This window comes from Bos mutus, chromosome 15, assembly GCF_027580195.1.
Source record: "Bos mutus isolate GX-2022 chromosome 15, NWIPB_WYAK_1.1, whole genome shotgun sequence".
NCBI classification, from domain to species: Eukaryota; Metazoa; Chordata; class Mammalia; order Artiodactyla; family Bovidae; genus Bos; species Bos mutus.
In genome coordinates, this window is record NC_091631.1 from 51318085 (window position 1) to 51784351 (window position 466267).

At 50.0% G+C, this 466267-nt stretch overlaps 3 protein-coding genes across 5 annotated transcripts; all 3 read left to right on the forward strand.

Annotated features, from left to right (window-relative positions):
• The first annotated feature begins 13302 nt into the window (after positions 1-13302).
• On the forward strand, positions 13303-50034 carry FXYD6 (FXYD domain containing ion transport regulator 6). 3 transcript variants are annotated; one of them, XM_070384151.1, is made up of 8 exons: positions 13303-13443; positions 44084-44149; positions 44758-44796; positions 44902-44976; positions 45551-45587; positions 46313-46362; positions 46912-46962; positions 48847-50034. In XM_070384151.1, the coding sequence occupies exons 2-7, from the start codon at positions 44092-44094 to the stop codon at positions 46938-46940; spliced, it is 288 nt and encodes a 95-aa protein (XP_070240252.1). In that variant the 5' UTR covers positions 13303-13443; positions 44084-44091; the 3' UTR covers positions 46941-46962; positions 48847-50034. The 3 variants fall into 3 exon arrangements, with proteins under 3 accessions (XP_070240252.1, XP_070240253.1, XP_070240251.1); XM_070384152.1 differs by having other exon boundaries at positions 13309-13447; positions 44087-44149; XM_070384150.1 differs by lacking the exon at positions 13303-13443 and adding an exon at positions 25166-25393 and having other exon boundaries at positions 44087-44149.
• A 12077-nt stretch (positions 50035-62111) lies between these two features.
• Positions 62112-67416, forward strand: LOC102275041 (uncharacterized). The gene is made up of 5 exons (XM_014478636.2): positions 62112-64527; positions 64721-64795; positions 66435-66471; positions 66643-66673; positions 67248-67416. Exons 1-4 carry the CDS (start codon positions 64212-64214, stop codon positions 66665-66667), a joined length of 453 nt encoding a protein of 150 aa, XP_014334122.2. The 5' UTR covers positions 62112-64211; the 3' UTR covers positions 66668-66673; positions 67248-67416.
• An 18737-nt stretch (positions 67417-86153) lies between these two features.
• Positions 86154-455492, forward strand: DSCAML1 (DS cell adhesion molecule like 1). Its single transcript, XM_070383209.1, has 33 exons — positions 86154-86339; positions 103260-103577; positions 107943-108089; positions 356696-356842; positions 363460-363738; positions 367266-367541; positions 369037-369333; positions 371020-371292; positions 380650-380928; positions 381339-381458; positions 382377-382553; positions 404604-404803; positions 405358-405454; positions 406071-406199; positions 413230-413397; positions 414588-414658; positions 418943-419183; positions 422683-422829; positions 425600-425755; positions 433307-433446; positions 439579-439732; positions 441925-442042; positions 442417-442580; positions 442977-443075; positions 443774-443962; positions 444346-444633; positions 446746-446901; positions 448974-449004; positions 449153-449271; positions 449574-449726; positions 450347-450541; positions 452344-452655; positions 454486-455492. The coding sequence occupies exons 1-33, from the start codon at positions 86294-86296 to the stop codon at positions 454959-454961; spliced, it is 6162 nt and encodes a 2053-aa protein (XP_070239310.1). The 5' UTR covers positions 86154-86293; the 3' UTR covers positions 454962-455492.
• The last annotated feature ends 10775 nt before the right edge of the window (positions 455493-466267 follow it).

Sequence of the window (466267 nt, forward strand, 5' to 3'; positions counted from 1 at the left end):
GATGCTTATTCTGCAACCAGTTCTTGGTCTTCCAGAAGAACTTGTTCTTTGGCATGGAACCTGCAGACAGCATTATGGATCTCCATGATGGAGTGGTTTGCCATGCCCTCCTCCAGGGTAATCTTCCTGACCCAGGGATCGAACCCAAGTCTCCTGCATTGCAGGGGGATTCTTTACCACTAGCTTCACCTGGAAAGCCCTGACCTGTCCTACTACAGGTAAAATCCCTTCTCTCATTAAATCCTGGCCAAAGGCAGTGGGGAACATTTAAATTGTGTGCTCCATGGCCAGCAGTTCTTAGGAAAGAATGGGAAATTGAAAAGAAACACCAGTTGGGTGGTGTCTCTGAGCCTCCCCTAATGAAGAAGAGGAGGGCTAGACTTTCAGTGGAGAACGGGGCTGGAACCGGAAGCCTGACACCAAATTCAGAAGCCCTCAGCTTCACTGATTCAGCTCCTGGAGCTGGGCCTCTCCCAGGCCCTGCTCAATTTTCTTATCAGCACAGTGGAGCCAGGCTGGGGGCTCAGAAAGTCTGTGTCCAGTCCTTCTGCTTGGGCACCAGCCAGCCAGTCCTCTCTCTCCTCTGCTGGTGGAGGAACCAGATAAGAAAAACAGGCTTCACATAGAAACTTACTAACCCGTGCCTTCCTGGCAGGACTCCTGAATCTGCCAAGTGCATTCGTCTGCACCTCCCTCACATCTCTTTTTCGACCTCTGAGCCTCAGCCTCCTCTTTTCCCACCCGAACTCCACACCAGTTCTTCCAGTAAGACATCCTTGATTAGTTCCACTTCTTATTCTGATCCTCCTCTTGGAAGATTTTGGTATTTCCACTTTAACTGGGATGTTAATAATTGGCACTCATAAATACACAGCTTAGTTAATATATTTAAATGGTTTCCTTGCCTTTAGGAAAGTGTGAGCTTTCTCATCTCCTCAGGACCCTGGAACCCCTAGAGATGGGTTGGGCAAGGGAAGAAGGATATGCCAGTACTCAGGAGACCTCACTCTGGTCCCCACTAGACCACTAACAAGCTCTGTGACTTTCAGTCAGTCAGTTCCCCTCTCTGGGCCTTTGGGTCCCAATTTACAAAATGTTCTCTGAGGTCTCATCCCACTCAAATATTCCATGGCCTTGTTTCCTTTGACTCTCCTCCTGTGTCAAGTTCAGGGCTCTCCACAGGGAAATCCCTTATGCTCTGTTTCTTCAAGACTGCCTTTCTAAGGCTGTCTGATCTCTCTCACCCTGTGTCTCTCGCCTGGCTTCCCAAAGCTTCGACCCACTGAGTCTGTGAGTCATGGATGAAGTGCCATGGGAGGAGTTAGGGGGAGACCCAGCTCTCTTTCTCAGTGCCAGGGAGGGTCTGTAAAGATGTTCAGGTTGCAGCCCTGGAGAATCTGATCCATGGGTTTGGGGTGGGGCCCAGTCATCTTGTTTTAGTCATCTATGGCTGCAAAACAAAATGCTCCCACATTTTCTTGCTTATTTAGTATTATTTTAATACCTGGAAGACCCACATTTCCTGGACCGAGAACCAGCATGTTGGGCGTCCGTATTTTCTGCAACGGTTGTGACCTGAAACTTTTTAAAGAACCATCCACCTTTCAGGGAGCATTTCTGAATTGTCCATCACCAACCACTTCTCCTTGGATACCATCATGAAACACCTGTTTGCCAGTTGGAGCTGCCCTTTAATTTGAGGCACCTTTGGATCCAGAGGAAATATTAAATTGCCTTCCTTTTCCATCAAGGTTATGGTTTTTACACTATCATCGGCATTGCAAGTCTTCTATAAACAACATGGCAGTATGTGCACCAAATTTTCTGTTTAAGACAACAACGATTTCATTGACTCATGATCTGAGGAGCAGGAATTCTGGCAGGGCCCCACTCAGAGGTCTGTGGTCAATGTCACTCAAGGGGCTGCCTTCAGCTGGGAGCTCAGCTAGGCTAGGCATGTCCACGGGGTGTCTCTCTCTCCCTCCTGGGTTGTCTGACTTCTTCCAAGACAGTAGGCTTCCAAGAGGTGGCATTCTAAATATTTAAGGCAGAAGTTGCAGATCTCTTAAGGCCCTGTCTATAAAGTTACACGATGTAGTTCTGCCTCTTCCTGTTGCTCAAACCAAACCACAGAGCCAGCCCAGATTGAAGGCAGGAGAAAAGAGACCCCACTTCTCAGTAGAAGGAGTGAAAAAGTTTACTGCAGATGAGCCTGTGGGAAGGGAGAGGCCATCTTTGGAAACACAATTTACTATAATTTAAAAAATAGTCTCCAGATGAATTTGCTAGGCCAAACATTTGTGAACCATGTCTCAGGGAGCCTGCTTTTGTCTCTCCCTTTCTCCTTGTTGTCAGACAAGAAACAACTTCAGACTGCCGCACAGTGCCTACATGGGGAAAGATATAAGCATCTAAATGCAGAGTTCCAAAGAATAGCAAGAAGAGATAAGAAAGCCTTCTTCAGCGATCAATGCAAAGAAATAGAGGAAAACAACAGAATGGGAAAGACTAGAGATCTCTTAAAGAAAATTAGAGATTCCAAGCGAACATTTCATGCAAAGATGGGCTCAATAAAGGACAGAAATGGTATGGACCTGACAGAAGCAAAAGATATTAAGAAGAGATGGCAAGAATACACAGAAGAACTGTACAAAAAAAGATCTTCACGACCCAGATAATCATGATGGTGAGATCACTCACCTAGAGCCAGACATCCTGGAATGTGAAGTCAAGTGGGCCTTAGAAAGCATCACTACGAACAAAGCTAGTGGAGGTGATGGAATTCCAGTGGAGCTACTTCAAATCCTGAAAGATGATGCTGTGAAAGTGCTGCACTCAATATGCCAGCACATTTGGAAAACTCAGCAGTGGCCACAGGACTGGAAAAGGTCAGTTTTCATTCCAATCCCAAAGAAAGGCAATGCCAAAGAATGCTCAAACTACCGCACAATTGCACTCATCTCACATGCTAGGAAAGTCATGCTCAAAATTCTCCAAGCCAGGCTTCAGCAATATGTGAACCGTGAACTTCCAGATGTTCAAGCTGGTTTTAGAAAAGGCAGAGGAACCAGAGATCAAATTGCCAACATCCGCTAGATCATGGAAAAAGCAAGAGAGTTCCAGAAAAACATCTATTTCTGCTTTATTGACTATGCCAAAGCCTTTGACTGTGTGGATCACAATAAACTGTGGAAAATTCTGAAAGAGATGGGAATACCAGACCACCTGACCTGCCTCTTGAGAAATCTGTATGCAGGTCAGGAAGCAACAGTTAGAACTGGACATGGAACAACAGACTGGTCCCAAATAGGAAAAGGAGTCTGTCAAGGCTGTATATTGTCACTCTGCTTATTTAACTTCTATGCAGAGTACATCATGAGAAATGCTGGACTGGAAGAAACACAAGCTGGAATCAAGATTGCCAGGAGAAATCTCAATAACCTCAGATATGCAGATGACACCACCCTTATGGCAGAAAGTGAAGAGGAACTAAAAAGCCTCTTGATGAAAGTGAAAGAGGAGAGTGAAAAAGTTGGCTTAAAGCTCAACATTCAGAAAACGAAGATCAGGGCATCTGGTTCCATCACTTCATGGCAAATAGATGGGGAAACAGTGGAAACAGTGTCAGACTTTATTTTTGGGGGCTCCAAAATCACTGCAGATGGTGACTGCAGCCATGAAATTAAAAGACGCTTACTCCTTGGAAGAAAAGTTATGACCAACCTAGATAGCATATTGAAAAGCAGAGACATTACTTTGCCAACAAAGGTCCATCTAGTCAAGGCTATGGTTTTTCCTGTGGTCATGTATGGATGTGAGAGTTGGACTGTGAAGAAGGCTGAGCACCGAAGAATTGATGCTTTTGAACTGTGGTGTTGGAGAAGACTCTTGAGAGTCCCTTGGACTGCAAGGAGATCCAACCAGTCCATTGTGAAGGAGATCAGCCCTGGGATTTCTTTGGAAGGAAAGATGCTAAAGTTGAAACTCCAGTACTTTGGCCACCTCACGCAAAGAGCTGATTCATTGGAAAAGACTCTCATGCTGGGATGGATTGGTGGCAGGAGGAGAAGGGGATGACAGAGGATGAGATGGCTGGATGGCATCACTGACTCGATGGATGTGAGTCTGGGTGAACTCCGGGAGTTGGTGATGGACAGGGAGACCTGGCGTGTTGCGATTCATGGGGTCGCAAAGAGTTGGACACAACTGAGTGACTGAACTGAACTGAACTGAGTGGTTTTCTCTGTCAATTTCATTCCCGTTTTTTGCATTCAACAAATACCAATTATACAGCAATTATAGGGCTTCTCGGGTGGCAGAGTGGTAAAGAATCCACCTGCCAATGCAGGTGATGCAAGAGATGTGAGTTCAATCCCTGGGTCAGAAAGATCCCCTGGAAAAGGTAATGGCAACAACCTCCAGTACTCTTGTCTAGGAAATCATATGGACAGAGAAGCCGGGTGGGCTACAGTCCATGGGGCTGCAAAGAGTTGGACACGATTGATCATACACACGCACACACATCCCAGTTATACTGGCTAGTGGGGGAGAAGGTTAGAAACGTAGGTGCCACGTAAGAGGAAAGAACTTAGTTTATTCCCTGGGTGAAATCATTGCAGCCCTTCTTCTGATTCTGAAAAAGAAAGTTCCGAGTTAAACTTAGGAAGACAGTTGTGGATTCTCTTTTTAACAAGGAGTTGTGTGCCAAGGGCTATATAAATGTTTACTGTTAGAATAAACGGTCAGAATGGGGAGCATTTTATACCCGTCACCTCCCACTAAGCTTCCATACCAGGCCTGAAAAATGAAAATCAATAGAGATAATGCTTTAAAAGGTAGACATCAAACACACCTCTGGTCTGAGAGGCAATTACATGAACAGCATCATCAAAGAGACGAGTGAATTACAGGAGGGTTCAGAGGGATGGAGCTTTCGATGGATGCAGGAGTCCATCATAAACAAAAAGGCAGCGACTCCATGACCACAAGTGGCCAGGATGCCAGGCCTCTGGCTACTACTGGGTCCCCTTTGGGAGAATGTAGGTTGTTGATAGGTACCCGAGTTTGCCCTGTATGGAAGCTCCTCTCCCCGCAAGGCAGTCAATCTGCAGGTTTCACATGAGACTTCCTTATACAGAAGTTCAACAATCTGCCAGCCCTAAATCATTTTTATTTTTTTTCCCCCTAAACTCCAGCTCAGGCTTTGGGGTGGAGGTGATGTTGGGGCTGCACAAAATAATAAGTGGATTCAGAACAGTCTTACTTGCCTGGCAAACGTGTCTGGGCTAGTGGGTTATAGCCTATTTTCAAAGCTGGTTTATAGACTGAATGGAGATGCCTTCTGGGTCCCTAGAGTTCTTCTTGGCCCCCAAACTCAGCTGCAGCCTCTGTTCCGAGCCCGGATCCAGTGGGTTGGAAGACAGTGTATGATGATAAACAGGTGTCTCTCGCCTGAAAGCTGGCTCCAGGCACTCAGGGAGGGGCAGGGAGTTCAGATGCCTGCTTATGCTAACAGGCTGTCAGTTCCTCTGTGCATAGGGAAAACAGAAGCGCGGAGCTATTCTGATCTTGTCTAGGGAGCCATTATGTACTGAATTTCTGACATCATTATATCCAAAGGGCAACACCACTCAGTTTTCTCCCATTTGTATTCACTAGGAAAAGACAAATGGGTGCATATTTGCAGAGTGGAAAGGCTGGGGGGTGGGAAGGAGTGATCTTGTGCTCCAATCTGAATAACCAGCAGCTCTGGAAGAAGTGTGCTCACAATTAGAGATCAGCACCTTAAGGTGACGTTACATGCTTACAAGACAAGTTTAAGTTAATCAGGCAGCAGTTTAAGTTTTCCAGACTAATGGGATTGGGATGAATTTTTCACTTAGAAACAAATCGCATCCATCCTTTGGCATGCCTTGTTTCCTGACATATGTCATAGTTTTCCTGTGGGAAGATAGGGAGAGATTTTATTTTAGACTTCCCCCGCCCTGACTGCCTTTGCTTTTCTTCCTTTTCCAAAAATCAAGATCTGGATAAAGATACTGAAGAAAGGGACCATGCAGGATCCACTCCAAGAAGAGAGATGCTGAGATGTGTGTTTCTGATATGCTGGCACGTTCATCAGGGTGTGCCTGTGGGGTTGTGAGTGGCAGGGAGAGGTCTTCTAGGGGAGGAAGGCTTGTGCTGAATTTCTGCTCTCTCATGATTAAAGGCTGCTCTCCCCACTTGTTCCCTTAGGATTGTGTTGGCTGCACGGAACAGAAAACCAGCTACAGTCAATGTGCTGGGGGCAGGGCGAGGGCTGTCAGCCGGTGCCACCTCTAACGGAAGTGAGGAGAGCCGCTGACAGCCTCCAGCAGCCCCACCCTTTGAAGGCTCCAGCCTAGGGCCTGGGAGGGCCAGAGCTTACAGAGGGAGGGGAGGCCTGGCCTGTACAAACATCCTGCCACCCCCATCCTCCTGTCTTAATCTTTTAAAAAAAACTCAGTCTGGAAAAAAAAATTTATGTACTAGAAGCTGAATTTTCTCATGTAACAGGAACTTTGGAATTAGGTTATTCAGATGTTGCTGATGGCTCCTTCTAGCTTCCTTTCTTTCTGGTCTGCTATCCTGAGTTTAAGACTCTTTTTCTTCATGGTTGAAAGAGGGCTGCTTCACCTCCAGGCATCACACTCATGTTTCCGACCAAAAAAGGACAAGATATAGAAAACAAACTTATGGTTACCAAAGGTGAAATCGGGAGAGGGATAAATTAGGAGTTTGAGATTAACAGATACGCATTTTGTTGTTCAGTTGCTCAGTCGTGTCCAACTCTTTGAGACCCCATGGACTGCAGCACGCCAGTCCCTGTCCTTCACCATCTCCTGGAGTTTGCTCAAACTCGTGTCCATTGAGTCAGTGATGCCATCCAACCTTCTCGTCTTCTGTTGTCCCCTTCTCCTCCTGCATTCAGTCTTTCCCAGCATCAGGGTCTTTTCTAATGAGTTGGGTCTTCCCATCAGGTGGCCAAAGCATTGGAGCTTCAGTTTCAGCATCAATCCTCTACTATATGTAAAACAGATAAAGAACAAGGTGCTACTGATAGCACAGAGAACTATATTCAATATCTTGTAATAAATTATAATGGACAAGAATCTGAAAAAGAACATGTGTATATACATATACACACACACACACACACTTGCATGCTCAGTTGCTTCAGTCGTGTCCGACTCTTTTTGACCTATGGACTGTAGCTCAGCAGGCTCCTCTGTCCATGGGATTCTCCAGGCAAGAAAACTGGAGTGGGGTGCTGTGCCCTCCTCCAGGGGATCTTCCTGACCCAGGAATCGAACCCATATCTCCTGTGGTTCCTGCATTGCAGGCCAGGTTCTTTACCCACTGAGCCACCTGGGAAGCCATATATATATATATATACACATATATATGTATAACTAAATCACTTTGCTGTACGCCAGAAAGTAACACAATATTATGAATCAACTATAGTCTACTTTAGAAAAAAGAAAGACGAGGGGAAGGAGCAGGAAGATGAGGAAGAAGAAAGGGAACAGAGGAAGGAACAAACGGAAAAGAGCAAAGGGCAAAAGGGACATATTACTGTGTCTTTCTTAGAATTCTTCCTCAGTATAATTCTGTTCCCATCTCCTTGACCAAAACTGGATCATATGAATGCCCCTAGTTATTGAAAAATCAGCAGTTTAAACTGAACAAGGACTTTCCTGGTGGTGTAGCCGATTAAGAGTCTGCCTGCCAATGCAGGGGACATGGGTTTGATCCCTGGTCCAGGAGGATTCCATATGCTGTGGAGCAACTAGAGCCGTGTACCACAACTCTACTGAGCCCGTGCTCTAGGGCTGTGAGCCCCAGCTACTGAGCCTGCGTGCTGCAACTGCTGAAGCCCGCCCACCCAGAGCCTGTGCTCTGCAACAAGAGAAGCCACCACAATAGGCTCACGCAACACAACAGAGTGGCCCTCACTCGCTACCACTAAAGAAAGCCTGTGTAAAGCAGCAAAGATCCAATACAGCCAAAAATAATAAATAAAGAACAAACCAAACATGTGGCAACTGATTTAGAAAAAAGTTCTGATAGAAGGGAAAAGAAGGCATGGACAGAGGAGCCCGGCAGGCTATAGTCCATAGGGTCACAAGGAGTCGGACACGACGGAAGTGACTCAGCAGCAGCAGCAGCAGACCTGGTCTGGAAAACCAGCGGTGTCTGCCATCCTCTGCAGTTTCTCCTGCTCCATCCACAGTCACTGAAGTCCTGCTTTTCAACCCCAATGTCATGTCAGGGTTACCTGTTCCTCCTCTCCTGACAGTCTGGCCTCCTCTCCTCTGCCTGGGACCTCACCAGCACTAGCTTCCTTACCCGCTTCATCTTGGGACGAGAGAACAAAGGAAATGCATCTCACAGGTGTGGTCTGGGCCCAGGGGACCAGAGCTCAGGGAACCAGTTCTGAAGACCCTTTGATTAAGCTGAAAGGTTGTTGCCTGGGAGAGAGATCACAGAAGAAAGTGTTCAAAATGCATCTGGAGAGGTGGGCTAGGGTAGGATCTTGTAGGATCTTGTGAGCTGTAATTCATTTAAATTTATTGTAAGTGGGTCACCATGCAAGACAGTGGGGTGTATAAATGGAGTAAGATGGCTGGCTGATCTCAAGGAGTTCCCATTCTACTAGGGCCTCATGTGTGTGTGTTCAGTCGTGTCTGACTCTTTGTGACCCCATGGACTATAGCCTGCCAGGCTCCTCTGTCCATGAGATTTTCCAGCAAGAATACTGGAGTAGGTTGCCAGTCCTCCTCCAGGGGATCTTCCTGACCCAGGGATCAAACTGGAGTCTCCTTATTGGCAGGTGGCACACCTAAAATTAAACACAGAAAAATTCAGATTATGGTATGTACACGCACAGATGCAGAGACAATGCAGTTCATGGCAGCATGGACAAGACAGCTTTAATTTCAGTAAGATGATTTTTGAATTTCACTCTGCATGGTAGATGCGATTCATGTAAGTAGAGAAGGGAGGGACAGGATGTCTTAAGCAGAGAAGATGATATGAACAAAAGTTTAGGGGCCGGCAAGCAGGCAGGGTATTTGAATAATTGTGAATGGCCCTGTTGGTCTGGGGAACAGCATTTGCCAGGATTGAGGTGACCAGAGTGATAAAATGGGGAAGGCAGGGCAGAGAATGGGTCAGGAGATGAAGCTGCAAAGGTAGGTGGGTGTCGGGTGGTAAAGACTGAATGCTGGATTTTAAGCAGCTGGATTTTAACTTGTAGAGAATTGGAGTCTAGGAAGGTTTGAATCACATCAGTGTTGTAGAAACTAATTTCCAAACAAGAGTTAGCATAAGGGTGGGGAGACTGAGGCAGAGGCACCAATGGGAGGCTGGCATCATGGAGCCTGATCTAGAACAGAAGCAGTGGGGGAGAGGCATTAGGATGGAGCACACTTTTCCAGATGAATAACAGTGTTGGAGCAGTGCCATTTCCAAAGTCAAGGAAAAGCAGGGAAGGAGAGTCAGCTCTGGGGCAGGGGGTGGGGGGGAAGTAGGGTCAGATGATGGATCCAGTGTGAGTATCGCTGAGCCCCTGGAGATTATAACTCCTCTGGGTTTCTGGAGTAAGGACCAGGCTGAGAGAGTGGGTCATCAGCCCCAGGTGGGCGGCAAAATCATGATCGTGGATTGGACTGTCCAGGAACAATGCAGAGCAGAGGACAAAGAGCCCAACACAGCTGCTTGAGGGAAAAGCTGAAGAGTTGGGGGAAGATCAGGAAAGGAGGAAGGGCGCATGACCAAGGAGTGCTTTTGAAGTGAGCAGAACTCTTTCAGCAAGGAGTTAGGAAATAGTTCTGTCTTAGGGTCTGGGGGCTTAGCATTTGGCTGAAGTCTGGGATAGCACGCCTTCAAATTCCTACAAAGCAGAATGAGTACAAACGGACATAGAGTAAACAACTTGTGGGCGGGGTCTGCTTGGGTCCTGTAGTCTGCACCCCAGGATGAAGCAGCACCCAAAGGGGCCTGCTAGGATGGCTTTCGGTATTGCTCTTTTAATTTTCCCGCAGGCCCTCTCTGCCTCCTGTCCATGGCCGTGTGACCTGGGTTGCTGACATGCTGAAGGTCTGTGTCTGCCACAGTACAAGGCAACTGGGGCAAGTGCTATCCACATGGGGTCTTAGCTGCACTATTGCAAGGTATTTTGCTCAGCTTTAAAGCACAGATGAGTCCGTAAGCTTGAAACAGTTACACCGGCCTTCCAAACCTTAGGTCTTGGCGTGGCTCTTATTCTGGAGGGGTGGGGGTGGGGAGGATTTAGAAACAGTTTCTGTCCTTCCTCGTCCTACTGTCGCTGTGGCCAGGACCCCCCCCGCCCCCGCTCCCTGGCCTCTGGAGATGCAGGCTCCCTTCATTGGGGTGTAGGCCCATTTCCCAGCTTCACATGAGCCCTGCTCTCCTGACGGTTCCTCACCTTTGACTGTGGGATCCCCCACGCTGCAGAGTCTGCCACTCCCCAACTCTTGCTTACAACAGCTCTCTTAAGGCCCTTCAGAGGCTTCCCATTCTCCTGAGAATAAGAGTTGAATTCACCCAGGAACCACCAGGCCTGCCTGGACTGGCGTCTGCATCCTTCTCCAACCTGTCTCTTCTGTTCCAGAGCCACAGTGGCTCCTTTCATGCATGCGCCTTCTGCCTCAGGGCCTTTGCACATGTGGCTTCTGTTCCCATGTCAGAATCATCATTTCCCAACCCTTCCTGTCACTCCAATTCTTGGCTCCTTCACCTCCTCTCCATAACACCTCCTGACCCTTCAGCTTGCTTCTCAAATGCTACCTCCTCAGGGCTCAAAACCATTTTAATGACACATTTATCCATGGGATTATTTGATAAATCTCTACCTCACCCATTGATTCTAGTGTGTATTAGTCTCTCAGTTGTGTCTGACTTTTTGTGACCCCATGGATTGTAGCCTGCCAGGCTCTTCTGTCCATGGAATTCTCCAGGCGAGAAGACTGGAGTGGGTAGCCATTGCCTTCACCAGGGGATCTCCCTGACCCAAGAATCGAACCCAGGGCTCCTACATTGCAGGCAGATTCTTTACCGGCTGAGCCACCAGAGAAGCCCCATTGGCTCCAAGGGGCCATGACTTTTCTTTCACTGTGCAGCCTGGAGCTTGGCCCGGGGCTCAGTGCCCAGTAGCTCCTCATACCATAAATGCATGGAAAGAATGAGGCAGCTGGTGACCTTTTTCACTGGCGTCCGCATGTGTCCTAGGGGCTAGATGCGTTTCTTCCTCCCCTAAAAGGGAGCCAGGACTCCTGCCAGAACAAGCTTGTGTGTGACTGCATAGCTGTGTCACCCCAAACTCCCTCAGCTGTGGCCCTGGATGGACCGGGGAGAAGCCCATTTTCAGCCCTTCCACACGTGATGCAGCTTTTACTGTTCCCCTGTGGCTCTTTGCTGCCCTGAGGTATCTGAGTAATTTGGCCAAACACCATGGCATTCTCTGGTAAGAAAAGGGCAGGTACTAACAGGTGGCATGGCTTTGGAGTTCTGCTCCCCCGGCCCGTGCTTTCCCAAACAGACTTGCAGAGCCGGGATCTGAAGTGTTCTCACCGGGAGAAACTCTGAAAAACAACACAGCAAGGTGGCAGGTGGTAGCGCTCAAGCGCGTGTGCGAAGGACACGGGCCTTGTGAGTGATGTGGCTTCGTCTCTCAGAGCAGAGCAAAAAGAACAGGGAGAAGGGCAGTTGGAACCAAGTGCTCATGTGCAGAGGAAAAGGTTTGCCCCTGCAAATCCATGTAAAGTCACACGGATCTAAGAGATCTGAGCCAGGTTTTGATGAAAGAGCTTTGATTTTCATGGGCACCCAAGGAACTCTGGGGACTGGGCCAGAGTGACAGCGTCCACTCTGTCCAAGGTCCGGTGCTCATGGAGGTGTCTTGTCCTCTCAAGCGTTCCCCACTCTTTCTCAGCAGCCACTCATGGCTTCCACATCTGGGCAAAGCCTTCTGGAACCCATGTTTATTTCCTGCCTTGGGACTTTGAGATTGGACCATTTCTCAAGATAATTTAGTCAGAGGGTCCATCTGGAAGGCGGTTCTGGATTATCGAGTCTCTCTCTTTCACGTCACAAATGAGAAAACTGAGGGCCAGGGCTGGGAGTGTTGAGGTAAGGCTGGCAGTACCCATGGTTCCAGGGTACAGGGTCTGTGAGGAAGTCCCTGTGGCCCCTCTCAGGCTTGGACAGCTTCTCCCAGGAATTCCCGGCTCCATCCTGCCCGGTCCCCCTCCAGGCTCTTCTGGGCAGCTTCATGGCCTGCAGCGTGGCTTCCTGGCTACCAACCGAGTGGCCAGCCCTTGCAGTATCCGTGGTTTCTGCCAGCGCCTGGCCTGGAGCCCTTCCTACAGGCCCTGCTCCTCAGAGCAGCTGCCTGCTCGCTGAGCGCCCACTCTGCTCCCGGGCTCAGCTCCGGGGGTCAGTGTTCTCACCGCCATTTCACGAGGAAAGAAACTGAGGCTCCAGAGCGCCCTTCAGTGCTGGGCTCTAGGGGGCATCACGGGCGGAGTTGCTGAGCTAGGAGTTAAATCTCATTAAGGTTTGTCGTTCTCGAATTTGGACCTGAGAAGTGGACTGGGAGGGGGGCAGTACTGTGACCCTGCGGGGGCAGGACGAGGGCCCCCCATGAGGAGGATTTGGGAGGCAAAGCTGTGGTTCCGGCGAGCCCCCGCCTCCAGCAGCCCACCGGGCTCTCGCTGAAAATGACAACTCCAGCCAGAACCGGCGCGCGCGCCTACGACACAGCCATTCATGCTTTAGGTGCGCATTCCCCTTAATTGCCAAGCCTCCCAGTTAACGTGGGTTGCAGTGTCTGGTGCTGGGTTATTTTCTCGTATTTTTCCGACCCCTCCCCGCCCTCCTCCCCGCTCCCCCCCGCCCCGCGCCGAGTTTACTATTTCGGAGAGACACTAGCTCTGCCATCGTGTTTGTCTTGCTCCCTCCCCACCCTCAGCCGAGGAAAACCAAAAAGCAACAGCTGGCGGCGGATGCGAGCGCCCTGGCCGGTCTCCGCGGCGGCGGTCTCCTGTTGCTTCTCCAAGCGGCCTGCCCCTTGAATCCCGCCCGCACCCAGGAGCAGCGGCGGCGCGCTCGAGGGGCGGGCAGCGCCGGGCGAGGAGAAGGGGGTCCGCGCGACGACGCTACCCGGAGGCCGGCAGACGGTGACACCGCGGTCCCCGGAGCCCAGCCCCGGCCGAGCCCCCGCCCACCACTCCCCACCCCTGCGGGACGCGGGGCTCCAGCCGCCCCCACCCTTCCCAGCAGGGGAGGCGGGAAAAACAGCGAAAGCCTCGCCCACTGCCCTCCCCCAGCCTCGCCACTCCCAGGCTCCTCCGGACTCCACTCATCCTCCTGGGATTGTCTCGGAGGGGACACGCCGCGGCAGGTAAGCGGCTGCAGAGGTGGCGAAGTTGGGTTCCTCTAACGAGGAGGGAGAGGGGCTGGGGTGGGGACCGATCGCGCGGCGCCAGGATGCTGCCAGGGTAGGTTTGTTTCGGTGGGTGTGAGCGGTTCTCGCCAGGCACGCAGCTAGGGCAGCGGAGACCCGGTAGGAGATGGAAACCCAAAGAGGAGGTGGGCGTCGGAAGAGAAGAGGGGCCGCCGACGGGGGAGACAGGCCGTGGCGGTGGGGTGAAGCTGTTCGGACAAGGCGTTTGCTGCTACCTGGAGCTTGGGGCTGTGGTTTTGGGAGAGGGGGAAAGGGCTGCTCTCCTCTTACCAGGGCGGTGTAGTTTTCCCTTTGTTACTTGGAAGCTGTGGACACTTGAGTGTGCGGTTGTGAAGACGAGGGGAGGTGGCTGGCTATGAGTGTGCACACATGAGCCATGCAAAATGGGACTTGCTGATTTGGCGCTTGGAGGACGGGGAGCTGGGGCTGGGCAGTGGGCACCGGGAGGAGGGGCAGGTAAAAAAAAGGGCTGGCGTTCCAGGGCATGGTTCATGAGAGTGCATTAGTGTTCCTCTCCTCTTCTCTAACCCGTCCTGGCTTCTTCCAGCGGGGTGGGGGTTGGGGTGGGCCTGGTCCCCCGGCCCCATCCCCTCCTTTCCTGGTACCCTGCCCTCTTTCCCCAGCAAGGCTGGCCTTGGCACAGCCTTCCCCATTGTGTCTTTTGGGCTTCCTTGCCTAGTTGGAAGGGGCTCCTGGCACTTGCTTCTGGGCTCTTACAAGTGGTGGCTGGTAGAGGAAGCACCGAGGGTGGGAGCAGGGAGCAGGCATGCTGGAGAATGGGCCTGGCCAGGCCCCCGCTGCCCACATCCAGCCTCGGGTTGTGGCTTCCAGGGCTTCTCCCCGCCAATGTGGCCTCTTTCTCCACTTCCTTTGTCTTCTTGGCATCGTGCTCTCTGCCTAGGCCCAGATTTCCAGGTTTGGAGATGGATCAGTGGGCAGCCCATGTCTTCTGTGGAAGGGCCCCCACTCTGGGGTCCCAGGGCCCTCATCGTGTGTATGTGCTGATGTCTATATCTGTTTCTGCTTTGGCCTTTTTCACGTGACCTGCCCAGTAGTTGCCATGGAAACCCCTTTTCCATTCTCAGCCTCCCTCCTTTTCTGCCCATTCCTCACCTCCATATCTCCTCCCCTCCCCCCAACATGGTTGCCTAGATACTGATTACCCCTGACTTCTCTGGGTAGGAGACCCTGAAATGCTAGCTCCCACCTCACACTGATGTCGCCCCTAGCCACTCCAGCTCCCCCAACACACAGTACACATCACAAACACACCCCAAACATGCACGCTCACCACACCACCCACATACTCAGACACACACCTGCTTGCCACACACACTGCATAAACACACAGCACACACATATATTATATCACATGTACACCATGTACACACTAAATACACCATGCATGTACCAAACCACCGCACACAACCCACAAGGCTACACATACACCTGTCATTGAACTGTGTGCGCTTTCACACAGACCAGCAATAACATATACCATTGCTTTCCTTCTCTCTCTCTCTCTCTCTCTCTCTCTCTCTCTCTCTCTCTCTCTCACACACACACACACACACACACACACACACACACACACACACACACACACACACACACGAGTACTTCTGAACAGGTCTCCAGCTGGAAGAGAGCGCGATTTCTGCCTCATCCAGCTCCTTGGAGGAGCATGTAGGGGAAGGCTGAGAAAGGCTAGGAGGAAGCATCTCCCTGAGAACTCTGCAGAAGATGGGGGGAGATGCCCTTCCAGACTCCCTCAGAGGGGAGCCCCTCTCCTGGGTGCTAGATGCAAGAGGCTGGGCATGGACCAGAATGTAAATCTCTCCCCACTGCTTCCTACCTGCCTTTACCCTAAGAAAGCCTGAGGCTCCTGGCCCCTCTTAGGAATCTCAGTTCTGCCCCTGAGCCTTCCTGCCTAACACAGGATCAGGCAGCTCCAAGATCTGCTGAGGCTCTGAACCTCCGCAAAGGAAGGAGGAAAGGTGTGACTGTGTTAGGAGAGCAGGGGAGGGCAGGGAGAGAAGACAAAGCCTTGAGGATTGGGAGGAGGAGGAGCCAGCAAGAGAGGAGCCAGGTGTATTTAGAAAGTATTTAGGGTGTATTTAGGGTGATGATGGGCGGGGAAGGAGTGTCCAGGCTGCCCTCTATCCCCCAGGGACACTTTCCTGCTTTCTTCTTGGCTCCTCCAAGCACATCTGTGTGTCTTGGGACAGGAAGGCAGTTTGCCAAGGGCTCCTGGATGGCTAGAGCTTGCCCAAGACCTGTAGCTTCTCTCTGGGTCTGGTGATAGACTCTGGAGGCCAGGGTCTCCTTTCTGGCCACCTTGTGAACTTTGGACTGACTTGGGCCCCACTTCATTCAACTATTCAGTGAATTGCTTTAAGTACCTACTGTGTGTTCATTGCCAGGATCACGAGGAAGAGAGTCCCTGACCTCAGAATCCTAGATTTCTCAGAGCCAGAAGGGGGACATCCAGTCGGGACATCATGCAAATGGGAAAACTGAGGCTTGGAGGTCACACACTCCACTGTGGCTGAGGCCTCTGACTCTTCAGCCAGGATTTGTGACCCCCCCACACACACACATACACTTCCTGTCGCACATCACTTGCTTCACTTGCCTTTTTTTCTTTGTTGCCACCAATCCTCTGGGGACTACCATGTCCCTTCAAAGTGTGGGTGCCCTAGTGGATGGGGAGCCTGCTTCATTATGTTTTCTTGGAGAATGTGGCCAGGAGAGGAGGGAGCAGAGGCAGTTCCCTAGACCCTGGAAACTCCCCGCAGCCATAGGGAAGCCAGAGCATTGGATCCTGTAAGTCAGAGCCTGGCCCCTGGCCCCGTTGGGCCTCGCTGGCAGCCATCTGGATGGCAGACTGTGTCAGGCAGCCCCCAGGACTCATTGTTTAACAAATCACTCACCAGCTTCTGCCTGAGCACCTGAGGAGGCAGACCAGTCACGAGAGGCCCTGGCCCTGCCTGCAGCATAAAGGAGGAGAGCCTGGGGGTGCAGACCGAGGTGTAGTCCTGGCTGTGCTCCAGGGGGCATTGCATTCATATCCCAGATAGCCCTTCAAACTGGGTTTCTGGTGGTAGTCAGGAATGGCTTAGACTGATCTCCAGCAACTGAAAGCCTCCACGATTTTATCTTTTTTAGTTTTTGGCCACACCACGCAGCATGCTAGATCTCAGTTCCTTGATCACAGATCGAACCCAAAAGCCTCCACGATTTTAGGCCTTTGTTTCCTCATCTGCCTGTAGATGGGTCAGATTTCATGATTTCTAAGGCATTTGTTTTCCTCCCAGTTTTTGTAGCCTGTACAGTCTTTCAAAAGATCCCTTTTCTCTCCAGGTGCCAAACTGTGCTTATAATTTTATAACACAGGGTTGTAGCTGAGTGGAGCAGGGAAGGGGGTGGTCTTTAGTCACCCCTGAGAAGGCTCCCTTTTCAACCTGTGAAGACAGGAGATGCTCAAGAATCCGAGACCAAGTTCTTATCTCCCAGGCTGCAGCCCCTGACCCTCCTGGACACCATGTCCACTTGGTCTGTTTTGCTAGGATAACACCCGGGGCCTGGTGGAGTCTTGGGAGATGTGGTCTCTGGAGGGATGAGCCAGATTGATTTTGAGTCTATGAATCCTCGGACAGAGAGCCTTGGGGCAACTGGAGAGCGTGACAGGAGGCACTGGTCAGGGCTGTCTGTCTCTGATGAGAAGCAGAATATCTCTGGCTGAAACAAAACCTTGGATCCAATTTGGCAGCATCTTCTCTGCCCTGGAATGGGAAGTGGGAGGAGACTCTGACCTGGGAAAGTATGAAGTCAGCCTGGAGGCCACACAGGAACACACTTGTTACAAAGACACACGGGGGATCGGGAGGCTCAGGAGGGGCGCTGGGGCCCAGGGGACCAGGCTGGGGCCGTGGGAATGTGGCTGCTCAGCTCAGAAGCTCTGATTTGGGGCCAGGGATGAGGGAGGATCTAGTTAGAATGACAGTGACCCTCACATGGCTGGAGGGCAAAGCCAGTCCTCGGGAGGGGGCCAGAAGCAAGGTCTTAACGTCATACGTACATCCCTTTAACAGTTGTTAAGTGAGTCCCTTCCCTATGCCAGGCTCTGTGGGCTTTCCAGGACCTAGAGCCCTCTGAGATGATGGTTTCATTTCTCTGAGCGCTCCTGCCCGGTTCCTCCGTTTCTCCCTGGCTGACCTTACCCCACCTCCCACCCAGAAGGACCCCCAACCTCCATCTTCAACAAGCAGGGCCCCCGCACTCGCTCATGTGTGGCTCACACTTGCACTCTCTCTCCCCTTCTCACTCATACATAATATCCATACCTGACACACAGGCGTGAGCTCACAGGTTCCCTGCACCCTCTCACCTCGCCCAGCTGCAGTCTCTCACCCAGACCATGGTGATGGGCTCTCTCTCCTTCCACTTTCTCAGCCCTCTTGCTTTTATTACCACTGATCTGTGGGCCAGTATTCCAACCTCTCCGTGCCTGTTAGTGGGGACAGGTGCCTGGCTCTGGCCCTCGAAGCTCTCTGGGTCCTGGCCGCAGCTATCGCACCAGGCACCTTCTCCATGTGATCATCCCGAGCCTTGGACTTCCTACCCTCTGCCTCTGCTCAGGCCCTAGCAGGAATGAACCCTTACTTCGGCCTGCAGAGCAGGGGATGGTCGCCTTTGGAGATGCACAGACTTGGGATCTAATCTGGCTGCTGACGCTTCCTAGCTTGCTTAACTCTTCTAAGCCTTAGTTTCCTTATCTGTCAAATGGGCATGAGAATTGAGCAGGGCTAAGTTACGTCAAGTGCTTCTTTGTGCCTAGCATATAGAACACACTTGCTGGATATTAATTGCTATAATAATAATAGTACTAACACATTGTTATTGTTATTAGAATTTCTTTCAATTTTTTAGGACTTCTCAGGTGGCGCTAGTGGTAAAGAACCCATCTGCCAGTGTAGGAGACATAAGAGACGAGGGTTCGATGCCTGGGTCAGGAAGATCCCCTGGAGAAGGGAATGGCTACCCACTCCAGTATTCTTGCCTGGAGAACCCAATGGACAGAGGAGCCTGGTGGGGCTACAGTAGTCCATAGGGTCTCAGAGGGTTGGACACAACTGAAGCGACTTAGCACTCATTATCGTTACAGTGTTCTTTGAGGCCCCTCTCCAGTGCTCATTCTTTAAGATAGCTTTTCCTATTTCTTATCAGAGAAGGCAATGGCACCCCACTTCAGTACTCTTGCCTGGAAAATCCCATGGATGGAGGAGCCTGGTGGGCTGCAGTCCATGGGGTTGCTAAGAGTCGGACACGACTGAGCGACTTCACTTTCACTTTTCACTTGCATGCATTGGAGAAGGAAATGGCAACCCACTCCAGTGTTCTTGCCTGGAGAATCCCAGGGACGGCGGAGCCTGGTGGGCTGCCGTCTATGGGGTCTCGCAGAGTCGGACGCGACTGAAGCGACTTAGCAGCAGCAGCAGCAGCAGAGAAGGAAATGGCAACCCACTCCAGTACTCTTGCCTGGAAAATTCCATGGACGGAGGAGCCTGGTAAGCTACAGTCCATGCAATTGCAGAGTCTGCACATTTCTTAGTAAACAGACAAACTTTCCTCTTCCTGGTACCCCTGAAATGCTCTGTTGCTTCTTCCCTTAAAGGCTACTCCCACTGGACCAGCACTTAGCTACTTATGGCCATGCCTGCTCCCCACACCCTCTCCTGCTTCTTCAAAGGCAAAGTCCGTTTTTTCCCCAGATGGGGGGGGGGGGTGGCGGGAGCATGGTGTCAGACGTGGAGCAAGCCCAGTGAGCATCTGTGAATTGAACATATGTGGGAAAAAGTCCTCATGCACCAGGGCATGTTGAAATCCCACTTGCCCCTCCAGGCTGTCTCCTGCCTATCACTCGCCCCCCAGGTGCACACCACACACACCTAAAGTGTACATTCCTTTTTGCCCATGGGTCATCTCAGTTTGTCCTGTTCCTTTGGTAGAGTTTGAAAACTAGGAGTTTGACCTCATTGGAGGTCTGGGGGGGCTTCCCAGGTGGCGCTAGTGGTGAAGAATCCTCTTACCAATTCAGAAGATGCAAGAGATGTGGGTTCGATCCCTGGGTTGGGAAGATCTCCTGGAGGAGGCTATGGCAACCCACTCCAGTATTCTTGCCTGGAAAATTCCATGTGCAGAGGAGCCTGGCTGGCTACTGTCCATGGGCCCGTAAAGAGTTGGACACAACTGAGTGACTGAGCACAGCTCAGGAGGTCTGGGAAGTGCTTAAGGACTGAAGGCAGTGGAGGGAAGCTGATTCATCATAGTATTTTGGTGACTGGGATTTGATGGAGACCTGGAGAGTGGGCGGGAGGAAATGAGGGGAAGGGAGCACTGAAAAATTTTAAAAATTCCTTTAAAATTCCACACAGATCCTTGAGTTGTTTTGAGCTTAGGTTGGATTTGACTTAAAACGATAATGGTGCTGAACGCCTGATCCTTCAGTCATTGGCATTAACTGAGCAGCCACTCTGCAAAGTGTTGGAGATTCAGAGAATGCCTAGAAGGTGCCTCCCTTCTACAGAGCTACAGAGCTCATAGTCTGATGGACGGGACCTGGACAGAAGCGTGGGCCTTGGCTCTGTGGGGATTGGGGCAATGAGGCATGTAACAGGAAGGAGGAGACAGTACTTTCCTGAAGCTGAGACAAACAAGGTCAGGTAAACCTCCATGCAGGCAAGTGACCAGGTTCGGCAGGTTTCCAAGTATACGGGCCCATAGGTCAGGGATCATCCCATGTCATTTCCACCACCAGGCAAGTCAGTGTGAGCACAGACAAAGTGCCCTGTGGGCTCAACTGCCCACCCAGAGCTGTGCTCTCAAGGCAGTGGGCTGTTGGGCAGAGAGAGTGGAAGGAGCCAGTCAAGCGGCCTCATCCTGCGGTCTGCCTGTGAGCAGGGTCTCACGGGCCTGGCTCCTGGGCCTCTTGGCCTGGCAGCTGCTCTGAGTTTCTGTTTCTGCTGCTGGGACTGTTTGGCCTCTCTTGAATGGTCCTTTGTCAGCAGGCGTGGGGACGTGATTCCATGGCTGGCCTGACTCACTCGCTCATGCCCGCCCGGTTTGTCAGGGCCCTGGCCTGGGGCTTCTGTGCACCTCGGCCCACCATCCTGACTCCCTGGAACTGGACTGAGGTCCCCTCAGGGGCAGGGGCGTGGGCCCCCGGGCTGGCAGGCAGCAGTGAGTCCTGCTCCCTGACTCACTCCGCACAGCTTGTGTCCTGGGCCTGTGGCGGGTCAGCCGCACAATGCTGCCCCGTGTTCCTGCCTCTGGGGGCTGTCAGAGGAAGCCACGGGGTGACGGCTGGCCTGGCGCTGCCAAGACTGTCATATCTGGTGGTGACGGGGGGCTGGGGGTAGCAGCAAGGCCTCACGACCCTGCTGGTGGGCCAGCTTGGGGTCTTTCCAAGGGAGTCTTTTTAGAAACCAGGCCTGAGGCTGTGGTTTGTGAGTCCAGTGTGTCACTTCTAAGAGAGGGCTTTATTTCTTTTCGTGGTTGGCTCTTTTCCTTTTCCTCAGAAGTAATTCCACATTAAAGATAAAGGTGCCTCCTTGTTCAAACAGCTCTCTGTGCTTGATAAAGGGATTCTGTCCCTCCTACTCCCCCTGCGCAACTGGGCTGGATTGGGCCTGGGCTTGAGGACTGGGAAGAGCTCTGCACCATGGAGGCCAGTAGGCCCAACCTGCAGCCTCCCAGCTGTTGGGGGGTGCCCTCCTCCATGACGGAAGGATGGTGGGGCAGACCTATAGTTGGGGTTTCTCAAGGAGACCCTGTCAGGCCTGAGGGGCCTGGGAGGAAGGGGCCACCCTGGTGGGTGTCAGCTGCGGCGATTTGGGCCAGAGACCCCTGCCCTGCTTGTCAGCTGTCCATCTGCCTCAGGGCAGTGCAGGAATTCAGTAAAGTGACTACAGCCACCGTGGGCCCCTCAGCCTATTAGAATATCACCACTCTCTGCTCTCTCCTCAGTCCCAGGCTTTGACTTCTCTATGCTCTTCAGCCCTTCTCTGGAATTTTGTAGTTAGGCTATTAAACGGAATACTTGATGTTTAATGCTTGTTTGATGAGCATTTAACATGCAAATCAAGGGAAGACGTTGCATTTTCCTCTGGAGCCCACAGATCCATCCGTGACCTCTAGTTGGACCCAAAGCAGTTGTTTTAAAAGGCAGCTTTAAAAGCCGTTGCTGGGCTTTTGGCTTTGTGGTTCTGAACCATAGAAGCCCAGCCCCTATTACAGAAGCATCGGGCACCACCAGCAGGGCATAGGGCTCCACGCTGCTTGCCAGGAAGGTGACCAGACCTGGGCTTGATGGGGGTTGGGGAGCTGTTTGTTTTTTTTTAACAGAATTAAAAATTTATTAAATTGTTTTTAATAGACTTTTTAAAGAAAAAATTTAGATTTATAGAAAAACTGAACAGCTAGTACAGAGAGTTCCAACACAAGCCGCCTGCACATTTTTCTGATTACTGTCTTACCGTAGTGTGGTATATTTGTTACAATTGATGAAATAATGTTGATATATTGTTATTAGCTAAAGACCATCTTTATTCAGGTTTCTTTAGTTTTCCCCTAATGTCCTTTTTCTATTCCACAATCTCTTCCAGATAGCCACATTCCATTTAGTTGTTATGTCTGCTCAGGCTCTTCTTGGCTGTAACATTTTCTTAGACTTGTCTTGTTTTTGATGACCTTGAGAGTTTTGAGGAGGACTGGTCAGATGTAGATATACCCTTCAATGGGGATTTATCTGATGCTTTTTTTGGCTTACGGCTTTGGTGGAGGGAGATCACAGAGGTAAAGTGTAAGTTTCATCACACCAAATCAAGGGTGTATACCATCAGCATGATTTATCCCTGCTGATACTGACAGGGAGGGCTAGGCTTCCAGTCCCTTTCAGCACCTCCACTTCTGCACAATTCCAAAGCCTGGTGATGGGAGCTGTGCTCTTTCCCCTCCTCAAGACAAACATCAGTCTGTCAACCAGCACTCGGTGGCTGTCTGCACCACCCCAGCTCTTACAAGTCATGGGGTAACAGAGAGCTTCCAGCCAGGAGAACCTTGTTAAAAGACAGCGTAAACCAGAATGTGTTGTGTGGTAAGTCAGTGCTAATGACAGATCACAGGTGCTCTTTGAGTCTGGAGGAAGAAGCCTACAATTCAGTTCGTGGGCTGGAGTGGCAGTTGGACAAAGACAGCGTTTCTCAGCCTTGGCTGCATGTTAGAATGAGTGTGTGTTGTGTGCTCAGTCGCTTCAGTCATGTCCGACTCCTTGTGACCCTATGGACTGTTGCCTACCAGGCTCCTCAGTCCATGGGATTCTCCAGGCAAGAATACTGGAGTGGGGAGACATGCCCTCCTATGGGGGATCGTCCCGATGCAGGGACCAAACCCAAGTCTCCTGCATTGCAGGTGGATTCTTTACCACTGAGCCACTGGGGAAGCCCTAGAATGAGTGAGGGATTCTAAAAATGACTCATGCCTTGGTCACACCCCCAGAGTTTAGAATTTGGTGGGACTTAGTTGATTCCCTGGAGAAGGCAATGGCAACCCACTCCAGTACTCTTGCCTGGCAAATCCCATGGATGGAGGAGCCTGGTAGGCTGCAGTCCATGGGGTCGCTAGGAGTTGGACATGACTGAGTGACTTCACTTTCACTTTCATGCATTGGAGAAGGAAATGGCAACACACTCCAGTGTTCTTGCCTGGAGAATCCCAGGGATGGGGGAGCCTGGTGGGCTGCCGTCTATGGGGTCGCACAGAGTCGGACACGACTGAAGTGACTTAGCAGCAGCAGCAGTTGATCCCCATTATGATTATTATTATTATGCAAAAGCTCTACATGTGATCCTAAGATGCAGGATTGAGAACTGGACTACACAGGGAAAGGAAGGCCGTGCTCAGTGGAGGGAAGAGATACTCAGTGGCTTGGAGCTCGATACAATGTGGTGGGGGATGGGAGTAGATCATCTTAGCTGAAAGTACTGGGAGGAAATACTAGAAGGGTAGAAAAGAGATAGAGGTATTTATATGCCAGGCTAAAAAGTTTTGATTTTTTTAAAAAGTAATTAGGGTATGGAAACACCATGAATACACTGGAGTTTGGTAGAGAAGTGATCAGCATACACATTCGGTGTATTAAATCATACAGTCCAATTAATGTCCAAGACAGATTATAGGGAGAGGGTGAAAGATAGGTGCAGCTACTACAGTGTTAGGCTTCCCAGGTGGCGCTAGTGGTAAAGAATCCTCCTGCCAATGGAGACCTAAGAGACGTGTGTTCGAAACCTGGGTCAAGAAGATCCCTTGGAGGAGGGCATGGCAACCCACTCCAGTATTCTTGCCTGGAGAATCCCATGGACAGAGGATCCTGGCGGGCTATAGTCCATGGGGTCGCAGAGTCGGACATGACTGAAGCGACTGAGCACGCGGACACTACTGTATTATGCAGGGTACCACAACAGCCCAGGGGAGCAGTGGTGAGGGTCTAAACTACAGCGAGCAGTGGAAAAGAAACTTACAGAGGTCCTGCAGGAGTGAGCACGGCTAGGACTTTGCCACAGATAGGACGTGGTGTTCTGGAGGCGGGGAGCAAACCCTGTGACCTCAGTGAGACTGTAAGCTCGACGAGGCAGGGACTCTGTTGCTGCAGCTCCCCCAGTGATGACTGAGGTCCTTGGCAACAGGAGGCCATCAGTACCTGTTGTTAATTTGGTTCCTGGAAGAATAACGTTACCATTCTTTCCAAAATTACTCCTCATTCCAAAATTAATCTTCTTTTCTCCACCAATTTCTCCACCTAAATGCAGGCAGATCTCAGCTGTTTGGAAATCAACCTAATTCAATAACTTGGGCTGAGATGTAAATAACTGTTAGGATTGAAGTATTTACCTTTCAAACAAAACGTTTGGTGGAATTAAGAACTCTCTTCTTGGGAGAATGTTGCGGGTGTGGATATATTTTTGAGTAGGGACTGTCTTTATTTCAGTTCTACACCTTAATCTAATTTTGAGCCAGACCAGAAAAAAATGGGAGGGGGGTCTGCAGCTTGGCAACCTGCTCTGAAAGGCTGTCAGTTGCTGGGCTGGTAGTTCTGTTGGCATGCCCTGTGAGCCTGGCTCCAATGGCCAGGACCTCCTACAACCCGTCTGGGATACTGTCTTGCTTCCTGCATAGATGCAGATGTTCTGCTGGGCAGAGAGCAGCAGGGTGCCCAGCAGGTACTGTGGGGAGGCTTGGGAGGGAGAGAAGGCAGCCCGTTCTGGTGTGAAGCTCAGCTGAGAGTGAGTGACAGGAAGACCTGTGAACAGCTGGGGTCCAGTGATGGCTGATGGATGAGCCAGCCCTCCTGCCTCCTAAGGGGCTCCGGGGTCCCAGCCTTCACATCAGTCATAGTGGACAGAACAGAGCCGGGCAGGAAACTGTGAAAGGGGAAGAAAATGACATCATCGGTGTCAACGTTAAAGCTGTTGAATTTTATCTGGGTTATTCTCTTGTCCTCTTTTTTCTCCCCTGGGCTGGGTCAGACCACTTCCATCCAATGAGCCCTGCTTGGTCTCAAGTCAAGGTCAGCATTTTTATTTCCCTTAGCGTCCATGCATTGCTGCACCTGCCAGGGAGGCAGCGAGGAAGAGTGGAAAAAGCCTAGGACGCGGCATCCACAGAATTAGGGGCCGATGCCAGCTGTGCCATTGTTAGCTGCGGGGCCTTGGACAAGTAACGTAACCCTGAGCCTCACCTTCTCGAATCTGTAAAAGGGCCCTGATATCCAACATCTCCTGCATCTGTGATGTTCCTTTGAGCTGATGCTTGTGAAGTTGTCTGGTAAGTCAGGCGTCTTACAGATGTTTGATGTTAGGGGCATCACCACCATCACTGTGATCATCCCCTTCAGCCATCATGGGCAGGGAGGAGGGTGGGTGGATCACACACAACACAGTTGGTCCCCCTTTGTCTTACGACTGCCACAGGTACACTCGAGGGTCTGAGGCTGAAGGACAGGAGTCTCTGGTCCGATAGACCTTACTCCAATCTCCCTTAAACCCAGAAGGCAGGAGGACCAGGGTGTCCTGGGCACAGCATCCCAGTCTTGCAGAGGTCTGCCTGGCACCCACCCAACCCCGGGAGTCTCAGGCCCCAGGCCTCCTAGGGAGACACCCTGAAGGGGCCCCTTGCGGGAGGCAGTGGCTTCTCCTGGGAGGCCTCTGGGTTAGGAAGAAGACTAGGCGTGCTGACCGCGGGGTGTGGCACCTGAGGTCCACCAGGGCTAAGCCTCAGGCCCCTGGCCGCGGCCCAGCAGGCTGCTGGGACAGCAGAGGCCCTGTGTCTCCTGTTGGGCAGCCGCCCTGCAGCCAGAGCGGGATGTGAACTGGCTTCTCCCAGGAGCTGCAGCTGCCTGCTGACCCTTCTCTCCACACCCCATCTGGGCACATTTTCCTTCCCCTGCTCTTTGGAGCACTGGTGTGACTGGGACAGGCAGGGCGTGGTGAAGGCTCCGGGGGAGCCAAGGATGGAGGCCCAGCTGGGGGCTCATGGGGAGGAAGACAGTGCGGAGCCTTGTGTGATGTTTCTCCAAAGTAGATTTCTCAGCAGTCTCCAACCTCTCCTTGCTTTGCCACCTTGTCCATCCCTTGTTCAGTCTCTATCAGGAGCGCTGTTTCTTTGTTGTTCAGTCGCTAAGTCGTGTCTGACTCCGTGACCCCATGGACTGCAGCACGCCAGGCTTCCCTGTCCTTCACTATCTCCCGGAGTTTGCTCAAGTTCGTGTCCATTGAGTTGGGGATGCCATCCCATCGTCTTACCTTCTGTTGCTCCTCTCCTTGGGCAGCCTCCATTCTGTCCCGGAGCCTCTTCCTTTTCGCTTTGCCTGCCTCTCTTGCACTTCTCTTTGGGCCCCCTCCCCTGGTCAGCTTCTCTTCTCTGGGATTTCTTTCCTTTTCTGTCTCATGTCCTCTGTCTCGTTTCTGGGTCTCTGGGTGGGGGGGGCTCCCGCACTCGGGACTGGGAGGCTACGTCACCCGCCTCAGCTGCCCCAGGCAGATCTGTGCTCCTCACGCCACCTGTCGGCGGCCCTGGGTAATGCAGCCTGTTTTTCTGGAGGAAGAAGAGGGCAGTGGCCCCCGGAGGCCTTTTGATTCTGTTAAGTTTGGGTCTGCCTGCTTCTGCTGTGGACCGAGGCCTGTCCCCGCCCCTGTTGTGGGGACGCTGGAGACTTCCAGGGGTGGAGGGAAGTGAAAGGAGGCCACTGGGGCCTTTTTCCCAGCTCTGTTCTCTGTTTCTCTTCCCCATTTCCCAAGAGAAGCTAGAAAATCAAGGCGGAAGCTGAGGAAGGAGGTGGGGGAATGATGATATTAATAGTATCAGCAGTTGATACTTTAAAAACACTTGCTATTCACCAGGCAGAGACTTCCTGCTGTGACATGGTATCCCTTCATTGCAAATGATCCAAACCATTGCATCTGGTTGAGACAAGGCAGGTAGCCTGTGGGACCGGCCAGAGCACACCTGGCCGGGACCTCTCCCCATCTCTTCTCCCTGCTTCTCTCTCCTGCCAGCTCTTCCCTGGTGAGTTGCTGCCTGACTTCTCCGCACCAGATTCCCCCACCGCCACATCTCACACCTTGGCTGCTATGAACCCTCCTCTATTGTTTCCAGACTATGTGACAACCCCTGAGGGACACTGAAGTTTCAAACCCAGTCCTTATAGCAACAAGGGAGTGGGTGCGATTGGCAGCCTCCAGTAGACCTTCAAGGTTGGAGTTGGGGAGGAGCTGCTTACTCTCCAAAAGGAGATGCCAAAGGGACGGATGTAGGCGAATGATAACTGCTTATGCACAGAGGCTAGTTCATCTAATCCTCACAGCTCCTGAGATTCCTGTTTTACAGTTTCAGAAGCAAAGACTCCAAGAGGTAGAGTGACTTGTTTGAGACCCCAAAGCCACTGAGTAGCAGAGAGGCAGGATGGTGGAGAGATTCAGAGCAGGAGCCAGATTGATTGGGTTTAAATCCAGGCTCTGCTACCTTCTGGCTCTAGGACTTTAGACAAGTTGCTTATTCTTTCTGGTCTCAGTTTCTCCTTCTGTATAATGAGGATAATCATAAATGGAGCCATTTCCTAGAACTACCATAAGGATTGAATGAGTTAGTACATATAAACCACTTAGAACAGCACTTGGCATGCCATGAATGCCTAATAGCTGTTAGGTATTGTTATCACAGAGCTTTACAGTTTACAAAGGACCTTCACGTATATTACCTCACTTGACTTTTATAATAGCCTTGGAAAGTGGGCAGCAGGGTTGGCTGATCCTCCAGATCCCTCCATGCTATGCTGTCAACTCTGACCTAAACAGCTGCACAAATTCCATACTCTATTACAAAAAAACACCTCTCCAGTGAACAACTCTATCCACAAGGGAATAGAAATTCTCTCTTGGGTGTGAGCTGGCAGACACTGAATTCCACTGTGTCTTTCTGTCAGGGGTGTGTATGAGGCCAGCGATGTTAGGACTTGGTTGGTAAATGTTTACCCAGAGGCGGGAGCCCCCTCTTTGCAGAGTTCATCTGATTCTCTCCAGGCCTGAGCCTTGCAGCCTAAGCCCACTGGATTGGGACAGCAGCAAGGACTAGAGTGGCAGCTGCCAGGGGCGTGAGCCCTCTGGGAGCAGCAGTGCAGGTGACCCGTTGTGGCCTTTGTCCCTGAGTGGGCGTGAACCCTCCCCTGGGGTGTGGGGCTGGGGGCGCTGGAGTCCAGGGCTCACAGCAGGAAGTTTACCCTTCTTCCCTCAGCAGGGAGGCAGACTGAGCTGGGCGGAAGTATGGAATCCAGCTCTCATCCACCAACGGACCATTCTTTCTCTGCCTCAGTTTCTTTCCCTTTAAAATGGGTCTGATGGAAACATAAATTTTCCAGGCTATTTTTAAGATTCAGTGAGAATGAATATTTAAAGTAGTAAGAATAGTACCTGACCAATATTCTGTTTATCACGATTATTATTATCATTTCTTATATCCAATCCTGACCCCAAACTGGGCTGTAACTATGGGCTTCCCATCCCAGCATTCTCCTTTTCTTCTATAGAGTCCATAGAATGATTCCAGTGCTCCCCATAGGGCTCTGTCCCATCGACTCCCAAACTGCCAGTCACCAGCGCCTTGCTTATTCCTACAGCCAGGCTCACAGCTGGATGACTCACCCAGAAGACTCACCTGTCTTGGTTCCACATCTGCTTTCACACTGCGGTCCAGGCTTCTGCTCCCAGAAGTGTGCAGTGTGAGTGGGGCGGGCTTGTGTACCTGTGGGAGCTCCAGCCATCAGGGTCCCTGAGGTTCATGCCAGTGGCTCCAGGGTTTTGCCTCACGCGGATTGGCCTGGGGGAAGCATTGTATGGAGGCTTCTCCAGTCAAGGAAGCTGCAGCTGTATCTTGCAGCTATATGAGGGACGGGAGTTTTGAGCCTTCTGTTGCTGTTTAGTTGCTAAGTCACGTCTGGACTCTTTTGTGACCCCATGGAGGTCCTCTGTCCATGGGATTTCCCAGGCAAGAATACTGGAGTAGGTTGCCCCTTCCTTCTCCAGGGGATCTTCTTTTACCACTGAGCCTCTAGAGAAGCCCCTTGAACCTTCCAAAAGGGGCCAAAGATAGAGAAGAATCACCTTGCATTTTACAAAAACAGATGATGAAACTTGGTGATGACTGATCTCTGGGAGCTTCAAGGTCCAAGAGTATAGGGCACACTGTAGGCGTTCGAGGCCACGGTGTGGTCCCTGCTTCCGTTCCAGGCCACTTGTCACGTGGACATGAAGTGAGACAGACCCTCCCCATCCTGAAAGCAGCTTGGTACAGAGAAGGTGGAGCGGAGTGCTGGGCTCAGTCAGGAAGGACCCCAAAATACCCGCGGGAACAATTCCAGACAGAGCAGCCGTGTAGGTGATGACTGGCCCTTTGTTTGCTTTCTTTTTCTCCTGTACATAAAATCCCAAGAGAGCTTTGAATCAAAGCATCTAAGTTGGGAAGCAAAAGGTGATGAGCAGTTTAGAGAGAAGGGCAGCTGCATGTGACTGGAAGTGGTTTGCTTGAGTGCAGAGGACGCCTGGCTGCCCCAGCGGGGATGGAGAGTGGGAAGACCAGGGGAGCAGAAGGGGTGCCAGAGAAGATCAAAGACAACATTCCAGCCTGTGTGCCCTAGAGGCATTATGTCGCCCACATTCTCGTAAAAGCACAGCGCACCTCAAAGCTGGACCGGGAGTTGGGCCTCACCCACCAGATTATACTGACCATACACCCAAGCCTCATTCCTGAGCACGTATGATTGAGGGCCAAAGCTGCCATTCATGGAGGGCATGCATGACCCTTTCATAGAAACATGCTAAGGAGGCTTGAAAGGACTGCTGGAGCCAGGCCCCTGACTCCAAAGACATCAGACTTCTTGCCTTCTGTAATATTTTCCTCCCAAACAGTAAGACTTTCTAATGTCTTAGGAATGTAAAGCATCCACCTCTTTCCCCATAAATCAGACCAATTTGTCTGTGATAATTTTTAGTCTCTGGTTTTAGCCCTTAGCCCGGCCTTAGACCATTCAGATCTGTGCTACAGTGATAAGTGTGTGTGTGTTGCTCAGTCACGTCCAAGTCTTTGTGTCCCCATCCACCATAGCCCGCCAGGCTCCTCTGTCCATGGGATTTTCCCAGGCAAGAATACTGGAGTGGGTTCATCGGGGGATCTTCCTGACTCAGGGATTGAACCCGGGTCTCCTGCATTGCAGGCAGATTCTTTACCAACTCACCCACACAGTACAGCCAGAATAATCAGAAAGGACTCTTCTGATTGATTATCTCTTTGCCTCCTGTTGAGAGAGTGAGGTGTTGGCCTCCAAGCCTTCTGAAGACCCTTTGCGGACACGGTTCTATCAGTCACCTTCCCAGAAGCCAGCACGGCCCCCTTGACATCTGACCAACCAAAGGCAGTCTTTATCTTTTTGGACAAGCCACACAGCATGTGGGATCATAGTTCCCCAAGCAGGAATTGAACCCGTGCCCTCTGCAGTGGAAGTGCAGAGTCCTAACCACTGGACCGCCAAAGAAATCCCTGAAGATAATCTGGATCACCAGGGTCTGTCAGTGCTTCTCTCCCCGCTCCTCACTGCCTTGGTCACTGCATTCCTGTAGGTGCCTTGGCTTCTTTCCTGGCTCTAGCCAGGCTACCGGAGCACCCTCAGGCATTGCCCAGCCTGCTTGTTTCCCTCATGGTACTCCCCTCCTCCAGTCCTGGCCTGCCCAGCGCCCAGTCCCAGCATATCAGAGCCGCAGGCAGGAGCTGGCGGTGTGAGTTCTGGGTAGATGCATTGGCTACATCACTTCTCTGTTGGCACTTCAGACTCCTCAAATAAAGAGCTTTCATCTCAATCATTTTAACTCACTGGCATTCAGTGCTTCTAAGTCCATCTGGTATACCTCACATCATGCTTATGTCCTATTTATACACAGCAAAATCTTTTAACAGGCTTCTTTGTTCCAAAGATTTGGATACATCATAGGCTAAATCTTGTTCCTTGGCATGCAATAACAGTCTAGGGTAACCAGTTAGCCTAAACAATAAGGCCCAGGTATTAGGGGTTCCCTGGTGGCTCAGATGGTTAAGAATCCGCCTGCAATGCAGGAGACCCAGGTTCGATCCCTGGGTCAGGAAGCTTCCCTGGAGAAGAAAATGGCAACCCACTCCAGTATTCTGGAAAATCCCAGGGACAGAGGAGCCTGGTGGGCTACAGTCCATAGGGTCACAAAGAGTCGGACTCGACTGAACGACTAACACTTTCACTTTTCCAGGCATTCTGTGACCCCATAAAGGTCCCCTTCTGGTATGTCCTTTCTAGGGAGGGGGCCTTATCTTTCTTTGGGGATCCTGCCAGGACCCAGGCCTTGGTGATCCCTCTGGGCACATTTTTGATGGGCTGAACCCTAAGGAAGGCAAGCAGGTGGGATGCCAGGGAAGGGAAGCGAGGCCTTGGGGGCTGAATGAGACAGAGATGAGGATGAGATGAGGATGTTTCCCTGTAATTTGGAGCTTGTGCCTTTTAAAGGGAGGTTGTTTCTGAGTTATTTTCACAATAGAACTGGGTATTCTGATCTACCTCACTGCTTCGTGGAATCAAAAATAATATAGCGTGATGCTATATCATCAGCTCGTGGCTTCTCTTTCTGAGCAGCTTTTACCCGGCAATTATGTGAAATTATGTGACTCAGTATGGAAAGATAATCACCAGAGAAACTCTTCTGATTGCTGTCTCCTGCACATGCAGAAAAGCAACTGTGCAGACGGCAGAGAGATCAGGGAGGGAAATTAACATGGACAGGCTGTTGCCACTCAGTGTCAGCTGTTTATCAGTGTCGAGATAAATGAGAGCATGGAACAGAGCAGGAAAATGAGTGGATTCTGAATTGTTTCTCTGAAGATGCTTCAGAGGAAGCACAAGGTGGCTGGTTCTGTTTTCCAGATGGGAAGGACCGTACCCCATCCCTGTCTAAAAGTTAGGACTTTGCCGGAGCCCCATCCCAGGGGGCCAGGTTCACAGGCTCTCCCAGGTAGGGGGGTCCATGATCTCACATGTGCAGGTGGCTAATGTGATTTTCCTGAACCCCCTCTCCCAGCTCCACCCAACTCTGCCTTGCTTTTCAGTCTTCCAAAAATTCCCGCCCACCCTTCAATCTACTACTTAGCCTCTGTGGCCTGGAAATGGGGTTTACCACACCTACCACCTCTCAACCTCCCCCACTCCTCGGCCAGCCTCGCCTCCTTTCTGGGAGAAAGGAATGTGAGGGGCAGTTGTGTGGGAGGGAGAGGAGAAAGAGATAGAGGTCCTCAGTGCAGCCATGAGAGAAAGACATTCTGTTTCCCTTCAGAGGCTCTGTCTGCGTCCTTGGCCACTCGACTCAGGGACAGTGCCAGAGGAACCAGCGAGATTTTTTAAAATGGGTGTGGGGGCCAAGAGGCCCCCCAAGGAAGCTTATGCTGAAGTGTGGCTGGCGTAGTCCTGGCCTGGGCAGCAGCTTGAAGGAGGAGAGTTGGTCTCTTTCCAGATCTGTAACAGTATTTCTTTCAGCTCACTGTAACTTGATCAGAAATGTTTTCTTTAGAATACAAAGACAGGTCTTTACTCTTTAGCCTGGCGTGCAAGATCCTCTAGAGGCTGACTCCAGCTCTCTTATCAGAATTCTCACCACCCACACTCTCATGCTTTACACAACTCGATTATTCACTGTTTTGGAAGGTATCTTATTCTCGAAATGGCAAATACTTGGCAGATGGCTGTCACGGCCCCTCCTGCGCTTTGCAGACATCACAGATGGATGAAGGCCCTCACATCTACCTGCCCTCATTCAGAAGCCTTCTGAGGAAGCCACTTCAGGTGGCCACTACTGAATGAAGTGCCTTGAGGTGCAACTTGAACTGAACTTGAAATTGAATACTGTTTGTGATCCCCGTTTTCCCTTCTCACTGCCTTTGCTCATGCTGTTTCCTCTGCCAGAATGCCTTTCCTTTTCTCCTTTCTTACCGCTGTCCCTCAGAATCCCATCCTGCTCTCAGGGTTCAGCTGGACTGTCAGCTCCTCCATGGAGGCAGCCCAGGTGCCCTATTGTATTCCCTGCTCCCTCTTCTCTGCCCTGCCATGCGGGCTACTCCTTGAGTGTAGTCTCTGCCTCTCATGAAGCTCTCTTCACATTTGCTGAAATATCTTGAGTGCTCTGCTTTCACACACTGCCCCCCGTCTTGCTTGCCTGTTTATCCCTTGCAGAACCTGGAATTGTATACCTCTGTTTAGGAATTCAGTGTGTTTGTGTGTGTCGGGGCTGGGGATTTACTTGAACCTAAGCATCTATGGAGGTAATTAGGTGGAGCTGTGGAGAGGTGTAGCTGTGACTAGCGGCCTGAGACCCTTGACCGGTGTCCTTCCTCCTCCCTGGAGGGGCCTTGCTTGCCTCATAACCCCTCTGCTGGCTAGAAGCAGTCCCAGCTGCTTCCCCTGTTCAGGGGAGGGAATTAGACAAAGTCTTGAATACTAGAAGGTTGGAATTACTGGGGAATGTGAGATCTGCCCCCCAGAAGGGTGAACAATAAAGAAAAACTGAGTTTACAGCTAATAGATCGTCATTAAAGAAAATTCTAAGATGTTCTCCAGAAATCAAGAAAAATGGCTTGCTGGATGCCTGAGATTCAAAAGGAATCATAAACAAATGGGTTAGTAGATACACAGCATGAGTTATCTGTTGCAACATAACAGTAGCTTAAAACAACAAATGTTTATGATCTCACACAGTTTCTGAGGGTCAGCAGTCAGGGAGGAGAGGAGCTGAGTGGTTATGCTCTGGGCCTTTGATGAGCTTGCAGTCAAACTGGCAGCCAGGTTGACAGTCGGTGAAGGCTGGATGATCAAGCCCGCTTAATGGTTCATGGCAACCTTACTTCCTAGTGGGCTTTTGAACCGAGCTCCTCGGTTCTTTGCCATGTGGGCCTCTCCATAAGGAAGCCTGAGCATCCTTTAACATGGCAGGTAACTTTCCCTAGAGCAAGCAATCCGTGAGAGAGAAAGCAAGAAAAGAAAGCTGTGGTGCTTATAATCTGATACTGGAAGTAACATATCAATTCTGCCATGTTTTTACTGGTCACCCATACTAGCCCTTGGAAAAGGCAATGGCACCCCACTCCAGACTCTTGCCTGAAAAATCCCATGGACAGAGGAGCCTGGTAGGCTGCAGTCCATGGGGTCACGAAGAGTCGGACACAACTGAGTGACTTCACTTTCACTTTTCACTTGCATGCATTGGAGCAGGAAATGGCAACCCACTCCAGTGTTCTTGCCTGGAGAATCCCAGGGATGGGGGAGCCTGGTGGGCTGCCGTCTATGGGGTCACACAGAGTCAGACACGACTGAAGCGACTTAGCCACGGCAGCAGCAGCATACTAGCCCTAGTGCACTGTGAAAGGAGACTGCACAGAGGTGTGGATGCCAGGAGGTACTGGGGGCTCTCTTAAAGGCTGGCCACTATACACACAGGTGAATCTATAAAGTGTTTCTTTCCAAGAAATACAAACGCTAATACCTATTTCATAGAACTAAGAACAGAACTGAAATTTTGTACAATAATAGCATATGTATCAGGTAGAAGGTGATTTGTATTTTTCAAGAAGAATATTTTACCTTATAACTATTATACATTTTGGCTTCCCTGATAGCTCAGTTGGTCAAGAATGTGCCTGCAATGCAGGAGACGCCAGTTTGATTCCTGGGTCGGGAAGATCCCCTGGAGAAGGGATAGGCTACCCACTCCAGTATTCTTGGGCTTCCCTTGTGGCTCAGCTGACAAAGAATCTGCCTGCAATGCCGGAGACCAGGGTTTGATCCCTGGGTTAGCCGTAGACATTTAAACTCATTGTTAAGGGAATTCCCTGGATGTCTAGTGGTTAGTGGGGCTTCCCAGATGGCTCGATAGGTAAAGAATCCGCCTGCAGTGCAGGAGACAAGGGGTTGATCCCTGGGTTGGGAAGATCCCCTGGCAGAGGGCATGACAACCCACTCCACTATTCTTGTCTGGAGAATGCCATGGACAGAGGAGCCTGGTGGGCTGCAGTCCATAGGGTCACAAGAAGTCGGACACGACCGAAGCAGCTGCGAGTGCATGCTAGTGGTTGGTCCTCAGCGCTTTCATTGCCAGGAGCCTACATTCAATCCCTGGTTGGGGAACTCAGATCCCACAAGCCATGTGGCACAACCAAAAATATAAATTAAATCTTTGTGAAATTGAATATTGTTTTGGTCTGTTCTGGGGCTGCTATAACAGAATACCATAGGCTAGGTGGCTCATAAACAATAGATGTTTATTTCTCATATATCTGGAGGCTGGGAAGTCCAAGATCCAGGTGCCAGCAGATTCAGTGTCTGATGAGGGCTTGCTTCCTGGCTGATAGATAGCCGTCTCCTCACTGAGCCCTCACATGGCAGAGGGGCAAGGGGTCTCTGGGGTCTCTTATAAAAGAGCACTAATCTCATCATAAGGGCTCCCCCAACTCGTGACCTAATTACCTCCCAAAGGCCTACCTCCAAATACCATCTCATTGAGGATTAGGTTTCAACACATGAATTTTGGGGACACAAACATTCAGTCTATAGAAAATACAAATGATCAAATTCCAAAGGTAACTACTAAAAGACTAGAAATAGCTTGGATAATTTCTTAACCAGTAGAGGGAGAAAATAAATTAGAAAAAAAAAATCGAAAGAGAAATACACATAAGAAAAGTAGGAGGGAAACAGGTGGTAGAAATCAGACCAAATATGTCAATAGTCACAATAAAGTTAAATGGAGTAAACTTGACCGTTAATAATCAGGTCGAATTTTTTAAATCTAGCTGTTTACTGTAAGATGATAAGATACACACAATGCATAAAGAAAAGTAGAAAGTAAAGTAGAATTTAAGATAGGATTCATATGTAATCGTAAAAGAGTCAGCTCGAAGGACAAGGTAACAATTTTAAACTTATTGTTATAATATTGTAAGAAATTTGGGGATAAATTTATAAATTCTTCCTCACAGTGGTAGATTATAAAGCAACTTTTTCAAATTGGTCACACAGTCAAAACATGAGAAAACATATAGAAATTTCAACAATATGGTTAATTTTCTTAATCTAATGGCATACACGGAGAAGGCAATGGCACCCCACTCCAGTACTCTTGCCTGGAAAATCCCATGGGCGGAGGAGCCTGGTGGGCTGCAGTCCATGGGGTCTCGAAGAGTCGGACATGACTGAGCGACTTCACTTTCACTTTTCACTTCCATGCACTGGAGAAGGAAATGGCAACCCACTCCAGTGTTCTTGCCTGGAGAATCCCAGGGACGGGGGAGCCTGGTGGGCTGCCGTCTCTGGGGTCACACAGAGTCGGACACGACTGAAGCGACTTAGCAGCAGCAATGGCATACAGGGACTTCCCTGGGAGCTCATACAGTAAAGAATCTGCCTATAATGCAGGAGACCTGGGTTCAGTTCCTGGGTTGGGAAGATCCCCTGGAGAAGGGAATGGCAACCCACTCCAGTATTCTTGTCTGGATAATCCCATGGACAGAGAAGCTCGGTGGGCTATAGTCCATGGGGTCACAAAGAGTAGGACATGACTGAATCGACTTAGCACACACACACAATGGCATATAGAACTTTTTTCCCAACAATAAAAGAATTTGTAATTTAATACATGGAGTATAGTTTTTGAAGTGAATAACCATATACTAGATCACAAAGCAAGTCTCAATAAATTTCAAGATATCCAAATACTACAGAGCACATTCTCTGACCACAGTGCACTTAAGTTAGAGTGAAGTGAAAGTGAAGTTGCTCAGTTGTGTCCGACTCTTAGCGACCCCATGGACTACAGCCCACCAGGCCCTCCATCCATGGGATTTTCCAGGCAAGAGTACTGGAGTGGGGTGCCATTGCCTTCTCCGTTAACAGCGGCTAGGCATATTATATTTACTTGGAGCTGGTATACTTGGTGACAGCCTTAGTGCCCTCGGACACGGCGTGCTTGGCCAGCTCCCCAGGTAGCAGCAAGCGCACGGCGGTCTGGATCTCCTTGGATGTGATAGTCGAGCGCTTGTTGTAATGCGCCAGGTGCGATGCCTCACCAGCGATGCACTCGAAAATGTCATGAATGAAGGAGTTCATGATTCCCATGGCCTTGGACGAGATGCCGGTGTCCGGATGGACTTGCTTCAGCACCTGGTACACGTACACGGAGTAGCTCTCCTTTCGGCTGCGCTTGCGCTTCTTGCCGTCCTTCTGGGCCCTGGTCACAGCTTTTTTAGAGCCCTTTTTAGGGGCAGGAGCAGACTTCAAGTTAGTAACAAAAGTAAATTTAAAATCACTATACATTTGAACATTTAAAAAGCGTGCTTCTTGATGCACAGGTCAAATAAATTATAGCACAAGTCTAAAATACTAAGAACTAAATAATAATCAAAAAGTCACATTTCAAAGCTTATATTTGGAATGAAAGTGGCACTTAGACGATTATAGTCTTAAGTGCTAAGATTAGAAAACAAGAAATGCTAAATATTAATGAGCTAGATATACAATAAAAGAAAACAAATCTAAAGAGAAAACAATGGAATAAACCCAAAGAATGTTTAAGGGCAGAATTAAGAATAATTTAAAAAACCGTAAAGAGGATCAACAAAATTAAGAGTTGGTTCTTTGAGAAGACTATTAAAACAGTTAAATCTCTAGTGAGTCCAATCAAGACAGAAGAGAGTTGTCGCAAATAAACAAAATTAACAATGTAAAAAAGAACATAATTCAGATCCAACAAAGATTTCTAATGATAGCTAGAAAATACTACAAACAACCTTATGGCAGTAAATTTGAATAGAAAAGGAAACATTTCTGTAAAAATTAAAACTCACTAACTGTATTCAGGGAAGATCCTGTGGAGGAGGAAATGGCAACCCACTCCGGTATCCTTGCCTGGGAAATCCCATGGACAGAGGAGCCTGGCGGGCTGCAGTCCATCAAGAAAAAGGTAGAAATCTGAAGAATGTCGTGTGTGTGTGTGTGTGTGTGTGTGCGTGTGTGTGTGCGTGTGTGTGCGCGTGTGTGTGCGTGTGTGTGCACGCGCGCTCTCAGTCTCTTCAGTTGTGTCTGATTCTTTTGCAATCCCCTGGACTGTAGTCCGCCATCCCCCTCTGTCCATGGAATTCTCCAGGCAAGAATACTGGAGTGGGTTGCCATTTCCTACTCCAGGGGATCTTCCAGACCCACGGACTGAACCTGCTTCTTCTGTGTCCCCGGCATTGGTAGGTAGATTCTTTTACCAGTGCACCATCTGGGAAGCCAGAGTGTCGTAACCATTAACTCATTGAAAAGACAAGTTAAAATTATCCCACAAAGAAAATACTAAGTCAGGTGATTTTATAGTTTAGTTCTACCAAATGTTCAAAGAACATACTATTTATTTATACTATATTTATTTCAATCTTCTGCAGTCTCTTCCAGGGAGTAGCAAGAGAGGAAATACTTGTTCTGTGAGGCCAGTACTACCATGATACCAAAAGCAGGCAAGGTTGATACAATAAAATAAAAATTGCAGCCCCATATCACTCATGCACATAAATGCAAAAATCTTAAACAACATATCAGCAAGCCAAATCCATCAGTTTATTTAAAATAATACATTGCTTTCATCCCACAAATGCAAGGATGATTTAACATTAGATAATTTTATATTCACTTTACTTCATTGATATAGGTTAAAAAATATAGATGTAGAGTACTCATTCATAATTAATATAAAAGAGAAACATGTTGGAAAACCAGGATTAGAGGGGAACTTCTAAAATGTTAGAAGAAATCTATTTAAAATCAGTAATCTCCTTTTTTATAACTAAATAATATCCCAACGCAGGAGATGCCTGCCAGTGCAGGAGACGCAGGTTCAAGCCCTGGGTCAGGAAGATGCCCTGGAGAAGGAAATGGCAACCCATTCCAGTATTTGTGCTTGGGAAATTCCATGCACAGAGGAGCCTGGAGGGCTACAGTCCATGGGGTTGCAAACAGAGGGACATGACCGAGTGTGTAAGTGTGCGCACGTGTGCACACACACACATATAAACATATATACTACATTTTCATTATCCAGTCTCAACACGCACAGACAAAAGGTAATTATGTGAGGTGATGGAAGTATTAACAAACTTTATTGTGGTAATTATACACTGTAAACTTACACAATGTTATATCACAATAAAGCTGGGGGAAAATTAAACATACACACAAATTTAAAAATTAGTAAGACTATATGTGTGTATGTCTTTTATCACTGATTCTATTCTGCATTTTACTATAAGTCCTAGCAGTACAGTGTGACAAGAAATAGAAATAAACACTATATTCTTCTATTAGAATAGAAGAAACAGTCTTGTATCATTTACAGATATGTCCACAGAGAAACCAAAAGAATCTATAGGTAAATTATTATAAATAGTAAGAGAGTTTAGTAAGATGATTGGATTTAAGATCAATGTATACAAATCAATTGCCTTTCTCCATACCAGCAAAAATTAGAAAACACAAGAGACAGTATTTTAAATAACAATAAAATAATAAGGTACCTAGCAATATATCTAACAGAAGACGTGGAAGACCTATATGAAAGCATTTATAAAACTTTATTGAAATACACTGAGGGACTTCCCTGCCAGTCCAGTGGGCAGTGGTTAAGACTCTGCACTTCCACTGCAGGGGGCACAGGTTCGATCCCTGGTCAGGGAACTAAAATCCCACATGCCCCGTGGCAGAGCCCCAAAAAAAACATTGAAAAGAATATAAGCAAATGAAAAGATTTATTTATAGACAGGAGACTGAATATCACAAAAATGTTAATTGTCCCCATGTTCTATGAAGTGAAGTGAAAGTCGCTCTGTTGTGCATCTGACTCTTTGTGACCCCATGGACCATACAGTCCATGGAATTCTCCAGGCCAGAATACTGGAGTGAGTAGCCTTTCCCTTCTCCAGGGGATCTTCCCAACCCAGGGATTGAACCCAGGTCTCCCATATTGGGTGGATTCTTTACCAGTTGAGCCACAAGGGAATAGGTGAATTGTGATTCCAATGAAAATCCCAATCATTTTAGATGAGTTTAACAGACTGATTCTAAAATATATATATATAAGAGCAGAAGACCAAGAATAGCTAAGACATTCCTGAAGGAAGAGGTAAGAGAGGCAGAGAAGAGAGGAGAAAAAGAAGAGGAAGCTTCTCCCACCACTTGGGAAGATTACCATAAAGCTATAGTAACTGAAACAGTGATCTTGATGCAAGAACAGACAAATGGACGAATAGATCCAAAGAGAAAGGCCAGAAACAGACCCACACCTGAACAGAAACCAGATACATGACACGAGTGGCCCTGGAAGATACCGACAGATGGTGCTGTCCAGGACATCTGACTGTCAGGTGGAAAGAGCAAGAATTGGATTCCAACCTCATGCCTTCCATAGACATTCATTCTGGATGGAATACAGACTTAAATGTAAAAGACAGAACTTTAACATATTTAGAAGAAAAAAAAATTTTTTTAAGTATTTATTTGGTTGTACTGAGGCTTAGTTATGGCATGAAGGGTCTTCAGTTTCAGCATGTGGGGTGGGACCTTTTAGTTGCAGCGTGAAATCTTTAGTTTCAGCCTGCGGGATCTGGTTCTTTGACCAGGATGGAACCTGGCTCTCTGCAATGAGAGTGCAGAGTCTTAACTGCTGGACCACCAGGGAAGTCCTGCAAATTCTTTCTGACTCAGGGTGGCAAGGAATATCTTTAAACAAGACAGAAAGATCGTTGCATTCAGTAACATTAGAAGTAAGAAATTGTACTCATTGAGAAACAGTAAAAATGTAAAAAGGCAAGTATCCTTAATGACAAAACTTTAGTATCCAGAATAATAAGTGAATAATAGTGATGTCAACCCATTGGAAAACTGAGCAGAAGACATGAAAGGGCCATCACTGATGAAGAAACAGGCATGGCAAATAAACAATCAAAAGCTAAACTGCATTTCTAAGGAATCCAATTGAGACCATAGTTTACACTTCTAGATTGGCAGAAATTAAGCAGTCTAGTAATAGCAAGTGATAAGGATGTGGAGTAGTAGGGACAGTCATATGCGATGGTGGGACTTTAAAGTGGGGATGGTCACTTGGGAAATAGTTTGAACATTTTCCATAAAGTTGATAATTTGTACAACCCAATGACTTAACTCCTAAACTTATCTCTTGAATATAATTTTTCAAACTGAAGAGTGACCCACTAATTAATTTGTGGGTCTAGCCATTAATTGGCCTAGCTATTTTTTTCTTTTAAAGAAACAGAATGGAAAATATCAGAGGGCATCATCCTTTTAAAGGCTAAGTATTGTTTAGCAATATTGTTATTTCTGGTTTACATGTATGTATGTTTGTACTGGGTTCCAACATAAAAAATATTTCCTGTGAAAGTGGTAGTTAAAAGATTTGAAAAACAGTGCCCTTGTGTGCTAGGCAACAAACTCAAAATATGTTCAAAAACTACACTATAATAGCACATAATTGGGGGGAAAATCTGTTGATAGAACAGACTAATACATGGTAATATTTACCTGCACAGTGAAGTATTACATAACACTGAAAAATGAATGAACTGTGTTTATGAATGAGTCTTAGAAGTGTTGAACAACAAAAAAGCCAGTGTCAGATGATGAAACAAAGTGATACATTATAAAGCTCAAAGAAGCTCCACTGATGTGTTTTTCAGATACATGTAAGTGATAAATATTCTTTAAAAAGAGCAATATATATATATATATATCTCCATACAATGGAATGGAGAAGGCAATGGCACCCCACTCCAGTACTCTTGCCTGGAAAATCCCATGGACAGAGGAGCCTGGTAGGCTGCAGTCCATGGGGTCACGAAGAGTCAGACACGACTGAGCAACTTCACTTTCACTTTTCCCTTTCATGCATTGGAGAAGGAAATGGCAACCCGCTCCAGTGTTCTCGCCTGGAGAATCCCAGGGATGGGGGAGCCTGGTGGGCTGCTGTCTGTGGGGTCGCACGGAGTCGGACACGACTGAAGCGACTTAGTAGTATACAATGGAATATTATTCAGCCATAAAAAGTACTGATACATGCTACAGTATAGATGAACCTTGAAAGCTTTATGCTAAGTGAAGAAACCAGATGCAAAAGGCTATGTATTTTATGATATGTTTATACAAAGACCCAGAATAGGCAAATCCATAGAGACAGAAAGTAGATAGTAATTGTCAGGGACTGTGAGAAAGGGATAATGAGAAATGACTGCCCGTGGGTACCAGCTTTCTTTTGGGATGATGAATGTTTCTTAAAGATGATAGTGCACAATTTTGTGAATATACTAAACATCATTGAATTGTACGCTTTAAAATGAATTTTGTGGTATATGAATTGTATCTTAATTTTTAAACTTTTTTTTAAAGAAAAGCAAGGAACTTGTTAAACGTCTATGTTCAGGGTGCTGTTTACCTCTGGGAGTAAGGCAAGGGGATGGGTTGGAGGAAATAGATAAATGCAGCAGCGTGTACAAAGTGCCAGTTCTTAAGCTGCTTTATGGATGTTTCCTTTTACTGTTTCATTATGTGTGTTACATATGTTTTTATACTTATGAAATATAATGTGAAGTTTAAAAGAAATACAAATATTAAGTGAAGTAGCATTAAAAGCAAATAACTGCCTTACGAGAAATGCTTCTTGAATTCCAAGTGGAGTCCAGGGTCACTGCCGTGGTTTGATTGCGGATGGAGCTATTCTGACCTCTGCTGGCCGGGAGGTGAAGGGCAGCTGGGGGCTGCGGGCTGCTGGGCCAGGAGAGGAATGAACCCTCCCAGCACGTGTGGTCCTGGCTGCTAGAGAACGTGCAGGAGGTCAGACCGCAGCCGGTTTCACCCCACCAAGAAAGAGCAAGCAGCTTTGGTCTTTTCTGGCCTGGGTTTCTTTCCCTTTACCTCTCTGGCTCTCTAGTGCCCTCCTTTAAGCCCATGAGTGAGGCACGTGTAACTGCACCGAAATCCATCCCTGGGAGGGACCAGCTGCCCTGCCCTCGGCCTCCATCCAGATGGCCCATCCAGGGACCACTGACCCGAGACCAGGGGCTTGAGCAGAAGTCTCAGGCACCTGCTGGGGAAGGGGAGGCCAGGCATTGATGCTCTGAGAACCTGTCTCCATGCTCCCTTTGTTTAATCAAACCACCTTTCAGAGGTTTATGAACTAGAGTCTATGAGAGGAGTTGACTTGGGCACTTTGGAGGTGAGAGGGTGCGGGGGCACCTTGAGGGAGAGCTGTCAGCCCTTCAGGGATTATTATACAGAGTCCAGGAAACAGCAAGCCTCCCACCCTCACCCCTGGCTGGACACGAGGGGCATTGGTCTCCCTGCCCCCGTTTAATCTGATAGAAAAAACTTCCGCCAGTGGGTCTCAGTTGTAGAGGATGAGGCACAAGTCCCAGTCATCTTAATGAGCTAGAGATGGCCATGTCTCTGGGTAGTCTGGGGAGGAGGACTCAGGTGAGATGTTCTCCCCAAACCCTTGGGGTTTTGTGACTTTGGCACCGGAGAGGCGGCCTGGTGGAGGCATTCCTGAGCTGGGTTAGGATCCAGGCTCTGCTGCTTGCTTCATAAGTGTTATTCACCTCCTTTAAGCTCAGGCTCTTCACCTGCAAAACGGGTTATTAGTCACAGCGCCTGCTGGTTGAACTGATTCCATCGTAATTGCATTCATGCTTGCAGAGCCCGCTGTAAGGAGTCTGTCAGTGGCAGCTGCTTCGGCTTTCAAACCATCTGAGGGGAGAGCTTGGAGTCAGGGTGGGAGTCAGGGTGGGAGTCCGACTGGGGCCCAGGCCGGGCTGAGGGTTAGAGTGAGGAGTCTCCTACCCAGAGAATCATTTCCCTCCCTCTGTCCCCAGACGCCATGGAAGTGGTGCTGCTCTTCCTGTGTGGCCTCCTGGCCCCAGCGGTCCTGGCCAGTGGTGAGTATCCCTCAGGACCTGGCTCGACAGGGTGGCAGCCACAGCCCTTTCTCATGGAAGGTCCTGGCCCTGTGGGACACTCAGGGTGGGGGGCTCTGAGATTCTACCTGTCTGATCAGCTTCCTTGCCTTTAGTCTGCAAAGAAAATCCTGGAAGGCAGCAGCTAACTCAGCCCCCAATCCAGCCTGCCCACCTCTCCCCACTGGCTCCTGCCATCAAGCCCAGCAGGTCCCTGTAGACTCAGCCTGAATACTGGGAGCCAGACTTGCACATCAGTCTAGACTGCGAGTCACGTGTCCTCCCTTGGTTTCAGCCTCTGCACCTGTAACAAGAAGAAAATCCCCCTGCCTTTTGGGGATGATTTAAGATTCAGAAGGGGCAATATGTGTGTCTCCTGTGAACACAGACTCTGACTCGGGCTCTGAGCTGCACCTGCCTTTGGCCCCCACAGTGACCCTGGCAGGCTGCCCACCCTTCCATGCTTCTGTGAGCGTCTCTGCTTCCTGGGCCCTGCTTTCCAGGGATCCCTGTGTGGGGAGTGGGGCCTGTGAGACAAGGTGGGAGATGTGAGCTGTCTTCTTCTTGACCACATCTGTTTGTTTTTCCAGCCACTGAGCAGGAGAAAGAAAAGGACCCTTTTCATTATGGTGAGTGGTGATGGTGGGGGAGGCACAGCCCCACCCAGGGGCGGGACTGACGTGCTCTCCCTGGCCCTCCCCCTCTTCTGACTCTCACCCTTGTTCCTTTCGCAGACTACCAGACCCTGAGAATTGGGGGATTGGTGTTTGCCGTGGTCCTCTTCTCGGTGGGGATCCTGCTTATCCTCAGTAAGTATATTTGTTCCTCTGCTCACTCTCGAAGGGCAATGTCTGTGGCTGTGAAGCAGGTGGTATGCGGTGTAAAAGCCTGGCAGTTCTCTTTCCTGGAGATCGAAGGAGCCTGTCTATCTTCCTAGTTATCTCCAGAACCTAATACGCTGCTGGGCACATAATAGGTGCTCAGTGAAACAGTGAAGCATGAACAGAATAAGTACTCGATGAAAACAAGCACAGATACGAAGGGGCGGGGTGGCTGTATCCATCAGGGCGTGAGTGGGGAAGTCACAGGGGAGAGGAGACGGGGGCTGTCCTTAGAGGGCTCCGAGGCGTATCCCCCTGCATTTGTTTCTCCTCATGAGCCTGGGCTGCTCGCAGCTGTCAGCGCTTACGTGGTCAAGAAGACAGTCGTGTTGAACCTTGACATCAGAAGAGCCCTCCTCCAACCAAGGATCGCCACATACAGCCGTGCAAGTCATTCACTGCGCAGAATCCCAGGCCACTAGTCACACCGTCCCAGACTCACAGCGCAGCCCTGCTCTGGCCAAGCCGGACACTAACCCTGGATGGTTTCTTTGTCTTTCAGGCCGCCGATGCAAGTGCAGTTTTAATCAGAAGCCGCGGTAAGGATGCCATTGCTGTGGGCACCTGGGGTGACGCTGGGGGGGCACAGGGAGGGGCCCGTGGTGTGTGACCCCCAAATGAATGTATTTCTGGATTCTTGTCTCGGAGACAGGCCATGTGCCTTGGGGTAGGGGTAGAAGTTTTGCGAGTTGCCAGGCAGCCTTGGGGGCAAAGGAGAGGTCAAAAGGTCAAGGGTCAGCCTGCCCTTCTTTCTTCTGATGTTTGTGTGGAGTGGGGGAGGGAGAGGAAGAAGATGCTGGATCCTTGTCTGGAGGCCCTTGAGACAGTTGGGCTTGGCCTCAGGGTCTCTCTCGAGGTCTGTCTCCTCTCTCCAGGACCTGTGATGCTGCTCTGCGGGTCACCTGTTCATGAGGCTCTTTGATTTTTGTGGAAATTTGGGCTTCCTCTCACTCACCCTTCTGCCCCTACATAAGGGCACACTCATTAGTCCCCATGGTAACTCAGGGCAGCCCTGGACCTCAGAAGTCCCAAGTCAGTGACAGAACACACCCCTTCCCAGCACTTATCCCTCTCGGGTGCCAACATCGAAGGGTGCCCGTAAATTCCTCTGACTGCCCCGCATGCCATGAGCCCCATAATGGAGAATGATCCACCATGACCTGGAGGAGATGAATCCCTGGGCCCTGCCCCAGCAAGGGGAGTGGCGGTGCTCTCTGGGTTTGCCCTGGAGACCTCTGACGGCTTGCATCTTGTCTGCCTGCAGGGCTCCTGGGGATGAGGAAGCTCAGGTGGAGAACCTCGTCACTGCAAATGGTAAGTGTCAAGACCACCTGCCCAGGTGGGACGGAGGAAACGGGCAAGGGTCCTTGTACAGCTTGGGGTGGAGGATGGATGTCAGGTGCGGTGGCTTCTTGAGAGCTGGCCGGCCAGGCATGTTTCCAGGTGCCAGAGAGGGGTCCCGGGTCCTCTTCTGTGTCATCCCCTCACCTCCACTAGACAGGCTGACGACTGCTACTTACAGGGACTCTGCTCAGTGCTGGGCTTGGGACAGAGTGCTTCACTTCTCAGTAGTGGGCACACGGCCCCAGGAGGTAGGCATCACTCTCCACATTTTACAACAGAGGGGCTCAGAAAAGTTCAGGAACATGCCAAGTCCTCTAACAGGTGAATAGCAGATGGGGATCTGCGCGGGTCTGTCTGACTCACAGTCTGCATGAATCACCTCTGCTCTGTGGGTCAGGCTCCCCCCAACCCCCGAGACAGGCATAGCTGCTGTGGGGGGCGGGGGTGGCCCGCTGGGGTGAGGAGTTCATTCCCCACCCTCCATACATTCACTGGGCTCCATTCTGGTTCTTTTTCCAGCCACGGAGCCCCAGAAAGCAGAGAACTGAAGTGCAGCCCCCAGGCGCAAAGGTAAGATGCTGTCTGCCCATATCTTCTGTCACCATCACTGTTCTGACCAGAGTCTGGCCGAGGAGTCATCAGGGAAGAATTGGGCTAGCTTTTGCAATGTGCATGGCTTTTATTATGAGCTGTGCTCTGCAGAAACTCAGTCTGAAGTCCATGAGACAGATGGACTAAAACCTCCCAGTACCACATGCACACACACACAAAACATGCAGTTGGGAAATAGAGCTTCCTCACAACCCAGCAGTCAAGTTGCTGGGGCTTCATCCTAGCTGCCATGTGGGCATGGCTTGGGAGGGAATTAGCGTTCGTGAAATGCTCCTGATATCAAAGTCGTATAAAGACAATGGCTTCCAGTGATGATTCAGAAAGTTCCTCAGGCCATCCTTTGAAGTTAACATTTTATTTTGAAACTTTCCAACCTACACAGAAGTAGGAAGAATAGTATATGGCCCCGAACCCCCACCCCCAACACCATACCAGCATTATCAGTTCTTGACATTTAGGGGCACCAAGTTACTGTTCAGTATTCATTTCCGTTGTTCGTTATAGTAATGCAGGAAAGCAATAATCTAAATGCTTTATGGTTTTCAAATTGCTGCCACATACACAAACTCACTCAAGCCTGCCAGAAAAAGTGAGTAGGACAGGTGGGGTTTAGCCCCATTTTATAGATGAATAAATTGAGGTCAGAGAGAAGAGCCATACAGATAGTAAGTAACAGACTGGAACTTGAGCTCAGGGACTTTGTATTGATAGTTGAGGGCTGCATTTCACCACACCCCTCTGCTCCTGCCTGTCTCCCTTTATGACATACCCTGCGATACACTGGGACACAGCAGCGATCAGTCTTCTATTGCTCACTCTGCCTTTTTTCCATACAAATAAGGGATATGTTGTGGTTTAGTTGCTAAGTAGTGCCAACTCTTCGCGACCCCATGGACTGTAGCCCGCCAGGCTCCTTCTGTCCATGGAGGTTCTTATCCATGGGATACTAGAATTCTTTCCGGTATTCCCAGGCAAGAATACTGGAGCGGGTTGCCATTTCCTTCTTCAGGAGATTGTCCCAACCCTGGGATTGAACCCGCGTCTCCTCATTAACAGGAAGGTTGTTTACCACAGAGCCAGCAGGGAAGCCCCAGATAAGGGATATACTTTATCCTAAATTGTGAGTTGAAAGAAATTTCTGGATGTAGAATGCCGGTACACCAGCTCTTACCGTGATGGTAATAACACGGGGTACCTGTGGAGCACTTGAATTCACTCCTAAGTGCTTTCTGTTCTCATGACAGCCCCGTGGGTGGGCAGAGTGGGGCTCATTACCTCCATCTTCTAGCTGGGCCCTGGGGAGGTCAGGGATGCCTCAGCTTGACGTGGCTATAGATCCAATCCAGGTGGCAGGTGTCCTAGCTGTGGCTCAGTGATTTGTCCACGTCACGGCAGCTCGTGGTTCCGAATCTGGGGAGCTGTGTGGGGAGGCGCCAGGGAGGAGCCTTGAGCCAACAATTGTCTTTTTTTTTTAAACTAGAACTTCCTTGGAAACCGTGTTCTCCTGAGTCTCAGGACTGTGAGCAATTCTTGAGAGTGTCCTGAGAAAGAAACCCGGGTTTAACAATCCTTTCCATGTCTTCATCTGCCAGCTTCCATTCCCCTGAGAGAGCCCCCCACCCTGAGCTCCATGCCCTCCTCCACCTTCATCTCCTGGTCCTGGTTCTCAGACTCATCCTCTGGTGTACTGAAAACAAGGCACTTGGAGTGGGTCTCATCTTAGGGGTTCCCATGGGCAGAGGGGCTGCCCTAAGGAATGGCTGGGAGACGCGTGGATGGAGAGGTTTGAAAGGAAGCCAGGGGTTTGTTTTAATTTGAATTCTCTTCTGCTTCCACCTCCAGAACCTGAAGGCAGCTGCTTGAACCTTTAGATGCAAATGCTGATGCTTAAGAAAACCGGCCACTTCAGCAACAGGTCTTTCCCCAGGAGAAGCCAAGAGCTTATGTGTCCCCAGCCCCTTGACACCTGTCCTCAACTTAATAATGCAACCCCGCCTCCCCCACCTGGAGCCTGTGGTCTCGTCCACCTCCTGTGATGTGTATGTCTGTGTGTGTGTGTCTGATGACTGTGATCTTTGTGGTTGCTTGTTCGTGGATGATGTTGTGTTTTAGTGAACCCGAACCCACCTTCCTGGGCCGGAGCTGAGCCATGTGGCTGGCAGCGCCTGCCTCTCTCCGTGGCCCCATCACCTCCCACTCTTGGGAGTCTGCTTTTTCTCTGAGAGACCAGTCCCTTCTCTCGATTTCAGGGTGGCTATGGGGGTCTGGTGGGAATCTCCAGTTGGCTTGGGGCTTGGGAAGGTTTACATCACCTTCATGACCCTTGTGCATGGCTGCTTTTCACTCCTTTTGTAAGAACCTTGCTTCCATACTTGTCCCTGGACCAAATCTGTGCTGAGGTCTCTTGGCAGTGGGAGGTTCCAGCAAGGAGCTGATGAGCCCACCTTGCCCTCGGGTGGCTGAACCCCTTCCCTGGTGCCCATATGCCCCGCCTTACCCTTCCCCCGGGGAAATGTGCCCCTTGCATATCTTCTCAGCAATAACCCCCCGGGCTCTGGAACCATTCGCCCTTCTCCACCCTTCCCTGCTCCAGAGATTCCCATCTATAGCCAGCTCGCCTGGACCCAGACTCTCATCCCTGAACTGGGGCTCTGGCAGGTCATGGCTGAGTGGATGCATTTGGCTGGGGCCCGTGCTCTGGGGAGGGGCAGCATGGAGAAAGAGCAGGGGTCCTCTGCTTGGCTGTCTGCGCCCTGCTGGCCAGGCAGCAGCGCCAGCCCCCGCCCCCTCTGCTAGCCTGGCCCCAGGTTAGGGAGCAGGCAGGGCTCCAGGCAGCCCTGCTGCAGGGGGAGCAGCAGGAGGTCCCAGGTGGTGAAGAGAGTGGAAAGTCAGAGCCCGCCCCTCCCGCCCCTCGTGTTCTCGTGGAAACTGACCAGCCGTGCCGCTGTGACCAGGACTGCCATTCTCTGTGTCGTGATCTCTCCTCTCAACAAGGACAAAAAGGAATAAAATACCACTTGTTTCCTAGTGGCTCTGAGGTGCTTTCCTTTTTGTGCAAGAATGTACGTATTTGTAGGACCTGTGTTGCTTGAAGGGCTGAAGGGAGGGTGTCCTTGGTCAGAGGGAGCAAGTGACGGCCGCAGGGCAGCCGGGTGCTCTTTATTTTGGCTGCTTGACCACTTAGCTCCTCCCCGCTTCTCCAGCCACCCTTCCTCTGCCCTCCTTTGCCCACACCCCCACCTCCTCCTGCTTCCACCCCAGGTCACGGGGTTCAGGCTCCACCCCACAGCCTTACCCGTGCGTCCTACGTGTCCTGGAGCGAGGGGAGTCCTGAGGGCTTGCTGGCCTGAAATAAAAGGGTCTAACCTGTCCCTCTGGTCAGTTTTGGAGCCAATACCTAAGAATTTGACAAAGAGGGGTATGGGTGAGTTACTTGGGTTATGATCAAAGCCCTTACCCTTTCATCTTTCTCTAAACCCTCATACCCCCTCCTCTGTGAAGCCTTCTCAGACTTAAGGTAGATAAGTCCCTTCTTTTCTGTGCACGTAGTCACACTGGCTCCTGCCTTTATATCTTCGTGTTTAGTACTCTATGCCTTGGACCCGTACTGTAGAGACCAGGTGGATAATGTCCATTTTGGCAGTGACACAAGAGATGGGGCACAGGGCCGTGGGGTCACCTAGAGTGTCCTCCCAAAGGCATTCCAATTCAGTTTTGAAAGAAGGACTGTTGGCCAAACAAACACACCTGATGGGGCTGTCTTCCTTGGAGGTCATCCAGGTATGGCCCCCACCTCCAACTGTTTTGTGTGTCTTTTTTGTATGACCTGTTTCCTAGGGGGCAAGGACTATGTCTCCTTCAGACATAAGAATGCCTGAAACACTTTACAGTCTCAGAAAATCTTCACAGAGTCTGTCTAGATTCTATGAGTTGTTTGGAGCTGCAGAATCACAAGGCACGGGTCCTGAGGGACCGTGGGGTTCAGCCACGCCCTGGTCACCCCTGGGACATGTGTGATGCCTCTTCTGCGCTGCTTGTACCCTCGGTCCCCCAGGTCCTTGAAAAGACCAAGGCTTATAGTTGAGATCACACTCAACGCTGTCAACCCAGAGATCGTGGTGGCTGAAACAGCTCTGGTCACGCTTTGTATATATAAGCTCACAACCACCAATCGTGGAACTCTTGACTATGGGTCAGGGAGTTTGTAGGCTTTGCAGCAGTTGCAGAGAAAGGCCGAATGAAGATCCTTAGAGGCCCCGGATGCACAAAAGTTGGTGAGGGACTTCCCAGGTGGTCCAGTGGTTAAGAAGCCATCTGTCAATGCAGGGGACATGGGTTTGATCCCTAGTCCAGGAAGATTCCACATGCTGTGGGGGAACTAAGTCTGCGCGCCAGAACTACTAAAGCCTGCGTGCTCTAGAGCCCAAGCTCCGCAACAAGAGAAACCACTGCAGCAAGAGAGGCCACCGCAACGAGAAGCCTGCCCACCGCTGCTGGAGAGGAGCCCCTGCTCACCGCCACTAGAGACAGCCCGTGCGCAGCAACAGAGACCCAGCACCACCATAAACAAAAATAAATAAGATTAATTTTTTTATAAGTTGGTGGTTTTCTCCACACATTCATTATTGAAAAGAAAACATGAAACAATAAAAACAAGTGTAAGCAAGTCCAATGGGGAGGTTCTGATTTTGCTCATAATAATTATGTTAACAATAGAAAATAGTAGTTCTCATCTCTAGCATAAACCATAACGTGGTTCTCTCTTCTCTGCCAGACTCTGAGCACCTACCTATTTCTCCTCCTGGCGATCTGGCCTGATCTCTGAGCTAGATACTCACATTTTACGGCCTCTCTGATAAATCTTTGACAGGTCTAGGGCCACATGACAGGCAGATGGAGGAGCTAGGCGTTGGGTGCAGGCTGGCTGTCTCCAAAGTTTTTCACAGCACACACATGGCTTGGCTTCTTCAGGAGGCTGGCATCCAGACAGAGGAAGAGGATCGTCTGGGCTGGTGAGACTGCAGCTGGAGCCTGACGATCCCTTTGGGGCATCAACGAGCTGAACTGTCTTCTGAGGAGGGTCCTGTGGGAAGTGAGTGGTCTGGAAGCAAGACACATAAAGAACAAAGAAACTGATGATCAAAATAATAATAATGGATGAATGCATGAAGACAGCTAACATTTACCATGCACTTACTATGTGCCAAACCCTGGGCTGAGGTCTTCATGGGTTCCAACTTGTTTAGAACTCACAGCTATATATGATGGCATCCCTATTTTACAGATGAGGAAACTGAGGCTTGGTGGGACCTGCCTGAGTTTGCACTGCTGCTGGCAAAGCCAAGGTCCATGCAGGTCTAAGGCAGTGTGACCCTGTGCTTCAGAGGAAGGACCCAGGGCCATCAGGTGGACATGAGCAGGAAGCAAAACTTGGCCTCATGTGAGTGAGTCCTTAGCTCCCAGGCTATGATGACCCAAGACTGGAGTGAGCTCCCTGTCACTGGAAGTGTTCAAGGTGAAGGAAAAGGACCAGCAGGTAGAATCCTCTAGGCGAGATGGGCTCAAACCTACCCAGTATGACCTAAGTGTCCAGGCCTGAACTGAGGACCCCCTCATGCCCCAACCAATGGATGGATGAGCCAGTCTAGCTGGAGGGCGCGGGCCAGGGGAGAGGAGTCCAGAGTCCAGGCATGTCTTCCTTCTGGACCCGTACTCCATGCAGGGAGGACCTCTTCTGTCCACTCAGCCTCTAGGGCACATGGCTTATATTTGTGACTTGATTGAATATAACAAGAAATGAACGGGAAAGCTGGACTGAACAGGAAAGCTGCCATGATGTGCAATTTCCCAGAAGGGTCTCAGGCAGAAATCTCAGTTGTCTATACCTTCCACCTCCCAGCCACTCCCCCTGCTCCCCACCTCCCCCTGAATTCCACTCCAACAATTTTCAGGTCTATTTGCATGAGCTGTTTATGCTACTTAGCACCACATAAAAATAGGTTAACCTGCCTGCTTCCTACCCCAACCCTGGGCTGTGGCCCTCCCCTATCACTTTTTTTTTTTGCAGGTTGTGGATTGGAAGTTGCCAAATTGTTCTTGGAAGAGAGTCAGAGGCAGAAAGCAAGCAGCAGGGAGAGAGGGGTGGGTGAGGGGGTCTCCAGGCTGAAGCACACCCCAAGGTCACTGGGCACCTTCTCTTCCTGTGGGGCGGAGAGCTCTGCCCTGCCTGGGATCCTAGGTTGGCAGGGGTGGCTGGCGGGACTGAGGGTGAGAGAGCTGTCCAGCTCTGTCTGGTTCACCCCACCTTGTCCCTGGCTATTCTGCCTCACCCTGGGCCTGGAGAGAGCGTGAGAGAGACTGGGGGCGGGGGGTGGGGGGCACAGGTAGGTCAGGTGTGTTTGCCTGAGCCAGGGGAGGAGCCTTGGAAATACCTGTCTCCAGGCCACAGAGAGGAAGAACGGCCACCTCTCACCATTAGCCTGATTCATTGCTGTCACGGTTGAACTCCAGGGGGGCAGAATCAGCCAGATCAAGCCAACTGGCTGTTGATTTTATGGAGCCAGCCCCAGCCCCGTGCCTGGTTGCACAATAGCGGGGCACCGGCCAAGGCAGTGATGGCAGAGCAGGTGATGCTGCGATCAGGTGTCCTGAAGGACTCACGGTGGTAGGGGCTGCTGGGCAGTTGGCCCTCTGCGCCGTCCAGAGGTGCAGAGGGGGTTCCTGCCTCTCAGCCAGTGCCTGCTGGAACTGAAAAAGGCTCAGGACACCCCTTGTGTTCCCTCCAGCTGTGTGATCTGGGCCAGACCCTAGCATCTTTGTCAGTTTCTGTCTCTGTAAAATGAAGTCTTTCCTAGCCATGGGGTAAGCTGGGCTCCTGTGTAGTCTCGGGAGCTTTGGTTTCCTCAACTGCACAATGGGTCCATCAGTATCTTTCCTGTTCCCTCACAGGGTCAAAGTGAGACTATGGACATAAAAATACTGAAAAATTTACATGTATATATTATGTTATTGTCAACTGAAAAACATACAACCTAAAAGTTGAGGATTATGTTTTATTTGGGGGTATTATTGAGGACTATTAAAAACCCATCATTTTGCCAACAAAGGTCCATATAGTCAAAGCTATGGTTTTTCTAGTAATGTACAGATGTGAGAGTTGGACTGTAAAGAAGGTTGAACACCAAAGAATTGATGCTTTTGAACTGTGGTGCTTCAGAAGACTCTTGAGAGTCCCTTGGACAGCAAGATCAAACCAGTCAATCCTAAAGGAAATCAACTGTGAATATTCATTGGAAGGACTGATGCTAAAGTTGAACCTCCAATCCTTGGACCACCTGATCCGAAGAGCTGACTCATTGGAAAAGACCCTGATGCTGGGAAAGATTGAGGGTAGGAGGAGAAGGGGGAGACAGAGGATGAGATTGTTGGATGGCATCACTGACTCAATGGACATGAATTTGAGCAAGCTCCAGGAGATAGTGAAGGACAGGGAAGCCTGGCATGCTGCAATCCATGGGGTCACGAAGAGTCAGACACAACTTGGCAACTGAACAACAATGAAAAATTACTGAGGACTGTAGTCTGGGAGATGGCCTCTCAAGTAGCTCTGAGAACTGTTGCAAAGAGGTAAGAGAGAAACCAGGATATATAGGAGTTTCTACTGAAAAAAAAAAAAGTAGCTAAACATGGAAAGATCACTGCTTAATCATAAAAACCAGCCATCCCAAGTTAAGGATCTTAGTGCCTTTCTATGTATGGGAAGATGCAAGATTCTGGGCTTATTGAAATCATTCCTTTGATGTGCATCTTAGCTATCTAGGGCCAATATGCTGTTTTTCTCTACCCTGAATTCCCTCAGGGTGCACTGTCGTGAGCAGTGGCTGCTGGTTTGATGGAGGGCAGCATTCTTTACTGAAATGGCAGGCAACATTTTTTTTTGGTCCACATTATTAATATTTTATTACCATTCAGGTCCTCTGTGCCCTTTTTTGTGATAGCAGGGTTCCCCTTCTGTCCTGTAGACTGGGGTTCAAGTTCTAACATATCTACATACTGTGAGGGTCTGCTTCTCCATGAGTATCACAAAACCTGCTTGGATGAGTGGGATGAATGAAACAGAGAGATGAGAGTTCTTCAGAACTGTTGAGAATGATAACATGGATGGAACTGCTACCAAGTGAGCAGAGATGGGGGCCAGACTCCAGACCTGGTAATCTGTGTGCTCGAAGAAGCCAGGACAGACTTGGTAGTCTCTGAAGTCAAAGATAAAGATGATTACAAAGCCAGATGTGAGCTATTTGGGCCATGGCAGTGGAATCCAGAAGGTCATGGAGGAAGGGTAGGAACAGCAGAGGGTGGGTCTGCTCCTGGTGGTCTTCCTGGAGGTGGTGAGCTTGGAGCTACTTTTCAGAGATAAGGAGGAATGTGGTTACTGGAAGGAGAATGTCTGCCACTGGAGAGAAACAGCCTCTGTTCTCGTTCAAGCCCAGACGCAAGTTCTTAGAAAAGTCAAGAATGCATTTCTCTCCAGGGTATTCACTGCGGGAGAGGTGGGTCAAACGGGTTTGCCCTGGTCACCAGCTGTAGAACCAGAAGAGGACGTCCCCAGGTCCCACTGCTCAGGGAGCAGGAAGGCCTGGGTGACCTTGACTTTGAGTACATTGCCCCTTGGCAGCTCCCAGGACCTGTGTGCCCCACAGCTCAGGCCATCTTGATGCCAACTGTTAAGGAATGGACCCTCCAGGGCCCACCTCCTCCCAGCCCTGACTTATAAGACCCCAGTCACCCTGGCATCCACAGCCACAGCCAGAGACAGTGTTCCCTGGGGTTTGGGGCCTCTGGCAGCACAGCTGTGGCCTGAGAGTCACCACGTTCCCTGCTAGGTGACCATGCGTGCCACGCAGCTGAGGACGGACCTGAGCCAGGAACCGGACTTTCTAGGGGCTCCTGGCTTCTCTCCAACTGCGAGCCACCACCAGGAGGACTGGTGAGCCAGCCTGGAGTCCAAGGCTGTGGCCGCTGCCATGCAGCTCCCAGGTCCAGGGCTGGTGGATCTGGAGGATCCTATCCCAGGAAGGCTGGCGATGAGGGCCTTTGCCTCGATGCTGGAGACAAGGCTCAGGCGATGTCCCAGCCTCTCAACTCTTCACCCACCAGCCCAACCATGAGCACCCCAGACGGCTGCCCAAGGCTGAGGAGTCGGGGGACGAAGGAGGCCTGCTAGGGAAGATGGGAGGCTGAGGCACACCAGCTGAGGACACTGTGCCTTTGGACAGGCTAGTGCTGAAGGTGGGGTCTGGGAGTTGGGACCACCTCTCCATGTCTCCCAAAGAGCTCCTTGATTTCTGGGTCTTGGGGAAAACAGCAGAGCATGCCCCTCTTTGGCTCCAGCCTGGAACAACAGACAAGAGAAGAGCGGTTGGTGGCGTGGGGGCGGGGGGCGGGGATCTTTGCATTGTAGTCTCTGGATGAAAGAATTGTGTTCCCACCTCGGTTGCCCCCATATCCCAGAAGAGACTGGAAGAATAATAAAAGGGGCCAGACGCCAGCAGGTAACAGCCATGTTGTACAGGGTGTCGGGGGAGGAAGGGAAGTTTCGGGGTGCTGGGTGGGTGGTTGGCTGGCAGAGATCATGCTGAGGGTCATGGGCAGAAATGTGCCCCAAGAGCCCACTTTAAAGATCACCCCGCTGGGGACAGCCTGGGCAAGAGATTAACTTTGAGTGTCCTTGTCTCCTGGAGGCCTGCCTAGGGTGAGGGTCGTGAAGGTGGCACCTATTAGGACCCTCTTGGCCAGGCCTTATCTTACATCACCTCTATTCCTGTGACAGCCCTACAAGGTAGGTGCTATCACCCCATTTTACAGATGGGAGAAGGATGCATAGGATCAAGTGTGGGTGCATGTGCCTGCAGGGACCCCTGACCTTCCTGAAGAGACATATAGGGAGAGAAGCTACCCTGGGCTTCTCTGGGGGATGGTGGGCCATGGTCCAGGTTGAAGGAGCCAACACTTCCCTGGAAGAATGTAGGATGTCTCAGTGTCAGCTAGGCTGATGAGCTCAGTCAGGACAAGGAAGGGCTGGGTGTGAGTGAGGGGAGAGGGACAGGACCCCCTTAACTTGTAACATCTGGCTTCCCCTGAATGCACAAGGCGAACACTTTTATGAAAATTTCTGCAGGGCTCCAAGTGAAGCGCTGGAGGGGAGTTGAGGGGCAGGGATGGGGAACTCCCAGGAAGGACTCTAGGGGAGCTGCTGACAGGGGATGGGGGTGGTGCTGGCCACCCACTGCCTCTCTGTAGGGACAAACTAGTTCCTGCTACTTATTAGAGAGCAGGTGAGTCATAAGAAGAGGTTGCATTAGGCACACTGTTTGTCTGCCTGTGCCACTGGCAAAATTATTTCACTTCTGGAACCAATTCATTCATTTAATAAAACCGGGGGTCCACCCAGAGCCAGGCCCTGCTCTGGCACTGGGGATCTAGGAACGAGCACGGCAAACAAAAATCCTTGTTCTCCTGGAATTTAGTTTCAGTTGAGAGAGAAGTGAGAAGCAACTTAAGGAAAATATAGAATTTATCTGCTGTAATAAGTGCTATGAAAATATAATAAGGCTAAGAAGGGATTTGAAATATTACAGAGTAGGTGTGTAAATTATAGGCTAGGATGCAAGGAAGGGACATTGCCTGAGCAAGTTCAGCCAAGGAGTTTTCTGGAAGAAGTGTCTTCAGGAAGAGAGAATAGCAGGTGCAAAAGTCCTGAGGCAGGAGTGTGTCTGGAGGGTCAGAGGATCATCAAGGAGACCAGCATGGCGGGAATAGAAGGGGCAGGGAAGTCATTAGAGACAAGGTTGGAGGGGTCACTGGGGCCAGATGCAGAAGGGCTTCTAGAATACAAGAACGGTTTTGGCTTTTACTTAAGGCTTCCCCAGTGGCTCAGTGGTAAAGAATCACCTGCAAAGCAGGAGACACACAAGACAGGGGTTCAGCCTCTGGGTCAGGAAGATCCCCTGGAGGAGGAAATGGTAACCCACTCCAGTATTCTTGCCTGGAAAATCCCATGGACAGAGAAGCCTGGCAGGCTACAGTCCAGGGGGTCGCAAAGAGTTGGACACGACTGAGTAACTGAGCATGCACGAATGCACAGTCCTCAGAGGGTGTGAGCAGGAGAGTGAATCCTTAGTAAAGTGAGGGAGTTGGGTGGGATGACCTTGGAAGCTCGTTCTAGTTATCAGTGACACAGGGCTCAGGGTCTCCATTTGGGATGGAGATGCCTTTCTTCACAGCATTCGTGTCTGGGAGTGTGTATATGTGTGTGTGTGTGTGAGAGAGAGTGTGTGTGTGTGGGGGTGGGAGTGGTCCTGGCTGACGTCTCTACTTTCTTTCAGGGCCACTGATAAGTCTGCACCAGGCAACCTCTAAAGGCCTATCTGGTCCTGAGATTCAGGAGTTTCTCCAAGTTCCCAGCCTGGGGGATGTCTGTGCTGTGGCTCTGGGCTGTGAGCATGCAGGTTTCCACTGGCAGCATGTGACCGGGGGTGGTGGCGGGGGTGGGGGGCGGCTGTGTGGAGGCGGCATCTGGTGAGCAGCTGGGCCCCTGGGCAGCCTTCTGGGTGGCGGGAAAAAGAGGAAGGAGCCCAGAGGCAGGGCTGCCTGCTGGGGCGGGTATGGCTCCCCAGGACAGATCTCATACCAGCCAGACAACTCCCCCCAGGTCTGCCTGTCTCCGTTTCCAGTATTTTCCAGCCCGGGTGGCTCCCTGGGGGTACATTAGTCATCCCCTAGGGGCAGGAAGTGTTGATAAGGAGGGACAGAGCGGTGGGTGTCATCTGACCAGAGCCCAGGCCAGACCCGCACCTTGCAGACCCTGCTGTTCACTGTCTGTGTTGGGGCGACCCACGAGGGACCGAGGAGGAGCCTGTAGGAGCCTGTGGTCCCCAGTGAGCCTCACAGACTGCTTGCTGCAGCCTCCCTCCAGGCCCTGACAGGGGCCCCAGTGGCCAGAGAACAGGCCTCGCTGAGCTGGGGGCGGGGGACACTGCTTGCCCTCCGGTTCCCCCGGGTGGCTCCTGGCTCCAGCTGGGAGACGGGCCCTCCCACTAAAAGTGCTGTCTTCCGGCCGCCCCACCCTGCGGCACCAACCAGCATCCCCTGGGGCCTCGTGAAACTGCTGGTGTCTCCAGACAGACAGGCAGGTCTGACCTCACAGCCTGAGCTCAGACCCTGGGGGCCAAGCGAGGAGTCCCAGCTGAGGAAGCCCAGGTTCCGCACCCGCCTCTCCTCGTAGCCCCAGCTGCTCCCCATCTCCGCCCAGCTCCCGGGGGAGACACGGGAGGCTGCAGACGGTGCCCTGGGCCCAGTGCCAGGGCCAGAAAGCGCTCCCTCCCCGCCGGGGCAGCTTCCAAGGGGCTGCCCACCATCCTGTCCAGTCTCAGGGATCTCTGGGCTCCAGAACAGGCCCTTGAGGCCGCATACATCGGGGCCAAGGCCAACTGAGCTGGGGGAAGAAGGTGTCACTGGGGAGAGGTTTGGGGGAACCCCTGCGTGCCCCTGAGTGTCTCTCTCAGATGACCCAACTCCAGGGACAGGGGAAGATCGGGGACTCTGATTCCACGGGCTGAGGCCCCGGCCAGGGACTTCTTGGCTGCTGGTGACCTTTGCAGGTGCCCCGGGCTACACGGAGGCATTTCACCCCTGTGTGGGGGCTGTGGTTTGTTTGTGGACACTCACAGCTCCCCTCATTTCTCAGGTGCTCTTGGAGGTCAGAGAATCTGCCCCCTTCTCACGTGGAGCCCAGCCCAGCCCGCCCCGGCAGGCAGGCACGAGGTGAGGGCTCCGTTGCCAGCCCCTCCTCCCTGCCTTTGTCTCTTCCTGCCCGTGGGCTCAGCTGGTTTGTGGAGAGAGGGAGGGCAGCTCTTCGCATTCAGGCCCTGGGTCACTAGCACCTCACGACTCTCTCTTCTTCTGAAGACACAGCCAGCAGCTCCTGCTATGGACAGGTGGTACCTGGGTGAGTGCCCTGAACCCCGTCCCCCCACCTCACCATCCTGGATTCTGACACAAGTGTCCACCCCATCACTTTCAAGAGCACCCCCCAGCTCCCCAGGAGTATAGGGAAAGCAGCAATGGGGAGAGGCACGATTTCTAAATGAGGGCATCTCCTTCTGGGGGCCTGGGCGTGCTGTCATCTCTGCTCCCAGCATCTCTGAGCTGTCAAGAGCTGGGAAGGCAACTTGTCCCACAGCCCTCATTCTCTGTCGGTCATCTGTAGGAACTCTGAAGCCAGACTGCTAGGCTCAGAGCTTGGTTCTCCTACTTCCCACCTGCCTGACTTCTGGGAAGTTATTTAACTTCTCTGTGCCTTCATCTACAAAATGGGGATGATAATGATGCCTTCCCTGCCTCATCAAGTTGCTGTGATGATTAAATGAGTTGGTTTTTATAGAGTCTTTAGGACAGTGTCATGCACACACAGTTAAAAATGTAACTATTGTAGATGTAGCTATTGATTTGCTGTTGTAGCTATTGATTTGCTCCCTATTTCTCTTTTATCTCCTGCCCATCTCTCTACCTATCATCTAGCATAACCATTGATCTATCTATGTATCTATGAACTTTCCACCTATTTTTATACTCCAGAAAGAATCCACGGTAGCTTATGAAGATAGACAACATGTACTAAGGGAGCAAGATAATGTACAATAAGGGGGATCAGTGTCTGTGTGGAGAGCCCCAGGAGTTTGGGGAGCACAGTCATGGGGGTCTGGCTTTCTGGCCCTGGATTTGTCCCTGACTGGGTGTTTCAGGCAAGTCGCCCAGTCTCCCTGCCCTCAGTCTTCCTGGGCTGTCCACTGGGGATCACGGCACTGGCTGGGCCAGCTCCAGGGGTCCTTGTGGGGGCAATGAGCAGCTCAGTTTCTTTACCCGTGGAATGGAGCAAACGTGGAATTAGCAGGACAGCGTGTGCAAGAGCCTGACACATACTCAGTGCCTGCCAAGTGTCAGCTCGGTTGCGTTTTCATGAATTTCCATCACTTGGCCTTGGAAGCCGAAGAGGTGAATGGGTGCCTCAGCTTCTGGTCTGCAGGCCGTGACAGTCTGTCTTTCTATCTCGCCCCCATGTTAATTTTGCTGGGAAGTGGGTGGCTTTCTTGGTGTATAACAGTTAACAATAATGACACTTACTGTGTACCAGGCCCCCCACCATGCCCTTCACTGCATTATCCCACTTTCTCTTCACAGCAACCCATTTTACAGATGAGGAAACTGAGGCACACAGAGATTAAATAACTTGACAGGGGCCGCATGCTTAGCAAGTGGAGGAGCCAGGAAGTGAACTCAAACCTTGATCCCCTGTCACTACTCCAAGAGGATTAATAGATGGAGTCCTTTTGAAGGGCTAACCTGCCCTTGGTGGACAATGACCTCTGACCTTGGCCTTTTAGCTACAATTGAGCATCAGCCTCTTCTGGAAGCCAATCTGATTGATTAGAACTCAGCCAGGAATATGAGCATCCATGGAGGACCTAGCACCGGGGTCCCCAATGTGAATGGGGCCACAGTAGAGGGAGAAGGAGTCCCTGCCTCCCAAAGCAAGGGCCTGGCTGTCAGTTTTCACCTTGCCTCTCACCAGCTGTGTGCCCTTGAACCACGGCCATACCCTCTCTGTGCCTCAGATGCCTCATATATAAAATGGGGAAATAACACAAAGTACCAGGAAATAACAGTTAGAAACATGCTTTTCATATCATAAAAGCAAGGCGTTCTCTCCATGGTCTGGCTCAGCCCCTTCCCAAAGAAGCCTGTGGTGTAGCGTGGGGACTGGCATGGAAGCTGGGCTTCATGGCTGGAGAAGGCGTGCCAGAGGCTGCGGGGACCGAGGGCTTAGTGAGGGGTGACTGGAGCCCTTCTGACCGAGGTGAGAGCTGTTAGATGCGGCCTGGATGGAGGAAAAAGGTACAAAGGAAAGGGCCTTCCCAGGCATGAAGGCCTGGAAACCTGCACAGTGCACCGGGGGGCGGGGCGGGGGCTCGGGTGGGTTGTGCACTGGGGGGCGGGGCGGGGGCTCGGGTGGGTTGAGGGGCCAGGCACCCTGGGATCACCTCAAGAAAGCCCCGAATGCCAGGCGCCGGCCGCACCAGCAGCCTGCACAGTGCTGGGAGATGTGGGCAGCTGCTAGGGTCGAGGGCCTCTGTGGGACCCCCGACCTTGTCCCCCGCAAGCTGTAGTACGTGCTGAATGCATTTCAAACCCCCCGCTTCCCTACTGTCAGGGCCCCAGCTGTGGCTTCTCCACCTGGCGGGTGGACCCCACGGCTCTTCTCTCTGGAAATTTCCTTTGGGAGGGTTTGGAAAGACGGCTAGTTCCTCCCTGCCCCCGCTGCCCCTGCACCTCCTCAGGCCTCAGCGGGAGCCCCACTGTCCACACCCGGGCTTTTCTTGTGACCAGGGTAAATATTACCTGGCACTGTTAATGTTTAATGCCCCCACCCCATCTCTGGCCACCCCACAGCCGGGCAGTCTCCCCAAAGCAGAGGCAGCGGGAAGAGGGCAGCGGGGACGGGCCTGGTCTGTGGGGGAAATGGCAGAGTTGACAGATGACGGTGAGTGCGTGTGTGTGCGTGTGTGTGCGTGCGTGTGCATGCGTGTATGTGAAGCAGGAGGTGCTTGGACCATCTTTGAGGGGTGAATAAGACCCCCTCTTCCATCTCCTGGCACCCCTGCCTTCCAGAGCACCCAGCACCCCTCTCTCGTACCGTGCGTGCCAGCCTCCTCTCTAAGAAAATCTGCTTTTAAAAGAGGATCCCACCTTAACACCAAAGCAATCTAGCTTGAATGGTGGAAACATGAGTGCCAAGTAGGAGCTGCTGGGGCATGGGGGGTGGTGAGCATGCATCTTCTGGACTAAACCGAGCGCAGGAGGCAGATGGGGGTGAGGCGGGGCAGCAGTGGGGCCCCGGTCAGCCTTCTCAGCCTGGCTTTAGGACGAGAGCCCCCGGGTTCAGGACACATGCCTAGAAGGCATCCTGCGAACAAGGGCAATCGGGTCTGGAATTTAGTGGGCCTGCTGTGGACTGTGGTGGTCTTTGAGCCAGATCTAGAAAAGCTGAGGTCTTTGGGTGGGGTGGGCTCTCCCAGTGGCTCAAGACGAGGAGGTCAGGGAGGATGCAGTTTCCTGGAGCGGCAAGAGGAGTGGTGAGTCCTGTCATGGCTCTGACACTAATGTCCGTGTGACCTTGAACAAGACTTGAACTGAAACTGGGGAGACAACCTCAGAGGCCTTCTGCATGGGGACAGGTGCCTGGGGCCCCCTCAGGCCCTTCAGTGGACCCCTCCTAACCCAAACTCTCCTGGCCCAGGGGGTGAGCTGGGCTCACCGGACCCCACCGCCCAGGGCCCAGTCCAGCACAGCCTGGGAGGTGAGGACTGGCGTGTTCCTTTGACCTTGGGCACTGCTTCCCTAGCACCAAGAAGGGGCTCAAGTAGGGCAGAGAAGAGAGGCCACCACAAGACATGACAGAAAAGCTCTGGCCGGGTGCCCTCCAGCTGCCCAATAACAAGTGCACTCAGTTTACAGGTGGGAGGGCAGAGCCATGACCTCTGCTGGGGGCTGCAGACTGGATGGGACCACCCGTATTGAAACGTCTCCTTCCTCCTGACCATGTGAGAGGCAGCACAGCAAAGGGGTGAAGCACCTCGATTTTTAACAACAAATGGCCTGGGTTCATTCCCAACTCTGCCCTTTTCTAGCTGTGTGACTCTGAGTGAGTTGCTTAACCCTGCTACGCCTCCATTGTCTCATGGATGATATTGGAATAATATTAATGCCTCACAGGATTGTTACGATGGTTAAATGAGCTATTGCTTTGTTAGCCTCCGTCTGCCACATGCCAATATACTGTTTCTGAAATAAATTTGCTTTCCCCTAAGGATAGCAATGTAGGATAGAAGGATCTAGAAACAGAGGTCCAAGACTCATTTCTGCCTCCAACTTTTACCGGAACTTTAGAGAAGTCTTCAGACTGGGCCTTGGTTTCTTCCTGTTCAGTGAACATTAAGGTTCTACTTATTTATTCATTGGTTCACTTCACAAATATTCGCCAAGTATTGGTTGCCCCAAAAGTTGGTTTGGAATTTTCCATAAGATGTTATGGAAAAACCCAATACGTTGTGGCTGATTAGTCATATGGAGAAAGGTTGCTGCTGAGGCTTATGGAAGATGCTTCTGTGGCCTCCCAGAAGTGCCAGCCCCACCCCACCCCCAGGCACGGTGGGTCCCTGCTTTGGAGGCTCAGTGGTGGGTCCCAAGCCGACCGTCAGGAGCCACGGAGAGCAGATGGTGTCACTCGCAGTGGCATGACCACCCCTGCTCCTGGGATGTCCCTCCAGCAGCTTCCCCTGGCCCCCCTGAACCTCTGGGGGTGCTGGGACTGGAAGCACGGGAGTCCCCCTGTTTCTGTGGCTCACCCCATCCCCCACTGGCTCTCAGGTGGCAGCCCCAAGGAGAACGAGGACCCATTCTACTACGGTGAGTCTGGCGGGCCCCCTCCCACCCTTCCTGAGTGATCCGCCCCCCCACCCCAAACCCACCACCACGCATCCACAGTTCCTGGCCTCTCCCAGCCCTGGGTCATGTGCCCCATCTTCCTGAGTTATTACTGTGGGGCTAGGGGAAGGGTCTGGGGTCACCCATCCCACCTCCCCGCCCTCTCTTTCCCCAGACTACGAGACCGTCCGCAATGGGGGCCTGATCTTCGCCGCCCTGGCCTTCATCGTGGGGCTCGTCATCATCCTCAGTAAGTGGGGCCGTCCTGTATAAGGGGCTGCTGAGGGGGGCACAGCTCCTCAAAGCCGCTGAGCACACTGGCTTCCCGGGTGGGGAGGGGAGAGCCTCTCTCTTACCCCCTTCCCGGGCGCCCTCGCCTCTCCCACAGAGAATGTGAGAACCTGATGCAGAGGGGGCTGTTGGTCCCCAGACCACCCAGGAGATGCCCTTTCCCCCGAGTGCGCCCTCTAGTGGACCAGAGGGGTGCCGCCGAGATGGGGAACTGGCTCCTGCTGGCCCCGGGAGGCTCCAGTGCCCTTGCGGCAGGGGAAGGGAGGGAACCAGCCTCCACTGGACGCTCCTCCCCAGAACTGAGCGCTTTCTTGACCCATTAATCCTCTTGGCAAACTGAGGGATGGCCGCCACTGTCGCCACTTTCCAAATGAAAAAACCAGACCCGCAGTGGTAGGTGCAGCAGCCTGCCTGAGGTGCCGCCGCCAGATCGGAAGCAGAGTGGGTTCCGAAGCACCTCACCCCGACCCCGGCCTGCTGCGGGAAGGCAAGCACCCCTGGCAGCCCAAGGTCTTAGGCTCCCTGCTGGTTTACTGTGGATCCCTTACTCCCTGGGCCTTAGTTTGCTCATCTGTTAAATGGGGATGATCCCTCTTGTCTCACAAGGTTAGGGCTGGCAGTCAAAGACGCGACAGCCAAGGGAGTAGTGTAGGTATGGAGTGTTCTAGCAGAGAGAAAGCTCTTTGCCTTACCCGGCCCCAAAAGGCACACAGCAGGGGCTTAATAAATGCTTGCGGACTGGTGCAACCAGAAGAAAAATACTCAGAAACACGCCGGTGAAAAGAAGATGCAGAATGTAGCACATCTCCTTCCAAGTCCTGGGATTCTAATGGGCGTGTTAGATGCTGCACCACCACCCCCCCCGCCCCCCGCTGCCTCCACTGATGGCTCCAGTCTACCGACAGGGCCAGCCTGCTCGATTCCCTGGCGGTTCTCTGAGGGCCTGCCTCCCGGATTCCCCTGACGGTTCCCTGAGGGCCCCGCTGTGTTGTGGCTGAGCTCGCAGTGGCGGAGGCGGATGGGCGTGAGCAAGGGTTTTTGCCCTGGACTTTCTGCGGTTCTTCTCGAGCAGCTTCTACATGCCCAGTGGGGTGTGGGGTGGGGCACGCTGTGATGGCTCAGTCTCAGCACCATTCCTATCCCGCTCATAATCCACCACGGACTTCCCTGTAGCTCAAACGGCAAAGAATCTGCCTGCAATGCAGGAGACTAGGGTTCGATCCCCGGGTTGGGAAGATCCTCTAGAGAAGGAAATGGCAACCCTCTTCAGTACTCTTGCCTGGAGAATTCCACGGACAGAGAAGGCGGCCCACAGTCTGTGGGGTCGCAAAGAGTTGGACACGCCTGAGTGACCAACACAGACACACACACAGTCCACCATGGCGCCGCCGCCACAATGTTTGCGGACTGCCCAGCTGGCTGACTTGGACTTCTGAACGCTTATGGTCCAGCCATATATAAAGAGAGACAGTCAGCTGTGGTCTCCGAGGCGGACACGAAGCAGCGCTGGCAGGAGGAGAGGAGGAGGGGCTACGGAGCTGAGGCCTCCAAGGTAGAGAGGGTCTCCTTGGCAAACTAACCTCGTTTCTCTCTTTAAGGCAAAAGATTCCGCTGCGGGGCCAAGAGGCAGCACCGGTGAGTGCCGGCCTGGTGACTGATGGAGGTGGGCGGGGAGGGGTGGGAGGGGCCGGCAGAGGGTTTGCTCGCTCAGGCTGGTGAGGAGGGTCCCCAACCTCAGGGAGCCCTGAATCCCTGTCCCCTCCACCCCACTACCTTTTCTTACCTGTCTGCTTTCCTCCATCCCAGGCAAATTCCTGAAGATGGGCTCTAAGGAGAGGTAGGTTTGCGAGGAGCGGGCAATGGCTCTGGATAATAAGGAAAAGGGTCTTTCATCCATCAGTCAGGTGTCTGTCACCCTCATATGGGTCTTTTCCTTGTTGGTTTTTAAAAATTTTTTATTAGAGTATAATTGCTTTACAATATGTTAGTTTCTGTACACCAACGTGAATCAGCCATAAGTATACACATATCCCGCCCACCTCTTGAGACTCCCTCCCACCCCTCTAGGTCATCGCGGAGCACCGAGCTGAGCTCCCGGTGCTCCCCAGCAGCTTCCTGCCATCTATCTACTTTGCACATGGTCGTGTGTATATGTCAGTCCTATTCTCTCAGCTCGTCCCCCCCGCTCCGTCCCACTTGTGTCCACACATCTGTTCTCTATGTCTGCGTCTCTATTCCCACCTTTTTAAAATGATGGCCCCAAAAACAGAAAAAAAAATATGCCGTAGTATGTGTGACCAAGGGAGGCTGCAGAGATGCGCCAGAGGAAGGTAAGGTGAAAAAGGGATGAAACGGAAGTCCCAGCCTCTGCAGCCCTGCTCACAGCCCCCATCCTGCCTTTCTGTTTGCAGAGCCAGTCGTGCCCACCTTTGCACCAGGGCTGCTTAGAAGTCTTTCCTGAGCTGTAGACCTCTATCCCAGCACTGCCAAGCCCTCTGCTGAAGGAAGCTTCAGGCTCCACGTGACCCCTGGGTGGGCTTCACCTCCTTCCGCCCCGTGTTAATAATAAAGCTGGCCTCAGAGGCGGCTCCTTCCCTGACCTCCTCCTCGCTCCTTCTCTCCTGTAACTGCCGCCGTCAGCTCCTTCAAGCTGGAGTCAGTACTCCTGGTCTCTGGCTTTTCGCGTATTCGCTCACGTGCCCACGCCTGTGAAAGTAAGAAGTCCAATGTCATCATCTCCGGGCCTCTCCTCACCCCCCAAATTGCCGAGAGCCCCTGGGACAGAGGACTCAGCCTGCCTTCCGAATGCCAGGCAAAGAGAAAGCCAGACGGCCGAAGGTCACAGGTTCAAAGCCCTTGGGTGGCCCGGGGCCTGGGTGTGGCTCCAGTGGGAGTCGCTGCGGCCCTGCCCTGGGCTGCCCGTGTTTTAGTTGTTTGTGGGCACATTATGTGCTCTGCCCGCATTTCCCCAAGTGCACCGGCGTGCCAGGATGGGTGGGTCTAGGGATCTTGGGCAGGGGGGTCCTCAGCACATGCTGTCTCCTCATCCCTCACCCCCAACTGTGATGCCAAGCTCCAGCCATGCCCTTTCCACTCTTGGGGCCAGGGAGGCCTCAAGTTTGACCTAATCTCATCCACCTCTCAGTACTGGCTTGGTTAATTTCAGGGTCCATTCAGAGAATGGACAGTGAGGGTGGGGCCTCTGTTAACCTTTCCCCCAGCCCCCTGTCCATGCCCTTAGGCCTCCACCCTACTTCAACCAGAGATGGTGTCAGGCTGCCCCTCCCACCAGCCCCTGACTTCCTGATGCCCACGGCCCCCAGACAGCACAGCACGCTGCCCGTTTCAGGCACTTTCTGCCCTCTGGTAGGAGCCCATCTCCCCTTTCCCTCCCTTCCCTCTGAGAGGGGAGAGGCGGCTCTGAGGCTGGATGGGGTGGTGGGATCATGGCACCACCCAGTGTCCATTTCCTCATCTGAGTTTTTGAGCATCCAAGGGAAGGCGGAGGGATTGGCCCCGGAAACCAAGACAACAGCAAGTCAGCAGAGTTTGAAATGAACAAGCAGGGCACTGGAGGCGGTGTAGGCCGCACTCGGCTTGAAAATTGAGTTCTTTGTCTTAATCCACTGTCCCCAGGACCACCAACCCTCACAGATTCACAGAAGGCTTGGGCACCGAAGGCCTGTAGGGAGCAAAGTAGACAATCCTTAATTTTCAGGAAGAGAAACTGAGGTCCTGAGAAAGGCAGCGACTTGTCCAGGTGACACAGCCAGCCGGTGTCAGAGCCAGAGTGACACCCCAGGTCTCTGGCTCCATTTCAGAGTCCTTCTCACTGACCCCATGGGTTGGGAGGAGACACTCCAGTGAGACACAGAGTGGAAACCTTGGCTCTTGCAACTCAGGGCCAAGGTGTTTGTGACATCCTGCTCTGAATGTGGGCTCACGGATGACAAATAAAACCTGACAGGCCAACCCCCTAAATAGAATTCAGGATTTCCAAGACACTGGAGCTGTCCACGATAGTGGGAGAAATGAATGGGATGGGGCAGGTCCAGCCATGGGGGATTTCAGGGAGGGGAGCTCCTGAAATTTCTTGGATGTAGCAGCAAGGCAACCAGGAAGAAGGGTATTCCAGGCCTGCGGCTCACCTGAGGAGAAAAGCCGTGGAGAGGAGTCATGTTTCTAGAAGGTTCCATACACAGGCCCCGAGCCTGCCAACCCAGCTGCCTTGGAGGGGGCTGGTTCTGGGTGAGTCACTTCGGCCTCTGCCCCTGCTGTAAAGCCCTCCATCCTCGTGAACCATGAGGTTTCCCTGGATCCCAGGCTGTTACCCTGGAGCACCCAGGGTGCTGTGCAAACTACCCAGTGTCCCCTCCAGAACTGTCAAATATTAACCTTAGGGTAGGCCCATGCCAGCTGTTACTTAAGCAGCTCCCAGGAGAGCAGCCGCTGCTGAAAGCCACAGATTCGGGTAACCTTCAGTGTCCTCATGAACACTCTCCCCCTCCCTCTCCATGAAGGTCACAAGGACTGGGAGCTACTGAACTTTCACTTCACTCTGGGATTTTCCACAATTCATACACAAATTAAGTCACGAATAAACACCAAGACTGGGACGTGATTGAATGAATTACTTTTAATCACACAACAGTGACAAAAACAGCTAGTCTGAGGGCATGCAATTCCGTTTGTCACCACCAGAGGGAGGATGTGTCTTACTCCAAATCCTTTTCAAAGGGCGTTTTCAACTCAGTCTAGGGGCTGGGAGAAGAGGGAGACAGAGGATGAGGTGGCTGGATGGCATCACTGACTTGATGGTCGTGAGTTTGAGCAAACTCTGGGAGATGGTGAAGGACAGAGAAGCGTGGCATGCTGCAGTCTATGGGGTCGCAAAGAATAGAACACAACGGAGCGACTGAACAACAAAGGGCTGGGAGTCCTTTGCTGGAAGAAGAGGCCTCCGGGTCTACCCGGTGCCCTGGTTTCCCAGGAACGCCCTGGGCCCTTTCCATTCTGTCTGCACACCCCTCCGGTGTAATTTGCCCTGCTCTGGGGTCTTGAGCCTCCATGGAATGTAGAGACCCTCTGTGATCTACACAGATTCCTCGACTTGGGGTAGTTATGTAGCCTCCAACCACATAGTCTGATTTAATCAGTGTCATGAGCAGGACCTGGAGAGAGGTGAGCAAGAAAGGAGAGTCCCCAAGAGCCCACCCTGAGCATCCTCCTGGCCCCAACCTGTCCTAGGGAGTGGGTTCCCTGGGCTGATAGGGATAGGGTGGGGTTGGGGTGCTGAGCTGAAGAGAGGTCCAGGGCAGAAGGGACTGTTGAGGCTCTCCCCAACCCAGGCCCTCCTCCCACTCACCCCTGCTGGAGAGATTAATGGCCTCCCTGTTGATCCTCGGCTCCAGGCAGCTGAGGTCTGAACGGCAATTCAGCAGGGCTCTGCCCAGTGGTGACCTGCTCCTTGCCAGGTGCTCATTCTTCATCGTCCGCCTGACAAACACCCCGGGGGGAGAGGGGGGAGGTGGAGATCAGAGGCCAATGCTACAGCCGCCTGGCCTTTCCTGTCATCACAGTGAGTCTCTGGCTGGGAAGATGGATCGGGCCTGGGCCTTGGAGCCAGGGCCACAGCAGCCACAGGGCCTTGGGAGGGGAATCATGGAGCCAGGGACTGGACTGAGACAGGCAGGGAGGTGGCCGAGTGACCCAGCCTTAGAAGAAACCCTCAACTCGGCCTCGGTGTTCCCCGCCCCCACTGGGGACACTCAATATCCTCTGCAGTTGAGCGGCTGAGGGCGTGGGAAGAAAACCTATTTAGAACTTGGGACCTTGGGGTCCATGACCTCAGCTTGACACTGGGGGCCCCGGGGGTGGGGGCCACCTGGGGAGGTCGCCACAGGAAACCAGGTAGGGGCTTTTCCCCAGGGGTGGACGGGCCTCGTGCCTGGACAGCACTGGAACCCGCTGCACCCAGGGTGGTGGCTCCCCAGGCTCTGATTCGGTAACTTATTTAGGGGGGAATTTCAGGCTGCCTGCTCTGACCCTACATGACCTCCCCACTCCCCCGGAGGGCCCGGGGCACTCCTGGCTGCTGTTGGCCTCTGGAGCTCTTAAACTTGGTTCCTGTTTCAAGAAATTCTTGCTGTTGCTTCCCCGAAGGGCTTCCTTGGTATCACCAGGAGGAATTCCCCAGGTGAGGTGGCCGAGGGGAGGTTAGAGGAGGGAAAGTTTCAGGCTGGGGCAGCAGTCTGAGGCCCGGAACTTCATTGGCAGTGCCGTCCATGCTGGGGACGCTGGTCTCCCTGCCAGCTTTGGCCTCTGCCTCCTGTGTGACCCTGAAACACTTTCGTCTGCCTCTGGACTTGGCTTTGGAAAAAGCAAACACAAGACCAAAATTGCAGGTGTTGGCTTCAGAGTCAAGGGGCTCTAGGAAGGGGTAAATGGGACCTGTAGCTGGTCCCCTTGTTACCCCCAGCCCCTAGATGAACAGTGCCCAGGGAGGCTGGGGGTACACACACACACACATGTTCACTCCCTCCTAGCAGTTAAAACAGATTTACCCAGCAAGTGATGAAGGCAGACAAAAAAGACACACTTGACAAAGCAAAGGAGATGAGGCTGGCTTGGCCCACAGCCAGGAGCGTGTTGTATTCTCTCGTGGTCTTTGTTTCCTGAAAGGCCTATCAATCAGTAACAGAGTCGTGCCAAACCCAGCTGCCTGGAGCCAAGTGGCCCCCGCCCTGAAGTAAATAACATTTCAGGTCTCCTGTCCATGGACCATCTGCTCCTGAAGCAGTGAGTCACATCACTGGGGAGCGGCCTCGGCCCTCAGATGCCCGCCCCGAGCAGGATGCGATGGGTCCCATGGGGTGTCAGCGACTCCTGGACCCTTCCTGAACCCTGCTCCCAGGGGACCTGTTGGAGATGCTGCGTCTCTTGAGACTCTGACCTTTCCTTCATGTCTGTCTGCCTCACGGTCTGCGAACCACATGAGGGTGGGGGCGGCATCTAATGGTTTACCCACCCGTCCCCAGCGTTGCACCCATCAGAGGCGTGTAGTATACGCTCAGTAAATGTTTGTTGACTGAGCTCGTGACTGGCTGACCAGAGGAACGAATGAGTGATCACCTGCAGCTGCACCTGCTGCTTCCCAGCTTCTGAGGGGGCAGGGAGAGCTGCTGGGCATTGCAGTCTGGTCAGGTGGCTGGTGGTGTGTCTGTGTGCACCCCTGGAGCCTGAGCCAGGAAAGGGCTACTAGGGGCCTGTCCTAGTGACAGCCAGCATTTTGTCCCTGATGAGACAGTTAAGATCACAGGCTCTGGAATCAACCCGCCTGGATGTGAGCCGGGCCTGACCAATTGTGATCTATGGGATGGTGGCTATGTCCCCGCCCACCCCCAATCTCAGTTTCCCCCAGATAGAGAAACAACGTCTGACTTGAGGAGTTCGGGCTCCAGACTGGTCCTCGCTGACCGGCGGCTGCTTTGTTTATACTCTCGAAGATTCTCCCAATGTGGACATCTGGTGCTCCTGAACTCTGCAGGCACCCTAGCCCTTGTCCTTAATGCCTGACCGGCCAGTGCAGTCTTCTAGAACACTATTCAGGGCCAGGAGGCAGAGGCCTTGAGTCCACGCTCAGCCCGACACCCATGAGCACGATTTGGGCCACAGTGTGGACATGGCCTGACCCGTCCTGGGAGGCCCCACCACCTGGACCCTCTGCCAGCTTGGCTGGGCTCACCAGCTCCCCTGAGATCAGTGGAGGGCGGTCTATGGCTGCTGTATGGGGACCAGGGAGGGTTTGTGGAAAAAATTTGTGTGTGTGTTGGGAGTGTGAGTGTGTGTGAGTGTATGTGTACATACATGTGTGCTGTATGTTAGAACTGGGGAGAAGCCAGACAGGCCAGGCGATGGTGGGCCTGCGTGGACCCAAGAGGCTGCGCCCAGCATCTGGGGCGTGGGGAACAGGCAGCTCCACCTTGCCAGCCACTCTCTGGATCACGACCCCTCAGCTGAGCATGAGGGCTGGGTTCTTAGAGGACACACACACAGCTAGGCAGGGGGTGAGCGGCTTCACTGTGAGGCAGGGCTTGGGGTGAGGGGCAGCCGTGTGGTGGAGAACCCGAGCCTGCCCCGTCCCTTCTTACGGCGCTAGGGGGAGGCAGATAACCAGATTCCCCATGCAGTGGCTGGGAATGGAGATGTCCACAGGGAACTGGAGACTGACTGCAGTGCCAAGACAGCGGGATGTGCCCTCCAGAGCCACACAGCCGCCAGGGCCCAGGCAGAGGGACGGGGAGGCGGCTCCTGGGCTTCACACTGCCCTGCCCTCCTCTTGATCTGATGTTTTTCCTCCTCTCAAACCACGCAGTGAAAACGATCAGAGCAGGAATACTACAGCAGAAGAGGCATGGGGGGCGATGGAGCACAGACTTGGGTCTGGAGCCTGGCTCTGCCACTGACTAGCTGGGCAGCACAGGGCCCGCCCCTTAGTGTCTCTGACCCTCAGTTTTCTCATCTGCAAAATGGGGATCACAATGCCCAACGCATTAAAGAGATTGAGCAAGATCTTTTGTGTAAATAAGATTGGGGACTTCACTGGTGGCTCAGTGGTAAAGAATCCACCCGTCAATGCAGGAAACATGAATTCGATCCCTGATCCGGGACGATCCCATGTGCCACAGAGCAACTGAGCCCCTGCACCACAACTATTGAGCCTGTGCTCTAGAGCCCGGGAGGCAGAGCTACTGAAGCCCGTGCACCCTAGAGCCTGCGCTCTGCAACAAGAGAAGCCGCAGCAGTGAGAAGCCCTGGCACCACAACTAGAGAAAGCCTACCTGCAGCAACAAAGTCCCAGGGCAGCCAAAAATAAATACATAAAAATTATATTAAAAAACCAAGATCGGTAAGCCATAAAGCACTACAGAAGTGCAATGTGGGTTTTAATTGCAGTGTGAAGCAATATCAATCAAGGTTTTCACTGGGTTGGGTGATTACATGCATTTCAATATAATTCAGCAAAATATGTATTAGACATTTGAATATCAAGTATGTGCCAGGCACCATGTTAGGTATTTTAATAAGCTTAAGTGGAACTTGTTTATGAAACTGCAGAACACAAACCCATAGATCTGCCTGTCTGGTGTTTCCTAAATGCCAGTCCTAATACCTATGCTGAGCAGCTGGGATTCAAACCCCTGGGAAATGTAGAATACAGATCCCTGCTTCTGTAGTCTTGGATCTCTCTTTCTCTGTCTCCATGGTCGTGTGTGTGTGTGTGTGTGTGTGTGTGGTTGATTAGTTGAATTTAGGAACCACTAATCTAGTTCAGTCCTTGCTGAGCAGTGAAATCTGAGCCTCAAAGAGGAAGACACTCTCAGAGGACAGCAATCAGAGGCCAGGCCAGTCCCAGGTCCCCTCAAAGGCTTGTCCTCTGAGGAAGTGCCTCAGCAGAGCGTCTAGAATAGGGAAGCAGAAGACTTGAGCTGGAGTCTCAGCTCTGTATTTAGTGACTGCTTAACCTTTAGCAGGTCACTTGCTTCTTGCAACCTCAATTTCCTCATCTGTAAAATGTGAGTATTGATACCTGTCTCACTGGTGTCTTCGAGGGAGCATGCTTTAAAGCCTGCAAAGCTCTACTTTTTAATTCTGGATAGAGCCAGACCTGACTTTTCCAAGGAGAAATCCCACAGACCGAACTGTCATCCTCTTCCCGGAAGTTCAACCAGATCTAATATGGAAAAACAATCCCCTCAATGGAGCAGCCCCCACCCCACCTTACCCTGCCCCAGTCCAAGGTTTCTGGTGCTAGTCTTTGGGTGACACCTGCTGGCCATGTCAGGTACTGCACAATCATGTCACCTAACAACCCTGGGGAATGATCGTCTCCTTGGACACTCACTGCCACCCCACGTGATAGGTGTTATGCTCCCATTTTACAGGTGAGGAAAGTGAGTTCCTGCCAGGCATAGTGAATCTCTGATTCCAGGTCCTTTGTTCAGCTCCATCTCTTCCTTACCTCTTGCTCTTGGACTGAGCAGGGTGGGCAGGAGAGCACCTTAAAAACCACCTTGAATAGGAACCGGGATTAGGGGCATGGCCTGAGTTGGGGGGCCAGGTCCAGGCTGGTCTAGACTGTTGTCTTAGTGGCAACAGCCCCGCCAGGCAGAAGACCTGGTGTTCCCCGTCTCCAGAGAAGCTAGACGGCTGGCAGGGGCTGCAGCTGCAGCGAGATCCTCTGAAGAGGCTCAGGGAGGCTGTTTGCCCAGGCTGTGAGCTGAGGGCTTTGGAACAGACCACTGTGAGCTCAGCTGTTCTGGGCAGTGGCTGGCCTGAAGTCCAGTGCACGTGTGTGTGGTCTAAGCTACTTCTCAGTCAGGACAGTATCAGGTGTAGTGACTGAGAATGAGGATTCAGCCTTATCTCTAAAAGATGCACACTGAAGGATCTGCGGATGAACTTATATAATGCATGAGATTTGCTTAAAAATATCCTTGGTGATGGGAAGTGAGGGTGGAGGGGGAATACAGATAAGACAAGATTGGCCACGAGTCAACAATTGTTGGCCCTAGAAGATGGGCGCATGGCAGTTCATTATACTCTTCTCTCTACTTGTGATACGTTTGAAATTTTCCATATTAAAACCTTTCTGAAAACTTGACAGCAGAGATACTACCAACCTCCACGAATGGCAATAAAGAGAAAGGAGACTCTGGCCAGTCCTGCTCAAGGCTTGGGCCTCTGACACTGGCTGTGTGAATTGCCCTATGTCTCAGTTTCACTGTCTGTAAAACGGGGATGATCATAATTATATCAGTCTTATAGGTTGTTTGGAGGGTTAACTGAGATTAAGCACCTAAAGTACTTAGCATAGTGCTGGACCATAATAGGGTTTAATGATAATAATCGTTATTAGGAGTCCATCGCTCTGGTTATAATTTGCCAAAAGAAAAAGCTACTTTGGCTGATTCAGACAAACAACTGGCCAATTCAGTTCAGGTTCTGACCAGTGAGTCTTGGAAGACTCAGCCTTAAACCACCTCGTGCCAAGTGTGTGGGTATCTCACGCACTTGTATCTCAGATGGGCAAACACACCCCACAGAGCCAGGTTCATGAAACCCCCACAGGGAGTTTGAGATGTCCCAACTCCTGGTACATCTATTTCTATCCAGCTTTTACTCTCCAGGCTCTTCCCATAACAAAGCCCACTCACATCCTGCCTTGATTTTTCCTAACCACTTCTTTCTCTGAGCTGAAGCATCTGTCTTCACAGTCTCATTGAATCTCAGCCCTAGGTAGAATCTTAAAAGTCTTCTAACTGAACACTATGGCTGCGGAGGATAGAGTGGCAGGCAGAGCTACCCAGCTGATGGGTGGGAGACAGAGGACAATACAACCTGGGTTGTGAATGCCTCGGTAGATGGAGAGCAGGTCTGGGGGTCAGGAGTCCTGCTTCCAAGCACTGCCACTGACCCTCAGGCCACATGGCCTGGATTTTCTTCACCTGCACAGCCACAGTTTCCTCCTCTATGACGCAAGGTGCTCCCAATAGATGGCCTCCAGACCCCTTCCCACTCTGACCTTTAGGGTCAGTGTGCAGACCTCCGCATGCTGACCTCTCTCTGTCTCCTTCCCCACCGAGTGCAAGCTCACCAGGGTAGGGACCCACCTTGGGGTTTTCAGGCCCTTCCTTGCACAAGGGCCAGGCAAAAACTTGCTGAAAGTGCAAATAACCTGACATGTGCTTCCTCTGGGTTGAGTGTGAGCAGTGGCCAGTGAAAGGACAGAGATTTCAGACTAGGAGAAATGGGAAACCTCCCCAAATACTTCACACTGTATCCACAACTTGGAGGTTCCCAATAACTCCTACAGTGTTTGAACGGTTCTGGGAAGTCCTTGCAGTAAAAGAAACCTATTTGCCTTGGTTATGCCAATGTTTTCCAAGCCTGTTTGACCAGAACTCAGTTTTTGCATATCACCTGTTCATGAAACTCTTGGGAAATGCGGTGTAAGATCATTCTGCCTTGTCAGCTTGGTTTGTTTAAGTACAATCACATGTAGTAGAGATGCTACACTTTCAATGCCATGTGGTCTGAGATTGGGCCTCCTGCTCCTCACACCTACATTCTCAGCTGAGCCTGCGACCCACACTAGACTGGGCTGGGCCTTCAGAGGTTGTTCAGAGTCTTACCGGGGCTTCCCAGGTGGCGCTAATGGTAAAGAACCTGCCTACCAATGCAGGAAACTTAAGAGATACTGGTTTGATCCCTGTGTTGGGAAGATCCCCTGGAGGAAGGTATGGCAACCCGCTCCACTATTCTTGCCTGGAGAATCCCATGGACAGAGGAGCCTGGAGGGCTACAGTCCACAGGGTCGCAGAGAGTCAGACACGACTGAAGTGACTTGGCACGCACACATGTGAGTCTTACCCGGTGCGTGCAAATGATGCCATTTGACCCAGGCAGTATCTCCTCTCTGAACATTCTGCAAAAAACGTGTCTAGTCATGCCCCCCTACCCCCGATCATCCACACCAGGGTCGCAGGGAAGCAGCAGCTCATGGGAAAGAGGTCCAGCATCGTTGGTGTGTCAGCCACAAGGAGCCAATCAAATCTTGGGCAGCAGAGAAGGTCCGATACCTATCTAGGGAGTGTCAACTTCTGTCCTCAGAACTGCACAGACCTCATCTGGAGTACTGGGGCCACTCTGCTTTTAAGGGGGATGCAGGGATAGTTAGGGGCTTCCCAGGTGGTGCTAGTGGTAAAGAATCTGCCTACAGTGCAGGAGGCCCAGGAACTCTGGGTTCCATCCCTAGGTCAGAAAGATCCCCTGGAGGAGGGCATGGCAACCACTCCAATATTCTGGCCTGGAGAATCCCATGGGCACAGGAGCCTGGAGGGCTACAGTCCATGGGGTCACAGAGAGTCGGACATGACTGAAATGACTTAGCTCGCATGGAAGGATAGTTAGGGAGTTGGGGATGGACATGCACACACTGCTATATTTGAAGTAGATAACCAGTAAGGACCTACTATACAGCACAGGGAACTCTGCTAAATGTTACGTGGCAGCCTGGAGGGGAGGGGAGCTTGGGGGAGATGGACACATGCATATGCATGGCAGAGGCCCTCTGCTGTCCACCTGGAACTATCACAACACAGTTTGTTAATCGGCTAGACCCCAATACAAAACAAAAAGTTTTTTTTTTTTTAAATGGAGATGTTTTGAAAGTTGAATATGTGCAAAGGGGAAGACCAGGAGAGGGAAAGATCTGGAAATTATGCTGGAACAGGAGAGATGGACAGAACTGCGATATTTAGTCTGTCAAAAGAAAGGCTTGGGGCAAGGAGGGCGCTATGGAGGCTCTTCTCAAATATTTGCAAAACTGTCATCTGGCCGATCCTTTGAACTCCAGAGGGCTAAGGCAGAGCGGGCCCCATAAAGAAAAGAGTGAGTGTGTGATCACAGAGGATAAGGTTAGGATGAACTTCTGTGTGGGTAGGGAGCCCCTTGTCCTGGAAAATTTAATCAGACTGTCAGCACCTGTCTGGTGGTGTAGAGAGAGCATGTGGGTGTGAAGTGGGGCTGCTCAGGGGGGTTCTCAGGCACCACTGGGCCCCTCGCCGAGTCTATGGCTATTGGGCTGGTACCCTCCACCCTTCTCACCGTTCCCACAATGTTGCCGTTTCCCCTGGCAACCCCAAACAGCATTTTACCCACTACTACAGCACTCCAGCTCTGTGACTTTGCCCGCCAGCACGTGGACTTTCTGTGCTCAGCGAGGCTGGAGGGGCTTCCTGGTGTCTTCCATGACCCTTGGGCTTTGAGGGGCACCTCAGTCCTCTATGCTGATGGCCCTACCCCAGGGATGGGAGGGGCATTGTCCCCCAGAGAGGGTGCAGAGGGGACTCTAAGTGGCCTTCTTCCCCTGAGATCCTCCGGTCTGAGAATGAAGTGGCCAGATTTCCTAGGAAGAGGGCTTTGAGCATCTAAGTCAGGGCTAGTTCCACGGCTGGGACCTTGACCTTCCCTGCAGAGTGGAGAATCTCTTCAGGGGCTGTGGCCTTTCAAAGTATCCTCTGTGTGTGTAGCACTGGACAAACATATAAATTACATGGTGTGTGACATCTCTGAGGCAAGGGACTGTGATGGGAATCCAGTCTTGGATTCCTGCACCAGAATCCAGAAAACCTGTTTCTTGGCTCATCTCAGCCTCCACGGTGTGACCCACCCCCTAGGATGGACTCAGGCTCTGTAGGACCTGAAGCTTAGACCATTCGGAGGGCCCTCCTTCGGGAAAACAATACACAGCTATGAATACAAAATGAGAGACAAACATGATTATTTAGGATGCTAAAAAGAAAATTGCTGCAAATTACAAATTCTGAAACAACTGACAAATACCACAGACATCACATAATCTGGGCAAATCACAGTATTTGTGTGAACTCACTACCTGACACACCTCTATAATGCCTTAAAAACATTTTTCTTACACAATTTTTCTGCTCACAATTTCACCAACCAGCTCCTGGCTCCATACATTTCTGACCTGGTTTCTCTTCCATGACACACATCTCTAGTACAGACGTCTTAGGCCATATCACGCTGTGATTCGACTTGGGCCCTGCAACTTTGTGTCACAAAGCCAAGTAAGTTGGTGCAATGGGTGGTCGTATTCCTACAGCCATTCCCTATGCTGGGATGGTTGCAAAAAAACATACCTCACCAATCCCAAATCTAATGAGTGAGCTACAGATTCATCTCTCACTTGCTTTGGGGGATCCTGAGTCAGAGCCCCAAATGCACACCAGAACCCCAAATGCACCACAGAAAGAGCAGAAGCGATAATTGATTGCAGATCAACTGTAGTAATCTACCAAATTACCAATACCATCTGACTATGTGAACTCATTGCTGAGACCCTGTGGAACTCTGGGACATCAGTTGTATTAGATTCATGGTAGTTCTGCCTCTGGGCACATCACAAGCCTCTCGGAGTTCCCGTTTCTTTATCTGTAAAGTGAACAAGACCTTTCTGGCCTCATCTGGTCTGTTATGGACAAGGATCTGAAATAAAAGAAAATGTGAAGCCTTTGTGATCCCCAAAGTCCCACGCGATGATGAACATGAGAAAGACCACGGTGAGGCTGGCTACACAGGGATCTGCTGAGACCTGGCTTTAGGGTCAGAGTTCCTGAATCTCTGGTGCTCACCTGTCCAGGCCAGAAACTTTCATCTGATAAGGGGAAAGCTTTAAGGCTTTGATTCCAGTTAAAGGACACACTGCTGGAAGGCATGACCCATGAAGTTGTAATTGGGTATTTGCAGCCCTGTAAGAATGAGCTTGTCTGGTCATGAAATTAGCATCGAGTGCCTCCTAATACAAGGAAGCATCAGGCTCTGCAGGTACAAACCAAACAGGTTTGGAGCCTAGTATTTGGAAGAGGAGACAAGTCAAATGTGTACATAAGTAGTAGCCACAATGAGGGAGGAAGGGGTAAGAGCCACAGGCCAAGGAGATGTCTGGGGCAAGCAGAGTCCAGAGAAGGTCCCTGCAGAGGTGAAAAAACTGGTCTGTGCTGGCTGGGGAAAGCTGGGGGTGCCTGACCAGGCCTTGCTGCTAAGGGAGGCTCACACAGGTGGAGAAGGGGCACTGGGTACCTGAGGAAGAAGGAGTGGAAAATGTCGCACTCAGGCTTTCCAGAGAGAAGATGTTCACGTACAGTTTGATGAGCACATTTGTGAGTGCCTTGTGGGTCAGCAGAACTGTAGAATGACCTAGGAAGCTAGCAAAGTAAGCTCCCACTCGTGGAATTTTCCTGTTTTTCTTTCTCACTTCGTTTGGATTCCTCCCACCTTCCCCTGCCCCCACCCCTCGAGAGAGAGCTTCAGCTGCACAGAATTTGGGCTTCATGGAACCTCTCTGGGTTCACTTCTTAGCCAGTTTCAGAGTGGGGAGCAGAGATAGGACTATGGTGAAGAGGCTGCAGTTATTGAGGGGGTTTCTGCACCCCCTGACCAACCCTCCTGAGACAGTGGCCTGTACAAGGTCTGTGGGCCCCCAGAGGTGCCATCTGTGGGGGAGGAGCCTCAAAGATTGGGGCCCTTTGTTCAGAGAGCTTAGGATCATGATACTAGAATCCAAGATGTGGAGAGGGTAAGTGACAAAATGTACCTAGACATCCTCAGCGTTAAGCATACAGAACTTCGGTTTAAGAAATGCCCAGGTAATTTAATGACAGTACAATGGCACCCCACTCCAGTACTCTTGCCTGGAAAATCTCATGGACGGAGAAGCCTGGTGGGCTGCAGTCCATGGGGTCGCTAAGAGTCGGGCACGACTGAGCGACTTCACTTTCACTTTTCACTTTCATGCATTGGAGAAGGAAATGGCAACCCACTCCAGTGTTCTTGCCTGGAGAATCCCAGGGATGGGGGAGCCTGGCGGGCTGCCATCTATGGGGTCGCACAGAGTCAGACACGACTGAAGCGACTTAGCAGCAGCAGCAGCAGCACTGCCTTTTTGTATAGGCATCATAGCGACTTCACTTTCAATTTTCACTTTCATGCATTATAGAAAGAAATGGCAACCCACTCCAGTGTTTTTGCCTGGAGAATCCCAGGGACGGGGGAGCCTGTTAGGAGGCTGTCTATGGGGTCGCACAGAGAAGTGACTTAGCAGCTGCAGCAGCAGCATAATCTATGAATTGCAATGATTCACCTTTCTCAAGACCCTGATGCTGGGAAAGATTGAGGGCAAAAAGAGAAGGGGGAGACAGAGGATGAGATGGTTGGATAGCATCGAGTCAATGACATGAGTTCGAGCAAACTCTGGGAGATGGTGAAGGACAGGGAAGCCTGGCGTTCATGGAGTTGAAAGGAGTTGGACAGACTTAGCAACTGCACTATAATAACAAGCTTGTCTCAAGAAGACAGAAGTATTCTAGATACACGTGCATGCATTTGCAGCAAAAATGGTTTCCTTTGTGCGGTTTACTTCTGAGTATCTGTGTGAAAATACATATTTCTGTCTCTGCCTACATTAGAGAACGTGCAGAGGTGAAGAAACTGAAGCCCCAGAAAGAAAATGACTTGTCCAAGATCACAGCTGACTATAGTGGCAAAAATAAGACTAGAACCCAGAACTCTTCATATAACATTAAAATCAATTACAGATTGGAGAAAAAAGAAAAAAAAAAGCCAAGGAAATCCTTATTTTTTTCTCCTCCAACCAATGAATAAGTACTAAGAAGGTCAATCCTGAATTAGCTATATAACCCCAAATGTCAAGTTTGTACCACTGACCTGGTTCAGTATTGATTCCTTTTATGAAAACCATGATCATACTGAGTTGTTAAAGAATTTCAGAGCACATAGGAAGGCTCTACTAAAATAATTATATGTCTTTGTTTTTGAAGAAAAGTATCCAAAATATATAAGCTGTTGTTTGAGTTAAACAATAAAAACATCTGTGGTTTCTCATGATGGCTCTAGTCCTAATATAACATGGCAAAATAATACCCCCCAAAATATCCATGATTAACCTGAATTGGAAAGGGTTCACCTCCCAGTGTCTTCATATAGCTGCTTCAACTGGCATTGGTAAAACACACACACAACCAGCTACTTCATCACCCACCATTCTAATGCAATAAAACATTGAAAATTAATCACTGGTTTTAAATGAACGGTGTGTCTCTACTGGCAATGAATCCCACAAATTAGGGCATATGCATAGGTGTCAATGCAGGATTTTTGGACTGTATTCAAATTGCATCTGAGCACAGGTGTGCCTGTCATTAAGTGTCTGTTTACCTGTACACATGGATGTTTGCCTGGGCAACTGTGTTTTTTCTCACGTCGGTGAGCATACATTTCTGTGGGGGTGTGAGGGCTCCTTTCCAAGTTGGGACTCTAAAGGAATTGTCCCTCCTATCAAAATTAAAAAAGAGTCCCTCCAAAATGTCAGCTGTGGGAGGAAAGCATCGGGGTTTGGCGTGGGCGGAGGTGAAGCACGCATCCCACTTTCTTTCCTGTCGCTTTTCCCTGGGGGTTCCCTTGCTGGGATTCTTGCTGACTCTGCCAGGCTACTCCCTACCTCCATCTCCTGTTAAGAGCGGACTTCGGAACATCGCGGAGCCAGATTGTCACTTTCAAGGATGTTTTCCTAAATACTAAGGAGGGACAAAACCTAGGAAATGGAAAATACGAAAAGCAGGAGGACTGTCTGTTTTCAGGTCCTTTCCTTGAGGACAATCACACCTTGCTTTTTCAGCCTCAAGTGCACCTTCCTTCCGTGTTTCTGTGGCCGCTTCCTGGATTCCCAATGCCTGAACTCTGGCCTCGCTGCCATATGGACGGCAGAATGTCATCCCAATATCCTCTTCCATCCAGCTCTTTCCTCCCCTCCCCCGCACAGGTCAAGGTCCTCTGAGCAAAGCCAATAACATTAGCGATAGACGTATTTACTGTGCTTGCTACATGCCAGCCACCGGGCTTGTCTTATTTAATCCTCACAATAGCTCTCCGAGGCGGATGCTGTGGCTGTCCCCATGTTACAGGTGAGGGAACAGGCGCTTAGTGCCCATGAATTCCCCAAAGGTGGACAGCTAGTGAGGGCAGAGTTGGGCTGAGATCTTAGCTCTGGCTTCAAAACCACTCTCTTAACCATCACATTATATATAGAGAGAGCTTCCTGTGCTAGAGGGAGTCTGCCCTCCTCACCTGCCCACCCCCGCTCCCCATATCCTCACAGCTTCTTCAGGAGACAGTCAGCAAATGACTTCACCCTTCAGGTCACACTTGACTCCCTCCACAGGCTGCTGTGGTCCCTGAAAGGCCCTCAGGTGTAACCTGCATAAAAGGGACACTCAGGTTAGAGGAGGTACTTCAGGTAAATGGAGAGAAGGGGGTCCCCCTCTCTCTTTCCAGCATGTGGGGCCTGAGCAGCTGTGCTGACACCCCCAGGCCCCACTCAGAGTCCGCCCCTCCTGACAGACAGCAGCCCCTTTCATCCTATCTGACTTAGCAGTTTATTTTAGGCACGGCCTGACCAGGTGCTCTGGGTCAATAGGCTTAGTTTTAAATAACTGGATTCCTGTCGGCAACGGTCTCCTTCAGAAGGGGAGGAACAGGGCAGACGAATGAGCCCAGCAGGCTGGCAGTGCTGAGGGATGCTCTCTGCCAGCAGACTGGAGATGGCTGGGCTCTGTGGCTGCCTGCTTGACCCCTGGCAGGTCCCCCGCTTCCTCCCAGCAGACTGGAGATTGCTGGGCCCTGTGGCTGCCTGCCTGACCCCCCAGCAGGTCCCCCGCTTCCTTGCTCCAGGCCTCAGCTTCCTCACCTGTCAAGTGGAGGGCGGGCTGTGTCACCTCAAACACCTGTTGCAGTCTGCCCCTCGTCTCTGACCTATACCTGTGTGCGTGTTCAGTCACTCAGTTGTGTCCGACTCTTTGTGACCTCATGGACTGTAGCCTGCCATCCTCCTCTGTCCATGGGATTCTCCAGACAAGACTGCTGGAGTGGGTTGCCATTTCCTCCTCTAGGGGATCTTCCCAACCCAGGAATGGAACCTGTGTCTCTTGGGTCTCCTGCATTGGCAGGCAGATTCTTTACCATTAGCATCACCTGGGAAGCCTATACTTGTGTTTCCAGAGGGCAAAACACCTAGAGAAAAAGCATCTTCTGTGGAGTGGTGACTTGGTGTCACGGAGTAGGGCCACCAGAGGAGGCAGCCCCGCGCAGAGCAAGCACTTCTGCCCCAGAATCAGGAGACCTGGGTTCCGGTCTTGCTTGCAATACAAACTGGGTGACCTTGAACAAGCCAAGCCTCATTTTTCTCACCTGTTTTAAAAGGGAGTGATAAAGCTTCAAAGAATATTGTGAGGATGGCACGGAGCAATTGCAGGTGAGAGCCCTTTAAACTCTGAAAGCGCTATAGGACAAAAGTAAATGCACCTGGCAGTTCCTCAGAAAGTTAAAAATAGAATCACCATAGGATCCAGCAATTACCACTCCCCAAAGAGTTGAAAGCAGACTCTCAAAGAGATACTTGTACACCTATGTTCAAGGCAGCATTGTCCATAGCCGCCAAAGGGTGGGGGCAACACAAGCATCCACTGACAAATGAATAGACAAAGTGCGGTCTATATATACTATGGAATATTATTCAGCTATGAAAAGGAACACAATTCTGACACGTTACAACATGGATGAAACTTAAAGACATTATGCTAAGTGAAAGAAGATACAAAGTTGTACGATTCCACTCATGTGCAAATTCATAGAGACGGAAAAGTAGATTCGTGCTTACCAGGAGCTGGGGAATACAGAGCTATCGTTCAATGGGTACCTTTCCGTCTGGATGGTGAAAAGTTCTGGAAATGAATAGTGTGACGGTGATACAACACTGCAAATGTACTCAATGCCACGTAGAAAGAAAATGGTAACTTTTATATCATGAAGATGCTAACGTATTTTTAAAAGTAAATGCCTTGGGCCCCAGTGCCTAACTCACTGCCTGGCACACAGCGTGTACTCAACATTCATTTTGTAACTGAGCGGATACCCTCACTCAAGCCCTAGTCAATTCCATGCCAACTTTAGGCAGATCGCTGTAAGGAATAAACCAGTTTCTGCTTAGTGACAAAGCTGTGGGGCAGCGGAGATAGAGGAAGATAAAGGAGGAAGATACAGGAGATGCAGCTGACATGAAAACTATTCATTGCAAATAATGTCTGAGTAATCACAATGTGCGTGGTGGGAGGAAAATTCCCAGAGTGTCTGGGCTCACCTGGGGCTTCCCACGAGGCAGGCTTGCAGAGGGAACTAGGGGTTGGGAGGGCATGCAGGTTTCAGCTCTGAGATGGACAGTCACCCGGGGCGGCACCAAAGGGTCTTCGTCTGGCTTTTACTCCGAGAATCAGGCTCCCCCACCCAGGTGGTAAACTGAGTCGGAAGGAAGCACGAAGCCGTGGCCCCAGGTGACCGAGCTGGGGAGACCCGGGGCGCCCTTGGTCCGGGCAGGGCGGGCTCTTAGCACACGTATGGCACACGCCTGTGCGCGACCGCAGGCTGGGAGCCGGTGGGTGGCAGGGACCCCTCGCCTCTCAGACGGCGAACCCTGGTACGGGTCGTGGGGTCCGGGCCCTCGCCCCTGTGCCTGGGCTTGTGGGGCTGGGTGAGGGGGCGTCTGGGCTCGGGGCTCGCGAGGCGCTCCCCAGCCCGGGTGCCGCGGGGGGGGCGGGGAGAGCGGCCGCCTAGCCCAGCCCCGCGGATGACAGGAGCGAGGGAGCCGAGGAGGGAGGAGCCGCCGCCGCCGAGCGCTGGGCTGAGGAGCGGAGAGAGCGGGGCGCGGAGTGCGGGCGGCTGGGAGCGCGCTGAGCGGGGGAGAGGCGCTGCCGCACGGCCGGCCACAGGACCACCTCCCCGGAGAATAGGGCCTCTTTATGGCATGTGGCTGGTAACTTTCCTCCTGCTCCTGGACTCTTTACACAAAGGTGAGACCCGCGCGGGCTTCAGGGCGGCGGAGGCGGCGGGGCCGGGGTGCGCGAGGCTGGCGGCGAGGCTGGGTGCCCGGGGGTGGGTGGCTGGGTGGGAGGCCTCCAGATACTCGGGGCTGGGGGACGCACCCCGGCCCCGGGTGGGTGGCACCGGGGGCGGGGCAGGCATCCGGAGAGCGGCCAGGTGAGAGTCCGCCCTGGACCGCTCGGCCAGCCACCCGCGCCTGCCGTTTTGGGGGCGCGCCCGGCGGGGTGATGGTGAGAGAGCCCCTCAGCTCCCCGCTTCTTGCTGGGCCGCTGTTCTGCCCGGACCCCTCCCCCAGCCCCTTGCCCGCCGCCTGCGGCTGGGTGGCGCTGGGACCCCGGGGTGCCCTCCGAGTCGAGGGGTCCTCCGGCCGTGACGGTTCACCTGGAAGTCCTGGTGGAACCGGGCCGCGGCTTACTTCCCCTCTGCCGCCGGGTGCCCCTCCGCCGCCCCAGACCCCCTGCATCGCACCGCATGGCGCTTATCCTTGCCCTGGCTGGATGCAGGGCGAGGAGAGCTAGGGGTCCCGAGACTTGAGGTCCCTCGGATACCAAGTTTCTTCTCCAAACCTAGAGGTCGCCTTCTCCCAGCCCCGTCTCACCCCCCACCCCTGCCCCAGGGCACTAGCCTCGGCTTCTTCGCTAAGCCACCTGACCACCTCGGGCAGCGCGCCCCAAGGTGCGAGATTCTACGCTTCGGCGCCTGGTCAGCCGACCTGGGACAAGTCTTGGGTTGGGGGGGGGGCGTGTCGCTTTCCCTGGAGAGAAGGCGTTGCTAGGGGTGGGTCCAGGTGTCCGGCATGTCCAGACCTGCTGCTGGGGCTCTGCGCACCTGATCCTCGAGGCGGCCGGGGTTGGGGGTTGGAAGTGGTCACACGTCTTCGACCAGAGTCACCTGGGCACCAAGTCGGCATCAGGCCGTCCCCGGCGCTCGGACTTCCCAGGCGTTCGCAGAAGACGTGCCCCCAGGCGCGCGGATGGCGGGAGAGGAGGCGGCCGAACTCCGCGCCCTTGCGCGGCGGAGCACACACGCTCGCTCTTCCGAGCTCAGCTTTACCTGTTCAGCCCTCCAACTTTTCTCCTTCGCGCCCTGGGGGACAGCCTCTCCCCTACTTTGCCCAGGCGGCTGCGATGGCCCAGTTGCAACTCTTGACCCCTAGGCGATGGGGGAAGGGCAATCCAGTCCAGGGTTGGCGCTCCCGGAGGGGTCTCTAGTCCTTCGTTGCCCGCGCCCCAGGGGTCTGGAGTCTGCAACCTGCGGGAACTGAGTGCAATATCTTGTGGCTTTGGGGGAGAAAGGTGACCCTTATCTTATTTGTAAATACCGCGGGTCAAAGCCAGATTGAAGGCCGAGATGGTGCTGAGGTTTGCCTGGAGACCGGGGTGCGGGGCGAGGGGCGGCCTCTGAACCGTGGACAAAGTAGTTGAGTTTCTCTGACCCAGTGGGGTCCATGGGGTAACACACCAAGGCTGGTCTAGATTGATTAACCCCTTGCCCCCTGCACAGCACCCTCTCACATCACCTCAATGGAGCCAGAAGCCTGCCTGTGGTTCAACCGCGCCCCCCCACCCCCCAGTCTCCCTCTCCCCAGGCTCTTCCTGCCTCCCTCCGCCCCCGCAGGCTGGCTCGGCTCGCAGCTTTAATTACATTAATATTAAAAATACATAAGGTGAAGAGCAGCAGCTTTCTCTCTCTCGGTCTCTCTCCATCCGCCACCCTTTGCGTTTTGTCAGACGAGAAAGCATAGGCCGGAGCAGCTACCACACTGTTGCCCAGCTCGGTCCACACACGCCCCCAGGCCCCCGCCGCTCCTGGAGACCTCTTCCCGCGTAGCCGATCCCCAAAGACGAGGCCCCTTAGCGAATACCTGACGGGCTCTCCCCTCCCCCCTTCAGAAGGCGGGCATTAATAAATGAAGCCCAAGCTATTTGATAGGGAAGGGGAAGATGGGGGTGGGGGCGGAGAAAGGCCCAGGAGGCGGCAGGACAGCCCGAGGGGCAAAATCTTTTCCCAGCAGAGAAGGAAGTCGCTCTGGCCTTGGGCCTGTGGGAGGCTGGAGGTGCCAGGTGAGGCGACACCTACGTGGCCTTTGGATCTGCAGAGCCCCGGGTGCCCCTGCCATTCAGAGGCTCCAGCGTCTGTGTTGGGCGCCAGGGCGACTTGCCAGACAGGCCTTTCTCTTCCTTCGTGCCTTAATTGGATCTTAGGTGCCAGGCTGGTCCCGGGGGCCTGTTCTGCTTGGGGTGGCAAGGTGGTGGGGGTGGCGGAGGCGGCTGGGGGAGATGTTGAGGAGGCGAGAGCAGCGAAGATGGGGTTTGGTGTATTTTTCTCTCCCGTTGCCAGTCACCCCCGCGGCACCAAGGAAAATGTAAATGTGAATGTTCGAGCCTGTTACAGAAAACAATATCCTCTTGCAATAATTTGTACGTCCATCTGTGAGGAGCGGGAGGAGGCAGGGAGAGAGAGAGGAGAAAACAAGATGAGCTGAAGCGTCCTCTGGATGGAATTAAGCAGTTATTGAATGTGTTTTAAGCTTCTGTTATTTCCATTCCTCTTGAAATACCTTTTTTTTTTTTTTTTTGATGAAGCCTGAGCTTCAGACTGATTGCCCAGAACTAAAGTGGGAAGGTGTTTTAATAATCGGTTATCAAGTCTCCAATAACTACCTTATTATTGCCAAACGCATCCAGGTTTGGGCAGCCAGATGAACCCCAGTGAGACGCTCTCTGTTGTTCCATCCAGCGTGCCAGCATCTGTGTTGCCTGCATTTGCATTTTTACTGTGCAAAAGAACAAGCTTCCCCGGCACTAAAATTCCTGTTTTCTAAAAGCCAAAATAATGGGTTGCATTGATTTTTTTCATTTCCCACCCCAACCTCTTGGATGGGGACTCATGGTTCCTCTCTCTTGAGAAGACCAAATTAAAAGGCTTCGTCAAACCATTAAGAAAAATCTCTAACACTCTGTTCAGAGTCTAATTAAAGGCAGGAGGGGGGGCGCTCAGCGAGTGTGTTTTTAAAATCTCGACCTGGCAAACACAACTTCGGGGAAGCAGGTGAAGGACCCATGGGCATTGGGGAGAGGGTAGGTAGGCAGAGAAGCCCTGGGTGCCTGCATAACATAGGGGGAGAATGGGGTTGTCATGATGCCTGACAAACCTTTCAGATGTTTCGTATTTCTGGGCATCAAAGTCAGCTGCCTTGAATGTATTTCTGCAGCAGACTGGGGAGCTCAATTAGAAACAAAAAGCAAGTAAGCAGTTGACCCAAAGGCAGCGCTTAAGTTGAGCAGATCCCAGGAGACTGGCTGAAGAGGCTTATTTTTCTCAGATTGAGGAATGAAGAGGAGGTGGGCAAGCAAATGGCGGCAGGGGTGGGGGTTGGCCCAGCGATGCTTTGCTAAAGAAGCAAGCCCATCCCCACCAACAGGCTGACTAGGAGTATCCGGACACAGGGTAACTCTGTGGGCTTTTAACAGAGGGGTGCAGACTTCGTGGCCCCCTTACTTGCTCCTGGTCTTTGGAGATTCCATTCTTGTAACTTGCTTGGTCCCCTGCTCAGCCTGATGAAGGATGATTTTATTTATGGATGAGTTGAAGGGAGGGTGGATGTTCAGAGAGCTTTCTTTTCTTTTTTTTTTTCAGGGGAATGGGTACCAGGCTGGGAGAGACTCTCCCCTCCCACGTGATCCTGGAGGAGGTGTTTCTTGGGGGCACTGGAAGCAGTCAAGAAGAAAAGCCCCCTGCTTCCAAAGTGCTTTCTCAGCCCCTAGCTCAGTAGATTCTAGACAGCACCCAGGTGCCTGAATGGGGTGAGCCACAGGCAGCAGACATGGCAGGGTGCCAGGGACCCAAGGGCAAGCCCTGGATTTGCATGTAATTTGCATACAGATTTGCATGCTCACCTAGCCAGGCCAGGAGCCTCGGGTAGCATCTTGATAGCATCTTGATCTTGGCCTCAGTAGAAGCCAGGCAGTGACTTCTTTCCTTGGGTGGAGTGGGAGTGGGGCAAGAGTGGGAGAAGGAGGATGTTTTCAGGGGTGCTTCTTTCTTCCAAGTTTTAGCCCCCCAGGGGTTTAGCACTGAGTCCTCCTCCTGGCAAGGCAGGCCCTCGAGCTTGCAACGGGGATGGAATGTGTGACAGTGGCAGAGATGCCTAAAGGCGGACCAGACTTGGGGTGTGGGTTGTCCCACCTGTGCTGCAGAAAGGAGAGAGGGGCACACCAGCCATGGGAATCCAGCACCAACATTCACCTTCTGGTGTGTGCACCCTCAGGATGGAGGCAGCTTAGGGCTGTGGTCAGTAGGTGGAGAAGCTGCAGCTGATGGGAAGGGAGTATCAAGTGAGACAAAATGCCCTTACGCCCTCTTGGTTCGTCAGTGTCCAGTGTGGGAGGAGGTTGTGGCCTCTGAGAGGAAGAGGCCCCAGCCTCCTCTTCTCCCTTTGTTAAGGTGCCTTCTGTCACATGCAGTGGTTGGAGTGGGGGGCAGTAGGAAGGCAGGCGCTGTGGTCAGAGGACTGATGAATAAAGAGCTGGGAGTAATGCTTGAAGAGCCAACAGTTTGTGGCAGCTACTGTGCTCCTTCCCACAGAGTCAGCTGGGATGTCCGAGGTAGGGAGGCGGCCTCGAGAATGATTCTGTCTGCACTTCCAGGGCCCTGGGCAAATCCCACCCTGGCAAGTGCAGCTCCAAGGCCTCCCAGAGTGCTTTTCTGCACATCTAATGATCTGGGAGGGGCTTCCCCGGTGGCTCAGTGGTAAAGAATGTGCCTGCCATTGCAGGAGATGAGGGTTCAATTCCTGGGTTGGGAAATCGGGAAGATCCCCTGGAGGAGGAAATGGCAACCCACTCCAGTATTCTTGCCTGGAGAATCCCATGGACAGAGGAGCCTGGCAGGCTGCAGTCGTGGGGTTGCAAAGAGTCAGACGCTGGCAGTGATCTGGGAGGGCTCTGGTCCCACAGACATTTCTGAAGAAGGTGGGGGTGGAGCCCTAAGATGTGGGGTGGAGCCTCAGGGGACGGCTAGAGGGAGAGAAGGCCAGTGGGCAGAGCTTCAAGCTCCCATCCCTCAATTCTTCCAACCAGAGCATTTTGTATATCAAAATTGTAAAGAAAAATGAGATTTCAACTCGATGGTGTAGTGGATATTCTGAATCAAGGCAAACCCTTCATTCACATCCTTGTTCTGCCCTTAATAGGGGACATTGGGCCTCTGAGCCTCACTTTCTCCGGCTCTGAAATGGGATTAAAGGAGATGATGTATACAGCATAGCTAGAATATAACTGATTCTCAGTAAAGCTTAGACCTCTTCTATTTTTCTGCACTACTTTCACCCCCAGCCCACCATTGCTGCTATTTAGCCACTAAGTCGAGTCTGACTGTTCTGTAGCCCACCAGGCTCCTCTGTGCATGAAATTTCCCAGCTAAGAATACTGGAGTGGGTTGCCATTTCCTTCTCCAGGGGATCTGGGGATCTTTCCCACCCAGGGATTCAAACCCACATCTCCTGCTTGATTATTAGGTTCTGTCAGTTGTACTAATGAGCCACAGTTTTGGCCAAGCCAACTGACTTAGACTTTGTAGCAGTAAGAAGACTGAGTGGTGGCCAGGGCAGGGAACATCACAGCTTCCTTCTACCGTCTATCAGTTGGGTAGCTGGCAGGATCCATCCTCAGCCAGGTAGCTGGGGCCATGCAGGCACCTGGGTTTCCCTGGGAGCAGGGTGTCCAGCACACTCCCATTCCCCAGCCGCAACTGGTGGCAGCTGTGGAAAGGGTGAGGGCGCAGATGGGCTCCAGATCTGGACTTGAGGGTGAGGCAAAGGCCAGTCTCATACTTGTCTGAGGAAGGTTGGGGTTGGCTGGTAAATCTTGACTGTGATTGGACGGAGTAAGAACTAGCCTGGATTTAATGCCATAAACCTGTGTAAATGTGCTGCTCAGGGTGAGCCACCCCCCACACCTTGTAGCTGGATGGATTTCACTGTTTTTCAGGTAGTTTCATGTATAGAGGACACACCTGACAGCCCTAGATGTTGGGGATCCCCAGAGCACTCCTCTCTCCATCACCCAGACAGTCGCAGGGAAGCAGCCAATGGCCCAGAGGTCACGTGCTGCTCATGGCAGGTTGTGGCCTGCGGTTCCGTGAGTGGGGGGTGGGGCTGTGGCACAGCCGGTTGTGCCCTGTTTAACAGATGTTTGTCCCGCGCTACTTTAGCGTGAATAGCATTGGCCTTGGGCACCACCGCTGCCATTCAGCTGCTCTCCCCTCATCCGTTCAGCTACCTCCCACCCCACTTCCCCATGCCCTTGCTCTCCTTGATGCTTGTGTTGACGGTTTCCAAGGTCACCATCTTCATTAAGAACAGTTATTCAAAGGCTGGTTGCATCTCCGTTAAACTCTGTGTGTGTCTGTGAAGAAGCGTTATTCATAAACCTAGAAAACTAAGCTCAGCCTAATTTAGGCACGTCACCTAATAGTTCATGTCCCTCTACTTCCTAATCTGTAAAATGGGCAAAATAATCCCGGTCCTGATCATCCCCCCGGGGTTGGTTATTGCCTGGGCACAAGAAGGATGAAAGCCATACAACTGTAGAGCATGCGACAATCCCCTGTAAGCTGACGAGGGCCACATATAAACACACACGTGTGAAAAACCACAGCAGACCAGTTTCAGCCTTATAAATGCTCTGCCGAAACGTGAGGTATAATTACTGTCATCTCATCATACAGGAACAGCAAAGGTCTCACAGCTGTGTGTGGCTGTCTCCCCCTTCCTGGGCGCCCCACATATGGAGAATTTTCTAGCCTTTTCATCAGTGTGGGGAACAGCCAATGAGACCCAGCAGGGCTGGCAACTATCTTCATGGAGCAGTCTTGGCAGATTCCCTGTGGCCCCAGTGCCCGGGGGTGTGGAAGGAGCTTACCTCTCCTCCATCCCTAGGTGCTTAGACGTCTGTTTACTCCGTAGTCCTCTGGACGTTCCCTTGAGGGTATTTTCCCTGCTGGGAATCCACACTTGTGTGTGTGTGTGTGTGTGGGAAGGAGAGTAGGCACAGGGTCCCATCTTGTGTGACCTTGTTTGAGGTCACGGCAATTACTGGAATCCAGGCCCTGAGCTGACTCATTGGAAAAGACTCCTGTGCTGGGAAAGATTGAGGGCAGGAGGAGAAAGGGGTGACAGAGGATGAGATGCTTGGATGGCATCACTGACTCAATGGACATGAGTGTGAGCAGACTCTGGGAGACGGACTGGGCCTGGTGTGCTGCAGTCCATGGGGCCGCAAAGCATCGGATACGCCTGAGCAACTGAACAGCAACAGACCCTGAGAACCCAGCTGAGTCAGGGCCATGGTCACCTTGTATCTGGTATCTGGAGAGGCCTCCCAGAGCCATGGGTGAGGAGAAGGACGGGGGACCTGCCTTGAAGGTGTGACTGCCATGGGTCCAAGTCTTCCAGGTTGGAAGTCACGTTCAGGGACACTGAATTCATCCCCTCACCAGCTGCCTGATCCCCTCTGCACTTTCCCCCCAGCGGTGTTCCTCCTCTGCTCCAGCACTTCCAGTCACAGGGAACTCCTTCCTTTCAAGGCACCCCATTCCCCGCCAGACATCTCTGAGTATACAGAGCTCACCCTTGTGATCAGCCAGTTCTGTTTTGGCCCTGACCTCCTACTCGCTGACTCTTGCTCCTACCTTTTAGGCCACATGGAGGCAGGATCTATGGATCCTCTTCTACATGGGCACACTGACCACTAGTACGCAGATGTCCTGCGCACCTGAGCCCTCTCCTCTAGGCAGCCGACCAGCAGCCCTGGCCCCTCTAACGCTCGCTCCTGTGCTGTGGCTTCCTTTCTCCATGATGCCCTCCATGCCTGGGTTGCTGGAGCAGCCAGAACTGCAAGATCGGTGGAGACAGGGCTTGGGTCCCAGCCAGGACTCTGGCCAGCTGTGTATCTGGGAGTGTATGACTCTCTAGGCCTCGCTCTCCCCATCTGTAAATGGAGGAGATTGGACAAAATAATCTCTTAAATCCCTCCAGCGTGAACAGTCTAAATCTAGGAATCTCTGGGGACAACTGTGCTGTCTGAGCTGACTCCTGGGAAAGACCTTTCTGGCCACAAGGGGTCTTCTTTTGACAGGCCCTGTCCAGGAGGGGCTGGAAGATTAGAGTCTGTTTGACTGTCAGCTGTTGCTCATAACTCCTCCTGGAGTTCCATATGGAGCTGATGGTGAGGGGCCTTGTAGGTTGAAGGATCTTTACTGGATCGCAGAGCTTTCTGATTGCTGGTTATAGGACCTATGTTTGTGCTAAGAATCCTAAGGGGGAAAGAAAAAAACCCCATGTTTCTGATGACAGAGGTGGCCACTTGGGCCTTGGGGCATTGCTTCTCATTGGGGTGATACTGCTTTCTTAGGGCTGTTTGGAAGTTGGAGATACTTTGGGGTTGTTATAGTGACGAGGGTAGGGAGTATATAGTGGGGGGTGGGGAGGGATGATTAGGGATGAAATGTCTGATGCCTGGGGCAGCCCCAAATAATTCAGAATTGTCATCCCCCAAATGGCTCTCATTCATCAGAAAACCCCCATGTAAGGATGATCACATCTTGGAGACATTCTGAGAGTAGAATGCAGTGCTCCCTTTGAGAAATGCAGCTGGTGTAAGGTAGTTTGAAATGCCGCTCTGCCAGCCCTGGCTGTGCTACTGAGGAAATTACTTGATCTCTCAAAGACCCTGTTGTCTGAGCTGTAAAATGGGGTCTTGGGCAGTAGCCCCATTAGAGGGTGCTTGTAGCGCCATGATGCAAGGAAGGGCCTTCTCACAGTGCCTGGCACACAATAAATGCTAAAAAAAAAAAAAAAAAAAGGCAATGGTGACCATGATGATGGTGAGGATAGAGATGAAGCGGGAATGCCAGGTTTGGGGACAGAGGGTATGGGACTTGGTCCCAGCTGCACCATTCTGTCCCAGAAAAGTATCAGTGCTCAGATGCTGTCTGGGGAGACTGGCCCTTCTCTGCCTCAGGGTCTAAGCTCAGGTTGTCTCCAAGGTGTGAATATAGTATGGGGGGTTTTCTGACGGTGGGCTGGACCTTGTCTCTCTGGTCCTTACCTGAGCTTTGGATAGACATGGTGGTTGAGCTGAAGCCCCACTGGTTGGTCCTCTCTGAGATCTGTTTTTCCAACTATGGAACAAGAACAGAGTGAAGACAAATGATACATCTCTTTTATGAAAACCTTTGTGTGGAGCTGCAGCAGAGTAATCAACCTTGCAAATTAATCCAAGAAACCTCATGGGGCCACATCTGCATTAAAACAACAGCTCTGTGTGAGGCCGGGGGAGCTGCGGTAGATGTGGGTATGGCAATGGCCTGTCTATCGATCACACCGTTATTATTTTATTAACTTGATCGCCAAATTAAGGAAATTAATGCAGGGCTAAGATCCTGTCAACCAAGCCCAGGAGAACAGCCTGTTGTTGGGAGAGTGGGTAGAAATACAGTATGGCAGGTCTATGGAGCATTATTGTGAGTGTAGACAGAGGACCACCTGCCTCAGAAATGGAGTTCCCTGGCCCTTTAACAGACATGGTGGATCTGGTATCTAAGGATGCGCATGTGTAACAAGCTATCCAGGTGGTTCTGACACATAATAATGTTGGAGATACTGTCTGAAGTTGTCACCATCATTGTTGGTGAGAGGTAAGTATTTGCTGAGGGATATTTATTCCACAAATACTTCCTGTCTGCTCACTCTCGTGATAATACAACAGCAGTGAACACTTAGGTGGTTACCTATACCACTTACATATTAACTCATCTAATTCTAACAACCCCTGAAGTAGATATGGTCACCCCCATTTTATAGATGAGAAAACCAAGGTGCAGAGAGAGGTGAGGTCATCTTGCCTGAGGTTACAGTGCTTGTCAGGGGGAAGAGCAAAGGGCATCAGAGTCTGGGTGTTTAACCTCTGTGCTACGTGCCTAGTGCTGCGCTCGGCCCAGGGGACAGAGTGGTGAGCAAGGCAGCTCACAGTCCTGCGGAGAAGCCCTGCCCACTCCTCTCCTCCCTACTCCTGTCCAGCCCCACTGCCTGTGCCCAGGTCTGGATACCCCTTGGGGGTTCTTGTCCGTCTCTTGGGGTGGGGGGTGGCAGGTGGCAGGGGCCCCAGAATCGGCAGATGCTCCTGGATGAAATATGCAGTGAAAGAGAAGGGTAAATATTGTAAAGGAAGAGAAAAAAAATAATGACTCACTTCTCCCAGTGGAGGTGGTAGGGCGTTAATATGTCAGTCCCCTCGGGTTGTCATTTACGATGATTGGAGATGATGACATGGGGACCATTCAGTGTGCACCTGGAGGAAGCCTCAGCTGGCCAGACACCTCCATCCCAAGTCAGGCAGGTGGGGTGGGGGCCCCTGGGTGTCGACTGCGTGCGTGTTGAGTTTCCTTCGCCAAACTAATCCCAATGGCCAGACAGCATAGGGCAGGCGGACGAGTTGATACGATGGATATTTAGGTTTCAGGGGTGACCCTGGGGCAGCCCAAATGCCTGGGGCGATTTCTGGTTTAAAAATATTGCTGTGCTATTTCTACATTTCTAATCTCCCAGCCATTTGGAGCTTGTTTTATGAAACGCGGCATCGGGGTGGTGCTCAATGTTAACCGGCGGAGAAGATTAAATGGGTTTAAGTCTGGGCGTCTGTCACATCACAACCAAGCCCATAACTTCCATTTTCTATTAAAAATCCATTTCCCCCTTTGACCAGAAGAAGCTTTGCTGTTGATCTGATCTCTCTCTCTTTATTTATGAAGTGTTTCCCCCTCCTCTCATTCTCTCTGTAAATCTGCCTGGTTCTGTCTGCAGAGGAAAGAAAGAGCCGGGGGAGATGGCTGAGATTTAAGGGGAAAATCGGAGTTTCCTGTCCAAGGATTTGCTTTCCAAATTAGGACCGGCTTCCAGAGGAGCAATGAAAGAGAGAATTCTCATAAGGCCTCAAACCTTGAACTCTTCAGCGTCATGTTGGAAAAAGTCTTAGGATTGGGAGCCAGGCAGACCTTGACTGAGGGTTGGCTTGGTGGCCTCCTGGCTCTACCATCTTTTTCCTCACTTGTAGGATGAGACTTGGGTTTCCCAGCGGGCTCAGTGGTAAAGAACCCGCCTGCCAGCGCAGGTGATGGGGATTCGATCCCTGGGTCAGGAAGAGCCCCTGGAGGAGGGAATGGCAGCCTGCGCCGGCATTCTTGCCTGGGAAATCCCATGGACAGAGCAGCCTGGCGGGCTCCAGTCTGGGGTTGCAGAGAGTGGGGCACGACTAAGTGATGGTGTGCACATGGGATGAGATCCCCAGGGCCCACCTTGTACCTCTGCGTGGGGATTCCGTGAGAGAATGCCCTGAAGCAAACAGTAGGCACTCAGTCAATGTTAGTCTCCTTTGTTTTGAGAGCTCTGTCCCATCAGCCAGAGGGAGCCTTCGGGGAGTAGGTGTACAGCCAAAATGAAATTAGAGAAAGGCTCTGAGCCCTTCTGCAGACTCTGCCCTGGGCAGTGGGTTAACCCTTTTCCTGCTCCTGTCTCCTCTGCAGGCTTTTGAATGGTGGTGGTGGGGGGGAGGGGGCGGGAACGTTCTCTGGAGTTTGATGCTTTTCACCACACCTAGGGTCCTGTTGCGCACATGGCTGGTGCTGGGTAAAGAACTCCTGAAGGAGTAAGTGTCTCCTGGCCCCGAGTCAGGAAGGACCTGGGAGAGGAGATTGTTGGAGGGCGATGGAGTCACCCACAAATGCAGAGCTGCAGAAGGGAGCTGGGCCCCAGCCACCCTTTGCTGTATTTTTCATCTCCCTGGTCTTCTCGGAGAATCTCTGGAACTCAAAGCTAATAACAATCCCATCCCTCCTAGTCCTGCATCCTCATTATGTGGAACCATTACTTTCACGTTCTGTCTCACCTGGAGGACAGGTAAGATAGTACAGTCCTCCCCCTTTTGTGAATGAGGACATTGGAGGGTCAGAAAGGCTAAGTGGTTTACCTGAGGTCACACAGCACTTCAGCAATGAGCCCCAGGAGTGAAGACTTGTCCCAGGTCTCAGACTATTGTCCCACACTTCTGTGCTCCCCAGAGCTGGCTGGGGCTCTGTCACTGCTCTGAAGATTCAAACAGGAGCCTGAGAAGGAGGGAAAGCCACCACCATCAAATCCTCTCCAGACTCTGTGAGGTGGGGTCAAGGCCCCCAGGCCCTCGCTACTGCCCTTCCCATGGATGGTGACTGAGTGTGCTCATTGCTCCTGTGGCTGCTCACTGTCCCATGTGCCCGCCACCATCTGGGCACGTGGTGGAGACTTGAGGGAGTTAGTGCCTCAGTTTCCCCTTTATAGATTTGCTTACTCCTTTCTTTTGGCAGATGGGGTGAGGCTGAATTAATGTTTATTTAAGGGCTTCTGCATTCTGGGCTGACAGGTGCCTTGTGATGGTAAAATATGAACCCGACGTAAGTGCAAAATGCTATTGTTTTACACCTGAGGGTGATGCTTCATAATGGCAATGCACTGTCAGAGCCGTAAGCAGAAATGAATGGTTTGTCTAATCCTCCCCAGCTCCCCCAGACTCGGAAGACAGCGGCTCACATCCCAGGGTGGGAGAAATATGAGGCTACTCACCTTTTGCTATCAATCTGCTGTTTCTTCAGCCCTGACAGGTGGCTGGACAATCCCAGTCCATTCATCAATTACATCCACCCATTTGTAGTTCCTGAGAACCCCACGTCCTTGGCTCTGGCAGGATCCAAGGCCCAGAGGGCAGGAAGGCTGTTGCTATTGTGGCTGATGCTCCTTCCAGAAGCCTGGAGCCAAGGGAAGCCTGGGCCAGGGGCTGTATCTGCAGGCAGGGATGAGGAGACTAGGAATGTGTATTTAGGGTAGGTTTGGGAGGGAAGAAAGGATGGGGAGGGATACCCAGCCTGGAAAACCAGATGCTGTGGCTTGATTCCTCTTGTCTTCAGCATGTTTCCTACAATACAGCAGTTTCCTTCCCAGGCTCTGAAGTCAGGCAAAGTTGGGTCCCAGCCCACCTCCAACACTTACACTCTGGGTTACATTGTGTGAGTTACTTAACTTCTTGGAGTCTTAATTTCCTTATCGGTGCAATGGGAATATTTCTCAGGTGTCACAGTGGTAAAGAATCCACCTGCCAATGTAGGAGATGCAGGTTTGACCCCTGGGTGGGGAGGATCCCCTGGAGAAGGGAATGGGAACCCCCTCCAGTATTCTTGCCTGGGAAATCCCATGGACAGAGGAGACTGGCAGACTACAGTCCATGTGGTCACAAAGAGTCGGACACGACTTAGCAGCTAAACAACAGCAATGGGAATTACAACATCACCTAAGAGAGTCATGAGGTTAAGTGAGAGCACCCAGCCTGGCCCGCAGTTAGTGAAATCCATGGTTGCTAGTATTATTGCAGTTGGTCTTATCACTGAGGGCTGCATCATACAGATCCTTAAATATTTTCTTACCCGGCCCCTTAAATCAGACAGTTCCTGAGTTCCTCTCTGTCAGAGATCTTTCTCAGCTTCCTAAGTCCATTTGTCAGGCATAATGTAGAGTCTTTCTGTTTCTTGATGGATTTTGGCTTCCAAAATCCATAAAGCTGCCATGGTGAGTGTGTCTGATTAACTAGGTTGTCTCAGGAAGTACCCAGAACTCGAGAGTGATGTTCCTGTTCCCACAGGCTGAGCGTTGTCTGAAGTGTTGAGTCTGACAGGGGCCCCTCTCCCAGGATGTGTGTGCGTGTGTGCATACAGGTGTGCAGATGTATAAATCTTGCTCGTGGTCAGCTGAATAGGGAAGTTGGTGGCCAGGTGGTTTTTTTTTTTTTTCCAGAATGGTATAAGCCCCCTCTTTATTGTTGCACTGGTTACCATCATCTGAGGGTTAAGAAATCAGACTCTGGACTCAGTTGCTTCATCTGCACCCGGAGCCCTTGGTTACCAGTCGTGTGGTCTTGGGAAAGTTGCTTTGATCTCTCAGTGCCTTAGTTTCCTCATCTGTGAACTGGAATAATAACAGTATCTCCCTCATAGGGTTGTTGGGAGGATGAAAAGAGGTCATACAAGTAAAGGGCTTACAACAGGGCCTGGCAGGAAGAAGGTGCTTAGTGAATAATTGTTGATCGAATGTCAGTAAAGAAACCTTTGGAAGGTGAGCAGGCTTCTGGGAATCTGGGGAGAGTGGATCGGAGAAGAAACTTCCCAAGCCTTAGCCTGCTTACTTGCGAATGGAATGATTTCATGGCCTTGGAGAACACCCAAGCCCCTGTGAATTGGACAGGCTTCTGAGAGTCCCTTTCCTCTTGCACAGAGCAGACTTGCTTGGCCACCACCCCCAGGACTGATACAGTGGAGGCAGTGAGAGGACGTGGGTAGGGAAGCTGTGCTTCCCAGTTCCCCCTCATCCCGTTGCTCCCCTGTAGCCAATAAGGGTGCAGTGCTGGGTGGGGACAGCAAATGCATTTGCTGCTGAGAGGATGCCCCTGACACCGCAGCAAGGAGCCCAGGGATGTGTTTTCCAGCTCTGCTGCTAATGGCTTCATCACGGCTTTTTATGAGCTGATGTGAATTGCTCTGACCAATGAGCCTTAATGGCCTTCCTCAATGAGCTGCCTGGTATATTCTCCCTGGAGGCTCGGCTCAGAGTTAAGCTGAGAATATTAATATGGTCTGGATGCAGGCCCTCCCCCTCCTGATAAAGTTGTGGAAATTGAGGTCAAGTTGGGTCCCCTGCAACGTTCTTTAAACAAGCAGCGGAATAGTTTGGTTGCTCCTTGATCTTCCTGGTAGAGAAGGAGTGGCTTCCAGCTGGAGACCTGGGACTGGGCCCCTCTTGCTCTGGGTTTGCCTCCACCTGCTGAGAGGTGGCCCTTCCTAAGGAGGCAGGCTCCTTGGTAGGGGGGAAGGTCCTGATTCCATCATGCAGGGCTGTTTCCCACAATGGCAGGCAAGACCGAGTCCTGTGCTGGGCTGAGTGTTGCAGACAGCTGTGCATGCCGGGTGGCCTTGACATTGTCAGGTAGCTGCTGTCGTGAGCATGTTCACCTGTGTGATCGAGTGTTGCAATGGCGATATGTCAGAGACTCATGGGATCTTTGTAGTCTCATGGATCCCCCCTCCATTTTATGAGTGAAGGAATGGATGACCAGAGAGGGGAAGGGAATTCCATAGTCGGTGTGTCAGGGATGGTTTTAGAACCTGAGGGAGGCGGTGATATCTGTTATTCCTAAGCTTGGATTGATCTACTCATGGTGACACCAGTCCTCATCCCATCCCTTGGGACAACACATTTTCCAAATTGATCTCCGGAGGGGAAGATGGCTCCCAAGGTCTTCTGCAGCTTCTCTCGTCCAGGCAGCATCCCACTTTGGGAGCCCTTCCTCTTAGAACATGGTCTCAGACCTTTTACCTTTTGGCTCTGGTGTGTTAGAAAGCGTGCTAAGATCCTGTTGAGAGCACTGGGTTCAGATTCCAGTTCTGTAGCTTATTAGCTCTGTCATCTCAGGCAAATCACGTAACTGTGCTTAGCCTCCAAAAGGGAATGATAAAAAAGAGGCCATATGTTTTGCCAAAAGTTTTACTTTATTTTAGGTTTGAAGGATTTGTTAACAAAAGAAACCACTCATTACATACAAATACATGACTTCAATATTTAATAGAGAATTATTTAACTTAATTTCAATATACAATCATTAAAAGAAAAGAGAAAGAGAAACAACAGAGAAGAGGAACAGCATGTACAGGCTTCCCTGGTGGCTCAGTGTTAAAGAACCCACCTGCAATGCAGGAGACAGAGGTTCCATCCCTGGGTCAGGAAGACTCCCCTGGAGAAGGAAATGGCCACCCACTCCAGTATTCTTGCCTGGGAAATCCTATGGACAGAGGAGCCTGGTGGGCTGTAGTCCATGAGGTCACAAAGAGTCGACATGATTTAGCAGCTAAACAGTAATAACAGCAGCACACACACCACCATATTGGGCCGACCAACATTCAGACTTAAAACAGCATGCTGGGAAGTCCCAAGTAACAGCAATCTGGAGTCCCAATTAGGAAAAGGTCCTGGGCAACGTGTCCACTCCATAGGTGAGACTGCAAATTGCAGTTTGGGGGTTCCTGCTTATAATCCTGGGCCGCAAAGTGATATCATCATCAGTTTGCATAAAAATGCAGCTCTGGGTTTCCTTTAACGTTTTTATAATACCATTTGTTTCACATTGTGAGTCATAAGATTTTGTTAGACCCCAGGGGGTTGGCCTGCCCTCCAAGTGCTCAAGAATTCCAAGACCCACACCCTTTCTTATCTAAAATGTTGCCTGACTAGTTGTGTTTCTAGGCAGGCACAGAATCTGGGCAGTGTCCAGGGAGGTCAGAGGCCTGCTCTCCTGCTTCTCAAGCCTGAACAAGACTTCCTCCATTTTAATTTCTGTAACACCATGGCATCCCCTCTCAGGATTATAAAGATGGACTGGGGGACTGGGTGTGAACATCTTTGCATCTAATAGGTGCTGAATAAACATCCCTTATCTAAGCAATGTCAGTGTCTCTCTCATACTATGGATGCCTGGGAGTGGACCACGGCTTTGGACTTGGCTTGGTGTGGAGAATGAGCCGTTTCAACATTTTGCCGTCCCTGTGCTAGGCTGGAAGCATCTGCAAGGTGGGAACTGTCTCTTACTCATCCTTGCCAGTGCCTGGTGTATAGTCAGTGCTCAGCAGTACTTACTGAATGGCTGGTGCTCCAGCGTCTTATGAATGAGCGCCGGCTTGCAGCCTTGGTGGACGCTGAGGGTATCCTTAGCTTCACTAACTAGCCTCTCTGCTCTCCTCCTCTCTCTCCTCCCCTGCAGCCCGCCTTGAAGATGTCGGCACCAGCCTCTACTTTGTAAATGACTCCTTGCAGCAGGTGACCTTCTCCAGCTCCGTGGGGGTGGTGGTGCCCTGCCCGGCCGCGGGCTCCCCCAGCGCGGCCCTTCGATGGTACCTGGCCACGGGGGACGACATCTACGACGTGCCGCACATCCGGCACGTCCACGCTAACGGGACGCTGCAGCTCTACCCCTTCTCCCCCTCCGCCTTCAATAGCTTTATCCACGACAATGACTACTTCTGCACCGCGGAGAACGCTGCCGGCAAGATCCGGAGCCCCAACATCCGCGTCAAAGCAGGTAGAGGACCAGACACGGGCTCCCCTACAGGGCAGGAATGGGGAGTGGGCAGTACCCATTCTGAGGACGAGTGTAACAGGGAAGAAGGCAGCCCTTCAAGGAAGGTTGTGTTGTTTAGCTCTGCCACTGCTTGTGTGTTCTTAAGGCTTCCCAGGTGGCTCAGGGATAAAGAATCTGCTTGCAGTGTGGGAGCCACAGGAGCCACGGGTTTGATCCCTGAGTCTGGAATATCCCCTGGAGGAGGAAATGACAACCCACTCCAGTTATTCTTGCCTGGAGAATCCCATGGACACAGGAGTCTGGCAGGCTATAGACCGTGGTGTTGCAAACAGTCAGACATGGCTGAGCAACTGGGCACTGTGTGTCCTTAGTCAGAGAACACCTTTCTGAGCCTCAGCTTCCTCCCCTGCAAAGCTGATGCAAGCATCCACCCATTCATCACCATGTGTGTTGGTTCAATGAGATAACGCCCGTTTAAATTAAGTAATGTGTTCATTTTAGTACTTGGTTCATGAAAAACATTCAGTGACTTTCTATTTTTTTTAAAAACTACCCTTTATTGAAATAGAATATATAAAAAGAAATGTGCACCCATGGACGAGGAGCCTGGTAGGCTGCAGTCCATGGGGTAGTGAAGAGTCGGACACAACTGAGCGACTTCACTTTCACTTTTCACTTTCATGCATTGGAGAAGGAAATGGTAACCCACTCCAGTGTTCTTGCCTGGAGAATCCCAGGGACCGTGGGGCCTGGTGGGCTGCCGTCTATGGGGTCGCACAGAGTCGGACACGAATGAAGCGACTTAGCAGCAGCAGCAGCATATAGATTGATGAATTTTCACAAAGTTTAATATCCAGATGAAGGTATCAGCATTTCAGAAGCCTGTTCGTGCTTTTTTTCAGTCACTCCACCCTTTGGGGAAACCACGGTCCTGACTTCTAACGAGATGGATGTTTGCTATTGTTGTACTTCATCTAAGTGGAGTCCTACAGCACATATTCTCTTGAGTCTTTTGCTCACTGTTGTTTGTAGGGTTTAGCTCTACTGCTGTGCAAAGATATTGCTTGTTCATTCTCATTGCCATGGAGTCTCGTCTGACCATCCTGCGCTTTATTTATCCATTCCACTGCTGATGGACATCTGAGTATAAGGTATCTCGTGAGGACAGACATTTAGGTAAAACCCATGATGGAAAATTCTTAGCAGTGAAGGATTTTGGTCTTGGGAAGAGTTGACGGAGGCAAGGAAGTGAGGGCTTTTCAACTGGTCTCTTTATAGAAACTAGAAAGTCTCATTTCTCTTTGTTAGGTCTGGAGGCAAGACAGTGGCCTAGATCAGCCAGTCTTTACTAGGATGTCATGATATGCTGCTGCTAAGTCACTTCAGTCATGTCTGACTCTGTGCGACCCCAGAGTCGGCAGCCCACCAGGCTCCCCTGCCCCTGGGATTCTCCAGGCAAGAACACTGGAGTGGGTTGCCATTTCCTCCTCCAATGCATGAAAGTGAAAAGTGAAAGTGAAGTCGCTCAGTCGTGTCCAATTCCTAGCGACTCCATGGACTGCAGCCTACCGGGCTCCTCCGTCCATGGGATTTGCCAGGCAAGGGTACTGGAATGGGCTGCCATTGCCTTCTCCGCATGATATACTGGTGTGTTCTAATCCATTGTGCAGTGTGCCTGAAATAGTAATAAAACACTGAGGTTTGGTGAATGATTCTTAAGCATTTTGGGTGGGAGAGGACAGGTAGTGTTCTAGCTAGCCCACTACGATGGTACCCAGCCTTGGGTGCACCATCTTTCCTGGTGATTGTTTTGGGCAGGAGAGAGAGGTTTTCAGGGAAGTCTCCCGGACCTGCCTGCCTAGTGATGGATCCTGCTCTGACTTCCTGGCCTAGCAAAGAGTCAGCCCCTCAAGGAAAGTTGTTTTGTTCTTGGGAATCTTAGTAACTTACCTTAGGTGCAAAACACACCTTTCTGAGCCTCAGCTTTGCCTCTGCAAAGCTGACTGCCAGCACCTACCCCATTCATCACTGTGTGATGGTCCAGTGAGATAATGCTCAGTTGCATTAAGATCCTTCTGCCTTACAGCAGCCTCTCACACGTACGAAGTTCCAAGTAGTAGGGAATGGGTGTATATAGGGGGTGAGCTGGGTTGGCAGTTTTTAATTAAAGAGCTGATTTTTAGCCCATTGGTCTTTCCAAGTGGCTCAATGGTAAAGAATCTGCTTGGCTATACAGGAGATATAAGAGATGTAGGTTCGATTCCTGGATTGGGAAGATGATCCCCTGGAGGAGGAAATGGCAGCCCACACCAGTATTCTTGCCTGGAAAATTCCATGGACAGAGGAGCCTGGAGGGCTACAGTCCATGAGGCCACAAAGAGTCAGATATGACTAAGCAACTGAGCACGGACTTCATCCTGCTGGTTTGTTTAGAGGGCGAGTCTGAGCTCTCAGCACGCCAGGGCCATGCTTAGCTATCTCCTCTGGGGCTCCCCGTGGACCCTCTCTTTGGGAGCAGCACCCTTCCCCTGAGAGGACCCAGGTGCTGGACTGGGAGCCCTGAGCCCATGGTCTGGAGGCCACTTCTGGCCTCCACAGCCTGGAGAATTGAGCTAAGAGCAAGCGATGCCCTATTTCCTGTTACCTGCATGTTACTGGGTCAGGTGTCAGTTTTCACAATAATCCTGTCTGGTGTTTCTTACAGTGAAGTGACTAAGACAAAGGTTAAGCCACTTGCCCAAGGTCACCTTGCCAGTTGATCCCAGAGGCGTAGCTGTAATGACAAGCAGCACTGCTGTAGTATTTTCCATGTGCCAGGCCTGCTCCATGCTGCTGGTATTGTTTCCTTTTATGAATGAGGAAACTGAGGCTTCAGTTTCCATTGTCCAGGGTTACAGCGCTGCTCAGGGGGTGGCAGGGACAGCTTGTTTGATGCTGCTAGCCGTGGGCCTCTGCTGGCCCTGGGGGACTGCCCCAGCCCTTTTCCCCCTCCTCTCTGCTCCCTCTCTTTAGTCTCCTCTGTGCTCTCCTCGCATCCGCAGGCAGTGCCACGTCCAGCGCACAGAAGGGCGGGGGGACCATAGCCCCACGGAGCTGGGGGTGCCTCCCTCCACGCCTCTCTCCTCCATCTCAACTGTGCGTCTTCCCGTCACAGCCATGGGGAGGGAAAGAATAAAGGCCAGGAGAGGACTGGACGGGGCTGGCCTGATGGGAAAAGCAGCCAATTAAGAAGCTCTTGATGAAGCCACGGGGGCTGCAGGTGCACAGCCGGAGGGGTTGCCGGGCCCTGAGTATCACCCTGGCAACCATGGCAGGGAGAGCAGGAGGGCACGCTGCCCAGGTGCCTGCTGAGGGACAAGGTCGGGAGGCAGTGGGGCTCTGGCTGCACCAGCTCTGCTTGGCAGAGAAGACATGGAAGGATGGAGAAGGGCCCTGGGGAGAGGCCAAGCAGGGGAGGATCAGAGACAGACAGAGGCGGGCCCTCAGCTCTACCCCAAGGCTGGTCCAGCCTACCCAGGGGCCCGGACAGGCAGAGCATCTGCAGATGGCAGTGCCTCAGAAACAAGCCCTGGGACCGAGGCAGGAGGCCTCCACTGCACACAGTGAAGCAGGGGTCATCTGAAGGCAGGACCAGGATTGGAGGTCAGGCTGTAGGTGGTGTCAGGTCAGGGGAGAGAGCAGCAAGGATGCTTTGGGAGAATCTTGGAGATTGCCCATGTCACTGGCGTTCCGCATTTTCAGAGATCTTCACTGTTTCAAATATTCTCTCTCATTGTTCTTATAAACCCCTGAGCCCTACAGAAAGTTGTGCATGTGAACTACATTTTCCCAGGCTGCCTTTCACTTTGAAGTGGCATACAAAAACGTCTATTGTTAGATCGTGTCCCATGGTTCTTGTTTTGGCATGTGATGGTCACCGGGCCTCAAACCGTTACCACCCTGGGCCCAGGAATAATGTAGGAAGGTGAGGTTTCCTTAGAGGCGTTCTGGTACTTTTCCTTATAAAGCACACATCCCCTTATTGAAATGATCCCATTGCAGGGTGGAGGTGCTGCCCTCCAGGCCTGTACAACCTAATGAACTTTGTTAAAACTCACCAGAACTGGAAGGGCTAGAAGGTGGAGTTACGGTCTTGTAGAGGGAGGCTGGGTGTTTCTGAGGGAGGGTGGGGAGTGGAGGAGGTTGCTGGACAAGGCAGGAATGAGTTCCCTGGCAGGAACTTTTGGGTGGGCCAGGTGGGATGTGGGAGAAGAAGTGGTGGTGGGTGAGGCCTGGGGTGCTGAGAAGTGGCTTTCTCGGGCCCCCCACCCTGTCCCAGCCCAGCCTGTGACCCCCTCTTCTTTCCGCCCTGCAACCTGTCTGCAGTTTTCAGGGAACCCTACACCGTCCGGGTGGAGGATCAAAGGTCGATGCGTGGTAGCGTGGCCGTCTTCAAGTGCCTCATCCCCTCTTCAGTGCAGGAATACGTTAGCGTTGTGTCCTGGGAGAAAGACACAGTCGCCATCGTCCCAGGTAAGAAAGGACCGTGGCGCTGCCCAGGCAAGGGCGTGGGGGTGGGGTGCAAAATCGGAGGAGCCAAGTTGGTGGTTGAGCTCACCCAGCTCTCGAGGTTGGTTCTGGCGAGCAGTTTTTATTGTTCTGGTAATGCTCCGGCAAAAAAGTGTCTTCAGTCTTGGCTTGATGCGTCTCCTTGTGAGGTATTGAAAACCCATGTGCCAGCGGCCTGTATGCGCAAAGATCCCATCAGACACAGGTCGGTCCTGCTCCCAGGAAGGAGTGGGCTCACCTTCTTTCCTGACACTTTGATGGGTCCATGATGGCCCATGGCCTTAGGGATGGGAGGCAAGGCTGAAAGACCTTACCTATGAAAGACTGTGGGGAGAGGAGGGATGAGAGGCTGGTACATGGTCCATGTTCCCGGGATTCTCAGGGGACCAGACTTGAGTGAGCATGTGTGTGGGACTCTTATTTCATGAGCTGCCTAGACGTCCCTTCAGAATCCTAGCTGGCCTCATGCTGTGCCAAGAGTTGGAAAAAGAGGTTAATACCGTGTTGTAGGCTCTCTTTGTTAGAGGCACTGTGATTGCAGTCCCTTCGTTGCTGGTTCCTTTTCCCTATGCAGAGTTGTCCCTTCCACAGGAAAACAGGTCTGGAAACCCCAAGAGAGGACCTCAGATCCTCAGAATACCTCCAGGCCTCTGGTTACAAAACCATGGGGTTTTTCCATCGCTCCAGCATTTCTCCCTGCATTGCTGTACTTTGCAGAGGCCCTGCCACGTTTCTTCCTTTCTCCACCAAGGGCCTTGGTTTTCCTTTCCTTTCCTTTCCACTTGACCAGATTGCTCGCTGAGTGCCCCTCCAGCACTGATGATCCATCGCTGGGATATAGGAAATGGTTCTAGTTGGCTTGAGTTCTGCAGGTTAGTTGAAGAAGACAGACTTCTGTTCATGACACCTGTAAAGCTGGAGTTCCAAATCTTGCTATACAGCTGAAGTCCAGGGGAGCTCTTTGAAGAAACACCAGTGCCTGGGCCCCATCCCAGATCAGAATCTCTAGGGGCAGAACCTGGACATGAACAGTTTTAAACCTCCTCCTTATAGGGTGGCTCCAAGATGGAGCTGGGAGACCAGTGCTTCAGCATCTTGACAGCCAAGGTGGTGTGATACTTTTTTGAGACATTAATTTTTGTTTTGCCTTTGGAACTTTTTCCTGCTCTCAGTCCCAAGCCGATGGCCAGGCCATTATATCTCCTGGTCTCAGATCTTGTACAGGAATCAGAAACTACTTGATACCTGCTCTTCCTGCCTTTTGTAAAACCATAAGCAAACAGCAAAGATGAGGATGGGTGTTCTGGCTGGGGAGGAGAGCCTCAGAGGAGGGCAGTGAACAAGCAGGAGACAAACAGATGCCAGAGGCAGGGTGGTGCTGCGGGCTGCTCAGTGGGTATGGCTGGAGGAAGTGGTCGGACTTCACAGGGTCTGCTGTGGGTGGCTCCATGGGGTCTGGGACTGAGGATAGGGTTCTTATATTCAAATGAAGCATAAAGTACACAGCCTTTGACCCAGAGTGATGATGCAGGTAGGGACAACAGGCTGGTGAGCACCAGAAAGACCCTGGACCTTGGTGCCTCCTGGGGGAAGCCCCAGTAAGGATGGAGATTGACTGTCCTGTCTCTCCAGCAGTCACATGGAAAGATGATTTAAAGAATGTGGTATTTTCTCATAGACCTGAATTTATAGACCAATAATTATATTCATTAAAATAATAATAATAATTTTTGAGTGTTTACTATATGCCCAGCACTGGGCTAAGAAACTTTTATATATGACCTCATTTTATCCTCACAAAAAATCTGTAAGTGTATTTTTTTTCCCTTCACTTTTCTGAAGAGGAAACTGAGGCTCCAAGAAGTAAAGAGACTTTGGGTCACACATCTTATGCAGAGAGCAGGGCTGAACCCAGGGCTGTTTTTTTTAGCCTGTGCCCTGAACCCCACATGGAACTGCCTCTTGGCACCCATACAAATGTATCCAAGAAGAGTTACTCTGAGTACAACAGAGGCTTGTGTGCCTTAGACAAGGGGGATCCTGGCCTCAGGAAGGTGAAAAAGTCAGTGCTGGTGTTTGGGAAAGATTCATAGAACTGAGTCAAGTGTAATGACTAAGATCCCAGAATCTAGGATCAGACTGCCAGGGCTTGAAACTCAACCCTCTGGGTAACTTTTACCTCCATGGTGGCTCATTTTCCCCAATAATAATAAAACAGGGTGATGATTGACCTACTTCACAGGGATCAAGTAAGAGTGAAGCTAGTTCATGTGTCAGATGTTTCAAACCCTGCCTGCCACACACCAAGGAAGGGCTGGGACTGTGATGGTAATTATAAGGGGCGAGAGCATTCTGCTCTCTGTCCTGTTGTCTCCTGTTGTGGGGTGTGTGTTTCTGTGTATCAGGGTCTGTGTGCCCCACCGGACTGAGTTTCCCAAGGGTGGAAGCTGGGTTGTTTTCATGTACACACCCCTCTGGCTCCTAATACACCACCTTTTATCACAGGATGAATGCTCACCAAATGTCCCGTGGATATGTGAATGGATGATTGGGAGAGTTAAAGAATGTGGGAACTGCATGCACAGAGGCATTGGGATAGGCTGAGCGTGGGGGGCGTGAAGTGGTTAGAAGCTCATCTCAGACAGGAGAGATGAAGGTTAACCTGGTTCCTGTGTGGAGGAGCTGGAGGCAGTGAGCTTCCCCCAGGCTCACTGTTGTTGGTGCTTCAGGGCTGTCTTTGATGTCAAGCCTGGGCTGGTGGCCCCAAAGGGCATAATTATCAGGGAAGTGGGCTAGATGCCAGTCTGCTGGGCTCTGTACACATCGATTCTATAGACCTCTTCCTTGCCTTGAGCCTCAGAGAATTTTCCTCCACTACCTAGTTCTCCAACTCCATCCAGCGTCATTCTAGATCCTCTGTAGCTACGCTTTAGATCCAGGGATGGACTTCCCAAAGCACATGCAGCCAATTATAACAGCCTCGCAGAGGAATTCATGAGAACCAGAAGGAGTAGAGTTTTGCATGCTCCAGGCTCTGTAGATAAAGGGCCAGAACTTGGGTCTACCCACCCCAGGCTTTAATTTTGGAAAATGCAAATTGCTTATTGATTTTTTCATAAAAACAGGATACTTTGCTATCCATACCACACTGGTGTTTGTGTGTGTGTGTGTGTGCGTACTTCAGCTGGGATGTTGGACAGCGGCTTTTCATGGTGATGCTGCTACTGCTGCTAAGTCGCTTCAGTCGTGTCCGACTCTGTGCAACCCCAGAGACGGCAGCCCACCAGGATCCCCCGTCCCTGGGATTCTCCAGGCAAGAACACTGGAGTGGGTTGCCATTTCCTTCTCCAATGCATGAAAGTGAAAAGTGAAAGTGAAGTAGCTCAGTCGTGTCCGACCCTCAGTGACCCCATGGACTGTAGCCTACCAGGCCCCTCCATCCATGAGATTTTCCAGGCAAGAGTACTGGAGTGGGGTGCCATTGCCTTCTCCATTTCACGGTGATAGGGAGAGATATAATGATGGGGTTGCCTTGAGGTTGAGGAAGTACTTCCTTAGGAGCTCGAGTGACTTTCTTCTGACACTTTGGGGCAGCTTCTGGAGCAGGGAGAATGGTGTTGACTTTGATCTCTGGGTCTGCAGGGCTGGGCTCAGATCCTTCAACCACAGGGCCAGCAGGTACAGGTGAGAGAGCAGGAGGAGGAACAAGAGGCTTGTGTGGGCCATTCAGGGCCCAGGAGACATCTCCCTTAGGAGGATGGGTGCTCTGGGAAGAAGGGGCGGTTGCAGACCCCTATAAATGAGGAGGGGGCCCTCCAATGCCTCTCTGAGGGCAGTTGAAGGAATCAGAGGCCGAGGCCCTAAGCAAGCTCCGTGGGTTGGTATTGGCTCACAGGTTGGCCTTTCCAGTTGTACCCATTGGGAGGGGCAGGTAAGCCTCCTGGAGCTGCTGCTGAAACTCTGAGCCACTTTGGGGCTGTGCTTTGCGCAAATAGGTAGAGGCTAGAGAGACAGCCCAAAGTGCTACCTTCCCCAGCGACCTACCACCCCTGCCCCTCTCTTCCTCCTCCTTCCTGCCCCCCAAGCTAGTCAACTTCCTCCCATTGGGCTCTTCAGTGATGTATGTAAAATAGCACAGAGCCTCTCACCTAGGAGCTGGCAGAGTGCTACCTCTTACTTCTCTCCCGGGAAACTTGGTCTGAAGTAAACTGGCTCTACAGAGTGTGTGGAGTGGGGGGTAATAGGGCAAAAGGCTGTGTGTAAACATAAATTAAAATTAAGACCTCCAGTGAAGCTGAGATGTGGTTTAATTTCCCATCTGCATGATCACCATTACAATGCATGTTACTGGATATAAAGATAAATCCGGCCCTGTTCCTAATAGCTTTTAATTTCCACCAGACCTGATTATATTGATGCGGGCTCCTTGTGGGAGTTTCCCAGCATGCTCTTCCCCAGCATCCTGACTGGTTGTCTGGGCCCCAGTGGGGAGTTTTGGCCACTGCTCAGATGTGTGGACCAGATGTATCTGCCTGGGTGTGGAAGACAAGCCTGGAGCAGTTCCCTGGTCCAAGTGGGCAGGGCTCTTGGCTGCTGGGTCGTCATCGGGGCTTGGCAGAGGTGGGAGTGCACGATGGACCCTGTGTGTTTGGGGAAGGGAGAAGCAGGAGCAAGGAGAAACAGCTAGAGGGTTCTTTTGGAAAATGGGCAGTGTTCCCAGACCACAGGTGGGAGTCAGTGAGCCCACCACCCATTGCCCGCCTTCCTAATTGTCCCTAGTGTTCCAAGTTGCTCATAGGTTTTCATACCGATTTGTATTTGGTCCCGCACCTCCTCTGCCTGTCTACACCGATCCCCTCTTCTTTATTATTGACCCCGCACTCTTCTTTTGTCCTTTAAACTCGTTCACATGTGTCCCCTTCCACGAACCTTAACATCAGCCTGTAGCAGACCTATGGCTCCTCTAGTTCCATTCCTCGAACACTTAATTCACTGTGTCTCACAGTAGAAGAAATTGTTTCTGTCTGCTGCAGGAGAGTGGACAACTCCATCTTTCCCATCTCTTTATCCCCAGGGCCCTCACAGCACCTGTTACAGTGTAATAATAATAAGATTAATGATCATATTCGTTATGTATTGAGACTTCCTTTGTGTTAGGCATTCTACATATAATACCTCTAATCCACACAATAACCCTTTAAGAAAGATAGTTTTTTGCTTTTCTATTTTTTCCCCCAATTTTGTATAAATGAGGACGATGGAGGCCCAGGGAAGTTAAGCAACTTCCCCAAGACCACACAGCTAATAAGTGGCCTGGGTCTGAGCTGGGCTCCTCCAATTGCTCTCTTTCCTGCTGCCTCTCGGGAGCAGCTCCTCATTAGGAATGGCCTGTCCTCAGATTCTAGCATAGGAGGAGGGCTCATCCCTGTTTCCTGCACTTGCTTGAGGGCCAGAACATGTCCCCAGCACTTGCCCTGGCTTCTGGCTTTGTGTGCAGTGAGCAGAGGCTTTAGTTTTTCTGAACGGCAACAGCTCTCCAGCTGCAAGATCAGTGAACAACCATTCTAACAAGGAGGCTTTATCAGGCCCTGGCTCTGTTTGGGGCCCAGTGGGAGACACAAAGTTGGTCCTGATCCGGGAACTTAGGATTCTGTTCATGTCATCAGCTCTGATGGACAAGGATGGATAATCCCAGCACAATAACAATCAGATATGATCTTGCTTGGCTTTGGAATGCAGGGTTAGTGTATTAATTGCATTTTGCTCCAGCTGATTCTAAAGCTACTTGGATCCCATGAGTCTCCACCAACTTGGACAGGGGATGGCACAGATGAGAGAGCCCAGGTGGTGCTTGGAAAACTGCTGGGCACATGTAGGCTATAAATGAACAGTCACTTACTGTAGGGCCTTTAAGGTCATACGGCCCAGCCTCTTCATTTAGTGATAAAGAAATGGAGGCCCAGACCAATGCCCTCTTCTGTCCCTTCCCTCTTCTTTCTTGCTCATTCTCAGAGCATAACATCTTAACTATTCATGGGATGCTTTTCTTTTACTATCAGACTTCTTTCCTTCTTTGTCTGTCTAACCTACCCATCTTTCAAAGTCTGGTTCAAATACCCCTTTTTCCCCCATGATGTCTTTCCCAATTTCTGCTAAGAATGGATTTAAAAATCATCCAGATTAACCTCCTTCCAGGGGATCCTTTTCTGAACTCCATCCGAAATTTATCAGTTCCTTGCTCAAGACGCTAATCGTATTTTGTCCTATAATATTTTAAAATCTGTGTTATCCCCACTATGAGAATGTCTAATCAGCAAGAGCAGGAACTGTGTTTCGTTCAGACCCCTATCCCCTCCAGTATTCAGAGAAGATGATTAAGGATGGTGATGAAATGACAGATTCTCTCTCTCTCCCCTGCTGGACCGCCCTGTGGCAGGAAGGAAGGAAGGAGACCTGCCTAAGGTCACATGGAAAAATGATACTTTACAAAATCTAGGCTTGACAGCATTTGAGCTCTATTACACTGAGCGGCTTCAGAGCTACATTGAGAGAGACCACTTCTGTGGGTTCCTTCTGTGATACTCTGTTGTTTAGTTGCAAAATTGGGGATCTCAGCTCTTGACTACTTAAGGGCTTGGAGAAAATGGGCTGGGATTGTCAGCCTGTACTAATATGAAATAGATGGTGTGCTCAAGGTAATTTAACAAATGGGTGCTAGGCAGAGTCTCATGCCTTACGAAGGAATTAAGCTTAACCATGACCTGTTTCTTGCCTTCAGCAGCTCCTATCTAGGGGTTTTAGTGTCTTCCCAAGAGGAGATGATATATCAGACACTGGGATTCTTTCTGATGATGTCTGCTCAGAAAGGCTCTTGAAGGAGAGGGAGGCCTTGGAGCAGAAATAGCATGTTGGGTGAGGTCACAGTGTGGGGAAAGACAAGGAGAGGATGGGGTTACCTGAGGATGTGGCTGGAGGGTAAATAGAAGCGGTGAGAGAGAAGTCTGGGAAGGACATCTAACACATAAAGGTTCTATCTAGGTCTAGAAAAAAATGGCAACCTGATAATAATGACTAATGTTTATGGAGCACCTACTAAGTTTCCAGGCTCTGTTCTAAACATTTTATATGCTTAGCTCATTTAACCTTCACAGAAATCTGAAGCTGAGTAAATAAGCATTCTCCATATTATAGATGAACACACTAAGGCACAAGGAGGCTAATTGAATTGCCAAGTTAGTCAGCAGTAGAGCCATAATTTAAATTTTTGCATCCAGACTCCATTATTTGTGCTTCTGAACTCCTTACTGTGTTGTCTCATAAAAAATTAATATACAGAATATATATTTTTTAAAACTGCTGTTGATTTTTAAAAATCAACAAGAAAAAGACAACACACAATAAAAAATAGGGTGACAGATACGAGCAGACAATTTACCGAAGAGGGAGAGCTAGGGGAATGTGGCAGAAAGAAGTCAGGCTGTGGAGTCTGCTAGTTCTAATCTGTGACCTGGAGCAACTTACTTACAAAGCTTCAGTTATTTCACCTACGAAGTGGGGACCATGAAACCTGTATATGGAATCCTTTAGATGAACATTAGGCCTCTGACAAGACTTGGATTCTCAGATGGAAAAAGAGTGGACTAAGTTCAGAAGGGAAATTGCCTACCCAGCTTCATGATGTGATCCAACCATGGGCCATGCTACCTTCTCTGGGTACCAGGCTGGAGACAAGACACAGGTCAGCCAAGGATGCAGCCTCCCAAAGGATCTGTGATACTGGGATCACTGGAGAATGGTTTCCCCTAAGCATGATCTTGAGAAAGCTGTAAATAGCTGGGGCCAGGTGGATGACCACTGCAGTGCTTTTAACTCAAATAGGCCATCGTGATATCTGGGCAGAATGAGAGAGATAAAGCGGCTGTTGTTTTATTAATCTCTGTATTCGCTTATGCCTTGCATGGTGCCGGATCAGAATGATGTTGAAGAAAGAAGGAAGGTGTGTGGTTTGGTATCAGCACAGCAAAGATCAGCTCCACAAACTACCTGGGTCTTATCCACTCAGTCTCAAACCCTGGCTCAGTAATAACACTAAGCAGTTTATGAGGTGCTTTTATACCATCTCATTGACTCCTCAAAGGAACCCCCGTTCCTTTCTCCTTTTTACAGATGAGGAAAGAGATGCAGTGAGGTTCTGGGACTTGTATAATTAGAAGAAAAGTCAGAAGGAGGAGATAAACATGTATTAAGATATAGTTTTCTGCAGGGCCCTGTGGCACGCAGAAAGTTGCCTCATTTAATTTTCCTCTTAACCCTTCGAGGGAGGCGTGCTACCCCCATTCTTAAGTACAAAGACATGAGATTCAGAGAGGCCAAGCAGTTTGCTCCAGGGTACACAGCTTCTCAGTGGCAGAGTCTATGCTTGGACCCAGAGCTTTTGTCCCCAAAGCCCAAGCTCCATTTGAGTAACATACTTTAATGACTTCACCCTGAAGGCTGACCCAGGGACTCACGACAATTACTCTTTCTCTCATCAAAGCAGTTGTAGAGGGGAAAAGGCAACTGATCCTTAATTTTGTTGTTGTTGCTTATTGTTTGCTTTTATGGGGAAGGGAACATCTGATTCAGACTCCCTCATCTTCCTCTTCTGAGGGCAGAGAGAAAAATCCACCTTCAGTGCCTACTGCCGTCCCCAACCTTTTTGGCAACAGGGACCGTTTTTACAGAAGACAGTTTTTCCACAGGCTGGCGGTATAGGGGGCATGGTTTTGGAATGATTCAAGCGTACTGCATTTATTGTGCACTTTATTCCTATTATTATTATGTCAGCTCCACCTTAGATCATCAGGCATTAGATCTCAGAGGTTGGGGGACCCTGCCTTAACAGACCCTTTGAAGGTTAGAGATTACAGGGAACCATTTTGAAGCAGCCAAGGAATTCTCTCTTAAGTCAGATGGCCTAAGGTGAAATGATAATCATAGTGATAAAAGCAGTAAGAAAATGAGTGATCAGTGATGGAGATCTTGTGTGATAAGTGCTTTTCATGAGTCATTCATTTCATCTTCGTAAGTCATTCATTTCATCTTTATAAGTGTCCTATGTAGCCGGTGGCATGATTAGCTCCATTTTGCAGATGAGCAGCCGGAGGCAGAGAAGCCAGTCCCCTGCCCAAGGCCATAGAGGGCACGTAGTAGGGCAGGATCTGAGCCCAGATGGTTCAGTTTCAGCTCTTAGAGGTGACCTGGGCCACCTTGCACTGACCCTGACGTCTGTGTCATCTTTCACTTATAAACCTGCTCTCAGGTTTATAAAGCCAGTTCACAGGCAGCATCTTACGGAATCCTTCCAACCCATCTGTGGGAGACACGTTCTTAGCCTCACTTAAGAAATCAGGCTTGGGGAGAGCGGAGGGGCCCCTCCCATGGTTACACAGCCAGGGATGGGTGTGCCAGATCTCTGGTTTGATGCTCGCATCCCAGGAGCTCTTGAGGCCCCCACCTGGAGCGCATGCCCGCAGCTCCCCAGCACCCCTTCCTGTCTCCCTGCAGGCGGGCTGCTCTGCGTTTGCATGCCAGTTGGTTGGTTCCAGAACCATCAGCCGCAGCTCCTCAGTCAAGCAGAAATGTCTGTGTTCACAGGTGCCTCTGGCGGCGTGTGCATGTGTCGTATTTTGCTTTTCCATTTAGTTCATGGCAGGTGCTGCATTTCCTGAGCACCCACTGGGTGAATTTCAGGAGATGTAAGACAATTGCAGATGAATGCTCTGCCCTGGGATCACGCCGTGGCACTGGACACAGAACAAGCGACATTGTTTGCTTAAGTTGGCACCTCTGTAAGTTACCCTGAAATCAGAGCAGAATTCTTTATAGAAGGTTATCCTACACATAAATCATCATTAGACTACCTCATTTTTGTTTAATGCCTACCTAACTGTGCTGGAGTCTAAAAATGTGTGTTTAGTGAAGTCAAGGGTTGCAGGGAAATTATAGGGTTTTCAAAAACCCATTTGCTTTGCTGGTGCTCACATCAGAATCAATCTTGCCTTTAGTTCTCAATCTCATTGCAAACATGCAGTATGGCTCGCCGAATTCTGGCATTTAATGTAGGGTAGCATTTATTCAGAAGAAGCCAACGGTGCTTACAGAATGGTAGAGCTATGTATAGATGGCACTTCCTGCCAAGCCTGTGATTTTGAACTCTGTTGCGTATCAATGAGACTTCGCCGCCAGAGCTGGAGCCACATGGGATGGGCCGGAGCAGAGGCCGGCGGTGGGAGGGGAGCTGGCATTCATCACCCCACAAGCCTCACTGCACAAGCACATAGTAGGTGCTCAGACAATGACTGTTGAGGGAGAATGTTTAACCAGGAAGGTGACTGACCTTTAGATTAGGTTGTAAATGAAATGGGTTTTTTGTTTTTTTTTTTGGTCACACTGCATACCATGTGGGATCTCAGTTCCCCAACCCAGGATTGAACCTGTGCCCTCCTGCAGTGGAAGTACAGAGTCTTAACCACTGGACCACCAGGGAAGTCCCTGAAATAGATTTAAATGATGGGAAAGATGTGGTGCTCCTGGGATGCCTGACCTCTGCCAGACCTTGGCAGTCCCTTTGTGGTGCAGTGATGGTGTGGGCTCTGGCCTTCGAGGTACTTGGGCTCAGATACCGTCTTGCTCCTTGCTTGCCATGTGACCTTAGTTAAATCCTTTAACCTCTCTGAGCTTCAATGTCCTCACATGAGAGCCACAGAAATTGTGTACTTTTTCTATATAGGGAAAACATATTTTCCATGTATAGTTTATATTTTTCTATATAGACCTACTTCCTATATATAGATCCTTTCTCTATATGTAAGTTTTCCATTTTTCCTGGTTCTGAGCAGGCACGTGATTAACTGTACCAGGATTAGTCATCTTCTTGAGACCCGGAAGATCTCCGTGAGGAATGAGATTCCAGGAGTGAGCATCTGGGTGTGAGCATCGTCTCGTGTGTATACAAAAGCGAGCATCCAGGGATGAGCAGCCCGGGGTGAGCAGACAAGGTTGAACAGCCAGGAATAAGTATGCAGAAGGATGGTCTTGGCTCTCATTGCCCTGGAGGTCACTTGGCCTTCAGGGTGAAGGGCACAAGATTAGAAAGGTCAGGAGACAACTGTCATATGGGGGCAGAGGCAGGGTAAGTCCTTCGTGTTACCCCTGCATGGCTGACGCCTGCTCCCTAACATTTAACCTTGGCTTTTGTAGTCTGGGCTTCCCTTGTGGCTCAGCTGGTAAAGAATCTGCCTTCAATGCAGGAGACCTGGGTTGGGAAGATCCCCTGGAGAAGGGAAATGCTACCCACTTCAGTATTCTGGCCTGGAGAATTCCATGGACTGTACAGTCCATGAGGTTGCAAAGAGTCGGTCATGACTACATGACTTTCACTTTCATTTTGTAGTCTACCTGGCATCTTGCTGTGCGCAGAATCCTCAGGAGTCTAGGCATGTGTCTTTTGGGGCTGCCGAGCCTGCCTTTTGTAATGAAATGCAAAGCCAGTCAGAAGTAGGAACAACCCTCTGCCTTCCAGTACACGGGGCAGGGGGTACTCAGAGGCTTCCTGTAAATTGGGAATGTTTTCCTCTCATACATGGAGATTCCCCTCTTCCATTTCAAGGCCAGGGCTTATCTTTAGGGACCTGGGATCCCCAAGAATCTGGACAGTCAGCCGGGAAACAGATGAGAGTGAGAGACAGAAACCTGTGATGGCGAGTGGCAGTGTGCAGCCAGGCGTCGGATAACCTCTGTCCTCCGTGCGGTGTTCCATTGGGCCCTCGGACTTTGTGAAGCAAAGGAATCCCTTCTGAGAGCATGTGGCAGGCGTCCCTCTTCACTGCCTTTCAGAATGGGACACAGAAAAGGAAAGGGCTTCTATCTGGAATATTCCAGAGCCTTCTGTCCTGACACTGGCTGAGGGATGCTGTTGTGAGAAGTTCGAGGGACTAGTTGTCCCCGTCAGGTCTATGCGCAGGAAGAGGCACAGACTCCTTTGGACTGCTCCTGGCGGTGTCAGGTCCTACGCTGACTTCATTCCCTGCATCTCTCTAGGTGGCTGTGTTGGCATCAGCAACAGTCAGGTGGTTGAATTTTCAGTTCATTATTTAATCTAGCAAATGTTTTTTGAGCACTTCCTGTGCGCAAGATGCCGTGTTATATAGACAGTGATTCCTGAGGGTCTTTGCTTGAGGATCTCAGGGGATATGAAGAAATTCCTCTTCCTGCACACCAAAGAAACTCATATTAATTAAAATAAATATTTGTGTGTGTATACAAATAATATGCGTGGTGTAACTTGTACATGTCGACTGTGCACACACATGTGCTCACACACACATACTCACTTTTCCTTGCCTATGTAAAGGGGTGAGAGATTCACCTATATAGACCAGAAGCACCCCAGAGCAGGGGCCAGGGCAGACATCTTGGCCCACTGTCTATAGGAAAGCGCAGCACCACGGGAGCATAAAGGTCAGAAGTGTGTCTGGGTGAGTGTTTAGGCCTGGGCCTTTTCTCTTGAATAAAGAGAACAAATCCTTAGTCCCTCCTCAACTCCTCATTCAGCTCATAGTCTTCTGGGTTGGGCTGGGGGTGGCCCATGTGTTCTGAATTTCATGGACAATTTTGGATGGATCGTGATTTAATGAGGTCTGTTTGGTCCAGGAAGGGTGAATGGAAGCCAGGATGATGTGGGGCATGATCTGCTTATCTGCAGAGGGCTTGCTGTCTAACAGGTGGGATGAACTGGGGACACAGGTGAGCCCACCACGAAACAGAGTGTGATGCGCAGATGCACGGCCTCTGGGGGCTCAGAGGCGGGCGCCCTGCCTTCTGTGATTAGCACAGGCGCCGTGCAGGGCGGCAGTTCCCGTGGGTCGTGGAGGATGGATGTTTTGGCAGGCGGAGCTCCTGCGGGGGAGACTGTTCTAGACCTGTCAGCTCTCAACTTTAGAGTCGCCTGGGGAGATTTAAAAAAAACAAACAAACACCAATGGCCAGCCCAACCCCTAACAATTAAGTCAGGATCCTTGGGGGAAGCCCCTGGCACCTGTATTCATGAAACCCTCTGGGTAAGCAGCTGGGTTGCAAACCCCTGTTTAGGAGACCATAGTTTGGGGGAGCAGATGTAAAATCCAGGAGCACCAAGAACAAGGCTGCACTCTCTCGGGGGGAGAAGCCTAGTTTGGCCAGAGCTTAGGGTCCACGTAAGGGTAGGGTGTGGTTGATGCTGCACTGAGTTGTGTATAATTGAAGGGCAGTGGGGAGCAACTGAAGATTTTGATAGGGAATATTCTGGAAGGACTTTTGGGAGTTAGTCTTCTATGATTAAGGATGTTCCTAGAGACACGGTGGTCATCCTTACTCCGCCTCCTGGAACCGAGGTCAGCCCTTGAATTTCCTAGGAACAATCATTGGGCCTCCTTCAGGCTGATGGCTGTCCCTCACCCCACACTCTCCCTCTTTTTCCTGCTGCTCCCCAGGCGGCTGTCCCATAACCCAGGGCACTGGCAAGGTGGACGCGGGAGCTTGCCAGCAAGGCCTATGGGAGGAAAGGCCCCGTGATGTCACACCCAGAGTTTAAGCAGGATGGGGATCTGAGGCAAGCTCGACATTCTCTTTATAATATGTGTGAATAAATTTATATTGTGCTTTTAGAGTTTACAGCACACTTTGTGTATGTTCCACTTTGACTCAGCACAGTTCTGTGTAAAACAGATACCCCGACTTACAGATGAGTAAACAGAGGCTCCGAGGCTTTCAGGAACCTTTCTCTGTGGCCTCTCTGATTTCTCCTGTCCTTGGGAGAAGAAAACCTTTGGGACAGAGTAGGGAGCACTTCGGGCCAGCATTTATTCAGCCACTGGCCTGCGGGCCAGACACTGTGCTAGGCACTGTCACAGCAGTGACCTCATGTTTTAAAGACAGAATATCTTTTCTGCTTCCTCATGGTCTGTGGCCCGGGAAGAAGGGGAAGATACTTAGCTTCACCAGCAGTGATACAACTGGATAAATAAAACCACAGGACCACTACTCCAGGTCTGTTTGGGGAGTGTACCTCATCAAGATCCTTTTGTGTTATCTCATTTTATTCTTGTGAGAGATGGTATCACCCCCACTTTCAAACGAGGAAACTGAGGCTCAGAGAGACACCTTTCTCCGGCCAGGTAGCAGAGTCAGATGGCAAGGACGGCCATGCTGTGCGGAGTGCATTGACGCTGCCCTGACTCCTCGAATGGAGTTGTGGGGATAGTAAAACACACAGCATCTGCCCCGCCACTATGAGAGCAGGATGGAGGGTCCTTAAAAAACTAAAAATAGAGTGATCCTGTGATCCAACAATCCACTCCTGGGCATATATCCCGAGAAGATTTAGAGTTCTAATTTGAAAAGATACATGTACCTCAATGGTCATAGCACCACCATCACAATAGTCAAGACAGGGAGACAACCTAGATGCCCATCAAGAGATGATTGTGGATGTATTGCACACACACACAGACACACGCAGACACAGACAGACACGCAGACACACAGACACACACACAGACACGCAGACACACACAGACACACAGACACACACACACAGGAATGTTACTCAGCCATAAAAGAGAGTGAAATAATGCTATTTGCAACAACATGGATGGACTAGAGATTATCCTACTAAATGAAGTCAGACAGAGGAAGGCAAGTATTATATGACATCATTTATATGTGGAATCTAAAAAATAATACAAATGAACTTGTATACAAAACATAAATATACTCACAGACATAGAAGACAAACTTAAGGTTACTGAAGGGAGGATAAATTAGTAGTACGGGATTAATAGACACAAACTACCAAATATCAAATAGATAAGCCACAAGGATTTACTGGAAATCATAGGGAACAATATTCAAGATCTTGTAATAACCTACAATGGAAAATAATATGAAAAATGTATATGACTGAATCACTTTATTGTACACCTGAAACTATTACAATATTAAAAAACAACTATACTTCAATTAAAAAATACCCATATCGCATCTGCTGTGTGCTAGGCACTATTCCAGTTGTGCCTATCCAATTCAAATTATTCTGTTTGTGTAAACTAACTTGTTTAGTCCTCCCAACATCATGTTACAGTAGGTAGAATGATCATTTTAAAGGTGAAGGAGATGAGGCATGTGGAGTTGAAGTAACAGGAGGTAGATTGACAGGAAAGCTACGACAAAGCTAGACAGCGTGCTAAAAAGCAAAGATCACTTTGTCGACAAAGGTCCGTGTAGGCTTTATGTATAGTTGTGTGTGGTTGTGAGAGCTAGACCATAAAGAAGGCAGAGCCCTAAAGGATGGATGCTTTCAAACTGTGGTGCTGGAGAAGACTCTTGAGAGTCTGTTGGACTGCAAGGAGATCAAACCAGTCCATCCTAAAGGAAATCAACCCTGAATATTCATGGGAAGGACTAATGCTGAAGCTGAAGCTCCAATACTTTGGCTACCTGCTCCAAGCAGCCAACTCATTGGAAAAGACCTTAATGCTGGGAAAGATTGAGGGAAACAGGAGAAGAGGGTGACAGAGGATAAGATGGCATCACCGATACAATGGACATGAACTTGGGCAAACTCTGGGAGATGGTGAGGGACATAGAAGCCTGGCATGCTGCAGTCCTTGGGGTCGCAATGAGTCGGACACGACTAGGCAACTGAACAGCAGCGACTCACCTAAGGCCGCACAACTGGTAAGAAGTGGAGTGGAAACTCCACCCCAAGCCACCTGGCCCCAGAGCCCACTCTTCACTTTTTAACCATGAGATCCAGGTCTCCTGTTTTTCTGTTCCAGGCTGTTCCCCTGGACTGGGTTAGGAGTCGGGAGGGAAAGCACAAAAGGCAAGCTCCAGTCTGGGGCCTGGGTGTGCAGATCCGAGGCAACCTCATCTGGAGGGAGCATGTCCAGGTGTGGGACCACATCTGGAGGCCAGGTGTCCAGGTGTGACCCCTTTGAGGGCCATTCTGCTCTCTGACTCTTCCCTCTTTCTTTCGGATCATGTGTGTAATGGTCACCAGCTCCCCCAGAGTTTGGTAAGGATCAGGCTGGAAAGATGGGGAGCGGCCTACGGTTTCAGTTCCAGCTCTCTCACAAAATGATTTTATGCCCCCTTCCTGGATGTCAGTTTCCTCACCTATAAGTGAAGGAGCTAAAACGGATGATCCCATAGACCCCTTCCAGGTCGGTTCAATTTAACAAATTCTACTGAGCTCCACGTGCCTTCCATCAAACCGTGACAGGTCTGTGTCCTCCTGGGGAGACAGGCATGTTAAGAAATGAGCTCCAACACATATTCCTTAAAGAAATTCTTACACAGGTGCAAGACAGGAATTGTCACGGCAGCCGTGTTTGTGATAGCAAAACATCGGAAAGCAATATGGATAAATTAAATCTGTTATATTCCAACAATGAAATACTATACTGCAGGGAAACGCATGAACCAGAGCTTTACAAATCAACCTGGACATGTCATTGAAACATGCTGAATGGAAAAAGCACAGTGCAGAAGGATGCGTACATTATGGTACCATTTGCATAAAGTTTGAAAACATGCAGAACAGTATCCTGTGTTGTTTCTGGCTACATGCATATGTAGCAAAAGTACCAAAACACTCAGGAGAATGATAAACACCATATTTAGGGCAGCGCTTACCTCTGACGAAGGAGGCAATGGGCTCACGGAGAGAAACATAACTGCTTTCAGAATGTCTTCGTTCTTAAAATGTTTCTTCTAAAACAGAAACACAAGAAAATATAGTCAAAGTAAGCTTGGATATTTTCATATTATTTTTTTCCTTTTTCTATAGGCATGATATATTTCATTAGAGAAGTACCCATTTCAACATCATAGGCAAAATGCCAGGAGAGGGATGAGGTTACATACAGGCTGGGTGCCTCTGTGATAGTCTAGGTCTGGGGGATTGGGAGCAGAGAGCAGAGGTTGGTGGTGAAAGTGAGGTTTGGGGGCTGATCCTGGGCGGGCCTGAGTTGGTGGGATTGGGGAGGGGCGAGTACACAGCCCGCACCTCAGCTATGCCCTCTGCGACCTAGTTCCTGCCACCTCTGCCTGGGCCACCTTGGCCAGGCTTGGTGCTCAGCAGCTATTAAATAACAACAATGAAACGGTGTAAATATAAGAGGAGGAGAGATGTGTCTGCCTCGGGATCCCACTGTAATCCGTTTCCCGATTTAATGAGAGTCTGGAGACCCAGCATGAGGCCACTAAAAGTTAAGAATGCCGGGAGTATTCATAGGGCTGTGAGACCCCCTTGCTCTCTGAAGCTGGGAACCAAGGAGCATCCTGGCAGTCTTCCCTCTGTCCTTCTGTCCTGAGGGGCAGTTGATCAATGTCAGAGGCCAGCTGGGTAGGGACAAGTGAGTTGCGGGTGGAGGAGGGAAGTGCTCAGATAATTACCCATTTTGAGAAGTTTACTCCCAATTCCAGCTCAAATTACAGAGAAGGCTGGGAGCCCAGGTCATGTCAACAGGGAAACCAGAGAAAGAAAAGTGATCTCCCGGTGCTCCTGAGGCCTGGAGAACACAGGGTGTGCTGGGGAGAGAGCAGGCAGGGATCACCAGATGCTGCCTTCTAGAACACTTAGTTCTATTCCAGTTTGCCTGAAAACAATGATTTCCCCTGTCCTGCCTTTCCTCTGCTTCCCCGACCCTCTTACGTACCCAGGTTCCCAGGTGGCACATGCGGATGGTAGAACTGACATGTCAGGGCTGGAAGGGGCCTTGGAAGCCCCGGAGCCCAGCCCCTGCTCATTATATAGATGCCCTTGGTAGCCTTGAAGGAGCTGGGGCCCAGTCCTCAAGAAGCATCCCACTGCAGGATGAGGGCAGATGTCATCCTCAACAAGGTGGCTCTGGGGTGAGATTCCCCAAGGTCTGGAAGGGTTGTGAGACGGTCTAGCGTGTGTGTGTATCAGGGTGTGTGCGCAGGACAGCGTCTGTACCTTGTTTATCATAAGCAGGCAGATAACAGACGTGTTCCTGAAAAGTGAGGTCTCAATTCTCATCTGAATACGGAGGAGTGCTCTTTTTAGGAAAAACCTTGAGGTGATGTTGGCAAGCAAAGGAAGAGTTGGGCAGGCTCTGCTGATAGGAGGAGACACCGGGACAGCCTTTCTGGGAAGCAATTTGGCAGTAGGTAGCTGAAGCCGTAAATGTCCATATCCTTTGGGCTCTCTCCTTGAAAAGTAACCAAAGATGGCCATGAAGATTTCTGTTAACTGCTGTGTTATTTACAAAAGTGAAAAAAAAAAATCCTACATATCCAGTGATAGGAGAATGATTAAATAATCATACAATAATAGAATTGAAATATTCTAATACATTTTCAATTACATGAAAAAAGATCATAATATGATCTTAAGTTGCAAACACATTATATATGTATGGCAGGATCCCAATTGGTTAAAAAATACACACACACACACACACACATTCATACTTATATTTTAGACGGATATCTTGACCTACTTCAAAGCTGTTAGTGATTGCTACGGTTCTTTCTGGGTGGTGAGATTAGGAGTGATTTCTGTTTTCTCTTTTATAGTTTTCTGCACTCTGCAAGTACATTTTGAGAAGATTAAATGTGAAGTGGTTTTGAAAAGCCATATTTAAGTTTAGGTACCTTGCAAAGTAGCTGATGCTCTTGCTAATTTAGGAAGTTCCTTCTTAGGTTGGGCTAAAATCTTCTTTCATGAAATTCATCCCTTAGGTCCTCACCCAGTCCCTTGCCCACCCCCAAACTTCCACAGAATTTCATAGTTTCCTTCTCTCTCTGTAGTACCCTCTGTAACAGGACAGCTGCCATCCTCTCCAGTCCATCCCCCGTTCCCCAATGTCCCATCCCCCTGGCTCATGCAGCCTATTTCTGCAGCAGGCCCTTGTATATTTGATCTGATCTCATCGCATCCCGGGTACCACCTCTGGTCAAACTCCAGTTTTTCAATGTCTTTCTCAAAACCCAGACTCAGAGTGAGTGCCCTGCACCACAGATGGTAGAAACAGAGGGTTCAATGGCACCCTCGCCCCCTCCTTGGTTGGAACATGCTGTCTCCACTAGTACAGCCTGGGATCTGCTTTTTTATTATCCACTCATGATGTTGGCTGCTTCTGAGCCTCCTGGCCCTCAATAGCCCTGGGCCCTTTAACCTGAATTTCTCAACTTCCTCATTTCTAACATTGGAATAATAATATTACTCCATAACCCAGATATCATTCCGATGGTCCCTCCTCCTAAAAGCTCTGAAAGTTGTCTCTAATTTTAATTCCACATCCTTGGGAATGTCCCGTATCCTTCCCAAGATGTCTATAAATTCTGGGAAGGTTTATGGTCTCATAGCATCACTGACTCCTGCTTCCCAACTATTCTGAATCTCCTTTCTTTGCCCTTTGTTTCAGGGCTACACTGTCCTGCTGCTGACCAGATGTGGCCTCAACTTCCTTCCTAATTTTCACAAAAGTCCCACCCTCACATAAGTCCACATGTATCTTGTAGACCTTTCTGTGAGCTTTTGGGTGACATGGACTGCAGAAATGTGCTGCAGTCCCTAAGGGTTCATCGGGAACTGCCATGTTAAGCGGCCTTCCTCCTGTCCCCAGCTCTGAACCTCCAGGCCCATTGTTAAGCGGCCTTCCTCCTGTCCCCAGCTCTGAACCTCCAGTCCCATTGTTAAGGGGCCTTCCTCCTGTCCCCAGCTCTGAACCTCCAGGCCCATTGTTAAGGGGCCTTCCTCCTGTCCCCAGCTCTGAACCTCCAGTCCCGTTGTTAAGGGGCCTTCCTCCTGTCCCCAGCTCTGAACCTCCAGTTCCATCTCTGAGAGGAGCTCAGCATCACTTTTCCCTTTTAACTTCCTAAGTTAACCTTCTAACAGGGAGGATTCAGAGGGTCACTAGGATCTTTCACACAGGGAGTATGTTGATTTTGATGGATATTAATACCTTTTTATTGTTTTAGTCGCTAATTCATGTCCAACTCTTTGCGACCCCAGAGGAACTCTTTGCATCGGGTTCCTCTGTCCATAGAATTCTCCAGGCAAGAATATTGAAGTGGGTTGGCATTTCCTTCTCCAGGGGATCTTCCTGACCCAGGAATTGAATCCATGTCTCCTGCATTTCAGGTGGATTCTTTACCACTGAGCCACCAGGGAAGCCTGTATTAACACCTTTAAAAGTGAGAAAACCCAGGAGAGCTGATTTGCTTCCCCTTCCCTCCTCTGATGCTTTACCGAAGAGCAGGGCACTCCTGCTCCCAGGACAAAGGGCCTTTCCCCCAGGTGGTAGTGGGTGTAACAGAGACTCCAGACATATTGGTGGCTGTGGTTTTGGTGAGAAGCATACAGGTGTGATGTCTTATCTTAATGATGGGTAGCCAACAGGGTGTCAGTCCGTGACCAGATGCTCCTTTGTTACCATGGTTTCAGCCCAACACTCAGAGTCTTCCTACCCTACCTTGGGCAGGGAAAAATTTACAATCTGATTTTGTGACTTAATGAAAAGGGAATGTCAGAATTCCTCAAGAATGTTAAAAAAACAAAATCAAGAACTGTTTAAAATGGCTCATTTTGCATTTCTGACTTGACTCTACAGTTTGATTATAGTCAAGAGGAGACTTTGTCTAGTTGGCATTCCTGAGCGAGTGGGACTCTTCCAAAGGCAAGAAGCTCTGATGTAGGGGAGAGAGGATACGCTGGAGGAAGCGGGAGACTGGGCCTGGGTCTCAGATGGGTTTCACTTGGGGTGCTTATTTACCTCTTGGAACTTCCTTGTCTGTTGGGTTGGCCAAAAAGTTCATTCATGTTTTTGTGTAATATTGAATGGAAAAATCCAAATGGACGTTTTGATCAACCCATATTAAATGCTAGTGGGAGTTATTACTTTACTGGTGTTATTTCCTTGGCTATACCTACCTGATGCTGGAAAGATTGAAGGCAAAAGGAGAAGGGGACAGCAGAGGATGAGATGGTTAGATAGCCTCACTGGCTCAATGCACATGAATCTGAGCAAATTCTGGGAGATGGTGGAGGACAGAGGAGCCTGGTGTGCTACAGTCTAGGAGGTCACAAAGAGACACATGTGACTTAGTGACTGAATAATACCTGCCTTAGCCAGGAGCCCCAGTCAGCTACTAATACTTCCCTGGGGAATCTGCCTCCTTCCTTTAGGGCAGTTCTTCCTTAAATCTCTCTTCTGTCATTAAATTAGCATTCACATAATCCATGCTCCCTCTCCCTGGTCTTATTTGTGTTATAGTTTTCCTTACCAGCCCTGGACAAATCTTTTGGGACTGCACAGAGAAAGAGGAATTAAACTCAAGTCCTGTCTAGTGACTTACAATAGAAGTTACTGAAGGGTTTTGAGGCTTTGTTTCCTTGGACGGACAGATCACAGAGTTTGGAGCCCTAGGGCAGTGCTTCCCAACTGTTTTCACTTTTCATTGTGAGTAGAACAAAGATAATATCGACCTGGCATATTGGGGGGAAAGAATAAGGTTGCCTATAAGGGAAGTGACTGGTTCTCATGGCTAGTGGTGAGGCTCTACCTGCCTGGGACCCGCCCTGACTCATCTTGAGCTGAAGGAGCTCTGCACACAGGTTAGCCACCTGTGAAGTCACTTGGGGGAACATAGTGGGTAGGTAGGAAGGTGCCTGTAGGTGGAGGTGGGGGGTCAGTTTGGAAGCTGTGATTTTCAGTGGGCAAGAAAGTGCCATGACAGTGCAGAGCAGCCCTGGTAGCTTCCCCGCCGGCCCCTTCTCTTTTTCTTCCTCCTCTGTCTCTACACGACTCCTCCCAAAGGGACTTTAATTATAAAGTCAATGTTTTCAAGAATAGCTAAAAGGAGGTGAGCCAGCAAGCTGTCACTGGCAGCTTTCAAATCCTTGTTTCTTCTGCCAGTGGTGGAAAGGAACCATCCTGGCCCACGGTCCTTCCTTCAGCTACCTTCTAGGAAGGTGTGTGTGTGTTGATCCATCCACCCACCCACCCACCCGTCTCCACTGCACCCTCTGGATCTGGGTCCTGGCCCTCAATATAGTCATAGCTCAGGTGACAGTCAGGGGAAGCTTCCCTTCTCAAGGGGAACTTTCGACATGAAGGTGGGGAAGATCAAGGAGCAGCGGCTGCTGAGGGGAAAGGGTGATGGAGGCAGAGTGACGGCAGCGAGCTGCATTAATTCCCTGGTGTCAGATTTAATGAAGGGCTGCCTTCTGTGCTGCCTCAGAAAGGCACATCATGGAGTGATCGGTGCTGGATGCACGCACAGCTCCAATTAAGACTTTCTGCATCTCACAGGGCCCGGGGTGCCTTTGAATCTCTAGACTAGGGGGCTTTGGCCCCCTCCCCCTTCCAGGCATGCACAGCCCTCATCCAAAAGTCAGGGATCTTTGCTTCTCTTAAAGGGAAAGGACTCCAGGATCTTTTTTAGCTGTGCACATGTGTCTCTGGTGACCCCTTGCTTCTCTCATCTCTCTTCGTTGTCCTTAGGCAAGGCCCCAGCCTCTCCTTTGCAAACAGTGCCTATTCACTTGGCCTCCAATGATTGAATCCTACAATCACAGAGGCTTGGCACTGGGAGGGGACCTGGCAGAGTCCCATAATCAGTGATAGTTGGGACTTAGAACCAGGCTCTCTGAGGCCGTCTCCCTGGCTTCCATCTCTTCTGGCAGCATGCAGATGAGCCACAGCTGCATCTAAGCCCCACTAAGTCACAGGTCCCAGCTGCCAATTCCAAGCGATGCCCACAACCATGGTAACTTAGCCACATATCACACTTGACAATCAACAAAAGTGTGCGCTCCCCATCTTACGTTGTAAGTGCTGCACTGAAAGCCAGGGAGAGACTCTTACACTTGGGTTTGAGTCCCAACTCAGCCACTAACTAATATGTGACCTTGGGCAACTTCCGGTGCTCATCTTCGCGAAGCCTCCTTGTCTCGTTTGAAAATCAAGAATAACAACACTTATTGCACAAGTTCACAACAGAGTAGACTCTCATTTTGTGGATAAAGAATAAGGATCTGGGATGAAGTGACATGCCCCCAACAGAGTGGCGGTGAATGGCAAAGTGGGAGCCAGAGCACAGGGCTCCTCTGCACTGTATGTGCTCCGCCTTTTGCTGCAGTGATGCTGCCATCCTCCCCCTCCTCCCCCTCCTCCCCCTCCTCCCCCTCCTCCCCTCCTCCTCCTCCTCCTCCTCCTCCTCCAGCACCCTCATCATCATCTCAGCTACCATGTGTTGAGACTTTGCTTTGGTCCAGACCCTCTGCTGAGTGCTTTGTAGATTTCATACCATTCAAATCTGAGAGGGAGATAGGTTTTAAATGTATTCCCATTTCACAGTTGAGGAAACAGAGGCTGGGAGTGGCTGCATGGGGTGAAGAGCTATTGAGTGCTCTCTGCAGTATTTGCAACCAGGCCCCACTGGACTCCCCACCCATGCCGTCACTCCTTGTGTCCCCACCCCTCCTGCCACCATCCTGGGGTCACAGTGCTCCTGGGACAGCTGTGGGCTGAGTGACAGGACAGGCTGAGGGACTGGCTCTTGCTGGCTCATGTGTCAGGCTCTGAGCTCGCCCAGGGTGAAGAGGCTGGGAGGGGGGCCTGCCCGGTCCTCCCGGTGTCCTTGCTTCTCCACTGGCCCCACATGACAATACCATTCCTGACTTCAGAACTTGCAGCATTTCCCAATAGGGACAGAAATAGGCATCGTCTCCCCTGTTGTCAGAGTAGAAATGTGAGGCCCAGAGAGAAACAGCAGGCTCACACAGAGCCTCTAGCAAACCCCAACCTGTGCGCGGCCAGACCCCGCCATCTCCCCAGGCCGCTCTGCTGGAAAGTCCTGGTCCTGGTGAGCAGCCCCAAAAGACACATTCTCTGCCTAATACTCAAAGAAATCTTTGTTCTAGTGACCTGCCTGTGGTGTACTTCTTCGATGTGTCCTGGCCCCGAGGGGTTGGGATGAAGCCCCCTGAAAGAGCTGGCACCTACCCACCCCCCACTGCACAACCAGGGTTCACTCTCCTAACACTTCATCAGGTATAATGCTGCTGTGAGATAACACTCAAAATTATATGTGTCCCAATGCCTTCCTCTTTATCGATGGGACTGCTAATGAGACCCTAACGTGAGCCACTGGAGTAGACGAACACAAATTATTGTCCCGCCCTGTAGGTTTGGACTGATGAAGCTTTCCCCTTCTTGTTCAGCTGTGGTTTTGATGATGAACTTCTCTTAGCTTTTATGGGTGTCAGTTCAGGCCCCTGAGGATTCAGTGAAAGAGGTCTCCAGGAATCAGAGTGCCTATCTCCTCTACCCCAGAACTCAGACTTTTGATCAAAATGAGAAAGCTTATGCTAGAAAGGGAGACTCTGCCTTCTGTAATACATGCTGGATCCTTTAAGTCACACACGTGCGCACACACACACACACACACACACACAGAAGAGGTTCGTGAACTGGTGGTGTTAAATAACAATTAGGTCAATAATGCCCTTTGCAAAAACCTTTTAATAAACTACATCCATTGACAATTAGCCCCTGTGAGAATCTTAGTCTGGGAAAGCCATGATGGAAATTGGATCCAGACGCAGACCCAGTGCTGGGAGTTGAGACTCTGCTTTCCCAGGAAAACCTTTCCCTGTTCAGCTCTACTTGGGAAGGACAGAGTCACAGCCCTGGGTCAATTTCTGCAATTCCTTTTGCCTTGACCTTGAACATGGATGCTATCTTTTCCCTGTCTGGGTCTCCATTTTTCTCCCCAGGTGGCTTCAGGGATGGTCAGGAAAGCTGTGAATTGAGGACCTGTTTCTGGCTCTGTGGCTAAGGGCAGAGTTTGGCACCAAGAGAATCTCTGAAAGAGGAGTGCTTTCTGCTGCTTGTCCAGGGCTTCCCAGAGAAGTGGTGCCTTCTCTACTTGCTGCTCTTCTGCCCAAGCCCAGAGATGGTGCCCAGGCATGTTACAGAGAGAAGTAGCTTGAGAGGGGTGAGAAACTGTCTGAAATAATTCCATCCTTCCCTGGAGACTTGGCGTGAATTTTATCTAATCACCATGGCAACAGATAAAAAAAAAAAAGAAAAAAGGTGTGAGCATATCGCCTTTGCTGTGATAATTCAGATTTATATATTCAGATCAGATTGGAGTTGGAGATTTTTTTTTTAAGGGAGCAGATGCAGCAGAAGGTGTGACTGCAAATAATGTAGCACAAATGTTTGATGATCCTGCCCTTTAAGAAGTGGAACGCAGTTTCCTGCAGTTTTTCCAGAATATAATTATTCCATCAAACCCATTGCAATGAGGACTCATTACGGGCCTGGATAATGCAGAGTCACGTCCGTGCCAACAACACGCCTGCGCACACACAAACACACACAAACACGCATGCATGGGTAGCCCCAGCCCCCGCCCCCAGCTGCTGGCCTCCCCCAAACAGAAACCTCAGAAGGTGCCCAAAAAAGGTATGAGGTCTCAGTAAGGGAAGGCTGTAACCGAAGGGCCAGGGAGGACAGGTCAGATTCTACCCCGGAAGGGAAGAGTCCCAGCTGATGTGGGGTGAAGGGCCCCCCTTCTCCCATCATCCCACCCACGTGAGCCTCCTGCCATTTTACGGCATGTAAACCCTCGGGGGGCAGGCACTGGAGCTGGATGATCTTGCTGAACAATGTCTGGCCAACCTGGGGGGTTGATTTGGGTATTTTCATAAAGGACATGGTTCTGCGCATTTGTTCAAGGTCCCATCTGGTCTGAACGGGTCTGCTGACTCCCGGGCCAGGCACTTTTCTGGTAAAGGCTTCATCTGGGGATTAGAATCATCTCTTGCCTGGGAAATCCCATGGCCAGAGGAGCCTGGCGGGCTGCAGTCCATGGACATGACTGAGTGATTAAACCGCCATCACCACCAAGACCTGCGCCGTTTTCTTTCATCCTCGTCTTGCTCACTCTGGGGAAGACTGGCATGCACGCAGTGGCCCATGTGCTTGGCAGCATAGCCACGCCCAGGAGACGTGTCATCAGTGTTTACTGGGCGTTATCTACCCCTTCTCTGCCTGATGCATGTGCCCGCAGGTACCACCTTTACGCGGCTGACAGTTTCTCTAGGTCTCATGGTCTTGAGCCATTGGAAGTTCCACTAATGGGATCACCTTCATAACCCACTGCCCTGGTGGAGACTCAGTCTTCCTCCCATTCTGCCAAAGGAGTAGAGATACCCTGCTCCCAGCCGTGCCCACCCCAGGCCCCACAAAGACACAGGCATCTACCTGCCCAGGCCGGCCCTTACCAGCTCCCCCCAGGAAAGAATCAGTGCAGTGCCAGGGCAGGCAGCAGGATCGGGGGAGTGGGAGGAGGGAGACGGAGCCCCTTAGGGCTTAGTGGGGGTCCCCCCTGCTCTGCTCGCACTTCTTGCTGGGGGATGCATCCTCCATCATTCTCTCCCCTCCCCTGAACTGACATGTCCCAGATGAGAAACCCAGGCCCCAAAGGGTCACGGGCTCTTTGGGTGCAAAGCAAGAATACAGACACAGGTGTTCCAGCCTCTGGGCTGTCACTGCTCAGTGCCTCTTGTCAACCACATCAAGCCCTGATGTGTTAGACAGTGGCCAGACACAGGCTTGCTGCCCTGTGTGCCACGTGCCCCTCAGGGTCCCTACTGGCCTGGTGTCCGCTATTGTGAAACCCACCAGAACTCAAGTTTGCACAGCCCCTTGGGGCTGTCTTTTCTAACACCTCCTGTTCAGCCATCCTTCTCAGGGTGTAGCCTCAAGTCTCTCGGCTGGAAGGTGGGTTCTTTCCATCATCTGCTGCGGGTCACATGCCCTTCTTGCCCAGGGAGAGCTCCTGGCAGACCTACCCTTCCTGTGATGCAGCTTAGCCTGAGTTCCGGCCATTCAGAAGCCCCAGAAGTAGGCTGGGTTCATCCGTGTCTGGGCCTCAGCATCTTGCCAGGAAGGGTCCAGGTCACCCGCTGCCGCCTCCCCAGCAGATGGGCTGGTTCTTCAGGCTACAGTCTGCTGCCCACCCAGTGCTGTTCTCTGCTGCCCTCTCAGCAGACTACTCAGAAATTTCCTTTTCCCATAATTTACCTGAGATGTTCAGGTGACAGGGTGCAGAGCGCTCTAGACATGGAGCCAGTCCCTGCCCCCACCCCTCACAAGGAAATAAAGCTGCTTCTCAGGGATGGCTCACTCCCCCCGTGCATGCCACCCTCTGAATAGGAAGAGGCAGGCGGCAGATTGTTTGTGTTCGGTATGTAATTTATTTACCTGGGAAGGCACAGTTCCACGGTAGCATCTGGTTTCCAGCATGCTTCTAGGCTCTTATCCTGGCTCACGCCCCATCTGGCTCAGAGGAGACCAGGGAAATGGGGTGGGGGGTCTGGAGAAGGAACCCTTAGTTCTAGGCTTAATCTTTCCCCCTCCTGCATCCTTGGGCTATGGGTCCCCTCTGGGAATATGCCTGTTCCACCTACCTAGGGCAAGGCTGAGGAAGACCACAGAGCCCTCCCTCGGAGCCCGGCAGAACCCCCCAGGGTGTATGTGAGGGTTGGTCCTGGGCTATGGGAACACAGAGCCAACTGGAGCCAGATCTGATCTGCTCCACCCTGCCAGCGGCTGGGCGTATGCAGTGGCGCCCTGAGAAGTTACCACGCATAGCACCCCTGCCTCTCCTGCTGCCCCCCACAGTGGTGGGTGATGGTGATTGAGATGGACTGAAAAGGGGTAGTTGATGCAGGCCTTTCTCAGCCTCCCTATGTGGCTGAGTCTCCCTCAGTGGGGGTTCAGAGGGAATCCAAGTCTCAGATCCTGGACATAGTTGGGGTGGACTCCAAGCAACACCACCAGCCTGGATGGGGTCCCAGCCCTCCTCTCCTCCAACCCCCATCCATCGACAAAGTGGACTGCAGACCAGAGAGGCCCCGGCCCTGTGTTCTACACCAGCTGGATCCTGTCCTCTGCTCTGAGCTACTCCAGGAGTGTGTTGGTGGCTGGTGACCAGGAAGAGTCAGGTCTTGAGAAAAAGCTGGTGGAATCAGACTGTGTGGGTGGAGACAAGACTTTGAAGGACATGCTTCCAGCCTTCCCTCTAATGGGAGGGGTGATCAGAGGGGTAGGGGACCAGACCTACCTCCCTTGTGTACCAGGCTTCAGGGGGCAGAACCAGTGGGCAGGAATCACGGGGAGGACAGAGGTGCTTCAATACCGACATGGTTTTTCCAACAAAGTGCTCAAGCAGTGGCTTGGATTCCCTGGTAAGTAGTGAGCTCTCCACTACTGAGTGAGTCTAAAGCAGAGCCAGGTGGTGATGTTAGTTACCATTTACCGAGCGCCTGCTGTGTGCAGGGGTTCTGGTTCTGTATTCACTGTCTCCAGATAACACGCTAGAGGTACCATTGTCCCCATAAGGCACTGGTGGCAGTAAGCTCAGAGAGGTTAGGTAATCTGCCCAAGATCACACAGCTTATAAATAAGCAGAGCAGACTTGTCCTGCTGAGCCTGTGCTCTTCCTGGCACTTTATGGGGCTTGTGGAAGGGAAGCCTCTGGTGTGGGGGGAGGGGTCACCAGATGACCTCTAAGAACCTTCTCACTAAAGATGTGGTGGCTGACTTCACAGGGAAGTCATCTTTGCTTAGCCCTTTGCCTCTGGTCACCTGGCATTTCAGTCTGACCTCAACACTGAGGCTCTCCGGGACTTTCAGGGCATGGCTACCGCAGCTTATAAGACTCTCTCCCACAGGGCACTGTGTTCCAGACACACAGCAGTGGCGTGAGTCGGGCCTCATCCCTCCCCACGTTACCCGAGGGACCCAAGGTCCGAGGATCTGGGTGGTCTGTCCTAGACCCTGAGGCCCCAGGTTCCATGACTAGGAAGACCCCTGCTTCCTTGAGAGTTCAGCCTGCCCTAGGGTGCCTGGCTCTCCTTCCTCAGGGCAGCTCAGTAGGGAGGGCTGTTTTTATTTGTTCAGGTATTTCTTTCTGATGGGATGGGTTTTTGTGGAGCCATCTGGAACTCCAGCCCTGCCCTTGGTGTTTGTGCCGATGGTGGGCTGAGGAGCGGGGAGAGGGTGGTGAGTGCTTATTGATCGACTGACCCTTGGGCACCCAGGTCATTGAAGTCCCCAGGCTGCTTAGCAGGGGTCTGTAAGTACACCCTGGCCAGGATTACACCAAGAAGTACCTAAAATCTGGAGAAACCCACTCCTGGGGCTGAGGGTTTGAGACTGATGAAAAGAGAAAAACTTTATTGCATCAGTGTTGTTACGGGGAGAAGGACTCTAGGTCGGGAAGGTCGGGGTCTAGAGGCAGGGGCCTCAGGAGGGAATAGGAGCCAACATAGACTGCGGGTGTGGGATGGAGTGGGGTGGGGGAGGAAGGGAGATAGGCAGAGAAGGCAACAGGGCGGCAGGGGCCCTGGCGTTGGTGCCCCGGGTGTGCAATGTCCTGGTGGCCCTCGGATTCGGTTCGTTTGTTCACTCGTCTGTGACTCCCTGTGTGCTCTCGGGAGTCACCACGCAGAGGTGAGATGCACCTAGCAGACCCACGGACTCTAAGCCAGTGTCATGTGTCGAGTTGGAGGCATGTCTGGGTTGCTTAGGGAGCCCCAGTGAGAGAGGATGAGGGGACCAGGCCTGCCCAGGGAGGGGGGTTCCAGGAAAGGCCTGACATTTCTGCTGAGTCCTGAGACAGAAGTAGGAGCTTGTCCGGTGAGGAGGGGATAGGACGGGTCCAGGCTGTGGGAATAGCAGTGTGCGAGGGGCTGGAGGCAGAAGAGAGCGCCCTGTGGCCCCAGGCTGCCAACAGCACGCTCAGAGCTGCCCGGGGATCTGAGGAGGAGGCAGCATGATCGGGCGTCTGTTTCAGAAAGACGCCCTGACGGCAGCAGGAGGGTGGCTTGGATCTGAGGAAAATGACCCCGCTCCTGCGGGCTCCCTGCACCTCCCTGGGTACCACTATGCTTCCCCCAACCTTCCGGCTCCCTGTGACAGGGCCAGGGGCACAGACAGGGAGCCCCAGAGCCCTCTGCCAGGGCACTCCTTCTCAGCCACACCACCAGCACAGGACCCAGGTGCCCCTGGCTGCCTGACCTCTGGCCTGCTCCCCAAGGCCCACATCTGTGGTGCCTAACACGTCTGCAAAATGCTGCAGTATAATAGCACAGATTCACCTCCGTAGTCCTTACTGTGGACCTGGCACTGTTCTAAGCACTTCACATATATTAATTAAATCGTCAGAGTAACGGTATGAGGATGGTGCTCTTTTTTGGGGGGGCTGTGCCATTAAGCTTGCAGGATCTTCCCCAACCAGGGATTGAACTTGTACCCTCTGCGTTAGGCGTGTGGAGTTTTAACCACCAGACCACTAGGAAAGTCTGAAGAAGGTGCTCTTATTATCCTCACCTTACAAATGAAGACCCCTGAGGCACAGAGAAGTTAAAGGGCTGCCTGGGCCGCACACCACTAAGCGGCACAGTGGGGACCTGCCTCTAGGCCATGGAGCTCAGAGTCTGCTTGCTTGGTTGACTTCGGATCATGAAACAGAAGATAAGCTCTTTAAGAGCTAGCCTGTTGAAAGGGGAGGAAGATGCTGGGCGCCTGTCTTGCATGGGTGACGTGAGTCTCTCTGGGGGCGATGTCCGCAGTCACCAGTCCTGGTGAAAGGGATGCCCTCTGGCTCATGGGCGTGAAAAGGATACAGGCTTAGGGCACCCAGGACAGCTCCACCTGGTCGGTGCTGGTCCAACTCCACGTGAAGGACAGAGCATGGCAGGGTTCCTGCTGCCCCGTCCCTGTTCCTGCATCCCACCCCGCCTTTTCCTTCAGGGAAGGAAGCCTCCCTGGGGTGGAGCAGCCCAGACTCCCTTGGTAGCCTGCCCTGGTTCTGTTTTCTTTTGTTTTTATTTTGCAGCTAGGTTGGGTTTGTTGCTTTTTTAAAAATTGCTTCTTAAATGAAGTATGACATACATACAGAAAAGCACACAGACCTTAAGTGTGCGGTTCAATGAATCCTTACAAAATGAACACACCTGTGTAGCCACCCTCTAGAAGCACCTCCCCAGCACCCCAGAAGCCTCTCGTGTGTCCCTGCAGCTGGTCCCTCCACCCCCAAGGTGACCACCCTCCTGACGCCTGTCACCATGGACCAGCGTCGTGTGATCTTGAACTTCTACAAAGCAAAGCACGTGTGTTCTCAGCCTGGGCTCCTGGACTCAGCATGCCGTCTGGGAGGGTCACCTGCAAATTGCATTGTCATCCTGGTCTATAATCACCCAGGCTGGCAGGCAGCCCCTGGTCTTGCCCACCTATATCCACTCTGGTTACTCCACCCTCCGTGGGGTGGGGAGGTGACCTGCTTGTCTCAGAGATGACCCACCTCGATTCTGTGATGTCCTTTATTCTCATCTGTAGTTCTGAGATCTTGGTCTTACTTTTCTAACAGGAAATCACTGTCTAGAATCAAAACCAGGCCTTGGGGGCTGAGGCTCCGTCTCTCAGCTTCAGGCTCAGGCCTGAATGGGAAGCACAGACCAGGCATCAGGTGAGGTCGGTGTGAACTTTGTCCCCCTGGGGCCCTGGTTACCAGGGTGACTCGTGGCTGGATCTTGTTGGAGAGTGGAGGGAATACCCACCAGCCAGAGCCTGGTGGGGTGCTGAGGGGAACTGAGGGATTGCAAAGGTCCCTTCCAGCTCAGAAATCCTAGGGATCCAGGTTTCTTGTAAAGACTGTCTTTCTATGAAAGGAAAGATGGTAGTATGTATCCTGAGGCCTCACCTGGCATCCCTGGGGCTTGTCAAAATGCAGAATCTCAGGCCCCACATGCCCTGCAGCATCTGCATCTGCATCTAACACGACCGGTTGCTTTAGCACATTGCAGTGTGATGAGTCTTGCTTTAAGCAGCGCATTGAGGTGGTCAAGAACTTGGACTCTGGAGCCAGGCTGTCTGGGTTTGCATCCTGGCTCAGCCACTTACTGTGTGACCTTAGAGAAGTTGCTTAACCTCTCTGAGCTTTATAAAATGAGGATAATGATAGTACATACCTCAAGAGGTTGTTGTGAGATTTCATTGAGATAACCCACCTGCAACACTAAGCCGTATGTAACACATAATTAGCCACACATTATCTAGAGAAGCCAGGGTGCTGTTCACGAATCATTTATTCTAACTCACACAACAGCCTTAGAGTAAGCGGTGTGATTACATTCGTTTTCCAGATGAGGAAACTGAGGCTGAGAAGCTGCCCTGTCCAGGAGGCAGAAGGACCCAAAGTTTGAAAGAGGAGTTCTCTTCTCAGGTAGGGTAGAGTGGAGGGGTGGCCAGTAGCCACTTTCTGCTCACATAGGTTAGGGATGGGATTGATACATGGCAGGCCAGGAATGGGCTGCTGGTGTGCTGGTGGGTAGTAAATTCTGCCTGTGAATTGCGAAGGATTAATTGTTAAGAATAAGCACAAGTTTTTTCTCTCCCAACAAGCTCTAACTTATATGAGAAAGAGGGAGGCAGAGGCCTCTTGGAAAAGAAGAGAGAATACTTAGAGGATCTGGGTTTCAGAAAGGACCTGCTCTCCCACGGAACCGGGCCAGGGGTCAAGTGTGTGGTTATGCTGAAGAACAGGAGATGAGGCGGCCCAGGGGTACTGGGCTCCACTCAGCATCATGCATCTCAGGGGACTGGTGGGCCAATGGGCCTGTGAGAAGCTGGCTTCCTGGGGAGCCTGAGGGCCCTGGTTGCACACAGGTGTGGTTGGAGATGTCCAGGGCTGAGGGATCTCTGTGGGACGTGGGTGCAGACAGGTTACCACCAGGCTCTGTGTCTGTTCCCACAGACACATGTGTGCATATCTATGGTCCTCCTGCCCAGCACCCGGTCTCCTGCCCAGCACCCCTCCTCCTAGCCCCCATCTCTGGGCCTGGCTGTCTCCTGCCGCTCCCTCCCAGCCTCCATCTGCCTTCTGTTCTTTCTCACCACCTTCTCCCAGATCTGCTCCTCGTCTGCAGTACCTGAGGCTGTGTTGTGTTGCCTGTTTGCTTGTCTGTCTCTTCTGCTGACTGTGAGTGCCTTAGGGGCAAGAGCCTGTGTCTTATTTTCCTCTATATTCCCTCATCCTGGCACAAGGCTTGGCACAAGGCAGGCTTTTTGATGCTGGCTGGCTGGGTAGAAGGAAGAGTAGAGACAGCCTTTCCATAGATGCCCTCCCAGAAGGGACCCTCAGAGACTGGGAGAGGCCACCTGCGGCCACAGCTCCCTGGTGTTCATCACTGTCGTCTGAATTGGGTCCCTTGGTGTGCCAAGGGCAGATTCTAGACAGCAGTTCTCAGAGATAAGACCAGACCCTGCCCTCTCCCCAGTGGCCTTCTTCTCCGGATGTACTTCTCTGATCCAAATATATTAACTCTAAAGATAGATTAGTAGCTGAGGGGTAAAACCAGCCCAAATACCACATGCATTTGTTGGTAAATGGAGTCACTGGGAACTCTGTTTACTGGGAGAATACTGGACAGAACTGGATGTGTGCACAGTGCAGGGCCCTGGGGGCTTCCAGCTGCAGGGCCTCCCCTTGGTTCCCAGCATGGAGTGGCTCACCCCGGGCACACTCCACCTGGACACCTCTGCTCCCTACAAGCCCAGGGTGTCACCAGGTGGATGGGATCCCATTGCTTTTCAGAGCATTTGAGATTCCGTGTTTGTGAGCAGGAGTGTGCCACAGCCAGACTTGAGGTGGGACCCCCGCCATCCTCAGATGAGCCTCCGCCATGGCCTGGATCCTCAGCTCTATTAGTGAATCAGCTCCGTGTTTATTCCGTCTTCCTCAGATTTCGGGTCAGGAGTTCAGGTTCGAATATAGGCTTTCCGTTGAATGTAGTGTATGACCTTGGGTTAGGGCATTCTGTTACCCACGCGTCTCTGAGACCCGCTTAGATCCCCGGGAATGCAGTATGAGAGGATGCCCTGTTACCTCACAGAGGGCCAGAGGGCCAGAGGACCCTCCAAAGGCCCATTGTCAGGGAGCCAGAGCCCAGGAGAGATGATGCCTTGTTTTGCTTCCTCCAGAGTACCCCTTTGCAGTGTGGAAGCAGATGGTGACCATCTAGTAGGGATAAAACCCAGTGGGTGCCAGCGTGAACCCTGCTTCACCTTTCCACTCTTGTCCCCCTGTCCCTCCATGAAGGTGATACAGGTCAGCCAACTTTGCCTGAGATGTGGAGGCAGGTATCAGCACGCAGCTGGACAGAGGTTTTCAGCATCAGCAATGCGGTCCATTGACCGTGGCTGGAGCTAGAGAACTCTCGGTGTTAGGCAAGGTGACCACTCATCCTGGTTTACCCACATTTCCTGGTTTAGCACTGAAAGCTCTGTGTCCCAGGAGCCATCCCTGAGACAGACCCTAGTGTTGAACAGCCCAAGTCTAAATTCTGACCAGGTATTTAGTGGTTGTACAACCTAGGGCAAGTGCTGTATGCTATCTATACCTCAGTTTCTTTGTGGATTGCACAGATCCATTTCCATGACTGGACTTTTCCTGGTGGCTCAGATGGTAAGGAATCCCCCTAAGATTTAGGAGACTGTGTTTGATTCCCGGGTAGGGAAGATCCCCTGGAGAAAGGAATGGCAACTCACTCCAGGGTTCTTGCCTGGATATCCCATGGACAGAGGAGCCTGGGGGAGGGGGGGGGCCCACAGTCCATGGGGTCACAAAGAGTAGGACATGACTGAGCAACTAACACTTTCACTTTCATTTCCATGATTAGATAAAATAGTCTATGAAAGGAGCCTGATCCTCCCTTGCTATGGGTATTAGTAATTGTCTAGCTTCTTTCTGAATCTTCCCTGTGGCCAGGCAGCCCCTGTCTCCCCAGGTAGCCTGTTTTCTCCTCACTTAGCTCTTTGTTAAAAAAAAAAAATCCCTTTCAGGAATCTCTACTCACTGATTCTTCTGAACTGGTCCACATCACATGATCATGTGCCCTATTGTGGGAAAAGACGAATCAGTGTAGGGGTTGAGATGTACCATCTCTCAGGGGACTGGCACTGGGTCTATGGTGAGGGGCCCAGGGGCTCTAGAATTAGAAACAAATGACTGCATATGTGATGACATGGAGTCCCACCTTCTTATCCTGTTTTGGGGCTTCCCTGGTGGTTCAGCTGGTGAAGAATCCACCTGCAACGTGGGAGACCTGGGTTGGGAAGATCCCCTGGAGAATGGAACGGCAACCCACTCCAGTATTCTAGCCTGGAGAATTCCATGGACTATACAGTCCGTGGGGTCGCAAAGAGTCGGACACAACTGAGCGCCTTTCACTTTTCCTCCTGTTTCTGGTCAATCTCTCTTGCTCATTGCCACCACCACGTGAGACCAGCAGTGTGGCCACCGCGCATGGCTGGGCAGTGCATCTCCAAGGGCGCTGTTCCTTTGAGTTGTGCAGTGCACAAGCTGAATAGCCACACACACGGTCCAATACATGCTGGAGGCACAGGGGGAGCTAAGGTTGACTTCAGCGAGAGAACCTTCACTGTGTACAGTTGAACCAATTTCTCCCAGGCATGTCCTATTGACACACAGGCTTTGTGGGCTTAAAATTCTTATGTCTGTGTTATCATGTTAGCCATCTCCAGGTCCCAGGAGAGTGTTCTCAAACTTGTGTGTGCATCCCCATTGGCTGGAGAGCTTGTTAAAACAGACTGGTGGATCCCAGCCCCAGAATATCTGATTCAGTGGCTCTGGGGTGACAATTCTACCACTAGCTCAGGGGATGCTGGTGCTGCTGGTTGAGGACCACCTTTGAGAACCACTGTCCTGGGCTGACATTTCATAATAACCTATGTGATGGGAGACAGGATTCTAGGGTTCATATCTCTTTACTGCCTCTTCTTAGTGGCAGCAAGCCTGTCACCTCACCTTGCTGTGCGTTAGTTCTTTGATCAGTTAGGAGTAGAAATGCCTGCCTTCGGTACCCTGTGGTGGCAGTTGGAGGATCAGATGGGACAACATGTGTTCAAGAGCTGCGAGCTGTTTGCTAGCTGTGTAGTGTGGTTTTCAGCTGGGCTGCAGGTGTTTCCCCTCTGTCTTCTGGTGGAATCTTCTTCTAGTTACCTCCTTTTAGGATGTAACTGCGTACCTCTTCATCTCTTATCATAGAAGTTACCAACATGTGGAATAAAGGGCTGGTGGCAAAGGGTGACTGCTGGCTGCATCCCTGGTAGCCATCCAAGTTGCTTTCCCTAAACAGAGATATGATTATGTTGGTGGAAACCCTCAGACGGCACCTGTCTGGGGCTGCTGCAGGTCATGAAGCTTAGTCTGCAGGAGACGTGTCCTAAACTTCTCCTTTGGGGACCTTGAAAATCCTTGTAGAACCAGGGAGAAACGCCCAGGAAACCCAAGCCTTTGGAGCTGGAATCTCAATGGGGAAACCGATAGACCATATTTTTATGAATACGCGTGTAAGTACGTTTTGTAGAGAGATTCTGAGGGACTAAATGTGCACAGACACGGGATAGCCGGTGAGGATGAAGTGTGATTGACACTGGCGTGGTAAGACTAATACTGACGTCAGCCAGAGGGCTCTGGCTGCTGCCGGCGTCCAGGGGAAGACTTGAAAAGTAGCGAGGTAGTTACTGCTAGACTCACAAAATTCTTCCTAGGGAGGAAATGACCTGAAATGCAAAATAGGTTTCATCCTGTTTGGAAAACTGGGAAGATTCTAGCGAGAAAAGTACTGACGGGGCAGGAATTGCTGGGCTGCCGGCAGAAGGTGAGGAAGGAGCTCAGAGTGTGTGGGTGGTGAAGAAATGAACAGAAGCTATTTGAAATCATCCTGTTCTAGAACAATGCATAGCACGTCCCTGTATATAGATGTATACTCACACGCAATCATTCACCGTCAACAGCTGTTGAGTAACCTACACTCGGCAGGTTGCAGGCAGCCCCCATCTTTCACCCATGCAACCTGCAATCGCTTCTGATTTCGGTGCCTCCGATTTCGTTCCACCTCTATCTGAAATAGAGATCTGATCATATCGCTGCCTGACTTTAAACCTTTCGTGACTCCTGGCTGTCTAGGTAATAAATATCTCCACCCACCGGACTTCCCCCACTTCCTGGAACTGACCATATCATCTCATGCCTCTCTGGATGCCCTCTAGTTGTACCTGTTGCCTGGACAGCTTCTTGATGTGAGAAGCCCAAGACATCTTTCATAAATCCTTCTTTGCATGCATCTCTCTATGAAGCCTTCCCAGGGGCCAGCAAATGAATCTGTTGCAGTTACTGGATTGTAGAATGTCATTGATTCTGAGCTGGGCTACCATCCTTTTCATCATAATAAGCAGCACCTTATATGTATCCACCATAGTACCATGTATCCCAGATTCTAGAATTTCCTCATGTGGACTAGCAAGCCTCCTAGAATGGTAGTTTTCTGTGCTGTCGAAGTTGCCTATTCTAGTCCCAGAAAGCATCATCCTGTGATCTGCTTTGGGACTGGCTGACTTGCCTAGTGCCTGGCACATAGTGGGCGCTCAGTGTATCATTGCTGACCCACCTCTATGGGGACATAAAATGAAGCAGACACAGAACTTGGCCATTGTTCCCTACGCTCCACCTAGAAATCCTGAAAGGCTTTTTACACCTGTTCTTTCTTTTTTATCATAGCATCACTGGAAAGGAAAAAATAACAGAAAATAATTTTTTTTTTCTAATTTATGACTGGAGGACTTGAGGCCCAGTAAAGTTTAAAGCAACTCATCCAAAACCAAGAGCAGAGGTTGAACTTCCTGATTCAGAAGAGAGTGTTCTTTCTTGGCTCGCCAGGGTCATCCCCTTAAAGCAGTGGATATTGAAGAAACAGCACATCTCTGGCAGGAATCCAGCAGCTGTGCCATGTGCCGTGGTTTACGGGTTCCTTCTGTGTGCCAGGGGCTCAATGCACAGGATCTCATTCATCCCGCACGACAGCTCTGCAAGCTAGGTCTTTTGCCTCCGTTTCCCAGATCAGGAACCTCAAGGGGAAGGAGACAAATAACTTGCCCACGTTTTCAAAAGCCCAGTGAAGTGGGCTGTGCTCCTGAGGGACCGTGGTTGTGGTTCTGCCCTCTCGTGTTATAGATGTCCTCTGCATTACTGCCAGAGCCAGTCACTCACTGGTAAAATAAAGAGATGAAGCCAGTGGTCCTGTGATGCTTTGGAAGCATGGGAGTTGGGAGAAGTGGGGGAGTAGGGAAGGGAAAAGGGAGATGTTTTAGCTGCAGTATGACTGGCACTGGAGGACGTTACTGGCATTCTGAGGGCGGGGCCAAGGATGCCCAACCCAGTATAGAATTGACTCAGCCCAATACTGCAGCCTTCCTATGGTAGCCAGCCTCTGGGATGGCCCCTAAGTTCTTCCCTCCCCATATACACACCCTTGTGTCATGCCCTCCCGCTTTGTACCTGGGGGGCAACATGTGACAAGAGCGATGAGGTCTCTTCTGAGACTGTTGTTGTTTTGGTTTGGTTTTTGCTCTTCGGGGTCTTCACTGTGCCATGTGGGCTCTAGTTCCTTGACCAGGGATCAAACCTGGATCCCCTGCATTGGGAACTTGGAGTCTTAACCGCTGGACCACTAGGGAAGTCCCACTGAGGTTGGGTCTTAAATGACTGTGGCTTTTGATTTCATCTCTGCCCGTGGGTCACTGGCTCTGGGGAAGGGCCACCAGCTGGTTGCGAGTGGCCATAGGACGAGGCCCACGTGGTGAAGAACTGAAGCCTCTAGCCCACAGCCAGAAGGCCTGACCAACCACATGAGTAAGCTGGAGGTAAAAGGAGCTGAACGTGGAGATGTGGCCATGGCCAGCAACAGCACAACCCTATGAGCCAGAATCACCCAGCCTGGCCACTCCCAATTCCTGGCCTCACAAACTGTGTGTAGTTATAGATGGTTGTTGTCTTAAGCGGCTCAGTCTGGGGGTGGTTATGCAGCATGCGTGAATGTTCAGTCACTTCAGTTGTGTCCAAGTCTTTGTGACCCCATGGATTGTACGTAGCCTGCCAGACTCCTCTGTCCATGGGATTCTTCAGGCAAGAGTACTGGGAGTGGGTTGCCATCCCCTCCTTCAGGGAATCTTCCCAACCCAGGAATCGAACCTGCGTCTCCTGCATCTCCTGCATTGCAAGCAAATTCTTCACCCACTGAGCCACCTAGGAAGCCCTTGTCATGCAGCAGTGGGTACCTAATACAGCCCTGTTAAGAGACACTGCCAGTTTGTGATTTCTGGGAGGGCTCTAAGGAGCCCTACGGTTGGGGTTGGATTCTGAGTAACAATAGCGATATTACTGCAGGAGTGTGGGTCCCTGATTGCTCACAGTAGGAGCTGTGTTTGCTCCTGCATAGCTGGTCTCTGGGCCTCCTGGCTCCTCCCTCGGTCTTGCCCGAGTGTGTCCTTCTGTGTGCCCCTCCCTGGGAGCTCCGGAGTTGGAGAGAAGCCTGGGCGCGGGAACAACCCGGCTGCTGTCTCCTCGGTGGTGACAGTGACAGGGCACGCTGGGCACAGCTCCGTTGCCAACACAGTCTGTGCTTTATTACAGCCCCTCTTGTTTTTCAGAACCTCTTTCATTTTGCATGAGGGGACAGATGTGAGGGCCTTGCAGGCTCACACAGGCTGCCGTTCTGGGAAAAGGAAAAAGAGAGTTTGTGTTCGCCTCTCTTCCTGTGGAGGTCCAGGCTTCTTCTTGCTTTATTTTTTCATGTGTTTTTTAAAGGGGTGATTGTGCCCCTCTTGGACACAGACGTACACACACAGCCACCGCTCTCTCCAGGGACAGGTGTCTTGGATCTGCCCCTTTCACTTGTGTGACCTTGAGTAAATGTTGCATCTTCTTTGAGCTTTAGTTTTCTCATTTATAAAATGAGGATCGTCCTACATGCCCTGTGCACTTCAGAATAAGATAATGAATGTGGAGGTCTTCTAGAAACTACCATAGTGGCTCTTGGGGCTTCCCCAGTGGCTCAGACAGTAAAGCATCTGCCTGCAATGCAGGAGACCCAGGTTTGACTCCTGGGTTGGGCAGATCCCCTGGAGAAGGAAAAGACAAGCCACTCCAGTACTCTTGCCTGGAAAATCCCATGGACGGAGGAGCCTGGTAGGCTACAGTCTATGGGGTTGCAAAGAGTCAGACACAACTGAATGACTTCCCTTTCTTTCTTTCGTAGTGGTTCTGCTTCTGGTGTTCTCACAACCTGGACACAGTGCTTGGCCCATCCAGGCAGAGTTCTCTTGGTTGGCCTCCTTCCTCCTTGGCCTCCGGGTGGGGGCAGTGGGTGGGAGCTCCCGGGAAGGACATGCTGTGGGACCCAGACAGTCCATCTCCCCCACCCTCTGCCTCCCCAGATACGCATTGTGGTCCTGGACCCTTGGGAGGAGCCCCCTGTGTGGAGTGAGGAGGGGCAGTGAGTGTTTTGGCCACATGACCTGATTCCCATTAAACAGCCAAGGCCCCTGGCTTTCTTACGCAAAGGTGACCAGCCACCCAGAGAGGCCACAGCAGCAGGTCTACCAGGCTTTGAGGATTGTCATGTCTGAGTCCCTGCCCTCCAAAACTCAGTCCCAGCCTTGCCCTCCTCAGACATGTTCTCTCACACACAGATCATTTACTCACAAAAGTTATGGAACAAAACAGTCATTTGCCTGCCCTCACGGAGCTTACAGAAGAGAACAGGAAATGGATGTTAACCAAAGGTGGCTCAAGTGGTAAAGAATCCCCCTGCAATGCTGGAGACCCGGGTCCCAACCCTGGATCTGGAAGATCTCCTGCAGACAGGAATGGCAACCCACTCTAGTATTCTTGCCTGGAGAATTTCACGCACAGAGGAGCCTGGAAGGCTAGAGTCCATAGGGTTGCAGAGTTGGACACATCTTAGCAACTAACTTTTAACTTTCACTTTTTCAAACACAAGTCCTGAGTAGAAAGAGCTCATGGGGAGAGGCGTGGAGGGGTGGGAGTCCCAGGAGACTTTTCTGTAGACCTGCTCTTGAGGCAGAGGTTTCAAAGATGAGTAGGAGTCGGCCAGACAGAATGAGAGGAAGAGTCCAAGGTTGGCCCAGGTCCACTGAGAGCTTGGTGCTGGCTAGGAATGGGCGAGCCAGGGCTGGGGAGGTAAGTTCAGGAGGTGAGAGCAACCAGGGTGAGGGGGAGAGGCAAGTAAGACTTTCTGGAGATCTCAGGTATTTCAGAGATTTAGGGGGACCCCACCTGGCCTTTCTCTCTCCATACTTTTCCCGGCTGTGTTCCCCATGCCTCACATGGTGTTGCTTCTATCGGCTGAAAAAAGATGTACAACTTGGGAGTTGCGAGTTAAGTTTTATTTGGGGCAAAACGAGGACTGCAGCCCAGGAGGCAGCATCTCAGATAGCTCTGAGAGACTGCTCCAAAGCGACAGTGGGGGAAAGTCCATATATAAGGTTTTGGTGAAGGGGGAGTTCAATACCATGAAGCATTCATTTAACAAAAGATTTTTTTTTGTTAGTCATGAGGATCTGATGTCACCATGAAGGGATTTAGGGCTTCTCTAGATATGAGGAGATGCAAGGATTGAGATCATAAAATCTGTTCTTAAAAGCATCCAACTATCTAAAGACCCGTCCCACCAATTTCCCTGGAGCACAGAGCGCCTCACTCCACCCTGCATCCCCTCAGGGGTTGTTGAAAGTCAACAGCTACAGCAGCATGGGGTTCAGTCTCCATAAAGGCAGATGGCAAACACCTGTGTTGTTCACTCGTTGGCAATGCTCTTGGTAAGTGCCAAGTTTTAGTTGACACGACCCCCTTGTGGTCATAAATCCGACCATACTTTGGGGGGCATTTCATGACCATTTTGTCCCATGTTGCTGGGAAGGCTCATTCCCAGTTCTGAAGAAGGATTTTGTTGATAGGCCACTCAATGTGCTGTACTGGACTAGGTCTTAATAGTCAAAGATCTCTGGACACCTGTCTTCTAGTTATGGTCCAGGAAAGTATTCCCTTTTGTTGCATCTTCCCATATCTAGAGTTACACTATTGCAATCATTGATTGTATATTGAGCTATACATTTGATCAACTGCTTCAAGTCTATTTTCACTGGAGGCTCAGTCATGCATTTGGTAATACAAGAAGAAATAATCTTGTGAAACAAGCAAAATACAAATCGTATAGTTAATAACATTAGTGGAATTAAAAGTAAATATTTTAGCCATGAGCCTCCCACACCAAACCAGTTTTTAAAAGATCAGCAAGACTAGGGAATGGGTCACTTAAAGCAGAAGTCTGGTTTTTTATATGGTTCATCAAATGTGTTACATTACAGGATTTATCAGGTATGAAAATATAGCATTCACTTTGAATTATAGCACAGATATTTCCCTGAGATGCTGTAAGGTGTCAAGGGCCTTGCAGTTGTGTAGCACTGCCTTTCTCATCATAGAGATCTCAGAATTCAATAGGCTAAATAGCCCAGTTAATATCATTTAAAGCTTATGAAAGTTGTTAAGGCTTTAATATGGTCAATTATATCCTCTAACCCCATTGAAGGCATGCACACACACACACACACAAGCTGCTAAATGGTCATACCAGTAGAATACAGATCCTTGACCCACCTCTAATTTGTTAACATGTATGCCCTTAAATTCATGGGAATCACAGGCTACACCTTTGTATCCATCACTGTAGATGTGAAGGCTATAAATTAGTACCACAAATCCACTGGGTTCCATACCAATCACTCTCTCTAAGGTAATAATAGGCATAGTTCATAAAACATCCAGCCTTGTCTCAGAATGACCAGCTTGATCATTTTTAGTATGATTTAACCCTTCCCAACATAGAGAAGCTTTTAAACTTAAATGACCATAGCCTGGTATGTAGATCCACTCCATAATTGTGGGAGTTTTCCTTTTAATAGATGAGCGATTAATTTCTTTTATTGAGACTTAGGTTGTCACTCTGATTGAGTTTGAGTGACCCTAAGAGAAAACTTAAATCTATGGCCAGCATCAGAGCAGGTATTATTAATTGGCTAGGTGAGAGGATCCCACCTAGTAATATCATGAATAGGTAGAACAGGACTGAACATTCATCTAAAATAAATTTCCTAGGGGGTATCCAATCAGAGCCCTAGAAAACAGAAATCCACCAAGGTAACCCAGAACTACTAGACACAGGTAATTGGCCACAACCCAACGATTGGATTGAAGTTTAAACTAGCATAGAATCATGTCCATGATAGAAAACATTTGATTGGTAGGCATAGGACCAAGGAATCAAGAAAACGTTATGAATGATCATACAGGTCAGATCAGCATCTTGGGCAAGCTGTCTGCTTCTGATGCCTCCTCCTTGTCCTGGTGTAGTTTCCTCTGTTTGAGCATTGTTTTAAGGTGAGTTTGAGGTCAGCAGGCCTCTCTACAGACCAGTCCAGCTTAGGGGTCTTTGGAAGTAGGAGTTAACCCGAGTCAATTTCCCTTCAATTTCACTGGGCATGAGCTAGTGAAGAGTATCTGATAGAAAGGTCTTTCCATCCAGGTTGGAGACAGTTCCTTAAATTACGTCTTCTTCCAGTCCTGGTTACAGGTCATGAGTGAGGCATCTGATCTTCATCCAAAGACAGATTCCTGAGATAAGCTTCAGAAACAATCCTAGACTGCCCTTTAATAATTCAATTAAATTTTACATTAATATACCCTAACAGCAAAGAACTATCCAGGAAATGAGTCTTAGTAGGTACAGATTTCCATTAACAAACTGGATTTAACATTCATTGAAACATCTTTTTCTCCCTAAAATCACTGTCATTTTTACCAAATATAACCAAATTAAGACTTGTTTGTAATATAGGTTTGGTCTCAATAAACTTGGCCTGATGATTTATATAACCATAGTTGATCATAGACTTTTTTGCTTTGATGAGACTTTTATAGTCTCAGACTGAACTTTTAAAATAAAACCTTTCAGGGCTAGGAAAGTCATCCCAAAGGCTTATCACAGATTTTGCCTAACAGATCTAAGTAAATTTCTCCCTTCTCAGTTCAGTTCAGTTCAGTCACTCAGTCGTGTCCGACTCTTTGTGACCCCGTGAATCACAGCATGCCAGGCCTCCCTGTCCATCACCAACTCCTGGAGTTCACTCAAACTCATGTCCATCAGGTCAGTGATGCCATCCAGCCATCTCATCCACTGTCGTCCCCTTCTCCTCCTGCCCCCAATCCCTCCCAGCATCAGGGTCTTTTCCAATGAGTCAGCTCTTCACATGAGGTGGCCAAAGTATTGGAGTTTCAGCTTTAGCATCAGTCCTTCCAATGAACACCCAAGACTGATCTTCTTTAGGATGGACTGGTTGGATCTCCCTGCAGTCCAAGGGACTCTCAAGAGTCTTGTCCAACACCACAGTTCAAAAGCATCAATTCTTCGGTGCTCAGCTTTCTTCACAGTCCAACTCTCATGTCCCTACATGATCGCTGGAAAAACCATAGCCTTGACTAGATGGACCTTTGCTGGCTAAGTAATGGCTCTGCTTTTGAATATGCTATCTAGTTTGGTCATAACTTTCCTTCCAAGGAGTAAGCATCTTTTAATTTCATGGCTGCAATCACCATCTGCAGTGATTTTAAGCCCCCCAAAATGAAGTCTGACACTGTTTCCACTGTTTCCCCATCTATTTGCCATGAAGTGATGGGACCAGATGCCATGATCTTTGTTTTCTGAATGTTGAGCTTTAAGCCAACTTTTTCACTCTCCTCTTTCACTTTCATCAAGAGGCTTTTTAGTTCCTCTTCACTTTCTGCCATATGGGTGGTGTTATCTGCATATCTGCGGTTATTGATATTTTTCTCTGCAATCTTGATTCTAGCTTGTGCTTCTTCCAGCCCAGTGTTTCTCATGATGTACTCTGCATATAAGTTAAATAAGCAGGGTGACAATATACAGCCTTGACGTACTCCTTTTCCTATTTGGAACCAGTCTGTTGTTCCATGTCCAGTTCGAACTGTTGCTTCCTGACATGCATATAGGTTTCTCAAGAGGCAGGTCAGGTGGTCTGGTATTCCCATCTCTTTCAGAATTTTCCACAGTTTATTGTGATCCACACAGTCAAAGGCTTTGGCATAGTCAATAAAGCAGAAATAGATGTTTTTCTGGAACTCTCTTGCTTTTTCCATGATCCAGCAGATGTTGGCAATTTGATCTCTGGTTCCTCTGCCTTTTCTAAAACCAGCTTGAACATCTGGAAGTTCACGGTTCACGTATTGCTGAAGCCTGGCTTGGAGAATTTTGAGCATTACTTTGCTAGCATGTGAGATGAGTGCGATTGTGCGGTAGTTTGAACATTCTTTGGCATTGCCTTTCTTTGGGATTGGAATGAAAACGGACCTTTTCCAGTCCCGTGGCCACTGCTAGTTTCCAAATTTGCTGGCATATTGAGTGCTGCACTTTCACAGCATCATCTTTCAGGATTTGAAACAGCTCCACTGGAATTCCATCACCTCCACTAGCTTTGTTTGTAGTGATGCTTTCTAAGGCCCACTTGACTTCACATTCCAGGATGTTTGGCTCTAGGTGAGTGATCACACCATCGTGATTATCTTGGTTGTGAAGATCTTTTTTTTGTACAGTTCTTCTGTGTATTCTTGCCACCTTTTCTTAATATCTTCTGCTTCTGTTAGGTCCATACCATTTCTGTCCTTTATCGAGCCCATCTTTGCATGAAATGTTCCTTTGGTATCTCTGATTTTCTTGAAGAGATCTCTAGTCTTTCCCATTCTGTTGTTTTCTTCTATTTCTTTGCATTGATCGCTGAGGAAGGCTTTCTTATCTCTTCTTGCTATTCTTTGGAACTCTGCATTCAGATGCTTATATCTTTCCTTTTCTCCTTTGCTTTTCACTTCTCCTTTTCACAGCTATTTGTAAGCCTTCTGCAGACAGCCATTTTGCTTTTTTGCATGTCTTTTCCATGGGGATGGTCTTGATCCCTGTTTCCTGCACAGTGTCACGAACCTCATTCCATAGTTCATCAGGCACTCTATCAGATCTAGGCCCTTAAATCTATTTCTCACTTCCACTGTATAATCATAAAGGATTTGATTTAGGTCATACCTGAATGGTCTAGTGGTTTTCCCTACTTTCTTCAATTTAAGTCTGAATTTGGCAATAAGGAGTTCATAATCTGAGCCACAGTCAGCTCCCGGTCTTGTTTTTGCTGGTCATAGCAAACACCCTCTTCCAACAACACAAAAGAAGACTCTACACATGGACATCACCAGATGGTCAACACCGAAATCAGATTGATTATATTCTTTGCAGCCAAAGATGGAGAAGCTCTATACAGTCTCCCTTCTCAGGGTCTCCAAAATTCCTTGAGATTTCTGTACCTGTTAGTGAGATAACCTTTCTAACTTATCTGATAAAGTTACTGGAAACTAAGAGCTTCCAATCTCTGGAGGGTTCAGATAGAAAAGATAAATGTTTCAATTTGTTTATAAAATTTTACTGTCATAATTAGTTTGAGGGAAAGGTTTTTTTTTTCTTTCTTACGCCTGGAAAACACAGGTTCAAATCAGTAATTTTTTCAGATAGAAACCATAAACGTTATGAGCATATTCACCTGTTCATTCAGTCCTTTCGTTAACCTTTGTGAAGTCATCAGGTTTTCCATTAGATTGCTTACCCAGCTCAGAAACTGGTGTTTATCCAAAAGTCCTTTTTATAAATCTTTTTGAAGAGGAAGCATTTTTGCAAAACTTGGTTAGTGCTCTGACAATATTTTGAGATAGTAACTAGAATTATGCCTGATAACAGTTTACCTGAAAAAGCAACCCACTCCAGTACTCTTGCCTGGAAAATCCCATGGACAGAGGAGCCTGGTAGGCTGCAGTCCACGGGGTCACAAACAGTCGGACACAACTGAGCGACTTCACTACACTACTATCAGAATTTTAGGTACTCCATACAGTTTCTAGGATATCTATATCCTAGGGTAACATTTACCATACAATATAACCCGAGACTTATTACTCACTTGACAATACACCCCATTTAATTCTGTATACAGAATGAACCTAATTAGTAATATCTCTTTTAGGGATGTTTCAGGGGCCCTCTGAAGCATCCCAAAGTTAGCTAGAAATCATCTTCATTAGAATGATCTAGGAAGTTTTGTCAACAAATATCAAAAAGGTTTAGGACACTAAATCAGATAGGATTATAGGTTATTGGAAAACAATATTATTCAATATTAGCCAAAGTAACAATAAAGGATTTCAGAACAGATCATTTAAGAAATCAACTTAAATCTATCATCAAAGGCAGTTCAATATCTGAAGAAAAGATGTCCTCTTAACAGAGAGAAAAGGTAAATTCAAGTTTTTGCACCAGCTTACTTTATTCACAAGGTAAACTTAATTAACTTTATTTTAAACTTTTAGTCCTAAGTTTAAACTTTAAACCATGTACAAAACTCTCCCCTTCACAGTTTGGTTCACTTTTCACAAGCCTTTTCACTTTCTGCTCCCATCACTGTGTTCTTCCACCTAAAAACCCACTTGTAAGTCAGGCTTACTTCCTTTTCCCTTCACAAAATGCAGTTCCATTCCTCATACCATCTTTACTGAAAACACACTTCCTACTTTCCTTAAGCAACCAAGAACTGACTTTTATTATTAGCATTTTATGGATTGGTGAGCATATGTACCAGTGATAATTTCTAAAACCTTTGCTTTCTTAGAACATTTTAGGATGGCACCAAACATCATTCATTTTTAATCTCAAACCTCTTTAGTTTCTCTGTAAGAGGAAATTAGTGTTCAGTAGTAAATGTTGCAACATGTTATTTTATTTGGCAATGACTTAGCTACTCAGTAGACTTCCAGCACTTAGATTAGTACAACCCTTAGAAATTCAAGTTACCCCAATCTGGAGAGACTATTTTAGACAGACATTCCTAAAGCATAATTATTCTTAATAGTTTATCTAAAAGCTCATATCTCATTTACATTTTTTTAGAAGTTTCTTTACTCGAGGTGATTTCCTTACTGACAAACTTGTAACAGATATAATAATATTTAATTTATATGAAACCTAGGTACAATGAAAATATTCTGCTTAATGTTAATTACTGTTAGACATGTCTACATTAGTTAGATCAACAAACAAACATTAATATCAGGTATTTTATACTGAATATTTCCCAGTTCACGTGAACCTGGAATTCATTTAGGTTAATTTCTCTTGTATTTAGAATTATTTGATTTGTAAGTGCTTAAACTTTTTTTTTTTTTTTGAAGACCCACTAGATTAGAGCTCATTTACAAACTGATCTCAGCAATCGGCAATATTATCCAAAAAAAAAAAAACAAAGACACACACTGAGACATACATATATCCAAATAGACAGAGATCCTTTAGCTTTGTTTTTCAAACTTAGTTATGAATACTAGTTAAAAATGGTTGGAATAAGATTTTAAAAGGCTTTTTTCCCCTTTTGGTTTCAGGAATTAGAGAAGGTTTAGATAAGTGATCCAGAGAGCTCTGGTCTAAAGTATAGGAGGAGGTATTTCCTCAGGGCAGGAATTCTTAAAGAGATAATTTTTTCCTTCAAGCTTTCTCTGGAGTCTAAAGAATATTGTGACCACATTGTCAAAAAATATTTTTCTGTGACCATAGTTTTATAGCCAAAATTTAGACCAGATAGTGCTCAACTTGGCCCTGATAACAAGGGCAGATTGGTCCCAGCAGGGATTGTTCTTCTGGGGAAGTGGGGGTCATAGTTTGATCAGACCCAGGCTGTTGATTACAGGAGGAAGTGCTGGATGTAAGAGAACTTCAGTACATTCTCCTATCCTGTGTCAGTAAAGACCTAATATTTTTAGGCCATTTTTCTTGTCATTGGGTCATAGCTATAGACTGACCATTTAAAAAAAAATTATTTTTTCCCTAGGGGTTCCCAAGTGGAGTGTGGAATTAGAGTGAGCAATTCCCATATTACTCGAGCGGTTTGTACCAGATGTCTGTCCACTCAAACCAAACCAACAAACCAAACGGAACCAGAACTTCACCAGCCAGGAGGCACACTCCAAATGAAACAAAAGGCAAAGAGATGCCCAGAAATCAAAAGCCTAGTGCCAAGAATTCCCCCAAAAGATGGTGAAGTGATGCCCAGAAATCAAAAGCCAAATGGCAGAAATGCCAAACGTGACTTCCCAGTTCCACTAGGCCTGTGACCTGGCAAAGTCAGTGCTAGCAGCCTTTTTTAGTTCTAATATAGTTTCAAGCAATTTCTTGGTTTCCTGCAAAGAAGTTACTCTATCATTTTGTTTTAGAAGCTTCTAGATACCAGTCCAAGTAAGCATGGCAGGGCTTTTCTAATTGTGCAAAATATCAAAAATATCAAAATATCAAAAATGCAAAAATATCAATTTTGGAATATCAAAAGAACCCCAATTTGGCCATTTTAGGTTGAGATCTCTTTTAGTATAATTTCTGTAATTAACTAGGTACTTGCAAGTATGAGCTCCGTACATATTGTACATGAATCTGGCTGGAGTGTTAGTCAGAGGCTGGCTTTCTGACACCCCTTTGTTTCTGTTTTTGAGAGATTCTGCTTCCCCTTTTAAGCTGAATTTGTTGGGGATAAAAATCACTAGTGAACTTGTGAAGTGGGCCCATGTGCTGCTTGTGAGCTTAACTCCTCCAGGAGTCACCCCAGAGTCGTTTCAGCTCATCTTATGTGTCTCGGATTCTGCCTCCGGCAATTTAAGACCACTGTGACTGCTCAGGTTGCTGAATGGCCAGTTCTTATGTGCGACCCCCAGATGAGCAAGTATTTAAATTAATAGTGGGTTTCCCTATGGGACCGCTGCACGGTATGAGGACTAGGTCTCCACCACTCCTGTAAATTTCTCAGTCATCTGAGAAAACTGAAATCGGCCAGGAGGAGTCTTATCCCTTTTCTTCAGAACAAAGCTCTCATATATTTTCCTCTCTTTTATCCTGACAAATTCTATAATGGCAGTCAAATTGAGGAAAAGTGTCAGATCAGCCTCTTAACCACTCAGCCAAGACCATTCAGGCCCCTACAATGAAGCAACCACAGCACCGTTCAGCCGAGCCTGGGGTGTTCCTCGATTTTTTTCCCAGTTGAGCCCCCCTACCCAGTTCCTTTCCACGGAGTGGGTAATTCTCCTGGCATCACCTCAGGACCAAGCAAACCTGGGTGACAGCCTATGCCTTTTGGGGATGTCCCAGCAGCTGCAAGGACTGTCTGGGTAGCAGCTCGAGGAGGCAGGAGAAGAGGTGACTTTTCCAGTTGGTCCCCTGAAAGGGAAGCCTCATACTCCAGAATCCCGAGACCTAGGAGGGCTCTCTGCCTACCCCCTCCCCAATTCCACATTTCCTTCCGTGACTTGTTGAGGGACCCTGTACCAGACTGCTTTACCCTGAGGATCATTTGACTATAGAATTAGGGCAACAGTCACTGGCAGTACCTATAATCCTTTGGTATTGGGATGGCCAAAAAGTTCATTCAGGTTTTTCCACAGGTGCCGTATGGAAAAACCTGAACAAAATTTTGGGCCAACCCTATAGTCAGCCAAACAGCCTGCTGCCACCTGAGTCCACTGCCTGGGTGCTCAGAGGGAGAAGCTGCCAGTGACTGTTGTCCTAATTCTATAGTCAAATGATCCAGCCCCACCCGGGACCTCTAAGCCAGGGCGTGGGGTCCAGACCTCTGCTTCCCTTACCATTCAGCAGTGATTTGTAGGAAGCGTACTGCATGCCGGCACTGCATGGGTCTAGATGGGGAGTATTTTTAAGCATGTTCAACCAGAGTTTCACAACATAGAGCTGGATAAGACTCGCTCTGATTGCCTGGACTTTGCAGGGCCAAGGAATTACTCCCGATGCCCCATCCACTCCTTTTGAATTTCCCAGGGGCGTGGCCTTTGAGCCTCCCGGCAAGTCAGCTGCTCCCTCCCCTCCCCAGCCACCCCAGCCTGGCTGTCTCTGGGTCCCTACTCCTCCTTCCTGCCCCCACCTCTGCCACAGCCCTTCCTGTCCTCCTCTCTTGCCAGTTCACCCCCAACGATGAGATTCCTACTTAAAAATAAATCTCTGTGATCTTTAATTGCAGACTAAATAATTGCTTCATTTTATTTAAATGTGGCTCTTGGAGGCTCTGGGAACAATTAGAAGAAAACAGAGGGCAGTGCTGGGTGCAGGTTTTCAAGCATATAATTATTTTTTTTCTGATTATCATACCGATGTTTGCAGGATCTGGAAAAACAAAGTGTGCCCCTCCTTCTGAGTTAGTCATGCACAATTTACATGCAATAATAACAACAATAATGATAATAATAATAATTCCTGGCTCTTCCCGGATTTCATACTTGGCTCCCAAGGAAGCGGAGAAGTCACTGTGCACTTTTCAGAAGGAGAGAGATGAGAGCAGCTCCAGCCACCTCCCACAGACCCCGAGAAGGAACCCAGGTCCTGGCCCTTCCTGTTGGGGTACTGGGTTTGATGTGGACTGGGCTGACCTAACACATAATGCTCTGAGAAGTTCTGGGCAAGTTCAGTACTCTATCCTCAGGGACCTTCATTGTGTCCAAAATTCTCCCATTCATTCTACATTCAGCGTTAAGAACTGGATGGGGCCCTAGAAGTCATGTATAGTCCTCTTTTTATAATGGAGGAAACTGGGGCCCTCAGATCACAAAGCTTATTAATAACAGAACCAAAAAGAGGCCTTTGTGTGTGAAATAGGAGAACAGGGTCCTTAGGACCAGGCAGACCTAGAATTGAATTCCTGTCCTGCTTATCACGATATGTACGATCCTGGGCACATTTCTTTTTTTAAGTTAGTTAAGAATGTTGGGTTGGTGTCAAAATGGCTAAAGTTAAAAGAATTTTAATTTATGTTAAAATTCAAATTGGTTCAAGCAGTTTGAGGATTTTTTTTAATTTTTTAAATTTATTTTTAAAGTTTTATATAATTTTTAAAGGTTACACTCCATAATATGGAGTGTATAACTCACAAAATGTTGGCTGTATTCCTCATATTGTATAATACATCCTTATGCTGTGCTGTGCTTAGTTGCTCAGTCGTGTCCGACTCTGTAATCCCATGGACTGTAGCCCGTCAGGCTCCTCTATGGGGATTCTCCAGGCAAGAACACTGGAGTGGTTTGCCATGCCCTCCTCCAATAGCCTGTCTTTTACCCAGTAGTCTGTATCTCACACTCCCCCACCCCTAGATTGCCACCCCCACCCCCACTGGCAACTGTGCAGATTTCTTAATCTGGAAAAAATGAGAAATAATAATGCTTGCTTATTTTGAGGAATGAAGAATATAGTCTACATGAAGGTTTCCAGCACAAGCCCTGCACATAGGAAATGCTTGATTGATGTTTGCCTTCTTTTCTCTTCTTTGCAGTATTCTTCAGTCTTTGAGTCAGCTGGACCAAGTATGTAGCGATCCCTGGGAGGGTTAGCGGCTTTGACATTGGGGCTAGATGCCAATGAGGAGGAGAAAGAGGCCATTGAGCATGGAGGGTGCCTACTGAGAGGAAGAAGAGGATGGCTCTCCATCCGGGCCTTGTGTGGGCTGTGTGGAGACCCTCCGTGTTCCTCCCCAAGTCCTGATGCTTTACCTTCCTCGCTGCTGTGTGTCCCGGCTGGGTCCTCCCACCTCTAGGCTGGAAAAATGGCCTGTCAGGCTGTTTAATCCACACTACTGAGCACCTACTGTGTGCCAGACACTATAGATACTAATCCTACAAAAGCAAGTAAGAGGTAGCTTTTACTTTCAAGGAGCTTGGAGGCTGCATTGACAGAGACATGGACCAGTTGTCTTTACTGTGATGTTAAATGATCTGAAGAGGATCTCCAAGGAGCTGGGAGCCTGGGCAAACTGCCCAGACTCTGGGGTTCAGAAAAGCCATTTAGGGAAGCCTTACCTGAGTGGGGTCTTGAAGGATGTGCAAGAGTTGGGTAAAGCAGGTTTACGGGGAGAAAGGGCAGGCTGGATGTATAGATGATCTCGATGGTTCAGAATTATGCTTGTGTTCTGTGAGGCTCTTGGTGGCTGGTTTTCCAGTGTCCATGCGGGGGACATTGAGCCATGGGAAGGCAACACCTACCCTTCTCTGGAATCACAACTCAGGTAAAACAGAGGGCTGCATATTGTTCTACTGGACTTGGTTTGCTAACGTGGATATAAGAGGCCTTTAGATCATTAACTACCTCCCTAGGGTAGGACAAGGTAGGCAGTCTTTTTTTGTTTTTTTGTTTTTTTTAATGAGAGCTTTATTGAGATGAGGGGTTTCCCTGGTGGGTCAGACAGTAAAGAATCTGCCTGCAATGCAGGAGTCTTGGGTTCGATCCCTGGGTCGGGAAGGTCCCCTGGAGGAGGAAATGGCAACCCGCTCCACTATTCTTGACTGGAGAATTCCACGGACAGAGAAGCCTGATGGGCTACAGTCCATGGGGTCACAAAGAGTTGGCCACAACTGAGAGGCTAATACTATCACACTTATTGAGATGTAACTCACATATCATACAATTTACAATTTATGGTTATAAAGTGTACAGTTAAACGGTGTTAATATATTCACAGATTTGTACAGCTGTCACCATCATCAATTTTAGAACATTTTCATCACCCTAAAAAGAAACACCTTCCCTGTTATTAATTATTCCCTATTCTTCCTCCCACCCACACCCTGACTTCAGCACATCCCATTCTGTGCCTGTATAGATTTGCCTCTTCTGGACATTTCGCACCAGTGGAATCATACAGTATGTGGCCTTTTGCGTCTGACTCATTCACTGAGCACTTTTTCGAGGTTCACCTATGATGTAGGTGTTTTCTTGACCCACTCATCCGTAGATGGACGTTTGATCTGTTTCTGCCTTCTGGCTGTCATGAAGAATACTGCTGTGAACGTTTATATACAAGTTTTTATGTGGGTGTGGTTTTCATTCCTCTTGATAGATACCTGGGAGTGGAATTGCTGGGTCAAACAGTGATTCTTTATTTACCTCTTGAGAAACTGCCATACCATTCTCCAAAGTAGCCGCACCATTTTACGCTCCCACCGGCAGTGTCTGAAGGTTCCAATTTCTCCATATCCTTGCCAACTCTTGTTATTATCTGACTTTTTTTTATTATAGCTGTCTTGGTATCCTGTTGCTGCTGTAGCAAATTACCAGCAACCTAGTGACTTAACACACATTTATTATCTTACAGTTTTGGAGGTCAGAGGTCTGAAATGGATCTCATGGGTCTAAAATCAAGGTGTTGGCAGGGCTGTATTTCTCTCTGGAGACTATAGGGAAGAATCTGCCTCCTAACCCTTTCCAGCTTCTGGAGACCGACCTATATTTCTGAGTTCACGGCCCTGTCTGACTTCAAAGCCAGCAGTGGTATCACTTTGACCTCTGCTGTTGTTATCACATCTTGTTTTCTGACTCCAGCCCTCTTGCCTCTCTTTCACACTTAAAGGAATTCTTGTGATGGCATTGAGCTCATGTGGATAATCCAAGCTTCTCTCCCATCACAAGATCCTTGAGTTAATTGCATCTGCAATACTCCTATGCCATCTAAGGTGACATATTTACAGGTTGCAGGGATTAAGATGACGGACATCTTTGGAGGACCACTATTCTGTCTAACCCCAATGATGAGTGTGAAGTGGTATCTCATGGTTTTAATTTCTATTTCCCTCCTGGTAAATGATGTTGGGCACCTTTTCACATGCTTATTGGTCATTTGTATATTTTCTTTGAAGAAATTAGGCACTGGTTTCTTAGATATGACACCCAAAGCACAAACAACAAAAGGAGAAACAGATAAATCAGATTTCATCAGATTAAAATGTTTTATGCTTCAAAGGACACTATCGAAAAGGGATAAGACAACAAATAGAATGGGAGAAAATATTTCCAAATCACGCACTGAAAAGTGACTTATTATCTAGCATATATAAAGAATTCTTGCAACTGAATAATAAAAAGATAAATAACCCAATTAAAATAAGGGCAAAGGGTCACGAAGATTTGCTGCTATGTTTCCCTCTAGGAGTTTAATATTTTTAGGTCTTACAATTAGGTCTTTGATCTGAGTCAGTTTTTTTGCATACGCTGTAAGGTAGGGGTCCAACTCCATTCTTTCACATGTGGATATCCAGTTGGCCTAGTACCATTTGTTGACAAGATTATTCTTTCCCCAAATGGACTGATCTTGACTCCCTTACCAAAAATCAATTGACCCTAATTGTGAGAGATTATTTTAGAGTCCTGTTTGTTTTCCTCTCATCTAAATATCTATACTTATGCCAGCACTACACTGTCTTGCTTCCTGTAGCTTTTTGTAAATTTTGAAATCAGGAATCATGAATCCTCCAGGCTTGTTCTTTTTCAAGATTGTTTTGGGTAATCTGTGTTCCTCCCAATTCCTTATTAATTCGAAGATCAACTTGTGAATTTCTAAAAAAAAAAAAAAGCCAACTGGAATTCTGATATGGACTGTGTTGAGTATATAGAGCAATTTGGGGAATATTGCCATCTTAACAGTATTAAGTATTTCAGTCTATAAACAGGGGTATCTTTCAATTTAGTTAGGTCTTCTGTAATTTCTTTCACTAATGTTTTGTACTTTTCAGAGTATACATTAGGTACATCTTTTGTTAAATTTATTCCTAAGTATTTTATTCTTTCTGATGCTGTTGTTTATAGCTAGTTTGTGGAAATACAATGGGCTTTTGTGTATTGGTCTTTTACCCTGCACCCTTGTTGAATTCATTTATTAGTTCTGATAATATTCAGTAGAAACCTTAGGATTTTCTCTGTATAGAATTATGTCATCTACACATAGAAGGTGTGTTGTGTATTCAGTTGCTCAGTTGTGTCTGACTCTTTATAGCCCCATGAACTGTAGCCCACCAGGCTCCTCTGTCCATGGAATTTTCCAGGCAAAAATACTGGAGCAGGTAGCCATTTCCTACTCCAGGGGATCTTCCCAACCCAGGGATTGAATCTGCATCTCTTATGTCTCATGCATTGGCAGATGGATTCTCTACCACTAGTCCCTGGGAAGCCCTAGAAGCAAATAGAAGGAAGAGAGTTTTATTTCTTCCTCCCCCATATGGACGCTCTTTATCTTTTATCTTGCTTAATTGCCCTGGCTAGAACCTCTAGTACAATGTTGATAGAAGTGAGAGATGACATCCTTGTCTTGTTCCTGATTTTAGGGGGAAACATGTACTCTTTCACCATTAATTATGAGGTTAACTAGATATTTTGTAGATGCTCTTTATCAGACTGAGGAAATTTCCCTTTATTTTTAGTTGGTCGAGTGTTTTAAATTTTGTCAAATGCTTTTTCTGTCAGTTGAGATGATCATGTGGGTTTTGTCCTTTATTTGATTGATGTGGTATATTACATTAGTTGATTTTCTAATGTTAAACCAGCATTGCATTCGTGGGATAAATCCCACCTGGTTATGGTATAGAATCATCTTTTATGTCTTTCTGGACTCAGTTTGCTAGTATTAAGTAACTATTCTGATGTCAAGGTTCTCTGGGAAAGCCCACTCTCTGCTCCTTCTTCCAGATCGTCATACAAAACCATCCTCCAGAACCCTCTTCCCTTGGCTTCACTGTTGCTGTGTTGGCCCATGGACTGTTAACTGATGACAATGGGAATGATAATCCACTGAGTCCACTATCTTTAAGTGTTGGCTCAGATGTTACCTTGGGTAGGAAGTCTTCGCAGCAGCTCCCCACCTCCCATCCCATTGGGACTGCTAGCCCCCCCACCTCACCTGGGCTCTCACCGTTCTTCATTCTTTACACATAACTTGCTGCAGGACAAGCCAGGACCAACTTCTCCAAGTGGACCGGGCTCTGCTTCTGATATGGACCGCGTCTAGACATGCTTGACGGGACTTGATCCCTGCCAATGTTTGCCTGGCTGTAATCCCTTACCTCACTGGGTTCTGATGTTCTACCGTTAGAGATAGAATTCCTTTGACTTAAGAATTTATCCCAAGTTAAAATGCAAATGCATCAGGAGAGGTACACTAAGTCCCCCACATATGAATGAGTTCTGTTCTGAAAGCACATTCCAAAGTCCAATTTGTTTATAAGTCCTACAAAGTTAACCTGAGTACCCAACTGACACAATGGGCTATATAGTACTGTACTATATAGTACTGTAGGTTTATAATACTTTTTACACAAATAATACATAAAAAACACAAAAATGAACACTTTTAATCTTACAGTACCTTGAAAAGTGAAGCTTCCCTGGTGCCTCGGATGGTAAAGAATCTGCCTGTAATTGCAGGAGACCCGAGTTCAATCCTTGGCTCAGGAAGATCCCCTAGAGAAGGGCACGGCAACCCACTCCAGTATTCTTGCCTGGAGAATTCCATGGACAGAGGAGCCTGGTGGGCTACAGTTCATGGGGTCACAAAGAGTGGGACATGACTGAGCGACTAGCACTTTCACTTTTCACCTCGAAAAGTACAGCAGTACAGTACAACAGCTGGCATACAGGGGTTGGCATCAAGTGAACAGGCAAGAAGAGTTACCAGCTGGAGGAAGAGGAAGAGCTGAGAGATGGTGGAGCTGAAGGACTGTCAGCAACAGGCGGTGCTGACACTGGTGGTTGAATAGGTTACTTTCTCTCCTGCCCTTTTCCCTCCCCAAGTCCTGTGCTGTGGCTAGCGGGGTCCTATCCTCAGCTTTTGCAGTGCTGCCTAGCTTACTTAATAGATGGCTTTCACTTTGGACCTTACAGAGAAAAAGAGCTGAAGTCCTGGTCTCCTCCCTCCCAGAAGGCCCCTGAGTTCCTCCTGTGTGTGGCCCACCTTCCCACGGTCTGTACATCTGGAGAGGGCCAGCCATTCTCATACTCAGAGCAAACTTCCCGATGTACCCTTTGCTTGGATCAGGAGCATCCCATGGCCTTATACTTATATCAGTAAATACAAAATATAATATGAAATAAATACAAATAAGCCACCTAAGGGATTTTTCTATCCTAACAACAACAAATTGCCCCCAAGGTAATGCACCTCCTCTCCCTTCCCCAACACAGAGGAACTGGCTTATTGGTTTAAATACCACCTCCTAAAGCACCCAGGGATGCCCGAGTTCATTTAATCCTCCCAACAGTGGTTATTGTTACCCTTCTAACAGATAAGGAGGCTGAGGCCCAAAGAAGCTGAGTAGTTTGCCAGGCTTTTGGCCCCAGAGCCAGAATCTCCACGCTGTCCTACCCTCACGGAGGGCAGTTTGTGGGCTGCAGTTCCTTCCAGGGATGATGCATCCAGGGAGGGTGGCCAGCCTGGCTGCAGGGGCCCAGGCTGAGGATGGGAGCCCTGGCTGGGTTTCTTCTGTTTCCTCTGTGGACCCAGGGGCAGGGCAGCGGAGGTGTGGGATGGTGGGTCAGGCCCAGCAGAGCAGGTCTGGGGATTCAAGGCCCCCTGGGGCAGAGAGAAGCCTGGATGGTGTGAAGCCTGGGAGCTGGGACTGCTTCAAGGTGAGGTCTACTGTCTCCTGCCAGCTACCACCTACCGCCTTGTGTTAACTTTTAGCCTAACTGTGGCCTGTTCCCTCTGCAGAGGCTCCAAAAGCCTTGACATTCCACCTCCCACCCTCTGAAGCTGGGATCTGGCACCAGCCCACTCTCAGGGAGGGTCTCCCCGACGTCTACGGACCTCTCTGCCCCACGGCAGCAGGAGGGGTACGCTTTTCGACTCTGCTGCCGCTGATTGGAACGCATGATCTGTTTTCCCTCTGGTGTGTGCAACAGTGCGGATCAGACAGAGAGTGGAAACAGGAAAGATAAGTGGGAAATAAATCACCCAACTTGATTTAGTCATAATAGTAAGGAGAGGGTGATTGCCGAGCCTCGATCAGGGCTGCAATCAGCGCTCCAGGGGCCGGAGATGGAGCTCTCTCTTCTCCACACCGACCTTCTGAAGTGCCCCACAGAAGGAGGGGCTGCGGGCTCAGAGGTGGGGCAGGGGGCTGTCCTGGGCCCACTCTGAGCTTGCTGGGAGCCCTGTGGCACAGACAGAGGCCTGCTCTGCCCAATAAGCCTCTGCCCTCCAAGGGGGGAGACAAAGGGAACACAGCCATGTGAGGGCCCAGCCCCAGTCTGCCTCCTGTCCGTGAAGACCCCTGCCCAGTTCTGCTGAGGAAGCACTCTGCGTATTGAACTTCCTGGTGGGAGGCAGTCAGAGTTGGTGGGAGGGCAGGGAAGTGCTGGTGTGGTCTGATTCCTCCTATGTTTAATGCTGTCCAGAACACAGCTTAGCTTCCTATTTTTCCAGGCAGGACTGGGCCAACTCTTCCAGCCTGGTCTTTGAGGCTGTCCAGGAAGGAGAAGTCACCCTATCTCTCTGCCTCTCTACGCCCTCCCACCACCACATCCCCATCCTGGAGTCTCGCCCCTTGGGATGAGCCCAGATCTAACCCGGAGGCCTCCCACTGCATTTCCAGGCCTTGTCCCCTCTGTCTGCATGGCTGCCACATTCCAGGGAGACAAGCCCTGTGTTCTCCCACATTCCCTGCATGGCCCTGGAGGAAACCTGGTATCAAGGGCCTGGGGAGGAGGGCAGTGATTCTAGAGGCCTGGGTGTTAGGAGACAGCCTAGACGACGCAGGAATATCTATTCCAATTCGCTAAGGGATATCTGCTCTGGCAAGTTATAAAATACCATTTCCACCGAGGTTGTGGAATTACTTACAGGAGCCACAATGAAACCAGACAACCTTTCAATCAAGCTGCCTGTTGTTCCTGCTTCAAGGCTGACAAAATAAATACTGAGCAAATAAAGTTAGTCGGCATCTGAGCATTTTAATGAATAAAGAGTAGCAGGCGGACCTGGGGAGCAGGGAGCTGCCGCACATTCCCGGGCTGCAGACGGATGAGGCCCAGGTGACAGTGTGGGGCTGCATCCCTCCCACTTCCCGCCCTCAGTGGTGATGCCTGCGGACAGGCCAGCGGGACCAGGGTTCAGATAACCAGCCCCATGACCTCAGCACTGTATATCCAGCCTCTGAGAGATTCATACTCTCAACAGACTGGAAGGAGTCTTTGGAGTCTGCCTGTTGCACTCCATAAGGCAAGGGTCAAGCAGGCTGAACTGTAGGTGAGGTGCAGTGGGAGGGAAAAATAACGGTAGGGCCTTAAGAAGGGACTTTCAAAGTGGCTTTTGTAGCAAGGACGAGGTGCAGGTGTGCAGATGGGGGCAGATGGTGTGGCATTCATGGGGGTCGGAGGGCAGGTAGCCCTGTCTGAGCAGAATGGCTGGGCTGGGAAAGAAGGACCTGGCCTGAGAGAACCCAAGGTGGCACAGAGCCCTGAGCAGGTCACCCAGTGGGCACTGAGGGGAGATGCTCAGGTGAGCTTGCTGAATCACTGCAGGCCTTCCAGGGACCTGCAGAGACCTGGAGAGGACCATAAGGGGAGAAAGAATAAGGTTTTGCTTTTCAAGGGAGAAGGCAGGAGAGGGTGGCAGATGGTCCACAGAGGGGCTCAACAGCAGCCCCGGGCAAGCTTCTTGCACAGATTGGGTGCGGATGACTGTGGACTCGAAGCAAATGAGGAGTGGTCTGACTGAAGACTGGCTGCGCCAGACAGACAGACCTCTTTCTTTTGAGAAGTATGGGTAGGTCAAAAGAATGTCCTGGACCTAAGATGAGGATTTCAGAGTGGCACTTGTCATATCCTTTCATGGCACCCCCTGTGGACAAGCTGGATGGTATCCAGTGAGGGGCATTCGAACCAGGACCAAGACCGTGGCGGATGGATCCCTAATGGTTGAGATCAATCTGGAGGGAAAGCTCTGAAGATGTGGGGACCAGGGTGTTTTCCACGTCCCCTCTGTCTGTGTGGCTGCCACATTCAGGGAGATAAGCCCTGTGTCCTCCCACATTCCCCGCATGGCTCTGGAGGAGCCCGGTGTTGAAGGGCTGGGGAGGAGGGTAGTGGTTCTAGAGGCCTGGATGTTAGAAGACAGCTGAGGTGATGCAGAAATATCTCTTCCACTTCACTAAGGGATATCAGCTCTGGCAAGTTATAAGATGACATTTCCACTGAGGCTGTGGAATTATTTACAGGAGCCACAGTGAAACCAGACAACCTTTCACGTGCTCCAAAGTGTGTTTTCTGTTATTTTGGTGAAGTTGTGGAGGACATGCTAACTAAGGTTTGTGGGGACATCCCTGGTGGTCAGTGGTTAAGAATCCGCCTTGCAATGCAGGGGACATGGGTTTGATTCCTGGTCAGGGAACGAAGATTCCATATGCTGAGGAACAGCTACAGAGGCACTTTAACCACACACCACAACAAAAGATCCCGTGTGCCGCAATTAAGACCCGAGGCAGCCAAATAAATAAATATTTTTAAGAAATGTTTGTGAATGATATAAAGCTACAAGAGGGTAACAAATACCTTCTATAATAGTAAAAAAATAATAGCTCATACTGTATAGCACTTCCTATGTGCCAGGCTTTGTTCTAAACAGATTCCATGTGTGAACATTTAATTTTTGCAGCATCCCAGTGAGGTAGGTCATAGCATTATTACCATTTTATAGATAAGCAAACTGAGGATGAAAATTAAGGTAACCTGTTGCAGAACCAGGGTTTATTCCAGGCCGTCTGACCTCAGACCCTATGCTCTTAACTCCTTGCTAAGATAGAAACATGATACAAAGCAATTTCACTGGACTAAAATTATTGGCAGAACATGAGATGAAATCTAATAGGAAAATATGGGAAGTACTGTTTCTAGAAGCAAAGGGTATTAAGACAGAATAGGGTGTGAGGTTTGTCACCAGCATGTCTCAAAAACTCTTGGGAAGAGCTTTTCTTGGCTGCATCTCAACCTAAATCAACAAGGTGACAAGGCTCCCAAGAGATCCCTGGGCAGTGACAGGCCGGTCAGTCCATAGCTGTGCACTCCAGGCTCGTGTTTGTAAAAGGGCATTGAGAAAATGAAGCAGGTCATGGCACAGACAGGCCCTGGCAGAAAGGTAGGGGGTCAGGAGAGTACAGACAGCTCTGACTATAAGTAACTGAATAAATAATGTCAGACATTGAGGGATGGTTAGAGTAACTGGAGATAGGTTACTCCAGTAACAGGGCTGGACTGGCTGCCCGTCTCCAAAGGGAAGCCCCAGGACCTACAGCAGACAGTAAGGGAGGAGCATTTCAGCTCAGGGCAGAGAAGCACTTGCTAGCTCTTGCATTGTCTGGGGGAATAGCACCCACCTTGCTTGGCACAGTGCTTGATGCACTATACATGTGCAAAAAGTGGTGGTGATTGTGGTTATGATGTTTAACTTCAGCATGAGAATCTAGAACCTACCGCTGGTTGGGTGTACGGTTCCAGGCATACCCTTTCACCTCTGAGCCTCAGTCTCCTCATCTGTAAAATGGGGGTGATAAGGCCTTAATCAGACAATTATTGAGGATGAAAATTCAATGAGTCTGTCTGTCTCGGGAGCCTAATTAAAAGTGTAATGTATATAATAGGTGGTCTTCCCTGGTGGCTCAGATGGTAAAGAATCTGCCTGCAATGTGGGAGACCTGGATTTGATCCCTGGGTCGGGATGACCCCCTGGAGGAGGGCATGGCAACCCACTCTAGTATTCTTGCCTGAAGAATCCCCACGGACAGAGGAGCCTGGATGGCTACAGTCCATAGGACCGAAAAGGGTCAGACACAACTGAGAGACTAAGCACAGCACACCTATAATAGGTGCTAGTGACTGTGACTGCAACTCAGCAGTGGCCGCAGGACTGGAAAAGGTCAGTGTTCATTCCAATCCCAGAGAAAGGCAATGCCAAAGAATGCTCAAACTACCGCACAATTGCACTCATCTCACACGCTAGTAAAGTAATGCTCAAAATTCTCCAAGCCAGGCTTCAGCAATACGTGAACCGTGAACTTCCAGATGTTCAAGCTGGTTTTAGAAAAGGCAGAGGAATCAGAAATCAAATTGCCAACATTCCCTGGATCATCAAAAGAGCAAGTGAGTTCCAGAAAAACAACTATTTCTGCTTTATTGACTATGCCAAAGCCTTTGACTGTGTGGATCACAATAAACTGTGGAAAATTCTGAAAGAGATGGGAATACCAGACCACCTGACCTGCCTCTTGAGAAACCTATACACAGGTCAGGAAGCAACAGTTCGAACTGGACATGGAACAACAGACCGGTTCCAAATAGGAAAAGGAGTCTGTCAAGGCTGTATATTGTCACCCTGCTTATTTAACTTCTATGCAGAGTACATCATGAGAAACGCTGGACTGGAAGAAACACAAGCTGGAATCAAGATTGCCGGGAGAAATATCAATAACCTCAGATATGCAGATGACACCACCCTATGGCAGAAAGTGAAGAGGAACTAAAAAGCCTCTTGATGAAAGTGAAAGAGGAGAGTGAAAAAGTTGGCTTAATGCTCAACATTCAGAAAACTAAGATCATGGCATCTGGTCCCATCACTTCATGGGAAATAGATGGGGAAACAGTGGAAACAGTGTAAGACTTTATTTTGGGGGGCTCCAAAATCACTGCAGATGGTGATTGCAGCCATGAAATTAAAAGACGCTTACTCCTTGGAAGGAAGGCTATGACCAACCTAGACAGCATATTCAAAAGCAGAGACATTACCAACAAAAGTCCATCTAGTCAAGGCTATGGTTTTTCCAGTGGTCATGTATGGATGTGAGAGTTGGACTGTGAAGAAGGCTGAGCGCCGAAGAATTGATGCTTTTGAACTGTGGTGTTGGACAAGACTCTTGAGAGTCCCTTGGACTGCAAGGAGATCCAACCAGTCCATCCTAAAGGAGATCAGTCCTGAGTGTTCATTGGAAGGACTGATGCTGAAGCTGAAACTCCAATACTTTGGTCACCTCATGCGAAGAGTTGACTCATTCGAAAAGACCCTGATGCTGGGAGGGATTGGGAGCAGGAGGAGAAGGGGATGACAGAGGATGAGATGGCTGGATGGCATCACCAACTCGATGCACATGAGTTTGAGTGAGCTCCGGGAGTTGGTGATGGACAGGGAGGCCTGGCGTGCTGCGATTCATGGGGTCGCAAAGAGTCGGACACGACTGAGCGACTGAACTGAACTGAGTCACTGTGAATTCAAGGAACAGTAACTGTAATAGGGGCCATTTCTTTCTTAAGCGCTTACTCTGTGTCAGGAGCCATGCTAAACGGGTGGAAAGCACTCTCTCCTTTGATCCTCACAACTTAAGCGAGGAAACTGGAATTCAGATGAGAGGAGAGCCTAAGTTTGAATCTAGGTCTGGCCGATTCAAGTGCATGACATCAGCACCACTCTGCTGCCTCCCTGGGACTCAATGAATTACTCGGCACATGAGAAGGAGGCAGAGTGGAGTTTGAAGATTCAGGGGATCTGCTCCAGGTTTCCGTCTTTATTCTAGCACTTTATTGGAGCAGAGCCCTGGCACGGGAAGCTCAGCCCACCTCCTGACTCAGCCCCTGACTCCCCGCCCCCTCCTCTGTCAGCCCCGCTGTGGGGAGTTCCTCTTTCAGCCTGTCTGACTCCATCTATCCAGGCACTTTGTCCTGCTAATTCTGAGAGTGGAGGGCGTGTGCACTCTTGATGCCGTTCAGCCCTAATTAGAAGTTCCTGACAGCTTGTTTGGGGCCCTGTCAGGCTCTCTGACTGGCCTTGCACCAATAAGTAAAAAGGAAAATTGCTATCTGCCCCGCACCTGGATGCCTGGGTGTCATTCTGAGCAGTGTGTGCAGGCAGCGGGTGCTCACTGGCCGCTCCTGTTCTGTGCTGACTCTGCATCAGCAGCCCAGGCGGGGCCTCTGTCCCTCCAGGGTCCACCCAGGGCTCCAGTGCCTGGACCAGGAGGGACCTATTGACTGAGACTTGATACAGCCTTAAAGGGGAGCGAGGCAGACTGCCGGGACTTTTGTATCCAGATTTTAAGTCCTTTCTGCCTTGGAAGCTCCACGTGAGTTCAGGGCCAGAAGGCCACAGAGCCCAGGAGGCCTTTTTTTTTTTTTTTTTAATTTTAATTTGAGTATAAGTGCTGTACAGTGTTGTGCTAGTTTCTGCCCTAGAACATGAATCATCTCTAAGTACACCTATATCCCCTCCCTCTGGAGCTTCTCTTCCACCCCCATATAGATCATCACCCTATCGGTCATCACAGAGCGCTGAGCTGAGCTCCCTGTGCTATATAGCAGCTTCCCACAAGCTGCATATTTTACACATAGTAATGTACACATATATATATGTATATATTACTCTCTGAATTCGTCCCACCCTCTCCTTCCCCTCTGTGTCCATAAGTTCATTTGTAGTGATGACGAGGAACCTAGTCTGTCATACAGACTGAAGTCAGGTAGAAAGAGAAAAACAAGTATTGTATATTGATGCATATATACAGAATCTAGAAAAATAGTACTGATTAACCAATCTGCAGGGCAGGAATAGAGATGCAGATGTGGAGAATGGATGTGTAGACATTGTAGCAATGGACTTGTAGCACAGGAGGCTTTTTTTCCTTGAGACCTATTATAGGTGGGCCCAGTGGAAGGTGGGATTGGATGTTAAATTTTTTTTCAGCTGTGAGAGAATGATATAGCAGAGGCCTAAACCCCTGGACTTTTCTGCTCATTGACCTGCCTTGAAGAATGCCTTGAGAGTTAAACAGTTATCACACAAGGCTATGAGGCTGGACAGCCTGGCTTCAAATCTCTGTGATTAAGCGTGAGCCTTTGGGCAAGTCATTTCGCCCCTCTGGACTTAGTTTCATCATCTGTAAAATGGGAATAATAATAGAGTTGGAAGGATTAAATTAAACACTTCATAGTAGTATCTGATTCCTAGTAGGCATTCTTCAGATGTCAGCTAGGAGTATTATTATTTTTACAATATAATGAAGTAGTTTGAATTCCAGCCATACTGCATATTAAATTTATGATCTTGGGCAAGAAATCTAACTCTGATCCCGATCCCGAATTTATTTCTAAAAATGAGTATAAAAACAGTACCTATCTCCTAGAGTTATTATGAAGATTAAATGAGATTATGTCCCTAAAACACTTAGCACAGCCCTCAAAATAGGAATCAGCAAACTATAGCCTGTGGACCTAATTAGGCCCATCACCTGACATGTAAACCTTTTGTCTGAACACAGCCATGCTCCTTCCTGTAAGTACTGTCTCTGCTGCTTTGGGGCTGCAATGGTAGAATTGAATCTGGCGGAGAAGGCAATGGCACCCCACTCCAGCACTCTTGCCTGGAAAATCCCATGGACGGAGGAGCCTGGTAGGCTGCAGTCCATGGGGTCGTGAAGAATTGGACACGACTGAACGACTTCACTTTCACTTTCACGCATTGGAGAAGGAAATGGCAACCCACTCCAGTATTCTTGCCTAGAGAATCCCAGGGACGGGGGAGCCTGGTGGGCTGCCATCTATGGGGTTGCAGAGTCGGACACGGCTAAAGCGACTTAGCAGCAGCAGCAGCACAAAACTGAATATATTTCTTATCCTGCCGCATTATAGAAAAGGTTTACCAATCCCTGGCCTAGAACTTAGTAAGTGCTCATCAGTGCTAGCTGTTGTTATTAACAGGTAATTGTCATTGTAATCCTCGTGTTTACATGAGGATCCTCTTACTCTAAGAGTTTCTAACCAGAGAAAGTTGTTTCTCCCAAAGGTCTTACATAGTAGAGGGGAATTTTTCTTTTTTGGCTGGGCTGGCTCTCTGCTGCTGAGTGCAGGCTTTCTCTACTTGAAATACGTGGGCTTCTCTCTTTGCAGTGGCTTCTCTTGTTGCAGAGCATAGGCTCTAGGTGTTCGGGCTTCAGTAGTTGTAGCACACAGGTTTAGTTGCTCCGCGGTACATGAACTCTTCCCAGACCAGGTATTGAACCTGTGTCCCCTGCATTGGCAGGCGGATTCATAACCACTGGACCACCAGGGAAGTCCTAGGGATTTTTTTTTTAATGTTTATCTGACTTGCATTTTTAGAAAGGAAAGTTGGGTGTGCTATTTAGGGTAGCTATATACCTTCCCCCTGAATCATGGATTTTCTGTTTTAAGGGATATCAGTAATTTGAGAGTACTTTGAAATTAATTGATTAATCTCATTGCTGAATTCTGTCAATGAGGGGGCCCAAGAAAGCACTGGTCCCAAGAAAGCCCATGCTAGATTTCAGATAGCCAAAGCTGTCTGGATAATCCAAGGCCACTGCCTCTGGGCTTAGAACTTGGTTCATGGTCCGCGCTACACAATTTGTCCTTCCAGTGTGGGGGCTTGTGAGGGGTCCTGGGAGCTGCCTCAGGGTCATTCAGGCTGGGAGAATCCTGCCCATTCACTGCAGTTCAGCAGACTCCCGGGGGGTCCCGGGGGTGTGGGTGTCTAGGAAGAGGCTGGGGCCAGTGCTGACCTCACACACAGCCAGGCTATTATCACTCAATTTTTACACCGTGTTCCGGACACTGTGCTGCCTGCCAGTGGAGTGCAGCCGTTAAAATATTAATGTCTGGCGTGTGGCAAACATTTAAAAAATGCTAAGATGGGAGAGCTGCTGAGCCGGCCTTGTTGACACACTGCCTCACCTGGGTGTTGTTTGCTAGGTAAATACCAAGGATTCCTCCCCAAAGATGGAAACTGCTCTTCTGGCCTCTCCCTTCCTCCTCCGACCCGATTGGTGAGGCAGGTTTGTGCCTCCTGGGGCGGTTCTTTGAGAACAAGCCACGTAAGTGTGTTTTAGTGTCAGTTACCAGGAGACTTTTTGGAAGGGCTGGTGTCAGGGTGTTGTCGCTGGCAGCTCCCCGTGGTGGGGTGGGGCAGGGGGGTGCCCTGAGACCAGCTCTGGGCCAGGCACAGTGGGAGGTGGACATGGTCACTGCCAGCCAGGAACTCAGAGTGCATGAGGGGGTTGACCCCATGCCCCAGTGCCCAGCCCACAGCAGAGCCAGGAAGGCGAGACGCCCACAGTGGAGTCTGAGCCTCCTGTGCTCAGAGCGGCCATCGCTGGCTCATCGGGACCGTCTGTTTAGCGGATCTCCAAGCAACTCCACATTCCTCCCACAGGAGGCCACCTCCAGTCAGTCGGAAACACCCGACATGAGACTAATTTGCTGTCCTTGGTGGAGGAAAGAAGTGGTAGCAGGGAAGTTCTGATGAGGTGCCAGAGGGCTCCAGGGGGCACAGAGCCCCTGGGAGGGGGAAAGACAAGGCTTCCTGGAGGAGGTGACCTTTGGGGTGGGGAAGAAGGACAGCGCAGGTGGAGGGTGCATTTGGCAAAGGCTCAGAGGCAGGACTGTGCAGCGTGAGAGCAGAATCGGCAAGCAGTGTCCTTGGCTCCACCACAAGGCAGGGGCCGACCTGCCCAACCATCCCGGTGGTGGAAGCTCAGGGCTGTCCCTCATCTCTGGCTTTTCCCAGCAGGGTCTCTTTCACTGATCACAACCTCAGGAGATCTTTCTTCCTGCTTGGAGTTGAGTCTCCATCCAAACTAAACAGAAAAAGCAAATGACACAAACTCAGACTCTGGCATGTCTAGGATGGAGACGTCTGGCCTCGCCAGTCATCTACCCAAGGGTCAGCAGACTTTTTCTCTAAAGGATCAGAGAGTAAATATTTCAGGCTTTGCAGGCCATAAGGTCTCTATCACAACTCTTCATCTCTGCTGTATGGAGTAAAAACAGTTGAAGACAATCTGTGAACCAGCAGGCGTGGCCAGGTGCCCCCAAAAAACTTCATTTATGGACACCAAAATTTAATAATGTAATATTTAGAATTTTGTATGTCTTTATTTTTCTGGCTGTGCTGGGTCTTCATTGCTGCGTGTGGGTTTTCTCTAGTTGTGGCGACTGGGGGCTACTCTCTAGCTGTGGAGCCCAGGCTTCTCGTTGTGGCGACTTCTCCTGTTGCAGAGCACAGGCTCTAGGGCAAGTGGGCTTCAGTAGAGGTGCACAGACTTAGCTGCCCCATGGCATGTGGGATCTTCCCAGACCAGGGCTTGAATCTGTGTCTCCTACACTGGCAGGCAGATTCTTAACAGCTGGACCGCAAGGGAAGTCCAATAATGTAATATTTGTGTGTGATGGAATATTATTCTTCTTTTGACTTTTTTTTTTCAATCATTTGAGCCACATAAAAACCATTTTAGCTCCCAGGTTGCAGCTGGGAGTGGGCAGAACCTGGACTGCTGATGCGGTTGGACCATCTTGTCTGAAACTTGATTGGCACTCTGCCTTCTGGCTCCTCTGGGCTGCCCTCCCCACTCTTGTTCGGTGTGCTCACCTGTTCCCACAGGAGGGCTGGTTTTGCAGAGCTCCTGCCCTAATGTGGGGTAGGGAGGCTAGAGTTGAGCTGGCTGGGTTAGGCGTTTAAAAAGCAAAAGCCAGAGCCCTTGTAGAGGGACAGCTCTCCAAGCTAGCAATGTCCTTTCCTAAGACCTCATTGGTCACAGGAGGGTCAAAGATGAGGAGATGAAGGCCCAGAGAAGGGAAGTGATTTGCTCAAGGTTGCTCAGCTGGCTCACAGCACAGCTGGGACAGGACCCCTCCCCTCCAAGACTGGTTTCTTTCCACTTGACATGAGATAAAAGAGTCTCCATGTTAAGCATCCTCTTGTCCCCCAACTCTAGACTGTCAGGAAGTGGCCCTGGCCTTTGCTCCCATGATCACTCATGCCCGCTGGCTTCATCTTTCTGAGAAAAGAAGGCCACAACCAACGAGCCCCAGTGTCGGTGGTAAAGGGAGAAGTAAACCATGATAAATTGCTACTAATGCTGCTGGGTGACTGAGATAAAGGCTTGATTGTTTGGGCAGCATAAATCAACACCCTGAGCTGGATGGGAAATAAAGCAATAATTTAAATCTATTTTCAGGGTCTTGTAGGCTGAGCGACTGACCAGGAATTGATATCGGAGGATGGAATAATAGATAGGGGAGGGTTATAGATGGTTAAACCACACCAAGTGGATATATGTCCATACTCCCCCAGCTTGTCACAAGCTCTGTGGGTGGGCTCCAGGCAGAACCATAACTTCTGTCCCTGCTCAGTAAAGACATCCCTCTGTAATTAGCCCACCTGCCTTCTTCCCCTGCCAGCCCACCCACAGAAAACCTCTGCTCTTCCTCCAGGCATCCCTTCCTCATTACTCTTCATGCAGGGACTCTTGGTGAGGCCCTGTGCTGGGCACAGATTCAAAGATGCCCAAGATGAAATTAACGTTACAAGATCGTCAGTTCCCTGAGGTCAAGGGCTGTGGATGTCTAGTCTACCACCATATCTGCCCTGCCTAGGACTGTGCCTGGCATGTAGTAGATGCTCAATATATTTCTTAGTGAATAAGAGACTGGTCAAGCTGTGCCCCCAAAGTCACAATGAAGTCCATTAACTGCTTTACAGAGAATGCACTGTGGCAGGGGAGCCGAGAATTGGTGAGGATACTGTTATTTCTGGGAAATCTTGGGAGGGGTGGGAAAGCTGAAAGTGGTGAAAGCTGGTTGAGTCTTGAGATAGGAGTGGAGGTGGTCAGGGGGCCAGGGATGGGAGCAGGGCCCTCCAGGTGGAGGGAACAGCCTGTGCAAAGGCCTGGAGAAGATATCATTGCTGATTCTGAAACCAAACAGCATTGGGTTCTTGAAGAAAGGTGATGCTAAGCCAGTGGGTTACAGTTTCCAATTCCAATTCATATTTCCCTACACAACTTTCTTTTCACCAACCACTCGTCATGTGGTTTTCTTAGTTTGCGATAATCCAAGTGGGTGGTGGTGTAATAGAAGGACACTTGGACTGGTCAGGTCCCTAGGGTTCTAGTCCAGAGGCCCTATTATGTAGCTCTTTGGCCTTGGGCATGTCCCTTTGAACCTCTCTGGTTCTTCTTTCCCTCCTGTGGAAAATGGTAAGATCTGAAGGGTTCTATTAGATCGCCTTCCAGGTTCCTCCTGATGCTTTAAATCCTTTCTGGGCAGGCACCACCTGCTGAGGCTAAGATGCTCTTTCAGCCCCTAACTGAAGGTTAGGCACTTGGTAGACTTTAATAAATACCCAATGATGGCTTACTTAGGGCAGATTTCCCTGCCTTTCCAAAAAGGTAGAAAGATGAAATTCCCCAGGATATACTGAAGTTATAGATGGTCTCTAGTCTTTATCCAAAGGGCAGTGATAATGAGGCCAAAATAAAAACATCCCCTGTAGCTCAGTCGGTAATGGCACCCCGTTCCAGTACTCTTGCCTGGAAAATCCCATGGACGGAGGAGCCTGGTAGGCTGCAGTCCATGGGGTCGAAAAGAGTCAGGCATGACTGAGCGACTTCACTTTCACTTTTCACTTTCATGCATTGGAGAAGGAAATGGCAACCCACTCCAGTGTTGTTGCCTGGAGAATCCCGGGGATGGGGGAGCCTGGTGGGCTGCCGTCTATGGGGTCGCACAGAGTCAGACACGACTGAAGTGACTTAGCAGCAGCAGCAGCAGCTCTGGAGAAAGCAATGGCACTCCCCTCCAGTACTCTTGCCTGGAAAATCCTATAGATGGAGGAGCCTGGAAGGCTGCAGTCCATGGGGTCGCTGAGGGTTGGATACGACTGAGTGTCTTCACTTTCACTTTTCACTTGCATGCATTGGAGAAGGAAATGGCAACTCACTCCAGTGTTCTTGCTTGGAGAATCCCACGGACGGGGGAGCCTGGTGGGCTGCCATCTGTGGGATCACACAGAGTCAGACATGACTGAAGTGACTTAGCCGTAGCAGCTCAGTTGGTAAAGAATCTGCCTGCAATGCAGGAGACCTGGGTTCGATTCCTGGGTTGGGAAGATTCCTGGAGAAGGAAGTGGCAGCCCACTCCAGTATTCTTACCTGGACAGGGTAACCTGGAGGGCTATAGTCCATGGGGTCTCAAGAGTTGGACACAACATAGTGACTAAACCACCACCACCAACACTGCAGTGTACCACGCACCAGGCCCTAGTCAAAGACCCGTAGGTGCCTTAGGTCAGTTAGTCCCAGTAAGAATCCTAGGGGATAGGTGCTGTCATTATTATCCCCACTTCACAGCCCCAGAGAGATGGGCTAGCTTGTCCAACACTATATAGTTAGTAAGTGGTGAAGCCGGGTTTGGACCAGGCAGTCAGACCCCAGAGGCTGATCTGCCAAGCTGGTTGCTGTGGCCATGCTAACCTGCCCTGCGACTGAGGGAGTTATTTTTCAGCCACTAAGTCATATCCAACTCTTTGCAACCCCATGAACTGCAGCACACAAGGCTTCCCTGTCCTTTACCATCTCCCAGAGTTTGCTCAAACTCCTGTCCATTGAGTCATTGATGCCATCCAACCATCTCATCCTCTGTCGCCCCCTTCTCCTCCTGCCCTCAGTCTTTCCTAGCATCAGAGTCTTTTCCAGTGAACAGGATCTTTACATCAGGTGACCAAAGTATTTTGAGCTTCAGCTTCATCATCAGTCTTTCCAGTGAGTATTGAGGGTTGATTTCCTTTAAGGTTGACTGTTTTGATCTCCTTGCTGTCCAGGGGACTGCCAGAGAGACAGATGCAAAGATGAGTGGCCTGGGATGCGGTTCTGGGTACTGTAGTCAGCAGCAGAGTCTGAGACACTGGGAGATTCTACCTCCACCACCTCCGTACGGGCATAGGCTGCTGATTCTACAAACAGTGGAGATGGATGGGCTCTACAAGATCTGTCACGGCCCAACAAGGGGACACATCTGAACCGGTGCTGGAGGTCGTAAATTTTTATGTTCATTATGTTTGTTTTGTTTGGTGTAATTAATGGATCTATTAAGCCTAATCAAGGTCTGACCTCTTTTATAACCATTATAAATCACCTCAAATAGCTCTGGGAGGGGAGGTTGGTGTCATTTTGCAGGCCTCCCTGGGCAGGAGTGGTCATTCTCTGGAGTGAGGTCTCAGAAATGGGGTACTGGGCAGGGGGAGGGAGGAGTCTGGCATGGGTCTCCCAGAGACTGATTAGGGATAGGGTCAGACTATCAGCAGAGCATTGGGAGCAGAAGGGAAAGGAACCATGGGGAGACTGAGGCAGGGGGACTTGTGTAAGCCCTGCTCTAGGGAGGCTTCATCAATCATGTTTCTGAGTCTTGGGTCAGGTGTTTGCTGCAGAAAGGCATGTAAGCAACAGAATCTTTCATATTTAACCTCTTTATCCTACAAATGACTCCCTGAGTGATGAGCACACTCCACACAGCCCAAGATGGGAGCTGGGTGCAGGGAGGGGTGAGTCAGGGAGAAGACAGGAGGAACCCGAGGATACATTGGAGGTGCTGAGCCGCCAGCCTAGAGCATGGAGCCATGATCACGGTGTCTCTCATTCCATCTCTTCTCTGGTTTGGTGAGCAGTGTGATTGAGCGTGATTGAGCAAGGTGGCAGAAGCTCATTCTTGGCTATTAGGATGAATGGATCCCTGGGATACCAGCAAGGATGCTACGGGTCTGCATGTGCTTTAATAATAGTAGTAAAGAAACTAACAAAATACCACTCTCCATCATTAAAATGCAGAAGCAGATAAAGAGCAGCTCCTGTGTAATTACCAAAAATTCTTATTTCCATAAGAAACCAGCACTTCATAAATGTTCCAACCTGAGCCTTTCTCTCCAGGGAAACTGGATTTCTATGAATATAGAAATTTGGTAATTGCCCCTGAAACTGCTTTTCTCTGTTAATGAATAGCAGGAGCTTGCTTTTGCTTACAGCCCCAAATGGACCGGTTTCCTTCCCGTCACTGGGTCACTGAGCACCCACCTCACCCCCTCCTCCCCCTCCCCCCCACCATCACACTCATCACACCCATTAGGGCCTCAGGGCTTGGGTTTCAGGAGAAGTGATTTTTTTTTTTTTTTTTTCCTCCAGGGTAAGAAGGGAGTGGGAGAGGGCCTGCCAGTCAGGAGCCTAGTTCTGCATTTTCCCAATTGCATCTGTATTTTTCCATACCATAGGTATACATTTTATTTCAGTGCAACATGCTTTCAAAAAATGAAATAAAATAAATGCACTATTAGATTAAAAATGTACAGCATTATATAGCTCATAATGCCATGGTAGATTTTAAACCTCTAAAAGCATATGCATTAAAGCAATTTTCTAAACTAATATAGCAAGAAGTCCACAAAAGCACTACAACATTTGATAATAGTTGCCATCTTCAGTTGAGGATAATGATGTTAACAAATGTAATGGGAGTAATGAGTGGAGATTCAAAAAGCTGCTTTTGTTTAATTTTTTGTAATGCAAATTAGTTTGGAAATGAAAAGGGGGTGATGGGGAGGGAAAAAAACCCTCTTATTTGAAATGAATCTTAATCCTAGCTAATGATAGGCCAGTAGTAAGCAGAAGCGGCTTCACTGTGGAATTGAACAATCCGGAGATGCAATTGTTAAGGTGATGGAGATGAAAAAAAAAACAAAAACTGCAGAATCGAATCTTCTTTCTTGAGCCTGGAATTGCAGATGTTTGAATTTAGAAGCCTCCAGATAACATGGGTGTTGTCCCTGGAGTTATCTGTGCCAGAGATTAGAGACCTGTTCCTGGTGGATAGAAGGGTGTGTGTGTGTATGTGCTCAGTTGCTAAGTCATTCCTGACTCTTTGCCACCATGTGGACTGTAGCCCATCAGGCTCCTCTGTCCATGGGATTTCCCATGCAAGAATACTGGAATGGATTGCTGTTTCCTTTTCTCGACCCAGGGATCAAACTCGTGTCTCCTACGTCTCCATTGGCAGGTGGATTCTTTACCACTGTACCACCTGGAAATCTCTGAATAGAAGGAAGGGGACTCCTAAACCTGGTTTTAGGAGAAGCTGGGGCAGGGAGAAAGGGGTGATGAGTACAAGAACTGTCCTGGACCTTCACCCAGGCTGGCTTGCTCTGTGAGATCCTGAGTTATTTTAGCAAGCTGCACACTGGTTCCATGCAGGGACTTCAGTAAGCTATTCTGCCCATCAGTTTTTCTCTTCTGTGAAATGGGTGCATCAATGGGTACTCAGAGCACATTTTTGAGGGTTGTGGGGTTCACATCTTAATTTCAAAAAGAAAGGAGGGTGGCACAAAGCAGAGCAGCTATAACTTCTTCCAACATCATTTTTCTTTGCTTTTGATTGAGCTCAGCCTGCCCCAAAGGCAGAAATCATAACCACGACTTTGATACCCAAAGAAAAAAGTCTGTTCAAGAATGCCATCCTGGAGGGCTCCTCTGTGGTCAGTCAAGGGTGCACTCAATTGTCCTAGTTTTCTCTAGAGAAGGCAGGAGCAGCAAAGCTGGAGGCACTGGATACACTTCTCTAAGAATCTGTGCATCTTGGGAGCAGGGGTGGGTGTAGATGGAGAACAGCCCTCACTCACTGAGCTAGTGACAGATACCATGTGGGTCAGAACTTGACACGTTCTTTCTTTTGAGTATGTTCCATTTCCCAATTAGATTGTCGGCTCATAGAGGCCAAGGATGCTACTGTATCGATGGTGTTGTTCACGGGCCCCATCCAGCTAATGGGCTCAGCCGACATTAACAGCGACTATTTACTGAATTTCTAAGTGCTTTACAAAATGCATTTCATAATTATCCCCATTTGACAGGTGGGGAAACTGAGTCATGGAGAGGTTAAGTCTCACAGCTTGGAGAGGGCAGAGCTGGGCTTGAAACCAGGAGTCTGCTTCACTGGTTCTAGTCTCAGGATTGTGCTGGATGCATTTTGGATTGCTAATGTTGGGGGAAGGGGTTCTTTGCCCCAAAAGTATGTCATATCCCACTGTGGACAGCTAAGAAGCCTTGACTGGAGGATCACCAAGTCCAAGGAAGGCTGCTTTCTGGCTAAAGGAAGATTTGGGGGAATAAAATCATTTTTAGGGAGAGTATCATAAAATGATATGATTTTTGAGAGGGTGCAGAGAAGTGGGGAATATGACTTACAGTCACTCGCCCGGTTTACAGCTTTAATTAATCTGAAATTGCAACATAGATTTTTGTGATTCTTTAACGGTGATCCCAAGATGAATCTGGGAGGTGAAATATCCATGTAGTAAACAAGGCAGTGTTAGAGGAAGCAAAGGAAATGCAGATCCCGGGCCATCACAGTAGTCATCTGTCAGAAGGGTGTGCCTTCTCCACTCTGTCCCTTGTAGGAGGGACAGCCATCCTTGCACCAAGGGCAGAACTGCACCGAGGCTGGGTCAAGTCCAGCGATTTATTCTTTGTGTGTATTACCAAGAAGGCCTGGCCAGGGAGCAGAGGCACGGAGCCGGCTCCCTGCTCCTTTGGTCTGGGTCTGTCCCGTTGTCATCGTCACCTTCGGGGATTGACTCATAGGGGTCCCATGCCTGGACCAGCTCACTGGAGGGTCTCACCTTTCTCACAACTGCTGCTGAAGCTGAGGGATCCAGAAACACTTGTTGCTTGAAGATGGTGACCTACTGGCTTCTCCTTTATGAAGCCTTACTCCAGAGCCAGTGAACTGAGAAAGAAGAGGCTAGTGGGAAGGGAGTAGTCGCTGTGATCATGCAGCCATCTCCTTCTTCATGAAGTTTGTTGAAATAAATAGCCACTTAAAAACCCCTTCTGATTAGTTTTTTGGACTGAATGTTCCCCTGCCCCTCCCCACCAAATTCATATATTGAAGCTCTGCACACCCACTCCACCTGACTGTATTTGAAGAGGGAACTTCTAAGGAAATAATTAAGGTTAAATGAGGTCATAAGGATGGCACCCTCATTCAATAGGACTAGTGACCTTATAAGAAGAGGCCCAGAAAATTGCTCACTCCTCTCTCTGCCACATGAGGAAGAAAGCAGCCATCTTCTTGATTTCCATCAACCCAGGAAGACCACCCTCACCAGACCCTGAACCTACTGGCACCTAGATCTTGAACTCCAATCTCCAAAACCATGAGAAAACAAGTTTCTGAGATTTAGACCACCCAGCCTGTGGTATTTTGTTATGGCAGCCCAAGCAGATTAAGACAAGTAGCATCTGTTTTACAATGGTTAATAGCTTACTGGACCACAGATCAATACTAGGCTGTATCTGAAGTCCTTTAGTAAGGTACCAAGTTTGGCATAATTCAAGTACCTCATTTCAGTTTATTCTGGAATTCAGAGTCCATGAGCTGAATTTTATCAATATCCTCATTTCACAGAGGAGGAAACTGAAGCTCAGAGAGTTTAGACTTCCTGCCCATATCAAACAGCTAGTGAGTGCACTTGAAGGAGCGTCTCCGACTCTGATAGGCTGATTCTGGGCTAGGACTCTGGCTTGAAGGAAATCAGGATGATTTACTGGATGGTGCATTCTAGGAGCCTGCACCCCTACCCACGCCCAGCTCACACTCTGCTAGGTGTCTAGGTCCCTATTGTGAGAAGGAAGAGAAGACCTGGGGGATGGGTAGAGTAGCATGCTCCTTGGGGGCTCTCCAGGCCTCCAGCAGGACTTTGGGGCCCTGATGGACCAGTGTTGCTCTGGCCGATGCCATGTGCCACGTCTGACACACACCCTTCCCATGTCTCCTGAGTGCCTGAGAACACCGACTCTTGAGACAGTGCATATCCCTTCTGAAAATGAAAATATCAGGAATGCCTCAGGTGCAAAGGAACATATCAATTCCTCAAAAACAAAATGTTAACCTCTAACATTTTTTGAAGGTTTACTGTGTGCCAGGCACTGTATATTTACTATTTCATGTGAGTCACACGAAACACTCACCATAGCAGTCCTTTGAATTAAGTATTACTATTATCCCCACTTTACAGAAAGGGGTATTGAAGCTGAGAGAAGCTTAAGAAACCTGCCCAAAGTCAAACAGAATTTAATTGGTTTGAGAAGAGCAGGAGAATCTAACCCAACTAAGATAGTTTGAGGTTTGACATCAAGTCCACTTTACAGCAGAGCTCCCCAAAGAGATTTGGTGTCTTTGCAACTGGTGAGTTTCTTGTCCCTACAGGTGCTCCAGCAAAGGGAGGCACTTCCCTGATGGGGATGGGGATGGCATGACACAGCTGTAGCTTTATGTGTTGGGATTAAATTGGACAGGTTTGAAGTCCCTTCCAACTGTGAGTCTCATTGATTCTGCACAGTTAGTGTGGAATACTGGGTGACACGCTGTCCTGTTCATGGGAGCCGGAAGCGGAGGGCATAGAGCAGGGGCAGGAAATACAGGAGACGTAGTTTGTCCTGTGCAGCTCACAGTTCTCAAGTTCACCGTCACCCTAATCCGTCCTGTGTCTTCACCTCTTGGTAAGTCCACTCAAGGTAAGTCTATTCAAGTCTCTGCTTGAACCTCTCAGGGATGGAGAGGGTACTCAAGCCCACTCCTTGAGACTTGAAAGCTAGCCTCATGATACTGCTTTGGAAGCATCTGGTCTACCTGCCTTTAGACAGCTCAGACATCTGCTTCCGCCTGCATTTTGATGTGCCTGGAAGTGGCCTAAGTGTGCTGGCTTGGGAAGACAACTGGAAGACTAGCTTGGGAGGCAGTTCCTTTGGGAAGCGGATGGAGGAGCAGAGAGGAGAGAGCGCCAAGGCCATTCACTTTCTCCTCTCTTCTTTCCTGTAGAATCCAGGAATCTGGTTCCACCATTTTCCTAGCTTTGAAAAGGTGGTGTTTAATCACTTGAGATTTCAGCTGACTCTAGGCAGGGAAGTGACTGCCCCTAAATAGTGTTCTCCATCACAAGCTTCCACTTGCCTGTTATCTCACACCTGCTGGGCTGAGGGTCAATCATGTTGTGGACCTGGAACCTTGACTGTCGCAAAGTACAGGCTTTATAGGTAACTTCAGAACCCCCTAGTCACCACTGGAAGCCCATCCAAAGCCAAGCAATACTACATGTTGGAGCAAGAAGAGAACTAGATTCTGTTTGCACCCATGAACATGTGCGTCCCTGCGTACATGAATCCAGGTCTATTTGCAACGATATATTTCCACATGTGACTTGCTCATGATGTTGCTTCAGAAGGCCTTTGATTTCCCCCTTTATTTTGAAAAGGAGAAAACAAAAGTTAAGAACCAGGACTGTCAGCCTATGGTTTATGAACTCCTTGAGATACTGTGGGATTTGATTCTAATCAGTAATTCTGTGAAGACTCCAAGAATCCACACTTTAAAGTAACAGACCCAAGTGGTATTTATAGTTGAGGGAGTTTGGGAAAGCTGAATTAAGGGATTCCCAGCTTCCCAAGTGGCACAGCAGTAAAGAATCCTCCTGCTAATGCAGGAGATGCAGGAAATGCAGATCCCTGGGCCGGGAAGATCTCCTGGAGAAGAGAATGGCAACCCACTCCAGTATTCTTTCCTGGGAAATCCCATGGACAGAGGAACCTGGTGGGCCACAGTCCATGGGGTTATGAAGAGTTGGATCCAACTGAGCATGCATGCAATGTACTAGTGGTCAAAGTGGGGCCAGACACAAGGCCTCCTGCCTCCAGTCACACTACTCGTGTGTATGCAGATGAGAGAGTTTGCTCAGACACACAAATATTTGCACAAATGCATCTGCCTCCGTGGACAGCTGCCACCCTCCTGGCTCAGTTCACCAGGAAAAGTCAGTCTGGCCCAGAACGTGTGTGATAAAGGGATTCGCCGTGCAGAGGGTCTTTCTGCTTACACCCCTGTTCTAGCCCTTAATCCTGCTGGATTATCTAAACTAAACACTGAGCTCTTATTGCTTTCCTCTCTGGGAATAGGCCCGCACTGAGTTGCAGGAGAGTTAGGAGTGATCTGAACTCTGATCTCTATCTGCCTGTAAGCTTTAGATTCTCCCTGTGTGAGACAGAGGCTGATTTGAAGCCAACAAATAAAATTAAAACCCAGGCAAACCTCCCACTAGCAGAGGCTGCTCGTGTCAGTTGGAAGATAAAAGGTGAGCCTGCTGGAGAAGGGTGATTTTGGTGTCCATAGCCGGCAGGGAGAAGTCTGGATCCTCATGAGGAAAGGGGGACTCAGTGGTTGACGGAGAATCCTTCATTCCTAGTGGCCTCTCCAAATAATGCCAACTGGGCCAAGACACCCTCATGCTTCCAACTCTATCAGGACCAGTGAGATGGAGGAAGGGGCATACATTCTGAGCTTACTCTGCCTACCCAAGTTCACTAGCAGAGAGTGAGGGTAAGTTGCACTCATAAGCACAACTCTTCCATGCCAGGCAGAGTACTAAGCACATCACCCTGCGTGGGACATATTCCATCCCCATTGTACAGATGAGAAAGTTGAGGCTCAGAGAGATTAAGCACTGAACTAAGGTCATGCTTCCCTTCCTTGCCTGCTTTCCACCTCCCCCACTACTGAACACATGGGAATTTAGAATTCCAAACTTCACTACTAACGAGACAAAACATTCTGAGACTCTGGGAGGAGGTGGGTGGAAGTAACAAGACATTCACCTGTGTGGGATTATTTAGTTATCATTCTGCTTAAAGACAGGTGGATGGATAAGCCATGTGGTTGAGGTGATCTGGATCCTTGCCCAGCTCTTTGAGTCTCCATTTTTCCACTCCTAACTGGAGATAATTCCAAGCTGCTCCCAGGATTACTTGGAGCCATGAAGAAGTCCCTTGTTTATCACAGAGGGTATCACTGTACAGAACATATGTTAATCATGATAGAGGGTGGCAGTGAGAAGAGGAATTTTTAGCAGAGTAAAAATTTAGCATTCCAAAATTTAGAGGAATTTTAGCATGTCTCTGGAGGGTAGAAGTGTCTGCTGCTGCTAAATCGCTCAGTCGTGTCCGACTCTGTGCGACCCCATAGACGGCAGCCCACCAGGCTCCTCTGTCCCTGGGATTCCCCAGGCAAGAATACTGGAGTGGGTTGCCATTTCCTTCTCCAATGCATGAAAGTGAAAAGTGAAAGTGAAGTCGCTCAGTCATGCCTGACTCTTAGCGACCCTATGGATTGCAGCCTACCAGGCTCCTCCGTCCATGGGATTTTCCAGGCAAGAGTACTGGAGTGGGGTGCCATTGCCTTCTCCAGTAGAAGTGTCTCGTTTCTAACAAAACTTAAGTATTTGAAATAATCTTAAAAGGAAAACAACATCGCTACTTAAAGTGAATTGCCTTTGGATTAGGAGTGCCCAAGACAAATTTAGACTCTCAGGTTGGATTTACCTGCATCCCACCCTCTCCCAAACACAAATCTAATCCCTGGTGGCTCAAGAAAGAGTTGGTAAAGAAAGTGCCTGCCAATGCGGGAAACCTGAGTTCAATCCCTGGGTCGGGAAGATCCCCTGGAGAAGGAAATGGTAACCCACTCCAGTATCCTTGCCTGGAGAATTCCAAGGACAGAGGAGCGTGGCGTTTGAGGTCGCAAAAAGTTGGACACGACTTAGCCACCAAAAAACAAAAAAACCAGCATAAACCTGGCTTCTGTTGCCATCTTCTCTGAGAATGCAAACTCATTTTAATAACAGCTGAAGCAAAATAAAATGAGAAAGATGATTCTGCTGCGGGGGGAACTCATAGACTGCCAGTCAAAGGCAAGCGCACACTATTTTTAGGTTATGCATTGTAGGGGGTTATCTGCATTCTCCACCTCTCCCCCGCCCCCAGACTTCCCTCCCATGGTGTGGGTACGGAGGTTGGCACGCCGCACACACATCCGGGGCGCACAGACAGACCTTGACAGCGCTCTACTTAGCTCACTGCCTTCACCACCCACCTAATGCACACGGGGAAGCGGAAGCGCTTTTCCAGCGTTCCCCTGAATGAAGAGCTCTCTGTTAGTCACCAGCAGCCTGGCTCGGCCGCCAGTACCATCCCCACAATGAGGTACCAAAATAAATGGCTTTTGAGGCATCACAGAGGAATATGCTGAGACTCGCGTACAATTCAAACCGTTATTAATACTCGCGTTGTTCCTGGGGTGTGGGTGTGTGTGACATCTACCTTTTCCCTTTGGCTGGAGCAAAACAAGAGAACATATGTTCTCATCTCTGGGACTCCCAGCCCAGGCACCAGCAGGAAGAAAAAGTATAAGAAAGCCCAGCCCCTCCTCCAGTTCTCGGGGTCTCCGCCAAGCTGCCTGGCCTGGCCTGTGACGTCTGGGCTGGGGATGTTTGAGTTTTAACCGAAAGACTTTTCCGGACATCAATTTTGCCATCAGTCTAAACAGATTTTTTTTAAGTGTGTGTATGGTGTGGGAGGGGGTGAAGGTAGGGATGGGGGCCGAAGAGGATGAAAGGAGCAGAGAGACTGGCAGATACTCTGACCCACCTTGTTGGGTTGTAGGAAGAAAAAGGAAGAGATGGTGAGGGCGCTTTGAGGTTTTCAGGGAGTAAGTCTGAGGAATGATAATTAAGTCTTTATCTTTTTTTTTTTTTTTTTTAGTAAATTTCATTATCATCGTCTTCTCTGGTTTGCTTCAGGTCAGCCTATTTAGAAATCCTTCCTCCCTTCCTCCCCACTTACTCCCTCTGTCACTTCCTTTTTCTATCCTTTCTTTTTTCTCCCTCTTCCTCATTTTTCTTTCTTTGTAGGAGTGAGGAGCAAGAAGCTTGAGGTCTGCTGTGTGATCCTAGACAAGTTGTTTAACCTCCTAAAGCTTAGTTTCCTCATCTATAAATGGGCATAATAATTCTTGTAAGAATTAACCCAGGTAATACAAGTGAAGAATTTAGCACAGGGGAAGCCTGACCTGCTGCAGTCCGTGCAGTCACAGAGTCCAAAATGACCGAGCAACTGAACTGAACCAGCAGCTGACGTGTCCTATGACGCGGGGAAGGGATGGGGCGGGGGTAGTGGTAACAGCTGTTGTTATCATCACTGTCATCGTCATCATTTCTCTCTACCCCCATCATTTATTGGGCTGCCTCTAGGTATAGATTCCAGGCCAGGCCTATAGACCATCCAGTAAAGTTACTACCTTCAGGGCACCTACCATCTCCTGGGGTAACAGGTTGGCTTCCACTTCCACTCAGCTGCCTTTAGAGAGAGAAGATTCTGGGTGGAGTAAGGCTGGCGACCGAAGAAGAAACCTTGATTTCCAGGGATTGGAAAAGGTCAGGAGTAGAAGAGAGATTTATATTTTGTGTTTTGGTGGTAGGCTCGCTAATGGGCCTAAAATGTAGTTGTCACTTGGGAACCAAGGTTTCCTGGGACCAGAAAACTAGCAACCACAGAAGCAGAGTTGCTTTCAGTGTCAATATTTGCCACCAGGGGTGAGTAAACAAAGTCTCTCAGGTCAGAATCCAGCGTCTGGGAAGGAGAGACGGCTGCAGGCAGGGATCACAGTGTGGAATAGGTGGTTCTCTGAATTGCAGACGAAACAATCCAATGGGATGGAGAACAAGAAATATCTTTGCAGATCCCCCTTAGAGCATTAAGTGGGTGGTGAAGACAGGCAGGCTCATCTTGAGATGAAATAGCCCTGGGGTGATAGAGAGTTGGAGGCCTGAGCTCCAAGCTATATTCCTTCAAAATTGCTGGTTTGCATAAGGGGTTGCTGAGCAGCCCTGAATTCTCTGCAGGCTCCCGCCTCCTTTCCCCACACTTTGTGCTCACCACTGGCTGCTGCACTTTCTCTGAGCTCCCTTACCTGCGTCTTTGTGGGATGAGCCACAGATGCAATCACATTTTCCAGGAAACTGCAAGTTGGCTCTGCTAATTTAAGGAAACCTCCGAATTCATATTCACCAGGTAGATAAATTAGGAGGTGGTTATGTGCTGGAGAAGGAAATAGCAACCCACTCCAGTATTCTTGCCTGGAAAATCCCATGGACGGGGGAGCTTGGTAGGCTACAGTCCATGGGGTCGCAAAGAGTCGGACACGACTGAGCGAGATTTACTTACTTATGTGCATTCCAGAAAAATCTATTTTACATTGATGCTTAACTACAAGCATCCTTTAACTATCTACTAGATGGTTCTGGGCTTGAGTTATCCCTGACAGAGATTCTGGGGGAAGATACATAAAGAGTTAGAACCACTGTTGGTATCTTAAAAATTGGAAGTGAAAATAAAGCACTTCTGATATTAATAATGAAGCTCAATGGGAAACACTGTTTGAGTCACAAAAACTTGATAATTACACAGTTTTTATAAAGTTGTATTAAATATTTGTTCATCCATTCATGCAATAAACATAAATACTTATGTGCCAGGAAGTATGATGTGAATAAGATATAATCCTTGTTTTTGAGAAAGCTTCAAGGAAGAATAAATCAGTCTTGATGATGCGGAACGGGAATTTCTGTGAAGAGGACAAGTAAACACAGTGGACTCATGAGGCTCTGAATCAAACTGGAGGAGAAGCAGTCAGGGAAGGCTTCCTGGAGGAGGTGAAGCTTCAGCTATAGAGAGTTGGTGTTTGCTAGCTGAAGAAGAGGGGAAAGGGCAATTCTGGCAGAGGGAAGATCCCACAGGAAGATAGCATGCTCTAGGAGGAGACCCCAGTGGCCAGTACATAGAGGGCAATTAGGTTAAGAAGGAGGGCAGAGGGGCCAGCCAAGGTCAGGAGAGATGTTCCAGGACTGAGCAAAGACTCTGAACTTTTCCTAAAAGCAATGGGGGCTGTTGAATTGTTTCAAATGAGGGCATTAAGATGATCCTGTTGTTATTCTAGAAAGATCATTCTGGCAGCAGCAAGGAGGGTCGACTGGGGAGCCAGACAGACAAGAGGCAAGCTGGCAAAGAAGTGGCAAGGGCCTGCCCCAGGCGGAGAGGCAGGCTCTGGGGCAGAGAAGGTAGCCAAGACCTTGGCACTGTGTCACTGGGGGGTGTGGGCACGAGGGAGGGGAAGACCGGCGCAGGAACCATGGAGCAGTAATCACAGCTGCGAGGCAAGGTATGTTTACCCTGCCCAGTGCCACGCTGTTTGCCTTCCAGACGGTTAGGGTGGGCTGAATGCCCTGGGAGTTAGGAGGCACGTCCTGTGACATCCCTAGGACGTTCAGGCCTCAGAGTAGGGGGTGAAGACCTGAGCCCAGAGCTGAAGCAACAGAGTGATGCCAGAGCGGGATGGCAGAGCTCTGTGTCCAGATGGCAGGACTGGGTGCCTAAGGTGGCATTTTTGTTTAAAGATGCAGGAACAAGCATTTGGAAGCTAGAAGGATGGAGAAGAAGGCTGCCCATCCCCCACCCCCTCTGGCTTTGCTGACGGGTCCCTTTTTCGACAGTCCCAGGTGGGAGGGGGGTGGCTCTTCCCCAGAGAGCAGCCATCTCTTCCTCCTCCTCGCCTCCCACCTGCCACCGGAGGCACCTCATCTTGAGTTCGGTGGCAAATATTGAACTACTTTTCAGAAGTGTTAATTGGGATTTTTAATTGACCATAAGCAGGTTATCAAAGCCTGTTTGTCTCTGGTGGTTGTTTATTCTCCAGGGGACGATCCCACCCAGAGTGATGTTACCACTTGACAAGCACATGTTCCCCCAGTCGCTTCTCTCGTCTTCGTTTTGTCTCACTTAAAAGTAAAACTAAAGCCAATCCTGCTGTGTCTCAGAAGGCAGGACCTGATGTGGTTTAAGTACTGGCGGTAAACGCTGAATGGCTGTGTCCCTAATGGCAATCTGGGGCTGCACCGATGGTGAGAACGTTGTAGGAAGGGCTGCTCTGCTTCTGGCCGGCTGGAGCGGGGGGCCCCGGCATCCGATGTGGCACTGCTCAGGTGGGACCAAGTCTGGCAAGAATTCACCTCGATCACGTGGTCAGCCCTATTGGGGAGTGTGTGCTCCTTGCTTCTCCTCACTTGACCGCTGCCCTTCAGATACGTCCTAGGATATTGCAGATCAGCCAGTTGCCAGTTGGCCTCACACACGCTATTTTGGACCTCATTCTGGCCTTGTGCTCTGAGCCGCTGCTTCTCTGGGTGTGGGCTGGAATTGGCTGGGATGTCACAAGGGGGAAGGGGAGCGAGGGCTATGCATTGCTGTCTGGGGGGCTCTGGACCAAAGTGTTTTTCTGGGCATGAAGGAGGAACAGGAAATAGGGTGGTCTAATCTGATAGAAAGTGCCTCGAGGCTGTGGTCCACTTCTTCAACTTCTCTGGACCTCAGTTTAGCATCTTCAAGACGGTCTTTGCCCAGAGTAGAAAATGAAATGAGAGATTTCATTTGGGGAAGATCTGAGGAAATTTTAGAGCACTATTATGATGAATAAACTCATTCATTCTTTAAATATCTATTGAGCAGAAGCCAGGCACTGTCCAAGGCCCTGTGGATTCAGAGTTGAATACAGTCAGGTTTCTGAATTACCCTCTGCCCAACTCATGAGTTCCCAGCAGGAGAAGGACAGCACCCAAGAGGTAGGTCTCCTTATTCTGTGCCGTCCTGCTCACTGAAGAATGAACGGAATGGTCCGTGCACGCCTTTGCACCTTCTGTTGCTAGCTCTCCGCTGTCTGTAAACTAAGGCCACCTTTGTTTTGACTACCATTCAGCCTCTAGAAGTGAGGGTGAGATCAAGCCCAGAAGGGAAGTGGGTTTTACAGTAAGTCCTCTATATATGAACCTTCAAGTCGGGACCTTTCAGAGATGCAGACGTGCGTTAGCATGTCCAGCTTCGTAAGTTAGTCCACATGTCTGGTGTACATTGTCACGTGTGTGCATCCTCTGCAATGTCTGCGCTTATGTGTACTTTGTCCAGTGCTGCGTAGAGTACAATAGTACAGTGTCTTTATTTCAAGCCCAGAAGCAAGTGTGAAAGTGGCGGTGATGTAGCTGGTACTATTGCACTTTTCAAGGTACTATACTATAAGAATAAAAATGTTTTCTTCATTTCTTGTGTGCCGAGGTCCAGCCTCGGCTGATCCAGGGAGTTTGAAGCGGGGATGGCGTCGGTGAGGATCAGGATACAATAGCTTCAATTAGATATTAATTAGAGATGTAAAGAGTAATAGAATGAGGATAGCTCAGTAGGAAAATTTCAGTGGAGAAAAGAGGCTGAGTAGCTTGGTTTACGCGGGAGACCAATAAAACTTCAAGACAAGAAGTTTGCACCACTTACGTAGGCCGCAGGCATCCTTCCGTTCTCCTGAAGGAGAGGAGACACTGAGGCCTCCCCAGTCGGATCTTAGAAGCCCAGGCATAATTAGTAAGCTTGGTGGGTTCCGCACTCCAGATGGAGACTCAGCCAGAGTTTGAGAGAGAGAGCGACATGGGGAGACCAGTATTTCGAGAAACTGATCCCAATTCTTTATTTTCCATGGTCTACTTTTATACACTGAGATGTTATACAAAAGTCACGCGGGGTCAGCAGTCCTGACTTTTATCAAAGTCAGGTGCTTCATACAAATGTATACAGAGGTCTTAGGGGTGTTACATCATCTTCTGGCCAGGGGGCCTGCTGACAATTTATGACTCTCTCCTTGTGACAGTGGTCAGTCAACCAGGACACTTATTTCTCCAGGGGTGATTATTCTTAAAAAAGACTCCACCTTCTGAAGGTACCAGATAAAGTTACATTCCTATAGGGTGAGGGTGTATTGGGTTTGAATTAAGGAAAGAATTTACTTAGCCTAAGGTCTAACGTGATTAATATCAAAGGTTAATACTTATTTCTTCTATATATTCATTAATGTGTGTAAGGGCAAGGGATGGGGAGACTTAGCAACAAACATTGGCTCAACAAATGAAAAACCCTTCACCAATACAATTTCTAATCAGCCCACTATACTTATACTAATGGTTTTCTAACTTTTCTAAGGAACCTGTTTTTAGAAGGTTTAAAGCATCTCGTGCCTCTCACGGTTGGGAGGCTGTGAGCAATCACATGTGGCCGGACAAGCCTGTCAGGCAGGCTAGAGAACCTTCAGAGAAGTTTGTAGGTTAAAACACTCTTGTCACACCCAGGAGTTTTTATTAACTGGAGCTCTAAGTTAACTCCTTCTCCAAAAGAGGTGGTGGGGACAGCCCCCCGAAAAGTCAGAGGTGTAGGTGAGAGCACAAAGTAGTAAAGTAGGCAGGCTCTGGTTATGGGGGTAGATGCTCGAGGATTTCCAGGGGGACTCCTGAGGCTCGATCCTGCCTTTGCATATGTCGAGCCTCCTTCCTCATGACCTTTGCCACGGGTGGAGGTCCTCCTGGCGGCTCCCTGCACTTGTGTTTGTTTTTTTATGTGTTATTTGCATGGAAAGTATTATACACCTATTACAGTACAGTATGATATAGCTGATTGTGTTAGTTGGGTACCTAGGCTAACTTTGTTGGACTTACAAACAAATTGGACTTACACCTGTCCTCAGAACGGAACTCATTTGTATGTAGGGGATTTACTGTTTGGGAAAACCAGGTGGGACGTGTGTGTGTGTGTGTGTGTGTGTAGTGTGGGGGTGGGGAGGGGTGTTTGGTGGCTTCTGTGTCTGTTTGCATCCTCCAAGAAGCAGATGTCAGATGGAATTAGATGTACAGCCAGTGTACTGGGAGAAAGCACTGTGAAATACCAAAAGGAGTGGGAGCAGAGGTCCGTGGGGACAGCCTTCAGTCCAGAAGCAGGTGAGAAGCCAGTGAGAGGAGAGAGGGACAGCGAGGGACATTGAGGGGAGTGGGCAGAAGGGCCCTAGAGGGCACAGCAGCTTGAGAAACCTGCAGCCAGGGAGGGGGGCTGTTTCTCCTTCATGCTCGAGCGAAGCTCCCCTCTTCCAGCCAAGGTCCCCTCTTGCAGCCAGGAGTCCTGTGTTTGGGTGGGAATGGCCCATCTCTAGAAACTGGACTGAGATCCGTTGCTGGTTAACAGTAGCCTGGAGAGAGCCGGTGTTGGCGTCAAAGCAGAGCTGGGTGCGAAGGCGCGGCAGCGGGAGGCTCCTTGGCACTTTTCTTGCAAGGGAGGTCCAAGCAGCATCCTCCAGGGCTGCAACATCCTGTTTTCCCACACCCTCTCCCTTCTGGCTTCTGACTCCTCCCCTTTTACTGCAACTCCCTAACCTGTGCTCCGGGATAAAGACAAAAGCTCCCACAGAGAGGTTGGAGGGACATTCAAGAGGGAGGGGACATATGTATACTTATGGCTGATTCACACTGATGTATGGCAGAAACCAACACAACATTGTAAAGCAATTTTCCTCCAATTAAAAAAAAAATTCTCATACACTCACCTGGACCAAAGGCATTAACCCTTAAGCACATCCTTACTTTTGTCTTCCCATTTGAGACAGAGCCTGTGTTCCTGCCTGCTCCCTACATAATAATCCCCCCATACTCTGCACACCAAGGCAGGGGCTGCCGCCCCGCCACCTTGGCTGACCCCTGCCCTGTTTGCTCAAACACTTTCTGTCTGGTCCCTCTCCTTTATTCATCACTCCTTTCTACCAGGACCTGCCTTCAACCTGTCAGGAGCTGTCTGTCTGGTGGCCCTCTCCTTGATGGATGACCAGGTAGCTACACAGGTTAAAGAATCTAAGCTAGAGTGTTAATGAGTCATCAGATCAGATCAGTCACTCAGTTGTGTCTGACTCTTTGCGACCCCATGAATCGCAGCATGCCAGGCCTCCCTGTCCATCACCAACTCCCGGAGTTCACTCAGACTCACGTCCATCAACTCAGTGATGCCATCCAGCCATCTCATCCTCTGTCATCCCCTTCTCCTCTTGCCCCCAATCCCTCCCAGCATCAGAGTCTTTTCCAATGAGTCAACTCTTCGCATGAGGTGGCCAAAGTACTGGAGTTTCAGCCTTAGCATCATTCCTTCCAAAGAAATCCCAGGGCTGATCTCCTTCAGAATGGACTGGCTGGATCTCCTTGCAGTCCAAGAGACTCTAAAGAGTCTTCTCCAACACCACAGTTCAAAAGCATCAATTCTTCGGTGCTCAGCCCTCTTCACAGTCATAGTGACTTGATAAATTACCTCTTCGGGGTAACATTCACACACTGACGGACCTTTTCAATGCTTTAGTCCAAAGGAGTGTGGTGTTGTACATAAATGTTCTGTGCTGGCATACCTAGTCGGATGGGGTGGGGCAGAGAAATTCCTTTTTGCTCCCTCAGAGCACTGCCAATGAACTGTCCTGGGAATGTGTGTAGAGATACAGAGGGCAGAGGGTCAGGATTTTTTTTTATGTTATGGTTTAAAGCAACCAGATTAAAAAATGAGTTGAATAGACATATCTCCAGAGGACACATAAAAGTGGTCAGTAAGCAATTGAAAAGACACTCAACATCATTAATCATTAGGGAAACACAAATCAAAACCGAGATACCACTTCATACCCATTAGAATGGCGGCTATCAGCAAAAGAGAAAATAAGTATTGGTGAGGAGGCAGAGAATTAAGAACTCTTGTGCATCATTGTTGGGAATATAAACAGTGCGACTGTTGTGAAAAACAGTATGGTGGTTCATCAGAAAGTTAAACATAGAATTACCGTACGATCCAGGAGTTCCACTTTGGGGGATATACCCAGAAGAATTAAAAATAAGGTCTTGAAGAGGTGTTTGTACACCAGTGTTCACAGCAGCATTATTCACTGTAGACATAAGATGACGGCAACTCAAATGTCCAACAACAGATGAATGGATAAAGAAAAAGGTGATGTATCCATGCAGTGGAGTATTATTCAGCCCCCCAAAAGAAGGCAGTTCTGACACATACTACAACATGGATGGATCTTGAAGACATAATGGCCAGTGAAATAAGCCAGTCACAAAAGGACAAATACAGTGTGATTCCACATATAAGAGGTTCTTCCAGTAGTCAAGTTCAGGGAGACGGAAAGTAAAATGGTAATTGCCAGAAGTCGGGGAGTGCAGTAGGGAATTATTGTTCCATAAAGTATGGAGTTTCAGTTTGGGAAGATGAGAAGGTTCTAGAGATGGGTGGTGGTAACAGTTGCATAACAATGTAAATGTACCAATACCACTAAACTGTACACTTAAAATAGTTAAGATGGTAAATTTTATGTATATTTTTTTTCTCTAATTTTATTTTATTTTTAAACTTTACATAATTGTATTAGTTTTGCCAAATATCAAAATGAATCCACCACAGGTATACATGTGTTCCCCGTCCCGAACCCTCCTCCCTCCTCCCTCCCCATACCATCCCTCTGGGCCGTCCCAGTGCACCAGCCCCAAGCATCCAGCATCATGCATCGAACCTGGACTGGCAACTCGTTTCCTACATAATATTTTACATGTTTCATTGCCATTCTCCCAAATCTTCCCACCCTCTCCCTCTCCCACAGAGTCCATAAGACTGTTCTATACATCAGCGTCTCTTTTGCTGTCGTACACGGGTTATTGTTACCATCTTTCTAAATTCCATATATATGCGTTAGTATACTGTATTTATGTTTTTCCTTCTGGCTTACTACACTCTGTATAATAGGCTCCAGTTTCATCCACCTCATTAGAACTGATTCAAATGTATTCTTTTTAATGGCTGAGTAATACTCCATTGTGTATATGTACCACAGCTTTCTTATCCATTCATCTGCTGATGGACATCTAGGTTGCTTCCATGTCTTGGCTATTATAAACAGTGCTGCGATGAACATTTGGGGTACACGTGTCTCTTTCCCTTCTGGTTTCCTCAGTGTGTATGCCCAGCAGTGGGGTTGCTGGATCATAAGGCAGTTCTATTTCCAGTTTTTTAAGGAATCTCCACACTGTTCTCCATAGTGGCTGTACTAGTTTGCATTCCCACCAACAGTGTAAAAGGGTTCCCTTTTCTCCACACCCTCTCCAGCATTTATTATTTGTAGACTTTTGGATCGCAGCCATTCTGACTGGTGTGAAATGGTACCTCATAGTGGTTTTGATTTGCATTTCTCTGATAATGAGTGATGTTGAGCATCTTTTCATGTGTTTGTTAGCCATCTGTATGTCTTTTTTGGAGAAATGTCTATTTAGTTCTTTGGCCCATTTTTTGATTGGGTCGTTTATTTTTCTGGAGTTGAGCTGTAGGAGTTGCTTGTATATTTTTGAGATTAGTTGTTTGTCGGTTGCTTCATTTGCTATTATTTTCTCCCATTCTGAAGGCTGTCTTTTCACCTTGCTAATAGTTTCCTTTGATGTGCAGAAGCTTTTAAGGTTAATTAGGTCCCATTTGTTTATTTTTGCTTTTATTTCCAATATTCTGGGAGGTGGGTCATAGAGGATCCTGCTGTGATGTATGTCGGAGAGTGTTTTGCCTATGTTCTCCTCTAGGAGTTTTATAGTTTCTGGTCTTACGTTTAGATCTTTAATCCATTTTGAGTTTATTTTTGTGTATGGTGTTAGAAAGTGGTCCAGTTTCATTCTTTTACAAGTGGTTGACCAGATTTCCCAGCACCACTTGTTAAAGAGATTGTCTTTAATCCATTGTATATTCTTGCCTCCTTTGTCGAAGATAAGGTGTCCATATGTGCGTGGATTTATCTCTGGGCTTTCTATTTTATTCCATTGATCAATATTTCTGTCTTTGTGCCAGTACCATACTGTCTTGATAACTGTGGCTTTGTAGTAGAGCCTGAAGTCAGGTAGGTTGATTCCTCCAGTTCCATTCTTCTTTCTCAAGATCGCTTTGGCTATTCGGGAGGTTTTTGTATTTCCATACAAATTGTGAAATTATTTGTTCTAGCTCTGTGAAGAATACTGTTGGTAGCTTGATAGGGATTGCGTTGAATCTATAAATTGCTTTGGGTAGTATACTCATTTTCACTATATTGATTCTTCCAATCCATGAACATGGTATATTTCTCCATCTATTAGTGTCCTCTTTGATTTCTTTCACCAGTGTTTTATAGTTTTCTATATATAGGTCTTTAGTTTCTTTAGGTAGATATATTCCTAAGTATTTTATTCTTTCCGTTGCAATGGTGAATGGAATTGTTTCCTTAATTTCTCTTTCTGTTTTCTCATTATTAGTGTATAGGAATGCAAGGGATTTCTGTGTGTTGATTTTATATCCTGCAACTTTACTGTAGTCATTGATTATTTCTAGTAATTTTCTGGTGGATTCTTTAGGGTTTTCTATGTAGAGGATCATGTCATCTGCAAATAGTGAGAGTTTTACTTCTTTCTTTCCAATTTGGATTCCTTTTATTTCTTTTTCTGCTCTGATTGCTGTGGCCAAAACTTCCAAAACTATGTTGAATAGTAATGGTGAAAGTGGGCACCCTTGTCTTGTTCCTGACTTTAGAGGAAATGCTTTCAATTTTTCACCATTAAGGATAATGTTTGCTGTGGGTTTGTCATATATAGCTTTTATTATGTTGAGGTATGTTCCTTCTATTCCTGCTTTCTGGAGAGTTTTTATCATAAATGGATGTTGAATTTTGTCAAAGGCTTTCTCTGCATCTATTGAGATAATCATATGGTTTTTATTTTCAATTTGTTAATGTGGTGTATTACATTGATTGATTTGCGGATATTGAAGAATCCTTGCATCCCTGGGATAAAGCCCACTTGATCATGGTGTATGATCTTTTTAATGTGTTGTTGGATTCTGATTGCTAGAATTTTGTTAAGGATTTTTGCATCTATGTTCATCAGTGATATTGGCCTGTAGTTTTCTTTTTTTTGTGGGATCTTTGTCAGGTTTTGGTATTAGGGTGATGGTGGCCTCATAGAATGAGTTTGGAAGTTTACCTCCCTCTGCAATTTTCTGGAAGAGTTTGAGCAGGATAGGTGTCAGCTCTTCTCTAAATTTTTGGTAGAATTCAGCTGTGAAGCCGTCTGGACCTGGGCTTTTGTTTGCTGGAAGATTTTTGATTACAGTTTCAATTTCCATGCTTGTGATGGGTCTGTTAAGATTTTCTATTTCTTCCTGGTCCAGTTTTGGAAAGTCAAATAAATAACCTAACTCTACACCTAAAGCAACTAGAAAAGGAAGAAATGAAGAACCCCAGAGTTAGTAGAAGGAAAGAAATCTTAAAAATTAGAGCAGAAATAAATGCAAAAGAAACAAAAGAGACCATAGCAAAAATCAACAAAACCAAAAGCTGGTTCTTTGAAAGGATAAATAAAATTGACAAACCATTAGCCAGACTCATCAAGAAACAAAGGGAGAAAAATCAAATCAACAAAATTAGAAACGAAAATGGAGAGATCACAACAGACAACACAGAAATACAAAGGATCATAAGAGACTACTATCAACAATTATATGCCAATAAAATGGACAACGTGGAAGAAATTTTATGTATATTTTTACCACAATAAAAATTTTTGAAAAAGATGTCGTGATTTATGATAAGAGAAGAAAGATAAATAGATTAACCCAGATTTGGGTGAGGAGCTCTACTCTGTATGTTGCAGTCGGGGTATATGACAAAGCAGGATCAAAGTCCTGACCCCAGGTTGGAAACCAGGAAGGACTGCCAGAGGTGATCCTTGGAGACGATGGGCTGCACCGGGGCAGGCGGCGAGGTATGTGAGGAACAACAGTCAGCCAAACCAGAGTCGGGTCTCTGTGCTGCCAACCCAGTGCTGTGTGACTCTGGACAAGTGATCATACCTCTCTGAGCCTTTGTTTCTGTATGCTGCTGCTGCTGCTAAGTCGTTTCAGTCGTTTCCGACTCTGTGCGACCCCAGAGACGGCAGCCCACCAGGCTCCCCTGTCCCTGGGATTCTCCAGGCAAGAACACTGGAGTGGGTTGCCATTTCCTTCTCCAATGTATGAAAGTGAAAAGTGAAAGTGAAGGCGCTCAGTCGTGTCCGACTCCTAGCGACCCCACGGACTGCAGCCCACCAGGCCCCTCCATCCATGGGATTTTCCAGGCAAGAGTACTGGAGTGGGGTGCCATGTTTCTGTATAGCACCGGTAAAATAGGGCAACGATGCTAACAACCCTGGAGCTGATGTCAAGCTAAGTGCAGTCTGTCTGTGGGGTGGGTACATAAGGAGGTCCCTAGCAAATAGAAGGCTCTGGTTAAATGTTAGCTCCCGTATTAGTCCCTGAAGCTTCTGCGGAGGAGGTAGGGTTTTCAGGCTGTTTAAATGCCAGCGGCTGCCTCCGATGACAGGGGAGGTTGTACTATTAATGGGCGAGCATGTGAGATGTCCTTTTCCATGGTGTTGAGCAGAAATCTAACGTGTTGAAAGTGAGCTGAATAGTGAGGATTAAGCTTGTGGCTCTGACTGTAGGAGATGCACACTTTTAGCCGGCATGAGGATCCTGGCGACTTTGAAAGGAAAGGAATTACATAAAGGCTCGGGAGCCTCTGCTCTGTACTGAGGGAGGGGGCACAGATGGGAGGAGATGGGTCCTGCCCCCCCGCCAGCTGCTCCCAGGCTCGGCAGTGGGGGCAGTGTGAGATGGAGTCAACAGCCACCCTGGGGGGCTTTAAGAAAACAGATGTAGCTTCTTCTGCGTCTGGTGTCATTGGTGGGTGATCGAAACCAGAATGGCAGAACTCTCTCACTATTTCTCCTTAGTAAATAATCTTCAGAGAACATGCTATAAATGTATGGTTTACAGTCTGAGCTGTGCCCCCCGTGCTCCTTGAAATTCTTGTCTTCAATCCCTACTTCATTCTTCTCAGCCCCATTCCAGGCCTTTCACTCTCTCAGTACCCCAAGCCAGCTCTGCATGCATGCGTGCCTGACTCTGCGACCCCATGGACTGTAGTCCACCAGTCTCCTCTGTCCATGGAATTTTCCAGGCAAGAATACTGGAGTGGGTTGCCATTTCTTTCTCCAAGGATCGAACCTGTGTCTCTTGCATCTCATGCATTGGCAGGCAGTTTCTTTACCACTGTGCCACCTGCGAAGCCCTCCAAGCCAGCTGTGCCCTCAGTGAAAACACCCTCACTGACATGAGAAAGCCCCTCAGGTGTGGACCACCTCAACTCTTCTGTCTGTGCTCTCCAAGGAAACCTTCTGTTTTTCTGAAAAAGAGAAATGGTTATACCTTGGGCTAAATTTCCTGCTTGTATCTTTCCGTTTCATCTAGGACCTTCCTTTATTATTACAGATTACCTTGCCAGCCTCACTTTCCCTTTCCCCCTGTTTTCAGCCATGTTTAAAACCTCTCATCGAAAGAAAGATTTTTAGTCTTTTTTTTAAAGCTATTCTTCTATTACCCTTTTAACTAAACCTCCAAATTTCTGAATTTTTGGCTAACACTTATTGAACATCTATTGTATATTCTAAGTGCTTTACCTCTATTATATTTAATCCTAACAACAGCCTATGACATAAATCTTGTTATAATCCCCATTCTATAGTTGATGAAACTGAGGCTTAGTGAGTTCACCGCTTACCCAGGGTGACATGGCTGGTAAGTGGTGAAGCCAGGATTGTAACCCGGGTTCATTGCAGCTACCCATCCTCCAGCCATGAAAGAAGTCGGTCAGTCACCCCCACCAGCTCTTCCAGTGCCTCTTCTTGTGGTCCTTGTCCTCTGGAGCTCTGTGCTGTTGTTGCTCCATCGCCCAGTCATGTCTGACTCTCTGGCCCCATGGACTGCAGCACGCCAGACCTCCCTGTCCCTCACCATCTCCCGAGTCTGCCCCAGTTCATGTTCATTGCATCAGTGATCTGGAGCTCTGTAACCCCTCAGGAAGTAGCCCTGGGGATTTGCTCCTTTGTGTGCCAGATACCACTCTCCTGGCTCCCTCTACACAATGCCTTGTGTATCTGTAGCAGCTCTTCTTCCCTTGTCCCCGACCCCGACCCCCCGCAACACACACACATCAGTCTCTGCCCAGGCTCTGTCCTTAGCCTCTTGTCTTGTTCTGCACATGCCCTCTGGGTGATTTTAACCATGGCCTGTATCTGCAGCCCCACTATGCCCAGAGTCTCAAAATGGACTCATGACCTCCTTCATTTGAATCTGTTCTTGCTCCTTTCTTCCTGAGATTGGTGAGCAAAACCATTTAAGCTAGAAATCATGGAAGACATCACCGATGATATCTTGCTCTCGTCTCTAACTCTAATTGGAGAAGGCAATGGCAACTCTCTCCAGTACTCTTGCCTCGAAAATACCACGGACGGAGGAGCCTGGTAGGCTGCAGTCCATGGGGTTGCAGAGAGTCAGACACGACTGAGCGACTTCACTTTCGCTTTTCACTTTCGCTTTTCACTTTCATGCATTGGAGAAGGAAATGGCAACCCACTCCAGTGTCCTTGCCTGGAGAATCCCAGGGACGGGGGAGCCTGGTGGGCTGCCGTCTATGGGGTCACACAGGGTCGGACACTACTGAAGCGACTTAGTAGCAGCAGCAGCAGCAGCAGCAGCAGCAGCAGCAGCAGCTAAGCTTAATGGATAACCAAGTCCTCTTGAGTCTACTGTCTAAGCAACTGTAGGCCCTCTTTCTTTATCTTTATTCCTGCTGATGTCACCACCCTGGTCTAAGACCTTATACTATTTCCCTTGACCGCTTATTGTCTTGCTTCTGCCATTGTCCCCTCTAGTCCATCCGCCACACAGCTGCCAGGAGCTTTCTAAGATGAGGTCTATCATTCTGCTCTGGACATGCCCTGTCTTCCGATCATCTAGAGGCTCAAGTTCAAGTCCTGACAGGCATTCAAGGCTGCTTACCACCTGGCTCCAGTGTGCTGGTCTCATCTTCCACAACACACCCCACCTGCCACCCACCTGCACCTTTAGCCTTCATTCACATTAACTCCACATAGAAGGAAAACATATATCCATGCCAGCATCACAGAGCAGGCAATTCAAGGTCTCTCTGTTGCAACGTGCTTTCTTCAACAGTAATGGATGGGTCCCTCCTCCTCAAACTTAGTTCAAACCACCACCAAGACACCTCACACACCATTTTTATGGTGAGTTGTTCAAGTGTACCTGTCCTTGGCTACATGGGGCAGGGACCTCCCCAGGGACCAGTTCTGCTGTGAAAGTAGGTGGCATGGGCGTGTAGCACATCTTAGGCACCCTCTAAATGTTAGTTTTCTTTTGTTTTGACACATAAATGGAACAGGTGCCAGGAGACTCTAGATAGAATCATAGAATAATTTTCAAAAACTGGGAAAAGATAGAGACTAAAAATGATGGTGTGGGGGAGGGAAGCCCCTCCCTTCCACACGAAGCCACACTGCCTTTAGAGAAGAACCAGCTTGTGTTCAGTCAAAACAAGTCATGTCAAAAAAAAACTCATCTCCTGTTTGCATAAGGAAGCTGGACTGGTAGGAGAAGAAAACTTTGGAACCACAAGATACCTTGGTTTGAATAAGGCTTTTTGCCAGAAGCTTTCACTGCTCCTTGTGGGCAAGGCTGAGAAGCATGGTTGCAGCATAGTCATTGATCCAGTAAAGTGTTGCATTGGAATAGAACTTGGAGCCATCCGATCTAACCCACTCACATTGCAGATGAAGAAACTGAGACCCTAAAAGGCTCATTTTTCTAAAGAAAAACAGCTTATTAACAGCAAAACGGGGCCCATGGTCTATTTCTTCCATTTCCAGAGCCTCTGCTGATACTAGACTTTTCCTAGAGTCTGTTGGTTTGTGGCCTTCTGAGCAATCATGCCCAAAGAAAGCTTCCTCATTGGCTGAAGTCTACCTGATGGGAGATGTCAGATGATATGCTGTCTGCCCATTCAGTAATTTATCAGACTTCAGAGTGTAACCCTGAAGGCATATTTTGGAAGTAAGTGAATGAGGGACGTCCCTGGCGGTCCAGTGACTAAGACTCTGCACTCCCAACACAGGGGGCCTGGGTTCAATCCCTGGTCAGGGAACTAGATCCCACATGCCTCAGGTAAGAGTTTGCATGCCCCAACTAAAAACGATCCCCCATGCCGCAAGGAAGATCGAAGATTTTGAGGGCCACGACTAAGACCCAGCACAGTCAACTAAACAAGTAAATAAAAAATTTTTTTAAATAAGTGAATGACACAGATGCAGAAGGGCTGGCTGACATTTGGGACTGCAGAATTGGGATCTGAAATACCTTTCAGACTGGAATGATGGGCCGAAAGTAAGGAGTCGAAATTGAACAGGAATAAATGGGAAGTCTTGCGCTGAGGTTTCCAAAAAAATCAATTCCATAAGTACGGGCTGGGGAAAACTCAACTTGATGTAGGTTCAAAAGTAAAGACCTATGTGTCTGAGTTGAGTACAAGAGGATCTTAGGGCATCTTAACTGCTAAAATAGCCACGGCAGGTGCCGAAGACTATTCTTGTTATGAAATGATGAAAGTGAGATTCCAAAGCGGAGGCTGTGGAGCTTCCACCTCAGTTTGTCAAAATTCCTCTGTAAGTGTGATGCTCAGAACTGGAGCCCTGGCTCCGTGAGCTCTAGAGAGCAGAACTTGGGAGCTGGAGGCTCACAGATTTTAGTTCCACTCAGGGAAAACATTTCAACTGGGTTTCCATGTCCAGCAATACATCCATACAAATCATGAGCTCTGTGGGCTGGAGGCATGACCCTCTATCAGGGAAGCAGAGAAGAGTCACCTTGGGGGGAAAAAAAAGCTAGATTTGAAAAAACAATTCTTCTCTTTCTCAGCCCAGCACCGTTCTCCAGGATAACTGGTAGTTTTAGTTTCAAATTCCAACCAACATTTAGTCACTGAGCACCTCTTATGAACAGAATCCTAAGTGTCCACTATGGACAGAGTCCTAGGTGCGTGGGCTTCAGTAGTTTGGGCTTGTGGGCTCAGTAGCTGTAGCTCTCTGGCTTTAGAGCTCAGGCTCAGTAGTCATGCGTGGGCTTAGTTGCTTCCTGGCGTGTGGGATCTTCCCAGACCAGGGATCAAACCCATGTCCCCTGCATCGGCAGGTGAATTCTTAACCACTAGACCACAGGGAAACCCTGAATAAAGTTACTTTAGTAGATGGCTTAGAAATGAGGGAAGGAGACAATGTGTTCTAGGCACACTGCACCACTTATACCTATAGTCTCTTTCCTTCTATTGATCCTTTATTAAAAAAAAAAAAAAAACACCTTATTGAGGTATGATTGACAAAAAGCTGTACATGTTTATAATATGTACAACAATGCATTTGGAGATACATATGCTCCTGAGAAACCATCACCACAGTTCATGCCAAACATATCCATCCTCTCTGAAAGTTTCCTCCTCTTAGTGTCCCTCTAAAGAGGAGGGAAATACAGGAGAAACAGCCTGCACCCTCCTGTACCCCAGAATAAGGGATGAGATGGTGGGGGCGGCAGATGCGATGGGCAGAAGCGGGGCAGCGGCAGTCACAGTAAGCATTAGACAGAGGGGGCTGGTTTAGCGAAGGGAAGAGAAGGCTGAGAAAGGGGGTCAGGGAGGTGCCCCAAGCAGCAGGGGCTAGACGGAGGCGAGGCTGAGGGAGTGGCGCTCGAGGACTGTATCGTTAGGAACCTTGCCCCAGGATGGGGAGAGCGTGTGTGTCCCCTGCAACACAGCTTAAAGACTTAACACGCCCTCAGGCCCGGCTCTCCAGCCGAAATGGACTTATTTATTTTTAATAGAGCCCATTTGAGGTAGTTGTGTTTTCAAAGGCTGATGTCCTCGTAAGTACTTTTCATTCTCACAGGTTGAAAAAAATCCTTTCATGCCGGGGCGGGGTGGGGGGCGTGGAGGGGCTGGGTGGAGGGAGGTGCCCCGCAGCCCCCTGCAGCCTGACTTACTGAGGGGAGAGTCTCACACCCACCCCAGAGAGCCAGGGATGGTGGAAAGGAAACTTGTGACTAAAGCAGCAGGGAAAGGAGGTGGACGAGGGGAGCGAAGCGGGGAGGTCAGGCCTGGCCACCCCTCCCCCATCCTTTTCCCTGAACATGGAGTGTCGATGTAGTCATGGCTTTTAAACAACATTACACACACTTGTCGTCTGAGATAAAATGTTATTAAGATTAAATGCTGAGCAGGGAACGGAATCCGACTTCCCACTGTCATATTTCAGCTCCGGTGAGTGATTGCCTTTCCATAGCCCCAGCTCCTAAGCAGGGAAACGGCATTATTATCATTAATAAGCCCATAATGGGGAAGAGAAATTATAAACATTTCTGCAACAAGCGGCCCTCCAGTGTTAATATTTTATGAGCACACAGAGAAGCCGGCAACTGAATGTAAATGGCAGAATTATATGTAACTGTAATGTAAACACGCATAATTAGGTTGGGGTGGTGGGAGGAGGGGAGGCTGGGGGCAGTGGGCGGAGGGTGACTCTTAGGGTGCTGGGTGGGGCCCCAGAGACAGAGAGTCGGAAGCCCCAGGGCTTCTGTCATCAGTTTCTCCTCTTCCTGCCGCTGTGTGTTTTCAGGCAAGCCTATGTCTCGGGGACCCCCATGGGCAGGAAGGCCACTGTTGACCCCAGACCGTGTACAGCATCCTTTGGTACTGGGCTGCTTTAGACTTTAAGTACTCTGGGGATGGGCAATCATGAGACTAAATGCTGCTTTCTGGGGCTTTTGAGTCTGTTCACGTGTGTGTTTCCTCCCACTTAAGGTAGTGTATGTATCTGAAGGACGGAGAGCCTGTCTTCTATGATTTGTGTACTTGCCAAGAGCATGGCATATATGTTGCAGGAACCCTGTGTCAATACACACATATATATGTGTGTGTGTGTGTGTTGTTGTGTAGTCACTAAGTCATGTCCCAACTCCTTGTGACCCCATGGACTGTAGCTACCAGGCTCCTCCGTCCATGGGATTTTTCCAGGCAAGAATACTGGAGTGGATTGCCATTTCCTTCTCCAGGGGATCTTCCCAACCCAGGGATCGAACTCATGTCTCCTGCATTGCAGGTGAATTCTTTACCATATGTACGTATATATATTTGGTTAATTGTTTTGGTTTGGATTTTTAGCCATGGGACCTTTGGTTCAAACCAACCATTTCATGGGAGGCCAGTGGACAAAAGAGTTGTTCTGACTAAAGCAGGGGTGGGGCCGAGAGCCCCCCTAGCCAGCCCCTCCTCTTCCAGGAGCCTCCAGAATCACCTCGGTGGAGCACAGTGCATGGGGACTACTGAAAGATTCCCCCTGTCTGTTTCCAGATGACAGAACTGATTTCCAGAGAGAGGTGACCTTCCTGTCCCTGGACTAGAACCCAGGTTCCCCCATCTTCTAGGGTGGACAGCTTGGTCAAGGAGTGGGAGCCAGGTTCTTCCTCCAGCTCTGCCATTACCTGGCTGGTGGCCTGAACAAATCTCATCGCATCTCTGAACCTCCCTTTCCCATCTGTAGAATGAATAAGACAGTAAGATGACCTCTCATGTTCCTTTTCAGCTCTGAGATTTAAGCAATGTGCAGACTTGCAGGAAATTTACATTTTCCAGGGCAGTATCCAAGGCGACAGGTGTTGAGGCCAGCAAGGGATAACCTGGTGACCTGTTGATACCGCCACACCTTGTGAGGCCATCAGTCACTTGCCCGGGTTCTGCCCTTGGACTTTAAGCCTCCCCGGCTGGGACTTCGATTACCACCCCGACCCCCGCATTGTGGTGTTTGCCCACAGCAGGCTCAGCCCAGGAGGGCAGGGGCCACAGTGCCCAGCATAGTGCCTGGCTGAGAGCAGGTGCCTAATAGAATCTTGCACAAATGATCGGTTGGAGTAATGAATTGGTTAATAGATTAATGAACTGAGCGGCTTTCTCTTTGTTGTTGCTTTCAATATAGTCTGTGATTTCATGAACTATTTATTGAATGCCTACTATGTGCCAGCACTGTGCAACTGACTTTACAAAAAAACAAAAATGCCTCTGGCTGGAAGTGGTCTCTTTTCCTTCCCCTTCCTCCATCCCCTACCTCCTAGATTTTCCCTTTCCCCCTGCTCCTATTCATTATTTCTCTCTGCAGTTATGTTATTATTGGCCTTGGCAAAGAGTTTCAGGGGTGTCGTTTGTCTGAGCAACATTATGCAGAATTAAGTTCCAGGGTAATTTCAGATGCAAATACCTGTCCTCCAGGAGAGTGTGAATTAACCCTGCTGGTCTCAGCTCGGCAGAAGCAGCTGCATTTGAATCCAGGTCTCTAGCAGCCAGGAAAGCTGGCTTGAGGGGTGTGTGTGACCCCTCGCAGAGCCTCCTCAGGAGTCTCAGATGTGGCTCCCAAGGGTGGGAGGCAGCCTTGAACAGTCATCACGATCATCCCTCATCGCTCAACTGAGCATCTAGAAAGCTGAGGATCTCTGCCCTGGCCTCTTCCCTCCCCTCTGTAAGCATATTTTATAACCAGCTGGCAGGAAATTTTTCTTTGCAGTTAACCTGATCTTTCTTGCGATGTGCTACCCTCCTTTAAATACAGACTTCTCAGATTGCAATCTGCCTCCAAAGTACTGGAGGATCTCATTTAAAAAACAGATTCTGGGGTAAGGCCTGAGATTCTGCATTTCCAACCAGCTCTGTGGTGATGCTGTTCTGCAAAGCACACTCCAAGTAGCAAGGTTTTAAAAATTAGATGGGCAAAAAAGACAGAAGGCAAAACAAACATAGAAGCAAACAGCCTTGCTGATTTGAGTTTATTTGTATGGTCCCTTAAACATTTCCATTTCTGCTGCAAACTACTGTTTGTCTGCCAATTCCTTAGCCTCTGCAGGTCTTGGTTTCCTCATTAGTGAAACAGTGAAGCAATTCTCTCCAGAGTCGTGATGAGGGTTAAGGCTCGGTACCTGGCCCAGAGGGAGAACTCGGCACCTGCGGACAGTATCTGTTGAAACAGAAGACCCCAGAAGGAGGGAGGAGAGTAGCTATGCCACTTCCTGGGGTTATTAGGTAAGAAAGGGATCCATGCAACCCTGAAGTCTGTCCTTCACATTGAGGACCAGTCCTCAATGATACCTGGTAACCAACCAAGTGCTGAAAACGTTACTCAGCTTCCACAGGGAGTTTGGAGGGTGCCAATCTGCTTAGGTTGGCCTTGATTTAAAAGGAAAAAAAGGACTTTGTGTAGCTTAGAGTATCTTAATAGCACTTAACAGATTTGAAGATGATGCTGATGATTTGATTGGACATTCATTTGGGGTTTTTATTCTTTGCAAAGTTTTTTCCCATGCCTTCTCTTCGCAGCCCTTTAAGGCAGGTAACACAGATGTTAATCGTTCCCACCCTGTGTGTGATACAAGATATGGAAAGGTTCAGGGACATGCCCAAGGTCAGGTGGGTTGTCTCTGATGAAGCCTAGCCTAGACCCCTGCCTCCTGTTCCAGTGTTCTTCCTGCTGCTCTGAAAGACGGGGGCTGCCTGTGTATGATGGGAAGAGGCAAGGAAGAGGGTAGCTCTTTGCTCTGACATTGACCAAGTGCAGTCCCTCCCCTCCCCAGCATTTCCTGACTCTTGTCCAGCTGGGACTCAGGACACTTGTTGGGGTATTCAGGCCTGGCCTGGGCCCAGCTCAGGGAGCAGAGCCCCCACACTCCCCTGCCTGGAGATGAGAAGGGATCATGGGCTGCCAGTTCCTCATGAACCCAGGGGCCATGTGCAGTGGTTCATGAGCACAGTCAGCCATGGTCCTCCCACTCAGCCCCCTGGGGTTGACACCTCCATGGCACGTCTACGCTCCAAACTCTCTGAGTCATTATCTTCCCAGACACCATTCTTTTCTTCCTTGATATTGCTGCTGCTAAGAATTCATCCTTCCGCTCCCCCTTCTCCCAGCACTGGCCTTCTTTACCCTGGGGGTAGAGGGTGTCCAAATGAGTTTCTCTTTCCTCTGACAGCTGGCAAGGAGAAGGGGCATTGGGTGGCCTGTGCTTCTTCTGGACCTGGGTTCTGACTCAGGGATTCCCTGAAACCCCCTTGTAGCTGGAATGCTGGGGCCTGCCAGGCCACAGGACAGCTCTGGTCAAATCCAAGTCCATGCTACACAGCTGTCTTTTTCCTGAGGTCCCTGGGCACCTTTGTGTGGGAGTGCAGGCCACCTGCCTCTCTAAGCTTCCCTTAACAGTTCTGCTAATTTTTCAGAGCCATGATTCCTTCCCTTGCAACCTAGTGAGACCACTCTTCTAGGCTTTGATTCCTTCACTTTTCAAACCACTTTTCAAAATGGTAATATTAACCTCCCAGGGTCTGAGGAGTGTTCCGTGTACCATACACTGCTAGGCAGACAGTGGATGCTCAGTGAATGGTTATTGGAACAAAATGCTGCAGAAGAATTCAGGATTTAAATTCAGATTGGTTCCCCAGTCCAAGTAGCCCTTGAGTTCTCCCTCCATTCGTGTCTTCAACTGTGAGCTCTATGGTTTCCTCCCCCTGTAGTCACTTCTCCTTTCTCCCCACTTCCTGTACATCTTCTTCTACACCCAGTCCTGGGCCTCCCTCTCACTGCTCCACATTCTGCATGACTTTCTGCTTCCCCCTGCCTGCAGCCTCTGGAGAGATAGGGTCAGTAAGAGACTACCCCCAACCAGAAAGCTCCTCACAGTCACAGACTCTTAAAGAGTGGAAGACACATCTGATGTGTCACTGTCCACTTTTCTACCCTGTGCCTGAATCACATGTTTCTGGAGCCAACTTATGAAGACTTTGAAAAGACAGAGGTAAATCATTGGGGGTCCTCATGACCATGATGTGAATCATCGTTGCCAGGTTGGTGGAGGGTGGTCCTTGCCACTGTGGTTAAATTTCAGAGGTCTTGGGGTCCTGGTGACCACACTGCTTCTTTCTCCATCCCTAGGTATATGCTTGTGGTTGTTTGGTCACTAAGTGATGTCTGACTCTTTTGCAAACCTGCAGACTGTGACCTGCCAGGCTCCTCTGTCCATGGGGTTTTCCAGGCAAGAATGCTGGAGTGGGTTCCCATTTCCTTCTCCAGGGTTGTCTGCCTCATCCTTAAAACTCTGAATTCACTGTGCACCCGTGTGCTCCCAGGAGAGGCTACTGGAAGGCTCTGCGGTCAGTTACCCCTGAGGAATTCTGAACTGGCCACAGGCAGTGGGGGAGAGCTTGGCTCAGAAAGGAGACACCAAGTTTCAGAGGAGCTCGTAATAGGGCCCCTGCAGAGAGAGGCAGGGACCCCAGGTGCAGAGGCTGGGGAACAGCTCTGAAGTAGGCTCTGTTCTCAGCCCCATCAGCAGCATAATCGTGCCCAGTTACTCTTTTCCCAAAAGGCAGGTCATGAACCCAGTCTATGCCATGCTGTGCTCTATAAGCTGCTCACGCCTGATCCTCATGAAGGGCTGTACGAGCCCTTTTACCGCACCTCTGCCAACGTGAGGGGCGGGTCAGCGGCGGGGGGGGGATTTCCTCCAGCTCCTGGAGTGAGCCAACTGTTCCCTCCCCCACCCCTGCTCTCCCCCATCCCAGGCTGCCTTTCAGAGTCAGGCTCAGTTCTGCCTGCCTTGCAAGCCTCAGGCCAGGAGCTGGCACCCCTGTGGTATGGGAAAGGGGGCCTGGAGCCTCGATTCTGGGTCTCAGCTTCTCCCTAGCCCTGTCTCAGCAAGCTGTTGCCTCTGAGCATGCTCATCGGCCAGCAGGACAGGTACAGCTACAGAAAGAGGATCTGCCAGTGGAAAAATCCCTCCCGGTCTCAAGGGAAGAGGTCACAGCACATCTTCAGGGGATTGGCTCTCCCTAGGTCCTGCTTTCCAAAAGTAAAACTTGAGATGAGGTAGTTTCAAAGGGCTCACTTCCCATGGGGTGCTCGTCATACCACTGCTAGCCATCGGCATCTTCCTTCACCATGACCTGGCTATGGAACTTTCAAGACTATCCCACTCACAGCTACCTTGTCACAACCTTGGCAGTAGGGCAGATAATGGGAGACTTGGAGAGGTGGAGTTGCTACCCAAGTGGACATGCTTTCTATCTCTTGGGGAACTCAGAGCTCACAACAGCTCCATGAATACTGGAGTAGGTTGCCATTTCCTTGTCCAGAGCATCTGTAGGTGCCTATTCAGAAATCTCACCCCCTCGGCCAGCAGGCCTTGCATCCTACCACAGGCCCTGTAACTGGAGGTGATGGGGCCTCAGACCTGCCCCTGGGGTCATGAATGCCCCATCACTCTGCCTGAACTCAACTCTGTGTGCCTTGCCCATGACACTGGTATTCACTAACCTGACCAGAAAAGGTGGGGATGAGAGAAAGGTGGGGTGATGAAAAGAGCAGCTGCCTGGGCACCAGAAGGCCTGGATTCTACCTTTGGCCATTAATTTCCTGGGTGACCTTGTCTAAGTTATACAACCTCTCTGAGCTTCACTTTCCTCATTAGAAAGGGGCCAGACTGAATGATCCCTAAGTTTCCTTCAAACCCTGAAATCCTGATGCCTACAATTTCTCCCACAGTTATATTGCCTACAGTGTGACCCGACATCAGTTAATGTTGAGAGGTTGAAGGAAGCCTCTTGGAGATCCCTATATACCTCCCTTTTGATGGGGGAACCAGCTCCGTTGCCACATTCCCTGTGACGTACTCTGGGTGCTGGCTGGACTGGTCCTGACCTCCACTGGGAGTGAATATTTGAGCCTTCTTCCCCTCCTAAAGAATTGCAATTAGGCAAGCTAATTCCAACCCCACCCTTTGGCTAAAGATCTGAGCGCTCAGCAAGCCCCAGCAATATATAAAGAGAGGGTTACTCACTCAACACGGAGTTCTGTATTTGTTCTCAAGCTCTCACACAAATACCCTTCAATTTCACATTATTGACTAAAAGTGTTTAACATTCAGTAATACATTTTAAATTACACAGACACATCTTATCAGCGTAGAAAAACCAGCACAAAGACAGAATGGGCCACCCTCTTCCGAACCTGGTCTTTTCTTAATGAAACTCCATCCCTCCCCTCCACCCTGCTCCTGGTTAACGCCGAGTCTCCGTGTATAATTTAGTTAAATGGATTTGATATGCTGGCATTGTCACCCCACACACCCCCTTTCTCTTTTTGTCCGTTAATGAAATGTGTGAACAGTTCGTTCCCAGCTAAAAGCAAGTTCTGATGGGTTTCGTAGCTTTCCATGTAGGAGGGAGAGGCGGATCCTGATGGAGGCGCTCACTGGCAGTGGGGGAGGCAGGGGAAAGGTCAGGACAGAGCTCCATGTGTGGTGTGTCCACTTGAATGCTCCCCGTGTCCGAGCCCTGCTGTGGGCACAGGGACCGGGAGAGGACCCACCCACTTCAGAAATGAATCGGCACATCCATGACCCAGGAGAAAGGGATTGACATTGGGATGGCGTTCATGGGAAGAAAAATCCTCCTAAGGGTGTATTCCCTGTTGTCCATTCCTTGGGAGAGAAGGCAAGGATGGATTAGAAAGTTCTTATTGTCTGGCTCGAGGGCACCAGCAGCATATATGTATCTGTGTGCATTGGTGTCCACCCTTCTGTGTCCTTCTTTGAAGTCCCTATTGGGACTTTGGGAGAAGGCAATGGCACCCCACTCCAGTACTCTCGCCTGGAAACTCCCATGGATGGAGGAGCCTGGTAGGCTGCAGTCCATGGGGTCGCTAAGAGTCGGACATGACTGATCGACTTCACTTTCACTTTTCACTTTCATGCATTGGAGAAGGAAATGGCAACCCACTCCCGTGTTCTTGCCTGGAGAATCCCAGGGACGGGGGAGCCTGGTGGGCTGCCGTCTATGGGGTCACACAGAGTCGAACACGACTGAAGCGACTTAGCAGCAGCATTGGGACTTTGATAGGGGTAATGGACAGGCGATAGCCAGCTGTGTGATCAGATAAAGAAGCAAACATTTTTCTGATTCCTCATGTCATCCAGGAGTCTTCATAAGTGCAGTGCTCACTTCTGAGAGGTACCTTCTTTCCCCTCATTTTCTCTATGGGGAAATAGAGAGGTTGAGTAACTTTCCCAAAGTCACACAGCTTTTAAGTAGTGGATCCAGGACACGAACTTGGGTAGTTTGGCCCTGGTGTCCGCATACTTAACTCCTGTGCTCTACAGGAAAGGGCCTGGCAGCAGATGCCTCTATAGCCTGTCGGCTGTGTGGCCTTAGGCTGGTCACCTATCTCTCTGACCTTCCATTCCTTACTGGGATATTAGGAGCCTTAAAGACAGAAGTGCACATCAATGTACTTTGCCGATTTTGAAGGGATATTGATGACTTCTGAATAACTGAGCCCAGGCTTTCATCACTATATTCCAAAGGGATCCACATACTTGATGTATGCTTTACACAGTAGGTCTGTCGCTTTTTCAGTTAGAAGCAATGCAGTCCAGCTTCTGTTGATCTTTAGGAGTGATCTAGGCCTGGATGTCCTGGGGACCAGCCATGCTCTGGCCTCTGTGCAATTGTCCTGGCCATTCAAAAGGTCAGCATCCCCTCATTTCATACCTCATCCATTGTGTCATCAGAGGTCATGATAGTACAGGTATCTTTGTAAGCTGCTTCTAATTCTTATTGGAGCAGGATATGCTACAAATTGGTCAAACAAATAACATAGCTGGTGGTCAATAAATACGTCTTAACTGATGGAATGAAGGAATAATGGAGGGAGACTGAATGAATGAGTTGGTGAGTGGGCCATCCAGAAAAGGGGCACATCCTCTCCAGAGGACAGAGAGTTATTGGGGCATGATGGGGAGTGAGTAAGTATGGGTCTGATTTCCGTTTCAGCCATTTAATAACAATGGGATCTTGGACAAGTTGCCCTCTGCTTTGAGCCTCAGTGTCCTCATCTGAGGAACAGAGGAGACAGTGGGGAAGGACAGAGAAGCCTGCTCAGGGAGCTGTCTCCCCTCCTGCTTCCCTCCATGGCTACTCCAGGCAGCCTTGAGCCTTCAGACTCTTCCCTGGGGGAGGCACATGCCTGTTGCAAACCCATCTGTCACCCCTAGTCTCTGGGTCATGGATCAGACTCCCTCCAGAGCTCTGCAGCGCATGGGGGCTTTCTGGTGTTGGCTAGGGTTAGGGGCTGGGGTAAGGGATGCATTCTCCTTGTTGCCCCCATAGGGAAAGAGGACACTGAAGAACTCATACCAGCCATCACTCTCTTGAAAGAAACCCTTTCCAGCCTTGACATGTGAACTGGAGGTGGGCTTTGGGTCAGGGTTACTGTGTACATCCTGCCTGCCTGGTTGCAAGGAGGTCTGCAGAGGAAGGTCTGTCATCTCTCATTAGGATGTGGGAGTTCTTTTCACCTGTTGTGTTCAGAGTTTGGCTTCAGCTGAAATTCACATGCACACTGAAAAGTCCTGCTTAACCAGGGGCATAAGGCGGTGTTTGTGTGGGATCTTGAAGGAGGAAGAAGAGGAACTTTCAGGCTGTAGGGGGCAGGGTGGAGACGCTTTCGGGGGAGCGGGAGGGAGTGGTTCCTGTGAGGGAACCTTCAGGTTCAGGCTGGAGCAGGTGGGAAAGCAGGAAGGCAGCAGAGGTGGGGGGCAGACAAAAGTCATGGGGGAACCGGACTAGAAAGACTCAGGACGGGCTGGGTCAGCAAGCTCCTCTCACACCTTTCTCCATGGGGCACCGCTAGCATTTGAGGGGTTACCCTTAACACCCAGACACCCTGTCTTTGTGACAACCAAAACACCCCAGTTTCCAAACCCCACCCAAGGGGAAGGGGCTCGCCCTCACTGAGACCCACTCTGTAGGTGATGAGGGGCCCCCAGAGGATGAAGCCTTGGCCTTCAAAAGCTCACAGCGGTGCCCGAGTGGGGATGGTGGAAGCTGGGTGGCCAGTTAGGAGCTTAAATAATTTTATGAATTTGTGGTGATATTAATAGAAGAGGCTCCTGTGAGCCAAAGGGTTTTATGTGGGTGTTTGTGGTTCTGGCTGGTGCCTTAGGAGGATTCCCAAGGAGGCAGTAAAGAAAAAGCCCAAGGATTCATTTATTAAATTAATTAAAGAAACAGTATCCATTCATAAAGTCCTCATGCGGGTTTTCTGTTTTCTTTTTAGAGGGAAAGAGGAGAGGATGCTGGGGGTGGGGTGGGGGAGAAACTGAAGGAGCATGCAGTCTCCGATCAGCCATCACAACTCTGCAAATTAAAAAAAGAAAAGAAAAGAAATTCAGTAACAGCCCAGCAAGTCAAGAGATTTCTTTTTTTTCCCCTCAACTTGAAATCCTCTCACACACACATACAGGGGGCCTGGCTTGGTACAGTCTGCGAAGGGAAAGGGGTGCTTGCTTTCCTAGGCTCTGCAGGACCTCATTGTCCTGTGGTCCAGCCAGGGGGGTCTTCAAACTGGGGAAGTCTATGTGCCCACATCCCTGAACTTCAGTGCACCTGGGGATCATGCAGATGCTGGTCGTTTGCTTTCTCAGGAGAGGTCTGAGGTTCTATGTTTCTAACAAGCTTCCCAAGTGTGGCAGGTCCAAGGACCACACTTTTGTGTGACAAGACCCAAAAGCCTCGATGATTCCACCAGGCCCATCCATTTGCAGAGGGGTTGCTGGGTGTTAGCAAAGATTGAAGGTCCCGGAGGGAAAGAGAAGGGCAGGTCTGAATCTGTGTGGGTTTTTCGTCTCCGGTCTAGAAAATGTCGAATGACGAACTGGTCTCAGAAGGAGGATGGAAGAGAAAGCAGAGAGCAGAGCCCCCCTGGGACAGTGCCCCCTCCCCATGCCACCCTGAGGGCTTCATCTTCCTCGCCCCTGTGTTCCTGGAGCTGGTCAGTTCCTGAGAAGGAATAAAATCTCCTGACCATTCTCAAGCTGCTACAAGCCCCGCCCGTGCTCCTTTGGAGGGGAGGGTTCCCAGAGGACCCACCCGGTGGGCGAGCTGGGCTGTCTGAGTTGTGAGACCCTCTCAAGGTGCCCTGCTTGATCTTCCCCCTTTTTAGGTGGATTTGCAAAGCACGAGGGAGGGACAGAGGGCAGCTCTGGTGATCCCACAGAGAGATGGAGGCGTGTAACCACGGACAGCAGCCTGGCTGCACGGTGAGGCTGGCAGGGTTAAGCACAAGGCAGGGCAGTCAGCTGCCTTGTTACAGACTCTGGTGTGAGTCACCACCCATACATCCCAGACAATTCCCAGCAGTAAACCAGAAAGTCCCTTTCAGCCCCTGGGGTGGGGTCCCACTTCCATGCCTTGGTGGGGAGAACTTTCTAGATCCCTGGGAGGCCTCTGCAGCTCTCTGAGCCCCCCTCCAGGGAGATTTCTGCACTTTGTACTCACTGAGGGGGTCTGAGGGGACCTTGTGTGGGAAGTGGCAGGTGGGGGCTCCCCAGGTGGGGGCCCACCAGGCTCAGGGGTTAGACGCTGGTTCTGGTTCTTGCTGGCGGTGTGGTCTGGGACGAGTCATTTGGGTTTTCTGATTTGGATCTCATTTGCACAATATGCCCTTTTAGTTCAGGAAGATGGTGGGAGAAAGAATGCCAGGTGGTAGAGCTGAGCCAGTGCCCAAGTGCTCACGTGGTCAGACTCCTACCTTCAGCCTTAAGATGGTGGCATGTTCACCTATGGGATGAGTGAGGGATGTGGGAGGCCCAGACAGGTTAACTGAAATGCTGAGAGTGAAGAGATGGAGTCCAGCACTGAGAGCTCTTGCCGGGTGAGGACTGTCCATATCCAGAGGATTATGAGATGTAACTTGCCAGCCTCACCATCCCCAGCATGTCTGTGTCATGGAGAGGAGGGACTCCGATCCAGCTTCAAAACCCTTTACAACCATCGGTGGGGACAGTCTTCATGGTTAGCACCTGGTAACCATTCTCCCTGGAGAAGTTTGTGAAGCTTGGCTTCCCTCTGCAGAATGAGCTGGCGAGTTCACAGGCCTCCGCTGTTGTCCTCAGATCCAGGAGAACTCGGGCAGGTTTTTGGTAGATTGCATTCAGTAGATTACGGTAGAATGGGCTTTGGGCCCAGACAATAGAGAAGGTGAAGGTATCGGGCACAGAGACCCAGGACCCCCACAAGGACAACCAGACAGGGAGGAGTCCCTGGGGTAGACGGGACTTTGGGGGTGAGGGGCATGGCCAAGGTCATGGGGGCATGGCTGCTCATCAAGGTCCAGATAAAGTACCCATCACCCACAGCAACAAGATTTTGGAACAGCTGTTGGGTAGTTACCAGTTTTTTTCTTACCAATATATATATGTTTTAACTAAAGTATAGTTGACTTACAATATTGTATTAATTTCTGCTGTACAGCAAAATGATTTAGTTATATGTACATATCCATACTTTTTTTTTTTTTTTTTTAATGTGGCCCAATCTCAAGGCGTTCTCAAGTATTCCCCCTCTTGGAGGTTTTCTCTGATCCTCTCAGGGAGGAAGGTGACTGCCCTTTCCTGCTGCCCGCAGCTGAGCCCCCTCCTGCAGCTCTGACCCCTGACACCTTTGCTAGAGGCCGGGGCCTGGTTTGTGAATCCTGGTGCCCGCCAGGGCCCTGTCCCTGCCACCTCAGGTCTAACAACGCCTGGAGCTCTCCCTCTGCTCCTGCCTAGCCTTGAGCACCAAAGAGCAGCCAGACCCCATGTCAGCGGTAGGGTGGCAGTGACCCTGTCTCTACCCTGGTGCAGACCCAGAAGCAGTCCTCCTATCCATCTGAAAATCTTGCAGCCACCGAGACCTGCAGCTCTCCTGTGTATGTTAGCTTTGGCTGCAGGTGACCTTGGCTTGAAGCCTGCGCTTTGTGTCTCTGAGTCTCACTCTGCTCATCTGTGAAATGGCGGGGGTGGGGGGGGTGGCGTGGGGGTGGGAGCTATCCCCTACTTCTCAGTGTTATAATTCAATGAGACAGGAAGTGTAAATACTCAATACACTGCCTGGTACAAGAAGTGCTCAGTAAAGATTTGCTGAGAAGCCTTCTCAGAACCACATCAATCAGTGCTAACATCTTCACTTTATTGAACAGGCTGGACTCAGAGTGTAGTCAGGAAATCGCTTGATTTTCTTTCCCCACCTCTGCCCTTCCAACCTGCTCTGTTACATTTTCCTTCTCTGCATGACATCTCAGCCGATCCTGCAGCATTTCTGCTCTCTAGCTTTCTAGTATTAAAATCTCCAGTTGCTCCCGCACTTAAAACCCTCCCCTCTCATTCGGAGTCAAAGTTGAAGTCCTTGCCTGCAGACCCCAGCCCCGCTCTGTCTGACCACCTTCATCCGTTCCCACCCGCCCCACACCCTGTCCCAGCACCATAGCCCCTTGCTGTGTCTGACATGGGGTTCGTGCTGGCCTCTGGCCTTCCTTCCGCGGGATATCCCCAAGCCTCACGCCCTCACTGCCTCCAGGACTCTCTAAAATATCAGGAGTTATTAGAAATGCCTTCTCTCACCCCTCTATAAGGTAACAACCCCTCCCCGCCCGCGCTTTCCCTGCCCAGCCCTTGCCCCACCCTCGTACTAAACCCCATCTGACACACACAGTGTTTATGCCTTCATTTACTTTTTGCAGTCCCTCCCCTGGACGCTAAGCCCCAAGAGGACCGAGATATTGTCCATTTGCCTTACTGCTGTAGGACCTGAGAGAGTTTCTACACATAGTAGATGCTCAGTGAAGATTTGTTAGTGAGTCTCAGTCAAAACTTCAGTGCGTCATTCATCAAGGCTTCTCCTCTCCTCCTGCCCCGAAGCCTGGGCCCCACCTGGACCAGGCAACCCCCAAGGAAAAGGTGGGATGAATTGTTTTTGCACACTCCTGGCTTCACTGAGGGAGGGAGGCAAGGAATGAGCTGATGGGTCGCGTCACTTACTGGGCTGCTGCTGTAGCCCCTGCAGATGACTCAGTGAATTCTCTGGGGACAGTTCTCTGGGGCCACTGACACTTCACCCTTCCCCCGTGCAAGTGGTGACCTTTAAGGCTGATGTCTCCCGCATCCTCTTTAGCACTTGTTCTAGACGTGCTCCGCAGCCTTTTCCTTTGGCCCCAGCTGGCAGTTCTGGGGAGTGGTTTTTTTTAAGCCAGCTCCTCAGGGGAGCAGAGCAGCAGGGAGGGTACCAACAGGGCTCAGGAGTAAGGATGCCTGGGGTCTCATGCCAACCAGATGCTCCGTCCCTCAGTGACCTTAAGCAAGTCCCTGCACTTGTCTGAGCCTCAGTTACTGTATCTGTAAAATGGAGTTAATAGCAGGATCTTCTTAGTGTGATGTTTAAGTGAGTTCTGTGTGTAAGTTTCTTGAAACAAGCCTGACCCATAGGAGGTGCCTAATAAAAATGAGCCCTGGTAATGGTCCCTTGTGCCCTCCATAGTGTCTAAGGACCCCTCAATAAGCAGAAGCCCCGTGCCCCCACGGCAGCCCTCCAGAATCTTCTCTGCTGCCTCTGCCCTGGGCCAGGGTCACTACCAGCCCCTGCCTGCAACCCTAGAATTCATGACTAGTTTGCCTTGAACTCCCCCCCACATCCACCCCCAGATTCTCAGGGCTGCATGGATTCACAAACCCTTCCCTCAGACCATGGGTGAGATGTAGTCTTCAGACACATGCAGAGACCCACAGAGTGCTCCACTTTCTTCACAGAGACCCCCATTCTGTCATCTCATTGGAAGTTTGTGCTACTTTCCCAGGCAGGAGCAAGGAGGAGCCCAGAGCCTCAGGGCCAGCTCCCCCCAACCCTACGCAAGCCCCTCATGGAGAGCCTAGGACCTCTCCTTAGAATGCCCTTGTCCTGCGATGCTCAGCTCTGGGCTTCGAAGGCAATTATGAGACCATGGGAAGCATCCTGTTTTTGTTATCCTGCTCCTGCTCACTTGCTCTATTGTGTCTGACTCTTTGAGACCCTATGGACTGTAGCTCTCCAGGCTCCTCTGTCCATGGGTTTTTCCAGGCAAGAATTCTGGAGTGGGTTGCCATTTCCTCCTCCAAGATATCTTCCATACCCAGGGAATCGAACCTGCATATCCCGTGTCTCCTGCCTTGCAGGCAGACTCTTTACTACTGACCCACTGGAGTATGGTAATGCATTTGGGTTGTTAGAGCAGAAAGGAGACTTGATGTTCAAGTTCAGACCTTCCTGGTAGATGTGAAGAAACCAAGACCTGAAAAGATGAAATGATGGAGCCAAGAGTATTCCACTGGTCAGTGCTTTGCAACCTGCCTCTCAAGTAGAATGGGCCAACCCTGTCTTCACGAATGGCCTTCCTTTAGATAGCAGAGTCCCTGGGGCTTGTCTCCACCCCTCGAGAAGGAACTTCAGCAGGTGACTGGCCAGACTGGGCAGAGCTCACAGCCCACCCACATGCCTCTGCTTCCCAGTGACTGTGGCCTTGGGCCTGCTGGAAAGCCTGTGGCCCTGGGTGCTGCCCCGTGGGGAACCTAGTTCTGCCCTGCTCTCTGGCTTTGTGAAGTAAACCCCCAACGTGGGCTGCTCATTTGACATGACGTCTGCTGAGCAGATTCTGGTCCCTCCAGACAGCTCCAGGCCCTCCCGGGCGCCCATGATGGAGGCTGCCTGTGGGGAGCAGCAGCTGAGGCCAGCACAGAAGGGCCGTCTTGGGAACGGCCCCCATCTGAACAACTGTGGAAGTGCAGGCCTTGGGCCCTTTGAGGGAGAGGGGCCCAGACTGTGAAAAGTGGTTTGGGGGCATGTTGTGCCGGGGCCATGGGACTAGGAAAAAAGACCCATTTGGTGCCCTACATTTGTCGGAGGTACTTGCGTTTGAAATGCAGGGTTAAGATATTGACCAGCAGAAGAGTCTTCCTAACCCTGGTCCAACCTCTTTCCTAGCCCCTTTTGTAAGGTTTGATTCATAAAACTCCACCGTCTCGTGGTGTAATGGTGTCACTTTTTTCTCCCTTCCTCCCTTACGATTGATTTTTTTTCCTCATAATCAAAACTATTAATAGCAGTGATTTTTTTTTTTTTTGGCCAACTTGCAATACTATTGCCAGTCCTTCCCTTGGCTCTCTGCTCTATTTTATCGTTTCAATCATCATGAACTTTTTTATGAGAAAATCTGGTGAGTTTGGAACCCATTAGCAGAATCGCAACTCAAAAACCCTATTTCCTCCTCTACTTCCTGGTCCCTCCCTCAGACCCCTAGCCCTCCACTCATAAAGAGATGTCCCTGGAGCGGGGATCACTCAGCATGGAGACAGAATCATAATCAGGAGAGTCAACCGTTCGATGCAGTTTGCATTTTACTGGGAGGAAGTATTGATAAGATAGAGACTGAACTGGGCGACTCAGAGTCTGTGGGTTACTTTCAGGGCTACTGGTTGGGGAGGGATGAGAGCTGATGTCGATAGCTGACCTTTACACCAATCGAGGAGCGATGCCCGGGGTCCTCCAGCTTCTCTGCTGGGGAGTGAGGGGAGACTGGTACTTAGAAAACCAGCCTCACGGCCACGTGCATCTGTTTAGTGATCCCATCCAGGAAAGGTTTCCTCCCACAAGTCTGACTGCAGACGGGGAGCCAGGCTGAACAAAAGAGGTGGCCCCTGCCTGGCCAGGGGTTCAGAGTTCAACTGATATTTTGTGATATGTTTAGAAGTGTCCAGAGCCTTGCCATTCTGTGTATGTGTGCTTTGAGAGCAGCACAGTGAGGAGATGGGCTGTCCACATGGGTAATTACAAAAGCTACTCTGTGTCCTTCATGTCTAACAACTCATCAAGTCTGCAGCCTTGGGAAGAATGTGGCTCTTATCATCTTCATTGTACAAAAGTGAAGTGTGAGGCACAGAATGGGCAAAAACTTACCTAAGGCCACACAGCTGGGCAATAGCACCATCAGGACCGGAGCCTAGGCATCTGGCTCTGGCATCTGTTCTCTTAACCATTCCGCTGTACACCCGATGAGATACTTGGCATTCCACAAATCTATACGCTTATCCTCTCCTCTGGTCGTAAATACCCACCTAGGGCAAGCAGCCAGGGCCGATGTACTCCATTTTCCAAGTGTAGAAACACAGGTTCAGTGCGATCATCTAATTTGCCCAAAAGTCACCTGGCAGGGAGCAGCTGAGGAACTCAGAGGACACAGGCAGAAGAGATCTAAAATACTGTTTCTTTGTGGACTTTGAGTGTATTGTTTCTCTTGTGCTGTCTGCTCAGCCCTCTATAGGTATAATCACCCCTCTTCAGGGCACTCAGAAGAAAGCGGGGCTTGGCAGGGGGGCCCTGTGGAGGGTGGGGCTCCTGGATCTGGATCGGGGTATCTGGGTTGCAATAACACGCACCCGGTAGTGCGGGGACACTCCCTTGCTGAGTATCCCATTAATATCCAAGGGAGGGAGACTTCCCCGGTGGTTCAGTGGCTAAGACTCTGAGCTCCCAATGGAGAGGGTCTGGGGTTTGAGCCCTGGTCGGGGAGCTAGATCCTGCATGCCACAACTAAGAGCTCACATGCCATAACTAAAGATTCTGCATGCCACCACTGAACAAAAAAGTGTGTATCCAAGAGAGGCTTAGCACATGGGCCGGGCGGCACAGAGCATGAAGACAAGGTGTGCTTGCCACTGGGGGCCCAGTTCACCAAGACAACCATGTCAGCTGTCTCTGGCCCATCAGAGACACCGGTACCTGTAATCCTCTCACCTTGTCACCAAACGGGGCTACGACTTCTGCCTCCACCTCCACTGAGAACCTGAAATATCCTGTAGTCAGGAATAACTGCACCCGATTGCCAGCCTAGGAGCCCCATCCGTAGAGGCAGGCTTGGCTGGGAGGCCTCAGGAGGGAGCCCCAGCTTTGTACCAGAGACTGCCCACAGCCTTGCACACACGTGGGCGTGAGTCAGAGTGGATGGGGCAGACTGGCATCCACACAGAAAATTGACAAAGTAAATTGCCCTGGATGGAAGGGCCATCCTTCCTTCTTTCCATGGAGAACCTCCTATTTAGGGCTGGCAAGGTGAGGGGATTGAGGGAAACCCACCACATGGGTGAGACTCAAGGAAAGGAAGGAGTTTAAGGGAAGAAAGTGGAGTATACGCTTCCAGTTGAATCCGTTTCTTGGCACCGCCTTCCCAGTCCCGGTCTAACTTTGTGAAAGTGCACGGAAATAGGAGATAAATAAATGGAAACACCGAGTTCCAGGGCAGCCTAAAAGGTTGGGGAATGGATCGATGCTCTCCCCAGGCAGCTGTCCGAATGAAGTGTAATAGTTAATAAAGGCTGATTGTACACACACAGCTGGGCCAGCAAACGGAGCAAGCCGAGGCCCGGGAGGCTCATCCTTTTCTCCAACCACCCCCTCCCCCCAGTGGTGATCACAGGCTGATTAAATCAGACTTCTTCTCGGCAGCGGATCCAATTAGTGGGGAGCAGGAGCTTGGATGTTACCAATGACTGCACAGGCCACGTCCAATAATCCTTCATCTCTCTGATTTGTTACCCTGGGCATGGGGACCGGGGGTGGATTTGGTCAGGGCAGGGTGGGACGGAAAGGATGAAGGTAGGGACAGACTCCGGAGGAAAATAGGGCATCTGGCCATCCACACTTGGGGTAAGCGTTGGTGCAAACGTTCTCAAGCACTATGGGGAGAAAGGCAGAGGAAGAGGCAGCATTCCTGCCCAGGGGGAGCCGCCCAGCTTCTGGTCGGAGAATCCTACACGCAGGATGTCTCAGGAAGGTGCTTAACATAAACAGAAACACCAGCACAGATCTTAAAAAAGCAGAGGGTGATTCACAAATCATTGATAGTTGGCTTTGGAACGTATTGATTTTCCTCCCAGAAGATTTACCTACCTAATTCCGCTTGGCTTAAGCAAGTAATAAAAATGTGTTTGCCTTTCTTGATCACATTTAGACTGGCAGCGAGGGGCACGGGGGCTCCGAATCCTGCTGGCTGGCTGGAGAAAGGTACTTTGGGTTTACAGCTTGTCCATCGAGAGCCATAAAAACAGGCAATGAAAACTGCCTGGGGAGATAGACGAGCACAGTGGAGCACAAGTGGTCGGGAGAGATGGGACCCTGGCGGGCAGTCTAGGGCGGCTTCCTGGAGGAGTTTCTACCTGCCTGTGGGAACAAACACAGAAACTCACTGTTCACCCGGATGTCCCCCTCCTCCACTTCCGCTTCCTATCTCTAGATGTAGGTAAACCAAATGGCATTCGACGCCCTGCCTGGCATGCAGACTGCCCATCTGGCATGGATGAGCGCCTTTAAGCTTGTCACATCACACCTTCAAGTCTTTGAATCGGTTCAACAAGTATGCCAGGCCCATAGTGGTACTCACCCTAAGGGCCACAGGGGAAGCATCATGCGGAACCCTGATGGTTAAAGACACAGGCTGCAGGAGAAAATGAGCCGCCTTTGACAACAGAGCAGAGTGCGTCCATCTGTATGTGTTGTCCACCCGTGGGGTTGCCCTGGATGCCCGTGGGCTTGTTCTGAGGTTGCTGCAATTGCTTCCGCAGAAACTGTGTCATGCGCATGTGCTTAACTGTTGAATTTCCTGAGTGGCAAACCCTCATTCAGGGAGCATTTTTCCTTCCAACTGTGCCAAAAGAAGGGCCTTGGTATACAAGGTGCCTCCATGAATCTCTGTGCTAATGGACAAGTTATGTGTTTGGGGTGAGGGGAAAATGGCCACTTGGAAATCTCTTGAGTGCCCCCAAGGGAAGAGCTGCTGGCAAGGCACTGATGTTGCTTCCACACTCTGAACTGTACAACGAGGACTGCCTGCCCTTCTCTTAAGTGGCACTTGGCTGGGAGGCAGGAGGTCTGGATCTGGTCCTTGCTTTAACACAAAAGGGCTGGTTCCCTTGGGCACAACCTTGACCTCTGAGAGCCCTGGTTCCTCATCTCCAAAATGAAGGAATCAGATTGGATGATCCTCAAAGTTTCTTTTTGTCTCTGAAGACCTGCGGTGCTGTGAAATAAAGTCCCCCCACCTCCACCCCTCTTCTCTCTGACTTTCTGATACTGTGGCCACAGGCCTTCTATTTTTATTTCCTTTCATGTTCCAGGATCTGAGTATCACTTTTGACTGACTGTAGGTGTAATAGAATTTGTACTTTCTCAAAATTTAATTACTAGCAGTAAACGATCAATCAATCCATTGATTAACTACTTATTGATTTCCCCCCTACGTGGCTCTGAGACAGGCAGGCTGCATTTGGAGCACAATCCTTTGGTAATTGGCTTATCCTGCCGGGTGCACAGCCTCTGTTAAAAGGCATTTGGGTCTTGGTAAATGGCTTTTTATTTAAGTATTTATTTCTCAGATCCCAGGACTGCTGTTGGGAGACATTTTATGTGTGCACTGGGTTTAGCAGGTAAGCCCTGAAATATAAACATAGACTCCACATGACTGCCTGACATTCAGAGCAAGAGAGTCAGACCCTTTTTAACCGAGGGTCTCAGGATAAGTCATTTCAGCTCAGTGTGCCTCTGGTTGTTGTTGTTTAGTTGCTAAGCTGTGTCTGACTCTTTTGTGACCCTATGGACTGTAGCCCGCCAGGCTCCTCTGTCCATGGGATTTCCCAGGCAAGAATGGGTTGCCCTTTCCTTCTCCAGGCGATCTTCCTCACACAGGGATTGAACTCATGTCTCTTGCATTGGCAGGTGGATTCTTTAGTGCTGAGCCACCAGGGAAGCCCTTGCCTCTGATAGGTCTATAGCAAGTTTATAAAATGAGTGTGTGGGTGTGTGGGGCGCCGTGATGTCTAAAGGCTCAGATTCCTTAACTCTGATTCTAACTCTCTGTTTCACAAACAACCTAACTTAAAGAGATGGGGATTTGCATATCAAACGCTGCTCCTGGCTTAGGTTACCCAGTCTTTATCCCTCTTGGGGAAGATGTGGACCCAGTTGGTGCTTTGAAGTGTGAGCATTAAGTGCATTCCTTATGCCAGGCACAGGCCACAGGGAACTGGCCCCACAGTTTTCAAGTGTGTACCACTTTCAAGGTACAGCTAGCTCTTAGTTACCACGTAGACACAAGCATGGAGGAAGGAACTGCAGGCTTAGACTTCCTCTGCCCATGTCCTCTGGGCTCCTTCCCTTCTGCCTAGTCCTTGTGTGCCCAAGAGGACAAATTCATTTCATTGTCAACATTGGCGAAACGACACTGCAGGACAAGTCTGTCCCTTCTTCCTCTGTGCCTCTCCCTAAACCTTTGCTGCTGCTAAGTCGCTTCAGTCGTGTCCGACTGTGTGTGACCCCATAGACAGCAGCCCACCAGGCTCCCCCATGCCTGGGATTCTCCAGGCAACAACACTGGAGTGGGTTGCCATTTCCTTCTCCAATGCATGAAAGTGAAAAGTGAAAGTGAAGTCGCTCAGTCATGCCGACTCTTAGCAACCCCATGGACTGCAGCCCACCAGGCTCCTCCGCCCATGGGCTTTTCCAGGCAAGAGTCCTGGAGTGGGGTGGCATTGCCTTCCCTGCCCTAAACCTTTAGTGGATTCTAAAGTCAAGAAAAAAGGCCCTTGGATTATCTGTTGGATTGCAGTATCAGATTAGGGCATATGAGAAACAGGAATACACTAGAAGTTAGGAATAGAACATCAGCCTAGCACAGAGGTGCAAAGCTTTCATTCTGTCCTGGGAGTTGGCAAATGCCTCCAGGGGGAATTGCTGCCCATCATCATGGCCTTTGACTGTAGCCTTTCCCGCTGAAGCCACAGACCTCAGACTAGGACTCGAACCCACAATCTTCTAACCACACTCCTTTGGTTGGGGCTCAAACCCAGGCACATTTCAGATGGGACTTGAACCCATAATCTCTGGCTTTGGAGGGAATGTTAATTCACAACCTCCCAGCTGAGACTGCACACCTGGTCACAGGAATTCAACAAGAGGCAAAAGGATAGGTAAGAAGTAGATTTATTAATATAGGAGTCTTGTAAAGTGTGCAGCAGGCAAGTGGGGTCTGCCCTGAGAATTAGGTGGGAAAACAGGTTTATTTAGGGAGGTACACACTTCATAGACAGAGTGTTGGCCATCTCAGAGGCAAGAGGCTCTGAAAAACAGGATGATTAGTTTTTATGGGCTGGGTAATTTCATATGCTAATAGGTAGAAGGATTATTCCAATTATTTCAAGGAAGAGATGGGGATTTCTAGGAATTGAACCACCACCCGCTTTTTGGCCTTTTATGGTCAGCCTTGGAATTGTCATGGCACCTGTGGGTGTATCATTTGGCATATGCTCATGTATTACAGTGAGCAAATAATGAGGCTCAAAGTCTACTGGAAGTCAAATTTTCAAGCATCTTGGACCTAACAGCTTCTAACCAGTTTTTGTCATATCCTTGATAGCTAATGTCATTCTTTTGAAGGTTGTGCCCTGCCCCTTTCCCTCCTGTGTCACTTCCACACTGCAGCCAGAACCTCCTTGAGGACATCACTTCCCTCATTTTAAAACCTTTGTTCAAAGGATCGCCAGGGTTCAGAATCAAGTCCAGGCTCCCTGACATGACACCCAAGGCCTGTCCTGATCCAGCTGAACTTGCCACTTGCCTCCTGTCCACCTATCTTTCTGCCCTGCACTTAGTAGGTATTCAGTATTTACTGGAGGGAATAAAACAGTGAATGAGAGAGTTTGGTCTTAAATGATAAGGTTAAGGCACATAGAACATACCTAAGATAATGGTGACATGCATCACAACTGCTGTCTTCATTTCCTTTCTGAAAGGTAAGCAAAGGTCCCTGAAGACCTAGGGGCCAGAAAGGTTCCCTCCGCTAAAGCAGGTCTAGCATCACAGGCTTGGTCAGGCCATCAGCCCTAGTTTGACACTTCCATTGTTAAATCCAGATGTCTCTCTGGGGCCCAGGGCCCCCATGGTCTGGCCCGTACCATTCTCTGACCCCATCTTGTGCCACAGTTCTCCTGATTCACTGAGCGATAGCCACACCTATCTCTTAGTTTCTCAGTCAAACCAGGGTGTTTCATCAACCCCAGGGCCTTTGCATAGACTGTTCTGCCTGGAAAGCCCTTCCCCTACACACTTCCCCATTGGCTCCATCTCATCTCTGTCTGTCTTGGGCACTGGTATTTCCCCATGGCACCAAGAATGTCCTTTAAAAAGTTGTTGAATGAGCAAGCAAGCCAACATAGACAGCTTGGACTGGAAGAAGCTACATCAACCCTGGCCTGCCTCCATCTCTCATCCTCACCCAGCTCAGGCAGATGGAGACCCTAAAGTTCTCCCAGGACCAGATGCCGCAGCCAACCACGTGCAGCAGAGTTTTCTCAGAACCTGCCCAGGGGTCCTGCCCAGTCATATGCCCACCCAGGCCAGAACTGCCAGGGCCATTGAGGCTACCCTTCATTGAAGAGGCTTGCTTTGAGGGCTGCTGTCCCTAGTGGGGAACCCTCTGGCTCTCTCCTTTTATGGGGAATCTTTGCCGATGGATTGGCTGTAATTGTCGGATTTGCATTTGGCACACCTGCAGCCAGAGGCCCTGGGGGCACCTAGGCCTTTGGAAATCAATAGGAATAAACAAATAAATATATTCATAGACTGGGACCTGGAGAGGAGGGGTGGCTGGAAAGGAGGAGAGGAAACAAATCAAAGTCCCTGGCTTACCATCTGCAGCAGGGGACCCACTCCCCACCCCCATCCCTACCGCCCCCACCAGACCCAACGCGGAGCTCCTTTCTCAAGTACCCGCCTTCTATCCCCACAGTGAAACTGAGACTGTAATTTCAGTGCTAACCTGAATGGGTTTGTTTCCTTTTATTAACTCCAGCGTTGGGGTTTTAGGCAAGTTGGCTATTGTTCAAGCCACACTCCTCTCCTCTCTACTCCCCACACTTGGAAGCAGTAGGAACAGCCAGAAGGAGATGGCATTAAGCTGCAGAAGTGGCTGGTGTGAGCCCAGGTTGCCCTGCAGTCAGATGGAAGCCAGTAGCAGAGCAATGGAGGGGCGGCCAGGGAGGGCCAGCTCTTTCTGCTTAGAAGCCAGTGTTGTTCAGGGTCCAGCCCAGGTGCCTTCCTGGGTGCACCTGCTGGGGCCCCACATTTAGAAGGGGACTTGGCCAGCCTTGTAAGGACCCACTGGACTCCAGCATCATGAGGCAGGAAACAACAGCACACTGTGCTCTACGTCTTACAAGACGCCTTTACACACCCGTGTGTGTGAGCCAGCTCCTGCTGAGAGCTTGCCCAGACATCCAGCTGCTGGGGGCTGGGCTGGGGGGCTGGGGGGATGCGCTTTGGCATGAACTGGCCCCATGGGATTTGTAGGCTGTAAAGCACCCTGCGGAGAGGTGCCAGCCTTTCCTCCTGTGGCCTGTGAGCTCCCAGGAGGACAGCTGTCTTATCATCAGTGTACTCCTGCTTCCATTTCCGGCCTGTCATAGACTTTGTAAAGGGATGAATACATGAAAAATGAAGCAAAGAAAATAAGGATAATAATATCCACCTCCCAGGATTGCTGTAGGGATAATAATATCCACCTCCCAGGATTGGTGTAGGAATAAATGAGATAAGGTGTCTAAAGCTTTTCGCACAGAATAAATGCTAATGGTGTTTGGTGGTTAGTTTGTTCCCAGAGGATTAAGTTACTTGTGCCAATGTCGGGTGCCTACTGAATAGTGGATCTTCTGATGCTGGGTCCTGTATCCCTTCTTATCCAGGAAAGCAGTCATAAAAATAAATGTGGCTTTAACTGTGTTTGAATACAGGTGGCTCCTAGACAGGAACAAACACTGGGAAAAGCTTTGGGGGCAAAAAATGGTTGGGAATCGGTATCTCCTCCTTCAAGTGTGAGGAATCAGTCGAGGCAGAAAAGGGCACTGGGCCTGGGAGGGGGGTCCCCAGGGCACTGAGTGACCCATAGAAGCTGTGGCTCTGAAGGTGCCCAGCAAACTGCAGCCAGGAGGGGACGTGTTAAGCTGCTGGCTCAGCTAAAGTGAAGCCAGGATGCGTGGGGATGCAGAGCTCCACTGTCATGAATCTGTGGGCGTACCCTGTTTATGGTTATTGTTATTATTGGAGTATAGACAGTTAACAATGTAGTGATGGTTTCAGATGAACAGCAAAGGGGCAAAGGGACCCAGCCATACATATACATGTATCCATTCTTCCCCAAACTCCCCTTTTTCTTTAAAAGAGAGTGGAAACCTTTGAGAATGTCAGCTGTCCCTCATGGCTCTGTGTATTCTTATTAGCCAGTATACCAAGCCGTGGGGAAGTGGTTCTGCCGAACCTATGAGTATTCACAATGTTTGCCAACCAGAAAGCCACTGGACTATCTTTCTGGCATATCTGCTAGGTGCAGGCATTGTGCCAGGTACTTGGTTTTGTTAATTGAGGTGACATTCACTTAAAGCGCCAGGTACCTTTTAGATATGAACTCAAAGCTCCAAAACAGCAACACCAAGTGGGTATGGGTATCCTTATTTCTGCAGAAATGGAAACTGAACCTCAGAGACATGGTGTGACATGCCCCAAGTCACACAGCAGGGAGGTATCCAGGGAGCATAGATTTGTCCGAGTCCAAAATCCATACCCTTTCCATCCCACCGCAATGTATAAATGTACGGATTTATATAAATTGTGAGATAATGAAATACCTGCCCATGCATGAAGCCAGTGTGCTTTCCCGAGTGTCATTGTTGATTTGGCTACCTGTGTACCACAGGCCCCTCGTGGGTCCAGGTCTCTGGTTCTCTGCAATCCTGGCTTCCTGTGGACCCCTTAGCCATTTGCCTGGAGAAGGCACCATCCCAGCCTCTCTCTTCCCAGGCCCTGCCCCTCTGCCCCTGGTCTCCGGATGCTGTGAGCCACAGCACTTTCCGGGTGCACTGTTGGGTAGCAAATGCTCGCTGTACTTGTTACAGCTCAGTGGAAACACCTTGCTCTCTGGAAGAGCAGGGGAGGAATAAATGTTTCAGTCACGCTATAAATAATGTAGCAAGGAAAGATGTTGTGAAAGTGGTGCTCTGGGTTTTGCCAGGAGGTATGTTTTCCTTCTTTCTTTTTTTTTCCCCTTTTACCTTCCTCCCCCAGCTGCCCCCCTCCCCCAACCCCCGCCCCGCCTTTATTCAGTCCGATACAGAATGCCTCCCACCAGGGATCAGAGGAAAACAGCCCTACTCCAGGGGAAGGAGAAGATTAAACTGTTGAAACTAAACAAATCAATCCCTGTAGAGAAAAGGCAGAGGGGAGGGGAGGTCCGGCCCAGCCAGGCCCTTGGCAGTGATCTGGGGACTGAAAGAGAGAACCTCCCGGAAGAGGCCGGGTGTCATTCATGCTGGCAGGGGTTGGGAGTAGAGAGGAAGTACCACTGGCAGGGACAGCTGCCTGAAAAAGGAGGGTGGGGATGAGCTTCTAGACCTTTCATCTTTCTTTCTCAGCCCAGCAAGTGGGAGAGCTCTCAGGGGGAGGCTGGCTGGGTTCTGCTTGCAGGACTGGAGCAAAAAATGGCAAAGGAAGTGATGGGGGGCAGCCCCAAAGGTGTAGGGGGCTGGGTAGCCAAGGTGATGCAGCCAGAAATGGAGCCCAGATCATGGGAAAGATGGGAGCCAAAGACAGAACCCCGGTAGGAGAGCCAGGTGGAGCCTTGAATGGGATGGTATGCAAGACCAGAAGCATCCAGGAGACTGGCAAGCTCACAGGACCGAGTCTGTGATGTGGCAGGGTATTGGAGGCCAGCTTTTCTCTGACAGCAGATGTATTGTTTGGGGGCAGATCTTGTGCCGAAAGATGCCTTTATCTTCTGGCTGCTTGGCCTCAGAGTTTCCTGGGGTTCAATCAGATGAGATGGGGATCTCTTCCAGCTTCAGGGACAATTGGATGTGGAAATTCAAAGGCAGTAGTGGCTCTGATGATGTTGATATCAGGGAACCAGAAGGACCCAGGGCTTTTTCGTGTAGGTCTGCATTTCTTAAAGTGCAGGCTGGCAATCCCAGGCATAGAAATCATCTGGAGCTTATTTTAAAATACAGATTTCTTTTTCCCATTTGAGATCTACTGAATCCAAATTTGGGATGGGGCCCAAGAATCTGCACTTTAAATAAATACGTACATAGCTCCTATTTACATGGATTTCAATAACCCTTCTTAGGAGCTACATTCATTTCCTTTGATCAGAAAGTGGTTTGCTGGAGAAGGTCTTTACCCCGTACTTGAAAGCTGATTTCCTGTGAAATATAATACTATCCCTCTGACAGTCTGGAAACATTGAGTACTTACTTGTGTTCAAGGTGCTATGCCAGGGGGTTTGCCTGGGGTCAAAGACAGAGTCTTAGGGTGGTTATTGTTGTCCAGTTGCTAAGTCCAGTCTGACTCTTTGCTACCCCTATGGACTACAGCACACCAGGCTTCCCTGTCCTTCACTATCCTGGAATCTGCTCAACTCTTGTCCTTTGAGTAAGTAATGCCATCCTACCATCTCATCCTCTGTTGCCCTCTTCTCCTCCTGCCCTCAATCTTTCCCAGCATCATGGTCCCTTAGAGTTAAAGAGACCTCAAAAACCATCTGCCACCCAGAGAGAGAGCATCTTCTAGGGCATTCCTGAAGATTGGCCATCCATGAACTCACTACTTGGTGAGGCAGCCAAGTCCATGCTTGATTGACTTGCAGGTTTCGAGTCTGCTTCCAGGCCCAGAGGCCAAATCTGCTCCCTCATACACAACAGCTGGCTGTCATGTTCCCCTGGAATCTCTTTTCCAGAAGAGAAACTACCAGTTCCCTTAAAGGAAGAATTTGTCCAGACCTCTGACCTTCTAGCTGCCCTTCTCTGAGTCCTTAGGGTTGTGGCTGACCTTCTCTAAGGGAGGCACCTTGTTCCTGGAAGAAAACTGACCAAGAGAAGGGAAGGACTGAGACAAGTCCCTCTCCCCCTTTTCTGGATACAGATCAGCCTGTCCCTGGAAAGTTGCCCTTAGAAGAGGGAGGCTATTTCTTCCTAGGATGACTTTTGGGGGGGTAGAAGGACTTAGGAGAAAGTGGAACCAGGCCACTCCAAGCCTTCATCTCTCCCAGAAACTCACTGGCCTAGAGTTTCTGTAACAGCATCCAGCCTTTGAGAAGCCGTTTACCTCCTCAAAGGAGATGGCTTCCCTGGTGGCTCAGACAGGAAAGAATCTGCCTGCAATGGAGGAGACCTGGGTTCAATCCCTGGGTCGGAAGATCCCCTAGAGAAGGGAATGGCAACCCATTCCAGTATTCTTGCCTGGAGAATCCCATGGACAGGGGAATCCAGTGGGCTACAGTCCATGGGGTCACCAAGAGTTGGACACGACTGAGTAACTAACACATGTGTGTGCACATTTCCCAGCTCCAGGCAGCAGGTGGGCTGCACACCCAGGCTGGGCTGGGAGGTGCTGACTCCCGCCCTCTTCTTCACAGACCCAGTCTCCACGGCTCTGTTCATCACCATTTGACGTCCTCAGTTCTTGCCCTCCACAGAGGCTACACCAGGAGAAAGCTGCTCATTAGCCAGGAAAGCAAAAGGGAGAACAGTACCTTTTGATGGAGACAAGCCTCAGAAAGGACTAGGCCCTGGCTTGTGCTGTCACCTTGGCCTTGGAGAGGGATGCAGGAGAGGAGACCTAGGAAGACCAGGTGGCAGGTGAGGAAAATGATTTGAGCAGTGGCATTTGGGACTGATTGAAGCGGAGAAAGTCTGGGGCTGGGGAAGGCTCATTATAATAATTGTATCCTTCCCCTGTAGTTACGACCTTGCAAAATGTAAGTTGATGTTTGTAATGAGTCATAATTAGACAATCACCAAAAGTTGCAGTGAGTAGAATGAATGGAAAACCCAACCAGCAGTGGAATTCACTGTTCTCAAGCACCTGTTGCGTTCTTATTTTCCTCCTCCCTGTGGTGGAAGCCTCAGGGGGAGGACTTCTGTGGCCATGGTCACCTCCTCCTCTGTCTGTTTTTCGCTTGGCCAGGCTCGGCCGTCCTGTGAGGCACCTCTCTTTGGTTTCCAGCCCTTGGGATTTCCTCCTGCCACTTGGGTTAAGTTCCAAAGATCATCAACAAGCAGAAGGCTGAGCACAAGCCTAGGATTCTTGGTCCCAAGAAGGAAAGTCCAGGGACCAGGCCATTATAGCACCCCTCATCCCTAGTGAAAGTGTTAGTCGCTCAGTCGTGTCTAACTCTTTGCAACCCCATGGACTGTAGCTCGGTGCCAGGCTTCTCTGTCCATGGGGATTCTCCAAGCAAGAATACTGGAGTGGTTTGCCATTCCCTTCTCCAGGGAATCTTCCCAACCCAAGGATCAAACCTGGGTCTTCCACATTGCAGGCAGATTCTTTACTGACTGAGCCACCTAGAGAAGAGGCCTAAGCATCTTCATCACTTTTTCAAGCAAAAAATAGGACCTGTGCCCAAGACTGCACAGCTAGAAAGTGACCAGTAACAAAACATATTACCTCTTCTGTGCTATTTATCTAACAGGATCACCATCCCTAACTCGAACCCCTAATGATAAGATTTTATATAAAATGTATATATAAAATATGTATAGATGTGTACATGATGGGATGGAAAGATATTTGGGAACCAAGGCTCTTTCTCAAAATCAAGCTTCAAAATCTAGAGATTCAGCTTACTAGAGGACACCCTGCATTCTTGCATGGGTGTTCCATGCACTCGAGATCCCTAATACAATTTTGCATCATCAACTATACAGGCAACTATATGCTGTGCTTATAGTGGCAAATAATGCCCTGACCCCTCTCAGCAGCTGGGCCCCAGCTCCCAGGGTGGAGTGAGTTTGAATGTTTACAACATTTACATTTTAATTAAAACCCTTCTGGACTCTCCAGAGTTTCCATGAATCTATTAGTCCCTGCTACAGCCTCCCCTTTATAGCAAAGTCATTTCAGAGGATGGAATTTATACTAAGGCTTTCCTCTCACTGCTTGTCAAGTGAGTCCTCACAGAGACTCAGGGAACAGGAAGAAATTCAGAGATTACAGGATCCAATCTGTCAGTTTTAAGACTGAAGCCTGGATGCGTGTATCTAAGTCACTTCCTTCATGTCCTACTCTTTGCAGCCCCGTGGACTGCAACACACCAGGCTTCCCTGTCCTTCACTGTCTCCCGAAGTTTGCTCAAAATCATGTTCATCAAGTTGGTGATGCCATCCAACTGTCTCATCCTCTGTCGTCCCCTTCTCCTCCTAACTTCAGTCTTTCCCAGCATCAGGGTCTTTTCCAGTGAGTCACCTCTTCACATCAGGTGGCCAGCATAATGGAGCTTCAGCTTCAGTGTCAGTCCTGAATAGGGAAAGCCATTTGCCCGAGGACACATAGACTGTGGCTGACCTGGGCTTTCAGTTCAGACCTGGCTCCTCGCTGATGCTTAAACATTTGACTATAACACCGGCTCCTTGCCAAAGTGGAGGGACTGGGAAGGGGCAGGCCCTTGGGGGCTTTAGTCTAAGATTCTTAGAGCTTTGAATTCAGAGCTCCTGCAGGGCTGGAGCCCTGGGAAGGGACTTGGGCTCTGAATCAGGAGACTCTGCTTTTGTAGTGAGGCTGTTTCCTACAGCCTGTATCAGGGAGGAAACACAGAGAGAAGCAGGAGATGAAGATGGGAGCAGAGAGAAGTGGTTCTGGATGGTGAGTAAGGACAAAGGTGTGGGGCAGAAGATGGAGTGTCGGGTGAGAAGGGAGGCTCAGGCGCTGAGATGCTCTGGCCCAGGGCAGAGCCAAGCTCAGTGGCCTCCTCGGCCTCTGGCTCCCCGGAGGGTGTGCTTAGGGAAGCTGACTTGTTCTACCAACTGTGGCCTTTGGCCCTCAGAAGGGTTAGTGCTTAAACAATAAAAAGGTCTTGGCAAGAGACTAGGTTGGCCAAGCTGTTCTGGAAGACAGTCTGATTTTGCCCAAGACAGGAAATCAGATTTTTGGTCCCGACTTCAGCCTTTACTAGGTGGCCTCTATCAAGGTCTTTAACATTTTGTGGCCCTGGATTCCTATGACTAAATGAGAATAGTATTATTGACTTCATATTCTGTGGTCAGATTTATATTAGATACATGTGAGAATGTGTCATAAACTAAAAAGCGACATAATAATATCCAAGGGCTGGGTATAATTATCTCCACCAGTGAGCCTCCCCTGTGACATTTACCTCCAGGTGCCAAGGAGCATAAACTCGGCTCAAAGAAGAAATGATCTTTCAAACACTGGTCCCCTGTTACCGCAGGACTACACTGAACTAAGCTCACCTTAACTCCCAACCACTCAACCCCCCAGGAACTCTGAAATAGCGTCAGTGCTGACCCCAGACTAGGAGGAGAGCACGGTGCCCATCACTTGAGCAGGCTGCCCGAGAGTCAGAAAGGAAGTGTGGGTCGGTCGGCTGCTGTATCTAGAAGCCAGAGCTACACCCAGCCTGCTCCTGGGGACAGACAGGCTGGCTGGAGAAGCTAGAGTTCCCATCTTTGCCTTATGGCCAAGTTAACTTGTTTTTGCTTGAACACCACCAATAAGAAGCAGCAGTACATTGGGATGCTGGGGAAAACATGCAGTTTGTTTCATTGACACTTTGGTTTATGGGCTTATTAGTTCATGGCCAAGCAATCCAGTTGCCCTAAGGAGAATCTGTGACACTTGAAAATGTGTCTATCCTAAACCTGAACTGTTAATTGTCTCTCCCTCTGGCTGGAATGATTTGTCTGGGCTTCTGTCGCTCTCTTCTGAGATGTTAACCCTTTGTTCAGTCTAGGTCATAGGTGTTGACCTTGGCTTTCATAAGCACGGCCGTGAACTATACCTTCTACCTGCAGTTACTACCCTAATGATGCCCAGTGTAAGACTCCAGGCAATCTCAGACCTCACTCTGCAGGCATGGGCTTTAGTTCTTTCTGTGGCAGTGAGTTGACCATGTGATCTTGGACAAGTTATAACTTTTCTGGACTTTAGCTTGGTAACCTGTAAAATGAGGGGATTGAACTTCATTGCCCTTCATCCACTTCTCAGTGGATTAGGAAAGCCCCTTTGACACCAGATGGTGACAGAGATGGGGCAGCTGATCACGTAGGCCTGGTCGCCAAACCTCTCAAGCTGAGACCATCATCTGATACTGAGCCTCAGGTGAACATGTGGCATAAGCTCTGAAGACTAAGGCTATTGAAGGGACACCATGGTGGTTTCCATTTATGGTTAAACATGGATCCTAACAGAGCCTGGCTTTCTGTTCTGTGCTCGTTGGAAAGACAGCCTGGTGACTCCACGGTCCCCGTCAAGCCTTTGTTGCCAGTTAGCAGGCAGTTGCATTGTGGAAGGACCATTGTTCTCAAGTAGTCAGCTCGCTGTGCCTCGTGCCAGCTGGCATCCGGTGACCAAGCCCAGCTTCAGGGCCATAAGGTGATGCCGGCAAGAGCAGGTGTGCATTCATTGTGCTGCACCAGCCATGCACCAGAGTCAATCACTCCTTGACATTCCAGAAGCATGCATCCTTTTCCAGGAGGCAAAACAAGAGGTCTGGCTTTTTGTGGGTGTGGAAGACGAGTGTGGCAGACTGTTGAGCCCAGTCCCAGCATCTCAGAGTGAAAACAGGGTCTTAAAAGGCCACCCATCCATTTCCATTTTGATGCGAAAATCTCCCTCTGTGGTCCAGCGGCCATCTATGATGTGTGTCCTTCCAGTTTCCAGAAAGGAGAAGTGAGACCACTGACAGTTACAAAGAAAGTCAGAAAAGGAGATCCTGCTTTGATGAAAGGTTGGGGTGAGGAGGAGCTCGCGCTGCCAGGGACCTGGGATTAGATGGTTACTGACAGTGAGCACTAAATTCAAATCTGAGCTCTTCTGGCGGCAGGGGCGAAAATGGAAATATGATTGTTATATGGGTGTCTGACAAAAGGACTCGTGGCAGGAGAGACATTCTTTTCCCTGGTACTAAATTTTCAAGCAAGCCACAGTCATTTCCTGGCCAGGGAAGGTGACCCTGGAGGTTGGGATTTAGTTTCTATTTCCCTTTTCCTACTCCTTGCCATATGTTCCAAGATTCTATATGACTTCTCAAGGCTTGCTCTGATCAGTTCGTTTTTCTCCATTTCTTCTTTCAAGAACCCATTGAGTTATGTGTGAACCTGAAGTCCTGGGGAGCCAGGTCCTCTTTGGAAATTCCAAGGGTTTTTGAAGCTCTGGGAGGAAACCACTTGACCTGGGATGTTGGTGCTGATAGACAGGGCGGGCAGGGCGCGTCACCTGCAAGGAGCAGCCGCCCTGAAGCCTGGGAGCCCTGCGAGGCGTGGGTGACATGCAGCATTCCTGGCAGTGCAGCCCACAGACCCACCAGCTTGGGGGTTCTGCCAGCCTCCAGTGGCTGGTGTAAAGACTCCTTGTATGAGTCAATAGTTAAGCTGTTTAATTTTTTTTCTCTTAGAGTAATAAATACATTTCTAGTTCTTCATTTGTCAGTGGCTGCATCCCTGACATGACACTGGCACCTCCTGGTAAGCCTCCAGTTCCTTGGGGTGGCCTGGGATGTTTGAGGACCATGTACTGTCCCTAGTAAGTGTGGCAGTGTCCTGGGCATGCTCTGGGCACCACGGCTAGACCCTCTGTGTGTCATCTTCAGAGGCCATACAATGTGGTGATGAAGACCACAGACTATAGTCAGTCTACATAGGGCTCATATCCCAGCACCCCCACTGACTGGGTTCTGTGTCCTGGGTTAACCCTTCTGAGCCTCAACTATTCATCTATAAAAGGGGAAGAATAATAATACTTCACTGGGTGGTTGAGAAGTTAAATTGATAGGTACACAGGCAGATAGATAGATGTTTCGGTAGTTATTTAGAACAGTTGTTGCTGGCACACAGTAAGTGTTATATAAACCTACAATTATCCTCTTCCTCTTCCTCTTCCTCTTAGAACGTCTCAGAGGCATTGGCATTATTAGCCCCATTTTACAGCTGAGCAAACTGAGGCCGGGAAGAGCTAAGTTGCTTGTTGAAGGCAACACCACTAAGTGTGGAGCCAGGATTGGGATCTAGCCCTGTCTTACTCTGGACCCCGACCCTGTTCTGAAGAGTGCGATCAGTCTTCTGAGATGGCGGGCACCTCTGCCCTGTACTGTGGTCCCACAGCACACTGCCTGCTCTGACCCAGCGCTTGGACCAGAGCGCAGGTCCACTTAGTGAGGTATTATTTTTCTTCCCCTTTTATAGATTAAAAATTGAGGCTCAGAAGGGTTAACCCAGGACACTGGATTGGGAGAGGCCAAGACGGTCTCAGCAGGTGTGACACAGGGAACTGAGGGACAGGGCTGGGGGGCAGGCCAGCCTCCTGCTGAATCCAGGTTTGCCTTCCAGGCTCAGCCCTGCAAAGTATACCTCCGCTCCCCAGTGTCTGCATCCGTTAAACAAAAATCCCTCTTGGCACTTGACAAATGTGGTTTGAAATTGGACCCAACTCGTGCAGGGGCTGAGACTAGCTGAGATGACCCTACAGACAGCAATGGCTTTCAGGACCCCTGAGCTTTCTGTCGCTGGGGCTCCTGGTAGAAGACCGGAAGGGCCTAGGGTATGGATTAGACTTTTCTACCAATTTTGCATCAAACAGACCTAGTTTTAAATCCTGTGTTTACTGTTTGCTTGCTGTGTGAGTTTGGGCAAGATTCTTAACCTCTCTGAGCCTCACTTTCCTCATCTATAAAATGAAGATGATAATATGTCCCTCATAGGTTTCTTGTAAGTACTTAATTGTAATACCTGGAAGTCTAAGCCTATAATAAAATAGAAACTATTTATTATTATTTTTTTGTTAGTATGATCATTATCATTATTGTATGCTGCTGCCCTGGAATTCAAACCCTGAAGTAGCCAGCTGTCTTCTGCCTCTACATTGAACCTACCACTGTTCTAAACTAGGGTACACTCAGATCCCTTTGATACACAGGCCCCAGCAGGAGTGGATCCCCACTGCAAACGGACCCCAGTATTAGGATATCAAGATGGCAGCTGGGACTTCAGGCCTGGAGCTGGGTCCAGGGGTGGTAGGAAGGCTCACGTCACAGCTCAGCCCTGGGCTGTGCACTTAGGGTTTGGAGGGAGGGAGCGCTGGCAGCTGTCGCAACATCTGGACACCTGGCACTGGGGCTGGGAGGAAAACATGGGAGGAGGGTTTTCTCTTTCAGGAGCTTGTTGCTTCTAATTCTATATTTTACATCCTGGGGTTGAAATGGGAAGAAATACTCTTCCAGGTGGCCCCCCAGAGTACCCTAAGAAAAGCATTGCCATTCCTTCCTGCCGCTTCTCCATTCCCCCCGGGCTTTGTTCCCCCACCACCCCGACCCAAGCTTCAGATAAACATTTGTGGACGGTGATGGTGGGGGGCACGCACACCTGGACAAGAACAGGACGGACGTAGCTGTGTTCCTGATGGCTCTCTAAGGTGCCCTGCAACTTAACGTTCTGCAGGACTCAGAGCTTGTCACTCAAGGACACAGCAGCTTCCTCGGGCAGTGACAGCTCGGCAGTAAATCTTGCCCATTTAAATAATGCCTCTGTTCCTGTTCCACTTGCCTGTATACCTGCCATCCCCTGATTCCTGCCGATGCTCCTCAGTGGTAGGCATTAGTCTCTCCTGTCTCGTGGATGGGCCAGTGGGGCTCAGAGAAGTCAACGGCTTTCCCAGGGTCACAGAGCAAACTGGTGAAGTATCTAGAATGTCAGCCTATGCCTCCTGGTTGCAGTTGGATGTTCTAATTTATTTTTATTTTTTTATACCAGCTTTATTGAGATATGATACACATACTTCACAATTCATCCATACATGATTCAATGAGTGAATTCAATACACGGGCTTTTAGTATATTCACAGATATGTACAGCTGTGACTAAAATTTGAGAACATTTTCATCACCTTGAAAAGAAAGCCCTGCCACTTTAGACAGCACCCCAACCACCCCCCAATATCCCCAAGCCCTAAGCAGCAAGAAATCTATTTTCTATCTCTGTGGGTTTGCCTATTTTGGACATTTCATGTAAATGGAATCCTGGAATATGTGACCTTTTGTCACTGGGTTCTTTCACTTAGTATAATGCTTTCAAGATTCATCCACATAGTAATATGTGTCAATACTTCATTCCTTTTTATTGCTGAATAATATTCCCTTACGTGGATATACTACATATTATTTATTCATCAGTTAATGGACATTTGGGCTGTTTCCATCTTTTTGGCTATTATGAATAATGTATCTATAAACATCCCTGTATAGGTTTCTGTGTAGATGTATGTTTTCATTTCTTTTGGGTATCTACCCAGGATCAGAATTGCTGGATCAATGGCAACTTGATGTTTAGCCATTTGAGGAATTGCCAGACTGTTTCCCAAAGTGGCTGGTATTTACATCCCACCAGCAGTGTATGAAGGCTGCAATTTCTCCACATCTGCAACTTCTCTAAATCTTACCAATACCAATGTTCTCTTAAATCTTTATCTGGCTTACAAGCAAGCCAGGGAATCTTTGGGGAGGTGAGGATGAAATGAGACAAGGCCGATCTAGGCCAAGTGATAGATGAGTGAGCTGGGGGAGAGGGAGTAGGAATCGCTTCTAGAGAGCTTTGTGTCCAGCCTTCCAGAAGGCATTCTCTTATCAGGCTTGACCAAGGATCAGTGATGGTCTCCATGGAGATCATCTCAAGTACTGAAGCCAGAATATTGGATTCACTGAGTGGCTGGGGAAAAATCACAAAAAAGGCGACTGTAGTTTCCTGTATAGCTGATGACTTCAGGATTGTAGATTTTGTGTGTGAACTGGCCACTTGTCCCCAGACAGGCCTGGCAGGGGACCTGAGTGAATGGGGAAAGCCCTGCTTCTAGTTTGGGTAATTCAAAACTTTCCAGCAAGGCCAGGGAGCTGGCTAATTGTTCCAAGCAGTGGTGGAGGTGGGGTGCCATAGGGAAGCAACAGTTCCACCTTTATGCATTTCTTCTCCCATCACCATTTAGATGCCAGGGTCATACGTTACTACCCCAGAGTTAAGCAAAGCTAGACACTGAAGTCTAAAGAACCAGGGTGTAGGCTAGTGTTGGAGAGAGAAAAAGAAAAATCATACTGAATCAAAAAAATGGAGCAAGAAGGAGAAGCATCATGGTAGAAAAAATGGCCCCAAGCTTCCTGTGGCTGTGAAAAGACGTGCTGAATCCGTTCGTGCCTTCAGTGGGGCTGGGGGAATGGTAACATGCGAACACCCTGCTTCCTACCACCTCCCCAGCACACGGGTTATAAACGTGACAGTATTTTATGACTGTCCTAGTCCTTCATCTGCTAATCCAGATGCTTCTGGAGGGAAAAGCAAGGGTCTCGTGGCATTCTGAAGCTGAGCATGTAGGTTCAGACTTGCATGGGTTCCCATCTCTCCTCCAGCCCGTCTAGCCACCCTAGGTGAGACCAGAGCCATGGCTGCCGTGAGTGTGAGCATCTCTCCTATCAATGGGAGCACAGTGGAGCTAGAGGAGCCTCAGGGGCCTCCTCGCCCACGCTGTCAGTCACCAGTCGGGAGGGAGGAGCTGGGAGGGGAGGGCAGTGGTGGGACAGGAACTGTGGAGGAGTGGGCATGTGTTCCTGCTCCATCTCCTGGTCCTTTTCTAAGGGGCTCAACACGGCTACCTTCCATGGCCCAGGAGTGACCTCATGGCAGTCTCTAGTTACATTTCCACAGCCCAGGTGACCTCTGATAACCGAGAGGAAGACCTCAATAGGTAGCACACCTGAGACTAATCCCACCAATGCTGTCTCCCCGAAAACAACACCCTACTGAGTATCTGTTTCAAAGTCGGGGGCTTCCCTGCTGGAGTCCACCCTGGTCCAACGGTTCACGTTCAGCCTTATAATAGGAGAGCTCTGGTGAGGAAGGAGATTCAAGGAGGCACCAGAGCCAGAAGCCCAGGTCTTGCTGGTTTAGAGGAACTACTCTGAAGACAGACAGGGGCAAGCCTGGGCTGCCCTGGGCGATAAGAGGTGGTGATAACCACGCTGGCACACCGTGTAGACGCTGGTGTCCCTGATGACTGTCTGGGCCACATGAGGAAATGAGAACATCCGCCTGGAAGGGATGCTGTGACTCTAAAACCAGATCATGTCAAGAAAGTACTTTGAAACTCTGAGGGACAACAACATTTTAAGGGTCCAATTCTTACTTTGCTCAAGTGCAGTGCAGGGCTCAGACAGCTGAGCAAAGAATCCATGAGCTTTGGAGCTGGGAGAATGGGGACCACAGGACAGATGTGCTGCTGCTGTAGCCTCTGCCAGGGTCACATCATCCATTTCTCTTCCTGGTCCCCTCCCCAGGCTGAGACCAGAGCCGTGGGACACCAGGCCGGCAGCTGTGGCAGCTGGGACAGGCTGTAATAGCAAAGCACTTTGGACTGAGGCTTTGATCCAAAGTGTGGCCTTCATCCGCACCCTGGAATTCTGGGATGTGACCCACTAGGCTGTTTCTATTTGCCCACAGTCATGGGGTTGACCTCCAGGGTCCCTCACCTTCACCCACCCACTGGAGACATTCCTGCTCGCGCCCTGGAGGCCCCTGGGGACTCCTCACTGCCTGGGCTTTCTTGGGGCCAGTCTGGCTGATGTAGAGAAGCCACTGAGAGCCCAGACTGCAGGTTCCCTTGGGGTTCCAGCCCCTGACTATAGCCGCAGTGGGAAGCTGGGCAATTAGCTGCCTCACCTGAGCAGCCCTCTGCCAGTCCCCCTAATCCCGATAATCCTAGCAGGCCATCCACCTGGAACCCCAAGCCTCATCCCCACCACCCACCCCCACCAAAGCCCCCCCCACCGCCACACACACATACACCACACACACGCACCTATACCACACACGCACACACACACACCACACACACACACGTATACATACACCACACACACACATACAACACACACACACACCACACACACACACCACACACACACATACACACACACCACACACACACCACACACACACACACACACACACACATACACCACACACACACATACCTATACCACACACACACATACACCACACACACACACACACACCACACATACACACATACACATACACCACACACACACACACACCACACACACACACACCTATACCACACACCCACACCCACACACCAAACACACACACACACCACACACACACACACACACACACACACACACACTGTACTGGGTGACTCAGACCAGCTCTGAGGACAGCCTCTGATGCACAGTTCAGCACCATGACCTTTCTTTAGGTGTGTGTTCAGGCTGTCAGAGGCCCAGCAGCCCCTTTGCATGAGATTCCGTGTGATCTTTTCTGGCTTTCTACCTAATTATCCTGAAGAAACTGGAGGGGAGGGTTTATGAAGAGTTATAGTCGCTTCTCTTCAGGGCATCATGCATTCGTTCAACTAACATTTATTGAACATCTGAATTCCACAACGAGGCCTTGTGAGCCTGCAGTAAAGACACGGGTCCCATCCTCCTGCATGTGTAATCTGCAAGAACTCTCGATACTAAACCAATCCACATTTACAGGTTCTCTAGTGCAGGGACTCCCCAAACTGGCTGTGACTCAGAATCACCTGGGAAGTGTTCTCAGATTCCTGGGTCCCACCCTACAGATCCAGACTCTGAAGGCCCAGGATGGGGCCTGGAAATCTGGGCTTTCTGGAATTTTCCAGATGATGCCAGAGGGAGCTATCGCCAGGGACTCCTGATGTCATCCATTCCCTGATTTCTCAAATCAGGAAACTGAGACACAGAGAGGATTTATTACCTTGCCTGGTTAAAGGCACAAACCTCTCATCAGTGCCATTTCCAGGATGTCCTGCCAACCAAAGGAAGGACAGGATGAGCCAAGCAAGTGACTCTGGCAAGAGACCATCTGAAACAGGGGTCCCCACCCCGCTGGCACCACAAACCAGGACCGGTCCATGGCCTGTTAGGAACCAGGTCGCACAGCAAGAGGTAAGCATTGGCAAGCAAAACTGAAACCATCCCCCCATCCGCAGAAAAATTGTCTTCCGTGAAACTGGTCCCTGGTGCCAAAAAGGTCGGGGACCACTGATCTAAAAGGTTTCCCAAGGGACAGCGTTTGGAAGGGCTGTATTTCAGAGGAAGGAGGAAGGACTTTGTAGGCTCAGGGGACATGGAGGGGACAAAAGTCTCAAGGCGAGAATTCCCTGGGACTTTGGGGCAGGGTGAGAATGTAAGAACTAGGAGATAGGTCCAGAAAAGTAGACTGGGGCACACTTGGGACCAGGAAACTCATCCAGTATTCAGGAGGCACTGGGAAGTCTTTTTTTAGCCAATGGTATTTTTGAAACAATTATGCTCACAACACTGTGAGCACTTAGTTCAAGGGGAGCCAGTTGCGAGCAGGGAGATCGGTGAAGAGGGAACCCAAGTCCGACCTCTGGGTTGGGGGCTGGGGGCTGCAGTGGGCCGGGGAGCCAGGCCCAGAGACTGAAGGTGACGGTGGGTCAAAGATGCGATGGTGTGAACCTTTTGTGTCTGGAAGTATGACAGGTGAAGCTGGGGGGCCTGTCTGGGGCGAGAGATGGACTTTAGGGAAAGACTTCGCCTCTGGGTGTTCAGCTGAGGTGATATAAGTGAAGCACGATCACAATTCCCGGCCCGAGCAAATGCTGAAGAATTTGCTGCTGTTCCTTGTTCTGCCGCCAGCTCAAGTCTGAGCTGTGGACGCTCACGTTCCCCACCTTGGTTGGTTCGCTCTCGCTGGCAGCTCACCTTCCCGGGAACCACCAGGCCTTTGACTTTGCAGGGGTTTTACCCCGTCTCTGGAGGAGGCCGCCTGGAGCCGGGGCCACCCGGGATTGTCCGAGCCTGGAAGGGGCCAGAGAGCAGGGGCGAGACCTTTTTATCGAGCGGCTCCTGGGAGTGAGTCTGTCCTAGGCCTGTGCTGTCATTTCTCTCTCTCACTCCACGCAGCCCCCAGCCAGGGGTCACCATTGTCCCCATCCTGTGGAGAAGTGAGTCACACCTGGGTCACGCTGTGACCAGAGATAAGGACACACACCCAGCGTCTGCTGAGTCCAGAGCCCATCCCGCCTCCCTCGCTCCCCCCATCGTCCTTCCTTCTCTTCCTTGCCCACATTTGATTTCTTCTGTCATGCCAGGAATTGAGCTCAGCTTCTGAGTGACAGGAGGCCGGCTGAGGTGAGCCACAGGGAGGCCTGTCCCGCTCTGGGCTCTGTCCTCTTCGGGAAGGGCTCTGGGGCTTGGGCCGTGGCTACCAACTCAGCCTTGAGCCTGCCCCTCGGGGGAGCCCAGGAGCACCCCCTCACACCCCCGCCCCATCCTTCCCCTCAGTTTCCTGTGTGGAACTAATTCACCCCAGGGACACACAGCTGGGCAGAAAAACCAGCCCTCCAGTTTTCCAGGTCACTGCGGCTCCTGCTGCAGAGGGCGAGGGCATGAAGCTGGGCACAGATGGTGCTGGCGGGAGAGGGGTGCAGAGGGCTGGGGATGGGGTGAGGGCTGGGTAGCACCCCCATGCAGGGCTGGGTGGTGTGGCCTTCTGGGATGCTTCTGGGCCCTGGCATCTGTCAGGGCACCTCTCTGAGCTTGTGCGTGGACCGCTGGACTGGAAGTCCCAACAGGCAGGCCACTAGGGCACAGGGCCACCCATGCTGCTGTTGGGGAGGGAACGGCATCCAAGGAGAGGCCAGGTCAAGAAAGGATCTTTGGGTACAAGCCCCCCTTACTCCCTCTTTCTCTCTGGGACTCCCTCGGCCTCTCCCGCTCCATTCTCCTCCACCTTCTCTGCTCTGCTTTGCTCTCTCAGGACCCTGCCTCATCTTTGCTTTCTATGGGATTGGCCACAAAGTTCATTCAGGTTTTTCCCATAATATCATCATCATCTTACGGAAAAACCTGAATGAACTTTGTGGCCAACCCAGTACCAACCAGAGGGCTCTTCTCTCCCCATCTCCCTCCCCTTTTTTCAATTGTCCTCCCTGTCTCGCCTCCTCTCCCCATTCCCTTTCTCTCTCCCCTTCTCTCTCTCTCTCTCTAAGCATCTGCCTCTTTCTTAGTCCTGGGCGCCATGCTCACACCCTAATGACATGAAAACCTGGGGTGGCCCTGGTTTGCTTGCTCCTATCTTCCTCATGTCCCTCTACCTCTTGGCTCACACCTCAGTCTGGGGAGCGGACCCCTGCTCGACACTGCCCACCTGCCTTGTTAGCCTCAGTCCATTCGGGAGTTTGCTGAGCACCTCCTGGCCCTTTCCTGGGAAAGCAGAGAGAGGCCAAAGGGACAGGAAGCGCTCAGTGCCCCGTCATTCCTGTCTTGGTGCCTTTGCTGATGCCTCTTGGGCTGTCCCTCAGGGAACTTCATCCTTAGCTCCAGCAGCAGAGCAGGCTAGAGATGAGGCATCGAATGTGGTGTAAAATGTATTTGGAAAGGATGCTGTGCATTGTAAGACCATCTGTGACATTAGTGAGCTTTGTGACCTTGGGCAAGTCACATTGCCTCTCTGGATTTCATTTTGTTTCCTAGCATGAGAGGATTGGACAAGATAACTTCTAGGGACCTGTCTAGCCACAAAATGCTAAGCTGTGGATGCTTTGCTGAGGTAAAATGCCTCTGTCTCATATCTGAAATTTGACCATTTGTGATTCATTCCTTTGGCTATGAGATGTTTTTCTTCTCTAGGAGAAACCTTTGAATGCAAGTATTCTTGGACCAGTTAATACCACTGGTGTACTGGCAAGTGGTGAACAATCACCTCTCAGGGAGAGAAGCCCCAGTGGGTAGTGTTTCCAGATTGGTTTCACAAGCTAGATACCCCTATGGTGGCCAGTTGCAAGCTACCAATATGATATCACTGAATGAGGAGTTGGGAAGAGAGGCACAAAATACTCTCTGAGCCAGTATGAGCAGCACCTGCAGTTAATGATGTGTGGGCACCTTGACAGGTGCACAGAGTAGATGCTAAATAAGAGCTGTAAGGTAAGCAGCTGGCAGTAGCCAGGAGCACAGGCTTCCCAGGTGGTGCTAGTGGTGAAATTAGAACACTCCTGCCAACGCAGGAGATGTAAGAGACACAGGTTCGATCCCTGAGTTGGGAAGATCCCCTGGAGGAGGGCACAGCAACCTGTTCTAATGTTCTTGCCTGGAGAATCACATGGACAGGGGAGCCTATGGCCCATAGGGTCGCACAGAGTCGGACAAGACTGAAGCGACTTTGCATGCATGCACTCAGCCAGGAGCACAGCCTGCGAGAGGGGTTGCAAAGGAATGTAATGTGGGGGCAGTAAGGGAAGAGGAGGGAGTCTGGGCAGGACAGGGAACCTGGCAGAGCTCCCCCGAGATTGGACTTTCTACCCTGTCTCCCTTTCTCTCAAACTCCTCGTTGGTCATCAGTCATGCTGATGGGTGGGGTCCCACCTTGAAAGCTTGAAAGAAAGCATTTCTCTTGGGTTCCACCTCTCCAGAGTCTGGGGAATCTGTTGCAACTTCCCTGCCTTTCAGTCATGCCAGACCACAGCTTCAGAGACTGTCTTTCCAACAACAATAGCAAAAAAAATCAGGACCCTGGTCTGACAGGGAGCTTTCCCCACCCCTGATTTTGACTTTTTAAATGAAGTCTTCCAGGGTCTAAAAATTAAATCCTGGTTATGTATTTAATGAAATGCCTTTATTAAAAAGAATACAATTATTTTACATTTGAATAGGGCTATAAAAATTCAGCTAACCATATAGCAGCTAATACTGTATTTGAAAATGGAAATCGCTCAAGTTATTAGGATTTGTTAATACTGCGTAGTGGGTACACAGATATGGGTTATATAATTCTTGATGCTCTTCTGTACATTAGAGATAGTTCATAAGCAAAAAGAAATTACTCGAGAAGCTCGACTCTCCTAATTTCAGTCCCAATCCTCCCAGGAATTTCTCTTCCCACCCCCTTTAAATCACATGGTGGGGAGGAAGAGATTAGCCTCAGTTGTCCTGGTCCTCCAATAAAGAGGCACAGAAGGGACCCTGGGTCCCAGTAGGTGGAAGGGTGGGTCCTATTGGGTGGGTAGGTGGGGGACCCCAAGCAAACCCCTCCTCTCTCTGGCACTCATTGTCCCCAGTCATCAAGTCAGGGATGGAGTTTCTAGGGCATCTGGGTCCTTTGAGGTCCTTTGGGGCTGTGGCCACTGTCTCCTAAACTCCTTCCTTGGGCCAGATGAGCCCTGCAGACTTCTGTGAAAAGTGCTTCCATGCTCCAGGGTGAACCACCAAGTGGAGGGATCTCTCAAACCATGTCCCTGTCTGTCTAAGCCAGGACAGCCCGCATGGGGGCATGATGGTCCCCACACCTAGGGCTCCCAGCTCCCGTCTGTGACACCGAGGTGGCTGCTTGGGGTCTGGGACAGGGTGGCAGTGTATTTGCTCTTCACTGTGCCGTTCAAGGTGGGGTCCAGTGCCTAGGAGATGGGTGACCTGCGGGGTGGGCTCCATCCTTGACCAGCCAGCCCTAGCTGAGTTTCCTTAACCCCCTCCCCCCACCATAATCCCCAGCGTCAAGCACATTAGACCTTGCGGTGCCCCTCTAGCTCTGCCTGTTATGGAGAAACATATGTAGGGTGATCCCCGGCCCAGAGGTTGTGATGCCGGCTGCACGGCTGAGAGAGCTCCCAGCCTCCCCCTCGGCTTCCCTGTGACAGCTACAAATAGGCTCTTGAACGGATTTAATAAACCCGGGGAAGGAGTCGTGGCCGTCTCGCCTCTGCTGGGGAAAGTGATGGATGTCTTCAGTGGGGAGAGGAAAGAAAACTTTCTAAATGGGCTCAATTTAAGGAAGGAAAGCGGTCTGGAGGGAGTTTTTTGGGTGTGAGCACGTACGCGTGAATGTGCAGTGAAGGATAAGCATCTCTGGAGCCCTGGCTGGAGCTAGAAACCCTTGGGAGCCATAGTCTACGCTTATCTGTGCTCACCTCCACTCCCAGGATAAGTGAGCAGCACCTGGGGAACGAGGCAGGCCCTGGAAAACTCTTCTCCACACAGGACTTTAAAGTGAGGGTCAGGGGCTCCCTGGTGGTTCAGTCGTTAAGAATCCATCTGCCAATGCGGGGACACAGGTTTGATCCACATGCATGGGGCAACCAAGCCCATGTGCAGCAACTACTGGAGTCCTTGAGCTGCAACAAGGGAAGGCACCACAGTGAGAAGCCCATGCACCTCAATTAGAGTAGCCCCCGCTCGCCACAACCAGAGAAAGCCCTCACATGGCGACAAAGACCTAGTGCAGGCAAAAATTAATTAATTTAAAAATATAAAGGATGATGCCTGGTACTTTGGGATTCTAAAATCACCTCCTTTTTTCCCAAGAGGAGGCTTTGCATCTTGTACGGGAAGCTTGCAAGATGTAGGAGATGTGACTGCCAAATATATTTCTCTTAGAAGAGAAGAAGCATGCGAGACGAGGGGTCAGAAGGTGACCTGAGCCTGGGATACGACCATGGGCCCCCAGCTAGGTCTGTCTTTGCAGACTTCCTTGAAGAGCTGTGACCCAGAGGAAAGGAGCGTTCTTTGGGTAGGAACTGGGAGAACCAGGCAGGTGTCCAATCAGCCTCTTTGTTGTTCAGTTGGTAAGTCGTGTCCAACTCTTTGTGATCCCATGGATGGCAGCATGCCAGGCTTCCCTGTCCTCCCTGTCTCCTGGAGTATGCTCAAGTTTATGTCCACTGAGTCAGTGATGCTATCCAACCATCTCATTCTCTGTCACCCCCTACTTCTCCTCCCCTTAGTCTTTCCCAGCATCATGGTCTTTTCCAATGAGCTGGTTCTTCACATCAGGTGACCAAAATATTGGAGCTTCAGCCTCAGCATCAGTCCTTCCAATAAATATTCAGGGTTGATTTCTTTAGGATTGACTGGTTTGATCTCCTTGCAAGGGACTCTCAAGAGTCTTCTCCAGCACAGTTCAAAAGCTCTACCCCAACATTAGTATCATAGGCCAACTCTCCACACCGCCCACCTACACAGGTTTGTACATAACATTTCACTCTGTCATCTGCCCACCTTCTGCCTGTAGACTAGCCTTGCTACTTTTCAAACCATTTTCCTCACCTGTGGAATGCAAAATACAGTTGTCCATATTACCCCATGGGACAAGGGGAGGATCATAGGAACCAAGGTCTTCAGGGTCTCTGAGCCTACTGCAGGGTGATGAATGTTGGTGTTGGCAGGTGTATGGATGGCCACTCAAGCATTTGTTTCTATGGAGTGGGGACGCCATTAAACAGTGAGCATCTGAGTCAGTCCAGAGGCTTAGGCTGAGCCACCCAACTCACTATAAACTGGGCAGACCTGGGCAGGTGATTCAGCAACTTTTCCTGGATGAGTGAAAGGCTACAGAGAAGAATCCTCACCCTTTGGACAATTAAAAGGAAAACTTGCAGAATTCTTTAAGGGATCAGCCTTGAATTTTCCTCCCCATACCAGCCTCAAAGAGTAGGAACATGGACCAAGCTAAAGACGTGGGAATATTTACTGGGGGTGATGGGATGTACTCCCCCACCACAGACATGCACAAACTCACAATCAGATACACAGGCATCACTTTGGTCTTCTTCAATTATCCATCATCATCTGACATCCATGAAATAAGCTTAACCACTTCAGAAACTGTATTTTCAGCTTGTCCCACCTCTAGGGGCTAGATGATCCCTAAGTTTACAAGATTCTGTATGAAGTCACCTGTTCTCTCAATCTTAAACTAGCCCCCATAAAATCTTCAAAGGGAACTATTTGGAAACAAGCAGATATAAAGAGAACACAGGGTGGGTACATTTGGACTCAGAAGTAGGCAACAAGCCCACCAGAAGTGAAGTCTGAAATCCCTGCAGGTTGAGGGTTAAGGGTTGAGTGGAGAGTTTAGCACGGGCAAATCAGAGGAGTTTTGTGTTTCTGGAGAGCAAGGCTGGGACAGCCATCCTGCCTTGTCCTCCCATTGCTCCTCAAGGGCATCCTGGAGGAGGCTACACCTCCTAAGCTGCTAGAACACAGGGTGGCTCTGGCAGCTAGGGCCAGGAAGAGCATTCTAGACAGAGAGCTGGAGGTGGAAGGAGGAAGATGGAATCCTAGAACAGGAGGGGCATTGCCACGGGCAGGATGGGTATTTCTCGGCTCTTCCACTCTGCCGGCCTCATCCTAGCAGCAGCAAGACCTGGGATCATGATGACCCCTTGGCCCACAAAGGAAGCCCACCTGCAGAACCAGTTCTGGACCACCACAGCGGTGGCCCCCGGCTACTCCCTCCCATGCACAGGGACACAACCCTCCTTGTCTCTGGGCCACTCCTTTCCAAACCACCACCCAGTGCCGTGGTGCTCCTGCTCTCCCAGCAGCTGCCGGTATGACCTTGTGAACCTGGGGTCCCACCAGACACCTTGGCCTGGGGGCCAGATTGTTCTCGAGTTTGTCCCCCAGACCACACCCAGGGACTGTGGCCGGTGGGGGCAAGGCCTGTGCACAGACCTGTATAAAAATACAGATTCTCGCAGACAGTTCCAGAGCTCAGGAAAGACCAAAGGAGAAAGAGAGCTCAGAGCTGGACAGATGGAGATAGTTATACTGTTCACCCACTGGGGACTGGGGGGATTAAAGAGAGGATGCCCTTTTAGAGCTTAGCACAGGGGCTAGCTTGTAAATAAGTGCCTAGTGAATGGCAGCCAGTAGCTTGGAGCCCTGGAGGAGTCACCTGGCTTCAGTCATGTGACCAACTGAGGCGGGATTTCTGTACTTAACAGAGCTCAGCTACTTCTTGTTTGTTTTCTGCTACTGGGGGCTATCAAAGGTGGGCTTTCTACTAAGGGAAGGAAGCTCGGTCTCTGGGGAGCATGTAAAAGGAGAAATGAAAAATGGAAAATGATTTAGTGAGTACTTCGTATGTGCCGGGCTTCCTGGGTGGTCAGTTGTAAAGAATCTGCCTGCTGATGCAGGAGATACAGGAGACGCAGGTTTGATCCCTGGGTGGGTAAGATCCTCTGGAGGAGGAAATGGCAACTCACTCCAGTATTCTTGCCTAGAAAATCCCAGGGACAGAGGAGGCTGGTGGGCTACAGTCCATTGTGTCTCAGAGAATCGATCACGAGCACCCAAGCATCACGCATGTGCCAGGACGAAGTCCTCAATGCTTTTAGCATCACCTTTTTTCTTGCATGTATTATTTTTGCCTTTTTGGGGTATTGTAATTATGAAAAATTTTTCAAATATACATAGAAGTATAGAGGTTAGCCTATGAATGCCATTATGCCCATCACCCAGTTTTAACAATTACTGGAATTTTACCATCTGTGTTCATTTCCACCTCTCACTTAGCCCTTGCCATCAAGAAACAGCCCTTGAGCTGTTTCTGGCTTGTAAGCCCCACTCGCAACCCCACTGGATCATAAGCTCCTAAAAGGCAGAAACCATGGACTTGGGATCCTGTCATATCTGAGTCTTAGGTCAGTTCGTGGTCAGCTCCCTGACCAGGGATCGAACTCGGGGCCCCCTGCATTGGGAGCGCAGAGTCTTAGCCACTGGATCACCAGGAAGTCCCCATTCCCCCAACTTTAAGCACACTGCTGTTTATCCTTATCACCTCCTTGTTAAGTCAGGATGCTTGCTCCAAGTGAACTGTAAGTCAGAAAGGTTACATGGTGTGCCAGGTCCCCACCCACCAGGAATCAACCAAGCCCTGCCAGTGTGTGCCTTGCCCACGTGCTCTCCTGATGCCAGGCTGGGGGTGGGATGGCCTGGGAAATAAGGGCAGAATCTGGTTGACGTCCCCCCCGCCGCGACACGTGCGTGTACTGGCCCTGGTTCGCTCTGGCAGGCACCATGAGGGTTACCTGATAGCTGTTTATAAAGCCCAGAATCTGCTTAGTGAACAGCACTATGGTGTCCAGAGCATCCTAAGACTCAGATACGACAGGATCCTGAGTCCATGGTTTCTGCCTTTCAGGAGCTTATGATCCAGTGTGGTTTACAAACCAGAAACAGCTCAAGGGTGATGGCAAGGGCTAAGTGAGAGGTGGAAACGAACACACTGGGAGGTGCAGAGGAGGGACTGGGGGGTGGGGAAAGCTGCTGGGGAAAGAGACGCAGGCTGGTGTGGCAGGAGGAGACATGAGCTGGAATCCTAGTTCTTCTACTTACCAGCTATGCAACATCAGGCTCTCAAGCCTCAGTTTACCTCATGGGTAAAATGGACGCAATTATGCCTCTTCAGGGCACGTGAAAGGCTGAGCTGTGAATGATAAGCGTCACTGCTTGTTTCCTTCTCCTGTGTTCCAGTGGGGGTGGGGTAGCAAGCCCTGGAGTGAGGCAGAGGGCTGATGGCAGTGCAAGGTCACACCCTCGGCCTCAATTCCCTCTGCTTCCCGGGGCAGGAATCAGCAGTCAGTGATGCTGCTGCCATTGCCTCCAGTCTTAGACTCTGCTCTCTCTTCCAAGTCCGTGTCTCTCTTCTGAGTCAGGACCCTCCCATCTGGGAGCTGGAGGAGGTTCTGGACTGTCATTCTGGAGCTGATGCTGACCCGACCCCCTCCTTTCCTCCCTAGACAATTAAAAAGCCTCCACATCGGTCCCCACCAGCCGGGTCGCACGGGAAGGCTGCCGCAGTCGTCACAGACAGCTGTGTGCAGAGGCAGAGTGGGTGTCTGCTCGGGGGGCTGAGTGTACGCGTGCGTGAGACACCAGGGAGGTCATTATAGGCTTGTCTTGGATGCAGACAACTAACCGTAAGAGGCATTCTCGCACTAATGTGCTCGCAGAGGATGCTGAAATTAGACTTGAAAGATAAAGAGCTGAGACTAGGATTGCCCCCTCCCCAGCAGCCCTGCAGCCTTCGGAGTGATCAGCCTCCATTGTTAGGGCTGGGAAAGAAGGTGGCACTTAGCCATCTATGTCACAAGTGATCTCTATTCGGGACCCTTGGGTCAACCAGCTCCCAGTCCTGGCATCCGATCAGACCAGAATTACTTGGCAGGATGGCAGGAGGGACTGAGATGTGGCCTCGCCCCGACTGGAAACACACAATCTCATCTTGCCAGTTGGAGTGGTTCTAACCTGATTAGCTACAGAACGCAATGTGTGTATTCCCCTCTCTCTATTATAAAAAATAAAGTAGGGGTGGAATAAATAAGCTTTTGATAAAAGTATGGCTATGTGCCTGGGTTTTGTATTCTTTTGGTTGAAGCCGGAACACATCTGTGTTCATGGACACACACGTGCGCGCGCGTGCACACACACACACAGCAGGAAACAGATCTCATCTCAGTTCTTATGTGACACGTCTCAGTGAGTTGCAGCTCCCGGGCCGCACTGTGCAGGGGGAAATGGAGGGTGGAGAAGAACCGGAAACAGACACAGAGGAGGAGGCAGGGGCTGGCCTGCTTGCGGAGGCCAGGAAGGGGCACAGGCAGGTGTGGGGGAGAGGTCTGTGTAAGAGGAAATGAACGTTGGTTTGGGGGATGAGATGTGATCAGATTCAAGAGGTATTTTGAAGGCAGAATGAGGAAGGTTTTCTGATGGGTGAGATGGGCCAAGGATTAATGCTCAAGTTTTTGGGAAAGTGTATGAACAGACCAGAACCCAGAGGCTGGCTTTGAGCCCTAACCATGGCACTTGCCCTGAAGGATTTGGAGGGAATCATTCCAATAAATTTAAGCCTGTCTGTAAAGTACGAGCAGCTAGCTGCCTTGCATTGCCTTTGGGTGGGAAAGCCATATCTTAATGTGAGATCTCAAAGTAGTCTACATATGAAACGGTCATTTCCATTGCCACTTTTCCCTCCTCGTTTTTCTCTAATTGTATCTCATTTTCTCCCATTTCTGTCACGGATCTGTTTTTGAGCATCTGCTGTATACAGTGACATGGGCCTGTACTCACGCTCAAGGTCTGGATGCTCTAAGACTTGGACGGTCTCAGAGGAGGTTTCCAGACCCTCACACGGACATTGTGGATGCTCTGAGAGAAACTCTGGAACTGCAGTGACCCAGAAACCTGGGTATAACCACGGCAGGCCTCCACGCCCGACAGGGAAGGCTTCTCTGGGGAAGTGACTTCCAAATCCAGAGTTGATGGATGAGCAGGAGTTAACCAGGCAAAGCGGCAGGGATACAGGGGTAGAAAGTGGGTTCCCAGTCAGGGAGCGTGATGTGCAAAGGCCAGGATGCAAGAGGAAGTATGACCCACCCGCTATAATGGTTCATTGGAGAGACTCCTGTGTTCATGAAACAGGATGTATTTTATCAGGCATTCCTGGAAGTGGTTCCTCTATCTTGTCTATGAATAAAATAAGAATAGGTCATAGTAACAATGGTAATAGATAACAGCTCCGGTTTGTTTTTTAATATTTTTAAAAGGTTATTATTTGGCCACACTGGGTCTTAGCTGCGGCATGCAGGATCTTTTTCAGTTGTACCATGAAGACTCCTAGTTGTGACATATGGGGGCAGGGATCTAGTTCCCTGAACAGGGATTGAACCCAGGCCCCCTGAGCTGGAAGCGCAGAGTCCTAGCCACTGGACCACCAGGGGAGTCCCAGCTCTGATCCACTTACTAACTACCACTTAGGCACTGTACTAATCTCTTTTCATGAAGTGAAAGTCGCTTAGTCGTGTCTGACTTTTTGCGACCCCATGGACTATACAGTCCGTGAAATTCTCCAGGGATTCTCTGGAGCGGGTTGCCTTTCCCTTCTCCAGGGGATCTTTCCAACTCAGGGATCCAACCCAGATCTCCCACATTGCAGGTGGATTTTTTACCAGCTGAGCCACAATTTCTTTTCATATGTAAGTTCTAATCCTTTCAGCAGCCCTACAGAGAGGATATAAAATTCACATTTAAAGTTAGGAAATTAGAGCTCAGGAAAAACCAAGGAATCGCCTAGAGTCACACATCTAAGAAGTGCGGACGGTGGGTTTTAAGCCCAAAACTACCCCATTCTAACGCCGGTGTCTTGCCAGCCGTGCTTTGAGTAGGAAGTTTTGAGGGTATCAACACATTTTGGGGAGACATGGCTCCTACTGGGTGGTGCTACTGGTAAAGAATGTGCCTGCCGATGCAAGAGGCCTAAGAGACTTGGGTTCAATCCTTGGGTTGGGAAGGTCCCCTGGACGAGGGAACAGCAACCCACTCCAGTATTCTTGCCTGGACAATCCCACTGACAGAGGAGCCTGGTGGGCTACAGTCTATAGGGTCGCAAAGAGTCGGACACGACTGAGCGACTTAGAGTGCACACACACAGCTTCCTACCATGTCCCTTAGAGAGAGAGGGAAGCGTGGAACGCCCATCCTGGCCCTCCCCAGATGGACGGATGGAGCCTGCTGGAAGCCGTTTCCTTGGCTGGGAGGGGAGGGCAGGTGTAGAGACAATTTCTGAGGAAAATATGTCTGGTTAGTGTGTTCCTACTGCTGAGTTACTGGGTCTCAGGTGCTGGTTTTTGCTAATCCCAATACATTGGGAATTGTTTAATAGGATTTTTCCTTTTAATTAAAATATGATAATGAAACCTACTGCTTCACTCTTAAAAAGGAATACTTGAAAATACTCACCTATTCCCCAGATGTCTGGCCAGGAGAAACATGGGTGTAATTTTATTCACTGTAGCCATAATGCCGCCAAAGGGCTCAGCTTTTCCTCAGACACGCTGCCCCCCGTCAGTATCTCAGGACCCAGTTCTGGTTCCTCCCCCACCTGCCAGGACAAGACCCCTGGCTTTGGGGAGCAGAGCACTGGCTATGATTTGAGTGTGCGCAGAAGAGAAATTACAAAAGCCCCTGCATTGGAATACAGTTTGGTTGGCTACTCTTTGGAAGGGGTAGGAAGGAAAGAAAGGATGAAAGAAAGGACGGAGGGGGAGCCCAGAGAAGGGGGTCAACCCTCGAACAAGTTGTTTGAATCAGGGGTCCCCAAGCCCCAGGATCTAATGCCTGATGATCTGAGGTACAGCTGATGTGATAATCATAGAAATAAATACACCATAAATGTGATGCCCTTGAATCAACCCAAAACCATTCCCCTCATCCCGGTCCCTGGAAAAACTGTCTTCTATGAAACCCCTCCCTGGTGCCAAAAGGGTCGGGGACCACTGGTTTAAATGATCTGAGCTTCCACTATCTGCCCTGCTCCCCGGAGTAGGTAACCCAGTTTCGGCTAAAGTGACCTTTCCCAGTCAACATCACAACTTTGCTATGTCATCACCTCCTCTCTTGCGTGTCATAAAGGATGGATTCTTCTTTTTCCCATTTCTTCTCTTAGATTCTCTGCTCTTCTCTCCCACCTCCATCCATCTCCTTCATGCCTTCTCTTTTCCTCCCCATCTTCTTCTGGGCCCCTCTGTCCTCCCCTTTTCCTCTTTTCCTTCCCTTCTCCCAGACACAGCCATTGCAAAGCTCATCCTTGTTCCTTCCCCTGAGCCCCCAGGGCATTCTGGCAAAGGGAAATTGATGAGTGAGTCACAGGATTTTTTTTTTTTTTAAAAGCTGTTGGGAAGTTCTGCATTTAAAGCCATAAAACCCAACCACCGGCACCACTTCCCTCGTATACCCGTGATTCGGGTGCTGTGGAAAACAACCCACAGCTTGCTGCATTCCTGACTAGCCAGGGATGAAATGGTAAGGCCGAATTTGCCCGGAAAGCATGGGCAGACGGAGCTGGGCTGGCTCTCCCCCTCCCCCAGCCCTCTCCCCGCCCTCCCCCTCCCCTTACTGTGCACCAAACCGAATGTGATTGTTTGCTGCCGCAGAACATCAAAGAGCAGAAGAATTGCTTAAGAAGAAAATATCGGGGTTATGCATTCGAGAGCAGCCTGAGCTTCCAGTAACCTTAGGGACTGCATATCCATCTGTAATCAGCCCCCATAAGGGTGATTTGCTCACTGTTGAACAGCCCGTCGGGGGCTTGGTGGGTGGGAGGCATGGCCTTGCCAGCCAAGGGAGGAGAGGGTTTATGGCTTGGCTACATTGCTGCCTGTACCTAGTTACAGCCCAGATGAAACCCGACTTCAAGGCCCCTTTATAGCCAGAGGCCTTGCTTGGCTCTCCAGAGGTACCCCACTGCAGCTCCCTTGGGGACCAGGAGAGGAAGGCCCTGTTCCTGTGACTAGCCAGGCTCAGGAACCGCCCAACTCTGATCTGTGACAAAGATCAGCCTCGAGGGGCAGGCGGCCACCTTGCAGAGGAGCCCAGATGTTGGTGGGAGTGGAGGTGGTGGGAAGGGCTGGCAAGAGGGAAGAGGATTTGCAAGTGGAGGTGGCTTTGGGGCCCAGCTGATCAGCCACGGCCACCAGAGCATTAAGGAGAAATCACTAATGCAAATTCCAGGCAGCGTAGACTCCGGGCCGTGAGCAACTTGGATGAAGCCTGCAGGCCCTCAGCATCGTATATAGTTTTTTACCTTTTCCTGACCTTCTAAATAAAGCCTCACATAGGAGCTGGAAGGAGCCTTCAAGATGGCCTGTTCTACCAAGCCAGGCAGAAAGGAGTGCCAGGGCAGTGTGATGCCACAGCATGGAAGTGGAGGCTGAGAAGGGTGTAGTGACGCCTGAGTGTCACACTTAGTGACAGTCTGGCCCGGAATGGGTCTGCCTGAGTCCCGCTGGCCCACTTCCTGTTTCGTATGGGACAGCCTTTGAGACCTCCAGGGTGCCAGCCCACAAGAAGCACAACCCCATCCATGTCCCCCCACGCCTCCAGGAAGCCTTGTACAAGAGCAGAAATATCTTCTTTCTCTGTCCCGTGCCGCTCTGTTAGAGCCCTTGTCCTGATCCGTCCCATTTCAGGATTCTCTAGATGTATAACTGCTTTCCCTGCTTGACTGTAATTTCCCCAAGGCAAGGCTCAAATTTTATTCATCATCGCATCACTCAATGCCCAGCACACTGCACGGCACACCATAGGCTACTGGTAGATGTTCACTGAACTTGAATTTGAACCTGTCCCATTGCTTCTCCGCCTTGCTCATGGTACCCCCCTGAGCACAGGTCAGTGTCAACCTATGCCAAAGCATCTGACCCTCCCTCCTATCCATAGAGCCCCACTTAGTGAGCGTGAGAGTCTGGAAGACCAGAAGGGTCAATACCGTTAAACAGCCAGGTGGCTCTGTACCATCCCCTCGCCCTCCAGGAGGACGAGCTTCCGTTTGCCGTGTTGAATTTTGAAGAGACAAGTGTCTTCCCCAACCCTTCAATCCTGAGGAGGGATTTGCACTTTGATTATTTTTGAAAACAGGTTTGTGTAAAATTTGATTTGAGAAAACATTCTTCTCCCACACGCTGAAGGATTGAGGGTCTGTAATCCCTCTCAAATCACCCAGATGAGGTTGGTATTGCAATGTCGGCATCAGAGCTAACAAAGGGGGATTAGCAAGGAAAATTCTACGTGAAAACCTGCCACGTGCTGAAGGCTTTCAGTGCAAAGCAGATAAGATAGGTACAGCCAAGCCATTTTTAACCCAGTTTTTAGAGCACCCAGAGCCCTCCTTCTGCGCTGACAGGGAGAAAGGGCTGGATTTAGTCGCGTCTGTCTCTTCCCTGGCCCTCTGGCCCTCGCAGCTGGGAGAACTGTTTTCATTGGGAGGACAAGGGTCCCCTTCTCTGAAGAGTGGCTGGACCCTGGGCTGGCAGAGGTTTCTCCTGCTGGACCTCTTAGCTGATGGGTACCTGGATTCCCACAGGCCACCAGGTGATACTGACTGTTCCCAGCAGCCTACCCCTCTTGGTACAGTTGTCACCCCAAATGCTAGAGCTTTGTGTTGTCTTTTCTGATCAGGAGGCTGATGAACAAGGTGGTATTGTCCCCGGCAAGGCTAAGATGCTAAGCGCCCACCTGGATCAGCCTGCTCCTGAGCCTGGTAGGAAATCTGGCTTTGAAGTAGACATTCCCTATTAGACTAAACATAGGCAAGTTAATCTGTATAAGCTTCAGCTTCCTTTTTAATTTTTTATTTTATATTGGAGTATAGTCCGTTAACAATATTGTGATCATTTCAGGCGGACAGCAAAGGGATTCAACCATAGGTATACATGCCTCTATTCTCCCCCAAACTACCATCCAGGCTGCCACATAACATTGAGCAGAGTTCCCTGTGCTCTAGAATAGCTCCTTGTTGGGTTTCCATTTTAAATATTTAGCTTCCTTTTCTTTTGTAGACAGTGTCTGCCTCTAGCTTTGTTGGGAGAATTTAATGAGATGATACATGTAGAGCCCTTTTCATGGTGCCTGGCACATAATAAATGCTTATTAAATGGGCAGTAAGTTACTCTGAATTAGTACTGCTCTTACATATGGAGAAATTGAAGGGAGAGAAATTCACGTTAGCCTGAATTTTTTGAAAATTCTTGGGTTCATTCCCTTCAACAAAGTCCAACTCTAGGCCACATGCTGGACCTGTGTCATGAAACTCAGTGTAAGTGTTGGCCACCCCCAGAGAGACTTCCTGAGCCCTTGTCTTTTGACCAAATTGCCTGGTGGTATGTCAGCTCTCAGAACCAATCCCTTTGATGACCTGCTCCCCGCTAGGAAAAGGGGGAGCTTAGTAAGGGGATGGAAAGGTTTAGAAGAGAAGGCTTTGAGGAAACACAGTGCCTGCCTTCAGCTGGAAAAAGGCCCAGGAGGAAGCAGAACCAGTGCCAAGGGGTGGGAGTGGAGACATCCGATTGTTTACTATAACCTGACAACTCAAGTGGCTTGAGGGCACAGTGACCTTTCTGGAGAGGTGGTGAGCTTCCCATCCTTGGGAGCATCTCAGACAGCACGTGGCTAGCCTCTGATAACCAGGCTGTAGAAGACGTCACTCTCTGGAACAGAGGCTGCAGCGAGTTTACTTCTAGTGTCCCTCCAACAGTGCATCAGGCCCCAGGGCTGTGCCCTCTCTAGGTTACAAATGAGACACTTCGGTGCCCCCGCACGGCTCCCTCCTGCTCCAGCTGGGATAAGCCTGTGGCTCAGCCAGCTCCTCTGTCTGTAGACCCTCCGCCTCTGCTTGGGGGCTTCTCCCCAGGGTCAGGGACCAGGTTGCTGTCCTCTGTCACCCCAGAGCTTAGCTCAGGGACTGGCCACAGGAGAAGGCTGAGGAAAAGCCTCAAAAGTGCAGGTTGTTAGTCCAGGTTTGATGCATGAGGCACGGTGCTCAGGGCTGGTGCACTGGGATGACCTTGAGGGATGGGATGGGGAAGGAGGTAGGAGGGGGGTTCAGGATGGGGAACACATGTACACCCATGGCTGATTCATGTGAATGTATGGCAAAAACCATCACAATATTGTAAAGTAATTCAGTTCAGTTCAGTCACTCAGTTGTGTCCGACTCTTTGCGACCCCATGAACCGCAGCACGCCAGGCCTCCCTGTCCATCACCAACTCCCGGAGTCCACCCAAACCCATGTCCATTGAGTTGGTGATGCCATCCAGCCATCTCATCCTCTGTCGTCCCCTTCTCCTTCTGCCTTCAATCTTTCTCAGCATCAGGGTCTTTTCCAATGAGTCAGCTCTTCACATCAGGTGGCCAAAGTATTGGAGTTTCAGCTTTAACATCAGTAATTAGCCTCCAATTAAAATTTTAAAAAATTGTTTTTAAGTGGAGGTTTCTGGAGGTTAGATGGGCAGATATTTGTCTTAAGGACACCTGAACACACAGTCACACACATATATCTGTATACACACACATACACACATATACATGTGCACATATGTGCATACATGTCCACACATGCACACACAGACACAGGCATGCACACACAGAAGCTCACTAAAATAGTTGCCTGCCCCGATGTCTGATATTCTGATATATTCTTTCCTGATAAACAATGTTCTCTTCCTTCGGGCTTCTTTCAACATACAAACGTCCCCAGAGACTGCCCTTTAGGCTGAACTGACTGCCTTTTTCTAGTCTCTGAGCATCCTGGAGTCCAGTACTGGGCCATGAAATAATAGCCTGGGCATGATGATTGTTGCTAGTGAACACTGGCTGGGCTGCAGCTCTGGGGGTCTCCTCCTGGGCTTCCTAGGGAGCACAGGGTGTAGAAGCAGGTGAGGTCCTGCTTCCAGAAGCCCTGCTGGAGCCCCTCCCCCAGTCCAGCAGGGGAGGTTTCTGCAGGAGAGCTCTCAGATGGGCCCCGTCCTCTCCGCTGAGTGAGAATGAACGGGGGCAGCAGCAGGAGGCCCAGGAACCCTGCGGGGTGGGCTCCTCCTGGTTGGACCTCCAGCCAGAGGGCTCTGGGGTGGGCAGGGTGTCTTTCCAAGGGCCACTTCCTTGCCTGTCACCCACCCCTGCCCCACCTCTGACTCCTGTGCTCTCCTGCCTATAAAATATAAATGGCTCTCGTTTACTGAGTGCCTGTGATGTGCCAGCCACCCTTCTGAGCACATTATGTGCCCTGTTTCATTTAGTCATCTCAACCCTGGGACTTCGGTGCTGGTTTCCCAGTTTTATAGTTGAGGAAACAGGCCCACAGTAGTCATATGACCTGCTCAAGGTTGTCCATCTGGGAAGCGGATCAGAGCGGGAATTTGAACCAGACAGTCTTCTCCAATTGTGCTCTCGTCACACCCTAAAGCAGTCAAATATGGACGATGTGTAGGACAAACTCACTCTCTCTCCAAGGGCATAGAATCTGGGGTCCAGATGCCTGTTTTCAGGCCCGGCTCCACCCTCTGCCCGCTCTCTAAGCTTCAGCAGTGTAGTTGCCCCTCTCTGCCTCAGTCTTCGAACCTGTAAACTGGGGGCAATACCGCTCCTATTTCTCATGGCTGCTGGGAGCCTCGGTGCAGCGGGGCCGCCAGTTTCTGCCAGGCCCACCGAGCATGTGGTCACACGGGTTAGTGGTGGCAGAGACGAAGCCCGGACCTCCCTTAGCCCTTGGGGGAGGCCGCTTGGCAGGGTGGACTGTGTGCCTCCTGCCCCCCAGACCCCCTCACCCCCACCCACCCCAGTGTGTTCTACCAAGCCTCCACCTGGAATGGCAGGACTCGCTGCGGGGTCTTAAAGAGTGGAGACCTGCATGGCTCCGTGGCCTCTGAGCTGAGCAGATGTGTGTTTTGTTTGTTAGGCCAATTAGCAGCAGGCCTATTAAGTGCATTCAATGACCCATCCACAGGCCATGTGGCCGGGCCCCCTTTGGCCTGTCTTGCTGTCTCTTTCTCTCTTTCCAGCAAGCTCGGGGACTGTGAGGAGGAGGACAGAGGGGCCTCAGGGTGGGAGACATCACCCCTGTGCCCTGCCGCAGTGCCGGGAGGGTGGGGGTGCAGTCTGGCCACTGTTCCACCCGACCTGAGTGAGTCTCTGCAGGCGGTTGTCCCCCGCCTCAGTTTGCCGGCCCGGGTCCTGTGAGGCTGCACTGGGCTCTCTCCTTCTCTTTCTCGCTTCCCTCCCCTCCCCCACGTTTCAGAGCCGCTGCTCTGTCTTCCCGACTGTCGCTGTCTCTTCCATTGTCTGTCACTTCCCGTTTCCGTGGCTCCCTCTGCCTGTCTAGGCCCCTCTGGCTGCTGCCTCCTGGGTGGGAAGAGCACTGTCTTCTGTCCCCAGGGCTCCCTGGGGGCTGTCCCAGATCCCAGAGCTGGCCTCCCGCTGGCACGTGGCCACCCACACGCCCAGCCTGGAGCTCAGCCTGGCAGCCGTCAGCTCTGCCGTCCCCTGGCTCAGGGAGGAGTAACCTTGGAGCTTCCTGGCCCAGTCTGCCTGGCAGTCATGCAGACCTCTTAGAAAAGACCCAGAGGGATAACTGGGGCCGCTGGGGTCTTGGCATCAGGGAAGCTGCCTGGCCAGAGGCACTTGCCTATCAGCATCGCTGAGCCTCCAAACCAGACCTCACACCCCCGGCACAGACACATCCCCCTCCCCACTTCCAGAGTATGACCTATATCAGTGAAAACCCCTAGACCTCCTCTCTGTGGAGCAGATTTACACTTGAAGTAGAGCTGATTCTTCTTCATCTTTTTTTTTTTTTAATCTCTAGGTCTATTTTTTTTTTTTTTTTTTTTTAAGCCTCATTAGCACTGATCAATCTGCCATTTCTAATTTCCATCTGAGTCTGGAAAGTGCATGTTCCATGTGGGTTTGCCATGCTCAGGGCCAGGCTGGGGCCACTCTGGAGGGACCTGGAGGGACTTTAGCAGATGGAGCAGGAGCAGGAATGATGTGATAGCCACACACACAGGTATATGCGACTGAAGGGAAGAGGCAGAGGCACTGCCTGGGAAAGCAAGTAGTGACCTAGCTAGGCATGGTGAAGACACACCAGACCTAAACTCAGAAAGCGGAAGAAAAGAAAGGGAGATGGATGGATGGGCGAGGCTTTGTGGAGGTATGTGCATCCTGGGAAGGCCAGGTGAGCAGGCTAGGAGAACCTCTGCAAGGAGGTGGCCTGGGGGGATGCCAGGCTGGGTAGGCAGCCAGGTCCTGTCTGGGAGCAGGAGACCTGGGAGACGTAAGCCTGGAACCAAGGAGAGAGGACTAAATGGTCAAAGAAAGGAAGAAGTGTGTGGAAGAGGGTCCGTGCAGGGCACAAGTGGGGTCTCGTGTCAGGAGCCTAGCTGTTCTTCAAGGAATCTGGCCCCGGTGCTGGAGATACATAGCCATGTGAGGAGCCCCTCCAGGCTAGCTGAGGTGTGCTTGGAAGTTGGCAACTGATCAGCTTTTGAGGGCAAGAGAGAGGAAAAATCAAAGCAAGCCAGAATAATAAAAGCTGACATGAATTGAGTGCTTGAAGGACATGAAGGACACCAACACGATCTTGGTATCATCATCCCCATTTTACAGATGAGGAAAATAACCCTGAGATGGTCAGTGTGTTGCTCAAGGATTTGCATCTGGGAAGCAGGGGCTGGAATGTGAACAGGAAGACTGACCTCAGAGTCCAGGCTCTTAGTCATGACATCTAAGTTAGTCTGAGGTCTGAAATCCAAGAAACACGATAAGAAGTTTATGCTGATGAAATGCAAAGTCTGGCCTACAAGCGTTGTAGGATCTAGCCACCGTGCCCCTCCCCACCACCCCATCCTGGCTCACTCTGCTCCAGTCTCGCTGGCCGCAGCCTCAGGGCCCTTGAACTTGCTGGTTTTCCATCAGGAACACCTTCCTCCCAGCCATCCACATGGCTCACTCCAAACTGCCTTCCAGTGTATGCTCCAGCATCACCTTAGAACAGAGGCTGATCCTTACCCCCGGTATGAAATAACAGCCCCTCCCCATCATTCTCCTTCTCTCTTTGCTCCCTTTATTTCTCTTCATAGCACTTATCAACTGCTTGACCTAGAGCGTCAATTTCCTTATGTGTTGATTCTCTCTCTTCTCCAACTAGAATGAGTCCTTGGCACATAATAGGCACACAATAAAGCTTTTTAAAAATAGTGTTATTTGTTGTTTTTCCCTTGCTGCTTTTAATATTTGTTCTTTGTGTTTGATCTTTGTTAATTTGATTAATATGTGTCTTGGGGTGTTTCGCCTTGGGTTTATCCTGTTTGGGACTCTCTGGGTTTCTTGGACTTGGGTGATTATTTCCTTCCCCATTTTAGGGAAGTTTTCAACTATTATCTTCTCAAGTATTTTCTCATGGTCTTTCTTTTTGTCTTCTTCTTCTGGGACTCCTATGATTCGAATGTTGGAAAGATGGTAATGATAACCCTGTGTGCGAGACAGCAAAAGAGACACAGAGTTTAGAACAGTCTTTTGGACTCTGTGGGAGACCGAGGGGGGGATGATTTGGGAGAATGGCATTGAAACATGTATAATATCATATATGAAACAAATCGCCAGTCCAGGTTCAATGAAGGATACAGGATGCTTGAGGCTGGTGCACTGGGATGACCCAGAGGGATGGTACGGGGAGGGAGGAGGGAGGGGGGTTCAGGATGGGGAACATGTGTACACCCGTGGCGGATTCATGTTGATGTATGGCAAAACCAATACAATATTGTAAAGTAATTGGCCTCTAATTAAAATAAATAAATTTAAATTTTAAAAAAATAGTGGTAAAATATACACAACATAGAATTTACCATTTTAACCATCTTAAGGGTACAGTTCCGTGGCATTAAGTACATTTGCCTTATTGTACAACCATCACCACCACCATCTCCAGAACTTTCCCATCATCCCGAAGTGAAACTCTGAACTTTTTATTCAGTAACTCCCCTTTCCCTGCTCCGCCAGCACCTGGCAACCACCATTCTTCTTCCCGTGTCTATGAATTTGACTACTCTCAGCGTCTTATGTGAGTGGCATCATATAATAGACATTCTTTCGCGTTCAGCCTATTTCACTTAACATAGTGCTTCAAGGTGCATCCGTGTCGTAGCGTGCAGTCAGAACTTTTTCCTTTTTAAGGCTGAATAACATTCCTTTGTATTAATACTCCGTATTCGGCTTATCTATGTGTCAGTGGACACTTGAGTTGCTTCCGCCTTTTGGCCATTGCAAATAGTGCTGCTGTGAACATGAGTGTACAAGTATCTGCTTGAGTCAATGAGGACTTTTTTGAATGAATGAGCAAATGAATGAATGAAAGCTCAAGGAGGAGCTATCAGGAGTAGGGAGAGATATATTTGAGGGACGGGCTAAAGCTCGGGGGAGAGGCTGGGGCTAGACTCAGGCTGAGGGCCCGACTGTGCAGTGTGATAACTGAAGTGGGTGAGTGCGTGCTCAGATGAGGAGGCTTGTCCTGCTCTGAAACCAGTGGTTCTAACTATACCAGGAAGGTGGACAGGGCACGCAAGGCCCCCAGGGACTCAGGCTCCTGCTGCTCCCTCCTGAACTCAGAGGAGACGGGGAACACATGCTCTCATGCCCCAGGAAAGGCCCTGAGCAGAGGCTGCCCCTGTGGGTTCTTTCATGCCATCCTGTCCTCAGTTCCACAAGCTGGCACTGTGGCTGCAATATCTCGGGACAGGGTGCAGATCTGATTCTAGTTCTGTCTGTATGTCCACCCAGCTGTGTCCTCCTGGATGCCTCTGTCTCTTATCCTTAGAATTGGAATAATGATGTAAGGATGTCTCCCTCGTGTTGTAAGGTTCAAATACAATATGGGGTGGTCGTGGTTTAGTCGCTGAGTCGTGTCCGACTCTTGCAACCACAGGGACTGTAGCCTGCCAAGCTCCTCTGTCCATGGGATTCTCCAGGCAAGAATACTGGAATGGGTTGCATTTCATTCTCCAGGGAATCTTCCCAACCCAGGAATCGAACCTGGGTCTTCTGCATTGCAGGCAGATTCTTTACCGACTGAGCTACGAGGGAAGCCCCCATATGGAGTGGACAGGCTTTATATTATAAAACATGTGTTTGTGTTCTTGGTCGTGTTCGATTCTTTGTGAACTTGTGGACTGTAGCCCACCAGGTTCCTCTGTCCATGGAATTTTCCAGGCAAGAATACCGGAGTGCATTGCTGTTTCCTCCTCCAGGGTACCTTCCTGACCCAGGGATTCAACTCTTGTGTCTCTTGCATTGGCAGGCAGATTCTTTACCACTGTGCTGCCTGGGAAGCCCTTATAAAACATAAATCCCTTTAAAATGTCAGGATAACAAGTATACTCCAATAAAAATTAATTTAAAAAATATTTCAGGATAACAACTGAGAAGTCCCAGGTGTCCAGCCCATGATGGTCTCTGTGGAAATGTGGGACAATGGAGTATACAGAGGCGGCACTTACGATCCCCTTGGAGAAAAAGAGTGGTCCTGACGGGAGCTGAGGGAGTTTGGAAAATGAAGCACTCAGGTGTGAGAGGGACGTGCATGCGTGTTCAGCTGTGTTCGACTCTGCAACCCTATGGACTGTAGCCCACCAGGCTCCTCTGCCCATACAGTTCTCCAGGCAAGAATACTAGAGTGGGTTGCCATTTTCTCCTGCAGGGGATCTTTCTGACCCAGGGATCAAACCCATGTCTTCTCCGTCTGCTGCATTGGCAGGCGGATTCTTTACCGCTGCACAACCCAGAGGAACACAAGGAGCCTAATTCCTGATAAAAAAAGAGAGGAATGTCAACCGTGGGGTCAAGGGAGCAAGAGAAAGTGCATGGGCTCTAAGCCAGATGCCTGTCCAACTTGGCCGCATCCCCAGGTGCTTGATCCTGGACAAGGCACTTAACTTCATTGAGCCTTAGTTTTCTCAGCCCCAAAATAAGGATATGGCAACCTCCTTCAAAAATTTAATGAGGTAACATGTGCGGTGTGCCTGGTGCTGGAGTTGCCCACGTTCCCTGTTGGGTGCCACATGGGCACACTCATGCACAGAGTTATGGTTACTGAGCTGAAAGCCAAGAGGAGCCATGGTCCCAGACGGGCTTTAACAGAAAGGGGTGCCTGAGCATCCAGATGGTAGGGAACATGCGTGCCGTGGCTCAGAGGTGGGAGTGTGTGTGTGGTGATGGGGGCCTGGCTGGCTGTAGCCGATTCTCCCCCATGAAGGGCATGAGACAGGCCTCCAGTCAAAGCTTTGAAGATCAACACCAGCCAATGTGCCCGAGGCCTCAAGGAAACTGGGCAGATCTAAGGGAAATCATCCCCAGATGGTGGCAAGGAAAGAGCTTTTGCATGAGAACAAAGTTTCATTGGGAGAGGAGGGCTAGGAGGCCCTGGGCCCCTGGGGAGCCTCTTGGTGGAACAGGGGCTGAAGGAAAGCTTGTCTTCCTATCTCAGGATGACGAGACAAGCCCTGTCATATCTGCCCAGGAAGAAAAGGGATAAATTATGTTTCTCCTGTAATATGTGGCCACCTGAAAAAAAAAAAAAAGAATTAGAAAATTAATTATCTGCTGTAATTAGTGTAATGACCTACACCATTAGAGGTTATTTACCACAGAAATAAAACTTCCCACCGTAAATGTCAGCTCATCTTCCTACGTACAAAGTCTCACAGGAACCATTGCTGACAGGCCTGGCTGATATCTTTTGCAGATTTTTTTCCCCTCTATCTTTCTTCCTAGGAAATGAAGGTGTCCTCATGGGCAGGCAGCAGGCACCATGGAGTACAAACGAGATTTGCCCTACTGTGTGTCTGCTGCTTATTGCCAGGCCTTCTGGACCCTGCCTCAGATGGCAAAGTGTGGGAGACAGTCCTTGGGACAGCAGGCCAGGGGAGCTAGGACCTGCCAGGCCCAAGATGTGCAGGCATGGGCCCTGGAAACAGACGGGCATTGAGTGCCTAGAAAGGTGGTGTGAAAATGAGTACCCTCAGTATGCAGGCATGCATGCTAAGTCACTCCACTATGTCTGACTTTTTGCGACCCCATGGACTGTAGTCTGCCAGGCCCCTCTGTCCATAGGATTCTCCAGGCAAGAATACTGGAGTGGGTCGCCATGCTCTCCTCCAGGTACCCCTGCACCGAGGGACTTTTTCGCATAGAGCTTTAGAGTCTGCCGCGTACTTTCACATGCTCTGCCTCATTTGATGCTCACTGTGATGGGATAAGCAGCTAGTGGTGGTTGTTTAGTCGCTAAGTTACGTCCAACTCTTTGCGACCCCATAGACAGTAAGTAGCCCACCAGGCTCCTCTGTCCATGGGAATACTACTGGAGTGGGAGTAGATCTTCCTCCAGGAGATCTTCCTGACCCAGGGATTGAACCCACATCTCCTGTGTCTCCTGCTTGGCAGGTGGGTTCTTAACCACTGAGCCATCAGGGAAGGAGCTGGACCACCCCCTTTATGGATGAGGAAACTGAGGCTCAAGAGGATACAGGAAGCCCAGTGAGTAAGTAAAATGGCCTTGGACGCTTTACCTGGTAATGGCCTGTCAATCTAACCTCACCTAGCTGTCAAATCAAGAAATCTTGATTTGAAGGAGAGGGATAAGCACCCTAGATTAAGGGGCGAGTGGTACCCACAGTAGGCAGCCAGGCAGCAGCATGAGTACCCAAATTCACCGCTCAGTGTCCTCTCTGATCAAGAAAAGGCAGCCCTCCCAGCAAGCCCTTGGCTCTGTGTGGCACCCACAGGGGACCAGGGCTGCTTGGGCTGAGCAGGGGGCAGATGGTTATTTGGTCTGACTCTTTGTCTAGGTCTATGGACAGAGAAACCTGGCAGGTTACAGTCCATAGGGTCACGGAGAGTTGGACACGACTGAAGCAACTTAGCAAGCAAGCAAGCAAAGCCAGAAGCGCAGAGGGTCCCAGCAGGAGCAGGCTGTGTTGAACGCCATCCAGGGGGCATTTTTACCCTCTGACCTGAAGTTGCTGTTGGGGGCATCTCCAGCCTCCCTTGTACCCAGGACTTAACTCCAGATAACGGGGCAGGGTGGCAGCTGTGGGAAACCCCACTGCTCAGGCATGGGGCACACAGTGCCTGTGGAGCCTCCCTGGGGGTAGTTGCTTCCTGCGCCAATGTCATGGCCAAGCTTGCAATGTGGGACCAGTGTTGCTATAATGGGTTTGGGGGAAGAAGGGCCTCAGAAGCCACTGCAGCCCAGGGGTTAATAATGTTTCTCGGGATTTCCCTGGTGGTCTGGTGGTTAAGATACTGTGCTTCCACTGCAGGGGACGTGGGTTCGATACCTGGTTGGGGAACTAAGATCCTGTATGCCACGTGGCATGGCAAAAAATAGAAAAAAGGAAAAATAGTATCTCCAAGGGGACACTGATGGCCCTTGGGGCTGGACCATTCTTCCTTGGGCAGCACTGGCCCATGCATCAAGGGTATTTAGTGTCTCTGGACCCCGCTCATCAATGCCAGCAACACTCATAGACATTGTCGTGCTGTGTGCTGTGCTAAGTCACTTCAGTCGTATCCGACTCTTTGCGACCCTGTGGACCATAGCCTGCCAGGCTCCTCTGTCCATGGGATTCTTTGTCTATGGGATTCTCCAGGCAGGAATACTAGAGTGTATCCAGGGTATCTTCCTAACCCAGGGATCAAACCTGTGTCTCTTACATCTTCTCTTACGTCCCCTGCATTGGCAGGAGCATTCTTTACCACTAGCGCCATCTGGGAAGCACATTGCTGACAATCAAAAAATGCCCCTATATACTTCCAAACAGTTTTGGGGGCAGCACAGTGTCTCATACAAAGATCCGCTATGGACACCTACGGGATGTGCCTTCATTCTTCACAGTCAGCGCCAGCCCCTCACCAAGTTGGGTCGAGAGTCTCCTCTGCCCCCAGGCTCTATGGCCTACCTGCTGGACAGATGGCTTTGGCGGGATCACAGCACACCCCTAGGACCCCCCTTCCTCATTTCTAAAATAGGGGACCCCCTCCAGCTTTCCTGTTTTCACAGGCAGGCGGCATGGCTGAGCCTCCCCCTCCCTCCTCATCAGGCCTGTAGAGCTTAGCGTGAATTGGAGTCACTCTCTTCTCCCAGGGGCGTTGCTGTTCTAAGCCTTCACTCTCACTGTGGAATAAAGAGCTTTGTCGCAGCCAAGGGAGCTGCAGGTGTCAGGGAGTAGGTGGAAGAGGTATTTTAAAAGCCAGAGGGCACTTTGCCAGGGCCCTGAAATCCCTTTCTTAGATACTGCCTTCTCAGAAAGCGGTCATGCTGAGCCGGACGCCCCCAGCCTAGCAACCTGCGAGACCCCCGCAGAGATGAGGCGTGTGCTTGCGGTGGGAAAGGTGGAGTCTGGGTGTGCATAGAGCTCCTTCTCCCAGGGATTCCTGGATTGACTGCATGTTGGAATCCCCCAGGGGAGTGGTTTAAAACATCCAAAGCCCGAGCTGCAAGGAGACTAATGACAATACAGTGTGTGGGGTAAGTCTGGATGCCAGGGGGGTGATTCCAATTGCAGACAAGTTTGGAAACCACTGACCTTGACCCAAAAGCCAAACCTGCCTCCCAAACTTTCTCTCTGTCATCTGCCAGGCCACACATTCATCCATGCCCCCGCCAGAGAAAGCCTTCCTAGGTTTCTCTGCCCCACGACCTGGCTCCCAAAGCTGTGATCCAGCCAAGGTTTGCATTAGAACCTGAGGGTTATGATGTTTCTCCATGAGAAGTGGATGCGGGTGCCCCCTGGACCCACCTGGGGAGTGAAGGAGTTAAAGGGCTGAGGAGGGGCTGCAGGCTGTATTCTGGGCCACCAGAGTACCTGCAGATGTCTATCACGATAAAGGATTATCTCATCCAGATATGAACAAACCATGAATAAAAAGCCCAGAATATAGAACAAAAAGGGCAAAGCCCAGGTGCCCCTGATGCATTCTTTTGATCTCATAATGGACTTACTTTCTACTGTCTCTCTCGAAGCCCATTTACAGATCAGCTTGGAACCTCCAGATCCCCTTTGATTTTCAGGTTAAGATCACCTTACTATTCATCCTCCTGTCAAGGGCCACAAGGTCAAGAATGGCTGCGGTCATCCTCTGGGTGTTCAGGCAGAGGCACCTCCTCTTCCCAGGCCTTGCTCAAGGGCCCCCCTCTGGCTCTTTGTCGCTCACTAAGCCTTTGCTCCTGACCTTTCTCAGCCTTCTCTGTGAGCACCCGTGAGGCTGTCACTCCAATCCAGCTCACTTCAATCAAGCCGAAGCTGGTGGGTGGCTCTGCAAGTTGGCTAGACTTGCTTTAATTTAGAATCAACAAACGGTAAAAAGTTCATCATTTAATAAGCTGCTCTGTCTCCTCACTCTGCCTTCTGTCCAGAGAGCTCTCTCCCCCTGTCCTTGATGGTACCTGAATGCCCACCGTCCTGCTCTTTGGTGGACACTGGAGCTATGGCTTCATGCCTGGGGACAGTGACCCATCGTCACTAGTGTGCCCAAACTGGTCTCCATGCCAGAGACCTGGATTCAGATCCCAGGCGTGTATCTTGGCAAGATACTTAACTTCTTTTTTTTGAATTGAAGTATAGTTGATTTACAGTGTTGTTAGTTTCTGGTATACAATATAAATACATACACATACGTATTTATCAGATTATTTTCCCTTGTAGATTATTACAAAATATGGAGTGTAGTTCCCTGTGCTGTACAGTAGGTTGTTATTGGTTACCTTCTTTTTTCATTTTTATTGGAATATACTTGTTTACAATGTTGTGTTACTTTCTACTGTACAGCAAAGTAAATCAGCTATATGTATACACATATCCCCCTTTTTTTGGATTTCCTTCCCATTTAAGTCACCACAGAGCATTGGGTAGCTTTTTTGAGTTATAACAGTGGGTTCTCAGTAGTTGTCTATTTTATACATAGTAGTGTGTATATGGAGAAGGCAATGGCACCCCACTCCAGTACTCTTGCCTGGAAAATCCCATGGACGGAGGAGCCTGGTAGGCTGCAGTCCATGGGGTCTCGAAGAGTCAGACACAACTGAGCGACTTCACTTTCACTTTTCACTTTCATGCATTGGAGAAGGAAATGGCAACCCACTCCAGTGTTCTTGCCTGGAGAATCCCAGGGACAGGGGAGCCTGGTGGGCTGCCGTCTATGGGATCGCACAGAGTCGGACACGACTGAAGCGACTTAGCAGCAGCAGCAGTGTATATATGTCAATCCCAATATCCCAGTCCAGCCTACACCCCTCTTTCTCCTTTGCTATTATCTATTTTATATATAGTATTGTGTATATGTTAGCCTCAAACTTCTAATTTGTCCCTCCTCAAATCACTTAACTTCTTGAGCCTCTGCTTCCTCTTCTGTTAGGAGTTTAATTAACAACAGCTGAGATTTGTCAAACATTTATCGTGTTCCAGGCACCGAGTTAAGTGTTTTTGAGGTATTTGTCTTATTTAATCTTCACAACAATACAGTGAGATTGGTGTTAACATTATCCCCATTTTAGAGGCGAAGAAACTGACTCTCAGATTATTTAACTTCAAGGCTCCAAAACTGATGAGTGATGGAGCTGAGATGAACTGACTCAGGTCCCATGCTAAGGCATCTTTCACTGACAGAGTTTAGCATTTTAGACGAGCAGATACACTTCAACATCCTGAGGGTTTCCAACTGTTGTTAGCTGATGAAAAGCAGGGTTCTCGTGTTCTTTAAGGAAGGGTGGAACTAGAGCTTCAAGATATTGAATGACATGCCTGAGGCCACATGGCTAGTAAGGGTAGAACCAGGATGTAAGCTCAGACTAGCCTACAGTCAAGTCAGTGCTCACGATGGCTACACTGTTTTGCCCAGCAGTAGAGCTTATGTGTGTTGGTATGTGTGTGTGTGTGTGTGTGTGTGCCCAGCTTTCAGGGTCTGATACACAGAATGGACTCTGAATATTATTATTTCTCTGAATATTAATATATAAATAATTATAGATTATTTACTGACTCTGTTACCCATAGGATCCTATAGAATTAGCCTAGAAGCATCATGTGTGCTGAGTGCCTTGAGGAGCACCAAAGTATATGTCATTAAGATGAACTTGATTTTGCTAAAAGCCCTGGGCCCGAGTGTCACCATGGAGATACATGCCCTCTTTGGTGTGAGACAATGAAGTGGAGAAGCCACCATCTATAAGATGTGGATTTTGATTTGTCTTCCAGGAGCAGGGACAGGTTATACAAAGTTGCTCTCCCTTATTTCTTGTTTTCTCCTGTGATGGATGGGGCGCCGGTAGGAGGGAGCTGGCTGGCAGTGGTGGTGAGCCTGACAAACTAATAGGTCATGTGTAGATTAGACATGCAGTCAGATCAGGTTTGGGGGAACACTGTCCTAACCAACCCAGCCACTCTTCCCTCCATCCTCACCTGGAATATTTTCATGTGTGTGTTCTGGAATTTCACTCCACTGCTCAGTCCTGGATGAAGCTTCCTATTTCATGTCTGGTTCATCCTACTATATTCAGTTCTGAATGACCAGAGTCCTAACCTGCAAGGGATGAGGGGATGCCAGGACCCAGGGCTTTTAGAAAAATCAAGTTCATCTTGTCTACAGAGCTTCCAGGCTGTTGGCCCTCTGGCTTAAGCAAAGCTGAACATGGATCTCATGGGAAAAACCAGTCTGGTAGTAGCTGGTCAAACCTCTTCTCTTTCTAAGGAAGTCCTCATTTGGGCAAACATCAGAGCCTAAACTAGGCAAATGAGCTCTCAATCTGCTATTCATTCATCTAGCAGGAATGGAATGAGGGTCAGGACTTCCCTGGTGATCCAGTGGTTGAGAATCTGCCTTCCAATGCAAGGGACATGGGTTGAATCCCTGGTCAGGGAGCTAGGATCCCACAGGCTGTGGGGCAGCTAGGCTGGTGTGCTGCAACTGCTGAGCCCACCGCCACAGCTAGAAGGATCCCCCAAAGTCACCACAATGCGCACCACAATGGGAGATCCCCCAAAGTCACACAGCTAACAAGCAGTGGAGATGGAATTGTAACTCAGTCTATCCAACTCCAAGTCCACTCCATCTAGCTTCCACACTGACTCCTAATTCTGTATATTTGGTCTGCACTTATCCCTGTGGGGGTGGGTACCCCATCCTGCCCGTCTGGACCTAAGATGGATTTACAGAGGCAAGGGTGTTTCCTCTGTGGCATGGGGGAGGGAAAGGACGAGGTGTGGCAAAGTGGGGGCCGCCTAGTCCACACTGCTGGCAAGCAGACAAGCCTGTCTGCGCAATGGCTTGGAAATCTCCCCCTCTGGAGTTAATTTCAGTCACAGTGTCTTTCCTATTAAATGGAGCAGTTGGTTGGCTGGGGGTGTCAGAATGGACTTATAAAACTGGAATCCAATCTAATCTTAGGGGGAGGGGAGCATGTGTGTGTGAGAGAGAGAGAAGAGGTGGGAAGGAGAGGGGAGGGAAAGGGAAAGGGGAGGGAGCTGGCAGGGTGTGCATGTACCGGTGGGGTAAAAGAGCAGTTTGTTAGTTCTCCGCTGTTGGTGGCTGATGAAATTCAGACCTAGTTCTGGTGTGTGCAGGGAAGCTGGATCATGTCCCCACATCTGCTGGTATGAGCTGCTTCCTCATCTACTTTCAGAGCTGTTGCCAGGCTCTACCTGCTGTTCAGGGGAAGCTGGGACACTGTTTTGGGACCTTTGACATTTGGGACCTCAGAGTCACGTGGCTGTCATTGACCAGGCTGGTCTTCATTCAAGCAGTGATTTATTGTTTCCAGTGAGTTAAGCACTGTGCTGAGTGTGTGACCAAATTGGTTTTAACTAATTCTGTCGCTGAATTTATAGGGGATTGAAATTATTATCCCTATTTTACAGCTGGGAAACTGAGGCTCTGAGAAGTTGCCCAGGAGCACAAAGATAATAAATACTCAGGTTCTGAAAATTATTTCCCCTGCATCATGCTATTTAGTATCCTGCCAAAGGAATTTTCTAAGGGAGGGGCAAGAAAATTAGAAGCCCTGTGACCTGCGGTGGATGTGTGAAAACATATGAAGATGTATCTATAAACTACTTCACTAGCAAAAAAAAAAAAAAAGTAAGATAAAATAAGGGAAACTTTGCATTTCCCAAAATGTAGCCATGTTTTTCAAATCTTCATTTATACCCTGTAAGTATACCAACATGAACATTTTGGAATCAAAATATGTTATCCATAATCCACTTTTAAGTTCTTTAGCTAAAAAGGAACTACAGATTTGCAAAGGGCACAAAAAAAGATTAAACATCTTTTCCCTTATCCTCCAAATCTAAATTTTTCTGGAAAGGATCTCTACCCTATGGTCTATAAATTCACAATGAGTGAGACTCTCCAGCCCTGGAAGGTCTTAATCTTCTGTGCTTCTTCAAGAACCTGGGTCCTGACCAGGGTCAGTTCCTGAAGAAATCTGGCCTGGATGCCCATCTGGTGTCCTCAGCCAATGGCCATGGCCCTGCCACACCACCATCGCATCGAGGCCCGGCCCCAGCGCTGCAGCCAGGCTGTTTCCTAGCGACCAGGTTGGGCAGAGAAGGCCTCAGACCCGCTGCCCAGGCTGGAGTAGAGTCACTGAGCGCTGGGCCTGACTTGGCAACCCTTGCGGGCAGCATATGGGGCTGAACAGATGGGCTGGCCCGGGCACCCCCAAGCCAGAAACATGAAGGCAGGAGTGGAGCTGGGGAGGGGACAGAGAGAAAGGCAAAGACGACGGGTCAGGAGCTGGGTCCCTGGGCCAGCCTGGGCGAGCCACTTTGGGGCAGGTTTGATGCTAGGATGGTGCAGAAGGAAGACACAGCCTCTGCATTATTCAACAGTCCTGTATTGGAGAGTCCTGCTTTCCGAGGGACACCCTCCCCAGCAAGTGGTAATGACACTCAAGGCCATCCCAAGTGAGGGACATTCCTGCAGATACCAGGCAGTCTTGGGCTGCGTATAGCAGCCTTAGTAGCAAGAGGTCCCATTTCTCAATCCGATGCTCTCCTTTGCTCCATTGATATGCCTCTCTGCTCCCTGCTGTTCACTTTCTCCAGCCCAAATGCAAGCATCTCTGCTTGCAAAGACCAGGTCATTTTTTTTTTTTTTTTGGTTACTCCACACAGCATGTGGGATCTTCGTTCCCTGACCAGGGATCAAACCCACACACGCCCCCCTCCCTGCCCACCCTGTGCTGGAAGTGCAGAGTCTTAACCACTGGACCACCAGGGAAGTTTACTTTTTTAAGCAAACAAAACCTATAAAAGAGAGGTTGACAGTCACATGAACATTTTAAAACTAGGGACCTATTTTGCTTTTGAGCTAGACTTTGTTTCTGTTTAGATGGATGAGTTTCTGAAGTTGGCTTGGAATGGGAGAAAAGGTTATAAGAATAGGGGATCACCAGACTGCAGGAGGGAAGACTTGGGGTGTTTGGGGGGAAATAGGACTCATAGGTAATGAAAAACTGAAGTTTAGTGTGAAAAAATGAATTCACTTAGAGGAGAGCCACCAGGTGGAAGTTCCAGGGAGATAAATTTAAGTTCCATTATGTGGAATTTTGTTCTTATAATTAAAGCTACCTTAAGATGGAATGATGCCTTTAGAAGGTAGTAAACTCCCCATCACTGGAGGTACTCTAGCAAAGACTGAGCAACCACCTGCTAGAATGTTGGAGAAGCCATCCAACCACTGAATGAGATTAAGACCCTTCCAACCCTGCATGTTTTTAATGGTATGAAAGGAGCTATATTGAATAGCTCAAAAATATGATTCAAGAAGTGTTGAATGCTACATACGTTGGCAATTGTCCTTTTTGAATGAGACATCATCCTGGGAAAGGTATTGTAGAGATCAAAGCTAACATGAGAGAGAGCGAGAGAAGAGGGGGAGAAAGAGAGAGGGAGAGGCAGAGGCTATTATACTATGATAGACCTAGTTTAGTAAGAGTCCTTGCCAGTCACCCGGGGGGCATTGTCCTGTGTGGTCGCCTGGGCATGGATAGACAGTGTGTCCTTCAACAAGTGCCAGCACGACCTGGCCTTGCAACCCCTCTGCCTAGCTAGGTGGGGAGGGAGGTGCAGGGAGTATGCTGAAATGTGGCAGGGCCGTTTCTTTTCTAGTATCTCAGAGAATCCCCACCATCCTGTATGCTGGAAATGGGGACTGCTTCCAGGTCACAGGGCTGCAGGGAGCATGTGAGTGTGTGTGTATGCCTGTATCTTGTCTTGTGACAGTGTGTGGTAGGTTGTTTTTTTTTTTCCCCCAAAGAGCTTAATACGCCAATGTTTGTGGAGCATCCTTGGAATCAAAGTGTCTTTGGCGTAATTATTGTTAATTGCTTAGACTATTCTATAAACTCATCCAATTAAGAGAAAGTTATTAACTTTATAAAATATCGCAGGCATCCCACAGTGCCATGTGTAGATGGAATAACAGTTTGAGAGGCAGAGTCAGTGTGAAATATCATGCAAATGAGGAGGCTTATTTACTTCTTTTAAAAAATACAGCAACATCTACACTGTGGGGGTGTTTCCTCTCAGTTGACCAGAAACACTTGGGCCAGTGGCTGAGCCTGGAGGGCTTCCCAACCTGACCCAGCTTCCCCAGAACTTACCTGAGGGTGTTTTCACTTGAGGCATCCAGGAGCTCAGACAGGGTTCCCAGCAGACTTATCGGCTCCACTTACCAGCTCCACCACGCATCAGCTGTGTGACCTTTTAGTGCCTACCTAACCTCTCTGAGGAGAAGGCAATGGCACCCCACTCCAGTACTCTTGCCTGGAAACTCCCGTGGATGGAGGAGCCTGGTGGGCTACAGTCCATGGGGTCGCGAAGAGTCGAACACGACTGAGTGACTTCACTTTCACTTTTCACTTTCATGCATTGGAGAAGGAAATTGCAACCCACTGCAGTGTTCTTGCCTGGAGAATCCCAGGGACGGGGGAGCCTGGTGGGCTGCCATCCATTGGGTAGCACAGAGTCGGACACGACTGAAGTGACTTAGCAGTAACCTCTCTGAGCCTCCATTTCTTTCTTTGCAAGATGGGAATACTGACTTCCTAGTGTTATCTGAAGGACTCAATGAATTAATACACAGAAAACCTTTGGAGTAATACCTGACATGTGGTAGTAGTAGTAGTGATAGTCACTCAGTCGTGTCCGACTCTTTGTGACCCCACAGACTGTAGCCCGCCAGGGTCCTCTGTCCATGGAATTCTCCAGGCAAGAATACTGGGGTGGGTTGCCATTCCCTTCTCCAGAGGATCTTTCCAACCCAGAAATCGAAACCGGGTCTCCTGCATTGCAGGCCGATTCTTTACCATCTGAGCTACGAGTCAACAAATTTCGGTGAATAAGGGTATCTTTATAATTGCTAGACTTTTCACTATAATTCTGTGAAAGGGTCAATGTTTCCCATAAAGTTCTTCTCATCTTTTGTACCACAGTAAGAAATTGTAAAGTTCCATTATACAGTCATTATAGTATTATTATTGTAAGATCAATCATGGTTGGGCTGAATTTTTTTTTTAAGTCTTTTTTCCAGGTTTATTGAGATGTATTTAACACCTAAGATTGAATGAGTTTAAGATGTACAATCAAGGTAGTTAACACATCCTTCACCTCACATAAATACCATTTTTTGTTGTTATGGCGAGAACATTTAAGATCTACCATATACAATACAGTATTTTTAGCTATGCTGCTGCTAAGTCGCTTCAGTCGTGTCAGCTCTGTGCGACCCAATGGATGGCAGCCCACCAGGCTCCCCCGTCCCTGGGATTCTCCAGGCAAGAACACTGGAGTGGGTTGCCATTTCCTTCTCCAATGCATGAAAGTGAAAAGTGAAAGTGAAGTCGCTCAATCATGTCCGACTCTTAGCGACCCCATGGACTGCAGCCCACCAGGCTCCTCCATCCATGGGATTTTTCAGGCAAGCGTACTGGAGTGGGGTGCCATTGCCTTCTCCATTTTTTTTTTTTTTTAGTCTTCAGTTTATGTGTTAGATTCCCAAATTTTATAATCTTTTAACTGGAAGTTTGTAACCTTTAGCCAGTATCTCCTCATTTTCCTCACTATCTAAGCTCTAGCAACCACAAATCTATTTCTATGATTGTGACTTTTTTAGATTCCACATATAAGTCAGATCATACAATATTTTTCTCTCTCTTATGTTAAGTAGCATAAGTTTGTCAAGGTCATCTTTGTCACAAAAAGCAGCGTGTTATTCTCTCTGATGGCTGAAGAGTATTCCATTCATCTTTTATCCATGGATGGGCATTTAGATTGTTTCCATGTTTTGGCTGTTGTTGCTAATGCTGCAATGAACACAGAGGTGCAGATACGAATGTGAGATGGTGATTTCAATTCCTTCAGATAAATACCCAGCAGTGATACTGCTGGATCATACTGTCATTCTATTATGAATAGTTTGAGGAACTTGCATAGTGTTTTCCAAAGCGTCTGCACCAATTTACATTCCCACCAACAGCGCACAGGGTTCCCCTTTCTCCACATCCTCCAGAGCAGTTGTTATCTCTTGTCTTTTTCAGGGTAGCCATTCTACTGGGTGTGAGGTGGAGGTGCTCGCTCAACGTAGTTTTATTTTGTTTATTTTGGCCCTGAGACATGTGGGATCTTAGTTCTCCCATCAGGGATCGAAACTGCACCCCCAACATTGGAGGCACAGAGTCTTAATCACTGGACCCAGGGAAGCTCCCCCTAAATGTGGTTTTGATGTGTGATTCCCTGATTAGTGATGTTGAGGATCTTTTCATGTGCCTGTTGACTTCTCCTTTGAAAAAATGTCTGTTCAGTTCCTTTGCCCATTTTGTAATTAGACTATCTGTGGTTTTGCTGTTGAGTTCTCTGAGTTTCTTGTACTATGGAATATTAATCCCCTATCAGTATGTAGTTTGCAAATATTTTCTTCCATCTGTAGGTTTCCTTTTCATTTTGTTGACTATTCCTTTTGCTGTGCAGAAGCTTTTTAGTTTGATGTACTTGTACTGGTGTAACATACATGTGTCAAAGGACAGAGGTTGTAGATGTATGGCTTGATGGTTTTTCACAAAGTAAACATATCTGTATAATCACTGTTACTCAAGACATAGAACATCACCAGCAGCCCAGATGCCCTTTGTGTTCTCCTTCCAGTCACTAACTTCCCCCTTCCTGAAAAAAAAGTACACACATTATGCAAAGTATATTCTTTTGAGGGGTCTGACTTCCTTTGCTCAAACTTATATTTGTGATTTACATTCATATGAGATTCATTCATTCAGACTGGAACAAACTCCAGTATCCATCAGCAATGGAATAAACTGTTCTATATTGATGCAATGAAATACTGCACGACAATGGAAAGCAATAAACTTATGTACACCAGCAGCAGTGCAGCCTTCCCACTGAGGACTTGAGGCTATTTTTCAGCCCCGAGACTGACGGGAGATCGCTGAAGTTCTTGGACCACCAACTGTGGCCACCCTCCTGAGCCCCAGTGGCAGCTCCAGCAGCAGAGTCAGTTTCTCAAGTTTTGTCTGTCCTGGCGACCTTTCAAACCACTGAGAGTGCCACACCATGCTCCAATCCAATAAGACAATCAGTAGTGAATTGGAGTGGAAAACTTGGTAGGTGATGAGCACCCCATCACCAGAGGCCTGAAGGAGATGCTAGAAACCTGCTTGTAAAGGGACATTCAAGCCCCAAAGGGCTAAAAAGGGGTCTTCAGGCACAAAGCCTAGCAGTGAGACAATCTCAGGCCTACTTGGATTAGATAAAAGTGATATTTGCTAGCTGGCTGCCAGGCCCAGCTGCATCCAAGTGACCATAGCTTTCTAGCAAGAATCTGCATGTCCCTCCTCTGCTGGGACTCTCCATGCTGCCCCCACCTGGTCGTGGGAGCAATGCTCAGTGAAAGAACACTCAGCAATGAATGACCTGAGGGTCATGGGTGAGGACCTTTATCCAGTAGCCACTTGGTCAGCTGGCCCAGTCACGTGCGGGAAGTTGCATTTGTGAGGATTTCCTTCCCAGGAAGAAGATGCTGCCTTCCCACCCACCAACAGCACCTGCTTGGGACTTAATGAGGTCCACTGCCCAGGTGTACTTCCTTCTCTATCACCCGGCCAGCCACATGGCCTCAGTGAGGATGGAGAACATCTGGGGAGCTGCCACCCTGACGGTGAGAGACATGCCCGCACCTCTCCCAAAACTGACCTTGGAGACCAACAGGTTCAGGTCATTGGACTTCACCCCACCCACTCCCCTATATCCATGCCTGTTTCTGTGAGATCTTCCCCAGCTTTGAGAAAGCAAACTCATGCTGGTCCAGAGTTCACACATGGTGCGAATAGGTTGCAAATAGGATTAGCTGGCTCCTCTGGCAGGCCTGGCCTCCCAGACTACAGGGCATGATAAGGGTGCAGGAAAAGGAGGCGGAGGCTGAGCCTCCTTTGAGCTCCAATGAGGCGGAGCTTCATCCTGGAGCTCTCCCCCAGGATGAAGGGCACAGAGGAGCGTCTTCTTTCCATGTCAGTATCTTTGTCCCTGTTTTCTGATTTCGCCATTGCAGTGGCCCATCCAGAGGGCATTTTTGCCCACATTCCCCAGAGCAGGAAATCAGTGCTGCTGGGGACCTGTTACTCCCCCTGATGGACAGATCGCCCTGCCATGTAAACCAGAGGCAGCCTGGGATGCGCTGTTCCACTGTTGGTTCTTTGCCAGCTTTCTCCCGGGCACGGTTATGTGACCACAAACTGCTCCCTCTGTCTGTCGGCCCCGGACCCACGCTCTTGCCCCAGGCTGGCCTCCAGCCTGATGCTGCCCCGGGCCAGGCTCCCTGCTGAGCCAGTGCCCGCCATGCTATAAAGGGACAGATGCTGAGTTTTGTGTGACTTCTCCTTGGCCACCTAGGTGTCTCTTTCCCTGACTCTAAGAAATGAGCTGCACTCTGTTGCGGGTCAACTCCCTGAGTGTCCTGACCCCTCTTGCAATTTCCACTGGAAGAGCAGCCTGGGCTGGGCACTGCCAGGCCCCAGGCCTCTGTCCCAGCATCATCATCCATCTACTGTGCAAACTTGACCAAGTCACTCAGTTCTTTGGAGCCTGGGTTCCCCTTAAGTCCCACAGGAATAATGATCCCTGCCCTGCCTACCTCAGGAGACTGTTTTAAGACTCAACAAGAGGGCATTAAAGCAGGGAGGAGGAGGAACCCAGAATCAGCTGAGAGAAGGAAAGCTTTTTGGTTAGGTAACGTGGCTTTGCTTTAGAATCGCCTGGGGAGCTTTTTAAACTCTGGATGCTCATGTTGCACCCCAGACCAGTCAGAATCCAGGCATCCAGGTGGTTCCATTGAGCACCAGGGAGTTGAGAACCAGTGGTGGCAAGTCTTCTGCCCATCTGAGTGATGTTGGCAAGACTGGCATTTCATCTGTTAATCTGCTCACCAAGGACCTCCCCACACCCGGCACTGGGCTAGATGCTGGGGGTGCAAAAAGGAAGCAGGCACAGGGCTCTTGTTCTTAAAGAGCCCTAGTGTATGGAGAAAGCAGACATACAGATGGGTAACCATCCACATGGGTGCAGGGTGCCCAATGGGGAGCAGGCTCTGTGGGAAAGGCATGCAGAGACCTACAAATATTGGGGGTCTTTTCTTCCCTGTGGCATCTTCCCTTTGCTCTTTCCAGGGAAGCATGCAGGAAAAGTGACCCTAAATATCCTGAGAGCCCCTAAACTTCCCCAAAGCCCTGCCCACCCCCAGCATCCAGATCAAGATGAAGCTGATGGAACTCAGTGGGCCCCCCTCTCGACTCCCTGTATTTGGATAAGGGAAGGGGTGGCCGGGGGGCTGCCTGTAGCCCAAACCTTGGTACTCTGCCAGGCCTGCTCCCACCCTCCCCTGGTCCCCTCCCCTGGCTCCTGCAGGAGGCAGCTGGGGAAAGCAGCCTGAGTCCCAGACCCCCTGGGGCCAGTTATATTTGGATGTTAAAGTAATGACACATCTCCACAAAGTCCTCCCTCCTTCCTGCCTAACACGGTGAAGTCTCCTGGCAGGGAGGGGGCTGGCTTATATTTAGGTCTGGCATTCCCTGGTAGGCATCCTGTTCTGAAATGGAAATTCTTTTAATAGCCAGCCAGCCCTGAGCATTTAATGAGCTGGTGTTTGACTTTTTGATTTCTTGTTCTTGGTGGAGGACTGTGAGCTGCCTCAGCTAATTAGGCACCCCCCCCCACTTTACAAAGCATCCTATTTTTTGAACATGGGGAAGAGGAGAGAGTATTATTTCTCAATGTCGCCTTTTCCTTTTAGATTTCAGCCTCACCTGACAACTTTGCTTTCTGGGGGAAATTCACCTCTTCCAAGAAGTATTCCCAGATATACCCACTTACCTCCAGCCATCTCCTTACTGTGATTCCAAAAGTGCCCTTGAGTCTTTTGCTAAGGTGCCTGCCACGTGTCCCCAGCAGCATCAGCAGCAGCACAAGAATGCCTGTCTCCTCTTTGGAATCAAAGCATGTTAGGGCTGACTTCACCATCTAGGGTCAAGGATCCTTTTAAAGGCTGGTGTGTGGAGTGGTGGGGGTCGGGGTGTTGATGACAGGGAACATGGACCCTGTACCCAGAAAAAAAATATGCATATGCATAAAATGTGAATACAATTTCAGGGGTACTTGGACCCTCAAAACCCCATCCATGGACTCTAGGTGATCTAGTCCAACCTCCTTGACTCATGGTAGAAGGTATGACCAAATTAGAGGTGGAGAGTAATTTGCTCAAGGTCACACAGCCAGTGGGTGGCAGAACTGGGACTTGAACTCTGGCTTGTTCTCTTTGCCCCTCAGCCCACTGGGCTGCTTCTATCAGGACCATCCAGCAGTGCCTTTTCGTGGGTTCCTAAACCCCATCCCCCAGAACATCAACCCACAAGGCCCAGGGCAGCAGGCTGTGCATTCAAAGGGTGCTCGCCTCTTGACGAAGACAATGAGGAGAGACAAGCTGGCTTGGTCCTGGGCTCACTGAGCCTCTGCAGATGCCCAGGGCATGGAAGAAGGGAGGCATGGCATTTTGGACAGGGCAGGCTGCGCAGTGTGGTTCTGGTGGTGGACACTGGCCCGCTCATTCCTGGGCAGTCCAGAATAACAAGTATTGATCTTTCTATTACCTCCTGGGAGGGCAGCTTCATTTGTCAAGCAAACTACCTTTGTATCTGCAACACAGAAATTGATCCACAGCGGGGCTAGAGGTTGGCATGTTAGGGGTGGGAGTGGGGAGGCAGGAGAAGGAAGCAAGCTGGAGAAGAGATTGATAGCATGATGCTGATGTGGAAAATGAAAATAGAAACCTTCCAGACTTGATGGGAAACATCTGCCTTGTCTGATGATATTTCCTGAGTTCTGGGATGGGGATAATGCAGTTTGAAAGTTGGCGAGCCGTGGGGTTTGGCATGCCTGTGCTGAGGAACAGGGAAAGGAGGAAAGAGGCTCTCTCAGCCTGGCCTGGGAGCTCTGTCTGGAAAACCTCCCCAAACACGCAAGAAGCCAAGATTGGCCCTTGTTGTTTAAGCATCACTCCTTTTGAGTCAATCCAGAGTTTATTGAACACCTACTGTGTACAGAGTGCTTGCTGTACCTGGGGCTGAAGGGCATTTGGAAATGAAGAAGGATGGCTCCTGGCTCCCCAAGACCCCACACCCAGTGGAGGGATAGGGAAATTCATAAACCACTTCAAAATTCAGCCAAGGGAAAGGTCTTTCAGAGAGACAGTGTTGTGGGACCGTGTGATGTGTGCTACGTCGCTTCAGTTGTATCTGACTGTTTGTGACCCTATAGACTGCTAACCGCCAGGCTCCTCTGTCTATGGATTCTCCAGGCAGGAATACTGGGTTGCCATTCCCTTCTCTGGATCAAACCAGGGTCTCCTGCATTGCATTCTTTACCATCTGAGCCACTATGGGGCTGTGGGCGAGGTTAAATTCAACTTAGCAATTTCTTAGAAAAGCTGCAGTGTGTTTCCAAGACTGAATAGGACTTCATGAGGCAAAAGGGAGGAGGAGAGGGCACTTCAGGGAAGGAAATGACTTAAGTAAAAGCTTAGAAAGGAAAGAGGAGTTTCGATAGCCATGTGAAACGATTTGACAAAGAAAAAGATAGCGTGTCTCACCAAGGAACTGATGAGTCTCATCAAGAGTACTGATCCTCACCCAGAAAATGAGCACAGGATGAGAAATGTAGCAGAGGGAAAAGAGGAGCTAGTTTGACTTCTGTTCAGTCATCCAGTAAACATGTCGGTCTCTCCTGTAGACCAGTTACTGCATCCTGCTCACGGAGTACTATGGTGATCAGACATGGTGCCTGTCCTCATGGAGTTTAGAGTCCAGCTGAGGTACAGACATTTATCAAATACTCCCTCAAACCTCAGTATGAGGCACTATGCTCCAAGAGCTCAGGGGTTCAAGAACTCGCTAAGGAAATGATGGGTGGCTGAGATCTGAAGGATTCATAAAAGACAGAGAGGAGCATTCCAGGGAAGCGGATAGTGTATGCAAAGACCATGGCCAGCAAGGAAGGAGGGAAGGGAGAGGGGTCACCCTGTGGATATTGAGAAGAGGCAGGTGGGGGCCAGACCTGGGAGACGTTTCATGGGCCATGTTGAGGGTTGTGTCTTTTTCTGATTGTGCTGGCTGGTGTGGGCAGAAGGTCTCTCGTGCAGCTAGTAGGAAAGAGGGGTAAACAGACACATCCTCCCGGCAGGGGGGTGGGCTGTGTAACTTGCCAGGAGACAGAAATATTGGGAATGTGCCCTTTGACTCAGCCATTCTGCTTCTAGAAATCCCCCCTACAGAGATGTTAAGTATCCATTAGCACATGTGCAAAGAGATCCATAAGTCTTCCCAGGTGGCTACAGTGGTAAAGAATCTGGCTGCCAGTGGAGGAGACAGGGGTTCGATCCCTGGGTCAGGAAGATCCCCTAGAGAAGGGCATAGCAACCCACTCCAGTATTCTTGCCTGGAAAATCCCATGGACAGAGGAGCCTGGTGGACTACAGTCCATGAGGTCACAAAGAGTGGGACACAACTGAGCACAACACACGACTCAAAAGAGAGTTATGTACGTTGGTTTGGGTTTGGGGTTTTGTTTTGTTTTGTTTCGTTTGCAGTATTATTTGTAGTTGCAGAAACCTAGAAGAAACTTCAGTTCTCCAGAATAGAGAACTGGTTAAATAAATGGACATAACTGTGTGTCATTAAATACTGGGCAACCATTACAAAGAATAGAGCGACTCACTGCATGCCTATAAGAAATAACTCCCCCAAGATGTTTTACTTGGGAAAAGAAAGGCAGAATAGAGGAGGCAAAAGGTACATTGGACTCGTCTGGGAGGTTCAGGCGAAGACCACACCTCCATCACCGCTTCCTTCCGAGTCTGTCCTTCCTGCTGGCCCCGGCAGCCCTGGCTCCTGCTCACTGATGCCTGTTGCTGTTCAGTGGCTCAGTCGTGTCTGACTCTGTGACCCCATGGACTGCAGCACGCCAGGCTTCCCTGTCCTTCACCATCTCCTGGAGTTGGCTCAAAACTCATGTCCATTGAGTTGATGATGCCATCCAACCATTTCATCCTCTGTCACCCTCTTCTCCTCCTGCTCTCAATCTTTCCCAGCATCAAGGTCTTTTCCAGTGAGTTGGCTCTTTGCATCAAGTGGCCACAGTATTGGAGCTTCAGCTTCAGCGTCAGTCCTTCCAATGAATATTCAGGGTTGGTTTCCTTTAGGACTGACTGGTTTGATCTCCTTGCAGTCCAAGGAAGTCTCAAGAGTCTCCTCTAGCACCACAATTCAAAAGCATCAATTCTTTGGCACTTCCTCATGGTGTCACTACATTTAGGGCTGGGGAGAGGAGAGGTCACCCACAGAAACTAACTAGAGATGCTTGTTGACAAGTTCTCTGTTGACTCATCAATCCCTTAGAGGGTCAGGAAAGAGCTTCTACCACCTGCCCAACACTTCACATTTTTGGGGTGAGGTGTGCATGTAATATGTAGCTGGCAGGAGAAAGAAGAAGGTGTGACCAGAAAATACAGTTGTAGCAACAAAAAGGGGTGGGGGCATTCTCTGTGGACTCCACAGGAAAGGAGCACAGTGATCAAGTGTCCTGTTGGCATGAAGAATGTGGAACTAGCCACAGTTTCAGTCCCCAAGCCATTGGCTGGGAACTGTTTGACAGTCCAGTTACAAACTGGTGCCTCTTTGAGTGAGCAGGATGCACTGTTGGGTGTGTTGAGGGTTCATTCCTCTTTTAGAGGGAGATGGGAATGGCATGATTTTCAGGTCAAGACTGATCACTGGGGCTCCCTTAGAAATTCTTAAAGAGAAGTTCATTAGGGCTTGAGGATCACAAGGCCACCAGGTCAGATCCATACAGCTCTCTCTGCACTGTCCCATGACCGCCACAGGAGAAGGTCAGAGTACAAAGACAGTCTTCCAGACTCTTAAACATTATATCTACCACTTCATTTCATCCAACATGTACTGTATATGAAGTCAAAAGGCAAACTACAAGTCAAAAAATTATCTGGAACAAATACAGCAATGGTAAAAATTGTTGTTCAGTTGGTAAGTTATGTCCGACTCTTTGTGACCCCATGAAATCCTTCAGATATAGTACTCTTCTAGATCATTAAGGAAACACTAACATCTGAGAAGAAAAAGGAGCAAAGAGCATGACAGAGATTCACAAAGAAATAAAAACATTTGATACAAATATATTTAAGAATCAACCTCACTAGTAATCAAAAATGCAAATTAAAGCAAGCTGCCATTTTTGCCCTTTCAGTGTGGCACATCTTTTTACATACATAATGCTCAGTGTTGGCAAAGGTCAGAAGGACTCTTCAGGAAACTGCAGATGATAGCAAAAATTGGTACAATATTTACATGATACGTGTCAACACTTATGGCAATATTTGTCAAAGAGCCTTAAAAATAATGTCTCCTGTAGATCTAATAATAATTTCATTTCTGGGAATTTATCCTAAGAAAATAAACAGAAAAATATAGATAAGCATTTTTAATAATGAAAAATCAGAAATGGTCTAAATATCAACAGGGATTGTTTAAATATATCACAGTTTAAATATATCATTGTTTTAATATATCGTAGTTAAATATATCATCAGTATAATGGGAGGTCACCTGGACATGAAACATACTATTAATAGTTTATAAAGACTCTTTAAAGCTATAAAAGTGAAGAAAAAAATAATGATAAAATGTTCTCAGTTGAATCTGAAGAAAAATGAGCAGGAAATATGACTATGTACAATCTGATCTCAGCTATACTGAAATGTGTGTATAGGTGGGTAGTGTTTGTTTAAAACATATATAAAAGTTTAAAATGATAGTAAGGAAATTCACCAAACCATTAATAGGGAAAGTTGGATTGTGGATTTCAATTCTTTTTTTTATATTTTTCAATATGTTTCAATTTTTTATAATAAGTATACTTTCTTTTTATGATCAGAAAAAAATGACTCAATAAAAGTTACATCTATTTGCAAGGCTGTGTTAACCATACCAGACCATTAAGTATTGACATCATCCCTTCATTGTGGAATTGCTATATTCCACAATCGCACTGCTGCTAAACTTTTCGTTTGTTCATGCATATTTCCCTCCCAGATTTCCCCTGAGGTCTCATCCACCTGCCTCACCCACAGTCTTGGCTCGATGTCCTTACACAGGAGGTCTCAAAGCACACATCGTGGGGTCAAGTGTATGCACCATGATGCTGATGAAACTTCTGTTAGTTTCCACGAGTGACCTCATTTCTCAAGATCTGCTCTCCTTCTAATGTAAACGGAGAGAGGAAGTTTTTTTTTTTTTTTAATTTCAGTTATTTTTATTGAAGTATAGTTAACTAGGAATGTTGTGTTAGTTTCAAGTGTACAGTAAAGTGATTCTATGCACATATATATATTCTTTTTCAGATTTCTTCTTCATTATAGGTTTTTAAAAGATACTGAGTATAGTTCCTTGTGCTATACTGTAGGTTCTTGTTGTTTATGTTAATCCCAAACTCATTATCTGGGAGTTTCCTGCCCCCCTTTCCCCTTTGGTAACCATCAGTTTGTTTTCCATGTCTGTGAGTGTGTTTCTGTCTGTAAATAAGTTCATTTGTATCCAATGAACTCATTGGAGCTTTTAGATTCCACATATGGTAAGTAATATCATATATTTGTCTCTGTCTGATTTACTTCACTTAATATGATCATCTCCAGGTCCATTCATGTTGCTGCATATGACATTATTTCATTCTTTTTTATGGCTGAGTATCATTCCATCCTGTAAATATTGCAGCTGTGAAGAATCCGCCTGCAATGCAGGAGTCGCAGGAGATGCAGGTTCCATCCCTGGGTTGGGAAGATCCTCTGGAGAAGGGCATGGCAATCCACTCCAGTATTCTTGCCTGGAGAATCCCATGGACAGAGGAGCCTGGCGGGTTATCATCCATAGTGTCACACAGAGCAGGACACGACTGAAGCAACTTAGCACGGACGTACAGCATTCCGTTCCGTAAATTTACCACGTCTTATTTATCCATTCATATATTGACGGATGTTTAGGTTGCTTCCAGAGAGGAAGTTTTAAACTCACCACTTAAAAGAGACTGCAGCCTCTTCCAGTTTAAAATAGTCTGTTGGGATTTCATGAGTAAATCCTCTTATGAGTTCCCATGCTTTGTCGGGAACCTTTCCTCCCCACTGATGTGGCCTCTGGATTCGTCCTCTCCAGGATGGCTTCTGGGTGCAGGGAAACGTGCACCTTCTGGCATTTGGAATTGATCCCTCTGGGTCCTGCGCTGCCCTCTTGCTGCAAAGTCCCGTCCTCGCCACCTGTCCTGCTAAGGTCTTCACAGCTGGTGTGACCCAAAGTGTATTCTCTCAGCAAAGACAAGGCATGGGAGGACTCCCCTGGGGGTCCAGAGGAAGGGGGGATCTGCCGTACAGATTATCTATGGAACCAGAGTGGGGTTGGGATGGGTGGGATGAATGGAACCTGTGTTAATTAAGAATGACTTCTTGTAAGAGTATATTTGACTTCCCTGGTGGTTCAGCAGTAACGAATCTGCCTGCCAATGCAGGAGATGCAGGAGGTGGGTCAGGAAGGTCCCCTGGGGGAAGAGATGGCAACCCACTCCAGTATACTTGCCTGAAAAATCCCATGGACACAGGAGCCTGGTGGACCACAATCCATAGGGTCACAAAAGAGTTGGACACGACTTAGCAACTGAACAACAACAAGTACGTTATATCTAAGGGTGGAAAGACTATAGCTGTCTCCAACACTTGAGGGGTATCGTATGGAAAACAGATTACACTTATTTCAAGTTATAGCTACTAGCAGTGGATAAACATTTAGGGAAGGGGAGTTGTTTGATTCCCAGAGCTGTTCTCAAGTGGAACAGGCAGGCTGGAGGCAGGATTTAAACAAAGGCTGAGTGATGTTCTCCAGGAATACTGAAGACTCCTGGAGGCCACAGAGGTCCAGAAAGGAAGAGAAGGTACTCCTATCCCCTGGTTTCCTCTCTGCTCCTCATTATCCACTCATGGGGGAACCTCAGGAGGAAGGAAAGAGGAGCCCCCAGCAGACCTAGAGTTCAATGAAGAGGGGTTATCACTGCTCCAACAGTGATTCCCCACATCACCCACAGAAGAGCCCCGCCTTGCTCTCCCCAATACACAGAAGGGAAGACTGAGACTAGAGAGTGGAAAGGATAATAAACCATTGCTGTATTCTGAGCACTCACAGGCCCTGGGCCAGGCATTGTGTATGTACAGCTACTGACCCATATAACTGCCTACAGGGAGGCCGGCATTTGCCCTGTTGACAGATGAGGAAACTAAGGCTCGAGGAGATTAGATGACTGCCCCACCCTGATGGCAGGAGAGAACCCAGGTCTGCCTGGTTCCAGCCCATCACAATTCTCCCTGGGGCAGGAGAGCCTCACCTAGACAGCTTGAACTAAAGCCAGACCCTCCTTCCACACCCTCTCATCTCTCCCCATCACCCCAACCTCCCTGCCGTTTGTCCAGCCCTCTCTCCCAAGCACCTTCCTCCTGCAGGCCACCCTGACCTACCGCAGAAATCTAGTCCAACAAAGACAGGCTCCGTGTGCCCAGGACTAAAAGAAGCCAGGTGGCAGAGTAAGTGAAAGTTGGCTGAGGGCCTCTGCTTAAGTGCTTTTCCATTCTGCCTTGTCTCAGCATTCTGGGCTGTGCTGGGTTGCATGTGACTCCACGGGCAGGGAGAGAGCGCCGTGCTTGTCGCAGAGGGAAGCTCTCTGAGTTGTGATGGGGAATTGGTACAAGGATGTAGGAGGCCTGAGCTGAGCTCCGGGAGACAAGGGCAAGGTCAGCCCCAGCTTTCCCAGCCTAATTAGTGTCCCTGGGAAGTGTTGGTCAGAGCAGCTCTGCCCTGGGGTAGGGTAGGGAATACAGACATGGAGAAAGGTCATGCTGATCTAAAATCCAGGAGGGTGAGTGAGGCAGAGCAGAAGGAAGAGGATGCTCTTCAGCTGCCTTGGTCCCCAGAGCACCTGCCTCGTGTCCCCGTGGCAGGGCGCCCTGGATCCCAGACAGGCCTGGTTGTCAGAAAGGCAGGGCAGGCAGACTGGCATGGGAAGAGATCTCCTTCCATTTCTATCTCTGGTTCCTCCACCCTGGGCTCCGAGGACGATAAACTCCATGGCTCCCCACCCAATCCTCCACTGGAGCCCTCAGAGAGAAGCTAGAAGTAGAAGGAAAGAGGGTGGAGAGCAGGATTCGATGAGGGGAAAGCTGTCTGTGAACGGGCTTGGCCCACCCCGTTTGAGCATGAATAAATAAACAACTGCAATAATGAGGCAGCCGCCTTGCCACGCAGCTCCACAGCCAAGAGAGAATTCCTTCAAAAGAACGGAGCCGGTGCGGGTTCATTATTCATGAGCAGCGCCCTCCAAGGTGGGGGCCTCTGTTGTTTGTTGCAATTTAACACAGGCCTTGGTGGAGAGGGAGGGCGGGGGAACGTAGGCAGGGAGGTAGATCTCTGTGCATCAGCCAAATGCGTTAAGGGGCCAAGTTCACAGAAGCAGCCCCATAGTCAAGTTCACGGTCAGTGCAGTTTGCCCTCCTCTCTGACAACAGCAGGGGAGCTGTGGCCCTGTTGGATCACGCACAGTGCCTCGCTCTCCACCACCCGGTACATGAACTAGTTTATGCCACCAAATGTTCAATTCATTGTCACGTACTGAACGCCTGCCATGGCCAGACACTGTGCAAACATGCAGGGCTCCTGAAGATGCGTGAGACGCCTGCATTACCTGCAAGGAGCTTATGCTCTAGGGCTACCAGGGTGTGGAAGGCAGTCTGCTTAGGAGAAAGACCAAGCTTTGATTCAGGCGGGCTTGGGTTTGAACACCAGCTCTACCAGTGCACCAGCCATGGTACCTGCTCATCAGAGCTTCCTTGTCAATTAAATGGGGATGAGCCTGCCTCCTTTGAAATATCATTTTAAGGATTATATTAATAAATAATGTTTTGGCACAATTCCTGACACATGATAGATGCTCAGTATATTAGAGCTGCTGATGATAGTAAAAGAATTTGACCTTCCCACAAATATCTTTTTTTTTTTTTTTTTTTGGCTGTGCCACACAGCATCTTAGTTCTCTGATCAGGGATCAAACTGGCACCCTTGGCAATGAAAGTGTGGAGTTCTAACCACTAGACTGCCAGGGGATTCCCCCAATATCTCGATCTTCAAGATCATTCAGGAAATTGTCTAAATGCTTTCTGTTTCTATCCGAAGGTTTGACATTTCTCAGAGTAGCCCTCCTTACCCCAAACAATTCCACTCTTGTACCTCGCCGGAAGAAAGGAGTGCATCTGACTTCTTTGAGTGTAAAAGTCTTCCTGCAGGATGGATCCTGCTGCATGAGCTTACAACATGCGCCTTAGGCTTTAGGAAATGATACAAGTAAATCACTAACATTTACTGAGTGCTGTCTATGTGTCAGGCGCTAGGCTAAGTCTCTTATGTCCTTTATCTTATTTAATCTTTATGGCAAGCTCTGACACAGGTAGTGCTCTGGCGCCATTTTACAGATGATGAAACTGAGGCCCAGAGAGGTTCACTTGCCCACAGTCACACGGCAAGTGACAGAGTGAAGGTTCGGATACGCCTGACCCTGAGCACTCAGCCACTGGCCTGTTGACACGTGGGTTTCCTTCAGCTCGGAAGCCATGTGAATAGCATGTGATGCAGGATTGGGACACCACTGATGGACAAAATTCGGACCAAGTTTGGTAGCAGTTTTAGGGTGAGCATTATAGCACGCTGAGAATTCCCAGGCCAGGAGCTAGAAGATTCCCCCTCCATAGGCAGGCCGGTAGACTGTCTGCTCCCTCTCCGGTGGGGCTTCACTGCTCTCTTTGTCTTAGCTGTGTGTGACATACTTGCCTTGCTGAAGACTATGAATTACTCAAACTCAGGGACAGACAACCAACAACCAGCATTTATTTATTTTATTTGGCCTTGCCGGGTTTTAGTTGCAGCGTGTGGGATCGTGGGAACTCTTCATTTTGGTGTGTGGGATCTAGTTCCCTGACCAGGGATTGAACCTGGGGCCCCTGCAGGGGGCATGGAGTCTTAGCCACTGGACCACCAGGGAAGTCCCACCACTGGCACTTATTAGGCATCAGCTATGTGCCTTGCCTTAGGCTGAGTGCTACAGAGTTTAAAGAGAGGGACCTTGCCTTCGAGGAATCACAGGCAGAGAAAGAACAGACATATGTGCACATGTGCCAAGACACCAGGCCACCTATGCCCAGGGCCTGATGTGGAGCAGAGGGAGCACTCTAGTCCCAACACCAGATTAACCATCTGCCTGTATCTGGGGGCACAAAGTGAAGTTCCTGTGTTTGGACATCACCTAAAGGCAGCACCTCTGGGCATACCCCCAACAGAGATGCCAGTTGTGAGATGGGAACAGACACAGGAAATGCAGTGGTCCTTTCGATAAATCTGTGCCTTTAAAAGAGAAATGAGCTGGGGCTTTGTTGGTGGATGGCCTCATCACAGAAGCAGGAAATGCAGTGAGACTAAAAAGCAGTCCTTCCAGCGCTTGTCTGTCCAGGGATTGAACCCAGGGCCCCACTGTCCTGGGAAACCTAAATTCAGAGAGAGGACATTCAGCTGAGTTGGCCTGAACCCCAGTGTGCCCAGGTCTCTCCACCCAGGAACCAATGAATCAGAACTGGCTCTGAGAAAAAATATGAGGGCCTTCCGTACACAGATTCCTTGCTCTTCATTTTCCCTTCGGCTGGTGAAAGCTGTTTCCACCCATTCAAGGGAATAAGACTCTTGTGTCCTTCCTTCCTTTATAATTGGTTCCTACTCTCAGAAAAGGCTGGAGGAATTTATCCTTCCTAAAGAGTAAATAACTGAATACATTTTATCATGTTGTCTCTCTTGGGGGTATTTGCATTGAAACCAGGATCAAGGGTTTAAGTGAAAGGAATAAAACACAGACGGTGGGATTTTACATCGTAGTGGATACTGAACAGTGTTTTGGATGGTGGAGTGCTTCTGGATCTTTCCTAATGGTCCCACCTGCTCTAGGCATCTCAGCTTGGCCTCTGAAGGTTAAAGTAGGTCTCCTTGCCAAAGTGTTTCTGTCTCCTCCCCGCACCAGCCATAGAAATCTGACCTTTGGACCTCAGTCTCCTGTTCTGCTGTGAAGGGTTTATGATCAGGGTTGGGGCATCAATGTGAGAGTCTCAGCCTTTAAGTCTTTTTTGTTTCTATGTTTCCTAAACCAGAAATGCTGGACCAGCATAACTAGTAGACATCGTAGCCTGGATCACACTGTGGTTTATTTAGAGCTGGAGATGGGGGAGGGACAGAGGGGAGAATTAGTGGGTGGGAGGGGTGGGGGAAGGGAACAGCTGCTACAGAGCCTACTCTCTGGATATACAGCAAAATTGTGGCTTTTAATACTTTTCAAGGGATAATCGCGTTCAATAAATTCCAGCTGAGGGGGTGGGGACTACCCTCAGATGATTCCTACCCTCCCTCCATCCCCCCGACCGTGGCCTGCCAAGACCCCCACTGGCCCCCAAGCAGTTGGGTCTATGGGGACCTATCACTTCATCTCTGCCCCCTCCTCCTCCTCTAGCCCTGGCTCCCAGCCTCCTTCGGAGGCCACCTAAGGTGGGAGGAAAGGTCCTTGATCCTTCATCAATCACCTCTCCCTGGCTGGCAGTACCCAGGGAAAGGAGTCGCCATCTCCACGGCCACGTTGCACAGTTACCAGCAATGCCAGGAGATAATGACAGGTTGAGTGTTCTCCGCCTGGTGAGGAGTTGCATGCAAATGACTCGGCTCTGAATGAATTTAATTGTCACTGCCTAATGTGGTGGCTCAGACCACCCCTCCTCCCTCCCCTGGTTGGGGGGAGGAGACAGCGGGGAGCAAAGGGGATCCTGTGGTTTGGAGAGGGATGGCTCAGAATGATCAGTGGGACCCAGAGCCCGAGGGCAAGAGAAGCTGGCATTTCCCCTCTGTGGGGCCAGCCTGCTAGTGCACAGCTGTGAGCAGGGAGCAGGGATTCACCCCCAGACACGATCCAGAGTGAGATGTAGCTCTACAACCGTAAATCCCTTTACGCATCGCAGCTCAGCCGCGAGAGGCTGTCATGTGCCTGCAAGACGTTCCCGCTTGGCCAGCCAAGCCCCGGAAGAAAGGGGAGGGGCTGCAAAGAACAGGCAATAAACGCTCTCCCTGTGTACCGCACGCAGCCCTGCCCCAGCCCACCCTCTGGGACTCTGGCGCGGGTGCTGGCAGAATGGGCACAAAGACTAGACAGGGAAAATGTGAGGGTGATCAGCAGTAGAGACAGCCGATGCATATGGGCTGCTTCCTTCATTTTAGGCATTTTCCTAAACCAACGCTTATTCTCAGAATAAACTCACCCCCTTCTCACCATATTTCTATAATGTTGGATGTGTCACTAGCACCCACCATGTTTGCAGGTAAGTAAAATGAGGCATAGAGAAGTTAAGTACAGTCATCCCTCGGTATTTCTGGGATAGCTTCAGGGGTCCCACTCCAAAATCTATGGATACAGAGGACCAAGTGTAACTTGCTTCAGATCACACACTGTGGCAGAGCCGATTCAAATACAGAACCTGGCCCTACACTTTGCACCCTGCCATTCCCCTCCATATAGTAAAGCCCCACCGCCAGACCCCAGTTCTCCTAGAGTTACTGATCAGTCCTGGATGCTACTGTGGTTTCTGTCTCTGAGGACACATCATTGTTGGTCTGATGTTTGTACATCTGTGTGTGTTTTGTGCCCATCTTCTGACCCAGCTAAAAGTTATCTGACCCAACCTCGAGCCAGGGTCCTGCAGCCTTTACTCTGTTGGCTCCTGAATTGGAGTCCGGAATATATCTTGATAAAGAAGCATGGGGTGGTAGCAGTTGCCTAGTGTTCAGGGGAGAAGTCTGGAGAAGTCAGTGAACAGGTTCACACGGTATGGAGGGGTTAGGGGTGCTGCTAAGCAGAGAGAGCTCTGAACCCCTAAAGGGGCCTTATCTAGAGCATCACCGTTTTCAATCATGCTATACCTTGGGGTTCTATGTAGAATTTCATTTGGAGAAAAGCATCCATACCCCCAAAGAAAAGTTTCCAACGCTAGAGGGTTTCTAAGAACCTATTCCTTAATTCTAGAGCCTAAGTAATAAGGAATCACTGAAGACTTTTGATTAGGGAAAATCATTTGGAAATCTCCTTCCAGTCACTAGTATCCCAAGGTTAGGAAAGAGTATGGACCAGAACTAAAGTTGGACATCCAGTGGCCAAGGGCTGGAAACCTGCAAAACCAGAAACCACCCCCAAAGTTTACCCCAAACTGCAACAAAATATTTCACGTTAGATAGTCAGAAGTTCCCTCACCACCGAAAGGAAACTGGTGACGAGATCCACAGCACTGTGATCATTCTGTGACTCCACCATGTTAGTGTTATTTGAGGTCACTGAGTGATTACTCCCCAGGTGTCTAAATTCTTAATGTACTTATCCTTTCAAAACTTTGGGCACCAATGTCAAATAAGAAAGACAGTACCAGAGACCCTACTCCAAAAATGGGATAGTCAGAAGCCTTCCTCCGAACTCTCAGAGCTCTTGATCAGTTTAAACCAAAGCAGTTCAGCCCTGATTTTGAGATGATGACAAACATATCTTGGGTTCTGTGTAGTTGCACCCCCAGGATGCTGTAATGAAAGTTGGCCCTGCTCCTCCTCACCAAGCAAAGTGCTCCCCTCGCCCCATCTTCAAGCCCTACCCCCCACCCCTACCCCCAAACCCTGAAATGATAGAGACAGGACAAAGAAACATTTGGAGCTTACATTTGGGGAGTAAGAGGCCATGGGTTTTTATGATCCTGAATATAAACAGAGATGAAAAGCCTGAGTTTCTTTAGAGTCAAGAGCTTCTAAAGTGAGCAGAAAGCATAACGGAGCCCAAACCGAGTTCAACCTAGTTTTCAGTGCTGCACGTTGACTAGCTGCCATCTCCTAAGTCACCCTGTAAAGTGAAGTCGCTCAGTCGTGTCCGACTCCTAGCGACCCCGTGGACGGCAGCCCACCAGGCCCCTCCGTCCATGGGATTTTCCAGGCAAGAGTGCTGGAGTGGGGTACCACTGCCTTCTCCTGAGTCGCCCTAGACACCCATGACATAGCAGGATGTATCTGGGATTGGGATAATCGGAAACCTGAGTTCTGTTCCTTCCTTTGCTCTTCAGTCTGGGGCAAATTGCTGAACTAATTCCTACTCTTCAGCTAAATGGGGTAATAAGTTCTACCTTTAGGATATGGGGAAACATTAAGGTTCTATGAAGCCTATTATTGTTTTTTATTTTTGTGTTGTAAAAATGCCTTACACCAAAAGGTAACTGTCGCTCCAGATCTCTTTTACATAGACAGTGAGAGAAAGGAGAGATGGAGAGAATGTTTGAAAGTGTTATATTCTACTTTCTGTCATAAGCAGCAACCATCCACCCTGTTAAGAGAATATTTTTTTAACAACTAAATGACCAAGAAACTTTATCAAGTATATATTAATTGTATTCCTCCTGCAGCACCCAACCTAAGTTTGTGGACGGGGCTCAATGTGCCATACACTCAACAGACTTAATGTATCTTTGGTTGAACTTTTTTTCTTCTTACTTTAAATAATGATGATATTCCCAAAGGTGAAAAAAAAGTGAGTTTATGGATGATGATTCTGGGGTTGGCAGTTTTCTTTTCAAATTAGAGAAGGCACATTTAAGCTGCTAAAAGAGGAGGTCAGGAGAAGGCAGCACCCTAATGAAAAACCAGAAGTAATCCATGGCAGTTCCTTCTCCCAAGCTGACAAAAGCCCTGGCCTTGAACTCAGCATGGGTCTTAACTGTTCAGGGCACTGTTGCCATATACCTGCCTTTCAGTTTCCTCTTGCAGAGGTCTCTCTGGCAAGTAAGGTGCCCATGACCCTTCTGGTGCTGTCCCAGGTCCTGAAATGTCACGGGTTCTCGGCTTGGTGATTAAAGTGGCTCCAAAGCGCTCCCCTCTAGTCAGCTGTTGTGTGGAAACTAATTTCCATATAATAACATTTTGTTATTTGTAATAAATCATACCCACAGTAAGGTGACTGGGTTATGTCATTATTTGCAAACCTACAGAATGTAATTATAATATGTCTGAAAACCTCCATGCAGAACAGTGCAGTTGCAGCCACAGCGCCATCCAATAATAATAAAAATTTATACTGTGCTTTATGTGACCGCTCATCACATAACCGTTCTAGGCCAAGGGAAAAGAAAGCCCACAGCAGCAACAAATTCACGAATGTGGAAACCTTGCAAATGCCAAACTAGTTGATTCCAAAGCGAAAGCTTGCTCCTGGGTTTCCTCCTCTTTTTTCCTAGGAACCTTTTACAGTGACAGACTGGGAGCCCAGGTTTGCCTCTGCATTCCAAACAAGGATCTCCTTTTGGAGTTTCCTCTTTATGTGTTAAGTGCACGCGCACCACCTCGGCTGAGGCTGGTTCATAGGGATTAGTTTTTGGAAGAGTGTGCCTGTGTGTTCCCCTTTCACGTCTTTCTCCCTGTGTCCTTGTCTCCCATGCCTCATCTTACTTTTCTAGAATGCACTGTTCCATTGCTTTCTGTGAGCATAGTAAAGCGTGTTCCAGGGGCAGTAACTGAGACACATCCTGTTATTCATCTTGCATGTTTCCAGCATTTTCTCTTGTTGAATTTCACTCAAGCATAAAAATACATTATTGCACATGCAGTGGGCTCTCCAATACCACTCTCTCTCCTCACAATCTGCCGTTTCCCAGGCCTTTGGCACATCCTGAGATTTTTTTTTTTTTTTCTGAGAAGAATTGCAAATCTGACTGATCAGAAGATACTCTGAGCTTCCAGAGAGGTTGTGTCTCCTGGTAGCAATCCTCTTTAGCATAGAGCTTATATTGAGTTGACCAAAAGGTTTGTTCAGATTTGTCCATAAGATGGTATGAAAAACCCAAACTTTGGGGTCAACCAATAGTTTTAAAAAATCTGAACTAAAGAGTGGAACTCTTCACCATCTAGTACCTTGAGATCTTTTATAATGTCCCCCCGTTTTAGCTGAGATGGTCTTACTTTTAGTACATATGTGGTGGTAGCAGGTCACTAGAGTAATTTTGCTTAGGGCTGTGAAATTTACCTTCAGGTCCAAAATTGAATTCAATCTACTGTTTTCAGCAGGAGCTATGGGCTTGTATATACATCTCTTTTCCAGGTATTTCTGCACTTATTGATGCTGAGTGTGCTCATTTATCGCAGACAATACAGAGCCAAAAAGAATTTATTGTTAAGTTTCTTGCTCCCACGTGATTTGTCTTAGCGCTTAAGACATGACATTTTGTTCCTCCAGTTCAGTTCAGTCGCTCAGTCATGTCTGACTCTGAATCACAGCACGCCAGGCCTCCCTGTCCATCACCAACTCCCGGAGTTCACTCAGATTCACATCCATCGAGTCAGTGATGCCATCCAGCCATCTCATCCTCTGTCGTCCCCTTCTCCTCCTGCCCCCAATCCCTCCCAGCATCAGAGTCTTTTCTAATGAGTCAACTCTTCGCCTGAGGTGGCCAAAGTACTGGAGTTTCAGCTTTAGCATCATTCCCTCCCAGGGCTGATCTCCTTCAGAATGGACTGGTTGGATCTCCTTGCAGTCCAAGGGACTCTCAAGAGTCTTCTCCAACATCACAGTTCAAAAGCATCAATTCTTCGGTGCTCAGCCTTCTTCACAGTCCAACTCTCACATCCATACATGACCACTGGAAAAACCATAGCCTTGACTAGACGGACCTTTGTTGGCAAAGTAATGTCTCTGCTTTTGAATATGCTATCTAGGTTGGTCATAACTTTTCTTCCAAGGAGTAAGTATCTTTTAATTTCATGGCTGCAGTCACCATCTGCAGTGATTTTGGAGCCCCAAAAAATAAAGTCTGACACTGTTTCCACTGTTTCCCCATCTATTTCCCATCAAGTGATGGGACCAGATGCCATGATCTTCGTTTTCTGAATGTTGAGCTTTAAGCCAACTTTTTCACTCTCCACTTTCACTTTCATCAAGAGGCTTTTTAGCTCCTCTTCACTTTCTGCCGTAAGGGTGGTGTCATCTGCATATCTGAGGTTATTGATATTTCTCCCAGCAATCTTGATTCCAGCTTGTTCTTCTTCCAGCCCAGCATTTCTCATGATGTACTCTGCAAATAATTTTTATTTTTTTATTTCTGCTTTTCTAAATTTTCCAGATGTCTTACACTGAATTTGTATATTTTAATCGGGGGGGGGGGGTGGGAAGTAGATATTTTTAAAAGCACTTTAGAGACAGCAGCTCCACTGACTTCCTTGATTCGTATTCTAATGAGTTGCTCCCCAATCCTCCCCCAGCCCCACTTGGAAGAAAGCCTTTCTCATTAAAGCCCCCCTACAGCCTTCCCTGGGGGCTTCCCTGGTGGCTCAGAGGGTAAAGTGTCTGCCTGCAATGCGGGAGACCTGGGTTCGATCCCTGGGTCGGGAAGATCCCCTGGAGAAGGAAAAGGCACCCCACTCCAGTACTCTTGCCTGGAAAATCCCATGGACGGAGGAGCCTGGTAGGCCACAATCCATAGGGTCGCAAAGAGTCGTACACGACTGAGCGACTGAGCAAGCGACAGCCTTCCCTTGCCCTCATGTCTGCAGAGAAGTATCTTAAGGAAATATCAAAGGATGTGTGTGTGCATTGTGTGCGTATGTGTTGTATATATGCATGTGCATGTCTGTGTGAGTGAAAGAGAAAGACAGAGTAATCATTATATAAGGAAGGAGAAACTTACCATAGAAATGCAAAACAGAGCAATTGAAGAGAAAGGCCATGGGTGAACTCCAGAGGAGTCCCACCTTGACAAGGATAACAATGAGGAGTCAAAATCCCGCCAGAGAAACTGTCAGAAAGCAAGGGATGACAGGAGAACTGGATAATAGAGAAGGTCTATCCAGAGGGGAGAGGACACGCCCTCTACCCTTCCCTGGCCCGCTTCCTTCTTTAGGCTCCAACTGCATAGGACTAAGGGTAAGAGAGTCTAAGGAGGATGCCACAATCCAAGGAGGGGCCTGGGGAAGCCAGCCAGAGAGAGAGGACCAAAAAGCTGGAGTCAGAGAAGGAGCTGGGGCTGCTTCAGGACCTTAGGTGGCGGTCGTCTGACCCTCTGGGGACCCCTAGAGTTAGGGTGAGGGTTAGACAGATGTCAAAGCCACAGCACAGCCCCCTGTTTAGTGAAAGAGGCTGATGCTTAGAGGGAAAATGTGACTATTACTGGAGCCTTAGGACAGGAGGCCCAAGCAGATGTGCCCGCTCTGCTAAGAGCACTGTGAGTTGGATGGCCTTCTCCACCAGGGGTAACATCACTCACCCCCACACCCCCAACTCATGTGGGTGATTGAACAGGGTGGGGGTGAAACAGGCAGCACATCTTATTGTCCCAAATGACTGAAGGTGCTCCCCACGTTCAGTGCGTGAAGATGGGGTAGACTCACGAGGGAAGGAGCCTGCCCCAAATGGCAACATTGCCCCATATTGAGAATGGGGAATTTAGTGCTGAAATGGAGGGCCCAGTATCCGTGCACCTCTCCTGCAGTTCCTTGAGGTTTACCTTTAGAGCCCCTTGTTCCTTTCCTCTCCCGTGGCAAGGATGAGGAAGGCTGGAGTCTCACCTCCCTGGATAACCATGCCAGGGGAGGCTGGGCTGCCTGTTTAAAGGGCACTTAGAAATACAGCTGATACAATACAGTGCTGTGAGGAGTATGGGAGCCCCACGTCTCTGTGATGAGCAAAAAGAGGCTCCCCACTTTGCTTCTGTGAGGACCTCAAATCCAACCCTGGCCTTTACCTAATAAACGAGGTTCTAGTGCTGGCCTGGCACGAGACCTCTGGGATTAGTGGTGGTAAGAAGCCTGTGAACCAACCAGGGTGATAGTCAGCCTGACGCTCCCACTGCAGGGAGCCTGGGAGCCTCTTCCACTCTCCCCTTTCGTCTGTCAGATTCTAATTAAGGGACCCGCACAGCAGCCCTGGGGTGCCGCCTGAGTGACCTGGGCCCACAGCCCCAGTGAGGCACGTGGAGAGGCAGCTTCGTGGCTGCCAGGGGGGAAATCTGCCTTTTTAGGGAAAGTGTGCAAAAGACAGGTGTTGGGGTGGAGCGGACAGCTGTGCTGGAGGGCAGAGGATGGCTGTTTTACTTGGTTCTGAGGCCAGAGTTTGCCTACCACCGAGCATCTCCTCTGTGTAGAACAATTTGGCCAGATACTGCCAAGGGCAGGACAGACAAACACATGACCTTTGACCCTCTGTCAATGGATTGGGAAGCTGGGCTCCTCCCACCGCTGTCTCTTCTCCCCTCAGAAGTGACTCAGAAGTGCCAGGTCCTGTGCTGGACACTTTGGACACCTAAGTTCATGTCAGCTTCATGCATCCCCTGAGGTGGGTGCTCTCGGCCATTTGTAGGAGAGAACACTGAGCCTGGAGGAAGTGACCACACAAGGTGACCATGTCAGAGTTCATGCCCAGAGCTGCTGGATGCCTGAGCCCTTCCTCCTGAGCCTTGTCAGGTTGCTGCAGCAGCCGGAGCTTAGGCTCTGGGACCAGGCTGCCTGGATTCAAATCCTGCTTCTCCATTTGCTAGCTGTGTGACCCTGAGGCATGAAATCAACCTCTTTATACCTCAGTTTCCCCATCTGAAAAATGGGCTAATAATAGTACCTACCTCATAGGGTTATTGAAGGGACTGTATCATTGAATACTGTAAAGCACTTAGAATACTGCTCAGCACACAGTGGGTGCTACATAGCTATTAGCTATTAATTCAGTGACTGCAGTCCATAAGGGAGCCCAGGCTTCCTTATCCAGTCTCCGAGAGTGAGAGACCTTCACAGTTAGGTGTCAGGGTGGAGGGATTTTTGTAGACCTGTGACAGACTTAGGGAAGATATAGGGAAGGAAAAGACATAGGCCCAGCTCTCAGGGGGCTTTCAGGAAAATGAAAGACCCTGGACATGCATGGCAGGACACACACACACACACACACACACACACCCACCCACCCACCCACCCTGAATGATGATAGTGTGAGCTCTGGGTGTGCCTGCCGGACAACTTCACTCCAGCAGCCATGGAACCATGGCTCCATCCAGGCTGGCTGGTGTTCTCAGCTGACTCGGCGTCCAGGAGGAGGTACACTGTGAGTTAGGGAGCAGAGGGATGATAGGCTAGGGCTTAGGAGAGAATGTGAGATGGCAAAACCAGCAGCCCAGAGCTGTGGAGAACCTGGTTGGGTATGCTGGGCCCCTGATGACTGGTGTCTGAGGCCCCGGCCCTCACAATCAGCGCAGTTCCCACCCTGGCCCAGGGGTCCTCCTCCTGCCCCCCTGGTGGAGAGGACCAGCTCAGATCAGTAGCCTGGGCCCAACCTGGCCCAGGGTATCTGAGCCGGGGCCTGTGGCCCAACCCCCAAGCTGTGGCCTCTCCTGCCAGGTCCTTGTGGGATGCCCCCTTGACCCAGGCCTGCCTCCCCTCTGTCCAATCCTAGAGAAACCCACTTGGAACCGAGGTCAAAGACCTAAGAGCCCGTAGTCTCTGATTAGGAGCGTTCAGAATGGAGGTGGACCCCAGGAACAGGCTACACCAGGAGGCAGAGTCCTAGGGAAAGAAGAAATTCCCGGAGCCGCCTCCCTGGCAAGCGCGCCTCCATCTTTCCAGAATGTGCAGTGAGCAGGGCTCCCCAAGGCTTCAGTGACACAGGAACCTGAAGGAGAGAAGTTAGACGCCAGCACCAGAATCCACTGAAAGCCCGTCAGAAAGCAGAGGTAATTTACGAGGAGGACGCTGAAGCAATGCAGGCAGAGCAGGGGAAGGAGAAGGAGCGCAGCCCAGACACATAAATATCAAAAACAGAAGCGTGGGTTCCTACCTCTGCACGTCCCCAGACATATAATATTACCGATCGCGGCTTGCATGGCGCTCGCATATTCCTGCCGCTCGGATACGATACAGTAAATGCATTGTGACAGTAGCTGAGTGGATTCTACGTGCTGAACAGATGTCTTCTAGCAGACGAGGTTTCTGTGACTGTATCACATTGTGCTTTCATCAATTATACATCACCTCATTACAGAGGCAGGCGCTCATGACGGCGTGCATGGCTAGGTAAGACACCCGGCCAGACTGAGGAGTGGAGGGCAAACTCTGGGGGAGCTGGGATGCCCACTGGGTCCTGGGGATGCTGGGACCACCTCCTCTCCCCAGAGACCCCACATCACTCCTCCTCCCTGCTGCCTCTTTCTAAGTCTTAAAACCCTGTTTCCTACACTAGCTGAGCTAGGGTCATTTTTTTACCCCCTTCAAAAAATAATAATTATAAAGCATTTCAAAGGGTGTAAAAAAATGAATTGCAGATGCCCATCACCCCATCACTCAGATTCAAGAACTATTAAGATGTGTCTACCTTGGCTTCTTGCCTCTCCCCAACTTCATGCTCAAGTGTTTGAAAGTTACCCCCAGGCCTCTTGTGATTTTGCTTCTATATAACTCACTTGAGTCTTTCAAATATGGCCATTTCCCACAGAACCATGGGCTTCCCATGCAAAGAATCCACCCGCAATGCAGGAGATGCAGGAGACACAGGTTCAATCCCTGGGTCAGGAAGATCCCTGGAGGAGGGCATAGCAACCCACTCCAGTATTCTTGCCTGGAGAATCCCATGGACAGAGGAGCCTGGTGGGCTACGGTCCGTAGGGTCACAGAGAGTCGAACACAACTGAAGTGACTGAGCACACACGCGTAGAACCATGTGGTCATTATCACTGCTTATAAAATCAACAGTACTTTGTTGTCTTCATGCAGTAGTCAGTCTGAAATTGAGGGTCTTTGGGATTTATGGCCACATGTCTCTTAACCATTGCTCTGTGACTTCCCCAACCTTGGCCCCCCACCCCGCCAACTGCACTCTTCTATGAGAGTGTGCTCTTTCTACAGCAGCTCTTTACTCTCTGATCCCCAGACCCACCAGGAACTCAGGTAGTATTCTGCCTTCAGCCTCATGCCCTTCCTCTAGGCTATGGCAGGGTCATAGGTGTGAAGAGGACCTATTGCTAACCCCTGGGAACACTTCTGTGGGAGGAATGATCCTTCCTGGCAGGTGTTGGGGCAGGAAAGTCAGTTAATGACAGCTGAGACATGCCAGGCTACTGCTTTGGGGTATAAGTCAGTGCTTTCCAAAATGTGGTGCACACGGGCAATTCTATGGGATAGATAAGCATTAATAACAACAACAAAAAGAACTAATGTATTTATTCTAATCTTCATTTTGAAATGTCAGAATTGTACATCAAGCCCATGATTTCATAAATATCATTACAGTGAATGAGGCCAGGCAAAAATGTTTGGCAATTTTAAGGTCGATTTGGAAAAATATGTTAAATAAATAATCATACAGAGGTATTTGGATAAGGCAAAAAAATTCCTAGTGTGACCCAGTCCCTGAAGTCTAAGAGCCCTGGTACAATGGAAGGAGAGGAGGTTTAGACTAAGGTCATGTTAGTCCAGGCTTTACTAAGACCCCTGCTTAGTTATTAGCCAGCAAGCAAATCACTTCTCTTGTGGCCTCGCTCTTTCACCTGTACAATGGGGCTATGCCTGTGTGCCTTGTTGATGTCAAGCTCAAAAAGGACAACTAAGACAAAGACAAGTTTTAAAAATATTCTAGGAACGCCCCTGATTTAAGCCCTCTGTACCTCCTGTCACTCACCCCACTCCCAAGGGTCTGTGCAACACGAAACCTGGATCCATCCACTCCCATCAGCTCTAAGTGCTTCAGGTCGTTAAGCCTGGCCATTGTAATAAGCATCGATTACCATTAGCAACATTATTATATTTACCCAAGATCCCTGGTGCATATGGAAATGCAGAGGGCTCTCCCGCATCTTCTGCTTTACAAGAACGATTTGCCGTGTCTAAAAACCATTTCTAGAATTAATTTGCCTACTGCAAACAATTTATATTAATGAAAACACATTGAGTTGGGGGAGGTTGGCGGGGGGTGTTCTGCCTGCAGAATATGTTTGCTTTGTTCACCTAGAATAAAAAGAGTTTGCGTGCGTGTTTGTTTTGAATAAATGAATAGCTGGGTGACAGGAGGAAGGTCTGCCCGTGCATCTGATCCAACTCGGTCTAGCATTCCTCTCCAGGGCGGATGGGGACGTGGGCAGGAGACAGGGCCGGGTGCTTACATTTTAATACGCTATGATGTCTGTCATCTGCTTCTCTGTATTTACGACCCCCTCACGCTCGCATTTGATCGTGGTGGAGGAGGAAGCTGCCACCCCCTTCCCAAGTCACACCCAAGGCTTGGAGTCAGCCCAAGTGGGGGCCTCTGAGTCCACAACCCCAGCCCTCCCTGCATGAATCTCTGAAAACCGTGCCCTGTTCTTTGCAGCAGCCACTCTCCCCCTGTGTGTGCTTAGTTTATTTATTTGGGTCAATGAGGCTCATTTTCCTCTCTACAGATGGCAGCAGGGTCCCCTGATCCTGCATGATGTTCCCCAATTGTCAGAGCAGGAGGGAGATGGGAGGGAGATGGGAGGAAGAAGAAGAAGGGGAGAAGGATCCAAGGGGGTTGGGGGCTGTGAGGATGGGGACAAGAACCCCAAGCCAACCTCACGCATCCGCTTCCCTTCCTGGGCATTGATGTCAACATTTGGGTCGCAATCTCCCCCACCCCGCCCCACTGGATCCTTCCGTTTGGATACAAGCATCTCAGATGTTTCGTGCTCGACAATCCCTTGACGACAATGTACTTCAGAGCTTTCTCCAGCAGCCGAGCTGAGGCTGTGGGGTGTGAAGGCTCTGGCTCTGCCTCGCCAGCATCCAGGGTACATGTGTGTTTGCATAATAACCTACAAAATGCTTCTTGCCCCTCGATGTGCCTGCTCAGGGGCCTCAAGGAGGAGGGCTTTGTCATCACGGCTTTGTGTGGGAACTGCAGCCCATGTTAGCCTGGATTAATTTGCCCCTGCAGTTTGCACGGGCTACCTAAGGTCAGAAAGGAAACCAGAAGTGATGAGAATGGGCCCTCCCATGAGCAGGGGGGCACTTGGACCTCAGTGAATGCACCCCTTTGTCCAGAGAAGGGAAGGCTGCAATACCAGCACACAGTACCCTCCCAGGAGGAGCCGCTGACAAAGACAGCAGCCTCTGGGGTGTGTAAGATCCAGACCCCGGTGCCAGACAGCCTGGGCCACTCCCAGACCTGCCAGCTTCAAGCTATGTCCCCTTAGTGCCTCAGCTTCCTCACTCTCGAAATGAGGGTAACAGTGGGAACCTGGCCCAGAAGGTTGTCGTGGGATTAAATGAGTTCATGTCACCAGTGTGCTTAGAATGGCACCCGCCACGCTGAAGTGCAATGTCAGTGTTTGTGAAGTAAATACAATGCACTGTGTCACCCCAGTGGTGAAAGGCTTCCTGGAGGTTTAGAATGATAGTGTCACCAGGTCCCAGAGGTCAGACCTCAAGATCTGAATCCTGGATAAAGAAGCGCAGGGACCTTCAGGCCCAGGGAGGCTTCGCACGGCCCTCCCACTGACCCCTACCCCACCGAGGAGGGAGCCCTCGAAAGGCCTGCATTGGTGCCGGCTTGCTCTGCCTCTGCCTCTCGGTCAGGTGGGAATAAGGGACACAGAGGTGGTGTGAAGAGCAGTAAGGGCTCTAATCCTGAAAACCAAGGGAGGCTTTTTTTAAACTTTGCAATTCCTTCCCTTTCAATCTCCACTCCCAGAAGAGTAACTGCTCCGATTCTGTCCCCTGCCCCGTTCGCTCATCATCTCGGTGACGGCTCTGCGGGACAGCCAGGGCTCCAGGCTGCAGAGAGACTTGGAGAACGTTGGTCTGACTCAGCTCTGACAGGCAGCTCCTCCATCTGGGGTCCCAGGTTCCCTGGAGGAGGCGGGGGTGGGGGGGATGACAGGGAGATGTCATCAACACTCAGAGCCGGGACCAGGCTGACGGCACTTTTTACATCCCTCAGACCTGCAGCGGGGCTGGGGAGCAGAGCAGGTGCTGGGAGGCAAATCGCAGGGTTACAAAGAAGCGAGGTGGTGGCAGGGGAAAGGAGAGTGGAGGGTGGCAGCATGATGGGGAGGTTGGAAGGGGCATGGATCTGGGTGTCAAGAGCCTGCCTCACGGGAACCCAGGCTTCAGCATCTCCTAACTGGCTGACTTTGAGCAAGTTACTCACCTCCTTTCACTCTCAATTTCTTCAACTATTAAATAGAGATAATAATAGTGTCTGTATCACAGGATTTTTTTTTTGAGAGAGAGAATTAAATGAGATGCTCGTAGCACTGATTCATTGCCTGGCACGTCAGCTATCTCGGTTACCCAGACAAGTGAAGGCAGTGGTGACAAGTCTTGGCCTCAGGAGGCATCCCCAGGGGTGGCAGAAATAGGAATGACTCCTGGAAAAAGTTGGGTGGATGCCACGGCATGTGGCCACCTGCCCAAAGAACTTGTCCAGGAAAGGGCCACCCTGACTGTACGTCTGTCCTGGAGGATGAGATCAGATAGGACTGTAGGAGGCTACTGGCTAGTACCCCCAAGGGGCCTCACACCTTGTGATAATCACTGTGCTCCAGAAAGGTGAGCTTGGCCTTGGCACTGGGTGGTCTTTACCCCCAAAAACCAAGGTGCCAGATGCCAGATCACTGAAACCCTGGGAGATGTCATCCTAGGTCCAGAAAATGGTTTCTCCTCCAGGAATCAACCTCAGTCAATGTCCTTTAGTGGATAAGAAAGCACTGTATCGCCCAGCTCATGGAAACGCTGGGTTCTGAAGCCTCTTTCCTGCCCTTAGAAACCCATCACAGAAGCATGGGCTGGACGGAGAGAGGAAAGCCTTCCTCTCTGGAAAGTTCTGGCTGGCTCCCTAGATCCAAACAGCCTTGCAAGAGACCTTCCTCCAATTGTCTTGATTGAGCACATTGGGCTCCTTCCCTCCAGCATTTCCCCTCTAGCCAAAGAGAAGTGAGGCCAAAGACTGGGGAGCTGGAAGGGGCAGGCGTCAGGGGTAAGTCCCTCTGCAGTTGCCAGGACATCCCTGGAAGAGGAGAGAAGCAGGAAGGCCTGTCAGGAAAGAACCCTGGGGAGAGTTCTGCCTACCCTGTGGCATTAGCCCCCTCCCCAGCACCACTGAGACCCCAGCTGTTGCTTCAGGAAGGGAAATGGGAACTGGAGAAAACAGGGTTCAATCCAGCGCTGCTGTGGACTCTCTGATCTCCTGAAAAGGTTCAAGATTTAGACTTTGTGTCTCATGGTAAGCTTCAGTCTGCCCAAAGGACCAGTGGGATGTGTATTTGGAGCATAGGCAATAGGGTGTCTGGAAAGAGAACACTGGAAAAAAGAGAGTGTCTTTGCCAGGACTGACTTGGGGGAAGGAGAAGGGTGAGATGCATTCTTAGCCCAGGGTGAGCTTTATTATAAGTGGTACCCTACTTTGGTGGGGGTTAAAGGGCAGGCTGTCCTAAACCTAGGGGCTGGGAAGTTAAGGACCAATGTTGATCTTCCCACGGGGATGTTGCAAGGGGGTAAGGGGCCCTCCTTAACTCAGATGGCTACCTTGTGGGGTCACAATGGGAGATATGAAGGAATGCCTGTGTCCTGTACTTGGGGGTGGGGTCCGCAGTTTCCGCATCCATCCTCCCACGGAGCCCAGATCGTGCTCTCATGTCCAGAGACGGAAGAGTGGGTAAGGTGGGAAGCAGGCAGCTGCGAGGTGCAGAGAACAGAGCTCCGGGTCCAGAGTCGAGAGCCCTGCATTCTCATCCTAGCTCTGCCACCAACTGTGTAACCTTGGGCATGTCCCTTCCCCTCCCTAGGTTCTGTAAAAGGAGGAGGTTGGTTCAACTGGCTCTCAGGTCTCTCCTCCTGGATTCTAAGCTTCTAAAAGTGGCCAGTCACACCAAAGGCATTCATTCCGTTATCAGCAAACATTTACTAAGAGGCTCCCCTGCTCCAGGCATGGTGCTGAATAGTCAGAACACCTGGATAAATCAGGGAGCATCCTGCCCTCAGGGTGCTCGAGGGGACAGACCCATGGTATAAACGCAAATGCTATGAGAACATGGAAAGGTGTGATTCATTCTGACAGGAAATTGGCCAAGAAGGTTTCACAGAGGAAGTGACATTTCAGCTCAGCCTCCAGGAATGAATAGGGGTCCCCTGCCCTGGCGACTCGCACTCCCTGAGCTCCTCGACAGAATGCACCAGCTTTGCCACCAGTCTTGTCCTGCTGCCGCCTCCTCCGACGCAGCTCGGTGAAGACCAGCAGGGGGTGCTCTTGGAAGTCAGCTGTGCGACCCCAGAGCCCCAGTGACATCCCCCAAATACCAGTGCCACTCTGTTTATGCATTCGTACAGATGGATTTGGAGAAACTATGAAACCACTCACTTGAGACAACAGATGACTCCCCCAAAATCATCTCCATTTGATTTGAAATGCACTTTAAGGGGTCAAAAATACGAATTCCTAATTCTGCTTTTCTGAGCATCAGGATGAGATGAGTCACATGGAAACATTGAATGACTGTGAAGAGAGGAAGCCCAGAATAACCCCAGGGTAGAATATTGGCAGAAATTATCTGGAGGGTATCATCAAAATGAAACAGTAGCAAATAGTCAGGCCATCCATTACTAACTCATCATCTTTGCTCTGGCTCTAAGTCACGTTATAATAACAAGAGGTAACATTTTCCTCGGACCAGCCCTGTGCGTCATCCTCCCAACAACTCAGTGAGGTCGGTCCTGCTGTCAAACCAGTCTACAGAGGAGGAGACCGAGTACCCTGGCCTGAGCCCGCGCTCTTTTCCTCTGTGCCACACGTGAATGTGCCATACCCTCTCTGTTCAGTGGGGACGATGTGCATATTGATTTTTCCTGACTTAGAACACGGGACAAATAGTAGACATGCCAGGAGCCACCCAGACCCTGAGAATGTTGCTCTGAGGACCCTGAAAGGTGGAGACAGAAGCAATCTAGTTTCACCCTAAACAAGTCTTATTAATCCACCAGGTGTCCAAGGGGCGCTCCCTGGATCTGGGCAAACCTGGTCCCAGGTGATAACTTGACACAAGTCCAATGGCAGACAGATGCCTTGCTTTCCAGCTCAGCTTTGAGATTGGTTAGTGAAAAGGAAAGTGAAAATGTTAGGTGCTCAGTCCTGTCCAACTCTTTGTGACACCATGGACTGTAGCCCACAGGCTTCTCTGTCCATGAAATTCTCCAGGCAGGAATACTAGAGTGGGTAGCCATTCCCTTCTCCAGGGGATCTTTCTGACCCAGGGATCAAACCTGGGTCTTCTGCTTTGCAGGCAGATTCTTTACCATCTGAGCCACCAAATGCCCCATCTCAGGATTGAGTTTGCCTCTCTTCCCCCTGTTCCAAACCCTCCAGGAGTTGGTAGGACTCTTTACCTGGTGGGGTGGGAGTGAGGGTGTAGGGCAAGTGGTGAATTAGACTGAGATCCTGGCATCTGAGTCTCCATGTAGAAATGGAGCTAGAACAAAGCCAGGATCCCTGCCCCTCAGGGTTAGAGCCCAAAGTTAGAGACGAGGCCGGCATGAGTCAGTCATCTGAATGCAAGAGGACAGAAGCGGAAAAGAATTTAAATGTGTTTCTATTTTCTTAGTTCCCTGAGGGTCCCTTAATGTTGCATGGGGAGGTAGGGGAAAGGCAGTGGGGAGTAGAATAATCTCCACAAAGCAGGCTTGGCCCTTGGCCATGAGAAGATGACTCCCCACAGGGCACCAGGAAGCCCCCATCCCCACCCCCAAACTTCAGAGTTTCTTTCCTTTCCTGAAAGCGTCACGCCTGTTAAAATGCAAATTCCTGGAGAAGAGCCATGCTAGACCATCAGTCCTTTTTGCCCACTGTCTGATGGGGCCCAGCATCCCTCACCAATCATAGGGAACGTGGGGTGGAAAGGGCCTCTAAGATCTCTGGGTTCAGCCGCCTCCTATGTAGTGGAGGAAGATGTGGAGAGGGCATGACCTGTCACAAGGAAGTGGGGTTAAGAAGGGGTCTGGGGCTATGCTGTCAGATGCTTCCCGAAGGACTCACAGGCTAATCGGGGGGCAGAAGCAGACAGGGACTTGGAGCGGGGTGGCTAACAATGCAAGGCTAAGGGCAATGGCTCTGTGACAGGGGATAAGGGAGAGAGCAGTGTGGGCTGGGACCATCAGGAAAGTCACCCAAAGAGCTAGGGCTGCAGCTGAGCCTTGCAGGGTGGCAGGTATTTGGATTGAGATGGGTAAGGGATTCACATAGGGGTGAGATGGATCAGGCCGTGGAGGCTGAACAAGCAGGCTTACATTTTGGAGAGCATCCATTAGAGAAAGGGGAGCAGAGGACTCTTGAGTAGAGGGTTGCTGAGGTGGGAGCAGTGTTGAGAAGATATGCATGACAGAAGGGTAAGCAGAAGGAACTGGAAAGGGACAGACATAGAGGCAAGGAGACTCAGATATGAATGGTCTGGTGATGGAAGAGGCATTGATAGAAAAGAAGAAATGAGGGGCAAGGATCCCAAGACTGTCCAGAGCCCCCAGAGCAACGTGGGGAAGGAAAAGGCCATGGTTTCATGAATCAGAAAACCACCTCGTCACTGCGTGACCATGAATCACTCACTTCATCTTTCTAGGCCTCAGCGTTCTCATCTGTAAAATGGGAATGGCTGTATTAATAATATCCCTGCCTCCTGTGCAAAGTTGTTGTAAGAACGAAATGAGATCATGATGTGAATGAATTCTGGGAAGAGTGAAGGGCCGGGAACATCTTCTGGTCCCCTTTCCCTCTTGAAAATCAGTACTGAAAAGCCACGCTCACACCCTAAGCTTCATCACATTCAACCTTATTCATTTCAAAGCACAAATAGAACCTCTTTCTTTCCAGCACACTGGGATAAACTAACCAGACTCCTGGTGGCCAGAAGTTGCTATTTGGGGCTTTTAGGGGCCCAATCCACTGTGCAGGCCCCACTCAGCAGCACTGGGGCCCATGGGAATCCACATCCAGGCACAGACATGATCCACTAGCCAGGGCACCAAGCTCAGCCAGCCCCAGAAACGGAGGGTCCTGACACTGAGGCTGGGCCCTGTGGCTTCCTTCCTCTCCCTTAGCGTCTGGTCCTCTCTGGTTTTCACTCAGTAGGCTTGCGGGCCCCTCATTCTCCATCCAACCATGAGCAACCCTCCCCCTTCCTCCCCACATGCTTCCCCAGGCATCCTTAGGCATAACCATTTAATTTATTTATATTTATGAAACCTCCAACTAGGTCAATGCACTTTCATGCACATCTTAATAATTGTTGATATAGTGGGAGGGGTGGGTAGAGAAAAGGGTCACATGGGCTGTGGAAACTGGCTCATCCCTCTCTCCACCAGCGAGGTCATCAGGGACCCAGTGCAAGGAAAATGCCTTTGTTGGTGTACTAATTGCTGAGTCCGTATCAACGCTGCCTTCCACAGCCCCCGTCAGCACTTCTCCAAAGAAATGGAGAAGGGTTTTGTGGTTTCAAACCACATTGCACCCCCAGATCCCATTGGACTTGTAAATGGATGCAGAGCCCCAAATCAACAAAGCAGCAGCTGAGATGAATTTAGACACTGAGTCCAAAAGAAAGCAGGCTGTGATTCTCCCAAGAAAGGGAACTTAACCTTTCTCTTCTGCAAGTCCTTGACGCCTTTCTTGTCCCCTGCACTCACCCTGTCTTCTCAAAATGAGCTTGCTCTTACTTGATCCAGAGACCTCCTTGAGAACTGTGCTGTGTCTTACAGGAAGTTGTAACCTAGGGATCAGCTGTGGGTCTCTAATTCATACACAAGAAGTGAATTTTGAGGCAATAGGAATGAACTCAGAGAACAAGAAGGGCCTCTGGAAAAAAAGAGCAGGATCAATTCAAACCATGAACCAAGTCTGCTGTGTTGGTTTATAGAAAGACTATAATACCCTGTTCTGCTGAGGGAGTGTCACAGTGATTAAATCCATGGGCTTTGAGATAAAAAATCTGAGTTGAAATCTTGGTTCCAATTAACTTACCAGCTGAGTGACCTTCATCAAGTTAACATTTCTAAGCCTCAATTTCCTCGTCTATAAAATGGGGATAAGAATAGCACGTAGTTCAGAATTGTCTTGAGGATGAAAAGAGATAACACGTGCATGTAAAATTCTCAGTGTGTGGATTTTACATGCATTAATCTCAATGCATTATGCTCAGATGCATTGTACTCGACGAAAGAAGCCGGTCTCGAAAGGCTACCTGCTGTATAATTCCGTTTATATGACATTCCAGAAAGGGCAAGACTACAAGGGCAGAAAACAGATCAGCGGCTCCCGGGAGCTGGGGGTGGGGATGACCACAAAGGGATTGAAGGAGTTTGGCAGGTGACGACATTCTTCTGTATCTTGATTAAGGTGGTGTTTACAAGACTATTGGTGTTAGTCCAGATTTTTAGAACTGCGCACTGAAAGAGTGGGTTATACCGAATGCAGACTGCACCTTGTTAAACCTGACTCCTCCAAAAAAAGAGAGGATGCGTTCATGTAAAATCCTAAACGCATGCTGTTTACTAGAAAACTACGCTTTCATGGGTAGTAGGCAATATATGGTGACCCCTCTATGATCACTCTGGTGGGGAGTCCCTGCCTGCCTCAAAGCCCACAGGCACCACACGTTCTTCAAAGGGGCGGAAGGGCTGAGTTCCTCGATTCAGCCTCCTTCGATGGTCCCTTCCAGTCTGTGACATTTGCTAAAGGTACCCCACCTCCTTGGCTCACCACGGAATTTTGCGTGCGAATGACTGCGAGTTTTTTGTTCTGGTTTGAAGACCTTGGCAGGCTGGCAGACCTGGGGCCCCAGCCTCAGAGCTTAATAGCCACTTTCTCAACTCCTGTCATTGTTCTGTAATCTGTATAATTTTAGGACCCTGTACGGCGCCTTCTCTAGGCTCATGGTTCCCATTAATAATCATGATCAGCACTTACCTAGGTGCTTTTCATTTTCAAAGCCCATTAATTAACACTAATTAATCCACACAGCAGTGCTGGAAGGAAGGGGAGCTATCATTATCCTGGTTGTAAAAAAAAAAAAAAAAAAAGGAAGCAGAGACGAGGAAGGCTCCAGGTGACTTGCCTGTGGCTGCAAAGGGTAGGAAGGGATGAGGAAATTCTAGGCAGAGGATCCCGGGACCCAGGTCCCAGTTCAAGGCTGCAACTCTCAGTAATGATTCAAATGACCAACATTTATTGGGCAACTACTGTGTGCAGGGTATCCCACAGAGATCTTTCCTAGCATTTTCTCAGTTCATCATCACAGCAATCCTGTGAGCACCTCTGACTATGAATCATTCCTTTTTATGAAGAAAGAAATGGAGAAACAGAGAGATGAGCACCTGCCCAAGGTCACAGAGTGCACACACAGTCCAGACTCAACCACTCATTGCTCTCACTTTACCTCCTGACCAGACCGCCCCTTAGAGTGAACGTGACCTCAAGTTCCTGGAGGTGGCACCCAAGTGGGACAGGTGCTGGGGACTTTGTATTGTTCTCAGTATGTACAAGGAAGGATGGAAAGGAGCTTTGGAGGCAGCCAACCCAAAAAGTAGAGAACAAAGCTAACCCAGAGCCAACCCAGTGCACATAGCATCCCCCCACCTCCTGATCACACTCTCTCCCCCTTCTCCTCCAGTTCCTTCCTTAGCCCAGGAGAAGACTATCTGTTCATGCTCTTCACCAACATCTGTGGAGCTCAGCACAACCCTGAGCTCTGGGAGCATCTAAAGATGAGTCAGGCCTGGTCCCTGTTTCCATGGAATTCACCGTGTCTCCTAGAAGCAGAGCTTTGAAGCCGGAAACATCCAGAAAGCTCAGGGGCTACAGGAAGCAGTGAAACTCTTCCCTAGTTACTCTATATTCAAAGCTATCTTCTTGTGCTCCACAAAATTTGTACACGGAATAACATAATTAATTATTCAATATTCTTTTTTTGGATAGAGAATGTTCATTTTTAATTTTTTTAACTTCTTACACAATTTGAAAAAATATTTTTAGTGGGGTTTTGGGTATTTTTTTTAATATTCATTCATTTGTTTGACTCAATTTTGAAATTTATTTGGCTGTGCTGGGTCTTACAGCACACAAAATTTTTCATTGTTGCAGCATGAAGCGATACACTTGGAGAGAAGTAGGTGGATCTGGGATACATTTGTTGATCAAGTCAACAAGACTTGCCAATGACTGGATAAGGGCAGAAAGAAAAAAGGCTAATGCATGTATTTTGGGATTAGCATCTGACTAGATTAAAATGGGAATAGAGTAGATTTATGGAGACTAGGAAGGCTGGAAGAAACAGGTTGGAATGCTAGGTTCTGCTGTGGACATGTTACCTTGAAATGACTGTTAGACATCCAGGTAGAGGGGAAAAGTTGGCAGTTCTTTTCTTACTGTGGGACGATTAGGGCTACAGATTCAGACCTGGGAAGTCGTTGGCAGATGAGTAGGATTTAAAGCCATGAAAGTAGATACAGAAACCAAGGGAGAGAGTCTAGATAGAGAAGGAGGTTTAGGACATTGCTGTGTACCCCTATTTAGATGTAGAACAGAAGAAAGGAATCAGGAAAGGAGAGGGAGAATGTGTGGCAATGGGGAGGGGGTTCGGAATCAGGATAAAATGCCATCACGGAAGCCAAGAGAAGTAAGGGTCTCAGTAAGGAGGGGTAAAGGCCTCCAATGCGACAAGTAGGGCAAGAAGATCTTCCATGGCCCCACAGTTCCCAAGCATGGAACTCACTGTGGGTTTTTTTTTAACATATTGATGCTCAGGCCCTACCAAGAGCTATTGAATTAGGCAATCTAAAGGCAGGACCGGAATATCAGTACTTTGTAAAACATCCTCCAGGTGATTTTGGTCCAGCCAGGCCATGGACCAGGACCAGAGAACACTACTCCAGGCCCAGCTCCTGGGCCAGAGACCAGAGAAACTCAGTAACCTTGGGTGATACCTGTACTAGGAGACCCTAGGATTAGACCACACTGCCTATTATGTAATTTGGTGCTCTGTCCATTTCACAGCATTGTTACTGTGGATTTGAGGGGGTGGGGAATAGAGTTTACTGTATAGAAATAAGTTGTAAGATACATTAAATCAGGGACTCAATTTCGAAATGAAGTCCCAGCCATGTGTAAAGTGTATTGCCTCTGCGTAAGATGCCTAGAATATTCAAGTCAACGGTAATTAGCCTTTGAAGGCGATCGTTGCTGTGCCTGCAACCCAGTTCTCAATTACCTGCATTTGGATTATCCACTTGCAGTGATGAAAATGTTGACTCTGCAGCTGATTGTTTCCTGACACTCAGGACGCAGCGGGATCCTTCTCTCCATTAGCTCCTGCCTGATCAGGAACTGAAAGCAAGAAGGGTTTAGGGTACAGAGAGAAAAGAGCTCACTGAGAACAGTCAGGCTTCATTTGTGTTGTATGAGGCTTTGGGAAGGGGTAGGGGGGAGGTTTCCTTCTCTAACCATGTCTCACGTGCCAGGCGCTGTGTTACAAGCTTCCTGGGTACTCTCTTCCTTAATAAGCACCGTATCTTAGCTCTCTAATTCATTTCTATTGACTAAAAAGACACTAGAAGCTGGAGAGTGATAAAAAATGTTGGCAGTAAAATGAGGGAGGATGAAGTAGAAAGCATCCAAGTAAATGTGAGTAGGGTCCAGTGCTGAGAAAGTCACCTGCTCACTCCTAGCCGGGGAAGAGGAAGGCCGCACCCGCTGGGTAAGCCAGGTCAGTGATTGCTCCATGGTGGCAGCCCCCTCACACCCTGGAAAGATGGTTGACCCTTCTCCTTGGATGAAAACCCCCTCATGGACCAATGTGGAGTTAGCAAAGCCGAGAATGAGGCCCTCGCCCCTAGCAGGCCAACAGCCCTCCCACGGCAACTTGCTCGCAGATGCTATTGTTAAGTGGAAGCAGGTGGTCCCGGAGGATTTGGGTGAAGGGCCCGGATGCCTCATCACGGGAGTCATCACAGGGAGCTGGTGGGATCCAGCTCAGAGCCAGGCTCTGCTGATGAAGGACAGGACAGGAGCATCACTGGAGACAGGCTGGCCTTCACGGAGGCAGAGTCTGAGAATTCCAGACCTCTGTGCATCCTACCCAGAGCCCAGGCAAGGACTCAGGGACCAGACAAGAACCCCGGGACCAGCCACCCTCTCTCTGTTCTACAGTTCAGACAGGCCTCTCTCCCTAGCCATGTGGACACAGACTTGACTTTCTGAAAGCCACCCTACAGCACACCACGGTGTGTGGAGAGAAGAGCCCTGCCTGCTATAGAGACCACGAATCACAGCGCCTTAATTAGGCGGGAGGGAGGCCAGGGACAAGCCCCTTAGCCCCAGCTGTGCACCAGGATCTCCAGCAAAAGCAGATGCCAGGACCCCATCCCAGCCTACAAACTCAAACTTCACAGGTAGAGCCGAGGCTTCCGAACTTTGAAAAGTGACCCTAATATGCAAAGATTGAGAACCATTAGATCTATTATTTTAAAACTATGTATTTATTTTTGGCTGTGCTGGCTCTTTGTTGCTGCGAGGGCATGTCGCTAGTTGTGGCAAGCAGGGCTGTTATCTGGTTGTGGTCGCAGGCTTCTCACCATGGTGGCTTCTCCGGCTGTGGAGCACAGGCTCTGAGGCACACAGGCTTCCGTGCTTGCAGCATGTGGGCTCAGCAGTTACGGTCCCAGGACTCTGGAGCACAGGCTCAATAATTGTGGTGCACAGACCTGGTTGCTCCCCGACGTGTGGGATCTTCTCAGACCAGGGATCGAACCCGTGTCTCCTACCTTGGCAGATGGATTCACCACTGGACCACCAGGGAAGCCCCAAGAACTACTGATTTAAAGTTGATCATCAGGTCCCCTGGAAGCCTTTCCCCTTCCAGGCAACTCATCATAACCGAGCTTCCCTTGAAACCCCATTGGCTCACATGGACCAGGGCCCCTGCGGTTTCACGTGGCCAGGTCTGCCGGGCCAGGCCTCCCCTTCCAGGCCTGTGCAGTGGACTCCATTTTTCTTCACGTGGTGCGGTTGGTGCTGGTGCCCATGGGGTTCCCGGGTTTGCCGTGGGCCCGAAGGCAGGTGAGAGAGCCAGAGGACCTGATGCCCTAGAGCTCACCTGGTCTGGGGCCTCGACCTCTGTCCTTGGGGGGTGGGAGGGAGCCAGGCTCAGGGGCCCCCATGCCTGGAACGGTCCTCAGAGGAGAGATGACAGCAGAGGCACTGCAGAGAGGATGCAAGTTCCTGGGGTTCACATCTGAGGGCTGATGCTAAAGGGCCTGCGGGTCGGAGGAGAGGCCACCCCATAGCTGTCTGGCAGAGGCTTGTCTGAGACAGAGGGCAGGGAACAAGCAGACCACAAGAGCTCAGCTTCCAGGTAATAACAGCAGGCAGCCCCGTCCTGAGCCCACCACCAGCCGCACCCCACCTCGTCTTCTCCTCACAGTGGAGGGGTCTCTAGGATCTTCTGAGAGCAGCACAGACACCCCTGGGCACAGGCCTCTGGGGACCAGCCAGGACTCAGAACGTGCTCTTCCTTCCTCCACTAATGACACAGTGCCCGCTGGTCCTGCTGTGGACCTGGATCCCATGGGGGATAACTGAGACCCAAAGGCCAGAAAGAGGCCTGCCCAGGGTGGCCTGGGAGTCGAGGTCAGAGGTCAGGTGGGTGCTCTAAACCTCCCTCCCATCCACCCAACTCCTGGAACAGGAGTTTTGGCCCTCTTTCCTAGTTCCAGAAAACCCTGGGATTTTAGAGCTGGAGGGACCCAGGAGGGAGGAGGGGACCAACACAAGCCCACCTTAGAGCAGCTTTGGAGCCAGCCCTCCACTCCAGGGATGGGGGATCCCCCAGAAGGCCTTAGAGGGAGCCGACTCCTCACTGAGCTCGTGCCACTGCAGTCCTGGGCACCCAGGGGAATGGCTGTCCTGGAGGGATGGGAAGGACCCAGGACCCCAAGAGGTGTGTGAGGTCGAAGCCCAAGACACCCTGGCTCCCCAGATTCCAGCCGCAGAAGCCTCGCCCTCAAGGCATGTCCTGCATGAAGGCCAGAAGGAGGACCTAGAGCAATAGCGTGGGGGATTCAGCTCACCCAGAGAAGCCCCGGAATGCACGTGTCTGCAGACAAGCCTTTATTCCACTGTCCTTCCTTCCGGGAAGGCCCAGCCCCTCCACTCTGTTAACCAAATCCTCCCTGTCCTTAAAGCATGAGCACCTGATATTCAGCAGAATCAGAGATGCCTTCCCTAAGTCAGAAGACTTACTCGTTTCAATCACGCTTAGTGGAGCCTGGCTAAACACCTGTCGCCCATGTCAGCCTCATCTCTCCAACTATATTGTATCCTCCTTGAGGGCAGGGACTGTTAAATAGGCAGCTTTTCATCATTTTCTCCCCCTTGCCCTGAATGCACAAAACATACAAGATTAAATACATCGTGTGTATATGTGTGTGTCTGTGTGTGTGTACACACACAAGCACGCACAACAGGGTGGGCCAGGCTATGGATCTTCAAAGTTATATTGGCTCAAACACAGTAGAGGTTTATGTCCAACATGATGGCCTGGTCTGTAGGTGACTCTAGGCATCCAGGCCCTCTCCCATCTTATGGTTCCCCCACCCCTAGGGTCTCACGTTGGCTGCATCCCACCACAGAAGGGGAACTAGAACTTGGATATCCACTGCTTTGGAGAAGTCTTGGTCCCAGAACAGCTCAGAGAGGGCTGGGAAGCGAGTTCTATCTAATGCCCAGGAAGCAGGGAGGATGCTCCTGATGGTCTACGCATACCTTCCCCACCAGGGCTCGGGTCGCTGGACCCTGCCTCTTCCCCTGATGAAGCTTGGATTCCATTATCTCATTTGCCTGAGCTCCTGGTGCCCAGCTGAAGATCATTTGACTCGGGAGCTGGGTCCTGCCCAAGGCTGGCATTAATCCTCAGAGCTTAGCCTCTCGCCTCAGCTGCCACGTGTGGAAATCTGGCCTTGCAGCTGGCGTGGAGCCAGGCTGGCGGGGAGCAGACCTAATCCCACTTTGAGCTCTTCAGGGAGCAAGGCCCCAGCCTCAGCACCAGCTTCCAGCTGCCTTGGCTGGGGGCATCCCTGTATTTTAGCTGAACCTCCCCACCCCCAACACATGCAGGGTTGTGGCCCTCAGTGGTCCCTGGGGTCGGTAGGCATAGTCAGCAAAGAACTCCACCATCTGCCACTGGGCACTAGAACAGCATTTCCACAGTGTGATAGTCAGGGAAATTGTAATTGGTCTCACACACACAGTGAACCCATTCTTTACACAGGACTTCTCAGAGCCTTTAATTGCTCAGTCGCCAAAAATATAATGAGCACCTGCCAATTGCCGGGTATGCGACTAGCTACTGGGAATGGGTGGTAAATAAGACAGACAAGTTTTGGGCTCTCACGGGGCTTGTATTCTAGTGGAAGGAGATAGAAGATAAGCAAATGAGAGCTTTAAATAGTGGCAAGTGCTACGAAGCAGGTAAACCAGTAAAGGCTAGAAATTGATTGATGTGTTAGTATGTGTTGTGAATCCCCAGGGGCAGGCAGGACCAAATTTTCTATGACCAGTTCTCAAGACCAGGATTCCTTGGAAAGGTCTTGAGGAAACAAGCACTAGAATGATCTTTCTAAAACTCAGATTAAACATGTCAGTCTTTAGCGTTAAGCCCCCTGAGTTCCCCCATCATCTCCAAAACAGCTTTCAAGGTCTTCTCTTGGCTGGCCCCCACCATTCGAGCTCATTTGTCTTCTTCCCTCTCTAAAGGTTGCTGGTTTGACATGCTCCCTCACATTCCCAAGTTTGCCCAGGGTGGTCTCACTTCTCAGAAAGTCCTCTCCACTTTCTTTGTCTTTGCAAACACATCCTTCAGGGCTCTAACAGAAGGTAAGCAATCTGCTGTAATAAACAGCTCCAAGATCTCAATGACTTAGTACCTTACAAGTTTATTTCTCACATCACATCCCTATGAGTCAGCCAGGTTCTTCTCCTGAGGTCTCAGAGTCTTCCACTGAAATCCAGGTATGGGGCCAATAAGTGGAGAAGAGGAGGTGAGTGTGGAGGAACATGCGGCAGCTCTTGGGAGCCAGGTCTGGAGTGAGTGCATCGTTTCAGCCTGCACCCCATTGTTCAGTCATACAGGCCTACCTGGCTGCAGGGAAAGATGGGAAATGTAGTTTTCTCTTGGCCTACAAGGAAAGGAAACTTGACCAGTAACAGTTATCTGAGCCACCAAGACCCAGTTCAAATGTCACCACCTCCCTGAAGCCTTTCTGACTTCTCCTTAGCAAAAGTTAGTACAGAAAAAACTAAAGGTGGTAGTTTGGTGTGATGGGAGGCAGGATGGGAATTAAGGGGACTGAGTTCATGTTCTATCTCTGCAATTTGCGAGCAGGGGTAGAGGGTAACCTACCTTCTGACTCCTTCACTTGACCAGCTCTCTAACCTTGCACAAGTTATTCTGTAGGTCTCCATTCCCTAAAACAAATATCGTATAAAATAGATGATGATAATGATGATGATGATGATAAAAATTACCTGGAAGGATAGAGTAACTCAATCCACATGAAGTGCCTGAGCCATAGTGAGCATTCAAAAATATTATCTGTGACTAGCATAAACACTGAAAACTAGGTCAGGTCATCAGACCCTGGGGTCAGGGAGACAGTTATCCAAGAGACGTCTGCCCGTCTCACAGATGAACTGACTCTTCTGCAGCTCTGAGCTCCTGTACATGGGGTGGGTGGGGTGGGGCGTCCCACCCCAACTCAGTCTGCCGGCTGCCTTTCTAACATCTTGCGTGGTTTACTCTCTGCCCTCGGCGTGGTCCTCTCTGTCACACAGTTCATCCCGTGGGGAAGCAGGGCAACATTTGTCGTTTTCTCTCGGCTTCTTTCGGATTCTCCCCACGTCAGTACCCATGCTAATAGTTTTCCTCTTCTGCCCAGCACTTAATAACACTTGCTGCCTTTACATTTTCCAAACAAGAAGGAGTTAACGTAATGGTGGTGAAATGCCTCAAAACTAAGCACGAACAGCAAACGTGAGAGGCACGCACACCGTGACAGAGGCAGCCCAGATGACACAGGAGGGCATTAAGGACCTCAGGGCAGCCGATGAGACTCAATTTCCCTCTGGCGTGTAGCTTTGTTCACATCTGTAAAAGTTTGGAGGTAGAAAGTTCACAAGGAGAGGAGCTTTTATCAGTTGTTTTTAAAATGCAGCTGGCCCTCGAACCCTCCTTCCCAGCCCTGCCTGGTTTCCACCACAGTCGGGGTTCAGTATTTAACAAGCTTCTAGAGCTGGAGGCTTGGGGGTGAGGGCTAAGCTGGGCTGCCTGCACCGTGGATCCTGCAGCGCTGTCTACCTTGTATGATGCTGGTTTGTTCTTTGGGTGTGCTTTTTCCTCTCTTTCCTTTATCCTCATTTTCCTGAATCTCTTTTAACTTGCCTTCTATGTGCAAGAAATAAGCACACTATAATAAAGCAGCCAATTGCCCCCCAGGACTGGCATTGGGGCAGATGACACACCAACCAGGAATTGGGTTTGGTGTGGTTTTTGACATTCATCTCATGTCAGTAAGCAGTTGTCTGGGATGGGAGGTGTGGGTGGGGCACGCTGATGAATAGCAATAATTGTATCTATTTATTTTGGGGTGCACTGGGTCTTCATTGCTGCGTGCAGCTTCTCACTGCAGTGGCTTTTGTTGTGAGTGTAGACTCTAGAGTGCAGGCTCAGTAGTTGTGGCGCATGGATTTAGCTGCCCGTGGCATGTGGGATCTTCCTGGACCAGGGATCAAACCTGTATCCCCTGCATTGGCAGGCAGATTCTTAACCACTGGACCATCAGGGAAGTCCCGATGAGTAGCAATAATAGTAGCCCTTTATTTTCTACATTGGAGCTTTCTATGCAGGGTCTATCAGCCTTACAACATTCCTATAATATGGGAAAGAAGGAACTTGAGTCCTGAAAAGTGAAGCACCTTCACTCATTCATTCATTCATTTATTCACAAAGTGCCTACTCTGTGTCAGCTACTGGCAGAGAACTAACATTCAGCCCAACTCTTTTGGTTTCCACTAATTGATGCTTCCTTGACCTTGGGCCTCCAAGAACTTACCTTCCACCAAGGACACCCACATGTCAACATTTCAGTGCAACTCACAATAGCATTAAACACACGCCATGAGGTATGAGGGTTCAGAGCAAGAAACAGTTCTAAGGAGATCTGAAAAGCACACAGAGGAGGCGGCATTCCCACAGAGGGTTGCATGGAGTCCAGGCGCAAGGGGAGAAGGGCTGTGATGTGTTCAGGAAGAGGCGTGCTCTAGGTGGGGAGCATTTGTGGGGCTCAAGGGGCTGCCTGGGAACTCATGGTGTATTACTAATGGGAGCTTGATCTCTTCAGCCCCTCCTGGAAGGATGGCACCTTAGAGGGCCACGTCCATACTCTGTCAAACCCACAGACCCAGAACGCCTGCCCCTCTGAACCAAGGCTGAAGGCAGAAGGGCTTGCATCATCAGCCATCTATAATAGCCCATTCTCTCCCGCACTCTCTCTCCAGCAGAGGCTGTGAGGCTATTTTGGCTGCTTACCCACCCCCTTCCTTCCCTCACCCCCCATCCTTGCCCTGAAAGGTGTTCCACCTGGGCTTCTACACCCATGGAATCATTGCGTGCAATCATCTATTCATTCCACATCCACCAAGCCATGCTGTGCAGGGCACTGGGGATAAGCTGGTGCTTATCCCATCCTCAGGGAGCACATGCTTGAACAGGGGAACGTGTCAAAGGCAAATGCATACGGTGGTGTGCAAGGAGCCCAGGGGCTCTGCCGTGTGTACAAGGGGCGTCCAGCCCGTCCCAAGTGGTTCCTGCAGAGTGTTCAGTGGAAGTGAAAGCTGAGCTACAACTGAAGACAGGATGTTAGTGGAGGGGGCAGATGGGGTGGGAATCATCCCCGGCGGGTGGGGGGAGGGGGCTTCCTGGGCAGAGACCCCAAGGAGAAGGAGAGAACTGGGGAAGGCTATATGGTTCTGAGCAGATGGACTAAGGTGAGCGGCAGGGGACAGCTGGACATGTGGGCAGTACCCTCATCAGGAAAAGGCTCATGGAAGTTACAAAGGAGTTCGGCTTTCATCCCCACGGCAGCACAAAGCCACAGTGGGGGTTTACGAGATGGAGTGGTGACATCAGAGTGCCCCTACTGTGCGAGGTCTAAAAAGTCATCTGGCCAAGTCCTCATTCTGCACAAAGAAGCCAGAGCTGGGAGATGGGAAGCAAGGGTCCAGGATCTCTTGGCTGAAGTGGTCAGGACACAGCCTCCTGATGCAGAGCTCAGCGCTCACTACTCTGGGTGCAGTCTAACTGCATGTTAAGGGGTGATCTGAAGGCGCACGAGGAAAAGGGCATTTGCCCACCTTGCATTGCTCGGGTGAGAGGAGGGCCTTGTTCCCCGGGGTAGAGGGGTGCCATCCCACACAGCACACATGCCCAGCGTGCTACATGTTCCCTAGTGATCCCTGTGCCCCAATCGCCTGGAGCATCTGCTTCTGCAGCCTGAGCTGTTCTGCTCACCTGTGGCTGTGCCCAGGAGCCCTGGTACCCACCCCCCAATCTCTGTCCCTGGGCAGCCCCGGAGCCCAGGCTTCGGGACAGCTCATGGTCCAGGCCAGCCAGGACTGGGGAGTTCACGCTTTGTTAAGCATTTCCTGTCACTGCCTCATGAATTATTTAGTAAATGAAGATTAATTTTGCAATAATAAGGAAAGCCTCGAGGGGATGGGCAGTGGGGAAGAAACAGTGCTGGCATACCCAAGATGAAAGCCCAGGCCCCGGAGGCCAGGATGGCTGGGCGGGATCTTACGCCAATGTGCTCTGAGCCCATGGGCCTCTCCCAGGCCTGGTCCAGGGAGCTGGTGGGGTGGCTCCGGCGAGCGGCACAGGAGCTGGATGCAATACCCCCATTGTGAAGAGGCAGAGGCAGAAGCGGGGCAGGAATGCTTGCCCTCTCCAAGTTCTAGAGAGTTCTGGAAATAGCCTCAGCTAGGAGTCAACAGGCTGAGTTCTAATTCTGGCTTTCCCACTAGTAAACTGGGTGTCCTCAATTTTCTTCAACGTAAAGAGGATTAGTTGTCCCTGCCCTGTCCGCTTCATGGGGCCGTGTGCGTATCAGATGAGAGGACCAATAGAAGGTATTGAGAGGATGTGACAGTGGAGACAGGGACTCTGATGACGACAAGGCTGCTTCTCACCAGCTTGGACCATCACTTCACCCCTCTGGGCTTCTTTGTGTACTGCACAGAGTTATCATGTTGATTAAATGAGATACTCTATTAAAACATCTACCACTGTGCCTGGCATGAAGCAGATGCTCAATAGCCAGCAGCTGTGTTAGAACTATTAGAATTTCCATCATCAGCATCATCCTCATCACTAATAGAATGCAGTCTTCTCCAGCCCCTGACTTCTTCAATATGTCCCTGGTCAGAGTGGTCCCTCCTCCCTTCCAAGAAGAGGCCGACTTCAGCCCCTCCTCTGCTCATTCTGCCTGCCCGCCCCACCCTGCTCCCAATAGCCAGATCTATTCACTTGGGGAACTGGCCTCAGGAGCTCTGACCTGGGCTGCAGCTTCCTTGAGCTTAGGGCAGACCCTTCCCCTATCCCAACCCTACACCCCAGCTCCTGCTAACCTGGCTCTGACTCACCCCGGCCAACCCACGCATCTCTGCACCTGAACAGCACCCTCATGTGGCCTTTGACCTTGCTCAGGTCTGTAGGCTGGTCCTATCTCTCTCTGCCCCTCTTCAGCCCGGCCTCCTCCTTACCTTGCATTTCTCCAGGGCACCTGGACCTGGTGTAGTGGGTCCTGATGGCAGCTTCTCAGCTTGTTCACAGCTGAATGGCCACTGCTCCTTCTGTTGACCCCACAGCACCCAGTGCTGCCCTGAGCCTGAGACACTGATCAGAGCTGACTCCCCATTCCCCTCCTCCCTGCTTTTTTTCCCCCTCTCTCCTCTGATTCCACCCAACCATGACTTCTCAAGCTCGTCATTGTTGACATCTTGGACCTGATCACCTTTTGTTGAGGGGCTGCCCTGTGCTTGTGGGGTGTTTAGTAGCATCCCTGGCCTCTACCTACCAGATGCCAATGACAACTCCCCCTACCCAGTTGTGACAACCAAAACGTCTCCAAACACTGCTCCTGTCCCCTGAGGGGCAGTCACCCCTGCCCCACCATGGGAACCACCGTCCTAGGCCTTTCCCCCCTTGGTCCCTAATGCTGTCTCCCTGGGGATTGTCCCCTCTGGCCTTCTCCTCACCTCAGAGCCACGCCCCCTCCCCTCCCACTGCCACCACCAACACTTTACACCCCGGACTGGACTAAACTCCTTCTCTAGCTAGAGCCACTGCTCTTTCCTCCAGTTGCCTAAAACCAGGCCACCCCAGATGGAGACAGCAGATGCAGATTGCACATAGGAAAATGCTTTGTTGGAGCCTGGGGCCTATCCCTTGTTTTCTGCTCAGACGAAAGGGAGGAAGATGGACTGGGGCTCTGGGAAGCTGAAGCTCCACTCCCCCTTGACTTCTGCTGCACCCAACCCCTCTGTTGACACTGGGGCCTGAAATTGAGGGGAGGGGTGGCAGGGGGGAGCAGAGAGTGGGACTGGGACTACAGGCCCAGAGGGGCCTGGTCTCCTCCAGGACAGGAAGCCTGAGCCAGTTCCGTGCTCTGCAAAGGTACAGAAGGGAGCAAGGTCAAGCCTTTTCCCCGGAAGCCAGGGATCCCGAGTCCATGTCTGTCCCAGGGAAGCAGCCTGCAATGGCAGGAGCACTTGCAGCCTCACCCAGGAGGTCCCTTCTGTCTCCTTTCAGAGCCTCCTCTGCCAAACTCAGTCTCTGCACTTGCTTCCCCAGGTCCCCATGGCACTTGACCTCCCATCCGTGACACTTGACCCTAACTAGAGTTTCTAGGGAACATTTTCACTTCTTTTAGTATTACCACGAAGGCCTCCAAAGAAATCCTCATGCCTGTTTTAAAGGATCCCTCATCCAAGGTCTAGTCCAGCTTCTAGCCCACCTGGTCCTGTCTAGACTGGCCCTTTCCTGCATCCATGTGCAGGAAAGACAATGCTCCCCTCTTACTGGGGAGATGCCAACATGTCACCTCTTTATCAGCACTCTCTTCCCCACAAAACCAATTTAACCCAACAAAAGTGGATCAGCATCACAGCTAAGAAGATGCAGGTAAATGGACTGTTAAGTTCTAGGTGGATGGCTGCAAAATGATGCCAACACTTCCTCCAGTGCATGTAAATCCTGCTGGACAAGTTTATTTCTCAGAGCACTTGACCTTCCCTTGGAGGCAGAGGACATGAGCACATCCATCTCTTCAGCTCCCATCCTTCATGCGGGCACACAGGTGGTGTGGCTGCAGTGCCAGGCAGAGTCCCTGCTACATGGGCTCTGGAGTCAAGCAGGATCTCATGTAGGGCATGTTGATAGGATCTTGTTGTCTCTAGCTTTTCTCCATGTCCCCTCTACCTACTTCCTCTTGGACCCACTAGTAGGGCCAAGCTGGAGGATGGGAGAGACTGGGCAGAGACTGGACTTTGATGACTGTGAGCTTGGAAAGGAAAAAGTCTGGTTCTCTCTCACTCACCTCCCAGTCCCTAGCCTCTCTCTCTCTCCCCTTCCCTCTCCCTCCCTCTCCTTCTCCCTCCCCTTCTCTCCTCTGTAGACACAGCCCAATTCATCCTTCTAAAGCACTTTTCCCATCCTACACACCACCACCCAGAAACCTTCAGATGAGCCCAGACTCCTTGCCCTGGCCTTCAAAGGCTCTGCCTTCCAGCCCTCCCCTGTCAACCCCCTGGACCTCCTGTAGCCCCCAGTTTACCCCTCAGCTCCATGCACAGGTTTTTTGTCCATAAACCTCCCACGGGAGCTAAGGACAATCCTGCTCCCCCAGCTTCCTTCAAGGGTCACAGAGCACCTGTGAGCCCGGCCTCGTGCTTATCACTTGTAACTTTTAGTCTCGTGTAACTGACATGACGTGCCTGAGTTGGGTCCCACGATGAACCCTCTTTGGCTCATTGGAAACTAGCACAAAGGCCTTGGAAACTGGCCTAAGTGACATCAGTAAGGGACAGAGTCAGGTCTTGGCCCCAGACTGCAGTCTCCTCGCTCCCTCCTCCCCTTCATCCCCCTTCCCCTCCCCCTTCCCTGCCCGACTCCTGCAAAGGCTTGAGCCGGCTTCCTGCTGCTGCCCTCTCCGGGTTCCCTGCTGCCGTCCTCCACACTTTTGCCAGAGAGCTTTTCATGAATCAGAGTGGATCATGGTGGTTCAGCTGACAGGTGTGCAGCACTGACTGTGTGCCTGGCTCCTGAGCCCCCAACCACGACGACACTCTCTCCTCAGCAGCCCCTCCACGCAGAGGCTACAAGGCAAGCTCTTGACACTCTGGCCCCATCATGTCATCGCCCCCTGCTCTGCCCTGATTCCCAGAGGCCCCCAGCCCTGTCATGCCTTATGCCTTCACCCCCACACTGGGAAGCAGGACCCCCCACACCAGGAGACAGACATCCCACACCCCTCTGAAGAGGTGTCCTTCAGACCCCAGCTCAATGGTGACCTTGTCTCTGACAGAGCGGTCACGTGGTCCTCTGGGTTCCCTAGAGCCTCAGGCCACCCCTCTCAGGGAACCGTTTCTATGGGTCTGAATCCTCCTCATCCAGTTGTGAGCCCCTGGAAATCACGAAGGTGCTGGTCCACACATCTTAGCCATCACCTGCCTTGAAATACTAAGGGTCCAGACCTGAATAGATCTTGCCCTTCAAGGAGCTCACTATCTAAAGGGGAGAGAACACGAAAATAGCCCCTCTTGAGAAAAGTGATGAATCCCATGAGAGAGCCGGGCATGGGGTGCTAGCGCAGTCTGGACAAAAGGTAACTCACCCATCCAGGGCAGTGCCCAACCTGAATGCAGAAGGCCATGGAGGATGCCTTTGGGCCAATAAAGGAGGCCATTCGGAAGGAAGGGCTTGCAGAGGGCCTGAGGGGCACAAAGGCACAGGGCCAGACGTTTCCAGGAGATATAGAGTCCCATCATGTCAGAGTAGCTGGAGCAGGAAGACGATAGTACAAGAGGCTGGAGGGGTGGAAGCAGCCAGAGGCAATGAGCTTCAGAAACTGCCTCCGTTAGGATGGCATTTGGCTGCATGTAACAAGAAGTCATCAGCAATGGCTCAGCCAAGTTGGAGAGCTGTTTTTCTCATCTACCAGAGTCTGGGAGTAGGCAGCTCAGGGCTGGCCCAGTTGCTAAGAAACCAGACTTCTTTTCCCTTCCTGCTTTGCCACCCTCATGACTACCAGACAGCCTCTGTGCTTCTGAGCCACATATCCATCTTTTTAGCAAGAAAAGAAACGAGGAAGGGCAAAGGCTGAAAGGTGTGTGCCAGCAGAATCCGTCCTTTTGTTATTATTTTTCATTACACTAGAATGCGCATAACATAAAATCTGCCATCTGCATCATTTGTAAGTGCGGTGGTATTAAGTGCATTCACATTGTTGTGCTTCCATCTTCTAAACAGTAATGTTTAAGTTCCGTTTCAGTTTGCCAAACTGAAATTCTGCATTAAGCAACAACTCCCCATTTTCCTCTGCCCTTGCAGTCCAAGGGACTCTCAAGGGTCTTCTCCAACACCACAGTTCAAAAGCATCACTTCTTCAGCGCTCAGCTTTCTTTATCATCCAACTCTCACATCCATACGTGACCACTGGAAAAACCATAGCTTTGACTATAAGGACCTTTGTCAGCGTCTTTGTATCTGTCCCTAATTCATCACAGCACCAGGTATATAATAAGTGCTCCATAAATGTTGAATGTTCCCCTGACTTCTGTATATCTATCTACACCCCACACATCCTTTAGCACCTACTGAGAGGCCTGAGTCCTCCAGGAAGCCCTCCATCCTCCATGGCTTTTTGTCGGGCCCTTCTTGCTGTGCCCTTGGGTCTTTGTGGGAATGAGGGAGACACCCTGACTTGAATTGTTTTCATTGCTCCACGGATGTGACGTCTCCTTCTCACCTGGATGCCAAGCTTCTTAAGGATCAGGACTCTGTCCTTGACCTCACTCTTTGTTTCCCCAGGCCAGCCCGGGAGAATTCTGAGTGCGTCATGGGCCCTTAATACACAGATACTAAGTTTGTGCCAAATGAAGTCCCTTGTGAGTGTCTAGTCAAAGACAAAGCCATGGAGTGATCTCCTGGCAGCAGAAATGACTGGATTTGAAACTAAAGTTTCAAGCCCTGGCTTCCTACTTGCACCTCCTTACCTCCAGTAAGACACTTAACCTTGTTATCTCGACTTCAGAATGACCCTAACAGTCACCTCTATTGGTGTAAATCGTTCACAGATTGCAAGGTCCTCTTGTCCACGTTGTCCTCTTAATCCTGACAAGGACCCTGTGAAGTAGGTAGGGCAGGGTTTGGGCTTTTCTGGTGGCTCAGAAGGTAAAACGTCTGTCTGCAATGCAGGAGACCCAGGTTCGATCACTGGGTTGGGAAGATCCCCTGGAAAAGGAAATGGCAGCCCACTCCAGTATTCTTGCCTGGAAAATCCCACGGACGGCAGAGCCTGGTAGGCTACTGTCCACGGGGTCGCAAAGAGTCGGACACAACTGAGCGACTTCACTTCACTTCATACTCAAGATGAGAAAATGATTGTTCAGAGAGGTTAAGTGATTTGCCCAAAAGCGTAAGCTATTAAGTGCCAGCATCTGAGCCCTGTAGTTCCCTCTCTGCCTCTCTCACGGAGGCAGAATGGGGGAGAGAAGTGAGAAGCTGGACAGAAACACGCTTGGCAAACCCAAGGTGTTCTTTGCTCGATCAGCAGCTGCATAGACAGGGATGGTCCTCTTTGACCCACGGGAGATGCAGCAAGATGGAGATTTGGTCAAAGAAAGAGGATTGAGAGGCTGCTTTTCTCCAGGCAGCTGTTGTTGTTTGGTCACTCAGTTGTGTCCAGCTCTTTGCAACCCCATGGACTGCAGCACGCCAGGCTTCCCTGTCCTTCACTCTCTCCCACAGTTTGCTCAAACCCATGTCCATTCAGTCAGTGATGGCATCCAACCATCTCGTCCTCTGTCGTCCCCTTCTCCTCCTGCCCTCAATCTTTCCCAGCATCAGGGTCTTTTCCAGTGAGTCAGCTCTTCGTATCAGATGGCCAAACTATTGGGCACTTATGGGTTCAGACAACTGGCAGGGCAGGGAGGGTATTCCCAGCAGGGACTTAGCTGTCAGGGAGGGGGCTTCCCCTGGCCCCCAGGGCAGGGATGAAGCAGAGTTCTCTTTCCCCAGATGCCTGCCTCTCACAGGCCTTCTTCCCTGGAACCTGCGTCTCTATAACCACAGCTCTCCTTCCTTCTCCAGGGCTCAGCCCCCATCACACTCTCCCTACCTCGCATTCCCCTTCTTGCTCCCTCCTTTCGAAAAGCATAATGAGTTTGATAAGAAATTGTCTTGTTAACAGGATTAGCCACGGAAATCTCTCGTCCCCTCCCATTCATTCTGTAATGCTCCTGTCTCATGTCCTGTAATTCTCTGCTGGTATCAGAGGCCCCGGACCACCTCAGGAATATTCATTTCTATTTGTTCTTTGATCGTGTGACTGCTGATATGCCAGGACACCCCCCACAGCCGCTGGGCCTCCGAGGCCTTGTGAAATTACACCGAGGCCCTCACTGGCTCACTCCCTCCAGAGCCAGCGGCTTTCAGATTTTCTGCTGCTGTGACCCACCCCCTCCCACCCCAACTCCTTCCCACCTCAGCTGCCAGATCTGGGGTCGGGATTACCTTTAGCTTAAAGACCAAGGAGGCAGGTGTTTCTGAAGCTTTGTTTTAGTTGCCAAGTCGTGTCCTACTTTTTTGCAACCTTGTGGACTATAGCCTGCCAGGCTCCTCTGTCCATGGGATTTCTCAGGCAAGAATACGGGATTCCATTCCCTTCTCCAGGGGATCTTCCTGACCTAGAGATCGAACCCAGTCTCCTGCATTGGCAGGGGGGTTCTTTACCACTGAGCCAACAGCCCATGCTGGAGCTTACCTGGCAGAAGAGTGCGAGATGAGTGCCCCAGCCCCACTGCCTTCTTTCTACCCCTCCCCCTACACGCATCCCTCAGAAGATCCTAGAAAAGGAGAATACAGAAGTGTTCAGTACAGTGGATGACAGTATCAAGCTTTGAACCTGGGTTCACCTCCTGGGTCTGTGGCACAATTTCCCCAGCCTCTCTGAGCCTCAGTTTTCTCATCTGTACATTGGGAATGATGATGCTTGTCTGTAACACACGGAGTATAGTACCTGATACACAGTAGGAACTCAATTCATGCTCTTTTCCTTCTCTGCTCTTTCAAGACAGGAATGCTACTGAGGGTGGGGCATACTTGGGATTGACCAAGAAATTATTGTTTCGGCTTTGACTCACATCCCCAGACTCTTTCCTAGTACCAATTCCTTCTGACCTTTGTCCTCCCAAATTTCTTTCTCTTTACACACTTTTAGGGACTTGTGCAGAGGAATCTTGATGGCCCCTTCAACATTAATTAAAAGAAAGTGCAGCATATATGGAGAAGGTGATGGCACCCCACTCCAGTACTCTTGCCTGGCAAATCCCATGGACAGAGGAGCCTGGTAGGCTGCAGTCCATGGGGTCGCTAAGAGTCGGACACGACTGAGCGACTTCACTTTCACTTTTCACTTTCATGCATTGGAGAAGGAAATGGCAACCCACTCCAGTGTTCTTGCCTGGAGAATCCCAGGGACGGGGGAGCCTGGTGGGCTGCCGTCTATGGGGTCTCACAGAGTCGGACATGACTGAAGCGACTTAGCAGCAGCAGCAGCAGCAGCATATAAGGTGAATCCGAAGAAAAGATAGCGGGAGAAGAAAGGAATTGCCTGTCCTGTGCCCCTAAACCATGGTTGAGAGCAAAGCAGAGAGTCAGGCTAGGCAGAAAGCCCGCCTCTGCATCAGTAAGCAATTTTCAGGGAGAGGCAGAGGCACAGGGGGGCGGTGCCAGGAGGATGTAACCTACCCAGGAGGTAGAGAGGAAATCACTGGAGTTGGAAGAGGGGTGACTAGAGCTAAATCTAGGTTAATTCGGAAACAATTTTGTGATCGATTACACAGAAAGTGCCAGAGAGCGAGAGGTGGGAAATTGCACCTATGTGGGGAATGAGCTCAGAATTCCGATTGTGTGGGGAAGCCAGGCAGTTGGCGCCACTCTGAGCAAGGTGGGTGTAGCAGTGCGTGCCCAGGGGAGCTGGCAGGGCCAGAGCTGTGCTGAGAGGCCTTGGGTGTAGCCGGAGCCAGTGTCACACTCGGAAGATACACACACCAGGAGCGTAGCCCTCCCCGTGTGCCTGGCCAAGGGGGAAGCGTTCACCTTGTTTATTTCTCATTTCTCGTTCAATGTTTGTATGTCCCTGAAAGATGGCTGTGGTCAGCAGCTCATGTCAGTAACAGACCTACCCCCCCGATGGAAATCCCATAGCAGGGTCTGAGGTGTCTGTCCTCAAGGAGCTGTGGAGTCAGACAAGCTGGGTTCAAATCCCAGTTATGTTGTTTTCCAGCTGAGTGACTTGGGCAAGTTTCTGCATCTCTATGAGCCCACTCTTCTCATCTGTAAAATGGGAATGCTGCTGCTGCTCTTGGGATTAAACTGGAGCCAGGCATGTGAACCATCTAACACCCTGACTTGGCACGCAATGAAAGTCCTTAAATGAGAAGTACCTCCCGACCACCCTCCCCTTTTCCTCCCCCCATGTGTTGCCACCAAGGAAGATGCCACTGATGCATTATTTAAATCAACAACAAAAAGCAAGTGTCTGGTGGAAGCTGGGTAAGGGGTACAGATCTTACAAATTAGGGGAGGAAGAGATGAGAGAGGGCTAGATGGGGGAGAGGAGGTTCCTAGGTACATAGGATGTAATTTAGAGCCCAGAGGTGCTGAGATTGCATGGCTCTGGGGGAAAGTGAATGCGCCGGAAGAGTTGGGGCAAGTGCTTCTGTGTTAACATCACTTCTTTGAGACAGACTTGTTTTGAGAACTGATGAGATACAAATGTGGATGGGACTGTGAGCATTTCTACCTTTCCTGATAAGCTGGCATCGCTGGTGTGTCACAGAGTCACGTTGATTAGCCTGTAAATAATAAAAACAGATGTTCAAAATAGCAAAACTGCCTAGGGAACAATCTAGAACCACCAACATGAGTGGTCACTCCAAGCTCCCAAGTGGGTTGAAGTAGACGTTAGATGGATCTCCCTTCCCCGGAAGCTGGGTAGTCATAGCAATGAGAGCTATTGCTTATTTGAACTTTCACCATGCAGGCACCAGTCAGGTGCTTTAATCCTTGCAACAGCTCCAACTCTGTGTGACTGGAACTATCATTGGCAGAATTTTAGAGAAGAATAAATGGAATCAGAGGGGTCAGGTATGTTGTGAAGATCACATGGATGAAGCCAAAGTTTGGCTGACTTCAGAGCCTAAGTACTTACCATGGGGAAAAGAAGGCTGAGACTCATGTGCTCGCCCCATTCATCATTCATTCACTCAACAGATATTTTTTTGAGCATCACCACGTGCAGGTTGTTGTCCACAAAACTGAGCAGTCCCTGCCTTCATGGAGGTCATGGTCTCATTCATGAACACACCCTGGGCCAGGCCTGGGCAGTCCCAGGGCCTGGAAGGCAGAGGTGAACAACCTGCCAGCCGCTCTCAGCCTTGGGGGCTCTGACCGCTCATCGTGGGAGCATCGTCTCTGCAGCGTGTGGACACCAAAGGCCTCTGAAGCAGGCCTGGGGGCGGAAAGGTGGTGAGTCTGGAGGCAAAGACAGGAAGGACAGAAGGATGGTCTCCACTGCTGTGCAGGGCCCCTGGAGCCACATAAGATGACTTCGAGAGGCCATGGTACTGTGTCCCTTTTAGCCACACCCCCTTCTGGGACACTGTCAGATCAGCTTTCTCATCCCCATCGTCACCAAACAGAGCCCCAGGGAAGGAACAGGACAAGGGGAAGCGTGAGCTTCTGTGGGGCACTATCTCTGCTGCAGACCAGAGGCCTCACAGGCCCCGGTGTCCTCAGCACCACCTTGTGGACGAGGGGCTGAGGCTGAGGGTCCCTCTCTGGGCCCTGCAGGTACTAAGTGGCAGGGCGGCTCTCCCACCTGCAGGTCTGCGCTCTGCCAGGTGTGTATTTGCAGCCCTAGCCCAGAGGTACTGGGGGTTCAGAAGAGTGATGCATGCGCTCTTTAAGGCACCTGCAATCTACTGGGGGTACAAGAATGATCCTGCGGAGCAGGTGGGAACATCCAAATGGGAAACTAGAGGCCCTTCTGGGTCCCAGGGTGCAGCCCCAGAATCTGAGTCTGCAGAAGGGGAGACGGTCTGCACTAGCTGGACTCTCTAGGGGCCTTCTAGAAGAAGGAGGGCTTGAGAAGGACCTCGCTGAGTGCAGGGGAGTGGATGGCCCTCCATGCAGAAAGGGACCAGTGGGAATGCCCGTGGTGCCAGGATGCATCAGAGCAAAAGCACAGCTTTGGGTTCAGATAGCTCTGCTTTGTGATTTGGGGCTAGTTGCTTTGAACCCTCTGATTCTCAGTGTCTTCATCTTTTTGAGAAGAAAAATCCTCTGCCACAGTAAGGCGAGATGAAAGGAGAAAGCCCCCAGCACAGTGCGTTTTCCTTCCCATTGTTTTGAGCCTTTACCCCAGAGCCGGGATGGAATCACAGCAGCAGCCAGGACCCACCCTGCCCTGCCCTCAACCAGCTTGCAGTCTTGGGACAGTGCCAGGTCTTGAGCGACAAGTGTTCAGGGAAGAGGACAGGAAATGGAAGACAGGTGGGAGCGTCTTCTTGCGGAAGGGAGTGTGAGCTGAGCTCTGGGGGATGGGGGCAGCGGGAACTTTGGGAAGGAGGTGAGAGAAGTGTTCTGAGCAGCAGCAAAGCACAGGGAGGAGGCAGAAGCCGGGCACTGTGGAGGACAGAGGAAGGCCGTGGTGGCTGGAGCTGGGGCCAGGGCCAGAGGTGGAACAAAGGAGGGCCAGAGGAAGGATGGCGGGCCTCCGCCGCCCTGTTAAGCATTTGGGTCTTCATCCTAAGAAAAATGGGAAGCCACAGGATGATTTTCAGTGAGATCAGATGCTATAGTGAAGGGGAATAAATTAGATGAGACCACTAGTGGGTATGGACACATAGTAGGCAGGCCCTTGATCCATAGTAGGCCATTTATGGTACACCCAGTGTGTGTGCTATGGGGCAAGCCCGAGCTCTGGGGAGGGGCTGGGGAGCAGGGAGCAAGGCCCTGGGGTCAGAATGGATCTCTTGTGTCTGACGCTTCAGAGCCAACCAGGGTGAAAGAAAAATGCCAGCTACTTTGCAGCTCATGGGGATTCTGGGTGTGGGTGGCCATTCAGAGGGAGGGACAGCGGGGTGAGGGTCTTGAAGACGAGCATGGAGGTTGATGGAGGCAGGGAGACGGTGACCATCCCTCCCCGCTCCTGCAGGCGACGGCCTGGCTACTGGGGTTCTGTCGAAGCAAGGCAGCCTTCCCAAATTGTAATAACAGTTATTTCTATTACACCATGAGCATCTGCCACAGGGCGCAAGGAGCTGCATAACCCCCGCAGTGGGCACCATAAAAGTGGGGGTGGGGGCTCCAGGGGGAGGGTTGGAGGCCACTGCTCCCCGGCTGGGCTCCACCATGTGCGGCAGGAGGAGGGCTGAGAAGAAAGAGGCTTATTTCAGCACCCTGTTATTATGGCATCTTGTTTCCATAGTTTGTTCAACAAACCTCTCTCCCTCTCCGTCTCCCCCCACCGCTCGCCTCTTTTTTTTTTTCATCTTCCTCTCTCAGCAAATCCATTTAAATGCAATTCTATTCTTAAAGCGCCCCTCTCATGCATGTCTAATGAATGTCAGGGAAATGCTATTACAATGGGGCCGAGGAGGATCCGATCGGCAGTGTGTGTACAAGTCATTTGAAAGGAAGCCTGGGAGCGCTCCAGTTTTATTACAGCATAATTAGAAATAAAATCTTGTTGCAATAGGAGAATGAGAGATGTGTGCTAATCCTGTGGTGCAGGGAGATAGAGCTGTGTTTAGAGGAAAGGACTCAGGCAGAGAGAGAAGCTAGCCCCTGGCCCTCTCCAGTTTCCCCTCCCCGAGACTCTCCATCCGCGCTCCCACTGTGGTAACCCCAGCTCCCTGGGCGCTGCTCCAGACACAGCACAGACCCCCTTCTAGATCTCCGCTGCCCAGAGAGGTCAGTCAGCAGGCTCCTGGGGAGCTGAGCCTGGTCTTCCTGGAAATTTACATTCTCCCAGCTATGAGAGGCCAGTTGTGGGCAGTTGGGAGGTGCTAGGAATGGTTGGCTTGGGGTCTGAGACCTCAATCAAGTTCTGAGCTTGCTCCCCTTGTGAGAGTTATACGTTCATTTATTCATTCAATCGTTCAGACCTTCAGTAATCACTGACCTTTTGTGTGCCAGGTACTGTGCTGGACATGTTCATTGACGTTTTTCACTCTCCTAGGAAACAGGTTCAGAGAGATTCTGTGACTCATCCAGCATCATTCAGCTTGAGAGAGGAGCACAGTTCCAACCCTGCATCTCACTCAGGCCAGACTTTCTCTGCTCTATCATGCTGTCAGCTTGCCGGGTCCTCCCGAGACTTCAGACACCTGTCCCCGCAGGAACCCCATCTCCTATAGAGCCCCGAAGGCAGAGCTGAAGATGGGGATCTGGCTGATCCCTCTTCCTCCTCCTCCTCGTTTCGCTCAGTTGTGTCTGACTCTTTGCGACCCCGTGGACTGTAGCCCGCCAGGCTCCTCTGTCCATGGGATTCTCCAGGCAAAAATAACAGAGTGGGTTGCGGTTTCCTTCTCCAGCTGATCCCTCCTATGGGGCAGAAACAGGCATCGCCCCTTAGTTCCACATCTTCTTCCCTGACCACTTGCCGTCTCTTCTCAGAGGTGGCGGTGGTAGAGGAGGGGCAGAGGCTGTTCCCACAGGCCCCTGGGGACACATGTGGGAGGTGGTGCCACTTGGAACCTGTCATGCTAGCCCCCTGCCCAGCCTGGCATCATGGCTTTGGAGATTAATACAAGATCATGGTGTCTTCCCAAGCACCTGAGAGCCCCTGTGCCAGAAAGCAGTCACCTGTCACCTGTCTCTCAGAGGTTGTTAAGTTGCATACTAAAGGCCCCACCCTCCGTCCATCCAGGCTCCCTTCGACCCAGATATGTTCAGTCTGCCTGATTTCAGTTCTGTGGGGAAAGAGCAGTGGGTCTGGAGACAGGAGACCTCTTCCGACAGCTCTACTCTGACCCAGACTGGCTGTGTGACCCTCTCTCAGCTCCCTCGGATGCCCCATGCAGCCGCAGGTCAGGCTGAATGGTTGATGCCGAGTGTGGACAAGGCTCCCTGAGTGATCACAGCCCCATTCCCTACTCTGGCGCCCCGCCCACCTCATCCCTCCCTCTGCTCTCGGCGCCCTGAGGGGTCTGGGGACCAGTCTCTCCCCACCTCTCACGCTCTCACTCTCTGACCCAGCCTGTGAGATCCACCTGATGCCCGTCAGGACCAGCTCGTCCCTGTCCTCCTCCCCATTCCTGCCCTCCAGTCCTCACCCTGGTGTCTTATGGAGCACGACCCAACTCCAGAATCTTAGCACTGAGGGTCCTCAGGGAATAGCATGTCAGGAGGAGGAGTACATTCATCTTCTAGGGCTTCCATGACAAAATACCAGACCAGGTGGCTGAAGCAACAGAAATGTAGTTCTCATAGCTCTGGATGCTGGAAGCCCAAGTTCGCAATACTGGGCCCTCTCTCCTTGGCTTTGAGACGGTCACCCTCCCCCACATGGTCCGCCCTCTGTGCCCTCACATCCCTGGCATCTCTTCTTCCTATCAGGACGCCTGTCATATTGTATTAGGGACCCTTATGACAGCATTTAAATTCAGTTCCCTCTTTAAAGGCCTAATTTCCCAAAACAGTCCCACTGTGGGGTAAGGCTTCAACAGGGGAATTTTGCGGGGACACAAATCAGTCCATAACTGGGCGGATCTAGGACTTAAAGCAGGCCAGCCAGAGCCAGGACTTGACTCCAGACTCCCCCGTAGCATCTCCACTATGCTGTAGCTCTCTTCCTGGGGTCTCGGGTGATGGGATTACATCCTGGGGTCCAAGTGTGCAAGGAAAGCAGAGGAGGCAGAACCGGGCCTTGGCTTCCTTTGGGCTTTCCAAACCCAGGCTGGCAGGTTCCCCCAGGGCCCTCACCATCAGCAGGAATCACAAAGGAATGAGAGGAGGGTGCTTCGCAGAGTCAGCCTCAAATAGGTGCCCGTAGGCTGCCCTGGTGCCGGGCCCCCAACAGGGCTAACCCTGCCAGCCCTGAAGAACTGATCACCCCCACCCACCTGCCCTGGGAGGAGAGAGCAGTCCTGCCACTGGGGTGAGTCATCTCCTTAGTCTCAAGAACCACCCACAGGCTCCAAGCAGCAGGAGGACCCCTCTGTTTTGTAAATCTCTATTGGACAGAGCAGGAACTGGTAACCTGTATTGACTGCAGGTTTTTTTTGGGGGGGTGGGGGGGGAAGTGGGAGTTCCCTGGGGGCCAAATGAGGCATCCTGAGGCCACCCTGGGAAACTCTGGGCTTGACAGATTGTCTCTTCTCACACAAGAGAACCAAAGAGACCAAAGCCTGATCTCAGAGAAAAGCTTCATACATCCCTCCTGCCTCTCTCCCCCTACTCCACACCTCCTGTTGCTTCCTGGGACCTTCCTTGTCAGGGTCGCCCACCCCCAGCTTCTCTCTACTGCCAGGACTTATTCATTCAACACAATGCCTGCACAAATACCTACACCCCACAGATGTGTCATGGACACATATGCCCTGTGCTTTTGCATGCTTCATATTATGCAACAACATGAAGTATGTTATTACTTCTTATGGTAATAGCCTCTCCTTACATGTGTACAGTGCAGTACAGGTCACAAAGCCCTTTCATGGCCATCATCACGTGGACACTACAAAAGAACCCTGTGAGCCCAGAGACACCAGGGGTGAGGGTCCCCAGTTTGGAGATGAGAGATCAGAATCCCAGAAACATTAAGGGGTTTTCCTAAATCCACACATCGGTAGGTTGGTAGATCTCAAATCTCCCATTTCTGACTCCAAACACAGTGCTCCATACACCCACTGTAGCACAGGCCCCTCCTGAGCTGCTGCGTGGGCTTCCCTGGTGGCTCCCACCTGCAGATGCTGAAGACGTGGAGTCGATCCCTGGGGAAGATCCCCTGAAGGAGGAAATGGCAACCCACTCCAGTACTCTTGCCTGGAGAATCCCCATGAACACAGGAGCCTGGCGGGCTATGGTCCACGGGGTCACAAAGAGTCAGACACGACTGAGCGACAACAAGCTGCTACAGGTCCCTGGACACAAGGTTCCTTTCTCAAAGGCCCAGCTCTGGAAGCCTCTAAGATGCAGCAGACTGAACTCACCCCAAGGCAGGAGAGATGGAGTCACTCAGGGCAGTTCAGTTCTTGAGCCCGCCTGTTTGCAGAGAGGCGGGGTGCCACGCTGCCACCATGGCTGTATTACGTTACCTCGTCTGACTGTCGGCCCCTGGGACTCTTCATGTGGTTCCATCCTGGAACAGCGAGCTCTGTTAGTGGGCGAGGGCAGCTTTTCTGCTCCAGTCTCCTAAGGAGGAGGCAGGTCTTGATCAGGGACGGATAATGGGGGTTGAGCTTCAGGCCAGCTGGAGAGGAGGTGTCCTTGTCCCTCCCTCTCCCTGGGCCTAGCCTCCATGGGTCCCCACGTGTTTTAGGAGCTCCTAGGCAGTGTAGAGTCACCCCCTGGGTTGGGGGCTGACCCTGAAGATGAGTCAGCCAAGGTGTACACTCCAGATTGCCCAGCTCTGGTCACTGTTTATCTCCTTTTTTTTTTTTTTTTTTTTTTAGCTCAGTCTGGTTTTAGTGTCTCAGCTTGGAGCTAGGGGACTGAGACAAGGATCAGCGGCCTCACGGGCGAGCAGCGGCCCAAATCATTGCAGTGTGGCAGCAGGGGTTAGAGGGGGAAGAGACCCCAGGGTGGGAGGGACCTCGGCGCAGGACCCAGGCCTGAGGTGCAGCAGTCTCAGCCCATTGGGCATGCCTGCTCTGCTGCAGGATTCATTCAGTCAGCACATGCTAACTGAGCATCTAGTGAGCCAGGCACGTTCTGGAGTTGGATGCTAAAATAACTCCTTCTCTCAACACCATGTGCTCTGAAGACAAGAATTTTGATAAAGGGGTCAGGCAAGGCCTCTCCAAGGAGCTGGCATTTCAGCTGAGACTGAATGGGACGGGGTGTGAGTCAAGGAAAGAGCATGCCATTTCTACCCCAAAAGGCCTGGGGGTAGAAATGAGCACATGCACACTGATTTGACTTGAAAAACCACTGTAACAGATGATGTTCAAGAGGTCTCACTACTCAGCTTTCTTTAAGCTAAGAATTTTTAAATTGCTAGGAGGAAGGAAACTTAAAGAGTATCAGTTTATTTCCCTCACTTAATACTTACATCTTCTTTGCAGTATCTCAGTGCTTCTTCAGCCTCTACTGAATTACCTCTGGTGACAAGACACTCACTACCTATCAAACACACTCATTCCAGTTCTTCATAATCTTGACTTTTAACATGTTAATTGTGGTAAAATACATGTAATGTAAAATTTTACATCTTAACCATTTTAAGTGTTCAGTAGCGTTTCAGCTTAAAGTTCACTAATGTTTAACATCACCGATGAGAAGGTTGGATGGTAACACTGATTCAATGGACATGGACTTGGGCAAACTCCAGGAGTTAGTGAGGGACAGGGAGGCCTGGCTTGCTGCAATCCATGGGGTTCCAAAGAGTTGGACACGACTTGGTGGCTGAACAACAGCAATAAACACGTTAAACAACTCATTCCACCCTCTGTCTAGCCCTTGGCAACCACCATTCTCTCTGTGTCGGGGAATCTCACTATTGTAGGTACCTCTTATAAGTAGGGTCGTACTGTATTTGTCCCTTTGTGTCTGGTTTATTTCACTTACATGATGTCCTCAAGGTTCGTCTGTGTTACAGCAATGTGACAGAATTTCCTTCCTTTTAAAGGCTGAGTAATATTCCACTGTATGTATAGACCTCATTTTCTTTATCCATTCACCCATCAATGGACACTTGTCTTGCTTCCTTCTCTTGGCTATTGTGAGTAATGCTGCTATGAACAGGGGTAAACAGGTATCTTTTCAACACCCTGCTTTCAATTCTTTTGGATATATTCCCAGAAGTGGAATTGCTGGATCATATAGTAATTCTATTTTTAATTTTTTTAAGGAATTACCATACCATTAAATCTTGACTTTCGAATGTTCACAAATAGTTATTTTTGAAGGTCTAATTGAGTAGAGGAAATGATTAGCAGTGGTAAGAGGTTTTCCAGACATAGAAACACTCAGAAATGGGAGTGGGCTAGTCTGGGAAGGCTTCCTGGAGGAGGCAAATTTAGAGCTGGGAGCTGGTTTTTCTGAGTCGCACATGAGGATTAAACAACGGTAGAATTTGGGGAAGTTTCTTTCATTTATTCACTCATGTATTTATTCATTGCATTCTGGGGATATTTATCAAGGGTCTATTTTGCAACCAACACTGCTTTCGCACTGAATGAAATGGGAAACTATTGGAGGGCTTTAAGCAAAGGAGCTGCGTGAATCTGACTGAGGCTTTAAAGCATCACTCTGGCGGCCTGCTGGGAACAGATGGAGTGGGAGCAGAAGCAGGGAGGCCAGTAAAGAAGCTGCTGTCCTGCTCCATCTCCTCCTTTGCTCTAGAGGCTGGGTGGGATCTGTCCAGTTCACACCTTCCAGCAAACTCTCACCACCCCTGCTCCTCTGCCTAGGACCCTCTCCCTACCAACTCACGCCTCCCGAGAGCAGGGAGAGAGAGGGGCCCACCATTGCAGAGGGCAGATTTTTCTCCCCCAGCCTTCAAGGGCCGCCAGGAGCCCTGAGGTTTCTGAGCATTACCTCTCTGTGATTACTACAGCTCCAGGGAGTCTCCAAGGCCCAGCTCTCTGACCTCTTGGAAAAAGACAGAAAAGTTGCTGTCAGCTCAGTTATCACTTGTGTCCAGGGCCTCTGAATGGCCAAGAAGGGCCTCCTTTAGTTCCAGGTTCCTGGGAGGAAGGGGGAGACTGCAAGAAACCTGGCCATGGGAGGGGGCAGAGAGCCCCCAACAGTGGCCAGCCCTCCATCTCTTGAGATGGAGCCACTTGTGCTGACATTTAACGAGTACCACCCAAGTGCTGGAGACGGTCCCATGCAGTAACTCATCTTTCATCTAGTTCTTCCAATACTTCCAGCAACTGTGTGACCTAAGTCCTATTATTTATTATCTGCATTTTCCTGAAGCAGAAATGGGACTCAGAGAAGTCTGGTGTGATATAGAGACATCCACTGTCAGAGTGAAGGGCCTTACAGTTTAGTTAATCCAGTGGTTCTCCACCCTGGCTTCACATTACATCACCCAGAAAGCTTTTTAAAAATACCAATTTCCAGGCCACACCCCTAGAGATTCTGAGTTTAATTTTAAAAGCTCCTTAGATGATTCTAATATACAAACATAGTTAAAAACACATATCTCCTCCACCTTTTCCCTCTTTGTACGGGTGGGGAAGCTGAGGGCCTGAGAGAGGACTGGACTTCCCTCGGGTCACCCTGCATCCATTTCCCAGGGCTGCCTAAACAAATGACCACAAAGGGGTGGCTTAAAGCCACAGAGATTCACTGTGTCACGATTCTGGAGGCCAAAAGTCCAAGATCAAGGTGTGGGCAGGGCCCTGCTCCCTCTGCAGGCTCACAGAGGTGGGGGTGGTGGGGGGGCGGGCAGTGAGGAATCTTTTCTTGCCTCTTGTCTGGTTTCTGGGGTCACTGGCAATCCTTGGCTTTTTTTTTTTTTGACCATGCCACCCAACATATGGGATCTTAGTTCCCCAACCAGATATCAAACCCATACATTGGAAGCATGGAGGCTTAACCACTGGACCACCAGGGAAGTCCGGTCCTTGGTTTTCTCTGCTCATGGTTACATCACTGCAATCTCCACCTCCGTCTTCACAGGCCTTCTCCCTGTATGTCCCTGCCTGTGTCCAAATTTCCCTCTTCTTATAAGGACATCAGTCATACTGGATTTGGGATTGACCTTATTCCATTATGATCTCATTTTAACTTGATTCTGTTTGCATTCACAAGCTCTGTATGGACACTTTTGTGGGGGACACTATTCCACCCAGGATATGCCTCCTCATTAGTGGCGGAGCTAGGGTGCCAATTCAGTCTCCTAAGTCTCAGTCCTGGGCTTGTCCCCAATGCTGGGTGTCTTGGCCCCTCTTTATCTTCCTCTTCTCACTAATGGCTTCCATTGAGCCCCCTCCACACCCTTTACCAGCCCCCATTACTAGAGGCTCAAGCATCCCTGGTAGAAGAACATTCTTCTAACTGTGGAATCCCAGAGGGCAGAAGCCAAATTCAGGACTTCCCCGTGGAACCCAGTTGAACACACAGGGATGCTCCATGGAGACTTGATAAATGGAGCCAAACTATCGAATGGATGAGTGTGCCTTTGTGAGGAAGTGAAGACCCCTCCGATAGAAGCAATCAAGCAGAGGCTGGCTAAATGTGTGTCTCTATAAGAGGTGCTGTTATTCTGGGAGAGTCAGCGTAGCACAGAGCTTTAGAGGAATGTAGAAAGTAGACTAATGGTCTAGGCGCTACACCTTATTTGCTGTGTGACTGTGGGTGGTTTATTTAACCTCTCTGTGCTTTGGTTAGTAACAACAATAATATCCATTCCAAAGGAGTGTGGGGATTAAATGAGATAATGTTCATAAAGTCCTTGGCCTAACATGTAATGGGTGCTCCATAAACCAGATCACCAGGAGAAAGGATAGTAGAGTATTCAAGTAATAATAAAAAGAAAAGGATTCATTAACCACGCACAGCACTCCCCGGTCTTGGGTGTGTTCACAGACGATACTGCAGACTTTGAGATGTGACAGACAGGCAGCGCCAAAGGCAGAGTCCACACTGCAGCACAGTTCCATGCCCTCGTCCTAGAGCCTAAGGGAAAATGACCCTCCGTGAGCACACTCTTGACATTTAGAGTACAACAGTTGTTGTCACTCTGACTTGACCACTAAATGTCATTAGCACACCCCTAAGTTTTGGTAACAACCAAAAATACTCCCAGACAAACATGTCCAAGTGGCCTCAGGGTGGAGGCCAGACATGGTGGTCCTGCCTACCACTCCATCTTTCCTCCAGCTGGACGCAGCCTACTCCAAGGAGGAGAAACCAAGACATTGGGATGATAATGGCTCCTCTCCCCAATCCAAGGACAGGTGGTCCCACTGGGCTGCAGAGGATGAGCTGCCAGACTGCCAGGGCAGCCCCCTGGAGCCAGCCTCGGAGGCTAGCTGTGTTTGGAGTCCCGGACCCTCTGAACCCCCCACCAGCGGACTGTGCCTCCTCCCCCTCCACACCGAATGCCTCTCACTCCACAGGCCCCCTTCTCCATCCTTCCCCAGCAGGGCCCATCATCTGATTCTCATCAAACATGCAGAACTGATGTCGCACACGTCCCCCCAGTGGGGATTAACATAATACCCCTGATTCCTCCTTCCCCTCTTGCTCGCCATGCATCCCCCTGACTGCAGCCTGCCTTTGTTTCAGGAGGAGCGATACACTGTATCTGGAAATGTTACTGCAATTAAATATGCACAAGAAGGGGGGAAGGGAGGGGGAAAATGAGGACAATGAAGGATGTGAAACATCAGATGCAGCAGCTGCTTGTTGCTATAGAAACCTCAGATCCCCACCACCATCACCACAGCACCCCTCCCCAACTTAAAATTCCTCAGGGCCAAGTGCACCATTGCTGGTGTCGATCTGAGGATAACAGGGTCCTGGCTATCCAGGCTGGAGCACCTGTGGGCCACTAGGGCTGATTTTCGGGCGTTTCCTGTTTTTCCTCATCCCACCACCTCCAACCCTCGTACTTCTGATTGGCAGCAACACCCTCCAGTCGTCCTGCATTCCAGCCGCAGTTACATAATAAATTACAAGAGTGCTTCCACGTTTGACTTTGGGATGTCACAACATGGAGACAAAGCAGCAGGTGCAGAGTCTGGGTGGGGAGCCTGGCTTCCTCCATGCTTCCTGCGGGTCCTCTGACTGCTGGCAGCAGAGCCGGCTCCTTCCTGCCTCCTTTTCTTTTTTTACCCACAGTGCTGAGTGGGGGTCTACACGGCATGGTCTTCGTGTTGGAGGGGGCAGGGCGGGGGTCCACAAACTCCAGGCAGCCTTCCAGCTGGCCAAGTGTTCCTCTAAGGAAATCCAACAAGATGCTACTCGGTGGGGATCTGCATGAAGTCCCGGACCCAGACCCACTTAGCCAAGAGTGTCCAAGAGTGGAGAGAAGGAAGGTAGCCTAGGTATAGCTTGTGGACACATGACAAGGACCTTTAAATCAGAGTATGAAGCAGTAGTAAAATTGATCTTTCCCCTCATCCCTACTCAATTCCCCCTGAAAAGTTAATGCAGCTTAGGTGGGTAGTTGGTAGCCCTGCTCTATTCTGCCCTGCTCAGATAAGCTGTTTGTTAGACCCCACCCTCAGCAAAATGTCTGGCACCTAGCAGGTCGGCTGTTCAGTCTCTAAATCGTGTCTGACTCTTTGTGACCCCTTGGACTGTAGTTCGCCAGGCTCTTCTGTCCATGGTATTTCCCAGCAAGCATACTGGGGTGGGCTGCCATTTCCTTCTCCAGGAGGCCTAGTCATGTACAAAGATATATGGAAGGGAGAGGAGAAGAAAAGGGGGGGTGGGGGAAGTGGGAAAGAGGGAGGAAAAATTAAGAAATTTGTAGATAAACCAAAGTTTATTAAGAAGCCAGAGATCAACTAGATTGAAGAAGCTGTTTGAAACCCTACTCTATAACAATTAAAAAATATAATCCTTAAGACTCATGAAAAGTCAAACAGCCTGATTGCTGCCTTCCAGTGTGTGAGGGAGTGTATCAGTCACATGAGTTTAGGCTGCTCTGTAGGGCTCCAATGAGTAGAAACCAGGACCCATGGAGACCAGTTGTGACCAAGGAAGATCTTTCTCAAAGTCAGCACCGTCAACTTTGCAGTGGGTCACTGAATGAGGTAGTGAGTTCCCCAGCCCTGGAGGTATTCACATGAAAGCCAGAGAAGCTTTGTCAAAGATGCAGTCAAATGCATTCAGCTTTTCAACCCTGCAGATCTACAGGTTTCATTGTTGGAAAATGTCCTTTCAGGAGGTCCCTGTCCATGGTGCTGAGATCTTGGGCTTTTGCTTGGCAGGATGAGACACCACAGAATACTAACCGGAGAGTGTCAGAGCTCTTGACTGAGAGGGCTCACTCAGCCCCCAGGTGGGAGGAAGCAGACCTCAAATAACAGGATTTGAAGTGGATGGGGCTCCCCAAAATGTTTCCTTGTGAAAGCCTGGCAGTCTGGTGTTAGCAAGTCCTTTGTCTGAGGTCAGCATTACCCTCTCTCCAGCAGCTTTCCTATAAGTCATCATCACTGTCCTGATTCTGATGCCCCCTCTGGTGGAAATGGCAGCCTGGGCTCTTCTGTGTCTGCCTGGGGAAGCAGCTATGCCCTCAGAGAGCAAGGCTGAGGGACCCTAGGTTAGCCTCTCCATCTCAATCTGGCTGGATCTTGGGTGGGAGACCATAAGCTTAGAGAGTCCCAAAGCCAAATACAAGCCTTTCCCCAACCTTGAGTCCATATTCTCCCCATTTTAAAATCAGCCCTAAAAAAAAAAAAAAAAAAAAACAGCCATAACTAGCTCAAGTTCAGGGTTTGCCTTAGGATCTTGGATGAGGAAATCCACTCTACCTCGCAGTAGAGTCTTATAATCAGCCAGATGGGTGAGACTACTCTGTCCTTTCCACTTCCCAGCCAAGTCACGGCAGTGAGACTACAGAGAGGACAGGGAAAGTAAAACAGTGCAAGCGCCTTTGCCTTGCATGATGGGGACTTCCCCAGTGGTCCACTGGCTAAGACTCTGTGTTCCCAATGCAAGGGGCCTGGGTTCGATCCTTGGTTAGGGAACTGGATCCCCATGCCACAACTAAGGATCCTGCATGCCACAGCTAAGACCTGGCACAGCCAAATAAGCAAAATAAATAAATAAATAATTTTTTTAAAAAAAGAACTGCATGATGAATTAGCATCGTAGATCTGCATCTCCACACCCCCTCTCTTAGTATAACTTAGTCTCAGTAATTGTTTCTTGAGTGAATAAATAACTGACATTGAAGGAAAAGGATTTAGGCTTGTTTGGCTCAGTGCAGAGGAAGAGCTAGGAGCTGGCGAAAGGCCTGAGTTCTGATCCACTTACTGCCTGTGTGATTTTAAAATGGGGATGACACCTCAAACAGTTGTAAGAAGAAACAAGCAATGATTGTTAAAGCTTTGCAAACTCTCGCCAAGAGATAGGAAAGAGGAGGACTGTTGCTCCATAATTGAGCACTTGCTGAGTGCCAGACACTTTATTGTTTTTGTCATCATTATATCCACTCCATGAAGTAGTGTTTACACTCTGTTGTGCAGATAAGACTCAGAGAGGTTAATTAACTTTCCCACAGGCACACAGCTAATAAGTGGAAGAGTCAGATTGGAACCCAGATCTTGACTCCGAAGCCCAGCATCTTCCTGTGAAAAGCTGAAGCATCTACACTTAAAGGAATAATTATCGTGATTTCTCTTTGTTTACACATGGAAAATGCTCATCTGTGAGAGATGCTCTCCTCACAGCTTCAGCCCCCTTTCCCCATCATCTCCCATCCCCCGGGGAACAGGGCAACCTGGCTGAGCAGAAGTCCAGCTCCAGGCCCGAGTTGCTTCTGGGGGCAGATCCCGCCAGAGAAGTAATCAACTGTGTCCTGATTATGTCTCCAGAGAACAGGTTTCTTATCACTTCCCACGGCGGGCTGTACATCTCCGACGTGCAGAAGGAGGACGCCCTCTCCACCTACCGCTGCATCACCAAGCACAAGTATAGCGGGGAGACCCGGCAGAGCAACGGGGCCCGCCTCTCTGTGACAGGTAGGCCAGAGGGCTGGAGAGGAAGGGCGGGCACCGGCCTGCCCCTGAGACCGGGTGGGCGTGCTGACACCATGGAGCAGGGAGTCTGCCGTGTAATCAGGGCATTCAGGAGGAGCAGATTCAGGAACACAGGCACAGAAAGCACCGAGCAGACCTCATCTGGTTTGATCTGGGATATGTCTCATATAAAGAACTCTGCACTTCAGTTCTTTTCAGGCGTCTACCTGAGAAAGCTGAATGCCCCTGAAGAACTGTTGGTTGATTTTGTTTAGTCACTCAGTCATGTCCATTTCTTTGTAACCCCATGGACTGTAGCCTCCAGCCTCCTCTGTCCATGGGATATTCCAGGCAAGAACACTGAAGTGGGTAGCCATTTCCTTCTCCAGGGGATCTTTCTGACCCAGAGATCAAACCCACGTCTCCTGCGTTGGCAGGCAGATTCTTTACCACTGTACCATTTATCAAATACTGGGGGATATGGAGCCCATCCCCTCTCCTTTTTTTGCCTTTGACGCCTGGAAGCTCATAGATATAATCTACTGCTCCAACGCAATAATGATTGGATTTGATTGGATTAGGGAGACTTTGTATTTCCTTGTGTCTCTATTTTTTTTAAGATTCTATTAGTTTATTTATTTTTGAATACATATATATCTTTCATTAGGGGCTTCCCCAGTGGCTTAGTGGTTAAGAATCAGTCTGCAATGTAGTGGCTTCAGGAGACACAGGTTTGACCCCTGGGTGGAGGATATCCACTGGAGAAGGGCATGGCAACCCACTCCAGTATTCTTGCCTGGAGAATCCCATAGACAGAGGAGCCTGGCAGGCTACAGTCCATAGCGTCGCGGAGTCGGATACGACTGAAGCGACTGAGCACATGTGCTCGTATCTTTTATTATAGCCTACCTCACAACATTTGAAAGTAGACAAACACAGGTAAAAAAAAAATCTCTAAATTAAGTAAAGGATCTTTTTTCTGGAATGATTATAGCTTCTTACAGAAGGATGGAAGCTGCTATTTCCTGAATCTCCATGTGCCAGAAATTTCATTTCTGTACTGTCTCTTAGGCACTATCATAGCCGGGTGAGGTGTGCACTGCGCTCCGTACTTCTATAGGTAAGAAAATCAGACCTTAGGGAAGCCAAGCCACTTATCCCAACTGTTTAACCAGTGGGAGGCACAGCCAGAATTCACATCCTCCAGCCACAGACCCCCATGGAAGGGGCTAATTGAACACCATGCAGATGCCCCAGTTACAGAGGAAAGGTCACCTGGCGCTCTTCAGGGGAGGCCTCCTGGAGTAGCACTTTTCAGACTCTTGACAGTGATCCTCAGACATCATCACCGGTGCCATGCATGCTGGTGTTTCCTACCAGACGCACTGTGACGCACTCTGATATTTCCTATTCTACTCTATCCTGTCTCGGTTTATCTAAATGCTGGTCACCACTCACCACATGGATTCCATCACTTCCTAACCGTGTGTGACCTGCAATTTGAAGATCCCTGCTCTTATGGAAGCGGGGTCAGAGTAGCTTCTGGAAGGAAGATGAACTGATTGTCAGAACACCTGGTTTGGAGACTAGTACCACCAAATCGCTCAACCCCTTTGGGTCTCTGTAAAAACAAGCTAGATTAGGTGACTTCTCAAATTCCATTTTTTTGTGTGTGTGTGTGGAGTATAGTTGCTTTGGGCTTCCCTGGTGGCTCAGAATATGCCTGCTATGGAGGAGACCTGGGTTCAATCCCTGGGTCTGGAAGATCCCCTGCAGGAGAAAATGGCAACCCACTCCAGTATTCTTGCCTGGAGAATTCCATGGACAGAGGAGCCTGGCAGTCTACAGTCGATGGGGTTGCAGAGAGTTAGACATGACTGAGCAACTAACATATAGCTTATATAGCTGCTTTCCAATGTTGTATTCATTTCTACTGTACAGCAAAGTGAATCAGCTCTATGTATACACATATCTCAGCTTTTTTTTGGATTTCTTTCCCATTAAGGTGACCACCAAGCACTGAGTAGTTTCCTGTGCTATACAGTCGGTTCTCATTAGTTATCTGTTTTATACACAGTGGTGTATATATGCCGATCCCAATCTCCCAGTCCATCCCACCCTCCTCCCCCTCTTGGTGTCCATATGTTTGTTCTCTCTGTCTGTGAGGTGACTTCTCAGATTCCGTCTATCTCTCTCCTGTGATTTGGGGAGGATTACCCTGACCAGCCAGAGAAGGCAATGGCACCCCACTCCAGTACTCTTGCCTGGAAAATCCCATGGGCGGAGGAGCCTGGTAGGCTGTAATCCATGGGGTCACTAAGAGTCGGACACGACTGAGCGACTTCACTTTCACTTTTCACTTTCACGCATTGGAGAAGGAAATGGCAACCCACTCCAGTGTTTTTGCCTGGAGAATCCCAGGGACGGGGCAGCCTGGTGGGCTGCCGTCTATGGAGTTGCACAGAGTCGGACGCGACTGAAGCGACTTAGCAGCAGCAGCAGCACCCTGACCAGCAGGTGACTGTATCAAGGGCCCCCTCTTATTTGCCTGGTGCATTTGGGGAGCAAGACCAGAAGCCAGGAGAGCAAGGATCGGGCTCTCTTTTTCTCTCATGTGTCTCCAAAGCTTGGGCCTGTGCCTGGCACATAGTAGGTGCTAAGTCAATATTTGTGGTTAAAACTAGCCAATGCCAAGTGAAACTGCGCTGTCGCGTGGGGAGGAGATGGGACTGCACAGTGTGGCCCCACCTTTGTGGCTAGACCTTGCCATCTGCAGCCCAGTTCCCAAACGTGCCAGTGGCTCCCTTCCGAATTACAGGGACTTGTGGGTATGGTGTTTTGCATCTCATTTGCATGCCTCTCACATGGCATCGAGTCCCCCATCCTGCTGGGCTGCTGCTTGCCCTTGCATGAATATTTAGCCCCTTCATCCTACTGATCTTACTTCTGCTCTTGTCCCTCCAAAAAGACACCCTTTAAACTAGAAGAGGGCCTTCCCTGGTGGTCCAGTGGTTAAGACTCTGCACTTCCAGCATAGGGGGTGCAGGTTGCATCCCTGGTAGGGGAATGAAGATCCCACATGCCACATGGTGCAGCCAAAAAATGGGGGGGGGGGGACTGGAGGATATGCCAACCCTTCTCCCTCTGGGGGGCTGTGGCGAATGCCTGCCAGCTGGGGCTGGGGGGCGTGGAGAATGGGATATGCCACTCAGAGACTCAGAGATAAAGCCCAGATAAACAGAGAAGCAAAGACAGGGAGGCACCCGGATGACAAAAGAGGAGAGACATGGGCACAGAGGGAGCAAGACAGGGGACAGAGGAAAACAGAAACCTACCAGAGAGGTGAGGGTGGACAAGACGACCGCGGCAGGGAGACAGAGACCCAGAGGAGGCCGCTGGGAGTGCAGAGGTGCCCCGGGGAAGGGGCCCCAGGACTGACGCGGGCCCTGATGTGATGCGACGTGACGAGGAAGTCTATGCGCTGCTTGTCTTGGCAGAAATGCGACTGATACCCAGGCAAGGCAGTGCAGAGGGGAATTCGTGCCAGGGGGGTGCTCAGGCCACAGCCCCCCGACCTCAAATCTCAGATCCATTCCCTGAGTCGAGGGTAGGGATCAGCTTTCACCTGAGCAGAGGCAGATGCAAGGAAAGTCTGAGCCCCCTCAAAAAAGGCCTAATAACCATTCGACACATTGAGGTGCTTTTTAGACTTTATTACCCAGTGCTGTCCTGAGCATCTTCTCTGTGGAGTAGGCACCTTCATCTGCATTCATAAAGGAGGGGACCTCCATTCATAAAGAGTGACCAGAGAGGCTGAGAGGCTACACCCGGGTTCCCCAGCTCACGGGCTGCCAAGCCGGGTGCAGAAGCCATGTTCCAGGGCGGCATTGTTCAGCCAGCTGGGGAGGTCCCAGCAGCATCCCCCCAACTCCAGGGCACCCTGACCCCCTCACAGCAGCCCCGCCTCGGCCCTAGAGATTTCTCAGGGCCGGGCCATCTGTCTCCCCGAGCCCTGCACCAGCCCTGGCAGCACCCGATCCCCCCAGGCTGTCGCCGTACACGCCACGGCATTTTACTTCTGCTCCCGAGTAATGAAAGAGGTTTCTTTCCTTCAGAATTTAATTTCACGCCTGAGACTCGGTGATTAATTCCCTCCCACCGCCCCCCACCACCCCCGCCCCTTCCTCCACCGCCCCGTTGGCCCCTCTGCTTGTAAATTCTGCGGTGTGCCACAGAATTTGTGTATTTTGCATCAATTAAGTGTCACGTTGAGTAATTCTTCCTTGGCACCGGGTTTGTTTATCCCAACCGTTCCCACAGGGTTGTAGGGGAAGAGGCCGCAGAAGCTGGCGGGGCAGGCGGGCGGGCACGGAATAGTAATCGCCCGGCACATCTGCGTGGCGGTTCGGCGTCAGCCTGGCTCTTTGACATACGTTGTGCTTTGTTGCCCACACAGCCTGGGGAGATCTGGAGATGGTAGTGTCACCTCTGCGTGCAGGAAACTCAGACTCTGGGAGGTCATAAGACACCCCTACCCACCCACCCAAGGTCACCCAGCTCAGCAGTGACCCCGGCCACTGGCATCAGGGTCGCCTGATTCCCACTCCCCGGCTGCTTGTGAGAAGCCTTGGAGGGTGGGAAAAGAGCAGAGAGCCTTCTGCAGGGAGGAGCCTTCCAAGCACAGCCCCTCTCCAAGGGGGCGGGTGGGGCAGTCACAGGGTGAGCCGAGAACAGAGGACATTTCCCGGTTCATCAAGGAGGGGCCAGCAGGGTGTCAGCACTCACCACTCACCCTGGAGCCAGATCCAGTGTTAGATTGTTCCGTCTCAGACCGCGTTTACTGAACAAGCATGGGGAGACCTGGTTTTAGATCCTGGCTCTGCAGTGGGATCCTGGGCAGGTCACTGCACCTCTCTGGTCTCAGGGTCCCCATCTGTGTGTGCCCTCCAAGTCCCTAAGGACCTCCCCCTAGTGGCTCAGAGGGTAAAGAATCCTCCTGCAATGCGGGAAACCCAGGTTCGATCCCTGGGTTGGGAAAATCCCCTGGAGAAGGAAATGGCAATCCACATCAGTATTCTTGCCTGGAGAATCCCATGGACAGCAGAGCCTGGCGGGCTACAGTCCATGGGGTCACAAAGAGTCAGACACAACTGAGCAACTTCACTTTCACTTTCCAAGTCCATAAGTCGGCTCTACTGTTCCATGAGCCTATGAAGTTCCGCAATGTGGAAAAGGCAGACCGCTGGCCCACCCCCTGCCCATGTGCCCCCATTCACCCTCCCTCGGATGTCTATGGCTCGGGCAGCCCTGCTCTGCGCCAGGCACGTGGGGATGCCACAGGGGATCAGCACTGCCTCAAGGAGCTTCCAGGGAAACCGGATACATGGCCTGGTGCAGACGGCTGCTGGCAAGAGCTGTCGGGGTTGGGGGCGGGGGGGCCCGAGGGCGGCAACGGTGGTTGCCTCTGGGAGGGAAATAGGGAACTGGAGGCGGAGCGAGGGGACTCCCTTTTCACTCTGTGATCTTGTCTACTTTCAGAAGTTTTGCCATGTGTGCGTATGGTGCCTTTTTTTTTTTTTTTTTATCTTTTAAAAAGAAAAGTTTGCTTGAAAATAAAATGAAAGAAAAAGAAAACCCTATGGGCGTCCAGTGAGGATGGCCTGGGGGAGATGTCCAGAAAGGGTGACACTGAAGCTGCTTTCTGAAAGATCAGTAGGAGTTGGCCAAGCAGAGCGGGCTGGTGGGGCACCCAGGTGGCAGGCAGTGTGCTGACAACATGCCCGGTGTGGGGAAGTGGTGACATCAGAAGGTTGGGGGGGCGGGCCGGGCCAGGGGACCTGGTTGGGGTGAGATCACAGATCATAGAGGCCTAACTCAGCATAGGAAGTGGGATTGTAATATGTAGGTAAAGGGAGCCTGTGGGGTTTACATCAGGGGAAGGTCCCCAGTGGGCAGAACACCCAGACAGGCCTTTCAGGGTGAGAACTAGACTGAGGTAGCAGCCAGAATGCTGTTCAGATGGCAGGGATGTCGCACACAGAACCCCATCGATGAGGGCCTGGTCTGGTTTGGGAATGCAAAAGAGGGGAGCATTGCTGGATGGCAGGTGTATTTTACAGAAGGCTTAACTTCTGAATCCTTCTGGGCTTGGAGAGAAAAACACTGCCTCCTCTGAGCCCACCCAGATTGCAGGTGGGAGCAGGCAGGACAGAACCGAGGTGCCCATCCTTGACAGACCCAGACCAAAATGGACCAGAATTATAGTCCCAAGAGGTCATGATTTTCATGCCATGGGGACTGTCTGTATGAACATCTCTCCCTGCCTCTTGTGGTTTTGCTTTCTCCCTCTGTTTGTCTGTCATTCTAACCTAGTCTGCCCACCACATCCTTACCTCCCTCAGCCCCTGCTCCCAGCCATGCTTCCCAGGGCCTCCATCTGGCTGAGCAGGAGAGTTTGGGCCAGAGTCTGGAGCACCAGGGGATCCAGTGAGCCATCCCACTGGGTATCACTCACTCCAGGCACCAGTGGGCAGCAAGTTCTGGGTGCCTGCCTTCCCACCCCGACCCCACCCCACTCTTCCCAAGACTGGCCAGGACCACCCATGCTCTCTGCCTTCCAGACCCTGCTGAGTCTATCCCCACCATCCTGGACGGCTTCCATTCCCAGGAAGTGTGGGCCGGCCACACCATGGAGCTGCCCTGCACCGCCTCCGGTTACCCCATCCCTGCCATCCGCTGGCTCAAGGATGGCCGACCCCTCCCAGCCGACAGCCGCTGGACCAAGCGCATCACGGGGCTGACCATCAGTGACCTGCGGACCGAGGACAGCGGCACCTACATTTGTGAGGTCACCAACACCTTCGGCTCGGCAGAGGTCACAGGCACCCTCACGGTCATTGGTGAGTAGGGGAGCACCTCTTCCAGCCCCAGTAAGCTTTGAGAGCGCTGCCTCTGGTGGGGAGGGACATGAGGGCAGCCCAATGCTTCTGGCTGGCCCCAGAGATGATCCCCTTGTTGGGGAAGGCAGGTTGGTGCCCTGAGAAAAGTACTGGGTTTGAAATCAGAAGACCTGCCTTTTAGTTCTGATGTCATCAGATAATAACTGACCTGGGGGAAATCAGATAACCATGAGCATCACCTCTGTGCCCTTTTCTGTCGAACAGGATAATAACCCTGCCCCTCCTACCTCCTAGAGGTCACGAGGGTCATAGGGAACAATGACAGTGACGTGACAAGCTCATGGGGTTTCTCAGCTTCTTGGGAGGAGGCAGTGTCTATACTAAAGGGAACGATGCTGATGCGAATCTAGTAGGGGACATATGAGTCCATCAGAGGTGACATTCAGAGTATTTAGGGATAACTTCTAGGGAGACACTGGGGGTAAACACCCAGGGCAGCCTTTCCAGGACCTGCCAGTTGGGCATGAACTCTGGTCCTTCCTGTTCCTCCTCACATTCCAGAGTCCCAGGGTCCAGGGAGCACACATGGAGAGCAGGAGGCCTTCACAGACCCCTGCTGTTGCTGAGCCCCTGGAAGGGCAGAGGGGCTGAGGTCAGGCGGGAAAACCCCTGGAGGGGGAGTGGTGAGACCGGGAGCTTTCTTCCCCCACCCCACCTCATCTCTCTCTAGGGTTCCCTGCTCTTGGGGCTTCAGGGAAGGTGTTGGCAGAGAGGGGCTGAGACTTGGAGACCCTGTGGGATCTCAGTCTTGTGGGGCAGCAAGAGGCTGAGTCCACGAACTCTGAACCTGATGACATCCTGGGGGATTCAACCTGGGCAGTGGAAAGAGGCTGTCCAGAGGTGGTCCCATCCCCATCCCCCACCTCTGCCGTTGAGATTGACCAAAGAGGCTCTCTGCCCAGCTCACCCCCTGTCTCATGAGCACAGAGCTGCAGGTCTCCAGACCCTCGGCTGGACCAGAGGACCACACAGAGCCCACCTCCTCTGGGCTGACCTTCTGGGTGACATTCTGTCACCCTCAGCCCAGATATGGGCCCAGTCTCCTCCCCATAACCACAGGGATCTTGACAGTTGGGGCACGTTTATCTGCAGTGCAGGGAGGAGACCCTCCCCGTGTGAATTCACTGTAAAGCTGGAAGAGCAGAAAGAGCCCCCAAGAAATGCTCTGGGAGCAACAGTTTGTGATACAAACGCTTAGGTTAAAATGCTGGAAGCTTAGGGGCGGGGGAAGGTCCTCTCGTATACAGACAAGACGTGGACCACAGAGTAGGCAGATAGGAGGACCAGGGTCCATACCCTCTTCTAAGCTCCATCCAAAATTGTTTGGCCTGCAATGCGGGAGACCTGGGTTTGATCCCCAGGTTGGGAAGATCCCCTGGAGGAGGGCATGGCAACCTACTCCAGTATTCTTGCCTGGAGAATCCCCTTGGACAGAAGAGTCTGGTGGGCTACAGTCCATGGGGTCGTAAAGAGGCAGACATAACTGAGCAACTAAGCACACAGTATTACCTTCACCCCCTTCAACCTCTTCTGCTACACACAAACACACACTCACACTCATACACGCACACTATCTCAGGGAACAGGTCAGGAGGGCTGCGTACCCCCATCCTTGGAAAATTAGCACACCTCACTCTGAGTTAATTTGGTGTTCCAAGCTCCAGCTTCAGTACAGACAGGCAAGCAAGTACTTACACACACATGTCCAGGCAGATGTGTTGAAAGTTCACATGCCCACTTCCCTGTACACACATGCGGACATACATGGTGTCTGTGTACACCCACAGGTACACACTCTCATCCTAGACCACATGGACACACAGTAAGTAACCGCCTAGAGCTCTGTGCACATGCTCTGCCCCTGCGGGCATGGATACTCCTGACCCTCTGAGATGCAGAGCTCCCCACCGTCCCCCTCACTGGGCTGGACTGGATAACCAGGTTCAGGGGGAAGTGACATGGCTTTTCTCTGTCTTCCTTCCCCTCTGATAGCCCCTCTTTGCCAGGTTCATGGAGAGGAAAGCAATGTTTTCATATCCCCCTCATTCTGCCACCCAACCTCCCACCCATCCTCCGTGAGGCCCTGTGCAGAGGCAATGAGGAGAGAGCTGCTGGCTGGCAGGTCCTGGGAGCCCTGGCTGGTACCTGGGGCAAGTGGAATGCCACCTGCGTCATTGCACACTGATGTTCCCTGGGTAGCAGGCAGAGGATCTGGGAGTGAACAGGCTAAGCAGAGTGTGAGCAGACTCCTGCCTGCTTTGACTGTGCCCACCCAGGCAGGCCTGCCATACGCCCCTCTCCTGCAGGCTCCATTATTGGGGGTCTAAGGCTCCTGCAGGTCTCTGGCTCCTGAAATCCCCAAGCCCATGGAGATCAAGGGAGAGAGGCCAGCTTGGGGCTGGTAACCAGCCAGCCAGTCAATCAATAAACACAAATCAGACAGCAGTTGTGATATAAAGATGAGAGACACCGCCCTTCTTTCAAGTGGCTCACAGTCCAGGGGGAGAGAGAAAAACAAAGTGGTGATCGGAAGACGGTGAGCTTGGTGTTCTGTTAGTTACACACAGGGAGCCTCAGAAGAGGAATCCTTAACCCAGTCTGGGAGGGGAATAGTATCCAGGAAGGCTTCTTGGAAGGGGTGAGTTTGGTGTGAAGGATGAGTAGGAAACAGGCAAAGGGGGCCAAGGGTGCCCTGGGTGTGCAGGAACCACAGGCAGGATGCTGCTCTAGAGACTGCAGAGCTGAGGAGGGGGCCAGGTCTCAAGGGCCTCCATGGCCTTGGATGCCAAGCTGAAAGTTGTTGGGTACCATGCAAGTTATGATCAGGGCAGTGGCTGGCTGCAGTGAGGTGGACCGATGGAAGGTCATGAGGAAAAAGGAGGAATGGAGAAAAAGTTCCTCATGGGTCCAGGCCTGGAGCTCTAGGCCTGCAGCCGGACAGAGGCAGTGGAGGTGAAGAGTAGGGAGTCGACTGATGCGTATAAAAGAAGTCAGACCAGCAGAAAGTAGTGATTGGTTATCTGGATAAGCACAGGAGACAGGTGGCGGGCCATGGGTGCCTCCCTGGTTTCTAGGGTGGGTGACAGTGAAAACGATGAGCCAGCCAAGCTTCCGTCCTCCTCATGAGCCAAAGGGCGCTTTCCAACCCCGCCCAGGCCAGGACCCCACATCAGGACAACACAAGCCATCAGAACAACAGGTGCCAAGACATCCTCTGGCCTGACCCTGCCATTTCACAGATGGGTAAACTGAGCCTTAGAGAGAGGAATTCACTCAGTCTGGTTCCCACCCATGCCCCCCACCCTGACACACACACAACACATCTTGGAGACAAAACCAGGGTCTCCTGACTCCCAGGGCCTTTTATGATCGCCACCCACCCACAACCACACTCCACTCACAGTGAGTCCTTTGCTTTTTTTTCCTCCCCATTTCCCCTCGCCTTTCCCCTGCCTGGTCCGGCCCAGACCCCCTTCACGTGACCCTGACACCAAAGAACCTGAAGACTGGCATCGGCAGCACGGTCATCCTCTCCTGTGCCCTCCTGGGCTCCCCGGAGTTCACCATCCGCTGGTACCGCAACACCGAGCTGGTGCTGCCCAGTGAGGCCATTTCCATCCGCGGGCTCAGCAACGAGACGCTGCTCATCACCTCGGCCCAGAAGAGCCACTCAGGGGCCTACCAGTGCTTCGCCACGCGCAAGACCCAGACTGCCCAGGACTTTGCCATCATTGTGCTGGAAGGTGAGTCGGGGCTGGGGGGCAGCTGGGCGGGTGCCAGATTCCCACAGCCAGGCCAGGAGGTACCCCCCCTCCCAACAGGAAGCATTCATCCAGCGCTCACTACACACCAAGGAGATGCACTGCCTCATTTCATCCTCCCACGGGCCCTGCTTGGAGGTATTTTTTAAAAATAACATCTATTTTGCAATTGAGGAAACTGAGGCTTTGGTCACTTGCCCAAGGTCACACAGTTCTGCCAAGGAGCTGGGGTTGAACTCAGGTCTCTTAAACAATAACTCCATTGCCTCTACAAAATTACTGCTGCTAAGCCGCTTCAGTCGTGTCCGACTTTGTGCGACCCCATAGACGGCAGCCCACCAGGCTCCCCCGTCCCTGGGATTCTCCAGGCAAGAACACTGGAGTGGGTTGCCATTTCCTTCTCCAATGCATGAAAGTGAAAAGTGAAATTGAAGTTGCTCAGTCGTGTCCAACTCTTCGCAACCCCATGGACTGCAGCCTACCAGGCTCCTCCACCCATGGGATTTTCCAGGCAAGACTACTGGAGTGGGGTGCCATCGCCTTCTCCAACAAAATTCCTAGAACTGCACTATTAGAGGGTTTCCCAGGTACGCTACTGGCAAAGAATCCACCTGACAATGCAGGAGACCCGGGTTTGATTCCTGGGTTGGGAAGATCCCCTGGAGAAGGAAATGGCAACCCACTCCAGGGTTCTTGCCTGGAGAATCCCATGAACAGAGTAGCCTGGCAGGCTATAATCCATGGGGTCGCAGAGAGTCGGACACGACTTAGCGACTAAACCACTACAAATCCTTTATAGCATTCCTGCATGGAAGGATGGCCAGCATTAATGATTACATACCCATGATCCATGGAGAAAGTGGGGGCCTGGGGGTCCAGTCTTCGGTTCACTAAGATTTAAGCCCCGTCACAGACATCTCCCCCCACCACAACGGCCTCTGGGGAGCTTGCATCTTAAGCCTCAAACTTTCAGCTTTTTGATGCCACCCCTCCCACTGAAATGAGCTGGAATTAGATTCTTCAGATCCAGTCCCTTCAAGTCCTGGTTCCACACATAGTTAACCTCTGAGCCTGTGTGTCTTTATTAATAAAGTTAGAAGAAAGAGGTGGAAAAGGAAAAGTTGAGAGGATCTAACATTTATGAAGCACTTACAAAGTGCTGTGTAAGCGTCTTTAAAGCATTAATTCATTTGTTCCTCACATCCGTACAAGGAGGATATAATTGTTGCTCCCATGATCTCCATCGTCCACAGGGGGATGCTGACAAAACTCAGACATGTTAAGTAACTTGCCCAAAGACACAGAGCTAACAAAGTGACTGAGACTGGATTCAAATCCAAGGGTCTTCATTCATATGCAATAGTAATAGGGCACCCAACAGGGTTTTATGGATAGCACGTGATGAGGTGGGGTGGCCTGGTGGGGACAGTCTCTCCATGACTCAGTGACCCTGAAGGGGGCTCCTTGCACCCTGCAGATGGCACTCCCCGCATCGTCTCATCCTTCAGCGAGAAGGTGGTCAACCCCGGGGAGCAGTTCTCACTGATGTGCGCGGCCAAGGGTGCCCCACCCCCCACCATCACCTGGGCCCTGGATGACGAGCCCATCGTGCGGGACGGGAGCCACCGCACCAACCAGTACACCATGTCCGATGGCACCACCATCAGCCACATGAATGTCACGGGGCCCCAGATCCGTGACGGGGGCGTGTACCGGTGCACGGCACGGAACTCGGTGGGCAGTGCTGAATATCAGGCGCGAATAAACGTAAGAGGTGCCTGTCTACATTTAAATATCAGAATAGGCTTTTAAGTTCCTTTGCCATCTCTGTGGTTACCATTATTCTTGTGGTGATTAGTACTTATTATTAATCGTCATTTTGATTTTAGTAGAGGTCTCTCTCCTGTCCCCCTCTCCCTGCCCCCCGCAAATCCCATCATCCATTCTTGTGTGTGTGTGTGTGTCTGGTACAGTTCACCCTCTTTGCATTCCCATTCTCCTCCTCCCTGCACCCCTCCCACAATCCTGCCCCCTACCCCATCCCTCCCCATCAATCTCTCTGGCTCCAGGTACATTGAGCACTCCACTGGCATCTGCGTCCCACCCAGGCCTTGCAAGGACAGGCACAGGGCAGGGGGCAGTGGTCCAGGCATGCCCTTTGGTAGAGATGTCCACCAAAGCTTTATCCCCATGTGCCCCCACAGAGCCACCCCTGAGATGCTCCAGGAGCTGTGAGCAGCCAGGAGCCAGGGAACCATCTTCTCTCAATCCACCATCTCCTGGCTAGCCTCTAAGACCCCAGCCATGAAGACTAGGGGGTTCTGGCTGGGTGAGGGTGCCCCAAGGCAGGCACCTCCATGAGTGGAGGAAGGAGTCCTCATAGTGACCTTCCCCATGCCTCAGGTCTCCAACTTGCTGTGGTAAGAACAGAGGCTCCTCTGAAGCACTCTGTAGCCAAGTGGGGTCAGACTAGTCCTCATCTGACCCTACCAGTGAGCCCTGACCCAAGAGCAGAAGAGGCTCAGGGGAGTGGGAGGGCCCTGGTCCAGGGGCGCTGGTGGCCGCCGTGGAAACAGGGAAGGGGAGAGGCGAGGTCATGCTGAATTCATCTGTGCCAGGTCTCTGACCCCCACATGAGAAACATGGTCTCCCTTTGACCACCCTCCTGCCCTCTCTGAATTGGAAGGGGACAGAGCTGCCCAGTCATGGGAGATGCCTTGGCCCAGCCCCTCATCTGCTGGGTGAGGGGGGAGCTGGAAGCCCAGAGTTTCATATACCTGCTCCAGCACTAACCCTGCTTGGTAGCCTCTGAGCCTCCTTTGCAATTCCCATGTAACCATCTGCCCACTAACGCAGCCTACGACCCTCCCCATTTCCGCCAGGGTAATCAGAGCCCCTCTTTGTAGCCCCTTCCCAGGGGCGCAGAGAACACATTTATTGTTGAAAGAAGAGCATCCAAGGAAGACCTTCCTATTGTCCTTTAAGTAGTTAATATACGTGAGATCCTTTTTGGTCTAAGACCGTTGTGAGCAAATCGAATGAAAGTAACAGCATCTCGACATTTCCATTTTAACCCCCAGATCTTAATCTCCTCCTAAATGAGGACTCACCCTCCCAGATCCCCATCACTTCTTGGTGAGGCATCGGTTTGCTCATCTAGCCCATCCCAGTAGGGGAATGGATTCTCGCCCCAGGGCATGAATGAACCGTCTCTGTTTGCAACTGTTTGAAGCTAGTAACAGTGAATCCTGGAGAGACCCCGGGTGCCCCCAGTTCCAGCCTCTGCCTCATAAAAAAAAAAAAAAAAAAAAAAGGTCTCCCTTTCCCCCTGCCGAATTTCCATCCCCTAAGAGTTTCTGAGGCCAAACGACTGAGACGAGCACCCCAGGGCGACGCCTGGCTGTCCCTGGCTAACCGCACCATCACCCGTCCTCTCCTCCTCCCTCCGACTCCTGCCCAGGCCCCCCCAGCATCCGGGCGATGAGGAACATTACGGCCGTGGCTGGGCGGGACACCCTTGTCAACTGCAGGGTCATCGGCTACCCCTACTACTCCATCAAGTGGTACAAAGACGCCCTCCTGCTGCCCGACAACCACCGGCAGGTGGTGTTCGAGAACGGGACCCTCAAGCTGACGGATGTGCAGAAGGGCATGGACGAGGGAGAGTACCTGTGCAGCGTCCTCATCCAGCCGCAGCTCTCCATCAGCCAGAGCGTCCACGTGGCCGTCAAAGGTAGGCTCCCCCCGCTGCCACCCTGAGCCGGAGCACCTCCCTGGTCACCCAGGACTGCAGGCTCCTCTCCGCAGCCGCTCAGCTGGCAGCAGGCAGTCCTGAGTGGAAAGCCAAGAAGAGAAGGCTCTGGCCTGGAGTTTGGAAAAAGTGGGGCAGGGAGATTGCACGGGGGCAGGGGGCACAAGAAGGCCATGGGTACCTCTATGTCCAGTTCCGGCTGTGGGCTGCAGGTCAAGGAAGCGCTGGCCCCAGGGGCATGAGGGGTCAGTGACACACAAGAGGAGTCAGGTCACCTGGTCAGAGGTGATCGGCTATATTGTTCCCCTGTGTCAGCATGGAGCCACCCAGAACTCAGCAGGGCCCATCAGAGACCAGCAGGCACTCGAGGGGCAGGACTCAGAATGGAAGCAGCAGGAGGGAGGGTGGAAGGCGTAGGCACTGGGTGCCCTGACTCCCTTCCGGGGTTCAGACAGGCGAGGCTGCTTTTCCATAATTGACAAGGACTTTTCAACTGCTAAGGCCTTCACTGGTGACTCATATGGTAAAGAATCTGCCTGCAGTGCAGGAGACACAAGTTCAATCTCTGGGTCAGAGATCCCCAGGAGAAGGAAATGGCAACCCACTCCAATATTCTTGCCTGGGAAATCCCATGGACAGAGGAGCCTGGGGGGCTAGAAGTCCGTGAGGTCACTAGGAGTCAGACACAACTGAGCAACTAACACTTTCAGCTGCTAATGCTGCTGGAGGTCTGGAACCTAAAACCCTCATCCCTCCCAGGCCCTCCACGCTCACCTGGGCGAGGTCTGTGTTCTGTTCAGACACCTGACACTGTGCCTGGTACGTGGTAGCCATTCAGTAAATGTGGATTGAAGGAATGAAGGCGCATCAACGAGCAAATAAATGAATGCCTGACTGAGCGACAGAGGTCCCCCTGGGTCAGGGGCTGTGTGGCGCTTGAAGCTCCCTCTCAAACACATTCTTTGAAACTGACAGGCCTGGAGATCGGATGGTGGGTGAGAGCTCGGTGGCCTGGTTTCCCAGGGGGCAGGGTGGAGAGGTGGGGCCTGCCTCCTGGGTGAGGAGAGGTCCCTGAAAGCCAGGCAGCTGGAGTGCTGGGTCATTGGGCCAGTGGTGGCCATGATGGATAAGGGCTCCTGTCCCTTTCTGAAGAGCCGGGGTAGGCTCCAGCATATCCCCAAATGGGAAACATGAACGCAGAGAGGAAGTCAGCCTGGGCCCTCGAACCCACAGGAAGGAGAAAGCTGGGGGCTCCGGGCTTGGAAAGGGCTCTAACATGGGGGGAGGGTCCAGGGGGCCCAGATTCCTGAAGCAAGACAGAATGGAGGCCTTGTAGACAGGAACAGGGGGTCTCAGGGGCATCTGGGCCTTGTGGACAGGAAGGGGGGACTCAGGGGTGTCTGGGCCTCGTGGACAGGAAGGGGGGTCTCGGAGGCATCTGGGCCTCATGGACAGGAAGGTGGGGATTCAGGGGTGTCTGGGCCTCGGGGACAGGAAGGGGGGTCTCGGGGGTGTCTGGGCCTCATGGCCAGGAAGGGGGGTCTCGGAGGTATCTGGGCCTCGTGGACAGGAAGGGGGGTCTCGGGGGTGTCTGGGCCTCGTGTACAGGAAGGGGGGTCTCACGGGTGTCTGGGCCTCATGGACAGGAAGGGGGGTCTCACGGGTGTCTGGGCGTCGTGGACAGGAAGCGGGGGACTCAGGGGTATCTGGGCCTCGTGGACAGGAAGGGAGGTCTCGGGGGCGTCTGGGCCTCGTGGACAGGAAGAGGGGGACTCGGGGGAGTCTGGGCCTTGCGGACAGGAAGAGAGGAGTCTAGGGGAAGGACTGGTTTGGGGAGACAGATGCTGCCTCTGGTTTGGACCCCTTCAAGCGTGCGGTGAAGATGGGCCACCCAGGGGGAAGTGTCAGGACAGCTGGGGAAACGGAAGGTACAGCAAAGGGCGCAGTCAGGGCTTCACTGCACTGCTGCCTGTCACCCGGGCTCTCTTGTCGGCGCACCGGGGCCGAGTCACATGCCCCTCGTGCACCCACCACCTGTCGCAGTGCCAGACAGCGTGTGCTGCTCGAGCCGAAACTGAGACTTGAGTCTGGGCTGCGGTGACTTTCTGGGAAGCCTGGCTCTGAGCCCGAGAACTGGGGGAGGGGCCGTCCTGGTGGCCCTCTCAGGCTTGGAGACAAGAGACGAGACCTTAGCAGCATCCGCCTCCTGCCTCCTCTCTGCTGCACCCAAGGCAGGCAGAGGGTTGTTCTGGCCCCTTTCAGCCTGAAACCTCTGCCCAGCCCAGCGTCCTCATGCCAGCAGGAACCTCCCAACCCCCAGGCCCACCCAGCCTGGCTCCCGGCATCACAGGACGACCTGCCTGTATCCATTTCTGTTACACGCAGTGGACTCAGAGTTCACAGTGTAAACATCACATATTAAAACATCTAACCTTTGCTCTATTCCCTTCGCCCAGCCGCACCAGCGAGCATTCGGCCGGATTCGTTGACTTAAAAAAAAATAATAACAGGGCTCCAGTGAGCCTGGTAGTACTCAGAACATCCTGAAAGCTGCTTCTGCTCATCAATTATTCAACCCCATTCAGGGAGCGATCAGCCCTAATGAATTGAATCTGATGCATTCCGTCTCGGCGACTCGCTGGGCCTGTTGTGATTGTGCTGAGCGACAGTGTCTCCGGCCCCAGGGCGAGGGAAGGGGCGTGCGTGTATGTGTGTGTGTGTGTAATCCCAGAGCGCAGAGCCCCTGCACTGGGCATGTGTGGCTCCCAGCATGCAGCATGAGCTTGGCGTTCACAAGCAGAGATGTGATGTGTGTGTATAGTGCACAGGGGCGTGTGCACACGCAGCCCCTTCCCTGCCCGCAGGGTCTGCAAATCCAGCCGTAGAAGGGGTACAGTCCTCCGTTTTCTCTCCAGATCAGTGCAGGTGCTCTGTGACCCTGTGCCCCTGCCCATCTGAAAGCTTAAATCCATCCTCCCCAATCCTTCCCAGACTCCCTCTCCCCACCTCATTAGAATGCGCTTTTGCAGAAGAATCCATCAGAGCTGATTATGAGCACGCTGCTTGATTAGCTGATGTGCTGTTCGAAGAGCTACTCGAGGAGGAGGAGGGTGGAGGAGGCGCCTCTGGGCGTGGAAAGGGGACCCAACTCTGGGGGAGGGAGGGGACTCAAGGGCAGACCTCTAGACCCACTCCTGCCTGTCTGCCTGGGACATGTGTCCCACCCAGAGGATCAGAGCAGAGACCTAGAGTATAGGGACGGATGCATGGGGGTGAGACGGGGCACTGGAAGCTTAGGATCAGTTGGAAGTCCTACACCCTCATCTCTCTGTAGGGCCAAGTGCCACGGCAGGTCAGGGCAGAGCAAACACTCACACTACTCCATGAGCTGGTAAAAACCCTGCTGACTCTATTCCTTCTGGGACTGCTTGTCTTCTGATGAATTTTCCAAACACTGAGATGAGGCAAGCAGAACACACCAGACACACATGCATGCACACGCATGTGCAGAGGCCTGTGTGCATGGGTGCACACGCATGGACATACTGTATGTTTGTATGTATATGCCTGCAACAGACAGACACAAGTCAGCCTGTCCGCACTTCACACATACCACACGCAGTGGTATATACCCTCAAGGTTCCCTCTGTCCACATCCTCCTGTGAAGTGACATTCCTGAGCCACAGACGGTAGCTGCAGGCGCTACCATAGAGGAGATCCCCCAAGTGAGCCTGCTGTGACCAGCAAGGCAGAGAGGGCGAGGGTGCTTCCACGGCTGCCTGGACTCGGGTGTGTGTGACCCTGACTGGCAGGGGAGAGCCAGGCTGTGAGAAAGGCAAGGTTTGTCTCTGGGCATCCAGAGAGAGTCTTAGTAGGATGCTGAGAGGAAGGCATGGAGATTCAACCTAGATTTGGTGTCTTTAGGGCCCCCTATAGCTGAAAAATAATGTAGCATAAAAGCATCTCTGGGCACACAGGCTGAATGTTTAATTAACTAAGAAAGCAGGGCTGTAACAGGAGCTCCTTGGCCTTGGCCCAGCAAAGGAACATCTCCATCCCCACATCTGAGCCTCCGGAGGCCCTTCAAAACAAGGGCATGAGTTGCTCTCTGCCCATTCTCAGTAAGGCCAGGACCCGGAGGTAGTGCCAGGTCCCTCTGGATAGCAGAGAACACACACATGCAGGCGCACACTCTCCCAAGTGCGCACACTCCTCACCACACTCCTTCCCTCGCTGCTCAACCAGTCCCTGCTGTGTGCTTGGGGGCTCCTCCTTCCCCCCTTTCGTCCTAGAGAATAGGGGTTTCTACGATCATGGGGCTTAAAAGAGAGCTGGTTCCCCGGCCAAATGTGTGCCATTGGCACAGATGGAGATTTAGAAGGAACGCGCTGGGATCCACAGGAAGTGGGCACGACGGATTCCCAGGGGCAGGTTGCCCAACGCACTGCGGGAAGGACACCAAGGATGCTGCTGCCCACGGCCCTGTTCCTCAGCAGAGGAAGCCAGGGGCACTGGAGCAAGCCTCCTCCTCACTGAACAGACAGGGCTCACGCAAGGGCAGTGCTGAGGATGAAGCAGCATCTTTCTGTCCATTTGGGGACATTGACTGTGCCCCACTCTCTTCCAGGCACTGTTCTTTGAACACCGCTGTGCTCAAGACAGGCAAAATTCCTGCCCTTGGGGAACTTACATTCTAGTGGGGGAAATGGTTAATGCATGCAATAGGTAAAAGATGTTTCATGTCAAACAGGGAGTAGGGAGCAGAGTGCCAAGGGGCGTGGAGAGTGGTTTGCAGTTTTAAATAGGGCGGTCAGGGAAGGCCTTCTGGAAAAGAGGGGGCTGTGTTTAAAAAAAAAAAAAACTGAAGTGACAATATTCCTAAAATATGAGGCTTGTTACAACTGGATGTGTCAGGCTTTAATGACTGTTGGGTCCAACTGCCCCATTTTGCAGATGAGGAAACTGAGGCTCAGGGGCAGAGCAGGGTGGTGGCTAGAGGGTAGCCTGCTCACATTGCTCTTGGATAACAGAGTCTTTCCCCATCTCCATGCTGCATAAGCATGGGAGCTCCAACTTTGTACGGTGCCCATTCTCTACCAAATAGTGTTATAAATAAAAAGATTCAGTCTTGAAGAGAGCTCATGAGAGACACCATAAAGTGTTTATGGGCTGGGCTGGTGGTCAGCATGACCTCCTCTGCACAATGCCCCCAAACAAGCTGCCGTAACAGCTTTATGGTGGCCGGGGGCCACAGGGACTGCCACGACTGCTCTGTCGTCTCAGCCATTCGAGCCTCTGACTTCTTCGCCATCACAACAGCTTGCTCAGACCCTGCCTCCCACACAGCTGAGAGTTGCCCTCTCACCAGAGATGACTGCGGCCAGAGCAGGGCTTCCAGAGAGAAATCCCGTCATTACATGGCATTCATGCCCCCTACCTTCAGACTGTGTGCTGGGGAGATGCTGGGAGTCAGGGCAGGAGGGTCCCTGTGGCCTGCTGGTAACCCTGAAGAAATTCCTGGGCATCACTGCCATGGAGGTGGTCCAACCCTCAACTTCTTTCTCAGATGGGGGGATAGACACACACACACATTCAAGGAGCCCGTGTCCGCCTCTGAGTGCTGGGAAGACACCACCGCCTCCTCCCAGTTTACAAAGTAGCCCCCTGTCCACACTGCAGGGCCCCTGCCCTGATTCTCGGAGCCTCCCGCTCACAGCCTCCTCTCGGTGTTCGGCGAGCTCGTGACGGAGCCAGGGTCCCTAGGCTTTCTTCTCCTCCAGGCAGTCCTTGTGTGCCTGGACTTATGGGGTTGTGGGAATGCCATCCTGGAGCCGAGGAATTCTGTGAGCAGCTCTGGCCTCTACCACCCTGTCCAAGGAGCTTCTAAGGGGACATTTATCCCCAATACCATACCTGCCCATCCTGCAGCAGGAGACAGTGGGGAGGGGAGTAAGGAACCTTACTCTTTGGACCCCCCCGGGGTTGTCTGGTCATCTGCCTCCTGCAGGACAGCAGTGCAGGAGATCTGGCCATCCCAGCTGACTGTCTAACCCCCAGGATGGATGTTGACTGCTGTCTCCTTCAGTGGACGCTCATACTGCCGTCAATATTATTCTGGGAGACCAGAAGGGAATGACAGCCTGTGATTGGCCCCTGCCTCTCCGCTCAGCCTTCTCCTGCATTCTCACTCATATATTTTGTAGAGCACATGTGTCCTTTAGCTCTGTCCAAATGCCACCTCCTCCATGCAGCTGCAGATGGAACCAGGTGACACGCTCTCTGCTCTGAGTTCAGCATCTGTGTTTTCGGGTGGAGCTTGTTCAGTAACCACCAAGGGAGATGTCTTACCTTCCCGAGCAAATGCTAAGCTTCCAGAGGTTCAATCCACAATTCAAAGCATGTTCCTACTTTCCCCAGCCCACAAGGAGCATAATGCCTTCACAGTGCAGGCATTTCATAAATATTCGATGAATTAGTTAATGAATGAATTAACCTGCCTTAGTAACTTGTTCCGTTATCTAAATCCCTTCTTACTGAGAGAGACGATCTTCCCCTTGCCTGAGCTAAATCTGCCTGCCTCACCGCACTCTCCACTTGCTCTGCTCTCGATGGAAATGGAGTGCTTGGCCATCCATCCCTGAGGCACGGCCTTCTGCTCCTAGGTAGAGCCACCTGCCCCATGCCTTGCTTGCCCCACAGACTCCTCTCATGACTGTCTGACTCTCCTCTCGTCCATGGAGCCGGCTCTTGTTCTAGGACAGCAGGGGCCTGACCCCCGGGGAAGAACTAAGGGAGAAGCTCCTAGCTCCCAAATTATGTCGCATAAACACAGCATCTTGAAACACACGGTAGAGCTCCCTCTTTTCTGGACCAACCCCCATCCTGTGCTTTCCCACCCCTGCTCACCTCTAAGGTCCAAGCAGGAAATGATAGCCAGACATATATTTACTCATCTGACAAGCACTTATTGGGCTCTTTCAATTTGCCAGGTATAATAAATACTGCCCTGTAGGGGCTCCCAGACCTCCCAGGGAGGGTGGTACTGCGAACAGTTACCTCACTGGCGTGTGATCAGGGCCATGATCAAGTGTGGACCAAGTGCTGCAGGGCTGTGCAGGAGGAGAGCAGGCTTCACAGAGGAGGTGGTACTGGAGCCAGGTCTGAAAGGATGAAGAGGAGTTTCCCATGAAGCCCCCTCGACTCTAGCTTTGAGCCTTTGTGGGAAGGAAGGCTGGACCAGAACTGGTTCTGCTAAGCCAAAGGAGATACACTGGCTGGCAGATCTGGGTCTGTGCAACAATTCCATCAAAAAGTCCATGGTGGCCAGAGGACTCAATCTGATCTAAGTTCCCAGCGAAGGGAGGATGGAACCTCCCAGGAAGGTCAGCGGAACCCAACAAGGAATCTCTGGAAAACTTCAGCAATGAGCACTGGGTCATTTCAAGAGTCAGGGATTCAGAGACATCTCATTGGATATATGCAAGACCCAAACCACTCAGAATATGGGGATAAGACCCCAACCCAGAGAGCAGCTGCAGCCAGAGTTTGGGATGCAGAGATCCGAACCATGACCAGAGTCCCAGAAAAGCTGGCTAGACTGAGGACCTGGATTGGGGCTCATGGTGGAGCCCACATGGTAGTTATTTCCACCCAGTGCCCAGCCGTGTTCACTAGACCTGGGCTGATATTTCGGAGCTGTGGGTGTTCCTGGTGAGCTGATGGAGCCCTCATGGCCAGAGTGAAGGGTATGGTGGGAGGTGACGTTGAGAAGGTCAGGTCAGTTAAGGCCCCTGCTTCACCCCGTAGGCCTTGGGGATAATGTCTCTCCTCGGTGTCACTTCCTCTAGACCTAGAACTCTTGACCAGGAACTTTCCCAAAGGTCCAAAGGGCTGCCAAGGGTTTTGCCACACCTGGCGCTACTCAGGGCCTGCTCCCTACTGAACCCTGAAAATCCTCGGGGTGCAGGGAGAGCCTGGGACATGCATATGATGTCACCCATCCCTTTCCCCTCTAGGTTCATCACCCCACCCTCACCGGCTGTGTCCACTCTGGGTGGGGAGAATAGCAGGCTTCCAGGAGGGATGGGGCTGGTGCCTGGGAGGAGGCTGGAGGACTGTGGATGGCTTGGTAATTTAATTATTTGACTGCAGAAGGAGATCTCATCTACTGGGTGCTCATCCTTGTTAAGCTAATTGTCTGTCTCCTTCTTTCTCTTCTCCCCCCACTTGCCGGGGAAGTCGCTGTGGCCTAATTGAGTTATCATAAAGATAATGGCTGATGCTCTAGCCAGGGCTGAGAAAGGAGGATCCCTCTTACAGCGGCTCAGGCTCCAGACAGGCCCCCACCCCCACCCAGGAGCTGAGATGTGGGCAGTAGGAGGAGGAGGGGGTGGGGAGGCTGTGTGGGTGATGCTTAGCCAGGTGAGTCTACTCAAAGACGACAGGGCTCCCCCTCTGCTCTTTCCTGCCACCCAAGGAGAGCTTGTGTATGAGACAAAAGAGTCTCTGATCTGGGCATGTTTGGGGCTTTCTCAACAAGGCAACAATGTAGTATAAAGAAGAGGTTTCGGACTTGGAGAATAGAGAGATCAGGTTTTAAATCCCACAGTCCCCTCTTATAAGCTGGGTGATGGAAGGCAAATGATTGCTCTGAACTCAGTTCTCTCATCTGTGAAATGGAGACAGCTCAGCTCACATCACATTCTTGGAGGGAGGATTCAACAAATCCTTTATGTGGATAAAGCAGCTGAAACAACCAGTGACGGGAGCTGCCATCCACCTGTCCTAACGTGATGATAATGGAAAGGGCTGGGCTAGGTGACAGGGCCTCCAGGAGGAGGCGAGGATACAGCAGCCTGGCTGGGGGACAGCCCGAGCATCTGGGGCACGTCATCTTTATCCATGCCAGGCCCCCAGACAGCTGGAGATGCAGTTCTGGGATACCACAGTGATCACAGGGACACCGAGGGATGGCAGGGAAGTCAGGGCAAACGCTGAGCAGTGTGTCAGCAAGCAGACAGGAGTCAAGAAGCACACGAGTCGTCACCATTCAAGTTCCAGGACAAATCTGAAGGTGATGATGAATGCAGGCCAGCCCAGGCCCTGGAGAGAGAGCAGATCCCAGGCCCGGGTAGGCAAGGGGATGGAAGCCAGGGGATGATGTCAGGGCACCCAAGAGATTCTGCATATATATATAGGAGAACAGGCACCAGCACCCAGGGGACTCTGTTTGCAGCCCACACAGTAGGGAGGAGCCAGAAGGCCAGGCAGGGGTGGATGTGCTGCCAGCCAGGCTGGGGCACGTGGGGGCCTGACCGCAGCACCCCCTGCCTTTCCAGTGCCCCCTCTCATCCAGCCCTTTGAGTTCCCGCCTGCCTCCATCGGCCAGCTGCTCTACATCCCCTGTGTGGTGTCCTCGGGGGACATGCCCATCCGCATCACGTGGAGGAAAGACGGGCAGGTGATCATCTCGGGCTCGGGCGTGACCATCGAGAGCAAGGAGTTCATGAGCTCCCTGCAGATCTCCAGCGTCTCCCTCAAGCACAACGGCAACTATACGTGCATAGCCAGCAACGCAGCGGCCACTGTGAGCAGGGAGCGCCAGCTCATTGTGCGTGGTGAGTGGGACAGGCCGGCCCCGTCGGGGGAGCGGGGCCCCAGCTCTGCTGTGGCTGGACACAGGCTCTCTAGATTCCCAGTCTGAATCACAGGCTCAGAGAAAGTTGACTCCAGCTGGGACCTTAAGGATTAAGAGGCTCAAACCTCTTACTCTCTGGGAAACTGAGGCCTTATGAGAGGAAGACTCGGTTGGTCACTGGTGATGTCAGAATTGGTGCTCAGAATTCCCAATGTCCAACCTGATATGACTGGCAAAAGCTCTCAACATCTTGGGTTTCAGAGATGCCTGCTCCCCAATTTTGTAATGGTCCAGGCAGGGCTGACATTACCTAGAAGGTGCCTAGAGCCCCAGGAAACCTATCAGAGACCAAGCTGATCTGTTCCTCCCCCACCCCCCCTCTTTCTGCAGTGCCCCCTCGATTCGTGGTGCAGCCCAACAACCAGGATGGCATCTATGGCAAGGCTGGTGTGCTCAATTGCTCGGTGGATGGCTACCCCCCACCCAAGGTCATGTGGAAGCATGCCAAAGGTAAGTCCCTGGCCAGCCAGTATCTCTGACACAGCCGGGTGGGGAGGGGAGGATGCTAATGCAACTGAAGTCTAGTCCCTACGCAGGACTCCTGGTCCTAGGTTCTGAGCTCTCAGGGACCCCAGGCTATACCTGAACAGGAGGTCCTCCTCAGCCACCCACAAGGGTCTATGGATGAGGAACAGCTGGGGTCATGCTAGTTCTAAATTTCCTCTTGTCCCTGTAGATTGACCTCTGCTGTCTTCTCTCCAGCTCTAGAACTCAATCCAATCCACTTTCCCTATCCCTCCCCAAGTCTCCCCAGCCCGCCCTGGGGTCCCAGAGCCTCATCGACCCCTGATCCTTACTTGTCAAACCTATTCTTGGATCTCTGCCCTTCTTGGAACCCAACTTCATCCCAAGGATGCATTTGATATCTGACTAAGTCCCACACCAACCTCTTATCCTTACTGTGTCCATGGCTGACTCTGGGGGAAGGGGAGGAGAGATTTGAAGCCCTACCCACCCCCAACCTTGGAGGATGGCTGGCCTCTTTCCCAGGCCTGACTGCCTAAGACCAGGCAAGTACCACACAAGGTTCAGTCTTCCCTTTGCCGATTGCCAAGTGGCCCAAAGATAACTCTTTCTTCCTCTCCAAGAAATTCAGCCCAAAGGAAGCTCAGTGCCAAGGCGGGCATCGAGCTGAGGCCCCGAGTCCATCTCCATTCCTCAGATCTGGGGCAGGCTCAGACCTCTGTGAGGGTCTTTCCTGTTTCCCAGGAAACAGGAACTGTGTGAGCTCCCAGCCCTTTGGGGATGCTTCAGAATGGCCCTAAAGCAGCAAAAGAAAGGTGCCAGGCCATTCCTTGAGGCACTGCGATCCTCCCAGCTCACTCCCCGACCCGGCCACCGGCCCTCCTCTCTTCTGCCTCCTTGCAGGGAGCGGGAACCCCCAGCAATACCACCCAGTGCCCCTCACCGGCCGCATCCAGATCCTGCCCAACAGCTCGCTGCTGATCCGCCACGTCCTGGAAGAGGACATCGGCTACTACCTCTGCCAGGCCAGCAACGGCGTGGGCACCGACATTAGCAAGTCCATGTTCCTCACCGTGAAGAGTGAGTTTCGCCCCCATGAGCCCCTCCCAGCACTCCCTGATCGCAGGCCAAGGCCCATCTCTGCACTCACCCTGCCTCCCCACCTGGTTTCCCTTGCTCCTTCTCGGAGAGGGAGGCAGGAAGGATTCCTAGGCAGAGGTGGGCTTAGGAACTCTGAGGAGGGATTCAAAATCACTCTCATCTGAGACAATGGCCTCACTGTGAATGGCCCCAGCTCACTCTGCTCTTATCATGATAAATAGGTTAGGTGAAGTCACTAAGTCATGTCTGACTCTTTGTGACCCCAAGAACTGTAGCCCACCAGGCTCCTCTGTCCATGGAATTTCCCAGGCATGAATAGTGAAGTGGGCTGCCATGTCCTTCTCCAGGGGATCTTCCCAACCTAGGGATCAAATTCGGGTCTCCTGCATTGCAGGCAGACTCTCTACTGACTGAGCCAGTAGGGAAGCATTTACTATACCAAAGTATCATGTGACAGCCTATTTATTTTGCTCTGTAGGTTGGCAATTCCATCTGAATAGTCATATCGAACAATTTTTTTTTCTGTTATTTAATGTATGCCTGCTTGTGTATAACCTGTTAGTGGCTTAGAAAAGAAGAGATCATATACACAGTATAGGAGAAAGGCCTGTGGGATCTGGGTTCTGATTCCAGGTCCACCTTTTGATCTTCCTGGCTTTGGGCAAGTGACTTCACATCTTTAGGTTCCTTTCCTCACCTGTGCTAGAGGTTCGTTCCCAGCCCACTAGGCTCACAAAATCATTGTGCTTAACCCAGAAAATGATCGTGGAAAAGGGAAGACAATTCAGAAAGGGCAAAAGAGCAATACAACTCACCTTAGCTCGGTGCCATACCTCTGGCTTCTAAATCCCCAGACCTAGAGTCGGAATCCATCGCCTTGAAGTCTGGAATAGCCTTGAGTTCTGTTAAGTCACCCACAGACATTCCTACTGGGCAAACCTATCCCTTCATGCTGTTAGGGGTCTATGTAGTAGGCCCCTAAGAGTCATGTCAGGACAGTGTCTGAAACAGACCACAGGCCACAGAGAAGAGCAGTTAAACCCTGAGTTTTAGCATCTGACCAAGCCAGCTGTGACTCTGGGCATAATCACTGTGACCTCTCTGGGTTTTCCTGGGCTCTGTATCTCATGTTCCTGCTGTACAAAAATGAGAGTCATGAGAGCACCTTACCTGTTATGTTTTATATCAAAAGCAAGTCAGATGGGCGTGTAACGCAACCAGTATTGTACCTGGCACCCAGTAAGCCATCGGAGAGTCAGCCACCAGTTTTGGTTTTAATGGGAGACCCTCCAGGGTACGTGTAGGAAAGGCTGATGAGAGCAGTGCCCAGAGTGCGGTCTGCATCTCCCTGGAGGCCCCGCCTTTAAGAGTCATAGTTTCTTTATCGTTTGCCGAACCCGTGTTCAGCTCAGCACAAGACGGGGAAGCCCCGGCCATCGATCGATGCTCAGGGAGCTCCAGGCGCCGGAATCCCCGCCCTGGGGAGCTGCTTCCCTCACACTATCAAAAAGCACTTTGTCCTTAATAAAACCAGGCAATCAATCTACATCCCTCAGCCAGGGAGAGGAGAACACTGCTAATTCTGTCTGCGTGAGGCGAGAGGAATAGTAGGCACCTCGTGGAACTAGCCTGGCTGTTTGATCCTTATCTCCCCACTGTCAGCAGGAAAAAAAGAGCTCAAACTCTCAGCCCCCTTTTTTTTTTTTGGTTTTTGCTCTTTTCCTCTAAGTTAAAGGATTACACTCGGCAAGCGTGGCTGTATCTTTGGGCCCATGGTTCCTCTGTGTCAATGAGTCAGACATGGGTGATGGGGGATGTGGTGATCAGGAGGTGGGAGGTGTGTGAGGAGAACCAGTTCACATCAGGCTGTTCCTGATGTCCTGGGGGTCCTGGGCAAGTCACCTCCCCCCGCCCCCCAGACTGCATTTGTCTGAGCCGTCTGTCCTCACTTCAGAGCCCAGGCAGGAGCTACAAGAGCATGTTTTGTAAATCCAGGGCAGCCTCATGAGCACGTGCGTGCAGCAGCAGATCACACGCTCAGCCACCCACATTCACAGGAGTGTCCACCTCTGGCCCCTCTTCCCAAGGGATGACGGCAGCTCCGCACTCCTTGTCACTGGTGGGCAGAATCTGGCCCTTGATCCTCCCGCCACCCCCCCACCCTTGTCCTGTTTCAGCCGCTTTGTCACTTGGCTCTGCCTCCTTCCACAGTAAGGCGCACTCACAAGGGCTTTCCCTAGGTCTGCATCTGCACCGTCCCACAAACTCCTCCAGGTTTTTCCCACTCACTGCGCCTCCCTCATCTGCCACCTGTGACACAGTCTCTCTGCCCTGCTCATCCAGCCCTCTGCCCTCTCCTCCTCCAACCTCCCCACAGGCTGCCGTCCAGCTGTGCCCCCACACCGTCTGCACACCCGGGGTCCCCCAAACCATCACCCACAGGTGCTGCCTCGGATGGCCCTTTCTTCACAGCCTTTCTCCATCACAATGCCTCCTCCTGTTTCCACCCTACTCTCCCCAGTGACCCGCCAGCCACACTAAAGGCCCCCACACCACCCCAAAAGCCAGCAGGAGAGCGGGAAGCAGGAGCTGGGGCATTTGAGGTCCAAGGGCAGTCAGTGTGGAGGCTGAGTGAGGCCGGGGCCTCTGCTGGGGGCTGGAGGTCTGACTGCTTTTCAGTGGTGGCCTGAATCATTCACACAGCACCTGGCTGCCAGAAGAGTCTCCTGTGACCATGGGACACTGCCGGGGGTGGGAGGGGGACGGGGAAGGGGCCAGGGGCTCCCAACCTTCTTTGGGAGCTTCTGCTGTGCGTCCTGCTGCTTTTCTGTGGGCACACTGCTCCAGGCAACCTACGCTCAGCCCCTCCCCAAGAACATCCTTCCCGCCAACCCCCACCTCCACCTCCCCTGCCCTCTTCCTCCTTCAATGTCCCTCAACCTCTCCCACCTCCCCACAGGCCACAGGTAGATGGGGAAAAACCCACAGGATCTGAGTGCGTGGGTCACACGAGGGATTGCCAGGGCAAAGCCCTTCCTGGTCATCCCTCAGTCCATCTCAGACAGCCCACACCAACGCTCCCCTGCTCACCTGCAGGCCAGCTACGGAAAAACCTGCCGTTTACAAAGTCAACGGCACGGCTTTCCTTGATGCGTCTAACACTCTCAGGAAAATGTTGCCCCTATACGGCTCCACATTGTCAGACCTCACACTCATGTGACCTGTCGGAGGGCAAACTGAACTTCATCCCCACATTAGCCAAGTAGAAGTAAGAACATAATATAACAAAGAGACATACACCATAAAAAGCATTCACAGGTCAAACTGGACATTTGTGGTTGACCTCTGTTGGAAAGTGTCCTCACCATTGACCCCGATGGTTTCCAATGATAACAGAGGCTCTCTGGGCCCTCACTAAATAATCCATAAAACTCTGTGGATTAGAGCACAGACTTTAGAACCAGACAAACTGGGGTTCAAACCTCAACTCTGCCACTTGATAGCTGTGGGATCTTGGACAAGAAATGGTCTCTGTAAGCCCCAGTTTCCTCCTCGGTAAGTTTGAAGCTATAATGACATTTACTCATTGGTGAAATTCAAGTGAGACACGCACTTACATCATTAACACAGTACCTGGCTCAAAACTCACATCCGATAATCATTAGCAATCATTAGTTTTAGGTGCTGAAAATCTAGTGACGGATAAAATGGAGTTGCTATCCTCAGGGAATTTAGTATCTTGAAGAGGACAGACATACATCCAAAATAGCTATGGTACATGAAGCGATAGGAAAGTGTGAAAGTGTTAGTCACTCAGTCATGTCTGACTCTTTGTGACCCCTTGGACTGTAGTCCACCAGGCTCCTTTGTCCATGGAATTCTCCAGGCAAGATCACTGTAGTGGGTACCCATTCCCTTCACCAGGAGGTCTTCCCAACCAGGATTGAACCCAGGTCTCCAGCATTGCAGGCAGATTCTTTACCATCTGAGCCACCAGGAAAGCCCATAAGTGCCTTAAAAAGCTACAAACAAGGGGATACAAAGAGAATCAGGATCGATTTTAATTTGGGTAGCCATCAAGGGAATATTAAGAGAAGTTCCACAACAGGAGTAGTTGCTAAGTAGGACTTGAATGATGAGAAGGATGCCGACAAGAACCAATGGAAGCAAAGGTCATTCCATTCCAGGATGAGGACAAAGTATTGCGAGACTGTGGAGGCAGGCAAGTCCATGCATTCCAGGTGGAACTTAGGGTTTCTGGTGGAGAGTGAAGGGAGGATACTGCTACTGCTAAGTCGCTTCAGTCATGTCTGACTCTGTGCAACCCCATAGACGGCAGCCCACTAGGCTCCTCTGTCCCTGGGATTCTCCAGGCAAGAACACTGGAGTGGGTTGCCATTTCCTTCTCCAATGCATGAAAGTGAACAGTGAAAGTGAAGTCACTTAGTCGTGCCTGACTCTTAGCGACCCCATGGACTGCAGCCTACCAGGCTCCTCCGTCCATGGGATTTTCCAGGCAAGAGTACTGGAGTGGGGTGCCATTGCCTTCTCCATAGGCAGGGAGAGTACACATGAGGTGCTTGTGGGTTTTGGAAGCAAAATGCTTTCTTTCTATGCAGTGTTGACTCTTAATATCAGGCACCAAATAAGAGTTGCAGGAGCCCAGGAGTCTAGTGCAAGTTGGGATTCCAGAGCTGGTTCTTGGGGTATTTCTTTCCTCAAGGCCTGAAATTTCTAAGAGTTTGTTAGAGGGAGCAAACAGCTTTCCTAGTCCCTGGACACGCTTGTTGGCAACCATCCAGGCCCAGCTGGTCCCCAGTCCTTCCTGACCCCCAGGATGTGGGTGCTGCTGAGGCCATGCATACCTAAGCGGACAGCCCAGCCTCAGCACTGTCACAGCACAGCATTTGACAGTTTACAAAGCCCATACCCAGCCTGTGGTGTTGGCGCACGGTAGTTCCTTCTTGGGGAAGGAAAGATCCTGGATCAAGGTGACTGAGTGATAGAATCCCAGCTGAGACAGGTGCTTGCCTCTGTGGACTCACATTTTGATAGAGAGAGCACAGACCAAGAGATGGAAGACTGGCTGCTGGTCCCAGCTCTGTGACTCACTGGCTCTGTATCCACGAGCCATCCTTTCCCTTCTCTGGGCGTCAGTTTCCTCATCTGTACAGTGAGGCCTGCACTAGAATTTAGTGCATAGCTGACCCCAGGGTCCCCATCGGCTCAGACAGTCTATGATTCTAGATATGCACATGGTCCTTTCAGGGCACCAGGCCACCTCCCAGAACTGGGTTGAAAAACAAATGTAATTAACAGATGAAAACACTGCGTCCACGGGGCTACCTTTTATCTCCCTGTTAAAATGTAAAATGAAACAAGAAAGATAATGACCAAAAGGAGGAGGAGGCAGTCCCTCCTCCATCTGACAGTGGGGCAAAAGTAAAGCATCTTCAGAGAGAATGCTTCACCAAGAGTCAGGTACAAAGAAATGCCACTTAGTCTGAGGTGCAAGAGCCAGCTGTGTTCTGATGCCACTGCTGCATGGGACTCAGTCGTCCCTTTGTGCCACAGGTTACCTGACTAGACAGGCTCTGTTTCACCCCCAGACTCCCCTCCACTCTTTGAAGGCTCCAGTGATGGGCCCAAGGCAAAGCCCACGGCCGATTAAACCTATAAGGGCTCTTTGTTTGGTCTGGGTTTTGATTTGTTTGTTTAGCAAAATGTCAGACCAATTAAAGCCAGATCCAAGAGCCCTCCAGAGCTCACAGGCAGCTGCAGAACCACAGAATTCAGGAGGGAGGAGAGGAGGAGCCAAATGGGGAGTAGGGGGAGTGGAGGGAGTGGGGCTCACCCTGGCGGAAGGAAGTCCGGGGCCTGGGTAGACCAGGTCACCTACCAGCGGTTGACCATTGTGCAGAGGCTGGGATGCAAAACCTTGGAAAGACAACTGTGTATCCAATGACCTGAGATGGTCCTAATTTCACACTTGCTCAAAGGAAACTCCTTCTGTTGGGCAGAAGCAGCCCCTCCCTTGGACCTGTTGGCCAGGGCTCCTGCTCTAGAGCTTCTTCTGCCCTCCTCAGCCCCCACCCTCCCCACAGGGCAAGGAACCTATAACCAAAGGACACGGCTGCCCAGAACCCACTCCTCCCTTTCTCGACCATGCTCCAGGCACCCAGGCTGGAGACATCCTGTCACCAGGCCAGGCTCCTCCCTCCTGCGGCCCCCACTGAACCCTGGTCAGGAGGTCCCAGTCTGAGCCCACCCACCCTATGCAGGACCCAGGGAGGCCAAAATGAGTAGCTGTAGCTTAGCAGACAGGAAGATCCTGACCAGGGAGACAAGAGTCCTGATTTCCTGTCCCCATGTGCCCCTACTGCTTCTGGATAAACCGGGGTCAGTCCCTCTCTCTCCCTGAGGCTCAGATTGCTCCTCTGTTCAGAGAAGTCATGACCTTTTTCTCCCTTTGCCTCAGCCGCTGAGGCATAAACAGAGCTCAACGAGTGAGTGATACTTGCTGTGCCAGTGGAGGCCTGGTGGGGCATGTGAGCACAGTTCCAGAACCTACCTTGCAGAAGCCCTTGGTGTTTCAGGGCAGCAGTCACCAACTTTTTTGGCCCCAGGAACCGCTTTCATGGAAGACAGTTTTTCCATGGCTTGGGGCGGGGGGTGGTTTCAGAATGATTCAAGTATATTACATTTATTGTACACGTTATTTCCGTCATTATTACATCAGCTCCACCTGAGGTCAGCTGGTCTTAGATCCCGGGGTTGCGTGCTCCGTCGTGTCCTACAACCCTTGCAGCCCCGGGGACTGTCCTCAGAACGCCATCAGGCTCCCATCTGGGCCTCTCAGGTCGACGGAGACTTGAGACCTGCAAAGTCAAGATTCTGAGAAAACTTTCTCCTGCTCGTGTGATTCATGCCCAGGTCTGCCACTCCCACGGGCAGCGGGTGCCCACCCCAGGGCCAGGTGCTGTCCACAGCGCTGAGGGTGTGATAGGGGTGAGCTCCCCGCAGAGCAAGGGCAGTGAAGCCCACAACCTCCCACCTCAGGCAGCCCCTCCAGCTCCACGGGGACTGGCTGTGACTGTCCTCTTGGAAACTCGGCGTGGGGAATTTCTATCACACACTGGAACCTTGTGTTTGCTCCCTAGAGCCACTGTAACAGAGTTCCACAAACCAGGTAGCTTAAAAGAATTATATTCTCCCACAGTTTTAGAAGCCTCGAAATTCCAGGTGCCAGCAGGGCTGTGCTGTCTCTGCAGGCTCTAAGGGAACCTGTTTTTCTTGCCTCTGCCGGTGGTTGCCAGCCATCCTTGGCATCCCTCCCTCAGATTGGAGTCTCTGCCTGCATCTCCCTGGGTGTCTTCACACCAGCTTCCCTCTGTGTGTGTCTCCCCTCTCCTTCTTATAAGGACACCAGTCACAGTGGACTAAGGGCCCTTCCTACTCCAGGAAGACATCTCTTTAAAAATTATCTATTTATGTGTATTTATTTGGCTGCGCGGGGTCTTAGCTGTGGCACTCAGGGTCTTCCATCTTTGTTGTGGCACACGGGATCTTTAGTTGCAGCATGTGGGATCTAGTTCCCTGACCAGGGATCGAACCTGGGGCCCCCTGCAGTGTGGGAGCCTGGAGTCTTAGCCACTGGACCACCAGGGAAGTCCCCAGACATTACTAATGGTTGATATCTACAAAGATCCTATTTCCAAATAAGACCATGTTCACAGGTACCAAAATCTAGGACTTGAGATATCTCTGGGGGGAACACGACTCAAACCACAAGAATCCCCAGGCCCAGTGGTTTAGTGTTCACAGCTGCATGCTTCCCAGAACTCTGGGAGCAGAAGTGCCCTCCTTTTCAGGATGCCACCACTGCCCTTGTCTGAATACCCAGCCTCCTCACCAAAACTCTTTCTTGGTCAGGAGCTGACGAGCCCAGCCTCCCCTGTGCATTAGCCCTAGAGCAGGGGTCAGCAAACGGCCGATGGCCATATCTGGCCAGCTACCCCTTTTGCAGGAGCACGGCCATGCCCATCCTTCATACCCTATTACCTGTGGCTGCTTTCAGAGCTACAGCCACTGAATTGAGTCACTGAAACACAGAACTGTGGCCTGCAAAGCTTAGCATATGTGTATGTGCTGTGGGTCTTTTGCAGGAAAGTTTAGGGCATTTGCAGCGATGACCCCGAAATACTACCTTCCGAGTAATTAAAGATGGGCAATGTCTCCTTTTGCCTCTGAAAGGATTCTGATGTTCAGGCTCATTTCAGACTTGAGTGTTTTCTCATCTCTAAGGTGGGGATAAAAGTACTACCCACCCCCTTGGGTTGGAGCAGGTGGATTTAATGAAATAATTCAAATAGAGCATTAACCAGGGTGCATGGCACATAATGAACATTCAATAAACATCAGCTATTTTCATTATTGCTATCATTTTCCTGTTATTCTGGGGAGTGTAGAAGACCAGAGGCGAGGGAAAACCAGGTCTCACCTTCATGTGAGAAAACTGGACCCCACCTCCCGACCCCTGACCCTGTGCTTCTGCTTCTCGGCAAGCAGCCAAGAGAGGGACTGACTGATCCATTTTCAGGCTGGAGAAAGCGAGGCCTGGTGAGTTTGAAGGCCTCGGCCGGCCCACCAGGCAGCAGAAACAGGGCTGTGGTCCAAATGTCAAAGGCTCCACGGTTCTCCATGACCCGCGCCCCACCCCCTTCAGCACACGCTGTTTGTCAGTTCTGTGCCCCATGCACACGGGCAGTGGATGGCTGGGTCCCCGGCACCTCCCCACCAGCTCTTGGAGCCAAGGCTGATTGCTTCCATGCAATTTGAATTAATCTCATGCTTCAGGTGGAGCTCGGCTAATCAGGGAAGACAAGAAGCCGAAGTGGGTGCAATCAAATTAACAGCGCTAGGCCCTGGCTCTTTAAGAAGGAAAAAACAAAGCCGGCACCAGAAGGCACCTCCCCCCACCCCAACCAGCCCTTCCCTGGGGAAGCCTGGCACGGCTGCCAGGGCTGAGCGCAGAGCTTCTCCCGCCCTACCCCACCCTGGGCCGACCACCCCACGCGCCAACAATGCCCCTTTGTGGCAGCTTATCTCACACCGCCAAACAGCCTGTGGTTCTTGTCGGGATCTTGTTAACAAGGAGCAGAGACACAAGCTTTCGCGGGGAGGCGGGGGATGTGGGCTGAGTTGGGGGGAAGGAGGGGCCCACTCACCTCAAATGGGTGAATGGGTGCCTGTAATCCTTTCAGAAACAAAAAGAGATGCGAGCCTCCCAGCTGGGCAGCTCCCTTCTCCCCTGGGGAGGAGGGCCTGCAGAACTCTCTTGAGCCTTCAGGGCATGTGCTGTCCCCTGGAGAAGAAGGAGTCCATCCAGAAAAGCATTTCAACATGCCAGAGAGTGCATCCTTGTTAGCAAAAAAAAAAAAAACCCAAACAAAACAAAACAAAAAAACTATGGGACTCCTGGAGAGATTTCGGTTAGACTCTCAGAAGGACTTCCTGAGACAGTCAAGTCGGGTCCTTGGGGTCGGGGAAGAATACCGTGACTTTGCTGCTCTTCCAACCTTCCTGGCCTTGAGGTCGTCCTCCCTGAGGAGAGGAAGGACCAGAGGGGCATCCACTTGAATGGGGAGGGGAGAACCATCCAGCCCTGTGGTTCTTCCCTCAGACCTTGTGAGGAGGAGCTCCTGAACCCCCTCTCCCAGGCCATCCACCTGGAAAAACAGAACAGCCTAACCCCTGGGTGTCCCGGCTCCCAGACCCTTCTGCTTCACCCGCAGTGTGGCTGCACTTCTCTGCAGGGACGCGGGGGTCTTTGCATGCCCCTTCTGCTCCCCCACCTCCTGCCCTTCTTCGACCAGCGTCACTTCAGCGGTAAAATCAGAGGTGCCCTGAATCCTGGCTCTGCTGCTCTCTAGCTGTGTGACCTTGGGCGATTTACTTCTCTAAGCCTTAGTTTGCCCATCTGTAAGTGAAAGTGTTAGTCGCTCAGCCGTGTCCAGCTCTTTGAGACCCCCGCCAGGCTCTTCTGTCCATGGAGTTCTCCAGGCAAGAATACTGAAGGGCATTGCCATTCCCTTCTCCAGGGGATCTTCCCAACCCAGTGATGGAGTCGGGGTCTCCTGCATTGTGAGCAGATTCTTTACCATCTGAGTAAAGTGGGAGTAAAAACAGGGTTGTTGTTGTGAGGATTAAATGAGTTAATGCATTTAAAGGAATGCAGAATAGTGTCTAGCAAATAGTAAGGCCTCAATAACATAAACGTCTAGGATTATCCTGTACTGGTGCCCCAAGCTTCCTTTGTTTGTTTTTTTTAAATACGTATTTATTTTATTTATTATTAAATATGTATTTATTTTATTTATTATTGGCTGCACCGGGTCTTAGTTGCACCATGCAGGATCTAATTCCCCCACCAGGGATCAAACCCGAGCCCCCTGCATTGGGAGTGTGGAGTCTTAGCCTCTGGACCCCCAGGGAAGTCCCCCAAGCTTCCTTTTGAAGCGTAGCATTCCACACCTCTTTTCCATTTTATCAGGCCTCTCCCAACAGCTGGTGGCATTCACGCCCTTTTTCTTCCACATCCTCCTTCCCACACGCACTGCTCTTCTCCTCTGGGTATTGGGAACTGAATCTTCCCTCCCTGGCGATTCGGGGACTGTCAGAAACACCAGCTGAGCTCCAATCACCAGCGGAAGAGAGGGAGGGGCACAGAGACAGAGAAGGCCAACTCATCGCCTCCCTAACTCCTGCCCCCAGGCCCGGCCAGCCCTGGCCTGGCCCCCTGCCCCCCTGGCCCAGCCCTCCTCCAGTTCTCAGCTTCCTGCTCTCCCTTTAGAATTCCTCCCTGTCATGTCACTCCCACCCAGCTTCCCACTTCTGGGACAAAGCCCAGGATGGGAGAACAGCCCACCAGGGCAGAAGGAGAAAAGTCTGGATGAAACCAGAGGAAGGGATGCTGGTGAGCTGTCGGGGGCTTGGGGCGTCTCCTTGGCACTCCCCAGCTGTGTGACTATTTAGACAGACCACGTAGCCTCTCTGAGCTTCCATTGCCTCACTAGTACTCTTGGCGCTAAACGCCCCCAGGCCACCTTCTTAACAGGAACGTCCTGATAAGGATGTTCCCGCGCTCTTAAACTGCAAAGATCAGCCCAACCCAGCTTATGCATGGGGCCCCAGAGAAGGGGGAAGCTGGAGGGCCAGGGAGAGTCCAAGTAGGTGCAGAGTTTATAATCCTCATAGCAGGGTCCAGGGGCCCTAGGTCTCCATCCCCAAGCCTGAGGGGCTGGTCAGAAAGTCTGTGGATGCTTGGGGGTGAGAGGAAGCAGAGCTGTCTCCTGGTGTTTTAAAAATCTATCAGCCTCTCACATCAAATTAAAATGTAAATAGCAGCTGGTCTGGGCAGGACCTGGGGGTGACAGGAGCCAGCCTGCGAGTAATTTCACAGACGGGAAGCGGTTACATCAGATTCTGACAACTGTCTTGTTTCTGAAATTGATTTCCTCTCCCTCGCCTTGCTGCCCCAGGAGGGCCCTGGAGCGCGGGGAGGGGGTTGAGTCCGCTGTGGCAGGGGCAGGGCGAGGCGGCCAGTGCCTTTCTCCTTTCTGTGGCTCCTGCCAGTAAAGCCCCATCAGGCCTGGGAGGAGGAAATCTGAGAGTTCTGCAAGGCTCTAAGGCCACAGGAGAGGCGCCCAGAGCCTGGGATCCTGCATCCTTCCCACAAATACATGCTAGGTCCTGAGCTGGGTGCTTGTACCCCAGAGAGTCTCACAATCAGAGATAAGGACACGGCAGTATGACATGCACCATGCCAGGAACGCTTGATGCCCACAGGAGGGGTGTCTGCAGTGACATGGGGTGTCAGGAGAGGGCCTTGGGAGTCATCAGGAAGCCCCTTTGGGTTCTACCAGGCTTTGCCCCAGTGTGGCCATGCGCAGTGCTGGAGGTTGGCGCCAGGGTTGTAAAGCTCTAATCAGACTGGCCCAGCTCCCCCCAGGACCTCCCACAGGACCCCAGGGAAGAACCCACCCTCCCCACCTACAGGGGTTGTGTATTCAGGGGCAGCTCACCCACTTGGTCTCCCTGATGCCCTCAAGCCCGGCCTTTCCCTGTTGCCCAGTCCCCAGAGAATCTCTCACCGCACTCTTCTTTGTAAAAAGAAATTAGGTTTCCTTGGCTGTTAATTGAATTACACTGCAGGAAAGCAGAGAAGTTGTATCTCATTAAAGCCTCCTGTGTCCTACTGGGGCTCTGTGTTGCCTCCGTGGCTGCTATTAGCGCTTGTCATGTAGAACTCAGCCCTGTGTGTACAGCCCTCCCCTCCCCCCACTCTCCTGCCCATCTCTCGCTTGGAAAGTGAGGCTGGTAAGTCTTACTTCTCATGGTCATTGGTGGTGGTGGCCAGTGAGCAATGAACCAAGAGGCCAGAGCATCCATCAGATAGCCTGCTCCATCAGGGGTACTGTGGGCATAGGGAGGCCGTGGCGCTTGGTCAAGAAATACATTGGGACCCAGGCTTTGGAGCTGGGGAATAATAACAGTACCTACCCCAGATGACTTAATTCATGTAAAGTACTAGAATACTGCCAGCACGTAGTACAAGGACGTTCTCAGTAAAAGGCAGCCATAAAAATGTGTGTGTGTGTGTGTGTGTGTGTGTGTAGAGGAAGGGTATGCTTTTGTAATGCAGGGCTGTGGGTAGATACGTGTTAGACAATTACATCAGACTGTTGACATGCAACTGACACCTACATCAGGTTACATGTGTGTCACACAACCTGTGAGTTTGCAGTAAAACCATCGAGAGTAGGCTGTGAGGGTGACTGTGTTTGTGACGGTCCGATGGGGGCGGTTTTGACATTGTGTGCAATGCACACATTGCATATATGTGCCCCTCCACGTGACTACACGTGAACCTCTCTCTCGGGAATTCTCCGGGTCTGCTTTCAACCCAGAAAGCACTCTGGGGCACAGCAGGGTCTCGGTGCAGTGAGGGTTCAATTGTGTTTATCAGTGTGATTCAGTGGAGCAGAGAGACCTTCTGATCCCGAGCAAGAAGCAAGGGGGAGACCAGGGGACTGGAGAGCAGATGGGGCGGGGCAACTGTTGCCCTGGGCTCCCCTCTGTTAGGGGGCTGCCTCTTTAAGTGCAGCAGCCACAAAGGCGGAGGCCCCCAGTGTGTGGCTCAGGAGGGCACCCAGGACCTGGGAGACCTGGACAGGGTCTGGGAGGAGAGCGCAGCAGCAGAGTCCTGTCTGTGGTTGACAGGCAGGCTGCGGAGGACAGGAAGGAAAGAGGAGGCAGGTCCCCTGCTTCTTGCCCAGAACGAGGGGCTGCAAACCCCTATAAGCAAGAAGAGCTTGCCCAGCGAGCCAGATTGCCCACCACCTTTCATCTCTCCTGAGACCTGGACATCCACAGGGGCCCAAAGCATGAGCATCTCTCCAGGCCTCGCTGGAATCTTCTTTGTGCTGCCCAGGTTGTCTAATGTGGGGCGCTCACTGCCTCTGCTGCAGCCCTTTCCCTAAACAGCAAACACCCCTGGAAAACTGTTTCTCAGGCCAAACAAGAGGCCTGCCTTCTCCCTGTGTTAAGAGCTGTTGTTTTCAGCCTCCCTTCAAACTGCATGAAGTCTGTCCATCTTCCTGATCACAGTGCAGCTTGTCAATGTCCTCCGTCAAGTAGAGAGCCCAGAACGAGGCATGATGCTTCACAAGTGATCTGGAGCTTGTCATTCTATGTTCTGAAGACCTGAGCACTAGTTTTCATGGCATCAGCTCACCTTCCACCATTAGTATTAGAGCTTCATGTGTTAAGAATCATCTCTTCCCTAATATCTCTAATAGTAGAGATTGAAAGTGAAAGTTGCTCAGTCGTTTCTGACTCTTTGTGACCCCATGGACTACACAGTCCATGGAATTCTCCAGGCCAGAATACTGGAGTGGGTAGCCTTTCCCTTCTCCAGGCGATCTTCCCAACCCAGGGATCGAACCCAGGTCTCCCACATTGCAGGCAGATTCTTTACCAGCTGAGCCACAAGGGAAGCCCAAGAATACTGGAGTGGGTAGCCTATCCCTTCTCCAGCAGATCTTCCCAACCCAGGAATCAAACTGGGGTCTCTGGGGACTCTGGTATTGCAGGTAAATTCTTTACCAACTGAGCTATGAGGGAAGCCCTGTATAGTAGAGATTATATCCTACTAATCTACTATACCAATATATACACTAATATACAATATATATACTAATATACTATACTATACTACTACTACTTCTATGCCAAAGCCTTTGACTGTGTGGATCACAATAAACTGTGGAAAATTCTGAAAGAGATGGGAATACCAGACCACCTGACCTGCCTCTTGAGAAATCTGTATGCAAGTCAGGAAGCAACAGTTCGAACTGGACATGGAACAACAGACTGGTTCCAAATAGGAAAAGGAGTACATCAAGGCTGTATATTGTCACCCTGCTTATTTAACTTATATGCAGAGTACATCATGAGAAATGCTGGACTGGAAGAAGCACAAGCTGGAATCAAGATTGCCGGGAGAAATATCAATAACCTCAGACATGCACTCTTATGGCAGAAAGTGAAGAGGAACTAAAAAGCGTCTTGATGAAAGTGAAAGTGGAGAGTGAAAAAGTTGGCTTAAAGCTCAACATTCAGAAAACGATGATCAGGGCATCCGGTCCCATCACTTCATGGGAAATAGATGGGGAAACTGTGGAAACAGTGTCAGACTTTATTTTGGGGGGCTCCAAAGTCACTGCAGATGGTGACTGCAGCCATGAAATTAAAAAACGCTTACTCCTTGGGAGGAAAGTTATGACCAACCTAGATAGCATATTCAAAAGCAGAGACATTACTTTGCCAACAAAGGTCCATCTAGTCAAGGCTATGGTTTTTCCTGTGGTCATGTATGGATGTGAGAGTTGGACTGTGAAGAAGGCTGAGCACTGAAGAATTGATGCTTTTGAACTGTGGTGTTGGAAAAGACTCTTGAGAGTCCCTTGGACTGCAAGGAGATCCAACCAGTCCATTCTGAAGGAGATCAGCCCTGGGATTTCTTTGGAAGGAATGATGCTAAAGCTGAAACTCCAGTACTTTGGCCACCTCATGTGAAGAGTTGACTCATTGGAAAAGACTCTGATGCTGGGAGGGATTGGGGTCAGGAGGAGAAGGGGACGACAGAGGATGAGATGGCTGGATGGTATCACTGACTTGATGGACGTGAGTCTGAGTGAACTCCGGAAGTTGGTGATGGAGGCCTGGCGTGCTGCGATTCATGGGGTTGCAAAGAGTCAGACATGACTGAGCGACTGAACTGAACTGAATCTACTATACAAATGAGTAGACTATAATAACTAATACTGTTTATTAGTATGACCAGGGGCAAACTGCTTCCCTGTGCAACCTCAAGTTTCCTCATTTGTAAAAGGAAAGGTCCATGTTCAGTTCAGTTGCTCAGTCGTGTCCGACTCTTTGCGATCCAATGGACTGCAGCACGCCAGGCTTCCCTGTCCATCACCAACTCCTGGAGCTTACTCAAACTCATGTCCATCGCGTCAGTGATGCCATTCAACCATCTCATCCTCTGTCGGCCCCTTCTCCTGCCGCTTTCAGTCTTTCCCAGCATCAGGGTCTTTCCAATGAGTCAGTTCTTCGCATCAGGTGGCCAAAGTATTGGAGTTTCAACATCCGTCCTTTCAATGAATATTGAAAACTTTAGGATTTCCTTTAGGATTAACAGGTTGGATCTCCTTGCAATCCAAGGGACTCTCAAGAGTCTTCTCCAGCACCACAGTTCAAAAGCATCAGTTCTTTGGCACTCAGCTTTCTTTATAGTTCAACTCTAACATCCATACGTTACTACTGGAAAAACCATAGCTTTGACTAGACAGACCTATGTTGGTAAAGTAATGTCTCTGCTTTTTAATATGCTGTCTAGGTTGGTCATAGCTTTTCTTCCAAAGAGCAAGTGTCTTTTAATTTCATGGCTGCAGTCACCATCTGCAGTGATTTTGGAGCCCAAGAAAATAAAATCTCTCACTGTTTCCATTGTTTCCCCATCTATTTCCCATGAAGTGATGGGACCAGATGCCATGATCTTAGTTTTCTGAATGTTGAGTTTTAAGCCAACTTTTTCACTCTCTTCTTTCATCAAGAGGCTCTTTAGTTCTTCACTTTCTGCCATAAGTGTGATGTCATCTGCATATCTGAGGTTATTGATATTTCTCCTGGCAACCTTGATTCCAGCTTGTGCTTCATCCAGCCCAGTGTTTCTCATGATGTACTCTGCATAGAAGTTAAATAAGCAGGGTGACAATATACAGCCTTGACGTACTCCTTTTCCTATTTGGAACCAGTCTGTTGTTCCATGTCCAGTTCTAACTCTTGCTTCCTGACCTGCACACAGGTTTCTCAAGAGGCAGGTCAGGTGGTCTGATATTCCCATCTCTTTCAGAATTTTCCAGTTTATTGTGATCCACACAGTCAAAGGCTTTGGCATAGTCAATAAAGCAGAAATAGATATTTTTCCAGAACTCTCTTGCTTTTTCAATGATCCAGTGGATGTTGGCAATTTGATCTTGGTTCCTCTGCCTTTTCTAAATCCAACTTGAAATCTGGAAGTTCACAGTTCACGTATTGCTGAAGCCTGGCTTGAATTTTGAGCATTACTTTACTAGCATGTGAGATGAGTGCAGTTGTGCGGTAGTTTGAGCATTCTTTGGCATTGCCTTTCTTTAGGATTGGAATAGAAACTGACCTTTTCCAGTCCTGTGGCCACTGCTGAGTTTTCCAAATTTGCTGGCATATTGAGTGCACCACGTTCACAGCATCATCTTTCAGGATTTGAAACAGCTCAACTGGAATTCTGTCACCTCCACTAGCTTTGTTGTGATGCTTCCTAAGGCCCACTTGACTTCACATTCCAGGATGTCTGGCTCTAGGTGGTTATCTAAAGCATCCATCGTGGTTATCTGGGTCATGAAGATCTTTTTTTACAGTTCTGTGTATTCTTGCCACCTCTTCTTAATATCTTCTGCTTCTGTTAGGTCCATACCATTTCTGTCCTTTATCGAGCCCATCTTTGCATGACATGTTCCCTTGGTATCTCTAATTTTCTTGAAGAGATCTGTAGTCTTTCCCATTCTGTTGTTTTCCTCTATTTCTTTGCATTGATCACTAAGGAAGGCTTTCTCATCTCTCCTTGCTATTCTTTGGAACTCTGCATTCAGATGGGTATATCTTTCCTTTCCTCCTTTGCCTTTAGCTCAGTTTCTTCATTTGTAAAAGGAAGGGTCTGTGTAGATCATCTATGTGTTTAGTCACTCAGTCGTGTCCAACTCTGCAACCCCAGGGACTGTAGCCCACCAGGCTCCTCTGTGCATGGGAATTCTCTAGACAAGAATACTGGAGTGGGTTGCCATTCCCTTCTCAAGGGGATCACCCAAGCCAGGGATCGAATCCACATCTCCCACATTGCAGGGTCATTCTTTACCATCTGAGCCACCAGGGAAGCCCATGGATCATCTATACCCATGCCTTTCAAGAGAAACAAAATGAAAGCTGGCTATATAATTTAAAATCTTCTAGTTGTCCCATGTTCAAAAAAGTAAAAAGAAAGAGGTAAGATTCACTGTGATAGTATATTTTATGTAACCCAGTATATCTAAAATATTAACATGTGATCAACATAAAATTATTAAGGAGCTGTTTTACATTCTTTTTCTTTTCTTCCTGTGTTTTTGAAATCCAGGATACACTTTACATCACAGCACAACCTACTTTGGACCGGCCATGTTTCTAATGGCCAAGAGCCACGTGGCTAGTGGCTGCTATAATGACTGCTATCTGGGTTCTGCAATTCTAAGACTTTGTGATTCTGTAAAATAGCTGGCAAGTGACATCTTAAGGTATGCATGTATTTATCTGATGCCTTTCTCAGAACAGGAGAGGGACATGAGACCCTTAGGGTAGGAACAGTATCCAGGTTTCTTGAGGAGTTGCTACATGGCAAGCACTTCATATATACAGACCCTGATTGCCCCCATAACAGCTCTGCGGGATTAACACCCATGTCTTCACATCACAGATGGTGAGTCTGAGGCTTGGAGAACTCAAGTTGCCTGCGTTAAAGACCTCATAGCTGGGTAGAAATATATGCACTTGGCCCCCAAGCTCTTCAAGCTGGGGGAGCCCACAGAAGCAGTCTCTTCTTCTTGACAGATGGGCTCCCCTGAACCTGCCCTGAGCTGTGGGGCTATGAGAACACTGGGTCTGCTGTGTGCTGCTGTTTGCCGTAACAATGGTGAAGAGAGCCCACCCCTGACCCCAGGTGCGGTTAATGCTCAGGGCTGAAGGACCAGTTAGGCTCTTGAGGTCTTGTCGTCTCTGATTGTCTCTATGTCTGTCTCTTTTAACAAGCCTGCATGGGAAGACTCTGTGAGGCAGGACTGGCGTGTATGGATGCACAGGCTGTGCACTGCTCAAAGGTGCATAGCCTAAGGGGCAGGTGGAGTCTGGAACCCAGTTCCTACTCTACTGGCCAAGCTGTGGCTCCCGGCACCGTGGGGCAGCCAGCCAGAGGAATGCCTTTGTAATTCACACACAGGCCCAGGACAGGTGGGTGCAGCCCTACCTGGAGAGCAGAACAGGGATGAACTGCCAGCTTCTCACCCTGGTACAGAGCCTTGAAGTCCTCCTACCAAAGAAAGACTCATCCTTTCCCCTTCTGCCTTGGGCCTCTGGCCTATGCTGGGGCTTGACTGTGCCCCCACCCCCTTCACACACACACACACACACACACCCCTTGTCATGAACACCCCCTGGCCTCTTCTTCAGCTTCAGCAGCAGCCTCTTAATAGCAGGGACTCCCCTTGCCTAGGGGCTAGGCCCTCTTGCCTAAGGGGCTGAGCCTCTCAGGGCTCAGGCCTCCCAGGGGTGCCAGGTCACAGGCTCTGACCATTCACGTCTGAGAAGCAGAAACAGCCCTAAGGCCCCTCCCCACCCCCACATCCCGGCATTTCAGTGCTTCAGGAAAAATGGAGGCTTCTGCAATGCAAGGCCCGACTTGTTGATGTAAAATCTTACTCTATATTCCACCCAGGTTTATACAAGTGAATTATGCAAATCTTTGATGGAGAAATATTCCTCCACACATCCTTGAGAGTGTAAAACCTTAGTCAATAATTCATACTCTCATGTCTCTGACTGCAGGCTTTTTCTTCATTATAACTTGCACCTCGTTATTTGTCTTCCGAGTTTTATTGTATATCTTGGTGTAATGCCGTGCATTATAAAATTTATCTGCTTCATTATTTGATGAGCCAGGGCTGAGGATTGTGCTAAGATGTTGGTGTAGGGGCCAGGGGACCAGGACTGCCTTCAGGATCCAGCCCCATGTGAGAGAAGGTAGAGGAGGCGGCTGGCTGCATGGTGACTTCAGGGGACACCAGAAACCACCCTTCACCCCCCACACTGGTTCCAGATGTCCCCTCATGCACTGACTGGCATCCCAGGTCACACCATTACAGCGCTTTGCCTTCACACCTTTTTCCAAAGGCTTATTTGTCCTTAGAAGTCAGATGACCCTGGAGAGTATGCTGGGAAGAATGTTGTCTGAGTAGGTGTTTAAAACTGGAGAGAAAGGAATTCCCTGATGGTCCAGTGGTTAGGACTCTGAGCTTCCACTGCAGGGGTCCTGGGTTCCATCCCTGGTCAGAGAACTAAGATCCTGCATGCCCAGCCAAAAAAAACTGGAGGGCAGAGAATTCCTGAGGATGCTAGGAGGGAAAGGAAAGGGCAGCCACTGAAGTGGATCAGGGGTGCGGTACCCAGAGGGGAGTCCACAGGGTGGGGAGCATAAAGAGAGAGAAGACAGAGTTTCCTCTTGTGCCATAACCCAAGCAGGCCAGTGAGGAGAGGATGCTCAGTGTGAGCAGAGGTCCTCCCCTAATGGCAGGGGTGGAGAATGCTGTCTGATTCTTGCAGTCAACCGCAGCGCCCCTAATGTGTCTACTCTAGCATGGCTCATGGGTCCTCCTAAGAAGAGAGTCCTGGGGATCTGTACTCTAAGAGGCAAGGTCTCCTGGGAAGTGGGTGAGGAAATGGCAAGGACAAGGACGGTCCTCCAGCTGTATTGGATCTCTTACCTCTCTGGGAACTGCCCTGCACATCGCTGCCTCTGGGCCTTTGTTCCGGCAGTTTCCACCCGCAAGGGTTCCGTTGCCTCTGCTCTCCCCATTTGTATCACTCCACGTCGGATGGTGAGCAGTTCTCCTAGCACAGTGCTTAGCAGTCTTTCCTGGAACTGCTGTTGTGCTGTCTGTTCTCACCCCTGCAGTGAAACTCCCAGAGGTCAGGTTTGTCCTGCTCACTCATAGCTCCAAAACCCAGTGTGGCCCTGGCGCCTAGTAGGAGCACCATCATTGTTTGTTGAATGGCTGGGTGATGCCCTTGCAGATGTTCCTTTGCCAAAATCAATTTCTCCTAATACCTCCCTGAAAAACAGATTTTCTTCATGTTCATGTTGCTTAAGCAGGTCTCTACCTCCGCCTCCCCTTACCCTCTCCTCCCAGGAGACAAGGACCCTGGGGCTGAGACCATCTTTCCCTCTGCCCCACCTTCCTCCTGCTGCTGGCTGTGGTGCTCAGGCCCAGAGGGGGTCAAGAATGAGAGGCCTCTGCTCACGGCAGTGGGAGGCTCTCCTGATGGCCAGCCAGGGCCTTGGTTGTTTCATGACTGTTTTTTTCAGGTCAGTGGTGAGGGGTGGAGTGGGGGAACCTATTAATGCACTTGTAGGAGTTAATTATGATGCTGCTGGCCAGGGTTTTCTGTTGCATTTTGTTGGGAAGAACTGGGGAGTTTCTCAGCTGCCTGGGAGGGCCCTGCTGTCTAGAAGCAAGGGCTAAACCAGCTGACCTCTGTGAGCCATGGACACAAGGCAGAGACCTCAGGCATGTCATCTGGGGTCCACAGGCCTCCCTGTCGAAGGTGCATGGATCCAGTTCAAGGGACTCATGAATTGGGGCTGGGGTAAAACGGCATCTTTTTTTTTTTTTTTTTTTTTTTTGCTAACTTCTAACTGAAATTTTGTACTTCCATTCTGAACCATAAGCAACAAACCACAGTGGTAGCAGCACCTGTGACTGTGACTAATAGGTATTTTTGCATCACAGCTGTGGCAGTATCTGAAAATATCATTTATACTATCACTATTATGAAATTGTTCTAATGTAACTCAGCACTAGATCTTATTTCATAGAGAATAGTGAAGAATATATATTATGTGATGAACTATATCAAAAGTTTGCTTTTGAATGTTATTTGTATAACCATACTTTGGTATATCTGGTTTCCTTTGTCATTTTATGTATGATATGCATTTCAAAGGATTCAAAGGATTCTGTTTATTGCCTTAAAGTGAATGAATGAATAGATAGACTGATTCTGAAAAGGGGCCCATGGACTATCAGAACCCCTGATAAAGGCAGAGGCTGCCCAGGTCATGGGTGTGCGGGGAAAAGGGGACAGGCAGTGAGGTTTTCTGTACCCACCTCCAACCATTATTAGACCCTCTCCCTAAGGGCAGATGGGGCTTCTCTAGTGGCTCTGTGGTAAAGAATCCAGCTGCCAATGCAGGAGACTCTGGTTCCATCTCTGGGCTGGGAAGGTCCCCTGGAGAAGGAAATGGCAACCCACTCCAGTATTCTTGCCTGGGAAATCTCATGGACAGATGAGCCTGGAGGGCTGCAGTTTGTGGGGTCGCAAAACAGTCAGATACCACTGAGCAACTAAACAGGAACTCTTGGACGGAGGTGCTCCTGGGAGAGGGGCAGCCACGAAGCAGGGGCAGCCACGGGGTGGGGTCATCCAGGGGACGGGTTATCCGGGGGGCGGGGCACCCAGGGGCGGGGCCGCCAGAGGCGGGGCCTCTGAGCTGGGCAAGTGCTCTCCCAGGGCTGGTTTTCCCCACTCATTGGGACCTCCTACACCTCCTCCCTTCTCCAGTCCCAGCCATGATCACCTCCCACCCCAACACCACCATCGCCATCAAGGGCCACGCCAAGGAGCTCAACTGCACAGCACGAGGCGAGCGACCCATCATTATACGCTGGGAGAAAGGGGACACGGTCATCGACCCCGACCGCGTCATGCGGTATGCCATCGCCACCAAGGACAACGGCGATGAGGTTGTCTCCACGCTGAAGGTAAGCACCCATGCCCGTCTCAGGGGGAACCCGACTCTCAGAAAGTGGGGAGCCCACAGCTATTGCATCTGAATCCAAAAGAAGTAAACAGGAGTCTGGGAGCCCCACCCCGAAAAATACCTCTCCTTTCCTACCTATTTCCCTCCTTCACCCACCAACCTATGCCTTGAGCCTCATTCTGTCTCCTTTCTGACAACTCTCCACTTTAAATGTATGGGATCCTCAGCCACGCCCTCCCTCTCCCCTCCCTCCTAGACCCCTCAGATCCTCCCTCCATCCTGGGACCCCCTCAGCGCCCCCTCTCTCATGGACCCCCAGCCCCTCCCTCCCTCCTAAAACCCCTCGGCCTTTCCCTGCACAGACTCTTGCACACTTCCATCCATTGAACTTTCTGGGAAGAGGAACTCTTGACAAACCCTGGGTGGGTTCCCTCCGAGAAGAAGGTAGTCTTGCTGATCCCCAACTAGATGGGCCCCCTTCAGCAGATGGGCTCTAAAAGACTCTCCCCATTCCTTCCTCTCTCCGCACCCTCTGCCCCTCGGACTGCCTCCCAGCTCAAGCCTGCTGACCGTGGAGACTCTGTGTTCTTCAGCTGCCATGCCATCAACTCATATGGGGAGGACCGGGGCCTGATCCAGCTCACGGTACAAGGTACCTCACCTGCTCCACGTCCCCAGCCCCTTCCTCTGGGCCCTGGTGCTCACTGCCAACTCCCCTCAAGAGTGGGGGACACTCCACACCCAGGGGCAGTGACAGGAAACAGCTCTGGGGAAAAGCCTCAGTCCACTCTCCCTCCTGCCCAGAGTGGTGCCATAGGGTCCTTCCAGGACACTGCAGACAGTGAGGTCTGTGATGGCAGAAGGCCCTGTGGAGCACACTGTTGCCCCCAGAAGTGGGAGACCTGGATTTGTGGGCCCAGACCTTGGGGGAGGTGTGCGGAGGGAAAGTCAAGATGGAAAACCTGGGAGCTCTGCATGGTGGGAAGCAGGCCATCAGCTGTGAGGGGTCCCTCCAAAAGGGGCTGAGGAAGAGAGGGGAACAGAGCAGGGACCCAGCACGCCCACTTCTGCCTCTGAGCCTTTAGATCTAAGTTTCTCCTCCATCCCTATGCTGCCTTGCCCAAACTCCAGGGCTCAGGACCCTCAGATAGACCGTTGTGTCTCCAATCCTCCCAGCACAGATCCCTTGATCTCTGCAGAGGGTCGGCAGGAGGCTAAGCTCTCTGCTGCCATCCTCACCCCTGCCCCCTTCCCTTGCCACTCCCCAGAGCCCCCTGACCCCCCAGAGCTGGAAATCCGAGAGGTGAAGGCCCGGAGCATGAACCTGCGCTGGACCCAGAGATTCGATGGGAACAGCATCATCACGGGCTTTGACATTGAGTACAAGAACAAAACAGGTAGGTGAGGGCTCGGCCCACCATAGCGCCTTGCACCACCTGCCTGGACGGTGTCCCTCCAGTGTGACGGCCCCTGGCTGTCAGGGCTGCCCATCTCAGACAGACACACAAGCCCTTGTGTCTTCCAAAGGAAGGGACATTGGTCAGGTTAGGAAACCAGGGGGCAGGTAGAAGGACCTCTACAGTTGATAGGGAGGAAATGTCAGTCCGTCCTTCCCAGGACTGACCCTGGGCAGATCCATAGGGTGGTCTGATTTAAAGCAACTTAAAAGTCACTGAGCCAGGAGCTACTGGCTGTATATGTGGGGTCAGAGACATCACAGTTTCACTGGGTCATCTAGGCACTCCAGGTTTGGGATGATGGGGTTGCTTGGGAGTCAGAGAAGCTGGTCTTTCCCAAGAATGAGTCACTGGGGAGGTAGGAGTCCCTGGAAAGTTTAGATCTAAGTTTCTTCTTCTTAGAAGCCCTCTAAAACCCCTCCCTTGGGACTCTATTAATAGCTTCTAAGAGATTGCCTTCCACTGTGAAGCCGCTTAGAGCAAAGTGAACAATGGACTCCTGTGTCTCTGGGGATACCAGGGACCCACAATCAAGTGGCAGGAATGGCAAGGAGGGGACAGATGACCTGAACAAGAGGTCAAGCCAAGAAAGAGCCATAGGTGATCACGTTTGTATCTGCGTGACTATTTCTAAAAGGTACAGGCGACAGGGGGGCTGCCCCGGAGAGGCCCCGGGGTGACTTCAGTGCAGGTGAGAGAAGGAGAAACATACCTCTCCTCTAGGGTCCTTTCATACTTTCAGAATTCAAGACCATAAGCCCATATAAGCCTTTCAAAGTAATTTTAAGGTAAAATACAGAAAGCAAATCTGGAAAACTGAAGCCTCCCCAACCGTCCTTCTCCCACCAACTCCAACTCATCTTCCAGGACTCAGCATAGATCCAAGGTTTTGTTTCCTCAGAAGCCTTCCAGACCCTTCCTCTCTTCCTTAGCACAGCACACAGTCATTGGCTGACTGACTATCCGCTCCCCCAAAGGGTTAGCCCCAGGATAGCATCCACAGCTGTGTTTACCTCTTGAGAAGCCGCCCTGTCCAGGGCACTGGGTGCATCATTCTTGAGGCTGGTTTCTACAGGAAGGAACCCTGCCCTCAGAAGCTTACAGTCTAATTGGGGAGAAAAGTCAGCTCAGAGCCAGACCTCCCGAGGTCACTGTCAGTGCAGAAGGAGAGCCATAGAGAGAAGGGGGCGCTGCACAGACGGGTCATCAGAGCAGCACACCTCCTGTCCTTGCAGATGCTGCTTTGAGTTGGGAGAAGATGGGGAGCTAACGGGGCCTAGATTCAGGGAGAGGGACAGGGCCGAACCCCAGCACGGTGCAGTGCGCTCCGGGGAGTGGCATGTCTAGCAGAGGGTTCACAGACCCAGTGGTGCTAGTGGTAAGGAATCCGCCTGCCAATGCAGGAGACGTGGGTTCAATCCCTGGGTCAGGAGGATCCCCTGGAGGAGGAAATGGCAACCCACTCTAGTATTCTTGCCTGGAGAATCCTATGGACAGAAGAGCCTGGCAGGCTACAGTCCACGGGGGCACAGAGAGTTGGACATGCCTGAATGACTAAGCACACAGACCCAGTTTCTGGGTTTTTAGTCTTATTAGACTAAAAAGTGCTTTGGGCTCCAGGTTGGGAGGGGGCCTCTGAACTGAGCTTTTATTTCCTTGGGGAAGGTCATCGAAAGCCACTAGCCATGTCTGAGATCCTGGTGAGAGATTTAAGCAACATGGCACCTTGGCAGGGGTCGTCAGGCGTCAGTGGGGAGGAGGGGTGTCCAAGAAGTGAGTGAGCAGGCTGCCGCCATCCTGTAGCTGGGACAGGTGATGAGCAGGGGCCGGGCAGCAGTGGAGGCAGAGGGCACAGAGAGGAGAGGAAGCCCACTGGGTTCATCTCACATCTCAGGGCTTCCCAAGGCTGGACACAAGCTTCCCAGGAGCCAGACAAGAAGGGGCAGGTCTGTCCACAGCCAGCATCTCCCTGCCTGGTTGATGTAGCTGGCAGGGCTCCATTCCTGTTGGGGGAGTGGATGTCCAGGCTGTCACTCGGGGCCCTCCCCTACTGCTCACTGGGACTGCTTCCCTGCCCTCCTCCCCCATGCTGCCCCATTGCCCACCATCACCCTCCTCCACTGACCACCTTCTAATGTGTGGAAACCTTTCCTGGGGCGCTGCTCAGCCAGGCGAAGCTGAGAACATCACACATCTGGAGAGCTGTGCAGAAGGAGAGATGGGCAGGGAAGATTCTATTTTCAGAGCTCATCCACGTCTTCCCCCAACCCTGTCTGGCTCTCATGAAAAAGGAGGAACCATCATACCCACCCCAGCACCAGGGTACCAGGATGGATGGAATGGAGAGGGGAGGATAATGAAACTCAACCTCAGATTCTCCCATCCACAGGAGCTTTGCACCTGTAAAAAAAAAAAAAAAAAAACACAGGATCAAGAGCCCAGAGAAGCTGGGCTGGTCCTTTCTCCAGTCTTCAGGTAGGCCTACTCTGGGCCATGCCACTCAGACAGGCATCTATGCTGGCATTTAGGAAAAGGAGTCCCGTGGGAACTGGGGAGCATTACCATTGGAGTCAGGCAGAGGCTGTGAACACAGCATCGCTTCCTCATCTGTGAGGTGGAAATAGTAATGCCTGTCTTGTGGGATTGTTTTGAGGACTGAAGAGAAAGCAGCTAGCATGGAGCCGTAGTTCCTCTCCTCCTTCTAACTGAAATAGCTCGTGTGGCAGTTTATAGTCCTGTGGGACTTGCAGGCTGAAATGTGTGTCTGTCAGTCAGCAGCATGTATTGAGTGCCAGTAATTTTGTTGCAGAGTCATGCATCAGCCATGTGGTAGAAAAGAGAAAGAACGAGGAGACAGAGCATTGCCCTTGGAGCTGATAATGAAGTTGCAGAGGGAATATACAGAGATGTACACACACTTGAGCACACACACACACACACACACACACACATGCACACTCGCAGGTACTTTCAGGACCATTACAAAGCACTCTCCAATCACATGTAATATACCACAAACTAAATTACGTGACAACTGAAAAAGGTATCCTAGGGAACGGATGGGTGACTCAAAGAAAGGAGGGGCATGTGTGTGCATGCGTGTGTGTGTGTGTGTGTGTGTCTAAGTAGATCTTCTGCCTGCATGCAGAATAGTAGAACAAGAACAAGTTTCAAAGCAGAAGACTGGGGTTGACCAAGTGTCAGGCTTGTGTGATCTTTAGCAAGCTACTTAAGGTCTTTGTGCATCTCTGTCAGTACAGACAGTGGCACATACTCCAAGGTGGCTGCGAGGAATACGTGAACATGAAGATTTATGTGCCCATGCCTAACACAGAGCCTGGCGCATGGGTCCCCATGCTGTGGCTCCTGTCCCTTCCCTCTCGCCCCAGACCACACCCTCCTATGGCTGGAACATCTGTCCCTGACCCCCCTTCTTGGTCACAACTGTGCCTTTGCCAGGTTTTCTGCCATGTTGCTCATCATGCTAATTTTCCCAGGGAAATTACCACGTCTGCCCTTTCTAAGCCATCGTGCTCACGCTGACTTCTCCTGGCCCTAGGCAGCAGAGTAATAATACATGAATGCTGAATGATAAATAGCACCGTCCACACAAATCTATCAGACAGCGCTGCGCAGATTTAAAAATGCAGACACCACATTTCGCCCCTGTTTTCCAAGCAAGGAGCAGGGATGGGTTCTTTGAGGATGGCCCAGAAGGCAGCCTCATGGTGGGAGCCATCAGCCATCGTGGGCTGAGCCAGAGGGTCTGGTGTTGGGACGTGGTGAGTGGTCGCGGTGATCCAGGAAACCCCTTCTCGGTGCAGTGGAGATCACTGTGGTGGGCTCAGAGCCGTGATGCAAGGAGGAAATCAGAGATGCAGGATGGACTTGTTTCCCCAGCACAGGCAGCTGAATGCTCCAGATGTGGCTTTTGTCCAAACGCTCCCCCTTCTACAGTGAATATGTCTCCTGAAATACCAAAGCCCCCAGGTCCCCTCCCAGCAAGCAGCCCACTAAGTAGAAGACACTGACATCTCCCCAGCCGCTTCCTTATTTTTTAAGAAGAATATTTTGCATCATAAACCCTTTGATGAAGAAAGGGAGTGAGAGCCCTTAATGAAATATGTTAATCTGGATAAGCCAGGCTCATATGAAAGGGAATATTAAAAGAGACAATATTCACCAAAGCCAGCTCAGTACTCTGAGAGCTGAAAAGGAAAGGGGAGAAAATAGGGCCACTGATTTCAGCTATTCAGGTCAGAGAGATGGCAGCGATCAAGTTTGGAAAATCAGCGAGAGACCTCCAAATTTGACTCTGATGCATGAGCCTGCAGGGGCTGTGGGGAGAGAGCTGTTTTGTGCCAACATCAAAGGTGATTTGGGAACACAAGGACAAATCCACCTGCAAATGACTGGCAATAGCAGAAAAAAGGGGGCCACTCTCTGGGATCCCCCAGTCTTCCTATGATTGGCAGCTAGGGAGGAGGCAAGCAAGGGAACAGCAAAGGGTATTTACTATGACTGCAGAATGTGGAGGAACCACAGGTCCAACATCCAGGACCACAAAGTGGGCTCTGATCTAAAACCAAGAGTGGGTTTTAAGTGCCCAGCGTGTGCCAAGTGGGTGAGATGGGCAAAGTTGTAGACATGGTTCCTGCCTTCAGGGAGCTTCTCTGTGTATAAATGGAAATAGAATCCAGGGGTGGGAAAAATGTATGGAGTGAGAGGAGAGCCTAGGATGGAGCCTTGAAGAACTTGAACCATAACGTAAGAAAGATGTACCTGCAAAGTTAAGAGATAACCCAAGAGATTAGGAAAAGCTGGAAAGTGAAAGTCACTCAGTCGTGTGTGATTCTTTGTGACCCCATGGACTTCGCAGTCCATGGCGTTCTCCAGGCCAGAATACTGGAGTGGGTAGCCATTCTCTTCTCCAGAAGATCTTCCCAACCCAGGAATCGAACCAGGGTCTCCTGCATTTCAGGTGGATTCTTTACCAGCTGAGCTACCAGGGACTCCCTAGGAAAAGCTAGAGACTGTTTTAATAGACACCCAAGAGAAGAGTGTTTTGGGAAGGGACAGGTTTAAGTGTTGAACACACCTGGAAGGCCAAGTGAGAAATCGCACTTGATGACATGAGCGTCACCTGTACAGTGGAGATATGGTGCTGACGTCATAGAAAGGTATGAGGAGTGAATGGTGTCCGGCACTGCACCTGGCACATCACAAGTGCCTGGTAAATATTAGCACCTCTCTTTTTTAGCCCCTTAGTTTTCAGACACATCATTTGGGTCTCCTTCCTCTGCCTGCACTCATCAAAAATGAATGCACTGACTCATGATCGCTGTCCCTCTCCTATAAACATGGGCAAATCAAATATGATGTGTGAGCTGGCACCAGTTCCCAGATGCCACAGAGAGAAGTGAACACCTGCCTCCGCATTACTAGCCCATTTCCTCCTGAGCCAAAGTGGTACCCTCTGCAGGAAGGAGCCTGCATGTTTGAGACTCTGGCTTAACCTCTCACCCCAGTGACTTTTGGGCAGTTGGGGTGTTTTGAAAAGACAAGGAGAATATACAGTTTTTCTGAGCATCTACAGTCTGCCGTTTGTGACTTTGGCTCATGAAACCAAAGAATTAAATGCGAAACTGCAGATGGGGAACTGGGCCAGTGCCCTTCAACAGATGCCAAGCTGGTGTGGCTAAAAGAGGTGTTTTGAAATGCATCAAGACCTCAATTTGCCAGAACCTGGGGGATGGGATAGTCTCTTTGGGTGAACTGATCCTCCTGGTTTACCAGGCATTAGCTTAAAAAAGAGTCTTCCTAAAAAATTCTAGAATATGCCATCCTCCCTCCCTGATTCAGGGATTAGACTGTAGTGAATATAATTTAATCTTTTCTACTGACAGTTTTCAGAATCCTCTACTGTGGGTTTAAAAGACATGGAAAATTAGACTGAATAGTCGCATCAGGACGTGCCCCGGGAAGATTCTTAAGCTCCACTATCAGCTAGTTTCCTTGTGCTTTGCCTTTTTTTGTCTTTTCAAAGCAAAGTGCCAATAATGTAATCTGGTTATGAATTCTGGGTTTGGACGGTACTAGCTGAGACATTGCTGTAACTGCAGGCCCTTCCATTTCTCTCTGGAATCCCCTGGTAGGTGCACAGGAAAAAATGCATTGAATGAATGACTGGGTTCCTCTGGAGACGCAGAATGTTTACTGTCCCAGTATCCCTGAGTGGTATTTATCGGGTATCTTTCACATTCTACAATTTCACTAAACATTAGCCCTGGAATGGGCTGCCAGTCCCCCTGGATAAATTGGGAACATGCTCATTGCTTTGTTGGCTTCTGACTCTAGAGATTCAGAGACCATTCTCTTGCTGATGAGAGAGGAAGGGGTTTGCCTAGGGACTCTGCCACTTGGTTTATTCCCCTCATCAGCCTAGGAAACATTCAAGACCACCACCACACAAATCCACAGGAAAAAGAAATACAGAAGCACACACAGAGGAGGAGAAAGGGGGATAAGACTTGGCTTCCCCATTTGCACTGGAATCTTGGGTGGAGGGGGTGTCTCACAGTTACAACACATCACTGATGTGGTGTGAGAGACCAGGAAAGGGGCACTGGCCAATGAGACCCTAAGAGATAGCAAGCATTGGTGATCTTGGAAGGGGCCATAGGAAACATCTCACCTGAGGTTTGAGTTTACCAGGCGGCCCTGGGTAGAGAAGGGTTAAGCTTCCTGATTCCCCAAGCAGTGGACTTGCTGTTCCCATCCTCAGGCATCCCTTGATCTCTTGAACTTCATGGAACAGAACAGTTCTCTCTGAAATTCTCTTGCTGCAGTCTCTGTAAACAGGACCTCTCTGGGCATCTAGGTTGAGATTGGGATGTTGCTGCTGCTTGAGGCTGGAGAGGGGTCCTGGAGTTTGTCTGGCTGAGGTTAGAAGTGGGTGTCCTTTCTCCAGATTCCTGGGACTTCAAGCAGTCCACACGCAACATCTCCCCGACCATCAACCAGGCCAACATCGTGGACTTGCACCCGGCCTCCGTGTACAGCATCCGCATGTACTCCTTCAACAAGATTGGCCGCAGCGAGCCGAGCAAGGAGCTCACCATCAGCACTGAGGAGGCTGGTGAGCACCTCGCCCTGTCACCCCTGCCCATGGGCTCGGAGATCAGGGACATCTGGGGCCCTCACCCACCCTGTCCATTGGCAGTGGGTTTGCAATTAGAAGAGTGGGGGGTGGAGATTCCAAGGTGTGTGTGTGTGTGTCTCCCTCTGGATCATTGGAGACCCTTATCCCTGACCTTTGCCAAATGGGTTCTAGATGCAATGCTTTCAGGAGCTGTCCGAGGTTCTGCTCCCACTCCACTGGCCCCAGCCTGTCTGGCAAGGACAGATCTGCAAAGGATGGGGGTACTAGTGCCCTGGATTATCTCCTGTGACTTTTGCCATGAAGTTTTCCTGAAAATTTAAGCAAGATTTCCCTTATTGTATTTTCTCTTACCTGTCATTGCAAAATAGAAGTTAATACGAAAAAGTACATATACATGTGCAGTTTTACACATAATAATAATAATAAAGCAAAAACTAGTATAACCAACACTCATTATCACTTCCCAGAGGCCCTCTATATACCCCTTCTCAACCATAACCCCATCCCTCCCCCTGAAGTAACAAGTATCCCAGCTTCCTTGTTTCCTTTTTCATACATGTCACTAGTATATGTACATATAAACATACAGTTTAGTTTTGCCTGTTCTAATAGAATGTATGCATGAAATAATACTTCATATATTCTCTGTGTTTTCCTTGTTATAGTCTAGATTCTTTTTGTGAGCTTCAGTACAGCTGTATGATTTGTCTATTTTCATTCCCCATCCAAGGAATATAAACAGTTGCAGAATTACAGACTCACCAGATGGACAAACTTCTCCCTTTAACTGAAAGAAAAAAAAAATGCCAAAATGTTTTCCAAAGTGCTTTCTCTCCCATGGTTAGTGTATAAAAGTTCCTGCTACTTCATATTTTGGTCTGCACTTTGTACTATCAAACTTTAAAAAAATTTTGCCAACCTGCTGGATGTGGAGTCATACTTAATAGTCGTTATTTGCTATGTTTTCAGCAAATTATGGAGAATGAATAGGAAATTTAAACCCTATGATCATTTCAAGAGGGACTCAAACAGAAGTTCTCTGCTGCTTTAGACAAGCTTTTCCTTTCTCTGCAGCAGCCCTCCAGCTCAAGGATGGGACTGAGGGCATAGGGCTCTTTTCTTCCAAGACGTGACTCATAAGGTTGTTTCTCCCAACCCCACCCCAGCTCCTGATGGGCCTCCCATGGATGTAACCTTGCAGCCAGTGACCTCACAGAGCATCCAAGTGACCTGGAAGGTAAGCAAAGTCAAAAGCATTTCCCCTGAAATGCCTCCCTCCCTTCCCCATCCTTAATCTTCAAATGAAGCCCCAACAGACTTGCTAGTGTCTGGTGTCTTGCAATGCCCACGCCTGTTTGTTGCTAAATACTGAGGTTGAAGGAGTGGAAAGAGAGGAGGATAGAGGAACTGGTCCCCCCACCAATCCCCACTCCCTTCTCCACCATGGCTTTCTGATGGAGGCCTGTGCTTGGAGTGGGATGAAGAATTTGTCAGTGCCAAGGAGAGAAGATGATTCTTTTACCATGCTGGTTTGTCCTACAAACTCCACAGGTTGTAATATATCTAGAGCTGGAATTGATTTTGTATACATTTCAAAGGGGCTCTATGGATAACAGGAGATGAAATGACAGGGTCTCACCCTTGTCTTGGCCCTGTGACTAGAGCTGGGAAGTAGGGTGAAACCATACCCTATGTTCTCACGGTCAAGACTTCAGCAGGGAGCTTGGTCTTTTCTTGATTTCCTCCTGTGTAAAATCAGGATGAAAAAATAACTGCCCTCCCTAGCTCTGGGGGACAGGGAGCTGTAGAGAAAACAAACCAGTATGTGCCACAGCCATTTCTAAGGGGAAGAAACTTGTAGATCTAGAAGGTATCCAGAGACTCTGTCACTGATGGGAAATCTTGGAGGCAATTCCACAGCAGGGCAGAGAACCAGCATAACCCTGAGCATGACCAAGCAATGCTTTCCTGGGAAACTCTGGCCTCATCGCCACATCCCTGGCATGGGCACAGAAGGGCTGCCCATTCTGATGGCTTCCAGCTGCATTTTCCAGTGTTTGAGTGTTTTCTTGCACTAACTTATCTGTTCCTGTGGAGTGGACAGAAGAGATATTTCTCCTTCCTATCAGAGGAGGCCATGGTATAAAAATGCAAGGTGACTTCCGTGGTCATTCAAGTCATGACAGGTGCAGAACTTCACTGCACGTAGTCTGGAGCCATATCACCCACAGAAGCCCACTGTCCAGAGGTCAGGAACAGAGAGTTTCCTAAAGCCCATTCATGTTCTTCTTCTTGAACATTAGGGTTTAGGGGGTTACCTCATCTACATCTGGGCTCTGAGTCCAAGGTCATTTTCTGACTCTAACTCCTGGTAGAAAAATTCCAGGTACTTTAGTCCTCCTCCTAGTCCCTTCATAAAGGTAGACTTGAGAATCAGAGAGATTCAAAAGGGTCTAGTAATATTTTCCCTAAAAAAGACCACATATTTGGGACCTCCTTGGTGGTCCAGTGGTTAAGACTTCACACTTGCACTGCAAGGGATCCAGGTTCAATCCGTGATCAAGGAACTAAGATCCCACATGCTGTGTGATGTGGCCAAAAAATTAAACAATTCTTTAAAAAACCAAGGGAAAAAAGACTATATGTCTTGGTGTGCGCGCGCGCGAGCGCACACACACACACACACACACACACACACACACACACACACACACACACACACACACACACACACACGGCAGCAGAGCCTGGTTCCTTCCCGCTCCAGAGAAATAACCAGGACAAAAGTGGGACAGAGGCTGGGCAGTTGGCCCTCCCTGGGTACCAGCGCTCCTAGTAGATAGATACCTGGAGCCCTGGGTCCCTCCAGGTTCAGATCTGGTTGCCAGAGCTTCCCTCAGAAACTGGGAGTGAAGCCTGGAGTCTAGATCCCAAGTCGTATCTGCATCCTGATTCTGCATCCATTTCCTAAGAATACTCCAAGGAAGCCTGGAGGAGGGGACGGGAATGAATAAGTATGTAAACCTCTGAGACATTTGGCTACAAAGCTCCAACCCGGAGGTCGATAAAAATTTAGAATCAGATTTATTTCTCCAAAGTCTCATAATGAAAAATAAAATTGATTAGAAAGTTAGAACTTCAGAATGAACCAGCCTATCAATAAATTTGGGGGCTGACTTCTCAAGGGAATTTTTTTTAACACCAAGAAACAGATTAATGAAAAATAAAGATTCACTTGAAAGATAAGTCACTTCATTTTAAGACTCTTTCCTTGAGATGGATCACCACTGCTTTATGACATAAATTTGCAATCAGCTCTATTGATTTCTTAATGCTTCAGAGAAATATTGTTAAGATTGATTTAAATCCTGAGTGTGCCTGTTTAAGGGGGTGGTGCCATACAAGGAGAAGGGAGAGAGAGGGAGGGAGGGAAGATATGTCAAGATTTGTAAAAATGTGTGAATATCTATATGTATGTAGCAAGGTATGCCTGAATGCCTACCCAAGGCCTCTGCCAGTATACATTGGTGTGAATGACGGTGGCGTGGTGCTCTGTGTATCACACATAGACAAGTGTATACTGTGTGCAGGCGGCTCTAGGTACGTAGGTGTGTGTCATTGTGTAATGATGTATATATCAGTGTATTTCACCGTGGGCACAGATATGTAATAGAGTGTATGTCAGTGTGAGGACAAGGGCACCCTGAAGATATGTTTGTGTCTATAATAAGTGCCTGAATGTGTGAGTGTGTAGATTATTTGTTGTTTAGTCACTAAATCGTGTCTGACTTTGTGAACCAATGGACTGTAGCCTGCCAGGCTCTTCTGTCCATGGGCTCTCCCGGGCAAGAATACTGGAGGGGGTTGCCATTTCCTTCTCCAGGGGATCTTCCCCACCAGGGATTGAACCCTCCTCTCCTGCATTGGCAAGCGGATTCTTTACCACTTAGCTACTTGGGAAGCCTGATTGTGTAGATACAACACCCACATTCAAAAATTCCCCCTCTTACCAACTATCAAACAGGACTGTCCAAGTGCAGAGAGAAGCATTATTCAGGCAGCAACGAAAAGTCAAGTCAATTAAATACACACACACCTAGTTAGTGAGTTCAAAACAATTATGTGAAATTTAAAACTTCATTATATTGAGTTAACAGTGAGCTGAAAAATGCAGTTCATTTAAAACACTCATTGAATTTTAAAAAATGAGCTGTTTTACTAACTTAATTGTTTTTGATCACACTATTTTTTAGTACAGTAAAAGGTGGGCTTTTAAATTAACTGCATCATCTTTACAACCCTGATTCAAGCTGTTTTTCTATGTACTGGTGTGTGTGCTGTCTCAATATATAGATGGGCATGTCCCCTCTTTAAAGGAGCCAGTTTCTATTTGTGAGTCTGTATGTTTCTGGCCATGGGTAGGTATGTATTGGGATGTTTGTTTTGATGGGCTGGATTGCGTGTGTTCGTGGTTCCAGATATAAGGGGACGTATCAAGATCCTATGTATGTGAGTGTGTGTGTATATGTGAGTGAGTGTGTGTATGTGCGTGTGTGTGTGTGCGTGTGTGTGTGTGATCATATTCAAGAATGTCCGTGTCAGTGTTTCCCTGTTGATGTTTTCTCTCTCAGAACACCTGTGTGTGCGGCTGGTTGTGTATCAGGGTTTTTGCTGGGGGTGAGAGTGTATTTTCCACCCCAAGACTGACGCCAGTGGAGTCTTCTCCCTTGGCCTGCCCACCTGGGATCAGCCCTTCATTCCCGCCAGCCCAGGCAGAGCTCCGAGGTCCCCCCTGTCACCCCCTTGTCACCCCATCTCTGTCCCTCCGTCCAGAAGCCGGCTTCAGGCCTGGGCTCTCCACGCACCCCAGCCGCTGGCCAGGATGTCAAGGGCGGTCCAGCTCCAAGAGGGGCTGGGCTCGCATCAAAGTCAAGGACTCTTTTTTTTTTTCAACTTGTGGTACCATACCATTTTATGTACACAAAACGGATCGTTTTAACCATGTTCATAGGTAGAGGTCAGCAGCATTGTACAACTACAGTGTTGAGCAGCCGTCACCACTGTCCATCTCTAGAACTTTCTCATGATCCCAAACAGAAACTCTGCTGGCCCAGCCATCCTAGCCCCCAGTAACCTCTGTCCTACTTTCTGTTTCTGTAAATTTGGGAATTGTACGCACCTCGGAGAAGCACCATGCAGTATTGCTCCTTTTGTGTCTGGTTTATCTCACTTAATGTATTTTCTAGGTTCATTGATGCTGTTCAGTTTATCAAAGTTTCATTCCTTTTTAAGGCTGAATAATATTCCATTGCATATATGGACCACATCGTCTTTATGCATTCACCTGTCTGTGCACACTTGGGTTGCTTTTACTTTGGCCTTGACTCTGGGTGGAATGGGAGCCTTGGAAGGCTTGGGAGCAAGGGAGTGACATGACCTGCCTTTGGGTGTAAGAGCGTCCTCTCAGAATGTCACTGAGTCTTTGTCCCCCTCCACCACCCTCCCACTCCTACACTCACAGGCACCCAAGAAGGAGCTGCAGAACGGTGTCATCCGTGGCTACCAGATCGGCTACAGAGAGAACAGCCCGGGCAGCAACGGGCAGTACAGCATCGTGGAGATGAAGGCCACTGGGGACAGCGAGGTCTATACCCTGGACAACCTCAAGAAGTTCGCCCAATATGGCGTGGTGGTCCAGGCCTTCAATCGGGCAGGCACGGGGCCCTCATCCAGCGAGATCAATGCCACCACCCTGGAGGACGGTGAGGGCACCAGTAGAGGGTAATGGGTACAGATGTCGGCTGCGGGCAGAGCCGCAGGGCTTCCAGGGAGGGCTGGGGGCCCTTCCCTGCTCCTGGGCCCCATCATCCTGTGGTACACACAGCCTCCCTGGATCCCTCCATCCCCTCTCACCCATTGGCTTCTCAAGGGATGCTTGGTCCATTTAGGCCTCTGGGAATCTCCATCCGTTGGCTGGCTCTCTATCCATCACTTTCTAATGCTCTGCCCATCGGTCTCTCTATTGAGCTACTGGTCTGTCTGAGTGCCTGTCTGTGCATCTCTCTGACTCTCCATCCATCTTCTCCCTCTGCCTTTTCCTCCTCCCTCATCCTGGCCCCTCACCCATCTCTCTCCCCAAGCTCTTTCCTCTACACTCTGGGTCCTATTTCTCTTCATTTAGGCCCTCCAGGTTGGAAAAAGGGCAGAAGCCAAGTTACCTATGTACTTCTGAGCTAGAAGCTGTCCACCATCTGTTTTAGAGACTGTGGAGTTACAAAATACCAAGGTCCATGGACAGAAGATTTGGAGCCCAGTTTTTAAAACTGAATTCTTTGAGGGTTGGAGAGGACTCCAACTTTGAGTGAATGATGGGGCCTGGTTTCTCAGGAGGAGAGGGTTAAGAGGCAGCAGGAGCATGCCTGCTCTCCAAGCACAGAGAAGACCCCACTGTTACCTGAGCTTGTGCTAGGAAACGAAAGGAGACGTGACCCTTGATACCCACCCCAAGAGACGTAGCCAGGCTGGACACAGCCCCCAAAGAGCAGAGTAAATAGGGCTTCCTTAGTTTGGCATCCCACTCCAGTATTCTTGTCTGGAAAATCTCATGGACGGAGGAGCCTGGTAGGCTGCAGTCCATGGGGTCGCTGAGGGTAGGACACAACTGAGCGACTTCAGTTTCACTTTTCACTTTCATGCATTGGAGAAGGAAATGGCAACCCACTCCAGTGTTCTTGCCTGGAGAATCCCAGGGACGGGGGAGCCTGGTGGGCTGCCGTCTATGGGGTCTCACAGAGTCGGACATGACTGAAGTGACTTAGCAGTGATACCCCAGCCTAAGACCAAGATATGAGATTAAAACCTGTCACTGAGTCTGAGCCTTCCCCCAGCAAAGGGAGGGAACTGACTGCCCTGGAAACATAATGCCATTGCTCCATGGCCACCCAGACACCCAGCATTCTACCATTAGTCATTCCTTTTGCTAAGCAATGTCCTCTCCCTACCTCATTCTCTCTGGAAACGCAAACACCTTTGGGAGGGAGGACACATCAGGTCAGAAACACCAGAAAGTAGATTAACTCATATCAGTTGTTCTTAACTTTGGCTACAAGTTAGAATTATCTGCGGAGTTTAAAAATCCTGATGCCTGGCCTCATCCCCAGAGATTCCCATTTAATTGCTCTGGGGCTCAAGCTAGGCTGTGAGAGGGAGCAGATGTCAGTGCACTGAGCCCCTGGGGGAAAGGGAGAACACAGAAGGGGGGAAAAGTGCATAGAATGCAGAGAGGCCCAGAGAAGCACCTGAGCAACATTCCATCCAATCCCTCACCCCCTCCACCACCCCACATCCTCACCAGCCCATCCCCCACCGCCTGCTCCTGGCCACAGGCCTGGCTGGATAGAGGAAGACCAGCTTGTAACCATTAAGTACCATTGGTGCCATCCCAAGCAGTACTCTGACACAGTGCTTCTCAAACCTGAGTGCACATCAGAGGGTTGTAAACAGATTGCTGGGCCCTCCCCCAGAGTTCTGCTTGAGCAGGTCTGGGGTGGGAGCCAAATATGTGCATGTCTAATAAATCCCCAGGTGATGCTGATGCTGCTGGTGCAGGGATCACCTGTGAGAACCCGAGCACTAACAGCCAGGTCATTGCCCATAAAAGGACCCAAGACTCACGGAGGCTAATAACCTGTCCAGATTGCCCATCTGATGAAGAAGAGCCCAGGTCAAAATCCAGACCTGACCCTGAATCCCATACTCTTTCTACTTCACCCTGTTGTTACCCTCTTTCTTGGGAGTGAGGCTGGATGCAGGACCAAATGACATGGATGCAGGATGCTCAGGGAAGTCACCCCCAGGGGGAACAGCTGCCCCAAGTCCATATCAGCACTCCTGACCAAACACTAAACTCCATCCTCCAGGGCCATCCCAGAAAACAACCTGGCCGGGCCCACCCTTGGCTTCCATGAGGGCCCCACATCCCTTGCTTTTGAGAGGGATACAGGGGGGCTGAGATTACCAACAGGGAGAGATCAGCATGGGCCGTGGAGACATTTTCCAAACAAAGGAGGAGAGGGGGAAGAAAGTTTCCAGCAGCATTTGCTCAGCAGTTTTTCATACTTAATTGAGGCCCTCGTTAGCCTGTCAGATCCTGATCGTTTCCTGGCAATATTAGCACTCCTCCTGGGGTATTCAAGGGCCCCTGCCTTAGCAATAGTGTCTTTTCCATAATTATATTACCTTCATTTTGTTCGAACGGGCGATCTGTATTAGTTTATTACACTGGGTCCCTAATTACATGGTGCTTATATTTTTACACCTAAGTAATATGAAACAATAATCATTCTCAGAGAGGATCGTTAGGATGATGTATTATCATTTAAATGCTCATAAAAATTAGAGTTGCCTCTTGTGGGGCAATGGGATCTAATTACCTTCCATCCAGCCTGTGCCTCCTTTCTCCCACTCAGAGCGAAGCAGACGTGGCCTTGCCCTTTGCCCCCAGCTCCTCAGAAACCAGCGGAAGTGCCAGCAAAGTTGCCCCTGGCCCAGGTGGCTCCTTGGGGCCTCGTGTTGCCCGTCTCTCGTCTCAGACGGGCGAGCTGCAGCTGGGCCACCCCCAGAGGCTGGGACTTATGTTAAGTTCTCAGATGGAGAGGGTTAAAGGCAGGGTGGGCCACCCAGGCTGGTGTGTTGGGTGCAGGGACAAGGGACAGAAGTGCAGTGATTCCAGAAGTCCTAAAGGTGTCTGAGGGACCTCTTCTCTCCTGCCCCAGGGTTATTTGAGAGCCTCTTTCCTTCTTTTCCTTCCCTTCAGTTTGGCACAGGGGCGGGGACACACATGGCTGGCAGCCATCAGATAAGAGCATCAGTTACAGACTCCCCCCGGGGCTGGCTTGGTCTTCCACATTCTGTTACGTTCAGCGGAGGTGGACTCCCTGGGCTGTGGTGCCCACTGGTGAACCCCCAGGAGCTCATGCCCGGACTGCATCACCTTCTTCCCTGAGCACTTACCCAGAATCAGGAACATGCCAGCCAGAGCCCAGGAACCAAGCTGGAAAGACCTCTATTCACCCAAATTTTCAGGGAAGGAGACTGGTTTCCCTTCCCAGCCACCAGCCCAAACTCTCGAGACTCATTGAGTCAGGAGGGCCTCCCACTTGTGTGACCCGAGGTTCCTCTGGCCGGGCAGCAGGGTCCTGCCTGCACATGCGTGTTGTCCTGTACCTCCCTAACCAGGCCCTTTGGCTCTCCCCTCCGCAGTGCCCAGCCAGCCCCCCGAGAACGTCCGGGCCCTGTCCATCACTTCCGACGTGGCCGTCATCTCCTGGTCGGAGCCCCCGCGCAGCACCCTCAACGGCGTCCTCAAAGGCTATCGGGTCATCTTCTGGTCCCTCTATGTTGACGGGGGTGAGTCTGCTGGGGGTGGTGGCCGGCTCGTCGGGTGAGAGGCCAGGGGTTGCTGGAGGCCCACACTTAGAGCTGAGCATCTTCCCGTGGGATGTCGAGCGGAAGTCCAGCCTCTCCGCTGCACCCCTTATTCCCACGCCAGAGCCAGGGGCCAGAGTGAGAGGTGTGTGCACGGTCACCTTTCTGCTGGGGACAGACACCAGCTGCTCCTGTTCAGCAGTATGTTGGGCAGTGGCTTAAGGGGTGAGATGGACACACTGGCTTTTCTGATGGAATGTGTTGGTATGAGGACTTTGTGGCCATGTCAGTCAGGAAACAGGTGGTATACTCAAACGGGACAATTGAGACTTTAATGAAGGCTCTGCGTTCAGAGGAGTGTGGCGGGAAGTTGGGGTCCCAGGGACTAGCACCAGCAGGAAGCTGTCACCGCCTAGGACTGAGGGGCCAGAGGAGGAAGCAGGGTCCCTTGGCCAGATGGATGGCGAGACCTGAATTCTGTGCAGCTGAGCTACCCAGGACCTGGAGACGAGCGGGGAAGGGTGCACAGTGGAGCTGCCGTTAGGAACAGCAGAGGGAGGAGAGCCAAGACAGTGGCCCAGCCCTTTGGGCGCCTTCCCACAGGATGAGCTAGTGCAGCCCCGCAAACACAGCAGCCCCTGCCCACTGGTGCAGCAGAGCCCTGGACCAGGAAGTCACGCAAGCCAGGGGCCCAGCATCCCACACTGTGGACGTGAGTTTGCCTCGCCATATCCTGAGCCTCCTGCCACTGGTCACCTGGCCCGTTCCTTCTCTCCTGGAGGACCTGGGACTCCAGCTCACCCCCAGCCCCCTGGGCCAGCTGCCCTCCCCAGCCCCCACCCGGGTACTGGTCTGCCCAGAGGCACTGCTGACAGGAATTCTCTCTCCCTGCCACGCCTCCACCTTCTCCCCCAGGAGTGCGGAGCCCTGCAGGTCTTCTGGGGCCTTATGTGGTGAGATGGCCTCATCTCATCTGTGCTGAGCCACAAAAGGCTCATTTTCCAGAACTCGCTCCCCCTTTTCGAACGCTGTGGCTCCCCAATTCAGCCCTCAGGTGAGAAAGGCATCAGCTTCACTAGTCTCCAAAGGCCACAGAATTGATGGCCAGGCTGCCCTCCTCCTGGGTCTTTCTCTGGCTTTAGTCCTAGACAGGTCCACTCTGGTTTCTGACCTCCTGGGAGAGGAAAGTCCCACTTCTCAGGCCTCTGAGTCCCCCTCCACTGACCCAGAGTCCCCTCAGGCTGGGCCTGGAGTCCTCACCCTCTGGACCCTGGCAGACTGTGGCCAGTCTGCGGCTAGGCCCGAGACCAGGCCTATGCCTGCGCCAGGTCCCTCGTGAGGCGCCAGGGTGGGTTTGCTGGCACTTGTCTTCCGCACAGCCTGTCTTCAGCTGGTGTCTGGGGCTGTTTTCTAAAAAATCCCAGTAGCCTCAGGGGGAAGGTTGTCAGCTCAGAAGCCTCTTTCCTCCTCTTGAGACCCTGGCTGTCCCATGGGACGCTCTCCCTAAGCTCTTCTTCAGCATCTATAGCAAGTTCTTGGCAGATCCAGGGTGATGGGTCCTCGCTGAGCCCGAGGAAGGCCTGGCCCTCCCGGCCATGGCTGTCACTCCAGCAGCCTCGCCCATGTTCTCTCTGCAGGTTCTTTGCAGACAAGATGTCCTTGATGTGGGGGGAAGGTAATGGGGACTTAACCCCTTATCCTCTCGAGAGTTCAGGGTGCCGGTCCAGAAGCAGTCAGGTGCAGGGCAGTCATCCCCAGCCTGTCACAGGTCATGCCACCTGGCTCCATCGCCTATGAGAGCCGAGAGCCCAAGGAGGTGTCGACTTCAAGAGCAGTCACCACCTGAAAGTTGAGAGTTATTAATATTTGGGGTGGGAATTTTTAGGACTTCAAGCCTGGGAGATAGCATCTCAAGTATCCCTGAGAGAACTGCTCCAAGGAGGTGGGGAGAGATTATATAGAAGTTTTGCCACCAAAGCCAAGTAGTCTGAAGGTCAAAAGTATTTTTGTGAATGAAAGAAAGCCAGATATTCCAAGTTAAGGAATTTAGCCCTTTTCTGTGTATGGGAAGATGTAAGAGTCTGGACTCACGGAAATCATTCCTTTCATAAGCAGCTCACTATCCTGCATTTTTTTACATCCTGAGTTCCTCAGTGTTTACTGTAGGGAGTGGCTGCAACCTGAGATCTGCCAAATCACCCAGGTATTCTTCTCTTTCCTGAGTGCCCCTAGGGCTCAGGGATTCAAGGATTTAGAGGGCTAGAATGATGATTGTGACATCCTTGTTTACTGATATGGCAGGAAATACTCCATTTCTCAGAGGTGCTGGGCAGCCAAGAGAAACAGCTGCCACTGCCCACCTGGCCAAGGCTCCTTCTGGGTTCAGGTCACTCCTGGGGTCCCTCACATGGAGAGAGGGGTGGGTGGAGGACAGGGAAGTGAGATTCAGGGGGAGAGAGAGGTAGAACTATTTTATAGAGAAAGCATTAAGTTGAATTTGGTACAGGGTTGACTAGGGGCTGAGGCCCAGCTGGCATTTGTGGGTCACCCTGGTTGGGCCACTTGGGGAGAGATACGGCCTGGGAGCAGTGTCGCAAGTCTGCAATCATGACCTTGAGGTGAAAGGTTCCCCTCGTTGCCACCACCATGGAGTCAAGGTCCAAGCCCAGGCTGGTGGATGGGCAGTGGCTGAGGGACCATGGCCTGGCCTGGCCGGCCTGGGCCGCACTCAGAGGATGCTCGTGTCCGGCAGAGTGGGGCGAGATGCAGAACATCACCACGACGCGGGAGCGGGTGGAGCTGCGAGGCATGGAGAAGTTCACCAACTACAGTGTGCAGGTGCTGGCCTACACCCAGGCCGGGGATGGCGTGCGCAGCAGCGTGCTCTACATCCAGACCAAGGAGGACGGTGAGTGCGCTCCTCCCACCCAGCCCGGCCTCGGCACTCGGGGCCAGCTCCCAGGACTTGTTGCTCCAGCCTTCCACTGCTCACCCCACCCACAGTTAAGGGGGAGAGCAAAGCCCCGTCCTTTCTCCTATCCCTTAATTCTCTGTAGAGTGACTCATTGGAAAAGACCATGATGCTGGGAAAGACTGAAGGCAAAAGGAGAAGAGGGTGGCAGAGGATGAGATGGTTAGATAGCATCACTGACTCAGTGGATATGAACTTGAGCAAACTCTGGCAGATAGTGAAAGACAGGGGAGCCTGGCGTGCTGTAGTCCATGGTGTTTCAAAGCATCAGACATGACTTATCAACTGATCAACAAGGGTGACTTTGAGAATTCTGGGAGCGCTGCTTTGGGAGAATACAGCTTACTGCGGGTGGTGGTGAAGCGCCCCAGGACTCATGCCTAAACCTACAAGCCACCATAACCCCTTCCCCTGTAGCACTGGATTCAGAGGCCAGATACAGCCTCTCCTCCCACCCCATCCCAAGAGCATCCTCTCTGTGGCATCTGCTCCCCTGCAGGGTTCAGGCTGGTCTTCTCTGGATACAGAAGGTTGGGGATGCCGGGAACGGGAACATCACCCGGGTTAGTGACTTGGTGATCATGCTGCAGAGGCCCCAGAGTGAATGGGCCAGGCCCTAGACTCTGATGGGTGTGTGGTGGGGGGGGACACTCTCAGGACTGGGATGTGCCTGCATTTGGATCTGTGATCTCAAAGCCCCTCCCCCTGAGGGCAGAACTGGAAGAAAAGGGAGATAAGGAGCCAAACCCCCAGGGTAGAGTGATGCAGTCAGATGGGAGAGGCTGGGGGCTGAGTCAGCCCAGGAGGGATCAGGTCCAGACAAGGGTCAGACTTCCCACCCAGGTCAGAGTTGTACCCCTCAAGGGGCCTCACTGGGGACAGGAGGTACCATATGTGACCCTTTGCAGCTCTGGGCTCCTCTTCCACTTCCTTCCTCACCCCGCCAACCCCAACACTTAGTTGATTCTAATTCTCCTTAGCCAGGTGCAATGTGGTTAAAGAGTCAATTGATATGACATGACTTGCATCCAGTGGGTGCTTCATAAACAGTAACCAAGGTTGGCATTTTGGCCTCTTTCCAACTCAGCCTTGGTTTTTTCCAAAGGATACAGAGACCCCTGGTCTAGGTCCTATCCAGACAATTTGGCAGAAGGAGCTGGAGGGGTGACAGGAGGTAGAGAGGGGCAGCTCAGGCTGGGAGTGATAGTGGACCTCTCCCAGTGCAGACCAGCTTGGTGACTTGGCGACGGGACTAACTGTGATTAATGCTCCCCACTCTCCCTAAGCCCCTCCCTTTCCATCAGATCAGCCCCCTCCCCCCACTTAAGCTCTTAGCAATTAAATATTTACCAACCTGCCTGCCCTACTTTTCCTGTCATTAATCCCCGCATCAAGGTTTCCTGGGACAGCTCCAGGCAGAGCCACCTGCTCTCGTGTGGAGACCTACCGGGGATGGTGCTCGGAGCCTGGCCCCTTTCAGGGCCTCAGGGACACACATACACACTGGCACCTTCCTGGCCTCTAGAAATTAACCACCCAGACCTCCAGACTTTCTTGCATCCTATTTTGATGCAAGGGGCTGCCCAGGAGGCTCAGTGGAAAAAGAATCCACCTGCCAATCAAGAGACTTGGGTTCAATCCCTGGGTCAGGAAGATCCCCTGGAGAAGGAAATAGCAACCCACTCTGCTATTCTTACTTGGGAGATTCCATGGACAGAGGACCCTGGTGGGCTGTGGTTCGTGGAGTCGCAGAAGAGTTGGACATGACTTAGTGACTAAACAACCATGACAATTCCAAAGGCCTGAGTTATAAGCGTCTCCACATGTTTGACTGACCAAGGTGAGACCCATGAGGGAACCCAAAGTCGAGGAGCACAACCCTCCCTCCAAGAAGCTCTCCCCACCCTAGAGCTGCCTGTGGAGTCACAGGGGCACAGCAGGGGCCAGGATCCTACGGTGGCAGCTTCATGGGGTGGGAGGAGCAGATATGGGTGCCCCAGCCCTGCCACTTGTTGGCAAGTCACTAACCTCTCTGCCCCTCAGTTTCCTCATGATAAAACCTGTCAGCTGGTTCGCCTCATCTAGATGTTGTAAGAAACAGCCTAACCACAGAATCCTTTCTAAAATGTCAAGGGCTGGCAAATGGTAGTTGGTTTACCCAGAGCTGGCAATGAAATGACTGCTTCCGGTGGACCCAGGTGCCCTTGGGGGAAGCCTAAGCTGAAAGGAACCCACTGTCAGATGAGATCTCATCCAGAACAATGGTCATAACTTGACGTGTGTGTGATGTGCCATCATAAGCATGATTTAACCTTCCAGTACCTGGCTTCCCAGGTGGTAAAGAGTGGTAATGGTAAAGAATTTGCCTCCCAGTGCACAAGACGCAGGTTTGATTCCTGGGTTGGGAAGATCCCCCAGAGGAAGAAGTAGCATGCCACTCCAGTATTCTTACCAGGAGAATCCCATGGACAGAGGAGCCTGGCAGGCTACAGTCCATGGAGTCGCAAAGAGTCAGACACGACTCGCATCTGAGCAGCAGCAGCAGCCTTCCAATAGCCCTTTGGGGAGGGTATTATTTCCATTTTAGAGATGAGAAAACGGAGGCCTCGAGAGCTAAAACAACTTGCTGCAGGTTACAAAACTGATGGGTGGCAAATGAGAGCTTTCCTGCCTCCCCAACCTCTATGCTTTCCATCACACCATTTGTGTCAGTTAGGAAGCTTTTGGTTGTGCGTAATGCAACTAAAAAAAGATTGAAGCAATAAGCACATTTATTATCACACAAAACAAGAAGTCTTGAGTAGGGCAGCTCCGGGGTTGGGTAACTCACTGGTTCCCATCTTTTCTGCTCTGCCATCCTCAGCCTGTCAGCTGTTCCTCCCATGATTTCAAGATGCCTGCAGCTCCAGGCATCACGCCAGACAAGACAGAGTTCAGAGTGAGAGAAGCAGTCTCTTCCTATGGGCGTGCGTCTCTTGGAAGTAAAAGAAACCTTTCCCAGAAACCCCCTCAGCAGACGTATGCTCATTTCCCATCAACAACAGCAGGGCAATATGCCTCTCGCAAAGCCAGTCACTGAGAGGAGAATGGAATTATCATGGCTGACTTACTCTAAGCATGATAAGTCCTCTGGTGTAGGTGATGGAGACAGATTTCTCTGAAGGGTGGAGGAGCACGGGTTACCCACGCAAGCAAGGAATAGGGAGGAATGATGGCAGAGGGGTAGGCAGGCAAGCAAGCCCGCCCCACCCTACTGCTCCACTGCCACCGGGGTCTGCAATTTGTAGGTGGCAGTCATTACAGGTATTACTCAGCTGACTTGGAAAGCACACAGATCCACATTCTAGTCCCAGCTCTGCCACGGCACCTTGGACAAATATCCTAATCGGAAGACACTGCAACTTCCTACACACCACCCCCACCAGGCCCCCGCAGGATTTTGCCAAAGGAAATAAAATTGACAGAGAATTTAGAGAAAAGCAAGATAAAATGCAAGCATATCAATTCAAGCTCACTTCTTAAGTCCAGATCTCTCAGTCTGAGCTTGGTTCCAGACTGGCTTGGCTATACTTAGTTCTTTAGCTCGAAACCTCTTGCCTGCTGCTCATCTGCCCTGTGAATACCAGACCTATCTATATAGCCTCAGAGTGCAAAGTTGGGTTGGACTTAGGACCACTTTAAAGGTTTTTAACTGAGAAAGAGGCATGACCTAGGTGATAACTCTTGTAGAAGCATGGAGGATTGGTCATAGGAAGCGAATAGGGGATAAGGACTAGGGTGGGAAAGGCCTCTTAGAACCTGTGGGCCTCTAGGCAAAGAAAAGGAAGGTGTGTGTAAGGGCAGCAGCAATGAGGATGAAGGAAGGAGGAGGGACAGGTTTAGGGAAACATATCAAAGGGGTTCCACTTCCAGGAATGGTAGAGAGTGTGACTCCAATCCACTCTCCTCCTTGTTGGACACTAGGAAATCTGAATAAAATATTTTTAAATACTTGCTTGAAGGTAATTAGAGAGCTGGCAGGAAAGTGAAGAGTTACTGGGCCAGGATCCAAGGGAGAATAGAGGCCCAGGAGGTGATCTTGGTATTTGGGACAGCTCTTCCCCCGAGGGATGTTTGCTGAGTCTAGAGGCAGTGACTGAGATACTGAGCAGTGCCAGAAAGACATGAATTGGAGGCCAGGGCCTGCTACAGAGTGAACCCTCCTCTGCTCCCCACTCCAGCCTACTTTGAGTTGAGAGCATGAAGGGCAGAACTCTAAAAGTGGACCAAAAGTAAACAGCTCAGCCTCAGATCATCTCAGTCCTAGAAATTAGATTGAGGTGACCTCAGGTTGTTAGTGTCCCAGATTGCAGGTGCCTGCTGGACGCAAACATGAGTTCTCCCTTTAGGATGATTATATCATCTGAGACCTCAAATTATTTCCACAAACAACTTTGCGAATAGTGTGTCTGGCATACAATAAAAACAATGGGGACAGTGTGAATAAAAGCCCGCAGAAAAAGACAAAAGAAGCAGCTCTGCAAGAATTCCAAATGGGTTTCATTAAATTTTAAGAGCATTGGAAGCTATGAAATAAAACATCTAGAAACAAAAACTACTAATATCTGAAATTAAGAACTCACTAGATAGGCTTAATAACAAATTAGACACAGCTGAAGAGATACTTAGTGAATTAGAAGATAGGTCAGAAGATAATATCAAATGAAGCACAAAAAGACGAAAGAATGGAAAATAAAAGAGCAAATAAGACATAGAGCGATGCTTTCCAAACTTTACTGTGCATACAAATCACTTGAGGAATCATGTTAAAATTGAGATTCTGATTTAGTAGGTCTAGGGTACAACCTGAGATTTTGCATTTCTAACATGCTCCCAGGCGACCCTGCTGCTAATCCATGGACTACATTCTGAGTATCAAGGACATAGAAGTTGTGAGAAGATATCCAAAAAAGAGGATAAAGAGAATGGAGCAGAAGATAAAATGTCTGAAAACTTTTCAAAGTTGTGAAAGATATCAAGCCCAAACGCAAGAAGCTCTACAGCCTTCACAAGGAATAACTTAAAGTCCACACCTAGGCTTATCATAATAAAGCTACTGAAACATAAACAAATAGAGAAAAGTCTTAAAAGCAACCAGAGGATGGAAAAACCAGTTACCTTCAAAGGAGCAAAAATAAGACTGTCAGCTCACTTATCAGAAACAGTGGAAGCCAGAAAACAACACAATGAGATATTTAAAGTATGTATGAAAACAAAAATAGTTATCAACCTGTGACTTTATACCTTTTAAAAATATTTTTCAAGATTAAGGTGAAATCAAGACGTTTTCAGACAAACAAAAACTGAGAGAACTTATCACCAACATAGCTGCCCTGAAAGAAATACTAAAGGGTGTTCTTTAACTAGAAGGAAAAGGATCCCAGATAGAAGCTCAGTGATGTGGGAAGAAAGGAAAAAAGAGCAATTAATGGCGAATATGTGGGTAAATTGAAATCAATATTGACGGCATAAAATGATGATGATGTAATCACCTTGAAAGGGGTGTCCAGATATTACAGAGTTAAAATATATAACAATGGCATGTAAATGGAGAGATAGTAAATGGAAATTCCAAGTCCTCGCATTATCTGAGAAGAAAAGCGGCAGTTACTAGACTTTGGTAAGTCAGAGACTCACACAATCTAAAGGTTATGAAAGACTGCATAATAGCAAAACTAATAGAAGGGGGAAACAGAGTTTCTCTTAATGCACAATCCAAAGGAGGGCACAGAGGACAGTAGAAAGGAAAGCAATAGGTGGGACAAATAGAAAATAGGAAGGTGGGACAGTTAGACCCAAATGTATCAGTAGTAAGATAAATTGGCTAAATTCTCCAGTTAAAAGATAAATACTGCCAGACCGGCTAGCAGTGAAGCAAAACTCAAATATGTGCTGTGTTTAGGAGACATCAAAACATAAAGGTGTAGAAAAGTTAAGCATGGAAAAAGGTAAAAGATGTACCATACAAAACTAAGAGAAAACTGGAATATTAGTATCAGACCTTGTATGCTTTAAGGCAAAAATCATTCTTAGAAGGACACTTTTGTTATGATAAAAGACTTAATTTACCAGGCAAATAAAACAGTGCTAAATTTTTAGGAACCTAATAACATAACCTCAAAATACACAGAAACAAAAACCAACAGAACAACAAGGATAAATAGATAAGTCTACAATCACACATATTTCTCTTAATAACTGGTAAGAAAGAAGTGTGCAAGGCCAGAGAAGACTTGAACTCTGCAGTTGCCCCCGTGGCCATCCGTAAACACCCACCCACTGCATCCCAGAACAGCAGAGACCTCTAGCAGAAATAAATGGCAAGGCTGTAGTAGTGAGGAAGGGCAGAGTCAAGGATGACTGCCAGCTTCTGGGCTCAGGCCCCTGGATGGATGATACTGTTTCTAAGTATTTTATTTAACCTAGAATTGTTGACCACTTGTTAAGAGTTTTTAAAAATTGCAGTAGGTGCTAAAAACTGAGAGCGCAGGAAGGGAGTGCAAAAGTACTAACTGTTACGATTTATTGAGTCTCTTCTGTGTTAGGCACCATGTCAGGTGCTTTATCTTAATTAGCACTGATTCTCACTACAAACCTTTAATGTGGTTGTTATGTCCATATAGATGGAGAAACTGAGGCTCAGAGAGATAACATAAGTTGAATAGGATACCATCACAACGTTCAAAGGAGCATAAAAGCTCCCAGGAGAGAAGACAAGTTACAGCAATACAAGGAAAAAATGAAGGAGAGTATGGGCTGGAAACAGGATGCTGCTAGGCTCCAGGCCCTGGGGTCCCAAGCAGGCCCAGACATGGGAGCAAGGGGAGGTCACAGTCCATAGGCTCAGATCCACTCGGGATGGGTTTCTCAGCCAATTCTAAGATTTTTCCCTCCTGGAAAGAGAAAGAGCCTAGCCAGCACCCCAAGGGCAGTACCCTGAGTACACGGCAGGAAGCACAGTCACCCACTGGCTGACCACTGACCTTTGACCCTCAGGAGGAGGCCTGCTCTGTGAGTCTCTAGAGTTCTCAGCCTCAAGGAGCTCACAGGCCAAAAAGAGCAAAGTGACCAGTATATCTGGCCTACATACAAGCTTAGTAGAGCATTGGCTAGGGGATCAGGTTAGGACCACTGGGATCAAGATGAATTCCTTATGGGTTCTGTTTCTTTCCTGTGTCTCTTAAGTTCTTGGTTCTGGCCAAAGAGTTCTGTAGCTGGCCATTCCCAATGCCTCCATCTCAGAGATTTTGTTCCAAGCCCCTAATGATCACCTTTATCCTCTCAACTGTTTGCCATGCTAGAACCTCCTCCTTTAAACCAGAGCTTCAAAGATGCCTCCTTCAGGAAGCTCTCCCAGATTAATCTGCCTTAATCTCTCCAACCTGTCATTGTTTCCTAAAGGCTTTGTTCCTCCATTCTCTAAACTGACCCCACCTTCCCCCTGCTTAGTTCCAGGTCCCCCTGCGGGCATCAAAGCTGTTCCTTCATCCGCCAGCAGTGTGGTCGTGTCATGGCTCCCCCCAACCAAGCCCAACGGGGTGATCCGCAAGTACACCATCTTCTGCTCCAGCCCCGGGTCTGGCCAGCCGGTAAGTGGGCCCAGGGCTGAATGTTGAGCAGGACAGGGGAAAAGGAAAGTTCCCTATAGATCAGCTGCTTCTGGGCCAAATCCTGGGGCTGGTTATATCTGTGTTTCGACTTGATTCATGGATAAGTATGGGCACCGGTCACCCAAGAGTGGTTGAAGCCTTACCCAAGTCCATCTTGGGTCAGTCCTCCGTTCCAAGGACTACAAGATTATCACAAGCCCTGGAGGCTTATTTGAGTAGGGGTCTCCTTCAAGCAGGTGGGAGAGGGAGGACAGGGCCTCAGCTCTTCTGGTCTGGCTGACCAAGGAAGCTCCTAGCAGATCCCAGAGCTCTGGACTGAGCACTCGCTAGCCCATGGCTTTTGGAAGTGAATCAGCTTTTCAGCATGGTCAGTCTGGGCTTAGAGGGCTGCTGGAGCTCTGCCCCAAGTGGCCCCCTCAGCATGGATCCAGTTGAAGAGGGGAAAAGATGGGGGACAGCTGGGGGAAGACCAGGGCATCTCTCTCTGGGCGCTGCCTGCCCAAACCTGGGAGTATAAAGTAAGGAGGCCCCTGGCACTGGGGCACAGTGTTGGGGGGCTGGCCCCTGCCCTCCATCAAGGGCTGCTAAGAGGGAGGAGAGGATGAGGGCAGGTTCTCATCTCATGCAGGTGGCTATGCACCCACATCCCATAACAGGCATCCTCCCCTCTGCCCCTTTCCTTATCTCCAGCCACTCAGTCACAGAGTTCTGCTGGGTGGCTGATCTGTAGTATACCTGTTCTAATTGTGAGAGCAAGTGCAAAGAAACACGTGCCCTTGGGATGCTTCCAGGCTAGTGAGGGGAGCAGAGGGGGTGCTCCCGGGGGCGGGGGTGTGAGTACTGTTGAGAGATGTGCTCAGGATGGGGGAGATCAGGGAGCAGGAGAAGGCCAGCTTCTCCCTCCATCAGCAACTAGTGATGTGACGGCAGCCCCAGCACCTGCAGATGAGCTTCTGACAGCCCAGAAAGCTGCCCTGAAATTGCTCGGTAATTGTGTCATCATCTCGTCCCCCGCTCTCCGCTTTCCTGTGGTCTTTCTGAATTACCCTCTGAGCCATAGGCAGCCCCGCTCCTTGCCAGTGAGGCCATAGCTCTATTCCCAGAGGAGAAGCCCAGGAATGTCTTTTCAGTGACTCCGCCCCCTCCTCTCCATCCTCACCGTCACTATTTCACATGCAGGAAAGTACACATATGATGACTGTACAGCCCCATGAACTTTCATAGCACTTCCAGGCACTGAGTGGGGGATTCCCAGAGCAGGAAATAGGGCAACACCCCAGAAGGTCACCACCCTCCCCCTACAGGTATAACCATCATCCTGACTTCAGATTAATACTATATCAAGTACAAATACACAATATATATGGGCTTCCCAGTTGGCTTAGTGGGTAAAGAATCTGCCTGCAATGCAGGAAATTTGGTTTCGATCCCTGGGTCGGGAATATCCCCTGGAGCAGGACATGGAAACCCACTCCAATACTCTTGCCTGGAGAATCCCATGGACAGAGGAGCCTGGCAGGCTACAGTCCATGGGTAGTCCGTGGGGTCTCAAAGTGTTGGACATGACTGAAGTGACTGAGCACACATGGATGCATGCATTATATATATATACATGCTGCTGCTGCTAAGTCGCTTCAGTCATGTCCGACTCTGTGCAACCCAATAGACGGCCTCCCACCAGGCTCCCCGTCCCTGGGATTATATGTATATATATATATAATATATATATATATAAAATCTGCCTGGCTTCTTCGACCCAACATTAGTTTGAATTTGTGAATTTCATCCATATTGTTGTGTGTGGTTAGAGATTATTCACTCTCACTTCTGTATAGTTTTCAATTACATGTATATATCACAGTTTATTTATAATTATCCGTTGACAGGCATTTGAATAGTTTTCCGTTTGGGGCTATTGCAGTTGGTGCTCTTGTGTATGTATTCCTGTTGGGCCTGTGAAAGGAACTGCTGGGTCATGGGGTCTGCAGATGTTAGGCTGAGACCTCTGTCATTGCTGGGGGGTGTGTGCCAATTTTCCAGTTAACATGTTCAGCTGTGTTTTCTGCCCCTTTGCCCCGCTCCTCCTGCCCCTCCCCCCAGTACACACATACCTTCCAGGCTCTTTTTACACTAGGCTGGTCACCATTCTGGACACCTGCTCTGCCTTTCACACCCCTGCACCTCTGCCCCTACTGATCCTACCATCCACGGCACGTTCTTCATCCTCTAGCACACACTGCATGTGTTAAACGGCAGTGACCTGCTCACTCACCTGTCTCCCGCACTAGTCTGTGGGACCCTGTGAGGACAAGGGCGGCATCTTTTCATCTTCAGGTCCTGAGCCATAGAACACTGTGCCTGGAACATCCTTGTCCAGGACATACATTTGATGAATGAATTGCTAGCAGCCTAGCAATTGTGAAGTCTTAGACATTGGGCAAATTTCCCTTCATAAAGTGATGAGAGGGTGGGAACTCCTCCAGCTTGGGTCTGTACGCGCAGTACCTCCTCTCATAATGAAGTCTTTCAAAGGGATTGGTGTCTGGGAGCAGAGTGTCCTCGTTAACTCAGTCTCCAAGAGCCCCAATCCACTGGTGGGGGACACTTCTAGGCTCCAGAGCAGAGCCCCTGGTCCCCATGCCCTCCTCCTGCTACTGCAGACCCGGAGACCCTCCCTCCTTCCCCTTCATGTCCCGAGCGTGAAGGAACCACCTCTCTCCTGTGGGTGGGGGGCAGATGTGCTGGCGTGATGAGAACTCAGTTCAGCCATGTTGCAAAGCAGGGACTGGGCTGAACAAGGGGCCAGGGGACCTGACCACCACCTGTGGTTATGGGTGGTGGGCGATCGTTTTGTAGAAATATACTCCAGGTTCCAAGCAACTGCATCACAAATTCACTTATGAAAGAGCTTCAGGATTGAGGGCACACTCATGTACATGGAATGAAGCAAGACCGTGGGAATGAGAGGCTGAGAGGCAGATGCACGTGTGTCTGAGTCTGAGTGTGTGCATACATACTGGAGTGCGTGACCTTGTGTGTACAGAATTCTCAGAATAGATGTGGGAAACTGCATGAGGTGCAGGATACCAGGAATTACACCCTGGGGCTGGCCAAGGCTAGCCAGAGCTGCACTGAGTCCTGTTAGAAATGTTTCTAGTTTAATACATTTGCTGTTTGTCAAAATAATACAATTTTATTGTAGAAAATTCTATAAACATATAAAAGAATAGAGAAGAAAGTAAAAATTACTTGCCTTCTCACTCTCTAAAGATAACCACTGGCAATGTGTTGGGGTATAATCTTCCAATCCTTGACCTGCACATACACTATGGTTTTGTTTTGGTTTTTATAAAATTAAAATTTATAAAATATTATATAATCTCCATTTTTCATGTAGTATATGTAGGCACTTTTCTACACCATTAAATATTCTTTTTATTGAAATAGAGTTGACATCAAATATTCTTTTAAAATATTATCTTGAGTGCCTGTATATATATAATCTATTTAACCAGTCCCTGAATTGCTCTATATTTAATCTATTTTCAGTTTTTTACCATTATAAATAATTTTTCATGGAGAATTCTTCATAAAAGTCTTTATACTCATTGTTTTATTATTTTCTTAGTATAAATTTTTATAGGAATCCATGGATCACAAAAAGTATAAATATTTTTGAGGTCTGCATGCACATTTGCAAACTACTCTTCAGAAAGTTTGTACCAACTTACACTTCCACCAGCATTATGAGTAGCATGTATTTTTCCCTTGTGCACATGCTAATCTAAGATTATATATTTTTCATTTTCTGTCAGTTGGATTCTAAACTAAGTTGATTATTTTATTGTGTGTTATGTGATTTTTGGCTTTTTTCATCTTTGGATCATTGTCAATTCATGTCCTTTCTACATTTTATATTTGGGTAGATCATGGTTTTCTTCTTATTTATTTTTAAGTGCTCTTTACATATTAAAGATAATAACCATTTTTGCTCATATAGGTTGCAGGTGTTTGCCAGTTCATTGCTTCCTTTTTTATTCTAGTTTTCATTATAAAATAGGTTTTCTTTTCATATAATTCAAATTTATAAATCATTTCTAGTTATGACTTTTCTATTTGTGATTTTCTATTTTTTATTTTTTGATTAGAAAAATAGGTAAGTAATTAACCTATAGTTTCTCCTTGCATAGTTTTACCTTTTTTTAACCTTTGATTACTGTGATTTTATTTTGGAGTGTAGTTGTATGTTTTTGAAAGTGATTTCAGGAGATTAGGGGGAAGTCCAGGTTAAAAGGAAGGCACCCAGGACCTGGGTAAGATGCTAATACCTTCCAGGGGAAGCCAAAGCCTTCCTGCCCTGTGTGGACACAATGCACAGTCAGGTACACACTGACAGACACAAGCAAGGATACTTAACTTTTCTCTACACATGCACACACACACTTCCACCCTCACAGAAACACATGCCCCCGTTTACAAAAGAGAAGAACATGTCCCCACTTACAAAGGACTGGCACACTCCTTGCCTCAGGAGTCCTCACTGTGACCAGTCAGGGCAGGCGGAGCTGGATTGCTTTCTTAGTTTGCAGGAGAGAAAACTGAGGCCCCAGGAACCATGAGAGACACTGTGGTCCATACGGTAAGAAAGGCAGGCAGGTGTCAAAGCTACTTTATTGCCCTGCCTCGTGCTCAGATATGACCTGCATTTACCCACACGGTCCCCGAGCACTGCACCCTGAAAGGACTTCCCAGCTACCAGGGCTCAAGGTGGCTTTCCGGGAGCTCCTGGGCCCAAGGCCAGCTCCCCACGAGAGAGGCAGCAGGGGGGATCTGCCAGGGAGCTCTGTGTGTGTGGTGGGGATGCCTGTACCCTCTCCTGAGCATCTTCTTACAGATGGTCTGGGACCAGAAAGGATGTTTTCTCCTGTTACAAGTCACTGGGCCCCTCAGCCCTCCCATGGGTGGCAAAGAATGTCCCTCTGTGACCCCATGTCTGTCTGGAGATCTGTCCCTCAGCATGTGCTTGAATGTGTCTACACATCCATGTGCATGAGAGCGTGAGCATGGGGGCATGCGTGTGCAACATCCCCTGATTGCAAAAATAACTAATTACTAGCTCCCTCTGGCCTCGGGGCCCCCCATCTGTTCCAGGGGCTGCTCCCCCTCCCTAGACTTCCGCCCTGATTTCAAAGAGGCCCTGGTGCTGTCCTGCTTTCCCTTCCCCGCGGCTGACCAAAAAATAAAATGAAATGAAAGTCAGCCCCATCCCGCCTGCACCAGGGAAGGGGCTGACAGGAGGTCTGCAAACTAGCGCTTATCAAAAGCTCCTTCTCAAATTCATTTCAATATCTGAGCCTCTGGTTTCCAAGGCAACATAATCTTTTCATCAAAGCAACTGGTAAAACCACTGGGATCCGATATTGTTTTGTTGGCAACTTATCAAAACTGTCATTTGGTTAAAAAAATTTTTATAGATTTATATAACCTACAAATATATACGGTGATCTATACCACTAATAATCGTTAATAAAGTGCTGCCCCGTGAAGCTCTCGTAGTTCTCTCTCCCTCCCCTTCCTCCCCCAGAATGGGGGGGCGGGGGGAGGGGCGGCGGGAACAGGTGGTAGGAATGAAGGAGACATTAGGCAGTAGGGCTGGCAGGTGACTCTGAGTGGGGACCGGCTGGGGGAGCCTGTCTACAACCCTAATAAGGCAAACGCAGTCATTTAGCTTCTTAGAGACTCCCTTTTCTCAGGGTTTTCCTGGGATCCCCCCCAACCTCCATTCTCCCTTCTCCTGTCTCCCGCCATCTCTCACCCACCCGAAACACATTTCTTGGCCTGAAGCCATCACAGCCAGCGACTAGATCAGTCCAAGAGGTGAACTGAAACTGACCCAGCAAACCGCCAGAGCCGGCCCATCAGTGCCCAGGGCCAAGTCCAGGGCAAGCTGTTCAGTGTTGCTCCAAAACCAGAAAGGGCCAACTAGGCAGGATCCTGTCTCCACCGCCCATCGCCCTGGCCATTGCCCCACTGAGCCCAGGGCCCCCAGGAAGAGTGGAGGTGGAGACCCAGGGGCCTTGGCTCTTAGTACGCATTCGCTCTGCCCCGCAGGCACCCAGCGAGTATGAGACAAGTCCGGAGCAGCTCTTCTACAGGATCGCCCACCTAAACCGCGGGCAGCAGTACCTGCTGTGGGTGGCCGCCGTCACCTCCGCCGGCCGGGGCAACAGCAGTGAGAAGGTGACCATCGAGCCTGCTGGCAAGGGTGAGCAGCCTGGGGCGGGGGCTGAGGGCAGAAACTGCCAGAAGGCCCCTTCTAGAATGACGGTTCTCCCCAACACGAGTTGTCTCCCTCCACCTTGTCTGTGGCCTGGCTGTAAGGAGCTGGCTGGCCGCTTGCCTCCCTCCTGCATCCACCAAGACTGGGCCTCTGCTGCCCCCTGACTCCCAGAAAGGCTCACAACAGGCTCAAGGCCATGCCACTAGTCGGGGCACCCAGCAGAATGCACCTTGGTCCCCCACTCCAGACTCTTCTCTGGGGGTGAAAGAAAGGGGTGTTAGCCCCACCCCCAGCTCAGCTCCTCCAGAGGGGATGGAGTTGGGATATGCTGCTTCCATGGAGCAGAGGGCTGCAAAGACAGCCCCCTCGTTCCAAAGCCTGGTCATCTCAGGCTGACATGATCCCACTGGTCACAGACGTTACAGAGGGCATGCCTCGAAGGAGGCTGTGGGCTGGGTTGGGTACACGGGGTGAATAAGAACATAACTGCTCTCAAGGGTGCCCCACTGAACCCCTGACCTGGGCATAAGTGTGGCATGGGGGCATGTGTACCCCTACTCTACAGGCAGTGATAGTTCTGAGGCCTCAACCCAAGACCAAGACTGAGGCCACCTCACAGAGCTGCCAGGCTCCCCCATGCCAACCCTGCGGCACGGGATTTAGCCACACAAGCCTGAGACTTCGAGCTTCTACCTTGACTCTGGGCCTCCCTGGGCCCTCCCTCCTGGCCCTGCCTCCTCCCACAGCCACAAGTGTCTATAACCCTGAGGCCCCAAGCCCTGAAGCAGCTGCCTCAGCCTAACCCCACTCCAGGGGTAACCAGCTTCCTTTGGATGAGATACAAGAGGCGTCAGCCCTCCCCGCCTCAGGCTCGGAGTCAGCGGGCACTGAATGGAGGGCCTGCAGCTGCCCTGCCGCGAGGGTTGTCATCCCATTTTCCAGGGGACACTCTGAGGCAGGGTAGCACAGCCCTCAAACACAGCAGAGTGGTGGGCCAGCCCTTCTGGCTCCAATTTGGGGGCTCTTTCTACAAAGCCTCAAGTTTCTTCCCTCCCCTGACCCCTCCTCCCAGTGGTGCTGCCAACCCCTTCTCCTGAACTTATCTCCTTCCAGGAAGGAAAGGACCCAGGACCCCCACCCCCCGACAGACACACACACACACACACACACAAACACACACACACACACACACACACACATCCCCACACACACACCCACTAAGAGGTCCCAGGAGCCAACCCCAGCCACAGGGCAGAACTGGCTCTAGAACAGTGTCTCTAGAGCTCCATCAAACATCCTTGGCAGGCAGCCGGGGGTTCCTCTAAAACTCCACTTTGAACATGTCACTACTTCCTTGTGAGCCTCCTCGTGAGGTCAGGAGGAAGCCCAGCCTCCTAGAGGTGCCAGCAGAGCCTTGGAAGCTTCTCCTCCCGCTCACTGCTCTGACCCTTACTCTGCTGCCCTCTCTTCAGTCACCCTGGGCTTGGGTCACTCATCCCGGAGGCTGAAGGCCCTCCCGCTCACCATGGGTTTCAGGCCCCCGTGCCTCTCTCAGTTCTATTCCCCCTTCCGACACACCTTCCTTCTCTGCTTACAGTCCATTAACAATGTTGTGATAGTTTCTGGTGGACAGCAAAGTGACCCAGCCAAATATATACATGTATCCATTCTCCACCAAACTCCCTTCCCATCCAGGCTGCTACATAACATTGACCAGAGTTCCCTGTGCTATACAGTAGGTCCTTGTTGGTTATCCATTTTAAATATAGCAGTGTGTACATGTTGATCCCAAATTCCCTGACTATCCCTTCCCCCCATTCTTATCCCCTGGGAGCTAATGAATTCCTTCTTTGACTTCAAGATTCAAGTCCAAGCTTCCAATTGCAGAAGTCGCCCCAGGCCTTCACCTCCTCCACGCCTCCTTCCTGATCCCAGGGCTATGGTACCTACCCCCACCATAGTATTTTTCACTCTAATGATCTGAAGTGTCTGTCTCCCTCTTAGATGGTAAGCAACTCGAAGACAGGGACTAGACTGTACTCATTCTGTGGCTCCTTAGAGCCTCCTATGATACCTGGTCCTAACAGGTATCTGATAAATGTCTGCTGAATGAACGATTTCCCCTCTGAAAATGAAAACGAACACATGGGGTCCTTTTCATCCTCTCTTCCCTCTAGCCCCAGCAAAGATCATTTCTTTCGGGGGCACCGTGACAACACCCTGGATGAGAGATGTGCGGCTGCCTTGCAATTCAGTGGGAGACCCAGCCCCTGCGGTGAAGTGGACCAAGGACAGGTGTGTGCGGGACCCTTTAGGGATGGTGACCCCCAGAGATGGGCGTTGCAGAAGAGCCATAAAGAGAACTGATATCCTTCCCTTCCGGCTGACTCAGTCATCTCCAGCCCTGGGAGGCCCTTGCTGGGTACATGGCTACACCCTCACGTGCTAGCCTGGCCTCCCTGGCTGCCCCTGTCGGCTGCCATGGATCTCCCTTCCCTGGGTGGTTGAAGAGGCCATGGTTACTAGATATCCCCAGGAAGCGCTGAGTGAAAACCAAGAATCTAGGGTCCCGGAGCCAGTGCCTTACTGCTCCCAGCTCTAACTGCCTGCAGACCTGGGGGAGGCTCCGGGAGGGGATGCCTGCCATAAGCTGCCCCCACCCCCCACAGTGAGGACTCAGCCATCCCCGTGTCCATGGATGGGCACCGGCTCATCCACACCAATGGCACGTTGCTGCTGCGCGCGGTGAAGGCTGAGGACTCAGGCTACTACACCTGCACGGCCACCAACACTGGCGGCTTCGACACCATCATTGTCAACCTTCTAGTGCAAGGTGAGACCCTGCGAAGTGGGCGGTGCTTGAGAGATGAGATCCTGTGAGGTGGGCGGGGCTCTGAGAGGTGGGACCCTTCGAGGTGGGCGGGACTTGAGAGATGAGACCCTGGGAGGTGGGCGGGGCTCTGGTGGGGACAGGGATGGTTAAGCGGGAGGAATTCCATCCAGAGAGAGACAGAGAGAGAAAGAAAGACAGAGACAGAGGGGTTGTCAAATAAAAAAGACCAGCCACCAGGGAGACAGACCCTCGGTGGATCAGAGGGGACACGTGGGAGAGGAGGCAGGAGGGGTAGAGAGGAGAATGAGCAGGAGTGGGGGAGGAAGAGGGCACCCCTGTCCCCCATCATCAGAGGTTAACCCTTTGTGGTGTGGGCTTCTGACTCTCCCCTCACAGTTCCCCCGGACCAGCCCCGTCTCACTGTCTCCAAAACCTCGGCTTCATCCATCACTCTGACCTGGATTCCGGGTGACAATGGGGGCAGCTCCATCCGAGGTGAGGGGGCCTGGATGAGGAGTGCGGAGAATTCTGGGCCGGGGCAGAGGAAGCGCTTCACTTACTCCCACTGCTTGTCCTCATAAGGCTTTGGAAGTGATGGGAAGAGGGGTGGTTTGGACCACAGGGGAGTTACCCAAGCGCCATGGAAAATATACCAGCCTAGACGTCTGAACTTTAGAACACCCACCCCCGCATTGCCAGTGGTGAGCTGTGTGAACCTGAGGAAGTCTGTTTTCTTCTCTGGGTATTAGTTTCCAAATCTATAAAATCAACAAATGTTCTAGATACTTGAACTTAAATATGCATATGAATCACCAGGGGATCTTGTAAGAACACAGATTCTGATTCGGGGAGCTGAGAATCTGCATGTCTAACAAGCTCCCAAGTGATGCTTTGGGGCCAGGGGACTGTACACGGAGTAGCAAGGTCTCAATAGGACCCCTTTGAAGTCTCACAGCTCTGGTTTCTGCTCCCTTCCCCACCCTGGCTTCTAAACCCTAACACAAGAGCCGATGGGAGAGAGTCCTACAACTCACCCCAGATCCTTCCAGTTTTGCATCTAATTGGCGTCCACGCCATCCTAACGGCCAAAAGTTCCCCCTGCTGGCCCCCTGCGGAGCCCAGTCCCATGACAGCTGTTGGGGGACCCCAGGCCCCGCCCTGCCCCTCCTGAGCCAGGCAAACCTCCCGGCCAGGCTTCGTGCTGCAGTACTCGGTGGACAACAGTGAGGAGTGGAAGGATGTGTTCGTCAGCTCGAGCGAGCGGTCCTTCAGGCTGGACAGCCTCAAGTGCGGCACGTGGTACAAGGTGAAGCTGGCGGCCAAGAACAGCGTAGGCTCCGGGCGCATCAGTGAGATCATTGAGGCCAAGACCCATGGGCGGGGTAAGGCCGGGGACAGGGTGGCAGGTGCTGGGATGGGGTAGAAGGGCACAGGGAAGCACAGAGACTCCAGGGAGACCCCACCTAGTTCCATCGCTGCAGCATCTGGACAAATCATAGTAGGAAAAACTGGCCCCACTTCCCTGCAAGGGGTGGCAGACAGATGGCTCACCTCTTCCTTTTTCCTGCCTCTGTCTTCCTCCTGGGCCAGGCCTTGCTCTCCTTGTCCATCTCCCTCTCCTCTTCTTCCTCCTCCTCTGTCCCCTGGAGCATCCCTACTCCCATCCACACCTCCCACTGATCCCTCGGAACCACTGCAGTCCCAGCCGCCCCAGGGAAATCCTTCCCAGTCTCTCTAACCTCTGTCTCTCCCTCTGGCCCCCCAGAGCCCTCCTTCAGCAAAGACCAGCACCTCTTCACCCACATCAACTCCACGCATGCTCGGCTTAACCTGCAGGGCTGGAACAACGGGGGCTGCCCCATCACCGCCATCATGCTGGAGTACCGGCCCAAGGGCACCTGGGCCTGGCAAGGCCTGCGCGCCAACAGCTCCGGGGAGGTGTTTCTGACCGAGCTGCGGGAGGCCACGTGGTACGAGCTGCGCATGAGGGCTTGCAACAGCGCTGGCTGCGGCAACGAGACCGCCCAGTTTGCCACCCTGGACTACGATGGCAGTGAGTCGGCACGGGCGGGCGGGGGCTGCTGCCGGGGAAGCTGGCCGAGAGGCAGACACGTAAAGAGATAGACAAGCAAATTGAAAAGAGGTATGACTCTAGTCAGGGACAAAGGCGGATGGGTGAGTAAGCAAGCAAAGGACAGGCAAAAGGAGCAGCAGACAAGTAGGCAGATAAGTGGGATGCACCTGTGACCACACAGGTGGATAGGCAGGCAGGCAGGTCAGTAACACTAAAGACAGAGGATCTTTGGGACCTCCCTGGTGGTCCAGTGGCTAAGACTCCACGCTCCCAATGCAGGGAGATGGGGCCAGCTTCTATCCTGGTCAGAGAACTAGATCCCACATGCCGCACCTAAGAGTTCACATACCACAACTAAGACCCAGCAAGCCAAATAAATAATAAAATTGAAAAAAAAAAAAATAGAGGGTCTTTGAAGGTGCAACCCTTGCTCTCCATTGCTTTAAAGAGATGAGAGGAGGCAGAGATGTAGTTGATGTCCTGCTCTATAAGAACACTCTGTTAAGATGGTCCATTAGCCAGGATCGGGTAACCTATGCTGCAGTAACAAACACTAAAAGCTTCATGGCTTGATCCAATAAAGATTTCTCACTCTCATAATGTGAGGGCTGGCTAGCCACCATTGTTTCGCCATGTTAGCTAGGCCATCTTGAACATGCAGCTTCCAAGGTCACCAACGAGAGAGAGACAGAAAAGACACAGCAGTTCCTAACTGCCCTGGCCAGGGGGTGCTGGACACTCATCGTTTCTATTTGCATTCTGTTGTACGTAACTAATAACATGGCTCTAACCTAACTGCCAGGAAGTCTGGGGAATGTAGCTGAGCCCATGGGTGTTTTGGTGAGCACCAGCTGGTATCTGCCACATGTGGATACCTCACACTCATGCACACACATGTTTAAGGCACATAGAAGGCTGAATTCATAGGGACCAGCTGTCACAAGCGTAACTGAATCTACCTGTGTGTTAAGGAAACAGAATAAAAGTGGCATCTCAGGGTATTTGCTCAAAGAAGGAAGACTTCATGAAGAAGATGACTCTTAGCTGAGGTTTTGAAACAAGTAAACATCAAGGCTTGGCAGAAGGCTCTGTCAGCGGGAGAACTCACTCATCACATCTCCTAGCAGCCACCAGGGTTAGCAGATATCACCCATGGGGGAGAGGGCAGGGAGAGACTGCAGGGTGTTGAGTGGCTTTTGCCCCCATTTGGGGAAGAGAACACAGGATCCCACTGCCCTGACTTCTGTCTCCTGTGATCCTCATCATCACCATCCCTCAACCTTACCAGCTGGATGTGGGAATCTAAGCCCATCAGCTACTCTCTGGAAATGAACACTGAACTCCAACAGGCAGGAGACTATCTCTGAAAGGGTTCAGGATGATTCTAAAACAGGCCTCAGTTCAGTTCAGTTGCTCAGGCATGTCCGACTCTTTGCAACCCCATGAATTGCAGCACGCCAGGCCTCCCTGTCCATCACCAACTCCCAGAGTTCACTCAAACTCACGTCCATTGAGTCGGTGATGCCATCCAGCTATCTCATCCTCTGTCGTCCCCTTCTCCTCCTGCCCCCAGTCCCTCCCAGCATCAGAGTCTTTTCCAATGAGTCAACTCTTCGCATGAGGTGGCCAAAGTACTGGAGTTTCAGCTTTAGCATCAGTCCTTCCAAAGAACACCCAGGACTGATCTCCTTTAGGATGGACTGGTTGGATCTCCTTGCAGTCCAAGGGACTCTCAAGAGTCTTCTCCAACACCACAGTTCAAAAGCATCAATTCTTCAGCGCTCAGCCTTCTTTACAGTCCAACTCTCACATCCATACATGACTACTGGAAAAACCATAGCCTTGACTAGATGGACCTTTAGGAGTCTTTAATATCATATGCAGTATAAAAACTACACAACCATTCATGGCTGTCCTGATGGGACCAGAACTTGGGGAGAGCAGAGGAGAGAGTTGGGGCTCTGAACTGGGAAGTAGAGATTGGAGTAAGACCAAAGGCAGCAAGAGAGGTCCAAGGGCTATGTTGCCCATGAGACTCTGCATAACGCTCGACTCCTAGGGCATCTGACTCCCTTCCTCACCCCCATTCAGGCACCATCCCGCCCATCAAGTCTGCACAAGGCGAGGGGGACGACGTGAAGAAGCTGTTCACCATCGGCTGCCCGGTCATCCTGGCCACACTGGGGGTGGCGCTGCTCTTCATCGTTCGCAAGAAGAGGAAAGAGAAGCGGCTGAAGCGGCTCCGAGGTAGGCGAGTTTCTTTGTGCTTCCTCAGCTGCGCTGGCCACTCTCCACTGGCCTGGAGCACTGTCTGGATGAAAGAGGGTGTCCATGTCCCCTTGAAGGGAGCACTCACTCCAGCCTTCTGAAACCTCCTTAGTTGTTCACTGCTGCTTCCTCTGTGTCCCTAAGACTTTGTGCCTGCCCTCACCAGGTTGACTTTTAGTGGTCCACACTGGTAAAACCATGTTGCTGGTTAAGACAGTTGAACAATTCCATAGTTGGTTGGTAAATACATGTTCCCTTCCACCCTGGATGCTCCATTCTCTCATATAGGACCTCTGCAACTTTCCTAGGGCCCAGCCACTAAAGACATGCAAGTGGTCTCTAGGATCTTGCTCAGCTTTGACTGAGCTGTTTCCATGCCTTGTCAGGTGTTAAATATTTTTAGTATCCTCCCCTGTCCCAACACCTGATACCCTGGTCTGGCATGAATGGGCTTGATTTACCCAAGACCAACTAGTTTCTAAATAAATGTCTGTTTATTTATATTTATATTTATTTATAAATATAAAATTATAAATATAAAATTATATTTATAAATATATTTGGAATATATTTATTGAGTATGTGCTATATTGTAGATACTGCCAGACATTGGAGATATAAAAATGAATGAGAAAGAGCAACCCATGCCCTTACAGAGTTCAGAGCCAAGGCACAATAAGAGCACAAAAGAGGGGATAACTAAGGCTGCCTAGGGTATTTAGGAGTTGGGTGGATAAAAGGTTGGTTCAGTGGGTGGTTGATAGTTGTTAAGTGGTTGGATGGATGGATGATTGGATGTCTGATGGATTGATAGTTGAATCACTAGATGGTTGGCTCCATGGAGGATGGATGTATATTTGAAGAACAGATGGATGATAAAATGGATAGATGATTGTATGGTTGTATAAATGGATGGTTGGATGAATGATTGAATAGATGAATGGATAATTAGGTGAATGGTTGAATAGATGCTTGGATGGGTTGATAGCTGAATGGATGAATGGTTGGCATTCATTGGGAAGCCCATCAAACATCCAGTCATCCATCCATCCAACCATTTAAAAACCATCAACCACCCACTGAACCATCCATTTATCTACCCAACTCCTGGTGGGTAGATCACTGGATGAATGGATCAACAGTGGATAGATCAATAATAAATGGATGGATGGGTAGCTAGATAGATGGTTGAATGTATTCATAAAGCTAGATTCCCTCTAACCAGTCATTCTCAGTTATCAGAAGTCTAGTGGATTACCCATGTTCTTTGTTTCTCCTCTCTTGTCGATTCCTAACCTTAGAGTCCTAAATCTATTCAGGGTCCCTATGAGATAAAACAGGCTCCCTGAGTGGCTCAGTGATAAAGAACCCACCTGCCAGTGTAGGAGACATAAGAGATACCAGTTCGATCCCTGGGTCAGGAAAATCCCCTGGATAAGGGCATGGCAACCCACTCCAATATTCTTGCCTGGAGTATCCCCATGGACTGAGGAGCCTGGCGGGCTGTGGTTCATAGGGTTGCAAAGAGTCCAACACAACTGAAGCAACTTAGCACATGCATGCATGAGATAAAACAGTGACCTTCAAATCCATCCATGGACTTTTGGGGACAGATGCCCTAGAGAAGGAAATAAAACTTTGGTTGATGTCATCTGGAGGTGCCCACTGACCACCTGTACTTCATCCTCGACTCTCTCCTCTCTCCAACAGATAACTGAGGATAGATCTACCACTGATGCCTATTTCCAACCTGCTGTGATGTCTTGTTTGATTAGAATCAGTTCAGGAAGCAGATGGAATACTTTATATACTGTCTCCCTGTTAGATAAAAGTCTGAGGAAAGGAAAACAGGCCTGAGTCAAATCCTGAATTGGGAGCAGTGAGACCTTACCATGTTTTGGATTGTCTCCAAGGTCCTTACATTTCTTCCCAGGAGACCAGCCCTGGCCCCATTTTAGGGAATTCTCTCTCCTTGCTCCCCATGCCTCTTCCAATTCTGATCCTGCTCAGACCCCATTCTCACTCAGTCCCCTCTCTCTACTGTTTTGCAGATGCAAAGAGTTTGGCAGAAATGTTGATAAGGTGGGTGTCACATCGCTACTTCCTCTCTCCTCCCATTTCCGTCCCCTCACCCAGGGTAGAGGCTTCTGAGACCCCACTATCCTGCAAAACCTCTCCCCCAATCCCTTGTGGCTGCCTTGTCACCCACCTCCAGCCCTTCTCCCCACAGCAAGAACAACCGAAGCTTTGACACCCCTGTGAAGGGGCCACCCCAGGGCCCACGGCTACACATTGACATCCCCAGGGTCCAGCTGCTCATCGAGGACAAGGAGGGCATCAAGCAGCTGGGTGAGTGACAGGTGCCACGAGCTCTGTGTCCTGCTGAGGGGGCTTCCCCAGGCCACATCCCATGAAGGGCAACCACCAGTCCTCAGACAGTGCCTGGGGTTCTGGAAGCAGCCCCATCAACAACTCCACAACCTCAGAACTCACTGCAGCTTCTCTCAAGGACTGGGTTGCCTCCTCTGTTAATGGGGAGACCTTACCTGACCTTTCTTAGGTTCAATGTCAGATAAAGACAAAGAGAAATTTGGGAAGCAAAGATGGTGCCCAAAGGGAAGGATTCCTGCTGATTGTGTTTTCTCCTCCAGGAGATGACAAGGCCACCATCCCTGTGACTGATGCTGAGTTCAGCCAGGCTGTCAATCCTCAGAGTTTCTGCACCGGAGTCTCCTTGCACCACCCAGCCCTCATCCAGAGCTCAGGACCCTTGATCGACATGTCTGACATCCGGCCTGGCACTAGTAAGCACCATCCCCAGGAAGACAGCCCACCTCCCAGATGAGGTTTCTTGGGCACAGCATAATGCAGAGGTGACTTTTTTTTTAAGGAGGGAGGAGCAGCATGGAAGAATGGAAAGAGCACTGGAAATAGAGTCTAGAGACCTTGATTACAGACCCACTAGCTGTGGCCTTGGGCATATCACTCACCTTATCTCTCTGGGCCTCACTTACTTTCCCTAGAAATTTTGAGAGGGTTAGTTGTTCTTTCTCTCCAAGGGCCTCTGCATCTTCCGCTGAGACGCTGGACATAAGGACAGAATACATACAGGCCTGTAGGGAATGAATGGACAGTCATGAGGCAGCAGGAGAGGAGGTTACATTCTTCCCAGGCTGTAGAAAAGATGGGGTGGCCAGGGAGGACTAGGATGCTGCCCACTGCCCGTATCCCTGACACTGCAGCCCTCCTCCTCCGTGGATAGCTCTGTGTTCAGGAAAGGCAGCATGCTCAGCTTTCCCAAGGGAGCTTCTGTGGCTGCTCCTGCCTCCTCCCTTGCTCCCCGCCACCCTTTCTGGTAAACGCCAGCTGCCCAAGCCTGAGTGGCCGCAGCTGGAGGGTGATAGCTCTTGCTTCCTCTCTGCAGATCCAGTCTCCAGAAAGAATGTGAAGTCAGCCCACAGCACCCGGAACCGGTACTCAAGCCAGTGGACTCTGACCAAGTGTCAGGCCTCCACCCCCGCCCGTACCCTCACCTCCGACTGGCGCACTGTGGGCTCCCAGCATGGTGTTACTGTCACCGAGAGTGACAGCTACAGTGCCAGCCTCTCCCAGGACACAGGTAAGCCCAGGGACCTGGTTCCTGCTCACTCTCCTCAGTCTCCCCCATTCCCCATCTTCTATTTTCCCCACTCCTACCCACCAGCATGGAGTCCAAGGCACCACTCAGTTTCATTTCCAGCTGGTCACTGACTTACCCTGTGGCTGTAACAAAAATGCTTGACCTAACCGAGCTCTGCTTGTCAAGGATGTCATTTTGCTCTCCCAAAATATGATGGAGAAAATGGTACACATGATGTTTGTTGGAGAAGAGGTTAAGGCTTGCTCAGAGGGTGATGCTTATTATCAAGAACAAAAGCTGTGGGCTTCCCTGGTGGCTCAGTCATAAAGAATCTACCTGCCAATGCAGGAGACACGAGTTCCATCCCTGATCTGGGAAGATCCCACATGCCGCAGAGCAACAAAGCCCGTGTGCCGCAACTACTGAGCCTGTCCTCTAGACCCCAGGAGCCACAACCGCTGAGCCCGTGTGTTGCAGCTACTGAAGCCTGAGCACCCTAGAGCCTGTGCTCCACAAGAGAAGCCACCACAGTGAGAGGTGCATGCCTCGCCACGAGAGAATAGCCCCCACTTGCCTGCACAGCAACAAAGACCCGGCACAGCCATAAACAAATAGATTTCAGAAAGAATGAAAGCTGTTTTGCATTTTGTTAGTCAACGATCCCACTTTTTTAATTAATTAATTAATTTTAATTAGAGGCTAATTACTTGACAATGTTGTGGTGGGTTTTGCCATATACTGATATGAATCGGCCACGGGTGCATATGTGTCCCCCATCCTGAAACCACCCCCCCATCTCCCTTCGTCCCTCTGGGTTGTCCCAGAGCACCGGCTTTGAGTGCCCTGCTGCATGCATCGAACTTGCATGGTCATCTATTCTACATATGGTAATGTACATGTCTCAGTGCTGTTCTCTCAAATCATCCCACCCTCGCCTTCTCCCACAGAGTCCAAAAGTCTATTCTTTATTATCCCACTTTTGCCACCACCACTACCTTCACAGGAAGAGAGCAGGGTCATGTGAGCCTCATCCACTCCGTAGTCAGGCTTTCAGATGGCTACTGGGGTTATGGTTAAGGTAACTGCTCAATCTGGTCTCATTTTCACCCTCTCCCCATAAGCCCACTTTATTTTTTATTGAGCTATAACTTATATATAACATTTCATTTCAGGTGTACAACATAATGGTCCGATATTTGTATACACTGCAAAATGATCGCCACAATAAGTGTAGTTAACATCCTTCACCACATACAGTTTTTTTTCTTATATTGAGAACTTTAAAGAACTACTCTCTTAGTAACTTTCAGATATTCAATGCAGTGTTATTAACTGTAGTTATCATGCTGTACCTTATGTTCCCATGACTTACTTATTGTATAACTGGACGTCTGTACCTCTTGACCACTTCACCCATTTCGCCCAACTCCCGCCCCCACCACCACCTCTGGCAACCATTAATCTATTCTCTGTAACTGTGCAGGGGTTTTGTTTGTTGTTGTTTTGGGGTGTTTTTAGAATCCATACATAAGTGATATCATGCTGTATTTGTCCTTGGTTTATTTCACTGAGCATGATTCCCTTGAGGTCCATGCATATCTTCCCAAATGGCAAGATTGCCTTTTTAATGACTGAACACTATCTCACTGTGTGTGATTGTGTTTGTGTGTGTCTTTTTAGTCTATTCACCCACTCACGGACACACAGGTGCCTCTGTATCTTGGCTCTTGTAAATAATGCTGCAGTGAATATGGGGGTGCCACTCATTCCCTTTTAACTTTGTGCCCCCCCCATCTCCCAAGACAAAGGACGGAACAGCATGGTGTCCACTGAGAGCGCCTCTTCCACCTACGAGGAGCTGGCCCGGGCCTACGAGCACGCCAAGCTGGAGGAGCAACTGCAGCACGCCAAGTTTGAGATCACTGAATGCTTCATCTCCGACAGCTCCTCTGACCAGATGACCACGGGCACCAACGAGAATGCGGACAGCATGACGTCCATGAGCACACCCTCAGAGCCCGGCATCTGCCGCTTCACCGCCTCCCCACCCAAGCCCCAGGACGCTGACCGGGGGAAGAACGTGGCTGTGCCCATCCCTCACCGGGCCAACAAGAGTGAGTGTTCAGACCACCTCCCTTGCTGTGTCCCTGCCTTCCAACCCCCTGAGCCTAGGCTAGAACCTAGCCCTGCCTGCACCCTACCCGCTCGCCCAGCACGGCTCCTTGGCAGTGGGGTATAGTGCAGAGAGCAAGGACTTGGGAGCAAGCAGATCTGGGTTCACATCCTGTCTCAAATGCTTAATACCTCTGTGACCTCGAGCAAGTCATGGAACCTCTCTGGCCTTAATTTTCTTGTTTTTGAAATGCAAACGAGAGCATATACTTTGCATTGTTATAATGAGCATTAAAAATGTTGTCCATGCCTGGCACAGAGTTAAGGGGCAATCCTGGCAGCTATGTCCATTTTGGTCAAATATCATGGTGGGCAGTGACCCAGACTGACAGGGAACATCTGATTCCAGGGCCCTGGCCAGAGTATATGCCCTTTGAGGTCAGCAGGGCAGGTCTAGGATAACCAGGGGGAGGGAAGCAAGGGTGCCCACAAGTAGACATCAGGGCCACCATATGCAAGGCACAGGCTGTCAAACCAAGCAGTCTGGTCTGCTCGGCAGTGTCCTTGCTAAGGGGCCACGCTGAACTAGGGGTTCAGGGTCATCTAGAAAAGAGCACAGGTTAACAGAAAGAACAGAGACCTAGGAGTCCAGCAGCCCTTTACGACTCCCCCTCCCCATCCAGCTCTGTGAATTTGGGTAAGTTACTTAATCTCTCTGAACCTCAGTTTCCTCATTTGCAAAATCCAAGCAGGTATTAATGTATCCAGGGGTCTGCGGGGTCTAAATGAGATGACCTAAAGAGTGGCTGGCATAGTGGACAGGAGAGGGGCCTGTGCACAGGGTGCTCACAGGGCGGAGGGATCAGGATGTGGGGTCCTGGAAGCGTGTCCTGTGGAGGCACTGAGAGAAAGGAGGAACATTCTGCCTGGAGAAGACAGGATGGAGGAGAGGGATGCGGAAACGAAGCGGAGTCAGACGTCTGAACGGAGGCTTGGGAAAGGGAGGAGGCCGGCTCTGGTGGCCTTCAGAGGACAGAATCAGGTTGAATGTGGCGAATTGACAAGGATTGACATTCCTTTCCTTCTCAGGGTATAGAAAAGCTTTCTAACAGCCAGAGCTTTTGGATGACCATGTTTGGAAAATGAGCCCACCCACAGCTGAAGTTGATCAGTTATAGTGAACAATTAACAATAGGGATCAATCTATTGAGCAACACCGTGCCGCTGTATTGCAGCCTTTTCCCTGTGTGTGTTAGTCGCTCAGTCGTGTCCAACTCTTTGCAATCCCCATGGACTGACTATAGCTCTCCAGGCTCCTCTGTCCATGGAATTCTCCAGGCAAGAATACTGGAATGGGTTGCCCATTTCCTTCTCCAGGGGATCCTCCCGACCCAGGAATTGAACCTGGGTCTTCCACACTGCAGGCAGATTCTTTACGCCTGAGCCACCAGGGAAGCGCAACACAGGAAATTTGACTCAACACAGGAAACCTCACCCCGCCCCAACATGGGCAGGATTGACTGACTGATAGCTCTTTCTGGATTCCGTGGGTGGTGGTGCATGGCCTTCTTGGAGCAATTTTTCTGGTTAATTCTGATAAGGAGCCTTTTCCCTACTTTGTCTCATTCCCTCCTCACAAAATTACTGTAGGGAGATGAGGTTATCCCTATTTCATAGATGAGGAAACCAAGGCTCAGAGAGGCCAAGTGACTGATCTTTCCTTGACTGGTTACTGCCTATGGGTGGAGGGACTGGCTGAGGGCTGGGGGCGGGGGAACAGGCTGCTTCCAAGGGGCGTCTGCCGCTGACACCACGCACTTCCTCCCTTCCAGGTGACTACTGTAACCTGCCCCTGTACGCCAAGTCAGAGGCCTTCTTCCGAAAGGCAGAGGGGCGTGAGCCCTGCCCCGTGGTCCCGCCCCGCGAGGCCTCCATCAGGAACGTGACTCGAACCTACCACCCCCAGGCTCGCCACCTGACCCTGGACCCTGCCAGCAAGCCCCTGGGCCTTCCGCACCCCGGGGCCCCCACGGCCGCCTCCACCGCCACCTTACCTCAGAGGACTCTGGCCATGCCGGCACCCCCCGCCGGCCCGGCCCCCGCAGCCCCCGGTCCCGCCCCCGCCGAGCCCCCGGCGGCCCCCAGCACCGCCCCTCCGGCCCCCAGCACCGAGCCTCCGCGGGCCGGGGGCCCACACACCAAAATGGGGGGCTCCAGGGACTCACTTCTCGAGATGAGCACGTCGGGGGTGGGCAGGTCTCAGAAGCAGGGGGCCGGGGCCTACTCCAAGTCCTACACCCTGGTGTAAGGGCGCAGCCGGAGGGCGGCCGCGAGCCTGGACCTGTCTGCACCTCCAGCCCTCACACACCAACTTGGCTGGTTTCCTGCATTATTTATATCAAACTGACAAAAACCCACCAACAAGGAAAAAACAACCCCCTGAGTCATGAACGCCTGTACATAGAACTCTTTTGTACAAATGAAACTATTTTCTTCTTCTCCATGAAGCCAGGGCACAAAGAATTTGACAGTACACGTCAAATCCCCCCACCCCACAAAATCTGCCGGGAGAGATATATACCTATATAGAGGGATAGGAGCACAGCGATGAGCTATATATCTATATATTTCTCTCACCTTATTTTGAGACAGAGGCACAAAGACTCAGCAATTTTTCCCTCCTACTCACCCTCCCTCCGATCTAGGTGGTTTTGACAGAGACCAAGATCCCAACTCAGAGACACTGCATGCGATTTTACTGTTCCAAAAAAAAAAAAAACCAGGAGTTGCTTCAATTTGCAGATGCTTATGTGTTAATACCTTTTTCTATGAAAAAAGACCCAGCGCCGTGTGCAATAAAGGTTATGTTTCTATGTGGTCGCTTTTTTCCCATCTGGCAAGGGTCAGTGAGGAGGCAGGGACAAGAGGCCCCTCTACCAGGCCGTTGGTCTTCGAGGGGAGAGACTTTGAGAAGCCCAGCTTAAGCTCAGCACGTTAATCTTTTTAAAAGGCTTTCCATTAGCCAAGCTGCCCCTTGGGCACCTGTTCCATTCTCTGTTCTATGCTGGGCCCTACAAGGGACGAGCTGTGTGTCTTTGGTTTCCTAAACCTCTCTGAACCACAGTTCACTTGTCGGTAAAATGAGGCAACCTCGGTGAGAGCACTGGGAAGCCGATATGGGGATGGGGGCTGTGTTTACTGGCTTCTGTCTGCCCTTTGGGAGAATGCAGTGCAGCCAGGTGAACAAAGCTACTCTAACAGCTAGTGGGCTGTTAAGTCGTGTAAACGGTGCCTCTAAACTGGGAGGAAGAGATTGTGTTATCCTGGCGGGGACCAGCCAAAGCTTGAAGTTCTCAGCTAACTCTTGTTACAGCAAGATGAACCCAAAGGGAGAAGGAGTGAGGTCATCAGAGGTCCGAGAGGTGAAAAGGGCTCACAAGGAGGGGAACAGCGTTCCACCAGAGAGAATGAGGCCAGTGAGCACACCAGGTGCCACACCTAGTGTCAGAGGCGCTACATAGAGTTAGATTCAGGTGGAAGCAATCTCGCCCACGTGCAGACGCGCAGAGAAGCCAGTTCTCATGGGAGGGTCAAAAAGCATGTAAGCTGGGCCAGAGGACATAAGAGTTTGGATAGGCGGAGAGGAGGGGATAGACCCAGGAGACGCCAAAGCCTCCGGAAGTCTCCTTCTATGGTGGCCGGGCCGCCTGGTTGAGAAGGAAGGGCCCCTCGGAAGTGCACAGGGAGGTCCTGCACTCAGCACCCCAAGTCAAGGCCGACTTGTGGACCCCGAATCTGGAAGGAAGGTAAGTCTGGGCCCTGCTGGTCCCACTGCCCCTCCCTCTAGAGGAGGAAGTGGGAAGGGGACCCCAGGGGTGGGGAGGGAGGAAGCGAAGGTTTGTGCAGGGTAGGAGTAGTACCCATCGGTCTGGGACACCAGAGAGCTTTCCCTGGGATGCACGACCTTGAATAGAAGCGCTTTCCAAAAAACAGCTCATTCCTCAAATATTTCCTGAGCCCTCGCAAGTGCGGACACTGGAACTCCGGCCCTGGGTAACTACATGTTGGGTAGTTCATGCTGTCGGCATGAAAGAGGGGAGAAGGCAAAGATTATGTATTCCTGGGTGGCTTGTAGACCCTTAGGGAGACTCTGTTTCAGGCCTGCAGGATCCACCCAGGGAGTGGGGGAACCAACTGATGACAGCATTTGTGAGAAAAGGCCTTCCAGGCTCCTTGCGTGACTGGAGGACAGGCTGCCTCCCAGGGCTGCACATGCCATCTGCAGGTCACCTCCCAAAGTGTAGGCACAGTGATCAAGCCCCAAATTCTTGCTGAGGACTGGCTAATATAAATTTACGGCAGGTTAGGGAAGTAGGCATCACGATCTCCATCAGGCAGGCAAGAAAGCTGGAGCCCTGGTGGGCTGAGTAAGTTATCCAAAGTCAGAGGAGCAGGAAAAGATGATGAGGTTCAAACTCAAGAGTATCTGAATCCTTAACCAGTGAGCCACCCTGCCCTCTGTTCCACTGTTCAGAGGCTGAGTTTCAGTTCTACCCTGAGGATGATGCCAGGTGAACAGTCTGCCAGGTCCAGGGGACCCAGCTGGACTTAGTGGCAGGAAAATGGCCAGTGTGGAATTATTCATGAGCCATTCAGAGAAGAGAACCAATACAACACACTGAGTGGGCCGGAGTGAAGGAGCACCTCTGATGGACTGACTCTGGCAGGGGACAGTAATAGGAGGGGAGAGATTTGGCTCTGGGGGGTCTGTTGGAGAAGGCCTGGGACCAGAGGTGAGCCATGTAGGAGGAAAAGGACTTGAAGAGGCATGAGACAATGAGGCACGAGCCAGCTTCACTTATGCTCAGTGGAGTTGGGCCCCTTACTAAGAAACACAAGTCCTGGAAATTCAGACAGACTTGGGAAAATCCACACAATTTTGTATGCTGATGGTTTCTACCTTTGATGGGTTTTTCAGCTAAACCACAAGGTTGCCTGTTAGGATGGGTACGCAGGAGCTAGGTCATTCATCAGCTCACCTCCTGCTCACACATCCCCAGCTCAGCATCACTGAACTCTGTCTGGAGTAGCTGTCTTAAATATTTCTAGTTCCATGATGTCTACCACAGACAAGGCCACCATGTGTCTCTAGAATCTAGATACTCAAGTTGTGGTCCACGGACCAGCAGCATCACCTAAGAGCTTGTTAGAAATGTGACATCTCAGGCCCCACCCTTGAACCACTGGATCAGGATGCAGTTTAGCAAAAATCCCTAGAGGATTCACACGTGCCCTAAAATTTGGGAAGCCGCCCTCTAGAAGGGCTTCTGAGACAGCATGCCCCTGCTCTCTCCCTTCTGCTAAAAACCAGAGCGAGACCTGCGGGTCTTAGTTGCACATCAGATTCACCTGAGAAGCTTGTTAAAAAGAAAAAACAAGCGACCCAGAACTCACCAATTCCAACTGAATCACAAATTGTGGACCTGCAACCCAGGCATTTGTATTTGTTGTATGTGTGGAAAAAGACACAACCTAACATTTACCATTTTAACCATTTTAAATTTTTTAAAGTTTTATTTAATATTAGAGTATAGTTGATTTACAAAGTTGTGTTTCAGGTGAACAGCAAAGTGATTCAGATGTACACATATTCATCCTTTTTTAGATTATTTTCCCATATGCTGCTGCTACCAAGTCACTTCAGTCGTGTCTGACTCTGTGCAACCCCAGAGACAGCAGCCCACCAGGCTCCCCCGTCCCTGGGATTCTCCAGGCAAGAACACTGGAGTGGGTTGCCATTTCCTTCTCCAATGCGTGAAAGTGAAGTCGCTCAGTTGTGTCCAACTCTGTGCGACCCCATGGACTGCAGCCCACCAGGCTCCTCCGTCCATGGGATTTGCCAGGCAAGAGTACTGCAGTGGGTTGCCATTGCCTTCTCCATTTTCCCATATAGGTTATCATAAAATATTGAGCAGAGTGCCTTTTGCTATACAGTGGTTTAGTCATTTAATCGTGTCCGACTCTTGCGACTCCAAGGACTGTAGCCTGCTAGGCTCCTTTGTCAATGGGATTCTCCAGGCAAGAATACTGGAGTGGGTTGCCATTTCCTTCTCCAGGGGATCTTCCCATCCCAGGAATCGAACCCAGGCGTCCTGCATTGCAGGCATATTCTTTACTAACTGATCTATGAGGGAAGTGTTCTACAGTAGGTCCTCGTTGGTTGTTTTACATATGCTGCTAAGTCGCTTCAGTCGTGTCCGACTCTGTGCGACCCCAGAGACAGCAGCCCACCAGGCTCCCCCAACCCTGGGATTCTCCAGGCAAGAACACTGGAGTGGGTTGCCATTTCCTTCTCCAATGTGTGAAAGTGAAAATAGTGGTGTGCATATTTTAATCCCAAACTCCTAATTTATCCCTCCACCCACCTTTTCTCTTTGGTAACCATAAGTTTGTTTTTAAAGTCTGTGAATCTGTTCCTGTTTTGTAAATAAGGTCACTTGTATCATTTTTTTAATTCCACGTATAGGTGATATCATATTTGTGTTGGATGTCACTTAGTATAATAATCTCTAGGTCCACCCATGTTTCTGCAAATGGCATTATTTCCTTCTTACTTATGACTGGGTAATATTCCATTGCATATATGTGCCGCATCTTCTTTATTCCTCTGACGATGGACATTTAGGTTGCTTCTGTGTCTTGGCTTTTGTCAATAGTGCTACAATGAACACTGGGGTGCATGTATCCTTTCAGATTTTGGTTTTCTCTGGATATATGCCCAAGAGTGGGATTGCTGGATTGCATGGTAGCTCTATTTTTTAAGGAACCTCCATACGGTTCTCCATAGTGACTATCAATTTATATTCCCACCAACAGTGTGGGTGGGCTCCCCTTTCTCCACACCCGCTCCAGCATTTATTGTACCTTGACTTTCTGATGACCATTCTGATCAGTGTGACGTGATAACCTTATTGTGGTTTTAATTTGTGTTTCTCTAATATTTAGTGATGTTGAGCATATTTTCATGTGTTTTTTGACCATCTATATGTCGTCTTTGGAGAAATGTCTACATAGGTCTTCTGCCCATTTTTGATTGGGTTGTTTTTTTTTATATTGAGCTACATGAACTGTTCATATATTTTGGAGATCAACCCTTTGTCAGTCATTTCATTTGCAAGTATTTTCTCCTATTCTATGGGTTGTCTTTTTGTTTATGGTTTCCTTTGTTGTGCAGAAGCTTCTAAGTTTAATTAGGTCCTGTTTGTTTATTTTTGTTTTTATTTTCATTACTCTAGAAGGTGGATCTGAAGATTTTGCTGTGATTTAGTCAGAAGTGTTCTTCCTATGTTTTCCTCTAAGAGTTTTATAGTATCCAATCTTACATTTAAGTCTTTAATCCATTTTGGGTTTATTTTTGTGTATGGTGTTAGAGGGTATTCTAATTTTCATTCTTTTACATGTAATTTTTCAGTTTTCCCAGCACCACTTATTGAAGAGATTGCCTTTTCTCCAGAGAAAAGATTGCCTCTTGCCTCCTATGTCATAGATTAATTAACCATAGATGTGTGGGCTTATTTCTGGACTTTCTACCTTGTTCCATTGATCTATATTTCTGTTTTTATGCCAATATCATACTGTTTTGATTACTGTAGCTTTGTAATATAGCCTGATGTCAGGGAGCCTGATTCCCCCAGCTCCATTTTTCTTTCTCAGAATTGGTTTGGCTATTCAGGGTCTTTTGAGTTTCCATACAAATTTTAAAATGTTTTATTCTAGTTCTGTGGAAAATGCCATTGGTAATTGGGTAGGAATTTCATTGAATACATGTAGATTGCTTTGGGTAGTATATTTTGACAATATTTTTTCTTCCAGTCCAAGAACATGGTATATGTTGTCTTCTGTTTCTGTTTTCTTCTAGTTCCTTTATCAGCGTCTTATACTTTTTCAGACTACAGGTCTTTTGCCTCCTTAGGTAGATTCGTTTGTAGATATTTTATTCTTTTTGATGCAATGGTAAATGAGATTGTTTCCTTAACATTTTAAACCATTTTTAAGTTCACAATTCAGTAGCATTAAGTATATTCACCTTGTGGTATAACCATCACCATTACTCATTTCCAGAACTTTTTTCGTCTTCCCAAAAACTCTGTACCTATTACACGCTAATTCCTCATTTTCCCCTCCCCCAGCCCCTGGCAACCACCATTCTACTTTCTAATATTAATAACTTGACTACTCTGGATACCTCATGTCAGCGGCATCACACAGTATTTGTCCTTTCAACTGGCTTATCTCAATCATCACATTTTCAAGATTCATCCATGTTGTAACATGTATCACAATTTCATTCCTTTTGGACTTCCTTGGCAGTGTAGTGGTTAAGACTCCATGCTTCCACTGCAGAGGAGCACAGGTTTGATCCCTAGTTGGGGAAGTTCTTCATGCCATGCAGAGCGGCCAAAAAGAAAAAAAAAGTCATTCATTTTTAAGACTGAATAATATATCATTGCATGTATATATCACATTTTTATACCATTCACTTCTTGATGGACCGTTGGGTTGTTTCCTTTTGTTTGTGAATACTGCTGCTGTAAGCACTGGTATATAAGTACTTGTTTGGCTCCCTGCTCTCAATTCTTGTAGGCGTATAACTAGGAGTGGAACTGCTGGATCAAATGGTAATTCCATGCTTAACTTTTTAAAATGAAGAATATATTTATTTTTATTGTGGTATAGTTGATATATAATATTGTATGTATATGATTTGATATTTGTATGCTCTGAAATGATCACCACAATAAGTCTAGTTAATATCTGTCTCAATACAGAGTTACCAAATTTTTTTCTTGTGACTTTCAAGATCTACTCTTTCAGCTTTCAATACAGTATTATTAGCTATAGTTACTGTGCTGTATGTTATATCCCCATGACTTACTTATTTTGTAACTGAAGTTTATACCTTTTTGACCCCCTTTCATCCGTTTAGCCCACTCCACCACCCACCTCCCCAAGCCGCACCTCTGGCAGCCATTATTCTGTTGTCTGTGTCTATGAGCTTAGAAGTTTAGGGGTTTGTTGTTGTTGCTTTAATATTCCATGTATAAGTGAAATCATACAGTATTTGTCTTTCTCTGACTTATTTCACTTAATGTCCTCAAGATCCATGCATATCATCACAAATGGCAAGATTCTATGCTTTTTATGATATTGAATAGTATTCCATTGTGTATATGTTGCATCTTCTTTATTTAGCATTAGTGGACACTTAGGTTGCTTCCATATCCTGGCTACTGTAAATAATGCTACAATGAGCATGGGGATATAGATAGATTTTCAAATTAGTATTTTCCATTTTCTTTGGATAAATACATAGAGGTAGACTTGTTGGATTGTGTGATAGTTCAATTTTTAATTTTTTTGAGGAAACTCTGTACTGTTTTCCATAGTGGCTACACCAATTTAGAGTCCCATTAACAGTGTACAAGAGTATACTTTTCTCCATGTCCTTACCAACATTTGTTATTTCTTTTTGATAATAGCCATTCTGACAGGTGTGCTGTGCTATCTTATTGTGAGTTTGATTTTTAATTGTCTCATTAATGATGCTGAGCATATTTTCATGTACCTGTTGGCCATCTATGTGTGTTCTTTAGAAAAATATTCAGATTTTCCTGCCCATTTTTTAAAACTTTATTTTATATTATAGATGATTAACAATGTTGTGATAGTTTCAAGTGGACATCAAAGTGACTCAGCCATGCATATACATGTATCCATTCTCCTTCAAACTCACATCCTGTCCAGACTGCCATATAACATTGAATCCAACCCATTTTAAATCAGATTTTTTCATTTAATATGTATGAGTTCTGTATTTTGGATATTAACCCCTTATCAGATATATGATTTGCAAATATTTTCTCCCATTTAGTAGGTTGCCTTTTCATTCTGTTAAGGTTCCCTTTGCTGCGTAGCAACATTTTACTTTGATATAATCCCACTTTTTAGTTTGATGTAATCAGAAAAGCCCTGAAGTTGGAAAAAATTGAAGAAAGGAGGAGAAGGGGACAACGACAGAGGATGAGATGGTTGGAAGGCATTACGGACTCAAGGGACATAAGTTTGAGCAAGCTCCAGGAGATGGTGAAAGAGAGGGAAGCCTGGCGTGCTGCAGTCCATGGGGTTGCAAAGAGTTGGACATGACTGAGCGGCTGAACAACACAATCCCATTTTTTCATTTTTGCTTTTATTGCCTTCCCTTTGAAGTCAGATTCAAAAAAATTATCACCAAAATATTAAATCAAAGGGCTTGCTGCCTATGCTTTCTTGCAGGAGTTTTATGATTTCAAGTCTTCCATTCAAGTCTTTAATCCATTTTGAGTTAATTTTTTGTGTATGGTGTAAGACAGTGGTCAAGGTTCATTCTGTTGCATATGGCTGTCCAGTTTTTCCAACATTTATTCATGAGACTGCCGTTTCCCCATCATATGTTCTTGGTGCCATTGTCATAAATTAATTGAGCATGTCTGTGTGGGTATATTTCTGGGCTCGCTCTCCTGGGCCAGTGATCCATGTGTCTATTTTTATGCCATTCTCTTTTTATTACTATAGCTTTGAAATATAGCTTGACATCAGGGAGGGTGTTGTCTCCAGCTTTGTCCTTATTTTTCAAGATTGATTTGACTCTCTGGTATCTTCTGTGATTCTACACAAATTTTAGGGTTGGTTGGTCTATTTCTGTGAAAAAAATGCTACTGGGATTTTGATAGGGATTATGTTAAATCTTTAAGTCTCTTTGGATAGTATTAACATTTTAACAATATTCTTCCAATCCATATTCCAAATAGAATATCTTTCCATTTATGTCTTCAGTTTCTTTCATCAGTGTCTTGTAGTTTCCAGAGTACAAGTCTTTCACCTCCTTGGTTAAATTTATTCCTAGGTATTTTATTCTTTTTGATGCAATTGTAAATGAGGTTGTCTTCTAATTTCTCTGATAGTTTGTTAATAGTGTATGTAAACATAATAGATTTTGTATATTGATTATATCCTGAAACTTGACTGAATTGTTTGTTCTCACAGGTTTATTTTGGTAGAGTCTTTAGGGTTTTCTATTATGATATGTCATCTACAAAGAAGGACAGTTTTACTTCTTCCTTTCCAATTTGGGTGACTTTTATTTCTTTTTCTTGCCTAATTGCTCTGCCTAGGACTTCCACACTATATTGAATAAAAGTGGAGAGAATGGGCATCCTTGTCTTGTTCCTCATCTTAGAGGAAAAGCTTTCAACTTATCACCATTTGATGTTAATTGTGGGTTTGTCATATATGGCCTTTACTGTGTTGCGGTATATTCCCTGCATACCCACATTATTGAGAATTTTTATCATAAATGAATGTTGGATTTTGTCAAATGCTTTTCCTGCATCTATTGATGATCATATGATTCTTATCCTTTAATGTGTTAAAGTGAGTCACTCAGTCATGTCCGACTCTTTGCAGCCCCATGGACTATACAGTCCATGGAATTCTCCAGGCCAGAATACTGGAGTGGGTAGCCTTTCCCTTTTCCAGGGGATCTTCCCAACCCAGGGATCGAGCCCAGGTCTCCCGCATTTCAGTCAGATTCTTTACCAGCTGAGCCACAAGGGAAGCCCAAGAATTCATTGTGTTAACCTGGTGTATAATGTTGACTGATTTGCAGATGTCGAACCATCCTTGAATCCCTGGAATAAATCTCACTTGATCATGATATAGGATTCTTTTAATGTACTGTTGAATTCTTTTGCTAATACTTTGTTGAATTGTTGCATCTATATTCATCAGGAGTTTTGGCCTGTAATTTTCTTGTGGTGTACTCACCTGGTTTTGGTAGTGGGGTAAAGCTGGCCTAACAATGAGTTTGGAATTGTTCCTTTATTTTCTATTTTTTGGAAGATTTTGAGAAGGATTGGTATTAATTATTATTAGAATGTTCAGTAGAATTCACCAGTGAACCATCTGGTCCTGGACCTTAGTTTGTTGTTATTGTTCAGTCATGGACTGCATCAGGCCAGGCTTCCCTGTCCTTCAGTATCTCCTAGAGTTTGCTCAAACTCATGTCCATTGAGTTGGTGATGCCATCCAACCTCTGTCATTTTCTGTCACCCTCTGTTCACCACCTTCATCCTCTGTCACCCCTTTCTCTTGCCCTCAATCTTTCCCAGCATCAGGGGCTTTTCCAATGAGTCAGCTCTTTGCATCATGTGGTCAAAGTATTGGAGCTTCAGCATCAGTCCTTCCAATAAATATTTATGGTTGATTTCCTTTAGGATTGACTGGTTTGATATCCTTGCTGTCCAAGGGATCCTCAAGAGTCTTATCCAACTCCACAGTTTGAAAGCATCAGTTCTTCGGCGCTCAGCCTTCTTTAGCATTCAGCTCTCATATCTGTACACAACTACTGGAAAAATCCTAGCTTTGACTGTACAGACCATTGTCATTCAAGTGATATCTCTGCTTTTTAATACACTGTCTAGGTTTGTCACAGCTTTTCTTCCAAGGGGCAAGTGTCTTTTAATTTCATGGCTGTAGTCACCATCTGCAGTGATTTTGGAGCCCAGGAAAATAAAATCTGCCACTGTTTTCATTTTTTCCCCACCTATATGCCTTGAAGTGATGGGACCAGATGCCATGATCTTAGTTTTTTGAATGTTGAGTTTTAAGCCAGCTTTTTCACTTACCTACATCACCTTCATCAAGAGGCTATTTAGTTTCTCTTTGCTTTCTACCATTAGCGTGGTATCATTTAATTCCTGATTCAATCTCCTTTCTAGTAATTCGTCTATTCAAATTTTGTTTCTTCATGATTCAGCCTTGAAAGTTTGTATTTGTTTCTAGGAATGTATCCATTTTGTCTTGGTTGTCCAATCTGGCATGTATGTGTTCATATTGGTCTCTTAAGATCCTTTGTATTCTGTGGCATCAATTGTAATGCCGCCTCATTCATTCCTGATTGTATTTATTTGAACCCTTCCTTGCTTTCTAAATGAGTCTAGTTAGTCAATTTTCTTTTCAGGGAACCAGATCTTTTCTGTTGTCTTTTTTTTTCCTCTATTTTATTTCCTTCTACTTTGATCTTTATTTCCTTCCTGCCACTAACTTTGGTCTTCATTTGTTCATTTTCTAGTTCCTTTGGGTGTAAATTAGGTTGTATTGAAGTTTTTCTCATTTGCTGAGGTAGGCATTTGTCTCTATGAACTTCCCTCTTACAACTGCTTTGGCTGCATTTCTATAAATTTGGGCATATTTCATTTGCCTCAAGGCATTTTTTAATTTCTCATTTGACTTCTTCATTGACCCATTCGTTGCTCAGCATGTTCTTTAATCTCCACGTATCTGTGAATTGTCCAGTTTTCTTCTCGTAACAGATCATTTTAACCGTGCACAATTCAGTGGCATTAAATACACTTACAATGTTGTGCATCACCACTCTCCATTTCCAGAACTTTTTCATCTTCCCAAAGAAAAACTCCATACCTGTTAAGTGCTACTTCTCCTTTTCCCTTCACCCAGCCTCTGGTAACCACCATTCTACGTTCATTTCTGCTAATGTGACTAATATAGAAAACACAT

Coding starts and splice junctions, on each gene's coding strand:
- FXYD6 (XM_070384150.1), top strand. Junction 45,588..46,312: donor AGTTTTAATCAGAAGCCGCG/GTAAGGATGCCA, acceptor GTCTGCCTGCAG/GGCTCCTGGGGATGAGGAAG. Junction 46,363..46,911: donor GAACCTCGTCACTGCAAATG/GTAAGTGTCAAG, acceptor TTCTTTTTCCAG/CCACGGAGCCCCAGAAAGCA.
- LOC102275041 (XM_014478636.2), top strand. CDS start 64,212: ATGGAAGATGCTTCTGTGGCCTCCCAGAAGTGCCAGCCCCACCCCACC. Junction 64,796..66,434: donor GGGGCTCGTCATCATCCTCA/GTAAGTGGGGCC, acceptor TCTCTCTTTAAG/GCAAAAGATTCCGCTGCGGG. Junction 66,472..66,642: donor GGGGCCAAGAGGCAGCACCG/GTGAGTGCCGGC, acceptor CCTCCATCCCAG/GCAAATTCCTGAAGATGGGC.
- DSCAML1 (XM_070383209.1), top strand. CDS start 86,294: ATGTGGCTGGTAACTTTCCTCCTGCTCCTGGACTCTTTACACAAAG. Junction 419,184..422,682: donor TGCCACCACCCTGGAGGACG/GTGAGGGCACCA, acceptor TCCCCTCCGCAG/TGCCCAGCCAGCCCCCCGAG. Junction 442,581..442,976: donor TGTCAACCTTCTAGTGCAAG/GTGAGACCCTGC, acceptor CTCCCCTCACAG/TTCCCCCGGACCAGCCCCGT.